At 41.0% G+C, this 474,762-nt stretch overlaps 3 protein-coding genes, 3 non-coding genes and 4 pseudogenes across 8 annotated transcripts; 3 read left to right on the top strand and 7 right to left on the bottom strand.

Moving 5' to 3' along the window:
- Positions 1 to 12,395: 12,395 nt before the first annotated feature.
- LOC118980638 (small nucleolar RNA SNORA21) lies at positions 12,396 to 12,531 on the bottom strand. The gene has a single exon (XR_005065164.1). It is a non-coding gene; the product is annotated as a small nucleolar RNA SNORA21 (small nucleolar RNA).
- A 973-nt stretch (positions 12,532 to 13,504) lies between these two features.
- On the top strand, positions 13,505 to 21,100 carry LOC118980448 (THO complex subunit 6 homolog; annotated as a pseudogene).
- Positions 21,101 to 25,755: 4,655 nt separating this feature from the next.
- CPAP (centrosome assembly and centriole elongation protein) lies at positions 25,756 to 95,918 on the top strand. 3 transcript variants are annotated; one of them, XM_037037137.1, is made up of 17 exons: positions 25,756 to 25,839; positions 38,111 to 38,619; positions 39,406 to 39,529; positions 42,292 to 42,357; positions 45,964 to 46,075; positions 47,163 to 47,265; positions 47,371 to 49,000; positions 52,428 to 52,560; positions 56,175 to 56,340; positions 62,854 to 63,102; positions 67,030 to 67,114; positions 91,485 to 91,549; positions 91,807 to 91,923; positions 93,460 to 93,600; positions 93,679 to 93,763; positions 93,847 to 93,967; positions 95,569 to 95,918. In XM_037037137.1, exons 2-17 carry the CDS (start codon positions 38,176 to 38,178, stop codon positions 95,759 to 95,761), a joined length of 3,834 nt encoding a protein of 1,277 aa, XP_036893032.1. In that variant the 5' UTR covers positions 25,756 to 25,839; positions 38,111 to 38,175; the 3' UTR covers positions 95,762 to 95,918. The 3 variants fall into 3 exon arrangements, with proteins under 3 accessions (XP_036893032.1, XP_036893031.1, XP_036893030.1); XM_037037136.1 differs by having other exon boundaries at positions 42,058 to 42,357; positions 62,860 to 63,102; XM_037037135.1 differs by having other exon boundaries at positions 42,058 to 42,357.
- LOC118980425 (NADH dehydrogenase [ubiquinone] 1 alpha subcomplex subunit 3-like) lies at positions 59,218 to 61,099 on the bottom strand (annotated as a pseudogene).
- Positions 95,919 to 97,711: 1,793 nt separating the features above from the next.
- On the bottom strand, positions 97,712 to 273,748 carry RNF17 (ring finger protein 17). Its single transcript, XM_037037065.1, has 37 exons — positions 273,719 to 273,748; positions 269,218 to 269,353; positions 262,505 to 262,599; positions 250,227 to 250,318; positions 248,424 to 248,535; positions 247,375 to 247,455; positions 245,509 to 245,609; positions 222,898 to 223,069; positions 221,070 to 221,146; positions 220,465 to 220,539; positions 210,415 to 210,713; positions 209,321 to 209,410; positions 205,834 to 205,992; positions 198,530 to 198,719; positions 197,547 to 197,715; positions 194,090 to 194,280; positions 191,412 to 191,557; positions 172,710 to 172,859; positions 167,263 to 167,378; positions 166,257 to 166,377; positions 151,905 to 152,025; positions 149,466 to 149,693; positions 148,562 to 148,712; positions 148,294 to 148,412; positions 134,589 to 134,679; positions 133,516 to 133,631; positions 131,523 to 131,812; positions 129,952 to 130,115; positions 122,777 to 122,896; positions 119,442 to 119,522; positions 116,341 to 116,466; positions 115,011 to 115,067; positions 105,648 to 105,764; positions 104,323 to 104,491; positions 101,288 to 101,423; positions 99,162 to 99,351; positions 97,712 to 97,836 (listed from the first exon to the last, which is right to left on the bottom strand). The coding sequence occupies exons 1-37, from the start codon at positions 273,746 to 273,748 to the stop codon at positions 97,738 to 97,740; spliced, it is 4,977 nt and encodes a 1,658-aa protein (XP_036892960.1). The 3' UTR covers positions 97,712 to 97,737.
- Positions 200,143 to 200,515, bottom strand: LOC118980510 (protein S100-A11-like; annotated as a pseudogene).
- An 8,996-nt stretch (positions 273,749 to 282,744) lies between the features above and the next one.
- Positions 282,745 to 282,851, top strand: LOC118980624 (U6 spliceosomal RNA). The gene has a single exon (XR_005065149.1). It is a non-coding gene; the product is annotated as a U6 spliceosomal RNA (small nuclear RNA).
- Positions 282,852 to 310,043: 27,192 nt separating this feature from the next.
- Positions 310,044 to 340,058, bottom strand: ATP12A (ATPase H+/K+ transporting non-gastric alpha2 subunit). The gene is made up of 23 exons (XM_037037201.1): positions 339,960 to 340,058; positions 339,061 to 339,216; positions 336,237 to 336,296; positions 333,571 to 333,774; positions 332,664 to 332,777; positions 331,581 to 331,715; positions 331,339 to 331,456; positions 330,832 to 331,100; positions 329,467 to 329,665; positions 329,193 to 329,302; positions 327,413 to 327,547; positions 321,759 to 321,951; positions 319,840 to 320,015; positions 319,007 to 319,143; positions 316,731 to 316,881; positions 315,630 to 315,798; positions 315,386 to 315,540; positions 312,024 to 312,147; positions 311,710 to 311,855; positions 311,137 to 311,270; positions 310,901 to 311,002; positions 310,386 to 310,477; positions 310,044 to 310,302 (listed from the first exon to the last, which is right to left on the bottom strand). Exons 1-23 carry the CDS (start codon positions 339,966 to 339,968, stop codon positions 310,274 to 310,276), a joined length of 3,117 nt encoding a protein of 1,038 aa, XP_036893096.1. The 5' UTR covers positions 339,969 to 340,058; the 3' UTR covers positions 310,044 to 310,273.
- Positions 340,059 to 385,582: 45,524 nt separating this feature from the next.
- On the bottom strand, positions 385,583 to 386,668 carry LOC118980544 (thioredoxin-like protein 1; annotated as a pseudogene).
- Positions 386,669 to 396,633: 9,965 nt separating this feature from the next.
- Positions 396,634 to 396,793, bottom strand: LOC118980616 (U1 spliceosomal RNA). The gene has a single exon (XR_005065148.1). It is a non-coding gene; the product is annotated as a U1 spliceosomal RNA (small nuclear RNA).
- Positions 396,794 to 474,762: the final 77,969 nt, after the last annotated feature.

Below are 474,762 nucleotides of genomic sequence, written 5' to 3'. Positions count from 1 at the left end.
AGGGGGGATTCAGATTTATTGAGCAGACAGAAGTGTGAAAGAATAAAATTCCATAGATAATGAAGAAAATGAGAATAGAAAAGGTGTAGAAAGGTTACAGAGCCAGACTTTACGACATGCAAATCTCAGTAATGTTGCAGGCTGGGCTCCAGACCACTGCAATAAAGCCAGTATCACAATAGAGCCAGTCACATGAATTTTTAGATTTCCTCATGCATATAAAAGTTATTACACTATACTGTTAGACTGGACAGAGGTCTCAGGTGTGGGTGGTTCTGACAGTGCTGTTGTTACTAAATGTTGACATGTAGCACAGTATTTCTCAGATGCAGCTTTAATGGGATGAGCTTGACCAAGCACCCAACCTCATTGCTTTAGCCAACTGCCAAGAAGAAAATATAATTAACTGAATAGTGTATGTAAGTAAGCCATGGCCAAGCATCCCTTCTGGGAGACAGAGCTTTGGTTATGAATCTCATCTCCTTTACGTCCTGCAAGTATTTACTACCTAACAACCACCATGTCTCATTTTATTTTTTAATTAAATTTAAATTTTTTGTTTGTTTTAGGAAGAGGGGAAAGAAGGGAAAAAGAGAGGAAGAGAACTAATGATGTGAGAGACAAACATCGACCTTCTGTACTGTTGACTGCAGACCAAACCTGCCTCTTGACCAGGAATCGGACCTGCAAGCTTTCTGTTTGCAGGATGGTGCCCAACCACTGAGCCATACCACTGGGTCCACGTCTCATTCTTGAATACCACACCCCAAGTGGTGACCCCCTGGAGTTTGGTAATAATAGCATAGTCTATTAAGTGTATAATAGCGTTATCTCTTTAAAAAATGTACATACCTTAAAAAAAAACTTTTGTTAAAAAATGTAAATTTGTTAAAAATGTAACATTTTTGTTAAAAGTTTTTTATTTTTGTTTATTCTATTATAGTTGCCCCAAAATTTTCCCTCTTTAACCTTCTCTGACCAGTCCCCCCATCCTGCCCGCTCCCACAGTCTGTCCCCACACAGTTGTCAATGTCCATGGTCATCCATACACGTTCTTTGACTAATCACTTTCCCTTCTTTGCATGATTCTCCCCTACCCACCTTTTCCTCTGGCAGCTGTAGGTATATTCCCTGTTTCCATGTCTCTGGGTCTGTTTTGCTTGTTAATTTATTTTGTTCATTAGATTCCTCTTATAAATGAGGTCATATGGTATTTGTCTTTCATGGACTGGCTTACTTCACTTAGCATAATACTCTCTGGTTCCATCCATGCTGTCACAAAGGGTAAGAACTCCTTCTTTCTTTGTGCTGCATATAATTCTGTTGTGTAAATGAACCAGTTTTTTACTCCATTCATCTACTGATGGGCACTTAGGCTGTTTCCAACATTTGGCAGTTTTAAAAATTTTGCTAAAAATGTTTGTAAATTTGTAAAAAAAGAAAAAAGAGGTTGCTAGAAAAATGTTTATCATCATCTGAGCCTTAAATGAGTATAATCCTGTTGGTGGTAGAGGATCTTGCCTCGACACTGACGACTCTTATTGATAGGGTGGTGGTTGCTGAAGGCTGGGGTAGCTGTGACAATGTCTTAAAATAAGACAACAGTGAAGTTTGCTTCATGGAATGACTCTTCCTTTTACGAATAATTTCTCTGTAGCATGTGATGCTGCATGATGTCCCAATGATGGCATTTTATACACAGTAGAAGTTTCTTCAATGTTGTGGCTAATTTGATCTTCTATTCAGACCACTAAAACTTTTTCCATATCAGCAATAAGGCTGTTCACAGGAGTAGCACTTTTAATTTCCTTCAACAACTTCTCTTTCACATTCTCCACTTGGCTGTTTGGTGTAAGAGATCTAGCTATTAGCTTGTATCAGCATTTGACATGCCTTTCTCACTCACCTTAATTATTTCTAGCTTTTGATTTTAGGTGAGAAACATGTGACTCTTCCTTTCACTTAAAAAACACCATGATCCATCTATATGTTATCCAGAAGAAATTCACCTTCAATACAAAGACAAAAATAGGTTGAAAGTGAAAGGATGGGGAAAAGATACTCTGTGCAAATAGTAACCAAAAGATACCAGAGAAGGCTAAACTAATGTCAGACAAAATAGATTTTAAATAAAAAATTCTTACAAGAGATAAAGAACATTATATTTTAATGAGTCAATATATCAAGAAGATAGTGAAAGGTTTTTCTCAGGCTCCGCTGAGGAAAAAAATGCCAATCAGCCACAAAGTCAGGCAGTAAAGAGCTTTATCGGGGTTTGTGCACCTGGGTGAGGTTCCCAGGTCTGCAGAGGGAGGCCGGAAAAGTTGCACCCAAGCAGGGAATGTCGTAGGGTTCTATTTTTTTGGTTCCCCGTGGGAGCTGGGGACTCTGAACAAAGCAGCAATGCAGCATTGGTGGTTTCTGCCCTGGACTCAGGTTACTGAGAGGGTGTCCCTCTTGGCAAAGCCCACACTTCCGGCTCTCTGATTGGACATCAGCCGGCTGTTCCGGGTGCCATTTTGATTGTCGGCCATATTGACTGTAGTCCAGCTGGGGCTTCCTCCTATCCCCACCCACCCTAACAGATAGAACAATTATAAATATAAGTATAAATATATGTATATCAAGAGAGCCCCAAAATATATGAAGTAAAAATTGACAGAATTGAAGGCATAAATTGATAGTACTACAATAATAGCTGAAAACTTCGGAATACAACTTTCAATATGTTACAGAACGGACCTGGCTGGGGTGGGGGGGACAGTGTGTGTGAGTGATATACTATTACTGAATGGACCCACTCTTGTGCTCCAGGGGTCCCCCCCCATACTAGATTCACCTTGTCTGCTGCCAAGGAAAGGCATCTCTCAATTCCAGAGACTGGTGAAAAGGAAAGGGATTATTTATTTAAAGAGTTATATCAATTTAAGAGCAATAACTTAATGTCTTCATTAAGATCCCAAAGTCCTTTAGAATACCCACACACGCACAGTCTTTCCTTCTCCCTATGTCCAGTCTGGGGTACCGTATCTCATAAAAAGAAATAGAAGTCCATAGTTCTTTTCTGCTCAAGCCACCTGGTCCCAAAAAGATGTCACATAGCTGCCGCACCTGGGTTTAAATCTCAGTGCCAATCTTCCTCTGCCACACCATTTCCAACTCCTCCCACAATTGGCCACAGAGGCCAGCATTCCCATGTTTTTCCAGTTTTACTGGGCTGCCATAGTAAGTCCGGGCAGATGTGGCCCCATGGTATGGAACCAATCATCTCTAAGCTCTTACACAGGTGCTGTAACCTGGGGGGGGGGGAGGGGGGTTGCTTTGCAGTTACATCATGGGTTGAAGTCACTCCCATCCCCCTGCCTCAAAGTATGGCCACAGCTATTTCAAAAATCTATGAAACCAGTTAAAGTTTATAGGTATGCTAAATGACCATTCTAGAGGTTATCTGGAGAATTGTTGCTATGCAAAACAGCTCTCAATGGCCCTGCTCCATGTGTCCCATCCCTCAGTTGAGACTTGTAGGGGTGAGAACATACCATATATATTTTTTCTAATATTTCCTGGACACACAGTTGTGGACCCCATTACAAATCCCTATTTGGGCCCCCCTGCTTGGCTGCACCCTGTTACAAATAGAGAACAACTAGAGAGAAATTAATAAGAAAAAGGACTGTGTAAACCAATGAGACGTAAAAGACATATACAGAACACTTCACACAATAGTGGTAAAATATATACTCTTTCTTTTTTTTTCATTTTTTAAAAATATATTTTATTGATTATGCTATTACAGTTGTCCCATTTTCCCCCGTCACTCCCCTCTGCCCTGCACACCCACTCCCACCCACATTTTCCCCATTTAGTTCATGTCCATGGGTCATACATATAAGTTCTTTGGCTTCTATATTTATTTCCTATACTATTCTTACCCTCCCCCTGTCTATTTTCTACTTATCATTTATGCTACTTATTCTCTGTACCTTCTCCCTCTCTGACCTCCTCCTACTCCCCTGTTGCTAACCCTCCATGTGATCTTCATTTCTGTGGTTCCATTCCTGTTCTAGTTATTTGCTTAGTTTGCTTTTGTTTTTGTTTTAGGTGGGGTTGTTAATTATTGTGAGTTTGCTATCATTTTACTGTATATGTTTTTTATCTTCTTTTTCCTAGATAAGTCACTTTAACATTTCATATAATAAGGGCTCGGTGATGATGAACTTGTGTGATTTAACTAACCTACAGGTCCCTCTAGGAGAAGGGCCAGTTCTCCCTGGGAGACAGCATGCCTATATTTCATTCTTACAATAAAGATCATGGCTCTGGCATAGACAGGGAGGATTCTCAATGTTCCTTTAGCCCATCACATGAGTATGCCCATCTAGGCCAAACAATTAATAAGGAGCACTACCTCAATGTTCTTCATCAGCTGAGAGATGTAATATGATGAAAACGGCTGCAGGGATGGGCATCTGGTGATTGGCAGCTTCATCATGACAATGCACCTGCTCATACATCACGTCTCTTGTAGAGTTTTTTGTGAAACATCAAGTTATCCAAGTGATTCAGTCCCCCCTACAGCCCAGATTTGATACCCTGTGACTTCTGACTTTTCTCAAAATTGAAATCACCTTTGAAAGGGAAGAGATTTCTTACCATTCATGAAATTCAGGAAAATATGACAGAGCAGCTGATGGTGACTGGGAGAAATGGTGTGAAGTTCCAAGGTACTTACTTTGAAAGGGACTGATGCATTGTTGTCTTATGTACAATGTTTCTTGTTTCCTGTATCTTCTTCAATAAATGTCTCTATTTTTCGTAGTGTTTGGTTGGATACTTTCTGGACAAACCTTGTCTATGTTTTGGCTACTATATTCTCTATGCTGTCTTTTACACCCCATGACTATTCTGTAACAACTAATTTGCACTTCTTAATCCCTTCACCTTTTTTTGCATACCTCCCCAACCCCCCTCCCATCTATCAACCACCAAAATTTTCTCTGTATTTATGGTTGATTCTATTTCTGTTCTGCTTGTTCATTTTTTAAAAAATTCAATTGCTGATAGGCGTGTGTTTAAGCCACTTTATTATTCACAGTTTCTATCTTTTTTTCTTAAATAAGTTTCTTTAACCTTTTATATAATAATGGTTTGGTAATGATGAACTTTAGCTTTTTTCTTGTCTGGGAAACTCTTTATCTGCCCTTTCATTCTAAATGACAGCTTTGCTGGGTACAGCAATCTTGGCCATAGGTCACTGCTTTTCATGACTTTGATTATTTCTTGCCAAACCCTCCTAGCCTGTAAAGTTTCATTTGAGAAATTGGCTGGCGAACTTATAGGAACTCCCCTTTGGGTAACTAATGGCTTTTCTCTTGCTGCTTTTAAGATTCTCTCTTTGTCTTTAATTTTTGGTATTTTAATTATGATATGCCTTGGTGTGGGCCTCTTTGGGTTCATCTTGTTTGGTACTCTCTGTGCTTCCTGGACTTGCACATCTATTTCCTTCACTAAATTAGGGAAGTTTTCTCTCATTTTTTCAAATAGGTTTTCACATTTTTGCTCTCTCTCTTCTCCCTCCACACCCCCATGATGCAAATGTTAGTTCGCTTGCAGTTGTCCTAGAGGCTCCTTCCAAATCCTTGTTTGTTTTTATTCTTTTTTCTTCTTGCTGTTCTTATTGGGTATTATTTGCTTCCTTATATTCCAAATCACTGATCTGAATCTTGGCTTCACCCACTCTACTGTTGATTCCTTGTTCTTCATTTCAGTGAGTATATCCTTCATTTCTGACTGGTTCTTTGTAATGGTTTCCATGTCCTTTTTAAAGCTGTTGAAGTTCTCTCTAAGTTCATATGCTCTTACCCTAAGTTCATTGAGCATCCCTATGACCAGTGTTTTGAACTCTGCATCTAGTAGATTTCTTGTCTCCATTTTGTTTAGTTATTTTTCTGGAGTTTTGCTCTTTTACTCGTTTTGGCCATGTTTCTTTGTTTCCTCAGTTTGGCAGTGCCTATGTGTTTGTTTTTATGTGTTAGACAGAACTGCTACAATTCCTTGGCTTGGTAGACTAATGTAGCAGATGCCCTGTAGGGTCCAATGGCACAGCCTCCCCTACCAACTTAAGCTAGGTACTCTAATTACAACCACCATGTGGGCTATGTACACACTCCTCTTATAGTTGAACCTTGGTTACTGTTGACAGGTCAGTAGGAGGGGTTTACGCAGGCTGACCAGCTACAAGGACTGGTTGTGATCACTCATCACCACCACCAGACCACCATCAAGGATAAGCTATGCAGAGGCCCAATTCTGCACAGCTTATCCTCTGGACCTACTTCAGCAGGGCTCTGGTGCCCACTAAGACTGCTCTTTGAGTGTGTTGCTTGTGGAGGGGGTTGGGTGTGGTGCTCCAAAGTGTTGTGTAGCTGTCCACCAGGTATGCTGGCTCTGGGGCCCCCTTGGAGGTTCAGACCAAGGTCAGTCACTGCCTGTGTTCTGTCTGGGGCCCTCTGGCATAAGCTCAAAGCTATTTACAGATGGCTGCTACTTGTGCTGGGCTTGGAGATGCCTATGGGAGGCCAAGCTGTGAACTAAGGCCAGCTGCTGTTAATGTGGGGTCTGGGGCCACTTACCAAGACGTATGGGGTTAACTGAGGCCAGATGTTGCTTTAAACAAGAGGATTTAGGAAAATCTGAAGCATGAGCCATGAAAAGTCATTTGTATAAAAAAGCCACTGGAAACAGCTTGGGTGGGCCAAGAAGGTTGTGGGATGGAGCCTCAGGGAATCATCAGTGTGGTGCAAATAGTGGGAGCCAACTTGACTGAGTCTCAGATATGGCACCCAGCTGTCAGCTCTGTGGGGATAGGGCTTAGAAAAAGAACAACGGCCTCTACCAGTACTTCTGTCTGGGAGAAAGTGTCTCTCAACTTTCACCCTGATGCTAGACACTTCAGTTCCTCCCCATATGCCTATGGTGCCTTTCAAGCTGCTGGTCTGGTGCTGGAGCTCAGAGAAAGTAAACCCATACATGAGCCCCTTAAGAGAAACTGCCTGGGAATCCAGCAGTTTCTGTTTCCCACAGCCTCAATTCCCACTGGATTTTACAGCCAGAAGTTATGGAGACTTATCTTCTGGGCACTGGAACCCTGGGCTGGTGGGTCTGGTGTGGGACTGCAACCCCCCACTTTTAAGATATCCCTCCCAGTTTTCATCCACCACACATGGTTGTGGAACCAGCCCATATTGTGTCTCTGACACTCCTACCAGTCTTGATGTGATTGCTTTTTTTTTTTTTCTGTAGCTGTAGGACTTCCATTCAGCTCAATTTTTGGTAGTTCTGAATAATGGTTGTTCTGTAATTTTGATGTGCTTGTATGAGGAGGAGAGCTTGTTTCTTAGCTTCTGAAACAAGATGATCTATACATTGTGGGTTCAATCACCAGTTGCCGTGCATTCAAAAGGAATTAATCGATGTTTCTCTCACATAGATGTCTCTCTCTCTCTCTCCCTCTCTTATATGCCTCTTTTAATTTATTTCTCTTTCCAATGACTGTTGGTATTTGAGCTTTCTGCCTTGTGACCTTCCGTACCTGGTCTATTGTCCAGTTTTGTTTGTGCGTAAGTGAGAAATAGAGCTTTGAATACAATTAACTGAACTAGAGCTTAATATCCATAACTGTGTATTATATAGTCTATTGAAACACAATTTCACCCCTATAATTACCTTATTTTTTATCAAAGAGCCATATCAAGAAATATTAATTTAACACATTAAGTCCAGTTTCAATTTTGCCTGATTATTTACATAAACACAATTGATCATATAAGTTCTCTTAAATGTTCTTTGATGGAATCTTACCAGGAATTTCCAGACTGAGCTTTAATTAGCCCCACAGGATGGAGAAGCCAAGCCACCAAGTTGCCATCAGATGTTGCCTTCAATATTTATAACTTTGAGTGAGTCTCTCAGATTCTCAAGGTCCCCCAAATGTTTTAAGGTTCTTCCTTGCCATCTCCCATGAAAGCAGCCTTCACTTCTTACTTCACTTTCTGGAAAAACTGCCATAAATCTTATGAATAAGCAAGGGGATTTTATTGGCTTCAAAGTCAATCTTTATTCCATAAAGCTTTTGTTGACATTTAGAGGCTAGGCATGTCTCTCTAAGATGTGACATTTCAGTCAAAGTCTTGGTTAATACAATCATTACTGGAAACTGGCTTTATGTGTCCTTTTATGAAGAAATCAGATTCTTACTGTATTTATGCAAAAACATATGTTTCCATAAAAAAAATACAACTCATTCACTGAGCTTCCAAATTCCAGAGGGATCAGGTAAGGAGAAAAATATAAATTCCTCAGTATTGGTTATAAAAGTATAATTTACCAAATTGATTTAGAAAAAAAATCAAGTTTCCTTATTTTGGAAAAACAAAAATTAAAAATTAGTAATATTTTGAACAGAAAAGTTACAAAAACTACAATTATTGTTAGTTAATTCTGTCCCATCATCAATTTTTGTTTATCCTGATTATTTGCCAATATTTCTATAAATCCTTTTTTAAAATATATTTTATCGATTATGCCATTACAATTGTGCCATTCCCTCCTTCATTCCCCTCCACCCTGCACACCCCTCCCCCACCATTCCTCCCCCTTTCATTTATGTCCATGTGTCACAAGTTCTTTAGATTCTATATTTCCCATACTATTCTTGCCCTCACCCCTGTCTATTTTCTGCCTACCGTCTATGCTACTTATTCTCTGTACCTTCTTCCCTCTTCTCCTCCTCCCACTCCCCTGTTGCTAACCCTCCATGTGATCTTCATTTCTATGGTTCTGCTCCTGATCTAGCTGTACGCTTAGTTTGCTTTTGTTTTAGGTATGGTTGTTAATAATTGTGAGTTTGCTGCCCTTTCACTGTTTGTATTTTTTATCTTCTTTTTCTTAGATAAGTCTCTTTAACATTTCATATAATAAGGGCTTGGGGATGATGAACTCAACTTACCTGAACTTGACCTTATCTGAGAAGCAGTTTATCTGCCCTTTCATTCTAAATGAAAGCTTTGCTGGATAGAGCAATCTTGGATGTAGGTGTTTGGATTTCATGACTTGGAATACTTCTTTCCAGCCCCTTCTTCCCTGTAAGGTCTCTTTTGAGAAATCAGCTGACAGTCTGATGGGAACTCCTTTGTAGGTAACTGTCCCCTTATCTCTTGCTGCTTCTAGGATTCTCTCCTTCATTTTAATCTTGGCTAATGTAATTATGATGTGCCTAGTTGTGTTTTTTCTTGGGTTCAACTTCTTTGGGACTCTCTGAGCTTCTTGGATTTCCTGGAAGTCTATTTTCTTTGCCAGATTGGGGGAGTTCTCCTTTATTATTTGTTCAAATAAGTGTTCCACTTGTTGCTCTTTCTCTTCCCCTTCTGGTACCCCTATAATTTGGATGGTGGAATGTTTAAAGATGTCCTGAAGGTTCCTAAGCCTCTCCTCATTTTGTTGAATTCTTGTTTCTTCATATTTTTCTGTTCGGTCATATTTTTCTTCCTTCTGGTCCACTTGATTGGTTTGAGTCCCAGTTTCCTTTCCATCACTATTGGCTCCCTGTGCATTTCCCTTCATTTCACTTAGTTTAGCCTTCATTTGTTCCTCTAATTTGTGACTAAAATCAACCAGTTCTGTGAGCATCCTGATCACCAGTGATTTGAACTGTGCATCGGAGAGGTTGGCTATCTCTTGGTCACTTAGAAGTATTGGCTTAGAGCTATTCTTCTTCTTGAGCCATAATGTTTTGGTCTGTTCGTGCCTGTTACATATGAGGGGCGGAGACTTAGGCATTCACCAGGGCAGGGCAACCCAATTCTCTGGGTTGTGATGCTCTAGTGGGATGGGTCCAGATTGGGAAAAATGGCATTTGTTCTGCTCTCTGTTGAATTTTGGTTCCCTGTGCCACTTCCCACACACAGATTGGGCCCTTCTTGTACTGGTTCCCAGGTGTGTGGGCTTGTGCACCCTCCAGGATCCTGTGGGTCTCTTCAGTGAACTGTCTATGAGCCCGGGAGCCTCTCCCAGCACCTTGACCCCCGAAAGTTTTTCCAGGTGGTGCTTTTAGGCTTTAATTCCCATCACTGAGGCCCTGGTTTGCACGGTCTGTCTTACTTCTTGCTCCTTTGCCTGACTTATCTGCATGTGAGTGTGTGACTGCGGGCAGCCAACTGCCTTGCACCCTCACTGGGTCTGTCCATTGCCACCCCACATCTAGGATTTGCCAACCTCTGCCTGCATACCTGGGTCAGTCTGGCCACTCTTTCCTGCGTGACCCCTCTCCACCAGTCACTGACTCCACCCCTCTTACCAGTCTGGCTGATTGGTACGTTGTTGTTGGACTTCCATACAGTTCAATTTTCTGTCTGTTTCGGTTGCGTTTTTGTTACTAAATCTTTGTTGTCTTTAAATTTGGTTGTGTGAGGAGGCACAGTGTTTCCACCTATGTCTCCATCTTGGCTGAAGTCCTATAAATCCTTTTATTACATAGACTTCCAGTAATTTTCACCTACTTTAATAATATAATCTGAAAATTTATTCTCAGAATTATGTAATTTAGAATAAGTTAGAATTCTTTCCATAGATTGTTCTGAAGATGTCACATATTTGTAAATGCATCAAGGTAAAACAATGACTGTCCCATGACAAAAAACTTAATACAACATGGTGACAGATTTGATTATAATGCAATTGACAAAATAAGTTGCTTTCCTGTAACTACACTTTTAGATAACTAAAATTACAAATGAAAGTATATCAGAACATTGTAGACTCTTGGACATTTTTATATATCTCTTTTGCTTTAATAAAAGCATTTGCTTTAATAAAAGTCTGTATACAAATAGAACATAGTCACTACTTACTTATTTTACAAAGATTCCTGTGTATTGTAAGCATATCAAGTAGCCTAATTGCTTCAAAATTTCTTCTTCACGAGGAGAAACAAACAAACAAAAAATACCTGCAGCATTCCAGGGAAATATTGGGATGACCCAAAGCCAATTTTCGGTTGAGAAAAAAGTCTCTTAAGATTTGATTTGTGGGAGGCGGTCAAACATATCTGACCAAAGGTTATATATCATTATGAAACAATATTAAAATATTCATTTACAAAATGTGGCATTAAATGTATCAAACATAAATACAGACCAGAAAACTCTAGTTCTTATGATAAAGAATATGGTTTTTAACTAATAAAGTACCTGATTAACACAATATAACACATAGTTACTTTTATTATTGATTTATTTATTTTTGGAGAGAGGGGAAGGGAGGGAGAATGAGAGGGAGGGAACCATCAATGTGTGGCTGCCTCTCATGCACCCTCACTGGGGACCTGGTTCATAACCCAGGCATGTAACTGGGTATCGAATCAGCAACACTTTGGTTTGGAGGCCAGCACTCAATCCACTGAGCCACACCAGCCAGGGCCACATAACCATTTAAAAATATATAGAGAGAGTCTTGACTTCTGGTCAAGATGGTGATGTAGGTAAACACACTTTGCCTCCTTGTGCAACCACAGAAAGAATTACAACTAGACCTCAAAACAAATAACAGTGAGAACTGTAAAAAGATTGAGTTGTATAGAAGTCAGACAACCAAGGATTTAAAGAAGAAACACCCATCCAGATGGGTGTCTTTTCTACAACAGGCCACACTACTAAGATGGGGAGCCAAAGCAACTCTATCTAATATACAGAAACAAACACAGGGAGGCTGCTAAATTGAGGAGACAAAGAAATATGGTCCAAATGAAAAAATAGAACAAAACTTCAGAAAAAGAACTAAACAAAATGTAGATAACCAACCTATCAGATGTAGAGATCAAAACACTGGTGATCAGGATGGTTGAAGGGCTCATTGCGTACAGCAACAAAATAAAAAAGACCCAGGAAGTAATGACGTTTACACTAAGTGAAATAAAGAAAAATCTACAGGGAACCATCAGTGGAAGGGATGAAGCCAGGATTCAGATCAACAATTTGGAACATAAGGAAGAAATAATCATTCAACCAGAACAAGAAGAAGAAAAAAGAATTTAAAAATATGAGGATAGTATAAGGGGTCTCTGGGGCATCTCCAAATGTAGCAACATCTGAATTATAGGGATGCCAGAAGGAGAAGAGAAAGAACAAGAAATTGAAAACTTATTTGAAAAAATGATGAAAGAAAACTTTCCTAACTTGGTGAAAGAAACAGACATACAAGTCCAGGAGCACAGAGAGTCCCAAAGAAGTTTACCTAAAGAGGACCACAACAAGACACATCATAATTAAAATGCCAAAAGTTAAAGAGAGAATCTATTTATTTGTTTATTTATTTATTTTTACTTTTTTTTTTTTTTTACCCATTATCCCACCACCAATTGAAGTGAAACAACACGACATGCTGCCACTTCACCCAAAAGTAGTGTTTTTACTTTGCCCTTTCTTGGTGGCTTGGTGGGTCATTAGTGAAAGGCCCAAAGAGTGCTTTTCGAAGGGGTAGAGAGAGAATCTTAAAAGGAGCAAGAAAAATGCAGAGAGTTACCTACAAAGGAGTTCCCATAAATGGGAACTGTCATTGATTTCTGAAAACACACTTTGTAGGCTAGAAGGGCCTACAAAGAAGGCCCTTGACAAGAAGTCAAAAAATTAATTATTGTTCAAGATTGACAAGAAGTATACAACAGTGATGAAAGGCAAGGACCTACATCCAGGATTACTCTATTCAGCAAAGCTATCATTTAGAATGGAAAGGCAGATTAAGTGCTTCTCAGATAAGGTCAAATTAAAGGAGTTCATCATCACCAAGCCCTTATTATATGAAATCTTAAAGGGGCTTATCTCAGAAAAAGATCAAAACTGCAAACATTAAAATGACAACAAATTCACAACTATTAACAACTCAATCTGAAAAATCGAACTAAGCAAACAACTAGAACAGGGACAGAATAATAGATATGGAGATCATTTGGAGGGTTATCAGCTGGGTAGGGAAGGGGGAGAATGAGGGAAAAGGTGCAGAGATTAAGAAGCATAATTGGTAAGTACAAAACAGGCAGGGGGATATTAAGAACAATAGAGAAAAAGGAGTAGCCAAAGAGCTTATATTCACATCCTATGGACATTAACTAAAGGGAGGGACTGGTGGAGGGAATGGGAGGAGGAAGGGGACAAGGTGGGGAGAGGGGACCAGGAGCACTGTAATACCATAATCAATAAAATATATTAAAAATAAAAATAAAGAATATAGAATCTTTCCTTTCTAGGCAGATGCAGTAAAACTTTTCCCCTTTTAACAGACTGAAGACCCAAACAATTTCTGTGTTAGATTACTTTCTCGTATCTAGGATAGAAGGGCAGCAGCCACTGGAAAACAGGTCTGTGTGAAGGGTTTGGGGTAGGGATCTGGGGTAGGGGGCTGCAGTGGACGCTACTTAGTGTCCAGCCGGGTCTCTGCAACGTTCACATCGGCTCCTGGGGCTCTGGTGGTACATGACGACCACCTTCAGCCTGAGCCAACTGGCAGTATTGGATGGTGGGATGCCTGTGAAGAGGGAAGTGTTTCAGGTGCTGCAGCGGCTGGCTGCACATGGCCATTTTCTCCCAGAGTGTCTCACCTTGCGGGAAGTTCCTGGCGTCTGGCAACAATTATGGGCAAATAGCCATCTTCAGTTTGTCTGCTGCTTTGAGCTCTGAGGCCAAAGAAGAATGTAAGAAGCCCACAGTGACCTTCCAAGCCCATGACGGGCCCATCTACAGCATGGTCTCCACCGATCGACATCTGTTTAGTGCTGGAGGTGGGGAGGTGAAGGCCTGGCTTTGGGTGGAGATCCTCAAGAAGGACCAGCCTGGAAGTGCCTGAGATCAATGCTTTGCTTCTCCTCCCCAAGGAGAATTCCCTCATTCTGGCAGGGGGTAGACTGCCAGTTGCATATGATGGATCTAGAGACGGGGACCTTCACACAGGCACTCCAGGGCCACACAGACTACATCCACTGCCTGGCACTGCAGAGCGAAACTCCGAGGTGCTGATAGGGGGTGAAAATGGGGCTGTGGGGCTTTGGGACCTCCACGTGATGCCAACAGTAGTCAAGGCTCAACCACAACAGGACAGTACACACAGCCCACACAGGGGCACAAGTGGAGTGCCCAACTCAAGTTACTGTGGAGTGCCCATCTCAAGTTACTGTTTCACCCATCTCCCACCCAAAATAAACAAAGCAGCCAAAGAGAAACAGACTCACAGATACACAGAACATTTTGATGGTTGCCAGATGGGAATGGGGTTGGGAGATGGGTGAAAAAGGTGAAGGGATTAAGAAATACAAATTTGTTGTTACAGAACAGTTATGGGGAAAGTGAAGTACAGCACAGGAAATATGAGAGGATATTATTGAACAGCAAGTGGGTCCTGCTCCCCATAGCCACCCTCTAGGCAAATTCCAGAGGCAGAATTTTGGTAAAAAAGGAGTCTTTATTGAAAAGCTACACAATTTTGAAATAACAGCTTTCTAAATGCAGTAGTCAGTTAAGCCTATCAACTAAGGCCGAAATCTTTAACTCTTGAGGTACAGCTTTAATTACTTAAACCTATCATTTAAAGCTAAAATATTTAAGTCTTGAGTTCCTCTTTTTAGTTTTAGTTTTGTTTTGTTTTACTAAATGTGGTACCTTCTTATAACACTTTTAAAAAATTTAGTTATTATTCAAGTAGTTTTCTTTTACTCCCATCCCAGCCAACCCCTCCTCCCCCAGTATTCCCAACCTCCCTCCCATTTCCACCCCCCTTAGCTTTTGCCCATGTGTCCTTTATACTTGTTCCTGTAAATCCTTCCCTTATTCCCCTGAAATTGCCCCTCCTCTCCCCTCTGGTCACTGTCAACCTGCTCTCTATTTCAGTGTCTTGGTTATATTTTGCTTCCTTGTTTGTTTTGTTGTTTAGCTTCCTGTTAAAGATGAGATCATATGGTATTGTCTTTTACCACCTAGCTTATTTCACTCAGCATAATGCTTTCCAGTTCTATCCATGATGTTGCAAAGGGTAGGAGCTCCTTCTTTCTTTCTGCTGCATAGAATTCCGTTGTGTAAATGCACCATAGATTTTTGATCCATTCATTTACTGATGGGCACCTAGGTTGCTCCCAACACTTGGCCATTGTAAATTATGCCGCCATGAACATTGGGGTGGCATAGGTTCTTTTGGATTGGTGTTTCAAGGTTTGTAGAGTATAATCCTAGCAGTGGAATTGCTGAGTCAAAAGGCAGATTCATTTTTAGTTTTCTTAGAAAATTCGATACTATGGAAACATAGTGGTTGTACCAGTCTGCAATCCCACCAACAGTGAACTAAGGTCCCCTTCTCCCCACAACCTCTCCAACACTTGTTGTTTGTTGCTTTGTTTATGATGGCCATTCTGGCGGTGTAAATTGGTATCTCATTGTGGTTTTAATTTGCATCTCTCTGATAGCTAGCTATATTGAGCATCTTTTCATGTGTCTCTGGATCCTCTGTATGTCCTCCTTGAAGAAGTGCCTGTTCAAGTCCTTTTCCAATTTTTTAATTGGGTTAGTTGTCTTCTTAGAGTGAAGTAGTGTGAGTTCTTTTTATATTTTGGAGATTAAACCTTTGTCTGAGGTATCATTGGCAAATATGTTTTTCCATACAGTTGGTTCTCTTTTTATTTTAATACTGCTTTCTTTACCATGCAGAAGTTTTTAATTTTGATAAGATCCCATTTGTTTATTCTTTCCTTTATGTCCCTTGTTCTAGGGGACATATTAAAAATGTTGCTGTGTGAAACATCTGAGATTTTCATGCCTATGTTCTCCTCTAGGACTTTAATGGTGTCACAGCTTACATTTAACTCTTTTATCCACCTTGAATTTATTTTAGTGCATGGTGTAAGTTGGTGCTTGAGTTTCATTTTTTTGCACTTAGCTGTTCAGTTCTCCCAACACCATTTGTTGAAGAGGCTATTTTTACTCCATTTTATGTTGCTGCACCCTTAGCTGAATATTAATTGATCATAGAGACTTGGGTTTATTTCTGGGCTCTCTGTTCTGTTCCACTGGTCCATGTGTCTGTTTTTATGCCAGTACCAGAGTGTTTTGATTACAGTGGCCTTGTAATACAGTTTGGTATCAGATATTGTGATCCCTGCTACCTTGCTCTTCTTTCTCAAAATTGCAGCAGCTATTCAGGGTCTTTTATGGTTCCACATAAATTTTTGAAGTGTTTGTTCTATGTCTGTGAAGTATATCATTGGTACTTTAATAGGGATTGCATTGAATATCTAAATTGCTTTGGGTAATATGGACATTTTGATGATGTTAGTTCTTCTGGTCCATGAACATGGTATATGTCTCCCGTTGTTTGTGTCTTCCTTGATTTCTTTCTTCAATGTTGTGTACTTTTCTGCATTCAGGTCTTTTAGCTCCTTGGTTAGGTTTATTCCTAGGTATTTTATTTTTCTTTTTCTATATCAAATGGGATTTTTTTTCTTGATTTCTGCTTCTGCTGTTTCATTGTTGGTACAGAAAAATGCCTTTTATTTCTGGATGTTGACTTTGTATTCCGCTATTTTGCTAAGTTCATTCATTAGGTTGAGCAGTTTTTTGGTGGAGTCTATAGGATTTTCTATGTACACTATCATGTCATCTGCAAACAATGACAGTTTTGTTTCCTCCTTTCTGATTTGGATGCCTTCTATTTTTTTCTTGTCTGATTGCTGTTGCTAAAACTTTCAATATTATATTGAGTAGAAGTGGTAAAAGTGGACAACCTTGTGTTGTTCTTGATCTTAGTGGAAAAGCTTTTAGTTTTTCCCCATTGAGTATGATGTTGGTTGTAGGTTTCTCATATATGGCCTTTATTATGTTGAGGAATGCTCCCTCTATCCCACTTTGCTGAGTGTTTTTATGATAAATGAGTGCTATACCTTATCAAATAATTTTTCCTCACCTATTGATATGATCATGTGATTATTGTCTTTGCTCTTTTTAATGTGATGTAGTACATTTACTTATTGGTGAATATTGAACCATACTTGCATCCCTGGGATGAATCCCACTTGGTCATCTTTATGATCTTTTTAATGTATTGTTGGAGGCAGTTTGCCAATATTTTATTGAGGATTTTAGCATCTATGTTCATCAGTAATATTGGCCTGAAGTTCTTTTTCTTTGTTGTGTCTTTATCTGGTTTTGGGATTCGGATGATGTTGGCTTCATAAAAAAAGTTTGGGAATCTTCCATCATTTTGTATTTTTTGGAATAGTCTGTGAAGAATAGGGGTTAGCTCTTCCTTAAATGCTTTGTAGAATTCTCCTGTGAAACCATCTGGTCCAGGGCTTTTGTGTGTTGGGAGTTTTTTGATTATCGCTTCAATTTCATCTGCTGCTATTGGTCTGTTCAGGCTTTCTGCTTCTTCTTCATTCAGTTTTGGAAGATGTTGTTTTTATAGAAATTTGCCCATTTCACCCAAGTTTTCAAATTTCTTGGCATACAGTTCTATATGGTTATTTTTTACAATCTTTTGTATTTCTGTGGTGTCAGTTGTAATCTCTCCTCTTTCATTTCTGATTGTGTTTATTTGTGTCCTCTCTCTTCTTTTCTTGATGAGCCTACTTAAAGACTTGTCAATTTTGTTTATCTTTTCAAAGAACCAGCTTCTGTATTCATTGATCCTTAGAATTGTGTTTTTAGTCTCTATGTCATTTAATTCTGCTCTGATGTTGGTTAGTTCTTTCCTTCTACTTGCTCTGGGCTGTCTTTGTCGTTGTTCCTTAAGTTCTTGTAGGCATAGGGTTAGGTTGTTTGAAATGTTTCTATCTTTTTTAGGTAGGCCTGTATCACCTTGAACTTCCCTCTCAGGACTGCCTTCCCTGTGCCCCATAAGTTTTGGGTTATTGTGAGTTTATTTTCATTTGTTTCCAGAAAATTTTTGATTTCTTCCCTAATTTCATTCTTAACCCATTCATTGTTTAATAGCATACTATTCAGTCTCCATGATTTTGAATGTTTGGGTTTTTTTCCCTTGGCTTGGTTTCTAGTTTCAGTCCCTTGTTGTCAGAGAAAATGCTTGGTATGATTTCAATTTTGTTGAATTTGTTGAGGCTTGTTATGTGGCCTATCATGTGGTCTATCTTTGCAAATGTTCCTTGTGCATCAAAGAGAATGTGTAATTTGCTTTGGGATGAAAGGCTGTATATATATCAGTTAAGTCCGTTTCATCTAGGGCATTGTTCAATGCCACAATATCTTTGTTAATATTTTGTTTGGAATATCTGTCTATTTTTGATAGTGGAGTGTTAAAATCCCCAGTTATAATTGTGTTGCTGTCAATATCTTTCTTGAAGTACTCTAAGATTTTCTTTATATATTTGGGTGCTCCTATGTTGGGTGCATATATATTTTTGATGTTTATGTGTTCTTGGTGCATTCTTCCCTTGAGTATTATGAGGTGGCCTTCTGGGTCTTTATTTATGGCCCCTTTTTTGAAGACTATTTTGTCTGATATGAGTATTGCTACCTTGGCTTTTTTTGCTTGGAAAAATTTTTTCCAGCTTTTTACTTCCAGTCTGTGTAGGTATTTTGTCCTGAGGTGGGTCTCTTGAAGGCAGCATGTGTGTGGGTCACGATTTCTTTTTCATTCAACTATTCTATTTTATTGGAACATTTAATCCATTTACATTTAGGGTTATTATTCATAGGTACTTATTCATTGTTATTTTTGTACCTGTGTTCTTCTCTCTTTCTTTTCCTTCTTTTCCTTAAAGCAGTCCCTTTAGCATGTCTTGCAGAGCTGGTTTGGTGGAGGTGTATTCTTTTAGACTTTTTTTTGTCCAGGAAGCTCCTTATTTGGCCTTCTATATTGATTGAGAGCTTTGCTGGGTAAAGTAGCCTTGGTTGCAGGCCTCTGGTTCTCATTACTTGGAATATTTCTTGACATTCTCTTTTTATTTGGAGCTGTTTCCACTAAGAAGTCAGCTGCTAAACTTATTGGGGCTGCCTTGTATGTTATTTTATTTTTTTTACCTTGCTCCTTTTAGGATTCTCTCTTTGTCTTGGAATTTTGCCATTTTAATGATAATGTGTCTTGGAGTGGACCTCTTTGTGTTCCTCTCGATTGGGAGTCTCTGTGTTTACTGGATTTGTGTGACTTCTTCTCTCATCAAATTAGGAAAGTTTCCTATCATTACTTTTTAAATAGGTTTTCTATCCCTTGCTCTTCTTATTCTCCTTCTGGTAACCCCATTATTTGGTTATTATTACATTTCCTATTGTCTTTTATTTCTCTTAATCCCTCTTTATTCTTTCTGATCCCCTTTTCTATTTCTTGCTCTTTCTGCATGTTTTTTCTACTTTCTGCTCCAGCCTGCTGATCCGATCTTCTTCATCTATTCTGCTTTTGATTCCTTCTACTGTGTTATTCAGTTCAGATATCATATTCTTCATTTCCTCTTGACCCTTGTTGATAGTTTCTACTTCCTTTTTAATGTTGATATAGTTTTCAGAGAGTTCATTGTAGTTTCCCTGTAGTTTCTGGTAATTTGCTGTGAGCTCATGGAGCTTCCTAATAATCATTGCTTTGAACTCAGTATCTGATTGTTGAGTTGCCTCTATTGCATTTAGTGTTCTTTCCAAGGCTTCCTCCTTTCCTTTAATTTGGGGATTGTTTCTTTGTCTTCCCATTGTTTGTGAGACTCTTCTTGTTAGCCTCAGCTTCTTAAATTGATCTGTTCTGACTCCTTGGTTTTGTGTTGTGAACTTCTGTGGTAAAATACCTGTGAGATTCAGTGGTGTAGTCTCCTGGTGTTCACTGCTTCCACCTACTTTTTTGGTGATCATTTGGAAGGGTAAGACAATACGGTTTAAAATAGCAAGAAAATATTCTATGATATTTACAGTAGCAGCCAGTAGAGAAGAGACAGGAGATCCTTTGGCTATGTATAGTGTTAACCCTGATCTTCCGCCCAACTAACCACATTTTAGAAGCGATGGAAAGAAGGTAAGATTCTTGTTGGGGAGGGAAGAATTGTGAGTTGGATCTAGAAAGCAGTGAGGTTGTGGGAGGTCAGATTCTGAGGTCAGGTGAGAGTAAAGGATAGTAAATAGATGTAGTGTGTGAGAGAATAGAGTTAACCTGTACAGTAATAGAGTTCAGGAAACTATGAAGTGGGCTAAGATCTGGGAAGGGTGTAGTGTAGTATTTACAATAGTATGGAACAGCTATTATTTACAATAATATTAGAGCAATGATCATATGACAGAATCTATGAGATCTAGATAACAAGAATAGGGAGTATAGGACCTTCACTAGTGTGCTAATGGGACAACAGGTAATGTGAAAGATAGTAAATTAGCAATACACTATGAATGAGAGGACAGGGGAAACCTGCCAAATGATACGATATAACCGGCAAAGCAAAGAAGACTAAACAGAAAGAAGAGGAATAGAAAAATATCATTCAAATGAAAGATGTAAGAATAATAAAAAATAATAATACAAATATGCAATAACTTTCAGGTTCTGTGTAATAGCAAAGTGAAATTTGTCTCTTTGTCTCAACTGTTGGGATGCCCCCTCTTTGGGCCCAACTCTGGTCTTTCCACAGTTCCAGAGTTTTTTGTCTCACTTGTGCGTATTTTTTTTAAAAAAAAAGCAGACTAAGGAAGCAATAAGAGATAAAACTGGAAAGAAAGGAAGAAGGAATAAAACAAGAAAGAAGGAAAGAGAAGCAAAAGAAATTGAGAGATAAAAAATAATAAAAATTAAAAAATAAATAATTACTTTAAAAAATCAAAGAAACAAACAATCATCAACAACAAAAAACCTCTTGCTGATTTCAAACTGGCAAAATTAGTTTTTCTTTTCTTGCTGGCTGCAGCAGGCTGAGGGGTGACTGGTATGCTTTTCTCCCTTCCTGTTCAGCACTCTGTCAGCCTCTTGCTCACTCTCCCCAGAGCTAGCCTGGTGCCCCTCTGCAGGGCCCTGGGTATGGACTCTGGACTTCCTGAGGCACGGGCAGTCACTCCAGATTTACCAATGTGGGCTCCAGGTGTCCTGAGGCGCATGTGCTCTTTCCGGGTCCATGGGTGTCGGCCCCAGGCATTTCACAAAGCTCTTGCTCCCAGAGTTGCAGGCGCACATGCCGGGCAAGGCTGCCTCAGGTTGCATGGGCTAAGGTGCACACTCTTCCCAGGGCTATGTGTGGGTGCTCACAGCCCTTATGTATTTTCCACTTAGTCCTCACTCCCTTCTCTGTGACTCCAAACAGCCAGGTCACTCCTGGTGCTGCTCAAACCCTGTTTGGCCAGGGAGGGAGCACCGACCCAGCTCTCTCCCAAGAGCCCTGTGGTCGGCCAAGCAGGCCCCGGGGCTGGGGCTGCAGCCTCCCTGGTCCCCTCGCTGATCCCTGGGCCCTTACTGTCCTGAAGAACTTTCCTCACCCTCTGGTTTTTCAACGTCCACTACAATTTTTGATCTCCTATTTTCATATAAACTGTGGTACTGGTGACTGTCTGCTCTGTTCCTCCATAGATCGGCTAGGTTTTTCTCCCATGTGTAGGGGGAAGTGGAATCTGATCCCTCTTATCTAGCTGCCATCTTTCCTCCCCATTTTTAGTTTTTAATTACCTATTTTCTATAGGATTGGTTTACAACCTAAAACAACATAAGTTACAAGTTACACAATTTTGGAAGAATGACAGGCTTCTTCCTCAGAGCCTATCCTCTCAATAACACCCAAAGAAACAAATCCCTGCCACCCTCTGCCAGGCCAGACCAGTCCTAGGTTGTGCTCGGAGTTCTTGTGCCCATCTAAAATACTGTCCTTTTGGGCCCTGGCTGGTGTAGCTCAGTGGATTGAGCGTGGGTCTGCAAACCACACGATCGCGGTTCGATTCCCAGTCAGGGCACATGCCTGGGTTGCAGGCCAGTTCCCAGTTCCTGGCGGGGGATGCACGAGAGGCAACCATACATTGATATTTCTCTCTCCCTCCTTCCCTTCCCCTCTAAGATAAACAAATAAAATCATTAAAATAAAATAAATACTGTCATTTGGGATACGTAGGTGGGATACGTAGGTGGCTACAGCATGGTCATTCAGGCATCCTCAAGGAAGAGAAGGAGTCAGTCTCTGCCTTCCTTCTGTTCAAGTCTTCCAGCCCATAGTTCCAAGCTCACCTGAGGTGTTCAGTTTCTCAACCAATCCTATTCTAGACTGCTTATCACTGCCTCAGGCAACCTCCTTCTATGGTCCGTCCCTAATCCTCCCAGTGATCCGATCAGATCTCTCTACATCAGAAGACCCCCCAATCTCCAGAATTTATGTATAAATAACTGTGTATTTATTCTTACATATATAAACTTCAGCCACCTTCAAAGTACTCTTCATATGATTTAATATACCTATTAAGAGTTTCTACCACTACTCAAAACAGTTTTTGAATGAATCAATTTTGATGCCTTTTAGTGCTTCTGTCGATTTTTGCTTTACCTCTTCCACATCAGAAAAACATCTTCCTTTTCCTAGGTTGGAGTCACTCAAGAAAATGGACGGACACAGTGAGCTAAGGAGAGCAGGGTTTATTAGTGGGGAATAAGAGGGAAAGTGGAGCCAACCAAGGGAGGCTGGGACTCATGGGGGGAAAGTGGAGCCAACTAAAGAAGGTTAGGACTCTTGGTTGTTCTTAGGTCAGGGTTTTTAAATGCAAACACCTGTAGTTGGGGTATCAGAGAGTCTGATTGGCTAGAACTGGTTGTTGGGTGAAAGCTGCATCCTTTTATACCAGATAGGCTGACCCTAATCTTCCTGGGTACGGTCTGCAGGCAGCTTCCCACGGTGCCATTTTCTCGCCTGGTGATTTTCATTCCTGTTAGACCTGCCTAGATCTAACACCTTTGAGCACTTTTTTTCATCTGGGGAAACAAAAAATGTTGCTCAGGAGAGACTGGGTGAATAGGGACGGTAGAACACAGGGATCATGCTGTTTTTTGGTCAAAAACTGCTGAACATTCAGTGTGATGTGGGTAGGTGTGCTTATAAATCACCCATCATGAAATGGAAATGTGTTGAAAGAGTCTTCAAAAAGTTGCCTAGGCTGGTGTGGCTCAGTGGATTTAGTTCTGCCTGTGAACCAAAGGGTCGCTGGTTAGATTCTCAGTGTAGCACACATGCCTGGGTTGTGAACCAGGTCCCCAGAAGTGGGTGTGTGAGAGGTAACCACACATTGATGTTTCTCTCCCTCTCTAAAAATAAACAAATAGAATCTTTAACAACAACAACAAAAATAGTGTTCAAAAAGAAATTCACTGAAGCTGAATCATAACGCCAGATGGTACACTGATATAGATCGGTTCCTAAAACACTCACCTAGTGGGGGAAGCCTGTACTACAAGGGGCTTACCCTCTAGAAATAACTCTGGGTTTTTTTTTTGGTCACCCCTTGTATACTCAATAATATTCTAATAACTATTGTGGAAGAAAAGGAGCCACATACTTAACCTGACAAACTCAGGGAGGACTGTGTGGCAGCCCTATAAACTCTGAGACCTAAAGTAACCACAGGATGGTCTGACATTCAAAACTTTCTAACAGCAGGTCATGGCGGTTAGTCATGTCCTGTGGGGGCAACTTTCCTCGCAAGTCCCCCCCCACCCTGAGTGCCACGGATGAGAGTAAATATGAATAAGACATGATGTGACCTGCTTAGGGAGAAGTGGCCATTTTCCCAGAGGGAAAAGGCCATGAACAGTGGCCAGTTTCTCCGAGGAGAAAAAGGCCTCGGTCCCCCTCCTCTAGAGTCTTTTATTGGGTTGTAATACACAGGAATACAAGGTGCAAGGATCAAACAGTAGATAACATTTCAAAGAAATCTGAGGGCTATGAGTCAGACTCTGTCAGGAACAGAGTTTTAGGGTTTCTTGCTCGAACCTTTAACATATGAATGAAAGCACTCTTAGCAGAGCAGATTTCACAGATTTATCAGGAAGTCTTTGTGATGCCAGATTGTTCCCCAGGACACCTCTAGCAAGGCAAGGAGCTGCACCTCTCCCCATCAGGTATTCAGGCTTAAGGGGATTAGAGCCAGGAAGCGCTTCTCCCAGAGAGCATGGGGCAGGGGGCAGGGGCGAGAGTCCATGGCTCCCTCTTTGTTGTAGCACCCCCCCCCATCCTTCCATGAAGGCCTCCCAAGTGATCTGGCTTAGGTTGCCCCCCCTCCCCCGGCTGTGAGGGGGAGGGTCTTACCCGTCATTGACTTCCAACCAGGCTTTGGGGGCACGGAGAGGAAACCGAGGCAGTGTTTGCTACCAGAGACAAGCTTTATCTCCTGAAGCTGGCATTCCAGAGGTCATCCTTCGCCCTTAGCCACAAGGGATAGAGATACAATTCCTAAAACCAGGCAGAGAGCTGTCTGCAACAATGTCCTAGGCCTGTATTTTCCCTAACAAAGGTCATTCTTTACCTTAACTGAGCATTGTCTGTTGGCTTTCCGCATCTACAATAGCATGCCTTTGTAGTGTCAAATCTCCTTTGCCAGACCCCTAAAGCACAGGCACCACACCAGGGGGAGACCACAAATCCCCATTGTTTTTGTTACCATGTTAATTAATTGTTGACTATTACTATCCAGTACCCACCTATGTAAAAGATGTGTCAATTTTACTTTTTATCCAAACCCAGAAATTTCCCCCCAACTCTCTGCTTTGCTTTCTTCCACCCCCCCAATCTATCACCAGTGGATTTCATATAACCCCCTTATGAGTGCTCTTTTGATTGTAATGCATAAAATAAGGTATTAAATTGCCATTCTCCAGGGCATTTTCTCAATTTGTTGGGATTTTGCTTCCTGGCAATTGTTTCTACCAAACTTACAAAAATTCATTACAGGTTTGAGTTTCTTACGTTGAAACGACCTATGGTGCCAAACGGATGCAAGATTTATGGGATGATCACTTAGTAACTTATGTAATGTATAATCACTTGGTTGTAAACTTGAGACTAATATTGTAGTGTATGTCCAGGGTAACTGAAAATAAAAAACGATTTTAAAAACAATATGGCAATGGCCTGTGTGGCTGTTGGTTAGCGCGGCAGCCCGACGCTCAAGGCTACCAGGTTCGATTCCCAGTTGATCACCTCTCTGGGCCTCAGGGATCCCCAGTCCGTTCAGGAGGTAATGGATCTACTCTTTCTTATTTTGCTCCTCTCTCTCCCCTCCCCTTTCTGACAAAGTAATAAAAAGTCCTCTGGTAAGGCTTAAAAAAAATAGTGTGGACGATGTCTGTCTTTACCTTTACTAAGTCACTCTCAGCCAAAGTGGAAAACAAAGACTAAGAGAAACTAAACCTCCAAAACAGACCGACAGTAAGCAAAACGGCCCTGGCCGCGCCCCCCCCCCCCCCCATAACATTTGCTGAAAGGTTAGCTCCGCCTCCGGTTTTTCCTCCACACGAGGCGCCCTCCTAGTTTGCGAAGGGGTCGGGCTGCCTGCCTGTCCCGGAAGTTTACTCTAGGAACGGTTTTCCCTCCGCCCGACTCCGGCCCGGGAGAAGACGCCCCGCCTGGCATCCCCTAGGTAACGTTCACTGCCGTTGTGTCGCTGGGAGTGGTAGTCAGCGGGAGCCCGGTAGTGCCCGCGTGAACCAGGTGCAGAGTGGCGGGTAGGCACTACATTTCCCAGGAGCCCTAGGATCGGGGGCGGGGCTCCATCCGGGGGCTGTGATTCTGGCGGCTCTTTTGTAAATACAGCGGCGATTCCGGCAGTGGTTTGAGCGGACTGAGAGGCCTGGGTAGTTGAAGAGGTAATATGTGGGCGAAGGGAGAGGGGCAGCGGTGAGGTTCGCCGCTCTGCATCTGAAAGGGCCTGTGGCGCGCGGGATGTCCAGCTCCAGGCCGAAGGGTCGTCCGGCGCCATCCGGCGGTAGCGAATACCTGTTCCAGCATGACAGGGTTTCGGGGGGGATCCTGTGCTTCCTCACCTGACCAGTTCTTGTCCCCACTTTAAGCTGCTGCTAGCTCAGGTACGCAGTCAGCTCAAGGAGAGTGTAGAGCGGTGTTGCTTTCTTACCTCCGTACGGTGCAGTCTGTGTTGTCACCATGGTCAGGTCCTTGTCTTTAAAGATCCGCCGTGGAATCGTGGCTTTCCAGGAGGTGTATTTTCGGGGACCGATCAGTTACCACCTTCTCGACCTGCTAGTTACTTTTCATGGTCTTGTGGAGGTTTTGAATTAACTGAGTATGTCCACTTCCCCTCTGCTTCAGAAAACGGAGTAGAGATATTTTCTTCTTTTTAAAAACATTTTCAAAAATGTCATATTTCTTATTTTATATTGACGTTATGGAACTTGAAGAGATGACCAAGTAGTTTCCTGCTCTGGAAGGTGGCTTAAGTCAACCGAATGCTTGAAGTCTAGGTAAATTTTGAAGGTCTCCAGTTAGTCTTTTTGAATATTCATAGTATCAGAATAGATAAATCCCTTCAGATAAATGTGAACTTTTAAATATATTTTATTGATTATGCCATTACAGTTGTCCTATTCACCCCCCCTTCATTCCCCTCCACCGTGCACACTGCTCCCCCACCATTCCTCCCCTTTCGTTTATGTCCATGTGTTACAAGTTCTTTAGATTCTACATTTCCCATACTATTCTTGCTCTCCCCCCTATTTTCTACCTAGCGTCTATGCTACTTATTCTCTGTACCTTCTCCACCCTTCTCCTCCCACTCCCCTGTTGCTAACCCTCCATGTGATCTACATTTCTATGGTTCTGTTCCTGATCTAGCAGTCCTCTTAGTTTGCTTTTGTTTCAGGTGTGGTTGTTAATAACTGTGAGTTTGCTGTCCTTTCACTGTTCATATTTTTTATTTTCTTTTTCTTAGATAAGTCTCTTTAACATTTCATATAATAAAGGCTTGGTGATGATGAACTCCTTGAATTTGACCTTATCTGAGAAGCACTTTATCTGCCCCTTCCATTCTAAATGAAAGCTTTGCAGGATAGAGCAATCTTGGATGTCTTTGGATTTCAGGACTTGGAATATTGATTTCTTTCCAGCCCCTTCTTGCATGTAAGGTCTCTTTTGAGAAATCCGCCGACAGTCTGATGGGAACTCCTGTGTAGGTGACTGTCCCCTTATCTCTTGCTGCTTCTAGGATTCTCTCCTTCAATTTCATCTTGGCTAATGTAACTACGATGATCCTTGGTGTGTTCCTTCTTGGGTCTACCTGCTTTGGGACTCTCTGAGCTTCCTGGATTTCCTGGAAGTCTATTTCCTTTGCCAGACTGGGGAAGTTCTTTATTATTTGTTCAGATAAGTTTTCCACTTGTCGCTCTTCCTCTTCCCCTTCTGGTACCCTTATAACTCAGATGTCGGAACGTTTAAAGATGTCCTGGAGGTTCCTAAGCCTCTCCTCATTTTTTTGTTTCTTCATTCTTTTCTGTTTGATCATTTTTTTCTTCCTTCTGGTTCACTCGATTGATTTGAGTCCCAGTTTCCTTCCCATCACTATTGGTTTCCTGTGCATTTTCCTTCATTTCACTTAGTTTGGCCTTCATATGTTCCTCTAATTTGGGACTAAAATCAACCAGTTCTGTGAGCATCCTGATCACCAGTGTTTTGTACTGTGCATCTGAAAGTTTGGCTATTTCTTGGTCACTCAGAATTATTGGCTCTGGGGCTTTGAGCTGTTCTTGAGCCATAATGTGTTGGTCTGTATGCACCTGTTAGGTATGAGAGGTGGAGCCTTAGATGTTTACCAGGGCGGAGCCACGCAGGTTGATGGGTTGTGACTTTGTATGTGGGGGTGGGGTCAGAGAGGGGCAATGGCCTTTGTTTTGCTCTCTCTCAGATTTCGGACCCCTCTGCCACTTCCCAGAAGCAAATTGGGCCCTTGTGATGCTGGTTCCCAGGTGTGTGGGCTTGTGTACCCTTCAGGACCCTGTGGGTGTCTCCAACGAACTCTCCCTGCACCTCGACCCCAAAAGTCTTTCCAGTTGGTGCTTTCAGGCTCTAATTCTCATTGCTGGGGCCCTAGCCTGAGAGGTCTGTCTCACTGTTCACTCCTTCGCCTGGTTTATCTGTGCTTGAATGTGTGACCGCGGTCAGCCAGCCGCCCTGTGCTCTCACTGGGTCCGTCCATTGCCACCCCACCTCTGGTAACTGCCACCGCCACCACCGCTGCTTATGCTCCTGGGTTGGTCTGCTGATCTTTCCTGCCCGACCTTGCTCCGCCGCTGAGTCCACCCCTCTTACCGGTCTGGCTGAATGTTTCATTGTTGTTGGACTTTTGTCCAGGTCAATTTTTCTGTCTGTTTTGGCTGTGTTTTTGTTACTAAAACTTTGTTGTTTTTAAACTTGGTTGTGGGAGAAGGCACAGTTTCCACCTATGCCTCCATCTTGGCCGGAAGTCCCAGATAAATGTGAATTTAAGTGTTTGCAATATTGTATTATACTTTTTACATTTGTCAAAGGTAACTTTTGCACAAGAGGCTGTACTGTCCATGTTCTCCATCGTTATTCTTGTAACAACTCAATTTACGTGCATGTCCATTTACCACATTACTATGAAAATCTTACAGATCATTTGTTTTCATGTTTACAGAACTGATACAAGTGCTGTTCATCATGTTTGGGGCACAAGCATTTTCAGTTAGTTATACAGTGCAGTAAAGTGACTAGGGAAACTGCAGTCTCATTTTCAAATTCCATTAAATCTAGATTTTTGACCTAATAAAATGATGCCATTAATCTTCAGTTGTGTTAGCCACATTTCAAGTGCTCAATAGGTGTATGTGATTTGTGGCTACACTGTTGGACAGCACAGGTCTATGTCATTGTATTTTTTTTGTTTGTTACACACTGCTTTACATTTTGCTTTTGTCAGTTGACAGTATATTTTTGATATATATAGTACTTCCATGTCAACACAATGAACTTAACTTTTTTAAAAAATATATTTTATTGATTATACCATTACAGTTGCTATTCTGTTCCCCCCTGCATTCTCCTCCACCCTGCACACCCCGTCCCCCACCATTCCCCCCCTTTAGTTTATGACCACGTGTCTCATGTTCATTAGATTCTATGTTTCCCCTACTACTCTTGCCCTCCCCCCATCTATTTTCTACCTACTGTCTATGCTATTTTCTGTACCTTCTCCCCCCTTGTACTTCTCCCACTCCCCTGTTGCTAACCCTCCAGGTGATCTCCATTTCTATGGTTCTGCTCCTGATCTAGCTGTCATCTTGATGACATTTGGTTTGCTTTTGTTTTAGGTGTGGTTGTTGATAAGTGTCAGTTTGCTGTCCTTTCACTGTTCCACAATGAACTTAACTTGTTCTCTTTAATAGCTGCCTAATATGAATACCATAATTATCTGGGCCCCTGTTAAATCAGTTAAATTAGTTTGTAAATGTTGTGAACTTATGCCAATATAGCACAAAATGCCTAGATGTTAAATTGCTGGGACAAAGTTTCTGTGCATTTACATTTTGGATAGATATTGTCCAATTGCCCTCCAAAATGTTGTACCAGTTTACCTTGCCAGGTAACACTTCATGAAAGGGTTCCTCTTTTCTATAATATCTGTTAATCAAGTTTTAGTCTTTGCCATCTATGTGAAAAATGGTATGTTGTTACTGTTTTAGTTTCTATTCAGTTGAGTGAAGATGAGCATATTTTAATGTTTGCATTAATGTACTTCTTTTTCTGTCTTCTGTATGCTTATGTTTTTCAGACACTAGGTATGAGTCTAAATATGTGTTTGTGTTGTCCTCCAAATTGCCATTTTTTATTTTCCTTTGGTTTACATATATTATATTGATAAAGTCTAGAATTATGTCTGGAAAGTAGTGTGAGATGTCATTCCACTTTGGTGCTACGTCTCTAGGCTCTCCCCTCAAAGGCATGAATATGGCAGGGCTCCCCTCCTCATCAGCCTACAAACATGTTTTGTTTCTTCTGTCTTAAAAAAAAAATCTCTTGCCCTTGCCTCCCTGTGCAGCTACTGTTCTATTTATTTCCTTCCCCTTATAACAAAATTCCTGGAAAGAGTTAGCTATATTCACTGTCTCCAGTTTCTTATTCTTTTATATATCCCCTCCATTAAAGCTTTAGCCTCCTCCTGTCAGCTGCTCTCATGAAGTTATCATGACCTTTGCTAAATTTTAGGGTCAGTTATTAGTTCTCCTCACCCTTCACTGTTAACAGCATTAATGTAGCCCTTTAGTTCTTGAAACATTTTCTTCACTTGTCTTCAAGGACACTATACCTTTTACATCTGTTTTTTTTAGTCTACCTCAATTTCTTAGTGGTTTCATCCAGGGTCTTTAAATACCATCTGGGACTTCGGGCCAAGATGGAGGCGTAGGTGGAAACATTGTGCCTCCTCGCACAACCAAGTTTAAAAACAACAAAGTTTTAGTAACAAAAATGCAACCGAAACACAAAATTGAATCGTACGGAAGTCCGACGACAGTGAACCATTCAGCCAGACTGGTAAGAGGGGCGGAGTCAGCAGCGGGTGGAGCTGAGTTGGGCCGGCAAAAGCGGCCTGACTGACCCAGGAGCACAGGCAGCAGTTGGTGTATCCCAGGTGTGGGGTGACTGCGGGCAGACCCAGTGGGGGCACAAGGTGGCTGGCTGACCGCGGTCACACATTCGCACGCAGATAAAACAGGCAAAGGAGCTAGCAGTGACACAGACCACACAGGCTAGGTCCCCAGTGCCAGGACTTAAAGCCTGAAAGCACCAATTGGAGAAACTTTTGGGGTCGGGTGCCAGGAAAAGTTCCCAGGATCACAGAGAGTTTGTTGGAGAGACCACAGGGTCCTGGAGGGTGCACAGGCCCACACACCTGGGAGCTGGCACCAGGAGGGCCCAGTTTGCTTGCGGGAAGTAGCAGAGGGGACTGAAACCCAAGAGAGAGCGGAACAAACACCATTACCCCTCCCTGCCCCTGCCCCCACATACAGCGTCACAACCCAGTGACCTCGGTCGCCCCACCCTGGTGAACACCTAAGGCTCCACCCCTCATACCTAACAGGTGCAAACAGACCAAGACATTATGGCTCAAGAACAGCTCAGAGCCCCAGAGCCAATAATTCTGAGTGACCAAGAAATAGCCAAACTTTCAGATGCACAGTTCAAAACACTGGTGATCAGGATGCTCACAGAACTGGTTGATTTTAGTCCCATATTAGAGGAACAAATGAAGGCCAAACTAAGTGAAATGAAGGAAAATGACCAGAAGGAAATAAAAAATGACCAAACAGAAAAGAATAAAGAAACAAAAAAATGAGGAGAGGCTTAGGAACCTCCAGGACATCTTTAAACATTCCACCATCTGAATTATAGGGGTACCAGAAGGGGAAGAAGAACGACCACAAGTGGAACACTTATCTGAACAAATAATAAAGAACTTTCCCAGTCTGGCAAAGGAAATAGACTTCCAGGAAATCCAGGAAGCTCAGAGAGTCCCAAAGCAGGTAGACCCAAGAAGGAACACACCANATTCCTGGAAAGAGTTAGCTATATTCACTGTCTCCAGTTTCTTATTCTTTTATATATCCCCTCCATTAAAGCTTTAGCCTCCTCCTGTCAGCTGCTCTCATGAAGTTATCATGACCTTTGCTTTGCTAAATTTTAGGGTCAGTTATTAGTTCTCCTCACCCTTCACTGTTAACAGCATTAATGTAGCCCTTTAGTTCTTGAAACATTTTCTTCACTTGTCTTCAAGGACACTATACCTTTAACATCTGTTTTTTTAGTCTACCTCAATTCCTTAGTGGTTTCATCCAGGGTCTTTAAATACCATCTGGGACTTCGGGCCAAGGTGGAGGCGTAGGTGGAAACATTGTGCCTCCTCGCACAACCAAGTTTAAAAACAACAAAGTTTTAGTAACAAAAACGCAACCAAAACACAGAAAATTGAATCGTACGGAAGTCCGACGACAATGAACCATTCAGCCAGACTGGTAAGAGGGGCGGAGTCAGCAGCAGGTGGAGCTGAGTTGGGCAGGCAAAAGCGGCCTGACTGACCCAGGAGCACAGGCAGCAGTTGGTGGATCCCAGATGTGGGGTGACTGTGGGCAGACCCAGTGGGGGCACAAGGTGGCTGGCTGACTGTGGTCACACATTCGCATGCAGATAAAACAGGCAAAGGAGCTAGCAGTGACACAGACCACACAGGCTAGGTCCCCAGTGCCAGGACTTAAAGCCTGAAAGCACCAATTGGAGAAACTTTCAGGGTTGGGTGCCAGGAGAAGTTCCCAGGATCACAGAGAGTTTGTTGGAGAGACCACAGGGTCCTGGAGGGTGCAACGGCCCACACACCTGGGAGCCGGCACCAGGAGGGCCCAGTTTGCTTGTGGGAAGTAGCAGAGGGGACCGAAAACCCAAGAGAGAGCGGAACAAACATCATTACCCCTCCCTGACCCTGCCCCCACATACAAAGTCACAACCCAGTGACCTCGGTCGTCCCACCCTGGTGAACACCTAAGGCTCCACCCCTCATACCTAACAGGTGCAAACAGACCAAGACATTATGGCTCAAGAACAGCTCAAAGCCCCAGAGCCAATAATTCTGAGTGACCAAGAAATAGCCAAACTTTCAGATGCACAGTACAAAACACTGGTGATCATGATGCTTGCAGAACTGGTTGATTTTAGTCCCAAATTAGAGGAACAAATGAAGGCCAAACTAAGTGAAATGAAGGAAAATGCATAGGAAACCAATAGTGTTGGAGAGGAAACTGGGACTCAATCGAGTGAACCAGAAGGAAGAAAAAAATGACCAAACAGAAAAGAATGAAGAAACAAAAAAATGAGGAGAGGCTTAGGAACCTCCAGGACATCTTTAAACATTCCACCATCTGAATTATAGGGGTACCAGAAGGGGAAGAAGAACAACCACAAGTGGAACACTTATCTGAACAAATAATAAAGGAGAACTTACCCACTCTGGCAAAGGAAATAGACTTCCAGGAAATCCAGGAAGCTCAGAGAGTCCTAAAGCAGGTGAACCCAAGAAGGAACACACCAAGGCACATCATAATTACATTAGCCAAGATGAAATTGAAGGAGAGAATCCTAGAAGCAGCAAGAGATAAGGGGTCAGTCACCTACAAAGGAGGTCCCATCAGAGTGTCAGCTGATTTCTCAAAAGAGACCTTACAGGCAAGAAGGGGCTGGAAAGAAATATTCCAAGTCATGAAATCCAAAGACCTACAGCCAAGATTGCTCTATCCAGGAAAGCTTTCATTTAGAATGGAAGGGGCAGATAAAGTGCTTCTCAGATAAGGCCAAATTCAAGGAGTTCATCATACCAAGCCCTTATTATATGAAATGTTAAAGGGACTTCTCTAGGAAAAGAAGATAAAAAATATCAACAGTGAAAGGATAGCAAACTCACAGTTATTAACCACACCTAAAACAAAAGCAAACCAAGAGGACAGCTAGATCAGGAGTGGAACCATAGAAATGAAGAACACATGGAGGGTTAGCAACAGGGGAGTGGGAGGAGGAGAAGGGTGGAGAAGGTACAGAGAATAAGTAGCATAGACGCTAGGTAGAAAATAGGGGGGAGAGCAAGAATAGTATGGGAAATGTAGAATCTAAAGAACTTGTGACACATGGACATAAACGAAAGGGGAGGAATGGTGGGGCAGGGTTGTGCAGGGGGGAGGGGAGTGAAGGGGAAAATGGGACAACTGTAATGGCATAATCAATAAAATATATTTTAAAAAATACTATCTGCATGCTGAGGATACCCGCATTTGTGCTTCACTGTCTTGGCCTTGTCTGTGAGTTAAACATTCTTGTGCATCCAGCTACCTACACGATACCTCTGCTGCGTGTCTGATAGGTATCTTAAAATGTCCTAAATTCATTTCTCAACTTTCCCCCAAACCTATTACATCCCTCATGTGTTTTTCTCATTTCAATTAATGGCAACTCTATTCTTCCAGTTGCTCAGCCAGAAATTTTATTTTAGTTTATTGTTATTCTATTACAGTTGTTTCAATTTTCCCCCCTTTTTCCCCTTTGGTCACCCCTGTGGAGAGAGACTCCAACCCCCTTCTCCCACAGTCAATCCCCACACTATTGTCCATGTCCATTGGCCATCCATACATGGTATTTAACTAGTTCTTTCCCTACAGCCAGAAAATTTTAAGGAATAAAATGGAGAGTCCCAGTGACATGAAGATATTGTAAATTGTAAAGGAAGAATAATGGGTTATATAGTCTGATCATATGAGGTTGAAAATTGGGTGCTTTTTAAAAAAAAACAGTACAGAGGTCTTTGTTTTCCCTTTTTTTACACTTCCCATGTCATGAATTCATAGGGAATGGGTTCCAGAAGTGCTGGGTGTTTTCCATTGGCTCTCACACAGTGCGCTTCTCTGGGTGGAGCAGGCTGGTGCTTCAGTTGAACCCAGGTACCTTTATCTTTGGCTTCCTTGTTTTTTTCTGATCATTTTTCTTCACATATTTCAGAAAGTTATCTTGGCTTTTAGAATTCTTACTACACCCCAGTATGTACATTGATTCTCTCCACAGAAATCTTGCCTTTGTTTGTTTAAAACAATGCCCTCTGCGTGCTGTGTGTGTGAAACTGTGGACTCTTTCAGTTTTCCATGATAACATTTGTAGAGCATTCGTTTTTAAACAGTGCCCAGTCTGTTGAGATCTACAATATCACCTTTCTTGTAGATTTGCATCTATGTGGCTAAAGGAACATCTCCATGTTTTCTAAAAGGCCTAGATAATATAGAGCAGTGCTTCTCTTCTTTCCCTTTGTGTTAGTCCTTTTGGCGAGTTACTGGATGACCGCAGAGTGTCTGGGTATTACTCTGCCCATGTTAGCAGTACCATTAGCTCCTCCTCCTCCACCAGATCCATAATTTCATCCTCTAAGTGAGGACTCTGTTCACTTTCTGTTCACCCTATCTAAAAATGCAATCTGCTTCCCCCACACAGGTTTTATTTTTTCCTTAGTGTTTATTAATATTTAACATTGTATAATTTAGCTTTATGTGTATATATTTTCCCCATTTTGAAACAATATCTTGCAGAGTTAGAAAATAAATGCTTATTGAAAAAAATCAGACAGGCAAATGAGAAGTGGCTTATGTTCTTTGCGATATCCTTATTATGTTTATTGTGCAGTGACAATTACACAAGGAAATTCATTATTTTACAGCAGGGGTGTCCAACCTTTTCGTGTCTCTGGGCCACACTGGAGGAAGAAGAGTTACACATTCAATACACAAATACTAATGAAAACTGATGAGCAAAAACAAGGTCCGTGCATAATTTTCATGATATCTACCACCACAGATAAGCAAAAAAGTCCTCACATAATAACCCTAATTATTCAGCAGCCCTTTTGATAATCTTTTAAAGTTGTTGCTCAGGTCCCAAGTTTGTGATCACTAAGTATAGAAAATGTATGTATCTAAGTAATAAAATGTCATTGATTTTTAAAAATAATATAAATATAAAAAGCAAAACTAGTGGGATGTTTGACATTGTATTTGAGAAACTAGTGCATTGGTACCTGGTTTGATAGAGGTAGTTGCAATTCTCAGTGAGTTCTCAAGATGCTTATCAGATATTTTGGTTCTAATTTTACTCTTGTGTTTCATTCTTTTTTCTACTCTAGAATGTGTTTCATTCTTTCTTCTTTTAAACATTTTGCTTAACAGAGGGAAAGGGAGAGAAAAAGAGAGGGAGAGAAATATCAATGTATGGTTGCCTCTCATGAGCCCCCTTCTGGGAACTGGCCTACAACCCAGGTATGTGCCCTGACTGGGAATCAAACCAGCTATCCTTTGGTTTGCAGTCCAGTCGGTGCTCAATACACTGAGCCACACCAGTCAGGGCTTAATGTGCTTCATTCTTGAAAATAGTTGCTTGCAAATGTCGGTGCTGCCAAATACTGATGACAAGAATATGGCATGATTGTGAACCAAGGGATATTTGTCTCTGGGGAGATAGGACCTACCTATAGATATCCAGTAAAGAGACACAATCAGATTTTTCTTTAAGTTCAGTGTCAGATTGCAGCTGTATGCATTCCGTTTGAAAATTGGCAAGTAACATTTTACCAACTGAAAATGGAGTCGCAAAATATTATTTTCTTAGAAATCTTGAAATCTGTTTTCAACTTCTTGTATCAATTTGAAAAGCAAGGCTGCATATTTTCACTGTTCACAGGACTGTGTTTAGCCAATGTGTAGAAATGCATAACGTTGTTTGCCTTAATTTGAGCTTGCCATAATTTCAGTTTCATTTGGAACACTGTTATGGATTAAAATATGGTATTGGTAAGTCAGTTTTCACCTTGAAGATGCATGTTTAACTCATTTAAACGAGCAGTTAAATCCAGTAAAAATGCTAAATCTGTAAGCCAGTTTTCATTGTCTAGTTCTGGTACAAATTTGTTTTTTGATACTATAAATAACTTGATAACATGTCACAAATCATAAAATCTTTTTAACATTTGGCCTCGACTTGGCCCTCTTCCGAAAAGTAAATTATGTTGCCAAAGTCAACATCAATACTTCTAAGGAATTCCTAGAACTGGGGGTGATTCAGTCCCTTGGCTCTTATAAAATTCACAGTGTTGATGATGATTTGCATGACATTATGCATATTTAAAACTTTTGTGCATAAATTTTCTTGATGTCCTGTGCAGTGATACTTCATCAAATGTGAGATTTGGGTGGTAATTGCATTACTGTTTATCAATTTTACAAGTCCTTCTCTTTTACCCACCATTGCCAGAGCACCATCAGTTATGTTGGCAATGGACAAAGAAAATTGCTTTAACATATTTTTATTGCTTCATACAAATCTATTGATTTAGTTGTGACTTTTAATGGCACTAAAGAGGCCATTTCTTCAGTGACGTTATATATTCGTTGTACCTCTAATAAAAATGGCAACTTGAGCTGTATCTGTATCATCAGTGCTATCATCCATCGTCAGAGCACAAAATTTAAACTTCTTTTGATGGATTTTCCAACTTCTTCAATTCACTTGCAAGTGAACTGTTCACTTTACAAATAGCAAGAACATACATACATTTGTTTTACCTGAAACTGTGACACGTAATCACAAAAAATCTCAAATCTCAGTGTTTTAGGTAAATTTACAGTTTTTTGTTGGGCTGCGTTCATAGTCACCCTGGGCCTGATTTGGCCTGTGGGCCTTGGTTCGGACACCCCTGTTTTAGAGTATGATTCATATAGAGTAGCTGTTCCTTGGCATGAACCAATGTAATTTTTGTTGAACATTGAATGAATTCAAATAATACTTTATAGTACTGAATTTATTTTCAACAATATAACCTTAATTGTGATTTAATTTTAACGTAATTTTAGCAAACATCAGATTTCTCCTACCTGCCAGGAATGGGTGATGCTAGGCTGTATTGAATATACAGATATATTTAAGGAGCTCCTAGCTGGGTTAATTATAGACACAAAAGCAAAATACCACAAATAGTGGGACGAATGCCAACATAGTGATGGCAGAGACCCCTAGGAATGCAGATGAGGGACTACCTGGTGAGGGACTACCTAGAGAGATGAAGGAGTAAGGGACCGTGGAAAACAGTGCTGGGTAAAGCCATGGGGGGTGGGGATGATTTCTGTCCTAAATTTGGGAGAACACAGGTTCCTCGGGTAAAGTCCTGGTATAAGATTGGGCAAAGAACCAATCTTATACCAGGACCAGAAGTATGAAAGTGCTTGATGTGAATGATATTGAGAGTGGATTTTTTTCCTTTGATAATTGAATAACTTAGAAGATGATTTAGCGCCCATAGTTTTAGATCAACTGATCTAGTGCTTGTTTCAAATCATCAGAATGATTAGATCAGAAAGGAACTCAGCTTGTTGATCCCCTGAATTTGAACTAAAAAAACAAAACAAAACAAAAAACCCACGTAGCTTAATGCCCAACTGCTTTGCTAGTTAAAGCCTTTTATATATGAAATATTTAGTAGATTTTTGTGCCGGGTCAGGGTTTGGGTGGATTATCTTTAATACTTCTTGTCTTCTACAGGTGTTGGAAATTAATAGCTCTTCTAGCTTTTACATTATTTAAATATAGTAGAAAATTGGACCGATATGTTCTTGATGCCAACGTCTTCAGAGTTAAACGGTGGGCAGGACTTCCTAAGCCAGTGGATGACCAATTCTTCTCGTGCTGGAGTTATATTAAATCGTGGATTTCCCATTTTGGAAGCAGATGAAGAGAAGCGAGCAAATGTGAACATTTCCACCAGCTTTGCTGTTAAAGCCACACATTTTTCACACAGTTTCACTTTCCTAAGTGAAGAAGAATCACGTAGTGAAGAACAGAATTTGGAGTCTAACAGCCCTTGCAGACTACAGTCAGATAAATCTGAAACAGATGCAGTCTTTCCTCTGCCTGAACGAGAACCACAGCCAGTGGCATGTCAGGATGCTCCTGGACCCTGGGAAGATAACAAAAGTGACTCTATCTCCGATCTTGTGAGTGAATTCAGAGAAGTGGCTTGTAAAGACCCACTTTTTAAGAAGCTTGAACAGGTACAACAGGACTTGGCCTAATGTGTATTTGTGTAATTGCAGGTTTTTGTTTATGATGAAAGTTACCAGTTTCAGGTCCCCTTGTTTCTTCCCCTTTACAGTGCAATCCTCAAAATACTGAATTTTGCCTTTTGTTTAATGTGGAACATTAAAGCATGTTTAATATGTAAGACATAAATGTAACCCTTAAGATAATATCTTCAACTTTCTACCTCATTTGGTAAATGCTAAAGTAGAAATTGTTGGTCAGCTATTAGGTAGGAAAGCTGATCATAAATGTGCTGATTACCTATTTTTTAAGAATCAAAGGATTTTTCTGTTTCTTAGTTGAGAGAGTCAGTATGGTTTCCATCATAAAAAATTGAATTTTAGAGTTTTGGTGGCAGATTTAGTTACTTAGCCTTATTTTAAACTCTTTATTAAGGAAGATATAAGGAGGGAGCGGGGAGGGATTAAGATTAGTGTGAGGAGCAAAGGTCCATAAAGAAATGTAAAGTTGAGTCCTGGCTAGTTGGCTCAGTAGGTTGGAACAGCATCCCTTAAACCAAAAGGTTTCCGTTTTGCTTTCTGGTCAGGGCACGTTACTAGGTTGCAGGTTTGACCCTCATTCAGAGGGCAGGCAGGAGGCAACCGCTCAATGCGAACATCAGTGTTTCTCTCTCTCCCTCCTCCCCGTGTTTCTTTCCCTTGCCCACTCCATCCCTCTCTAGAATCAATAAACATATCCTCAGCTGGGGATTTAAAAAATATATAAAGTTTAATAAAGTTAATTTTATGTTTAAAAAGCTGAAAGAGGTGCAACAGAAGAAGCAGGAACAACTGAAGAGGCAGCAGTTGGAGCAACTGCAGAGACTCATGGACGAACAAGAGAAGCTGCTCACTATGGTGTCTGGGCAGCATGTACTCCCAGGTATTTTTTTACTTACACAGGACCTTTAGTTAGTACAGTGGTAGATGGTTACACACATTTCTTGCCTTGAATTGTTTGATAGGTTATTTCTACCATTTCTCTGTCATATGTTGAAAACTCCAGTTTCTTTAGGAGCAAGGCAGATAACTGCAGTTGTGGTAATATAAGTGGGACAAGTGAAAGCTGTACTATTCTGGAGCATTCATGTTCTTACAGACATTCACATTTATTTATAAAATAAAATTTAAAAAAGACCGGCAGAATAAAAGATCTGGAGCCAAACTTGGTATAGGGCTCCTGGTTTACAAGCCCTGCCTGATGAATGCAAAACTGCCCTGGATCATAGAGGTAAATTTGTATAGAAGCCACTCTACTCAGCTGAAGAACTATTCCAGAAATATTTTCTGTTTAGTCGATGGCAGTTCTTTTGTTGTGTGCTCAATCAATTAATAGCATGTTTGTATCAGGGGAAAAGCCTGTTGAAATATGTCTGGAGCAGTGGCTTTGAAAGTTTGTTGACCTCTGTAGCAACAAAAGCGTTTTAAATCATGACTCATAATGTCAAAGAAATTTCATAAATCAGCCTTTATTGGTGTGTCTGGTATAAAGCAAGGATAGTTACTATTTTGTTTATTTTATGTCAAAAAAAAGTGCCAGTTGTGTCTTGTTGCATCTGATGATAAAATGACTAATGGATTGTGTCCCACAGTTTGAAAACCAGTGGTCTGGAGCAATGTCTGCTTGGTGCTACTTTCCAAAAGACACACTTCACTGACTTAGGACAGTGCCTGTTGTGTTGAGAAAGTTGTGTGGTAATTGAGAATACAAAGAAGATAAGACTTTGGCAGATGAGTGTGCAGAGTGTGGCTGTGTGGGATTCAGGGACTGGTGGGATGGTGGGGGTGAGAAGTGTAGCAGATGCAGAGTGGTTTGAGGAGCTTGGATGTCACAGGTGATGGCGTTCTTGCTCCTCCCCCTCCACCCTGTCCCCACCAAGGTAGAAAGCAAGAGAGGAGGTGAAACATACAGAAGAAGAGGTTTGTTAAAAACAGATTATAGGGAAAGGAGAAAGGGGGACAGTTGGGTGCAACAAAGGAACACATACTAATGAAGAAAGAATACAGCTCCTTGAACTGCTGCCGGGGTCTGGCTTATGTTTGGTTCAGTCATTCACGCAGGTGCAGGGTAGATTTGCTTTCTAAGAACTCTGGTTTGGCAGATACACGTCCGCTAGTGCACATGCAGAGTGGAGCTTTTTGCGGGAACACTCGAAACTTATATAGGAGAGGCTCACAAAAAACATTGAGAGTATTCACAGTTATTTAACAGGCTCAGCCTATGTCAATTCTTAAGTGAAACAAATAAAAAGCAAAACTGCGAGTGCCTGTGATGATGAATAGAGTGACTGCTGGAACAGTTATGTCCTGCAGTGCGGCTTTTGAGTTGAAGGCACCAGGAGTTTCCGTTTTGTTTTTATACCATCAGTGCTTGTGTCAACATAGCGAAATGGACAGTACTGTCTTAATTTTTTGTGAAAATAGCTTTGACCTGGTGGTGCCTGAAAGAATCTTGGAGACTTCCAGGGTTTACACACTTCGAGAGCTTCTGCTTTAGGTTATGCCTTTTATTTTTTTTCAGCGACATGTTCAGGTTGAGTTGGATGACTATTAGTCAAAAATATTTAAGTGGAGTGAGTACTGTTATAAAGGAAGGTCAGATGAACATAATATTCAATGAGGATCTACCTGATGTCTAGTTTTATTTGTGGGCTAGGGGTGAGGTAGATAGGTGGCACGGCTCTTTTGTAAAACACTTTCCATGGTGCCTTCACTTCTAAATTTAGTGAGACAATCAGGGAGAACAGAAGGGTAGTAGCGGGATTTCATGGGGCGGGTGTAGCAGGCAGAATGGCTAGTATTTTCATTTAGCCTCCGAAACATATGTACAGGGGGGATCTTGTTGTTTATTGGGTTATTTCAAAAGCTGAGACTAAAGGAACAAAACAGGAGAAGAGTAGTACAGGAAATTTAGAAACAACAGAAAAAGCACCCATAATTCCATTACCTGAGGATGCCAAAATGGCAGCTATAATCTGAAAGGAAGATACTTTTCTCTGCTGTGACACAGAGAGCATGACTGTTAGGGAACAGTACAGATCATTTGTAACTATCTGCACTGAAGCTGTCTAACTGTGAGCTCTAATGGGGCTGTGAGCTGAGGACACCAGAAGTGCTTGTCACAGCTGGCGCCTGAGTGGAGCCTTGCAGAGCTGGGCCGTGCTGCTGCCCTGCCTATGTGTACATACTGTCTGCACATGAGTCACAGTGCAGACATGATTTCAATCAAAATTATTCAAGGGCCACTTTGGACTTTTACAACTTTTAAGATTTTGTTAAACACAATTTCCTAATAAAGAGGAAAAAAATACTTTTATCACTTTGGAGAAAACTTTTTTGGTGGGGTCACTAATGGGCAGAAGCCAAAATGTTATAGAAAGACATCAGTTTGTTGATTTTCTTAATTCCAAGGTTTAACTCTGCTGCCTGATGATCAGAGCCAGAAGTACAGATCTCCAGGGAGTTCAGCCACCGAAGAGAAACCCAGACTCTTCTTACCATCATCTCTCTACCAGAATCAAACTCAAGAAAAAACACACACTTCCAATACTTTGTCCAGTGAACAAAATAACTTCTGTAGAACTACTCATCAAGATTTTGTCTTAACTTCAAAAAGTGGTGCTTCTCCCAGTTTGTTTTATGCAGCACAGTGTGAAGAAGCACTTGTGAAAAAAAATGATTTGAAGGAAGAAAACTATAACCATTCTAAAGGTGAGTTACTTATATTTCTTCTGCACTTAACCAAGAGTGTTACCAAGTTGTCCTAAGACAGGAAGAGTCCTTCAGGCATTTTTCTCATGTCCCCTTGGCTTTAATTGTGAGGTCGTCCATGCTGCACAGCCACTGAATCTGAATTGGATGACAAGTCGGACACAGAATTTGTGACTTTCAAGAACAGTCTCAGTACTCATGCTGACTTCACACCTTGCATGGTAGCATGGGGACTTAGAAAAGGAGAGCAAAAAGTTCTCTTGTAACTTTTTCTTTGAGAGCTTAGAAATAGCACGAGGTTAACTTAAAATGTGTATGGTATCAGGGCACTTGATAGAAAATGTGAAATGTGAGAAGGTTGGTGATGGGATTAATTACCCATAAAAAAAATCTCACCTAACCCAGACACTCTGTCTTCACCATACCTCTGTGATACTCGTATCCAGCACATTCCTGCTACAAAATGCCACTTAGTATCTGATGGTCTAAACTCATAGAGCTCTTTTGTGATGTTTTTCTGCTCCCTACTTCACATTTCATAATTATAGAAAATCGTACAGTAAGTTGTGTTCCTTCCCTCGCCATATGGAAAATGCTTATGGTATATTCTATAGTCTTTATAATTTTATGGTATATTCTGTAGTCTTTATAATTTTAATTAATTTCATTGTTATGCTACTTTAGTAGTATGTCAGTATTTCATGTTCTCTGTGAAGTACTAAGCTGTTTCTAGTACTTTAAATGTTAATTTAATTTCTAATTCTCAAGAACATACTCTTTTGAGTTACAGAAAAATGAAAATAATATGATGAGAGATGTCTATGCTTACTACTTATGATTATACATAATACCTTATTTCTAACTTAGAGTAATTCCTGGTATGGATGGTCAAATGTCTTTTTCTAATTTTTAAAAAATAATACATTGCTTAAACTTTTATTTTCGAAAACTTCAAACATCTGTAAAACTTGAAAGACCACTGCAGTAATTACCAGCATACCACCACCTAGATTTAACAGTTTATAATTTGCCATATTTACTTTGTATTTTGTGTGTGTATGTGTGTGTATATATATATATATGGTTTGCTGTGTCATTTCATTGCAAGTAATATGCAGACATTATGTTATATCATTTCATGTATTTCAGCATTTTGTTGTCCTGAGAATTAGGACATTTTTTATATAACTACAATATTATTATTATACCTAGGGACATTAAGGGTCATTTTTTAATATTTGGATCTATTTTAGAATTATCCTATTATCCCAAAATATCTTTTAAAAGGTTTGTTTTTAAGATTTTTTAAAAAACCAGAATCCAATCATGTATTACTTTCAGTTGTTTTAACTCTTTAGTCTTTTTAATTTAGGGACGCTCACATTTTTCATAACATTAATGTTTTGAAGAATGTCGTTTTTTATTTTTAATTTTTTAAAAAGGTTTTACTTATTTATTGTTAGATAGAGGGGAAGGGAAGGAGAAAGAGAGGGAGAAACATCAATGTGTGGTTGCCTCTCATGCTCCCCCTACTGGGGACCTGGCCTGTAACCCAGGCATGTGCCCTGACTGGGAATCAAACCTGTAACCCTTTGGTTCATAGGCCTGCACTCAATCCACTGAGCTACACCAGCCAGGACTTTCCTGTCTATGTTGTACCTACCAGTTATGCCTCTTATTCCCTGTACTTTTCCCCCATTCTCCCCTTTCTTCCTTTTTGCTACTAACCCTCCATGTGATCTCTATTTCTGTGATTCTGTTCCTGTTCTATTGTTTGCTTAGTTTGTTTTTGTTTTTATTTTAGGTGTGGTTGTTAATAACTGTTGTCATTTTACTATACATATTTTTTATGTTCTTAAATGTCTTTAACGTTTCATACAATAAGGGCTTGGTGGTGATGAACTCCTTTAACTTGACCTTATCTGGGAAGCACTTTATCTGCCCTTCCATTCTAAATGATAGCTTGGCTGGATAGAGTTATCTAGGTTGTAGGTCCTTGCTTTTCATCTCTTTGTACACTTCTTGCCTGTTCCTTGCCTGCTAGGTTTATTTTGAGAAATCAGCTGATAGTCTTATGGGAACTCATTTGTAGATAATGTTTTTCTTTTCTCTTAATGCTTTTAAGATCCTCTCTTTATCTTTAACCTTTGTCATTTTAATTATGATGTGCCTTGGTGTGTGCTTCCTTGGGTCCCACTTCTTTGGGACTCTGTGTTTCCTGGACTCATATGTCTATTTCCTTCGCCATATTGGTGGAAGTTTCGTTATTTTTTCAAATAAGTTTTCAATTTCTTATTCTCTTCTTCTTTCGGCACCCCTATGATTTGGATATTGGAACATTTAAAGTTGTTCCAGAGGTTCCTAAGCCTCTCCTTATTTTTGAATTCTTATTTCCTTATTGTGTTCCAGTTGAATGTTTATTTCTTCTTTTCCAAATTGTTTACTTGAGTCCTGGTTTCCTTCTGTTCACTGTTGGTTCCCTGTATATTTTTCTGTATTTCTTTTTGTATAGTCTTCACTTCTTCCTTTATTTTGTCGCTGTACCCAGTTGTTTCTCTGAGCATCCTTATTACCAGTGCTTTGAACTCTGCATCTGATAGGTCCTTATCACTTAGTTCTTTTTCTGGAGTTTTGATCTGTTCTTTTATTTGGACCATATGTCTTTGTCTCTTTAATTTGGCAGCCTCCCAGTGTTTTTGTGTATTAGGTGGAACTGATTTGACTCCCCATGTGGGTGCACCTGTAATGTTCTAAGGGGCAGGGCCTTAGGTATTTGCCAGGGTGGTGCGACCAGCTTCACTACTTTGTGGCACTGTATGTGGGGGAGGGGTCAGAGAGCAAACACTGCTGCCTGCTCATCCCATGCCCCATTTTCAGTCACTTCCTCCCTTTCCTGTAAGTGACTGGCACTCTTCTAGTGCTGCTCTGGCACTGATTTCCAGTGGGTGGGTTTGTGTATGTTCTAGGACCCTGTGGACACTTTAAAGTGAGTCTCTTGAGAGATTGGAAGTTTCTTCTACCACCCAAGCTCCACTGGTTTTTATAGTCAGAGGTTATGAGGCTTTATTTTCCCCCTTGCCGGAATCCTGGGCTGTGTGGGGTGACCTGGGCTGGGGTCACTGGCTCCCCAGTTGTCCCTTGTTTTTATCTGCCACACATGAATGTGGGACTGCCCTATCTGCCGGCCACAGCCACTGTTGCTGCCGCCTCACCACACCATGTCCTCTCTGCCTGTGTCACCGGTCTGGATGAATGTTTCTTTAAATCCTTGGTTGTCAGACTTCCATACAGTTCAATTTTCTGGCAATTTTGGTTGTTTTTTTGTTTTTAGATTGGTTGTTACCCGTTTTACGATTGTATGAGGAGGCGAAGCCAGTCTACCTATACCTCCATCTCAGCCGGAAGTTCTGAAGAATGTTGTGTTTTTATATTAGGGTTTTGTAGTTTTTCTTTGTTATAGTAAAGAAATCCTTAAGAGTTTTGAAATCTTTGTCAAGTCTTACTTTTAACTAGTATTTTTTTAGCTTACTAACTTGTAAAATTCTCAAGTTTTAAGACTTTAATTTGATTTTTTGGGAACTAAATTGTTCTTAATTTTTGTTCTAGGTGAAGGTATTTTACCATGTTGGGAGAAAATGACAGACCAGATTCAGGAAGAGAATGATGTAAACCTAAAAAAACTTGGTGATTCCTCAGAAGTGGTTAATGTTGAAGAAAGGTACCATTTATGTTACAAGGAATAAGAAATGTGATAACTTAATGTAATAGCCAACCATTATTATTGAGCACTTTCTTCGAAAGATCCATACTTTTTTTATTTTTGCTTGAAGATGCTTTTATGTATAAGGTTGAAGATACAATTTAACACATACTGTCAGCAACATAAGGAATTTGGGGAGATATATCAGTTTAAGTGTCTTTGACATTATATTGGAAAAACTGAGTAAAGTTTTTTCATTTAATAGTAATAGATAGGTAGAATTAATCATCTCTCAAATAGTTAGGTAAATCTTATTTTGGAGAAGAGAAAATAAATTATATATTAGAGTCTCACATTTGGTGTCACTTATAAATTCAAATTGTGTAAGTCTGGTTGTAGAATTTCAAAATGTTATGACAAGGCCCTAGCTAAGTGACTCAATTAGTTGTAACATCGTTCCATACACTGAAAAGTTAAGGGTTCAATCCCTGCTGAGGGCATGTGCCTAGGTTGCAGTTTTGATCCCAGGTTGGGGTGCAGGTGGGAGATAGCCTATCGATGTTTCTCTTCCTCTCTCCCTCCCTCCCTTCCCCCCTTTCTAAAATCAGTAAGCCTGTCCTTGAGTAAGGATTAAAAAAGTAATAATAAAAAATAAAATTTTGTGACCAGTATAATACAGCAATATTGAAGTTGTTTATTACTTTCTTAAATACTTGAAATATTTTAATATATGTTATTAATGGGCAAATGATTGTTGCTCTACTTACATTGTTAAGAATCTTTTTAAATTAAAGAGTGTATATAATGAACTATTTTTGAAATATGTTTTAAATTTACATAATGAACACATTACTTTAAAAATTAATCTAAGGTTGACAGGTGGACTTCAAAAGAGTTTTTTTCCCCAAATCATGTAGAGTACTATACATTTCTGTATTTTGGGAGATGGAGTGAGATTGTAGCTTTCATTAAATTTTTAAAGGGGTGGTCTGTCACTTTGGAAAAGGTTAGTTTTCAATATAGTCAACACTATATATCAGGCAGACTAAGTGTAAAATATTCACATCATGATTTGCATGTTAAATAACTTTATTTTTATTATCAGGCCTATTAAAGCTGCTATTAGAGAAAGAAAACAGACATTTGAAGACTATTTGGAAGAACAAATTCGGTTGGAAGAACAAGAATTGAAACAGAAACAACTAAGGGTTAGCATCACCACCATTGGATTAAATTATCTAAGACGGTAGAGATTTGTTTATAATTTGCTTTAAATATACCAGCATTAATTCAAATATTGTTCTTTATTATAGGAAGCAGAAGAATCATTGCTAATCAAAGCAAAACCAAAACAACCATTCTTAAAGCGAGGAGAGGGTTTAGCTAGATTCACGAACGCTAAATCTAAGTTTCAGAAAGGAAGGGGCAATAAACTAATGACTAATCAGAGTGTTTCAGAGGACCAGCCTGTGTTTAACATAGATAGACAACAATTCCAGCGGAAAACTGCTCTTATTAATAAAGAACTATGTACAGAGAACCCTCATCCTAAAAAGAACAAAGCTAGAACCAAGAGTGGTTATGTCACACTCAGTGAGAAGCCAGAAGTGCTTAAGAGTAATAATGTGAAAGCTGTCTTTCCATCAAGATTGAAAATACTGGCAGGGAAGAAATGTGGGAAATTTAGAGAGCAGTTCAAAGTAGAAAAAAAGGTAGAATCTAATAATAAAGAAAATGTACCCGAGTATACAAAACCTTATGATATTGGTTGCGAAGTCTGGAATAACACACAAGATGAAGACCTACCTCCCCTTTCCACAGGGCTGGAAGGCTTCATGGCTTCAAAAAGCCCAGTAACTGAGGGCTTGAGAGAGTCAGGATCTTCTCTTGACATTTCTGTTCAGAAAAAGTTAGAGAATTGGGAGCAAGAAAAGGAAAAGGAAAATTTGGAATTAGATGAATTCTTGCTTTTAGAACAAGCTGCTGATGAAATATCATTTTCCAGCAATTCCTCATTTGTATTGAAGATCTTAGAGAGGGACCAACAGGTCTGTAAAGGTCACCGGCTGTCTTCTACCCCTGTTAAAACTGTGCAGAAGCAAAAGATGATGACACTGGGTCTGTGTAACCAAAGTGTTAGTCAGTGTAACCAAAATGAGCATCCAGACCATAACAAACATGAGAGTGAGGGTGAGTGTGAAGTTGCACCCAAACAACTTAATTCACTGTCCTCACCTGATGGATTGGGGGCACTGTCTGGTAAAGTCAGTGAAAAAGCGTTCCAAATGAACACTTCTGAAAATCAAATGAGGTTGAAAGCAAGTGGTAGTGTAATGAACAGTGACAGTAGCACTGATTCTGAGGAGCAACTGGGTGTTATAAAGTCATCAACTGAGGGCAGCAAAAGGGGTCTGAGCAGCAGAGAAGATAGTCCACAAGTTTGCGATGGTAAGGGACCTTTAAGGAATGCTGGGACTCAAGAAGAGAGTGAAAGGAGAGATGTGGATTTAGATTTGTCCGATAAAGACTGTAGTAGTGATGAGTCTGTTGTAACAGAAAGCTTGAAAAATAAAGGTTCTGAGTCCTTGAGAAGGCCCTCATTTCTAAGTATAAGTAAAATTGACTTTGATGATGAAAGAACTTGGACTGATCTTGAAGAGAATTCATTTAAATGTGATATTACTCATGGGAATGAAGCCATTTATGGAACTCCCCAGACCTACCCTAATGTGAGTGATACATGTATACTGGACAAAACAATAAAAAGGAAGGTTGCACCAGCGAAGAAGGAAGACTTGAGCCAGTCCAGTAGAGGCACAAGTCCTCCTCCTCCATCAGATCTGATGATGAAATTCTTCCCTTCTTTGAAACCAAAACCAAAATCAAAATCAGATTCACACTTGGGCAATGAACCCAAGTTAAACATTCAAGACCAACCCGCTGGTAAGTCAGAGCCTTATAAAGTGTATAATAGATTGTAATAAATTTAACATTTATTTTATTGTGTATTGTCAGAATGCTTAAAATCCTAACTTTTCTGGTTGCTATGTTAAAATTTGATTTGTTTTGTGGGTCTAAATAATGTAATAGTAGTGTAAGAGGTTCGGATGAATTGTGATTTCAGGTTTTTCAAATTTAAGCCTGCCTTATTCTTAAGACTGTAAAAGTAATTGCTTTATTATTAAATGAGATAACATTTAAATTTCTTTTACAAGCAGGGAAGGAGTACTTGATTTATGGTTTTGTTAGTGTGGAGGAAACTTTGTGTGTGCACACTTTTTTTTGAGGACTGTATTTTTACTTTTTTTTTTTACTGCCTCATGCATTAACTTGTTAAATTTGACCAAGAAAAAATACAGTATAATCCAAGTTTCTTTCTTCTCTCAGACCTGGGCTCCTAGTCCCCTTTCCTAGGGGCACCAGTGTTCCCATTTCATTTGCATATGCTAAATACATTCCATGCACATGAAAGCGCTTGTCTGAGTGTAATTTCCTTTCTGTACAAATGAAAACATGCCTTTTATGTAACATTCTACATCTTATACATTTTGAAGATAGCTTTAACACAAACATCTGCCTTGTTCCATTTAATGGCTGTATAGTATTCAGATGATGCGATGGACTTTTTAAACCTATATTGAAAAACTTTTCTATATCATGTTATATTATATACTCTGAATGCCTTGCAAAGCTTTAAAATATAAATTATACCAAGCTATTTAGAAAGTACTCTGAATTTAAAAGTAGTACTTTTGCAGAAAGTTTTGAAGTTTAACAAGTAGAGAAGTGAGAATGTTTATCACTGAACTAGCCAGAGGTAGTAACTATGATACTGTTTTGGGATATTTTCTTTCAGTCATTTTCCCTATGTATTTTAAATATCATAGCAACATATGTTATAACTTGTCTCATCCTTTTTAACTAGTATATAACAGGTGTTGGCCATATCATTAAACACTGTGTACTTTAAAAATGGTTGTATGATATTATATGAATTAGCATAATTTTATTCAGTAATTTTCTTAATGTTTGACAGATTTTTTTTACTAATATAAATACACTGCAATGCATATTTTTGTGCAAAACGAAGATTTTACAAGTGTGTTCTTTAACTAAATTTTTAGCAGTAGAATCAAAGGGTAAGTATGTGTATATTAGTCTTATGATATAAATCAGATTTAGTTTCCAAAGGGTAGTTAAAAGAAAGAAGTATTAGATATTTTACTCTCTTAAATAGCAGTTTGATATTGAAAAAAAGTCTTAATTTGTATTTCTTTGATTAGCAAGGGGTAAGCTTTGCTTTTTGGTGCTTTAGAGATCTTATGACTTATTCATGTTCTTGTTTTTAAAATGTATTTTATTGATTATGCCATTACAGTTGTTCTATTCCCCCCTTCATTCCCCTCCACCCTGCACACCCCTCCCTCACCATTCCCCCCTTTAGTTTATGTCCACGTGTCTCAAGTTCTTTAGATTATATATTTCCCATACTATTCTTGCCCTCCCCCCTATCTATTTTCTACCTACCATCTATGCTACTTATTCTCTGTACCTTCTCCCCCCTTCTCCTCCTTCCACTCCCCTGTTGCTAACCCTCCATGTGATCTTCATTTCTATGGCTCCACTCTTGATCTAGCCGTCCTCTTAGATTGCTTTTGTTTTAGGTGTGGCTGTTAATAACTGTGAGTTGGTTGTCCTTTCACTGTTTATATTTTTTATCTTCTTTTTCTTAGATAAATCCCTTTAACATTTCATATAATAAGGGCTTGGTGATGATGAACTCCTTGAATTTGATCTTATCTGAGAAGCACTTTATCTGCCCTTCCATTCTAAATGAAAGCTTTGCAGGATAGAGCAATGTTGGCTGTAGGTCGTTGGATTTCATGACTTGGAATACTTCTTTCCAGCCCCTTCTTCCCTGTAAGGTCTCTTTTGAGAAATCAGCTGACACTCTGATGGGACCTCCTTTGTAGGTGACTGACCCCTTATCTCTTGCTGCTTCTAGGATTCTCTCCTTCAATTTCATCTTGGCTAATGTAATTATGATATGCCTTGGTGTGTTCCTCCTTGGGGTCCAACTTCTTTGGGACTCTCTGAGCTTGGATTTCCTGGAAGTCTATTTCCTTTGCCAGATTGGGGAAGTTCTCCTTTATTATTTGTTCAAATAAGTTTTCCACTTGTCACTCTTCCTCTTCCCCTTCTGGTACCCTTATAACTTGGATGTTGGGATGTTTAAAGATGTCCTGAAAGTTCCTAAGTCTCTCCTAATTTTTTGAATTCTTGTTTCTTTATTCTTTTCTATTTGGTCATATTTTTCTTCCTTCTGGTCCACTTGATTGGTTTGAGTCCCAGTTTCCTTTCCATCACTATTGGTTCCCTGTGCATTTCCCTTCATTTCAATTAGTTTAGCCTTCATATGTTCCTCTAATTTGTGACTAAAATCGACCAGTTCTGTGAGCATCCTGATCACCAGTATTTTGAACTGTGCATCTGAGAGGTTGGCTATTTCTTGGTTGCTTAGAGCTATTGGCTCTGGGGCTTTGAGTTCTTCTTGAGCCATAATATTTTGGTCTGTTTCTGCCTGTTACATAGTGAGGGGCAGAGCCCTAGGTGTTCACCAGGGCGGGGCAACCCAGGTTGCTGGGTTGTGACACTGTATGTGGGGGCAGGGTCAGAGAGGGGCAGTGGTGGTCTCCTCTGCTGCTTCCCACTGCTGGGGACTATGTCGTCTGTCTCACTGCTCGCTCCTTTGCCTGGTTTATCTGTGTGTGAATGTATGACTGTGGTCAGCCTGTTGCTACCCCACACCTGGGATCCGCCAATGGCTGCTTGTGCATCTGGGTTGGTCTAGTGGATCTTTCTTGCTGAACCCCACTTCACCACTAGCTCCGCCCCTCTTACTGGTCAGGCTGAATGGTTCGTTGTTGTCAGACTTCTGTATAGTTCAATTTTCTGAGTTTTGGTTGCGTTTTTGTTACTAAAACTTTGTTGTCTTTAAAGTTGGTTGTGCGAGGAGGCACAGTGTTTCCACCTATGCCTCCATCTTGGCCAGAAGTCCATATTCATGTTCTTAAGCTATTTTTATATCCTGGCCTTTAAAAAATGTGTTTGAATGATTTCTTTTTATATATAATGTTAATTGTCAGATTGAAACTCTTTTGATGTAGAATAATTTGATTCTTACATTTAGACTGGTTTCATCTGGGAAGATAGGACAATAAAATTATTCTAAAATTTAGTTATTAGAAACATTCTCATGCATTTTAATGGGGTATTTACCATATTTTTGGCTCTTAGTGTTAATAGCTAGCTAGCGGTTTTGCTGCTGAAGACCTCTTGTGAAGTTCAATATTTATGGCCTGTTTTATAGGTGACAGTGCTCGATCTCAAGTTTTGAGAGAGAAAGTTATTGAGTTGGAAATGGAAATAGAAAAATTTAAAGCTGAGAACACTTCTTTAGCTAAACTTCACATTGAACGAGAAAGTGCCTTGGAAAAACTCAGGTAAGTTTATGTCAGTAAGTTGGAAAAAAATATACAGTGGTTCAGTTAGTATCTTTAAGAGCATGTCTAGAATACTGGAAATAATTTTTATCAGTCCAATTATATAAATGGAAATGAAATCTGTACCATATATGAATTTTTTAACTAAATACAATGACCCATTGTAGTCAAAGCTTTGTTGAAAGGGGAATGTTCTTGGTGATGAGATTACAAATTGAAATTTGAAAGGCAGTTTGGGGTTATGAATTCAAGTATTACATTGGCCAATGTATTAATTTCTTAGGGCTGCTTTAACAAAGTACATACTAACTGGATGGCTTAAAACAGCAGGAAATTATTTTCTCATGATTCTGGAGGCTTAGAATTTCAAGGTCAAGGTGTCATCAGAGCCATGCCTTTTCTCCTATCTTTTAGTGGTTGCTGGCACCCTTAGCATTACTTGCCTTGCAGCTGGACATTTGGGTTTTGGTTATTGTGAATAATGCTATTATCATTGGTGTTCAAATATCTGTTCATGTTTGTTTTTATAATTCTTTTGTATACCTGTATTTTTCGGACTGTAAGGCGCATCTAGGTTTTAGAGGAAAATAGGAAAAAAAATTTTGAAGCAAAAAATGTGGTAAAATATTTAATAACATAAATAACGTAATATTTGACCAATGTAAATCTAAACAGAACTCAACAGCAGCATTAACCACCATTATTCCTCCCAAATTGGGGGTGGGGGGGTGGGGGGCCGTGGTGTGTCTTATAGTCCGAAAAATATATTATGTACCCAGGATAGAATTGCTGAATCATATGTTGAACCAACCTTGCTTTTAAGGGATGCATCCCACTTGGTCATTCTGGGTAATCTTTTTAATGTGCTCTTAAATTTGGTTTCCTAGTTCATTGAGGATTTTTACATCTACATTCATCAGGGGTATTGTCTTATAGTTTTCTTGTGGTGTCTTTGGGCTTGGTATTATTGATGCTAGTCCATAAAATGAGTTTGGAAGTGTTCCCTTTTCCTTTTTGAGAAGAGTTTAAGAATTGGTATTAATTCTTTGAATGTTTGGTAGAACTTACCTGTGAAACCATCTAGTCCTGGACTTTTCCTTGATGGGAGATTTTTACTGATTCATTTGATTGTTATTGGTCTGTTCATGTTTTCTATTTCTTCTAGATTTAGTTTTGGTAGGTTGTATATTTTTGGAAATAAGTTCATTTCTTTTAGGTTATCCAATTTTTTGGATTATAGTTGTGGATAATATCTTTTTTATTTTTGAGGCATCTGTTGTAATGTCATCTCTTTCATTTATGATACTTACTTGAGTATCTCTCCTTTTTTATTGGTCTAGCTAAGGGCTTGTTGATATTGTATGCTGTTTTTCTCTCCTGAGACTGGTGCAATGTGTATATTGGTTTATTCCTTGTTGTTCCATAAATCCTGGAGGCTTTCTTCATTCTTTTTTCTCCTTTGACTAAAATTTTAAGTTATTTGTCTTTTAGTTCACAGATTCTTCTACTGTAGTGAGTTTGCTGTTGAACATTTCTGTTACATTTTTTTAAAGCATTTTATTTTTTATTTATTTATCTTTAGAAGGGAAGGGAAGGAGAGAAGGAGAGAAATATCAATGTATGGTTGCCTCTCGTGAGTCCCCTGCTGGGAACTGGTCTGCAACGCAGGCATGTGCCCTGACTGGGAATCGAACTGCGATCATGTGGTTTGCAGGCCCGTGCTCAATCCACTGAGCTACATGAGCCAGGGCACATTTTTTTCTTTTTCTACTTCGTCCATTGTTTTCTCAGCTTGAGGCTTTTTTTTTTTTAATGATTTTTCTTTGTTGAACTTCTCATTTTGTTTCATGTATTGTTTCCTGGTTTTGTTGGGTTTTTCATTTGTGTTCTGTTGTACCTTGCTGAGCTTCTTTAAAACACGTATTTTGAATTCTTTGTCAGGCAATTTGTTGATCTCCATTTCTTTGGTATCAGTTACTGGAGCTTTATTAGTTTCTTTTGGCGGTATCATGTTTGCCTGATTCTTCATGATCTATGCAGCCTTGTGTTGATGTCTGCATTTGAAAGAGCAAATCACCTCTTCCTCTTTTTACAGATTGGTTTTGGCAGGTCTTTACCTTCTGCTGGGTCCTTGATCCAGGATCCAGTTGTACCTCCAGGACCCCAGTTGAATGGGATTGTAGCCAGGGATTGAATGACTGCTTCTGGGTCCATAGCGGGGTCCACAGTTAGCAGGCCTGTTACCAGGAGTGCAGGTGGACATGGACTAGACCCCTGGTTGGACAGGACTGCTTTTGGGTCCATGGTCAAGCAGCGCTGGAGGTAGGTCATAGGTCATGGGGCTACTTCTGGGCCCACTGTTGCCATCTGTAGGCAGGGGGATCAGTTACCATGGGTAAGGATAAGTGTGGCCTCTGCCATTTCCTGGATACCTTCCTGCTTGGTGTCTAGGTGGGCAGGACTGTCTCCAGTAACACAGTATAGCAGGCTGGAGCCAGGTCACAAGACTGTTTCAGGATCCGTAGTTGGGACTGAGGTCTATGGGGCTCTTCCCAAGTTTCCTGGTGGATGGAGCTGGGGCTGAGTCCATAGGGGAGCTAGGCTGTTTTCATTCTGCAGCCAGGACCATGTTTAGTAAGTCTGCCACTGGGGCATGGGCCTGCCTTCTCTAAGTGTCCTTGATATTATGGCATCACCAGAGTTTCCAGACTCCTACCTGAATCCTAGAGCTTCCCCAAAAGCACTTAGGTTATTGGATGGCTGTTGGATTGTTGTTTATGTAGGGGGATGTAAGCCAGGGACCTCCTATTCTATCACTTGCTGATGTCACTCTCCCTCTATTCTTAATACAGCATGAAGAATGAACCTGGGTTATGACAGTCCCCCTGATCAGCACTCTCCTCAGCTAGATACCAAAGTCCTCAAGTGGTGCATAAGACCCAGTTAATATGGTCTTTGGGGCTTTTTTTCCCCCTTCTGACTCTATCATACTATTTTAACCATACTGGCTGCCTCGTTGTTCTTTGAACGCATCAGGCATATTCCTTCCTCATGGTTTTTACGTGTGGTGTTCCCTTTGCCTGAACTGTTTTGTCCAGATATCCTCATGGCTATTTTCTCATTTTCTTCAGGTTTTACTTCAAATATTGTCTCAGTAAGGTGACCCCATTATAATTTTAATCCCCTATCCTGATATTCTCTAACCCGATTCCTTGCTTATGTTCTTCCTTAATACTTATGATGCTCCATATATTTACTTATTTATTCTATTATTGCCTGTCTTTCCCATTAGATGTAAGAAGCTTCACTCAAGTAAGGATGCTTAGTTTTTTTGCTGTGGTTTTCCAGTGTACTGCTTGATGTATAGCAGGTGCCCAGTGGATGCTTGTTGAAGGGGTGCTTTATTGAGTTAACTGACTGCTATTTCAGTGCTTTAGATTGAGGATGGATTAACTAAGACTAGCAGTTCCTCATTTCTAGGCTGTCCCTGATGTTACATTTTGGTGCCACCAGTGACATTAATAACCCACCAATAACATGTGGGTTATTATATTGAGATGGTCTTCTACATTATTCAGATAATCCCCTTAGATAACATGGTTTGGTCATTTTAGGAAAGATATTGCAGACTTTGAACAGCAGAAGGCAAAAGAATTGGTTCGAATAAAAGAATTTAAAAAGGAAGAAATGAGGAAGCTACAAAATAAACGCAAAGTTTTTGAAATGTATACTACAGCTGCAAGAACTTTTCCAGATAAAAAGGAGCGTGAAGAAATACAGGTATACCAATACTTACATACTCCATATAAGTTAGTGAAGATGACAGTCTTATAAGAATTTTAGAGTTATTTAATGTATCAAAGAGACATTGGTATCAATTTATTAATCATGCATTGGCTCAACAAGTTATCTGTCTGAGACCGTGCATTAGGAACATCTTTGTAGTCTGGCTTTTAAAGAGCAAAATATTTATTCTCTTTCAAAAAAAAGAGAACTATGATAATGACATGAATGAATGAATGAATAAGCCAGGAGTTGGAAGTTCACTGGTGTAATGTTGTATTAATTTGTTTAACCTACCACAGAACAAGTACTGTTAGTTTTGTTTATTTACAAATGTTTAAGGCTTATTATGTACTAAATAGGTGTTTAATTCTAAATCTTATAAATTGATAGGCCAAATTATCGGACCTGTTCATTTCAAAGTTAGAAATGGACATACATGATCAGAGGAATGTAGTACCGTATTTTTAGGACTATAAGACACATCTAGGTTTTAGAGGAGGAAAATAGGAAAAAAAATTTGAAGAAAAAAATGTGGTAAAATACTGAATAACATAAATAACATAATATTTCACCAGTGTAAATGTAAACTACATTTACTAGCCAGGTAAGTTACATTTGGACTATAATTTTTCCTTCCAAATTTGGAAGGAAATTTAAGTACAGTAAGGTATACTGTACTTAAAAAAGAACTAATGCATTTCTAGCTAAACTATAGAAAAAAATAGATGAATATATTCATGACTTTAGTATATGCAAAGATTTCCAAAGAACTAAGTATAAAAGGAAAAAAGTGGATATATTGGAATTCATCAAAAGAAAAAACTTCAGTTTATCAAGAGAAAAATTTTAAATGGCTATCCCTTGCTTACAGCATAAAATGCAAACTCATCTTCCAATTCCATATTTTAAATACCAGTATTTCCGAGTCCTATCCTTTGCTTTCTTCCTTTCTGTAGTACAGCATCTTTGAACAATTTCATCTGCACACCTGTAGCTTAAGTTATCACATACCAGTTTGATGAGAGTCTTTAATTCTGTTTTTACTTTTGTGGGGTGAAACATTTGCTGTGTTTTGGTTAATGCTTGGTTTATTAAATCTTTTAGATTTTTAATAATCTATTAAATTTTTTTCCCCAAAAAAGGCTGTGCAGTGCAATCTCTTGCTCTCACCCTTGTTCCAGCACCCAGTTTTCTCCTCTTTTGAGATAACCAGTGTTACAAGTCTCATAATTCTAAGCAAATGCATATATATATATGCAATTTTAAAAAAGTTATTTCAACATAAAGAACATCCTTATCCTTCATTTTACCATTGAATAGAATTCAATGGTAAATATATGGATGTGCCATAATTTACTTAACTAAACATTTATGTTGTTTCTGTTCTTTTTCTTTCTATCAAGAGTGCTGTCCTGAATAATCTTGTACACATGTCAGTTCTACTCAGTTACTTCGCATGGGGTTATTGAATACCTGTAATGTAGCAGGCGCGTGCCGGGAATACAAAACGAATTCATCCTTGTCCCTATGTAGGTTACATGTTCAAGTATATCTGTAGGATAAATTCCTGGAAGTGAAATTTCTAGGTTAAAAGGGAGTGGTATGTGTATACATTGTACATACAATGTACATACATTCATAGATATTACAAGATTTATCCCTTCATAAATATTGTTTCCATTTTTAATTCTACTGGCAATTATTAGAGTGTTTTTGCTCTTTGTCTGCTAGGTAAAAGATTAAAAATTGATATTAAACTTATTTGAATTTCTTTTTAAAATCTATACTCTAGATTATAGATTATTGTTATAATCCATAATACAAATTGAGTGTGACTTTTTGTGAAGACTTCAAGTACTTTAAATAGTAGTTAAAATCAAATTCAGCTGTCAGAAAATTTTTCACTAAATTTAAAACCATAATCTATTCTAAAATATCTGCATAATGAGTTTGTCATTTCATTTTTATTGTTTCTGAATCTCCCAGGAATAGAGCAATAAATTGGCTATGTTATGAAAACCTTACAAAACGCAAAAGGAAAAAAAGTCAGCCTTCTTAAACCACCCAAGATTATAAGATTGACTCCCCTCACCTTCCCTTCTTTGCCGTAACTGAGATTTCTTCTTCCATTGTGATTCAAACCATGATAGAGGAGCTTTCTTATTGTGGTTATGTTTACTTTGATGAGAATAACATATAGATTCTACTTAATTGTGATGTAACCTGGTGCCTTTCCCTCAAACAATATATCCTCTTATTCTCTAAGCTAGTTCTTTCCAGTCTGCTAGTCCTTAGCCACATGTGACTATTTAAATTTAAGTTAATTGAAATTAAACTAAAAATTCCGTTTTTCAGTGACATCAGCCACATTTCAAGTGCTCAGTAGCCATTGGTAACTGGTAGCTCTCAATGGACAGTGCAGGTCCAGGACACATCTGTCAGTGCAGAAGGTTCTGGATAGTTTTGATGTAGAGGCCTCATATCCTGGAGATTTGATGAGTTAGCTTTCCTCTTTAAGGTGTCAGACTATTTCATAATTTGCCAACTTTTTCTTGAATCTTCTTTCTACTTTGTTAGTGTTGATTTAAGTATTGGACACTTTTCAAAAGACTTGATATGTTATCTGTAGATGTGGATGTTCATTATTTGTTTCTGTTGTTGATATAGTACCTTCTTTTTCTTAAACTAATGGCTTGTTCATAGTTTCCTATTGAATATAGTTACCCTTCTTTCTACCAAGCAAATACATTAAAAACAAGTATACACTTAATTGAAAACTTTATTGATACGCTTCCACTTATTTTTTTTTTTGGATTTCACGTTTTTATTGGGGGCACAGCGAAGGGGACCTCCTCCCTGTAGTGGAGCTATTCACGGTTTCTTCAGCCACTCCAAGCTTGTCCCTTGGGGTCTTGCAGGTGGCTGGGCACGTTAGGCTTATTCCCATCAACTCGGACAGGCACTGGATAGATGTAGGGTGTCACTTGGTTGATTCTTGTGGCAGGCATACTTGGTGTAGGGACTGAAGGGGACAGAATTATAGCAAGGCCCCCCGATGGTGATGGATATGACTAACATTGGCTCTTTGGGCCAGGTGTTCTTGGGGAAGGCAGCAAGTCTCCCACATCTTGGTCTTAGCCCACTTCCACTTAAATCATTAAAAGATTAATTAAAGAGGTGATACAGGTGTACACAGTGATAATGTGGGTTCAGTTTTAGACCACCTCAACAGAGCAAGTCCCATGAATATTTTGGTCTTCCATCGCATATAAAAATTATGTTTACAGTAAACTGTAGTCTTTTTAAGTGTGCAATAGCATCGTGTCTAAAAAAAGCAAAATACGTACCTTATAGAAAATGCTTTATTGCTAAAAAGTGCCAACCAGCCTTCAGTGGGGCATTATCTTTTTGCTGATGGAAGGTCTTGCCTCGATGTTGATGGCTGCTGACTGCTCAGGGTGATGGTTGCTGAAGGCTGGGGTAGCTGCGGCAATTTTAAAAATGAGACAGCAGTGAAGTTTGCCGCATGGATTAACTCTTCCTTTTATGAATGATTTCTCTGTGGTATGTGTTGGTTTGGTAGCATTTTACCAACAGTAAAACCTCTTTCAATGTTGGTATCAGTTCTCTCAGACCCTGCCATTGCTTTATCAGTTAAGTTAATGTAATATTCTAATTCCTTTGTTGTCATTTTAACATCTTCACAGCTTCTTCACCAAGATTCCATCTGAAGAAACCACTCTCTTTGCTCATGCATAAGAATCAAGTTCTCATCAGTTCAAGTTTTAGCATGAGAATGAAGCAATTCAGTTACATTTTCAGGCTACAGCTTCTAGTTCTGGTTCTCTTGTTATTTGTCACACTTGCTATTTGTACTTCCTCCACTGAAGTCTAAAACTCCTTAGTCATTGTTGAGGGTTGGAATCAACTTCTTCCAAATTCCTGTTAATGTTAATATTGGGTTGGCCAAAAAGTTTGTTTAGTTTTTTCCATATGATGGCTCTAGTAGTACTTAGTTGTCTTTAACTTTATTTGAAACAAGTTTGTTAGATTGTGTTGTGACAGCTGTCATGTCAGCGTGCGTTTAAAAAAGTTATCAAAATTGGTGAATTTTTGTGCAGCCATTTTAGTGTTGAAGATGGAAGAAAATATGCAACATTTTCAGTATATTATGTTTTATAATTTGAAGAAAGGTAAAAATACAACTGAAATGCAAAAAAGATTTTGCAGTATTTGGAGAAGGTGCAGTGACTTTGAAACATGTCAAAAGTGGTTTGTGAAGTTTCTTGGTACTATTGACATTTTAGCCAAATAATTCTTTGGTGTGGAAAGTCTTATGCATTGGAAGATGTTTAGTAGCACCCCTGGCCTCTACCCACTAGAAGTCAATAGTGGGAGATAGCCAACATACTTAAAATGTCCATATCGATAAAGTTATTGCTGGAAATGAAAAATATGTCCCTTATTTGATGGAAAAAAACTAAATGGACTTTTTGGCCAACCCAGCATTTTGACCTCTTTCCATGAATCATGAATGTTCTTGATGGCATTGAGAAAGGTGAATCCTTTCCAGAGGTTTTCAATTTAGTTTGCCCACATCCATCAGGGGAATCATTGCCTATGGCAGCTATAATCTTATAAAATGTATTTCTTAATTAGTATGTCTTGAAAGTTAAAATTACCTTTGAACCCTGGGCTGCAGAATGGATGTTGTGTTAACAGGCATGAAAACAACATTAATCTCTTGGTACATCTCCATCAGAGCTTTTGGGTGATCAGGTGCATTGTCAGTGAGCAGTAAGAGGAACCTGTTTTCTTGAGCAGGTCCCAGCAGTATACTTAAAATGTTTAGTAAACAATACTGTAAACAATGTGCTGTCATCCAGGCTTTGTTTATAGAGTACAGGTAGAGTAGATTTAGCGTAATTCTTAAGGCCCTACTGTTGTAAGGAGGGTAAGTGAGCACTGGCTTCAACTTAAACTTACCAGCTGCATTAGCCCCTAACAAGAGAGTCAGCCTGTCCTTGGAAGTTTTGAAGCCAGTTTTCAAGACATACTAATTAAGAAATACATTAATAGATTATGGTTTGAAGCCAGGTGTTGACTTCTGTAGCTATAAAAGTCCTAGATGGTATCTACTTCCAATACAAGGCAGTTTCGTCTACACTGAACATCTGTCGTTGATATAGCCACCTTCATAAATCATGTTGGCTAGATCTTCTGGATTACTTGGTGCTTCACCTTGCACTTTTATGTTATGGAGACTTCTTGTTTCCTAAAACTTTATGAACCAACCTGTGCTGGCTTCATACTTTTCTTTTGCAGCCTCCTCACCTCTCTTAGCCTTTATAGAATTGAAGAGAGGACCTTGCTCTTTATTGCTTTGGCTTAAGGGAATGTTGTGGCTGGTTTGATCTTCTGTCCAGACTACTGTAATTTTTTCTTTTCTTTTAAATATTTTAATTTATTTTTAGAGAGAGGAGACAGGAAAGAGAAAGAGTGGGAGAGAATTATCAGTGTGTGGTTGCCTCTCATGTGTCCCCTACTGGGGACCTGGCCTGCAACCCAGGAATGTGCCCTGACTGGGAATCGAACTGGCGACCCTTTGCTTCACAGGCCCGTGCTTGATCCACTGAGCTACACCAGCCAGGGCAAGACTACTATAATTTTTTCATGTCAACAGTAAGGCTTTTTCACTTTCTTATTATTCATAATAATAAGAAAACAGCACTTTGTTCGTCGTTGTGAAGTTTACATGAGCATGGGTGGGTGTCAGGTTGTCTGTGTATGTTAATGAAATGGTTAGAATTCTCACTGCTTTCAGTCTCATATTTGAGTGGGTTCTCTGGTGGGTGGTAGGGAATGCTTCCAGCTTCTGTCTATACTCCTTTCCTCAGCTCCAGTCACTCCTCTGACTTGCGTCTGCATATGCTGTATAGGCAGCTAACTATCTCTCTTTGGTTCTTACATCCATCTTTATTCTCTTTGTACAGTTACAGATTACTTCTAGACATTTCCAGGAGTTTCTTCACTTATGTCATTTAGTCCATTTAAAACAACTCGTTTTCTTAAAACCTGTTTTTTATAAATTCTCAATAGAATCAGTTTTCAAGGCTGGTAGTTTTGACTTTGAATCTTTTATTCTTCCCTTTACCTCAGCTCTTTTTCTTTCAATTAGTAATTCCTATTAATTTTTTCTTCACCAGATAGTCCCCATTTATCTCATTTATTTCACTTAATATCTTAGTTTAGGCCTTTATTATCTCATAGTCATGTTACTGCAGTTAACTTCTAAGTGTTGCCTGTCTCCTCCTTCCCCTGATTCCTGGAATTAATTTTGCTGATAGTATGAAGTGAGCCTGCAGCCTGAACCCCTTGTTCCCTTTCCTGAAAAATCCCATTATTATTGGAATGTGATTGAGCCTTCCCTTTTCTGTTCCCTGTGCTACACTAGATGTACTCCTCTGTGACATTATTTTAATTCTAGTAATTCTTTTTTGTGGGGAGTGGCAGGCTTTGAAACAGCAGATAGCAGATTTACAGGAAGATTTGAAAAGAAAGGAAGCAAAATGGTCAAGTACACATGGTCGTCTTAGGAGCCAGATAGAAGTGTTGGTCAAAGAGAACGCGGATCTCCGGGAAGAAATAAAAGTAATGGAAAGATTCCGACTTGATGCTTGGAAGAAAGTGGAAGCCGCTGAGGGCAGCACCAAGATCGGTCAGTGTGGGCCTGCCATGAAGAAAGAGGGGTCCGTGGTAAGTTTGGAGACCAAGTGGCACTGTCAGGTTGGGGGGATGTTAAATATTTGGGCAGTCAGATTCATAGAGACAGAAATTAGAGGGGTGGTTGTCAGGGCTGTGGGAAGGGGAGAATGCAGGGTTGGTGTTTAATGGGGACAGAGTTTCAGTTTTGTAAGTTAAGGAGAGTTCTTTGGGTGGATGGTGGTGACAGTTGCATGCCAGTGTGAATGTACTTATTGCCACTGACCTGAGCACTTTTACATGGTTAAAGATAGTAAATGTTATGTTATATATATTTTACTGTAATAAAAAAAAATTTAGCCCTGGCTGGTATAGCTCAGTGGATTGAGCATGCGCTGTGAAACCAAAAGGGTCAGAGGTTTGATTCCTAGTCAGGGCACATGCCTGGGTTGCGGGCCAGGTCCCCAGTGTGGGCCATGTGAGAGGCAACCACACATTGATGTTTCTCTCCCTCTCTTTCTCCTTCCCTTCCCCTCTCTAAAAATAAATAAAGAAAATATTTTTTAAAAAAGTTTCCCATGGGAATTTAAATTATTTTTAAAAATTGAGTATTGTTATATAGATAGTTTTCAAATTCATTTGTATAATTCATTTGTATAATAAAGGGATTATTATAAAAGGCAGGAGACAATCTGAGTTAGAGCAGGTCAAGGGAGGTGTTTGCAGAGAGTCACATTTGTGTGACCCTTTTGAGTCAAGTAATTGGTGTTTCATTCATCTCCTCACAACTCTGATTTGTCAGGCACTGAAGATAAAGAAAGCAATAAACAAAATAGGCAAATATCCTTGCCTTCTTAGAACTTAATATTCTAATGTCAGGAGAAAGATTAGAAATAATGTAGGTAAATAAAACATATGGTGTGTGACCTGGTGGTAAAAACTAAGGAGAAAAAGCAAGAAGGGGGAATAGCTGTTTGGGATGTTGCATTTGTAGGTAGGATGGCCTACATCCTACCTACAAAGTTTTACTGAGAAAATGATGTGTGAATAAAGGCCAAAGTGCGTCTAAGCCAGGCTGGAACCTGGGTGGAAATCGGAGCAGGCACAGGAGCTGCTGGCCTGGAGGCTGTCTGCTTGGAGGGCCCGAGGCTGAGCAAGGGCAGAGGCTGGTACAGTGGGTCCTTGAATAGTGTCTTTTTGATACAAAGTTGATTCTAGGAACTTAACTCTTTTATCACTTAGCCTGATAAAATTGCAGAACCTATCAAGGATGTTAAGTGAGTATTTACTGTAAGGCTGAAGCAGAGTAAGTGGGGAGAATAGTAGGGAAAAAATCAGAGTTAGGATGATGACTGGTGGCAGGTGCACATTTTATTAGGCCTTAATATTTTCTGTAAGCACTTCGGCTTTTTCTCTGAGTGCAGAGAAAAAGGGGAGTCTTTGCAGGGCTTTGATGGAAGCTGTGGCCTAATCCTTTATCTTTGTAAGCTCACACTCTATTGTAGACACAAGGGGGAGGAGAAACTATGGACCCAATCAGGAACATCAGAGGGGATTGTTGCAGTGATTCAGGCCACAGATGAGAGTGGCACTGGTGGGGTGGAGAACTGGATGGGATTTATTGATGAACCCAATAGGGGGAGTGACAGCAAGAAAGGAGTTGGGAATGGCTTTCCAGTTTGGTGTAGTTTTTGCTTAATATAAGAGTTTCTATTTGTTATGAGAGTCTACAAGAAGACAGCACATATTGCTTAGGGTCTTGGACATTAGGAGCTCATGTGCAGACAAGGTGAGTTTCAAAGGCCAAGGAGATAATCATGTAGAGACGTTCTACAGGGATCAGGGAAAGTCAGGCTGGAGCTTGAAGTTTGCGGTCATCAGCATGTGTGGTGAAGCTTTGGGCTAAGAGAGGTGACCGAGGCCAAAAGTGAGGCTGAGGGTGAGAAGCTGGGGGTGAGGAGAACAAGCAGCCAGGGTGTAGGAAGGAAAGGAGGCTGGATGGTGTCCTGTGAGCCAAGTTGAGCAAGGCTGTTAAGTTTTCTTAAAAAAAGAATGTGATCTTTGGCATCAAAGGCTCCTGCTAAGTAAGTTGAGGAGTGAAGGTTGGTCATTGGATTTACCAAGCAGAGATGTTGAAATAAAAGCCCTAAAGGACAAGAGGGAATGGGGAGAAGTTTCAGACAGGATATTAGAACTGTGTAGAAAAGTTTTGCAGTAAATGTGAAGAGAAGGAGTAGGTGGCTATAGGGGAAGTTATCTTTGTTTTTAAGATGGGGAATTAACAAGTGTTGGTGTATTGGTAGAATTGGTTCCGTGGAGAGGAAAAAGATGCAGGAGAAAGGGGGAGAGATGTGGATGCATTGTTATAAGTGAAGGGAAATGGGATTGAGGGAATGGGGAGGCTGGCCTTGGCCAGGAACATGGGCAGTTTGAGTCCAATAATAAGGTCCAAGGTCTGGACCCAGGGATAGATGTGTGGTGCCAATGAGTAGGAGGTTCCCTCCTGATGCTTTAACTTTCTCAGTGAAGTGGGAAGCACAGTCCTCTACTGACAGTGAGGATGGGGAACATGGGAGAGAGTGTGAAATAGTTGTCTAGGAGAGGAAAGCCAAGGGACTGGCAAGTGTAGTGTGAGTCCCAGGTGGCATTGGGGGCCCACGGAGGTTAGAGATCACTATTTCCATCGAGAATGGCTTGCATTATTTTTTTTCTTGTTTTGCTTTTTGGCGGTAGGTTGGTGGAGAGTCATGTTTTAGGAAAAGTGTGGTCATCAGGGGAAATACCACCCAGGAGAGAGAGGGGCTTGGAAGTTTACAGCATGCAGTGACCCACAAGAATTTAACCCACTTAAGAAAGGCATAGGCTACAAGGTTGTGAGGGACATAGAACCCATGGATCAATGACTTGTAGGACCCTGTTGGCTATAAGCCTTGTTGGAGTTGGGTATTAAAGGAATGAGCTGAAAGATAAGCTGTGGTAGTCTGAAAGTGGCATTCTCCCTTCCTCCTCAAACAGGTTTTTATGGAAGCTTCCCCAGGTAAAGGCGTTTGAAAGGACAGTCTGATGAACACCTGAAATACTTGCTTAGATTGAATCACTGCTAGTGTTTTTGCTGTATTATGTGTATGTACTTTGCTGGTCCATTTGAAGGTAATTTCAGAAATCATGGCATCTCACCCCTAAATACATGAGCACTAAATGGCACTGGCTTTTTTAACAGACCAGGCTAATAATTTCATGCCTCACATCATGGATTCAAATGCTTTGAAATTAAACAGGTACTGGTATTGAAGATAGTGATGATGACAGTTCTGGAGTTTCCCCACGGTAGTGCACAGCTGAGACTGGAGGGAGAGTGGGTCAGGAGGTGGAAGCTACAGAGCTAGAGTATCATCAGGAGAGGAGGAGTACATGGTGGATGAGTACATGGCCATGACACTTGGAGCTGGGCAGGGGTGGGTAGGGAGGAGGGAAAAGGATTTGGTTGGAGCAGTGATGGGGAGCAAGGAAGACAAGTGTCCTGCCTCTAAATCTAGGGTTGTGAGCTCTGAGGACCCTGAGAAACCTCCGTCCTTGCAAGGGACAGTGGTGAGCAGTCTTCTCAGGGGGAGTTAGAGGCTCAGTTAGAGCAGGACAGTGATGGAAATATTCACTGGAGAGGCCAAGATAAGGGGGTTTTGCTGATGGTGACCATGAGGTCCTAGGAGCCCTCTCCTCTGGCTAATCTGGTATCAAAAGCCCTTATGAAGAAGACTGTTTCATTTTACTTTGTCTGTTATGCCGTTAACTTGAGGATTGAATGTATTTCCAGATGTGGGGCATGTGTGTGTATGTGTTGTTCACTCTGGTCTCTAGTGACAAATGAAAACAATGTACATGAACATACTTAAAACATTCTCATTGCAAGCTGAGTTCTGTTAGTCTCATTCATGTACTGATATGTAGACTAACACAAATTTTATATTCACTTATCTCCTATAGAATTCATCAGTTCGAATTCAAAAGAGACAAAATTCTGCTGGAACCCAGCTAGAACGATGCAAGAAAAATAGTTTGGCCATACAAGGTAAGAAGTTGCACAATCTTTTAAAAAGACATTTCAGGAATTTAAAGAATAGAGAATTTACACCCAACTTAAAATATAAAACACTCAATATAATTGATGCCCGTGTATCCTACTCCCCCACCTAATTTCCACCCTCATGGTATTCCCATGCTCGTTTCTCATTCTTTTACTATACTGTGTTCATAAATCATAAGTATTTTTTCCATAACTTATGTTATCCCTCTGCAATTTGCTTTTTTCTCTTCGTATTTAACCCTTACCACATTAACACATATAAACTCTAGTTTATTGATTTTAATAGCTATACATATTCCATGTGTGTTTTCCTGGCTGAAGGGCATTCAGATTTTCTCAGTGTGTCAGTAGCATGCACAGGGCTACAGAAAGTCTGGATTATGTGACTCTCTTTGGGGTACTTGTCAACAGTTGGATGTTGGGTCATAGCAGCAGCTTTGTGCAAGTGCAGGAGGTTTTCCTTTTGCTCTGCCAAGTGGTTTTACTAGGTGTGGTTATTTTTTGTTGTTTGTTTTTTAATTATACCACCAGCAGAATGTGGTGTGCTTGCCAACCCTTGAACTGGTCAGACTTTACAATTTTGTCCAAGTACATGGGTGTGAAATGGTGGATCAGTGTAATTTTAATGTTGTTTCCTTGATTAGTGGTTAGGTCATGTGGGCATCAGTTTGAATAGCTACTGGGCATTTAGATTTCCTCTTTGTGGCTTGCCTCTTCATTTCATTTGTAACTTTGAGAGGGGGTAGGGTGTGTGTGTTTCTCTTCATCGAAGTTAGTTATTCTGGGCACTGATCCTGTCAGTTAAAAGCACTGTCAAAATCATCTCGCTATCCTGGTGGAGCTTTTCAGTTTGTGTTTTTCACGTACATGTTTTTTCTTTTAATATTTAATTTATCAGTCTTTTTTCATGATTTTAGGAAATATTCAATATTCAGTCACAAATATACTGTTTTCTCCAATGAAGTTTTGTTTTCACAACTGGGTCTTAGTCTGCCTGTAATTTTTAGAACTTGTTTTTGTGAATTAAATTTAGAAAAGTTAATATAACATATGTGTCCTGACAATTATAAAGGAAAAACTTGGAAAACCACTAGCTAAATCAAGAAATAGATTAGAGGCACTGAGAACCGACCTTTCCATGATCATATCACAGTGCTTTTCCTTGTAGTTTCTACTCCCATAGGTGTAGCCCTGAAAAAATATTTTAATTGTTTTTGAGCTTTCTGAACAGTCATACTGTGCATATGCGTGCTTCATTTTCATCTTTCACTATAAATTTCTTTTGAGATTCAGTCATCTTGATCTGCAGCTCTGGCTCAGGAATTTTCACTGCCAAGGTAGTATTCCATGTATGAATACAGTACAATTTACTTTTATATTTTGATGGTTATTTATTTCTTTTCAGTTTCAGGATGTTACACAGTGGTGCTGTGAACATTGTTATACATTTCTGGTGTGCATATTAATTTCTGTAGGGCAAATACCTAGGGCTGGATTGCTGGGGAATTGGGAGGAATACCCTTAACACTGTTAGATTTTGCTAAAATATTTTCCAGGGTGATTTTACTTTCTCATCAGTAATGTTAAGTGCTTGCTTTGCGCCAGACCTTGTTAATACTTGCTATTGTCAGACTTAAATTTTTGCCATTCTGGGAGTAGTGTAACCGTATCTCATAGTTTTAATTTGTATCACCCACATTACTAAGTATGTTGACAACCTTTGCCTGTGTTTATTCCTTCGACAGCTTGATTACAGATATCTTCTCCCAGTGTAGGGTTTGTCTCTTTTACTTTTTATAGAATCTTTTGTTGAACTGAAATTCTTTATCTTTTTAAAATTGAAATATATTTGATATATAACATTGTACAAATTTAAGTTTACAGAATATTGATTTGACACATTTATATGTTATCATTACTTATGTAGCAATAATTGTACCTCTATCACCATTACATAATTGTCAATTCTTTTTAGAGGTTGGAATATTAAGACCTGGTCTTTTAGTAAGTTTGGTGATTATAATATGGTATTATTGCCTACATTTCCTATGCTGTGCATTACCTACTGTGTATTACCCTACTATTGCCTATACTGTGCATTAGAACTCTAGGATTTATATTCCAACTTCATACCCTTCAACATCTCTCCTATACTCCCACCTGCCAGTCCTTGGTAACCAGCATTTCATTCTGTTTTTATGAGTTTGCTTTTTTAAACATTCCGCATATAAGTGATGTCACACAGTATTTGTCTTTATCTGACTTTTCTCACTTAGCATAATACCCTCAAGGTTTATCCTTGAGGCTAAACCTTGTTGCAAATGGAAGGATTGTTGCAAATGGAAGAATTTTTTCTTTCTCATGGTTGAATAATGTCCCGTTGTATATATGTGCCCATCTTCATTATCCGTTGATGCATTGATGGACACTTAAGTTGTTTCCATATCTTGGCTATAGTGAATAATGCTGCAGTGAACATGGGAATACAGAGATCTCTTCAGATCCCGTTTTCATTTCCTGTTCTTGAATATAGACCCACGAATGGAAGTGCTGGATCATATGGTAGTTCTATTTTTAGATTTTTGAGGAACCTCCATATTATTTTCTATAGCAGCTGCACCACTTTACATTCTCACCAACAGTGTACCAGGGTTCCCTTTTTCCCACATGCTTGCCAACACTTATCTCTTGTCTTATTTTTTTAAAACAGATTTTATTTATTTTTAGAGAGAGGGGAAGGAAGTGAGAAAGAGAGGGAGAGAAACATTGATATGTGAGGGAAACATCAATCAGTTGCCTCTAACACACCTCCTGCCAGGGGGTCTGGCCCACAATCCAGGCATGTGCCCTGACTGAGAATTGAACTGGTGACCTTTTTGTTTATGGGATGATGTCCAGCCCACTGAACCACACCAGTCAGGGTCTCTTTGTCTTCTTGATGATAGTCATTCTGACAATTGTGGGGTGATACCTCATTGTGGTTACCGATTTGCATTTCTCGGATGATTAATGATGTTGAGCATCATTTTATGTACCTGTTGGCCATTTGGATGACTTTTGGAAAATGTGTGTCTAGTTTCTCTGCTTATGTTTTTTTTTAAGATTTTATTTATTTATTTTTAGAGGGAAAGAAAGGGAAAAAGAGAGGGAGAGAAACATCAGTGTTGCCTGTCATGCACCCCCCCCCCCCGCCCCCACCGCCCTGGGGACCTGGCCCACAACCCAGGCATGTGCCCTGATGGAATTGAACCAGCAACCCTTTGATTTACAGTCTGCCACGCAATCTACTGAGCCACATTGGCCGGGGCTCTCTGCCAATATTTTAATTGGATTGGTTCTTTTGGATATTAATCCCTTATTGGATATATGGTTTGCAAAAATGTTGTACCATTTGGTAGGTTGCCTCTTTATTTTGTTGTTTCCTTTGCTGAGCAGAAGCTTTTAAGTTTGATGATTTTTGATTTGTTGATTTTTGCTTTTCTTTGTGCCTATGGTGTTGTATCCAAGGATATATTGCCAAGACCAGTGTTGAAAAGCATATTTTCCATGTTTTCTTTAGAAGTTTTATGGTTTCCTGTCTTATGTTTTAAAATTTTGATCCATTTCAAATGAACTTTTAAGAGTGTTGTAGGGTAGTGGTCTAATTTCATTTTTTCTTTGTGTGTTTATCCAGTTTTCAGAACACCATTTGTTGAAGAGACTATCTATTTCCCATTGAATGTTCTTGGCTTCTTTGTTAAGTATTAGTTCACCATATATGTGGAGGTTTGATTTCGAGCTATTATGCTCCATGTGTTTGTGCATCTCTTTTTATGATAGTACTATACTGTTTTAATTACTATAGCTTTGTAATATAGTTTGAAATCAGGAATTGTGTGACCTCTGGCTTTGTTATTTTTTTCTCAGGATTGGTTTGGCTATTTGGGGTCTTTTTTGGTTCTATACAAAGTTTAGGATTTTTAAAAATTTCTATTTCTATTTCCATTATAATTTTGATGTGGATTATGTTGAATCTACATGGCTTTGAGTAGTATGGCCATTTTAACAATATTACTTTTTCTTTTCCATGAACATGAGATATATTTTGCATTTGTGTCTTTTTTATTTCCTTCAACACTATCTCATAGTTTTTGTCCTATAGATCTTTACCAGGTACTTTTTTGTTTTTGATGTTGTGAATAGTATAGTTTTATTTTTCAAGTTTTTCATTTTTAGTGTACAGAAGTGAAGCTGAGTTCTGTATATTGATTTATATCCTGTAATTTTACTGAATTTGTTGATTAGTTCCAATAGCTTTTTTTAAAATCAAATCTTTGGGATTTTCCTTTTCTTAAAATGTGTTTTATTGATTATGCTATTACAGTTGTTCCATTTTTCCCCCATTTAGGTCCCTCCTCCCTGCGTCCCCCTCCTCCCTGCATCCCCCTCCTCCCTGCATTACTCCCCCTTAGTTCATGTCTATGGGTCGTACATATAAGTTCTTTGGCTTCTCCATTTCCTATACTATTCTCTTAAGAGCTCTTTTTTTTTTTGGAGGTAGAAAGTGAATTTAATCTTATTTAAGAAAATGCAGATGGTAACCCCATTGACAAAGAATTTTATCATATAACTTTATTTGAGATATGGTGTCTTTAAAATGCTAAATGCCAATTGATTTCTTCTTCATGGCACTTTCTTGAATTGCCTTGCCCTCAAAAATTAAAATACTATTTGAATGCAAAACAGTGAAAGCAAGAGAAGTTCTTTTTTATTTATTTATTTATTTATTTATTTACCTTTAGAGGGGAAGGAGAGAGGGAGAGAAACATCAATGTATGGTTGCCTTTTGTGCGCCCCCTGCTGAGAGTTGGCCTGCAGGGAACTGGCCTGCGACCCAGGCATGTGCCCCAACTGGGAATTGAACCACTACCCCCTGGTTCGCAGGCCCGTGCTCAGTCCACTGAGCTACGCCAGCCAGGGACGAGAAGTTCTTTTTAAAAAATATTATTTTATTGTTGTTCAAGGACAGTTGTCTACATTTACCTCCTACCACTCCCCCTGCACCCTAGCCACCCCCAACTCCCTCCCCTGCTTCCACCCCTCATTGATTTTGTCCTGAACAACCAAGGGAGATTTAGTCCCCATGGGTTTTGATAGGTGTTCCTGAAAACCTTTCTTCCCTTAGCCCCCATTATCCCCTCCCACCTCGCCTCTGGTTACTATCATATTGTTCTTAATTTCACTGTCTCTGGTTATATTTTGCTTGCTTGTTTGTTTTGTTGATTAGGTTCCACTTATAGGTGAGATCCTATCTTATTTGTCCCTCACCGAACTGGATTATTTCACTTAGCATAATGCTCTTCAGTTCTACCCATGCTGTCCAAATGGTAGGAACTCCTTCTTTCTTTCTGCTGCATAGTATTCCATTGTGTAAATGTACCATAGTTTTTTGGTCCATTCATTTACTGATGGGCACTTAGGTTCCTTCTGGCACTTGGCTGTTGTAATTGGTGGTGCCATGATCATTGTGGTGCATAGGTACTTTTGGATTGGTGTTTTAGGATTCTTAGAGTATAATCCCAGTAGTGGAATTACTGGGTCAAAAGGCAGTTTCATTTTTAGCTTTCTGAGGAAATTCCGTATTGTTTTCCACAGTTGCTGCACCAGTCTGCATTGCCACCAACAGTGCACTAGGGTTCCGTTTTCCCCACATTCTCTCCAACACTTGTTTGTTGATTTGTTTGAGATGGCCATTCTGAACTGGGTGAAGTGGTCATCTCATTGTGGTTTTAATTTGCATCTCTATGATGGCTAGCGATACTGAACATTTTTCCATATGTCTATGGGCCCTCTGTATGTCCGCCTTGGAAAAGAGTCTGTTCAGTTCCTTTGCCCATTTTTTAATTGGATTATTTGTCTTCCTGGAATGGAGTTGTGTGAGTTCTTTATATATTTTGGATATCAAACCCTTGTCCGAGGTATCATTGACAAATATCTTTTCCCATATAATTGGTTCTCTTTTCATTTTAATGCTGTTTTCTTTAGCCATATGGAAGCTTTTTGATGAGATCCCATTTGTTTAATCTTTCTTTTATGTCCCTTGCTGTAGGGGACATATTGGTGAAAATATTGCTGCGTGGAATGTGTGAGAATTTGCTGTCCATGTTTTCCTCTAGGACATTTATGGTATCATCTCTTATATTTAAGTCTTTTATCCATCTTAAGTTTATTTTTGTGTATTATATAAGTTTTCAGTCATGTCATTTTATTTGCATGTAGCTGTCCAGATCTCCCAACATCATTTGTTGAAAAAGCTATTTTTACTCCATTTTATTCTTTTTCCCCCTTTGTCAAATATTAATTGACCATGGAGACTTGGGTTTATTTCTGGGCTCTCTATTCTGTTCCCTCTATTCTGTTCCATTGGTCTATGTGCCTGTTCTTATGCCAGTACCAGGCTGTTTTGATTACAGTGACCTTGTAATACAGTCTGATATCAGGTATTGTGGTCCCTCCTGCTTTTGCACTTCTTTCTCAAAATTGCTGCAGTTATTCGGGGGCATTTATAGTTCCATATACATTTTTGAAATGTTTGTTCTAGATCTATGAAATATGTCATTGGTATTTTAATAGGGATTGCATTGAATCTGTCTATTCCTTTGGGTAGTATGGACATTTTGATGATGTTAATTATTCTAATCCATGAACATGGTACATGCTTCCATTTCTTTGTGTCTTCCTTAATTTCTTTCTTCAGTGTTGTATAGTTTTCTGAGTACACGTCTTTTACCTCCTTGGCTAGGTTTATTCCTAGGTACTTTATTTTCTTGGTCCTCTTGCAAATGGAATTTTTTTCCAAATTTCTGTTTCTGATATTTCATTGTTGTACAAAAATGCCTTTGATTTCTGAATATTGACTTTGTATCCTGCTGTTGTGCCGAATTCACTTATTGGGGAGAGTAGGTTTTGGTGGAGTCTATAGGATTTTCCATGTACACTATCGTGTCATCTGTAAACAATGATGGTTTTGCTTCCTCCTTTCCAATTTGGATGCCTTTTATTTCTTTTTCTTGTCTGATTTCTATGGCAAGGACTTCCAAAACTATGTTTAATAGGAGTAATGAAAGCAGATATCCTTGTCTTGTTCCAGGTCTTCGTGGGAAAGCTTTCAGTTTTTGCCCATTGAGTATGATGTTGGCTGTAGGTCTCTCATATACGGCCTTTATTATGTTGAATAATGCTCCCTCTATTCCCACTTTGCTAAGTGCTTTTATCATAAATGGGTACTGTACCTTACCAAATGCTTTTTACACATCTATTGATATGATCATATTATTTTTGTCTTTGCTTTTGTTTATGTGATATATTACGTTTATTGATTTGTGAATATTGTACCAACCTTGCTTCCCTGGAATGAATCCCACTTGGTCATGGTGTATGATCTTTTTAATGTATTGCTGGATGCCGTTTGCCAGTATTTTGTTGAGGATTTTAACATCTATGTTTAGTGAAATTGGCCTGGAGTTTTCTTTCTTTGTTGAGTCCTTATTTGGTTTTCGGCTTAGGATGATGCTGGCTTTATATAAAGTGACTTGGGGGGATTATCATCTTCTGGATATTCTGGAACAGTCTGTGAAGGATAGGGGTTAGCTCTTCCTTAAATACTTTGTAGAATTCTCCTGTGAAACCATCTGGTCCAGGGCTTTTGTCTGTCGGAGGTTTTTTTTTTTTTTAGGATTTTTATTTATTTATCTTTAGAGGGGAAGGGAAGGAGAGAGGGAGAGAAACATCAATGTATGGTTGCCTTTCGGGCATCCCCTGCTGGGAGTTGGCCTGCAGGGAACTGGCCTGCAACCCAGACATGTGCCCTGACTGAGAATCGAACCACGATCGTCTGAGTCGCAGGCCTGTGCTCAATCCACTGAGCTACACCAGCCAGGGCTCGGAGGTTTTTTTTTTTTAAAGATTTTATTTATCTTTAGAGGGGAAGGGAAGGAGAGAGGGAGAAATAATAATGTATGGTTGCCTCTTCTGTGTCCCCTTCTGGGAACTGGCTTGCAACCCAGGCATGTGCACTGACTGGGAATCGAACCTCGATCCTCTGGTTTGTAGGCCCACGCTCAATCCACTGAGCTACACCAGCCAGGGCTGCCGGAAGTTTTTTGGTTCCTGCTTCAACTTTGTCAGCTATTTCTGGTCTGTTCACGCTTTCTGCTTCTTCATTGAGTTTTGGAAGATTGTACATTTCTAGAAATTTGTTCATTTCACCTAGGTTTTCAAATTACTTGGCATATAGTTCTTCATAGTAATTTCTTACAGTCCTTTGTATTTTTGCATTATCAGTTATAATCTCTCCTCTTTCATTTCTGATTGTGGTTATTTGGGTCCTCTCTCTTTTCTTCTTGATGATTCTGCTTAAAGGCTTCTCAATTTTATCTTCTCAAAGAACCAGCTCCTGGATTTATTGATCCTTAGAATTGTGCTTTTAGTCTCTATGTTGTTTAATTCTGCTCTGATCTTGGTTATTTCCTTCCTCCTACTTGCTCTGGGCTGTCTTTGTTGTTGTCCCTTGAGTTCTTGTAGGTGTAGGGTTAGGTTATTTGTTTGAAATGTTTCTATCTTTTTTAGGTAGGCCTGTATTGGTATGAACTTCTCTTTCAGGACTGCTTTTGCTGTGTCCTGTAAGGTCTGGATTGTTGTGAGTTCATTTTCATTTGCTTCCAGAAACTTTTTGATTTTTTCCTTAATCTCATTCTTTTTTTTGTATTTTTTAAAATATATTTTATTGATTGTGCCATTACAGTTGTCCCATTCCCCCCTCACTCCCCTCCCCCCTGCACACCCCTCCCCACCATCCCCCCTTTGTTCATGTCTATGTGTCACAAGTTCTTTAGATTCTGTATTTCCTGTAGTATCCCTGCCCTCCCCCCTGTCTATTTTCTACCTACTGTCTATGCTACTTATTCTCTGTACCTTCTCCCCGCTTCTCCTCCCCACATTCCCCTGTTGCTAACCCTCCATGTGATCTCCATTTCTATGTTTCCGCTCCCGATCTAGCTGTCCTCTGAGTTTGCTTTTGTTTTAGGTGTGGTTGTTAATAACTGTGAGTTTGCTGTCCTTTCACTGTTCATATTTTTTATCTTCTTTTTCTTAGATAAGTCCCTTTAACATTTCATAAGGGCTTGGTGATGATGAACTCCTTGAATTTGGCCTTATCTGAGAAGCACTTTATCTGTCCTTCCATTCTAAATGAAAGCTTTGCTGGATAGAGAGATCTTGCCTGTAAGGTCTCTTTTGAGAAACCAGCTGACAGTCTGATGGGAACTCCTTTGTAGGTGACTGTCCCCTTATCTCTTGCTGCTTCTAGGATTCTCTCCTTCATTTTAATCTTGGCTAATGTAATTATGATGTGCCTTGGTGTGTTCCTTCTTGGGTCCAACTTCTTTGGGATTCTCTGAGCTTCCTGGATTTCCTGGAAGTCTTTTGCCTTTGCCAGACTGGGGAAGTTCTCCTTTATTATTTGTTCAAATAAGTTTTCCACTCATGGCTGTTTCTTTCCCCCTTCTGGTACCTGTATAATTCGGATGTTGGAACGTTTAAAGATGTCCTGGAGGATCCTAAGCCTCTCCTAATTTTTTTGAATTCTTGTCTCTTACTTCTTTTCTGTTTGGTTGTTTCTTTCTTCCTTCTGGTTCACTCGATTGGTTTGAGTCCCAGTTTCCTTTCTATCACTATTGGTTTCCTGTGCATTTCCCTTCATTTCAATCAGTTTAGCCTTCATATGTTCCTCTAATTTGTGGCTAAAATCAACCAATTCTGTGCGCATCCTGATCACCAGTGTTTTGAACTGTGCATCTGAAAGTTTGGCTATTTCTTGGTCGCTTAGAATTATAGGTTCTGGGGCTTTGGGCTTTTCTTGAGTCATAATGTTTGGTCTGTTTGCACCTGTTATGTATGAGGGGCAGAGCCTTAGGTGTTCACCACGGCCGGGCGACCCAGTCGCTGGGCTATGACGCAGTTTGGTTGAGTGGTTTGTTGTTGTCGGACTTCCGTACAGTTCAATTTCCACTGTTTTGGCTGCGTTTTTGTTTCTAAAACTTAGCTGTCTTTAAATTTAAAGAGAGCTGTCTTTAAATTTAAAGGCACAGTGTTTCCACCTACGCCTCCATCTTGGCCAGAAGTGTGTCTCCTCAATCTCATTCTTGACCCATCCATTGTTTAATAACATGCTATTCCATCTTTATGACTTAGAGTGGTTTGTGTTTTTATCACTGAGTTTGGTTTCTAGTTTTAGTCCCTTGTGGTCTGACAAAATGCTTGATATGATTTCAAGTGTGTTGAATTTGTTGAGGCCTGTTTTGTGGCCTATCATGTGGTCTAGCTTTGAAAATGTCCCATGTGCAGTTGAAAAGAATGTGTATTTAGCTTCTTTGGGATGAAGGGTTATATATATATCAGTTAACTCTATTTCCTCTAGGGCATTGTTCAATGCCACAATATCTTTGTTGATATTTTGTTTTGAAGATCTGTACATTTTTGACAGATTCCCTACTGTAATTGTGATGCTGTCAACATCTTTCTTGAAGTCCTCCAAGGTTTTCTTTATATATTTGGGTGCTCCTGTATTGGGTGCATATGTATTTACAATGTTGATGTCTTCTTGATGGATTCTTTTCTTGAGTATTATGAAGTGTCTTTCTGGGTCTCTTTTAAGGCTCTTTTTGAAGTCTATTTTATCTGATGTGAATATTGCTACCCTGGCTATTTTTTCCTGTTCATTTGCTTGGAATATTTGTTTCCAGCCCTTCACTTTCCGTCTGTGTAGGCCTTTTGTTCTGAGGTGGGTCTCTTGTAGGCAACATATGTGTGGGTCATGCTTTGTTACCCATTCAACTATTCTTTCTCTTTGATTGGAGCATTTAATCCATTTATGTTTAAGATTATTATTGATAGGTGCTTACTCATTGGCATTTCTTTGTAACTGTGTTCCTGTCTCTCTCACCATTTTTTTCCTTTAAGCAGACCCTTTAGCATCCTTGGCAGAGGTGGTTTGGAGGAGGTATGTTCTTTGAGGCCTCTTTTGTCTAGGAAACTCATTATTTCACCTTCCATTTTAATTGAGAGCCTTGCTGGATAAAGTAGTCATGGTTGTAGAACTTTTTTTCCCCATTACTTGGAAAATTCCTTGCCATTCCCTTCTGGCCTGGAGCTTTTCCGTTGAGAAGTCAGCCCATAGTCTTATATGGGCTCTTTTGTACGTTACCTCTCGTTTCTCCCTTGTTGCCTTTAAGATTCTCTCTTTGTCTTGAAATTTTGCCATTTTGTGTATGATGTGTCTTGAAGTGGGCCTCTTTGGGTTCCTCTTAATTGGGACTCTGTGTTTCCTGGATTTGTGTGATTTTTTTCTCATCAAATTAGGGAAGTTTTTCATCATTACTTTTTCAAACAGGTTTTCTATCCCTTCCTATTCTTTTTCTCCTTTTGATATCCCTACTATACGGATATTATGACATTTCATTTTTTAAAAAATTTTTATTTAACTCTTTTTTATTTTTTATTTTTTAATATTTTTTTAATTTAATTCTTGTTCAANGAAGCACTTTATCTGTCCTTCCATTCTAAATGAAAGCTTTGCTGGATAGAGAGATCTTGCCTGTAAGGTCTCTTTTGAGAAATCAGCTGACAGTCTGATGGGCACTCCTTTGTAGGTGACTGTCCCCTTATCTCTTGCTGCTTCTAGGATTCTCTCCTTCATTTTAATCTTGGCTAATGTAATTATGATGTGCCTTGGTGTGTTCCTCCTTGGGTCCAACTTCTTTGGCACTCTCTGAGCTTCCTGGATTTCCTGGAAGTCTATTGCCTTTGCCAGACTGGGGAAGTTCTCCTTCATTATTTGTTCAAATAAGTTTTCCACTTGTGGCTGTTCCTCTTCCCCTTCTGGTACCCCTATAATTCGGATGTTGGAATGTTTAAAGATATCCTGGAGGATCCTAAGCCTCTCCTCATTTTTTTGAATTCTTGTCTCTTCCTTCTTTTCTGTTTGGTTGTTTCTTTTTTCCTCCTGGTCCACTCGATTGGTTTGAGTCCCAGTTTCCTTTCCATCATTATTGGTTTCCTGTGCATTTCCCTTCATTTCAATCAGCCTTCATATGTTCCTCTAATTTGTGGCTAAAATCAACCAATTCTGTGAGCATCCTGATCACCAGTGTTTCGAACTGTGCATATGAAAGTTTGGCTATTTCTTGGTCGCTTAGAATTATAGGTTCTGGGGCTTTGAGCTGTTCTTGAGTCATAATGTTTGGTCTGTTTGCACCTGTTATGTATGAGGGGCGGAGCCTTAGGTGTTCACCACGGCCGGGTGACCCAGTCGCTGGGTTATGACGCAGTTTGGTTGAGTGGTTTGTTGTTGTCGGACTTCTGTACAGTTCAATTTCCACTGTTTTCGCTGCGTTTTTGTTTCTAAAACTTAGCTGTCTTTAAATTTAGTTGTGGGAGGGGGCACAGTGTTTCCACCTACGCCTCCATCTTGGCCAGAAGTGTGTCTCCTTAATCTCATTCTTGACCCCTCCATTGTTTAATAACATGCTATTCCATCTTTATGACTTAGAGTGGTTTGTGTCTTTATCACTGAGTTTGGTTTTTAGTTTTAGTCCCTTGTGGTCTGACAAAATGCTTGATATGATTTCAAGTGTGTTGAATTTGTTGAGGCCTGTTTTGTGGCCTATTATGTGGTCTAGCTTTGAAAATGTCCCATGTGCAGTTGAAAAGAATGTGTATTTAGCTTCTTTGGGATGAAGGGTTATATATATATCAGTTAAGTCTATTTCCTCTAGGGCATTGTTCAATGCCACAATATCTTTGTTGATATTTTGTTTTGAAGATCTGTACATTTTTGACAGATTCAGTAATTGTGATGCTGTCAACATCTTTCTTGAAGTCCTCCAAGGTTTTCTTTATATATTTGGGTGCTCCTGTATTGGGTGCATATGTATTTACAATGTTGATGTCTTCTTGATGGATTCTTTTCTTGAGTATTATGAAGTGTCTTTCTGGGTCTCTTTTAAGGCTCTTTTTGAAGTCTATTTTATCTGATGTGAATATTGCTACCCTGGCTATTTTTTCCTGTTCATTTGCTTGGAATATTTGTTTCCAGCCCTTCACTTTCAGTCTGTGTAGGTCTTTTGTCCTGAGGTGGGTCTCTTGTAGGCAGCATATGTGTGGGTCATGCTTTGTTACCCATTCAACTATTCTTTCTCTTTTGATTGGAGCATTTAATCCATTTATGTTTAAGGTTATTATTGATAGGTGCTTACTCATTGGCATTTCTTTGTAACTGTGTTCCTGTCTCTCTCACCATTTTTTTTTTTCTTTAAGCAGACCCTTTAGCATCCTTGGCAAAGGTGGTTTGGAGGAGGTATGTTTTTTGAGGCCTCTTTTGTCTAGGAAACTCATTATTTCACCTTCCATTTTAATTGAGAGCCTTGCTGGATAAAGTAGTCATGGTTGTAGAACTTTTTTTTCCCCATTACTTGGAAAATTCCTTGCCATTCCCTTGTGGCCTGGAGCTTTTCCGTTGAGAAGTCAGCCCATAGTCTTATATGGGCTCTTTTGTACGTTACCTCTCGTTTCTCCCTTGTTGCCTCTAAGATTCTCTCTTTGTCTTGAAATTTTGCCATTTTGTGTATGATGTGACTTGAAGTGGGCCTCTTTGGGTTCCTCTTAATTGGGACTCTGTGTTTCCTGGATTTGTGTGATTTTTTCTCATCAAATTAGGGAAGTTTTTCATCATTACTTTTTCAAACAGGTTCTCTATCCCTTCCTATTCTTTTTCTCCTTTTGATATCCCTACTATACGGATATTATGACATTTCATTTTTAAAAAAATGTTTATTTAACTCTTTTTAAATTTATTTTTTATTTTTTTAATAATTTTTTAATTTAATTCTTGTTCAAGTACAGTTTTCTGTCTTGTATTCCCAGCCCTGCCCCCTACCAGTGCTCCCCACCTCCCTCCCATCTCCGCCCCCCACCTTAGTTATTGTCTATGACATTTCATATTTTCCTGCATTTCCCTTAACCCCTCTTCATTCTTTTTGAGCCTCTTTTCCTTTTCTTGCTCTTTCTGGGTGGTTTTTTTTTTTTTACTTTGTCTTCCAGCTGACTGACCCAATCTTCTTCATTAATCCTGCTTTTGATTCCTTCCATTGTGTTCTTCAGTTCAGAAATTGTATTCTTCATTTCCTCTTGGCTCTTGTTGATAGTTTCTGTTTCCTTTTTCATGTTGATATAGTTTGCAGTGAGTTCATTGTAGTTCCCCTGTAGTTTCTGGTAATCCTCTGTGAGCTTTCTTATAACCATTGCTTTGAATTCAATATCTGATAATTGACTTGCCTCTATTTCATTTAGTCTTCTTTCTGAGACTTCCTCCTTTCCTTTCATTTGGGGATTTTTTGTCTTCCTGTTGTTTGTGAGACTCTTCTTGTGAGCCTCTGTTTTTTAATTTCATGTGTTCTGACTCCTTGGGTTTATGGTGTGAACTTCTGTGGTAGAAGATCTGTGAGATTCAGTGGTATAATCTCCTGGATCTCCTAAACTTGCTGCTTTTGGGCTGTCGTTTATATTAGTTCTCTGGATGTCTTCGGGTTTTGATTGTTGTTGGGTGTTCTCTGTTGGGTCCTTCTCTTCAGCTGTCTAACTGAGGGTTACTTGGCCCACCTTTCTTGTATGCTCTTGTGTGGGTGCGGACAGGTTGTGTTGAAGCTGGTTCTTCTCTCAGTCCAAGATTTTGAGTTTTCTCTCTCACTATTGTTCAGTTGTTTGTTTGGGTAATTTCTCCATTATTTAGTTGTAATTCCAGATTTTTCTTGGATGGAGGTTAGTGTGGCTTCCACTCACTCCTTTACCTTCTTCCTTTATTATTTGTTGGTGGTTCCTTTGTTGGTGGGTTCTCTGTTGCAGTGGGTATACTGGTATTCCCAGCTCCCAACTATGATCAGTTGGAGGGAGAAAGCAAAATGGATTAAGACAGTGGGGATCTTTTCTATAGGATTTAAAGTACCAACCTGGAGAGAAGAGATGGAGATCCTTTGTATACATATATAGTGATAACTGTGATATGTCACCTAACTTGCTACATTTTAGAAAGCGTGGGAAAAAGATGATACTATTTTTAGAGGGGAGGAAGGATTGTGAGTTGGCTTCAGAAACAGTGAGTTGGTGGTGGGTCAGATTATGAGATATAGTGAGAATAAAGGATAGAAAATAGGTGTAGTGTTCGAGAGAATAGTATTAACCATAGCAGCAATAAATTTCCTGAATACAGTGAAATAGGATAAGATCTGCCTGCTGTGTATTATTTACAGTTTTGGAGGATTGGGTTTTGTTTTTCTCCTTTCCTGTGATTTTAGGTGGATGCAGGTCAGGTCTGAGCTGGGCTTTTCACAGTTGCCCAGCCTCCAGCCCAGTTCCTCAGTTAGCTGTCGGGCCTGCACCTTCAGTGCACCAATTTTGTTGTCCTTTGAAGTGCACCAGTTAGGGGCAACACACCCAGCACCTTCTTGGTCTTCGCTGTCCTATGCGCTAGGGACTCTCAAAGTCTTTTCAGGGTAGTTGGGCTTCCCCACTGTGTTAAGTCTTTCTGGGGACTGCTAACTCCCTGAACCCTGCTGGTCTCCTCTGCAGGGGGTGGGGTGGGGTGGGGAAAGTCTCTTCCTTCCTCTTAGCAAGCCAGTCCAGCTCCACAGGGCAGGAGCACTGTAGTGACTGCTAAGGGCATGCTCCTCTGGTGCGGTGGTCCTGGGCACACACATCTGGGTGGTCATCCTGGACACGCAGCCTCTGCTGCTCAGCAGGCAGGGGCAGCTAAGTCCGTGCACACCTCTGGGGCAGCGGTTGTGCACAGCTTCTGCTGCTGCAGTGACACAGCTTTGGGACAGTGGGGCCTTGGACGCGGGCAGGCACCATCTGCTGCAGCAGGCAGAGTTATGGGGAGGGCAGGGGGTGTAGCCCTGGCAGTGGCGTCGGGGGCAGTCCTCTGGCAGATGCTGCACCTGCTGCAGGGGCTAAGCTGAGTAGGCTAGGGTGACCACCACGGGAGCACACACTAAACAGCCACAGGGAACATCCCCGCCCCCCCCTCCCGCAAACAAATTTCTTCTATTCAAATTGCTGCTCAAAACAAGCGTCTGGCCTCTCTCACAGTTCAACTTTACAACCAGACTGGAGAGTATCCGGGTCAGGGTCCAATTCCCCTCCCTTTACCAGGCATCACTCTACTCCCTAATTTCTCTGGTAATGACCCAGCCAGCATCCACAGTCTCAGAAGGTAGATACCACCACTGTGCGTTTGCCACTTCATCTTTATTCCCCCCAGTAACTTCAAGCATCCAGGTCCATCCTGGTGCCGCTCTGTCCTCCCTGTTTGGCAGGGGAGGGGGCCGTTGACCTGGCTCTCTTCCAGGACTCCTGTAGCAGGAGCCTGGCCTGGGGCTGCAGCCACCCTGGTCTCTGGGCTGGTTCAGGGACCTTATTGTCCCGAAGCAATCTCCTTACTGTCTGATTTTTCAATGTCCTCTATAATTTTTTGGCCTCCAACTTTCATATATGTGGGGATACTGTTGGGTGTTCACTCTGTTCCTCAGATCAGCCAGGTGTTCCACCTGTGCACAGGGGGAAGTGGACTCTGCTCTACCTATCTCGCTGCCATCTTGCATCCCAGCCATTTCCTATGCTATTTTTAAACACAACCCCGACCGCCTCGTCTATTTTGTACCTACCATTTATGCTTCTTCTCTGTACCTTTCCCCCCATTCTCCTTCCTCCCCCTCCCCACTGACAACTCTCTATGTAATCTTCACTTCTGTGATTCTGTTTCTGTTCTGGGTTTTTGCTTAGTTTCTTTTTGTTTTTGTTCTTTGTAGGTTTGGTTATTGATAGTTGTCAATTTGTTGCCATTTTAATGTTCATATTTTTGATTTTTGATCTTTTTGTATACTTCCCTTTATTATTTCATATAATAATGGCTTGGTGATGATGAACTCCTTGAATTTGACCTTACCTGAGAAGGACTTTATCTGCCCTTCCATTCTAAATTAAAGCTTTACAGGATAGAGCAATCTTGGATGTAGGTCTTTGGATTTCATGACTTGGAATACTTCTTTCCAGCCCCTTCTTGCCTGTAAAGTCTCTTTTGAGAAATCAACTGACAGTCTGATGGGCACTCCTTTGTAGGTAACTGTCCCCTCCCTTATCTCTTGCTGCTTCTAGAATTCTCTCCTTCATTTTAATCTTGGCTAATGTAATTCTGAGATGCCTTGGTGTGTTCCTCCTTGGGTCCAACTTCTTTGGGACTCTCTGAGCTTCCTGGATTTCCTGGAAGTCTATTTCCTTTGCCAGACTGGGGAAGTTCTCCTTCATTATTGTTTCAAATAAGTTTTCAATTTCTTGTTCTTTCTCTTCTTCTGGCACCCCTGTGATTCAGATGTTGGAATGTTTAAAGGTGTCCTGGAGATTCCTAAGCCTCTCCTCATTTTTTTGAATTATTGTTTCTTTATTCTGTTCTGGTTAAATGTTTATTTCTTTGTTCTGCTCCAAATCATCAATTCGAGTCCCAATTTCCTTCCCTTCACTGTTAGTACATTTCTGTTCATTTCTCTTTGCATAGCCTTCATGTGTTCATTTTGTGACTGACCTCAATAATTTCTGTGAACATCCTGATTACCAGTGTTTTGAATTCGGCATCCAATAGGTTGGCTGTCTCTTAATCAGTTAGTTCTATTTTTGGAGCTTTGATCTTTTCTTTCATTAGGGCCATATATATTTTCTTGTCACTGAGCAGGGCTTATATTGTAAGGGGTAGAACCTGAGGAATTCGCTAGGTTAGGGCAACCTGCATTGTTGTGTTGTGGTGCTGTATGTGGGGGAGGCGTCTGAGAGGGAACAGTGCCACTGCTTGGCTCTCTGCTGGCTTTCAGTCACTTCCCCAACTACCCGCAAGCAAATTTGGCCTTTCTGGTGCTGATTCCAAGGTGGGTGGGTTTGTGTACATTCTAGGACCCTGTGAGTGTCTCCAACGAACTCCTGTGAGGCCTGGAGTTTCTCCCATCACTGCAACACCCACAGATTTTTCTAGCCAGAGGTTTTGAGGCTTTTTTTTTCCTGCGCTGGAACCCTGGGTTGTGTGGTCTGTTTGGCTCCCCAGGTTTTCCTTCTGGTTTGTCTGCACACAAATGTGGACCTCCTGGTCCGCCAGCCGCCACCTCACCTGGCACCATCTGTTGCCTTGCCCAGAATCCTCTGTGCCCTGGCTACCTGTCTCCACCCTCCTACCAATTTGAGTGAATGTTTCTTCTTTAACACTTTGGTTATTGGTCTTCCATCCAGTTTGGTTTTCTGGCAGTTCTGGTTATTTTTTTGTTTTTAAATTTGTTGTTGTCCTTTTGGTTGTGCAAGGAGGCAAAGTATGTCTATGTACACCTCCATTTTGGCCGGAAGTCAGGAATTTTCAATATATAAAATCACATTATGTACAAATAATGACAGTTTTCCTGTGTTGTTTAAAATTGGTTGCCTTTTCTATATCTTTCCTAATTGCTCTCACTAGGACTTCCAGTATTAGAGGGAGCATCTATGTCTTGTTCCTGATCTTGGAGGAAAATCTTTCCATTTTTCACCGTTGAATATATTAGGTATGGGTTCGTTGTATATGGCCTTTGTTATGTTGAAGTGTATTTCTTCTATACACACTCTTTCGAGGGTCTTTCTCAGGAAAAGATGTATTTTGTCAAAAGCTTTGTTTTACATCTGTTGAGATCATCATGTAGTTTTTATCTTTCTATTAGTGTGCTATATTATACTTACTTATTTGCATATGTAGATCCACCCTTGCATGCCAGAGATAAATCCTAGTTGGCCATGGTGTATAATCCTTTAAATGTGTTCTTGAACTTGGTTTGCTAGTATTTTGTTGAGAATTTTTGCATCTATGTTCATTAGGGCTGCTATTAGCCTATTGTTTTCTTGTAGTGTCCTTATTTTGCTTTGGTGTCAGGGTAGTGCTAGTCTTGTAGAAAAAGTTTGGAAATATTCCTCATCTTCAATTTTTTTGAAAATTTTGGAAAGGATTGGCATTCTTTAAATGTTTGGTAGAATTCAGTAGTGAAACTGTCTGGCCATGGTGTTTTTCTGTGTTGGGAGGGTTTTTTTTTAAGATTTTATTTATTTATCTTTAGAGGGGAAGGGAAGGAGAGAAATATCAATGTATGGTTGCATTTCATGAGCCCCATGCTGGGAACTGGTCTACAACCCAGGCATGTGCTTTGACTGGGAATCGAACCGAGATCGTGTGGTTCGTAGGCCCGTGCTCAATTCACTGAGCTACACCAGCCAGGGCTAGAGGTTTTTGACTACTGATTCAGGGTCTTCAGCTTGTTGGTCTGTACAGGTTTACTGTTTCTTCCTGATTCAAACTTGGCAGTCATGTTCCATGTTTTTAGGAATTTTTTTGTAGGTTAACTAATTTCTTGGCATATAATTGTTCATGGTAGTGATTTATAATCCTATATATTTATGTAGTATCAGCTGTAATGTCTCCTTTTTCTATTCTAATTTTTTATGTTTGAGTCTTCTCTCTTCTTAGTCTAGCTGAAGGTTTGTTAATTTTATCTTTTCAGTAAACCAGCTCTTAGTTTTGTTGATTCTTTCTATGGTTTTTAAGAGATTTTCTGTTAGTCTCTTATTTATTTCCACTGTGGTCTTTATTTCCTCACTTATGCTAAATCTGGGCTTAATTTGTCCCTTTTTTTGTTAGTTCCTTGAAGTGTGAAGTTAGTTTTTTTATTTGAGATCTAATTTCTTAAAAGATGTATTTATCATTATAAACTTTCCCTTCACAACTACTTTTGTAGCATCCCAAAGGTTTTGGTATGTTGTGTTTCCATTTTCCTTTATTTCGAGATTTAAAAAATTTTTCCTTTTTATTTTTTGACACATTGGTTTTTCCGAAGAGTATTTGCTTCCCCCATATTTGTAGATTTTCCAGATTCCCTCTTAATGTTGATTACTAATTCCATGCCATAGAAGTCAGAAAAGATGAAATAATTTAAAGATCTTTTAAAATTTGTTAAGACTTGTTTTGTGTCCAGTCCCTGGAGACTATTCCCTGTGCACATAAGAATGTGTATCCTGCTGCTATTGAATGGACTGTTCTCTGTGTGTCTGTCACATTCATTTGGTTAAAAGTGTGGTTCAGTTCCAACATTTGTGTGCTGATTTTCTGTCTGGATATTATGTCCATTGCAAAGTAGGGTGTTGAAGTCCCCTCCTATTACCACAGTTTCCTCTTATCCATAGTTTTGCTTTCCATGGTTTTTAAAATCCATTTAGCCATACTGTGCCTTTTGATTGGTCACTCTAATCCATTCACATTAATTGATAATTGATAGGTAAAGGACTTAAGAACTGCCATCTTATTGATTGCTTTCTGGTTGTTTTGTAATTTTTTTAAAGATTTTATTTATTTTTAGAGAGAGGGGAAGGGAGGAAGAAATAGTGAGAGAAGCATCAATGTGTGGTTTCTTTCATGGGCCCCCCACCAGGGACCTGGCACATAACCTAGGCATGTGCCCTGACTGGGAATTGAACTGGCGACCCTTTGGTTCGCAGCCTGGCACTCAATCTACGAAGTCTGGCATTAGCCAGGGCTGTATTTCTATTCTTTCTTTTTTTCTTCTGCTTCTGTCTACCTTTGTAAATCAGTGGTTTTCAATGGCATAGACTCTTTCCACCCTATTTTTAATGTTTCTCGGTTCTACTATAGGTTTTTGCCTGTGGTCACCATGAGGCTCACATGAGACGTAGATAACAGTCTGTTCTAGGGTGATAGCAACTTCTGTCTTTCACCTTTAAACAGCCGCAGTAAAATCTCCACCCTTTTACTTCTCTCTTGTTTTGGTATTACAGTTTACCTCTTTTATGCTGTGTATTTGTTAACAAATTTTAGTAGTCATAGTTATTTTTAATACTTTTTCTTTATTTTCCCCTTTTTATTGAATTTATTGGAGTGACACTGGTTAACAAAATTACACAGGTTTCAGGTGCACAGTTCCATAACACATCACCTGTACACTGTATTGTGTGTTCACCACCCCACGTTTCCCCACATCACCTATTGTTCACCTATGCTTTGGATAGTATGGACATTTTAATGATGTTAATTGTTCTTACAAATGAAGATTTTATAGGCTTCCAATTATTTGTATCTTCAATTTCTTCCTTCATTATGTTATAATTTTCCAAGTACAAGTCTTTTTCATCTTTGGCTAAATTTATTCCTAGGTATTTTGTTCTTTTTGAAGTAATTGTGAATGGGATTGTTTTCTTAGTATCCCTTTCTGGAAGTTCATTATTGGTGTATAAAAATGCAACTGATTTCTGGATATTTACTTTAAATCCTGGTACTTTATTCAATTCCTTTATCAGTTCTAGTTAAATCTTTTTCTTTAACCTTTATACCACAAGTGGTTAATACACCATCATCCTATTACAGAGTTTCTATGTTTGATTATAAATTTTCACCTTTACCGGTGTGTTGTATACTTTGGTATGTTTTTATGTTGTTCATTGGTGTCTTTTTGTTTCAGCTTGAACAACTGCTTTCAGTCATTTCTTGCAAGTCAGGTCTAGTAGTAATGATCTTGCTTATTAGCCTTTGTCTGGGAAAGCCTTTATTTCTCCTTTCTCTCAGCAAGAATAATTTTGCCAGATAAAGTATTCTTGGCTGGCAGTTTTTATATTTTAGCACTTTAAATATGCTGTTCTGTTTTCTTTGGGCCTTCAGAGTTTCTACTGAGAAATCCACTTCTGTCTGAAGGGGTTCCTGTGTAGGTTACCTCCCCCCCTCCCCCCACTCTTGGCTGCCTTTAAGAGTCCTTCTCTGCCCTGGCTGGTGTAGCTCAGTGGATTGAGCGCGGGCCTGTGAACTAGAGGATCGCGGTTCGATTCCCAGTCAGGGCACATGCCTGGGTTGCAGGCTGGTTCCGTGCAGGCCAACTCCCAGCAGGGGATGCATGAGAGGCAACCATGCATTGATGTTTCTCTCCCTCTCCTTCCCCTCTAAAGATAAATAAATAAATAAAATCTTTTTAAAAAAAGTCTTTTTCTATCATTGATTTTTGACAGTTTTGTTATAATGTGTCTTGGAAGAGTTCTTTTTGCATTGAGATTATAGGTTGCTCTACTAGTTTTGTAGACTTGTGGGTCCAAGTCCTTCCCGAGGTTTGAGAAATTCTCAGCTATTATTTTCTAAATTAAATATTTTTAAATTAAATAAGCACTCTGCTCTATTTTCCCCGTTCTTCTGGAATACCAGCTTTTCAAATGTTTGCCTTCCGAATGGAATCAATCTGATAGCCCTTATTTGGCTTTCTTTACTCTTTTGAAATCTTAGTTCCCTCTCCTCTTGTAACAGTGTTGTTTCTATACAGTTGACCTTGAACAGTGTGGGGTTTAGGAGGTGCCAACTGCCTGTGGAGTCAATTATCCATGTATAATTTAAGTCTGCTTTCCGCATATGCAGTTTCCCAACTGCAGATTGAATATACAGTTGTTTTTGAACAATTTGGGTTTAACTGCGCAGGTCCTGGTTCTGCCTTTTATTAGTTGACAACCGTGGTTATCTCTCTCTCAACCTTGATTTTTTCACCTATAAAATGGGGGCATTAGTCTTTTCTATGGTAAGTGGGTATAAAATTTAGAAATGATATAACACAAAGATGTACGTTTATTTTCATCTATCAGGTTGAGGAAGTTGTTCTTGGTCATATCTAGAACAGAACACACAGTTTATTTCCAGAACCTTGCCTACCAATCCACCTCTTCGCTCAAGCCAAAACCTATGTACTTCTTGATTCCTTTTTATTGTTACCTCCCATTTTCATCAGTTCCTGAAGTAATCCTTCTGATGTTGTTTTCTGAAGTGATTAAGTAGGTTAGACCATATGGAATTGCCAATACTTGCCAGTTTCAGACCTATGAATCAATCATTTGACACAGTGCACTCGAGTCATTTCTGCCTTCATGGGTGCTATACAGACCTTCTCATGTGCCTCCCAGCCTCCTATTTGACTCTGCCTTTAGTCTTCTCTAGTCTGTTCTCATAGCATTCAGCATCCATTCTGGTTTTCACATGTAAGTCAGAATCTTGCACTTGCTCAACACCCTTCATATTTGGGGTTATTTATATTGGGTTGACCAGAAATTGTTTAGTTTCTTTTGTAAACTTTTCATTTTTACCAATAACTTGTTGATTGAGATATTTTGAGTGTGTCAGCTATCTCCTACATAGTAGAACATTGATTGTTCCCAATTAATGTCTCAATTTGATCACTGTGTACTTGAAATGGTCTACCTGACCATGGAGCATCGTCCAGTGAGAAGTCTCCAGCACGAAACTTCGCAAACCGCTTTTGACATGTTTGATCCGTCACAGCACCTTCTCCATACACTGCACTAATCTTTGCGTTTGGGTTGCGCTTTTACCTTTCTTGAAGTAATAAGCATAATATATTGAAAATGTTGCCTGTTTTCTTCCATCTTCAATAGCAAAGTGGCTACACAAAAATTCGTCAACTTTGATTTTTTTCTTAAATGAACGTTGATATGACAGGTGTGACAATACAATGTAACAAAATTGTTTCTGATAATGTTGAAGACAACTAAGTGCTAGAGCTATCTTATGGAAATACCAAGTGAACTTTCTGGCCAACCCAGTAATATGGCTTAACATATAAGAAGAAAACATTAGAATTTTACTATATTTTTAAAAATTCACCTGTTTGGTGTATGGTGGTAGTAGTGGTATGTGTGTACTTATTTTATAATATATATTGGTAATACAGTGTGTGATTGGTTTGTTGATCATGATCTAAAAAGCGTATAGACTATAGCTATTAGGTCTAAATTTTAATTAAACACCCAGTTAATTTTTCAGGCCAAATTCTCTGTGTCTTTGTGGGTGCCTCTATTACCTGTTCCCCAGACCTACTCTCTACCTGAAGTTCTTGTGATTATCTCCACAACCCTGTGGGTCTGTGAGGCTAGTTGAGAGCACCTGTCTTCCTCTGAATTGTAAACTCTCAGAGAACAAATGCTGTCTTTGTCTTTCTTGGTTGCTCAGAACTTAAGTACCTGAGTAAGTATTTGAACTTCTATGATGAACTCCTATGAATTAGTAAAGAAAAATATTAAAACTTCCTTAATTTACGGGTAACAGCAGTTCACAAAAGGATATGAACTAAGTAGATGTTTCACTATAATATTAAGTAAACTTAAAACTTTCAATTAAATATTAAAACTAACTCTGACAATTGTATTCTAACAGGCAATCCATCTCGGAGATCCAAGTCTGTGCCTTCTCGTGATTTATGCATTTCAGATAAGGGACAAGTAAATCTCTTTACATTTTTATATATTCAAACATAGATGACTCAGGCTTAAAATCAATTAGTTAACTGATGTGTTTCTAAACTATTTATAAAGGAGGCTTTTTATTTAACATTGTGCATATTTTCTATGTAACACCAAACACTAGTAATAGATCCTATAATAGTAGGAAATGGCTTTTGGAAATAAGCTTAAATTTTAGCTTGATTGACACGTTATTACATGTTCTTTGGGACAGCTGAGACCTCTTGTCCTTACAGACTGCCTCGCCCAGGGAGCCCCCTGAATTAGTGGATCTCCCAGATCCTGAATATAAAGAGGATGAAAAAGCGGATAAAGAAGAAATTCAGGGAGAAATCAGTCATCCTGATGGAAAGGTTAGACTGTTTTAAAAAATAATGACTACTATAAAAATAAAAATGGGTTAAAATAGAATTGAAATGCTTAGATTCTAAAATAGTTTAAGACTGTTGATGGGGGCTTAAGAATGTTAGTTCTTTGAGTGTGACCTCAGCCTGATTTTTTTGGACTCATCTAAAAATGCTCAACATGCATTAATTGCCATTTTTAGCAAAAGGAAGAAGATAGTCCCTTTTCCCAAACCCTTTGTTCTTCCTCCAGACACAGCGAAAAGCTTCAGGTGTTGAGGAAAGCCGTACTCTATCTGCAGCCTTGCTCAAATATTGTGTTCTGGATCAGGTGCCTGTCTCTGTTGTCAGCGTGCAGCTCTCTCCCTGAGCCTAGGGAGGTCGTGAGTAGGAAAGCTGCTGCCTGGCTGGGCGTTCCAGTCGGAAGGGGGAGTGAGAATGGAGGGGACATAAACAGAGTTTGTTAGTGGGGAGGTGACATGAGAATTTTTCCTTAGGTTATACAAAATTTTTCCAAATACCCTGATCTGATCCATTTTAGTTGAAATTATAAGGCCAGAGTCCACTGCTAATGTTGGGAAATGAGGGAAGGACAAAGAACAAGTCAAAAAGAAGTAAGCAGACCTTTCCTGTGCAACTCTACCTTACGCTAACACACTGTTGGTGGGGAGAGCTTTTCTGTGTAGAGGAATTCCTGCTAGTATAGAAAGGGGCGAGAAAAGTAGGGAATCATCAGATTGCGACCTCTAAAGAAGGACCAGGCAGCAGTCATGACTCCTGAAGCTCTAGGTGAAAGGTGGATGGGCTTCACGGCAGACCTACTGTGACCCAGTCAGTCCTGTGGTCAGAGGGATACTGCAGACTGTACTTTTGAACATGTGGCCATGGAAAGCTCAGAACAGCACCTACAAAGTAGTCTTGTCAGAATAATGCAACTGGAAGTTAATCAGGCCTTTAGATCCAACTACCAGTCTTTTTAGTAAATATAGGGGCTGTCAACATGGTAGATGGTACACACCATCATTGGAAAGCAATCAGCCAAACCTAGAATGTGGGAAATTTCACATGTTCCATGACATAGTTCCTTCAATAGTTGGTATTAAGAAGGGGGACAGGAGGTGACTGTTAAAAATTAAGATTTAAGAGACACATCAACTAAGTGTATGTGGACCTGGTTTTGATCCTGATTCAAATGAACTGTAAAAAAGCCTTTTTTTTTGTAAATTTAGGGAAAACAGTATTATGGTTAATAAAAATCCTTTCATTATAGATATTTATTGAAGTGTTTATAGATTGTGTCACCAGTGTGCTTTAAAAAAACTCCACCGAATGAGTTCGTTGGGGGGGGGAGTGACATAAAGTTGGTGGTGTGTTGATACTTGAAGTTGGTAAGTTTACTAACTTTTCTCTCCTTTTGAGAGAATGTTTTATTTTTTATTGTGAAAAATTTCCAAGTAGGCAATCAGGAAGAGAATGAGGGATTTTTTTGTCAGTGTCGTCTCAGGAGGAAATCTTGTATATTGATAATGGGTTTCTGTTTTGTAGATAGAAAAGGTTTATGAGGATGGGCGCCGTGTTGTACTGTTTCCAAATGGAACCCAGAAAGAAGTGAGTGCAGATGGAAAGAATATCACTGTCACTTTCTTCAATGGTGATGTGAAGCAGGTCATGCCAGATGAGAGAGTGGTAGGTGTCCTCAGGGCTGGTTTTCTCTGTGATGTAAACATCTCAAAGAAAAGGCATAGTGACTCTGCGTCTTTACAGATCTACTACTACGCAGCCGCTCAGACCACCCACACCACTTACCCTGAAGGACTAGAAGTCTTGCATTTCTCAAGTGGACAGATAGGTAAAAACTTGCCCTAACTTTTCCTTATGAAATGTTGCCCTTTTGTTAAAAATAAAATATTTGTAATAATCATTTTTAAACAGAAAAACATTTCCCAGATGGAAGAAAAGAAATCACATTTCCTGATCAGACTATCAAAAATTTATTTGCTGATGGACAAGAAGAAAGCATTTTTCCAGATGGTACAATCATCCGAGTACAGCGGTATGATGCCTGTTATATTTGTTTGTATGTTTTCCAGTTTTTATGGTTCAACTTTTATTACCCGTTGAATTTGTAAAATTTTACAACATTTGTGTAAAGCACTGAAAGTTTCAGTGAGTTTAGAAGCGAGCAAAGACAGAGCAGGTGAGAAGTGTTCTCAGCATTTTGGAATTAGAACTAGTTTGAGAGAAACAGATCCTAATATATAGTCTTTAGCCTCAAGACCTAAAAGAGCCTATATAGTGCTTCAGGAAAGGAGAATGGCAAGTACTTGCTTAGAAATAAACTTGGTGAAATTTGAAAGCAGTGAATGAGACACAGAAGGAAAAGCTGCCCTGTCAGTTTTAAGGATAGTAATCCTATGACCATTTTTTCTTTTTAAAAAATCCTCACCCAAGGATGTTTATTGATTTGAGAGAGGAAAGGAGCTGGGGTGGGGGTGGGGGGTGTGTGGCAGGAGAAACATCTATGGGTTGCCTCCCCTATGTGCCCCAACTGGGAATCGAACCTCCCAACGTAGATTATGTGCCCTGACTGGGGATTGAATTTTCTGGCGCATGGGGTGATTCTCCATCCAACCAATTGAGCCACCCAGCCAGTGCACTTATGCTTTCATTTTCTTGACTTCTCTGCCCAGCTGATAAGCACTTTTTTTCCTCTGGCCACCCTGATCCTGTTCTTTAAAATCAACCTCTCTTTTTTCTTGAGTGTCCTAGTTCCAGAACTCAGAGACTTCTTTAAGTGACTTCTTCGGTCCATAGTAATGAGCATCTTGTATCACCATTTTAATTCAAATTGTGGTGAAGCTCTGTTAACCTCCCTCTCCCAGACTGACAGTTAAGCACCCATTAACTTGAATACAGCTAATACATCACAGATAGATTAAACTGACTTGAATTCTATGACGTAAACTTGGAAGTAGAAATACTAATTCAAATAATGTAGTGACTTCTTATGGTCATGATACTGTTTTTAACTTTATCTGGTGCTTATTTAATAGCAGTTTGTTCCAAAATTGGGGAAAAACCTCATGTGTATATTATATTTTGAATGTTTGAAGTTTTCTACAGTAAAAGGTAGAAAAAAATAGTATGAGGAATTAGTAATATGAGGAGTCCATGGACACTTCTCTCCATCTTCAGGCATTAATTCCTGACCAGTCTTTCTTCATCTGCACTCATCTCTCTGAATTGTGGATTCAGTGTGAATGTCCCAGACATACTGTCAAGCAGTCAACTTGGTATTAACTATTTTTCATATTCTGCTTCAGAACTGGTCTCATCCTTCTCCTTCCCTCATCCAGGCTGATGCAAACATGCACTCAGGTGGCTTTTGTGAAGAGAGTAACTTTCAAACCTGACAGCTGTATTTTCATACAGTACTGAAGTTTTTTTAGAGGCAGAATACATGCAAATTTTAAAAAGCAGAAAAACCAAAGCATTTTGTGATGAAAGCAACAATTTATTTAAAAAGAAAGCTTTTTTATGGGTACATGTAAATGCTAATCTGGTAATTGGAATTATCTACCTACAGCAGCAACACTGTGGAAGGTTTTTTGCAGAGGAAAGAACAAAAAAATAAATTCTGTTTTAAATTTACAGAGATGGCAGCAAAATCATAGAGTTTAATAATGGCCAGAGAGAACTACACACTGCCCAATTCAAGAGACGGGAGTATCCAGATGGCACTGTTAAAACAGTCTATGCAAACGGTCATCAAGAAACAAAATACACATCTGGTCGACTAAGAGTTAAAGACAAGGATGGTAATGTTCTAATGGATACAAAGTTGTAATGCTCCTGTGTGTGACTAAATCATGAAATAATACTACCTTGATTTTCTTGTTCAAAAAGTATATACTTCTAGTGATTGTGTGGTTTAATATATATGTACTGTGTGTGTGTATATATGTATAAATGGAAAAGATTATGCTTGGAATATAAATAAAATTTATAGCATTTTATCTGTTATAGAAGTTCTTTATCTGTAATGGAATGGGAAGGTAAACAGAAGAGCTTGTTCATTCTGTGAGTACAGGTAAGAGCGAGGAGAATGTAGTTATGAGGGTGATGCTCTAACTGGTCAAAATGTGACACTTGAGAATGGAGGGGCAGAGCTGATTGGCCACAGATGCTAGGCTGTTATGATGAGATGGCTGGGTGACAGAAGGATGTTCTTGAAGGAAGGACAAGTCATCTACACCTAAATTTACATGATTATAGGTGGGTCTAGTCACTCCATGCAGAATGATAGTGTTGGCAATGACTTGATTTTTAAAAAAACCTTAATTATTTCAGATGGTTTAAGAACTGAATATGAAGTATAAAACTTTTCAGAGAAAGTAAGGAATTATACATATTATCTCAGGATAGAGAAGGATTTTTAATGTAATATAGAAAGCTCAAACCTTAAAAGGTTTGTAAATGAGTGAATGTTTAAACATGTCACCAAAAAAAAGAGTAATAAGCTACAGACTAGGAAAAGATACCTATATCTGACAAAGGATTAATACGAAGAATATATTTTAAAAATCCCATAAATCAGTAAGATGGTTGCAAACAATTCAACAGAAAAATGGACAAAGGACCTGAGCCAACAAGTGAGATAATGGGCTACCTTTATACTTGTACCATATACTGCAAATAATGGTCTGGCCACACCACACCACATGTTAGCATCCAATGATGCAGTAAGCTAGTAAAACCTCCTTTTGTAAAGCAATTGCCCATGACCTTGTACCAGTAAGTATATATACTAGAAAACTGGTAACAACCCAAAAATATTTTAGCAACAGAATAAAATTATGTACACAGATGAATGTAACAGTGAAAGTGAATAAAATATACCAATACAGATAAATGGTAGAAATAAAATAGGAAACTAAAGGTACCTGTGTGACAGTTAAAAATATACAGAGCAACACTATCTTGTTTATGGATGCATTCATAGACAGCAAAACATTACAAAGACCTATGTAAGAATGATAAACACCCAATTCACAGTAGTACTCACCTCCACAGGAAAGAAAATGATTTGGGAAAAGGTACTACAGGTGCCTAAAACTGTACTGATAATACCGTAATTCTTAAGCTGAATACACATGAAATGGGTTTTTCCCCATGGGTCAAAAATATTTCAAAATTACAGGAAAACAAAAATATTTGAAGCAAATATTTATTAATGAATTTTCAAACAATTTCTAACAGTTCAATATGTAAGGGGGAAAAAGGGACTAGCATTATTGCAGAACAAGGTGAGAAAAACAAGCCTGAAATGGTCTGCATACAGCAAAAAACTTTCTTCTGGGCTGTATACCTGAAAAACAAAGTGTGTATTATTTATACTTTCTTAATGTTCAAGTCTAGTTCTTGTATCACTTGTTATTTTATGTGAATGGATAAAGACAGAGTAAGCTCATTACCCAAGTACTTTGATAACTTGGTTACTAGGACCTTGATTATTCAACAGTCCTATATACATTCCATACAATGCGCTTCAGTCACTTATAGAGGCCCGTCTTCTGCTTTCTTTACCCCCATAACTACTCCTAGTAGGAACGGCCACGAGAGCCTTTGCAAAGCATTCTAACACTTACAGAACTTCTGATACTTGCCTTCACTGCTGAGGGGCCTATGAAGAAGAAATCTAGGAGATTCTTGTTGAGCTCTGTTGTCACTTTGAGAAATCAAGGAAAGTCCAAAGGTACTTTTATGGGCATTAGTCACCTGCTTTGTGCCAGCTATACAGGTAAACAAGAAGTGACACTTACATCATTCATCTTGTTCTGCAAGCCCCATTTCTACTAATGTCATATGAACTGGATACTGTTCATCTTCATATAATGTCACAATTTGTTCTGGTTCCTGAGCCTAAAATTAAAATACAATTGTGAAGAAAACACAGTAATGTCTCTGCTGTCTTTTCTCTCCTACCTCTGACAGGACAGCAAAAGCATTCTGAAACTTATTTGTAATTTATACTCGGCACTTTGAAAAGGTATGTAATGGTTTCCTGATAAATCATGATCTTTCCATCCTTCTACTTTATTTAACATGTAGCCTAATTCCTCTCCAAAGTTTTCCTACATAGACCCAACAAGCTCTAAACACCACCATCCTTGTTAAAATTCATTTACATTCTACATAAAGCATTATACCTTTAAGCAGAAACTGACCAAATTCTGAATGCTACTCACAGAAGTAGAAAAACACACATGTCGAAGAACATTTACTTGCCCTGCCTACATTCTCTTTTCAGGGGCTTCTTGAGAGAAAACTGCAGAAGCAATTTGTACCATTCTGTACACACAGGAGCTGGATAAGTACAGAGGTTTTCCAAAAGCACTTTCTAGTAGTAGCACTGTTTCATTTAGAGCTCATTCTTGTCACAGCCAATACACCAGGACTCCTAAAAGCTTGGGTCCCCAAAGCAGGACAGGTCAGGCCGAAACAACACTGTGAGGCTGGGCTGAATTGGAGAGAATATTTCCAAGTGAAGGGGTCGGAAGGGCTCCTGCATTTTATAAACTTAAATCAGAAGTCACAAGTACAAACTTTTAGGGGGGTAAAATTTTCCAGTTTTAGAACACTGCACTATATAAAACATGGGTGCAGGCTGGATTCTGCCTGTGGGCTCCCTTTTGTGACATGCCAACCTCTAAAGAAGAAAGCACATTTACACCAAACATCACCTGAACTTTCTTATTTTGACACATGTTCTTTTGCATTAAACAATTCAAAATTAGTGTGTGGTATTAGTGTAATTCCAGCCTTTCTATGACCAGAATCCCCCTTCTGGCCCTTCCTATTTATCTGCTAGGATGCAGAGCAAATATCACTTCCCTGTCCCTTCAATGTAAGTGCTGGAGGACCTACTAAGGAATATCAAATGCCACATCCCCATCACCCCTGCTTCTTGCACTCCCCAAAGTTACCCTCTTTAATCAGTGGTTTACATGTTTCCCTCACTGACCTGGAAGTTCTCTGATTATAGGAGACTTATCTTGATCACTTTTATCTTAGTCATGACATCACTAAGACATTTTAATTAATCCTATAGTATTTACAGCTTTATATACTTTAGTTGAAGCATGTTTGCAACTAGAGTTGCATGGGCGGAAAGCATTTTAGAAAGTTAACAGGGACTCTAGAAATAACTCCAAAAAAGATTCTGGAAAATTAAGCCAAATATTTACCATGGAAGAAGCATAAAGTTGTTTTCCCTGAAGACAGTCTATCATAGCCCACAATGCTTCCATACTCCACTTGGGACAATATGGTATTCTTGTCTTTGCTGAATCTTTTAAGGGAGGTTTAAACCCTGCCAGTAGAACCTTTATGGCTTGGGCTGGATACTGCATAAGGTGAAGAGGAATCTGTCGTAGTCTGTCACAAAAGAAGTTTTTAAATTAAAATATTCAGAATGTTACAATTAAAATTCTCTGACAGATAAAACTATAAAACAAAAGTTTGGATTTGGCAATGATTTCTTGGCAGTGATACCAAAAGCATGGGCACCAAGAAGAAAAGAAACTGCACTACATCAAACTAAAAACTGCAAAGGGCATAACAAGAGTGAAAAGGCAACCTACAGAATGAGAGAAAAAAATATGCGTTAAAAATAGACCCTTCTAGCCATGGCTGGTGTAGCTCAGTGGATTGAGCTCGGGCCTGCGAACCACAGGATCGCGGTTCGATTCCCTCTCTCTCTCTCTCTCCTTCCCCTCCCCTCTAAGATAAATAAATAAAATCTTTAAAAAAATAGACACTTCTACTAAGAAGATATATAAATGGCCAACATACATGAAAAGATTCTCAGCTAGGGAAATGCAAATCAAAGTTACAATGAGACACCACCTTATACCCATTAGAATGACTATTATCACACACACAAAAAAAGTGCTGGTGAGGACATAGAAACTGGAAACTTTGGACACTTAGTGGGAATTTTTAAATTCCTACTAATCTGCCAAAGGAAAACAGCTGCCAAGGAAAACAGTTTGGTGGTTCCTCCAAATACTAAAAATAGAATGAGCCCATGACCCAGCAATTGCAGTTCTGGGCACACACATAACCAAAAGAACGGAAAGCAGGGCCTTAAGGAGTTATCTGCACACCCATAGCAGCATTATCCATAAGAGCAAAAGGTGGAATCAACCCAAATGCCCACTGATGGATGAATGGATATATAAATTGTACATTGCATGTACAATTCAGCCTTAAAAAGGAACAAAATTTTGACACAAGTTGCAACTTGGATGCACTTAGATCATTATGCTCAGTGAATTACGCCAGTCACAACAATCAAATACTCATATTAGAGACGTACAACAGTCAAATTCATACAGGAGAGGGGTGGCTGCCAGGGGCTGGATGCGCGGGGATGGGTATTTTTGTTTAATGGGTACAGATTTTCAGTTTTACAAAATGAAAAGATTTCTGGGGACTGGTTGCACAACAATTTAAGTAGGATTACCACTACTCCACTGTACATTTAAAAATGGTTAAGAGTATATTTTGTGACATGGGTATTTTACCACAATATAGAAAGATACTACAAATAAAACAAACCAAACCCTCCACCCCCTGAAATAACTGTTGGCAAGGATGTGAAGAAAGTGGAACCCTTTTCATTGCTGGTGGGAAATGTAAAATCATCAGAAAGTTAAACATAGAATTACTGTGTGACTGAGCAACTCCACACCCAGGGATGCACCTCCAGCAACTGAGAGATGGGCTCCAACAACTGCTTGTGCATGTTCACTGCAGCGTTATTCATAGGAGTCGACAGAGGGAAACAACGAGAGTGTCCTTCAACAGATGAACGAAATGCAGTCTATACATAAAATGACGTGTTACCCACAAAAGTGGTGAGATTCTGATACATGCAACAATTGGATGAACCATGATAACATTAAGTAAAGTAAGTCAGACACTAAAAGACAAATATTGTATGATTATACTTAAAGCAGACTATGTGATACCAGGAGCTGAGGAACGGGGAGTGGAATGTTACTGTTTAATGGGTACAGAGTTTCTGCTTGGGATTTATGAAAAAGTCCTGAAAGTGGACAGTGGCAATGGTTGCACAACACTGTGAATATATTTAATGCCCATTACTGGTAACAATATACTTAAAAATGGCTTAAATAGTAAGCTTTATGTGTATTTTACCACAATAAACTTTCATTAAAAAATTTCCAGTATATCAACATCAACAGCTGTAAGGTATTTTCTTTTAAAACTCAAAATCTTCCTAATAATTATTAAAAACAAATAAAGCTAAGAATCCTAATTCAGGTAAGTTGACTTTGTTAAAAACCTGTTTATCGTCAGCTTTTCAGTTGACCCGTAATCCACAAATTGAACCAGGATGGCTACAGGATTAAATTCTCTAATGGAAACAATCTTTGCTCTATACCATAATCCATCATCGTATTCTGCAAGGCAAGGCATTTCTGGAAAGACAGAAAAAGGGGGAAAATCACATTACCTTTTATTTTGTTAATAGCTTTTTTCCCAATTTTTTTATTTAATTATTTTTCAAGTACAGTTTTCTATTACTACCAGTAAAGTACAAATCAATGGAATTGTCACATAGCCATTATTCAGAATTAAACACTCAACAGTTAGCCAGATGTTGGCTTGCACTCTTTTTTTGTTTAGACCACAGGTGGCAAACACAAGGCCCATGGGCTGAATCACCTTGTTTTATCTGGCCTGGCACCTTGTTTCTACCTGGCGGCAGCAGCAAGCTCCTGCTTAACTGTTAAGGAGTAGTTAGATTTATACAGTCCTAACATTACATTCGGCCCTTTGAAAGCAACCATAAGGCTGATATGGCCCCTGGTGAAAATGAGTTTCCCACCCCTGGTTTAGACTTCATAAACCCCGAAGGAAGGCATTCTCCCATGCTCATGGCTCTCAGTCTTATTGTTGCCCCAGTTCTATGTCACCCTTCCACAGCCCCCTGGCTCTGTATTCCCCAAATCTCTTCATTTGGACCACCATTTTCTGCAAAGGATAATAAAACAGTTTCTGTTATTCCTGCTTTCGAGTTTGTCCTCCACCAGTACATTCTCTATAAAACCAATAGAATTGAATAAAATTTTCAATTACACTGCTTTCTTGTTTAACATTCTTCAGTTGTGCCTTAACCACACCTGAAATATCATGTCCTGAGAAGTTTGGTTTCCAGGGTTCATAATCCACTCCCAGCCAACTCCTACCACAAACCTCAGTTACTACCTGAACACAATTACTTCAGCACATGGCTGTTCCACCATATGGACTGTGCCCCATGCCCTTCTTTTTTATGATCAACATCTCTTCTTTCAAAGATCAGCTCTGACATGACTTCAGAAAGCCAACTCCTATCATGGTCTCTGACCCCATGGTACCAGGCACACAGCTTTAGCATAAGCTGTTCTTCTCACATTGGACTTATGCACGTGTCCCTTCTCTGCTTCCCCACTACTTCTCAAACAATCCCACCAGGTACGTGGTATAAGCCTTTGCTCAGTAAAACGTGTGTAAATGTATGCCAGGCTTGAGTCAAGTTGTGGAACAATGAGTATAACTACATGCTTCCCCTTCTTCATATACTTTAAGATTGCAGAGCAGACAGAAGAAACCTTGGGTTCCTATCTTGCTCTACTCCTGCCCTTCCCTTTATCATTCTCTTCTACAAAATTTCTATAAAGAAAAGTAGTTGTGGGCAAGTGATATTTAAATACTTAATACTCTAATGTTCAGATTTTTAAAAACAATTTTTATCAAAGTTGTTAATCAAGTATATGGAGGTTATCACTAGAACAGTTAAGAATCTCATCTGTCTGCATAGTAAACAACTGCCTGAATCATGGTTAACAATCCCCTTTAACCTTTACTATTTCCAGCTTCAAAAATATGGCTGAGTGACATCTCAAAATAGCACTGAAAAAAAACCCACCTAGTTGTCATTTTAAATCCACAAAGCAATTCCTTCAACATAAATTACTTATTCAAATGTACATTTTAAGAGGCACTTGCCTATGAATCAACTTGTACATATGTGCACTGAGAAACCAAGGACCTACAGAAGAAGGCACAAACGTGTGTACAGCTCCATGAATCAGAATGTCACACAGATGGTTGGTCTGATTTCTCTTGAGGCAAGAAATACAATGAGGAAGAATTGTTTCTTTCAGATTATAAATCTGAGTTTACCAAAAAAATCACAATGAGTTTATTTTATTTTTTAAAATATTTATTTATTTATCTTTAGAGGGGAAGGGAAGGAGAGAGGAAGAGAAATATCAATGTATGGTTGCTTCTCATGCATCCCCTGCTGGGAACTGGCCCCTGCTGGGAACTGGCCCCTGCAGGGAACTGGCCTGCAACCCAGGCATGTGCCGACTGGGAATCGAACCGCGATTGTCTAGTTTGCAGGCCCGCGCTCAATCCACTGAGCTACACACAATGAATTTATTTTTATTCAATATACTTATGAGCACCTGCTTGTGCAAGGTACCCTAATTGCTGGTGACACAGCAGTACTGGGGGGTCCCTATTTAACAAGGGAGAGAAGGTGGCATGGAGTGTGATGGGGTTGGGAGGGTGGTAGTGCCACTCCTACAGGGCGTCAGGGTAGACCTGCAACAGGGGAAGAGTTAGGCAGAGACCTAAACTGCTCACAGACTGGGAGAACATTCCAGGCAGAGGGAACTTCAAGGGCTGTTTATTAGCCAAACATCAGTCACAACTAATAAAAATCTCATTGAGTAAAACTCAGGTACACCAGGCCAAAGTTTTCCTTTGCTTTGGCACATCCTCTGTATGTACAAAACACAGAATAAACACATCTCTGTCATACATGGACAGAAATGCAAAGACATACTCAGTACTCAGGAACTGTTGACACTTGTACTTGTGAAGTCTCACAGGAGAATCACGTATATTTAATAAATGTGGATAAAATAAATTATAAAGAAAAAAGACAGCAGAATTTGACCTGGGTTCTCATGCCTCCAACTCTAAAATCATCAGTTAATTGCAATGGCTTGCAACGAAAATGATTGCCATTTGGGTCTCAGTAACGACTCTCAAAATTTGAGTCACAAAACCTCCAGCTTAGACAAAACACCTTCATGCAATTTTCCAATGAACTCAAGTTCTGGAAAATCAAACTGCCCCAATGCAGTACTTACCTTCTCTTAGATCACTTAGAAAATGGGGAAGGTCATTTACAGCACCTTGAGAGTTCAGAAATGAGCGCATCCAGGGAGTGATAACATTAGAAATCACCAACCTCATCAGTCCATTCAAACAGAACAAGTTTCACTAAGAATCCCATGGTACTCAGAAAGCATGGGCTACCTGTTCTGAAGTCCGTCAGAGGCAGGAGAGTCTCCACATGAGTGTTGAGCCTCTGCAAAGCTTCATTAAGGCTCTCAGACTCAGATTCCCAGCAGACTCCACTGCTATCTGTGTCACTATGCTGGCTACAGAGATTACACTTTTCTACAGAATCAAGGCAAATATACACCTAAGTGGGGGGAAAAGCAAGGGAAAACTTTCAAATTATTTTAGTATTAATTTATACAGACAAAAATCACTGTAGTAGACAGTCTCCAACAATGGCCCCAATGATTCCTTGTAAAGTTCCTCTCCCACATCATACTGAAGTTGATCTTTGTGACCAAAAGAACATGACATGATGCCTTTGTCTTGCTGGCGTCACTGCTCTCCCAGGGAAAGCTGTGCTGTCATTCAGTCAATGGAGAGGCCCACAGGACAAGGCACTGAGCCCCCAAGCAGCATCGTGTGTCTTTCTGAAAGTGCATCCTGCAATGCCCTCTCCCACCCCCAACACCTTTATCGTGACCTTGAGAGGTCCTGAGCCAGTACTGAATTAAGGAGCTGCTGATTCCGGACTCCCATTTGTGTTGTTCTCAGCTGCTAAATTTGAGGTATTCTGTTATGCAGCAATAAATAACTAATACAAAAAACCATTTTAAAACCCAACAGTAGTACACTCCTATGCTCTCTGATAAAACTGAAGAGCAAATTCTTTCCTTGCCAGCGAAGGAAAAATTTGCTGTGGAAACTGACTAAAGGGACTCTTTTACTTCACTGTCATTGCTTCCTTTTTTGTTGGCTAGACTTTTTCGTTAGTGTACTTATTCAATTCAATTCATATTTACTGAGTGCCTACTATGTATCAGGCAGTATTCTAGCTTCTGGGGACATCAATGACCAAAACAGATAAAAGTCCCTGTCTTCGTGGAGTGACAGTCTGGTAGGGAAAAACAGACAAACATTGTAAGAAAGTGGAGAGGGCATTAGAAGGCGATCACTGGTATGGAAAAATGCAGAGCATTTAGACTTCCTGTAGAAAGGGGACAGGGGAGTGAGATGTCGAAGATTTCATAGGTTAAAATAGGTACAGATTAAAAATCTAAATGTTTGGTATAATTACAGCAACACAACACTGGGAAAACCAGCTTAAGAAATACTTGACTTATTAAGTATCAACAAATGTCTGAACAGAAATTACTGAATGGGCAAACTAGCAGTCACCAAGCGTCAATTAATCAAAGTCAGTAAGAAGAAAAGGAGAAGAATCTTAAGAGTTAAAGACCAAGATTGCATATTATGTCTTTAACAAACAAACAACTAATCATGCAAATTAAATTACACACCTCATTAGGCGAGACCACGTGCTTAACTTGAACAGCATAGAGTTCTCCTGGGGGAGGCAGAGGTGAAGGCAAATATGGTGGTAAGATAGGGGTTTCTGTTTCAGACAAAAGCAATTCCTAAAACACCACAAAAAAATTCAAATTCAGAATGATTACTACAAAAATCCACTATACTATCAATATTTATGACATTGTAACTTGCTTTCAATTAGCAGAAAGCAAGCTCTCTGACACAGTGAATACAACAAACTGGAAAATTTTGGGAAATGTGACAAGTAAACAAAAGATCTTTAGAATTCTCTCGCTCCACCCAATGAAAAATTTTGTATTCCCATTTTCTTTTAATGTACACATATTTGCACATACACAATATTCTGCAGAAATGGTTAACAAACAGTTAACATTAACACCACATCCTAGTAGGACCTGGGGGGTTTGGACTTTTTACTTTTCAGATTTCTGTAGCATTTATTTTTAGAAAAAGTGCTTAAACTTTGTAAAAATTGTTCAAGATGCTGCTGCATGGAATGTCTGAGATATTACTGCCAATGTTTTCCTCTAGGACTTTTATGGTGTTATGACTTATATTTAAGTCTTTATCCACAGTGAACTTATTTTTAAGTATGGTGTAAGTTGGTGATCAAGTTTCATTTTTTTTGCATGTAGCTGTCCAGATCTCCCAACACCATTTGTTGAAGAGACTATTTTTACTCCATTTTATGCTTGTTCCCCTTTGTCAAATATTGATTGACCATAGAGACTTGGGTTTATTTCTGGGCTCTCTGTTCTGTTCCATTGGCCTATGTGCCCGTTCTTATGCCAGTACCAGGATGTTTTGATTACAGTGGCCTTGTAATACAGTCTGATATCGGTATTGTGGTCCCTCCTGCTTTGCTCTTCTTTCTCAAATTTGCTGCAGTTATTCGGGGGCATTTATAGTTCCATATACATTTCTGAAATGTTTGTTCTATATCTGTGAAATATGTCATTGGTACTTTAATAGGTATTGCATTGAATCTGTAAATTGCTTTGGGTAGTATGGACATTTTAATGATATTTATTCTTCCAATCCACGAACATGGTACATGCTTCCATTTGTTTGTGTCTCCCTTAATTTCTTTCTTCAGTGTTGTATAGTTTTCTGAGTACACGTCTTTTACCTCCTTGGCTAGGTTTATTCCTAGGTACTTGATTCTCTTGGTACTCTTGCAAATGGAATTTTTTTCCTAATTTCTGTTTCTGATATTTCATTGTTGTATAAAAATGCCTTTGAATATTGACTTTTGGCAAATTCACTTAAGGCAAGTAGTTTTTTGGTGGAGTCTATAGGGTTTTCTATGTTCATTATCATGTCATCTGCAAACAATGACAGTTTTGTTTCCTCCTTTCCAATTTGGATGCCTTTTATTTCTTTTTCTTGTCTGATTACAGTTGCTAGGACTTCCAATACTATGTTAAATAGGAGTGGTGAAGGGAGACATCCTTGTCTTGTTCCTGACCTTAGTAGAAGAGCTTCCAGTTTTTGCCCATTGAGTATGATATTGGCTGTAGGTCTCTCACATATAGCCTTTATTATGTTGAAGGATGCTCCCTCTATTCCCAGTTTGCTGTTTTTTTTTAATCATAAATGGGCACTGTACCTTACCAAATGCTCCTTACACATCTATTGATATGATATTATTTTTGTCTTTGGTTTTGTTTATGTGATGTATTATGTTTATTGATTCGTGAATACTGTACTAACCTTGCTTCCCTGGAATGAATCCCAATTGGTCATGGTGTATGATCTTTTTAATGTATTGCTGGATGTGCTTTGCCAGTATTAAGCATCTATGTTCATCAGTGATATGGGCCTGTAGTTTTTTCTTTGTTGTGTCTTTATCTGGTTTTGGGATTAGGATGATGCTGGCTTCATAAAGAGAGTCTGGTAATCTTCTGTCTTCTTGGATATTTTGGAAGAGTTATGTGAAGGATATGGGTTAGCTCTTCCTTAAAAGCTTTGAAGAATTCTCCGGTGAAACCATCTGGTCCAGGGTTTTGTGTGCTGGGAGTTTTTTGATTACTGCTTTGATTTTGTCAGCTGTTATTGGTTTGTTGAGGCTTTTTGCTTCTTCAGTTTTGAAAAATTGCATTTTTCTAGAAATTTGTTCATTTCACCATGGTTTTCAAATTTCTTGGCATACAGTTCTTCATACTAATTTCTTACAATTCTTTGTATTTCTGTGGTGTCAGTAGTAATCTCCTCTGTCTCATGTCTGATTGTGTTTATTTGGGTCCTATTATTTTTTCCTTCATGAGCCTGCCTAAAGTTTTGATGATTTTGTTTTAGTTTCCAAAAAGTAGCTCCTGGATTTATTATCAGAATTGTTCTTTTAGTCTCTGTATCATTCAATTCTGCTCTGATCTTGGTTATTGCTTTCCTTCTACTTGCTCTGGGCTGTCTTCATTGTTGTTCCCCCCAGTTCTTGTAGATGTAGGGTTAGTTTATTTGAATTGTTTCTATCTTTTTTAGGTAGGCGTGTATCTCTATGAACTTCCCTCTCAGGACTACCTTCACTGTGTTCCGTAAGTTCTGGAGTGTTGTGAGTTCATTTTCGTTTGCAAAAATTTTGTGATTCCTCCCTTGATCTTGTTCTTAACCCATTCATTTTTTTGGCATTTATTTTTAAAAATGTTTTATTGATTATGCCATTACAGTTGTCCCATTCCCCTCCACCCTGTGCACCCCCCCTCCCATTTCCCCCCTTTAGTTCATGTCCATGTGTCATGAGTTCTTTGGATTCTACATTTCCCATACCATTCTTGCCCTCCCTATTTTCTACCTACTGTCTATGCTACTTATTCTCTATACCTTTTCCCCCCTTCTCCTCCTCCCACTACCCTGTTACTAACCCTCCATGTGATCTTCATTTCTATGGTTCCTCTCCTGATCTAGCTGTCCTCTTAGTTTGCTTTAGTTTTATGTGTGGTCATTAATAACTGTGAGTTAGCTGTCCTTTCACTGTTCATATTTTTGTCTCCTTTTTCTTAGATAAGTCCCTTTAACATTTCATATACTAAGGGCTTGGTGATGGTGAACTCACCTTATCTGAATTTGACCTTATCTGAGAAGCACTTTATCTGCCCTTCCATTCTAAATGAAAGCTTTGCTGGATAGAGAAATCTTGGTTGTAGGTCTTTGGATTTCATGACTTGGAATACTTCTTTCCAGCCCCTTCTTGCCTGTAAGGTCTCTTTTGAGAAATCAGCTGACAGTCTGGTGGGCACTCCTTTGTAGGTGACTGTCCCCTTATCTCTTGTTGCTTCTAGGATTCTCTCCTTCATTTTCATCTTGGCCAATGTAATTATGATGTGCCTTGGTGTGTTCCTCCTTGGGTCCAACTTCTTTGGGACTCTCTGAGCTTCCTGAATTTCTTGGAAGTCTATTACCTTTGCCAGATTGAAGAAGTTCTTTATTATTTGTTCAAGTAAATTTTCCACTCATGGCTATTCCTCTTCCCCTTCTGGTACCCCTATAATTTGGATGTTGGGATGTTTAAAGATGTCCTGGAGGTTCCTAAGCCTCTCCTCATTTTTGAATCCTTGTTTCTTCATTATTTTCTGTTTGGTCATATTGTTCTTCCTTCTGGTCCACTCCCTTGATTTGAGTCCCAGTTTCCTTACCATCCCTATTGGTTCCCTGTGCATTTTCCTTCATTTCACTTAGTTTTAGCCTTCATTTGTTCCTCTAATTTATGACTAAAATCAACCAGTTCTGTAAGCATCCTGATCACCAGTATTTTGAACTGTTCATCTGATAGGTTGGCTATCTCTTGGTCGCTTAGAAGTATTGGCTCTGGGTCTTTGAGCTGTCTTCTTCTCGAGCCATAATGTTTTGGTCTGTTTGCGCCTGTTATGTATGAGGGGCAGAGCCTTAGGTGTTCACCAGGGTGGGGCAACCCAGTTCTCTGGGTTGTGATGCTGTATGTGGGGATGGGCCCAGAGCGGGAGAAATGGCATTTGTTCTGCTCTCTGTTGGATTTTGGTTCCCTGTGCCACTTCCCACAAGCAGATTGGGACCTTCTGGTACTGGTTTCCAGGTGTGTGGGCTTGTGTACCCCTCCAGGACCCTGTGGGTCTCTCCAACGAACTGTCTGTGAGCCTGAGAGCCTCTCCTGGCACCTCAACCCCTGAAAGTTTTTCTGGGTGGTGCTTGTAGGCTTTCATTCTTGTCGCTGGGGCCCTGGTTTGCGCAGTCTGTCTTACTGCTCATTCCTTTGCCTAGTTTTTCTGCATGTGAATGTGTGACCTGGATCAGCCTGCCACCTTGCGCCCTCACTGGGTCTGCCCGTTGCCACCCCACACCTGGGATCTGCCAACCACCGCCTGCGTGCCTGGGTGGGTCTGGCCACTTTTTCTTGCATGACCCCTCTACACCAGCTGCTGACTGTGCCCCTCTTACCAGTCTGGCTGAATGGTTCGTTGTTGTCAGACTTCCGTACAGGTAAATTTTGTTTGTTTTGGTTGCATTTTTGTTATTAAATCTTTGTTGTCTTTAAACTTGGGTGTAGGAGGAGACACAGGGTTTCCATCTACACATCCATCTTGGCTGTAAGTCTTAACCCATTCATTGTTCCATAGCATGTTATTCAATCTCCATGAATTTGAGTGTTTTTGAGTTTTTTTCTTTAGGTTGCTTTCCAGTTTTAGGCCCTAGTGTTTTGAGAAGATGCTATGCTTTCAATTTTCTTGAATTTTCTAGGCTTTTTTATGTCCTTTCATGTGGTCTAGCTTTGAAAATGTTCCATGTGCATTTGAAAAGAATGTGTATTTTACTTTTCTAGGATGAAAGGTTCTATATGTATCAATTAAGTCCACTGATCTAGGGTATTGTTCAATGCCATAATATCTGTTGTTGATATTTTGTTTGGAAGATCTATCCATTTTTGACAGTGGGGTGTTAAAATCCCCTAGTATACATGTGTTGCTGTCTATATCTTTCTTGAAGTCCTCTAACATTTTCCTTATGTATTTGGGTTCTCCGATGTTGGGTGCATATGTGTTTATAATGTTTATGTCTTCTTGATGGATTTTTTCCTTGAGTATTATGAAGTGGCCTTCTGGGTCTCTCTTTATGGTCCTTGTTTCTAAGTCTGTTTTGTCTGATATGAGTACTGCTGCCCTGGCTTTTTTGTCCTGTTCATTTGCTTGGAATATTTGCTCCAGCCCTTCACTTTCAATCTATGTAGGTCTTTTGTCCTGAGGTGGGTTCTCTTGTAGGCAGCATATGTGTGGGTCATGCTTTCTTATCCATTTAGCTATTCTGTGTATTTTGATCAGAACATTTAATCCATGTACATTTAAGGTTATTATTGATAGGTACTTCATTTTTCTTCCTTCATACCTGTGTTCATCTGTCTCTCACTCTTTTTCTTCCTTTCATTAATGTAGTCCCTTTAGCATACTTGCAGTGCTGGCTTGGTGAAGGTATATTCTTTGGGCCTTCTTTTGTCTGGGAAACTCCGTATTTGGCCTTCCATTTTAATTGAGAGACAAGCTGGGTAGAATGTCTTGGTTTAGAGACCTTTATTTTACATCCCTTGGAGTATTTCTTGCCATTCCCTTCTGGCTTGGAGCATTCCCATTGAGAAGTCAGCAGCTAACCCTATTGGGGCTTCCTTGTAAGTTACTTTCTATTTCTCCCTTGCTGCCTTTAAGATTTTCTCTTTGCCATGGAATTTTGCCATTTTAATTATCATGTGTATTGGACTGGGCCTCTTTGGGTTTGTCTTGATTGGGACCCTCTGTGCTTCCTGGATTTGTGTGATTTTTCTTTCATCAAATTAGAGAAGATTTTCATCATTACTTTTTCAAACATGTTTTCTATCCCTTTCTCTTCTTTTTCTCCTTTCAGTATCCTTATTATATGGACATTACATTAGAATAAGTATGTATTTTATAATAAAAACTAAACAAATATAGGGAATCCCAAAAAAGATTTAAGTTAAAAATCATGCCCCCTCCCCCCAAAAAGAGTGTTCTCTTTTAAGTTCTATAAAATCTTAAGGAATAATAGAAAGTTACATTATTCTCAAAAGGATTATAGCACTTAGTAATTGTTAATACCAAATATACATAAAAATAGGGTGGTTTTTCTTTTAGAAAGTTAAAATAAATTCTTGAATATAATAATTAGCATACAAAGTAAAATTATCACATTCAAATTTGTAGATTAATTTATTACTATTTAACATTTTCAAACTGGTGACAAAACAAAAGATATCTGAACCACTTAGTAGAGTTGAGCAAAAAAGTGATTACCCTACTGTTGAATTTTACTGATTTCATATGTTTAACTTTAGAACAAACATCTATTTTTATAATAATAGGAATGAAGTTCTACTTATGAGAAAAATTTATGTATTAAAACTCTTACTTCCCATACCAAATTGCACATGTGACAAAGTATAAAATAAATTGGACTCACTACAATTAAAAATTCTGGTGCTTCCACAGATGGACACCACCAAGAAAGTGAAAAGACAACCCACAGAATGGAAGAAAACATGTGCAAATCACGTATCTGTTCAGAATTCTGCATACCAAATATTCAAAACCACAAAAACACCAGAAATTACAGGGTGGAAAAACCAGAGGTTACCAGCTAAAAAGCCCAGCCAAAAAGGGGTAGAATGTTTTTTTTCATTTTCCTTTATTTTTATTTTCTATTTTTCTCCAGTTTGACTGAGATATAATTGATATATATAACCTTGTGTTAGTCCACATATACCACACAATGATTTGATGTAGGTACATACTGTGTGAAAGGATTACTACAGTAAGTCTAGTTAACATCAATTGCCTCACACAGTTAGAAAACCTTTTTCCTTCTGATCAAAGTATTTAAGATTTATTCCCTTAGCAACCATCAAATATATAATATAGTGTTGTTAACATTAGTCACCATCCTGTATGTTACATCCGCAGGACTTAATTCTCTTATAACTGAAGTTTGCATTTTTTGACCATCTTTGCTAATTTTCCCCACCTCTACCCCCCACCCACCTGTGGCAGCCACCAGTGTTTTCTCTTTATCTATGAACTCAGTTTCTTTAGATTCCACATGTAAGTGAGATCATATGGTATTTATCTTTCTCTGACTTATTTCAGACCATGACTTCAAAATCTGTCAATGTTGTCATAAATGGCAGGGTTTCCCTTTAATGTTTAAGTAATACTTCAAAGTATATATGTGCATATATATATATATATATAGATATATCACTCACATATATATGTATATGTGTGTGTCTACACATTTTCTTTTTGTTGTTGTTGTTCAGTTACATTTGACCTACCTTTTTCCCCATTGATCATCCCAATCATGTCCCCCCACACCCTCAGAGTCAATCCAGCTCTACTTTCTATGCCCATGAGTCCTCTATTTGGGTTCCTTTGCTTGCCCCTAACCCCTCTGGTCACTGTCAGTTGTTGTTTATTTCCAAGTCTCTGTTTCTATTTTGCTCATTTGTTTGTTTTGTTGATTAGGTTCTGCTTATGGGTGAGATCCTATGGTATTTGTCTTTCACTGCCTGGCTTATTCCACTTAGCACAGTGCTCTCCAGATCCAACCATGCTGTCTTGAAGGGTAGGAGCTCACATTTTCTTTATCCAATTGTCTGGCAATGGACACTCAGGTTGTTTCCATGTCTTGGCTATTGTAAATAATGCTTCAGTGAATTCAGGTGTGCAGGTATCTTTTCAAGATAGTGATTTTGTTTCTTTGGATATATGCCTAGAAGTTAGTTATATAAGTTAGTTGTATTTTTAATTTTTTTAGCAACCTCCATTCTGTTTTCCATAAAGGCTGCACCAACTTGCAGGCCTACCAACAGTGCATGAGGGTGTCCTTTCCCCTGCATCCTCACCAATGCTTGTTGTTTCTTGCTTTTTTGGTGATAGCGATTCTAAATGGAGAGGTGATTATGTCATTGGGGTTTAGATTTGTACTTCCCTTATTATTAGCGATGTTGAGGATCTTTTCATGTACCTGTTGGCCAACAGGTACATTGTATGTCTTTTGGCCATGTGTATGTCTTTTTTAAAAATCCTCACCCAAGGACATTTTAAAAAAAGATTTTGGGGAGAGAGTAAGGATGGCAGAGAGAAACACTGGTTGGCTGCCTCCCATATGCACCCTGACTGGGGATCAAACCCACAACCTAGGTATGTGCTGTAACTGGGAATCAAACCTGCAACGTTTTCATGTATGGGACGATGCTCCAAACCAACTAAGCCACCCAGCCAGAGCATCATTTGTACGCCTTTTTTTGAAAAATATCTATTTTGATTCTCTGTGTATGTTTTAAATGATTGTTTTTGCTACTAAGTTGTATGAGTTCTTTATATATTTGGGATATTAGCCCCTTCTCAGATATGTGATCTGCAAATATTTTCTTTCAGTAGGCTGCCTTTTCACTTTGTTGTTTCTTTTGCTGTGCAGAAGCTTTTTAGTTGGATGCAGTCTCACTTGTTTAATTTTGTTTTTGTTGACTTTGTATTTGGTGTCAGAAATTTCTCCAAGGAAAATAAACAAATGGCCAAAAAGCACATGAAAATAAGCTCAGCATCCTCAGGAAAACCAAATCAAACCACAATGAGAAACCACACTTCACACCTATCCTAGGATGGTTAGAAAAAAGTCAGGTAATAAGTGTTGGTAAGAGTACAGAAAAAATAGAACCCTTGTACATTCTTAGTACAAAGAAAGATGATATAGCCCCTTTGGAAGACAGTCTCAGAGAGTTCCCCAAAATGGTAAACAGAGTCACTAGTGTGTCCACTCCTAAGTCTATACCCAGGAGAAGTGAAAACAGACAGGCATCCACCAAAAAAACATGCACACGATGTTCATAGTAGCTTTACTTGCAGTTGCAAACAGATGGAAATAATCTGTGTTCATCAACAGATTAATGGGCAAACAAAATGTGGTCTCTTTAATAAAATATTAATCAGACATGAAAAGGACACATACAACAACATGAATGAACCTTGAAAACATTATGCTGAAGGAAGAAGCTATCACAAAGGGCTTGGTATTGTGTGATTCCAAGGAAACGGACTGGGAAAAGGGAGAATGGGAAGTGACTGCTGTTGGTGAGTGAGGCTTCTCTTTGGGGTGATGGAATGTGGAATTAGATAGTCATGATGATTGCATAACTCAGTGAATATACTAAAAATTACTGAATTGCACACTTTAAAAAGTTGAAATTTATGATATGTAAATTATACCTTGATGAAGCTGATATAAAATGCTTACTTCCTGATTTTGATTCGGATCTTCTCCATTGATAAAGTGTCCAAAATATTTGGATTGAAACTTACCTCAAATCTTATTTCCCATCTGTCTTCCTCATACTTTTTACTGTAATCTGTTGGAATCTGAAATACAACATGATAATATTGAATATAATAATATATACAGTATAATATACACAATATAATAATATAATGAATAAAACCATCTTTATGTAGTATCACTTTTAAGGCACTTTCATATTTCATCTCCATAAAAGTTGGGTATGTGTCCTTGTTTGCATTCATTTATGTATTTCAGGTTAACTGCAGGAAAATCTAATGTCCTGAGTAATCTGAATATTGCAACAGTAAAAATCCTTAAAATTATGCTAAACATATAACAGCTATAATTAGTTTAATATAAGAGAGTGGGAGCTCTTACCTTTCCCTTTAAATGTTAACAATTCAGGGTAACACTAAAAGAAACTAAGCAATCTTTATAAAACCTGTTTGATATTGGAAACACCTTTTAGAGAAACACACGGGGGGAGGGCACAAATGTACGTGCACACATCCAACTCCTTAAAAGAAACAAGTGGCAGTGAGGGTAACATGGACAAATCTAAGTAGCATCACAATTACTATGTGAGAGAAGAGCAGTTTTTTACATTTCATCAAACATTCAATGTTTGGTTTTGTTCTATCACTAAAACAAATATTCAAAAAATTGACAAGTGGGCTGGGGTCGGGGAGAAAGGCAGAAAACTGTACATGAACAACAATAAAAAAAGAATTAAAAAATATATAAAGTATTTCCAAAACAAACAAAAAATTGACAAGTGAACTATAACTATAGAAATAAAAGTATCTTATCATATAATATTCATGATAAATAGCACTTACGGTGTACAACATGAGCCCATATCTCTAATAGGCTAATGTTTTTAAAAATATTAAAAACAGAGGCAACAAGTCATTGGACTGGGCTACTTAATGAAGCTAAGCTTCAAATATGGGTTTGAGTATCCTGTAAGCAAGCAAAATGGGGGTAATAGTATAATGCCAAATAAAAGTAAAATAATTTTATCTGAGAGAGAGTCCTCTTCTGGCAGTAAATTCTATTAAGATTTTATTACTTACATCTCTATTCAAACAATATTGGCTAACATATGGGCTTCTCACTAGGTTTGATGGTACAGAAACATTAATTGAATTTCAGTGCAATTGGTCTTTTGTAGGACACCTATAAAGCATGATATAGTATATCAGTTTCTCAATAAAAAAATCTACAAATTCTCTTATCTCTCAACATATCAGACAGGTAGAATAATATTGAAGACTTGAGGTGTAAGATAACAAAATTTTAACCAGAATTTTTTCTGTAATTTACATTTTTATAGAAAAATAGTTCACTTACTTTTTTCAGTATCTCCTCAGAATGTTCAAAAGTACAATATTTATGGTGTGCCATAAAATAAGAAAGTGACATTCCATCAAAATAGAGATGAACAGATAATTTCTCCCATGGATTTGCAGGTAATTCCTATTTCAGTTTAATTTAAAAAATATTACTATCAAAATAAAGTCTTTTTGAAGATTAAAATTTTAGTCAGCAAAAATATAATTAGATTTCTGAAAGTTATAGTATTACCAGTTTGACTAATGACTCATTTCATAAAGTTTTCTTCATGGTATTTTGGCAGGTTATGAGGTAGTATGATATTATTTTGTTTTTTGTAAAGTATATTTACAGGTCAATAAGATAGAGAGTGTTATGGTAGGCTGCTTATTTACTAAAAAATAATTTACTATATATAATTTACTACACCTCATTTTTACTTAAAGTTTTTAAAAAACATTTTACTTTTTAAATCTTTTAAAAATGATTTAGAGAGAGGGGATGGGAGAAAGAGAGAGAAAGAAAAAAATATCAATGTGTGGTTGCCTCTTGCACCTCCCCCCCACTGGGGACCTGGCCTGCAACCCAGGCATGGACCCTATGGGAATCGAACCAGCAATTCTTTGGCTCAAAGGCCAGTGCTCAATCCATTGAGACACACCATTCAGGGTACTACAGCTCATTTTTAGATGATACTAGTAATTATACAAAGTAGAAGGAGAAAAAAAAGTTATGGGGTAAAAAGAACGAAATTTAGTTATAAATTCAAGAATGGCGAAATGGAAGGATTAACAGCAGTCTAGAAGGCATCATGCTAATGGTTCTTCAGTCCCTGGACTGTGATCAGGTACTGAGCATGCATACATTCACCAGCTGACCTGTCTCAACCTCTCCCCTTAGCTCCTGAGTCCAAAGTCAGGTTTCTATTGTGTTTCTGTAATGGCCTGCCAGTAGAGCTCTCTGCTTCTATCTTTTTCTACTATTGAGCTTCTATCAGGCAAAGTGAAAACACTAGAATGTTAGGTCAGATCATGCCATTCCTTACTCCATGTCTGCCCAACAGCAGAGCTCTTACAAGTTTTCTTCTGTGCCCACTTCTCTGTGTTGATCCTTCTGCTCCTGCCACAGACACTCCTTGGCTGCACTGGAATAGTCTAGGTGAGCTCCTGCCTTGGAGCCCTTTGCACTATTCTCCTGGTACCCTTGCTCTCTCACCATTCTAAAGTCTACTTGAACCTCTGTAGTGATGTCATCCCTGACCATTCTATTTAAAATGACTTCCTCCCTGGCCTCTCCTCTCCCTGTGAGACTTTCCTGCTTTATCTTTCCAGAAATTGTTACTACCTAACATACCTTATGTTTTAATTTTGTTCTGCACCACTAAAATGGAATCTCCATGAAGGCAGGAATTTCTGACTACTCAGTTCACTGCTGTCCCTCCAGACCTGGGGTAAGTTTGGTAGGCAGTAGGGCTGCAGGACATATAAATCCATGGTTCTTGAGACAATGAGCAGTGTTTGGTACACAGCAGGTCCTTCAGTTAAAACATTGATAAGATGCCTAGAAACTTAACTTTTTCTTTTGTTTGAGGACTTACTATACTACAGGTTGTTCTCCTATGTTAAGCTAACCAGCAGAGAAAGCTGCCTTGATAAACTAAAAAATCTGAATCCCTGCCTTACTTCTGTGATGTCCCACAGAAGCTGTGAGTACCCAGAGGGCCTCTGGGTACTAACACAAACAACATCAATAGCTTCTCTATGTTCTTATTCATGTGAGTCTGTGGCTCTTCTTAGGTCTTTATCACCCTATCATCATAGCTTTCATAGAGAAATACTTCCCTTATAGTTTTGTATCTTTCTACTGGAATCATCAAATATAGCTGCAGATTAATCTTCTTAACTCACTGCTCAGAAACCTCCAGTGGGGCCCCACTGACTGACCACTTTCTTAAATCCTATTCACCACTATTTTTTCTCCCCAAAACTCTGTTCTTCTAGTTAAACAGTTATACTATTTCTTAAAAAAATATGCCATGCTCATTTGTCTCTGTGTCTCCTGGTACATTCCATTTCCCTGGTCAGGAGAACTTTCCTACCTTTCCTTTAACAACTACCTCAGTTCTCACTATCTCTAAGTCCCTATGCACTTACTCATTTCACCAGCCACTAGGCTCTTAGCAAGTGACTTCATAGTATACAGCTCTGAGGCTTACGTCTGGCATCTAGTTGTTTCCTTGACTGGAGGTGGTCTTTGACCACAGGGTTTTATCTGCAACTAGTATAATGCTCCATGTGTAGCAAGCCCTGAAAACTACCACACATACTTTTAATTATTTATTTAAATCCTCACCTTAGAATATATTTATTGATTTTAGAGAGAGGGAGAGAAGGAGGAAGGGAGAGAGGGAAAGAGAAACATCGATGAGTTGAGTATCATATGTGCCCTGACCAGAGACTGAATCCACAACTCAGTCATATGTCCTAAGTGGGAATCAAACCCATGACCTAGGTATGTGCCCTCACCAGGAATTGAACCCACAACCTTTTGTTTCATGGAATGACACTCCAACTGAGCTATCAGGCCAGGGCCACCAAATACATTTTTAAACACCTCTTATTTTTTGATATTGTTCCTTGCTATCAAAATAAGTTGTTAAAGAATCTTACAAATTACTGACTTTAATAATTATAAAAGTTCTCAGAAACCTGCTCAAGCTTGGCTTTATTTAAAATAAGCCCAGGGCCCTGGCTGGTGTGGCTCAGTAGACTGAGCTCTGGCCTGCGAACTGAAAGGTCACTGATTTGATTTCCAGTCAGGGCACATGCCTGGGTTGTGGGCCAGGTCCCCAGTTGGGGAGTACAAGAGGCAACAGATCCATGTATCTCTCACACACTGATGTTTCTCTCCCCATCTTTCTCTAAAAAAAAAAAGGTAAATAAATAAAATCTTTTAAAATACACCTAGGAACCAAAGTGGTAACTTCTTTATATCAATAGGTAATTTACATTAATATAGGAATATCATTCATCATAAAAAATATGCCTCAAATTATGTTATCTATAACACTTTATGGCAAAAAATTCAAATCAATGATATATGCTTTAAGTACAAATTACCATAACATGAATTTCCACCTCTCTCTTTGAAAGCAGTTCCTGAAGGAGTTCTATTGCATCTGGTTGCCAGATACCCCCAACCTATTTGAAAGGAATAAAGAATCATTCACACTTTCATAAAATAATTCAGGAAGCAAATGAAGGTATACAAAATAGCCATAGATACATACCATTGGAGAATAGTACAAAATATATACACAATTTTCAGAGAATACCATGGGTATACAATAGAAATGGTCTTAAAAAACTAGTATTTGACTGAGCTTCCCACCATCATAACCTCTTAAAGCATTTTGTGCTTTAAAAACATAAGCCTGCATAAAAATAAAGCATGATAATACTTTTAAAAAATGCCAATGTGGTGCTTGTACAATATGTATTACAATGTCTACAAAATGTGTTTATTAGGGAGCAGTGCTTGTTATGTTTCACATGCTGAGAACAAGGACCTGGGGCCTCCCTCATCCTTCAGACGGGGTGTGAATGGTAACTAACTACACCTCTGGTGGCACTGACTGCAGAACCACCAGGAACCCTGAGCCAAACCACCTAATCCGTGGTCACAGAAACTTTGTGAAATTAAAACAAAGTTTACTGATAATTAACATACAGTCCTTTATCTCATTTCCAGCTTCAAATCTACTGAAATTATATTTAATGAAGAAATAATTTTTATAAGCTTATGCCTTTGCATCTATAAAAATATTAATTATCTTCATTTATTCAGATTTTTTATCCTTCAGTGTAAGTCTGTAGTTTTCTTCATAAAGGCCTTTTAGCTGGCATATTAAATATTTTATTATTTTTATTACATTCAAATTTCTAGAAAATTGTTAATAAACAACAGTATTTAAAATTAATCATCTGACAACCACATCAATATTACAACTTAAATACTCAGAACTGTCAGAAATCAAGTTGAATGGAAGTCTGACAAGTAAAGAATTAAAGAAACTACATCCATCCAGATAGGCAGGAGGGGTGCAGATGTAGAACAGGTTGGTGTCACACCCAAGTGTGTTGGATAAAAAATCAAGAGGGGTAACTCAGGAGTGAGGAGTCCCACACCCACATCAGGTCCCCCAACTCAGGATTCCAGTGCCAGGAAGATAAGTTTCCATAACTTCTGGCTGCAAAAACCAGTGGGGATTGACTCAGTGGAAGAAACTTCTGCAGTCCTAAGCAGTTCCTTTGAAAGAACCCACAAAATGACTGAATCAGACTCACTCTCTCTGGGCTTCAGCACCAGGGTAGCAGCTTAAAAGGCACCAGTGGCATACAGGGAGTAAGTGAAGTGTCTGGAATAAAGGCAAGCAAAGGCCATTGTCCCTTTTCTAAACCAAACTCCAAAGGAGTCAAAGAGCTGACAAGCTGGTACCATATGAGACTCCATCAACCTAACACTGTTTGATCGGTCCTAGAGATCCCCAGAGACTCAATCCCACCCAATTTACAGGCCTATCCAAGCTGCTTTTCCATAGTAGTGGCTTGTCTTGGCTCATGCTTCACAACTTCCTAAATTCTCTCAAACAAGTGACAACCAGTCTCAGTGAGTCCTCAGCCTCCATACTCCTAACTAAGGGGTCACAGGCCCTGAACTAACAGCAATCAGACTAGATTCACAGCTTGGATTTGCCTGGAACTCTCTAAGCCCAGCGTAAGCAGCAGCCATTTAAGATTGCTTTATAGCTCAGGCAGGGTGGCCCCAGGCAATACATAGGTGGGGGCTGCACCATCCTGGAAACCCCAGGGCTTGTGCATCCAGTGGATGGCTACAGACCCTGTCTAGTACCATGGCACAGCCACTGCACAGCTGATCCTCCATGGAGAACAAAGGTTGGTGGTAAGTAGTCATAGCCAGTCCTTGTAGCTGACTAGCCTAGGTAAAGCCCTCCTCCCACTGACTTGCCAACAGCAATCAAGGCTCAACTACAAGAGGAGACTGTACTCAGCCCACACACAGGGTGCGCCCTGAGCACTCAGCTTGGGTGATAGGGAGACTACGCCACTGTATCTCATTAGGCCGTGCTACCAAGAGAGGGAGGCATAGCAACTCTACTTATTACATATAAAGAAACACAGAGGCTGCCCAAATGAGGAGACAAAGAAACATGTCCCTAATGAAAGAACAGACCAAAACTCCAGAAAAAAATTAACAAAATGTAGATAAGCAATCTCTCAGATGCAGAGCTCAAAACACTGGTTATAAGGATGCTCAAAGAACTTAGTGAGGACCTCAACAGCATAAAAAAAATATCCAGTCAGAAACAAAGGTTACCCTAATTGAAATCAAAAACAATTTACAGGGGAACAACAGTAGATTGTATAAAGCCAAGAATCAAACCAATGATTTGTAACATAAGAAGCAAAATCAATCAATCAGAACAAGAAGAAGAAAAGAGAACCCCCCCCCCCCTGCCAAATGAGGATAATGTAAGGAGCCTCTGGGACAACTTTAAGAGGTCCAACATTTGCATCACAGGGGTGCCAGGAGGGAAAGAGAAAGGGTAAGGAATTGGAAGTCTATCAGAGAAAATAATGAAAGAAAACTTCTCTAATTTGGAAGAAAATTAGACATGCAAGTCCAAGCAGCAGTTAGTTTCAAACAAGATGGATCCAAAGAGACACATCATAGTTAAAATGCTAAAAGTTAAAGATAAAGAGAGAATGTTAAAAGTAGCAAGAGAAAAGCAGTTAGTTACCTATAGGGGATTCCCATAAAACTATCAGATGATTTCTCAAAAGAAACTTTCTGGCTAGAAGAGATTGGCAAAAAATATTCAAAGTCATGAAAAGCAGGAACCTACAGACAAGTTTACTCTATCCGGCAAAAATATCATTTAGAATCAAAGAGCAGATAAAGAGCTTCTCAGATAGAAAAAGACTAATAAAGGAGCTCATCATCATCAAGCCATTATTACACAAAATGTTAAAGGGGTTTCTTTAAGAAAAAGATGAAAACTATGAACAATAAAATGGCAATAAATATATATCTATCAATAATTGACTCTAAGAAAGAAACTAAGCATACAAGAAGAACAAAGACTAAATTATGGATACAAAGAGCATTTTGATGATTGCCAGATGGGATGGTGGGTATGGGGAATGGTGAAGATGTAAGAAGATTAAGTACAAATAGGGAGTTACAGAATAGACATATGGACATAAAATACAGTATGGGAAATGGAGTTGCCAAAGAACCTCTGCATGACTCATGGACATGGTGTGGGGATTCCTGGATGGAGGGGGGAAAAGGGGGAAAAATTGGGAAAACTGTAATAGCATATTACAATTAAAAAATAAAGTAATCATCCTATAGATAACCGTTTACTTACAGGTATGGTACGATAGAGCTGACAAGGAATACAAAACTGGGGTGTGTCAGGATATAGCAAAATAGGGTAGAGATGGCACTGTGGAATCTTCTCAGTGAGTCCATGATCTAAATACTGTACCTGAAACAAGATAAATGCAATTTATAATTAAAATTTATTATTAAAAACTAAGGGACAGAAGAAACTCCTGGGGCTTATAAAAATGGTATCTTAATAAGATATCTAAATCTCAAACTGAAAAATCTTCATAAGAAAGCAACATCATATACCCTCATTCCATAGTGTACTAACATTGCCAAAAGTTTTTTTTACACATAAACCAGAGCTTTTTTAAAACAAACAAAAACCAACCAACCAAACAAACAAAAACCCAAATAAACTTGCCCTTATTAGATTTACAAATTCCTGGAAACGAATCCATTTTTTATGGTAATTTAAAAATTTTGTTTTCCCCCCAAGTATTTTATAAGTATTCATTTACATTTAGTAAAGGAGAATTTCTCAAATTCTCAGTATTTCTCAGTTTCAAAAAGTTCCTACTTTGGTTATCTTGGCAATTAGCATTTTAAAAATGAAATAGACCACAGGATTGTGAAGTACAGCATAGGGAATATAGTCAATAATATTGTAATAACTACATGTAATTGCAAAACAACAACCAAAGCCCCAAGTGAGTAGAGGGAAGGAAATAATAAAAGATCAGAGCAGAAATAAATAAAAAAGAGTCTAAAAAAACAATACAAAGTATAAATGAATCTAAGAGCTGGTTCTCTGAAAAGATAAACAAAATTGACAAACATTTAACCAGACTCATTGAGGAAAAAAGAGAAACACTCCGATTAAATAAAATCAGAATTGGAAAATGAGGAATGATAACTGACACCAAGGAAATACAAGGATTGTGAGAAGATATTATGAATAATCGTATGCCAACAAACTGGACAACCTAGATGAAATGGATAAATTCCTACATACATATAATCTTCCAAAACTAAATCAGAAAAAATCAGAGAACCTGAATAGATAGACCACAACTAGTAAAAATGAAGTAGTAAGAAAAAACAAATAAACAAAAAACCACTTCCCAACAAACAAAGGCCCTGGACCAGATGGCTTCATAGGTGTATTTCACCAAACATTCTGAGAAGAACTAACACTTCTCCTTCTCAAATTATTTTATAAAATTCAAGAAGAGGGAATGCTCCCACACTCATTTTATGAGGCAAGCAATATCCTAACCCCAAAACCAGATAAAGACACTACAAAGAAAGAAAACTATAGGCTAATATCCCTGATGAACATAGATGCTAAAATTCTCAACAAAATACTAGCAAACTGAATATGGCAATGCATCAAAAGTATTATACCCATAATCAAGTGGGATTTATTCCAGAAATGCAAGGTTGGTGCAAGATTTGCAAATCAATAAATGTCATTCACAACATAAACAAAATGAAGGATAAAAACTATATGATCATATCAATAGATGCATTAAAAGCATTTGATAAAATCCAACACCCATTCATGATAAAAACTCTCAGCAAAGTGGAAATAGAGGGAACATACTTCAACATAATAAAGGCCATACATAACAAACACCCTGCCTACATCATTCCCTTTTGATGCTGGACAAAAACTACAACCATTCCCTTTAAGATTTGGAACAAGACAGGGATGCCCACTCTTACTACTCTTATTCAACATAATACTGGAAGTCCTAGACACAGCAATCAGACAAGAAGAAGAAATAAAAAGCAACCAAATTGGAAAGGAAGAAGTAACACTGTCATTATTTGAAGATGACATGGTACTGTACATAGACAGCCCCAAATATTCCACCAAGAAACTACCAGAACTGATAAATGAATTTAGTACAGTAGCAGGATATAAAGTTAATATCCAGAAGTCAGTTGATCTATATATGACAATAATGAACAGAAAAATAAATTAAGAAAAACAATCACATTCACAATTGCTTCAGAAAGAATAAATACCTAGGAATAAACCTAACCAAGGATGTAAAAGACCTGTATGTAGAAAATTATAAGACACTGAAGAAAAACTGAAGGAGATACAAGTAAGTAGAGGCACATACTATGTTTCTGGAGAGGAAGAATTAACATCATTAAAATGTCTATACTACCCAAAGCAATCTATAGATTCAATGCAATTCCTATCAGGACTCCAATGATGTATTTCACAGACTAAAACAAACACTTCAAAGATTTTTATGGAGGTGCAAAAGGACCTACATATCAACAGTGATCCTGAGAAAGAACAAAGTTGGAGGAATCACGCTACTTAACATCAAACTGTATTATCAGGCCATGGTAATCAAAACAGCATGGTGCTGGCATAAAAACAGACACATAGATAAATGGAACAGAATAGAGAGTCCAGAAATAAACCCGTATCTTTATAGTCAACTAATATTCAACAGAGGAAGCAAGCACATACAATGGACTAAAGATAGTTTATTTAATAAATGGTATAGGGAAAATTGGACAGATAGGCACAGAAAAATGAAACTAGACCATCTTCTTATACTACACACAAGAATAAACTTCAAATAGATCAAAGACTTAAATGTTAAACCTGAAAACAAAAACCCTAGAAGAAAACACAGACAGCAAAATCTTAGATATAGTTTGTAGCCATTTTTTTTAATCAGATATATCTCCCTGGGTGAGGGAAACAAAAGAAAAAAATAAACAAATGGGACTACATCAAACTAAAAAGTTTTAGCACAGCAAAGGAAATCATCAACAAAATAAAAAAGACAACCCACAAAATGGGAGAGCATATTCACCAATACATGTGATAAATATGTATCCAATTTATTTTGGGTATAAATTTTAATATCCAAAATTTATAAAGAACTCACAAAACTCAACACGAAAAAAAAATCCAATTAAAAAATAGACAAAGGACTTGAATAGACACTTCTCCAAAGAGAACATTCAGATGGCTAAGAGACAGAAGAAAAGTTTCTCAATGTCAATAGTCATCAGAGAAATGCAAATTAAAACCACAATGAGGTGCCATCTCACACCTGTGAGAATGGCTATCATTAATAAATCAACAAACAGGTGCTGGTGAGGATATGAAGAAAGGGGAACACTTTTGCACTATTGGTGGGAATGCAGATTAGTGCAGCCCCTGTGGAAAGCAGTATGGAGATACCTGAAAAAATTAAAAATGGATCTGCCTTTTGACCCAGTGATCCCACTTCTGAGAAGATATCCAAAGGAACCCGTAACACTAATTGACGAGAACATAAGTACCCCTATGTTCACTGCAGTGTATTTACAACTGCCAAGATATGGAAGCAGCTCAAGTATCTATTGGTAGATGAGTGGATAAAACAACTATGAGACATTTACACGGTGGAATACTACTTGGCAATAAAAAAATAAGAAAATTTCACCCTTTGCGACAGTATAGATGGGGCTGGAGAACATTATGCTAAGCAAAATATGCCAGTCAGAGAAAGACAAATACCATACGATTTCACTCATATCCGGAATCTAATGAACGAACTGAATTAATAATTAAAACAGAGACAGACCCATAGATGGAGAACAGATGACAGCAGTTGGGTGGCGCAGAAGTTAGGGTGTGGAAAGATTGAGCAAAAACAAAAAAGGACTCATGGACATGGACAACAGTGTGGTGACTGTTAGAAAGAGGCGGTATAAAGGGACTAAATAGTAATGAAAAAATACAATACAGATTAAATAAAAAAATGAAACAGATCACAGGGATGTAAAGTACAGCATAGGGAAAATATAGTGAATAATATTGTAATAACTACATATAATGCCAAGCAGGTACTAGACTTCACAGTGGGAACACTTTGTCCATTATATAAATATCACTATGTACCATAACTAAGATAAATATAATATTGTATTTCAACTGAAACTGAAAATTAAAAAAAATGAATAGAGCTGAATAAAAAATGAGAATATTAAATGTACTTATGGTGAATACAATTTCATGTAATGTTTACTTCTTAATGTCAATTACAGAATAAACTTTGACAGATACCAGGTTAAGGAATGAAAGTTTCTTGTGCATACTTGAAATAAAAAATGACCACAGGAAATAAGTGATGATTAAAGTATGACAATACTTTGAAATAAATTTTAAAAAGAACAGATATAAGTATGAGAAAAAAATAAAGTTCACCACCACCTTATTTATTTGAATTCCATGTATGTAAAGTTCATAAATTATGGCAACTTAAAGTGAATTTCAGTTCACTTTTCAATTAAAGAAAGGCTGTCTAAATGATTCAAATGTATGTGAAAATGGACTCATTTATACATAAACATATAAACCCATATGTATCCACGTGCTTAAATACCCCAAATTTGAAACTACTTTACTTCTACTGAAACCATTTAAAGCTCGTCCAGTAGAAAAAGCACAGACTTAGATCAGAAATTTAGGAATGAGATGCTAAAATTTCAATTATCCTATTAATACAATGGAAATAACTCACACCTATGAAAGTTAGAGACAAATTATGAAACATGAATGCATGTATGTGAAAGAGCCTTAAACACCATAAGCGCCATGTAATTCTTAGGTATGATCACCAAATAGATGATAAACTCCATGCAAGTAAACAAAAGGCTTTTTTCTCCCCCCCTAAAATTGAAATTTTCAAGTGCTGAATTGCTCATGAGTTAGTTGCTTTACTTAGTAAATACATTATAAAAAATGGAGGTATTTTTATATACACATTTTTTTCCAAAGCCCTTTCTGAAGATACTTCATGAAACTCAAGAACTGTATCTCAGTATTCTGGAGGCAACCACTATCCTGATCAGCTAAATTAGCTGGACTGTAAATAAATTTGCCAAGGAAATATGTAATGTACTAAGAAATAAGTTATTTTGGCTTAACGTCCTGTATACAAACAGGGCTTTCAACGACAAATAAGTGATACCAGACTTCTGGTCAAGATGGAGGCATAGGTGGAAATCCTGTGCCTCCTCGCACAACCAAGTTTAAAGACAACAAAGATTTAGTGACAAGAACACAACCAAAACAGACAGAAAATTGAACTGTGTGGAAGTCCGACAACAATGAACCATTCAGCCAGACCAATAAGAGGGGTGGAGTCAGCGGTGGAGCAGGGTCCTGCAGGAAAAACCAGCCGGACACACCCAGGAGCGTAAGTGGCAGTTGGCGGATCCCAGGCAAGGGGTGGCAATGAGCATACACAGTGAGGGGGCAAGGCGGCTGGCTGACCACAGTCAACACATTTGTGTGCAGATAAACCAAACAAAGGAGCAAGCAGTGAGACTGGGGCCCCAGGCTAGGGCCCCAGCGACGGGAATTAGAGCCTGAAAACACCAATTGGAAAGACTTTTGGGGTTGATGTCGGGAGAGGCTCCCAGGCTCACAGAAAGTTTGTTGGAGAGACCCACAGGGTCGTGAAGGGTGCACAGGCCCACACACCTGGGAGCTGGCACCAGGAGGGCCCAGTTTGCTTGTAGGAAGTAGAGGGGACCGAAATCCAAGAGAAAGCAGAACAAATGCCCTTGCCCCTCCCTGACCCCGCCCCCACATACAGAGTCACAACCCAGAGAACTGGGTTGCTCCACCCTGGTAAACACCTAAGGATCCGCCCCTCATATTTAATAGGCGTGACCTGACCAAAACATTATGGCTCAAGTAGAAAAAGAGCTCAAAGCCCCAGAGCCAATAGTTTTAAGTGACCAAGAAATAGCCAAAATTTCAGATGCACAGTTCAAAACACTTCTGATCAGGATGCTCACAGAACTGGTTGATTTGAGTCACAAATTAGAGGAACATATGAAGGCTAAACTAAGTGAAATGAAGGGAAATGCACAGGAAACCAATAGAGATGGAAAGGAAACTGGGACTCAAACCCATCAAGTGAACCAGAAGGAAGAAAGAAACAACCAAACAGAAAAGAAGGAAGAGACAAGAATTCAAAAAAATGAGGAGAGGCTTAGGATCCTCCAGGAGATCTTTAAACGTTCCAACATCCGAATTATACAGGTACCAGATGGGGGAAAGAAACAGCCATGAGTGGAAAACTTATTTGAACAAATAATAAAGGAGAACTTCCCCAGTCTGGCAAAGGCAATAGACTTCCAGGAAATCTAGGAAGCTCAGAGAATCCCAAAGAAGTTGGACCCAAGAAGGAGCACACCAAGGCACATCATAATTACATTAGCCAAGATTAAAATGAAGGAGAGAATCCTAGAAGCAGCAAGAGATAAGGGGTCAGTCACTCACAAAGGAGTTCCCATCAGAGGGTCAGCTGATTTCTCAAAAGAGACCTTGCAGGCAAGAAGGGGCTGGAAAGAAGTATTCCAAGTCATGAAAGGCAAGGACCTACATCCAATATTGCTCTTTCCAGCAAAACTTTCATTTAAAATGGAAGGACAGATAAAGTGCTTCTCAGATAAGGTCAAATTCAAGGAGTTCATCATCACCAAGCCCTTATTCTATGAAATATTAAAGGGACTTATCTAAGAAAAAGAAGATAAAAAATATGAACAGTGAAAGGACAGCAACACACAGTTATTAACAACCACACCTAAAACAAAAGCAAACCAAGAGGACAGCTAGATCAGAAGTGGAACCATAGAAATGAAGAACACATGGAGGGTTAGCAACAGGGGGGTGGGAGGAGGAGAAGGAGGGAGAAGGTACAGAGAATAAGTAGCGTAGACAGTAGGTAGAAAATAGACAGGGGGGAGGGCAAGAATAGTATGGGAAATATAGAATCCAAAGAACTTGTGACACATGGACATAAATGAAAGGGGGGGATGGTGGGGGAGGGGTGTGCCAGGTGGAGGGGAATGAAGGGGGGGAACAGGATAATTGTAATGGCATAATCAATAAAATATATTAAAAAAATAAGTGATACCATTAAAGCACTAGTGTCCAAATTCTACCTGGAAGTATTTTTTTTGGTTGCTCAAGTTTATATATATACATATATATACTCAAAAATAAAAACAAAAATTCTTATTACAAACAAACATGTAATACATCTACTGGTCTTCCTATAGGACTGAACTCATTAAAAGACATATTAATCAAACTTTCATGTATTTAGATTCAAAAGACCACTTAATGTTATAGCATTTAGTCTTAAAATAGTCACAAAAGAAGGTCAGACTCACCCTGATAGTGCCGCCAATGACTTCGATTACCTTGCCTCTATACCACATAGTGTCTGATCCTCTCACGGCACAGGCTTCTCCCTTTTTCCAGGAATAAGGCTCCAAAAGACCAAGGCATTTTAAATTACTTTGAATTTCATTCATCATTTTTATTAGCTCAAATTCTGAAGAAGTTATTAAAAATAGAAAGTATTTAGGAAAAATTTCCTACTGTTTTCAAATGAAGTCATCATTAACCTTTAATAATTTTATCACTTAGATAATATTATAAAGAATTAAAAATCAGTCCCTACATTATACAGCTTTAATAAAAATCCAATTATTATAGCTTTTATATGTTTCAAAATGTACAATAGAGCAACAGCATATAAATAATTATTTTGATCTTTAGTTATAAATACAGTCATTCTTTTGGAAGTCCAAGAATCATAAAAACTTTAATTATGTACCAGATAGCCTAATATGCCATTCTGTTAGTACACCTAAGTAAAATAGAAGACAAGTTATATGGCATAACTTGTCTTATGCTTAGATATGGCATAATCCTGGGATATAATTAAAATTCTCATGCTGCAACTCACTGCTAACTGGCCCATTATTTCCACAGTAGATACATATCCCCATAATTGACAGAATAGAACACAAGCTCTGGAGTTAGTTCCCGTACAAGTGCTACCACTTTAGTTGAATGATCTTGGGTATTTCCTTTACCCCCATAAATCTCAGTTTGTTCTTTTGTGAACTGGGTATAATGGCATCTACCTGCATTATCCTTTTGTAGGGTATTAGATATAAAATGTCTAGCACACTGCCTAACACCTAATAGTCAAGCAGTTTTAGCTATGACTATTTACACATGTCTGGATTAAGTACTAATGCTAGAGATCTCAAACATTGTTCATGTCTTCCCAAAGGGTTTCTTGGTTCTAGAATAGCCAACTGCACAGATTTATTTGTTTTTTCAAATTAAAAACTAATCAACAAATGAGACAAAATTTTCAACAAATTCATAGTAGCCCCCATCCCCTTAATCTATAGGTGGATTTACTATGGAGCCAAAGGAGCTTATAAATCCTGTAAGTGCTAGAGTTGCTGGACACACTCAAGTTGTAGAAAGGAAAAATTTGTACATAAGCCTAACAAGATCTCAGAGAAGACCTGAGTATCTTCAAAGGGTCCTGAACCTCCAATAGTTTGTGGTGATATCTTTTCTCATTTTAGATGAATATATATTTTTGTATTCTTTTTTTCTCAGAGAGCCTCCAAACTTGTGTGAGTGCCTAATATAAAAGAACTATCCACTTAAGACGTGGAACCTGAAACCACCCCTGTGCTTATCTTAGGCCTAACATCTACTGTCAACGTCTCAATAAATGACTGCTAATGTGCTAGGCATTGTGAAAAGCACTTTGTGTACATTATTTAATTTAACCCTCACAATACTCCAGTGAAAATGAGGTCTGAAGAAGTTAAGTATTGTCCAAAGTATTTCAATCCATGTCCTTCTTAGTAGAGAGTGAGCTGCTAGCTAAGAATTATAGGGACTAATCTTACAAGATAAAAGATCTTACCTGACAACTTAGGCACCACAAATACAGTTCCATCATCACCAATGCAGCTGACTATTGCATCAAATACTTTCATGTTGGGAATAACTGGTGGTTTATAGCATCCAGGGATTCTTGGTTCTATAATTTTCTCCTTAAATTCAGATACTTTGTGTTCACTGATAATATCAGAAGCTTTTTTGTCTGGATCAAAGTTAATTTTAATATTCTTAGTAACCATTGAATCTTCTTGTTTCAGGGGGATTTCCAGGGGCTTCTCAGATAATAAATGGCTGTCATCTAACTTGTTAATTCTGTAACATCCAAAAAAGAATACATCTAATCATGAGCAATAAGAAATTCTGGAGAAAACAATTTAAACAGAATCCTTTTAATATACTTGAAATTTAAAATATGTGCTGTGGTCTAGGATATACTAGTCTAATTTGTTTCATGAAAAGGAGGATAATTTAAGTTGTAATAAAAATTATTTTAAATTATGAATGAGCTTGATAAAAAGGAATATGATTTCACTTAAATGCTTTATATCTTATATTTGCATATTATTTTCTAATATTCATAAGTATTAGATAGCATTGGGAAATACAACATCTTCTGATTAATTCTGGTTTACTCTACATGTACATGTGGCAAGTCATCAACATTCATATAAGATACTATATGAATGTACACAAAGATACTGTAAATCCCTTAAAAATATGGTACTATTCCTAGAAGAAAATATTAGCATTGCTTATTTTAGCAGAATTATAGCAGATTTTTGTTCCTTCTATTTTCTTGTACTTTCTTCTTTTATTTATTTATTTATTTATCTTTAGAGGGTAAGGGAAGGAGAGAGGGAGAGAAACATCAATGTGTGGTTGGCCATCACGCACCCCTTACTGGGGACCTGGCCCACAACCCAGGCATGTGCTCTGACTGGGAATCAAACTGCGCTCGTGTGGTTCGCAGGCCCGTGCTCAATCCACCGAGCCACACCAGCCAGAGCTGTCGTACTTTCTTTTAAAAGGAAATATAAATTGATAAAGAGCTACATAATTTCTCATCTCCCAGGGCTCCCTCCCTCACAGTCCCCAACTTTGAGACAGCTGGTGATTTCAGTGCTGTAAAAGCAGATGCTATCTACCAGAGATATTAACTTACCCAGCACTGTTCTCTTTAACATTTCTTTTATTAGGAATTGCTTTGGTCTTAAGCCAATAAACCAGAAGAGAGACATATGTGGGACTAAAGATGCAGAGGTAGCCACAGGCCACTGCACAGTATTAGGGCAGCACCTGCTAGGCCAGGCTAACCACCTCATGACCTATTTCATTTCTGATTTCTTGTTCTCCTTCCATTTCATCAGGACTGGGGCCCAGGTCCAAATAAGGGAAGATATAATAATGTAAGATTTTTAAAAAGAGATGTGGACATGCATGGTAGAAGGTAGCTGCTTGGAACGTGTCAGTGATTGGCATAGACCTCTACATCTAGAAGGAGACAGGGAGCTAGGGGTATCACAATGTCCTGATCTTTCTCCCTGTGGGCCCAAAGTACTTAAGCCCTGAAAGCAGTTCCCCAAAGGATCTTTAAATGTAAGTATCATTAAACCACAGGTTTTTCTGTTACCCATATTTTTGTTTCACAGTATAAAACTTAAACATTTCTGTCTAAGCAAATGAGGCCAAAGGGTGTGGATCTGGTACCCATTATACCATCCCCTCATCTCCTTCCCTTTGATTTGAAGTGTAAATGCTAAAGCAAAGGGAAAAGTACAGAAGCAAACATCATTTTAAAGAAGGGTTTAAATATGTAAGAACTGATGGGCTCAAATAAAGGAACTGTCAATCCTGAAGGACTCTGTTCCTGAGCTGGCTCCTCAGGGTTAGTTTATAAATCATTTTTAAGAACAAACAAGGTGAATTCAGTTTTGAAAACACACAGACATGAAGATTTACACAGGCAAATAAGAAGCATCATCATGAACTGATGTAAAGAAAAAAAAGGTTCATACCTCCTTTCTTTCAAAGCCAAACCCTTTCTAATAAGATATTTAGAGACATCAACACGCTCTCCTTTTTCATCTTTGCAGAAAATTTTCACAGGTAATGGCCATGTCATGTTGTTTTCCTGGTGGTTTAAGAGCAGCGCAAGAGTGAGACACAAAAATGAAATCTATACAATATACTTTTCATGGGCATTTTCTCTACGTTTCTCCAAGCCAGAAACAAACAAACAACTCCCAGACAAGTAATTTTGATATATGTAAATATAAGAGAGAGGACAGCCTGGAAGAGAGTCAATGGGGATAAACAGTGTCTTGTAAAATGCAGCTGGAAGGCCTCACTGTCAAAACTTATCAAAATGGGATCAGGGAAATACAGATAGAAAAACAACTTTTTTTAATCCCAGAAAGAGGGTGGGGAGGAATAAACATCAGTTACAAGTTCTCTATTGTCCTAAACTCTGCAAATTATAAATTAAAATATTTTTCCAGTTGTGCCTTTTTTCCTACAAAAAGCAACAGAAAGGAAAGAACTATGAAGCATATATTCATAGAAATTATAAAATGAAGAAAGTACACATAGAAAAAAGTAACATGGAAAAAATTACTTATACAGGAAAATTCTAGTCATTAATGCAATAAAACATTAAATTAGAAAAAAGTAAAGAGGGCAAAGCATGTCCTTAAAGGTTCTGGAAAGACATATTCTATATATATCCTCTTCTCAAATTTATAGTCACAGACACTTTTTATGACAGTTACTATGACTTCATAAGAAGTCCAATTAAGTCTTCACTTCGAAAGAATATATAAAGGCTTCAGAAATATACTCTAGCATACATATATTGTTTTGTAACATGCAAATTATCAACTGAAGAATATTAATTTAGAAATGTTTTGGTTCATTCATATGATCATTTATATTACACCTAATATCAAACAGGTATTTTAACTTGAAATAAGACCAAAAAAGTTCTGGGAAAAAAACAGTCTGCTGTTATTCTGTCAAAAAGAAAATAAATGGAATTATAAAAACATCTATAAAATAATCAGTACATTTCTATTGAAATACCAATGCACACCTGCAGAATTATGGTTGCTACAGCTCCAGTTAGATACAATGAAAGACAGTCACAAGCTGTTGCTGTCCACTTGTCACTCCCACCAGTTGGTCTAAAAAATAATAACTTGTTTTATAACAAAGAGCATAGGACATATAAAAATAAAGCAATCACCATACACATTAGACTACTACATGTGTAGTGAGAAATTAATTTCAACATCAACATGGCTTTTATTATTTCCACAATTTTATTCCCCATTTCATAGCCTTTTATTCACTCCTCTAATTCAAATGATGAGATCCTTGTAGGTATGATAAAAAGAGGCTGGCTAAACCTGTAACTTTAAATGACTCATTAAGATTTTGAGAGTAATATTGAAAAGGTCTTTGGGGTCTTTTGGGGATCTTTTAGCTTTGTGAACAGATCTGTAATATTCCTATTTGTGCCCATATCTGAAAAATGTACACATGTACATGTATGTCTATGTCTTTCAGCCAAATAAACAGCAGTTGGCTAAATGGATTTACTTCAAGTTAGGGAGAAAATGAGAGACAATTCCCAACTAGAGCTTCTTTGCATGGTGAACAACTGTGGGTAACACATCAAGCACAAGGAAATTATCCTCCTACCCAGCTGTAATTGACGATGGAGCTGCTTCCCATATGTGAAATTGCATTCCATACTCCATGATGAAAAGTAGCTAAGAATTACCCAGCAATAGCTAGTGACTCTGGAGGGAAGGCCAAATAGCTTTAACAACACTGATACTTCAGTAACTAGACATTCTGATTTTTGTCAACAGAGCTAGAAATTCAAATACTTATATGGCACGTACTGTTGATTAAGTATGTTGATTATATAGTTCAAAATTTTAAAAACTTTCTGTAGGCCAGATACATGGTGCTTGTTACCAGGATTTGGCCCAGAAACTGTAAACTACAACTTCTGACACAGAGATATGTTTTTTCAAATTTCCAGATAATGAATTAGAAAGGAAAGCCTAGATGTTAAATAATGAAATTTGAATTTCAAAAGCAAGTACCTGAAATCTGAGAGGAATAAACACAAAACTCTATATTTTGGTGAAAAGAATAGTGATTTAAGTGTATAAAAAGCTATGGTTTCCTAATAAGCTCCAGTGAAGAAGAGCAGGTGTCCCTCCTACGAAATCCCTTCTAAGTGGAAAGCCTGTGCAAGGACATCAGCTTGTCCTGCCCTCTGGGTTAGTGCTGCGTCTTTGACTGTAAACTCTGATTTGTTTCAACTGGCAATAACTCCTTCTTCAGAGTAGAGAGGGCATGATTATTCTTTTTTTTTAAGATTTTATTTATTTATTTATCTTTAGGGGGAAGGAGAAACATCAATGTATGGTTGCCTTTTGTGCATCCCCTGCTGGAAGTTGGCCTGCAGGGAACTGGCCTGCAACCCAGGCATGTGCCCTGACTGGGAATCGAACCGCGATCCTCTGGTTCGCAAGCCCCGTGCTCAATCCACTGAGGGCATGATTATTCTGGTAGAGTCAATACTGAATAGAGACTGATGTACCTTGACGCTTTTCTATAATACCATTGTTTAGTAAAACTGAAAGTTGAATGGAGTTACACACAGCTCATAGCACGGGGATTTTAAGTAATATTCACAAGCTCAACATAAGTTCAATACAAAATGCTTAAGAGATTCAACCTGGAATGGGGAAGACGGCAGCGGAGTAGGACAGAGGATTCCGCTTCCCCTCAGGCATGGGAGAAAAACCTGGCCCATCCGCGGAGGAACACAGCCAATAGCCAACAATGCCCCAGCATATAGGAAAATAGGAGTCCAGAAATTGTAGCAGACACTGAAAGACCAGACGGTGAGGAGATGGCCGCAGGTCAATAAGGTCCAAGGGACCAGCACAGAGGTAGGCGGCGCACGCTGCCGCCTCCTCTGGGCTGGGAGCCAGGGGCCCAGGCCAGGTCCGCTGCAGACTGTTTGGGAGCCGAGGGCTGGCAGCAAAGTCTTTGGGAGAGAGCCAGGTCATCAGCTCCCTACCTACCCCGGTGCAGTTTGGAAAAACATCGAGAGAGACCTGTTTGCTTGAAGTGTCAGAGAGAGGAATGGGCATGAGGAAGCAAACAAGGAGGCCTTGATCACCCATGGAATCTGTGGTCACCAGCTTGGGAGAATTGAGAGTTCCCCTTGTGTTCCCCCGTTGCACTGAGAAAGGTTCCTGTCCAAGCCTAGGGGATCAGGAAAGCTGGGCTGGGTGCATGTGTCTGCACCACAGCCCACTGCAGTGACTCGCAGAAGAAAGAGTGCTCTAAAGAGGACCTGGATTCCTTCTGTGAGGCGCTGGGGAGAGGCATTGGTCTGGATTTGGGAGAGTGCTCTTGAGACTGGCTGAGTACACCGAGAAGGGAGAAAGGCCACACAAAGAGCCCCTCAGCCTGGTGCAGCCAGTGAGCCCAGAAAAACTGGTTTGGCCAGCTGGAAACCAACAAGAGGTGTTTTTTTTAAAGTAATCTTTTATTTTTTTAAACTTTATTATTGTTTCATCTCTCAATACTTTTTCCTCTTTCCTTCTTTCTTGTTTTATTCCTTCTTCCTTTCTTTTCAAAATTATCACTTTCTCCTCCCTTCTGCTGTCTTTTCTTCTTCACCCCACAAGTGACACAAAAAACTTGGAACTGTGAAAAGACCAGAGTTGGACCCAAAGAGGGGGCATCCCAACAGTAGAGACAGAGAGACAAATCTCACTTTGCTACAGCAGAGAAAAGTACAGGTTACTGCATATTTGTATTATTATTTTTTTCATTATTCTTACATCTTTTATTTTAGTAGTATCTTTGTATCCCTCTTCTTTCTGTATAGTCTTTTTTGCCTTGGCTGGATATATTGTATCACTTGACAGGTTTTTCCCTGTCCCCTCCTCCATAGTCTACTGCTAATTTAATGTCCTTTACTTCACCTGTGCTCCATCAACACACTATTGAAGGTCCAATACTTCCAATTCTTGGTATCTCATAGATTCTGTCATATGATTGTTGCTCTAATATTATTATAAATAATAGCTGTTCCATACTATTGTAAATACTACACAACACACCTCCCAGATCTTAGTCTACTTCATTGTTTCCTGAACTATATTACTGTGGTGGTTAACTCTATTCTCTCTTACACTACACCTATTCACCATCCTTTATTCTCACCTTACCTCAGAATGTGATCTCCCGCAACCTCACTGCTTTCTAGGTTCAATTCACAAGCCTTCACTCCCCAACAAGAGCCTTACCTTCATTCCAGCCTTTCTAAAAAGTGGCTAGTTGGGTTGAAGATTACGATTGTCACTATACACACCTAAAGGATCTCCTATTTCTTCTCTACCAGCTGCTACTATAAATATCATAGAATACTCTCCTGCTGTCATAAACCATTTTGCCTTCCCCTCCAACTGATCACACACACACACACACACAAAGAGTAGGTGGAAGTGGTGAACACCAGGATACCTACAGGAAGAGGAAACCCAACAACAAAGGAACCACCAACAGATAACAACAGAAGAAGGTGAAGGAGAGAGTGGAAACCACACAAACCTCAATCCAAGACCTATCTGGAAATATAAGTAAACAGTGGAGAAATTATCCAGAGCAAACAACTGAAAAACAGCAAAAGAGAATCCCCAAAACCCTGTACACACAGAAGAACTAGCTTCAACACAACCCACCCTAACCAGCACAACAACTTAAAATGGGTGGTGGACAGAGGGACCATCAGTTCACCAGCTGGTGGGAAGGACCCACAAAAAAAAGACCCCAAAACAACCAAAACCCAAAGACAAACTCAGAGCCACCATTAAGGACAGCCCAATACCAGTGAGCTGGGGAGATCAAGGAGACTATGCCACTGAATCTCACACCTATTAAACCACAGAAGTTCACACCATAAACCCAGGAAGCCAGAACAAATCAATATAAGAAGCTGAAGCTAACAAGAAGACGTTCATGAACAATGGGAAGACAAAGAAACAATCCCCAATGAAAGGAAAGGAGAAAGCCTCAGAAAGAATGCTAGATGACTTATAGGTAAGTCAGCTATCAAATATTGACTTTCAAAGCACTGGTTATCAGGAACTTCAAACAGCTCATAATGAGCTACCAGAAACTACTGGGGAATTAGAATAAACTTTCTGAAAACTATATCGAGATGAAAAAAAATAAAAACTATCTGCAAGGGCCAAGAGGAAATGAAGAACACAGTGGAAGAAATCAAAAGTAGGATTGAAGAAGCAGAAGATCAGATCAGCGACTTGGATGACAAAGTAGAAAAAAACTCCCAGAAAGAGCAAGAAAAGGAAAAGAGGCTCAGAAAGAATGAAGAGGGATTAAGAAAATGCAACACAATATGAAACGTAATAATATCTGAATAATACGGATACCAGAAGTAGAAGAAGAAGAGCAAGAAATAGAAAGCCTATTTGAAAAAGTAATGATGGAAAACTTTCTTAACTTTATGAGAGAAAAAGTTACACAAATCCAGGAAACACAGAGAGTCCCAATCAGGAGGAACCCATAGAGGCCCACTTCAAGACACATCATCATTAAAATGACAAAATTCCAAGACAAAGAGAATCTTAAAGGCAGCAAGTGAGAGAAAGGAAGTAACATACAAGGGAGCTCCAATAAGGTTAGCTGCTGACTTCTCAATGGAAACACTCCAAGCAAGAAGAGAATGGCAAGAAATATTCCAAGTAATGAGAACCAGAGGCCTGCAACCAAGGCTACTTTACCCAGTAAGGCTCTCAATCAAGATAGAAGGCCAAATAAAGAGCTTCCAAGACAAAAGAAGTCTAAAAGAATATGCATCCACCAAACCAGCTCTGCAAGCAATAATAAAAGGAAAGGAGGGAAAAGAAAGAGTCAAAGAGAAACACAGGTATAAAAATGCCAGTGAATAAGTACCTATTAATAATAACCTTAAACATAAATGGATTAAATACTCCAATCAAAAGACACAGAATAGCTGAAGGGATAAGAAAGCATGGCCCACACATATGCTGCCTACAAGAGACCCACCCCAGGACAAAAGACCTACACAAACTAAAAGTGAAGGGCTGGAAAAAAAGAGCTGGGGTAGCAATACTCATATAAGAAAAAAGTCTTCAAAAAAAGGGCCATAAAAAGATACCCAGAAAGTCACTTCATAATACTCAAGGGAAGAATTCACCAAGAAGACATAAACATTGTAAATATATATGCACCCAAAATTGGACCACCCAAATATATAAAGAAAATCTTAAGAGGACTTCAAGAAAGATATTGACAGCAACACAATTATAGTAGGGGACTTTAACACCCCGCTGTCAAAAATGGACAGATCTTACAAACAAAATATCAACAAAGACACTGTGGCATTGAACAATGCCATAGATGAAATGGACTTAACTGATATATACAGAGCCCTTCATCTCTAAGAAGCTAAATATACATTATTTTCAAATGCACATGGAACATTTTCAAATATAGACCACATGATAGAACACAAAACAAGCCTCAACAAATTTAAGAAAATTGAAATCATCCCAAGCATTTTCTATGACCACAAGGGACAGAAACTGGAAACCAGCTCCAAGGGAAAAGACCCAAAATACTCAAAATCATGGAGATTGAAGAGCATGCTATTAAACAATAAATGGATAAAGAATTAAATTAGGGAAGAAATAAAAAAGTTTTTGGAAACAAATGAAAATGAACTCACAACAACCCAAAACTTAGAGGACACAGCAAAGGCAGTCCTGAGAGGGAAGTTCAGAGCAATACAGGCTTACCTAAAAAGATAGAAACATTTCAAACAAACAGCCTAACCCTATGCCTGTAAGAACTCAAGGTACAACAACAAAGACAGCCCAGAGCAAGTACAAGGAAGGAAATAACCAAGATCAGAGCAGAATTAAATGACATAGAGACTAAAAGCATAGTTCTAAGGATCAATGAATCCAGAAGCTGGTTTTATGAAAAGATAAACATAATAGACAAGTCTTTAAGTAGGCTCATCAAGAAAAGAAGAGGATCCAAATAAACACAATCAGAAATGAAAGAGGAGAGATTACAACTGACACCACAGAAATACAAAAGATTGTAAAAAATTACTGTTGAAGAACTGTATGCCAAGAAATTTGAAAACCTAGGTGAAATGGACAAGTTTCTAGAAAAATATAATCTTCCAAGACTCAATGAAGAAGAAGCGGAAAGCCTGAATGGACCAATAACTGCAAATGAAATTGAAGCAGTAATCAAAAGTCTCCCATCACACAAAAGTCTCCCTGGACCAGATGGTTTCACAGGAGAATTCTACAAAGCATTTAAGGAAGAGCTAACCCCTATTCTTCACAGACTATATTCCAGAAAATCCAAAATGATGAAAGACTCCCAAACTTTTTATGAAGCCAGCATCATCCTAAGCCCAAAACCAAATAAAGATACAAGAAAGAAGGAAAAGTTCAGGCCAATATTACTGATGATCATAGATGCTAAAATCCACAAAATATTGGCAAACCACATCCAGCAATATATTAAAAAGATCATACACCATGACCAAGTGGGATTCATCCCAGGGATGCAAGGATGGTTCAATATTGGCAAACCAGTAAATGTAATACATCACATAAACAAAAGTAAAGACAAATATCACATGATCATATCAGTAGATATGTAAAAAGCATTTAGTAAGGTACAGCACTTATTTATGATAAAAACACTCAGCAAAGTGGGAATATATGGAGCATTCCTCAATATAATAAAGGCCAAATATGAGAGACCTACAGCCAACATCATACTCAACGGGTAAAAACTAAAAAATTTTCTACTAAGATCAGGAACAACACAAGGTTGTCCACTTTCACCACTTCTATTCAATATAGTATTGGAAGTTTTAGCCACAGCGATCAGGCAAGAAAAGGAAATAAAAGGCATCCAAATTGGAAAGGAGGAAACAACACTGTCATTATTTGCAGATGACATGATAGTATACATGGAAAACCCTACAGACTCTACCCAAAAACTGCTCGACCTAATAAAGAAATTTGGCAAAACAGCAGGATACAAAGTCAATATCCAGAAATCAAAGGCATTTTTATATAATATCAATGAATCAGCAGAAGCAGAAATCAAGGAAAAATCCCATTCAATATAGCAAAAAGAAAAATAAAATACCTAGGAATAAACCTACCAAAGAGGTAAAAGACCTGTATGCTGAAAACTACACAACACTGAAGAAAGAAATTAAGGAATACACAAAAGGAAACATATACCATGTTCATGGATTGGATGAATTAACATAATCAAAATGTCTATACTACCCAAAGCAATTTACAGATTCAATGCCATACCTATTAAAGTACCAATGATATACTTCACAGACATGCAACAAAAACTTAAAAATTTATATGGAACCATAAATGACTTCAAATAGAAACTGCAATTTTGAGAAAGAAGAGCAAAGTAGGAGGGATCATAATACCTGATATCAAACTGTATTAAAAGGCCACTGTAATCAAAACAGCCTGGTGCTGGTATAAAACAGGGATATGGACCAATGGAACAGAACAGAGAGCCCAGAAATAAACCCAACTCTCTACAGTCAATTAATATTTGACAAAGGGGGCAGCAACATCAAATGGAGTAAAAATAGCCTCTTCAACAAATGGTGTTGGGAGAACTGGACAGCTACGTGGAAAAAAATGAAACTCGAGCACCAACTTACACCATACACCAAAATAAATTCAAGGTGGATAAAAGACTTAAATACAAGCCATGACACCATTGAAGTCCTACAGGAGAACATTGGCAGGAAAACCTCAGATGTTTCACACAGCAACATTTTTACAGATATGTTCCTTAGAGCAAGGGATGTAAAGGAAAGAATAAACAAATGGGATCTCATCAAAATTAAAGGCTCTTCAATGGCTAAAGAAAATAGTATTAAAATAAAAAGAGAACCAACTATATGGGAAAACATATTTGCCAATGATACCTCAGACAAAGATTTAATCTCCAAAATATACAAAGAACTTACACGACTCCACTCTAAGAAGACAAGCAACCCAATTAAAAAGTGGGCAAAGGACTTGAACAGACATTTCTCCAAGGAGGATATACAGAAGATCCAGAGACACATAAAAAGATGCTCAACATCACTAGCTATCAGACAGATGCAAATTAAAACCACAATGAGATACCCCTTTACACCATTCAGAGTGGCCATCATAAACAAAGCAACAAACAAATGTTGGAGAAGTTGTGGAAAAAAAGGGACCCTAATCCATTGTTGATGGGATTGCAGACTGGTACAACCATTATGGAAAAAAGTATGGAATTTTCTCCGAAAACTAAAAATGCTCCTGCCTTTTGACCCAGCAATTCCACTGCTAGGATCATATCCTAAGAACCCTAACAGCAATCCAAAAGAACCTATGCAGCCCAATGTTCATAGCAGCACAATTTACAATAGCCAAGAGTTGGAAGCAACCTAGGTGCCCATCAGTAAATGAATGGATCCAAAAACAATGGTACATATACACAATGGAATTCTATGCCGCAGAAAGAAAGAAGGAGCTCCTACCCTTTGCAACAGCATGGATGGAACTGGAAAGCATTATGCTGAGTGAAATAAGCCAGGTGTTGAAGGACAAATACCATATGATCTCACCTTTAACAGGAAGCTAAACAACAAAACAAACAAGCAAGCAAAATATACCCAAAGACACTGAAATAGAGAACAGGCTGACAGTGACCAGAGCGGAGAGGGGAGGGAATTTCAGGGGAAAAGGGGAAGGATTCACAGGAATTAGTATAAAAGACACATGCACAACAACTAAGGTGGGGTGGACATGGGAGGGAGGTGGGGAGCATTGGGAGGGGGGGTAGGCTGGGATGAGAGTAAAAGACAGAAAACTGTACTTGAACAACAATTAAATTTTTAAAAAAGAAGAAAAAAAAAGAAATTCAACCTGACTCACCTCCATAAAATACAAATTCAAACATGCAATGCTAACCAAATGTAATGAACAGAATCAGGTTTATAGTTTTAGCGAGATTTGCTCAGATTACACCTGAAGTAATTCTTCCAATTTAAACCAGAAAAAACTTAGAGAAGGCAAGTGGGAAAATGTAGAAATCATGTAATATTATGATTATTTGACAAAACTGTAATAGGTGGAAGAAAAAAGAAGTCTTAGTGGAATGTTATATCCACCCTTCTATAACTAATGGTTAGCCAAGTCAAGAGGTTTGTTCTGCGGTAAAATGAGTGTGTGTGGAAGACATGAGGAAACAAACTTCAATGCAGTATAAGGAGATACTAGCAAGTTCCCTCGAGGAATAGTCTTGATAGTTCTGGAAGTTTTCAAGCAGATCTTGAATGTCCATTTATTAGGGCTAGTATAAAGAAATTACTGTCATGATGCCTCTAAGGTCTTTGGATTTCAAGTCTAAGATTCTATAATTTTTGTTACAAAGACACTATGACGTTATTGCCATGGATTTATCAATGAAGGAAGGTCTCCCAGAATCAAGAATTTGTTACTTTATTTTTCAAAAATAAGTCTGAGGGTAAGTGCTAAGTGCTCCTGTGACTCCTTTCTAGCCTGGGAAAACCATAAAATGCAGGTCAGCATTGAACTCTATGAAGAACCATATTGAATTTTACCAAACCAGTATTTTCCTCTTAAATTATCTATTCAGAACAGACAGTATTTTTCTATACACTTTTAAGCTGTATCTTATTTACAGGTTTTTCTTAATAGCTAAATAGTATCGGAATATTTTCTTTAAAATCTGGTGAATTTGCCTCTAAAACGTCATTATGGCAATTTTCAAACATATTCAAAAGCAGAATGAATAAAATAAATCAGATGTATCTATCATTCAGCTTCAATAATTATAAATACATGATCAATTTTATTTCATTTAGATTCACACATATGCCCATCCATGATTATTTTAATGAAGTCTCAGATATAACATTTTATTTGAAAAGATTTTAGTTTGTATTTCCAAAAGACAAAGTCTTTAAGAAACATAACTACTGTATTGTTATCACATCTAAAAAGTTTAGTAATTCTTTAATATCAACCATTCAGATGATACTCACTTTTTTCTGATATTTCAAACCAATCCTAATTGGTAGAGTAAACAAAGACCACACATGAATGGCCGATGTGTATCTTGAATGCCCCTTTCCATCTCTTTCTCTTGAAATTTTCTGTTGAAGAATCTGAGTCATTTGTTCTACAGCTTCTATGGTCTGTATTTAGCTGATTACATTGCCATAGTGTTTAATACATTCCTTGTATTTCTTTTGAATTCATAGTGAGATCTAGAGTCTTGATCAAATCCAGGCTTGCATTTTCTTTTTGCAGTAAAATTGTTTACAGGCACTTCAAACAGGAGGTATACAATGTCTGATTCTCTTTTTGTGATGTTAGCAGAACTGATAACTGTTATCTAGATTCCTGCCTTTGTTTATTGGGCTTATAAAATAGTGCTATTTTAATGTTATCATTACTTGTTGGTTAGTGAGAATACTTATAAAAAACAGCTTTATAAGCTGAAATATAATTGTAAAGGAAAAACAAGACAAAAGCTCTTTTCTTTTATCTACCAGTTTTCAGGATAAAGAGGTGGTTCCCTAAAATCCTCTAAAAGTAAACAATGAGGGTTTTTTAAAAAGAACTTTATAAACTTAGGGATTTAAACACATCAAACACTTTTATATAATTATCCTATTGATACTCAATGTTGTATATTTAGTCAGGAATTTTACTCGGGTTGGCTGAATCCCTTTGTTATAATCTCCATAATTCTTATTTTTTAAAGATTTTATTTATTTATTTTCAGAGAGAGGGGAAGGGAAGGAGGGAGAGAGGGAGAAAAACATCAGTGGCTGCCTCTTGTATGCCCCCAACTGGGGACCTGGCCTGCAAGCCAGGCATGAGCCCTGACTGGGAATCGAACCTTTCAGCTTGCAGGCCAGTGCTCAATCCACTGAGCCACACCAGCCAGGGCATCCATAATTCTTTATAGCTCTCTTGCTTTTTCCATTGTGCATTTCCTATTCCAGACCTAGAATCAGACATTTTTCCAGGAAGCAGGAATTTCTGTTCATGGGAAATGGCATTTGGAGGCCACAATCTGCATCCAGCAAAGCTCATTGTGACTGGGGCCTTCATGTTACAAAGCTGAAAAATATGCATGTTTTTTTTTTACAATTATACCACCTCAAGAGTTTCTACTGACAGTTCTAATTCAAAATCAGGAGTACAAGGTAAATTAACTGTACTTTTACATCTCTGTCATCTGTCTACCATACCAGTTCTTACAATATGTACATAATTACTATTTTGACTTTCCCCACAATACGCACATAAGTAGGTTCTGTAACAGTACAACCCACTTTAGAGTAATGAAAACAACAAATGAAGGCAGCAGGGAGAGTTACTTTTTTGTCCTTACAATATATTCTGGTAAGAATGTACAGTCTACTTAATGTGTTTTAAGTCTTTTGGAGAAGTTCCTCTCTGAAAGGCTATGCCACCACTATGTAGATAAAGTGGATTTAATTTTCTTCACAATTTTACTGATTTGTTTAAAATATGAACACAAATATATAAAATATGAACACAAATCCAACTTTAAATTAAATCTGTGTATTGTTAGTAACCTTTTCTCACTGCCCCCCAACTTCTTATTTGAAGTACTCATTCCTAGTGAATACCAATTAGACAAACAGCAAGTTTATTCAAGTTCTCATAGTTTCCTTTCCTTCCCCATATTTGAAATTATGCCATATCTACTTTGCATACTATACTATTTCCTTAATCACAGTTCTGAGGTAAAATAAATGTAATGTTCACCACCAGTCCTTATTTCAAAATCTCTCATGTCTTGTTATCTAAAGCTTTTTCTCTTACAGATGCCTCAGGAACAATACTTCCTGAGTGGTTATATAAGTTTGTCTGTGGTCTTTATCCTGAAGGTCAGTTTGGCTGGACATAAACTCATGACTTGCTGTTTTGAGTATTTAAAAAATGTTACTGCATTATCTCTGGCATAAAGTGTTGGTGATGACGGTGTGATTTTATTCCTCTCAAAAGTCAACAATTTTACCAGATAATCCCTCAGTGTTTACAGTACTGATTTTCCAAGCTATATAGTGTGTTCTTTCAATATATAGTTTTAAGCAGTCTTTTACTTTAGAAACACTTTGGGTTTTTTAGTATTTGGTTCTATTTTAGTTTTCTTTGAAATTCCTGTTACAATTCCTGTTTGAAATTACATTCCTGTAATTCCTGTTACAATTCCTGAAATTCCTGTATGTTGAGTCTTTTTATTTTGGGGGTCTATTTTACATATCTTTTGTCTTCTTTTGAATCCTTTGAATTTTTTAAATTAAAAAATCTGTCCTTTTCTTGTATTTCTATTAAGGCATTGTTTATTGTGTCTTTGCTTTTGTGTTTTTCTAGTTTAGTCTACACATCTGTAAGATTCTCTTTTATTTCTTTCTTGAGTGTTATCTCTTTTCAAAGCTTTCTTTTTCTGTAATCTTATTTGTGAGTTTTTCTAATTGTTTTATACTGTTCTCCAGTGTCTGTAACTTTCAAAAATTTTTTGTTTGTTTTGCAATACTGGATTACAGTTTATCATGAGTATGCTTTTCTGGTGGATTTACACTGCCTCTAGAGATAGTATTTGGCTCCTTATTCTTCTCATAATAATTTGCATGTAATTCAACCATAACCCTTGCTTTTACTCATATTTTAAGTGAAATAAAATTTCCTGTGCTTTCAGGAGAAAGAGATAGATCACACTGCTTTTCTAGCTTCATGGCTCTCTTGTGTTGTTTTCTCAAAGTGACAGAAAATGGGGTTCACACTTGATATTCTGTGTCTTTTCTTTGACCCTGCTGAATGTCTTGCTCAAATCAGGCTCTTTTCCCAGCAGTCTCTCCTCAGTGTGGAGTCCTGGGTAAGAACTGAGATGGCTGAGAGCTTCTATGGCACTGGCACAATATAAACAGGTCTCTCACGTTCAGCTACAGAGTCACTCCCTTCTCAGTTCAGGTTGTTGGCCTGCATGCTCCAGTGAAACACTGTGCCAATTCCTTCTGAGTTGTGTCAGCTGCCCACTTAGCTATCTCTCCATATGCCTCTCATTCAACTGCTCACATCACATAGGTTGATTTTTGTGTACCACATCTGCTTGTATTTGCCTACTTTTGTTGTAGATGTTGATTGTACAGTTTTTAAATTTTGCTATCAAAGTTCTCTGTGGTTTTGGTAGGATTCTGGCAGATTCAAAAACCATGCCATGCCATTTTCCCAGAATCCTCTCTAATTCAGTCATTTTGGTAATTCACAGAGTTTTAGCTTTCCATGCAATCCTATGCCTGTGAAATATATTTTATTTCTATATAAACAAAATACCTCTGTTCAAGTTTTTTTGTATTTAACATTTTGAATTCTTTGTAGATACCTGTCATACTTACCTACTTCTATTTCCTTAATATCACAAAAATTCATGTGCTCCAAATTTTTATCTTTCTCTCCTCTTAAAACCGTAAAATTAACTAGATTTTATGAAAATTTCAGAGAACATTAGCAAAATAGAAACTGACAAGAACCCATTCCAAAAGAAAAATATTTAAAACCACATTCAATAATGAGAAAACTTACTCAGATAAAAACTACCTTATATCAACAAGAGAGCACTCCAAAGATAATCTTCCCATTGTCTTTAGGTTTTCTGGAAGTTCTCGTAAACAGTTAACATTCACTACTAGTTCAATACCCACGTCATATAGCAAGACCTAAAAAAAAAACTTTAATCAATGAAAAGAAAATACTTCAAAAAAATTTCTGCAAATGAAAAGCTTAGTAAAAATTAGATTAAATAAATCTAGGATAAAAATACAAAATACATTTACTTTCATGACTATATTTTTAACTCTGCATTTACCTCTACCAATGTGTCTGTAACCATTCTGATGATCTGGCCTCTTCGCCACAGATTGTTATCTGGAATCTTAACAGCACAGTGCATATCATTTTCCCATTTAATAGGTTGCCATTTTGAATTTTCATAAGCAGCTACCATCTGTTCTTCTAAACTATGTAAAGAAAAAATATTTTAACTTTCTGAACCTTTTCTTATGACATAAAATCCTCTGACCACATGTCTTCTACTCTCCTCCCTTACTCACTCTACTCCAGCCCAACTGAATGCCTTGCTCTTCCTTGACTATCCAGCCTCCTTCCATTGTAGGGTCTTCAAACCAGCTCTTGTCTCTGCCTGAGATGAAATTCCCCCAGATATTCTCACGGCTCACGCCCTCTCCTCCTTCAGGCTCCATTGCAAATGTTATTGTCTCTGTGAGGTCTTCCTTGGACATCCTAAAATTGTCCTCCTACCCACCTGCTTTATTTTTCTCTACTTATCAGCATCTGCTATACTAAATATTTTATTTGTTCAGTATTTCTTCCTCTACTAGAATTTAAGCTCCATGACAGCAAAGACTTGTCCATGTTTTTACCACTGCAACCCAAGACTTAAAACACTGACTGTTAAATAACAGCTGCTCAATAAGCATCTGTAGAATAAACAAATCCTAATAAAATGAAAATAACCGATAAAGATACTATTTGTATACTTTTAACTAATTAAAAGTAGACTATTTAGCTGAAATAATGTTGCTACTTTTAAAATTCTACATTTATGTTTTTTGAAAAAGATTTTAAAAGAATAAAACCATATGCAAATGTTTTCTTTTTTCTTACTTTATTGTTGTTCAATTACAGTTGTCTGCATTTTCTCCCCACTCCTGCCCCCCACCCCAGTTATATGTTTTCTTTACATCTAATACCTATTAAGCAAGTTTTCCGTTAATAACCACTGAACATAAATCTTCTCAGGAGATATTACATTACAAATATGCACAGGCAGTTCCTTATCATAAAGTGACTGAAGATTCTCATTAGGCAGAGATTTTGCTGACACAGAATTTAAGCTGTTTACTTCCTTTGAAATAATTTCTTCTGGAGAAGGATCCCACACTTCAGTATACTTTTTGGAATTATCTTTGATAGTGTATCTGAAAAATAACAAAACCCATTAGCAAAAAGATTGGTTTGAAAAATATGTTTGCATTTCCTTATAGATCTAGAGATAAATGAGTTTTAACTGGGACTGTTTCCCAGTTTTGATGATAGCAATTTCAGTATTTTTTTAAAAAGACTTCTTAACTACTACCAAAATAAGTACAAGAAGAAAAACCTAAAAGCCAACATTTATATCTTAAAAACAGTTTAAAATACTAACTTTGCTCTTGATTTCATCATTTCCCATTGCTTTTATACAAAGGAGAAGCATTATTCAGTTTTTTTGATGACTTGAATATTTCTCCATGACTAAAGAGTTATCAGTGTATGCTGATGAGAATACAAGTGGAAAACAATAGCTATTAAAGGGTGTCAAGGAACAAAATTATTATATAAAGAGTTTTGAATGTTTATTAAATCAGTTCAGAGTCTAATCAGAGTTAGATATCATTTTCTATTTCTGTAAAGGAAAACACTTAAATTTTTTCATCATAAATTTGAGATTTAATCACCCAAGATGAATAATTTTTGCTGCTAAATTTAGACTTGTTTTCTGTCCTTACTTGACATGAACTTTAAGAACTAGCCAACAGCTTAACTCAAAGAAATACAAGGTTCTATGGCAAAGAAAGAACTGTACCTCTAACTTCTGGCTACAACAGGAGTAATGGAATAATTTAATTATTTGACTTATATGTCCATGTAACAATATTAAAATTGATGAGTAACTGAGGACATCTTGACACACCTTGACACATAAATGTTATCTTCTACTGTGTATTAACCATACTTTATGACCAGATAGATAATTTAAAAATATATTAGCTTTACTGAGATAAAACTGATATATGAAATTTTAAGATGCTTAAAATGTACATGCATGGCCCTGGCCCGGTAGCTTAGTTGGTTAGAGCAATGCCCCAATACACTGACATTGCAGGTTTGACCTCATGGTCAGGGCACATACAAGAATCAACCAATGGCCCTGGCTGGTGTGGCTCAGTTGGTTGGAGTGTCAACCTGTGGACCAAAATGTTGCAGGTTCAGTCACCAATCAGGGCACAAATGGGAGGCAACTGATTGATGTTCCTCTCTCACAATGATGTTTCTCTCCCTCCATTTCCCTCTCTAAAATTGGTGGGCATGTCCTCAGGTGAGTACTTAAAAAACCAATCAATAAATGCATAAATAAATGCAATAATAAATTGATGTTTCTCTCTCGCTCCTCCTCTTCCTCCCCCTCTAAAATATCAATAAAGTAAAAAAATTAAGAATAAAGTATACATGCATGTTTATAAAAATCTGTAACTGTGCACCTTAAAAAGGGTGAATTTTTATTGCATATCTCAATAACTTTGACTTAAAAAAACTCAGTCTAATATATTTTAGTGTTTCCTCTCACCTCTTTCTCTCCTTCACTTAGGACCTATATTGGAAATAGGACAGGCCCTCTCTATTCTGCTACTAGCTCTTCCAGTATTAGGGTAGGGAGGGAAACAAGACCAGATGCTGAGCATATGATTGCAAGACTCTGCTGGTTTCACTGCTTCTCTGGCTTACTCTGGCAGACAATATTTGCTTTCTTGAGGGCTGTATGTGGCAGTCCTTCAGAAGATCCCTCAAAGGCCACCCAACTGCATGAGTCCCTATCATGGAAGAATTGCTTTGTCTTCAGTTCAAACCCTCCCAACCTTTCCTTACCACCACCCTTCCTTTTTGCTTCTGGGTGGTCTCAACCACTGGCCTGTACTGGGAACTACTGCAATGGCTCAAGCCTGGTTCTCTTTCAAATCATCCATCTGAACCCAGGAAAAACATACATTTCTCCAAATGGGAATGTAGGGTACTCTACCAGTACACTTATTTTGTACTATGCCATTTCTCTGCCTAATTATCTTCTCGCACAGATATAAGAGAATGCCTAAGCATTCTATCTAGAAATAAAATGACAGTATTTTTTCTAACATGCACCTTCAATCTCCAGGAGGCTTTCTCATGGTTTCAGGATTCCTTAGGGATAGAGTGTAAAACCACTCTAGTCCCCATTAGACTAATGACTTCAATTGTTGCTCCTGACCCATCAACAGAAAAACTTCCACCTATGACCCAAGTAGATATCCAAAGGGAAATGCTGTGTCAGTTTCCCTTCTTGTAAATAAAGTATTACATATGAACTAAAAATAAACGTTTACAGGTCTACTTACCCTACTTCATGAGATGCTAGGCCCTCTTTGACCAGCAGGTCATTAATACTAGTAGGAGTCATTCCAGGAGCACCAAGAGAATCAAAAAGCTCAACTAAGAGCACATTATCTTCCAGAATTTCTGTAAAACCATTAAGACTAGTTTGGAGAAAGAAAAAAATATGTTCCAAATATACTAAACTGAAGCAATTAAAGAGACTGGAAACATTTTTAAAAATTTAGTGTATATAAGGTTTCTTGCTAAATAATGTTAACTTCTCTCAAACGCTAACACAAAAGAAATGCCAGCCCTGGCTGGTGTAGCTCAGTGGAATGAGCACGGGCCTGTGAACCAAAGGATCGTGGTTCAATTCCCAGTCAGGGAACATGCCTGGGCCAGTTCCCAGCAGGGAATGCATGAGAGGCAACCATACACTGGTATTTCTCTCCCTCCCTCCTTCTTTTCTCCTCTAAAAGATAAATAAAATCTTAAAAAAAAAGAAATGCCAATGTTATCAACAGTATACACAAATTAATAAAATGTTCATTTTAGGTTATTGGGTGCTATTCTATAATGAACCAAAAGCAGTTTAAAAGTTTTTAGATTCAGGAAAATATAAATTGATGTATATTCATTGAAAAATTGTTTTGTGTTTTTGTACTGATTTATCATATTCAACTAAGTTACAGAGGACAAAAAAAAAGAATAAAAGTTTTAGGTCAGCAATTATTTGTGAAGGTTTATAGTTTTAAAAGAACAATCTGACAATAACCAGAGATGAAGTGGCAGGGAATAATGGGGGGGAAGGAGGGAGGGTTTTCAGGAACAATTATAGAGGACTTAAGGACAAACCAAGGTGGGGGGTGGAATCAGGGGAGGGAGGTGGAGATGGCTGGGGTGGGGGGACTGGAGGGGGGGTTAATGCAGACAACTGTACTTGAACAACAATAAAACAATCTAAAAAATAAGATCAATGTTACAAAAATAAAACTGTAACCACTCTTGTAAGCTATATTACATTTCACAGTTTCTTAGAGTATACTAAGAATGTGTCTGATTCACTGCAAGTGAATTGGTCTAAACCTTATTTTTCTTGAGTTTTTACAAAATTAAAAGGATTTAAAATTGTGATTTTTATCTTGCTACCAAAGTTTCATTGGAGAGGAGAAACTTTTACCTCTCTTCTAAAAAGTTGAAATGAGGGGCCTTGTCCATAGGAGTTACTACCAGAAAAAATGTTTACAATCCCCTTCAAAAGAATAGCACAAAGTTTAAAACAACAAAAACTTAATCTAGATCCCTTAATCAACTGGACTTTCTCCCTTCATCAATTGGATTTAGAACCAACTAAATTTTCTTTTAGAAAATGAAACTGGTTGATTTTATTAGATCTATTTCTTAAACTAAAAGTTAGCCAAAGGTAAAGTTTACATCTCATGTAACTATGTATGTATGTATGTACATATGTATGTTACATGATAGGGAGAATCTGCTCAACGACTACCTGAATAAATGACAGGCATTTTTTTAGGCAACACATATTTCCACTCATGAAGATCAGTTTATGCATAAACCTATACATTAGAAGCTAGTACCTGCCAGTCAGAATGCTGACCACAAATAAAGAAAGATAACCTGTTACCAGCAGCGACATGCTATATTACCTAGTCATCAAAATACATACTAGAAAACATTTATCAAGAACTTAAAAATCATTCCTAACTACTTTTCAGTGGACCAGCTATATTATTTAGAAACAAAAAGCTGAAGGCCCCAATAAACTTTGACTTCCTCACTTTCTCTCTCTTATGCTCCCCTTGATTCTCTGATTTTCTATTTCCCATACATGGAGTTCCTTATTCCACCAGGGCCAGCTTTCCCTGTGTTCTGTTCCTTCAGGGCCTCCCTACTCTGCTCCTAATTAAAATGTAAATATCCCTTGCTTTATAAGGTAACAATACATATTAATGGGGGGCTCTAATTCTCATCTGTGGTAGTCTTGAACTCTCAAGCTCATCATTGTGCAAGGTAGTGGGGAAAGATATTTTAGGTTGAGCAGGACCTTCCGGCACTTCTTAAATCAAATGGTCTAGGGTTAGTAACTGTGGTACAATGAGTGTTTGGATGCTGTTGGTATAAGAAATAATTAAGGGAGAAAGAAAAAGGGGAGTCAAGAAAAAAAACCAAGGGGCCAGGTCTTCATGGGTTGTCCATTGGAGAGAACATTCATGTGAGTAGCTAAAAATCAACAGAATAAATACCAAAAGGATCGCTGAGAAGCAGAATTATCTACATTAAGGTAAGCTCAAAAACAATGGATGTTACTCAAGGACTAAGAATCCTTAACTTACTGCTCATATCAGAGAAGGCAGACATAAAACTTCTATACACTAAGAATGCAATTTCTATAATCATATCCCTCTTTGATAGAACTATTTTTTAGTTTATTTTTTATTTTTTTTCTTCTTTACCACTTATCCCTATTACATCCTCTTCCACCTCCACACACCCCAATCCCTCCACAATCACCACACTTTCGTCTTCTTTCATTTTTGCTCCATGACTCCACCCCCAAACCCTGCCCCAACCCAAGAGCCTGACAGCTCTCTCTGTCAAGAGAGTCCAGTTACCAACTTTGCCTGCTCTCTCTGAGTCTGTCTCTATTTTGCTTGTAACTTCAGTGTGTTCCTTAGATTCCACATATGAATGAAATCATATATTTGTCCTCCTCTGACTAGCTTATTCCACTTGGCATAGTTCTCCAGGTCCATCCATGCTGTCACGAAGAGCAAACCTTTTTTAAAAGCCCAAGTAGTATTCCATTGGCCTAAAATAGCTATGGTGTACCTTAGTTATTTTACCCACACTACTGATGAACACTTCGGCTGCTTCTGAATCTTGGCTATTGTATATAACACTGCACTGGATATAATGGTGCCTACATTCTTTCAAATTAGTGTTTTGGGTTTCTTCAGATAAATTCCCGGAGTTGGAATTGACGGGTCATAAGGCAGTTCCACTTTTAATTTTTTGCAGTTACTGAATACTGCTGTCCATAGTGGCTACACCAATCTGCATTCCCACCAAGAGTGCAAAATGGTTCCACTTTCTCTACATCCTTGCCAGCACTTGTTGTTTGCTGGTTTATCGATGATAGCCATTCTGATAGATGTGAGGTGATATCTCACTGTGATTTTAATTTCATTTCTCTGATCAGTGAACTTGAGCAACTTCTTTATGTGTCTACTGGCCATCTGGATAGCCTCTTTGGAGAAGTGTCTATTCAGGTCCCTTGTCCATTTTTCAATTGGATTGCTTTTTTTGGGGGGGTGTTGAATTTTTTAAGTTCTTTAAATTTTGAATATTAACACCTCATCAGATGTATTGGCGAATATATTCTCCTATTTAGTGGGTTGTCTTTTCATTTTGTTGATGGTTTTCCTACCTGTGCAAAAATGTTTTAGTTTGGTGTAGTCCCATTAGTTTACTTTTTCTTTTGCATCTTTCTCCTGATAAGATTTATCAGAAAAAATACTGCTACGAGCAATGTCTGGGATTTTACAACCTATGTTTTCTTCTAAGATTTTTATGGTTTCAATTCTAACATTTAACTCTTCAATCAATTTAAAATTTATTCTTGTGTGTGGCATATAAGATGGTGGCTTAGTTTCATTTTTCTGCACACATCTGTCCAATTTTCCCAACACTATTTATTGAATAAAATATATTTAGCCCACTATGTTTTTACTTCCTCTTTCAAACATTGACTATAAACTGTGGTTTTATTTCTGGGTTATTTTGTTCCATTGATTCATATGTCTGTCTTTATGCTGGTACCATGTTGTTTTGATTAATATGGTCTTGTACAGTTTGACATTAGATAGTGTGATTCCTCCAACCACCTTCTTCTTTCTCCTTTCCCAAGATTATCTTCCAGATAATGTGGCCTGTCAGGTTTTTTGTGGTTCCATATAAATTTTTGGAATATTCATTCAAGTTCTGGAAAACACACCACTGGTATTTAGATAGAAATTGCACTGAATCTATGGATTGCTTTGTGCAGTATGGACATTTTAATGATGTTCATTCTTCCTATCCATAAACACAGTATGTGCTTCTACTTATTTGTATCTTCTTCAATTTCTTTCTTCAGTGTCTTATAATTTTCCAAGGATAGGTGTTTTACATTCTTGGTTAAATTTATCCCTAGGTATTTTGTTCTTTTTAAAGCAATTGCAAATGGGACTATTTTCATTATTTCCCCTTCTGGTAGTTTATTAGCATATAAAAATGCAACTGATTTCTGGATATTAATTTTGTATCCTGATACTTTACTGAATTCATTTATCAGTCTTAGTAGTTTCTTGGTGGAATCTTTAGGGTCCTCTACATATGGTATCATGTCATCTGCAACTAATAACAGTTTTACTTCTTCCTTCCCAATTTGTATGCCTTTTATTTCTTCTCCTTGTCTGATTGCTTTAGCTTGGACTTCCAGTACTGTATTGTATAGAAATGAAAGCAGACATTCCTGTCTGGTTCCTGATCTTAAGGAGAATGCTCATAGTTTTTGCCCATTGAGTGTGATGCTCGCAGTGGGTTTGTCATATATAGCCTTTATTATGTTGAATTATGGTCCTTCTATTCCCACTTTGCTGAGTCTTTATCATAAATGGGTGTTGGATTTCATCAAATGTTTTTTCTGCATATATTCATATGATTACATGGTTTTTATCCTTCATTGTGCTTACATGGTGCATCACACTTATTGATTTGTGAATATTGTACTGATCTTGTACTGATCTTGTATCCTCAGAATAAATCCCACTTGATCATGGTGTAAGGTCTTCATGACATCACTGTATTCATTTTGTTAATATTCTGTTAAGGATTTTAGCATGTATGTTCATCAGGGATATTGGTCCATAATTTTATTTTTAGTGTCTTGATCTGGTTTTGGAGTTAGGATAATGCTGGCCTCTTAAAATGGGCTTAAGAATCTTCCCTCCTCTTCAATTTTTTTTGAATAATTCTAGAAGTCTTAGTTCATCTTGGGATGTTTGGTAAAATTCACCTGTGAAGCCATCCTGTCCAGGGCTTTTGTTTGCTGGTATTGATTGATTGACTGATTGATTAGTGCTTCAGTTTCACTAGCTGCAATCTGTCTATTTAGACTCTCTGATTCTTCCTGATTTAGTTTTGGAAGATTGTATATTTCTAGGAATTCATCCATTTTATTTGGGTTGTCCAATTTGTTGGCACATAGATGTTTGTAGTATTTTCTTACAATTCTCTGTATTTCTTGGTGTCAATTGTTACTTCTCTTGTTCTGATTTTATTTAATGGGGACATCCCTTTTCTTCTCGATCAGTCTGGTTAAAGTTTTGTCAAACTTATCTTTTCTAAGAACCAACTCTTGGAATATTTGACCTTTTACATTGTTTCTTTCAACTATTTCACTGGTTCCTGCACTAATCTTGATTATTTCCTTTCTTTTACTCACTTAGGGCTTTGTTTGTTGTTCTTTTTCAGTTCCTTTATGTAAAGTTAGAATTACTTGAACTTTTCCTTGTTTTTCGAGATAGGCCTGTAATGCTATGAATTTTCCTCTTAGGAGTGCTTTTCCCTGTGTCCCACAGATTTAGGGTTGTTGTGTTCTCATTTTCATTTGTTCAAGGTATCTATTGGTTTCCTCCCTGATCTCACTGTTAATCTATTCATTGTTTAATGACATGTATTTAGCTTCCACGTCTTTGTGTATTTTTCATTTTTCTACTTGAGATTGATTTCTAGTTTCAAAGCATTACGGTCAGAGAAGATGCTTGATTGACTTCAGTCTTCTTCAATTTATTGAGAAGTGTTCTGTATCCTAACCTGTGGTCTATCCTAAAAAATGTTCCCTGTGCACTTGAAAAGAATGTTACGTTGCTTTGGGGCAAGGTGCTCTGAGGATACCAATTGAATCCATTTAACCTAGTGGGTCATTTAAGGCCTCTATCTTCTGGTTGATTTTCTGACTAGATCTATCTATTGAAGTAAATGGGGTGTAAAAATCCCCTACTATAACAGTATTTCTGTCAATCTCTCCCTTTATTCCCATCAAGATTTGCTTTATATTTTTAGCTGTTCCTATGTTGGGTACATAAATATTTTCTAGGGTTATATCCTCTTGTTGAATTGTTTCCTTTATTATTATCTAGTATCCTTACTTGTTTCTTAATATATCTTTGGTTTTAAAGTCTGTTTCATCTATGTAAGTATCACTACTTCAGCAATTTTCCTATGCACAAAAAATATTTACTTCCATTCTTTTACTTATAGTCTGTCTGTATCTGTTGAAGAGAGTATATACGTGGATCTTGTTTTCTTATCCAATCAGCTACCCTATGTTTTTTTTTTTAACTGGGGCATTTAAGCCATTTACATTCAAAGTGGTTACTGACAGATATTTATTGGCATTATATTTTTAAATGTATCTTCTTCTCCTTTTCCTCCCCCTCCCAACTCCCTCTCCCCCTCCTCCTTCTTCTGGCAAGCCCTTTAACATTTGCTTAAATACTAGTTTGTTGGTAACAAACTCGTTTAGCTTATTCTTGTGTGGGAAGCAATTTATTTCTCCTTCAATTATAAAAGATAGCCTTGCAGGGTGAAGTAGCTTTGGTTGTAGGTCCTTGCTTTTCCTTCTGGCCTGAAATGTTTCTGTTGAGAAATCACATGACAGTCTTATGAGAGGAGCTCCCTTACAGGTAACTAACTGCTTTTCTCTTGCAGCTTTTAAGAGTCTCTCCTTGTAGGGGTGGAGACAAGCAGCCGGGCAGAGAGGACTCCTGGCAAGGTGGTAGCTGCAGGACCCAGCGAGGCAGCAGATTGTGGAGCAGGCGGTTCCACATTCAGGCACAACTAAACCAGGAGAAACGTCTGGGGAGCAGGATGGACCACATAACCTAGGGCCCCAGCTCAAGAACATAAAGCCTCAAATCACTCATTGAAAACTCCTGTGGGGGTTGAGGTGCTGGGATAAACTGCCAGCCTCATAGGAGAGTTCAATGGAGAGACCCACAGGGTCCTAGAATGTACACAAGCCAACCCACCTGGGAATCAGCACTAGAAGGGGCCCCTTTGTTTGTGGGAAGTGGAGGAAGTGACTAAAAGCCAGCAGAGAGCAGAGCAAGCACCACTGTTCCCACTTGGAATCCTCACACACACACAGCATCACAAAGCAGCAACATGCGTTACCCCGCCCTGGTGAACACCTAAGGCTCTGCCCCTCACTACATAACAGGTGCCTCAAGACAAAAAAAAAATGGCCCAAACAAAGGAATAGATCAAAGCTCCAGAAAAAATACAACTAAGCAATGAAGAGAGAGCAAACCTATCAGATGCACAGTTCAAAACACTGATAATCAGGATGCTCACAGAATTGGTTGAATTTGGTTGCAAATTAGGTGAAAAAATGAAGGCTATGCTAAGTGAAGTAAAGGAAAATGTACAGGGAACGAATAGTGATGGGAAGGAAACTGGGACTCAAATCAATGGTGTGGACTAGAAGGAAGGAAGGAACATCCAACCAGAACAGAATGAAGAAACAAGAATTCAAAACTATGAGGAGAGGCTTAGGAACCTCTGGGACAAATTTAAATGCTCCAACATCCAAATTATAGGAGAACCAGAAGGGGAAGAGGAAGAGCAACAAGTGGAAAACTTATTTGACCACATAATAAAGGAGCACTTCCCCAGTCTGGCAAAGGAAATAGACTTCCAGGAAATCCAGGAAGCTCAGAGAATCCCAAAGAAGGTGGACCCAAGGAGGAACACACCAAAATGCACCATAATTACATTATCTAAGATTAAAGATAAGGAGAGAATCCTAGAAGCAGCAAGAGACAAGGAGGCAGTTACCTACAAGAGAGTTCACCTAAGGCTATCGGCTGATTTCTTGAAAGAGACCTTACAGGCAAGAAGGGGCTGGAAAGAAGTATTCCAAGTCATGAAAGGTAAGAACCTGCATCCAAGATTGCTCTATCCAGCAAAGCTTTCATTTAGAATGGAAGGGCAGATAAAGTGCTTCTCAGATAAGGTCAAGTTAAAAGAGTTCATCATCACCAAGCCCTTATTATACGAAATGTTAAAGGAACTTATCTAAGAAAAAGAAGATAAAAAATACGAACAGTGAAAAGACAGCAAACTCACAATTAACCACCACACCTAAAGAAAAAACAAAAGCAAACTAAGCAAACAACTACAATAGGACCAGAATCACAGAAATGTAGATCACGTGGAGGGTTATCACCAGGGGTGATGGAGGAGAACAGAGGAGGGAAAGGTACAGAGAATAAGTAGCATAGATGGTAGGTAGAAAATAGACAGGGGGAGGGTAAGAATAGTATGAGAAAAGTAGAAGCCAAAGAACTTATAAGCATGACCCATGGACATGAACTAAAGACGGGGGAATGGACAGGTGGGAGGGGAGTGAAGGGGGGAAAATGGGACAACTGTAACAGCATAATCAATACAATATATTAAAATAAAATTTTAAAAATAGTCTTTCTTTGTCTTTAATCTTTTCCATTTTAATTATGATGTGTCTTGGTGTGGGCCTCTTTTGAGTTCATCTTGTTTGAGGTCTCTGTACTTCATGGATTTGTCTTCTTCCTTCAGCAGTTAGGTAAATTTTTTGGTTATTATTTCTTCAGATAGGTTCTTGATCCCTTCCTGTCATTCTCCTTTGGTGTCTCTATGATGCAGATACTGTTATGCCTCATGTTGTCCCAAATGTCCCTTAAATGATCCTCATTTTTAAAAATTCTTTTTTCTGCTCTGATAAAAAAGACCAGGTAGGGTGTTTCCTACCTTGTCTTCCAAATTGTTGATTCAATCCTGCTTCTTCTAACCTACTGTTATATTACTTCCAGTGTTATTTTTTTCAATTATTGGATTATTTATTATGGTTTCCTTGTCTTTTTCATGCTGTTGAACATCCTTACACAATCATTACTTTTAACTTTATATCTGATAAACTGCTTTCCTCCACTTCATTTAGTTTTTCTACTGGTGAAATCTCTTCTTCTTTCAGTTGGGGACTGTTTTGTTTTCTCCCCATTTTGGCTGTTTGAGTTTTTTTCTGTGTGTTAGAGCTGCAAAGACTCTGGTGCAGGCCTATGTCAGATGCTGCCTGTAACTAGCCCTGGGCAACCTATTGGAGTTATCCACAATCCATAGCATGGCTCCCTCTGCCAGGTGGGGTGCATGCTGAATGAACCAAGCTGCACACCAAGGTCAGCTTTTATCAGCACTGGTCCTGGGGCAGGGTCAGTTTAAGTCTCAAAGTTCCCAGAGAACTGCCTCTGCTTTTAGACTGTCTGTTAGACTTAACTCCTATAATAGTCTCCAACTGTATTACTCAGCAGGGTTTGAGCTCCACAGACTAGGGCAAGAGGATTCCTGTGGGTGGGTCTGTCGATCTGCCCCAGGCTGATTCTGCCTTGATGGGAGTGCTGTGCCTGAGAATGATGGCTTCTGCAGTATGGATAATAACTGAACACAGAGACCCTGGTGGCTGACCCTTCAGCAGCTCTACTCTGCTCTGCCTTCCCTCTGCTGTAGCCCAGGGTAAGTGGCTGAAAATGATTTTTTTTACATTGGCCCTTTAAGAAGATGACTGTGTCTCTAGACATCTCTCCCTGGTGGGCAGAAACACTGCTGCTTTTCACAGCTGGATGTTATGTGGGTGTCTTTTTCAGTCCTGTGGCTTTAGGCTGGGGAACCGGGGTTGTAGTTTAAAATCCACACTTCTCAGGGAGAATGCCTCAGGCCCACTGAAGTATCCTTCTGAAACTCAGCTGCCACTCCTGTCACATCTCCACACCTACCAGTCCAGATATGATGGCATGTTTCTCTCCAGTTGGTTATTCAGTATTATTTTCCTATAATTGAGTAGTAATTCCAGTTTGGTCCTAGAAGGGGGTTAGTGTAGCTCGCAGCTACTCTGCTGCCATCTTGGAAGACAAAAGAACTATTTGTTCAGAACAATTTCTTATATCAAAGTGAATAAATTTGATTTTAATTTGCATTTCTCTGATGACTAGTGATGCTGAGCATCACTCCACCCCTACTGGCCATGTGTACGTCCTCTTTAGAGAAGTATCTCTTCAAGTCCTTTGCCCATTTTTTAAATGGAATTTTTTTTGGCGTTGAGCTTTGTAAGTTTTTTATAAATTTTTGACATTAACCCCTTATCAGATGTATCATCAAATTTTCTACCATTCAGTGGGGTGCCTTTTAATTTTGTGGATGATTTCCTTTGCTGTAAAAAAAAAAACACTTTAGTATGATGTAGTCTCATTTATTTATTTCTTTTGTTTTCCTTGCCTGAGAAGATATATTAAAAAAATATTGCTATAAGAAATGTCTGAGATTTTACTCTATTTCCTTCTAGGATCTTTATGGTTTTGAGTCTAAAATTTAAGTCTTTAATCCTTTTGAGTTTATTCTTGTGTGTGGTGTAAGATGGTGATCTAGTTCCATTTTTTTGCTTGGAAAAATTATTTTTTTTTGCTAAAAAAATTAGCCCCGTGTATATTTTTGCTCCCTTTGTCAAATATTAATTCACTATAAAAGTATGGCTTTATTCATCGGCCCTTAATTTTGTTCCACTGATCTACACTTTTTTATCCAGTACTATGGTATTTTAATTATATGGCCTTGTCCTATAGTTTGATATTAGATAGTATGATTCCTCCAACTACATTCTTTCTGAAGATTGCTGTTGCTTTGGGGTCTTTTGTGGTTTCACATAAATTTTTGGAGTATTTGTTGTACTTCTGTGAAATACATTTTTTATGATCTTGATGGGACTTTTATGATCTGTAGATTGCTTTGGATAGTATGGATACTTTAATGATGTTAATTCTTCCTGTCCATGAACATGGTATATGTTTCCACTTATTTGTATCTTCTTCAGTTTCTTTCTTCAGAGTTTTACAATTTTTCAAATACAGGCCTTTTACATTCTTGGTTAAATTTATTCCCAAGCATTTGATTTTTTTGATGTGACTGTGAATGGGATTGTTTTAATAATTTCCCCTTCGGATAGTTCATTATTGGCATATAAAATGAAGCTGATTTCTGGATATTAATTTTGTATCAGGATATTTTACTGAATTCATTTAAAATTATAATAGGTTTTTGATGGAATCTTTAGGGTCCTCTACATACAGTGTCATGTCATCTGCAAATAGTTACAGTTTTACATCTTTCTTATCTGGATACTTTTTATTTCTTCCTCTTGTCTGGTTGCTGAGTCTAGGACTTCTAGTAATATTTTGAATAACAGTGGCAAAAATGAACATCTTAGTCTTGTTCCAAATCTTAAAGTGAAATCTTGCAGTTTTTGCCCATTGAGTATGAGGCTGGTAGTGGGTGTATAACATATGGCCTTTATTTTGTTGAGGTATATTCCCTCTATTCCCACTTTGCTGAGAATTTTTGTCAGGACTGGGTGTTGAATTTTATCAAATGCTTTTTCTGCATTAATTGACATGATCATGTGGTTTTCATCCTTCATTTCATACCACAGTAAGGTATCACTTCACAGCTATCAGATGTGTGTATTGGCTATCATCAATAAATCAATAAAAAGCAAGTGTTGGTGAGCATGTAGGGAAAGGGAAACCCTTGTACACTGCTGGCAGAATGTAGATTGGTTAGTCACTCTGTAAAGCAGTGTTTGGTTACTTCAAAAAATTAAAAATGAAACTGCCTGATGACCCAGTGATTTCACTTCTGGGAATTTATCTGAAGAAATCTGATACAAAAACTCGAAAGAATATGAGGGCTATCCAGAAGGTATCCAGCTATGTAATAAGAATAAGAGACATTGATTGAAGAAGGTACAGGACACACTGTACAGGGGACAATGATGCATGCCTCAGTCCCCTTCAAAGTTGGCACCTTGGCTCCTCACACAGTTCTCCCAGTCAGCTGCCCTGTTGTATTATCCTGAATCTCATCAAAGATCTGAAATCTCCTCCCTTCCAAGGTGATTTTAGTTTGGGGAAAAGCCAGAAGTCACAGGGCACCGAATCTGGGCTGTAGGGGAGCTGAGTCACCTGGCTGATTTGATGTTTCACCAGAAAACTCTGCTCAAGACATGATCCATGAGCAGGAATGTTGTTGTGATGAAGCTGCCACTCATCAGTTTTCCACCATTGTGATCTTCTGAATCATCTTAAGAGTTTCCATGGAGGAATGTTCAAGCTTAATGCAAAATTTGATGCAGATTCATTGTTCTACTTGCTCATTTTGAATGTGATAGCCACACTGTACACATACTTACTCAATGGTGTCTACTGACTCCCCTGACTAATACGGTGAAGTTGTCATTGTTCACACACATGTGTTCCAGTCCACTCTCTGTTGCTGTCAGGTTATATCAATTTTGTACAAACTATTCTCCTTATGTTAACATAGCTGGACTTTTTCTAGACAGACCTTGTATATGCACCTCTGTATTCATTGCAGCATTATTCACAATAGCCATGATATGGAAGCAGCCCAGTGTCCATAAGTAGATGAGTGGATAAAACAACTATGGTACATCTACACCTTGGAATATGACTTGGCTATAAGAAAGCTTTACCCTTTGTGACAGCATAGATGGGCCTGACATTATGTTAAATGTTACAAGACAGTAAGAGAAAGATAATTACCATGTATTTTCACTCATATGTGTAATCTATGAACAATCTGAATTAACAAGCAAAACAGAGACAAAGTCATAAGAGAGCAGACTGACAGATTTGGGGACAGGGGTGGGAGGTGGAGGGATCGAGCCAGAAAGAAAAATAACTCATAGACACAAAAAAGAGGGTGGTGACTACAGGGCAAGGGGAATGGGTGGAGGTGGAAGAGGATATAGGGGGATAAATGATCATGGGAAAATACAATAAAGAATAAATTAATTAAATTAAAAAATGAATAAATGATCACATACATCATTCTTTCTAGATTATGTTACCTGGAGCACTTGATCTCTAAGCTTCAGTTTCCTTATTGTAAAACAGGCTAATAAATAATCTGTTTCAATGGTTGGGTTCACTTAACAGCAATATAATAGAAGTGAAAAGACAGAAGTAAAAATTACCCTTTAAAATCCCATAAAGACTAAGCAAACATAGTCTTATGTATCCTGCATTAATACTCATTAAAACCGGCACAGTCAATGTCATTCATAGCTTTGGAACATATTGAAACCTCAGATAAATGACAGATTCCCAATCCCCCTATCCAAATCCCTTGGGCCCAGATATATTTCAAAATTCTACAAATTGAGGAAAGTAGCATATTTCATAACATCCCAGCAGATTCTGAGGCAGAATCCCACAAATGAGCATTATTATTGTGAAGTAGAATTTACACAGGCCCTCAAATAATGTCTTATTATAGTATTGATGAGATGTCATAGGAACTTAACTCATTTACATCAACTAGCCTATAGTAATATTGGTTTCGTTATACATTGTTTTGTCTAAAGTCTCAGAACCTATCGATGATGTTAAGTGAGGACTGACTGTGACAATCCGTTGTAAAGGAGACAGAGATGATGTGTCTATACTTGTATATATCTTCATGTCAATTCAGATCAGGTTTTGCCATTAAACTGTTGATTTTCACAATTCGTTGGGTTATAAAATCATCGGCTAATGTCAGTCTATGTCTGAGACCCAAAGTATTCTGAAACAGAAGTAACTTTTTTCAAAACATGCTGAGAGCCTAATGTTTAATTCACTTAAGTCAACGGAAATTAAAAACAAACAAAAAGTATTTACTAGTTATGTCCTACCACCCTTTACTTTCCTGCAAATTAAATGTTCATATCTGTGACTGCAAAACCAGGGACAGAGTTCTAGCAAAAATGCAAACAGAGTAAGAAAAGCTAATTCCCAACTTTAGGGATTTCATGAGGCTATGTTAATGGTGACTTGATATTTAATAGTAATTTTTGCCTTGTGTGCTGATTTAAGACCCTAGAGCCTGAAGATACAGGGATGTCCAACCTTTTGGTGACTGTGAGCTATACTGGAAAAAGAGGAGTTGTCTTGGGCCACATGTTAAATACACAAACACTAATGAAAACTGATGAGCAAACAAAGTTTTAAGTAAACCTATGATTTTAGGTGGGTTGGGCTGCATGCAGCCTGCAGGTTGGACACCCCTGCTAGAAGATACTATCCCATTTTACCTAATTTCAATAGAATTTATCTGCACTACTCTTATTGATACACACTGAATTAATTTTAAGATCTGGTGAATGTTATTCTTATTTAAAATTTCGTATGATCATAGAGCAAAAAATAAAAATGAAAATAGCTTACTAATGACTGAACACGTCATAAATTTATCTTGAGTTTTTTCTTCAAATTTTTCTTTAGCTTTTTTCGACCACTGCAGTGTCCCTTTACATGGTTCAATATAGGCCAGCTTACATTTAATTGCCTGTGTCAAAGAAAATTACACCATTAAGAGAGTGAAATTAATTTGTAGTTATTTTAGAATTTAAGTTTTGCATTAGCTGTGTTCAACCTAAACTTTGTGTCTGAATTTAAAACATATTCAGAAAATAAATATGCAAGATGTCTACAACATTTCTTTATAAATGCAAACAACTGGAATCAACAGGGTATTTGGTTAGATGAATTATTAGACACTTAGATTATGGAATAATAAGCATCCACTAAAAGAATTCCAGATCCTTATGCTATATTGTTAAATGGCAAAAACAGGTTATAGGACTATACTGTAGTTTAATCCCATAATTGTTTAAAAAAACACACAATGCATCTTAGAAGTACATATTTCAAAAAAGATTAAATAATTTTGAGTGGTTTCCCTCAATTTACTTATCTGTATTTTCAAGCTTTTTCCTTATAACTTTCTATCCATTTACCAAATGAAAAGTATTGCTCAAAAGCAACTCAGAGAATTCTCAAAGAAGGACAAATGTTTTTCTCTACACATCTCTTTTTCTCTTGCAATAGGATCACAGTAAAAGTACTTCTTCAATGAGCTTTTTTCACATAATCTGTCATACTTTTACCACATTATATAGATATTTCAAAATAACATTAAAAACTGCAGAACAGAATTCTCATAAAGACACAAATACATATGTACACATATGTTTTTTGAATAAAGTACTTATTTACTGATACACAATTTTATTTTTGAAATAACTACAGCAACTTTTTTCTTATAGTCCATTTAACAAATTATAGACAAAAACAGCAGTTACCAGAACATTTCCATGTGAAGATGACTTCTAAAAATGCTTTTATATATGTGCTAAAATTCTAACCCTATAATTCACTGTAAGTAGAATACCTTCTCTGGGGGATTCAGGAACTCATCTTTTATTTTACGCATTTCTTTAAGTGTTATTTTTGCAGTATTGCCAAAGTCCACATATTTAACTTCAACTTCACGATGTCCCGGCAATCCTTCAAAAATTATAAAATTAGAAAAATTTTTTAAATTATGGAAAATGAGAACTAGCAAAATTTAGAGTGATTTAGAATGAACTAGATTAGAATACTTTTATGCTCAATATACAAACTTAGTATTTTTTAAAATGTAAAAAGTTTTTCTAATATGTGAACTTCAAAAAATTCAACCATAATGCACAGTTTTTCAGAATTGGTGAATGAGAAAATAACATGATATTGAAAGGACAACCAAAATCAGGATAACATAATAACTATCAAGTGCATGGGGTTAGGCCTAGGAGTTAAGAATTAGCCTTTGAATTAAACTGACTGGATTAGAAACCTAGCTTAGTTACTGAATGCCATATGACTCTAAGCAAGTTAATTAACATTGCCAAGATACTGCCCTGAGAAAGCTCATTTTTTCCTTCAACCTTCATCATTTTATTTGTAAAGTGGATACACCAAAAAGAAAATCAAATCCTGCATAGCTTCTTTTTTTTTGAGGATTCACCAATTTCAAAAATTTTGCAAAACACCAAGCAAAAAAAGCGAGCACTTAATAAGTACTGATTTTCAACATAGGATCAAACAAGGCAAAATATTTAATAATCAAACTAAAGATTTATTCATATAATGGTAGCTAACTATAAAATTAAAAAAATTATTTTGGGGGATATTATAAAAATGACAAGTAGAGATAAACCTCTCTCTCTCTCTGACACACACACACAGAAATATATATTTTTAATCCTTACCTGAAAATATGTTTTCATTGATTTTTAGATAGAGGAAGGGGGAGTAGAGGGAGGCAGAGAGAGTAAGAGAGAAAGAAGCAATTATGTCATAGTGAAACATTGATCGGTTGCCCCCTATACACACCCTGAAGGGGGACTGAACCAGCCATCTAGGTATGTGCCCTGACAAAGAATCAAACCTGCAACCTTTTGGTGTATGGGACAATGTTACAACCAACTCAGCCACTTGGACAGGGCTAGTTCTGTATTTTAAAGGATACCAAACAAACCTCTGAAAGATAAAAACACAGTGAAGTTTGAATAAAGTCTTAACAAAAACTTTTTTAAAAATAAAAACTCAAAATATACCACTGACTTTAGCTTCTCTCGCCACATGTATATAGTGCTAGTAAACCATCATTTTCAAATTTAAGGATTTTGTTTGGGAAAGTACAGGCATTCTTTGCTTCTTAATAGAAGTGGAAGCAGGTAGAACAACACAGGTACTCAAGATGACACTTCAAGATGACAGTCACCCTATAGTAGGTAACTGAGGTGACTGAGAGGACACTTGTCCCTAGAAAGTAAGAAGGTGAAGGAACTTCTCTTTATTTCCAGTGGAATCTACATCTAGAAGGATATTCTCAACTGTAACAATACCATTAAGCCTTATCATTCCTCAACTCTCTTTTTTTAATTCTGATCTCTAAGTTATATTTATTCATTTTGATTTTTTAAAATGTTTACTGTCCAATTACACTTGTCCCCTTTCCTCCCCCCAATACGCTCTCCTGCCCCATGCACCCCACCTCCCACATTCAATCCTGCTCCCCCACTGTCTTTGTTCATAGGTCCTTCATATATGTTCCTTCCTCAAGTCTCTGAATGAAGATGCCATTAAAAAAACAGAGACAAGGTATGAAATTTAAAGAGAAATTTTTACACAAATTATCAATCATGTTTGAGAGGAGAGTCAAGACACATGGGAGGTCTCAAAATTTACCTACCATTTACTCTTTCTGAGGAAAAAATCAGAAGATTCTCCCACCAAAATAAGGGAGGAAACCAAAGAGACAAACATGAGATCCAGAAAACAAGGGATTCCACACAGAGAAAAATAAAGTGAATAACCAAGTGAAATAAATTCTCAGAATAACATAAGTGTAGTAAGCCTGGAGGACAAGTAGTCTAACTGGAACAGAAGAATATTTTTAAAAACATGTATTTTACTGTGTTGTTACAGTTGTCCCAATTTTTCCCTTTTTGCCCCTCACCCAGCACGCTTTAGTTCCCTCAGGCAATCCCCAAACCACTGTTCATGTCCATGGGTCATACGTATACGTTCTTTGGCTACTCCACTTCCTAGGTTGTACTTTACATCCCCATGTCTGTTCTGCAACTACCAATTTATACTTCTTAATCACCTTAACTCTTCACCCATTCCTCCAAACCTTCTCCCATGTAGTAATCATCAAATGCTCTCTGTATCCTTCCTTCTGTCTCTGTTGTTTAGTTTTTTTTTAATTCAATTGCTGATAGGTATGTGTTTATTGCCATTTTATTATTCATAGCTCTGATATTTTTTCTTAAATAAGTTCCTTTAACATTTCATATAATATGGTTTGATGATGAACTCCTTTAGGTTTTTCTTGTCTGAGAAGCTCTTTATCTGCCTTTGATTCTAAAAGACAGCTTTGTTGGGTAGAAACAATCTTGGCTCTAGCTCTCTGCTTTTCATGACTTTGAATATTTCTTGCCAATCCCTTCTACCCTGCAAAGTTTCTTTGGAGAAATTAGCTGACAGCCTTATGGGGACTCCCCTGTTCTCTTGCTGCTTTTAAGGTTCTCTCTTCATCTGTAACCTTTGGTTACATTTTAATTATGTGTCTTCTTATGGACCTGTTTATGTCCATCTTGTTTTGGACTCACTATGATTCCTGGACTTGCATGTCTATGTTCCTCACCAAATCAGGGAAGTTTTCTTTCATTATTTTTTCAAATAGCATTCCAATTTCTTGCTCTTTCTCTTCTCTTTCTGGCACCCCTATGATACGAATGTTTGCTTGAAGTTGTCCCAGAGGCTTCTTATGGTTATTTTTTGTTTCCTTATGTTCCAGATCATTGATTTGATTCTCAGCTGCACCTACGTTAGTGTTGTTTCCCTGTAAATTGTTTATTTCCATTAGAATATGCTTCATTTCTGTCTGGCTCTTTCTTATGCCATTGAAATACTCACTGAATTCCTCAGGCATCCTTATAACCACTGTTTTACATGCTCTATCTGACAGATTGCTCATCTCCATTTTGTTTAGTTCTTTTTCTTGAGTTTTAATCTTTCTTTCATTTTGGCCATGTTTCTTTGTCTCCTCATTTTGGCAACCTCCCTGTGTTTGTTTCTGTGTATTAGGCAAAGCTGTGATGACTCCCTGTCTTGGCAGCATGGCCTGTAGGCTCCAGCAGCACAGCCTTCCCTATCACCCAAACTGGGTACCCAAGGTGTGCCCTTTGTGTGGGCTGAGTATACCCTCCTCTTGTAGTTGAGCCTTGTTTGCTGTTGGCAAGTCTCTGGCAGGAATTTACTCAGGCCAGGCAGTTGCAAGGACTGGCTGTGACCACTGACTACCAACCTCCCCCTTCCACAAAAGATCAGCTGTACCAGGGTGGGGGGGTGGTGCTCCAATGTGGTTTGTAGCTATCCATGGGGTGTTCAGACTCTGGGATTTCCTGGGTGGTTCAGGTAAGCATCAGTCACCAACTGTGTTCTACCTGGGGACACCTAGCTTGAGCTACAAAGCTATCTGCAGATGACTGCTACTTATACTGGGCTTGGAAGTTCCAAGGCAGAGCCAAACTGATCCAAGGGTTGCTGCTACTTGTGCTGGTCCTGGGTTTACTTAGCCAGAGGTACAGGGCTGGGGGCAGGCCATTAGTTGGGTAGGGTGGTAAATCAGTTAAATGCCAGGGCAGGGGAAACAATTTAAGCCAGGTTGATGGAGTCTCAGATGGCTACAACCTGCCAATTGTGGCTCTGTGGAGGGAGGGCTCAAAAAAGGCACAATTTACTCTACCCACATTTCTTTACGGGAGAGAACTCTCCCTCAGCTCTTGCCCTGGTGTCACACACTTTAGTTCCTGCTCAATATGCCATTAGTGCCTTTCAAGCTGCTACCCTGGTGATGCCAAAGCTCAGATGGAGTGCCTCTAAGTAAGTTTGGCACGGGCCCTTTAAGAGGAACTGTCAGGGAATCCTGTATTTATTTTTCACCAAATCAATCCCACTGGTTTTCACAGCCAGAAATTATTGGAGCTTCTCTTCCTGGCATTGGTACCCTGGGTTGTCGGGCCTGGTGTGGGTCTAAGACTACTCACTCCCGAGATAACCTTGTCATATTTTCATTAACCCCACATGGGTGTGGGATGTGCCTGTCCTGTAACTCCCAACCCTTCTGGACTATTGTGGTTTTTTTAGTTTTGTAGTTGTCAGATTTCCATTCAACTCGATTTCTGACTGTTCTATCTTTGGTCTGTAGTTTAGCTGCAATTTTGATGTGGTTGTGCAAATAAGCAAGCTGTGTTTATCTATGCTTCCATCTATCTTGACCAAGGTTTCCAGAAGAATGTGTTCACAGTTTAAAAGAAAAATCAAACTACTGTACTTTGCCATGTATAATGCATACTTTTTTGCTCAAATTGTTGAGGGTAAAATAAGGATGTACATTATACATGCATAGTACCTGAAATACCTTATATCTGTTCTTGTGTTTTGAAATTATTTGTTACATAAAATTTCTTGTACCAAAATATGTTTAAAAAGTGCTAAATTATTTTACAATACAAAAAACCCAAGTATCTAAATATAAATGATACAAATGAATAAAAAATTGAATTAAAATATTAAAACTTTTTCCTGAAAGTTTGGGCCAAAAAACACGGTGTGCATTATACATGGCAGAATATAGTAATATTATCTGGAAGTCTAATCACATGGATAATTGGTTTATCAGGAAAATGCAGCCATAAATTAAAAGAAAAAGTGAAAAGTTGATGCAATTATTACCTCAGAATTAAAGGATACTTTATGGCTTACCAGAGAAAATATTTACATAGAATAAATAACTAAAAAATGTCAGATTTCTATGGGGGGCTAAAGTGGGGACAAAAGAGCAATAAGAGATCAAAAACTTATCTAACAAAACAGGTAACAACTAAGACTAAAGTACCAACAAAGTATTACATATTACTTAGAAGAAACAACCCAGGTAAATACCAAAAACTGGCTGGAAGAAAAGAGAAATGGTTGAAAGGATTAAACACATTTACTTTCTTGGAAGAGACTGAAGTATAAATCATTTAGCATTATTCGATTTTATAAATATAGTGGACATAAGAAAATAAAACAAATCAAAACAAAAAAACAGTCAAGTCAAATGAAATCTAAGGAGCCAGAAATTCATCTTCCAACATTGTTATAATTAGTTTTCTGGATAGATGACAGATAAAAATTGCAAGATCAAATAATATCATTCCCAAAATTCAATGTGCACTGACTCAGATGGTATCTGTTCTTAAGCATAACATTTCCCTGGAGAAATAGTGTGCAACTGCCTACCAATGACTTTTGCTCGGTACCAAACTCCATCTTCAAATTTGGCTACACAGGCTTGGTCTTGAACTGGACAGAGGATTTCCAAATTTTCCCCATCTTCACTTTTATAAAAATCTTCAATTCTTTTTAATAGAAATAAAAAATCCAAGCTCCCTACCTAAAAAAAATTAAAACACTGTAGTTTCATAGAAACTGAAGATTTTAATGTTGCATGTTATTATAGGCACTACTTATAAAATTATAAAATGTTGGAATTAAATTATGTAATTTAAATTTGAAATAATTTCAAAAGAAGCATACAAAATTAGCAGACATAAAAAATTTTAATTACATTATTCCAGATATCTTTAGGATATCTAGATATCCTTCTAGATATTTTCTAAACTTTCCATTCTTTTGTTTTATAAAAAATGAAACCATACCATAAAGTGCAATTTAATAACCAGTATTTTAAATCAATTCTCACCTTTCTGTTTCAGTAAGGAACCATACTAGTATACTTCTAGACCATATTTAGATTTCCCCAACTGACCATAATCAGTATCCAATCCAAGACTACACATTGTATCTGGTTGCCTTGGTAAGTCTAGGATACTGTTCCTTTTTAAAAATGACCCCGTATTATTAAAAAGTCTGTTATTTTTCTGCAGACTGCTCCACCTTTTGCATTTATGTGGTTATGTCCTCATCCTATTATTTAACTTGTTCCTTCACTAAGTTAGGTCTATCCCTTGAATTTTCACAAAGCCGAACAGTTCTATCTACAGGTGTGATGAATTAAAGTCAATCCTTTTTAACTAGAATAGATGGTATATATGATAACTAAAATTGTTGCTATATCAAAATACATATTGTTACTGAATCACTATGAATGCACTAAGATTCACCTATGGATTGGGGTGATGATTGTGATCCCTCCATTGTACAGTTATGTTCCCCCAGGTGGCCAGAAAGAAATTCATGTAGTGCTACACTGGCGTCATGCCATCTACCATCCATATAATGGTTTTTCACTGAATTGATAAAATATTTAAATCAATAATTTCAGCAGGGCTTGTGAAATGACCACATTATTTAATAAAATGGAGCTTTCTATTATTAAATGGGAACATCTGGTTACTTTAAATCATAGTTCCTAAAGTTCTTATAGTACCTAAAACAGTTTTTAAAACAAAGTAAAAAAAAAACCACATTTGACTATTTCTCCAAAAACCAAATCTTAAGGTTAAAAAATCCATCTCAACTAGCAAAAAATTAAGTTTTTCTCTTTTGTGAGTATAATAATGCACGTAGAAATTTTCAGAATCTCTCTTTTCTTAATTAAGTTACTTAAAAACTACTTTAAACATTCTGATCTTTTATTTCTAAGTATTGATTATTTATATTTTTCCATTAACAGGTTAGATGAAGTGAACACTGAAAAATTCAACAGGTCTGACAATAGCAAAATTGAAGACTAGGAACCTCTAAGCTATTGTTCTCCCACAGAAATATTGAAAAATCTAGAAATCATCTGAATAAACTTTGTTAGAGCTCTGGAAAAGAGCCAAAGTGTTACAACAACCAAGCAACACCCTATCAAGCTCTTGACATTCAAGGATATCTCTGTAAAACATTTGCTGAATACAAGCTGAAGGAACAGGTCTTTGCCAAAAATAGTTTAGAGAAGTCTCAGAACAAACCAATTTCAGTCTTCAACAATTAAAAAAATCTAGCAAACCTGATTGGGGAAATCTTATTTTCAGAAGGCACACATAATAAACAGACAAAAACTGCCCCTGAGGAAGCCCAGATAGTGAAATTACTAACAAAGACTGAAGAACATATTTCTTAAATATACTTAAAGAACTAAAGCATAACATTGACAAAGAATCAGAAGAAACCAGGAAAACAATAAAGGACCAAAGTGAAAATATCAACAAAAATTAGAAATTGTAAAAAGGTATCAAACAGAAAGTGTGGAGCTAAAAAGTACAACAGCTGAAAATACACTAGAAGGTTCGAGGCCTGGTTTGAGAAAGCATAAGAATGAATCAGTGAATATGATAGAAAAATTGAAATCATTCAGGGAGGAGCAGAAAGAAAATTCAATGAAGTGAACAAGAGACTAAGAGACTTGTGTAACACTATTAAACATACCAATATACTCAGTATAGGAGTTTCAGAAAGAGAGAGAGAAACATAAAGATTATATGAAGAAATAATGCTCAAAACTTCTCAAATTTGATAAAAGACATGAACCTACAAATCCAAGATGCTCAATTTTATGGGCTGAATTGTGTTTCTAAAATAAAATAAAATATAGATATAGATATACATATATATGTCATAACCCTGCAGCTCAGAATGTGACCTTAAATAAAGAGAGGGTCTTTACAGAGATGATCAAGTTAAAAAGGAAGTCACATGGAAGGCTTTAATCAAATACAACTGGTGTCCTTATTAAAAGGAGTAAATTTGGGCAAAGAGACAAACACCTGGGAGAATGCATATGAAGATGAAGGCAAAGACTAGGGTGAAGTGGAATCCATGGAGCACCAAAAATTTCCACCTAAACACCATAAGCTGGTAGAAAAGCATGGAATAGATTCTTACTCATAGCCCTCAGAAGGAACCAATGCTACTGATAATTTGATTTTGCATTTCTAGATCCATAACTGTGAGACAATTAATTTATATTGTTTAAGCCCCTCAACTCATGGAACTTTGCTGTTATAGTCCTAGGAAATGCATGCAGATATTCATTCTGGAAAGCAGGATCCTGCTGTAACAAATACCTAAAACAAGGGAGTGGCTTTGGAATTGGGTAATGAGTAGAAAAAGAAGAGTTGTGAGGTAACTGAATGAAAAAATAGAGATTACTTTGAAAAGACTGCTAGTAGAAATATGAACATTAAAGGTGCTTCTGGTGAGATGTCAGATAGAAGTGAGGTACATGTTATTGGAAATCGCAGGAAATGCAATTTTTGTTATACAGTGGTAGAGAAATAGGCTAAATTGTGTTCTGTTGTATGGAACATAGAACTTGGATATTTAATTGAGGAGACCACCAAGCAAAGTGTTAAAGCACAGCCTGCTTTCTCCTTGCTGCTTCAAATAAAATGTGAGATGACAGAGATAAATTGAAGAAGTATTGTTAAACATAAGGGTACCAGAACTTGAAGATTTAGAAAATTCTCATACTATTCATAATGCAAAATATGAGGAAGAGTGCTCTGGAGAAAAAGCAAAGGCATGGCTGGACACTATTTCCTAGGATTACAGGTCTGTGAGTTGTGGACCCAATCAACCGTCTCGGCAGAAACACTGCCAGCTTGAACTACAGTGGACGGAGAATGGAGTAAATGAGGCGGGGTTGCTAGACATGTGGGATTTTATAGGCAGAAAGTGAGCCGACAGAGATATTGGCCATGAAATATGCTATCTTTCAAAAAACAGAAGAATGACCCTGAAAGCGATTCAGAGACAGATGTATCTGCCAATGCCACCACAAGCCCAGAGGGCATAGAATTGAGAGGCTGTGTCTCCCTCTGTTCCAGAGGTGGGGCCTCCTCCTGGGTTCCAGAGGGTGAGGACAACTCTCAATTCCAACTGGTAGGGCTGCTGTCAAGGCTGAGATGATAGGGCCACCACCCCAGTGGGACTAAAGGACAGAGCATCTAGCCAAAAAGAATTGTTTCCAAGACATAAGAATCAGAATTTGCCCTGCCAGGTTTTAGACTTGTCTGGTCTCACAGATTGACATGAAAGAAAATTTAGCCCTAGTTTGAGTGATACCCCATTCTTATCTACTTGAATTAGATGAGAAGATTTGGGACTTTCAGTTGAGTCGATGCTGGAATGATTAAGACTTTTTGGAATGCTAGAATGGGGTGAATGTAGTTTGCATGGGGGAAGAAATTAATTTTTGATACACCTGAGGGTGGACTATTGTTAGTTGAATTATATCCTCCCCTCAAAGATAACAAAATTCACAAGCCTTTAAGCAGACTCATCAAGATAAAAAAAGGGAGGACCCAAACAAATAAAATCAGAAATGAAAGAAGAGAAATGACAACTGATACCACAGAAATACAAAGGACTGTAAGAAACTACTATGAACAACTATATGCCAAGAAATTTGAAAACCTGGGTGAAATGGAAAAATTTCTAGAAAAACATAATCTTTGAAAACTTAATGAAGAAAAAGCAGGGAGCCTAAAAAGACCAATAACAGCTGGTGAAATTGGACAGTAATGACAAACACCCATCACACAAAAGCCCTGGACCAGATGGTTTCACAAGAGAATTATATAAAACATTTAAAGAAGAGCTAACCCCTATCCTTCAAAGACTGTTTCAAACTTCCAAACTTCTGGCCAAGATGGAGGCATAGGTAGACACACTGTGTCTCCTCGAATTACCAAAATAAGGACAACAACAACTTAGAAACAAAATAACAACCAAAACTGAGAGAAAATTGAACTGTATGAAAGTCCAACAACCAAGGAGTTTTAAAAATAGACACACTCATCCAACCCCTAGGTGGGGCGGAGTTGGGTGGCTGAGGGGAGAGGGGTCACGGCACTGGAAGCAATGACACTGGGCACGCAAGATGGCACTGGGCAGACTCTGAGTGCCCAAGTTGCGGCTGGCAGACCCCAGACATGGGGTGGCAACGGACAGACCCAGTGAGGAGGAAATTGAGAAGCAGGGCACTGTGCACAAGGTGGCTGGCTGACCAGGCAGCAGTCCCACATTTGTGTGCAGATCACTGGGGAGCAAAATAGACCGCACAACCTAGGGTCCTAGCACCAGGAAATAAAGCCTCAAAACACCGATTGAAAATACCTGTGAGGTTTGAGGCACAGGGAGAGATTCCCAGCCTCACAGGAGACTTCTTTGGAGAGACACAGAGCCCTAGAATGCACACAAACCGACGCACACGGGAATCAGCACCAGAAAGGCCTAGTTTGCTTGTGGAAGGCAGAAGGGACTGAGGTGCAACAGAGAGCTGAACAAATGCCATTTCTCCTGCTCTGGGCCTGTCCCTACATACAGCATCACAACCTAGAGAACTGGGTTGCCCCACCCTGGTGAACACCCAAGGCTCTGCCCCTTATACATAACAGGTGCAAACAGACCAAAACATTATGACTCAAGAAGAAGACAGCTCAAAGCCCCAGAGCCAATACTTCTAAAAGACCAAGAGATAGCCAACCTATTGGATGCACAGTTCAAAATATTGGTGATCAGGATGCTCAAAGAATGGTTGATTTGAGTCACAAATTAGAGGAACAAATGAAGGCTACACTAAGGTAAATGAAGCAAAATGCACAGGGAAACAATAGGGATGGTAAGGAAACTGGGACTCAAATCAAAGGAGTGGACCAGAAGGAAAAAAGAAACAACCAAACAGAAAAGAAGGAAGAAACAAGAATTCAAAACTATGAGGAGAGGCTTAGGAACCTCCAGGACATCTTTAAATGTTCCAACATCCGAATTATAGGGGTACCAGAAGGGGAAGAGGAAGAGCAACAAGTGGAAAACTTATCTGAACAAATAATAAAGGAGAACTTCCCCAGTCTGGCAAAGGAAATAGACTTCCAGGAAATCCAGAAAGCTCAGAGAGTGCCAAAGAAGTTGGACCTAAGAAAAGACACACCAAGGCACATCATAATTACATTACCCAACATTAAAATGAAGGAGAGAATCATACAAGCAGCAAGAGACAAGAAGACAGTCACCTACGAAGGAGTTCCCATCAGACTGTCAGCTGATTTCTCAAAAGAGACCTTACAGGCAAGAAGGGGCTGGAAAGAAGTATTCCAAGTCATGAAATCCAAAGACCTACATCCAAGATTGCTCTATCCAGCAAAGCTTTAATTTAGAATGGAAGGGCAGATAAAGTACTTCCCAGATAAGGTCAAGTTGAAGGAGTTCATCATCACCAAGCCCTTATTATAGGAAATGTTAAAGGGACTTATATAAGAAAAAGAAGATAAAAAATATGTATAGTAAAATGATAGCAAACTCACAATTATTAACAACCACACCTAAAATAAAAACAAAGAAATCAACTAGGGGGGGTGGGCTGGGCTGGGAGTAAAAGACAGAAAACTGTACATGAACAATAGTTAAATTAAAAAATCCTTTAAAAAAATTTAAAAAAAGAAAACAACCAGAACAGGAACAGAACCACAGAAATGGAGATCACAAGGAGGATTAGCAATAGGGGAGTGGGAGGAGGAGAGAGGGGGAAAAGGTAGAGAGAATAAGTAGCATAGATGGTAGGCAGAAAATAGACATGGGGAGGGCAAGAATAGTATGGGAAATGTAAAAGCTAAAGAACTTAAGACACATGGACATAAATTAAAGGTGGGGATGTGGGTGGGAGCAGGTGTACAGCGTGGAGGGGAATGAAGGGGGGAAATGGGACAACTGTAATAGCATAATCAATAAAATATATTTTAATAAAACAGAAAAAAAAGAAACTTCCAAGAAGAGGAAAGATTACCAAATGCTTTTTGTGAAGACAGCATCATCTCAATCCCAAAACCAAAGACAAAACAAAGAAAGAAACTACATGCCAATATCACTGATGAATATAGACACTAAAAACCTTAACAATATATTGGCAAACCACATCAAGCAATAAATGAAAACAATCTTACACCATGATCAAGTGGGAGTCATCCCAGAGACGCAAGGATGGTACAATATTTGCATATCAATAAACATAGTACAACCCATAAACAAAAGGAAAGACAAAAATCATACAATCACATCAACAGATATGGAAAAAGCATCTGATAAGTTACAGCACCCATTAATGATAAAAAGCTTGTCAAAGTGGGAGTAGAGGGAGCATACCTCAACATAATAAAGGCCATATATGTAAAAGCTATAGCCAATATCATACTCAATGGGCAAAAACAAAGCTTTCCTACTAAGATCAGAAATAAGACAAGGACATCCACTTTCACTACTTCCTTCAACATGGTATTGGAAGTCTTAGTCATAGCAATCAGACAAGAAGAAGAAATAAAAGGCATAGAAATTGGAAAGGAAAAAGCAAAACTGTCATTGTTTGCAGATGGTATGATAGTGTACACTGAAAACCCCACAGACTGCACCAAAAAACTACTCGACCTAGTAAGTGCAGTTGGCAAAGCAGCAGGACACAAAGTCAATATTCAGAAATCAAAGGCATTTTTGTACACCAACAATGAACTATCAGAAATTGAAGTCAGGAAAATAATTCCATTTGCAAGAGCAACAAGAAAAATAAAGTACCTAGGAATAAACCTAATGAAGGAGGTGAGAGACTTGTACTCAGAAAACCACACAACACTGAATGAAGAAATTAAGGAAGTCACAAATAAATAAAAACATAGAAGGAAGATGGCGACAGAGTAGGAGGGTGCAGATTCCACTTCATCCTACACACGGGAGAAGAAACTAGACGATCTATGGAGGAACAGAGCAAACAACCTGCAGTACCCCAGCATATATGAAAATAAGAAACCAAAAATTGTAGCAGACACTGAAAAACCCTTGTAAGAACAAGGGACCAGCGTGGGGACCAGGGCGGCTGTAGCCCCAGGCCTGGCACCCAGTGCCAGTGGGGCGCTGGGTCTAACACAGACTCCTTGGGAGCAGTGGGCCTGCCTCAGAGTCCTTGGGAAAGAGCTGGGTCAACTGCTCCCTCCCTTCCCAGCCAAGCAGGGTTTAAGCAGCACCAGGAGAGACCTGGTTGCTTGAAGTCAGAGAGAGGGGAATAAGGACTAAGAGGCCAACACACAGGGGCTGTGATCACCCATGGAGTCTGTGGTCGCCGGCTTGGGAGAGTTGAGAGTCACGCAGTGACAGGCCCTGACCCCAATAGTCACCACTCTGGCTGGAGAATGGAGCTGTATGGAACAGCAGGCTTGATCAGGAAAAATTTCTCAAAAAGAAAACCTGGGGAATTCTGCAACAGCTGCTTGGCCTACTCTCCTCCCAGACAGGCAGCGATCTCGAGGTGGTGGGGAAAATTGTGCTCGGAAGGCTGCTCACGGATGTGGGGGTAGACCGTGTGTACCCCCATAGCACTGGGAAGGGACCAAGGCAGCCTGGTTGAGCATGTGCGCCTGCATCCCAGCCCATACTGGTAACCCGTGGAAAGAGCCTCTGAGGAAGACCTGGATCCCACACCAAAGGTGCACGGGAGAGGTGCCGGACTAGCTCTAGAGAGAGTACTGAGTACACATTTGGAAGGGAGAAAAGCCATACCAATCGCCCTTCAGCCTGCTGCAACCAGCAACACCAAAAAAAAAAAAAAAAAAAAACCAGTTTGACCACCCTAAAACCAACAAGAGGGGTTTTTTTTAGTAATTTTTAATTTTAAAAAATTTATTNTACTGGTAACCCGTGGAAAGAGCCTCTGAGGAAGACCTGGATCCCACACCAAAGGTGCACGGGAGAGGTGCCGGACTAGCTCTAGAGAGAGTACTGAGTACACATTTGGAAGGGAGAAAAGCCATACCAATCGCCCCTCAGCCTGCTGCAACCAGCAACACCAAAAAAAAAAAAAGAAAGAAAAAACCAGTTTGACCACCCTAAAACCAACAAGAGGGGTTTTTTTTAGTAATTTTTAATTTTAAAAAATTTATTATTTTTTATATTTCAATACCATTATCCTCTTTCCTTGTTTTATTCCTTCTTCCTTTCTTTCTAATTTTATCTCTTCTTCCTCCCTTCTCCTGCCTTTTTTTTTAATACCCACATGTGAGAAAAAAAAATCTGGAACTATGAAGGACCAGAGTTGGACTCGAAGAGGAGGCATCCCAACAGTTGAGACAGTGAGACAAATTTGACTTTGCTATTGCAGAGAAACTGCAAGTTACTGCATATTTGTAATATTTTTTTATTATTCTTACATCTTTTATTTTAATAGTATTTTTGTACTCTTCTTTCTGTATAGCCTTCTTTGCTTGGTTGGATATATTGTATCATTTGACAGACTTCCCCTGTTCTCTATTTCATAGTGTATTGCTAATTTACTGTCCTTCACATCACTTCCATTCTTTTAGCACACAACTCAAAGTCCTATACCCCCTATTCTTGTTATTCAGATCACATAGATTCTGTCATATGATTGTTGCTCTATTATTATTGTAAATAATAGCTGTTTCATACAAATGTAAATACTTCACAACACACCTCCTAGATCTTACCCCACTTCACAGTTTCTTGAACTCTATTACTATAGTGGTTAACTCTATTCTCTCTCACTCTACACTTATTTACTATCCTTTACTCTCACCTTAACTCAGAATCTGACCTCCCACAACCTCACTGCTTTCTAGATCCAACTCACAATCCTTCCCTCCCCAACAAGAGTCTTTTCTTCTTTCCATCCTATCTTAAAAGTGGCTAGTTGGGTGGAAGATGATGGTTAATCACTATACATAGCCAAAGGATCTCCTATCTTTTCTCTACCAACTGCTACTGTAAATATAGAATACTCTCTTGTTGTCTTAAACCATTTTGGCCTTCCCTCCAACTGATCACAAAAAAAGAGTAGGTGGAAGTGGTGAACACCAGGATACCCACTGGAAGAGGAAACCCAACATCAAAGGAACTACCAACAGATAACAATAAAAGAAGGTGAAGGAGGGAGTGGAAACCACACAAACCTCAATCCAGGACCTGTCTGGAAACACAACTAAATAGTGGAGAAACTACCCAGGACAAATCATTGAACAAGACCAAGGGAGAATCCTCAAAACCTTGTACACATGGAAGAATCAGCTTCAACACAACCTGCCCTCACCAGTACAACAAAATACTACAGGTGGTGGACAAAGTGACCCTCAGTTAACCAGCTGGTGGGAAGGACTTACCAAAGAAAGACCCCAAAACAATCAAAACCCAGAGACAAACACAGAGTCAGCTTAAACAACAGCCCAAGACCAATGAGCCCAGGGGATAAAGGAAACTACACCACTGAATCTCATAAGTATTCTACAACAAAAGTTCACATCATAAACCCAGGGAGTCAGAACAGATCAATTTAAGAAGCTAAGGTTAACAAGAAGAGTCTCACAAACAATGGGAAGACAAAGAAACAATCCCCAAATGAAAGAAAAGGAGGAAGCCTCAGAAAGAATGCTAAATGAAATACAGGCAAGTCAACCATGAGATAGTGAATTTAAAGTACTGATTATCAGGAATTTCAATGAACTCACAATGAGCTACAAGAAACTACAGGGAAACTACAATGAACTCACTGAAAACTATATCATCATGAAAATGCAAATATAAACTATCAACAAGGGCCAAGAGGAAATGAAGAATACAATTTCTGAACTGAAGAACATAGTGGAAGGAATCAAACACAGGATCGATGAAGCAGAAGATTGGATCACTGAGTTGGAGGACAAAGTAGAAAAAACACCCAGAAAGAGCAAGAAAAGGAAAAGGGGCTCAAAAAGAATGAAGAGGGATTAAGAGAAATGCAAGACAATATGAAATATAATAATATTCATACAACAGGGATACCAGAAAGAAAAGAAATAGAACAAGGGATAGAAAGCCTATTTGAAAAAGTAATGATGGAAAACTTTTCTACTTTGATGAGAGAAGAAGTCACACAAATCCAAATAACACAGAGTCTGACTGAGTCAAGAGGAACCCAAAGTAGCCCATTTCAAGACACATTATAGACATCATTAAAATGGCAACATTCCAAGACAAAGAGAGAATCTCAAAAGCTTCAAGGAAGAAACAGGAAATAACATACAAGTGAGCCCCAATAAGGTTAGCTGCTGACTTCTCAATGGAAACACTCCAAGGAAGAAGAAAATGGCAAGAAATATTCCAACTAATGAGAACCATAGGCCTGCAACCATGACTACTTTACCAGCAAGGCTCTCAATCAAGATAGAAGGCCAAATAGCTTCCAAGACAAAAGAAGTCTAAAAGAATACACCTCCACCAAACCAGCTCTGTAAGAGATACTACAGGGACAGCTCTAAGGAAAGAAGACAGAAGAAACAAAGGCACAAATATGGCAATGAATAAGTACCTATCAATAATAACCTTAAATGTAAATAGATTAAATGTTCCAATCAAAAGATACTGAATAGCTGAATGAATAAGAAAGCATGACCCACACATATGCTCCCTACAAGACACACACCTCAGGACAAAAGACCTACACAGACTGAAACTGAAGGGCTAGAAACAAATTTTCTGAGCAAACAAAGAGGAAAAAAAAGCCAGGGTAGCAATACTCATATCAGACAAAATAGATTTCAAAAAAAGAGCCATAAACAGAGACCTAGAAGGTCACTTCATAATACTCAAGGGAAAAATCCATCATAAAGACATAAACATATATGTACCAAACATCGAAGAACCCAAATACATAAGGAAAAATTGGGGGGAATTCAAGACAGATATAGACAGCAACACATTTATACTAGGGGATTTTAACACCCTACTGTCAAAAAAGGACAGATCTTCCAAAAAAATATCAACAAAGATATTGGGGCATTGAACAACGCCCTAGATGAAATGAACTTAATTGATATATACAGAGCCCTTCATCCCAAAGAAACTAACTATACATTCTTTTCAAATACACTTGGAACATTTTCAAAGATAGACCACAAGATACGACACAAAACAAGCTTCAACAAATTCAAGAAAACTGAAATCATTCCAAGCATTTTCTCTGACCATAAGGGACTGAAACTGGAAACCAGCCCCAAGGAAAAAAACCCAAAACACTCAAAATCATGGAGATTGAAGAGCATGCTATTAAACAACGAATGGGTCAAGAATGAAATTAGGGAAGAAATCAGAAAGTTTCTGGAAACAAATGAAAATGAACTCACAACAACGTACGGGACACAGCAAAGGCAGTCCTGAGAGGAATGTTCATACCAATACAGGCCTACCTAAAAAAGATAAAAACATTTCAAACAAACAACCTAACCCTATGCCTACAAGAACTCAAGGAACAACAACAAATACAGCCCACAGCAAATAGAAGGAAGGAAACACCAAGATCAGAGAAGAATTAAATGATATTTAGACTAGAAGCAAAATTTAAAATATCAATGAATCCAGGAACTGGTTTTATGAAAAGATAAACAAAATAGACAAGCCTTTAAGCAGGCTCATAAAGAAGAGAGAACCCAAATAAACACAAGTAGAAACGAAAGAGGAGAGATTACAATGGACACCACAGAAATGCAAAGGACTGTAACAAATGACTATGAAGAACTGTTGCCAAGAAATTTGAAAAGCTAGGTGAAATGGACACATTTATAGAAAAATATAATCTTCCAAAACTCAATGAAGAAGAAGCAAAAAGCCTGGACAGACCAATAACAGCAGATGAAATTGAAGCAGTAATCAAAAACTCCCAACACACAAAAGCCCTGGACCACATGGTTTCACAGGAGAATTCTACAAAGCATTTAAGGAAGAGCTAACCCCTATTCTTCACAGACTGTTCCAAAAAATTCAAAATGACGGAAGACTCCCAACCTCTTTTTATGAAGCCAGCATCAACTTAATCCCAGAACCAGATAAAGACACAACAAAGAAAGAAAACTTCAGGCCAATATCACTGATAAACTTTAGACGCTAAAATGCTCAAAAAAATATTGGCAAATCACATCCAGCAATATATTAATAAGATCATACACAATGATAAAGCGCGATTCATCCCAGGGACTCAAGGATGATTCAATATTTGCAAATCAGTAAATGTAATACATCACATAAACCAAAGCAAAGACAAAAATCATATGATCATATAAATAGATTGTAAAAACCATCTGGTAAGGTACGGCACCCATTTATGATAAAAAGACTCAACAAAGTGGGAACAGAGGGAGTGTTCCCCAACATAATAAAGGCCAAATATGAGAGACCTACAGCCAACATCATACTCAATGGGCAAAAACTATTTTCCATGAGGCTCAGGAACAACACAAGGTTGTCCACTTTCACCATTTCTATTCAATATAGTATTGGAAGTAATAGCCACAGCAAGCAGAGAAGAAAACGAAATAAAAGGCATCCAAATCGTAAAGGAGGAAACAACACTGTCACTTTTTGCAGATGACATGATAGTGAACAAGGAAAATCCTATAGACCCCACCAAAAAACTGCTCAACCTAATAAATGAATTTGGCAAAACAGCAGGATACAAAGTCAATATCTAGAAATCAAAGGCATTTTTGTGTACCAATGATGAAACAGCAGAAACAGAAATCAAGCAAAAAATCCCACTTGACACAGCAAAAAAAAAAAAAAAAAATCTGGGAATAAACCTAACCAAGGAGGTTAAAGACCTGTATACAGAAAACTACACAACACTGAAGAAAGAAATTAAGGAAGACACAAACAAATGGAAACATATAGCGTGTTCATGGATCGGAAGAATTAACATCATCAAAATGTCTATACTACCCAAAGCAATTTACAGATTCAGTGCAATATCTATTAAAGTACCAATGATATACTTCACAGACATACAACAAACACTTAAAAAGTTTATATGGAACCATAAATGACTCCAAATAGCAGCTGCAATTTTGAGAAAGAAGAGCAAACTAGGAGGGATGACAACACCTGACACCAAACTGTATTACAAGGCCACTGTAATCAAAATAGTTTGGTACTGCCATAAGAACAGACACATAGATCAATGGAACAGAACAGAGAGCCCAGAAATAAACCCAAGTCTCTATGGTCAATTAATATTCGACAAAGGGGGCAGCAACATAAAATGGAGTAAAAATAGCCTCTTCAACAAATGGTGTTGGGACAACTGGACAGCTACGTGCAAAAAATGAAACTTGAGCACCAACTTACACCATACACCAACATAAATTTAAGGTGGATAAAAGATTTAAATAGAAGTTGTGACACCATTAAAGTTCTAGAGAAGATGGGCAGGAAAATGTCAGATATTTCACGCAGCAACATTTTTTCTGATATGTCCTCTAGAACAAGGGACATAAAAGAAAGAATAAGCAAATGGGATCTCACCAAAATAAAAAGCTTCTGGCCCTGGCTGGTGTAGCTCAGTGGATTGAGCGCGGGCCTGCGAACCACATGATCACGGTTCGATTCCCAGTCAGGGCACATGCCTGGGTTGCAGGCCAGTTCCCGGTTCCCGGCAGGGGACGAATGAGAGGCAACCATACATTGATGTTTCTCTCTCTCTCTCTCTCCTTCCCTTCCCCTCTAAGATAAATAAATAAAATCTTTAAAAAAATAAAAATAATAAAAAGCTTCTGTGAGTTTAAAGGAAACAATATTAAAATAAAGAGAGGACCAACCGTACAGGAAAACATATTTGCCAATGATACCTCAGACAAGGGTTTAATCTCCAAAACACACAAAGAACTTACATGACTCCACTCTAAGAAGACAAGCAACCCAATTAAAAAATGGGCAAAGGACTTGAACAGACATTTCTCCAAGGAGGACATACAGAGGATCCAAAGACACATGAAAAGATGCACAATATCGCTAGCTATCAGAGAGATGCAAATTAAAATCACAATGAGATACCACTTTACACCAGTCAGAATGGCTATCATAAACAAAGCAACAAACACCAAGTGTGGGAGAAGTTGTGGGGAAAAGGGAACCCTCGTTCACTGTTGGTGGGATTGCAGACTGGTACAATCACTATGGAAAACAGTATGGAATGTTCTAAGAAAACTAAAAATGGATCTTCCTTTTGACCCAGCAATTCCACTGCTAGAATTATATCTTAAGAACCCTGAAACACCAATCCAAAAGAACCTATGCACCCCAATGTTCATAGCAGTACAATTTACAATAGCCAAGAGTTGGAAGCAACCTAGGTGCCCATCAGTAAATGAATTGAATGGATCCAAAAACTATGGTCTTTATGCAGGAATTCAATGGAATTCTATGCAGCAGAAAGGAAGAAAGAACTCCTACCCTTTGCAACAGCATGGATGCAACTGGAAAGCATTATGCTGAGTGAAATAAGCCAGGCAGTGAGGAACAAAACCATATGATCTCACCTTTAACAGGATCCTGAACAACAAAGCAAACAAGCAAGCAAAATATAACCAAAGAAACTGAAATAGAGAACAGGCTGACAGTGACCAGAGGGGAGAGGGAAGGGAATTTCACAGGAAAAGGGGAAGGGTTTACAAGAACAAGTATAGAGCACATGTGGACAAAACTAAGGGGGGGTGGAAATGGGAGGGAGGTGGGGAGTACTGGGGGGTGGGCTGGGATGGGAGTGAAAGACAGAAGACTGTACTTGAACAACAATTAAAATAAATTAAAAAAAGAAATATATACCATGTTTATACTTGGAAGAATTAACATCATTAAAATGTCCATGCTACCCAAAGCAATTTATAGATTCAATGCAACCCCTGTTAAAAATCAATGACACATCTCACATTTCTAAAATTTATATGGAACTATAAATGACCGTGAATAGCCATAGCAATTTTGAGAAAGAACAACAAAGTAAGAGGAATCACCATACCTCATTAAACTATATTACAAAACCACGGTAATCAAAACAGTCTGATACTCGCATAAGAAAAGACACAGGAACCAATGGAACACAATAGAGAGCCCAGAAATAAACCCAAGTTTATATGGTCAATTAATAGTAGACAAAGAAGAAGAAGTATAAAATTGAGTAACAATAGCCTCTTTAACAAATGGTAAAGTAGATCTGGATAGGTTGCAAAAAAGTAACTCGACCGAAAACTTACATCATACACAAAAATAAACTTAAGATGGATAAAAGAAACTTCCGGCCAAATGGAGTTGTAGGGGGAAATACTGCACCTTCTTGCACAACCAAATTTAAGGACAACAAAGACTTAGAAACAAAAACACAACTAAAACAGACAGAAAATTGAACTGTATGGAAGTCTGACAACAATGAACCATTCATCCAGACCAGCAAGAGGGGTGGAGCCAGTGACTGGCAGAGAGGAGTTGTGGCAGGAAAATGCAATGGCTGCTGGACCAACCCAGGCATGCAGGCAGCAGGTGGCAGATCCCAGGCGTGCAGTGGCAATGGGCAGACTGAATGAGGGCGCAAGGCAGCTGGCTGACCGTGTTCACACATTCACGCGCAGATATACCAGATGAAAAAATGGACACTGAGACAGACTGCGCAATGCAGGGCCCCAGCACCAGGAAATAAAAGCCTAAAAGCACCAACTGAAAAAACTTTCAGGGGTTTAGGTGCCGGGAGAGGCACCCAGCCTCACAGAAGAGTTCATTGGAGAGACCCACAGGGTCCTAGAATGTGCACAAGCCCGCCCACCCAGGTACCAGCACTAGAAGGGTCCAATTTACTTCTGGGAAGCGGTAGAAGGGACTGAAATTCAAGACAGTGGAACAAATGCTATTTTTCCTTCTTTGACCCCACCTCCAGTCACAACCTAGCGACTGGGTTGACCTTTCCCAGTGAACACCTAAGCTTTCCTCCCTCAAATGTAACAGGTGCAAACAGACCAAAACATTATGGCTCAAGCAGGAGAGCAACTCAAAGCCCCACAGCCAATACTTTTAAGCAACCAAGAGACAGCCGACCTATCGGATACACAATTCAAAACACTGGTGATCAGGGTGCTCACAGAATGGTTGTTAATCGCAAGTTAGAAGAAAAAATGAAGGCTACACTAAGTGAAATGAAGCAAAATGCACAAGGAACCAATAGTGATGGAAAGAAAGCTGGAACTCAAATCAATGGAGTGGACCAGAAGGAAGAAAAAAATATGAAGACAGAAAAATATGAAGAAACAAGAATTCAAAAAAATGAGGAGAGGCTTAGGAACCTCCAGGACATCTTTAAACATTCCAATATCCGAATTATAGGGGTACCAGGAGGGGAAGAGGAAGAGCAACAAGTGGAAAACTTATTTGAACAAATAATAAAGGAGAACTTCCCCAATCTGGCAAAGTCAATAGATTTCCAGGGAAGTCCAGGAAGCTCAGAGAGTCCCAAAGAAGGGGGACCCAAGGAGGAACACACCAAGCCACATCATAATTACATTACCCAACATTAAAATGAAGGAGAGAATCCTAGAAGGAGCAAGAGATAAGGGGACAGTCACCTACGAAGGAGTTCCCATCAGACTGTCAGCTCATTTCTGAAGAGAGACCTTACAGGCAAGAAGGGGCTGGGAAGAAGTACTCCAAGTCATGAAAAGCAAGGACCTACATCTAAGATTGCTCTATCCAGCAAAGCTTTCATTTAGAATGGAAGGGCAGATAAAGTGCTCAGATAAGGTCAAGTTAAAGGAGTTCATCATCACCGAGCCCTTATTATATGAAATGTTAAAGGGACTTATCTAAGAAAAAGAAGATAAAAAATATGAACAGCGAAAGGACAGCTAACTCACAGTTACTAACAACCACACCTAAAACAAAAGCAAACTAAGAGGACAGCTAGATCAGGAACGGAACCACAGAAATGGAGATCACATGGAGGGTTAGCAACAGGGCAGTGTGAGGAGGAGAAGGGGGAAGAAAGTACAGAGAATAAGTAGTATAGATGGTAGGTAGAAAATAGAAAGGGGGAGGGCAAGAATAATATGGGAAATGTGGAATCTAATGAACTTGTGACACTTGGACATGAACTAAAGGGGGGCAATGGGAGGAGGGGTGTGCATGGCAGAGGGGAATGAACGGGGGGAATGGGACAACTGTAATGGCATAATCAATAACACATTTTTTTAAAAGATGGATAAAAAGCCCTGGCTGGTGTAGCTCAGTGGATTGAGCGCGGGCCTGCGAACGAGAGGATTGCGGTTCGATTCCCAGTCAGGGCACATGCCTGGGTTGCAGGCCAGTTCCCTGCAGGCCAACTCCTAGCAGGGAATGCATGAAAGGCAACCATACATTTATGTTTCTCTCCCTCTCTCCTTCCACTCTAAAGATAAATAAATAAATAGAATCTTTAAATTTTTTTTTTTAAAGATGGATGAAAGACTTAAATATAAGTCATGATATCATAAAAGTCCTAGAGGAGAACATAGGCAGGAAATTCTCAGATATTCCATGCAGCAATATTTTCACCAATATGTCCCCTAGAGCAAGGGACATAAAGGAAACAATAAACAAATGGGACCACATCAAATTAAAAGTTTCAGCATGGCTAAAGACAACATCAGCAAAATGAAAAGGGAACCAACCATATGGGAAAATATGTGGCAATGATATTTATTTTCTCTAGCTTATTTCAATAATACAGTATATAATATACAAAATATGTTAATCAACTATGTTGTTGGTAAGGACTTTGGTCAACAGTAGACTATTTACTAGTATTTAAGTTTTGGGGGAGTCAAAATTATATGTGTGTTTTTGACCTAATGAGGAATGGCAAGGATCTGTCAGCATTCCATCTTGTTCAAGGGTCAAGTATAGATTTCATATGATAGCAAGAAAAATTTATATATTATATATCCTTCACTGTCCTTTCCTGCCATGTATCACTAATTTTCATGATGAAGAGTACCTTCAATTCAGTATAAATCATGTGAATTTCTTATTTAAAGCTGCGGCCACTAAGAAAATTAAATTTACAGAAGATTCATAGTGGTTTGTTTTGCTCTGAAATTCATACTAGGCACTCATTTCTGTTACACATTTCCACTTAAAACTTGCAAAAATATGTTGTTTCAAAGGAACACTATTTACTTACCAACTGAAGATAGAAATCAGAAGGACTATTTATATGACAAACCATTACTGAAGTATCCATCATTTCTTTAGGCAAAATAGGTGGATGATAATGTAAAATCTCATTTTTTTCACAATGACTTCCTGGTGAGTTTGACCTAAACCTAATTAAAAGAATAATCAAAAGCATAAGCAGGAGCCATTTTCCTTGTCTCTCTTCTTTCAGTGACTTGATCTAAGGAAAGGATGTGTACATATACTGATTTATCTACCAACAATATTCCCTTTCCAATTTCTCTCTTCTAACTTATAATACTTCTTGGTATTGTATCCAGTTACCAAAACAGGTTAAATAAGATGTCAAGTTTCAAGCCTCAATAATTAACCTTCAAATTTGTGTTGGAGCATTTTTGAGCTGGACCTCTGTTTCTGTACTCTTTTAAATTGGTAACTAGTCTGTGATAGGACAGTTGAGGGCTCTCCATGGCCCCTTGCAGTTCCTAGACTCTACTTTCTACTTTTATTTTTTTCAGAAGAGAACCTACTTAGTTCACTTCCACAGTCATGTAATTGCTCAGGACATAAAGTTAGTACCTTCCACTATCCCTGTGGTAACTGAGATGGGGGAGGAAATGAATTCACAGAGCCCATTCTAGATTCATACATTAAATACAGACTAGTTAGAAAATTTAAGAAACTGTTAAACTACAATTCCTTTTTTAAAAGTATATTTTATTATGTTACAGTTTTTCTAATCCTCCCCCTTATCTGCCCTCTGCCCTGTACCCCCAACCCTCCAATATTTACCCCTTAGTTCATGTCCATGGGTTGTACATATAAGTTCTTTGAATTCTCTGCTTCTATACCATGTTAACCTCTCCCCATTGATTTTATGCCTACCAATTATGCTTCTTATTCCCTGTACCTCCCCCTGCCCATTCCTATCCTTTCTGCTGAAAACCCTCTATGTGATGTCCATTTCTCTGATTCTGTTCCTATCCTAGTTGTTTGCTTAGTTTTGTTCTTGTTTTTCTTTTAGGTTTATTTGTTGATAGCTGTAAGTTTGCTATCATTGTACTATTCATACTTTTTGATCATCTTCAATTTCTTAGATAAATCCCTCTAACATTTCAGATACGAGCTTGGTAATGATGAACTCCTTTAACTTTACCTTATCTGGGAAGCACTTTATCTGGCCTTCCATCCTAAATGATAGCTTTGCTGGATAGAGTAACCTTGGATGTCCTTGCCTTTCATGACTTCAAATATTTCTGGACAGTCTGTTCTTGCCCACAAGGTTTCTTTTGAGAAGTCAGCTGATATTATTAAGGAAACTCCTTTGAAGGTAGCTCTCTCCTTTCCTCTTGCTGCTTTTAAGGTTCTCTCTTTATCCTTAATCTTGGGTAATTTAATTATGGTGTATCTTGGTGTGTTCCTCCTTGGGTCCAACTTCTTTGGGACTCTAGGCTTCCTGGAAATCTATTTCTTTTGCCAGATTGAGGAAGTTTGCCTTCATTATTTGTTCAAATAAGTTTTCCATTTCTTGCCCTAGTTCTTACCCTTCTGGCATCCCTATAATTCAGATATTGAAATGTTTAAAGTTGTCCCAGAGGTTCCTGTCTCCCTCCATTTTTTTAAATTCTGGTTTCTTCCTTCTGTTCCAGTTGTGTTTTATTTCTTCCTTCTGTTCCAAATTGTTCATTTGAATCCTGCTTTCCTTCCTATCACTGTTGGTTCCCTGAATATTTTGCTTTATTTCACTTTGGGTAGCCTTCATTTGTTCCTTCATTTGCAACCAAGCTCAATCAGTTCTATGAGCATCTTGATTACCAGGGTTTTGAAAGCTCCATTAGATAGATTGGCTGTCTCCTTGTCACTTAGCTCTTTTTCTGGAGTTTTGCTCTGTTCTCTCATTTGGGTCATATTTCTCTGTCTTGGTGCTCCTGTTAAGTTGTACGGGGGTGAGGCCTTAGGTATTCACCTAAGGGCAGGGCAACCTTCCTTGCTCTGTGGTGGTGCTGCCTGTGGGGGAGGGGCCAGAGAGAGAACAATGCAGTTCCCCTGCTGGGCTCTAGCTTCACTTTCCACGGAATCCTCCTGTAAGACTGGGAGTTTCTCCCACTGCAGCAACCCCCGCTGTAGTCCACAGTCAGCTCTGAGTCTCAGTTTCCCATTCAGCCTGTCCCACCTGCACAGTACACTGCCTTGAGGTAGATTCTCTCATTCCGCCCATCTTACAGGTCTGATTGGTCTGGCTGACTGTTTCTTTAATTCCTTGGTTTTTGGAGCTCCATGCATTTTGATTTTCTGGCACTTGTTTATTAATTTTAGATTGGTTATTATCCTCCTTTTGGTTGTGTGAGCAAGTGAAGGGTTTCTACCTACACCTCCATCTTGGCCAGAACTCTAAACTACAATTCTTGAAACCCTAGTGCAGTTGCTTGTGATGCTATCGAGAGTATTTTTCACTATCTACAAATAGTTTCTACTTTGAGGTACTGTGCTTTCTCTATTTAAATCAAATGATCTGAATGTAGTTTTCACAGACAACTGTAATTAGAAAACATGACAGCAATATTTTTAACCTCCAAAGAAATTTGAAGTTAAATTCGAAACCCATAGTTTAAAAGTAAAATCTGCGATTCAAATTTATAGCTATAATCTCGAAAAATATTTAAGGTTTAAAAATGACCTACCTGGCCAGTTCCATAAAAACTAATGCATCTCTAAGAGACACAGGCATGTCACTGCTTATTTTATTTGTTGGTGGTTTCTGCAGATCTACAATAAGCACACCATCTTCTTCTCCAAAAACTTTCATTAAAACAGCCTTGTTGTTTACCATTTTCAAAAACTCTACTTTAGCTTCTTCTCCCCAAGCTTCATTCTGTGGAAAAAGTTAAATTCTAATGAATTCAGTAATTACAATTAGTTTTAATGTTACAATACTCTGGATTTAGCTTTATACCAACTGAAGTCTGCAAATCTGAGCAGAGGCAGTGAGCTAACCACAGATTTCAAAAGCAGAAGCTGGGGCCACATATCTGAGGACAGTCTTATAGATGCACAGTTGTGGGTCATACTTTGATATACAAATATCATCTCAGGGTTGTACAGCTACCACACTTCACAGCTTAGTTTCTCTTCTTAGAGAAACTTCTTAGAAACTAAGAAACTTCTTTTTCTCTTTCTAATCTTAGTATAAAGATTATAAATAATTTTAAATAAAACATGTATTACATATAAATTTCCCACTTAAATGATAAAATATTCAAAAGGTAATTTTGGAAGTTCAATGGAAACCATGTAATACAATCAAGATGTTCATAACTGACTTCCTGTCAAGGTGGAGGCATAGGTGGACACACTGTGCCTCCTCACACAAACAAAATTAAGGACAACAAAGATTTAGAAATAGGACTTCCACCAAGATGGAGGCATAGGTGGAAACACTGTGCCTTCTCCCACAACCAAGTTTGAATACAACAAAGGTTTGGAGAACAAAGACACACCCAAAGAACAGAAAATTGAATTATACGGAAGCCTGACAACAACGAACTGTTCAACGGGGATGGTAAGAGGGGCAGAGCCAGCAGGGAAGCAGGGTCGGGCAGGAAAGATCCCCAGACCCAGGCGCGCAAGTGGCCCGGACCCAGTCAGGGTGTGGGGCAGACTGACCGCGGTCACACATTCGCGCACAGTGAGACGGACCACGCAGGCCACTAGGGGGGAGGGCTGACCTTGGTGGCACACTCGAGTGTAGAGGGACAAAATGCATGGGCCCGGTGACGGTGGCAGCTGCAGCACTGGTGGGGGCCACGGCGGCAGGCGGCAGACAGGACGCCATTGTTCCTCTTTGACCCTACCCCCACATACAGCGTCACAACCCAGCAACTTAGTTGCCCTGCTCTGGTGAAAACCTAGGGTTCCGATCCTGCTATAGAAAGGCACGAACAGCCCAAAAGATGGCGCAAGAAAACTCAAAGTCCCAGAGCCGATAACTCTCAGTGACTGAGAAATTGCCAGCCTCTCAGAAGCACAATTCAAGTCACTGTTTATCAGGATGCTCACAGAACTGGTTGATTATAGTCACAAATTAGAGGAACATATGAACGCTAAACTAATTGAAATGAAGGGAGATGTCCAGGAAACCAATAGGGATGGAAAGGAAACTGGGACTCAAATCAATGGAATGGACCAGAAGAAAGAACGAAACATCCAACCAGAAAGGAATGAAGAAATGAGAATTCAAAAAAATGAGGAGAGGCTTAGGAACCTCCAGGACATCTTTAAACATTCCAATATCCGAATTATAGGGGTACCAGAATAGGAAGAGGAAGAGCAACAAGTGGAAAACTTATTTGAACAAATAATAAAGGAGAACTTCCCCAATCTGGCAAAGAAAATAGACTTCCAGGAAATCCAGGAAGCTCAGAGTCCCAAAGAAGGCGGACCCAAGGAGGAACACACCAAGCCACATCATAATTACATTACCCAACATTAAAATGAAGGAGAGAATCCTAGAAGCAGCAAGAGACAAGAAGACAGTCACCTACGAAGGAGTTCCCATCAGACTGTCAGCTCATTTCTCAAGAGAGACCTTACAGGCAAGAAGGGGCTGAAAAGAAGTATTCCAAGTCATGAAAAGCAAGGACCTACATCTAAGATTGCTCTATCTAGCAAAGCTTTCATTTAGAATGGAAGGGCAGATAAAGTGCTTCTCAGATAAGGTCAAGTTAAAGGAGTTCATCATCACCAAGCCCTTATTTTATGAAATGTTAAAGGGACTTATCTAAGAAAAAGAAGATAAAAAATATGAACAGTGAAAGGACAGCAAACTCACAGTTACTAATAACCACACCTAAAACAAAAGCAAACTAAGAGGACAGCTAGATCCGGAGCGGAAACATTGAAATGGAGATCACATGGAGGGTTAGCAACAGGGGAGTGGGAGGAAGTGAAGTGGGGAGAAGGTACAGAGAATAAGTAGCATAGACAATGGGGAGAAAATAGAGGGAGGGCAGGAGTAATTTTGCAAATGTAGAAGCTAAAGAACTTATAACACATGGACACAAACTAAAAGAGGGGAATGTGGGCGGAAGGGTGTGTACAGGGTGGAGGGGAATGAAGGGGAGAAATGGGACAACTGTAATGGCATAATCAATAAAATGTATTTTAAAAAATTGCTTTAAAAATGTTTATAATCATCATGAGTGAACTTAGCTCCCATTACTACAATACATGAGGTATATGCTACTTAAATAAATAAAAATATTCACCCATTGGAAAAAATGTTTTTAGGTTGATCTTTGAAACTTTACCTAAACCTAAAGTAAATTTCAAGAATCAAAAGTACACATTCCTTAAAAACAAAAAAACCTTTTCTAAAGGTTTTATGAGCATAAAAGTAAAGCCTACTCAGAAAATAATAATAAAAAACCAAATTACCATTTTGAGGAAAACACATTTTTGTTTTCTTCTAGTTTTTTTAAACTTTTAAATCAAACTTTACTAGTTATTTTACGTCTCAATCTTTTTAAAAAAAATTTAAATTTAATTATTGTTCAAGTACAGTTTTCTGTCTTTTATTCCCATACTCATTCTTTCAAATATGTGCTATGTGCCTAGAGTTCAATAATGAGCAAAAACATTGACTCCTGTTTTTATAGATTTCATAATAATATAACTTTTTGACATGTATTCTTACACACAACCCCTATCTCCTGGAAGTTTGCAATCTTGATGAGGAATATCCAGATATTCATAAATACTTCAAAGCAGCATGCCATATGGACTATAAGTAATGAACAATGTGCCAAGGAGACAGTGAAGAAATGTAGAGATACAAAACCACACCATATTTTATTTTCCCATACTTGTTTAACTTCAAAACTTAGTGGTTTGCTTGGATATTTCACATATCATTATGTTCATATATGTTCATTCAATTTGAGTTCCCACTAAGAACATTTCCAGTTGTGGAAAGTGAAGTTAGTCTCTTGTTTTATTGGCACCTATTGGATTATTATGCAAAACAGATTTACCAGGAGTACTGATGCCTTAAACCTATACTCAGCAACTTGATTGGCAATACCTAGCCAAAAATGGTATACTTAGCCCCTGTGATGAAAGCGTAGTTTCGGTTTCACTTACTGAATTCTGTGGAACAATGTCCTTCAATGAGCATGGCTGTGCTAATGGCTGGATGTCTTTCAGCAGCCCTTCAATGTATGGTTCAGACTTCCTTAGGGCTAGACATAAGTCATTTAGTACTACATGTTGCTCAGCAATGTGTTCCGATCTCACATGGTTATCACCAATTCTAGGAAGAATTCCAGTAATATTTTTTGAAAATAATGCTTCAAACCCAAACTTATTTTTCCCATAAAAGTTACACATTTCTAAGGGTACTCTCCTTACATTAAATCTTCTACAAAATTATATTCTAATGCTTATTTCCTTATAATATAGATTAAATCTAGCTTTTGTAAGTACAGGCACTTTTTATCTATAGAATTAATACTCAACTGCCTTTTTCTGAGTTGTCTTTCATATATCTATTTAGCTTAAACTTCAGGGGATAATGATGCCCCCCAAATAGAAATCTACTTATTTATAAAGCTATGACCAGTAAATAATTAGTGACCATGCTGTGTAGTTAATACTGGTCCTTATTACAAAAGCATTCTTAATTTGTTTTATTTTCCTGGAAAATATTTTTTAATATAGAGTGAGCTAAACACTATGCCACTTTAACATGCACTAATAAAATACTAGAAATTTTTCTAAAATTGTAGTCAATCATCCTACAGCTAACTATAACACTTTAGTTCAAATCAACTATTTTTATACATCATTCCCATGCTCCAGAAAACAAAGAAGAGTAAGTTCAGATACATCGAGAATCTCCTTTACTTAGGTCTCTGTCTAGTAACAATGTTAAATAATACTTTATTAATTTAGTAATTAGTAAGACAAATACTAGAGCAAAATAAAAAGCATATGCCTTGGAAGTGAAGAAATGTAAATTACTCCTCTGCACTTTTTCCCAATGTCCTTTATTCTTTACACTCTCCTCACAATCACAAATGTTTCCAAACAGACCAGGTACACACAGTAATTATAAAATATCATACCCTGCAACAATTAGGACTTCAGAATTTCCAAAATCCACCAAAAATATTTGTATTAGTGCAACTTCACAGACTGAGAATTTGGTTGGACTACAATATTTTCTAATATTTTCCTTTTCTATTGGAATTAATTCAGTAATAATTCCTCGACACCACATTCCATTTTCAATACTGCTGATGAATACTGTTGCACCTAAATAATGAGGGAGACAAATCATATCAATGTTTATGGAGAAATAATACCTAATAAGCTCTAGTTTACAAATGTGTACATTAGTTACACTACTAAGAAGTCTTAACTCATTTATCTACTGATAATATAGCACTGTATGTCAAGAACTATGAAAAGAATGAAAGCAGTGTATTAGAGTAGTATATTATACAGAACCTTATGAGCTAAATGGGGAGATAAAAACAAAGAATACTCACCAGTCACATTTTGAGGGCCTATATTTTATGAACTATAACAAAGATGAATAGGAGCACCCTGTCATCAAGACACTCAAGAAAGACAGGCAAATAAATTACTCCAGTATGTTGTACTTGTAACAATAAAACCTTCTATCCTTGTATATGTACAGCAAATGCATGTACAGATATACATAAAATTGTGAAATACTTTGGTAACAGAAAATAACAATCAATTACCTTCACTCTGTTAGGGAGAATGAGAGTAAAGAAACAATGAAAAAGGCAGAGTGTGAAATGCCAAAACTATGTTAATACACAGTGAAGTTCAAGAGAAAGGGAAGATGAACCAAAGACTTACCCAGCAGAGGATGATCTTATGGAAGGATCAGATGAATTATAAATTAATAGCAAGGAAAAAAGAGCAAGGAAGAGAGAGGTTTGAATTTGAATGCTTACAGTGAACTCAGCAATATCCTCAGTATTTTATGTTTGAATCCACTTACTCTGTCAACTAACCTGTGGAGATGGTGCTTCCATCACATAGATGAGGCAACCAGGCAAAGAGGTTGAAAAAGCTACTCCAAGCCACAATGGCTACTTAGAAGAGTGGGAAGAGAATGTAGGTAGTCTTAAAACCCATTCTTTTAAAAACAGCTATGCATCACAGAGAATTTGGTAAGCCATGATCATTGATATGACACAGGATGCTGTATACTCATCTCTGTGCATGCTAATAAAAACAGGAGAGTTAAGAAGCACTTCAGAGTGGGCTTTTAAAATTTTAAGTTTGACCAAAACATTTGTTTGGTGTTCAGATAGTTGTGGGCCCTTCTCTTATGCTTATACACCACATGTGTATAAGCACATATTCTTAGTTTTATACTACATGCTATTAAATAAACCATTCTTTCTTGCAACAGATTAAAAAAAGCCTGTTGAAGCCATTTTCTGTTCTACATAATGAAGATGAGAAAGAAAAGGGAATAACAAGTTACCTTTCTAAAGCATCATATCGCATTTCTCCCCTTGGAAAAATTTCTCAAAATATAATTGGGTATTTAAATCATGTATACTAACATTGAAATAATAATTAGTTTTGGGTTTGTTTTCAAAAATATGTTTTATTACTACCAGCAGGAGGGGCATGCATGGGGGTGGTGGATACACTGGGTTCAAGGTATGTGTGGTCTGTGAAATGATGATGACTGGGAAGCTGGAAGGAAAGAGTGTGGGTCTTGGAGGCCAGCTCCAAGGACTTCTCAAGTATATTTCTGGGAACAGCTAAAGGGCTCATGGCAAGCTGCTGCCAGGCCACCAGTAAGATTAGAAATTCTTGGAAATCTAACTGCCCATCCCTGTTCATGTCCAATTTCTTCAACATGCAGTCAAGGATGCCAGGGTCCTTTTGGTTCTTTGTAAAGGCAGCCAGTTCTGTATTCCTGAAGGTTAGGAACTGTCTTGGGAAATGTATAGCTGTTACTGTCCTTTCCAGCATACCTCTGGAAAACAGCAATCAGGGACTTGATGCACCAGTCAGTCTCACTAGGACTGGACATTTTTGCCATGTTGGAGTGGAGTGATGCGGAAAGGCTGTGAGCATGGAGCACGGTGGTGAGCTTTGGACAGCAAATTATTCTTAATTTGAAACAGAGAATGACTTTCTGGCTTTCTTAGAACATTTTCTAAATGTAAGCTGAACAATTTTGGGCAGATATTCAATTTGGGGAAATTATTTGCAGCCATAAAAAATAAGTTTAACACTATAGTTTTCTCCTCTAAGATATTCACAATTTAAGTGCTATTTTTGTTTTAAAATGATCAATCTTTTGCCATAAGCATATGATGACCCTAGGATTCTAATATTCTGTTAAGCTACATACATGAGCTAAGAGTTAATCACACTTTACTTTTTAATAACATTTACTGTTGTTCAAGTACCATTTTTTGCCTGCTCACCACACCCCTCCCCATCCTTCCCATTTCTACCCCCCTCCCGTTACTGTCCATATGTCCTTTATACTTATTCTTGTAAACCCTTCACCCCTTCCCCCCATTATGGCCTCCCCTCTTCCCTCTGGTCCCTGATAGCCTGTTCTCAATTTCAATGTCTTTAGCTATATTTTGCTTGCTTGTTTGTTTTGTTGATTACATTCCTATTAAAGGTGAGACCCTATGGTATTTGTCCCTCACTGCCCGGCTTATTTCACTCAGCATAATGCTTTCCACTTCCACCCATGCTGTTGCAAAGGGCAGGAGCTCCTTCTTTCTTTCCACTACACAGAATTCCATTGTGTAAATGTACCATAGATTTTTGAACCACTCATTTACTGATGGGCACCCAGGTTGCTTCCAGCACTTGGGTATTGTAAAGTGTGTTGCTATGAACATTGGGGTGCATAGGTTCTTTTGGATTGGTGTTTCAGGGTTCTTAGGATATAATCCTAGCAGTGGAATTGCCAGAGAAAAAGGCAGTTCCATTTCCAGTTTTCTGAGGAAATTCTATACTGTTTTCCACAGCAGTTGTACAAGTCTGCAATCCCACCAACAGTGCACTAGGGTTCCCTTTTCTCCACAACCTCTCCAACACTTGTTTGTTGCATTATGATGGCCATTCTTAATGGTGTGAGGTGGCAATCTCATTGTGTTTTTAATTTGCATCTCTCTGATGGCTAGTGATACTGAGCAAGTTTTCATGTGTTTCTGGATTCTGTATGTCCTCCTTGGAGAAGGGTCTGTTCAAGTCCTTTGTCCATTTTTAAATTGGGTTGCTTGCCATCTTAGAGTGGAGTCATGTGAATACTTTATATATTTTGCAGATCAAATGCTTGTCGGAGGTATCACTAGCAAATATGTTTTCCCCCACAGTTGGTTCTCTTTTCATTTTAATGCTGTTTTCCTTACCCATGCAGAAGCTTTTTATTTTGATGAGATCCCATTTGTTTATTCTTTCCTTTATGTCCCTTGCTCTAGGGAACATATTAGTGAAAATATTGGTACATAGAATATCCGAGATTTTCCTGCTGATGTTCTTCTCTAGGACTTTAATGGTGTCACGACTTATATTTAAATCTTTTATCCACCTTGAATTTATTTTTCTGTATGTGCTCGAGTTTCATTTTTTTTTGCATGTAGCTATCCAGATGTCCTAACACCAATTGTTGAAGAAGCTATTTTTGCTCCATTTTATGCTTCTTCCCCCTTTGTCAAATATTAATTGACCACAGAAACTTGGGTTTATCTCTGGGCTCTCTATTGTGTTCCATTGGTCCATGTATCTTTTCTTACGCTAGTACCAGGCTGTTTTGATTTCTGTGGCCTTGTAATACAGTTTGATAGCAAGTGTTCTGATCCCTCCTACTTTGTTCTTTCTCAAAATTGCTGCAGCGATTTGGGGTTGTTTATGATTCCATATAAACTTTTGAAATGTTCATTCTATATCAAATTATGTAATTGGTACTTTAATAGGTATTGCATCAAATCTCTAAATTGCTTTGGGTAGTACGGTCATTTTGATGATGTTAATTCTTCTGATCCATGAACATGGTACATGCTTCCATTTGTTTGTGTCTTCCTTAATTTCTTTCTTCAGTGTGGTATAGTTTTTTGAGTACAGGTATTTTACCTCCTTGGGTAGGTTTATCCCTATATATCTTATTTTTCTTCTTGCTATATCAAATGGTAGTTTTTCCTGATTTGTTTCTGATATTTCATTGTTGGTATACAAAAATACCTTCGATTTCTGAATATTGACTGTGTATACTGATGTTTGGCCAGATTCATTTATTGGGTTGAGCAGTTTTCTAATTGAGTTTGTAGGATTTTTATGTACCCTATCATATCATCTGCAAACAATGAGTTTTGCTTCCTCCTTTCCGATTTGAATGCCTTTTATTTCTTTTTCTTGTCTGACTGCTATGGCTAGGACTTTCAAACCTATGTGGAATAGGAGTTGTGAAGTGGACAATCTTGTGTTGTTCCTGATCTTACTGGGAAAGTTTTTAGTTTTCGTCCACTGAATGTGATATTGGCTGTAGGCTTCTCATATATGGCCTTTATTATGTTAAGGAATGCTCCCTCTATTCACACTTTGCTAAGTGTTTTGATCATAAATTGGTGCTATACCTTATCATATGCTTTTTCTACATCCTTTGATATGATCATGTGATTTTTGTCTTTGCTTTTGTTTATGTGATGTATTATGATTTGTGAATATGGTACCATCTTTGCATCCCTGGGATGAATCCAACTTGGTCATGCTATATGATCTTTTTTAATGTACTGCTGGATGCAGTTTGCCAGTAGTTTGTTGAAGATTTTAGTGTCTATGTTCATCAGTGACATTGGCCTGAAGTTTTCTTTCTTTGTTGTGTCTCTATCTGGTTTTGGGATTAAGATGCTGCTGGCTTCATAAAAAGAGTTCGGGAGTCTTCCATCATTTTGGATTTTTTTGAACAGTCTGTGAAGGATCGGGGATAGCTCTTCCTTAAATGCTTTGTAGAATTCTCCTATCTGATCCAGGGCTTTTGTGTGTTGGGAGTTTTGATTACTGCTTCAATTTAATCTGCTGTTATTGGTCTGTTTAGGCTTTCTGTTTCTTCTTCATTCAGTTTTGGAACGTTGTATTTTTCAAGAAATTTGTCCATTTCACTGAGGCTTTCCAATTTCTTGGCACATAGTTCGTCACAGTAATTTCTTACAATCCTTTGAATTTCTGTGGTATCAGTTGCCATTTCTCCTCTTTCATTTCGGATTGTGTTTATTTGGGTCCTCTCTCTTTTTTTCTTGATGAGTCTGCTCACAGGCTTGTCGATTTTGTTTATCTTTTCAAAGAACCAGCTCCTGGATTTATTGGTCTTTAGAATTGTGCTTTTAGTCTCTATGTTGTTTAATTCTGCTCTGATATTGGTTTTCTTTCTTCTACTTGCTCTTGGGTTTGTTTGTTGTTGTTCCTCCAGTTCCTGTAGGTGTAGGGTTAGGTTATTTATTTGAAATGTTTCTATCTTTTTTAGGTAGGCCTGGATCACTATGAACTTCTCTCTCAAGTCTGCCTTCACTGTGTCCCATTAGTTTTAGATAGTTGTGAGTTCATTTTCATTTGTTTCAAAAACCTTGTCGACTTTTTTCTTGGTCTCCTTCTTGACCCATTCATTGTTTAATAGCATGCTATTCAATCTCCATGAATTTGAGTGCTTTTGAATTTTTCTCTTGGGGTTGGTTTCTAGTTTCAGTACTCTGTGCTTGGAGAAATTGATTTAAATTGATTTAAACATGATTTAAATTTTCTTTAATTTGTTGAAGCCTGTTTTGTATTTTATTGTGTGGTTCATCCCTGAAAATGCATTTGAAAAGAATGTGTATTTTGCTTCTTTAGGATGAAAGGCTCTATATTTATCAGTTAAGTCCATTTGATCTAGGACATTGTTCAATGCTGCAATATTTTGTTGATATTTTTTTGGAAGATGTATTCAATTTTGACAGCAGAGTGTTGAAATTTCCTACTATAATTGTGTTGCTGTCAATATCTTTCCTGAAGTCCTCCGAGATTTTCTTTATGTATTTGGGTTCTTCTATGTTGAGTGCATATATATTTACAATGTTTATGTCTTCTTGATGGATTTGTTCCTTGAATATTATGAGTGACCTTCTGGGTCTCTTTTTATGACCCTTTTTTGAAGTCTATTTTATTTGATATGAGTACTGGTACCCCAGTTCTTTTTCCCTGTCCGTTTGCTTGGAATATTTGTTACCAGCCCTTCAATTTCAGTCTGTGTTGGTCTTTTTCTTCTGAGGTGGTTCTTTTGTAGGCAATGTATGTGTGGGTCAGGCTTTCTTATCCATTCAGCTATTCTATGTGTTTTGATTAGAGCATTCAATCCATTTATGTTTAAGGTTATTATTGATAGGTACTTATTCATTGCCATTTTTTCATACCTATGTTCCTTTCTCTCTCATTTTCCTTCCTTTTTTAAAAGTAGTCCCTTTAGCATTTGTTGCAGAGCTGGTTTGGTGGAGGTGTATTCTTTTGGCCTTCCTTATTAATTGAGAGCCTTGCTGGGTAAAGTAACCTTGGTTGCAGGCCCCTGGTTTTCATTACTTAGAATATTTCTTGCTATTCTTTTCTGGCTTGGAGTGTTTCCATTGAGAAGTCAAATGCTAGGCTTATTGGGGCTCTGTTGTATGTTTCTCCCTTGCTGCCTTTAAGATTCTCTCCTTGTCTTGGAATTTTCCCATTTTAATTATAATTAATCATCCTTTAATAAGAACTACTACATAAGGCTAAACAGGTAACAGTTTTTGGCATTAGTTACATATTGACATTGATTGCTATTAACAGAATGAGAAAAATGCTCTATCAGTCAAACAAATTATAGCTGCTTTCATATTATTAGAGTATAATCAAATTTAGCCAACAGAGTTAAAAGAAAAACATTTGTAACAAAAGCCTCACTTATAGCAAATTATACATGCTGTTAGAATTAGAATGGGCTGATTAAGTTTTCCAACTACCCTCTAGGAGGCCATAGGAAATGGATGCCACCATCCTCCTGCATCTCCAAGTATTCAATGACATCCTCAGCATTCATATGTGAACATCAGGGGACTGTTATCATACTATGAGAAATAATTTTCCCTGGGGACAAGGGGAAAGCTTCATAATTCCCCTGCCTTGGGTTTTGTTATTTAAACAAAACTCATATTGTTCTGTAATATAGTTTTTGTATATATCACACTCAGTGGTTAATTTTAGTATTTAGCTAACTTACCTAAATAAAATTTAACTTAAGTTCAATAATTCTAAAACTTTATTCTCAGAGTATAAATGTTTATATGGGTTGGACAAATATTACAATATTTACATAAACTTGACATTTTAACTTGGAGTAATATTCCATTACCTAGCTCCAAGGTGTCTGAAGGGTCAAGGTGCAAACTCTTATTGCAGAACTGATTCACCATCTTTTCCAACGCTGTTGCATCATTTATTTGTGAATACTTCCGAATGTAGAAGTGGCAAGGATGTATTACATGACTTACAAAAACTAACTCTGGAGAACCTGGATAAGAATAATTAATTATTAATAAACCATAAGTTAGGGGAAAATGCATTAAAACTGAATGCAATATCCTTTAAAACAGAATTATACAAACTCTAGAATACTTAGGTCTCACAAGAGTCCAAACCCAAAATAGTAACTAAACTGCTAAAACAAATAAAACACATCTTCAAAAAGGAATTCTTTAGCTATCTGAACCACAAATATTTTATTTTACTCGTAAAAATGTCAAATAAGTAGAATTGTAGTTCATGTAGTAGCTGATTTTAAAGTCAACTATAGGCTGTGACTCCCTCATATTACAATAAAACTTCAGTGTTTATTTATGAACATATTTGGAACTCAGAACCACATTGATAATGATCAGGTTTCTACTTTAGCTCCCCAAATCCTGTTTAATCTATACTATACCTAAAGAATCAACAATTAGCTCAGAGCCGCCCTGAATCCCAAATCATATCGGGTTAGAGAGGTGTGAAAAAAATGTCTGGGAAAAGTTGACAGACAGCAGCATTTAGCAGAAGATGTGTGTGTTTTCATGGAGGCAGGTTAGGCTACAATAAAAGAAAGTGAGGAAATTATTGTATATAACAGTAATTAAGCGAAATGTTACTGTTGATATGAAAAAACCTCCAGAGCATAATGTTAAGAACACTATTCTGTTCTTCTAATCCCTTTGTTATCAGCATTAATAGGTATGTTTTCTGTAAAAAAATAGTTAGAAAAATAATTTACATATATCTGCTTGTATATGCATAAAGAAACCCTAGAAAGGAGACACAAACAGGATAGAAAGGGTTACGGGAAAAGTTTCACAGGGTATTTTACTGCATGTATGTAATTTTAATATATATTTAACTTTTACTAGATGTTTTATCTAGTAAAAATATTAAAAAAACAAAGACTTGGAGGACTGGAATTGCATATAGCCAAGTATAGATAAAAATTTAGTGAATGGGACTTCCGGCCAAGATGGAGGCGTAAATGGAAACACTGTGCCTCCTTGCACAACCAAGTTTAAAAACAACAAAGTTTTAGTAACAAAAACGCGACCAAAACACAGAAAATTGAACTATAAAGAAGTCCGACAACAATGAACTGTTCAGCCAGACCGGTAAGAGGGGTGGAGCCAGCGACTGGTGAAGCTGGGTTGGAGTGGGGTCACACAGGAAAACTTGGCCAGACTGACCCAGGCCCATGGGCGGCAGTTGACAGATTCCAGGTGCTGGTTGCCATGGGCAGACCCAGTGAGGGTGCAATGTGGCGGGCTGACTATGGTCACACATTTGCAGATAAACCATGTGAAGGAGTGAGCAGTGGGACAGACCGCGCAGGCCCCAGTGGTGGGAAGCAGCAGAGGGGACTGCCATTGCCCCTCTTTGATCCCACCCCCACATACAGCGTCACAACCCAGCAACTGAATTGTCCCGCCCTGGTGAACACCTAGGGCTCTTCCTCTCATATGTAACAGGTGCGAACAGACCAAAACATTATGGCTCAAGAACAACTCAAAGCCCCAGAGCCAATAATTCTAAGTGACCAAGAAACAGCCAATGTGTGAGATGCACAGTTCAAAACACTGGTGATCAGGATGCTGACAGAATGGTTGATTTTAGTCACAAATTAGAGGGACAAATGAAGGCTAAACTAATTGAAATAAAAGGAAATGCATAGGAAACTAATAGTGATGGAAAGGAAACTGGGACTCAAATCAAGGGAGTGGACAAGAAGGAAGAAAAAAATGACCAAACAGAAAAGTATGAAGAAACAAGAATTCAAAAAAAGGAAGAGAGGCTTAGGAGCCTTCAGGACATCTTTAAACATTCCAACATCCGAATTGCAGGGGTACCAGAAAGGGAAGAGGAAGAGCAACAAGTGGAAAACTTAATTGAACAAATAATAAAGGAGAACTTCCCCAATCTGGCAAAGGAAATAGACTTCCAAGAAGTCCAGGAAGCTCAGAGTCCCAAAGCAGGTGGACCCAAGGAGGAACACACCAAAGCACATCAGAATTACATTAGCCAACATTAAAATAAAGGAGAGAATTCTAGAAGCGGCAAGAGATAAGGGGACAGTCACCTACAAAGGAGTACCCATCAGACTGTCAGCTGATTTCTCAAAAGAGACCTTACAGGCAAGAAAGGGCTGAAAAGAAGTATTCCAAGTCATGAAATCTAAAGACCTACATTCAAGATTGCTTTATCCAGCAAAACTTTCATTTAGAATGGAACGACAGATAAAGTGCTTCTCAGATAAGGTCAAATTCAAGGAGTTCATCATCACCAAGCCCTTATTATAGGAAATGTTAAAGGGGCTTAGATAAGAAAAAGATAAAAAAATATGAACAGTGAAAGGACAGCAAACTCAGAGTTATTAACAACCACACCTAAAACAAAAGCCAACTAAGAGGACAGCTAGATCAAGAGTGGAACCATAGAAATGGAGATCACATGGAGGGTTAGCAACAGGGGAGTGGGAGGAGGAGAAGGGGAGAGAAGGTACAGAGAATAAGTACCTTAGACGGTAGGTAGAAAATAGACAGGGGGGAGGGCAAGAATAGTATGGGAAATATATAATCTAAAGAACTTGTGACACGTGGACATAAAGTAAAGGTGGGGGAGGAATGGTGGGGGAGGGGTGTGCAGGGGAATGAAGGGAAGAAATAGGACAAGTGTAATGGCATAATCAATAAAACATATTGAAAAAATTTAGTGAATGGATTGATTTAACTATCAATTCTACAGATCATAAAAAATAGCTATATTGAGGATGGGGTAAAGTGATACATGTAACTAGGAAAACAGCTGAGAGAAGTATTATTTCAGAAATATTTACAGAACAGGCTGATAGGGACCAGAGGGGAGAGAGGAGAGAATTTCACGGGAAAAGGGGAAGGATTCAGAAGAACAAGTATAAAGGACACATGGACAAAAACTAAGGGGAGTGGAAATGGGAGGGAGGTGGGGAGCACTGGGGGGGGGTGGGCTGGGATGGGAGTAAAAGACAGAAAACTGTACTTGAACAATAATTAAATTAAAAATACTTAAAAAAAGAAAAAGAAAATTACAGCCTGTGGCAGGATCACGCTCCCTTGCCAATCTCAGCCAGAGGGTGAGTCCACCAAAGGACTGTTACTCACGCTTGTATAATTAAGGTTGTGTTTTTGGTGGAATAAAGAGGCTTACATTTTTCAAAGAAATATATTTTTGCCAAAAACAACTAAAACTTTTAACATTGAAAAGAAATTTTACTCATTGCCTCACACTACATAAGAGTTATTATGCATACAGAAAACTCTCCATCATCAAGTTCAGAGTTGTTAAAGTACCTGCTTTTGATCCAAAAGGAGTAGACGATTTTTTCTGAGAAGGCTTGTTTGGATAACTAGGTGTCTCCATAAGATCATCTATGAGACGTGCTTCATCAAAATAGGAAATAAAGGCAATTGTACTAATTTTGTTTTAAGTTGACAATAGCATAGCATCATTTAAAAAGCTGTATTTCTACTTGTCAAAATACTGGAAAGGCAAGACCCCTTGTATCAGTAGGTAAAGTCATGAGAGGCTTCTTAACTCACTGAGGTGTCAGTGACGATAATACAGTAGAAATGAGAGAAAACAGCATGTCCTTTTTCTGTATGCAAATGTCACTCTGGAGAGCCAACCAATGAAACAGATCTGTGGGGGGTGGCGTGGACAGAGAACCAAGTGAATCTTAAATATGGTCCTCGAGAAGACTAGTATAGTAGTCTAAATCCACATAGTAGTATCTTACTCTCATGTTAGTGGAGAGAACACCAACACTGCAAATCTAATCGAATCATTATGATATATTTAAATGTAACAAAAGAGGTAATATATTCACAATAATTCATTTTGTAACAGATTATATCTCAAAGATTTAGGGGAAGCTACTATTAAATTTAAGGTCAATGTCATGAGATTACTTCTACAAATCTCATTTGTATTTTCATTTTTTAATGATATATATATTTTTAAAATTTTATTTATTTATCTTTAGAGAGGAGGAGAAGGAGAGAAGGAGAGAAATATCAATGTATGGTTGCCTCTCGTGAGTCCCCTCCTGGGAACTGGCCTGCAACCCAGGCATGTGCCCTGACTGGGAATCGAACCACGATCTTGTGGTTTGCAGGCCCGTGCTCAATTATATTTTCATTTTTTATGCAAGATATATATGTAGAACTAGAAACTCAAATACCCTAAATTAAATATTATATTTACACCTCAGAGTTTGACTATATTACTGTATTAAAATAAAAATTATCCTACATTTACAAAGAGTTGACAGTGGAGGCTGGTGTAAGCTAATAGCAGTTCCTGTCTGTGAAGTACAAGGACAGAAGGTACTAACTTTGTTTCTAATTATGATACTTTGTTTCCTTGCTTTTGTATTGTCACTCACTTTCCGCATTTTCTTCAATAATTTCTTCAATGATCACATCAGGGCTAGATCCCACCTTAGGTAGAACAGCAATGGTTTTAGGGGATGTTACAACCACCTCTTTTTGTGGTTGGAACTTTTTTGCTTCCAAATACAAATCACTGGTTTCTGGTTGTAAAGGAGTTAGAGGGGCTTCATTAGTCAGGACAGACATGTCAACCTTTTTCTTTCCTGGTGATGGGAATGTATCACAACAAGAAAATTCCTTTTCATGATTATTTTGAACATTCTGGCCAATTTCATTTTCTTGGGGATCATACCTGTTAAAAACACAGAGGCATACAACTACTTTAGATCACTTCATAAAATCTCTATGTCTACCCTCACCCCATTTCCTTTCCACAGAACAGTTAACACTTGTGACACACACAAAGGGGTGAAGTTATCCAGGTGTCTGGGGTACTGTTTAACATTTTTTGATATATAATATATAATTTATACACAATTAATTCACTAATTTTTACTAAACTCTAAGAGTTGTGCAACCATCAACACAATCTAATTTTACAACATTTCTATTATCCCCCCCACCCATGCACATACACATAAATATGGCACATTCCTAGCCCGAGGGTTGTAAAAGGGCAACAAGACATGTAATCAGTGTGATTCTGAAGAAAGAGGATGACAGTCATAGTATAATGGCCTTGTCCTAAAATAGCAGTGGATATAATTTTTTAAAAGAAGTCATTCTGATTTGGTCTAAGTGCCTGATTTTAAATTATGCTATTACTTCTTCTATTAATTCACTGGCTTAAAAGTAAAGTGTAGGAAACAGTGAAGGGCATGATCCTAAATATCATGTTAGAAACCTCAACCTTGGCTAGAAATCACCATTAGTCTGAATCCTTTAGATAAGACTATTCAATATGACTATTCACCAACTCACAGCTGATAATTTATTCTTTTCACTCTGTATTTTTCTATCTTCTTTACTTAGCCACACAGATTTAGACAACCAAATCCACAAGTATAGAAATTCTATCAAGCCCTGGCTAGTGTAGCTGAGTGGACTGAGCACCAGACTGTGAACTAACTAAAAGGTCACCAGTTCGATTCCCATTCAGGGCACATGCCTGGATTGTGTGCCAGGTCCCCAGTGGGGCTGTGCAAGAAGAGACCAGTTGATGTAGCTCTCATGCATGCTTTGATGTTTCTTCCCCTCTCTTTCACTCTTCCTTCCTCTTTTTCTAAAAATGAATAATTTAAAAAATATTTTCAAAAATTCTATCAAGACTTCCAGTCAAGAAGGAAGCTTAGGCAGACATGGCTCACCTCTTCACATGACCACTTCAAAATTACAACCAAAATATAGAACAACCATCACTCAAAACCATCAAAAGTTGAATGAAAGGAAGTCTGACAACTGTGGAATAAAAGAAACTAGATCCATCGAGACTGGTAGGAGGGGTACCAACAACAAGTGTGTTGGATAAAAATTCAGGATGGATATTTCAGGAGGGAGGAATCCCAGGCCCACATCATACCCCACAGACCAGGGTTCTAGTGCCAGGAAGATCAGTGTCCACAACTTTGAGCTGAACATCCAGGGGGATTGTGTCAGTGGAAGAAACTGCTGGACCACCGAGCAGTTCCTCTTCAAGAATCCACACACAGACTCACCTACTTAGACTCACTCCCTCTAAGTGCCAATGCTGGGTAGCAGCTTAAAAGGCACCTGGCATACTGGGAAAAACTGAAGTGTCTGGCATCAAGGCAAGCAGAGGCCATTGTACCTTTTCTAAACTCTTCTTCCACAGAACCACAGAGCCAGCAAACTGGTAACATACCTGAGACTCCACCAACCTGGCTATTATTGGACCTGCCTTGGAGATCCTGAGACTCCAACCCATCCAACTTACAGGCCCATCCAAGCTCCTTTTCCACATGAATGGCTGCAGTGTCTTGGCTCATGTTTCACAACTTCCTAAATCCTCTCAAATGAGCAACAGCTGGCCTCAGTGAGCTCCTAGCTCCCATATCTCTTGCTAAGTGGTCCCAGGACTGGCACTACAGCCTTGATTCACAGCTTGGCTTTGCTGGGAATCTCAAAGCCCAGAACAAGTAAAGGACATCTAGGATTACTTTATAGCTCAGGAGGGTGGCCCCAGGCAAAACACATGTGGGGGCTGACCTTGGCCTGCACTACCAGTGAAACCCCAGGGCCAGTGCACCAAGTGAATGGGTACAGACCACATCGGAGCACCACCACCTTGCTCCTACACATCCAATTCTGCAAGGAGAGTGGATATTGGTGGTCGGTGGTCAGAGCCAATCCTTGTAGCTGACTAGCCTGGGTAAATCTCTGCCATTCATCTGCCAACACCAATCAAGGCTCAACTACAAGAGGAGCATGTGCTCAGTCCACACAAAGGGCGTACCTTGAGAACCCAGCTTGGATGACAGGTGGCTGTGCCACTGGACCCTACAGAGCACTTACTACAATAGACCACACAACCAAGATAGAGTCAACACAGCTATACCTAATACGTAGAAACAAACACAGGGAGGATCCAAAAATGAGAGGACAAAGAAATATGGCCCAAATGAAAGTACAGATCAAAATTCCAGAAAAGAGCTACATGAAATGGAGATAAGCAATTTATCAGATGCAGAGTTCAAAATCCTGGTTATAAGGATGCTCAAGGAACTTAGTGAGGACCTCAGTAGCATAAATAAGATTCAGTCAGAAACGAAGAATAGACTTCAAGCCAACATGGAAGTGTAGGTAGATACATGTTGCCTCCTTGCACACTCCCAAAAAGGACAATGACAAATTTAGGAACAAAAAATAACCAGAAATGCCAGAAAATCTAACTATATTGAAGTCTGAAAACCAAGGAGTTAAGGAAGAAACATTCATTCAGAAAGGCAGACAGCCACAGCTGAGAGGATGTACAGCAAGGAGGTGGATGGAGGACTAGAGAAGGCAAGGTATCAGATGGCAGACCAAGCAGTCCTACATTTATGTGTGGATAAACTGGGAGGAACAACTGGGGAGTGAGACAGGCCATGCTATGCAGGGTTCCAGCGCAGGGAAATAAAATCTCAAAACCTCTGGATGTAAAAATCTGTGGGGGTTGCAGTGTCAGGAGAAACTCCCACTCTAATAGGAGCATTCATTGGAGAGACCCACAGCACCCTAGAACCACCCATCAGGGAATCAGCATGAGAAGGGCCCAATTTGCTTGTGGGTAGCAGGGGAAGTGACTGAAACTTCGGAGAGAGCTGAGCAAATGGAATTGCTCCCTCTCTGACCCCTACCCCACATACACAGTGAAGTAGGTTGCCCCACCCTAGCACATACCCAAGGCTCTGCCCTTATGATGTAACACATGCATCGAAACAAAAAAAATGGCCCAAATGAAAGAATGATTCAAAACTCCAAAAAAAGAACTAAGCCACAAGGAGACAGACNTAATAGGAACATTCATTGGAGAGACCCACAGCACCCTAGAACCACCCATCAGGGAATCAGCATGAGAAGGGCCCAATTTGCTTGTGGGTAGCAGGGGAAGTGACTGAAACTTGGGAGAGAGCTGAGCAAATGGAATTGCTCCCTCTCTGACCCCTACCCCACATACACAGTGAAGTAGGTTGCCCCATCCTAGCACATACCCAAGGCTCTGCCCTTATGATGTAACACATGCATTGAAACAAAAAAAATGGCCCAAATGAAAGAATGATTCAAAACTCCAAAAAAAGAACTAAGCCACAAGGAGACAGACAATGTATCAGATACAGAATTCAAAACATTGGTAATCAGGATGATCAGAGAAATGACTGCACAGGGATGCAAAATAGAGGAAGAAGTGAAGGCTATGCAAAGTGAAATAAAGAAAAATATATAGGAAACCAACAGTGAAGGGAAGGAAACCAGGATTCAAATCAACAATTTGAAGCAGAAGGAAGAAATAAACACTCAACCACAACAGAATGAAAAAACAAGAATTCAAAAAAATGAGAGGCTTAGGAATCTTTAGACATTTTAGAAAACTTTAAACATTCCAACATCCAAAACATAAGGGTACTAGAAGGAGAATAAGAAGAGCAAGAAATTCCAAACTTATCTGAAAACATAATGAAGGAAAACTTTCCCAATCTGGTGAAGGAAATAAGACTTCACCAGGAAATAGATCCTGGGAGGAACACACCAAGCATATCATAATTAAATTACTGAAGAGTAAAGATAAGGGGGACTTCCAGCCAAGATAGAGGCATAGGTTGGCACACTGTGCCTCCTTGCACAACTAAAAAAGGGACAACTTCAAAACAAAAAACAGCTAAACTGACAAAGTCAAACTGTGTAACAGTCCGACAACCAAGGAGTTAAAGAAGACACATTCATCCAGACCAGCAGGAGGGGTGAAGAGGACTCGCAGCAAGGTGGCAGCTAGTGGATGCGGAACACAAGGTGGAGGCTGGCAGACCCAGAGAGGCAAAAGATTGTGGAACAGGGTGGGCAAGGCTGCAGCTGGCCAATGAGAAAGTCCCACATTCGCATGCAGATAAACCAGGTGAAACAAAGGGGAAGTAGGAACTCCCAGCCTCACAGGAAAGTTCATTAGAGAGACTCACAGGGTCCTAGAACAGACACAAATCCACCAGCAATCAGCACCAAAAGGGTAGCAGGGGAAGTGACGAAAATTCAGCAGAGATTGGAGCAGGCACCACTGTTCCCTCTTGGATCCCTTCCCCACAAACAGCATCACAACATAGCGATGCAGATTACCCTGCCCTAGTAAACACCTAAGGCTCCGTCCCTCACTAGTAAAAGGCCCATCAAGACAAAAAAAATTGTCTAAATGAAAGAACAGATCAAAGCTCAAAAAAAAGATATAACTAAGCTACGAAGAGGTAGCCAACCTAACAGATGCACAGTTCAAAACACTGGTAATCAGGATGCTCACAGTATTGGCTGAATTTGGTTGCAAATTAGATGAAAAAATGAAGGCTACACTAAGTGAAATAAAGGAAAATGTACAGGGAACCAATAGTGATGGGAAGGAAACTGGGACTAAAATCAATAGTGCACACCAGAAGGAAGAAAGAAACATCCAACCAGAAAAGAATGAAGAAACAAGAATGGAGAAAAATGAGGAGAGGCTTAGGAACTTCCAGGACATCTTTAAATGTTCCAACATTCAAATTATAGCGGGAAGAGGAAAAGCAACTAACTGAAAACTTATTTCAACAAATAATAAAGAAGAATTTCCCCAATCTGGCAAAGGAAATAGACTTCCAGGAAGTCCAGGAAGCTCAGAGAGTCCCAAAGAAGTTGGACCCAAGAAAAGACACACCAAGGCACATCATAATTACATTAGCCAAGATTAAAATGAAGGAGAGAATCCTAGAAGCAGCAAGAGATAAGGGGACAGTCACCTACAAAGGAGTACCCATCAGACTGTCAGCTGGTTTCTCAAAAGAGACCTTACAGGCAAGAAGGGGCTGGAAAGAAGTATTCCAAGTCATGAAAGGCAAGGACCTACATCCAAGATTGCTTTATCCAGCAAAGCTTTCATTTAGAATGGAAGGGCAGATAAAGTGCTTCTCAGAGAAGGTCAAGTTAAAGGAGTTCATCATCACCAAGCCCTTATTATATGAAATGTTGAAGAGACTTAGATAAGAAAAAGAAGATAAAAAATATGTATAGTATACTGACAGCAGACTCACAATTATTAACAACCACACCTAAAGCAAAAACAAAAACAAACTAAGCAAACAACTAGAACAGGAGCAGAACCATAGAAATGGAGATCACATGGAGGGTTATCAATAGGGGAGTGGGAAGGGGAGAGAGGGGGAAAGGTACAGAGAATAAGTAGCATAGATGGTAGGTAGAAAAAAGACAGGGGGAGGTAAGAATAGGATGAGAAAAGTAGAAGCCAAAGAACTTATATGTATGACCCATGGACATGAACTAAAGTGGGGGAATGCAGATGGTGGGGGGGGCGGTGTGTGCAGGGTGGAGGGGAGTGAAGGGGGAAAGTGGGACAACTGTAATAGCATAATCAATAAAATATATTTTAAAAATAAAAATAAATAAGCAAGATGAAGAAAAGACTGAAGATAAGGAGAGAATCTCAAAAGTGGCAAGAGAAAAGGAGAGAGTTACCTACAAAGGAGTTTCCATAAGACTATCAGCTGATTTCTCAAAAGAAACCTTGCTGGCAAGAAGGGGCTGGGAAGAAGTATTCAAAGTCATGAAAGGCAAGGATGTACATCCAAGATTATTCTATCCAGCAAATGATAGGATTATTCTATTCTATCACTTAGAATGGAAGGGCAGATAAAATGCTTCCCACATAAGGTAAAGGAGTTCATCGCCAAGTCCTTATTATGTGAAATGTTAAAAGGACTTATCTAAGAAAAAGAGGATGATCACAAATATGAACAGTAAAATGACAACAAACTCACTATCAACAACTGAACCTAAAAAGAAAAAAAAACTAAGCAAACAACTAAACCAGTAACAGAAATGGAGATCACATGGAGGGTTATTGGCAGGGAGTGGGCAGGGGGAGAATAGGTGACAAGGTACAGGGAATAAAGAGCATAATGGTAGGTACAAAATAGACAGTAGGAGGTGCATGGGCACACAGGACCCATGCCCATGGATAGGTTTTCCCATGGGGAATCAGGCCTGCATTGTACCTAGGTTGCTATGAAGTTTGCTTTTGCTAAAACTCCCTTACCCTGAATTGAGGCAGAAAATGTTTACTGCATATCTTTAAAGTAACTTCCTAAAGTCTGTGTTAAACCCTCCAAGAATGGGGTGGGTTTAACTAGTTCAACCATTTTTCCCCTGGATCTGCAACATCCTTTTCTCTGAAGTAATTAGTAGCATTCTTTCCTTTGTTATCTATAAAAGGTAATCACCGACAATGAACCTGTACATAGTAAATGAGAACCATCCTCGATGTAATGTGCCCAGAAAAGCAATAAAAGCCTCTCTAGGAAGGGTCAGGGCCTCTCTCTCACTTAGAGAGAGACTACGCCATCCCTTTTTTTCCGAAGAACTTCTGTAGTTCATGTGAATTTGTTCACCACAGCCACAACACATGGACCCCCAGGGCCGCATCATATAAGGAAGCAAAAATCAACCAATCAAAACAACAAGATGAAAAAAGAATCCAAAAAAATGAGGACAGTATAAGTTGCCTCTGGGAGAAATTTAAGAAGTCCAACATTCACATCCTATGGGTGCCAGAAGGAGAAGAAAAAAAAAGCAAGAAATTGTAAACTTATTTGAATAATAAAAGAAAACTTCCCTAATTTGGTGAAGGAAATACACATGCAAGTCCAAGAAGCCAGAGGGTCCCAAACAAGATGGATTCAAAGAAGCCTATTCCAAGACACATCATAATTAAAATGCTTAAGGCTAAAGATCAAGATTTAATCTTAAAAGCAGGAAGAGAAAAGCAGTGCAGTTTCTTTTCTCTGCTTTTCTCTTAAAAACAGAGATAAGAAACTTTGCAGGCTAGAAGGGATTGCTAAAAAATATTCAAAGTCATGAAAAGCAGGTACCTACTGCCAAGACTGCTCTACCCAGAAAAGCTATCATTCAGAATTGAAGGGCAGATAAAGGGCTTCCCAGACAAGGAAAAAATGAAAGGAGTTCACCATCACCAAACCATTATTACATGAACTGTTAAAGGGACTTATTTAAGAAAAGGAAGATAATCAAAACTATGAACAATAAAATGGCAAAAATACATATCTATCAACAACTGAATTAAAAACAAACTAAGCAAACAAGAACAGAGTCAGAATCATGGATACAGAGAGTGTTTTGATGGTTGCTAGATGGGAAGGGGGTTGTGGGGGTATTAGTAATGAGGTAAGGGGATTAAGTAGTGCAAATAGGCAGTTATAGAATAGCCACAAGGATGTAAACTACAGTTTAGGAAATGGAGTAGCCAAAGAACTTACACACACAACCTGCAGACATGAAAAATGGTGTGGAGATTGCCTGAGGGTGTGGGGGATGCTGGGTGGAGAGTGGCAAAGTGGGGGAAATCAGGACAACTATACTAGCATTATCAATAAAATACAATTTTTAAAAAGTAATTCTATCAAAGAAATGAGATTGGGTCTCAAAAGCTTGTATGTTAGTTAACCCATGATGGGTTTAGCTTTGTCACCGATTAGCATTTAAGAAGCATTTTAGAAATAAGAACCAACATAGCCAGATGGATTCAGTAATAACACATCTGTTTCTTCCAACAGCGATTGTGTACTTCACCCATGTAAAACTAGTCCATGTGGAATAAAGTTCCAAGCACCTTCTGAGGATGCACATATGGGCACAACATTGCAACCCCAACACATTTCTTTTTACAACAATTTTTTAAAAGATGTAATTTATTTATTTTTAGAGAGAGAGGAAAAGAAGGCGAAAGAAAGGGAGAGAAATATCAATGTGGGGTTGCTTCTTGTGCTGCCCCCCGACTCCTGACCAGCACTGCCACTGGGGACCTTGCCTGTAACCCAGGAATGGGTCCTGACTGGGAATCAAACTGGCAACCTTTCGGTTATCAGACCAGTGCACAATCCGCTGTGCCACAGCAGCCAGGGAAACTGGATAGCTTTAGATTAAAAATATTTAATAGTAACCATATTCAAGTTAGGAAAATATCTAAAAGAATGCACTAATTTAAAAAATGATAATGATCCATGGAAGCACAAAAGAAAAGTCACAGAGACAAATACAGGGCAGGGCTCCATGTTGGGGGAAGATGACTAGAGCCAAGTCCTCTGGGAAGGTTTTCCCTGTGGTGGCAAGGCATGCACCACACTTGCCGTATCACTCTCCAGTGTTATTACCTACATTTGGTTTCTCTTCATTTACTGAGACTATTAATATCATCTCCAGCCCCAGACTCCTACTCTTCCAAATAATCCTATGAATTACCAGAGTGAACTTTTAAGAATGTAAACTAATTATTTTACTTTCATGTTGAGAATCTTTTAGTGGTTGCCTACAGCTGTGCTGTAGTTCCAACAGAACTTTCTGTCATCGTGAAAATATGCTGCACCATCTAATATAGGAGCCACTAACCACAAGTGGCTACTGAGACTTGAAATGTGGCAGTGTAACTGAGGAACTGAATTTCTCAGCTTATGTGTAAGTCATTAATCTTATATTTAAAATGGCCACATGTGGTTACTGGCTGCCACACTGACAGCACAAGTCTAAAAACTGAAGTTCAAATACCTGTTTTTCGAATTTAGCCTCCATGTACCCTCTGCCAAATGCAGTTCCCTGAATGTAGTATGTTATCTCAATGCACTCACGTCTTTCTAAGATGCCTATATCCCTTCTGTCCTTTCCAACTGCTACTTACTTTTCATGGATGAGGGAAAATCTCCCTTTCCAGATTTCTTGTTACTCTCAGAAGATGTGACCATTCCTTTGCATCTCCGCTAAATTCTGCACATATTACCATCATAGCAATTTTGTACTTTACTGTTTATATGTATCATCCTTTACTTATATTGTAATTTCTCAGACTTATATCTCACAATCTATGGTGTAAATGCCTAGCACAAAATCAGTGTTCGATGCTGGCTCAGTGAATAAAATCTCTAGAAATAACTTGGACACATATATCATTGAATATCCCTCCTAGGTATTTTTATTCTTATATGTTTTACATAGAATATAACTGATTGAAAAAAACTGCCCTTTATTTTTCAACTTCTGAATCATATACAGTAACCAAAGGAGTTAAACACAAGGCCCATGAGCCAAATCCTGCCCTCCACCTTGTTTATCTGGCCTGGAACCTTGTTTCTACCCAGTGGCAGCGCTGAGCTCCTTGCCCCTTGTTAAGCAGTATTTACATTTATACAGTCCTAAAATTGCATCTGGCCCTTTGAAGGTAACCACGAGGCTAATGTGGCCCCCAGTGAAAATGAGTTTGACACCCCCGCATTATACTAAACATCAAATTTCCTGTCTCTTAAGCCTTGTCACTATAGTATGTTATCATTCTTATAAATACTTACTTTGTTGAGTCCTCAAAGTCAATCTTTATCATATTGTTGAACATAGAGATGATCTCACTGCAACTCATATTCAACCTACAATAAACACTGGCATATAAGTAAATGTTCTAAAACAAGTTTATTACTTTCTCAAAATAAAAACCAGCTGCTGACATTTATTCTAAGTGAAATAAGCCAGTCAGAGAAAGACAAATACCATATATCACTCATACATGGAATCTAATGAAGAAACTGAACTAATAAGCAAAATAGAGACAGACTCACAGACAGCACGATGACAGTTCTTGTGGGGAGGTTAAGGGGTGGAGTGATAGAGCAAAAAGGAAAAAGGACTCATGGACAACAATATGATGATTGAGTAGGGAGGGAAGTATAAGTGGGGAGGGAAGTATAAGAGAAAAAAACAATAAAAAATTTAAAAAAACTCTGAAAGACAGAACATTTAAATAACTTTCATGCTTACCATGTATTATACTTATTTAAATTTGATGGCTAACTTGGGAACCATTTGTGACCCAAATTTTCAAATTATAATTGCTTGCCATTTTAATAAATTAGGCTCTAATATGTTTTAATACATGCTGTTTTCCTAAATTACAACTTACCTGAGAGAGTTCCTTAGTTTTAGAGTGCTAACTTGTGACAACTCACTCTCAAATGTTAACTTCAAAGTCCGGATGATCTAGAATCAAAAGAGAGGTGTCAAATATAAATTTTCTTCTAATGCTGTTGAAACAGAGTAAGATTTTAGAAGGAAAACTACATCCTTTAGGTATTTTGCTAATCAATGTATTCAAGGTTTGATTTTACCCATGTGAAAGGTGAAAGAAGGAATGTAACTAAGTGTTTATGACTTTTTCTTCCCTAAAAAGATTTAAATCTTTTAGAGAGATGTATTAACAAAAAGTAGGAAAAGGTACTTGTTAATAAATGAGATATAGCTACACGACCAGAAGAAATTCTGATCAAACTCATTTTGCATCTGCATTGCTGTCCTCAAAGGTTTCTCTATCTCCTTTTTTGCCCCATCTTCCCAATGAGGCTAACTAGAATAAAAACCTTACCATTTTTCAAAACTTCCTAATGCCTCATGTGTGATCCACTGGAAATGACTGTTACTGTTTTTAGAACTACAGTTGGAAGGAGGCCTGGCCAAGTAAGACAGTGACAAACTCTTATCCTTTCATTTCCAGTTAGAGACTTTGGAGGCAGATAAACAAATGGCTTCTATTTGGACTCAGTTCAGTCCAAACATTTGATTATCTATGGGAAATGAGGCCCTAAGAATTCAAAGAGAAAAGTATGATCTATTCCCCAAGAAAGCAATGTAGAAATTAGCATAGGATGGTTAACTCTATTCCTGCCAAATGATCTCTTAAGAAACATGTTTCTGTATTTTTGCCCAACTCATATAACCCAACGCTAAAACAAACAATCTAATTAAAAAATAGGCAGAAGACCTGAATAGAGACTTCTCCAAAGAGGACATACAGATGGTGAAAAGACATTATGAAAAGTTGCTCAACATCACTAATCACCAGAGAAATGCAAATTAAAACCATAATGAGATATCTCACACCAGTCAGAATGGCTGCATCAATAAATCAACAGACAACAAATGTTGGCAAGAATGTGGAGAAAAGGGAATATATGCACTATTGGAAGGAATGCAGATTGGTGCAGTCACTCTGTAGAATCATATGGAGGATCCTCAAAAAATTAAAAATAGAACTTACCTTATGACCCAGTGATTCCATTGCTAGGCATATATATGAAGAAACCCAAAACACTAGTTTGGAAGAATATGGTGATTCTGCACCCCTATGTTCACTGCAGTGTATTTATAAGAGCCAATATATGGAAGCCACCCAAGCATCCATCAATAGACAAGTAGATAAAAATAACCTGTGGCACATATATACAATAGAATGTTTCTCAGCCACAAAAATGAATGAAATCTTATCATTTGCAGCAGCATAGATGACCCTAGAGGGTATTATGCTAAATGAAATGCTTGACAGAGAAAGACACATACCACGATTTCACTTACATGTGAAATCTAAAGAAAAAATAAACAAACGAACAAAATAGAAAGAGACTCAGATACAGAGAACAGACTGATGGTTGCCAGAGGAGAGTTGGGAGACTGAGTGAAAAAGGTGATGAGATTAAGAAGTATAAATCTCTTGTTACAGTATGGTCAAAAGATGTTAAAGTACAACATAGAGAATACAGTCAACAATATTGTAATGATATGCACAATGCCACATGGGTACTTGAAATATCAGGGGACCACTTTGTAAAGTATGTAACCTGCTACGCTGAACATGTGAAGAAAATAAAAAAATAATACTGAATTTAAAATAAAAAATTTGAAAAATAAAATCTTTAAAAAGAGAAAAAAGAAATCACATCACAAACTATTAAAATTACCTGATTCAGGTCACAATAAGTCCTTAGAGAAGGTGCTGACTTTAACTCTCTTGCTATCTTCATAGCTGCATCCAAATCACTTTTTTTCTCTTCAATGCAGTTTTTAGCCATTATTATGCTTGATAAATAACCATCTATATTTCTTACTACCTCTTCACACAGGTTCTTTTTCCTTCATATAAGATTCCAAAGTTATTTGCACAATTTCACACATATTTATGTGAGAAAGCGAGTTATAGTAACTGAATAGTAACAAAAGGGTAATTTCCCTAGTTTATGAACGTAACATGGTTAAATAAGGCACTCAATTGAACTCAAATGTATTACACTGGAAAGCTATAAATGGATAACTAGGAAAAAAGTACATTTTGTAGAAGGTTATTTTGCAAATACATCTGTCATAGATTTACAAGGTTAAGAGAGACCCTAGATGATTCCCCCTAAAATAGAAATCCTCACTATCTTGCAGTCACTTATGCGGGTACAAAGACACGTCTATACTCATTTCTCAATAAGATCTACCTGCACAGTTTGAAATTTCTATCAATAGATACATATTACATGAATATAAATTGGTATTTTAAATTTACTTCACCATTCGGAACTTACATACCAATTAAGTATAATCTTCAAGGCAATCAGGAAGGCTATGTAGTCATTCTTTCATTTCTTATACCTCATTACTTAAAATATTTGTAGGCCTATAGTGAAATTACTTTACTATGGCAATTTAAAAATTTGTACCCAAAATTGTACTGTTTATTATTCATTTAATTCATCAAACAAGTATCTTTTGATTATTTCCTCAAAACCAAATCTGGCCTCAAAAAAAGGACAGTTTGCCACACTAAGAGTAACAATAATGTAATACAGACTCTAGAAGAGGCGTATATGTAGTAACTGTATATATAATCTTTGAAAGTGATTTCTTTAGGGGAAAAATGGTCATTTGACAACTATATGGTTCCTAAAAACTTATGCTTATGCAGTGATGTCAGCAAAATGGCAGGCTAGGAAACTTTAAGCTCTTGTTCCCCAACTAAGATGTCAAAAAATATGCAAATTGAGTAAAATCATCTTACAGGAACTCTGGAAAATAGACAAAGGTACACAGAAATGAAGCAAATGCCCGATCAATAAAATGTCACCCTCAAAACAGTCGAAAGAGTTACGGTGTTTTTACTTGTCCTTGTCTGGCCCCTCCGAGGCATGGTACACTCTAGGTCTGAAGATAGCAGCACAGTTCCCAGTTCCTTTGATCAAACCAAAGGAAACAAAACAGACTTTATTTGCAATTTTCTAATTTATTTGGGGGATGCCTGAAGAGTCTGTTTTACCTAACTCAGGAGCACTGGGAACTGCTTGTGAAGGTTGCAGAAAGAAAGACTTCCGCCAAGATGGAGGTGTAGGTGGAAACACTGTGCCTCCTCTCACAACCAAGTTTAAAGTCAACAAAGTTTCAGTAACAAAAATGCAGCCAAAACACAGAAAATTGAACTATACAGAAGTCCGATAACAACAAACTGTTCACCTGGACAAATAAGAGGAGCTGGGCCTGCACTGGAGCACGGTCAGGCAAGAAAGATCTCCTGACCCAGGCGCGAAGGAAGGGGTGGGCAGATCCCAGGTGTGAGGTAGCAATGGACAGACCGGGTGATGGCACAAGGCGGTAGGTTGACTGCAGTAACACATTCGCATGCAGATAAACCAGCGAAGGAGTGAGCAGTGAGACAGACCAAGCAGGCCCCAGTGGCGGGAAGCAGCAGAGGAGACCGCCATTCTCCCTCTCTGACCCCACCCCCACATACAGCGTCACAACCCAGCAACTGAGTTGCCCTGCCCTGGTGAACACCTAGGGCTCTGGTCCTCATACATAACAGGTGCAAACAGACCAAAATATGGCTCAAGATGAACTCAAAGCCCTGGAGCCAATAACTCTAAGCGACTAAGAAATAGCCAACCTATCAGCTGCACATTCAAAACACTGGTCATCAGGATGCTCACAGAACTGGTCGATTTTAGTCACAAATTGGAGGAACAAATGAAGGCTAAACTAATTGAAATGAAGGGAAATGCACAGGAAAACAATAGTGATGGAAGGGAAACTGGGACTCAATCGAGTGGACCAGAAGGAAATAAAAAATGACCAAACAGAAAAAAATGAAGAAACAAAAAAGTGAGGAGAGGCTTAGGAACCTCCAGGACATCTTTAAACATTCCACCATCTGAATTATAGGGGTACCAGAAGGGGAAGAAGAACAACCACAAGTGGAACACTTATTTGAACAAATAATAAAGGAGAACTTCCCCAGTCTGGCAAAGGAAATAGACTTCCAAGAAGTCCAGGAAGCTCGGAGAGTCCCAAAGAAGCTGAACCCAAGGAGGAACACACCAAGGCACATCATAATTACATTAACATTAAAATGAAGGAGAGAATCCTAGAAGCAGCAAGAGATAAGGGGACAGTCACCTACAAAGGAGTACCCATCAGACTGTCAGCAGATTTCTCAAAAGAGACCTTACAGGCAAGAAGGGGCTGGAAAGAAGTATTCCAAGTCATGAACGGCAAGGACCTACATCCAAGATTGCTCTATCCAGCAAAGCTTTCATTTAGAATGGAAGGGCAGATAAAGTGCTTCTCAGGTAAGATCAAATTCAAGGAGTTCATCATCACCAAGCCCTTACTATATGAAATATTGAAGGGACTTATCTAAGAAAAAGAAGATAAAAATATGAAATGAACAGTGAAAGGACAGAAAACTCACAGTTATTAACAACCACACCTAAAACAAAAGCAAACCAAGAGGACAGCTAGATGAGGAGTGGAACCATAGAAATGGAGATCACATGGAGGGTTAGCAACAGGGTAGTGGGAGGAGGAGAAGGGGGAGAAGGTACAGAGAATAACTACCATAGATGGTAGGTAGAAAATAGGGGGGAGGGCAAGAATAGTATGGGAAATATAGAATCTAAAGAACTTGAGACACGTGCACATAAACTAAAGGGGGAGGGATGGTGAGGGGTGTACAGGGTGGAGGGGAATAAGGGGGGAATTAGAACAACTTTAATGGCATAATCAATAAAAAATATTTTTAAAAAAACAACAAAAAATAAGGTTGCAGGAAGACTAGAGCTGTAGATACCTGCACAGAAGATTACAGGTGAAAAGATACAAAACACCATCTGAGGCTCAGAGGAGAAGTGGACTCTGGTAAATTATGACATTTAAAAGCAGCTATGCATGGAAAAGAATCAAAAATCCACACTGAGACCCAGGCAAGAATTCTCACAAAAGACCTAAGAATTCCTAAGCCATGATCTCATGTTGATCCCAAGGCTACTCAGTGAAGGACAGCCCCAGCAAAGAGCCAGTATGCAATAATTGGGAGAGGTGGCCATGTCAAATTTTCAACAGAACACCACAAGGCATGCAAAGGAAATCAGGAAAGCAGTGGAGGACATAGAGACAGAAATTATAAAAAAGGAATCAAACATAAAATCTGACACTTAGAAGTACAATAACTGAAATGAAAAATTCACTATAGGGTACAACTTCAGATTTAAGCAGAAGTAACACTCAGGAAATTTGAAGATAGGACAAATGTAATTACTGAGTTTGATGAGCAGAAAGAAAAAAGAATCTAGAGAAGCAAACAGAGCCTAAGGGATTTTAGGGATACTCTTTAAGAGGATCAACATATATGTTATGGGAGTTCCAAAAGAAGAGAAAGATGGGTACAGGGAGATTATTTGAAGAAACAATTGTTAAAACCTTCAAAAACTAGATAAAATGCATGAATTTAGAAATCCAAGAAATCTAAGCAGAATAAACCAAGAGATCTTACACTGAAACACAACATAATCACACTGCCAAAAGACAAAAAGAGAATCCTGAAAGCAGCCACAGAAATGCAATTCATCCCACACAAAGGATCCTCACTAAAATTTTCAGAAATCTTAGAAGCTAGAAGGCAGTGGGATGACATATTTAAAGTGTTAAAAGAAAAAAACTGAGGGACTTCCAGCCAAGACTGAGGCATAGGTGGAAACACTGTGCCTTCTCGCACAACCAAGTTTAAAGACAACAAAGTTTTATTAACAAAACGCAGCCAAAACACAGAAAATTGAACTTTACAGAAACCCGAGAACAATGAACCATCAGCCAGACCAGTAAGAGGGGCGGAGTCAGCAGCAGAGCAGGGTCGGGCAGGAAAGATCGGCAGGACCAACCCAGGAGTGCAGGCGGACGTTGGTGGACCCCAAGCATCGGGTGGCAACAGGCAAACCCAGTGAGGGCACAAGGCGGCTGGCTGACCCCAGTCACACATTCCCGTGCAGATCAACCAAGATAAGGAGTGAGCAGTGACACAGACCACACAGGCTAGGCCCCCAGTGCCAGGAGTTAAAGACCGAAAGCACCAATTGGAGAAATTTTCGGGGTCGAGGTGCCAGGAGAAGCTCCCAGGCTCACAGAGACTTTGTTGAAGAAACCCACAGGGTCCTGGAGGGTGCACAGGCCCACACACCCAGGAGTTGGCACCAGGGGGGCCCAATTTGCTTGTGGGAAGCAGCAGATGACACTGCCATTGACCCTCTCTGACCCCTCCCCCACATACAGCATAACAACCCAGCAACTGAATTGTCCCGCCCTGGTGAACACCTAGGGCTCTTCCTCTCATATGTAACAGGTGCGAACAGACCAAAACATTATGGCTCAAGAACGACTCAAAGCCCCAGAGCCAATAATTCTAAGTGACCAAGAGATAGCCAACCTATCAGATGCACAGTTCAAAATATTGGTGATCAGGATGCTCACAGAACTGGTTGATTTGAGTCACAAATTAGAAGAACAAATGAAGGCTAAACTAATTGAATTGAAGGGAAATGCACTGGAAACCAATAGTGATGGAAGGGAAACTGGGACTCAAATCAAGGGGGTGGACCAAAAGGAAGGAAAAAAATGACCAAACAGAAAGGAATGAAGAAACAAAAAATGAAGAGAGGTTTAGGAACCTTCAGGACATCTTTAAACATTCCAACATCCAAATTATAGGGGTACCAGAAAGGGAAGAGGAACAGCCACAAGTGGAAAACTTATTTGAACAAATAATAAAGGAGAACTTCCCCAGTCTGGCAAAGGAAATAGACTTCCAAGAAGTCCAGGAAGCTCAGAGTCCCAAAGCAGGTGGACCCAAGGAGGAACACACCAAAGCACATCAGAATTACATTAGCCAAGATTAAAATTAAGGAGAGAATTCTAGAAGCAGCAAGAGATAAGGGGACAGTCACCTACAAAGGAGTTCCCATCAGACTGTCAGCTGATTTCTCAAGAGAGACCTTACAGGGAAGAAGGGGCTGGAAAGAAGTATTCCAAGTCATGAAATCCAAGGACCTACATTCAAGATTGCTTTATCCAGCAAAGCTTTCATTTAGAATGGAAGGACAGATAAAGTGCTTCTCAGATAAGATCAAGTTCAAGGAGTTCATCATCACCAAGCCCTTATTATAGGAAATGCTAAAGGGACTTATCTAAGAAAAGGAAGATGAAAAATATGAACAGTGAAAGGACAGGAAACACACAGTTATTAACAACCACACCTAAAACAAAAGCAAACCAAGAGGACAGCTAGATGAGGAGTGGAACCATAGAAATGAAGAACACATGGAGGGTTAGCAACAGGGGGGTGGGAGGGGGAGAGCGGGGAGAAGGTACAGAAAAGAGCATAGACAGTAGATAGAAAATAGGGGGAGGGCAAGAATAGTAGGGGAAATATAGAATCTAAAGAACTTGAGACATGTGGTTATAAACTAAGGGGGGGAGAATGGTGGGAGAGGGGGTGTGCCCGTGGAGCAGAATGAAGGGGGTAAATAGAACAACTGTAATGGTATAATCAATCAAATATATTTTTTAAAAAAAGGAAAAAATATTAAAATAAATAAATAAATAAATAAATAGTGTGCCATTTCCCAAAACTGAATCAGGAAGAAAACAGAAAATCTGAACANATAGAATCTAAAGAACTTGAGACATGTGGTTATAAACTAAGGGGGGGAGAATGGTGGGAGAGGGGGTGTGCCCGTGGAGCAGAATGAAGGGGGTAAATAGAACAACTGTAATGGTATAATCAATCAAATATATTTTTTTAAAAAAGGAAAAAATATTAAAATAAATAAATAAATAAATAAATAATGTGCCATTTCCCAAAACTGAATCAGGAAGAAAACAGAAAATCTGAACAGACCAATAACAAATAAGGTAAATTGGCAATCCCAACAAAGAAAAGCTCTGGACTAAATTGCTTCCACTCTGAATTCTATCAAATATTTCATGAAAAATTAATACCAATCCTGTCCAAATCCCCCAAATTGAAGGAGCCAACATACTTCCTACCTCATTCCATGAGGACAACATTACTAAAGCAGAATGAAAGAAAACTACAGACCACTATCTCTTATGAACACTGATGCAGAACCCTCAACACTTTAGCAATGAACTCCGCAGAATGTTAAATGGGCAATGAGTCACAACCAAGAGAGATTTATTCCTGGAATGCAAGAATGGTTCAATACATGAAACTCAATTAACATTATACACATTAAAGAATCAAAACTCATCCATAATCCTTTCAAATAATGCAAAAAAGAATGTGACACATTTCAACACATGTTCATAATTTTAAAAAATTCAATAAACAACTAATTGAGAAAAACTACATCAACATAATAAAAACAATGTAAGAAAACCCCACAGCTAACATTATACTAAGGTGATAAGGGAATAAAAACGACAACTTTTCTTCTAAGATGAGGAAAAGATGACGATATGTACTTTTGCCATTGCTTCTTAACATATTATTGTAACTTCTAGCCACAGAAATCAGGCAACAAAAAGAAATAAAAATAAAAGGCACCCAAACTGGAAAAGAGGTAAAATATCTTTTTACAGATGACATAGGGATGTCATCTTTTTGCAGACAACAATTTATAGGGAACTGATCTGTGTGGCAGTGGCAAATATAGCCCAGCCCCTGATTCAGAAAGCTGGTGGGAGCAAGGTGGCACACAGGAGCAGGACCCACAGACTGGTTTTCCCATGGGAAACCAGGCATGCATTATACCTAAGCTGTTTTGAGGCTTGCTTTTGCTGAAGCTCCCTCATCCTGAAATGAGGCAGAAAATGTTTCCTGCATATCTTTAAAGTAACTTCCTAAAGTTTCCGCTAATCCTCCCAAGAATGGAGTATAACCAGTTCAGCCACTTCTCCCTTTCCATTTGCAACATCCTCTTCTTTGAAGTAACCAGCAACATCCTTTCCTTTGTTATCTGTAAAAGGTAATCACCTAAATTGAACTTGTACACAGAAAATGAGGACCATCCTCCATGTAATGTGCCCAGAAAAGCAATAAAAGCCTGTCCAGGAAAGGGTTGGGGCCTCTCTCTCACTCAGAGAGTAGCCATGCCATTCCTTTTTCTCCACAGGACTTCTGTGGTCTATGTGAATTTGTTCGTCACAGCAACAACACATGGACCCCAATGGTCAGAGTCTGCATCAATAACTGTATATGTAGATAACCCAAAGATGCCATAAAAATACTAGCAGGGCTAAAAAGAATTTAGAAAAGATGTGGGATAAAAATCAACACACATAGCAGATGCTTTTCTCTTCACTAATAATGAACAATTTGAAAAGGAAATAAAGTAATTCCTTTAAAATAGAATAAAAAATATACTTAGAAATAAACTTAACCAATGAGGCATTAGACTTGTACACTTATGGTAAACTATACAAAACTGCTGAAAGGAATTAAAGATAAAAATAAAAGGAAACACAGCCCATATTCATGGATTAATAAGTTAGTATTACCAACACCATCCAAAGCAATCTATAATTCCATGAAATCCTGATCAAAATACCAGTGACATTTCATCTAGAATACAAAAAGCCATACTAAAGTCATATGGAGTCTCAAGGAACCCCAAAATGACAAAACACTCTTAAAAAGGAAAAAAACTGGAGGGCTCATGCATCCTGATTTCAAAACTTTCTATTGAGAGAGACCCAAAGGGACAGAAGATAGTGCCAGAGTAGGTGGAAACTGCGTCCATTTGCTCTTGCCCCCAACATGGATTTTTGGCTATTTTCTACTTTGTCGTATGCCTAAGCAATCAATGGAATCTTAGGTGATATGAAGTTTTGAAGACAAGGAGTAAAGAAGTTGCTTTGCATCATCCAGTAAGATTTTATAAGTTAAAGGGAAAATTACCCTGTGTGTGGTGCCTGCAGCAGTGGAGACACCAGTGAGAAATCACAGCATATTATCTCCTTCCCCTACCAGGACAAGGTGCCCTAGTGCCACAGTGGGATCCCCCCCAACCCTAATTGGGAGTGACTTAGGAGAATATATGGAGTCTGGGAGAGCCAGGCTACACATACACAGTGAATAGCATGTCCACAGTGGCAGTACCAAGTGAAAAAATACTAGCAGGGCTAAAAAGAGTGCAACCAGGAGAGTGCAACTCGCCTGACTGCACCTGGAGAGCACCAGAGAGTGCCAGGTGCAACCAGGAGACTGCCAGAGAGGGATTCTATCTCCCAAAACAATCAGAGACTGCATCTGGTTATGTCTGAGACTGATAGGCTGCAGCCTGCTGTGACAGAGAGATTTTTTTGCTTTGGGGAGAAACAGTGTATGCAGAAAACTGGACACTGACTCAGTACTGCAGTGTGGGTGCCACACAGAGACTTTATGAAAGGAGAGCTGAAGTGTGGCTGGGAAGGGACCCTAAATGTAATTGCTCTGCCAGCAAAGAAACCACATTGAAAGCACAGTTCATTCCCACTACATCTAGCTGGGCAGGGAGTTACAAAAGTTGCACAGTGAAGAGACTGAATCCTGGGCAGTTCAGCTACCAAGCCACAAGCTGCTCAGAAGGGACTGTGTCTCGGTGAGGACAGATGGCTGAGAGTTAAACATGTGAGAGTTGAGCATGTGAAATTCTTTGCAGCCAAGCAAATCCCCCCCACCCCTCAGAGTAAAGACCACAGGGAAGGGAAGGGTGGCCCAGACCCCTTCTTGTACAGGATTACAAGCAGCACATCCAACAAGGAAGCTCTTCAGAACAGACAGGCCAGGCTCAAGACACCCCGCTGGGTACATACCTGCAGGAGAAAGAAAGAGAAATTCCAAAACGAACCTTTCTGAAATTTTCTCAGGATGACAAGCCACACTGATTTCTCCGGCCCTATTCCACCAAGAGCAGCAAGGCAGAGAGATCAGAAATAGGTGCAGTAAAGGGTATCCAGGGCCCTGCTGAGCTTCAGCTGTTACACAGAGCTTCCATCAGCGACAAGCAGGAAACAGCTGAGCCTCTTACACAGATTGGCCCCTCAAATGAAATGGACAGGTAATAATACATCAGAAACTATATGTTACTGGAAATAATCTGGGACAAACCAAGACATGTGGCACCAAGGCAGGGGAAGACATCCACAATCTTCCCTGAAGACCAAAGAGCACCTCCTAGGGGAGATCCAGGGATCCCACCCTGCCCATCACACCTGAAGCTCCCTCTAGAGGCAGGTGGAGGTGCTGCCGGACATTATATGACCCACCCCTGGGCCTTGTGCTAATAAACGGCCAGTGGGGCAGAGTGGTGAAGGCCAGCCCAGATGCAGCCAGGCCTGAAGGAGACAGCCACAGACTGTGAACCACTTGTAACCTCGAACGAGCTGCCTAGAGCTAGATGGGGACACCATCTGACATCTCCAGAGTTAGATCCAGAGGGAGAAGACAGCAGGCAAACACCAAACTTTAAGACAAATTCCACCTCGTTCTTTTTCAGTATTTGCATTGCATTTCCTCTCACATAGCATTTTAACATTTTTTCTTTTTCTTCAATTTTATTCCTATTACTTCACTACTTTATTTCAAATCTTATATTTTACTCTTCCCTTGTCTTACTCCATTTTGCCTAATTCCTTTGCTTTCTTAATCTCATTTTAAATCCTATTTTCTTTCTACACCTTATTTACATTCCTTACTATCATTATTTCTCCTCCCTCTACATTTTCATAATTATTTTTTCCTTTAGTCACCTCACATTCCTTTTACCTATTTAGAATATTCTTATCTCTTTCCACTGTTATTAATCTTTGCTTGTTTATTGTTAATATTGCAGTTGTTGTCATTTCTTTCAAGTTCAGCCCTAGTTGTTCACTATTTCTTTATTTTCAAATCTCATAATTTACTCTTCCCCTATCTTACTCCATTTTACCTTCTGCCTGCCCTTTCTCATTTTCATTTAAAATTTTATTTTCTCCCTATTATTAGCTTGGTACCGCTTCCTTATTCTTATTACTTCTCTCTACCCTCTAAAAATCAATTTTTCTTCTTTTAGACACTCATATTCCTTTTTCTCTTTCTTATAATATTCTTATTTTTAACCTTTATTAATCTTTGCTCATTTGTCATTTATATTGATGCTATTATTTTTCTTCATTTCTGTATACCCTACCATTTCCTTACTTGTTTTGCATTCTTTCTTCCCTAACTTGGTGAGGAAAAAAGCCACACAAGTTCAGGAAGCACAGAGGGTCCCAATCAAGATGAATCCAAAGAGACCTACTCCAAGACACATCATAATTAAAATGGCAAAATTTAAAGACAAAGAAAGATTCTTAAAGGCAGCAAGGGAGAAACAGCTATAAACACACAACTGATAAAGTTACCAGATAATTTCTCAACAGATACACTTAAAGCCAGATGGGACTGGCACAAAATATTCCAAATAATGAAAAGCAAAGACCTGCAACTAAGACTACTCTATCCAGAAAAGCTCTCATTTAAAGTGGAAGGTAAAATAAAGAGTTTCACAGACAAAAAAAAGGCTAAAAGATCACTCCACCTAATCAGCACTGCAAGAGATGCTAAAGGGACTGCTTTCAGAAGAAATAGAGAAACAAAGGTACAAAGGGAAAAAATGGCAATACATAAGTACCAGTCCATAATGACAATAAATGTAAATGGATTAAATGCTCCATTCAAAAGACACAGGATAGCTGAATGGATTAGAAAACATGACCCACATATATGTTGTCTTCAAGAGACTCACCTCAGAACAAAAGTTCTGCACAGGCTCAAAGTGAAGGGATGGGGGAAAAAATTCCAAGCAAAGGAACATGAAAACAAAAAACTGGGGTAGCAATATTTATATCAGACAAAAAAGACTTCAAAATAAAGGCCATGACAAGAAACAAAGAAGGTCTATATATAATACTTATGGGAGCAATCCAACAAGGTGGTATAACCCTTATAAACATATATATACCCAGCATAGCAGCACCTAAATATATAAGGAAAACTCAGATATCATCAAGAGGGAGATTGAAGCTATACAGTCACTATACATTCAGCTATACAGAATATTCACAGATGAATTTTACCAAACACTCAAAGAATAACACCTATTCTCCTCAAACTATTCCAAAAACTTCAAGAGAAAAGATCCCCAAATTCTTTTTACAAGGCCAGTTTATCTAATCCCCAAAATAAGTAAACACACAACAAAAAAAGAAAATCACAAGCCTATCTCTCTGATGAACATAGATGCTAAAATCCTCATAAAAATACTAGCAAATCAGATCCACCAATACATTACAAAGATCATACACTATGACCAAATGGGATTTATTCCAGGCATGCAAGATTGGTACAATTTCACAAATCAGTAAGTGTGGTATATCACACTGACAAAATGAAAGACAAAAATCACATGACCCTATCTGTTGCAGACCGCTCTGCCTGGTTCTAGGAATTGTATCTCGACCCCTTGTGGCTAAGGGCGAGGGACAACCTTTGGAATGCGAGCCACAGGAGACAAAGCTTGTCTCTGGTAGCAAATGCTGCCTCAGTTTCCTCTCCCTGCCCCCAAAGCATAGTCAGAAGTCAATGATGGGTAAGACCCCTCACAGCAGGGGGGCAGCCTAAGCCAGACTTGATCACTTGGGTGGCCTTCGTGAAAGGACTCAGGGGGGCTGCAACAAAGAGCAATGGACTCTCACCCCCTGGCTTTGTCAAAGCCCGAGTCCCCATGTTCTCTGGGAGAAGCATTTCCTGGTTCTAATCCCCTTAAGCCTGAATACCTGATGGGGAAGGGTGCAGCTCCTTGCCTTGCTAGAGCGTGTCCTGGGGAACAATTTGGCATCACAAAGACTTCCTGATAAACCTGTGAAATCTGTTCTGCTAAGAGTGCTTTCATTCATATGTTAAGGGTTCAAGCAGGAAACCCTAAAACTCTGTTCCTGATAGACTCTGACTCATAGTAAGCCCTCAGATTTCTTTGAAATGTTATCTACTGTTTGATCCTTGCTGCCCTGTATTCCTGTGTATTATAATAAAAGCCCCTGGAGGAGAGAGCTCAACGCCTTTTTCCCCTGAGAAACTGGCCACTGCTCACAGCCTTTTCCTCTGAGAAAATGGCCACTTCTCCTCCTCAAGCAGATCACATTATGTCTCAGTCATGATTATCCTCATCCATGGCAGCTGGGGGAACTTGTGAGGAAAGTCACCCCCACACTTATCAATAGATGGGGAAAAAGCATTTGATAAAATCCAGCATACATTTATAATAAAAAGACTCAGCAATGTGGGAATAGAGGGAGCATAACTCATCATAATAAAGGCCATATATGAGAAACCTATAGCCAATATCATACACAATGGGCAAAAATGAAAAGTATTTGTCTTAAGATTAGGAATAAGACAAAGGTGTCTGCTTTCACCATTCTTATTCAACATAGTACCGGAAGTTTGAGCCACGATGATTAGACAAGAAAAAGAAATGAAAGGCATTAAAATTGAAAAGCAGAAAGAAAAACTGTCATTATTAGCAGATAACATGATAATGTACATAAAAACCCTATAGTCTCCACCAAAACTTACTTGGAACTAATAAGCAAATGTGGCAAAATAGTGGGATACAAAGTCAATATTCAGAACTGATGTCATTTTTGTACACCAACAATGAACTAATAGAGAAACTAAGAAAAAATACCATTTACTATAGGAACAAAAATAATAAAGCACCTTGGATTAAGTTTAACAAGGAGTTAAAAGAACTGTACTTGGAAAACTACAGAGCGCTGAAGAAAGAAATTGAGGAAGATACAAATAAATGGAAGCATATAATGTGCTCACTGATAGGAAGAATTAACATCACTAAAATGTCCATACTACCCAAAGCAACGTATAGATTCAATGCAATTCTTATTAAAATACCACTGGCATGTTTCACAGATTTAAAACAAATATTTCAAAAATTATATGGAATGAAAAAGACACAAAATAGCCTCAGGAATCCTGAGAAAGAACAACAAAGGTGGAGGGATCACAATATCAGCTATCAAACTATACTACAAAGCCACTTCAACCAAAACAGTCTGGTCTTAGCATAAGAACAGACACATAGACCAATGGAACAGAATAAAGAGCCAGGAATAAACCTGTGTCTTTATGGTCTATTGATATTTGACTAAGGGGGCATGAGCATACAATGGAGTGAAAATAGTCTCTTCAAGTCTCTCTCTTAAGGGAGAACTGAACTGGTACATGCAAAAAAAAAATGAAACTAGACTACCAACTTATATCATACATTAGAAAAAATTCAATATGGATAAAAGACTTAAATATAAATTGTGACACAATAAAAGTCCCAGCAGAAAACAGGCAGTAAAATTTCAGATATCCCACATAGCAGTATTTTTGCCAATATATCTCCTAAGGCAAGGGAAATCAAGGAAAAAACAAACAAATGGGACTACATCAAATTAAAAAGCTTCAGCATGACTAAAGAAGTTATAATTAAACTTAAAAGGGAACTCACCATACGAAAGACCGTATTTCCTAATGATACATTGGACAAGGGTTTATATAACGAACTCATACAACTCAATATCAGGAAGAAAATACAGTTAAAAAATGGGCAAAGGATCTGACACTTCTCCAAGGAGGACATACAGATGCCCCAAAGACACAATGATATTGGCTCAATATCATTAGCCAATAGAGACACAAATTAAAATCACACGAGGACTTCCACCAAGATGGAGGCATAGGTGGAAACACTGTGCCTTCTCCCACAACCAAGTTTGAATACAACAAAGATCTGGAGAACAAAGACACAGCCAAAGAACAGAAAATTGAATTACATGGAAGTCCGACAACAACTAACCATTCAACTGGGATGGTAAGAGGGGCGGAACCAGCAGCAGAGCAGGGTCAGGCAGGAAAGATCCCCAGACCTAGGTGCGCAAGTGGCCCAGACCCAGTCAGGGTGTGGGGCAGACTGACCGCGGTCACACATTCGCGCACAGTGAGACGGACCACGCAGGCCCCAGGGGGTGAGGGCTGACGGCGGTGGCACACTCGCATGCAGTGGGACGAAACACGTGGGCCCGGTGACGGTAGAACCTGCAGCACCAGTGGGGGCCACGGCAGCAGGCAGCAGCCATTGTGCCTCTTTGACCCTACCCCGACATACAGCATCGCAACCCAGTGACTGAGTTGCCCTGCTCTAGTGAACACCTAAGGCTCTGATCCTGCTATGGAACAGGCATGAACCGCCCAAAAGATGGAGCAAGAAGAACTCAAAGTCCCAGAGCCAATAACTCTCAGCAACCGAGAAATTGCCAGCCTCTCAGAAGCACAATTCAAAACACTGTTTATCAGGATGCTCACAGAACTGGTTGATTATAGTCACAAATTAGAGGAATACATGAACACTAAACTAATTGAAATGAAGGGAGATGTCCAGGAAACCAATAGCGATGGGAAGGAAACTGGGACTCAAATCAATAGTGGACCAGAAGGAAGAACAAAACATCCAACCAGAAAGGAATGAAGAAATGAGAATTCAAAAAAATGAGGAGAGGCTTAGGAACCTCCAGGACATCTTTAAACGTTCCAACATCCAGATTATAGGGGTACCAGAAGGGGGAAAGAAACAGCCACGAGTGGAAAACGTATTTGAACAAATAATAAAGGAGAACTTCCCCAGTCTGGCAAAGGAAATAGACTTCCAGGAAATCCAGGAAGCTCAGAGAGTCCCAAAGAAGTTGGACCCAAGGAGGAACACACCAAGGCACATCAGAATTACATTAGCCAAGACCAAAATGAAGGAGAGAATCCTAGAAGCAGCAAGGGATAAGGGGACAGTCACCTACAAAGGAGTACCCATCAGACTGTCAGCTGATTTCTCAAGAGAGACCTTACAGGCAAGAAGGGGCTGGAAAGAAGTATTCCAAGTCATGAAATCCAAAGACCTACAGCCAAGATAGCTTTATCCAGCAAAACTTTCATTTAGAATGGGAGGGCAGATAAAGTGCTTCTCAGATAAGGTCAAGTTCAAGGAGTTCATCATCACCAAGCCCTTATTATATGAAATGTTAAAGGGACTTATATAAGAAAAAGAAGATGAAAAATATGAACCGTGAAAGGACAGCAAACTCACAGTTATTAACAACCACACCTAAAACAAAAGCAAACCAAGAGGACAGCTAGATGAGGAGTGGAACCATAGAAATGAAGAACACATGGAGGGCTAGCAACAGGGGAGTGGGAGGAGGAGAAGGGGGGAGAAGGTAAGAGCATAGACAGTAGGTAGAAAATAGGGGGAGGGCAAGAATAGTGGGGGAAATATAGAATCTAAGGAACTTAAGACACATGGTTATAAACTAAGGGGAGAGAATGGTGGGGGAGGGAGTGTGCGGGTGGAGGGGAATGAAGGGGGGGAATAGAACAACTGTAATGGTATAATCAATAAAATATATTTTAAAGTAAATAAATAAATAGATTGACCAAAAAAATAATAAAATTAAAAAAAAACCCACATGAGATATCACTTCACATCTGTCAGAACAGCCATCATTAATAAATCAACAAACAAGTGCTGATGAGAGAAAAGGAACATTAATGCATTATTGGTAGGAATACAAACTGGTGCAGCCACTGTGGAAAACACTATTGAATTTCCTAAAAAAACTAAAAGTGAAACTGCCTTATGATCCAGTAATTTCACAGTTGGGAATATACCCTAAGAATCCTGAAACACCAATTCAAAGGAACTTATGTACCCTTGTGTTCATAGCAGTGCTATTTAAAATAGGCACATGGGAAACAGCCTAAGCACCCATCAGCAGATGAATGGATTTAAAAGAAGTGGCACATTTACACAATGGAATACTACACAGCAGAAAAAAGAAGGAATTCCTATCTTTTGCAACAGCATGGAGAGAACAGAAGACTATTATGCTAAGTGAAATAAGCCAGTCAGTGACAGAGAAATATCCTATGATCTCACCTCTAATTGTAATCTATGAACAAAATAAACTAATGAGCAAAATACAACCAGAGACTGGAAAATGGAATAGACTGAGATCTCTAAGAGGGGAAGCAGGAAGGGGAAATGATGGAAGGAAGGAAAGGGAAGGGATTAAACACAGACTATGTATGAATGACTCATGGACATGGACAACAGAGTGGGGACTGACTGAGAAAGTGAGGGGTGGGCTGAGGGAAGGGGGGCACAGGGGAAAAACCAGAACAATAATAATAAAATAAACAATTAAAAAACTCTTATTTGGCTGGTCAAAAAGCACTTTTGATTTCTTCTGTGAGATGGCTCTAGTAGTACTTAGGTTTAACTTCATTCAAAACAATATTGATAGATGTATTGTCACAGATCTCCTATCAGTATGCATTTAAAAAGAAATTTACTGACTTCCAGTTAAGATGGTGGCATAGGCAGACATGGCTCCCATCTTTGCAAAACCATATCAAAATTACAACTAAAATATAGAACAACTAAAACTCAGCAACATCAGAAATTGAGCTGAATCGAGGTCTGACAACCACAAAATTGAGTTGCATGGAAGGCTGACAACTATGCAATTAAAGGAACCACATCCATCCAGCCTGGCAGGAGAGGCACACATGAGGAATGGCCTGGTCCCTCACTCATGAGGATAAAAACTCAAGAGGGAGCTTTTGGGAGTAACGAGTCTCAGACCCACACCAGATGCTTCAGCCCAGGATTCCAGTGCCAGGAAGCTAAGTCTCTACAACTTTTGGATGCAAAAACCAGCAGGGATTGAGTCTGTGAGAAACTGCTGGAGTCCCAAGCAGTTCTTCTTAAAGAACCCACACACAGACTCACCTACTAAGACTCATTCCCTCTGAGCTCTAGCATCCAGTAGCAGCTTGAAAGGCACTAGGGTATACAGAGAGAAACAGAAGTGTCTGGCATCAAGGCAAGCAGAGACCATTGCCCCCTTGCTAAACCTCCCCCCACCCCTGCCACAGAGCTGGTGCCATATCTGAGACTCCATCAACCTGGCTAACACTATTTGACTTATCTTGGAGATCTCCAAGGATCTGCTCCACACCATTTAAGGACCCATCCAAGCTGCTTTTCCATATGAATGGCTGGTCTTCAATTTTAAATCCTATTAAACAAGCAATGGCTGGCTTTAGTGAGCCCTAGCAGCAGACAACCTAGATTCATAGCATAGCTTGGCTTCACCTGGGAATCTCCAAGCCCAACATAAGTAGCATCGACTATAGATTGCTTTACAGCTCAGAAACAGTACCCCAGGAAAAATGTAGGTGGAGGTTGACCTTGCCGTGCACTACCAGCAAAACCCCAGAGCCAGCCTAGCCAGGGGACAGCTACAGATCACACTGGAGCACCACCACCTTGCCCCTGCACAGCTGACCCTCTATGGAGGGTGGAGGTTGGTGGTCAGTGGTCAGTGGTCACAGCCAGTTCTTTGCAGCTGACTGGCCTGGGTAAATTCCCTCCCATTGGTCTGCCAACAGCAACCAAAGCTCAACTACAAGAGGATAGTGTACTCAGCAAACACAATGGGTGCACCTCGAATATCCAGCTTGGGTGGATAGGGGAAGCTGTGACACTAGACTCTACTACATTAGACCACACTACCAACACATGGAATCAAAGCAGCTCTACATAATACATAGAAACAAACACAGGGAGGCTGCTAAAATAAGGAGACAACGAAACATGGCCCAAATGAAAAACAGATCAAAACTCCAGAAAAAGAGCTACACAAAATGGAGATAAGCAATTTATCAGATGCAGAGTTCAGAATACTGGTTTAAAAAGGCATAGTCAGAAACAAAGGATATAGGAATTGAAATGAAGAACAATTTACAGGGAAAAAACAGTAGAGTGGATGAAGCCAAGTATCAAGTCAATTATTTGGAACACCAGGAAGCAAAAAAAACACCATGCAGAACAACAAGAAGAAAAAAAGAATCAAAAAAAAAAAAAAGGAAGATAGTATAAAAAGCCTCTGGCACACCTTTAAGAGGTCCAACATTCACATCATAGGGGTGCCTGAAGATGACAAAGGGCAAGAAATTGGAAATCTATTTGAAAAAATAATTAAAGAAAACTGCCCTATTTTGGTGAAGGAAATAGAAATACAAGTCCAGGAAGCAGAAAGAGTCCCAGTTATGATGGATGCAAAGAGGCCCACTCCAAGACACACCATAATTAAAAGACCAAAGGTTAAAGATACAGAGAAACTCTTAAAAGAAGAGAGGTACCAGACGGATTGCCAGATAGGAGAGGTGAGGGGGAGAATGGGTAAAAGGTGAGGGGATTGAGAAGTACAAATAGTTAAAGAACAGCCACAGGATGCCCTGGCTGGCGTAGCTCAGTGGATTGAGTGCGGGCCTGCGAACCAGAGGATCGCGGTTTGATTCCCAGTCAGGGCACATGCCTGGGTTGCATGCTGGTTCCTTGCAGGCTAACTACCAGCAGGGGACTCACAACAGGCAACCATACACTGATGTTTCTCTCCCTCTCTCCTTCCCCTATAAAGATAAATAAATAAATAAAATCTTAAAAAAAAAAAAAAAAGAACAGCCACGGGGATGTAAAGTACCATATAGGAAATGGAGTAACCAAAGAACTTATAAGCATTACTCATGGAAATGAACAATGGTGGAAAGATTGCCTGAGGGAGTAGGGGATAAAGTGTGGCAAAGGGGGGGCGGGGAATGAAGACAACTGTAATAGCATTATCAATAAAATATAATAATAAAAAAGAAACCCTAATTCCCACCGTGATGTTATTAAGAGGTAGGGATGAGTAGGTCAGGAGAGAAGAGCCCTCGTGAATGGGATCTCAGAGGGCTCCCTCACCCCTTTCACCATCTGAGGGCACAGTGAGGGCATGGCTGTCTAGGGACCAGGAATAGACCTCACCAGCACCAGATCTGCTGGTGCTTTGATCTTGGACTTGCCATCCTCCAGAATTGTGCAAAATAAATTTGTTCATAAAAAAAAAAATTTATCATAATCTGTGAATTTTTATTTAGCCATTTAATATTGAAGATGGAAGAAAAAGGCAACATTTTCAGCATATTATGCTTTATTATTTCAAGAAAGGTAAAAACAGCCCTGGCTGGTGTAGCTCAGTGGATTGAGCGCGGGCCTGTGAACCACATGATCGCGGTTTGATTCCCAGTCAGGGCACATGCCTGGGTTGCAGGCCAGTTCCCGGCAGGGGACACACCAGAGGCAACCATACATTGATATTTCTCTCCTTCTCTCCTTCCCTTCCCCTCTAAAGAAAAACAAAAATAAAAAAGAAAGGTAAAAACACAACTGAATGCAAAGAAAGATTTGTGCAGTGTATAGAGAAGGTGCTGTGACTGATCGAACGTGTCAGAAGTGGTTTGCGAAGTTTTGTGCTCGAGATTTCTTGCTGGATGATGCTCCATGGTTGAGTAGACCAGTTAAAGTTCATAGCAATCAAATTGAGACATTAATTAAGATTAATGTTCTATCTATCATGTAGAAGAAAGGCAACATACTCAAACTATCCAAAATAATAAAGTTATTGATGAAAATGAAAAATATGTCTTTTATTTTAAGGAAAAAACTAAGCAGACTTTTTGGACAAATCCATGAAACTAAAGTATTCAAAACAGTGTGCTATTGGCATAGAATAAAATAGAGAGCCCAGAAACAAGCCTTTACTATATGGTCAACTGAGTTTTGACAAGCATGCCAAGACCATTCCGTGGAAAAAAGACCGTCTTTTCAACAAATGATGCTGGGGAAACTGGCTATCTACATAAAAGAAAATGAATTTGGACCCTCTCCTTACACCACATTCAAAAATCAACTCTAAATGAATCAAAGACCAAAATGAAAGAGCTAAAACTACAACCATGATACTTTTAGTAGAAGACATAAGGGAAAAGCTTCATATTAGATCTGGCAATGATTCTTGGTGATAACATCAAAGCATAGGTAACAAAAGAGGAAATAAACTGTACTTTTATCAGTAACTTCTGTAGATCAAATAACATAATCATGAAAGTAAAAAGGCAACTCATATAAAGGAAAATATCTAAAAATATCTGATAAATGATTAGTATCAATCAGATATAAAGGACTCCTACAATTGACAACAAAATATACGATCCAACTCAAAAATGGGCACTCATTCAACTTAACACCTCCCCCCCCGCAAAAAATTCCAATTAAAAAATGGCAGATGACCTGAACAGACACTTCTTCGAGGAGGACATACAGATGACCCATAGACACATGAAAAGATACTCAACATCACTGCCCATCAGAAAGATGCAAATTAAAACCATACTGAAATATCACCTCACATCTGTCAGAATGGCTATCAACAATAAATCAACAAACAAGTGCTGGCAAGCATGTGGAGAAAAGGAAACTCTTGTACACTGTTGATGGGCTTGTAAACCACTGCATCCAGTGTGAAAACCAGTATGGAGATTCCTCAAATATTAAAAATAGAGCTGCCATATAATGCAGGAATTCCACTTCTGGGTATTTATTTTTAAAAAACCCAAAAACCTCAACCCCGAAACACTTAATTTGAAAACATAAATGTACCCCTATGTTCACTGCAGCATTATGAAACAACCTAGATGTCCACTGATAGATGAATGATGAAGATGTGTGTGTGAATAAGATACTATTCAGCCATAAAAAGAATGAAATCTTGCTATTTGCGACACCATGGGTAGATCTAGATGTATTATGCTAAGTGAAGTTAAGTCAGAGAAAGACAAATACCATCTGATTTCACTTATGTGTAGAATCCAAAAAAGCAAAATAGCCCTCACCACTGTAACTCAGTTGTTTGGAGTATTGTTCCGCAGAACAAAGGTTGTGAGTTCTGATGGGCGTTTCTCTCTCCCCTCCCCCTCTCCATTCTCCCCTCCCCCAATCTCCCTCCTCTCTCACTTCCCCTCCCTCCCTTACTTTCTCTTTATCTAAAATCAATGGAACCTGTCCCAGTGAATTAATAAGAAGGTTCTTTAACCCTTGAAAGTTTGCAAAGCAATAAAAATTCCTCAGGTGCAGATAAAAAATAAAATAAACAAAAATAAAATAAATGAAAACACAAAACAGATTCATAGATACAGGGAACAATCTGATAAGCTGATGGCTGCCAAAGGGGAGGGAGGGGATGTGAATAAAAATAATAACATTTTTAAAAACATTTCCCCAAAATGTATGCAAATGACCAGTAAATAAGCAAATGAAAAGATACTCAACATAACTGTCATTAGGAAAATGCAAAGCAAAATCACAATGAGATACAACTTTATAGCCATCAAACATGATTATTAAAAAAAATAGCAAATATCATCTGTTGGTGATGATATGGAGAAACTAGAACCGAGTATACTACTGGTAGAAATGTAAAATGTGTAGCCACAGCAGAAAAGTTTGATATTTCCTTGGAGATTTAAACATAAAATTACCATACACCCTTAAACTATGCACTCAAAATGGTTAAAAAGGTTAAAAACTGTTATATATTTTACCACTATCAAATCTATAAAATAAATGCATGCACATGACCTATCACTTAAATGTTATAAAGACCAGATGTGAGACAGCATCAACATGGAAAAATAAAGAATATCAACTGATTCATTGACAGTGTACTGAGCCGATATTCTAGGTATCCTGAGATTTAAAAAAAAAAACGGGAAAAGGAAAGGTACCATTACGTATATATTTTTGAACATGCCATAACTTTATGATCCTGTTTCTTCAAATGTAAAATGTGAATTAGATTGATGATTGCATATATCAGAGTTTTTTAAAAAGTGATGGACACACTGTATATTTGTTTATAAATGAATACTAGAAAGTATTAGGGCATTATTTGCTCTGTTGCAAATAAACACATGAAAAAACGATGGAACTAAGTATAAGATAATGTTTGCATTTTCCCATGTAAGCTGAATTCTACAACACAGATTCAGATTTTTGTGCTACTTTAAGAAAGAAGCTTGTTATCTTAACAGTTAGCTTTGGGACCAGAAGACAAATAGCCGAAATAATTTAAAGAATGAACAAACTGTTCTTTATTTTGAAATTGTAATCATCAGCCTGTGGAGACCACCTACTACCTTCCAAACTTGTTTAAAATTTACTCACTAATTCAACCTATTTAAAGAAATAAAATAATAAGTCGATGTTAAAATTTCACTTTGATTGAGTCTATATTTTTTAAGTTATTACCTGGAATCAAGAGAAATAAAAAGTCGATCAAATTGTTTCTCCAGATCCTGTAAAAGACTGTCTGTCTCCTCTTCTGTTTGAATTTGTATGTGTTCAAGGACCTGGGAAGAACACAATAAAAAACCTAATTTGGTATTTTTAATTTGGTAGAAATGGGAATTGTACTGTTCAACATAATTCTGAAAATAGAACGTACTTTTGGATTTTTCAAAACAACAACACAGGAGAACATCAGATGATAAAAATGGAGGAAGTCACATGGTTTAACTTCAAATCCTGGTATTTGTCACTTTTGTTGGCACTGTATACAATAAACTGGCAAAAAGGCCTAGAAAATCCACTAAGTATTCTAAGCATCTTTCTTATCCCTTTCTGTCATTACAAGAAACAAGTCATTTTAAAGAGCTGAATTTTCCTCTGGCACCATTCCTTAAATTTAACTAGTTTAATCCAAGCATTTTAAAAAATATTTTTATTTTTTTTAAATTTTGTTTATTTTTAGCAAGAAGAGGGAGGAAGAGAGGGAAAGAAACATTGATGTGTGTCAGAACCATCAACTGGCTACCTCTCACAAGCCCCAAACCAGGACCTGGCCCACAACCCAGGCATGTGCCTGGACCAGGAATTGAACCAGTGACCTTCTGGTTTGTGGAACAATGCCCAGCACACTGAGCCACACCAGTCAGGGGCCACATGCTGAATTTTTAAACAAAGAATAATTCATTTAGATCTGTGACCCCCTTTTTCCTTCCAATTTCTCCCTTTTGGAATGGGAATGTCCATCGTATGCCTGCCTAACCAATGTATTTTAGAAGAAAATAATTTCCTACCTAGTTGCACAGTTTCACTGTTAAAGAGGAATTTGGCCCCTGAGTCTCAACCCACACTTGATCAGAAGATATTTAAATGAGATAAGATTTTGGACTTAAGAGCTGATGCTGGAACAGATTAAAACTAAATTGGAATGGGGTGACGGTATTTTGTATGTGAGAAGGACGAGTGTGAGGAGGCGGAGCAGAGGGCAAGACTGTTAGGGGTTGAATTTTGCCCCCTACTTGAATTTCATACATTGAAGCCTTAACTCCCATATCAGCTGTAACTTCCTGATTGCCTTGGTTGTGAATTTGCTATTGCTTGTTCTTTGTCACCAAATAAGTGAGCCTCTCTTTTGGGAGATGGGTAAGGAAGAAAAGAGAGTAAGACTCTGGGAAAGGGTATACAGCCAAGTAATGAGCAATATTAACAAGGTGATCTGCAATGATGTGACACAAGAAATCATGGCTCCTTGTTAGAGCTTCTACATCAGTGGGCTGCTAGCACAATGCTACAAAACCAATCCTACAACAACCACACCTAAAACAAAACCCCAAACAAAAACAAACAACTAGAACAGGAACAGAATCACAGAAATGGAGATCATATGGAAGTTTATCAGCAGGGGAGTGGGAAGGGGACGGGAAAAGGTACAGAGAATAAGCAGCATAGATGGTAGGCAGGAAATAGACAGGGGGAGGGTATGAATAGTATGGGAAATGTAGAAGCTAAAGAACTTATATGTATGACCCATGAACATAAACTAAAGGGGAGGAATGTGGGTGGGAGGGGGTGTGTAGGGTGGAGGGGAATGAAGGGAGGAAAACAGAACAACTATAATAGCATAATCAATCAAGCATATTTAAAAGAAAAAAAACCAATCCCAGCAGGCCATGGGAGTTTTCCATTCTTCTGTATGTTTCTCTGTCATTAGATTATTGTGCTTAATAACTCAGTGCTAAACTCTAACTTCAGTGATAGAATACCAAATATGCACATTTAAAGAGACCTTGCCCTAATTCATGATAGAATTTGACCATTCAAAATGCTTACTTTTACAGCAATACTTAATTGTTCAAAATTATTCCCTGCTGTCTTTAGTGCTTCATCAATTTCTTCTGCAGTTTTAGTCTCCTAAAAAAGGAAAGGGGGACCATATACAAATACAAAAACAGATATTTAGATACATTATATTAGTATTACAAAAATACCATATTACTATTTTGGTTACAAAAGCAACATTAGACCCACTATAGCAATCTGAAAACAAGCAAGAAAAATAACACTGTTTATCCTACATACTCAGAGATTTAAAAAAATTAACCTTTTAGGGTTTTGGTTATAGCATTCCAGATATTTTTAGATAACTTTTTGAAAAAATAAGATTATGTTCCGTGACCATTTTCAAACTTAAAAGTATTTTGAAAAATGTATCATGGCAGTATGTGTACACATGTAAAAATGAACAGTTTAAAGAAAAAACTTTCAATCTGTCTATACTAAGATTTAAACTTGCAGTAAAAGATAGCAAGATTAAGCGCTCTCTTTCTTTCCCCAGCTCACTAAAGATCTCCTTAACAAAAAGACTTAATATTTCATTTAACAGCATTTGGAGTTTGTTCTTTTTCTAAGTTTAAGTTAAAAAAAACACTATTTAAAGTTATCAAGTATAGTAACAGGTAAAATTCAGTCTTCCATCATCATCATCAACAACAACAACAAATGCTCTCAGGCCTTTTGGATGCCATTCAAATAACTGGAAAAATCACACTTAGAATTTAGAGACATGTACTTTATTCCAGTTTCATAAAATCTGAATTCAATAATTAGGTTCAAAGGGATGAAACTACATACAGGTAAATATCAAGAACACTAACAGAGCTGTCTAAGAATGGGCTACCTTGGAAGAAAAGAGAATTGTTCAAGCACAGTTTACAATAAAACAAGAGGTTCAAGTAAGAAGTACAGATGTCTCTCTTACCTTTAAGCTTCCAAAAGAATCTATAATTATAGGAAGCTTGAGGGGAGAGGAAAATTAAGCTACCAGAGACAAAGTAAAAATGTCTGGTTTCATCTTACTTCACAAATAACATTTTTCATACCGCTATTACAGCTGACGAAGTCAAAATGGTCCTGTATGTGGATGGTGAATGTACTAAACCAATAGTTAGCTGATCAGCCATCTTTTTCAAGTCCTGAGAACAATTCTTTATCCTAAAAAATGTCATGTACATTATTTTAAATACCAACATTAATATAACTGCTTTAACCTTCTAGTCTGACTTTTACTCTCTATCAAAAAATAATTCACATGATGACTGGGTTCTCAATCATCTATGATAAGCAAAGGGAGGAAACCATGACTAAATTGTGGATATGGGAGATCTTGTGCAAGTCAGAATCTGAGGGGATAAAATGAATGAGAGATGAGGAACTGGGTGCATTACAGTTGCTTTGGTGTCATTATCAAAACAAAAAAGTTCCAAATGAGATTCCTTGAGGGTATCCTACATTTCTTTTAATTCCCACAAAATTTACTATCATAGTAAGTATTTTTAAAAGTTAAAAATCACTCTGGCTGGTGGCTCAGTTGGTTGGAGCACCATCCCATACACCACAAGGCTGCGGGTTTGATTTGGGCCTGGGCACATACAAGAGGCAATCAATAGATGTTTCTCTCTCTCTCCCTTCTTCTCTACAATCAATAAAACATATCCCAGTGAATTAATAAGGTTCTTTAACCCCTGAAAAAGTAGCAAAGCAACAAAGAGCAAACTTTACTATTTTTCACCATAATCCATTCCAAAGTCAATCCTAAATGTAAACTTACCTAAGATCAAAAAATAGTTTCAGAAAAACTATACAGCAAATGTCAAAATACTGTATCAAGGTTTTTCATCTAACAAACACTTACTAAATGTTTACTCTGTGTCCAGCACCAGGGACGCAGAAAGCAGTAAAATGTTGTCCATGACCTCAAAGGGGCTTGTGGACTTGCAGAGGGAAACATACGGGAGTGGGCAAAAGTAAGTTTATAGTTGTGAGTACACGAAACAGATTTTTTATTCCTGTATTGTTATTTATTAATTATTATAGTATACCTACTTTTGCCCACACCTGTATAAATAAATAGATGCAGCCCTGGCTGGTGTGGCTCAGTGGACTGCGTGCTGGTCTGCAAACCAAATGGTCACTGGGTCAATTCCCAGTCAGGACACATGCCTGGGTTGCAGGCTAGGTCCCCAGCAGGGGGCGCGTAAGAGGCAACCATACATTGATGTTTCTCTTCCACTCTTTCTCCCTCCTTTCCCCTCTGCCTAAAAAAATAAATAAACAGAAAAAAATAAGCAGATACAATAACAATAACATAGGAGCTCTCCAGTCGGGATATTCTTTTTTAAAAATCTCCGTATCAATGATTCAGAAAGCATTTTTTAATGTTGCAAAGTCTTACAGAGGAATGAAAAAATGACTAAAAGAATCCCAAAGTTATTACTTTTCCTTTTATAAATCATGTGTCAATATACTCTTCCCAAGTCCTCTACTGTAGTATATTTGTGCTCATCTCAACAGTCAATAGAAAAGTTCTTATTCTTTCTCCACACCTTATTCTCCACACACAGCTTCTGCTAGAATCTTACCCTTGTTATTCCTGATCTGATATGGTAATCTTGTTTTCCTTTATTTTCTCTCCCCCTTTAAATAAGGACAAACTAATAATGCTTCCTTAGGAACCAGAGTCTGCATTTCATTAACGGTTAAGACAAATTATAAACTTAAAGCGCACTCTATGGACAGTGGGTTAAAAATACTGATCTGAGAATGACATTTTATCAGTAATGATAAAATTATTTGCAAAAATATGTTGAACTTTAAATACTTAAACAAGTGCACATTGAACTTACTTTTTAGGCTGCAGTTTGTCCATAAAAGAATGTTCTTTAACATATCCATCTAATTGGTAGTCTCCTTGTCTCATATTTACAGCTGTAGCAACCTTAGGACAGAATAAGAAAAACAAAAACAGAAAGCCATTCAATAAATTCTATTTATCCAGAATTCAAACAACTAGTGTGCCATTCATAGATAAATTTGATGACAGACTTTGAGATACCTGAATCCTCATTAAATGTTTTAAAAAGGCATGTATGTTGTTTTACCCTATTTTATTTGGTAAAGAAATCAGTAATTTGGCAATTATGAATTAAACAGAACATTAAATTAACTAAAACATTTCTTTCTACCACAATTCTAATGGAAATACTGGGAATGATACTTTTAAAATTTACTGTAAAAATTTTACAATGATATCTTAAGGCATGTTTAAAACTCTAAAATACTTAGGAATAAATTTAGTAAGAAAAATATAAGGTCTAAGAAAGAAAATAAAAAAATATTGGGGATCATAAGACAAGGTTCCTGGAGAAAAAGATTTAACCTCCTAAAATACATCTAACATAAATTAACACAATTCTCAAGTTCATATAGAAAAGATATTATACAAGAATTACAACAATTTTAACACAATCACTTGAGAGTGATCTATCCCCCCACATAATAAAGCTACTGTAATTAAAACACTAGGGTACTGGCACAACAGAGAATGAGCCGTGAAACAAAATCCACAAATACATGGGAACTTAATACAGAATACAACTAACATTTCAATTCAACAGAGGATGGATTACTCAATAAATATTCTGGGAAAGTCAGCTAATCATTCTGAAGAATAAAGTTTACACACACCTTACATCATATATGAGTACTGTAAAAAAAACTAAGCATAATACCTTTTTAAAAAACATGACATAAGTGCATAAAAACACAGTAGAACCTTGGTTCTCAAACTTAATTTGTTCTGGAAAACTGTTCAAAAAGAAGTTTCTTTGAAAACCGTTATCTTCTTTGTCACCTGAGAGACACATGACTAATCATACAGGTATCACCATGAAAGGACTGTCACACTGAGAATCAAGAACTGAAATTTTGAGTGGGAACTGAGACATTTTTTCTGTCAACTTGGTCAAGAACTGAAATGTTTGAGAACCAAGATGTCTGAGAAACAAGGCGTGTGTGTGTGTGTGTGTGTGTGTGAGAGAGAGAGAGATGAGAAGGTCTGCCTAATCAAAAACCTAGAGCCATGAAGGTGGGGGAAAAAGACTAAATAGGGAAATGTCTCTGAAAGGCTAATGGTAACTAAAAAAATTAAAAGTGAAAGATGAGAGGCTCCCAAGATGGAGACAGAGTAGGACGGAGCAGATTCCACTTCCCCCTACACATGGGAGAAAATTCTGGCCAATCTACGGAGGAACAGAGCAAACAGCCGACAGTACCCCAGCATATGAAAATAAGAGACCAGAAATTGTAACAGTCATGGAAAAGCAAGACGGTAGGGAGAAGGCTGCAGTACAGTAGAGTCTCCAACCGGAGCAATGACAGGAGCAGCAGCAACTTCAGCCGGTGCACAGCACCCGGCATGCCTTGGCGGTTCCGGCTCCCAGTGCGTCTTCTTCGGACTCTTCAGGAGCCCTGGGCCTGCTGAAGGGTCCTTGGGAGGGAGCTGGGTTATCAGCTCCCTCCCTCCCGGGCCAAGCAAGGTTGGGCACCGGGAGAGACTTGTATGCTAGAGTTCGCAGAGACGGTACTAAGGACAAAGGGCCAAGATCAACCGTGGAGTCTGTGGTCTCCAGCCCCAGAGAATTAAGAGGCGCAGTGTGGGGCTGTGACTCCGATAGTCACTGCTCTGGCTGGGGGATTAAGCTGTGCTGAGGCAGGTTTTTCTAAAGGAGAAAGTTTTTGGAAAGTAAACTGAAGGATTCTTCTGCGACAGCCGCTTGCCTGCTCTCCACCCAGCCTGGCAGCGACCCCAAGAACCCAAGGTTGGGTGGACGGCCTGGAATTCCCCCACAGAACTGGGACTGGTCTGTGCCCGAACCTGCAGGACCCAGCCAACCTGGCCTGCGAGCCCTGCAACCCAGCCCACGCCCACAGTGATACCCCCCCCCCCAAAAAAAAGAGTGCTATGAGGAAGACCTAGATCCCTTTGGTGGGGCACTGAAGAGAGGCACCGGGTTGGCTCACAGAAAGACTACACCAACCTGCCCCTCAGCCTGCTGCAGCCAGAAAAACCAGTTTGGCCACTTTGAAGCCAACAAGAGATTTTTTTTTTAAGTAACCTTTTATCTTTTTAATTTTATTATTGTTTTATCTTTCAATACTTTTTTCCTCTCTTTTCTTCTTTTCTGTTTTATTCCTTCTTCCTTTCTTTCCAAACTTTTCATTTTTTCCTCCCTTCTCCTGCCTTTTTTTTCCTTTTACCCACAAGTGACACAAACAACTTGGAACACAGCAAGTAGAAGGAAGGAAATAACCAAGATCAGAGGAGAATTAAATGACATAGAGACTAAAAGCATAATTCTAAGGATCAATGAATGAATCCAGGAGCCTGGTTTTATGAAAAGATAAACAAAATAGACAAGCCTTTAAGCAGGCTCATCAAGAAAAGAAGAGAGACGACCCAAATGAACACAATCAGAAATGAAAGGGGAGAAATTATAACTGATACCACAGAAATGGAAGGGATTGTAAGAAATTACTATGCAGAATTGTATGCCAAGAAATTTGAAAACCTAGGTGAAATGGACAAATTCCTAGAAAAATATAATCTTGTAAAACTCAATGGAGAAGAAGTAGAAAACCTGAACAGACCAATAACAGCAGATGAAGTTGAAGCAGTAATCAAAACACTCCCATCACACAAAAGCCCTGGATCAGATGGTTTCACAGGAGAATTCTACAAAGCATTTAAGGAAGAGCTAACCCCTATTCTTCACAGACTATTCCAAAAAATTCAAAATGACGGAAAACTCCCAAACTCTTTTTATGAAGCCAGCATCATCCTAATTCCAAAACCAGATAGAGACACAACAAAGAAAGAAAACTTCAGGCCAATCAATATCACTGATGAACATAGACGCTAAAATCCTCAACAAAATATTGGCAAAACCGCATCCAACAATACATTAAAAAGATCATACACCATGACCAAGTAGGATTCATCACAGGGATGCAAGGTTAGTACAGTATTCACAAATCAGTAAATGTAATACATGACATAAACAAAAGCAAAGACAAAAACCACATGATCATATCAATAGATGGGGAAAAAGCTTTTGACAAGGTACAACACCCATTTATGATAAAAACACTCAGCAAAGTGGGAATAGAGGGAGCATTCCTCAATATAATAAAGGCCATATTTGAGAGACCTACAGCCAACATCATACTCAATGGGCAAAAACTAAATGCTTTTTCACTAAGATCAGCAACAAGACAAGGCTGTCCACTTTCACCACTTCTATTCAATATAGTATTGGAAGTTTTAGCCACAGTGATCAGACAAGAAAAGAAATAAAAGGCATCTAAATTGGAAAGGAGGAAACAAAACTGTCATTGTTTGCAGATGACATGATAGTGTACATGGAAAATCCTATAGACTCTACCCCAAAACTGCTCGACATAATAAATGAATTTGGCAAAACAGCAGGTTACAAAGTCAATATTCAGAAATCAAAGGCATTTTTATATACTAACAATGAATCAGCAGAAGCAGAAATCAAGAAAAAAATCTCATTCGATATAGCAAAAACAAAAATAAAATATCTGGGAATAAACCTAATCAAGGAGGTTAAAGATCTGTATGCAGAAAATTACACAAAACTGAAGAAAGAAATCAAAGACACAAACAAATGGAAACATATACCATGTTCATGGATTGGAAGAATTAATATCATCAACTTCCGCCAAGATGGAGCCATAGGTGGAAACACTGTGCCTTCTCCCACAACCAAGTTTGAATACAACAAAGGTTTGGAGAAACAAAGACACAACCAAAGGACAGAAAATTGAATTATACGGAAGTCCGACTACATCTAACCGTTCAACGGGGACGGTAAGAGGGGCGGAGCCAGCAGCGAGCAGGGTCGGGCAGGACCGGCCCCAACCCAGGCACGCAGGCAGACCGGAACCAGTTGGGGTGCGGGGCAGACCGCGGGCGCATATTCGCGCACAGTGAGACAGACCACGCAGGCCCCAGGGGGCAGGGGCTGACGGCGGTGGCACACTCGCGTGCGGTGGGATGAAACGCGTGGGCCCGGTGACTGCAGCAACTGCGGCACCGGTGAGGGCCGTGGCGGCAGGCGGCGGACAGGACGCCATAGTCCCTCTTTGACCCCGCCCCCACATACAGTGTCAGAACCCAGCGACTTAGTTGCCCTGCAATACTGGTGAGAGCCATTGTCGCTCTTTGACCCCGCCCCCACATACAGCGTCACAACCCAGCGACTTAGTTGCCCTGTTCTAGTGAACACTTTAGGGCTCTGATCCTGCTATGGAACAGGCACGAACAACCCGAAGGATGGCGCAAGAAGAACTCAAAGTCCCAGAGCCAATAACTCTAAGCGACCGAGAAATTGCCAGCCTCTCAGAAGCACAATTCAAGACACTATTTATCAGGATGCTCACAGAACTGGTAGATTATAGTCACAAATTAGAGGAACATAGTCACAAATTAGAGGAACATATGAAGGCTAAACTAATTGAAATGAAGGGAGATGCACAGGAAACCAATAGTGATGGAAAGGAAACTGGGACTCAAATCAATGGAATGGACCAGAAGGAAGAACAAAACATCCCACCAGAAAGGAATGAAGAAATGAGAATTCAAAAAAATGAGGAGAGGCTTAGGAACCTCCAGGACATCTTTAAACGTTCCAACATCCGGATTATAGGGGTACCAGAAGGGGGAAAGAAACAGCCACGAGTGGAAAACGTATTTGAACAAATAATAAAGGAGAACTTCCCCAGTCTGGCAAAGGAAATAGACTTCCAGGAAATCCAGGAAGCTCAGAGAGTGCCAAAGAAGTTGGACCCAAGAAGGAACACACCAAGGCACATCATAATTACATTAGCCAAGACTAAAATGAAGGAGAGAATCCTAGAAGCAGCAAGGGATAAGGGGACAGTCACCTACAAAGGAGTACCCATCAGACTGTCAGCGGATTTCTCAAAAGAGACCTTACAGGCAAGAAGGGGCTGGAAAGAAGTATTCCAAGTCATGAAATCCAAAGACCTACAGCCAAGATTGCTTTATCCAGCAAAACTTTCATTTAGAATGGGAGGGCAGATAAAGTGCTTCTCAGATAAGGTCAAGTTCAAGGAGTTCATCATCACCAAGCCCTTATTATATGAAATGCTAAAGGGACTTATATAAGAAAAAGAAGATGAAAAAGATGAACAGTGAAAGGACAGCAAACTCACAGTTATTAACAACCACACCTAAAACAAAAGCAAACCAAGAAGACAGCTAGATCAGGAGGGGAACCATAGAAATGAAGAACACATGGAGGGTTAGAAACAGGGGGGTGGGAGGGGGAGAAGAGGGGAGAAGGCACAGAAAATAGCATAGATGGTAGGCAGAAAATAGGGGGGAGGGCGAGAATAGTGGGGGAAATATAGAATCCAAAGAACTTGAGACACGTGGTTATAAACTAAGGGGGGGAGAATGGTGGGGGAGGGAGGGTGTGGGTGGAGGGGATTGAAGGGGGGGAATAGAACAACTGTAATGGTATAATCAATAAAATATATTTAAAAAAAAAGAATTAATATCATCAAAATGCCATACTACCTGTTGGAGCAACTTTTCTCTAAGTCCTCCTGGGTGCATGCTGAGGTGTGTAAATATGACTGAGACATGATGTGAACTGCTTAGGGAGGAGGAGTGGCCAGTTTCCCTGTTGGGAAAATGTCGTGGGCTGGTGGCCAGTTTCTCAGGGGAAAAAGGCCAACAGCAGCCAGTTTCTCCTCGGAGAAAAAGGCCTTGAGAGTCCCCTCCTCCAGGGCCTTTCATTGGGTTCTAATACACAGGAATACAAGGCAGCAAGGATCAAACAGTAGATAACATTTCAAAGAAATCTGAGGGCTTACACTATTAGTCAGTCTGTCAGGAACAGAGTTTTAGGGTTTCCTGCTCGAACCCTTAACATATGAATGAAAGCACTCTTAGCAGAGATTTCACAGGTTTATCAGGAAGCCTTTGTGATGCCAGATTGTTCCCCAGGACACGCTCTAGCAAGGTAAGGAGCTGCACCCCTTCCCAAAAAGTATTCAGGCTTAAGGGGATTAAAGCCATGAAGCACTTCTCCCAGAGTACATGGGGACTCAGGCTAAATCAAAGCTGGGGGGGCGAGAGTCCATTGCTCCCTCTTGGTTGCAACCTCCCCGAGTCCTTCCATGAAGGCCTCCGAAGTGATCGAGTCTGGCTTAGGTTGCCCCCTTCTGTGAGGGGTCTTACCCATCATTGACTTCCAACCAAGCTTTGGGGGCAGGGAGAGGAAACTGAGGCAGCACTTGCTACCAGAGACAAGCTTTGTCTCCTATGGCTGGCACTCCAAAGGTCATCCCTCGCCCTTAGCCACAAGGGGTCGAGATACAATTCCTAAAACTAGACAGAGCAGTCTACAACAACTATCCAAAGCAATTTGCAGATTCAATGCAATACCTATTAAAGTACCAATGGCATATTGCACAGACATAGAACAAACACTTTAAAACCTTATATGGAACCATAAACGACTCCGAAGAGCAGCTGCTATGTTGAGAAAGAAGAACAAAGTAGGAGGGATCACAACACCTGATACCAAACTATATTACAAGGCCAGTGCAATCAAAACAGCCTGATACTGCCATCAAAACAGGCACAGAGCCCTATGGAACAGAGAGCCCAGAAATAAACCCAAGTCTCTACATTCAATTAATATTCGACAACGGGGGCAGTGACATAAAAGGGAGTAAAAATAGCCTCTTCAACAAACAGTGTTAGGAGAACTGGACAGCTACATGCAAAAAAATGAAACTTGAGCACCAACTTACACCATACACCAAAATAAATTCAAGGTGGATAAAAGACTTAAATACAAGCCGTGACACCATTAAAGTCCTAGAGGAGAACATTGGCAGGAAAATCTCAACTATTTCATGCAGCAACATTTTTACTAATATGTCCCCTAGAGCAAGGGACATAAAGGAAAGAATAAAAAAATGGGATCTCATCAAGATAAAAAGCTTCTGCATGGCTAAAGAAAACATCATTAAAATAAAAAGAGGAACAAATATATGGGAAAACATATTTGCCAATGATACCTCAGACAAAGATTTAATCTCCAAAATATACAAAGAACTTACACAACTCCACTCTAAGAAGACAAGCAACCCAATTAAAAAATGGGCAAAGAACTTGAACAGACAATTCTCCAAGGAGGACATACAGAAGATCCAGAGACACATGAAAAGATGCTCAATATCGCTAGCTATCAGACAGATGCAAATTAAAACCACAATAAGATACCACTTTACACTGGTCAGAATGGCTATCATAAACAAAGCAACAAACAACAAGTGTTTGAGAGGTTGTGGGGAAAAGGGGACCCTAGTTCAGTGTTGGTGGGATTGCAGACTGGTATAACCACTATGGAAAAGAGCATGGAATTTTCTAAGAAAACTACAAATGAATATGCCTTTTGACCCAGCAATTCCACTGCTAGGATTATATTCTAAGAACCTTGAAACACCAATCCAAAAGAACCTATGCACCCCAATGTTCAAGAGTTGGAAGCAACCTAGGTGCCCATCGGTAAATGAATGAATTGAAAAACTATGGTACATTTACACAATGGAATTCTATGCAGCAGAAAGGAAGAAGGAGCTCCCACCCTTTGCAACAGCATGGATGGAACTGGAAAGCATTATGCTGAGTGAAATAAGCCAGGCAATGAAAGACAAATACCATATGATCTCACCTTTAACAGGAACCTAAACAGCAAAACAAACAAGCAAGCATAATATAACCAAAGACACTGAAACAGACAACAGGCAGACAGGGACCAGAGGGGAGAGGGGAGCGAATTTCAGGGGAAAAGGGGAAGGATTCAGAGGAACAAGTATAAAGGACACATGGACAACAACTAAGGGGGGTGGAAATGAGAGGGAGGTGGGGAGCACTGGGGCGGGGTGGGCTGGGAAGCGATTAAAAAATAGAAAACTGTATTTGAACAATAATTAAATTTTAAAAAGTAAAAAAGAAAGATAATAAAGAAGTGTGCATCCATCCTGTATTGGTGTGTAACTACTAAAAATATAGCATCTTAAACTAAAATAAATAAATAAATAAAAAATAAAAAACGAAAGTGAAAGATTGGTAGAAAATAGCTAAACACACAGGACAAAGTGGTAGCATCACTATCACATGAAGTATTTCTACAAATTAGGAAAAGACAATTCAAAAGGGAAATATGCAAAGCCTCTTCCAATTTAAATAATAATAATAATAATAATAATAATTAAGTATAATAATTCCCTCTGAAAGGGTCTGTTGAAGACATCGGAGAATTTGCTCAATTTCACTAGTAGTCAGGGAATTACAACTTAAAACAAGGAGATGTTCATTTTTTTTTTTTTTGCTCATCCAATTGTCAAACATTAAACAAATGACAAATGGAAACATGAATTTGTTTTGGAACTAGAAATTAACAGAACTAGTGGAATTTTTTTGGTAGGTGTAAGTTTGAGGAATTGTGTAAAAGACATAGTGAAAAATTGTGAAAACCACCTAAATGTTTATAATGAAGAGATTAGTTAAGAATTATATCACTTATGTACATGGCTTAGTACGCAGCCATTAAAAGTAATGCAGGAGGTTCTCATGAGAATAAGTTAATGTTGCTAAGAGAAATAAAGCAGATGACTAAATGTAATGGTCTCCCATTTAAATATACACCTTTGGTGGGGAAGACAATGTTCTGCCAAGGTTTTAAGTGTGAGGAACCAAAGGTAGCCATGTATTGTTAGATAATTATGGAAAAAGTGTTACCTTTAACAAATCACACTGAACTAAATGTTATTTTTAAAAACCCTCCCCAAAATTGGGGGCTAAAACCTTAATTTCTATTTGTCTCCTCATTTATCCCCCTTTGGCTTGAAATTTCACAGTAAGAGGTTACTGTTACTATGAAAAGATTTATTTTTTAAGCAAATGTATTCTGAACATTTTTTGTTGCATAATAAAACAAAATAAGAATCTTAAGACTGGATTACTGGATCACTCTTCCTATCTCCATCCAGTTCAACAGGCTCGGATTTCTTAATGGCCTTCTCTTAGGATCTGTAGTTGGGCTCAACACATTTAAGCCTCAGCACAATCTTCTTTGTTTTTTAGCCCTTCTGCAGCTTAGTCTGCCCTCCACAGCCACTCTACTTTCCATCATTATGCTGCTTTCCCTGCGCAAACAAGAGATCCTTGTCCTTCTTGTATTATGTTTCTTTGTGGGGTTAATGCTTGCCACACTTCATACGGAAAGTCCAGCAGATTTTAGAAACAGTCACCATGTTTGCAAGAACTCTATTGGCATGAAGACTATCAAGAGATTTGATGATACAGGACATGTCTTCCAATTAAAAAAAACACTATTTATTCAAGTGATTTAAAAGAGTTCAGTGAAAACTGTACAAAGATTCTTAACTTATAATTAAGTATAATACAAGCTTTCTTTCTCTTCCTACCCTAGCTTCTCATTTAAGTTTTATTTATGGTGTTGTTCTTGTTTGTTTTGTTACTTGTGGTAAGATTTAATGATCATTTCTTCTTTGGTTTCTGACTTCAGTGATATATTTAATAAGACTTCCCCATCTAAGATTAAATTATCTGCATTTTCTTCCAGTTTATACTCTCAATTTGTATATTATGAACATTTACAATCCACATGGGATTTTAATATATATTATATATTAATTGGATAACTTATCCTTTGTTCATGCACAATATATTTTTAGACTCATGTCTGAAAGATCAATAAAATGCTGGTACTTCTGGAATGATACCTAAGTATGATCCTATTTGGAACAAAATCTGCCATCTGACTGTGCAAAACTATAGAATGGTTATTATTTAAAAACCATTAATATTACTCAAAAGCAGAGGAGGAATGTTATTTTAAAAACATACAACTATGAAAGATAAATTCATACTATTTACCCACTCTCAGATATAAGAACAAATGTATACCCCTAACCCTGAATGAAATCGTTTTAGTCTCAAGTTTGAAATAAACAGCATCACCTTCAACATGAAAAACAAATTACAAGCTTAACAAGAATACAGCAACTCAACTTACTTTATAGAGCACTTACTTTTTGGAGCACATATATATTAAGTTAAAAGTAATAAACCACATTCCAGAAGTATTTAATAAATTCACACTTTTCACTAATTTAGACTGAATTCTCCCATTTTTATTCCAAATAAATACTAAATATCAACAAAAATCTCAACTTAAAAAATTTGTAAGTGTGATAATGATTTCGGCAATTTCTCAAAGGATTCATTTAAACAGCGATCAGCTTTGGTGCATCTAGAAAACTTGAAAATAGCCCCTTGCTAATAGTACCAGGGAAGGGGGAAAGGATGGAAGGATGGGACAAATCACATGTCTCCAGTGACATAGTCAGAACTAGCCAATATATTACAAAATAGATATATTATAACCTTAAAATCAAAACCAGTATTTGTCAACAACTATGAACATGTGTATAGATATTATCCAAAATACTACAGTATAATGATTTAAAACCATCAAATGTGAAATCATTTGCCAAAAAGGGCAAAAGTTACTAATACATCTATGGATATGGACAGAAAAAGTTCTGGCTGCCTGCTCCTTCACTTTTTCTTACTCTTTACCCACCAGAAGACTAAACTGATCAGGGAGCTTCCACTACAACCACAGGAGCCAGGTCCCCCTTGTCTTAACTACGTAGGAGCCACATCTGAGGAACTGTCAAGAAAGGAAAAGGAGTAAGAATTTCCCACAATGAAGGCCTTAATTTGTTAAGTATTTAATTCCAAAGCAGACATCTGCTAATATGTGTATGTTTCTGCTATAATTAAAACTTTCAAATCTGTAAATATGTACCGTATTTTTGAACCATAAGACACATCTAGGTTTTAGAGGAGGAAAATGTTGAAGGAAAAATGTGGTAAAATATTTAATAACAAATAATATTTCACCAATGTAAATGTAAACAGAATTCAACAGCAGCATTAACAACCACTATTCCTCCCAAATTTGGAGGGGAGAAGAAAAAAAAGGGAGGGGAAGGTGTATCTTACAGTCCGAAAAATATGGGTATATATATATTTCTAGAACGTTTAATGTGCAAACCAGTTAATCTGCACCTAAATAACCAAGGGTTGACTAGAACATTTATTTTAATGACCTAGAGGCTTGCAGAGAACTTTGATATACTTCAGATTTAACTCTTGCAATACTATGAGATAAAGGCAAGTATTATTTCCCCACGACAAATAAGGAAATCCAGGTTTAGTGTGACAGAACTAGGATTGCATTCCAGGTCTTCTGCCTCCGCAGGAACTGCCTGCCACAATGCCACAGAAAACAATCAATACAAACCCTCATCATTGTATCTCTCAAGTGGAACATTGAGAATTTAGAGATTAAGCCAACTTTCCAGAAACATGCAACATAAAACAAATTACATTCGTATTTGTAGTGAATGCAAATGATGTTCATTAAATTTTATTTTAAATGTTGATTTGATCTCATTATTATGGGTCCATAGACATAAGTCCTGGTGCAACTGTACTATTTTTAGTGCTTCTGAAGTTAACATTAACTTTAGGCCTCCGTTTTGTTTCTCTTTCTATACTATAACATCTCTACAAATATAAATTTGATGACATAGAAAGGTTGAAGGGCAGGTGGTGTTCAAAATTTGTTTGCATAGTACTGGTATGTGTGGAAAGGAGGAAACAGATTTGTATACTTCACTAAAATAAAAATAAATAGAGCCAATTTTCCACAGAATTCTCCAAAGAGTCAAGACACATACGCTGAGTAATATATGACCTTAACCTTGTAGTTTTCTTAATCACTTTGAACAATTGTAAAGTGTATGGGAATAGCATTATCTTTTGCTAGGCATCTTGGCTTAAATGTCAGCAATAAAAATGCAACTAAAAAGTTTCCAACTAGAAGCATGTTTTATTTCTCTAACATTTTTACCATTAACATTTGGTTGTACTGTATTCAATATGAAAGATGATAAAGCTTACCTCACAAGCAGGGCATATAATTGTGCTGTATTCTTCAGTTACTAATAAACATAGTTCACAAAAAGCATGTCCACACTGAAGTTCATTGTGGTGACCTATTGATGAAATTATGAATTAATCTTTCCCATTTGTTAACATTATGCAGCACTAGTCAAAGGGGAAAGTTAGAGGAGATTTTCTTGTGTATGAAAAGATATCAAAAGTTAGTCAGAAATGGATGACTTAATATGGTGGTGTACACAGACATGGCTTGCCTCTTTGCACAACCATATCAAAATTACAACTAAAATGCAGAATCGCCAGCACTCAGAAATATCAGAAATTAAGTTGAATGGTAGTCTGATAACTACCAAATTAAAGAAACCACATCCGTCCAGATTGGCAGGAGGGGCGCAGACACTGAATGGGCTGGTCCCTCATCCATGTGTGGTGGATAAAAATTTGGGAGGGATTTCTTGGGAGTTAGGAACTCCAGGCCCACACCAACCCCCCAGCACAGGATTCCAATGACATCCTAAGGATACGTCCCAACAACTCTGGATGCAAAAACCAGCGAGAAGTGAGTCTGAGGAAGAAACTTCTGGAGTCCTAAGCAGTTCTTCTGAAAGAACCCACGAAAGGACTCACCCACTCAGATTCACTCCCTCTGAGCTCCAGCACCAGAGTAGCAGCTTGAAAGACATTAGAGGTATAAAGGGAGGAACTGAAGTGTCTGGTCTCGAGGTGAGCAGAGGTCACTGTCCCTTTTCTAAATCTCCCCCCATTAAAGAGCTGGCATGTTGGTGCCGTATCTGAGACTCCTTCAACCTGTAAACTGTTTGACCTGCCTTGGAAATCACCCCACCGAACTTATGGGCCCACCCAAGCTGCTTTTTCATATGAATGGCTGGTCTTGGCTCATGTTTCATAACTTCCTATATCCTCTCAAACAACAGGTGGCCCCAGTGAGTCTCAGGCCTGGTACTAGCAGCATTCAGCACAGATTCACCACTTGGCTTCACCTGGGAATCTCCAAGCCCAGCTCAAGCAGCAGCCATCTCAGATTGTTTTATAGCTCAGAAAGGGTGGCCCCAGGCAGAACACAGGTGGAAGCTGACCTTGGCCTGCACAACCTAGGAAACCCCAAGGCCAGTAGACCCAGGGGAAAGATGCAGGCCACTTTGGAACACCACTACTCTGCTCTTGCACAGCTGATTCTCTGTGGAAGTTGGAGGTTGGTGGTAAGTGAACATAGCCAGCCCTTGCAGCTGACTGACCTGGGTAAATTCCTCTCATTGGTCTGCCAACAGCGACCAAGGCTCAACTACAAGAGTAGAGTATACTCAGCACACACAAAGGGAACACTCTGAGTACTCAGCTTGGGTGATAGGAGAGGCTGTGCCACTGGACCCTATAGGATACCTATAACATTAGGCCACACTACCATGACATAGAGTCAAAGCTGTTCTATCTAATACATAGAAAGAAACACAGGGAGGCTGCCACAACAAGGAGACAAAGAATCATGGCCCAAATGAAAGAACAGATCAAAACTCTGGAGAAAGAGCTACACAAAATGGAGACAAGCAATTTATCAGATGCAGAATTCAAAACACTGGCTATAAGGATGCTCAAGGAACTTAGCAAGGACTCAGCAGCATAAAAGACCCAGTTAGAAATGAAAAGATACAGTAACTAAAATCAAGACCAATTTACAGGGAAATAAAGCAGAGCGGATGAAGCCGAGAATCAAATCAATCACTTGGAACATAAGGAACAAAAAACAACCAATCATAACAACAACAAGAAAAAAAATCCAAAAAAAATGAGGAAAGCTTATTTGTCCCATGAGCTGTGTATGGGACAACTTCAAGAGGTCCAACACTCACATCACAGGGGTGCCAGAAGAAGTGAAAGAGCAAGAAATTGGAAACTTATTTGAAAAAATAATGACAGAAAATTTCCCTAATTTGGTGAAGGAAATGACATTCAAGTCCAGGATGCAGAGTCCCAAACAAGATAGATGCAAAAAGGCCCACTCCAAGACACATCATAATTAAAATGCCAAACATTAAAGATAAAGAGAAACTCATAAAAACAGCAAGAGTGAAAAGTTAGTTACCTACAGGAGAATTCTCTTAAGACTGTCAGTTTATTTCTCAAAAGAAACTTTGCAGGCTAGAAGGGACTGGCAAGAAATAGTCAAAGTCATGAAAAGCAGTGACCTACGGCCAAGATTGCTATACCCAGCAAAGCTATCATTCAGGATTGAAGAGCAGATAAACAGCTTCCCAGACAAGAAAAAACTAAAGGAGTTCATCACCAAAACATTATAATATAAAATGTTAAAAGGACTTATTTAAAAAAAAGATCAAAACTGTGAATAAAATGGCAAAAATACATATCAACAATTGAATCTAAAAAACAAACTAAGCAGAAAAACAGAGTCAGAATCATGGATATAGAAATTTTGATGATTGTCAAGATGGGAGGGGGTTGTGGGAGAAAGGGTGAAGAGGTGAGGGGATTAAGAAGTACAAATAGGTAATTATAGAATAGCCATATGGATGCAAAGTACAGTATAGGAAATGGAGCAGCCAAAGAACTTCTACCCATGACCCCCATGAACAATGGGGGAGGATTGCCTGAGGGAGTGGGTGGTGCTGGGAGGAGGGGGGCAAAGGGAAAAAAATCAAGACAACTAATAGCATAATCAAGAAAATATAATTTAAAAAAAAGAGATAGGGAGCCCTGGCTGGTGTAGCTCAGTGGATTGAGCATGGGCCCATGAGGCAAAGGGTCGCCAGTTTGACTCCCAGTCAGGGCACATGCCTGGGTTGCAGGCGAGGTCCCCAGTAGAGGACACATGAGAGGCAACCACACATTGATGTTTCTCTCCCACTCTTTCTCCTTCCCTTCCCCTCTAAAAATAAATAAATAAAATATTTTTTGAAAAATAAAAATAAAATAAAAAAGAGATAGGGAAAGAGTAGAAAAAAGAAAAATAAGAATGGATTACTTATTAAAATTCAGGAAAACCTATACTTGTCAGAAGGAGTGAGAAATATCAGAAGGAAAACCAAGTAGAGCTGTATATTTCACCATGTATAATGTGCACCTATGTTTTTGACCCAAATTTTCAGTTTTAATTTTTTAATTCAGTTTTTCATTTATTTACATAAAGACACAAAACTGATTATTGTATTCCGGGGTATTATTTAGCACATGGACATCATTATTGCTTTGGAGAGTTACACTTTTTTTTTTTAAAGATTTTTATTTATTTCTCCTTAGAGGGGAAGGAAAGGAGAGAGGGAAAGAAATATCAATGTATGGTTCCCTCTCATGTGTTCCCTGCTGGGAACTGGCCTGCAACCCAGGCATGTGCCCTAACTGGGAATCGAACGGCAATCCTTTGGTTTGCAGGCCCATGCTTAATCCACTGAGCTACATCAGCCAGGGCTAGAGTTACACTTTTAATGCACAGGTATAAATAAAAGAATTAAAAACATTAATAGAGATATGGAATTAGTACTACCCATGTATAATGTGCATTCTTCTTTTTCACCTCAAAAATTTGGGCAAAAAACTGTGCATTTATACATGGCAAAATATGCTATGTAATACTGTTTGCATTAATTCAGATAGTCTGTGGTACCTACGATACTTTCAATTTGCCATGTCTTAAAATCACACAATGTGCTCTGACATTCTTCATTGGCTCTGTGTAAACATCATGGCTAAGTAGGCTGAGAATGTTATATGCAACCTAGAGATGGGAAAACATTTTGATTGTGTGGCTAATTAAATGGTATAATCCGACTCCAGCCTGGTTCTGTTTCCAAGTGAAATGTTTTTTCTAGTTGATCGTACTGCCCTCTACTAATTTATATTTCCCATGCTGTAAAGCAGACAGAGGGCAGATATGAGACATTGGTAAGATGCCACTAAGATACTGGCAATGACAGGAGCTAGATGCTACTACTGCTACACACATGATACGTGTAAAGATCATTTTCACAAACCTAGCATTTATGAGGAAAACACCATAATCTCAATTGAAAACCTGTTATCAAGATTTTTTATTAAATATTTTAATTAATTAATTTATTTATCTATTTAGAGGGGAAGGGAGAGAAAGAGAGGGATAGAAACATTAAGGTGTGAGAGGAACACCCATTGGATTACCTCTTGGACATGGCCCCCTGCCCCCACACCCCAGGGCCCTGGCTCACAACCCAGGCATGTGCCCTGACTGGGTATTAAACTAGCAATATTTTGGTTTGTAGGACTCAGCCCAACCCACTAAGCCACAGCAGTCAGGGCTATTATTAAGATTCCACTGCTGGTATTATACTTTAAAAATACCAAAACACCAATTCAAAAGAACCCCTGCACTCCAATGTTTATAGCAGCGCAATTTACAATAGCCAAGTGCTGAGAACAACCTAAGCGCCCATCAGTAAATGAGTGGATCAAAAAACTGTGGTACAGTCCCTGACTGGTGTAGCTCAATGGATTGAGCGCAGGCCTGCAAACCACACGATCATGGTTCGATTCCCAGTCAGAGTACATGCCTGGGGTGCCGGCCAGTTCCCAGCAGGGGACTCACGAGAAGCAACCATACATTGATATTTCTCTCCTTCCCTTCCCCTCTAAAGATAAATAAATCTTAAAAAAAAAACCCTGCAGTACATTTACACAATGGAATACTACACAGCATAGAAAAAAAAAGGAGCTCCTACCCTTCATGACAGCATGGATGGAACTGGAGAGCATTATGCTAAACGAAATAAGCCAGGCAGTAAAACACAAATACCATATAATTTCACCTATAAGTGGAACTTAATCAACAAAACAAACAAAACAAGCAAGCAAAATACAACCAGAGACATTGAAATAAAGAACTGACAGTAATCAGAGAGGAGCAGGGAGAGGGATCATGGGGGAAAATAGGGGAAGGGTTATCAAGGAACTTATATAAAGGACACGTGGACAAAGCCAAATCGGATAGGTTCAAGGGTGAGAGGCAAGGATGGGTGGGGCAGGGTGGTGTGATGGGGTGAAAATGGAGACAACTGTACTTGAACATTAGAAAAAAAGATTTTAACTCTCTAAGTAGAATTGAAAGTTTATCATAATAAGCATGTTTTTAGCTATGCAACTTCAAAAGGATGTCATTTTAAAAGACTGCAAGACAAAAAGGAAAAGAAACTAGATAAAATCAATCATCTTTCACCACCAAAAAAAACTAGTGTTCTTGCTGATTAAAAACTGCATTCTTTTGATTCAAAAAAGGTTTAGGCTCAGTAGCTCAGTTGGTTAGAGCATTGTTCTGATACTCCAAGGTTGCAGGTTCAACCCCTGGTAATGGCACATACAAGAGTCAACCAATGAATGCATAAATTAGTGGAACAAATCAATCTCAATTTCTCACTTTAAAAGCAGTAATTTTTTTAAGGCTTTAGTTTTTAGGCCAAGTGAAGTATCTGAAACTTGCTTACTAGCAAACGAACTTTTTAAAGCTCTATTTAAATTCCAGAGATAGTGCCAAAAATATCTAACCATTTAACTGTTTTGTCTTTATAAATTTCCTTATATTGTACAAGTCAAAATAACTTGTGGTATACCACTGCTTACCAGAGAGGAAGCACTTTTCACAATTCTAGATACATAAGCACCACCTTTCCCAATGAGTATTTCTAAGCATTGTAACACAAAATTCTTAAAGAGAACCAGTGATTTTTAAAAGGTCATGTTCTAAAACTTCATGTTATAACTTTTATTTCCTTAGAACAATGGAGACTTTCTATACAACAGCCAAGATCAAAACTCAGATTAGGAGAAACGCGGTCTCCACGCGGGGAAACATAACCCACCAATTTCTCTCCACACAGGTTCACAAGTCCCCATCTGGGTCCACCTAGGAGGGACTAAGAAAACTGATGGAGTGACTCATTTTGAAAGTACAAACATTAAACAATTACACAGGATAACAAGACTTACCATTATCTCCAGGAGTTGAAATTCTACAACTAATCCCTGTCGGAGACAGAGCAGTCCAAGGCACCAATACATTTAAAAATGTACTTTAAATTACATTAATATAACTTGAACCTGCTTTCACTTGAGCAGAATCTAAATTAGCAGATCAATGCGAACCTAAAACTGCTCTAAAATAAAGTCTAACATATATAAAATACAGACCTTGTATAAAGAAAAAAAATAGGTCACTAGGAAGGCTGTGTATATATTCCCTTGCACAGAAAAAAACATATGATGCATAATTGGAATTCTTAGCGGCAAACTGAGCAATAATTCCCTCCCCCACCAAAAAAATCTCCAATAGCTGTTTAAGTCAGGAACATTTCACAGTGGTCTATTTGCCACTTCTACAACTAAAACTACACAAGAAATTCAAGGTTCATTACGTCTTGACCGCAAGGCACCGACTCTTTCGTGAACCCGAAGGCGTTTTCAAACCCGTGCAGGGGAGAACATGCCGGGCCCTGTAGGAACGTCGAGGAGAAGCGGCGGAACCTACCGCCGAGGAGGAGCGACGCCCGCACAACCGACTGGGCTCTACGCTGGCCCCTGGGGGGCGACAGGATGTGTCCTGTGTGACCGTTTCCAGTCAGCCCAACTGCTGCCAGCCTGTCTCCACGCCCGTGGCCCGGACCGATCCCCCCCACCCTTCTCCCTGACCCCGCTATGCTGACCCTCGGGCTCCTCACCGGAAGCTCTAGTTACTGTTCTTTCACAACGAGCGCACCGACTTTCAGCAGCTACCCACTGTCGGTCCTTCCTTTCCATCTGCTGAAAGGAAAACAAAGTGAGGAAACCTGCAGAATATTCCGCTGCTGCCGCCTTCTAGATTCAAGGACCGGTGCCACGTGCCGGTCCCGGCAACCCTCGCGCCAGCCACCAATCATTGAAGGCATTACTGCAGATTGCCAATCAGCAGGCTAGGAGATTAAAGCGCGAACCCTCCACTTGACCCCGCCCCTCAGCTTCACCCTGCCAACGGTCGTGCACGCGGGCGGGGGCTGTTTTCTGTTTTATACCAGAAGCTTTACTGCCAAGGAAGAGCACGTGGCAGTTTGAAGGACTGTTCACTCTCAAACCTTTACCAAAGCTGTCACCTCCTGAGCACTCAGTGCATCACTTTTGCATTTTCCATATTACACAATTACAACTCTGTAGTAGGCCTCACAGGAAGCAAACAATCTCTAGTGAAGGGATTCCCCTTTCCTGGTATCTATCAGGGCCAAAAACCCTATACCTATTTAAAAATAAAAAAGTATTTTAACCCCATGTTTGAATCATGTGTTAGGGATTGGCTACTATTGGGTTGGCCAAGAAGTCTGCATAGTTTTTTTCCATAAAATAAAAGACATTTTTCATTTTCATTAATAATTATTGATTTGGATATTTTGAGTATGTTGTCTGGGTCCCTGTGGTAGACAGGTGATCTCAATTAATGTTTCAATTTGATTACTATCAACTTTAATTGGTCTACTTGTCCTTGGAATATCATCCAGCAAAAAATCTCCAGCACGAAACTTCGCAGAACCACTTCTGACACGTTTGATCAGTCACAGCACCTTCTCTATATGCTGCATAAATATTTTTTGTTATAGTTGCATTTTTACTTTTCTTGAAATAAGCATAATATGCTGAAAATGTTGCCTATTTTCTTCCATCTTCAATATTAAAATGGCTACACAAAATTCACCAGTTATAATGTTTTTTAAAATGCAAACTGATATGACAGCTGTGATTGTACAATCTAACCAAATTGTTTCAAATGAAGTTAAAGACAACTAAGTGCTACTAGAGTTGTCTTACTGAAAAAATAAACAAAAAACCAAACAAACAAGCATATATGGTGCCCAACCCAAAAGCACCCTCAGTGGAGAATCTATTGGTGTCTACTGGTGGGGAATTCAGTTAACAATTTCAGACTAAGGGATGGTCATCGTTACTAACAGTTGTTGAGCTGGGAGCGGTGAAGGTAAGAATTTATGAAGAACAGGACAGGTATAATCTCTGAGAGGTTTTCTTAGGCTCTGCCGAGAAAGAAATGCCAATCAGCCATGAAATAGGCAGTAAAGAGCTTTATTGGGGTTTGTCCACCTGGGTGAGACTCTCCCAGTCTGCAGGATGAGGCCAGGAGAAGTCACACCTGAGCAGGGAATGTAGTGGGGTTTTATTTTCATTGGCTCCTTGTGGGAGCTGGGGATTGGTGCCCTCTGAACAAAGAAGCAGTACAGCATTGGTGTCTCTTCCTGGGACTCAGGTTACTGTGAGGATGTCCGTCTTGACAAAGTCCAGCAGGAGCTTCCTCCTATCCCCACCCACCCTAACAATCTCTACCTGAAACAGTAACTTCTGTTATGGTAGCTTGTGGTGAATTCCAGAGGGTAGTTAGAGACTATAAAAATCATTACATTCTGGAAAGATAAAGTCAATATGGTATGAAGAGCTTTCCTAGAGGACACGGGGTTTGCATTAGACCCTAAAACCTAGGTAGCACTTTAGGTATCAAAAGGAAAGGAGGCATTCCAGGGAGAAGGAACACCATAAGCAAGAGAAGGTAGATAAGAAATGCAGTGCTCTCTTTGGAAATTAATTCATAGACCTCTTGGCCAGAGTATTAATTTCCTTAAAGTGAGTTTTTTTGAGAGGTATATTGGCGTGGAATTTTGGGCAGCCTTGAATGTGGGGCTGAGTTTGAACTTCACCCTTCAAGCAGTAGAGTGTGACCAAGGGACAAAGTCACTGTGGCAGGTGTATTGTGGAGGAAGCACCTGGAAATGATGGCAGGGTGCCTTCAACTTTTAAGAATAAGAGCCTGCACATATTCTTTATTTCCCTTCTACATTTTTTTGAAATATAAACAGAAATTCAAAAGCTCACCTGTAGCACAGGAGCCCCGAACCAGGGAGCTGCTTAAGTGTTCTTGATATTCTGAAAAAACTACCTGGAGCACTAGCAGATTTGGACATGCCATTTGTTACTCACATACAGGGGAGTTCACTATATGTGAACAGCAGTGGGTCAGTGCAAGAGAAACTGCACCTCCTCCACTCTGAGGCTCATTTATATAAGGGATTCAGACAAAGGCAGCATGGGTCCAGGTTGCACAAACCTACATGTGGCCCAGGTCTACATTACATTATTATGTACATGCAGATGGAAAAGGTCAAGAAGCAGTCACAGGACAAGAAGCCATCCCAAAAGTAGGTAAGGAAGGAGTTACAATCCATTCCCAAAATAATGCACATTCATTCCTTCTGGCCAGGACCCTCTAACTAGCCCTTAGTCATGGATGGAAGGGGGAAGGGCCATGTATTGACCCCACATCACCCATGACCAAAAATCTTTATACTTTGTTTTCTTAAGGAACAAATACTTAACCCACCCCCATGCTACCTCTCTGTGCAGGCAACTTTGCCCACAAAGTATCCCCCGTCCACCATGGATGAAAGTGAAACTACCAAGACATGATCTGCTTGGGGAGGAAAGGTGGCCTATCCCTCAAAGGAGAAGGGCCAAGAACCTTTTCCTCAATGGGCTTTTATTGGGTTACTTTGCAGAAGAATACAGGTAAGAATCAAACAATAGATAGCATTCAAAGAACTATGAGGGGTTATTTTCAATCAGGGTCAGATAGCTAAAGAGCCATAAAACTTTGAGGAACAAACTTCTTGCTTGGACCCTTATCATTTAAATGAGAGCATTCTTAGCAAAGCAGGTTTCACAGGACTTCACATATCCTTTCTTGGGCCTAATTACCCGGGCAACTGCCCTTTCCAGCACAAGGCTGCAACACCCTCAGTCTTTGTTTTCAGGCTTAAGTCAGGCAGAGGAGGCAGATAGCCAAGGAATTCTAGGAGCTTTCTTGCAGGCAGACTGAGGACTCAGGCTTCATCAAAGTCGGGGGACAAGGGTCTATCACCCCCTTTCTACTGCAGCCCCCCGAGTCCTTCCTTGAGGGCCTCCCAGTGATCTCATCTGGCTTAGGTTGTCCTCCCTCTGAAAGGTCTTATCCATCATTGACTAACTTACCAAGCGTTGGGGGCCAGAGATGGATGAAGCAGAAGCAGCATTCCTGCCAAGGAGATAAGCTTTGTCTCCTTAGTGGTTTAAAGTCCATAGGTCACTCACTCAGCCTTATCCATGGGGTATTCCAGCTCCTGAAATCAGGCAGGGTGGTTCCCAACATCCATCCAATAGTTTCTGTTACTAATTCATAATGAAACTCATAGTACTAATCGAGCCAATATTCCCATGTACCATGCTGAATCTTCTACAGTTTTGTGAGTGGCTTTCCCTGCTCCTCTATCTGGAATGCTCACTTCTTCCCCTTCATCCACTCGTATGCTCCTCATTCTTTGTGGCTCAGCCTTTTAACCACTAATTACTCCTTGAAACTTTCACATTTTTCCCTATACTCACCAGTGCTCTAGCTGATAGGGAAAAAGCCCCCTCCCACTAGCCTAAGAATGCCACAGAGTAATCTAACTTCCGCATCTGCTTCTGTAACTTGCTTCTGCCACGCAGCCACAAGAGAGATCCAGCATTTCAGATATCCCCGAATAAGGAAATAGACATAAGTTCCGCATTTGCTTCTGTAACCCGCTTTTGCCACGTAGCCTAGAGAGAAAGACAAGAGTATAAAAGTAAGACCCCTGCCACTGTTCGGGGCTCAGAAATTGGAGGTCACTCTCCTCTGAGCCCGTGCACGTAATAAAGATCGTGTTCCTGAACCCCTCGGTATCTGGTCACTTCATTTTTCTGTAACATTTTGGTTCCCTGACCAGGAAGCGACCTTACATAAATTCGGGCCAATTTGTTGAGGGCTGGACAGGGCGGGCCGGGAGGCCGGTGGCCCGACTGGGACCGGGGAGCATGTGCCCTGAGATTTCTTAGGCCCCGACCGGTCGGGGCACTGGACGCCGATTCACAACTCCAGACGGGAAGTGAGGGTATCGGACCACGATCTATCAGAAGGCGCCAGATTGGTAAGTGCCCCAGGGACCAGACCCGAGATGAGGAAAGGAGATTTGAGTCCTCCCAGATCTGCCTGAGGATCGAGACTAGGTAGTCCGATCACCGGATCCTCACTCAGGGAGGGAATGTTTAACTTCTGAGTGTCTGAGAGTGAAAGTGAGAGTGCATGTGTTTGTGGCTCCACCGGTGAAAAACTACGGAGCAAAATTGGGTCCCAACCTGCAGTTCCTGTGTCAGGTCATACGGCATAACGGTTGGCAGTTAACCCTGAATTCTGCTGGGGCAACCTTAGCCAAGACTGACCTTTGTCCCACGAGGGAGAAGGCCAGGCGGACGAGCGAGTGAACCCCACCCTTTGTGTGTCTGCGCCGAGCGGGAGGAAGACCATGGGAGGCGGGCCTTCCACAGTCCTAGACTGTATGCTTCAGAACTTCAGTAAATTCAGAGCGCAGAACCCGTCGCTGAATGCAGAACAACTTGAGACTTTTTGCACATCAGAATGGCCGACCTTCAGAGTCGGCTGGCTCCCCAAGGGAACTTTGAACTTGTCCACCATTAGAGCAGTTCACCTCATAGTTGCAGGGAAGCCAGGTCACCCTATATAGACAGATGGCAGGAATTAGCCCAGGACATGCCCAGATGGCTGAGTCAGTGTGCAGGAACTCAGAGGCGTCCCAAAGGGACCTCGGGCAGGACACGCTCGGGTACGTGCTGTGTGCGGCCCCGGGGACCGAGGACCCCAACTGTATTAGTTGCCAGGGTTAGACCCCCCATCCATCAGGATCAGGCCCAAGAAGATGAATTAGTTGTTCTCCAGCCGCCACCCTATCAGGCCCCACCAGTGCCGCCCACAGCCCCACCACAGGAGCCCTTAACTCCACCACCCTCCATTCCGCCTCAAGAGCCACAGCCTAGTCCAGAATCGGCACCTGTCCGGTACCTGGCCTTGCCCCAGCCGGGCCCATCACCCATGGCCAGTAGGCTCAGAAGCTGACATCAGCCACCTCTCCAGATGCCACTCCGGGAGGTACAGGCGGCTCCTAGAGTCAATAACGATGGGACCATCCAGCCAGGTCAGGTCACCTACTATTACCAGCCCTTTAGCACCACTGACCTCCTAAACTGGAAACATCATACCCCTCCATTTTTGGAGAAGCCACAGGCCATGATTGAGTTAGTAGACTCAATCTTCCAAATCCACCGGCCCACCTGGTTTGACTGTCGCCAACTCCTCCTCACACTTTTTAACACAGAAGAGAGGAGAAAGATTTTGCAGGAGGCCCGACGCTACCTAGAGGTGCACGCCCAGCTGGGACCCTCGACCCCTCTGACTATGCTCACACGGCTGCCCCTGAGCAGCAGCCGGCCTGGGACCCAAATACAGAACAGGGACAAGCCGCCCTCCATCAGTATCGCCACTCTCTACTACAGGGGGTAAAAGCCGCGGCTAGAAAACCCACCAACATGGCTAAAGTAGCCACCCTAGTTCAGAAGGCAGACAAGTGCCCCGGGGACTTTCTAGAGTGCCTAATGGAGGCCTACCGGGTTTATACACCTTTTGACCCAGAGGTGGCTGAGAACCAGTGTATGGTAGCCATGGCTTTTGTCTCTCAGTAGGCCTCAGACATTAGAAAGAAGCTTCAGAAATTAAAAGGCTTCGCAGGCATGACTCTGAACCAACTCTTGGCAGTAGCCAACAAAGTATATGAAAACCCAGACGAAGCTGCGGCGGCTGCCCGCTTAGAAGACCAGAAATTACAGGCCACCCTCTTAGCCGCCGCACTAGGAAAACTGGCCCCAACAGCATCAAAAATCAGACCGGGCGAAAAGAAGGGACACTTCAAAGTAGAAAAAGATCAGTGTGCTTATTGCAAAGAGTGGGGGCATTGGAAGTGAGATTGTCCAGCCCGAAAGCGGCAGGAGGAGTCATCTAACAGTCGGGCAGTCCCGCCGGCACCAGCCCCCAACATATTAGCCCTCGCCAGGTTTAGCCAAGACTGAGGGGGACCAGGCTCCATCGCGCTCGGTCCCCAGGAGCCCATGGTCAGAGTAAAAGTTGGGGGCCAAGACATAGACTTTATGGTAGACACCGGGGCGGAACACTCGGTAGTCACCGCCCCAGTAGGACCCCTCATTGGAAAAGAAGTCTTAGTGCAGGGGGCCACTGGCCTCTCGGCCAGCCTGCAAAGATTTTGCCAGTCGCGGAAGGTCGAACTGGCAGGCCACCAGATTACCCATGAGTTCCTGTACCTGCCAGACTGCCCAATTCCCCTGTTGGGCAGGGACATTCTAACCAAGCTGGTGGCACGAGTCATTTTCCGACCTGGGGGGGCCTCCGTGGACCTGCCCACACCGCGGACCATCGCCCTGGTAATATCGAGGGAAGAAGAATATAGACTCCACCAGAAAGACGAGGGGCCAGTCCAGGACCCCCTTTGGTCCTACTCCGGAGTCTGGGCAGAGGACAACCCGCCAGGACTAGCGAAGGGGCGGGAGCCCGTATTAGTAGAACTCATACCTGGAGCGACCCCGAGGTGCATTAAACAGTACCCGATACCAAGAGATGCCTGGCACGGCATAGCTCCAATAATCAATAAACATCTGGAAGCAGGGATCCTAGTCCCTTGCCAGTCACCATAGAACACCCCATTGCTCCCTGTGAAAAAGCCAGATGGGTCCGGCTATAGGCCAGTACAGGACTTACAGGCCGTCAATCAAGCCACAGTTACGCTGTACCCTGTAGTCCCAAATCCATATACCTTGTTGGGGCAGTTGCCCCCAACAGCCACTCACTTTACCTGCCTAGACCTGAAAGATGCCTTCTTCTGTATCCCTCTGGCCCCATAGTCACAGGCCATTTTCGCCTTCGAGTGGGAGGACCCAGTGTCTAGAGAAAAGTCCCAGTTAACTTGGACAAGACTGCCACAGGGGTTCAAGAACGCACCCACCATATTCAGTGAGGCCCTGGCAAAATACCTGCTCCCATATAGGGACAAGTACCTTGAAGTCACTCTACTCCAATACGTAGATGACTTGCTACTGGCCAGGCGAGGGAAGGAAGACTGCCGAGTCCACACAGGTGCCTTACTCCAGTTATTGCAGGACAGGGGATATCGGGTGTCTTAGAAAAAGGCACAACTTTGCCAAGAGACTGTCAAATACCTAGGGTTCCAGATTAGCCAGGTGCAGTGGGCCCTTAGGGTAGAAAGAAAGGCAGTCATCAGGCAAATGGTGGTCCCAACAAACTGGAGACAACTCAGAGAGTTCTTAGGAGCTGCTGGTTTCTGCCGCCTTTGGATACCCGGCTACGCCCAGATAGCCAAACCGTTGTACCAGGCCACAAAAGGACCAGACTCTGATCCGTTTCTATGGACCCCCGAACAGGAGGAGGCATTCCAGTAGATCAAAAATTGCTTAACTAGCACACCGGCCCTAGGTCTGCCTGACCCAGAGAAGCCTTTTTGGCTCTATGTGCACGAGAAGGACAAAATAGCCCTAAGCGTGCTAACCCAAGATCATGGACCTTGGAAAAGGCCGGTAGCATACCTGTCTAAGCAATTAGACAATGTTGCTGCGGGGCGGCTGCCATGTTTGAGAGCGGTCGCGGCAGCGGCAATCCTGCTACAAGAGGTGGACAAGTTAGCCTTTGGGTAGGAAACACACCTCTACTTGCCCCACGCTGTCCATGGCCTATTAGAAGGGGCAGGGCACCACTACCTATCCAACCCACGACTAGCTCAATACCAGGGGCTGCTCCAAGGGAATCCCCGGGTCCACCTGAAGACTGTGCAGTCTATCAACCTGGCCACATATTTGCCCGCAGAGCACGGGTACCCAGACCATGACTGTGTAGACATTACAGACCAAGTCTATGGTAGCCAACCTGACCTGAAAGACCAACCTATACCCCATGAAGATTGGACTCTGTACACTGACGGGAGCAGCTACTTGACCGAGGCCGGAGAGCGCCGAGCGGGCTATGCAGTCACCACCCAAAACACAGTCATAGAGGCGAGGGCCCTACCCGCCGGGTGGTTGGCCCAGAGGGCCGAATTATATGCCCTCATACGAGCCCTAGAACTAAGTAAAGGCAAAAAGGTCAACATATTTACTGACTCCAAATATGCCTATACCACCCTGCATTTCCACGGGGCAATTTACGGAGAAAGGGGGTTCTTGACCACGGAGGGAAAAGAGATAAAAAATAAACAAGAAATACTCAGGCTGCTTGAGGCAGTAAAGGCCCCCAACCAAGTGGCTGTAATCCATTGCCGTGGACACCAGCGGGGCCACACCAGAGAAATAGAAGGAAACAAGTTTGCTGACCAGGCTGCAAAGGAGGCGGCGCGCGAACCACCTGAGCCTGTGATCACCCTCAACCCAATACTAGGAGTTACCCCAACCGAGCGTGATTACAGCCCAGAGGAGGATCGGTGGGCGAGTCAAGTCCAAGCCCAGAAGACACCAGAGGGGCTTTGGAAACTAAAAGATGGGAGGATATACATACCTCAGAGTCAAGGCCGAAATATTGTCCAGAACTGCCACAGTCTAACCCACCTAGGAAAGACTAAGCTAAGCCAGCTCCTTGGAAAGTTCCTATATATCCCCACCTTGGACACCCTGTGCACCTTCATCACAGCCCGTTGCCCTACCTGTGCTCAATATAACGCTAAGGCACCCAAGGTTCCTCACCAGGGCATCCAGTATACCAGCATACTGCTTTTTGAAGATCTCCAACTCGACTTCACCGAGCTCAAACCCAGCCGTGGTACAAGTACCTCCTAGTTCTAGTCTGCACTTTTTCAGGCTGGGTAGAAGCATTCCCCACGCGCACAGAAGAGGCCCAGGAAGTAGCGCGAGTACTACTCCGAGAAATCATCCCGTGGCACGGCCTGCCACTCAGCTTACAGAGTGACAATGGACCGGCCTTCACCGCTAAAGTCATGCAGCTGCTGACTCGGGCCCTGAATCTGAGGTGGAGACTACATGCTGCCTACCGGCCCCAGAGCTCAGGCAAGGTAGAACGGATGAACCGAACCCTAAAAGAGACTTTGGGAAAACTGTGCCAAGAGACGCACCTCCCCTGGCCAGACATTTTGCCTCTTGCCCTCGTCAGGATAAGGTGCACCCCGAGTACAGCCGGATATACCCCTTATGAAATCATATATGGAAGAGCCACCCCCTTAACCCAAATGCCAGCCACCACAGATTTAACTGCTTTAGGAGAGACCCGTCAAGCATCCTACCTAGTTGCCCTAGGCCAAGAATTAGAAAAAGTAAGGCAAGCCCACCTTGGGCAAGAACTAGTACCAACAGGGGGCCAGCCCACTCCTTCAGGCCAGGACAGTATGTCTGGGTAAAAGATTGGAAAAAAGAGCCCCTCCAGCCCAGATGGGTTGGACCCTACTTGGTACTGTTAACTACCCCTACCGCTTTAAAAGTCGCAGGTGTTGCCCCCTGGATCCACCACACCAGAGCGAAGGCTGCTGCCGATCCAGAGGTGCCCGAACAGAGACCTGAGGAGAGACCGGACTGGGTGCCCATCCTGAAACTGCAGAGGACCTGCCACGACGGAGTAGAAGAGTGGACCATTGCAGGACCACCACCAGACTCCCCGTGACCCGTGAGGACCCCGAACACCAGCTTGTCGCCCCAGGGAGAATCTGAGGGTCCCCGCCAGGTGCCTGGCTCGAGACTCCGAAGAACAACCCGAGGGAGGAGAGTGGAATGGACAATTGCTCCTGGGACTATTACACCGTTATTGGACTCCTCACCACTTGGACTCTGGGATACTGCCCCAGAAGATTGGATCACAAGAGACCGAGTAACCCTAGGGCTACTATACCTAGGTTTGATTTGTATATTCATAGCTATTGCTTGCTTTGTCTAACCCACCCAGCATGAACCCCTGGCAAGTACTCTTAATCCTATTGCCCCTGCTAGCCTATGGGTCAGCCCACTGGGAATATAATGAGACCATTGTAGTTCAAGAATATAGGAAACAGGGGAGGTGGACGACCGTAGCCACCATAGGCACAAAAGAGTGTCTTGGGTCCTGCAGAGAAAAATTAGTACTCAAGATCTTGGGAGGGTCCTTCCAAAGCCTAAATGGGTGGGTTTGGTTCAGGGACCTGTTTGTCTGTTTCAAAGAAGATCAGACTGATAAGTCATGCAATCGGTGGCCGGAGACCTATGGGGGTTGTGCCTACAAATATTGCCGAGTCCACCGCACAAATGGCAGAGAAATTGTTATAACCCTAGATAAGGCAGAAGACCCTATCTGGGAAAAGGGAGTTAAAGGAAAAGTCTACGTAGGCATGGCCTTTACAGGACCAGTAGGAGATATAATAGTTTTTAGAAGGAAAGATCTATACCTTGGCCTCCACATGCTGAAAACAGTTCAGAAAACCATTGAAAGGGCTGAACCCCAGGTCAGCCAAACAGATACTCCTTTCTCTTGGATAACTCTAATCCAGGAGGGAGCAGCCCTCCTTAACCTCAGTGACCCAGGAAACTTCACAGACTGTTTCCTCTGTGCCTCCCTAAGCAAGCCCCTGCTAATTGCAGTCCAAGTTAATGCCACTCCTCAGAATACAGACCACGGCAGCCAAGGTAGACTCCTAGGGCCTGTCCAGGCGCCCCTCTATCAGTCCCCAGAGAGGAGTTTATACAAATCACCTCCCCTTGTACCCCCACCGGGGCTATTCTTTTGGACTAATCAGACATTAGTCCCAAGTATCAACTGTTCAGACTCTTGTGTTTACCTCCTAGTAGCACTAGCCCCCCAACTACTAGCCTACCCACCCGGAGAACTAGAAGCCAAGTATATAAACTCCAGTCTCCACTGAAGAGCAGTATTCTTCCCTATACTAGTAGGACTAAGTTTCACTGCTTCACTCGCCAGTATCAGTGTAGGAGGAGCAGGATTAGCCACAAGCTTACAGTCCCAAGAAGCCCTCCGCCAAGAACTCCATGATGCCTTAGGATCAGTAGCAACCTCTATGGCCTCCCTGCAATGCTAGATCCTATCTCTAGCTAGAGTGGCCCAGCAGAACGGGCGGGCCTTAGATCTCCTAACGGCAGATAAAGGAGGGACCTGTATATTCCTAGGAGGAGAGTGTTGCTATTTTGTTAATGAAAGTAGCCTAGTCGAAGAGAACATACAACGCATAAATGAACTTAAAGACAGACTACGGCCCGGAGCCGGGATGGGAGCGACCTCTTGGTGGCAGAACACTCTTTTCTCCCTCCTAGCCCCCGTCCTAGGACCCCTGATCATCCTCATCCTAGTCATTACCGTAGGACCCTGGGCCGTCAGGATAGTAGTCAGCCAGTGAGAAGGAGCACTAGTACAGAAGACCACTAGCCGCATCCTTATGCTCCAGCAACAACAAGAGCAGAGAGTCCCATTATTGGATGCTGAGCAGACGAAAACGCTGTCTAAGCACCCACAGGGGGGAATGATAGGGAAAAAGCCCCCTCCCGCTAGCCTAAGAATGCCACAGAGTAATCTAGCTTCCGCATCTGCTTCTGTAACTTGCTTCTGCCACGCAGCCACAAGAGATCCAGCACTTCAGATATCCCCGAATAAGGAAATAGACATAAGTTCCGCATTTGCTTCTGTAACCTGCTTTTGCCATGTAGCCTAGAAAGAAAGACAAGAGTATAAAAGTAAGACCCCTGCCACTGTTCGGGGCTCAGAAATTGGAGGTCACTCTCCTCTGAGCCCGTGCACGTAATAAAGACCGTGCTCCTGAACCCCTCAGTGTCTGGTCGCTTCATTTTTCTGTAACATAGCAAGTAGCCATAATATCCTTTTCCAATAGGATATCTGTTCTGTACTTTGAATAATGGCAATCTAATTGCACAGAGGTTCTTCTTGGGTGATAATGTAATGGGGTACTGAGCTAGAGGTTCCTCAAAACAGAGAAAACCCCACAGCTATTGTTTGGGGGATGGGGGGAGCAGAACCAGGCCATTGAGAGTTACTTTGCATATCTAAAGAACTTAGTGTTTCAGTAATGCTGAAAGCTGTGCTGGCCTTGCTCCTCAGAGCCAGGGAGATGGGCATGAATCTGTTTCTGAGCCTAGCCTGTGTGAGTAGCTGGAGCCCAGACTGACAATGGCAGCCAAGAAACGCAGAAGAGACCAGACTACTGGCAGGTGTAATCCAATGTGGGAGGAGTCAGAAATGGGGTTATAGCCCTGGCTGGTGTGACCCAGTGGATTGAGCTAGGGCCTGAGAACCGAAGGGTCACCAGCTCGATTCCCAGCCTGGGTTGTGAGCCAGGTCCCCAGCAGGGGGCGTGTGAGAAGCAACCACACATTGATGTTTTTCTCTCTCTTTTTCTCCCTCTCTTCCCCTCTCTAAAAAAAAAAAGAAGAAAGAAAGAAAAGAAAAGGGGTTATAGAGGAAGATCCAAGCCAGGATTTAAACACAAGTGCAGCAGCCATGCTAGAACTCTGGACCATGTGGGAAGGAGAGTAGGAGAGCCATAGGAGGCTCCTCTTCTCTTCTCTTCTCTTCTCTTCTCTTCTCTTCTCTTCTCTTCTCTTCTCTTCTCTTCTCTTCTCTTCTCTTCTCTTCTCTTCTCTCTTCCTCCCCTCCCCTCCCTTCCCTTCCCCTTCTCTCTCTCTCTCTCTCTCTCTCTCTCTTAACTGTGCAGCTTGGGAGAGGCAAAGGGGTCTTAGCCATGGGGTATGAAAGGATGCAGAAGGACCTCCACTGGTACACCATGAATATGCACTTTTGGATTAAGAGCAGGATCCTGGCTCAATACGGACAACTGGGAGAAGCCAGGAATGCTAAACTGAGACCAGAGGAATGCTGAGCTGAGGACTTCTGTTTCTTTTCCTGAAAGACAGTACCTCTGATTGGCCTGGTTTGGCAAGGGGAGACAAGACTCTGTGATTGTGTGTGATTTATTTATTTGTTTCTAAAGGGAATGGGATTTAATACAGAATTCCACCATTATTCTAAACCTGTATAACTTTCAAATAAATAGTTCCTTTCCTTTTCATAAGACTCTGGTGTTGGGAGTCATGGTTCTCATTGGCGACAGGCAATAAAACCCAGAGCAATAGAATCCCTTAGTTCTGTTACAATAATATGCATCTAATGTGGTCCAATACAGAAGAGTCATTTCTGAATATCATCAGGTGCGCTGGAGAGAATCATGCCTTTGGTAATCCCAGAAGTTAAATAAATATTGGATAAATTAGGGCCAGTGAGAAATACAATAATAGTGCTCACTTCGGCAGCACATATACTAAAATTGGAACGATACAGAGAAGATTAGCATGGCCCCTGTGCAAGGATGACATGCAAATTCGTGAAGCGTTCCATATTTTTACCAATCCCAAAGAACATATGCACCCCAATGTTCATAGCAGCACAATTTACAGTGGCCAAGAGCTGGAGGCAGCCTAGGTGCCCGTCGGTGAATGAATGGATCGAGGAACTATGGTACATATACACAATGGAATTCTATGCCACAGAAGGAAAGAAGGGGCTCCTACCTTTTGCGGCAGCGTGGATGGAACTAGAGAGCATTGTGCCGAGTGAAGTGAGCCGGGTGTTGAGGGACAAATGCCATATGATCTCACCATTAACAGGAGGCTAAACAGCAAGACAAACAGGCAAGCAAAATATAACCAAAGACACTGAAATGGAGAACGGGCTGACAGTGACCAGAGGGGAGAGGGGAGGGAATTTCAGGGGAAATAGGGGAGGGATTTAGAGGAACATATATAAAGGATACATGGACAACAACTGAGAAGGGTGGAAATGGGAGGGGGGAGCACAGGGGGTGGGATGGGATGGGAATAATAGACAGAAAACTGTACTTGAAAAATAATTAAATAAATTTTAAAAATTAAAAAAAAAAGAAATACAATAATAAATGTTTAGCCTCCGTATGTCAGGTCTTAATACTTCCTGGGTCTTCTCAAATAGAACAAGCAAAATTATTATCTTAACATGTAATTTAGATTGTTTAAACCGTATTTTTGGAATCTTCTAGTGGCTTCCTACTGACTGTGACAAATCCTTAAAATGGCATTCAAGGCCTCTCTAGCTTCATTTTGCACTACTTCTCACTATGTTCTAGATACACTTGTCTTTTTCAGTTGTGTACATAGAACAAGCTCTTTTCAACCTTAGGAACTTTTCAACCTTAGGAACTTTCAACTTTGCCTGGAACTGTCTTTCCTGCATTATTAAAAAATTATCATAACATATTTTATCCCCACAAAAGGAATACCCAAGCAACCTCTAGCCAGTTTAAGAAATAATCTAATTTTATACAGATACTCTGCTTTTATTATGTCTGGCCAATTTACTCACATGTTGGCTAATTCTTTATTCCATCTTGTGTTTCATATGTCCTTCTAAGATAGTTTTTCCACTTCAAGGAAATCCTGAAGAAGTGTATTAAGTGAGGATATGTTAGTGGCAAATGCTCTTGGTTTTTATTAGGATAACAATGTATTTTTGTTTCGTCTTCATCTTTTTTTAAAAAAGATTTTATTTATTTAGTTTTAGAGAGAGGAGAAGGGAGAGTGAAAGATAGAGAGATAAACATCAGTGCGTGGTTGCCTTTCAAGCTCCGTATCAGGGGTAGGAAGACCTGGCCTGCAACCCGGGCATGTCCCCTGACTGGGAATCAAACCAATGACCCTTTGTTTCTCAGGCCTGCACTCATTCCACTGAGCTACACAGCCAGGGCTCACTTTCATTCATGAATTATTATTTAGTAACATAAAATTCTAAGTTGACAGTTATTTTTCTCATACTTTGGAGATAATATACAGATTTCTGACTTCTATTGTTGCTATTGAAAACTTGTGGTTAATCTATTGTAATTCCTTATAGGTAAGTTGTTTTTTCTCTGGAATTTTACATATTCATTATAATCTCAAAGTGTAGATATTTATTACCCTGCTTGGGATTGATTGCAATTCCTCATTCTGAGCATTTTTGTCTTACTTGCCTGAAAAATTCTCAGCCAATTATCACTTTGAATGTTATATTTTTCTCGTTTCTTCTGGAACTCCTATTAGAAGATAAATAAAACCTTCTCACTTTACTCTTTATTTCTTTTAACTTCTCTTTCAATAATTTCTATTTATCTCTCTCTGATGTATTTTGGGTCATATGTATATGCACACACACATGCATGCACATACACATATCCCAATGAATTAATTCTCTCTTCAGCTGGATTTCATCTGTTATGTAACATGACCATCGCATTTTAAAATTTCAATGACTATTTTATCCAATTTTAGATTTTCTTTTTTTTAATTTCCAAAGTATTTTTATATTTTTGGATAGTGTTGTGTTCTTTTCTCATGTTATTGATTCTACATTTATTACTTTAATATTTTAAACATACTTATTTGTTATGTACCCTAAAATTCCTTTCTCTGATATTTTTTTTGTCTTCACGTGCCTGTTACGTAGTGAGAGGTGGAGCCTTAGGTGTTCACCAGGGCAGGGCAATCCAGTCACTGGTTTGTGATGCTGTATGTGGAGCCATGGTCCGAGAGGAAACAATGGTGCTTGTTCTGCTCTCTGCTGGATTTCAGTCACTTCTCCCACTTTCCCCAAGCAAATTAAGCCCTTCTGGTGCTGATTCCCATTTGGGTGGGTTTGTGTATGTTCTAGGGCCCTGTGGGTTTCTCCAAAGAACTCTCCTGTGAGGCTGGAAGTTCCTTCTGGCACCTCAACCCCCACAGGTGTTTTCAATCGGTGTTTTGAGGCTTTATTTTCCTGAGGTGGGATCCTGGGTTGCACAGTCTGTCTCCCTCCCCAGTTTCACCTGGTTTTTCTACACGCAAACATGGGACCGCCTGGTCTGTCAGCTGCCTTGTGCTCCACGCCCCTCCACAATCTGCCACCTCGCTGGGTCTGCCCGCTGACACCCCAAGCACCAGGGATCCACCAGCCACCACTATTTTTGCCATGACCTTTGTTTGCCTGGCCATCTGACTCCGCCCATCCTACTGGTCTGGATGAATGTGTCTACTTTAACTCCTTGGTTGTCAGACTTCCATACAGTTCAATTTTCTGTCAGTACTGGTTGTTTTTGTTTCTAAACTGTTGCTGTCCCTATTTTGGTTGTGCGAGAAGGCACAGTATGACTACCTACATCTCCATCTTGGCCGGAAGTCCAAATTTCTTTACCTTTCAGCCTACCTGTTCACTTTCACCAGCAGTGTATGAATCTTCTATGCAAATAATTAGGTTAGCAGCTGTCTTATTTATTTATTTATTTTTGCTAATTCAATGGCTGTATCATGATACCTCCTTTTGTCTTTAATTTGTGTTTCTCTAATGACTAATGAGACTGATATCCTTTCATGTTTATTGGTCATTTAGGTTTTCATTTTCTTTTGGGTTGTTTGTTTCTTTCTAATTGATTTGTAGGCATTCCTTATTCAAGATGCCATTGCGAATATCCTTTTCTAGGCTGTGACTTGATTTTTCACTTTGTTCAGGATATCCTACTGTCTAAAGGTGTTTAATTTTACTATGGTATTTACATTAAGAGGTGCAATTTTGGGATGAACCTAGAGGATATTATGCTAAATGAGATAAGTCAGACAGAGAAAGACACATACCTTATAATTTCACTTACATATGCAATCAACAAAACAAAAAATGACTTCTAGATAAAAAGAACAAACTGATGGTTGCCAGATGGGAAGGAGCTAAGGTGAAAAAGAGGAAGGGATTAAGAATTACAAATTGAGGAACTTAATCAACAAAATAAACAAGCAAGCAAAATACAACCAGAAACAGTGAAATAAAAAACAAAGTGACAGTAACCAGAGGGGAGTAGGGAGGATATAGCAGGGAAGTGGTGGAGGAAAATGGAGACAACTCTACTTAAATAACAATAAAAAATCTTCTCCCCTTTCCCCTGCTAGTTTTTTTCTTTGGTTTTTAAAGATCGGGTGTATTTGTGGTAAAGGTCAATTTTAAAATCATTCAGTTTAAAAGGGAACAACCCACTTGTGGGAAGTGAGGGAAGTGACAGAAAATGGGGCAAGAGAGGAGCAAGCAGCATTGTTCCCTCTCTGAGCCCTGCCTCATGGACAGCACCACAGTGCAGCAAAGAGATTTGCCTTACCCTGGTAAATGACTAAGGCTCTGCCCCTTACCATGTAACAAGTGCACCAGGACAAAGAAATATGGCCCAAATGAAAGAACAGATCAAAACTCCAGAAAAAGAACTAAAAAAGAAGAAGATAGACAATCTGGCTGATGCAGAGTTCAAAACAATGGTAGTCTTAATGCTCACAGAATTGATTGAGCTTGGTTGCAAAATGAAAGAAGAAATAAAGGCTACACAAAGTGAAATAAAGAAAAATATGCAGGGAACCAACAGTGAAGAGAAGAAAACTAGGACTCAAATCAACAATTTGGAACAAAAGGAAGAAATGAGCATCCAACTGGAACAGAATGAAGAAACAAGAATTCAGAAAAAAATGAGGAGAGGCTTAGGAACCTCTGGGACAGCTTTAACTATTCCAACATCTGAATCATGGGAGTGCTAGGAGAAGAAGAGGAAGAGCAAGAAATGGAAAACTTATTTGAAAACATAATAAAAGAAAAGTTACCCAATCTGGTGAGGGAAATAGACTTTTAAGAAATCCAGGAAGCCCAAAGAGTCCCCAAAAAGTTGGACCTAAGGAGAAGGATATGACAACACATCCTAATTAAGTTACAAAATATTAAAGATAAGGAGAGAATCTTAAAAGCAGCAAGAGAAAAGGAGACAGTTACCTACAGAGGAGTTCCCATAAGGCTATCAGCTGATTTCTCAAAAGAAACCTTGCAGGCAAGAAAGGGCTGGGGAATATTCAAAGTCATAAAAGGCAAGGACCTACACAGAAGATTACACTATCTAGCAAAGCTTTCATTTATTTATTTTTATTTTTAAATTTAATTATTGTTCAAGTACAGTTTTCTATCTTTTAATCCCATCCCAGCCCATCCACCCAGTGCTCCCCATCTCCCTCCCATTTCCACCCCCCTTAGTTGTCCACGTGTCCTTTATACTAGTTCCTTTATATCCTTCCCCTTTTGCCCTGAAATTTCCTCCCCTCTCCCCTCTGGTCACTGTCTGCCTGTTCTCTATTTCACTGTCTTTGCTTATATTTTGCTTGCTTGTTTGCTTTATTGTTTAGGTTCCTGCCAAAGGTGATATCATATGGTATTTGTCTTTCAATGCCTGGCTTATTTCATTCAGCATAATGCTTTCCAGTTCCATCCATGCTGTTGCAAAGGGTAGGAGTGCCTTCTTTTTTTTTTTTCTGCTGCATAGAATTCCATTGTGTAAATGTACCATAGTTTTTGGATCCATTCATTTACTGACGGGCACCTAGATTCCTTCCAACTCTTGGCTATTGTAAATTGTGCTGCTATGAACATTGGGCTGCATAGGTTCTTTTGGCTTGGTGTTTCAAGCTTCTTAGGATATAATCCCAGCAGTGGAATTGCTGGGTCAAAAGGCATATTCATTTTTAGTTTTCTGAGAAAATTCCATACTGTTTTCTATAGTGGTTGTACCAGTCTGCAATCCCACCAACAATGGATTAGGGTTCCCTTTTCTCCACAACCTCTCAAACACTTGTTGTTTGTTGCTTTGTTTATGATAGCCATTCTGACCGGTGTAAAGTGCTATCTCATTGTGGTTTTAATTTGCATCTGTCTGATAGCTAGCAATATTGAGCATCTTTTCATGTGTCTCTGGATCTTCTGTATGTCTTCCTTGGAAAAATGTGTGTTTAAGTCCTTTGCCCACTTTTTACTTGCATTGCTTGTCTTCTTAGAGTGAAGTCGAGTAAGTTCTTTGTTTATTTTGGAGATTAAACCCTTGTCCGAGGTATCATTGGCAAATACGTTTTCCCATAGAGTTGGTTTTCTTTTTATTTTAATACTGTTTTCTTTAGCTGTGCAAAAGCTTTTAATTTTGATGAGATCCCATTTGTTTATTTTTTCCTGTGTGTCCCTTGTTCTAGGGAACATATCAGAAAATACGTTGCTGTGTGAAATATATGACATTTTCTTGCCAATGTTCTCCTCTAGGACTTTAACGGTGTCACGGCTTATATTTAAGTCTTTTATCCACCTTGAATTTATCTTGGTGTATGGTGTAAGTTGGTGCTCAAGCGTCATTTTTTTTGCACATAGCTGTCCTGTTCTCCCAACACCATTTGTTGAGAGGCTATTTTTACTCCATTTTATGTTGCTGCCCCTTTGTCGAATATTAATTGACCATAGACACTTGGGTTTTTTCTGGGCTCTCTGTTCTCTTCCATTGGTCTATGTGCTTCTTTTTATGCCAGTACCAGGCTGTTTTGATTACAGTGGCATTCTAATAAAGTTTGGTGCCAAGTACTGTGATCCCTCCTATTTTGTTCTTCTTTCTCAAAATTGCAGCTGCTATTCAGGGTCGTTTATGGTTCCATATAAATTTTTGAAGTGTTTGTTCTATGTCTGTGAAGTATATCATTGGTACTTTAATAGGTATTGCATTGAATTTGTAAATTGCTTTGGGTAGTATGGATATTTTGATGATGTTAATTCTTCCAATCCATGAACATGGTATATATTTCCATTTGTGTGTGTCTTCTTTGATTTGTTTCTTCAGTGTTGTGTAGTTTTCTGCATACAGGTCTTTTACCTCTTTGGTTAGGTTTATTCCTAGGTATTTTACTTTTCTTTTTTCTATATCAAATAGGATTTTTTCTTGATTTCTGCTTCTGCTGTTTCATTGTTGGTATGCAAAAATGCCTTTGATTTCTGAATATTGACTTTGTAACCTGCTGTTTTGCCAAATTCATTTACTAGGTTGAGCGGTTTTTGGGTAGAGTTTGTAGGGTTTTCCATGTACACTATCATGTCATCTGCAAACAGTGACAGTTTTTTTCCTCCTTTCTAATTTGGATGCCTTTTATTTCTTTTTCTTATCTGATCACTGTGGCTAAAACCTTCAATACTATATTGAATAGAAGTGGTGAAAGTGGACAACCTTGTGTTGTTCTTGATCTTAGTGGAAAATATTTTAGTTTTTGCCCATTGAGTATGATGCTGGTTGTAAATATCTCATACAAATGCCTTTATTATGTTGAGGAATGCTCCCTCTATTCCCACTTTGCTGAGTTTTTTTATCATAAATGGGTGTTGTACCTTATCAAAAGCTTTCCCCCCGTCTATTGATATGATCATGTGTTTTTTGTTTTTGCTTTTGTTTATGTGATGTATTACATTTACTGATTTGTGAATATTTAACCATCCTTGCATCCCTGGGATGAATCTCACTTAGTCATGGTGTATGATCTTTTTAATGTATTGTTGGATGCTGTTTGCCAATATTTTGTTGAGGATTTTAGCATCTATATTCATCAGCAATATTGGCCTGAACTTTTCTTTCTTTGTTGTACCTTTCTTTATGTGCTTTTGAGATTAGGGAGATGCTGGCTTCATAAAAAGAGGCTGGGAGTCTTCCATCATTTTGGATTTTGGGGAATAGTCTGTGAAGAATAGGGGTTAGCTCTTCCTTAAATGCTTTGTAGAATTCTCCTGTGAAACCATCTGTTGCAGTGCTTTTGTGTGTTGGGAGATTTTTTATTACTGCTTCAATTTCATCTCCTGTTATTGGTCTATTCAGGTTTTCTGCTTCTTCTTCATTAAGTTTTGGAAGATTATGTTTTTCTAGAAATTTGTCCATTTCACCCAAGTTTTCAAATTTCTTGGCATACAGTTCTTCAACAGTAATTTCTTACAATCCTTTGTGTTTCTGTGGTGTCCGTTTTAATCTCTCCTCTTTCATTTCTGATTGTGTTTATTTGGGTTCTCTCTCTTCTTTTTTTGATGAGCCTGCTTAAAGTCTTGTCTATTTTGTTTATCTTTTCATAAAACCAGCTCCTGGATTCATTGATCCTTAGAATTGTGCTTTTAGTCTCTATGTCACTTAATTCTGCTCTGATCTTCCTGATTTCCTTCCTTCTGGTTGCTCTGGGCTGTCTTTGTTGTTGTTCCTTGAGTTCTTACAGGCATAGGGTTAGGTTGTTTGTTTGAAATGTTTCTATCTTTTTTAGGTAAGCCTGTATTGCTATGAACTTTCCTCTCAGGACTGCCTTTGCTGTGTCCCATAAGTTTTGGGTTGTCATGAGTTCATTTTCATTTGTTTCCAGAAACTTTTTGATTTCTTCCCTAATTTTATTCTTGACCCATTTATTGTTTAATAGCATGCTATTCAGTCTCCATGATTTTGAGTGTTTTGGGTCTTTTCCCTTGGGGCTTGTTTCCCATTTCAGTCCCTTGTGATCAGAGAAAATGCTTGGGATGATTTTAATTTTCTTGAATTTGTTGAGGTTTGTTTTGTGTCCTATCATGTGGTCTATCTTTGAAAATATTCCATGCGCATTTGAAAAAAAATGTGTATTTAGCTTCTTTGGGATGAAGGGCTCTCTATATATCAGTTAAGTCCATTTCATCTTGGGCATTGTTCAATGCCACAATATCTTTGTTGATATTTTGTTTGGAAGATCTGTCCATTTTTGATAGTGGGGTGTTAAAATCCCCAGTTGTAATTGTGTTGCTGTCAATATCTTTCTTGAAGTCCTCTAAGATTTTCTTAATATATTTGGGTGCTCCTGTGTTGGGTGCATATATATATATTTACAATGTTTATGTCTTCTTGGTGGATTCTTCTTTTGGGTATGATGAAGTGACCTTCTGGGTCTCTCTTTATGGCCCTCTTTTTTGAAGACTATTTTGTCTGATGTGAGTATTGCTACCCTGGCTTTTTTTCCTAGCCCTTCACTTTTAGTCTGTGTAGGCCTTTTGTTTTGGGGTGGGTCTCTTGTAGGCAGCATATGTGTGGGTCATGCTTTCTTATCCATTCAGCTATTCTATGTCTTTTGATTGGAGCATTTACTCCATTTATGTTTAAGGTTATTATTGATAGGTACTTATTCAAAGTAATTTTTTTTACCTGTGCTTCTCTTTGTCTCTCTCCTTTCCTTTTTTTCCTTACAGCAATCCTTTTATTATTTCTTGCAGAGCTGGTTTGATGGAGATGTATTCTATTAGACTTCTTTTGTCTTGAAAGCTCTTTATTTGGCCTTCTATCTTTCTTTTTTAAAGATTTTTATTTATTTATCTTTAGAGAGGAAGGGAAGGAGAGAAGGAGAGAAATATCAATGTATGGTTGCCTCTCATGAGTCCCCCCCTGGGAACTGGCCCACAACCAAGGCATGTGCCCTGACTGGGAATTGAACCACGATTACGTGGTTTGCAGGTCCATGCTCAATACACTGAGTCACACCAGCCAGGGCTGGCCTTCTATCTTGATTGAGAGCCTTGCTGGGTGAAGTAGCCTTGGTTGCAGGCCTCTGGTTCTCATTACTTGGAATATTTCTTGCCATTCTCTTCTTGCTTGTAACATTTCCATTCAGAAGTCAACAGCTAGCCTAATTGGGGCTCCCCTGTATGGTACTTCCTTTTTCTCTCTTGCTGCCTTTGAGATTCTCTCTTTGTCTTGGAATTTTGTCATTTTAATGATGATGTGTCTTGAAGTGGGCCTCTATGGGTTCCTCCTGATTGGGACTCACTGTGTTTCCTGGATTTGTGTGACTTTTTCTCTCATCAAATTAGGAAAGTTTTCCATTATTACTTTTTCAAATAGTCTTTCTGTCCCTTGCTTTTCTTCTTCTACTTCTGGTATCCCTATTATTCAGATATTAATACATTTCATATTGTCTTGCATTTCTCTTAATCCCTCTTCATTCTTTCTGAGCCTCTTTTCCTTTTCTTGTTCTTTCTGGGAGTTTTTTTCCTACTTTGTCCTCCAACTTGCTGATCTGATCTTCTACTTCATCAATCCTGCTTTTGATTCCTTCCACTGCATTTTTCAGTTCAGAAACTGTATTTTTCATTTGCTCTTGGAAGGAAATGAAACTATCTGTCCCTTGCTGATAGTTTCTATTTCTTTTTTCATGTTGATATAGTTTGCAGTGAGTTCATTGCAATTTTTCTGTGATTTCTGGTAGCTCATTGTGAGCTCTTTGAACTTACTGATAACCAGTGCTTTGAATTAAATATCTGATAACTGACTTGCCTGTATGTCATCTGGCATTCTTTCTGAAGCTTCCTCCTTTCCTTTGATTTGGGGATTGTTTTTTTGTCTTCCCATTGTTTGTGAGACTCTTCTTGTTAGCTTCAGCTTCTTATATTGATTTGTTATGGTTTCCTGGGAATATGGTGTGAACTTCTGTGGTTTAATACTGTGAGATTTAGTGGTGTAGTCTCCTTGATCTCCCCAGCTCACTGTCCTTGGGCTGTCCTTTACGTTGACTCTGAGTGTGTCTTTGGGTTTTGGTTGTTTTGGGGTCTTTGTTTTGTGGGTCCTTCCCACAAGCTGGTGAACTGATGGACCCTCTGTCCACCACCCATTTTAATTTGTTGTGCTGGTGAGGATGGGTTTTGTTGTAGCTAGTTCTTCTGTGTGTACAGAGTTTTGAGGGTTCTCTTTTGCACTAGTTGTTCAGTTGTTTGCACTGGGTGGTTTCTCCACTGTTTAGTTGTATTTCCAGATAGGTCTTGGATTGAGGTTTGTGTGGTTTCCACTCTTGCCTAACCTTCTTCTGTTGTTGTCTGTTGGTGGTTCCTTTGTTGTTGGGTTTCCTCTTCCAGTGGGTATCCTGATGTTCACCACTTCCACTTACTCTTTTTTTGTGATCAGTTGGAGGGGAAGGCAAAATGGTTTATGACAGCGGGAGAGTATTCTATGATATTCACAGTAGCAGCTGGTAGAGAAAAGATAGGAGATCCTTTGGGCATGTTTAGTGATAACTGTAATCTTCAACCCAACTAGCCACTTTTTAGAAAAGATAGAAAGAAGATAAGGCTCTTTTTGTGGAGGAAAGGTTTGTGAGTTGGATCTAGAAAGCAGTGAGATTGTGGGAGGTCATATTCTCAGGTAAGGTGAGAATAAAAGATGGTGAATAGGTGTAGTGTGAGAGAGAATAGAGTTAACCACTACAGTATAGTTCAGGAAACAATGAAGTGGGCTAAGATCTGGGAGGGGTGTTGTGTATTATTTACAATAGTATGGAATAGCTATTATTTACAATAATACTAGAGCAACAGTCATATGACAGAATCTATGAGATACCAGGAAAAAGAAGTATTGGATGTTCAATAGTGTGCTGATGGAGCACAGGTGAAGTAAAGGACAGTAAATTAGAAATAGACTATGAATGAGGGGACAGGGAAAACCTGTCAAATGATACAATATATCCAGCCAAGGCAAAAAAGACTATGCAGAAAGAGGAGGAATACAAAGATACTATTAAAATAAAAGACGTAAGAATAATTAAAAATAATGAAAAAATAATAATTGTACAAATATGCAGTAACTTGTAGTTTCTCTGCTGTAGCAAAGTGAAATTTTTCTCTGTCTCTACTGTTGGGGTACCCTCTCTTTGGGTCCAACTCTCATCTTTTCACAGTTCCAAGGTTTTTGTCTCACTTGGGGGGGACAAAGAAAAAGACAGCAGAAGGGAGAAGAAAGTGATAAGTTTTGAAAGAAAGGAAGAAGGAATAAAACAAGAAAGAAGGGAAGAGAGGAAAGAGGTACTGAAAGATAAAACAATAATAAAATTAAAAAAATAAAAGATTACTTAAAAAAAACCCCACAACACCTCTTGTTGGTTTCCAGCTGGCCAAACTGGCTTTTCTGCTCTCACTTGCTGCAGCAGGCTGATGGGTGATCGATGTGGCTTTTCTCCCTTCTCGGTGTACTCAGCCAGTCTCATGAGCACTCTCCCAAGATCCAGACTGGTGCCTCTCTCCAGCGCCCCACCAAGGGAATCCAGGTCATCTTTAGAGCACTCTTTTCCCGTGAGTCACTGCTGTGAGCTGAGGTCTGGTCGCACGCACTCAGCCTGGCTTCCCTGGTCCTGCAGGCTTGGGCTCCAACCTTTTCCAGTGCTATAGGGAATGCAAGGGCAATGCTCAATTTTCCCAAGCCGGCGACCACAGACTCCACGGGTGATCAAGGCCCCCTTGTTTGCTTCCTCATACTCATTCATCTCTCTGACACTTTAAGCAAACAGGTCTCTCCCAATGTTTTCCAAACTGCGCCCAGGTAGGGAGGGAGCTGATGACCTGGCTCTCTCCCAAAGACTTTGCTGCCAGCCCTTGGCTCCCAAAGAGTCCATGGCAGACCTGGCCCAGGCCCCTGGCATCTGACCTGGTGGAGGCAGCAGCCTCAGCCAGCGACCTCTGCTTTGGTCCCTCAGACCTTATTGACCTGCAGCCAACTCCTCACTGTTTAGTCTTTCAGTGTCTGCTACAATTTCTGGACTCCTATTTTCCTATATGCTGGGGCACTGTTGGCTGTTTGCTGTGTTCTTCTGCAGATCGGCCAGGTTTTTCTCCCATGTGTGGGGGGAAGCAGAATCCTGTTTGTCCTACTCTGCCGCCATCTTGCCAAGCTCATGACAAACTTTCAATGAATCAAAGCTATCATTTATAATAGAAGGGCAGATAAAGTGTTTCCCAGATAAGGTCAAGGTAAAGGAGTTCATCTTCACCAAGCCCTTATTACATGAAATGTTAAAGGGACTCATCTGAGAAAAAGAATAAGATCAAAACTATGGACGGTAAAATAACAACAAACTCACAACTATCAACCACAAACTAAAAAATAAAAACAAAAACTAAGCAAACGACTAGCACAGGAACAGAACCACAGAAATGGAGATCACATGGAGGGTTATTAGTGGGGAGGGGGAGGGGGAGAATGGGGGAAAGATATATAGCATAAGAAGCATAATAGGTAGACACTAAATAGACGGGGGGGGGCGGAGTTAGGAACAGTATAGGAAAAGGAGAAGCCAAAGAACTTATATGTATCACCATAGACATGAACTGTGTGTGTGTGTGGTGGGGAGGAATGCTGGAGGGTGAGGGGGGGCAGTGCAGGGAGGAGTGGGATAGGGGAGAAAAAAATGGGACAACTGTAATAGCGTAATCAATAAAATACACTAAAAAAAAAGAAAAAAGTAGAAACTGAAAGTTACAAAACCATCACAGGGATGTAAAATACAGTATAGGAAATATAGTCAATAATATTATGATAACTGGGTGGTACCAGGTGGGTACTAGATTTTTGGGAGTACCACTTCATAAATTGTATCAATGTCTAACCACTATGCCATCAACCTGAAATGAAACTAGCATAATATTAAATGTTAGTTTCCCAAATAATTGAAATTGAGAAGTAAAAATATTTTTTAAAGATTTACAGTTTTTGCGTATTGTTTCAGATTTTTTCCCCTAAGCTAAACACTCATTTAATTCATTATCTACCATAAGCTTTATTACCTTCTCTTCTCTAAAATTCAGCTTTGTTGGTGGTATTTGTGAGAGGATGTGGGGTGCAATGGAAACATAAGAGCCCAGTAATTTAGATGGACAGGGTCATGAATCTTGATTTACCCTTTATATGTGGGTCCCCACATATATAGCATTGGTATAGTATCATCTCAGAACATGACACATAGATAGATAGTAGGTAAATATATAGGTAGATATTTCACAATGACATTTTATAGTGATTTTTAGAACAGAATTAAGTATATTATAACTTTGATTCTGCTTTTATTTCAATAAAACCTTGAACTTAATATTTTTCTTCTAGACTCCCTACAAGTATTAAGTTGTCATTAAAACTGTTACAAGTATGTAGTTAGTTAGTTATTGAAGAAGGAAATGAGCAAATGCTATCAGACGTTAAGCCTGATTAATTAGGAAGGAACAACTTCACAGAATCCCTGGGGGACAGCCCCACCTTCCGAAAGGATTTAATAATCCCTGAACAGGCAGGAAGAACCAGTTTTCCAATCTCATGGGGGAACAGCCAGCTCATTCCCACAGATAAACAGGCAGAGGAATAAACAGTGAGAGGGAATTCCTTTGCTGAGCACATGTACAGTAGATGCCAAGATGACAAAGCAGAGCTTTGAAGAATGCACAGTAGTGCATTCTTGCCCAGTGAAAAGGTATAAACTGTCTTCCATATATCTTCTGGAGGAGACAGAATAATACCAAACTCTTTCAAGAAGTGACTCTGGCTTTTTTTTTTTTCTGAAAAAACTACAAGGCTGTGAAGCAGAAAGAATCTTTGGAAATCATTGAACCCCACCTCTTCATTGAGGATGGGGAAGCCAAGGCTCAGAACCACACTCACTTTCTTGGGCAGAGCAAGACTCATGGTGTTCTGATTTCTGGACCATGCTCCCACACTTTACTACACTGATTCAAACATCCACTTCCAGAAAACTCTACTATGGGGAATTATAGCAAAGATGAACTACAGGGAATAAAAGTTGGGATCAATGAAGACGTGACAAGTGCTGCTCCTAGCCAGATTTGTGGGCTTTTGATGGGGATCAGCAAAACTTCAAACTTGCTGTTGTGAAGAGCTATGGGACAAGATGGGGACTTCCATGTTCCTTCTTGAAAAAGAGCCCCCCAAAAACTCTGGGGTCCTAAAAGTTGGGGAAGTGAAAGCGACCCAAAAGGAACTGAGTCCTAACAGTAAGGTTACTTCTGACTCCTCAGTGATTCCTGTACATTTCTCTCATTCCTGCCATTCCAAGACATACATGCACAATTGTATACATCATATTTTCTTCCTTTGGAAACACAAAGCTGTAGACATTGAGGGAAAAACAACACCCATGTTTTCAGTGGTTTTGTTTGTTTCCATTGAGACAAGTTATTAGGATTAGAAAATCTCTGAGGTGGGTTGGGGAATGGTGCAGAGTCAGTTCAAGCCTGTGCTCTGCTTCTACTCTATGGTGAGATGTAATAGGAAAATACAACTTGTTGGTTTAGACTCTCATAGACACTGGTTGTGCATCCATGATGTGAACCATAAATCATTCCTGCTCTATGGGCCTTTGCTCAGGAGCCTTCACAAGGTGTGGGTAGGTACATACCTGTAGTTCTGTGTTCTTGACCTTTTCAAATTCTGACTTGCTCTTTCTCATGAGCGGAAAGCTCACCATGTCTCCTCTCAGACTTTGTAAAAGAATGAAAACTTCCCCTGAGAAGTCCATGTAGCAGAGTCACTTCTTAGGTCTTACAGTGTTTTATTGTGGTGTTCTCTGCCTGCCCCTTTTTTGTTCTAAATGCTATTTTTACTGTTTATATTCTAGTCAGATATGTGATTAAATGAGGCTCACCAACCCTGACTGTGATTCTAACAGAGATGGCATCAATTTTGATGAAGTCTTCAGGGAGAAGATGAAACAAATGAAGGAAGATTTGAGAATTACAGGTAAACGAGGATTTGAGAATTATGGAAGAACTGTGGCTGAGGGGTGGGCAGGGATCACTGGATCGCCTGGGTCACATGATCTTACTTACCATCCTTTTCTCACTGAGAAAATTTGATTCTCAGCCTTCCTCTACCTCTTGGAGGTTGTTCTCTCATCTCCCCTCGACCCAATCATCTTTCAACTTAAAGGCAAATAAACTCACATGTGAATTGACAGGACTTTTCCAGAAATCTATATTCACTGGCCTTCCTATATTTTCTGGCCTATCTCATTTTAGTGAAAACAAAATATTCCATGTCCCATTTCACCATTGCGTTTACACATAAAACTGCTTTCAAATCCTCAGTGCCTCCTTCAAAACTCGCCCCTACCCCTAGGGCTCAAGCCAGGGCTGGATTCCCACCAGCAGCAAGCACTCTTCAGATCTCTGTAGTTGTCTGCACTAGCCATCTTAGCACCCAGTTATACTCTATCCTATTGGTCTGTAATTGTTTCACATGAGTTAGTATTGCTTTTTGAGACAGATTGCATTTTCTTTAAAAATTTTTTATTCAATTTATTGGGGTGACACTGGTTAACCAAATTATAAAGGTTTCAGGTGTACAACCCTATAACACATCATCTGTATATTGTATTGTGTGTTTACCACCCCCCAGTCTCCATCACCATTTATTTTACCTTTACCCTCTGCTACCTCACCCTACCTGGCTTTCCCTCTAATAATAACTATCCTGTTATCTGTGTCTATGAGTTTTTTCTTTGCTTAATCCCTTCATCTTTTTCTACCCACCCCCAAACACCCCCTCTGACAACTGTCAGTCTGTTCTCTCTGTGAGTCTGTTTCTATTTTGTTTGTTAGTTTATTTTGTTCAGTAGATTCCAAATATAAGTGAAATCATAAATTATTAGTCTTTCTCTGACTGACTTGTTTCACTTAACATAATAACTCTCCAGGTCCACCCATGCTTTGGCAAAGGGTAAGATTTCATTATTTTTTATAGCTGAGTAGTATTCCATTGTGTAAATGTAACATGTTTTTTTTATCCACTCATCTACCGATGGGCACTTGGGCTGCTTCCAAATCATGGCTATTGTAATTAACTTAAAACTTATTATAATTTAAGATAGAATTTTCTTAAAGATGCCCACCCCCCTGTAATGAGCTGTTGGCACTCTTCCTTGTAGTGGTAGTGTGTGAGAAAGGCAGTGGGCCAAAATGAAGATGGGGCAGTGGGCAAAGGCAGATTATGTAGAGAATTGTGGGCTATGCTAAAACTTTGAATTTCATGAAGCAGGGGAATGACATGATCGAATTGCTGTCTTTCTTTAATGTTGGTAGCAGTGGGTTGAAGAGTTTTAGTTGTGTTATTATTGTTTTTAGCTCCAGAAAAATTCTCCTGGCCTGAAGATTCTCCTGCCTGTGATACTGCTTGCCAATGAGTTGAAGAAGGATGTGGGCCTGCATACCACAGAGGCAGAGGGAATGCTTAGATTGGATAAACTTGGCTCTACAGACACTTTTTACCTATGTGACTTTGGTGAGTTATGTTACTTTTCTGACCCCCTTTTTCTTCTTCTGCAAAATGGTTACAATAATAGTCCCTGCCTCATAGAGCTGCTCTTGGGGCTCACTGAGATAAGACACACAGAGGGTTCCCATAGTGCCTGACATATAGCAAGATCCAGGAACAAAGATGGAAGCTCATTGACTCCCTACCTGTGCAGAGTTTTTCTGTTTTAATCTCTTCATCTTTAAAGAATTTTGATCCTGGAAGGGGGGGCTCACCAGGATCATAAAAAATACTCTGGACTAAGAAGCAGATAAACTCAATATGTCACTGATTATCTGTGTGACTTTAGGCAAATCCATCTGTTTGAATGAGATGTGTTCTCATCTGTCAAGTGCCCAGATCATCAGGTTTATCATGAGGATCAAGTACAAAGGGCTTTGTAAATAGTCCATGGTTAAAAAGTGTAAGGTATTAACCTTATTCTTAAGTGTCCTGTGACCTTCCATGTTCCTGGAGAGGTTAATGAGTAGAATGGCAGGGGACGTCTATATGAGGTCTGTCCGGGAAAAGTCTAGCCATTGTTAATATAATGAGAGTGGCTTGCTCAACATCATTGTAACCTGGCAGTGGAGGAGAGTGGACTGGAATGGGCATGTGGTGTGCACAATGACAACTTCACTGTACTAGTCAGTGGGGGTAGTAGATACCATTGAGTGAGCATGTGTACTGTGTGGCCATCACATTCAAAATGACTGAGCAAGTATGGCAATGAATTTGCATCAAATTTTGCATTAAGCTTGAACATTCTTCTACAGAAACCATTCAGATGATTCAGAAGGCTTTCGGAGATGATGCAATGAGTGCTGTGCAAATAAAAATGTGACATAAATGCTTCAAAGATGGTCGAGAATCTGTTGAAACTTATCCATATTCTGGAAGGCCTGCACCAAGCACAACACCTGGAAAAGTTGAATGTGTACGGGCTGCAATCAACAAAGATCAGCAAACGACTTGCAAAAACTAGAAGCTGATCTGAGGATTCCCAAAACTACCGTGTCTGAGATTTTGATACAGAATGTTGGCATGAAATGTCTTGTGGCAAAACTCGTTCTGCAGCTTCCCTACCAGGGCAGAAAGAACATTGTGCTGCAGATGCTAATGACTTGTTTCAAACTGCTTCCAATTAACCAGACTTCTTCAAGAAGGTGATAATGGGAGGTGAATCGAAGGTCTGTAGCTGTGATCTGGAAACAAAGGCCCAGTTGTCTCAATGGAAGTTGCCTGGTTCTGCACCCCCAAAGAAGGCATGGCAAAGTCACAGCAAGATTAAGACCATGTTAATTGTGTTTTTTGATTGGGAAGGTGTTGACCAATGTGAGTACACCCATCCAGGCCAAACAGTTAATAAGGAGTACTACCTTAATGTTCTTCATTGGTTGAAAGATGCAATATGATGAAAACGGCCACAGCTGTGGGCAACTGGTGATTGGCAGCTTCATCATGACAATATGTTGATACATGCATCATGACTTGTGTAGAGTTTTTTGGTGAAACATCAAATCACCAAGGTGACTCAGCCCTCCTATAGCCTAGATTTGGTGCCTTGCAACTTCTGGCTTTTCTCAAAACTAAAATCACCTTTGAAAGGGAAAAGATTTCAGATCATCAATGAGATTCAGGAAAATATAAAGAGAACAAAGGAACAAACAAAGGAATTTGCAGTGTTTTGAACAGTGGAAGAGTCACTGGGAGAACTGTGTGAGGTCCCGAAGTGCCTACTTTGAAGTGGACTGAAGTGTCATTGACCTATGCACAATGTTTCTTGTATCTTCTTCAATAAATGTCTCTATTTTTAATATTACATAGCTGGACACTTTGTGGACAGACCTCATAATTGTGAAGATGAATAGTGCGATGAATCAGAAGCACTGTTCCCATGACAACATTTTCTGAAATTCCATGGCCAGACTGCATTGCAACATAAAATGTAGAATGAGACACAGAAAGGAGCTCTCCCATAATTCATAATTTTGTCAACTCTCCTCTTTGGTTGATCTCAAGATCAACTTTCAGAGGTTGGTTCAGGTGAAGTATGAGGACTCCCAGCAATGTCTGGCCACAGTGCTTGTTTTCCAGACCTCACTTCTCAGAGTCTTGGTGTCCCTCCTACAGAATGAAAATATAGCAGAAAAACCTATGTTTTCCATTTCATTCCCACAGATGTTATAAAACTGAATAGAATTTTTAAAGTTATATAAGACCATTCAAATATTTTCGAGGTTTTCTTTTGGATGTTAATACATAAAAATCAGAGTGGATAATCTTTTTGGAGAGTGTGCTCTCTTCAAGTGAAACAGACTTAAATAATAAATAGCTTTGCATTTTCATGGGTGTTTGTGAGAGACAGTATCATATAGTGGCCAAGAGCATAGACTTTGGAGTCAGACAGATTGGGCCCAATTCCAGACTCTGAGACTTGAATTAGACTCCAGGCTCTAGTTCTATGTGCCTGGGCAATGTATGTGGTGTATATAAAACACATCTTCTTTATCCATTGAGGCATCAATGAAGCAAAAGGGAGAATAAAAAAATACGCCTGCAGGTGCATGGGGCTGGCTGGGTGAGCCAAGTGGGAGTTTAGCACAGTTTCACGCATAGGCAACTGGAGCTGGCCAATGTACAACTGTGCCAAGACTAAGAGTGCCACTGAACAGAGTGAATGGTGGGTTTCTGCCCCTCTTTTCATTGTGAAAGGACAATTTTCAAAGGAAAGGTGTAGGGTAAGTGGAGGCAATCTGGCTTCCTCACCCAGGTGTCTGGGAAACTAAGGGGAGCAGGCCTGATAACCAGTGTTCTCATAGCCTTGATACTGGATCCAATAAACTGTTTTTGTAACATGAAGTGGGCTTGCATGCTCAGAATTGATATGTTATGTAATGTTCTGGCAGTTTTCCAGTTTTGTTTCCTTCTAGTACTTGAACAAGTAGGGGCCTCCCAGTAGTGAGACACACAGCTTGCACTCTGTGTGGCTTGCCCACCCATAAATAAAGGTATGTCAAGCATCCCCATGGCTCTGTGCATTTTCTTTTGTCTCCCAGAGTTGAGAGGGGATCTGCCCAACCTTGATTGGTAGGAACACAAAAGGTAAAATCATGACTATCCTACATACATAAAATGAACAAATGTTAAAGAATGTGATTAGGTTATGGAACTCACAATTCAGGTTATGGAACTAGGCAGGTGTTATATGCAGTTCAAAGGAGCAAAGCAACAGGCATTTATCTGAATTCCAGGAATATCAGTTCTCAATAACCTTAAAGCTAGAAAGCATTTTTCAAGGGTGAGCTCTGGATAGTGTGTAGTGCTCCATGTGAACACAAATTCTCCCCACGCTGCCCTACAGATTTCTACAGCTGAGCCATTTAGTGGAGAAATCCACACTGCTGGGCAAGTCACTTAACCTCTAAGCCTCAGTTTCCCTATTTGTAATTACAAGTCTGAGGCTACTAACTGATGGGGTTGTGTTAATCTGAAAATAAAAGGCCAAAGGGAGAGGCAACAAGCGTTTATTTGAGATCCAAAAGAATAGCCATTTGGGAAGTACTGAAACCCAACAGGGGTTAGAGTAATCCCATCAGGCAGAAACCCAAATGGTGTTCTGATTAAGGGTGAAGGCAAGGGTTTCTATGAGAAAGGAATTAGAAGGAAGGAAATTGTATTGGTATTATTATGTCAAGATAGGAATTTCTACACATAAGGTAAATTATTCTATATCTAACTTAAATTATTCTTTAGCTATACATGGTGGTATTAATTATAAATCATGTCTTTAATTTTCAGTCCTGCACTTAGAGTGTCTGCTCTCCTGTTAGGTTTGAAAACACTTGTCTGGAAGACAAATGCTGCTTTTGGCCCAGTCCAAAGGTTATTTTGCCCAGTTTAAACATTAAAAAAGTTTGGGGAGCAAGAGGTATAAGGCAGTTCCTCTGGGATGGCAGCTCTGACTCCATTTTGAAATGGACCTATTTGTGTTATTTTTCACATAAGCGTTAATGAGATGTTTTTATGAGGTTATCACACTGCCCAGGACACAATAGGTATTAAATGTGAGCTATTGTTACTGTTTTGTTAAGAGATGTTAAACTGCCCTGACAGTATTGGCTCATTTGGTTGGGCCTTGTCCAGCAAAGCAAAAGGTCGCTGGTTTGATTCCTGGTCAGGGCACATTCCTGGGTTGCTGGTTTGGTCCTCAGTCAGGGGGTGCATGGTTCCCTGTCAAGGCGTGTATGACAGGCAGCCAATCGAGGTTTCTCTCTCACACAGATGTTTCTCTCCCACTATTTTCCCTCCCTTCCCCTCTCTCTAAAAATAAATAAATAAAATCTTTTTTTAAAAAAGAGACATTATTAAATAAATAAATAAATAAATAAATAAGTAGACATTAAACTCCATAAGTGGAATGATGCCAGAGTGAATGAATGTGGAGACCTAACAATCTTTGTAAGTGTAGAGTCAGAGAAAGTGGCATGTCTGCATTCAGATGAATATGGTGACTTGTTTTAAAAATCCCTGCCTCAGTAACTTCTCTGTCCTCATCTTGATAATAGCAGAGTTTATCAGGGGAGGGAGTGGTCTTTCCAGAGGCCTGATCTAAACACATCCTGGTTTGGGTCTCTGCAAGTAATCTCCCTCACAAATGCCTCCTTACAGGGTAGTCTGTTTATTCAGGTAAAGGTGCACATGCACACACTCACACATGAGCCAAGTACTTCACACACTGACATTAGCTGAGTGGCAAGACTGGAATTCGAGATCATTCTGACACTACCTGAAAGGGTTTCCAATTCACTAGGACTACTGATAAGAGATTAGTTCCAGGATAATTGTGTGATAATTGTGGCTAAAAACAGAGATTAAAAACCTTCTGGATGGCAACATTTTAACTTAAAGATACACATACAATACACATTGCACATTATAATCTATTCTTTATTGATTATACTATTACAGTTTCCCAATTTTTCACCCTTTATCCCCCCTCCATCCTGCCCCCCCAACCCTCCAGCATTCTGCCCCACTTAGTTCATGTCCACAGGTTGTACATATAAGTTCTTTGGGTCCTCTGTTTCCTATATCCTCTTTTATCTCTCCCCATCTATTTTGTGCCAACTAATTATGCTTCTTCTTCTCTGTATCTCCCCACCCTATTCCTTTCTTCCCCCTCCCCACTGAACTCCCTCTTGTGATGTCCATTTCTCTGATTCTGTTCCTGTTCTGGTTGTTTGCTTAGTTTTTGTTTTCATTGTTTTTCTTTTCTTTCAGGTTCATTTGTTGATAGTTGTGAGTTTGTTGTCATTTTACTGTCCATGGTTTTGATCTTTTTTTTCTTAGATAAGTCCCTTTAACATTTCATATAATAAGGGCATGGTGATGATGAACTCCTTTAACTTGATCTTATCTGGGAAGCAATTTATCTGCCCTTCCATTCTAAATGAAAGCTTTGCTAGATAGAGTAATCTCAGATGTAGTTCCTTGCCTTTCATGACTTCAAATACTTGTTTCCAGCCCCTTCTTGCCTGTAAGGTTTCTTTTGAGAAATCAGCTGATAGCCTTGTAGGAACTCCTTTGTAGATAACTGTCCCCTTATCTTTTAAGAATTTAGAGTTTTTAGAATTTTAGAATTTCTCTTTGTCTTTAATCTTGGGTAATGTAATTATGATGTGCCTTGGTGTGTTCCTCTTTGGGTCCAACTTCTTTGGGGCTCTCTGGGCTTCCTGGAAGTCTATTTTCTTCACCAGATTGGGGAAGTTTTCCTTCATTATAGGAGTGTAGCACTCCTATAATTTGGATATTGGAATGTTTCAGGTTGTCCCAGAGAGTCCTCAGCCTCTCTTCATTTTTTTGAATTCTTGTTTCTTCATTCTGCTCCAGTTGGATGTTTATTTCTTCCTTTTGTTCTAAACCATTGCTTTGAATCCTGGTTTCCTTTTTGTCACTGTTGGTTCCTGAATATTTTGCTTTATTTTATTTTGGGTATTTTTCATTTGTTCTTTCATTTTTTGACCACACTCAATCAGTTCTGGGAGCATTTTGATTACGGGGGCTTTAACTTTTCCATCAGATAGGTGGCAATCTCCCCATCGATTAGTTCTCTTTCTGAGGTTTTGCTGTGTTCTTTCATTTGGGCCATATTTCTTTGTCTTGGCTCAGCTGACAGGTTGTAAGGGGGTGGGGCCTTAAGTATTAACCTGGGCTGGGTAACCATCTTTGCTGCGCTGTCTGTGGGGGAGGGGCCAGAGAGGGAACAAAGCAGGTTGCCTGCTTGTCTCTAGCACACTTTCCAACAAATCTCATGTCATACTAGAAGGATGTTTCACCGCGGCAACCCCAGCCTTAGTCCACAGTCAGCTCTGAGTCTCAGTTTTCCCCTTAAGTCAGTCCCTCCTGCACAGCTCTGCCAAGCTGTGCAGCCAGGCCTGCCCCGCCCCCAGTCTCCTCACTGCAGTTTTTCTGAGTTGGCCCACTGGTCTGCCTCACTGGTCTAGTTATTCTGGTTAATTTTTTCTTGAATTCCTTGGTTGTTGAAGTTCCATGCAGTTTGATTTTCTGGCAATTTTGGTTTTTATTGATTTTAGATTGGTTGTTATCCTTCTTTTGGTTGTGTGAGGAAGTGAAGGGCTTCTACCTACACCTCCATCTTGGCTGGAACTTCAGGACATCTATAATCTACTCACATAAAGTTACCATGCTCTCTCTCTGACCTCTTTAATGCTTATAAATGTGACCCTGAGACTATGGTAGAGAACTATGACTCTAAGTGGCCCTTTCCGTGATGCACCAGCAGCAGAATCCCCTAGTTTATTTTATTTTTAAAATTTATTTTATTGGTTTTCAATTACAGTTGTCTGAATTTACTACCTATGACTCCCCCATCCACCCCAGCCAAACCCTCCTCCCTCCCTTGCTTCCACCCCCCTTGGTTTTGTCCATGTGTCTTTTATAGTTGTTCCTGAAAACTCTTCCCCTCTTCCCATTACCCCCTTCCACCTCCCCTCTAGTTACTGTCAGATTGTTCTTAATTTCAATGTCCCTAGTTATATTTTGCTTGCTTTTTTATTTTGTTGATTAGGTTCCAGTGAAAGGTGAGATCATACGGTACTTGTCTGTCATTGCCTGGCTTATTTCACTTAGCATAATGCTCTCCAGTTCCATCCATGCTGTCACAAAGGGTAAGAGCTCCTTCTTTCTCTCTGCCATGTAGTATTCCATTGTATAAGTGTACTATTGTCTTTTGATCCACTAGTTCACTGATGGGCATTAAGGTAACTTCTAACACTTAGCTATTATAAATTATGCTGCTATGAACATTGGGGTGCATAGGTTCTTATGAATTGGTGTTTCAGGGTTCTTAGGATATAATTCCAGCAATGGAATTACTGGGTTAAAAGGCAGTTTCATTTTTAGTTTTCTGAGGAAATTCCATACTATTTTCCACAGTGGCTGCACCAGTCTGCATTCCCACCAGCACTGCACTGGTGTTCACTTTTCTCTACATTCTCTTCAACACTTGTTTGTTGATTTGTTTATGATGGTCATTCTGACTGGTGTGAAGTGGTATCTCATTGTGGTTATAATTTGCATCTCTCTGATGGCTAGTGAAACTGAGCATCTTTTCATATGTCTCTGGGCCCTCTGTATGTCTTCCTTAAAGAAGTGTCTGTTCAAGTCTTTTGCCTATTTTTTAATTGGGTTGTTTGTCTTCCTGGAGTGGAATTGTGTGATTTCTTTATATATTTTGAGATCAAACTCTTGTCTGAGGTATCATATCACTGGCAAATATGTTTTCCCATATAGTTTGTTCTTTTTTCATTTTAATGTTGTTTTCTTTAGTCATACAAAAGCTTTTAAATTTAATGAGGTGCCATTTTTTTAGCGGAATGCCCTTGTTTAAATGAATAATGGAGGAGAGGTCATAGGGTAGTAGCTACTGAATGGAAAAGGAGTGTGCCAACTTTGTGCAGGGTATGCCATTGATGGAAGGCTGTGAACACTCCCCTCCCTCGAGTGCTGTTGACAAAAGCCGTATCTGCCCATAGAAATCCTGACTTTAAAATGTGGGCCCATCAGAGATCTCGCATACAAGGCAGGGATGGTGGTGAGGAAAGAGTTAGGAAGGAAAATCCTGTATTTTCAACCTTCCATAGGAAAGTAAAACAACTGGAAGAAACAAAGAAATTAAAATCACATCTCATTTTCATGCTCTACATTCCGGAAAAACTCGAATTAGTAGGAACGCCATGATGAAAGCTAGTTTTTATACAATATCTTTTACTTAAAAATGAGGACTCTCTGGGGCTGTCAACATGGATGTATGGTCTCACATGAATAAATCTAAGACATGAAACTTGACAGACATATAATGAGTGCTGGAGGGTATGTTGCAACTGTTTTACAAAAAATAAATATTACTGTTTTAAACAACAGTTCTCTACTGAGGCTAACTCCTGTGAAATGAAAATTCCTTTGGGTCAGGAGAGCATCTGGAACAGGTTATGCAAGATGGACTTGGAGCTCATTTTGGAGCAGTTGGTGGCAGGGGTAAACAGCAGCATGGGAGGGAAGGAGGTGTAAGAGGGTGTAGCCAGGGGAGCCCAAAAGAGAGATTTGTAATGGGGTCCAGGACTTAGGGTGTCCAGGAAATATTAAAAATATGAGATGTCCTCACCCCCACAAGTCTGAACTGAGGAATGGGACACATGGGGCACGGCCATTGAGAGCCGTTTTGCATAGCAACAGTTTTGCAGATAACCTCTAGAATGGTCATTTAACATACATATAAACTTTAATTGGTTTCATAGATATGTTAAATAGCTGTGGCCATGCTTTGAGCCAGAGAGAAGGGAGTGACTTCTACTCAGCATGTAACTGGGAGGCAACTCACCCTGGTTACAGAGCCTTTGTAAAATCTTGGAGATGATTGGCTCCACACCACACTCCCATGCCTGCCTGAACTTACTATGGCAGCCCAGAAAAGCTGGAAAAATACAGGAATGCTGGCAAGGGTAGCCAATTGTGGGAGGAGTCAGAAATGGGGCTGCAAAGGAAGATCAACACTGGGATTTAAACCCAGGTGCAGCAGTCATGACGAAAGGAACTACATGGCTCTAGCAGAAAAGAGCCACGCTGCTTTTGCAGAGAATCACCATGCAGCTTTAGCATGGGAGAACCATGCAAATTTGGGTCTCCCTTTGACACACAGCTTAGGAAACAGGAAAGCAAGATGTAGCAGCGATGCAGAGCTCTTTCTTAGCAATTTGGAAGAGTGCAGGAGGGATGCTGCAGGAGGGAAAGGGGCTAAAGGAATCTTGCTGGTGGGCCATGAGAAGGTACCATGTGGATTTGAATTAACTGGAGATCATGGTGGTGACACAGCTGATGGTGCTGGGAACTGAGGAAGGCCTGCCAGCCAAGCACAGATTACTGGGAAGAACCAGGGGGCTACCTGAGCCACAGACTAATATTTCTTTTCCTGAGATACAGTACCCCAGACCAGGCAAAAGGGGGAAGGAAGGACTGTGTGTGTTTTAAGGGACTCCAGGGTTTTAAAGAAGACATTAAGTCATTACTCTTAAGTCTGTATAACTTTTGAATAAATAATTCCTTTCCTTTTCACCAATCTCTGACATGGAGAGCTATAATTCTCTGGTGATGGGCAAGGCAAACCTAGTACAGGGGGGGCCCAGGAGAAGAGGGAGTCAATTCAGTAACATTGTGGGACCCCCTTTTCTGGTGGCTAATCAGGGAAAATCATGGCAGACCACATGCACAGTAGCTTTAAAGTAATACAACTACTTGCACATGCACAGTAAAAGCCCACCAAAATAAGCCAGGAGGGATCTGTCTCATAATAGAATCCGTCTGGCCCATGAAGTCAATCTCTGCTTGGAGCTGGCCTGCTCCCATATTCTCCACTATAAACTCTGGGTGTTCAGTTCAATTCTTTGTCCTGATCACTAAGAACCTGGTTACCTGTGCCCACCTGTGAAAGAGGGATCACATTGTAGGAGGGAGAACACCAAGGATGGTTGAGGTGGTGCAGGTAAGTGGCTAAGGACCCTTAAGAAAGACATCTCAAAGTCAAAACTGGTTATCTGTGTTGCTGTGATGTAAACATATCATCATTTCTATCTCTTGCAAACCTTCAACAAAACTTCACTGGCCTCTTTTGAGCAAGGTAACTATGAAAATATAAGATATCTTGGAATTCACAGAAATCTTTGGGAGGTCATTGGACTTTTAACAGGGTGTGGAATGGAGGTCCAAGCAATCCTATGAGAGCTCAGGGAGCTGGGAGACTATGGCAGATGTCTGGATTACCCAAGACTATCTCATGAGTGAGCTTAATAGACATATAAATATGTGTTTCCCCTAAACTATTACCTTGAAATTCACATCTTTTAATATATGTATATATTTTAAAAATATTTTATTTATTTATTTTTAGAGAGAGGGGAAGGCATGGAGAAAGAGAGGGAGAGAAACATCAATGTGTGGTTGTCTCTCTTGTGCCCCCATGGGGGACCCAGCCCACAACCCAGGCATGTGCCCTGACTGGGAATCAAACTGGCAACACTTTGGTTCAGAGGCCAGTGCTCAATCCACTGAGCCACACCAGTCAAGGTGAAATTCACATCTTTTAAAATAAGGTTTATATAGAGATGAAAATCATATATAAAAACTTGAATCTCTGCTTTAAAGTATAAAGCATTGGGCCGTGTCTTTCCTATGGTTTTCTGCCTTCTTCTGTATGCATACTGATGATGTCCCTGCTGAGCCAGGAGATGGAGAGGAACATCCCCATGTGCAGGCAGGAGGCCTGAGGAAGTGGGTGGTCCTAATAATACATGTTCTTATCCCACCAGCCTGCAGAGGTAGAAAGTAAATTAGAAATGGATACTCTGTTCAAGTGGATGGGCAGGGTCTCAAAGATCAATCATGCAACTTACTTCCAGGATAGAGTCTGATGAAAAGTTTCCGCACCTCATCATACACCCAGATGAGAATGGCGTGGGGCACAGCCACAAACCAGTATTGAGGCCTAGAAACAGAAGGGGGATGTGAGCCTGAACTCATCGAAGGAGGGCCGGACCCCACCAAGGGGCAGAGGACTCCCAGTTCATTTCTCTGCCTCAGTGGAAAGAACAACAGATCCATGGGTTCACTCAATGTGAAACTGGAAAGTTTCTTATTTAACTTGAATTGTAACCACTAGAAGTAGCATCTGCCTTTGAGAAAACTGGTTAGATGAGGGTAGAGATGAGATGGTAAGGTGTGTGAAATCCATTTTCTCTTCAGGCAAACTAGCAGGTCAAATACTCTAATACAGAACTGACCTGATTTTATCTTTTTTGAAAGACTGCAGGAGACCCCCTCTTACTCCCCTCAAGTTCTAATGGTTTTTTAGGCCATGAAAGTTCAGAGTAGGGCTAGCCCTTTCCTCCCCAGTGTTGAAGGAACTCACTGGAGCATGGTGAAATTCAGGGCTGTGATGCTTCCAAGACCATAGGAGAGGATCAGAGCGATGATGATCTGGGAGGCAATCCCCACCCAGATGACTTTATTTCTACAAGAAACATTAAAGCATGAAGATTCTGAATTCCCATGGCTCAGGACCATATACCCAGTGCCTGTGACATAAATGCCTTGCATGGTATGGTGCCTCATCATCTGGGAAGTGAGGTGGGAGGCAGGCAGTACCTGAAGAGGCCCTGTTGGAAGATGGAGTTCCTCCGGGTTTTCCTGATGATCAGATCTGCTATTTGCTGGACCATAATGCCAACAAAGTAAGCTGTATAGCCTGTCCACTCTAGGTACTTCCTCTGGTAATGTGTCTGTCAGTGGACAGAGAGAGAAAACATGAAACCCCACAGGGGAAACTTCAGGGAGATTTCCATGCAGTTCTGTGATGCCCTACTCTCCCTATTTCCCTGAAATTGAGAGATTCAGAGAGGATCACTGTAGGTTTTTGTTTGTCTTTTTAACCAACCAAGCAGGAAAAGATGATAATTTAGTTGATTTGGCCCATTGTTGGACTGGCTACTCTTCTGTAAAAACATGACCTTTATGCTTTGCATTCTAGAGATGATGCAAGTCCTGGCAAAGGCCACAGCAATGTCACTCAGGGGTTCAGAAGTCCTGTTAACTTAGAAAACTTTCACCTTCTCTGTATCACTAAGGCTGTCCAGGGAAATTGAGTTCTGTGTTGCTCAGGCAGGGCAGTGACAGGAGGAAAGGAGCAGGAGGACAGGGAAGGCAGAGCCCCCTCCTTACCCATTCTTGTCCATAGCTATCTTCCAAGTTGTTCACAGAGTCCTGCTCCCATTCCACCCGGAGGTTAATGAGGATGCTGGGTCTGAAGCCCTCCTGTGCATACACGGTAAAGTACACAAGAAAAGCTCCCAGGGACTGCATGAGGCCTGAGGGAGTGAGAGTAAGGCATACATTCCACAGTGACTTCAGAACGGCCCTGGCCTCATTCTCCTTGTGGTTCCTCCTCCCACCCCAACCGCATCCCGTAAAGACAAACACAGCTTCTGACTGTGACTGGGTGGTCCCCTAGGTGACAGGACATATTCTCATCATACCAATGTGGAGATAAGAGTACAGGGCAAGCTGCTTGTTCACCAATCGATCTTTCTTTTTGCAGCGAGGCTTCCTGTTCATAATGTCACTTTCAGCTTTCTCATAAGCCAAGGCAATGGAGGGAACCTGGAGGGGAGAGTCCAAGAAGCGCAACCCTTAAACACTGTGCTTCAACCACAGGATGACAGCAGGGGTGCAGTCAGGGTCTGGGTGTGGGTGGGAGGAGTGGTGGAGGGTGTTGGTGGGTCTATCCACATCTATCCAGGATGAATACAAGTGGGGTGTGTTGTCTGTAGAGAATTTGAGAACAATCAGCTTTTAAAACCAATCTGCTTTCCATCATGACGATGTGCTGACAGTTCTATACAATGTAAGTTATAAGTCACTTTGCTCCTGTAGGGTGGGTTTCTCCTACCAACACCTCCCCTATTGGCATGCCCTTGGATAACAGTGATTCTATTCTAGGTCCTCCATCTTGGAGCACCTATTAAAAGTCATATCAGTGCACCCCACCCCACTATAGACTTTCTGATCCTCAAGGTCCTGGCTAGGTCCAGAGACTGCATTTCTTACAAGTTCCCAGGTAGCTCCTGGACCATACTGGAAGAACTACTGCACTGAAGAAAAATGACCAAATCTAAAGAGCCTGGACATCATCTGACTATAATCTCTGGGAATCTCAGTTCCTGTCCAAAGTATAGCTATCTTCAGTCTCCCTGCAATGTGGAGGCTGGGTAAAGAAGATAAGGGACAAGGCGAACATTTGTAGAGCTGTGTCCTCAATGCAAATCCAGACTGCTCCCTGCTGCCTTTCCTCCTTTGCTCATGTAAGCCAGAGACACATGCACAGTGTCACAAAGATTTTTTACACAGATGCGAACTAGCAGAAAGGAGGTGTAGGTGGCAGCATTGTAGGTCAATGTGAGGCTTTATAACTATGGCTTTTTATTATGTGAGGCAAGGGGCCTCCAGATCACAGATCCTTTACTTAACAAGGGGGTGCTACGGGTTATCACTTTAGCCATTGAGCCCCCAGCAGCACAGGGACTATCTCGGTGGCAGCTACACCTTCTCAAAAGAAAAGAAAGCTGATCCAGACCAATGGCATTTTCTTTGGAGGTGAAGAACTCATGTTTGAGGACTTCTGGCCAAGATGAGGTGTAGGTGGAAAAACTGTGCCTCCTCACACAACCAAGTTTAAAGACAACAAAATTTTAGTAACAAAAATGCAACCAAAACACAGAAAATTGAACTGTACGGAAGTTCAACAACAACGAACCATTCATCCAGACTGGTAAGAGGGGCGGAGTCAGCGGCTGGTGGAGCACGGTCGGGCAGGAAAAAGTGGCCAGACCAGACCAACCCAGGCGCACAGACAGCTCTTGGCAGATTCCTGGCATGGGGTGGCAACGGGCAGACCCAGGGAGGGCGTAAGGCAGCTGGCTGACTGCGGTCACACATTCATGCACAGATAAACCAGGCAAAGGAGAGAGCAGTAAGACATCGCAGGCTAGGGCCCCAGCGATGGGAATTAAAGTCTAAAAGCACCAACTGGAAAAACTCTCGGGGTTGAGGTGCCGGGAGAAGCTCCCAGACTCACAGAGAGTTCATTGGAGAGATCCACAGGGTCCTAGAGGGTGCACAAGTCCACACACCGAGGGACCAGCACCAGAAGGGCCCAGTTTGCTTGTGGGAAGCAGGAAGAGGGGACCAAAATCTGAGAGAGCAGAACAAATGCCATTGCCCCTCTCTGACCCCACCCCCACATACAGCATCACAAACCAGCGATAGGGTCGCCCCACCCTGGTGAATAACTAAGGCTCTACCCCTCATACGTAACAGGCACAAACAGACCAAAACATTATGGCTTAAGAAGAACAACTCAAAGCCCCAGAGCCAATACTTCTAAAAGACCAAGAGATAGCCAACCTATCAAATGCACAGTTCAAGACACTGGTGATCAGGATGCTCACAGAACTGGTTGGTTTGAGTCACAAATTAGAGGAAAAAATGAAGGCTAAACTAAGTGAAACGAAGGGAAATGCACAGGGAACCAATAGTGATGGAAAGAATGCTGGGACTCAAATCAAGGGAGTGGACCACAAGGAAGAAAGAAACAACCAAATGGAAAACAATGAAGAAACAAGGATTCAAAAAAATGAGGAGGGGCTTAGGAATCTCCAGGACATCTTTAAACATTCCAACATCCGAATTATAGGGGTACCAGAATTAGAAGAGGAAGAGCAACAAGTTGAAAACTTATTTGAACAGATAATAAAGGAGAATTTCTCCAATCTGGTGAAGGAAATAGACTTCCAGGAAATCCGGGAAGCTCAGAGAGTCCCAAAGAAGTTGAACCCAAGGAGGAACACACCAAGGCACATCATAATTGCATTAGCCAAGATGAAAATGAAGGAGAGAATCCTAGAAGCAGCAAGAGATAAGAAGACAGTCACCTACAAAGGAGTTCCCATCAGATTTTCAGCTGATTTTTCAAAAGAGACCTTACAGGCAAGAAGGGGCTGGAAAGAAGTATTCCAAGTTATGAAATCCAAAGACCTACAACCAAGATTGCTCTATCCAGGAAAGCTTTCACTTAGAATGGGAGAGCAGATAAAGTGCTTCTCAGATAAGGTCAAATTCAAGGAGTTCATCATCACCAAGCCCTTATTATATGAAATGTTAAAGAGACTTATCTAAGAGAAAAGAAGATAAAAAATATGAACAGTGAAAGGACAGCCAACTCACAATTACTAACAACCAGACCTAAAACAAAAGCAAACTAAGAGGACAGCTAGATCAGGAGTGGAGCCACAGAAATGGAGATCACATGGAGGGTTAGCAACAGGGGGGTGGGAGAAGGAGAAGGGGGGAGAAGGTACAGAGAATAAGTAGCATAGATGGTAGGTAGAAAATAGACAGGGGGAGGGCAAGAATAGTATAGGAAATATAGAATCTAAAGAACTTGTGACACATGGACATAAACTAAGGGGGGCAGAAACGGTGGGAGAGGGTTGTGCAGAGTGGAGGGGATTGAAGGGGGGAAATGGGACAACTGTAATGGCATAATCAATAAAATATATTATAAAAAAGAATTCATGTTTGAAAAGCTGTTATAATGAAGTGAGGTGCTTTTAATTTTCAAACATTTGACAGATTAGTCTTTTGCTTTGAAGAGTGGTTGATGGACCAGTAGTATTGGCATCATGGAAAAGATCAGTAGAAATGCAGAGCTTCAGACGCCATCACTGAGAAGTTTGACAAGCACTGATTTACTCTTTCTCCTTACCCTTGAAGGCAGTGACTCTGAAGTTCACATGATCTGGGGCTTTTATCAGACCCTGTTCCCTGTAGCATTACTTACAATATCCGTGCCTAAGTCGATGAATAAGATGGTGATGGTGCCTATGGGCAGGGGCACTCCACTGATGATGTAGATCAGAAAGGGGCATAGCTCAGCAATGTTCTTGGTCAGGGTGTACGCTATGGTCTTCTTGAGGTTGTCAAAGATCAAGCGACCTAGGCAAAGAAGTTTCTCCTTATAGGGCTGGCTTTTCCCCCAGGTAACTGCAGTTTTCAAGAAGATCACTTGGAGGAAGAATACATACCTTCCTCCACCCCAGTGACTATGGATGCGAAGTTGTCATCCAGCAAGACCATGTCGGCTGCATTTTTGGCAGCATCTGAACCTGCTATCCCCATGGCAATCCCAATATCTGCCTTCTTTAGAGCAGGAGAGTCATTCACTCCATCCCCAGTCACAGCAACAACTGCATCCTATGCAGAGGGACACAGAAAAAAATGGGAGTGAGCAGGACAATGGGGTCACAAGTCTGACAAAAACACTGTTTCTCTTTTGTTTGGAGGATGGAGGACAACTGGAGTGGAGACAAAGGGCTCAGTTTGGGTTTTGGAGAAAAGATAAAGATGGAAAATCCTAGGTGCCACGCTATGAACTCCAAACAATACCTGTTTGAATAATTAAAACCAATGTGTGTGGCAGGTGAGACAAATACCATTGGCCCTCAGTATCCACAGGTTTCCCATCTGACTCAATGGAGGATTAAAAATTTTTGGAAAAAACACCCAGGAAGTTCCAAAAAGTGAAATTCAAATCTGCCACATGTCAAGCACTATGCTGATGCCACAAACACGAAGTGATGTGTGGGTACACCCTGCTATAGCCTCTGTTCAAATGTAGGTTATATGAAAATGTAGGCTACATATATGTAAACATAAGTTATAGGTAAACATAGATTATGTGCAAATAACACCATTTTATATGAGGGACTTGAGCATCCATGGGCTTTCGTATTGGTGGAGTAGGTGTGGGGGGTCCTGGAACCAATTCTCTGAGGATACTGTATATTTTATATCTTACATATCTTACAAGGGATAACTATGTATTTTATATCTTACATTTTTACATTTTTGTTCTCTGTCTTACATTTTAAGTCTTTCTAATCTCATACCTACCATAGTACCAGATGCTTCACTGTCAGAAAGCCCTTTGGAGAGCATGCAGCTCCATGTTGGAGGGTCTCTAAGGAAGTCAGAGGGTCATCCCAAAGTAAAGTGATGAGGACAGTCAAGGAATTGTCTAAAGAGGTTGAAAATGCTTGAAGCCATGACCTGAGAATCACTGCCCTGCACTTTCCTGCAGGACAGTGAGGGACTGGGAGGTTCTCTGAGCACTGCTGCCCACCCACCTGCCTCTGACAGCCCTCCACAATGATCAGCTTCTGCTGGGGGGACGTTCGGGCAAAAACAATTTCTGAGTAGCTGGTTAAGACCTCGTCCAGCTGGTCCATGCTCATGTCCTTCAGCTCCATGCCAGTCACCACTGCGGCTTTGGCATCCCTAGAAAGGCCAGAAGGAACTGGGTGAGGCCAAAAGTTGAATCTTTGGCTGAAACACTGTTCTGGGCAGAATGTGGGCTGAAGTGGGCTGAAGCCTCTTTGACTTCACTGGGAACCCAATGTCTTTGACGCTGAATACTCGAGCAGGATGAGAGAGTTTTTAAGTACTGAGGACACTTTGGTCTCCATTTCAAGACAGTAAACTGAGGCTAAAAAAAGAAAGCCATTTTCCCCAACAGGAATAACCAAGTAGTCTTTTCCTGGTAGGACCAGGTGAAAAGTGGTACTTCCTGGGCTATATTTTACTTAACAAGTAAATGGAGGATTAAAAAAAAACCCAACTTTGCCTGTTTACATATTTTGGGTCCTGGAATTCAACCAAAACATGGTAACAATTTCTTGTTATTGTGTATTTCATATTTACAGAGTATCTACTATGCAAAGAGCTATGGAGGAAAAAATGTTTTTTGAGGTCTTATTTAAGGAAAACTGTTTTCTGATGACTCTAAAAAGAAGGTTCTAGAAACTACTGATCATTCACATCTGATTGTGTTATTCTCTAATAAAATTCTTTAAAGGCTTTCCACTGTGCTTAGAACAGACCCCAGGTGTAGCTGGTAAGGCCAGGTGCAGCCCCCGCTGTTCTGCCTCATGTCCCCAGTGGCTCTCTCCTCCAGCCTTCCATTCAGTTCTGAGCCCACATGCCCTCCACTGCCCAAATGCCTTCACTGGTCTTGCTGCCCCATCTTTCCTTCACTAATGCTTCACATTTTGGTCTTAAAATTTCAGCCTAAACACTCTGTGCAAAGCACTGCATGTCTTTTTCGTTACATCTTTAAAGTTTTGAGCTTTTTTAGGTCTGTTTTTTCCATTGGTGCTAAATATTGGAATTCTAGCACTTGACTCAAATCACAAGTCTTCTAAGTTCTGGTAAGAAATACAAAAGTAGGATAAGAAGGAAGGGGTGGTTCCTTTTCCCCAACAGCTGCAAAAAATCCGCTTATTAAATGAGCATGAAGCTAGAGTTGATAGAGTGGATAACTGAAAATATTCACAAAAGTATCCACTCCACTTTCCTGTTTAGTGTGTGACTTGTGTGAAAATGTATAATTCTATTATTTAAAAAACAAAACAAAACAAATAAAAGCTCTAAACCTGTGTTTCATGAATTAATGTTATTTCTACAAAAAAAGACACTTAGATTTCACATATGATTGTTGTGTGCAGGCTGTAACTCTGTTTGGTTGCTTTACTTAGTAATTCTTTGGCCTGGTGATAATTTATTACCTGACAGCTCTGTATTCTTAAAAGGCATGAATTCTTGGATAAACTACAAGAGGTTCACTGGTCTTTCCCTGTTTCCCTCAAATGCATGAAAGTATAGTAAAGCCAATGACATTTATTTTGACAATGAGACCTGAAGTCATTAATCATTTAAATTACCAGTTAAATCTCTCCATACTGCCAGCTCCTCTGTCCCCTGTGTCTCCTTCATTGTACTCATCATAACATAATCAATTTTGACTTTCTGCCATTCTTGTTAGATAGCAAGCATGAAAGCTCCCCCAGGGTGGGGATAGTGTCCAGTGTGTTACTCTAGTTCCAGTGGCTAGCAAGGTGCCTGGTACATAGCTGGCACTCAACAATTGATTATGGAAAGAATTAACACAGGGAAAAGCCAAATCTTTCCTTAGGAAGCTTCTGCTATATTTGCTTCCCCCTCCCCTCGCCCAAAAAAGAAGTGTACACAACCCAAAAGGTTTTTAATACTCCCGATTATGTTAGATCACTGGCAAGTCATTTCGTATCAACTCTTTGTTTCAGTTTTTCTCACTGTAAATTAGACACTTAAGTTTTCAGATCTACTTTATTGGTTTTTGCAATTTCATAGAAGGAATACATAAAAGATAATTTTTAAATTATGAATACAGTGCCTGGCACATATTAGGTGTTAAATAAAATTATGAGCGAATGAATGGATATGAGTTATTGAGGAAACCAGCCTAGCATCACCTTGAGAGAGTGTTTGGCAAAAATGGGGTTTACTCCAAATTGTACAGCTCTTTTTAGCCAAAAGGGTCCCACTAAACTTGAGTTTCTGCCACATTGGTTCTGTGGTTACTTACCGTTTGTTAACTTGCTCTACAGGAATGTGGAGGCGTTTTGCAATGTCTTCCACAGTCTCACTGTTGGCTGAAATGATACCTACACTCTTGGCAATAGCTTTAGCTGTAATTGGATGATCACCTGTAACCATAATAACCTAGAAAACAAACATGGAGAAGGCATGAGAATGATGAGGGACTGGGTGGCCAGAGTAAGGGCAGTTCAGTATCACCTGCTCTGCCATTACCTAGTAGAACATGGTTAGTGATGACCGGTCAGCCCTCACAGAGAATTCTTGATCTTTAGATCAAAGATACAACTGTCTTTTAAGGACACACTGATTGATCTCACTGGATCTATCCTTGCTCCTAAGCTTCTTGCATTTCCTCCTTTGATTAACAGAAGCCCTTTCCCTATGATGTTGCTGTGTTTGTGAGAGGCTGGAACAGGCTCACATGCCTTCCACAGTCTCCATATTAACATAGTAATAGAATGAAGATTTTGACTTAGGAATCATGAAGGCAAATGGATTATGGAAGCTGAACCTCAAGATATAGTAATAAAATCTTTTACTGTCTATATACTCTAGAGCAAAATATGGCTACCTCGCGGCACAGGGAGTTAGCTTGCTTCTCACTATAGTTATGATTGTGGTTGATTCCACATAGACACAATTATTTTGCTTTTATTGTAGTTACTGAAATCTTAGTATGATGAAAGTAGAGATTTTTAAAAAGGAAATATGGTATTTACTTGAAAAGACCTAAATACTGAGTATCTCTTCTGACAAATGTTCTTAGGAAGGAATGCAACATCCATGGAAGACTTCTAAAGTCAGAAAGGTAACTCCCACCTTGATCCCTGCACTCCGGCATTTGGTGACTGCATCTGGGACAGTGGACCGAGGGGGATCAATCATTGACAAGAGCCCCACAAAACAGAGATTGGACGTGGGGAAATTCATGGTGTCGACATCAAAGGAATAGGTTTCTGGAAACTTGTCTGCTGGCAGGTAGAGATGACAGAAACCTAGAATGGGCATGAATTTGGGAGTCAGTGAAACTAGGCTATGAAATGACATGAGAAAAGGAGGAACATTTTCACACATACTCAGTCCTTTACTCTTTTACCAATAGAGTCTACCAGAACTCATCTTTCAGTTCCATAATGCATGTTTTTAGCAAAGAAATGGTTCATCTGAAAATAATTCATATGCCATTTAAGTTTTCTGTTATGTTTTAAGGTTATGAAGACTGTGAAGGGATAGCCTTTACTTCTGAAGATGTCCCAGCTGAGTGTGGGAATGAAGACATGAAAGGAAAAGCATAATAGAGCATGGTGAGTGTTACTGAGGACAGCTATACTTCAGCCACCCAGGGAGTCAGGAAAAACTTCCCCAAGGAGGTAGTATGTGAGCTGACTCTTGAGAGAGGCATTAAGAAGGACTGGGGGTAGGGTGGGAAGACCATTTAGGCAGATTCCTGTGTCTTCTGGAATTTCCAAGCTTGTGTGACATTCTCATCAGCTTTCACATGAAATTTATTCTTATCATGGTCCACTACATTACATGTTTCAGTAAAGCACAGGGTCTAAGAGGTCAAACATGAGGTTGCTGGAGTGACTCTAGTTAGATGAGTATTAATCTTGCCCTGAAAAGACTACCTGGAACTGTAGGCTATTTGAGGCTTGCTTAAAGCATTATCATCTTATTTATATATTTTACTTATTTTATAAACTCAAATATCTTTTAGAAACACACATTTGATAAATTCCATCTCTACTGGCAAGAACTTTCATGATGTCTAATGAGCTTTATCATCGACTATGAACTTGTTACCTTGAATTCACCGTCCTGTAGTTCAGAGGTGCCACTCTGTTGACCCATAAGTGTTACAACAGGGCATACTCTGTGATATTACTGAAGTGACCACAATTTGGCTCCTGCCACAGTGGTTGTATTTCTACAATTTCTTCTACCTCTAATGGCCCCTGTCTCTCTTACTAGTAGTATTGTCCCTTAATCACTAATTTAAAAATGTTTAATATTTTTAAACCTTACTTTTCTCCTATAATTAGGTGATAAGTCTTACTAATTTTGCCTCTAAAAAATTTCTGGTATCTGACCTGTCCTTCATGTTCCCACTGCCTTAGATCAAATTCCTGTCTTCTGTCACCTGAATGAGGTGACCCGCACCACTCTGCTCCCTGATGCTGCCAACTATGATCCTTTAGAAAACACTGACTCTGATCAGTTTATCAGCTGCAAAGTCTCCAGTGGCTCTGCCTGACTATAGAAGGAAACCCAGTTCCTCACCCAAATAAGCTCTCCATAGCTTGAACTCCAGACTATCTTTCCAGCCCTACCTCCCAGGATGACATCATCTCCACTGTTCTGCAACACTCCACACTGACTAGCTCCCTGACAATGCTTACAGCTCCCCTCCTTCTACCTCTGGGCCTTGGCCTATGTTGTTCCCTCCACTGTGAATCCTATCCCTCACTTTCCTTCAAATATTATAATTTAGGGTCCAGTTTAAATGTGACTTTTTCCATAGAATCTTCCCAGATTTTTCTGACCTGGAGACAACCCCACCCTCTTTGCTGCTATCATGTCGTATTCTCTTATCTGTCTATCATTCTTCTTTCTGTGAGTCCTGTGGATGCCCTAGCTACTCTGCTGGATGGTCAGCCTGTCTCATCTTGTGCCATGATGTAGTACAGAGCCTTGCACTGAACAGGTAACATATAAGGCTTCTCCCACCAAGAGCTCACCCAGGACACGCTCCCCTAGACCTCCCAGCTCCATGTATGCAGTATGGAAGGCCTCGGCTGTGCTCTTGTCCAGAGGCTGCTCCTGGCCATTGACCATGATGGTGCTGCACTTCTCTAAGACCTTCTCAGGAGCCCCTTTCATCACCATGAGGAAGCACTTGTCAGTGGTGTTATCTGTCTTGTGTATGGAGAGCTGGGAGGGAAGGAAGTAAGCATAAGTACAGCATGCTAGTGAGACATGACACTGTCTCCATTACTGAAGGCCTGAACTATACAGATCTTTTTTAAAATATTTTTTTATTTAATTATTGTTCAAGTACAGTTTTTCATCCCCCGCTCCCATCCCAGGCCCCCCCCTGCCCCCCGCGTGCTCCCCACCTCCACTATACAGATCTTTCAGTTAGCAACATGACAGGATGAAACAACCATTTTTCTTGCTGGGCTACTTATCCTTGAAATGTAAGGGAGGAATTCTACAGGCAGGTTTTCTCCTTTTCATTTTCTGGCCAAGTGATATGCAAGAGATCTGGACTCAACCATCTAGTCTCAGCCCAGCAGGGCACTCTGAGTGCAAACTAAGTGGTTGCTTGAGGGGAGCCAGATGGGGCTGTCAGCTAGTGACATCTTCTGTCTTGAATGAGATCTGCAGGGGTGCCCATGGGGATTAGGAGTTGTAAACCATCTTATCTCAACTCCTATCTCTACCTCCCGATTGTGAGCAGCAGCCTCTTGATCTCCTCATTGATCCACTTTTACTACCAGGATATGAGAGAAAATGGTAGGGGTCTGAGGAAGTGGGCAGTCTCATGTTGAGGCTTTCAGGAGGAGAGTTAGGTCACAGGTATTACAATTCTTACATCAATATCCTTTGACCTAGTAATTCCCCTTCTAGACTCATCTTAATAAGATAGTTGGCTTAGTACATTGTCGGTGGGAGTACAGACTGGTGCAGCCACTGTGAAAAACAACATGGAATTTCCTCAGAAAACTAAAAATGGAACTTCCTTTTGACCCAGCAATTCCACTGCTGGGATTATATCTTAAGAACCCTGAAACACCAATCCATAAGAATCTATGCACCCCAATGTTCATAGCAGCACAATTTACAATAGCCAAGTGATGGAAGCAACCTAGGTGCCCATCAGTAAATGAGTGGATCAAAAAACTATGGTACACTTACATAATGGAATTCTATGCAGCAGAAAGAAAGAAGGAGCTACTACCCTTTGCAACAGTATGGATGGAACTGGAGAGCATTATGCTAAGTAAAATAAGCCAGGTGGTGAAAGACAAATACCATATGATCTCACCTATAAGAGGAATCCAATCAACAAAACAAAAGAGCAAGTAAAATACAACCAGACATTGAAATAAAGAACAAATGGACAGTAACAAGAGGGAAGGGAGGAAGGGGATAATGGCAGAAAGAAGGGGAAGGGTAGTCAAGGAACATGGATAAAAGACCTGTAAACAAAGCCAAACATGGGTAGGGTTTAGGATGGAAGGTGAGGGTGGGTGGGGCAGGGGAGAATGGTGGGGGGAAAATGGAGACAACTGTACTTGAACAATAAAAAAATGAGAAAGAAAGAGTTTAGGAAAAAAACTTTTTTGAAAACATTATATGGTGAATATAAAACTGTGACTAGATGCTCTGTTTTAATAGAAATGAAGAAAAGAAAGAGAAAAAAGATAATTGGGGAAAGTGTGAAAAAAGGTATAGATAACAGTAAATGGATAACTTTTACACATCCCTTATTGTATACTAGGTACTTTTTTAAGCTCTCAAAAGAAATTTAAGAAAGCTGGGACTTCTGGTTATGATCAAGGTGTAGGTAGATACGCTTTACATCCTTGCACAACCAAAAGAAGGACAACAAACAATTAAAAAAAAATAATCCAGAACTGCAAAAACATCAACTGTATGGAAGTCTGAAAACCAAGGAGTTAAAGAAAAAACATTCAACCAGACTGATGGACTGAGATGAAGAAAAATAGCACAAATGAAAGATATCATAGAAGATCAAAACTCTAGAAAAAAGAACTAGAGGACAAGGAGATAGCCAACCTATCAGATACAGAGTTCAAAACACTGGTAATTAATACTAATTACCAGAAATATTGTGTACAGGTGCAAAATAAAGGAAGAAGTGAAAGCTATACAAAGTGAAATAAAGAAAAATATACAGGGAACAACAGTGAAGGGAAGGAATCCAGAACTCAAATCAACAATTTGGAACAGAAGGAAGAAACAAGAATTCAAAATGTGAGGAGAGACTTAGAAACATCTGGGACAACTTTAACTATTTCAACATCTGAATCACAGGGGTGCCAGAAGGACAAGAGGAAGAGCAAGAAATTGAAAACTTATTTGAACAAATAATGAAGGAAAACTTCCTCAATCTGGAGAAGAAAATAGACTTCCAAGAACTTCAGAAAGCTCAGAGAGTCCCAAAAAAGTTGGATCCAAGGAGGAACACACCAAGACACATCATAATTAAATTACCCAAGATTAAAGATAAGGAGAGAATCTTAAAAGCAGCAAGAGAAAAGGAGACAGTTACTTACAAAGGAGTTCCCACAGGCTATCAGCTGATTTCTCAAAAGAAACCTTGCAGGCAAGAAGGGGCCGGAAAGAAGTATTCAAAGTCATGAAAGGCAAGGAACTAAATCCAAGATTACTCTGTCCAGGAAAGCTATCATTTAGAATGGAAGGGCAGATAAAGTGCTTCCCGCATAAGGTCAAGTTAAAGGAGTTCATCATCACCAAGCCCTTGTTAAATGAAATGTTAAAGGGATTTATCTAAGAAAAAGAAGGTAATAAAAAATATGAACAATAAAATGACATCAAAATCACAACTACCAACAACAAACTAAAAAATGAAAACAAAAAGTAAGCAAACAACTAGAACAGGAACAGAACCACAGAAATGGAGATCACATGGAGGGCTATTAGCAGGGAGGGGGAGAGGGGAGAATGGGGGAAAAGGCACAGGGAATAAGAATCTTAAATGGTAGGTACAACATAGACAGGGGGAGGTTAAGAATAGCATAGGAAATGGAGAAGCCAAAGAACTTATATATATGACCCATGGACATTAACTAAGGAGAGCTAATGCTGGAGGGCAGGGGGATGCAGGGTAGAGGGGGATAAAAGGGAGAAAAAAATGGGACAACTATAATAGCATAATCAATAAGATATACTTGAAGAAAAGAAATTTCAGGAAGCTAGAGTATTTGAGATAGAATTAATAAGTTTAAGAGAAAAGTTCTACCATTTGGGTCTATCAGTTGATTCTAAATCGGTAGTTCTTAAACTTTCAGACATCACACACGAGTACAATAAAAAAAATAGAGGGCAAACATAGATTTGCCAGCTTCCCCCCCCCCACCTCATAGCTAAGTAAAGAAGTTAAAAAGAACTAACCAACCAAATCAAACCAAACAGAAAACCTCCCATCTACTATCAGTCTCATTTTCTCAAAGCTAGAGCATTTTAATGTTTAAAAAGTAAGAATAATAAACACATATAATGTTTGCTGTTCTGCATGCTTACAGTTACTCACATAATTCTCAGAACTGCCCTAAGGCTGTAAGTACTCTTATCGCCCTTTCCAAGGTAGGTGCCCTGGCTGGTTGTAGCTCAGTGGATTGAGCGCAGGCCTGTGAACCACAAGATCGCAGTTCGATTCCCAGTCAGGGCACATGCCTGGGTTGCAGATCCGTTCCCTGCAGGCCAACTCCAAGGCAGAAAGCTCAATGTGAAAAGGGTAAATGACACATGAAGGTCACACAGTAGCAGGTCCCTGGTGGAGTTGGGGATGGGGGATGTTTAATTCGGGATGCCAGGTGTGAGACCCACCCTGATCATGAAGGATATAAAGGATAATCATTTAAATGAACAGATTCATCTTCACATAAAACTTTATAAAATATTGTCCTAAAAATGCAATTTGCCATAAACTACTGAAAGTCTCTTCATGGACCAGTCTCAGTTTGGGGAATTGCTATTTTAAGGTCAATAAGACATAGACTTTCCACTTTGTTTCCTTCAGTTGACTGAAAATTTCTAAGGTCGTGACATCTAATGCTCAAGGGTAGAGTTAAAATGGCAGCAACAACATCCAAAGAGGTGCTTTGGCCTTATCAGCAGAAACATACACAGGCCCTCTTTTCTTTCTGGTCTCAACTCTGGTAGCCCATTTTCTTGCTTTATTTTTTCACACATGAGGCCTCATGGGACCTGCTTTTCCTCATTTATCATATGACAAAGGATGTTTTTACTGGAATAGATGAAGGATTCTGAGTCTTGTTCCTGCCTGCAAGGCCATTCAACCTACTGCAAAAGAGCATAGACTCCCTACTGTGAAGAGCATGTGTGAGTCCTGGCTCTGGCCCTTACCAGCTATGTGATATAGCTCTGAACCTCGCTCTCTACCTTACAGAGCTGTGGTAAGAACTGAGTGATTTAATACATATGGAAGTTAGCACACAGGCTATGATTACTATTGTTATTTTAGGATTGTGACTTATTCTATTTTCATTGAAGTTTTGAACAAGAGATCTGCTTTCCTAGTTTTAAAGTTCGACATTGCACAATTTTGCTGATTGTCTATTTGGCTAACTGTAGTTCTTCATTGGTGCATTATCCACAAAGGTGTTTGCAACAACCATTTCTTTTCCATCTAAACAAAATGACAGTGTAATCACCAGAAACTCTGACACAAACATGGCTATGCTATTTATACACTTTAGTGTTAATGCAAAGACCAAATCATAATGACTGTCATTGCTGGAGTCTACTGGAAAAGCCATCAACAGCAGGACCTTGGGCTACATACACACTGCTATTTGTCCAAACACAGGAAGACAGTGGTGTTGGTTTTTGGTCAACCCTGAATTTAGAGGAGACATCCAGACAAGAACAGCCATTTTCTTCCTGAAAAATGAGTAGAAAGAAGATCCCTGTGGGGTTGAACTGGAAAGCACATGGCTGGCCACCGGAGAGACTCCTCACTGGTTTGGTAAAGAGCAAGGCTTTGTCATATGGCCTGAGCAAAGCTGTTCTTCCTCTGAGTTATGTGGTAGAAACAGCAGGCTCTCAGGAGCCAAACAGATGTGTGAAAACTGGTTGTGATGCTTTGATGCTGATGCGAGTCTGGTGACATCAGCACACTCAGGGGCCTGTTTCCTTACCTTTAAATTGGGATTAATTAGTCCTATTTCATGCACTTATGTGAGGATCAATAAGACAATGTATGTGAGTCACCTGACAAAAACTGAGGGCACAGTAAGCTATCCCTCCGCCCTCACATTTCATTTACCCTTTGGGCTCTGGCCATTGCCCTTCACTTGTGCTAGTCACCCCGCAGGGTCGTGTGTGTGTGCGCGTGTGTAAGTGAGGGTATATGTGAGTGTGCCTGTAATAGACATAGATTGTTCCAGGAGCAGCCTGGCCAACCAGATTCTTTTTGTCTACCTGTTTCAGGCCAGCAAGAAAAAACTTGTTTCAAATTTATCAGACATCAAGCCTGTCCATTTTGGAGGACTGTTTTTGAAATCAAGTGTCACTCAAAATCCATACTAACCTAAGAGTACTTCCAGGTAGAAACGCTGTTCTCATCATAACATAGATTCTCTTGTGAGGAACAACTCACCTGAAATTTGTTGGTGGAGTTAAAAGGGATTTCTGCTACTTTGTGGTTTCTTTTTCTAATGTCCATCACATCACCCAAAACCACCTCTGAAAATTTCAAAAGAGCAGTTTCTGAGGCATCTCCAACCACAACTCTCTGAGAATCAAAAGAGATTAAAAATATATATTTATGCAGCACACAATCTGGTTCTTTCAGGATTATTTTCAATGAACCAACATGTTGCCTTACTAATAAGCTTAGCATCTAGCTGGGGAGACAAAACGATGTCACACAGTTGTGACTGAGTTAAGATCATGGTAAGAGTGTTAAAGTGAGTCAGTTGGAGTGTCATCTCATGCACCAAATATTGTGGGTTCCATCCCTGGTGGCCAATCGATGTTTTTCTCACATTTCCGGAGTCTGTCTGTCTCCCCCGCCCCCTTCCTCTCTAAAATCAGTAAACATATCCTTATATCTTGAGTGATGCCACCTAGTACTAGGCATTAGCAAATCTCAGACTCAGAGCTCTGACAGCTAAAGGGTTTCATGAAAAAAGTAGTTGGGAGCTAGATCTTGAAAAGAGAGGAGAAGAAAGCCTTCTTGAAGCCAAAATGTCACAAATGGAGGCAAGAAGCAGAAGACTTCTGGCATAAGCACCAGAAGAACAAATGGATGTGGAGGGCCCTGAAAGGCAGGTTGAGGTCTGAATTTGAGAAGCAGTAAACAGAGAAGCAAAGGAAATTTTTAAACAAAGTTAAGTAACATTTTTTATCTAATGCAGTTTTTAAGGAAAATCAGTGTCATGCAAGAAAGACTGGGGGAGATATAAACCAGAGTGCACAGGACAAGTACGAGGCTGACACAGTTATTTAAATGCAAGGTATTGGTGACAATAGAAATGTAAAATTATAGATGTTTTGAAGCAAGAATGATAGCACTTTGTGAGGAGAAAGTAAAGATGATTTCTAAAAGTTTTGGCCCAGATGACAAGTAAAATGGTGATGTCACAGAAAAACAGAAAAATTGGGACAAAATTTGTTGAGAGTCTAATAGTCAAAACTTCTAAGTGGAAACACAGCTAGCTGGAGATCCATGAAGTTAAGGTGAGAAGTTAGAACTGGACATAAGGATTTGAAAGACAGCAAAGTGATTGGCCATGAAGATAACTGATAAGCTGATAGAGAAAGAAAAGCAAACAAAAATATAAGAAAATAAACAGTCAATAAAGAAAACAAATGGCAAATAGAAATTTGTCATAGATTTGGCACAGGGGGTATAGATTCAGTGACTTATTAGGGAGGTAGTAGAAGAGAGAAAGAGAGGACAACAGAGAGAGGAAGTGAGGCAAAGGGAAAGAGGAAGCTAGTTTATTGCATATTCCAATATTCCAGGACCCCTTAGAGCATCTGCTGCCAAGAAGATTGTGTGCTAAGATCAATCCTTTTATTTCCATCCAATTATATTTTAAAATTCAGTGAATGGTGTTTATACAATAACAATTTTTTATCATATCTACTTATCTGATTAAGAAGTCAGGAAAGTAACTTAAGGGCACATTCATTTTCTGGAATGAGATAAAATTTTCAAAGGATTGAGATCAGTCTGAGACCTTTAGACCTCTCTGTGATGTTGCAAAGCTAGTTAGAATGAAGGAGGTCTTCTGTAGGTCTTGGAAGCAGGTCTTGCTCTTACTAGTACAAGCTTTCCTGTGTTGAAGAGATTAAACCTAGCATCAAGTCAGAACAGGGAAAGTGACTTCAAATTGACTGTGGTTTAAGACCGAGCAATGCAGATGCCTTACCTTCATGATGGGAACACTTTCCTGTCCTGGTCTGAACTCAGCTCGGTTACACAATGAGATTATCTTTGATAAGGAGGCCCAGGTTTCAGAGCTTTGATCAAAAGTTTGCTCTGGAAAAAAGAAAGCAGAGGGGATGCAGTGGGTTCTGAGCTCACTCTCTACAACCAAACTATTCACACAATTCTGAGACTGCTCACCCAACACTGCCACACTTGGGAGTGCCCTTCTTCTCCAGCCCGAAGGTTTGGGCCAGGCTGTTCTCCAGAAGACTTACTTGAATGGTCTTCACTGGTGTCAGCCACAAAGATCTGATTATCGAACCACAGATGGGCCACAGTCATTCTGTTCTGAGTCAGAGTCCCTGTCTTATCTGAGCAAATGATGGAGGTGGAACCCAGCGTCTCCACTGCTTCCAGGTTCTTCACCAGGCAGTTCTTCTTGGCCATCCGTTTTGCTGTCAGTGACAGAGTCACCTGGACAGAAGAGAGAAAAACCCATTTGAATACAAGTACAACAACAACAAAAATAGCTAGAACAGGTCTAGTTTCAATAGTCCTGTTCAACAGGTTTCAACAGGACTAGTTTCAGGACAGAGCTATCAATACAGAGGCAGTGGCTGATAAACCCTACATGCCACAATTCTTATTAAACCTGGGATACTTCTCTTGTCTCTTCACCCCTTGAAGAAACTGATCCTGAGGAACCCACAGGTAGCAAAGCCAAGCCAGGTTGCTATGGACCATATGCATGTGTATTATAGAGGGAGCTTTGGCTGCCCAGACTCTGTTGGGCAAAACGGTGAATACATAAGGTTTGTCCCAAAGAGCTTGTCCCAAATGTTCACTTTTTGCTTTGGTGAACCAAGCAGTGTTAGTATTTTATTTTAAGAGATCCAGATTTTAAAGGCTCTTAGCTCTCTCTTCTAAACCCCCCAGATCTCAAAGGTTTCTTTGGGCTCAATTACTTCAAATTACTACCTTCTGGAATCAGAAGAGACCTGTAGTTCAGATACTTTCTCTGTCCATCTTTGCTGAGGACAACAGCAGACCAATGAATGATCTGAAGCTACCTTATTACCCTGAAACCATGGGCCCCTTTGTTTGGGGATGAATTGATTGGGGTCTACAAAGGGAGGCCCACAACTGAATTTGGGGGAAGGTATAAGAAAGGGTTGAATTTCTCTGCAGAAAAAAGGGAAGGAATTTGTGCAACTGTGTGTGTCAGAGGAAAGAGAAATTAGGTAAACAATGTGCCTAAATTCCTCAGCTGTAGAAAATGCCAAGGAAGTTGTGGAAATGTACAGAAGGCATCCAACTGCTTGAAAATCTGTGACTGGTGTTTTGAGTCTGTCTTATCTAGATCTTAAGGGGCAAAGTTACATGTGCGATTTGCAGATAGAGACCCTAAATGAAAATGGAAAGTTTTCGAGGACAATGCATTCAAATATGAACAACCTTACAATTCCTTCTGTCCCTCTAAGAAATACTCAATTCATATTGTTTCCTGGTTGTCTTGACAGGGAGGGAGTGTTGCTCTGAGCTGGAGGAGACCCAGAGTTTTTGGTGGGAGCTCCCCTAGCATAGAAGGGGGCATGTATTAACAGGGTCAGAGGACAGGCCACTTAGCAGCATGGACTCACAGTGACAGTGGCCAGGAGGCCCTCAGGCACATTGGCCACAATGATACCAATGAGGAAAATGATGGAGTCCAGAACATGATACTTCATGGACACTGCAATGATGAAGAAAAGGATGCCAATGGAGATGGCTACTCCTGCTACCATGTGAACAAAGTGCTCGATCTCAGTGGCAATGGGTGTCTTCTCATTCCCAACTCCTGAAGCCAGTGAGGCGATCTGGCCAATGATGGTGCGATCACCCGTGTTGATGACCATGCCAGTTGCTGTGCCTACAATTGAAATGGACATTTTATTCCAAAAGTCCTCAGCTAGGAGAGGACCACAGCCTGCTCATTTGCCTCTCTTTTGTTGGCTTACGTGATCAATTAGCACATGATATTACAAAGGTCAACATCAGTTCTCTAGGCCCTGCAATTTCAGGTTTTCTCTTGGACAAGCTTTGTATAAAACATGGAAAGAGACACAAACATAGAGCCCAAAGGGCTCCGGAGAGCCAGCCAGACTTACCTTCCAGACAGGTGGTGGAATAGAAGCCAATATTCTTTGTCTCCAGGGGGTTGTTGTGGGTGAACTCACAGGAGCGGGGCTGGGGCTCAGACTCCCCCGTGAGAGATGAGTTGTCGACCTAGAAGAAATTGTGAAAAAGTTCAATATGAGGTACTGTGTCCCCCGACCCAGATATATTGAGAGCTGGAAGAACGACAGAATGCAAGACAGTGAGCAGCCTAATCCTCAGCCCTGACACTTGCCTTGCACCCCTGGGTGAATAGTAGCCTGATGTCTGCAGGGATCTGGTCCCCTCCTTTAATCTCCACTATGTCCCCCACAACCAGCTGCTCTGCTGGAATGATCTTCTTCTCTGAATCTCGAATGACAAGTGCTTGCTGCAAAAGAAAATGTGGTAGACACTTCAGATCTGCAATGATGCTGACACTCTCCCAGCTACTCTATACTCAAACTCAGGCGGCAGTCAGAATGGCAAAAGATAAAACAAAAGACTTTGACTTGGGTGTGAAGACCCTAAGAATCATTTTTTTCTTGAGGAGGAGGTCCTAGTGATATTCTTGGATCCATACAATGTATTGTGGGCAGATACAGGAAAGGGACAGCCTGGGTCTGACTAAAAGGGATGAAAACTCTAGGCTGGGATGTCAAGGAAGAACCCTGAAGGTTGAACCAAAGGGCTTAATAATCTCGCTCAGGTCAGGAAAACCTTACTGGAGGGGGAGGTGAATCCCCCATTCATTAGCACAGAAGATTGCAGAGTCCCATATAACTGGTAGCTTTGGAGCCCAGGGACCATGTGGTTTTCCTACTGTCAACAGTGGTACACAGGTCTCCCTAGAGGACAACTACCGGGGTCTATTTGGGGACATGGCTACAGTGCCTCTCCCCCCACTGAGAGCATTCTGGGGCAACATGCAGTGAAGCTCAGCTCAGCAGTGGCAGCCAAGATCACAGACCAAAAAAAAAGTCATGGGTTGACGTCCTTGGCTACCAGACTGGTGCCAGACCTCAGGTACCAGACTACCTGAATGACTTTTGTCAGAACAACTAGCTCACCACACCCCTGGGCAGTAACAGACAATGTTGTGCAATAACTAATGTTTCCATCCTACTATACTCTTGACTAAGCATTTTCTTGTCTCTTACCTCATTGATCATCTCAAATCCCTGAGGAAATGGGGGTTCAGAAAGATTAGGTCATTTGCCCAAGACTTCTCAGAGAGCAAAGGATGGAGCTTGGCCTGAGCAGGAACCCCATGCTTTCAAGGCCCGACTCTCCTCACCTGAAGTCATGCAGAGGCAGGAGAGAGACAACTGCCACTCACCTGTGGACTCATTTTACTGAAGCTGGCTATGATGTTGGTGCTCTTGGCCTCTTGGTAGTAAGCAAAGATCCCTGTTAAAATGACGACCAGTGCGAGCACGGAGCCCAAGTACACCTGGGTCAGGAGGAGAGGCATTGGTCAGAGAAAGCAGCTTCAGGGTAAACCAGACCCCAGGGCTAAAGCTCCTCACAGGAAGGCCAGAGAGATGGCAGTTGTGTCCTGGCGTAATTAATAGGCCACAAAATGTATCCATTTGAAAACTATAATTCAATGATTTTTAAAACATTTATACAATTGTTTATTGAAGCTGCAACAATCACCACAATCCAATTTTAGGCCATTTCCAACATCCCAGTAAGACCCCTTCTGCCCACTGCCAGCTTCCCCGCTCCTGCCCCCACCCCTAGCAACCAGTGATCTGCTTTGTCTCCAGGTTGTGTCTGTTTGGGCAGGTCATACCAGTGGAATTACAGTATGTGGCCCTTTGCATCTGACTCCTTTCTCTCAGCTTCATGTTGGCCAGTGAGGTTGTGTGGTTTTGCCGCCCAGTGATAAGCAGGCACATGTGCTTCCCATATTAAAGGGAGAGAATTAGATTTCAGGAGGCAGAGCCCCAAAATACTTCGTATACATATACATTTTTTTACTTAACAACTTATAATGTTTCCTTTTCTCTCTCTCTTTTTAAAATTCATATTCATACTGCTTCTGAGACAACAGGAAGTCAGATATAATTTCTATTTTACAGCTGGGAAAATAATTGATTTTCCCAAACCAAAGCAGTGACTCGTCAGTGGGAGACTCTTGATTCCACCCAGGGCTCTACTCATGAAAGACCTCACTTTATAAATCTGTTTTTCCCTGTTACTAATTCAGCAAAACCACACAGGAGACCCAAGTGCCTTACATTGTCTAGGGATGAGGATTTGTCGTTAGAGTACTGGATCCCATATGCAATCCAACACAGGATGGCTCCCACCCACAGAAGGATGGAGAACCCCCCCACCATCTGCTTCAGAAACTTGATAATCTCTGGTGTTTCCTTGGGAGGAGAGAGGGTGTTGGGCCCATCCCGAGCCAGGAGCTCAGCAGCTTGGGTGCTGGAGAGACCCTGAAAAAGGTGAGCAAAACCCAACAGAATTAAGAAGTACAAATTGGCAGTTACAAAGTAGTCAGGGGAGGTAAAGTACAGCATAGGGAATACAATCAATAGTATTGTAACAACTATGTATGGTGCCAGGTGGGTACTAGACTTATTGTGTGTGTGGGGGGCGGGGAACCACTTCACAAGTTATACAAATGTCTAACCACTATTCTGTATATCTGAACTAATAAAATATCGAATGCCAATTGTAAAGGAAAAGAATTAAAATTAAAACAATAAAAAAACAAATGAACAAAAACCCTCATACAAAATTAGACACTTGTCCTGCCTTGAGTTAGACATCATACTTCTGCAAGTTTTGGGGAGGAGTCACCATGCCCAGGGAGGGCCTGTGAAAAGTGGATGATGGCTCATTATTACCACTTTTTTTAAAGGTATATTTAATGCTAATGTCAGCCGGGCAGTGTTCTCCACATATTTACTCACTGTTTTTCAAAATAATCCTCGGAAGAAGGGACTATTATTATCCTCATCTTCCGGACATGGAATTTGAGGCATATGGTGTTTAGGTCACCAGGACTCGACCAGGCATCTGGACCCAGAGCTGCTATGTTCTTTCTGCTAAGGTGGTTGTTTCTTAAAATTTTAGCCAGAGACAGCAGCAATCTGGCTATCACATCAGCAAGTCGCCAGGGTGAAGGCTAATGCAGTAGCATCCAGAAAATACTCTCTCTTCTGGAACTTTGATATGGCACTTGGCTGATGTTTCATCTCTAAGTCTTGTGCTTTTCTAGATACTGACCCTAAGTTCTAAGTTCTTGTTCTTACGACTTATAAGTCCTACCAACCTAAGGCACACATGGCCAGTCACTTCTTGTCAGAAGCCCTTCATTCGCAGGCATGTGGAGTTCTGCCTTGAAATCCTGAACTATCATCCACAAGGGTTTTCCCCCAAAACTACCTTTTATAGAGAAAGTCTTTTACATAACTTCTCTCCCTAATTACGTTGTAAGCAGTTAGAGGTAAGGACCCCGTCCTTCTTCATCTGTGTCTGGTACGGGGCCCACTGCTTTTTCTGTAGCAGAGGTTCACACAGTTGTTGAGTAACTGGATTTGGAGTCACCGACTTGATATCATCACCCTCTGCCTTTTGCAATTCCTTTTCCAGAACCTCAAACTCACCATCCCCTCTCCCTCCCACTGCCTTCTCTAATCTCTTGCTCCCACCCCCACTAGGGCCCAGCCTACTACCTGACTCCCTGCCCTCATTTTCTCCTCAGCTGTATTAGGGATTTGTTAAAAAACCTCAGCATCATGGGGAGAAAATGGAGATGACTGTGCTTTAACAACAACAAAACCTCAGTGTCTCCTAAACCTCTCTTCCTTCCCATCTTCCTGCTGCTTCCCTGATTGGCATGCTTGCCTCACAGTCCTGCATTCTTCTAGACCTTCCATTTCCCACTTAGAAATGAAACGTATATATATGCACTTCCATATTGCTCTATATTTATTTTCTCCCAAAATTGGTAAGAAAAACCAATCTTACCAATCTGTTCCCTCATTTAGAAATTATGTTTCTTATGTAATTAATATAGTTCTTATTCCTTAGTTTAATATGAAAGTGCTGGACAGTTCCACCAAAATTACCTCTCTCTGCCTGGTTTTCTACATCACCTTCCTCCCCATCCATTCCGTGTACTCTGTCCTTCCTGCCCCTGGATACTCTGGCAACTTAAATCTAAGTCATCATCCTATGTCCCACTGGTCAGAATCCATCGTTCAGCGTGTCCTGTAGACCTCTCAGTTGACCTCTCAGTGGAACGAAGTAGATAATATACTTTCCTATGCTTACCCCATAAGACCAGGGCTACCTGTTTTTCTTTGCCCCTCTGACTGTTTGTTCAGTGCATCACACACAGTGGGTCTTTTGGTTGACTTGAATCGATGTAGCCAGAATCAAAGCTTTTGAAATTTGAGTTGAGTTTGATTTCACAGAGGAAGAAGTATCTCTGTGGTGGGAGAGTTGGGAGCTGCCTAAGACCACCATTCCTTCTCGGAGGAGGAGGAGGCAGACAAGCAGGGTCTAAAACTGTCACTCTGGACCCTGGCTTCTTAACACTGGTTCTCCCCATTCTTTGATAAGCAATCATACTTCCTGGACACTGGAATTAAAATAAACTCTGACCATGACAAATAGCAAGCATCTGACCTTTGGGGGAGACCATAGCTTTCTGTAGTCGGTCAGGAAAACTATATAGTCAGCATATAGCTCAGTTGAAGATCTTGACCGGGGTCTTGGTTCAGAACACCATCTCCTGATGTCAGCCACTCTCTGTCACCCACCAGGGCATTCTCAACGTTAGTGCTATAAGTCACTCATCCTGAAGGTGCCATCCATTTTCCCACACACCCTTTGCCTTTACAGTCACAGGGCTGCTCCTCCCCATCTGAGTTCCCTCATGACTTACCGTAACAATATTTGTATGATACTTATTTTCTAATTCCTTATTGCTGAGCTTGTGGTCATCCTGAAGTCCATGGAGAGAAGAACAGAGTGAATTAGGTTATTCCAGAGATTCGAGCCCAAAGCCCTGGCAAACCCCATGGGAGCTGGGAGTGGCATAGATGATGGGAGAAGGGCCAGAAAGCATGGGAGTAAGAGACAGAGCCCTAGGTGCCCAGGGGCCCTTGCAAAGAGGGAACAGAGGGTCCTGCTACGGAAGAGGCTTGTCCTGATTCAGGGGACTTTCTGGCCACCCGGGAAGAGTTCATACTCAATTTGTCATTTACCACACAGTTTTTATGGAGAAAGAATTCCACCTCAGTCTGAGCTCCAGCACATGTGACTCTGAATCTACATGGTGTCAAGGTACCAACTCATATGTAAATGTGACATCAGTGGAGGCTGATAAGGAATATGAAGCATCCACATATCACAAGTTGTGACAAATTCAGTACCCATGCATGACTTCTCTTATTCAAGTATTTGAGACTCAGGTAGGTCACTGATTACAAGCACCCCATACTTTAAAAATCTGCCATATAATACCATTATGGCCTATACTCACTAATTTTACCACAGGATCATTAGACTCGAGCAGAGATTCTCAACCTAAGCATCATTGATGTTGTGGAATAACAACTCCATTATAAATGACTTTTACCCATCAGCATCTCCTTCAGACCAAAGACAGAGTCTTTATGCTCTGATGATCCAGCACAAAGATTTATACTGTCACTGGGACCAGAGCCACCTCTTCTTTTAAGTATATGCAAAAGCATCATGTTAACAGATTAGACTTTATGATTAAATATATTTTTGCCTGTTCCTCAGACAGAATCTGCTTTGCTCACTCTTTTATCAATTTAAGATAGCATTGCCAGGGATTCAAAGGGTTAAGACACATTGCAGTGCCTGGTGGGGCCCAATGGAATGAGTGCTGGCCTGTGAACTGAAAGGTCACTGGTTTGATTCCTAGGCAGGGCACATGCCTGAGTTTTGGGCCAGGTTCCCAGCTGAGGTGTGCAAGAGGCAACCAAGTGATGTTTCTCTCCCACATCAATGTTTCTCTCCCTCTCTTCTCTTTTCTCTAAAAATAAATAAATAAAATCTTTAAAAAAAAAAGAATTAAGACACAGCTCTGTGCACTGTTTGTTAAGCTCTGGGCAGATACAAAGAACAGGGAACAGATGAGTAGAGCCACTGTTTGTATGAATAGATCTGGGCTTCAAGAGGCTCCACTGGGAGGCTGCAAACCTGTCCCCTCCGCCTGGGCTTTTGGGATGATGATGATGATGTGGAAAGGCGAGAAAGGGCTGGTGGCTGGATCACCCTCTGCTGGCCAGAATTGGGATAGCACAGGGCAGTACCCTGGGCTGGGCTTGGGTTTTTTCAGAAGCCCGGCTACTTTGGCTCTCAACAAGGTTTTAATTTGCTGGAGAAGTCAGAGTGCAAGAGCATCCAAGCACACTGTTTAAATTACAGAATTATTGGAAAGTGGGGGAACACTGATTAATCTCGTGGAAATGATTTTTTAGTATCACACATCTACACAAATGCTTGAGAAAACAGATTCTCACGTTAATAATACACAAGCAAGTGACAGAATGGATATATTTTCAAGTTGCATGTGGCAATTTCAAGGAAGATTAGATATGTTTTTAACCCTGAATGCTAGAGACACATAGGAAATAAGAATGACTGCCTATTGTCTGATGCTATTCAAAGTCTTCCTCCTGCTGTATTTCACTGAACCATCTTCACAAGCCTAAGTGGTAGGCATCCTTTTTATTCCCATTTTTCAAAATAGGAAACAGCTTCAGTCAAAGTCAGATTTGAGTTGAGGTCAGTCTTTGTTCTTAAATGTCTATCAGGATACATACAGACAGATGCTTAGTATGCTGCTCCAAGTTTTACCAGCTCTTCAGGAGAAACAGGAAGCCCTGATATGTAGCATCTGATTATTCTCACCATAACCATATTTCAAGCTATTAGTGGAATGTCAGGATGTCTGTCAGCTTGTCAAATTCCTGAATGTTTAACCACTGGCTCTCTAGCCGCCATGAGCCTATGCCACTACCGTCTGCTCAAACAATCATAGGGCTTTAAAGTCTGCAATGAACTTGAGTGCAGAAGCTTCCCCTTTGGTGTTTCTGAGACAAAATGTCGTATTTCAGTTCTGAGGTAGCCTTTTTCCATGGCCAAAGTCCCTTCCTCAATTGTAGTAATATTGCACTTTCATAAAGCACTTGAATTACAAAATACTCTTACTCTTTTCTCACTTTTCCTCCTCACAGACCCATGCAAACTGTTTATTTCCCATAAAGAAAGTGGAGCTTCCGTGAAGCCAGGTAGTTTTTCCCAGTTACAGGTAGAACTTTAATGTGGTGTAAGGTCTTCTGAGTCCAAGCCCATCCGTCTTATCACTTTCTCATGGGTGATACTGGCCAATAGTTACTTATATCTCACTGAAGCAGCTGGAAGGAGAGGGTTCGGGCCAAGCCTGTGAGGACTGGAATCCCACCCAGTCTTTTCCAGAGTCCCACCTGGGAATGCCTACAACCAGAATGCAGGAATCCTGTGGAGGCCTGACCCCTGGGCCCATAGTATCATACCTTTCTTTTACTCCCCCTTTTTAAAAAACAAGGAAACAATCTTACAGGAAAATTAAAAAACCCTTGGGACCGCTTCTTCTTTGGAAAAGGAAGGTTATAGGGACAGCCTCCCTGCAAGCTCCCTGGGGAGGACAGCACTCAGTGAGCCCCTCTGGTTTACCGGCCCAATCCACTGACCAGTTCAACTTCTTTCCTCAGCTCTTCTTTGTGGTGATTCTTTCTGAGTTCCAAGTAGTTGTCCAGTAGGCCCCTAGACTTCTTGCCACCCTCCTTGTCTGTTTGCTCCATGTCTTCAGCTCCATTGAGCTCCACAGAGTAAATTCGGGGGGTTTTCTGAAAGGGAAGCAGATGTGCAGTGTTAGCCCCCACGGGTTTTCTGACCTCCCCTGAAACTCAGTGACTGCCCTCGCAACCAGCACCACGCCCCGCCCCCTCCCCGGCCCCCACCGCGTCGTCCTCTCCCCTGGGGAAAGGAAGGAGATAGACTGTGAGGAGGTTCCTCCGCCTTCAAACAGCAGCTTCCCAGCCCACTTTCTCCTCTCCTCTCTCTTCCTGTGTGAAGGGCAGGCTGGGAAACCTTTCCTGGATGGGGGGAAAGATGGGATGTGATTTCCCCACCTAGAAAGAACACCCCTCCAAGGTGCCGTGGGGTCTCCCTAGGACCTCGCTCCCCATTTCTCGGATAGAGGGCCCTCACCGCCCCACTTTTGGGGGGTGGAAGGTCCCCACTGCTATCCCGTTTCTTGGGTTGGGGTGCCCACTGAGCTCCTGAATCTCAGCCCCAGGCAGGGTGCTCCTCTACGCACCAAGGTGCATCACTGTAAGCCCAGCCCGGTGCCACCCTCCGAATAGGGGCTGCCCTGGGACCCCGGCCCCTCCTCGCATCTGGGGCTGGGTCGTCTCCTAGGAGGAGATGGGTCGTCTCCCTAGGAGGTCGTCTCCCTCACTCCCAGCTCAGAGTGAGGGCTTGCGGTGGGGAGGGGAGAGGAGCGGCTCGGAGGCCGGAGAGCGCGGGGTGCAGGCAGCCCTCCATATCCCCGCACCTCCCGACCCGCCCCGGGTCTGGCTGCACGCACCTCTCCCATGAAGCGGAGGGGTGGGCCCGCGTCCGGGCCACCAGGGTTAGGGTAGCTGATCGGGCCGCGGAGCGGACGGCGGAGCTGACCCGTGCGCGCCTGGGCAGCAGAGTGCTGTCGCTGGCAGAAAAGGCGGCTGCACCTTAAATGCCACACGCCCCGCCCCCGCTTGCCCCCGCGCCCTGGCTTCGGGGACCCACGCCCTTCGCCCTTCGCGCCTGATCGTGCGACTTGCTTACCAATAATGGAATTAATACAAATACGCTACCAGTACAGCGGGCACGTGGCCGGTATGGCGACACTTGCGCTCTAAGATGCCCTTTAGGGAACGGAAGGCTGCTCTTGGACCGCAGGCACAGGTTCGCCTCTAAGAGAATTTGGGGCCAACAGAGAGCCTCTGGGGAGCAGCTGAATGACTTTGCAGGATCCAGATAGGAATTTGGAATCGGAAACAATTTGAGAGGAAGAGAGTGGAGAAGAAAGATAGGAAATTTAGGGCCAACCCGAGGGGCTGCAGGGTCTGAGGACTCGGATAAGGGCCCTGGGGCGCAGAACTGAAGCTGTAGGCTGGGCGTCCCCACCTACCCGGCGGCCACCCAGCGCTCCATTCCCAGGCACCACACACACTTCCAGCCTCCCAGGCTCCCAGCACCCCTGCTTTCTTCCCCCCCTTCCTTTCTTCTTTTCTTCCCAGAATGGCAGAATTTAAAGCCTAACCACCCCTGCCGCACCCCCAGAATAGCAAATCCACACCAATGAGCCACTTCTTATCTAAACTAAATGGGAAGGGACAGGAAGACTTGGGGTGACACCTGGTTACAGACACACGTCACAGGTTCTCTGGAGTGACAGGGTGGGGTAGGGGGTTAAAATCTTGTCCAAATTCAAGCAACGGTGGACTTCTGGGAAGGTCTGTGGTGATACCTTCCTCTCCCAATCACCACCCCCACCCCACCCCACCACAGAATACTCTTCAGGGAACCATTAGAAGATGAGGGGAAGGAGATAAGAGATTTGCGGGAAACCGATGTCTGCTGGGAGACTGGGAGAAGGGGGTTTTCAGGCATCAGCCACTGCTGCTCACCTTTGCCTGTTGCAGGCCCTGCGATGTGTTTTTGGACAAGTGTGAAACAAGTGGAATGCAGGGAGAGATGCTTCTGATACCAAACCAAGTGGAAACTTCGAGAGCAACCTGCACCCCACCCCCGCCCATTCATACTGACTTGACTGGGGAAGAGTGGGACTCATGCAATGGTGATGGCATAGGTTAAACATTAGAAAATTGTAATGTGTTCCCTTGGAGAAGATTCCTATTTATTCTTGTTGGTATCCAGTTTGGGGAAGCTTTAGTTATGACCAAACCAGCCAAAATAGAACATTGTCGGGTTCTCTAGCACCTCTAAGGTCCTGCAGGGTGCCAGTCTCAGCCTCTGAGACAATGAGGTGTCCTGGAGTGCAACCTCTACCAAAAAGGTCCATCAAATAGGTCCATCCTCCCCACACCCACTCTGACTCCAGAGTTATTGCTTCGCTGTCACCAGTCATCCTGCCCAGAGTCTGGGCATCCCCTTGTTCCTTGAGGGGAATGGCCTCCAGATGTCTGTGATGCAGGCATCAGGAATAGTCCTCACCTGATAGAACTCTGAACTGGATTTCCCCTGAGACACACAGACTCACCTGCTCTTGGCTCCAAGGGCCATCACCAGGCAGTTCTGGGCAATGGACTCTGAGTTCCACCCAATTCTAATGCCCTCTCTCAAGCTGCCCATAAAACCCATGGAACAGCAAAGAACACCTCCTCAGTCTTCATAATCTAGTAGTGACTTGTGTGTGAGCCTGGGTTTTCCCTTCTTTCAAAAGAAGCCTGTCCATGCCATGAGTTTTTTCTAGAACTTTTCTGGTCAACAAATATTACATATTTGGGACAAGCTGCCACATTCCTAGCTCATTTTAATACACTTGAAATTAGTATGTGTAATTGAATAAAAAATGTGCTAGACATAGGAGGTGGTGGGGAGAAATGGTACTAAAATTGTGTCAATCTCTGACCTCAAGGAAGTTACACTTAATCCGTTCATTGGAGGAGAAAATTAATGACTAAAGAGTAAATAACCCAACAAAGAAAAGAATTTAACACTAAATGGTATAGTCTCTAAGTGCTTTAAGTGTTGGAAGGAAAGGTGGGAGAGATGGCAAGACTTTTATTCCTTAAAATTAGTCATCCAGACTTGTTTCTATTCCTTTGCACGCCCCCTTCCCCTGTGAATGGTGTGAGAGAGGCAGAAGAGGGGCTGAGTCAGGGCTTGGTGTCATTGCTCTTGGTGCCTTGAAAGGTTCCCTGCGGCAGAGTCTTGGGTAAAGGGACATCCACCAGCCCGCTCATAGGTGGGAATGTGAGGATTCAAGTGCAGAGAAGGAAGAGGGCCCAGGTAACAATGGGAAGAGGAAGGTCCTCTTCCAGCCTCACATCTGGCCTAGCCGGTGCCTCTGCCCACTGTCCTTTTTCTCTCCCAGATTCCTCTCCCACTCAAAGGGGCAGTCCCCACACACCTGTGTCCACTTGTCATGCCTGCCTATGACTATGCCTGGAGTTGGAGTAAGAACAAAAAACAAAAACAAATCCTCAGCCAGGCACATTTCTGCACTGTTTCCTCATTGCCTCATGCAGAAAAAACCCTAAGACTGGGGTAGGAATATCCTACAGAGAGGACAACCTGCTTTCATACGTGGCAAATGTGCTGTGGTGACGACCTTGCCTGGAGCGCTTAACAACCATCGCCAGAGTAGCTGGTGCTGCTCTCAGAGCAGGTAAAGGCCCACTGGAGGCTCACAGAGCCCAGGGGGCAAGTATAGGCCTGTTTTCATCTCATGTGGATACAGCTCCCCAAAGGGTTAGCTTCCTGTAGAGTTCATTTTTTGTGACCCATTTTGGATAATAAGATGGCTTTTAAATGACTTTTACTTTTAATCTTAGACAGATTTTCCCATTTAAATGACCTTTACCTTTAGATACATATGTAACATATATGATGTATAACCTGTATGACATGAAGGAAATTATTCACACAAATATGCTCAGTTAACTTTGCAGGAATTTTTCTCTTCTGTTGTGAAGTGACACTCTCTTGGTCATCAGCTCCCACACTGTTCAGTCAGGGGGCCCAAAGCAGACACTCCAACATTTATCACTGAAATACATATTGGAAGCTTGCGTGTGTGTGTCACACCATACCAGATATTCCTCTAGAGGAGCTTTCAACCCCGTTAAGGAGATCAGCTACATCACCTAGTTAGAATATTAACATAAGGCATGCCAAAGGTCACACATGGTCTAACACTAGGTGGGGGCAGATGCCAGGGTTCTAGAGGTGCAAAGGGATGTGGGAGCTTTGTACAATGGAGTGAAGGGTGCTTCATGAAGTGGGTCAAGTGCATATGGAGTTTGAAGGCTGGATGACCTGCAAGAGGTAGGGAGGAGGAAAGAGAGGAAGGTACTGGCTCTTGCAGAGACATGGCTGGTAGGAATGACAATGGTGGCAGTTTCAGGGACAGTGAGGGGCCTCGAAGACAGAGAGGACAGGTTCTCTCAGAAATGGGAAGGAGGTCCAGCTGTTAGGGCAGGACTGTGCAGACCCTGGGACCTTACTCTAGGTCTGTGGGGCCTTGAGAGTGGCAATAGCATAATGAAAATAACATGGGGGAAAACGAGAGGTTCTCTAGCAACACCTGGGAGCCCTTCAGACTCTGTGAAGTTGTGGGCTTGCAGCTGTCCCAGTGTTGAGACTTCAGCCCTGTTTCCTGTCAGTGAACAGCTTGTCAATGAGGCTAGGTGGCTTGCTGCTTTTATTATTTGAACATTAGCACCCCAATGCCAGTCTCTAAGCAACTGTTAGTTCGGATGTCATTGATTTGTTCTATCAAGTGCCCTTGAAAGGAAACCAGGGGAAGGGAAAATGATAGTTACTTGAGTTAGATAGTCACAATCTAAGTGAGAGAAGTTTACAGGATTCTCCCCTCTCCATACCCCAATAGATATATATTTATCCCATATTTCCAGGGTGAACTGAGCTGTTCTAAGATCTATGTGGGGGGAGGGGAAGCTGTGGAATGGAAGACTATCCCTAAGAAACTAGGTCTATTTCATCCACAAAGTTTATCTTCAATGTCATAATAGTAGTGGAGCGTGGTCATTATTTATGATGACCTGCGTTAATAAAGGAAGTAAAGTTTTATCTTTTCCCAGTGATGTTAATAGAGCTGTGTTCCGCTCCCTCAGTTTTCATGCCTGATCTGTCCCTTGTGAGATGCCAGGCTCAGTTTAGAGTCCATGAGAAGAATAGCCTCATCCATACAGGGTCAGTGTTCCATGTGAGCCAGGAGCCAAAAACAATCACTTCATTATTTTGGTCAGCACCCTCTCTCTCTTGGGTGTACTTTTAATAATTGTCTGGGGTATCCCAGCATCTTAAGTCAGCATACAGGAAGGTGGTCTAACTCTATGAGCATAGCCATCCTGGGTCAGCACTTCAAACTAACACAAATTCACAGTGGAAGTAAATGGGGGGAAAGGGGAAGGAACACAGCCTGAGTTCCTGGTCTCCATCACGCCAGAGCAACTTGACTCTTGTTGATCCACAGAGGTATACAAGACTGGATCGTGCCATAGCCCAGGTCCAGAGTTCAAAATATTGCTAGACACATGAGGAAATAAAAAGCAAGGAAAGGAAACAAGAAACTGCTTTTAAGGGACAATCGAGGAAAAACTGGCAGCTGCTTGGCTGCAAATCCTACTGGGAGTTTCTCTGAGAAGTGAGTGGTGTGTGGGTCCTCAAGTTCCAACTGTGGTCCTGCCACACAGGCTCAGCCCTGCTCCCAGAGTACATCAGGGAGCTGAGGGAGAAATGGGAGAGGCAGGAGGCAATGCTTGGTATATTTATAAGAAATTTTATAGTGGCTGCCAAAGTATGCCCTTAGGAAATAAAGCCATGGGCTGCGGAAGCACAGGATGTCTTAACTAACCTGCCTCCAGCAGCTGGGAACCAGGGTACTTCCACCAGCTTCCAGCCACTGCCCACTTTAAGCAATATTCATCCAAGAACCTTCTCACACTCTGGACTGACATTTCTCCTCACCCCAGTCTCTTTTTCCTCCCTCTGAGGGCTGCACAGGGCTCCCATTAGAATTACATTTTTTCATCTAAAGAAGAAATAATTTTTTGTGTGTTTCAAATATTGCAGGGAGCATACTTATAATTAATATAAGTATTTGTTATTTAATTGAGATGCAAATTTAACCAGATATTTTTGTTTTCTAGTTATGGCAATACTACTCCCTTTACATGCCTTGGGGGATCAGTCCTTTACTACTGGTCAGAAGGCACATCTGGGGAAATTGGCTAAACTCTACCAGTCTTGTCATTGCTAAGCCAAACATAAAAATAAAAACACATTCAGATTTTTCCTTTGTGCCATGCCAGTCTCTCCAAAGAGCCACATGAAGTAGATTTGCTTTAAGATAATCAACTTGAATGAATGTGGGAATAAGTTTTCTTTAGCATTTTTTTTGTTGTTGTCCAAGTACAGCTTTTTGCCTTTTCCCCCACCTCCCTCTTCCCTCTCTTGTTTTCACTCCCCCCCCCGCCCCGCTCCTTGTTATTGTCCCTGTGTCCTTTATAATTGTTCCTGTAAACCCTTCACTCTTTTCCCCCATTACCCCCTTCCCTGTCCCCTCTGGTCACTGTCAGCCTGTTTTCAATTTCAATGTCTTTGGTTATATTTTGCCTGCTTGTTTGTTTTGTTGATTAGATCCCAGTTAAAGGCGAGGTCATATGGTATTTGCCCCTCACTGCCTGGCTTATGTCACTCAGCATAATGCTTTCCAGTTCCATCCATGCTGTTGGGAAGGGTAGGAGCTCCTTTTTTCTTTCTGCTGCATAGAATTCCATTGTGTAAATGTTAAGTTTTTTTTTTAACCAAGTAGCTTTTCAGCCAGAAAATTATGACCATTGTGCAAAGGTCATATTCTAGGATCTGAGAAGTGCATGTAAGACTACCATACTGTCTCAAGACCAATTTTCAGTTTTAGAGAGAACCACCAGAGGGGGCACATTCTATAGCCAGATTGGGCTCAGATACCAGAGTGACACTGTCACCGTCAAGGCCACCTGGAATCACTCAGGCACCAAGAATTCATAGGATGGCCATAGACTTTGCAACTGTGCGCCAAAGACTTCATTTCAGACGAAGCAAAGGATAACTCGGAAAAGAGACAAACCCCAAACAAACCAATCAGGAAAAAAACCCACCAGTAAGAGAAAAGAAACAACAACAAAAAAACCCCTCCAGTACTAACTAACACAAAGAAACAGTGAAGTACAAGCTTATAAGAAAGACAAATTGTGAATGATTTCCTGCTCATAGGGCTGGATGAGGTAGAAAAATGTCAGGGCCAATGTTTTGACATGTGCTTCTTTCACGAGGTGTTCCACGGGGATAAGGTGTTCAGTCTTGGCCTTGCAGACCCCCGATTGCTTCCTGTCGCTAGTCTCCTCACCAAGGCAATATGCCCTTTGAAGCAGGTCTTATACTTTCTTTGGTTCTCTCAAAGACATGGCCACAGTGACTGGCAAATAGTAGGTACCTCCATGTCTCAATTCTCTTGGAGAAATGAAAGAATATTTCTAAAATATTTTAAAAGGAGGTTCCATATCTTCCTTCATTACTTCTGATTTTAGTGACTGGCGCTCGCACTTAGGAAAGTCTTCCTTATAAATTACTGAAAATTTTTCATTTTGCAGCTGGAGTTTATTTTTTGATGTGAGGAGGTCCTGTTGAAGTAGAAAGAAAAATGTGCTTTAACTTTCTTGTGAAAGCTAAAACATAAACATAAAAGTTCCTATTCAGCTTGGGAGAGCTGATTTTATTTCATTTTTTAAATTTTTATTTTTATTTAAAAATACATTTTATTGATTATGCTATTACACTAGTTCCATATTTTCTCTCCTTCATCCTCTCTGCCCTGCACCCCTTCTCCTACCAGCATCCCCCACCTCCTTAGTTCATGTCTATGTGTCGTACGTATACGTTCTTTGGCTTCTCCATTTCCTATGCTATTCTTAACCTCCCCCTATCTATTTTGTACCTACCATTTATGCTTCTTATTCTCTGTACCTTTTCCCCCATTCTCCCCTCTCCTCCTCCCCACTGATAACCCTCCATGTTACCTCCATTTCTGCGATTCTGTTCCTGTTCTAGTTGTTTGCTTAGTTTTTGTTTTTGTTTTAGGTTAAGTTGTTGATAGTTCTGAGTTTGTTGTCATTTTACTGTTCATAGTTTTTATCTTCTTCTTTTTCTTAGATAAGTCCCTTTAACGTCTCATACAATAAGGGCTCGGTGTTGATGAACTCCTTTAACTTGACCTTATCTGGGAAGCAATTTATCTGCCCTTCCATTCTAAATGATAGCTTTCCTGGACAGAGTAATCTTGGATGTAGGTCCTTGCCTTTCATGACTTGGAATACTTCTTTCCAGCCCTTTCTTTGCCTGCAAGGTTTCTTTTGAGAAATCAGCTGATAGCCTTATGGGAACTCCTTTGTAGGTAACTGTCTTCTTTTCTCTTGCTGCTTTTAAGATTCTCTCCTTATCTTTAATCTTACGTAATTTAATTATGATGTGTCTTGGTGTGTTCCTCTTTGGGTCCAACTTCTTTGGGACTCTCTGAGTTTTTTAGACTTCCTGGAATTCTGTTTCCTTCTCCAGATTGGGGAAGTTTTCCTTCATTATTTGTTCAAATAAGTTTTCAGATTCTTGCTCTTCCTCTTCTCCTTCTGGCACCCCTATAATTTGGATGTTTGAGCATTTAAAGTTGTCCCAGATGTTCCTAAGCCTCTCCTCATTTTTTTGAATTCTTGTTTGTTCATTCTGTTCTGGTTGGATGTTTATTTCTTCTTTTTGTTCCAAATCATTGATTTGAGTCCTGGTTTCCTTCCCTTCACTGTTGGTTCCTGTATATTTTCCTTCATTTCACTTTGTATAGCCTTCATTTCTTCCTTCATTTTGTAACCAACCTCAATCAATTCTGCAAGCACCCTGATTACCACTGTTTTGAACTCTGGATCAGACATGTCGTCTATCTTCTTGTTGCTTAGTTCTTTTTCTGGAGTTTTGATATATTCTTTCATTTGGGCCATATTTCTTTGTCTCAGCACACCTGTTACATTGTGAGGGGCAAAGCCTTAGATATTCACCAGGGCGGGAGGTGAATATCTTCACTGTGTTCTGATGCTCTGTGGAGGAGGGGTCAGAGAGGCAATAATGCCACTTACATATTTACAATACAGAGGGAAGAAGGCAGAATGGAGTAAGAAAATGGAATAGTATAATATGAGGCTTGAAATTAAAAAATAATGAAAAACTAGGAACAAAATCGAAGAAACATAACCACTGCAGCAATGTCAATGACAAATGAGCAAAGATTAATATAAGTGGAAAGATAATAGCATAAGAAAAATAAAGAAAGAAAAAAGATCATGAGGTGTCTAAATGAAAGAAAAATGATTTCGAGAGGATAGATGGAGGAGAAACAGTAAGAGTGAGGAATAGAAACAAGATGTAGAAGGGGAAAAATAAAATATAAAATGAAAATAAGAAAGGGAAGGAATAGGCAAAATGGAGCAAAAGAATAGAGGAGTGAAATGTGGGATTTGAAATAAAACTAACATTAAAAATAGTGAAATGATAAAAACATAATTGAAGAAAATGTTAAAAAGCTATGTAGGAAATAAAATAACGCAAATAATGAAGAAGAACGAAGTGGAATTCATCTCAGTGGAATGTAGTGTTTGTCTACTGTCTTCTTCTTCTGGATTCATCTCTGGTGATGTCAGCTGGTGTCCCAGTCCAGCTTTAGGGAGCCTGTTTGAGGTTACAAACAATCCACAGTTTGTGGTGTCTCTTTCAGGCTTGGCTGGTCCTCACTGTTCTGTCCTGACATTTGTACATGGCTTTTTGTCAGCACAGGCCCAGGGATGGTTCATCTAATGTCTGACAGCACTGCAAGTACCACCTCCACCTGCCTCTAGAGAGGGCTTTGGGAAGGTGGGTCCCTGGATTGTCCCCGGGAGGTGCTATTCAGTCTTCAGGGAAGATGGTGGGTGTGTTTCCTGCACCTCACCTCTTAGTCCGTCCCAGATTATTTCCAACAATGTATAATTTCTGATCAATTAGCTGTCCATTTCATGTGAGGGGACAATCTGTGTAAAGGGTTCAGGTCTTTCTTGCTTTGCACTGATGGCAGGTCTGTATAAGAGCTGAGGATGGGTGGGGCCCTGGATACCCCCTGCTGTGATTATCTTTAATTTCTCTGCTCTGCTGGTTTCAATGGATTAGGGTCCTACAAAACCAGAGTAGCCTTTGTGTTTGATAAAAGTTCAGACAGGACCCTTTGGATAATCCCCTCCCACCCCTCCTTGTGGCTATGTGCTCAGCAGGTGATTCTTGAGTCTGCCCTTACTATTCTACTGAGTTTGCAATCCTACAGCTGGTGGTTGGGCCTGCCTTCCTTTTCCCATAGGTTTGTACTCTGTGGTGTGAGGGGACTTGCCTTGCTGCAAAGAATCTCAAGTGCTCAGCTCTTGCCTATCTAGCTCCCAGCCTATTGCTCTCGCAGGTGACTCAGACTGGAACTCTCCATCTGTGCAGCCCCCTGCTTGTCAGGTATGCTGGGTAGGATCTTGAAATTCCTTTGCCATGACACTTTCTGTTCTTTCTGTGCAGCTGGATTCAATGAAAACAAACGGTGCTTTTAATCTGGTGTTTGTTGGTTTTTTTTGTGTGTTTTTTTTTGCTATCAGAGCCGCTGCATGCACATGCATACCCCTGCCCAGCCATGCTTCAGGTCCCCTTTGAAAAGGTCTCTCTATGACACCCATACTGCAGCACAGTGTCACTGTGCTGCAATAGTAAAAATTCTCTCTCAGTCAGGGCTAGCCAGAGCCTGCCGGTGCCTCTGGCATTTTTGGAGATAGAATTTCTCTACAGAACTCTCCCAGTTGGCACTGCAGCTATGGACATGCTGCTCACTGCATGTGTGCAGCTTGAGTCTCCCAGACTCTGCATATCCTCCCGAGTCTCTCCCTATTAGGGTTGGGGGGTTCCCTGTGTAGGACTAGGGCCTACTGCTCTGGGCAGGGAGGGAGAGACTAAGCTGTACTTCCTGTCTGGTCCCTCCTCTGCTGCAAGTGCCTCACACAGGCTATTTCCCCTTCAACTTATAAAATCTCTTACTGGATGGTGCAACATGTCCTCTGTACTCCTTGGCTTCAAAAATTCATGTCAGTTGAGATTTTGTTGATTGTTCAGGTCACTTGTCAGAAGATCAGCCAAAAATTTGTGCTGGGGACATGAGCAAGTGGGCTCACTTTCCACCTACTTGGCCTCTATCTTCTACTCTCTGTTTTACTATTATTGACATTTGTACAAAGCTTTTCATAAACAGGGAAATACATTCATTCCACAAAATCATATTGAACTGTGATAAAACCAAAGTAACCACATATCAAGTTATGTCTTTATTTTTTTATGTAACTGATAGGTATGTGTTCACATAAAAGCAGAGGAATACATTGCAGGCATGACAGGGCTTCCAGCTGGAGACTAAATGGAGTCTAAGATCAGGACCTTACCAGGCAAGTCTGGGTAACTGGCAGGGAAGAGTAAAAAAAAGGAGGTGGGATGGAGGTACCTCCTTGCAGTGAAGGGACCAGGTGTGCACAGGTCAGTCCAGTGCCAAAACCTGAGGCATTGGAAGGACAGTTGCAGTGTATTGTCATTCTTATTTGTCTCATGGCTCAGCTCTTGGATGAATCTCTCTGGTCTACTGAAGAGAGAAGACTGATGTTAGCTCTGGAGCTTTTCACAGATAGCCAGAAATGCTGAGGTTTTGGCATTTGCAAGCTCTGTGTCTTGACAGTGGCAATACCTCAGGCACTTTCAGGAAGTGGTGATAAAACTTGGTGTCTGGTGGACTGTGACCAGAGTTGGAGCAGAGGAAGGGGCAGAGGTGGACTTGACCTCTCCTGGGTCCCAGGGCTGATGGAGGACCTCTGTAGATGCTGGGGTTCTTCATCAGCAGAGGGAGAAAGGGCCAGTGGAACACAGTTCACACCCATATTGTCATTTTCGAGGTCCCAGAGGCCCAGCCTAGAATCTAAGGCCCCATGATCTCTCTTCAGGACATTTTTCAGTTCAGTTCAGCAAATTGCCAGGCTTTGACAGTTGTCCTCCATCCCTTTGTGATGAGTCCTGTGGTCTTAGGGCCAGCACAGTATGTAAGAGTTGGGACATCTGCAGTGACAATGACATTACTCCTGTGGTGAGCGAATGACTAGAAATCCCACTAGTCTAGGTCACCTCTTCTCACTGAACAGCCAGGGAAGCTTATTAGCACATAAATGGTTAGTTAGAAGTCATCTTTTTTCTTCTCTTTCCCTCCCTACATGAGTGAGAAGAACTATGGTTGGTTTCGGACTAAAGGAGCCAGACTGTAGGCTGTGCCCTGGAGTCCATTCCTCCCCTTCCCAGGGGCTGGGCCTGATACTGCTTGGGAACCAGACCCTCTGCCTGGAGCAGGGATCAGCTCCACTCAGTAAGCAATAATAGGTGTGCCACAGGGAAGCAAAAAGCTTCCCAGAGAAGCTTCTGAGAAGCTTCTCAGAACCCAGAGACTTAAATGTTAAACCATAAAATTCCTTTAAAAAAGTGTAGGCAATTAATATCTGTGACAACTTGTAGCAATGTTTTTTTCTGATATATCTCCTAAGGCAAGCAAAAGAAAAACTAACCAAAGGGACTACATCCAAAGCCATTTTTCTCACCTCAGTGTCTGGACAGCAGTGTGTTGGGTGGGGCAGGGGGTGGGGTTGGGGTGGCACACAACCAACGCTCAGCTCCAGGTGAGAGACGCATGGAGCAGAGGCTCTGTTTTTGAATTATTTTTAAGGCAGTAAAATGTATTTAACTTTAATGAAGTAACATTGGCATATTAATTGATATGTGGTCTTAAATAATTCCTTCATTTATATTATGACTTTCCCTCCATTCTTTTTTAAAAAATTTTATTTATTTTTTACCTTTATTTTTATTGTTCACACTTTACAGAATTCTCCATTTTCTCCCCCTTAACCCAGCCTCCATCCCCCTTCCCTCTGGTCATCACCACACTGTTGTCTGTGTCTTTTGTTTATATATACACATATATGTTCTTTGGCTAATTCCTTTATCCTCTTTCATCCAGGCCCGCCCCTGGCAGCTGTCAGTGTGTTCCCTCTATCCATGCCTCTGTTTCTAGTTTGTTCATCAGTTTATTTTGTTTATTAGATTCCTCATATAAGTGAGATCATATGGTATTTGTCTCTCTCTGACTGGCTTATTTCATTTAGCATAATAATCTCCAGGTCCATCCATGCTGTTGCAAAAGGTGAGATTTCATTCTTTTTATGGCTGAGTAATATTCCATCGTGTAAATGTACAGCTTTTTTATCCACTCATCCACTTATGGGCACTTGAGCTCTTTCCAGAATTTGGCTATTGTAAATAATATTGCTATAAACGTAGGGTTGCATATGTTCTTTTGAATGAATTTTTCAGAATTCATAAGATATATTTCCAGAAGTGGGGTTGCAGGGTCATAGGTCAGTTCCATTTTAATTTTTTGAGGAAACTTAATACTGTTTCCCACAGTGGCTGCACATAGGTCAGTCTTCATTCCCACCTACAGTGCAAAAGGGTTTCCTTTTCTCCACATCTTCACCATTTGTTTGTTGACTGATTGATGATAGCCAATCTGGCAGGTGTGAGGTGATATCTCATTGTGGTTTTAATTTGCATTCTCTGACGATTAGTGATGGTGAACATCTTTTCATATGTATTGGCCATCTGGATCGCCTCTTAGGAAAAATGCCTATGTGGGTTCTTTTGCCATTTTTTAAATGGGCTTGTTTGTTTATTTTGTGTTGAGTTGTATAAGTTCTTTATATATTTTGGAAATTAACCCCTTGTCAGATACATCATTGACAAATATGTTCTCCCATCCATTGGGTTCCCTTTTGACTTTGTTCCCTATGTTTTCTCCTAGGAATTTAATGGCTTCACAATACTTTTAATACTTCAATACTTTTAGTACTTTACCAACACATTTAATACTTTAATCCATTTTGAGTTTATTATTCTGTATGATGTAAGTTGGTGGTCTAGTTTTATTTATTTTTTTTGCATGTACCGGTTCAATTTTTCCCACACTATTTATTGAATAGACTGTCTTTATTCCATTGTATTCTCTTGTATGGTCAAATATTTTTTAAAATATATTTTATTGATTATGCTATTACACTTGTCCCATTCCCCCCCTCTTCATTCCCCTCCACCCTGCACACCGCCCCCATTCCTCCACTCTAGTTCATGTCCATGTGTCACAAGTTCTTTAGCTTCCCATTTCCCATACTATTCTTGCTCTCCCCCCTGTCTATTTTCTACCTACCATCTATGCTACTTATTCTCTGTACCTTCTCCCCCTCTCTTCTCCTCCCACTCCCCTGTTGCTAACTCTCCATTTCTATGGTTCCGCTCCTGATTTAGCTGTCTGCTTAGTTTGCTTTTGTTTAGGTGCTGTCTTTTTACTGTTCATATTGTTCATATTTTTTATCTTCTTTTTCTTAGACAAATTCCTTTAACATTTCATAAAATAAGGGCTTGGTGATGATGAACTCCTTGAACTTGACCTTATCTGAGAAGCACTTTATCTGCCCTTCCATTCTAAATGAAAGCTTTGCTGGATAGAGCAATCTTGGATGTAGGTCCTTGCCTTTCATGACTTGGAATACTTCTTTCCAGCCCCTTCTTCCCTGTAAGGTCTCTTTTGAGAAATCAGCTGACAGTCTCATGGGAACTCCTTTGTAGTTGACTGTCCCCTTATCTCTTGCTGCTTCTAGGATTCTGTCCTTCATTTTAACCTTGGCTAATGTAATTCTGATGTGCCTTGGTGTGTTCCTCCTTGGGTCCAACTTCTATGGAACTCTCTGAGCTTTCTGGACTTCCTGGAGGTGGAGTTCCTTCTCCAGACTGGGGAAGTTCTCCTTTGTTATTTGTTCAAATAACTTTTCCACTTGTCGCTCCTCCTCTTCCCCTCCTGGTACCCCTATGATTCGGATGTTAGAACGTTTAAAGGTGTCCTGGAGGTTCCTAAGCCTCTCATTTTTTGAATTCTTATTCCTTCATTTTTTCCTGGTTGGATGTTTCTTTCTTCCTTCTGGTCCACTTGATTGATTTGAGTCCCAGTTTTCTTTCCATCACTATTGGTTCCCTGTGCATTTTCTTTCATTTCACTTAGTGTAGCCTTCATTTTTTCATCTAATTTGTGACTAAAATCAACCAGTTCTGTGAGCATCCTGATCACCAGTATTTTGAACTATTCATCTGATAGATTGGCTATCTCTTTGTCACTTAGAAGTATTGGCTCTGGGGCTTTGATTTGTTCTTCTGTTTGAGCCATAATGTTTTTGTCTCTTCGTTCCTGTTACATATGAGGCCCAAAAAGCTTAGGTATTCACTGGGGTGGGTCAACCTAGTTGCTGGGTTGTGACTGGGGGCCAGGTCAGAGAGGGAGCGATGGCATTTGTACCACTCTCTCTTGAATTTTGGTCCCCTCTGTTGTTTCCCAAAAGCAAATTGGGCCCTTCTGGTGCTGGTTCCCAGGTGGGTGGACTTGTGTAAGTTCTAGAACCCTGTGGGTCTCTCCAACGAACTCTCCTGTGAGGCTGGGAACTTCTCCCATCACCTCACCCCCTGAAAGTTTTTCCAATCAGTGCTTTTAGGCTTTATTTCCTGGTGCTAGGGCCCTGCTTTGCTCGATCTGTCTCACTGTTCATTTTTTCCCTTGTTTATCTGTGTGTGAATGTGTGACCACGGTCAACCAACCACTTTGTGTCCTCACTGGGTCTTCTTGTTGCCACCCTATGTTTGGGATCTGCCAACCACCACCTGCATGCCTGGGTTGGTCTGGCAGACACCGCTTTTTCCTGCCGGGACCCCTCTCTGCCAGCCGTCGACTCTACCCCTCTTACTGGTCTGGATGAATAGTTCATTATTGTCAGACTCCGGTACAGTTCAATTTTTTGTGTTTTGGTTGTGCTTTTGTCTCTAAATCTTTGTTGTCCTTAAATTTGGTTGTGTGAGGAGGTACAGTATTTTCACCTCTGCCTTCTCCATCTTGGCCAGAATTGTATAGTCAAATATTAATTGACCATAAAGGCATGGTTTTAGTTCTAGGTTCCATATTCTGTTCCATTGAGCTATAGGCCTGGTCTTATGCCAGTACCAGGTTGTTTTAATTACAGTGGCCTTATTGTATAGTTTGATATGAAGTAGCACGATACCTCCAATTTTGTTTTTCTTTATTAAGATTGCTGAGGCTATTCAGAGTGTTTTTGGTTCCATATAAATTCTGGAATATTTTTTATAGAGCTGTGAATTATGTGATTGGTATTTTAATAGAAATTGCATAAAATCTATAGATTGCTTTGGGGTAGTATGGCCATTTTAATGATGCTAATTCTTCCAATCCATGAATATGGTATATGCTTTCACTTACTTGTATCTTCCTCGGTTTATTTTTTCAGTGTTTTATAGTTTTCTGAGAACAAGTTTTTTACATCCTTGTTTAAATTTATTCCTAGGCACCTTATTTTTTGTTGTAACAGTAAATGGGATTCTTCATTTTTCTTTCTGCTATTTTATTATAGGTATATTAAGATGCCACCAATTTCTGAATATTCATCTTGTATCCTGCTACTTTGTCAAATTCACTTATTAGATCTAGTAGATTTTTGGTTGAGTTTTTAGGGTTCTATGTACAATATTATGTCATCTGCGAATTTTAACAGTTTTCCTTCTTCCTTTTCAATTTGTATGCCTTTTATGTCTTCTCCTTTTCTGATTGCTCTGGATAGTACATTTAGTGCTAGGTTAAATAAAAGTGGTGAAAGCAGACATCTATGTCTCGTACCTGATCTGAAGGGAAATACTTTTAGTTTTTCCCCATTGAGTATGATGTCAATTGTGAGTTTGTCATATATGGCCTTTATTATGTTGAATTATGATTTCTCTATTCTCACTTTGCTGTGCGATTTTATAGTAATGGGTTCTGGATTTTATCAAATGACTTTCTGCATCTGTTGATATGATCTTGTGATTTTTATCTTTTATTCTGTTTATGTGATGTATCACATTTATTGATTAGCAAACGTTGTACCAACCTTGCATCCTCGGAATAAATCCCAGTTGATCATGGTGAATGATCTTTTTAATGTATTGCTGAATTCAGTTTGCTAATATTTTGTTGAGTATTTAGCATCTGTGTTCAACAGAGTTATTGGCTTCTGATTTTCTTTCTTTGTAGTGTCTCTCTCTAGTTTTGGAATTAGTATAATTATGGCCTTGTAAACAGAGCTTGGAAGTTTTACATCCTCTTAAATTTTTAAAAAATAGTTTGAGGAAGATAGATGTTACTTCTTCTTTGAATATTTGGTAAAATTTGCTTGTGAAGCCATCTGCTCCAGGATTTTTGTTTGCTGGAAGTTTTTTTTGATTATTGCTTCGATTCCATTACTTGTAATCAGTTTATTCACATTTTCTGGTTCTCCCTGGTTCAGTTTTGGAAGATTGTATGTTTCTAGGAATTTATCCATTTAGCTCAGGTTGTCCAATTTGTTGGCATATAGTTGTTCATAATATTTTCTTAAAATCCTTTGCATTTCTGTGATGTCAATTGCTACTTCTCCTCTTTAATTTCTGGTTGTGTTAATTTGGGTCCTCTCTCTGTTTTTCTTGAGGTGTCTGGTTAAAGCTTTGCCAATCTTATTTATCTTTTTAAAGAATCAGCTCTTAGTTTCATTGATCTATTGTTTTTCCTAGTCTCTATGTCACCTGTTTTTGCTGTGATCTTTATTTTTTCTTTCTTCTACTTATTCTGGGCTTTGTTTGGTGTCCTTTTTGCAGTTCTTCTACATGTAGTGTTAGATTATTTAAGATTTTTCTTTCTTGTTGAGGTAGACCTGTAAAGCTATGAACTTCCTTCTCAGGACTGCTTTCACTGTGTGCCATAGAGTTTAAGTATATTTTATTGATTATGCTATTACAGTTGTCCTGATTTTTTCCCTCTTTGCCTCTGTTCACCTGGTACCCTCCTTCTCTCCAGCAATCCCCGATTCCTTAGTTCATGTTCATGGGTCATGCATGCAAATTCTTTGGCTCCTCCATTTTCTATACTATTCTTAGCACCCACCCCTGTCTAGTTTATATCTACTAATTATGCTTTCTGACCCCTGTACCTATTCTCCATTTCTCTCTCTGCCCTCTCAAACTGATAACTCTCCAAATGATCTCTATATCTATGATTCTATTCCTGTTCTACTTGTTTGCTTAGTTGTGTTTTTGTTTTTTTAGATTTCATTGTTGATAGTTGTAATTTTGTTGGCATTTTAATGTTCATAGTTTTGATCTTCTTTTCTTAAAGTAAGTCCCTTTAACATTTCATGTAACACTGGCTTGTTGATGAAGAACTCCTTTAGCTTTACCTTGTCTGGGAAGGACTTTATCCCCCTTTTTATTCTAAATGATAGCTTTGCTGGATAGGGAAACCTTGGCTGTAGGTCTTTGCTTTCCATCACTTTGAATACTTCTTACCAGCCCCTTCTTGCCTGCAAGGTTTCTTTTGAGAAATCAGCTGATAATCTTATGGGAACTCTTTTGTAGATAACTCTCTGCATTTCTCTTGCTGTTTATAAGATTCTCTCTTTTTGAGACTTCTGGCCAAGATGGAGGTGTAGGTAGACACACTATGCCTCCTTGCACAACCAAAATTAAGGACAACAAAAATTTAGAAACAAAAAACCCCAGACTGGCAGGAAATTGAACTATACAGAAGTCTGACAACCATTCATCCAGACCAGTAAGAGGGGCAAGGTTGGCAGCCAGCAGAGACAGGTCACGGAAGGAAAAAGTGGTGGCTGGCAGGCCCAGGTGTGTGGGTAGTGGCTAGCAGACCCCAGGCACACAGGTGGCAATTGGCAGATCCCAGGCATAGGGTGGCAACAAGAAGACCCAGTGAGGGGGTAAGGCAGCTGGCTGACCACAGTCACACATTCATGTGCAGATAAACCAAGTGAAAAACAAACAGTGAGACAGATCGAGCAAAGCAGAGCCCTAGCACTGGGAAATAAAGCCTAAAATCACTGATTGGAAAAACTTTCAGGGTTTGAGGTGCTGGGAGAAGCTCCCAGCCTCACAGGAGAGTTCATTGGGGAGACCGTCAGGGTCCTAGAATTTACACAAGCCCACCCACCTGGGAACCAGCACAAGAAGGGCCAAATTTGCTCATGGGAAATGGCAGAAGGGATTGAAATATGAGAGAGAGCAGAGCAAGCTCCATTGTTCCCTCTCTGACCCCACCCCTACATACAGTGTCACAACCCAGTGACTGAGTTGCCCTGCCCTGGTGAACACCTAAGGGCAGGGCAACACCTGCCTTTTATACAAAGCAGGTGTGCGCGCGTGCGCGCGCTTGCGCACACACACACACACACACACACACACACACACACACACACACAAGGTGGCCCAAATGAAAGAACAGATCAAAGCTCCAGAAAAAATACAATTAAGTGACAAAAAGATAGCCACCTATCAGTTGCTCAGTTCGAAACACTGGCGATCAGGATACTCATAGAATTGGTTAAATTTGCTCTCACATTAGATGAAAAAATGAAGTCTATGCTAAGTAAAATGAAGAAAAATGCACAGGGAACCAATAGTGATGGGAAGGAAACTGGGACTCAAATCAATGGTATGGACCAAAAGGAAGACAGAAACAACCAAACAGAAAACAATGAAGGAATAAGAATTCAAAAAAAAATGAGGAGAGGCTTAGGAACCTCCAGGACATCTTTAAATGTTCCAGCATCTGAATCATAGGGATGCCAGAAGGGGAAGAGGAAGAGCGACAAGTGGAAAACTTATTTGAACAAATGAAGGAGAACTTCCCCAATCTGGCAAAGGAAATACACCTCCAAGAAGTCCAGGAAGCTCAGAGACTCCCAAAGAAGTTGGACCCAAGGAGGACCACACCAGGCACATCAGAATTACATTAGCCAAGGTTAAAATGAAGGACAGAATCCTAGAAGCAACAAGAGATAAGGGGACAGTCACCTACAAAGGAGTTCCCATGAGACTGTCAGCTGATTTCTCAAAAGAGACCTTACAGGGAAGAAGGGGCTGGAAAGAAGTATTCCAAGTCATGGAAGGCAAGGACCTACATCCAAGATTACTCTGTCCAGGAAAGCTTTCATTTAGAATGGAAGGGCAGATAAAGTGCTTCTCAGATAAGGTCAAGTTCAAGGAGTTCATCATCACCAAGCCCTTATTTTATGAAATGTTAAAGGAACTTATCTAAGAGAAAGAAGATAAAAATATGAACAGTGAAAGAGCAGCGAACTCACAGTTATTAACAACCACACCTAAAACAAAAGCAAACAACTAGAACAGGAACAAAACCACAGAAATGGAGATCACATGGAGGGTTAGCAACAGGAGAGTGGGAGGAGGAGAAGGGGGGAGAAGGTACAGAGAATAAGTAGTGTAGATGGTAGGTAGAAAATAAACAGGGGGGAGGGCAAGAATAGTACGGGAAACATAGAAGCTAAAGAATTTATGACACATGGACATGAACTAAAGAGAAGAATGTGGGTGGGAGGGGGTGTACAAGGTGGAGGAAAATTAAGGGGTGGAATGGGACAACTGTAGTAGCATAAATAAATAAATATGAATTAAACATTAAAAATAAAAAAATTCTTTCTTTGTCTTTAACCCTTGACATTTTAATTACGATGTATCTTTTTGTGGTACTTTTGGGCTCCAACTTGATTGGGACTCTGCTTCTTGGACTTGCATGTCTATATCACTTACCAAATTAGGAAAGTTTTCTTTCACTATTTTTTTATATTCCAATGTGTTTTATTAAATTTGAACTAAAACCAATGATCTTATTTTTTATTATTATTTTTAATTATTTTATTGTTGTTGAAACAGTTGTCTGCATTTTCCCCCACTACTCCCACGACCCCAGCCAAACCCACCTCCCTCCCTTGCTACCATCCTCCCCCTTGGTTTTGTCCATGTGTCCTTTATAGTAGTTCCTGAACACCCTTCCCCTCATTATCCCCTCATACTTCCCCTCTGGTTACTGTCAAATTGTTCTTACTTTCAGTGTCTCTGATTATATTTTGCTTGTTTTTTTCTTTTGTTGATCATGTCCCAGTTAAAGGTGAAATCATATGGTATTTGTCCCTCACTGCCTGGCTTATTTCACTTCGCATAATGCTCTCCAGTCCCATCCATGTTGTTGCAAAGGGTAGGAGTTTCTTCTTTCTCTTTGCTGTGTAGAATTTCATTGTGTAAGTGTACTATAGTTTGTTGATCCATTCATTTACTGATGGGCACTTGGGTTACTTCCAGCACTTGGCTACTGTAAATTGTGTTGCTATGAATATTGGGGTGCACAGGTTCTTTTGGATTGGTGTTTCAGGGTTCTTAGTATATAATCCCAGCAGTGGAATGGCTGGGTCAAAAGGCAGTTCCATTTTTAGTTTTCTGAGGAAATTCCATATCGTTTTTCACAGTGGCTGCACCAGTACTATGTAGAAAGGAGTGGTGAAAGTGGGCATTCTTGTCTTATTTCTGATCCTAGTGGGAAAGTTGTAAGTTTTTGCCTATTGAGCATGATATTGGCTATAAGTCTCTCATATATGGCCTTTATTATGTTGAGAAATACTCCCTCTATTCCCACTTTGCTGAGTGTTTTTATCATAAATGGGTGCTGTGCTTTATCAAATGCTTTTCTGCATCTATTGATATGATCATGTAATTTTTGTCTTTTGTTTATGTGATGTATTATGTTTATTGATTTGTGAATATTGTGCCATCCTTGCTTCTCTGGGATGAATCCCACTTGATCATGGCATGTGATCTTTTTAATGTATTGCTGGATGCGGTTTGCCAATATTTTGTTGGGGATTTTAGCATCTATGTTCATCAACAATATTGGCCTGAAGTTTTCTTTCTTTCTTGTATCTTTATCTGGTTTTGAGTTTAGGATGATGCTGGCTCCATAAAAAGAGTTTGGGAGTGTTCTATCTTCTTGAATTTTTTGGAATAATCTGTGGAGGATGGGGTTAGCTCTTCTTTTAATGTTTTGTAGAATTCTGTGAAACCACCTGGTGCTGTACTTTTGTTTGTCGGGAGTTTTTTGATTACTGCTTCAATTCTGTCTGCTGTTATTGGTCTATTCAGGCTTTCTGCTTCTTCTTCACTGAGTTTTGGAAGATTATATTTTTCTAGAAATTTGTCCATTTCACCTAGGTTTTCAAATTTCGTGGCATACAGTTCTTCATAATATTTTCTTCCAATCCTTTGTCTTTCAGTGGTGTCAGTTGTAATCTCTCCCCTTTTATTTCTGATTGTGTTGATTTGGGTTCTCTTTCTTTTTTTCTTGATGAGTCTGCTTATAGGCTTGTTGGTTTTGTTTATTTTTTTCAAAGAACCAGCTTCTGGATTTATTGATCCTCAGAATTGGGCATTTAGTCTCTATGTCTTTGAATTTTGCTCTGATCTTGGTTATTTACTTTCTTCTACTTGCTCTGGACTATTTTTGTTGTTGCTCCTTGAGTTCTTGTAGGCATAGGGTTACGTTCTTTATTTGAAATGTTTCTATCTTTTTTAGGTAGTCCTGTATCCTTATGAACTTCCCTTTCAGGACTGTTTTTGCTGTTTCCCATAAGTTTTGGATTGTTGTGAATTCATTTTCATTTGTTTCTGAAAACTTTTCGATTTATTCCTTGATCTAATTCTTGACCCATTCATTGTTTAATAGCATGCTATTCAGTTTCCATGAGCTTGAGTGCTTTTGGTTTTTTCTTTCACTATTTTTTTCAAATAAATTTTCAATTTCTTGCTCTTCCTCTACTCCTTCTAGCCTCCCTATGATTTGGATGTTGGCATTTTTGGAGATGTCCAAGAATCGTCTTATTCTCTCTGTGCATCTTTGTTTCTGTTTTACTGTTTTTGATTCTTGTTGTTCTACATGGTTGTTTTTGCTTCCTTATATTCCAAATGATTGATTTGATGCTCAGCTTTATACACTCTGCTGTTGTTTCCCTGTAAATTGTTCTCTACTTCAATTAGTGAATCCTTTGTTTCGGACTGGGTCTTTTTTATGCTGTTGAGGCCCTCACTAAGTTCCTTGAGCATCCTTATAACCAGTGTTTTGAACTCTGCATCTGATAGATTGTTTATCTTTCTTTCATTTAGCTCTATTTCTGGAGTTTTGATCTGTTCATTCATTTGGCCCATGTTTTTTTTGTGTGTCCTCATTTTGGCAGCCTCCCTGTGTTTGTTTTTATGTATTAGGTAGAGCTGCTTTGACTCTGTGTCTTGGCTATATGACCCTATATGTAGGGTCCAGTGGCACAGCCTCTCCTATCACCCAACCTGGGTATTCGAGGTGTGCTCTTCCAGTGGGCTGAGTACACCCTCGTCTTGTAGGTGGGCCTTGATTTCTCTCGGCAGGCCAACCACAGGATTTACCCAGGCCAATCAGCTACAAAGATTTGTTGTAAGCACTTACCACTAATTCACCCTCTGTGGGAGATCAGCTGTAGAGGGGCAGGGTAGTGATGCTCTGACATCATCTGTAGCTCTCCACTGGGTGCACAGCCTCTGGGGTTTCCTGGGTGGTTCAGGCCAAGTTCAGCCCCCACCTGTGTTTTGCCTGGGTCTGCCCTTCCTGAGCCACAAAGCAATCTGTGATGGCTGCAACTTATGCTGTGCTTCTAGTGCCCAGCCTGTAGCTCACTGAGGCCAGCTGTTGCTTGTTTGATAGGATTTAGGAATTTTTGATACACCAGACAATCCTATGGAAAAGCAGCTTGAGTGGGTCTTTAAGTTGAGTGGGGCAGAGTCTCTGGGAATCTCCAAGTGGATCAAACAGTGTTAGTCAGGTTGGTGGAGTCTCAGATAAGGCACCAGCCTGCCAGCTCCCTGGTTGTGTGGTGGAGGGGGGGGGGTCAGAAAAGGGACAACGGCCTCTGATTGCCTTGATACCAGATACTTCAGCCTCTCCCAGTATGTCACTGGTGCCCTTCAAGCTGCTACCCTAGCACTAGAGCTCTGAGGAAGTGTGTCTGTGTAGGTGAGTCTGTGCGTGGGTTCTTTAAGAGGAACTGTTTTGGGTTCCAGAAGTTTCTTCCACCAACTCAATCCCTGCTGGTTTTTACAGCCAGAAGTTGTGGGGACTTATCTACCTGGCACTGGAACCCTGGGTTGGGGGCCTGGTGTGGGGCTGGTCCTCCTTGATCCTGAGATATCCCTGCCAAATTTTTATCCACCACACATGGGTGGGAGACCAGCTGATTCTTGTTCTGCACCCCTCCTACCAGTCTCAACGAATGTGGTTTCTTTAATTGCACAGTTGCCAGACTTCCATTCAACTCAGTTTCTGATGGTTATGAGTCATGGTTGTTTCATATTTTAGCTATAATTTTGATGTGGTTGTGTAAAGAGGTGAGCAATGTCTGCCTATGCCACCATCTAGGTGGAGAGGACTTTTATTTTTTTTTAATGTTTTAAAATATTTTATTGATTATACCATTACAGTTGTTCTATTCCCCTCCACCCTGCACACCCCCTCCCCCACCATTCCCCCCTTTAGTTTATGACCATGTGTCTTAAGTTCTTTAGATTCTACATTTTCCCTACTATTCTTGCCCTCCCCCTATCTATTTTCTACCTACTCTCTATGCTATTTTCTGTACCTTCTCCCTCCTCCTCCTCCTCCCACTCCCCTATTGCTAACCCTCCATGTGTTCTTCATTTCTATGGTTCCACTCCTGATCTAGCTATCCTCTTGGTTTGCTTTTGTTTTAGGTGTGGTTGTTAATAACTGTGAGTTTGCTGTCCTTTCACTGTTCATATTTTTCATCTTCTTTCTCTTAGATAAGTCCCTTTAACATTTCATAAAATAAGGGCTTGGTGATGATGAACTCCTTGAACTTGACCTTATCTGAGAAGCACTTTATCTGCCCTTCCATTCTAAATGAAAGCTTTGCTGGATAGAGCAATCTTGGATGTAGGTCCTTGCCTTTCATGACTTGGAATACTTCTTTCCAGCCCCTTCTTCCCTGTAAGGTCTCTTTTGAGAAATCAGCTGACAGTCTCATGGGAACTCCTTTGTAGGTGACTGTCCCCTTATCTCTTGTTGCTTCTAGGATTCTGTCCTTCATTTTAACCTTGGCTAATGTAATTATGATGTGCCTTGGTGTGGTCCTCCTTGGGTCCAACTTCTTTGGGAGTCTCTGAGCTTCCTGGATTTCCTGGAAATCTATTTCCTTTGTCAGACTGGGGAAGTTCTCCTTTATTATCTGTTCAAATAAGTTTTCCACTTGTGGCTGTTTCTTTTCCTCTTCTGGCACCCCTATAATTCGGATGTTGGAACATTTAAAGATGTCCTGGAGGTTCGTAAGCCTCTCCTCATTTTTTTGAATTCTTGTTTCTTCATTCTTTTCTGGTTGGATGTTTCGTTCTTCCTTCTGGTCCATTCCATTGATTTGAGTCCCAGTTTCCTTTCCATCACTATTGGTTTCCTGTGCATTTCCCTTCACTTCAATTAGTTTAGCCTTCATATGTTCCTCTAATTTATGACTAAAATCAACCAATTTTGTGAGCATCCTGATCACCAGTATTTTGAAGTGTGCATCTGAGAGGTTCGCTATTTCTTTTTCTCTTAGAGTTATTGGCTCTGGGGCTTTGAGCTGTTCTTCTTAAGCCATAATGTTTTGGTCTGTTTGTGCCTGTTATGTATGAGGGGTAGAGCCTTAGGTGTTCACCAGGGTGGGGTGACCCAATCACTGGGTTGTGACGCTGTATGTGGGGGCAGGGTCAAAGGAAAGCAATGGTGGTCCCCTCTGCTGCCTCCCACCACCGGGGCCATGGGGTCTGTCTCACTGCTCAGGAATGTGTGACTTCAGTCAGCCCACTGCCTTGTGCATTCACTGGGTTTGCCTGTGGGGGCCTGCCCGGTCGGTCTCACTGCTCACTCCTCTGCTGGTTTATCTGCGCATGAATGTGTGACCACAGTCAGCCTGCCCCACACCCTCACTGGGTCCATGCTGCTACCCCGGCTGCCTGGGTCATGGGATCCTTCCTGCCTGACCCTGCTCCACTGCTGGCTCCACCCCTTTTACCGGTCCCTGTTGAATGCTTCATTGTTGTTGGACTTCGTATAGTTCAATTTTCTGTTCTTTGGCTGCATCTTTGTTTACTAAACCTTTGTTGTATTCAAACTTGGTTGTGGGAGAAGGCACAGTGTTTCCACCTATGCCTCCATCTTGGGTGGAGAGGACTTTTAAACGGATTGAGCTGGGAAGCAAAAAGTCAGTTAATTCTTTCCCCTCCCCCGGTGGGGGTATTGTCAGTGGTTGCCAGCAAGCCTGCTAACAGTGGCCAGTGTGGACCTGTGAGTGCAGGTGTGAAGGCACAGACTCCAAAAGGTGCCTGAAGCTGGAGAGTGACTGAAGACTATCTAAGCCACCTATGTTTATAATATTTTTGGGTGAGAAAAGAGGTTCCTGGAGCAACCTTGAAATGAGCTGGCAGAGGATGACAGGTAATTTTGGGGGGGGGTGTTTTAGAGGAGACAAGTTTTGGAGATTTGCCTGGTAGGTAACAAGAGGTAGGCTCTCTTCCACTGGTTGGGTTTGGTAACATTTATATGTAAGGAGCAACAAAATTCATCCTTCCAGTTCAGAAGGATAGCTCCTTCCAATTATATAAAAGTATGTGTCAAAATAGAGGCAATGCTCCCCAAATATTTTCACTTAGACTTGACCTTTGTAGTTTTCTTATGAACATATCAGATCCTTAAAATAGAATATTTATATGTGTTCTCATAAAGGCTGTGCAAATATGGATTCTAACATAGGTTGGAAAATTACATCTTCAAGGCCAGATGTGTGATTTGCAGTTTGTTTCCTCAAGTAACCCTCTCACTTGGGGAGCAAGAAACCAGAAAGGCTGATGGAGAGAAGTTCTTTTCTTTTCAAAGTGCTAATTGCACAGCAGCAGAAATTGAGCTGCTTTTGTTTTACTGGGGGTATGAGGGAAGCCTGTGAAGGCCAATATATTGAGCCTATTATGTAACTTTTAAAAGTAAAACACAGCTGATGTTACTTTCCTGAGTTGTCTTGGAGGACCTCTTTACATAGTTCCGTGATTCATTTTATGGCATTATAGCTGGCATGGTCCTTCTCCTTTTAAAGCAGGGGTGTCCAACCTTTTGGCATCTCTGAGCCACACTGGAAGGAGTTGTCTTGGGCCACACATTGAACACACAAACACTAATGAAAACTGATGCACAAAAAAAATGGTCCACATAATTTTCATGATATCTGCTAACATAGATAAGCCAAAAATTCCTCATGTGTGGCCTGTGGGTTGCAGGTTGGACACCCCTGCTTTAAAAGGAGAATGTACCTTTATGGTGAGTATGGCTTTTTTTCTCTGTTTCAGCAAGCACGGGAAAATGCTTGAATCTGCATCATTCTTGAGGAAAGTTAGGAATGATTTGTGAGACACTCCTTCCTTAGCCTGAGGAAGGTGCGTGATGTTACTTATGAGGGAGTTGCTGAGGATGGCATGACCACCACCATCATCATTGGTCTGTGAGTAGAAGAATAACATGAACAAATTTGTCAGGATTTGGAGGAGAGAATGTTTAGAGAGGAAAGAAAATAGAGCCAAGAGATCAGTTAAAGGGAAAGAGAATTTTTCTGACATCCTTAGCTTCCAGTTGGACTCATCAGATGGTTAATCTCATGAAATTTAATACAAGAGAGAGTATACAGATATTAAATTAATGGTACAGAATATACTAGATATTTAGAAAGAATAAATTATTATAAACTGGGAGTACACAGAAGAGGGAAGTCATCACACAGGAGTGGGGATGTAAGGTGGTAAACTTAGAAAGATGGGGAGAAGAAAAGTGGGCCTTCTGAGTGGAAGCATTGAGTAATGTGCAAAAAGGTTTTGAGGCCAGAAAACTGTGTTAGACAAGTTTGCCTGGAGTGTAGTATTTGGGGAAAGGTGCATGTCAAGGGGGCAAGATTTCGGAGACAGGTGGAAGACATACATTAAATGTCAATGAATGCCTTTCAACTTTATCTTGTAAGATAGCTCTTACAATGTAATACTGAAACATTTGCAACAACTTAGATGCCTATGGATCAGGGAATAGTTAAATAAGTTACAGTCCTGCCCATCTGAGGCACACCATCTGGCAGTCACAAAGAGTGAGTTGGACTTACATGTACTCACTGGAAAAATCTCCAAAGCATTGTAAGGGAAAATACCCAGAGTAAGGCTTCTTGAGGAAAGCAGGCACACATCCACACCTGTGGTACTCCATGTTTCTGACTGTGCAAATGTATGAACACACACAGATGTCTTTGAATGCATACTTGTTCAGGAAAAATACACCCTAAATGATGATCATGTCTACGTCTGGACAAAGGGCCTGGGACTGGCCACAGCACTGCCTGTTCTGAATGGTTCCAAATGGGACTGTCCTTGGATAGTGTTTGAGGGAATGGCACCTAATCAGATGGTCTCTCCAAGGGTTGAGCCTGCTTCTTTCCCTAGCCCAGTTCAAACTGGATATTAACCCTGGTTATCATGTAGCTGGACCAGATTGGACTTACTTTCCCTCCCATCAACTAAAATGCATTTGTAGTGATAGAAGGCAGTAAATACCCCAACAAAATGAGCAAAGCTCTCTTTTATCTAAAACTATTTTTCAATGGATAAAAATGTTTCTGGCTAAGACAGCCTTTTGAGAGTGATTATTTTGAAGTTTTTCTCTATGAGAAAATCTTTAATACTCCCATTAGAGTTAAAAGAAATCAAGCTACAGGGTACTTCAAATTAAAATGAACAAAAAAGTAGAAGAAATGAAATCAATTATAAAATAGTTTCAAGGACATGGAAGATCCAGATAGATAGAGAAATGGACCAGGTTTTGTGACTGTAGAGAGCAATAGCAAAGAGTTGTAAATTCTACAGAAATTGACCTCTAGGTATAATACAATAAAAATTCCAACAAAATTTCTTGTGGAATGTCACAAATTATTCCTAAAATTTATATAAAAGAATAAAAGAACCAAGAGTAGCTACAATATTTCTGAAAATTTTAAGAAAAAGAACTTAACTATTGGATGTAAGAAATTATCATGCAGGTATATAAAACACAGTAGGCCCGGGCTGATGTGGCTCAGTGGATTGAGCACTGGCCTGTGAACCAAAGTGTTTCTGGTCCTATTCTCAGTCAGGGCAAAGGCCTGGGTTGCGGGCCAGGTCCCCATCTAGGGGCATGCAAGAGGCAACCACACATTGATGTCTCTCTCCCTCTGTTTCTCCCTCCCTCTCTCTCTCTCAAAAAATAAATAAAATTAAAAAACCCATACTGGTATTGAATCAAAATAAACAAATGGAATAGAAATTGAATACATGTTTATATAAGAACTTGAGGTAAGATAGTGGAAGCATTACAAATTAGTTAAGAAATGATATTATATGTAAAAAAAGAAATTAGATTGCTACCTCATATCATACAAACAAAGAAACAAAAAAACAGAAAATACAGTAATTTTGAGATAGGGAAGGGTAGTAGCAATGGAAGAAACAACAAAGGAAAACATCAATAGATTTGTTTATAAAAATTAAAAACTTCTAATATCAAAAAGTGAAAAATATAAGCATAATGTTGAAATAGAAAGTCTTAAAATTATTTGTATCTAAAGAGCGTTTTTAAATCAATGAAACAAACATAAACATTTTGATATTAAAAAGACTAGCACAAAAGAAATATAAATTGGAAATTAATAAATAAAGGAATATATTATTTAATAGCAATCAAATTTATGCAAATTAAAATGAGATATTTTTTACCTACAAAAAAATCCCTATATTATTCAATAGTGGTAAGGGTATGTTGCTATAGATATTATCATCTAATGCTGGTAGGAGTGTATATTGGCAAAATTTCTGGAAAACAATGACAATGTATATCATGACTTCAAAAAATGTACACCAGCTATATTATAACTTATAATAGTAAAATTGAAAAATTAAATGTCTAACAATGTTAAACCAATAAAGGTAAACATATTTTAGATTATTATGCAGTTAGTTGAAATCCTATTTTGAAGATATATTTAGTTGTCATGAAGAAACTAGTCAATATTAATGTTCAGTGGAAAAAACAGCCAACAAATTTTTAAATATAATTTCAATTTATTTATTTATTTAAATATTTTATTTATTTACTTAATTTTAGGGAGAGGGGAAAGGAAGGAGAAAGAGAGGGAGAGAAACATCAGTGTATGGTTGCCTCTCACATGGCCCCCACTGTGGACCTGGCCCACAACCAAGGCATGTGACCTAGACTAGGAATTGAACCAGTGACCCACCCTTTGGTTCACAGTCCAGTGCTCAGTCCACTGAGCCACACCAGCCAGGGCTAATTTCAATTTATTAAACAAACAAAATGTATGCATACTCTAAAAACCAAATTGAAAATGAATTAACAAAATTTGAACAGTGATTATTTCTGAGTGATAAAATTATGGAAGATCTATATTTTCTTCTTTATTATATTTTTTAAAATTTCCAACTTTTCTACAAGAAACATGCATTAATTTTGCAAACAGAAAACATTTTTATAAATATCAGAAAGAACAAAGAGGTGCCTCTAGTAAAAGATTTATTCAAAATTTAAAATAGATATAGGGTTATGCACTTCTATCTACTTAAAGATCTGGAAGCCCAAACAAAAGACAAACAGATCAGGTTATAGGATCCAGTTAGACAGAACAATTGGTTTGCAGCAGCATTTACCAGAGTGTGTTCCATGGACTTTAGTGCTGTTAATAGCATTACTGATCATTTAATATTAGGAAGAATGATGGAAAGAATAGTTCCCTGGCTCCTAGTTTGGGAACAAAAGTAAAATAGTTCTCTAGTTTTCCTAAGTCTTTGTTAAGCTCAGGGTCTATAATGCTGTTATCTTGAGCTGTAATATACCCTTTAGATTCTGAACTATAGGCTTCAGAATAAATATTCTGTTTGCAAATTCAGGAGCTATGTTTTAGCTTAAATAGAAGTCCATTACCATAGTGTCTATGGGGAGGGTGGATTTTTAGTAAGGGCTTATAATCTGTTGAACTCTTATTTGACCCAATTCCAGTGTTCTGTGCTGTCAGCATGGAAGAGTCAATTTTAGCCTGTAAATATTTTTCTACCGAGGCTTCTGCTTGCATCATCAGTGTCCTCTACAATTGGGTTCTCCACAGAAACTTTGTAAGCCACTTGTTAACTATATCATAGTAAACGTTTTAAAAAGGAAATGTGTCTGGGAGGGTGTGAGTTTGTCAGAAGTATTAAACCTGTCACCTTCGAGCAAGTCTCTCAGTTATTTGAGGGACAGAATTCTTTACCCTCTCTTCAGAGCATCTCAAACTCCATTGTTTTTTGATGCAGTTTTCTTGGGTAAGCAGGCCTGGCACTGTGTTTTGAATTTTGTTTTAAGGATGTAGAAACCAGGCTAGTGAGCACAAGAAAAGCACGAGTGGAAAGGTCTGTCTGAACATCTCTGCTTGACTGAGTTAGAGGACCTGGAACAAACCCAAACACATTGTCCCTCCCATTGTACACTGGGAGGAAAGATAGCAGAATTTGCCTGATGACAGTCTCAGGGGATCTGAAACTGTTCTTACCGTTGGGCTGAATAAGTATCTAGAAGGAAGCCTACTGTCCATTGTTGCATCCACCAACCGTGAGAACAAATGTCAGAGACTTTCAGGGTTTCAAAGATGTTACTTTATTGGCCAAGTTTAACCTGAGCAGGGGCAAACTCTCAAAGCGTCCAGAGACATGGTGCCCGCAAGGGCTGGAAAAGAGAGTTGCGCCCAGTGCTTACAGCTAAGTCCTTATATAGAGGCAAGCAAGCAAGTGTTGCACAGAAGCAGATGTGGCAGTTAGCTATTGGCTTACAGAGCCCGCGCGCAGGGAACAGGGTGGGGTCTGTCTCAACTGAAAGGAAAATTTTGAAACTAAACAGATGGCAATCAACTTACAGGATGTTTGCTAGGGACGCAGGCTCCTTGGGGCTGAGACTATTTTTCTTGTTCCCAACATTCATCTTAAGAAGGAAGAATGCCAGGGCACTAGGGCCAGGCTGGGGGAGCCTGGGAGTTGAAGGTTGAAGGCGGAAGGTGCTGCTGTGGGGCTATGGGGTGGTACTTAAGACTGCGGCAAACATGTAGCAGCACAAAAGTGGTGCCAATCAACCCCATGAGGCGGAACTAGTGTGCCATGTCAGCAGTGAGTCCCACCCAGCAAGAGCTGTGGGGATCCAGCTGTCCATTCTCCACTTCTGAGACCTGTGGTGGCCAAAGGCATGAATTTGCAAAAAAGGCCAACTGGAGTATTTGCTACCCTAAGAGTTGATAAAAACTGCTTTATTAGAGCTCGCTAGTTTAGACACAGGGAGAGTCCACCTTGACAAATAACCCACAGAGGTATGCTTCCTAGAACCTACTCTTGGCCACACCCAAACCCACCCCAAATACAAACATCAGCACAAACCACAGAGGCATGTGTCAGGAACTGCTCCCCTCCTCTCACTGTCAGGCCTCTTTCAGCACCTCACCTACAGATGACAGTCACATTCATGTTGCTTCCCCATTCCACCCCACTTCAGGGCTCAGGAGGTGAGACATTTGCATAGTGTTTCAGAATAATTATTTACCAACAATATTTTTCCTCCCTAGTTCTCACCCACTTAAATGCACTGCAGAAAAAACTCTTTTGTGTATTGCTCTACTCTCAAGTTTTATAACAAGAGCTTCAAATCCAAGGAATAGCTGGTGAGTAGAAAACTATTCATACCAGCCTATCTTGACATCTGAGTTGACCCAGGTTGCTGTGTAATGATCCTTGCAAGGGAGAAAATTGTGTAGAAATCCTGTACCTGGAGGCCCAGCCTGTGAGTTAGTTTAATAGCTGTGCATTACCCTTTGTTGAAGAAGCAGAATAGAATTGTGAATTTCTCCATAGGGACTGCCATACTTCCTGGCTTTTAGGCTTGACGTAAGCAACAGCAGTCTCCAATCTTCCAAACTTTCCTCCTGCATGTTCTGATGCCGCCAGGTCGACATTTTCTCTCTTGGCTTGATTCTGTAGAACCATGCAGAACTCAGGTGTGTGAGGGAAATGCCCAAGAGACTCTGCTCACTAGACGGAGATATCTCATGCACGCTCCTCATCTCAGTACTGTGTAGATCCTTCCTATTTTGCTGTATATTAACTTTTTCTGGATGACTGAGATACAGAAATTGGAATAATATTTTGCATGCTTTATGAAGAGGTGGTGTGGAGTAGGGGTTCACAGCCACATGCCCTGGTAAGCCTTCCACAGCCTTAATATCCTCACCTGCAGCATGGGGCCAACATACCTCCCAGGAATGTATTGGCACAGGTTGTGTTGTGTAGTAAGCACTCGTCAAGGTGGCTATTATTGTGTCTGTTATAGAATAGGAGCCTCTATTAAACATACTTTAGAGGACTTCCGCCAAGATGGAGGCGTAGGTGGAAACACTGTGCCTTCTCCCACAACCAAGTTTGAATACAACAAAGGTTTAGTAAACAAAGATGCAGCCAAAGAACAGAAAATTGAACTATTCGAAGTCCAACAACAATGAAGCATTCAACAGGGACCGGTAAAAGGGGTGGAGCCAGCAGTGGAGCAGAGCCAGGCAGGAAGGATCCCACGACCCAGGCAGCCGGGGTAGCAGCATGGACCCAGTGAGGGTGTGGGGCAGGCTGACTGTGGTCACACATTCATGCGCAGATAAACCAGCAGAGGACTGAGCAATGAGACGGACCGCCCAGGCCCCCGCAGGCAAACCCAGTGAATGCACAAGGCAGTGGGCTGACTGAAGTCACACATTCCTGTGCAGTGAGACAGACCCCATGGCCCCGGTGGTGGGAGGCAGCAGAGGGGACCACCATTGCTTTCCTTTGACCCTGCCCCCACATACAGCGTCACAACCCAGTGACTGAGTTGCCCCACCCTGGTGAACACCTAGGGCTCTGCTCCTCATACATAACAGGCACGAACAGTACAAAATATGGCTCAAGAAGAACTCAAAGCCCCAGAGCCAATAACTCTAAGCCAAAAAGAAATAGCGAACCTCTCAGATGCACACTTCAAAATACTGGTGATCAGGATGCTCACAAAATTGGTTGATTTTAGTCATAAATTAGAGGAACATATGAAGGCTAAACTAACTGAAGTGAAGGGAAATGCACAGGAAACCAATAGTGTTGGAAAGGAAACTGGGACTCAAATCAAGGGGGTGGACCAGAAGGAAGAACGAAACATCCAACCAGAAAAGAATGAAGAAACAAGAATTCAAAAAAATGAGGAGAGGCTTAGGAACCTCCAGGACATCTTTAAATGTTCCAACATCCGAATTATAGGGGTACCAGAAGGGGAAGAGGAACAGCAACAAGTGGAAAACTTATTTGACCAAATAATAAAGGAGAACTTCCCCAGTCTGACAAAGGAAATAGACTTCCAGGAAATCTAGGAAGCTCAGAGACTCCCAAAGAAGTTGGATCCAAGAAGGAACACACCAAGGCACATCATCATTACATTAGCCAAGATTAAAATTAAGGAGAGAATCCTAGAAGCAGCAAGAGGTAAGGGGACAGTCACCTACAAAGGAGTTTCCATGAGACTGTCAGCTGATTTCTCAAAAGAGACCTTACAGGCAAGTAGGGACTAGAAAGAAGTATTCCAAGTCATGAAATCCAAAGACCTACAGCCAAGATTGCTCTATCCAGCAAAGCTTTCATTTAGAATGGAAGGGCAGATAAAGTGCTTCTCAGATAAGGTCAAGTTCAAGGAGTTCATCATCACCAAGCCCTTATTTTATGAAATGTTAAAGGCACTTATCTAAGAGAAAGAAGATAAAAATATGAACAGTGAAAGGACAGCAAACTCACAGTTATTAACAACCACACCTAAAACAAAAGCAAACAACTAGGACAGGAACAAAACCACAGAAATGGAGATCACATGGAGGGTTAGCAACAGGAGAGTGGGAGGAGGAAAAGGGGGGAGAAGGTACAGAAAATAGCATAGGGAGTAGGTAGAAAATAGACAGGGGGGAGGGCAAGAATAGTAGGGAAAATATAGAATCTAAGGAACTTGAGACACGTGGTCATAAACTAAAGGGCGGAATGGTGGGGGAGGGGGTATGCGGGGTGGAGGGGAATGAAGGGGGAAATAAAACAACTGTAATGGTATAATCAATAAAATATATTAAAAAAACATACTTTAATATGAGTTGCATAAAAGACATTATTAGTGATATGTACATCTGAAGAGATTTGTGGGTCAAATGGTAGTAGTTCCTTTATATGTGAAAGTGATCTTAGTGATTTGTTATTTGATTTCAGAAAGAAATGTTTTGTCTTGCTTTGTCTAACTGAAATCCTTGTGATATAAATGAAAAGACATGTATATGCAGTCATTTAAACATGATTGAAGAACAAGAACAATGGCATGCTTATAGTCTTGGTTTTTTTTTTACATTAGGACCAAAGCTAGAGATGCTTTGAAATATACACTTGTTTCCTTTGTTAAATGAACAAAAGTCAATATTGGAATAGAACATATAAAATCAAAGCCTAGAGTGAGGAGAATATTTCTTGAGTACATTTTGTTGAACTCCTGATTTTCATTACAGTATTTCCACAAATAGAAAAGGGGGGCATTCAATATTTGGAAATGTCAAAAGGGCTTTTCAAGCCATTACTGATCATCTGTTCTAGGGGGTCTTTTAAAAAGGATTTAAAGCTGTTGTTGGTGTGGCTCAGTGGGTTGGGCAGTAGCCTATGAACCAGAAGGTCACTAGTTTGATTCCCAGTCAGGGCACATGCCTGGGTTATGGGCCAGGTCCCCAGTAGGAGTCACACAAAAAATATTGGTATTGTGTGGATAAATTTGAATGTGAGAATCAACCCTGTGTTCATGGCCCAAATAGGGCAAATGACATAACTTTTGGCTGGTCCTCAGTCTGGTTCTCAATCCACTGAGCCACACCAGCCAGGGCAAGAAATGACATAACTATGACAAATAGTTGTGCTGATATGTTCCCACAGAAAACCATCCTGGTTGATTTGGATTAAAAAGCTTGAGTGAAAACAGCTATACTTTCTCCAGTGTGAAATGGGGTGCAAAGTGAAGGTGAAGCAATCATCCAGCCTCTGCCTATAGAAAGGTGGGAATGAAGACCATTAATAACCCAAATAGAAACATATGAGTATGGCACAGAGGAAAGCCACTTTCCCTGTAAATTTTAGTCTGTAAATATTCCATCTGTCTCCGAAATCTTGCCCCCTGAATATGCACCTTTCCCCAAATACTACACTCCAGGCAAACTTGTCTAACACAGTTTTCTCTAGTCACTAAACTATATTTGATAGTCACTAAACTATGCTCTTTTTCCCTACTCTGTCCCTGCCCGATACGTGGTGTTATTCTTTCCTTATACCAACCTCAGAAGCTCCCTGGAGTCAGAAAAGCTGCACCCTTTTCTCTAACATCTTCCCTCCTGCAGGCCTCACCTTCCCATCTACCTTTTCTACCTCTGTCCTTCCATCCCATCTGCCTTCAGAAAGCTTCCCTCCACTCAAATTCCCAACTCATTGCCAGTTGGGCTATTCTCTGAGTATGTCAGGTGGAAGACAGGAAGGAAGTTCACCTGTAGTGCATGACAAAGGAGAGATGTCTCATCCACAACATGGTCAATGACAATTTTAAAGCATGCCAAGTTGCCATTTAAAAGAGGCTTCCTCTTTTCTTCACCTTTTGCTTCACTAAAAACTTTGGATTTCTATTGATTCCTACTATTTTGGACTTCAACTCCTTGAATCTGAAGATATATAAAAAATTATCTGTTCACATCTCTTTGAGTTTGGCCCCTTGCCTTTTCTCCCCTGAAACACCTGCTAGCATGGTGGATTTTCTTCTGGTTCCCATGTCTCTGACTCCTGAGAACAAGGTTGGTCTCTTCATTTATCTCAGATGCAACTTTCAATTCTACCAAATCTCTCTTGAGTTGTGTATTTCATTTTATTTCATTTTTTGTAGACCTTCCAATTAAAATACTATGTATTTTTTTATTTCTGGAGGTTCTATTTGCTAGTTTTCACACGCCCTCTTTATTTTTAAATAGAAGTTTGCTCTTTTTTAGAAATTTGACTCATTGTTTTGGGGGTTTTTTTTGTATTTTTTGTAAGTATCTCAAATACTTACAGCTTGAATTTTGCCACTCATTCTGTTTGAGGATTTTTGATCACTGTATTTTGTCAGTTTGATTACAAGCTTGAGTTTAGGAGGGTTTTCTTCATTCATGAGAATCTCCTGTGGCTTCATTGTGAAAGTCCTTACAAACCCTTTTTGCAGCCAATTTTTTTGTGATATTGTGGCTCGGGGATACTAGTGCTAGGCAGGATAGATAGTAAGCTAAGGCAGGGAGGGGGAGGGAGATATGTCTCACCCATTAACTAAATAGCCCTGAGCCTAGTCTAATAAGATTGCCAGGTGTTCCAGAAATCACAAGAAAATCTATGATAGGACAAGAGGAGGGGAGCCTTTGAAATTCTGTATGAATCATTTCTACTATCTGGGAAAGAAAGCCTTTGGAACTGTGTATTAATCCCAAGGACTAAAGAGAGAAGGAGGAGAGGGAGCCTAGAAGCTGGCTTCAAGCATAATACCCCTAAAATCCTAATGGCTGGGGTAATAAAGCTAGCTGTGTCACAGGTGGGCACAGGTAACAAGGGTCTTCGTGATCATGGACCAAGAATTGGAACAAACATACAGAGAGTTCATAGCAGAGAGGGAGAGAGCAATTAAGTGAAAGTACACTCCACAGAACCTAGGAGTAGGCCAACTCTGAGCAGAGATTAAACTCGGAGGCTGGAGGGACTCTATTCCTATAAGGCAAATATTTCCTGGCTAGTTTTGGTGAGGTCTTATGGCACACGTACAAATAGTTATATTACTTTAACACTACTGTGCATGTGGTCTCCCAGGATTTTCTATGATTTAGCCACCAGGGAAGAGGGTCCTACAATGCTAATTTATGACAGTGCTATTATAATGAAGCAGGGGTCATGTGGCATCTTCTGCACAAGTACATTAATGATTCACCATGATTCAGTGCTTTTCCAGAAAGTAGGAACAAGTGGCCTTAGAACAGGGTCTTTGTCTTCCTGACTATCTCCTGCCTCAATTTCCCCCCTGAGAGACATGGTTCTCAAAAATCTTTTTGGGGTTGTTGAAGGGTGAAGATTATTCCTCTGTAACTTCCTCTGGCTTAGATGGGGCAATAGTCTCTGCCTATCAAGAAACATGAAACTCTCACTCTATTCGACCTACAGGCTGAAGAGGAACTCCTGAAGCCATCACAGATGCTGTATGTTGGTCAGCTTCTACATCTCTGTCAAGGAGTGGTTGGAAACTCTGGAGCATCAGCAGTTTGATGTGGAGCTGCTTAAGTCTAGAAGATACAAATTTAACAAGTAAATGAAACAAATAAGGTCCTAAAAGTAATAAGAGCAGCAAGGTTATTAAGGGACCTAAGAGGGGTAGCAGCTATGTTAAGCTAGGGAGCCAGGAGGTTAGGGTACCCCTAATTATATTTATGTAGCCACTCTGCCTGTTCATAAATTTTCCTTGAATTAGTTTCAACCATTCCAGGTGCAGCAGGTTTTACTCATAACAGTGCATACGCCACCCTGTTCTACTTGAAGATAGTCAAGGGTGAGGTGGTTATCCATGGCTACATTTGCCAGTGAATCTACTGATCTTGATAGTCCAGCTATTGGATCAATATTGATGGTATTTTTAGAGACTTCTTCTATAATCTTAGTGAGTTCCCTTAGGGTAGCCTCATTGTGGACAAAGCCTCCCCAGGAGGCTGCCAACGGCTACAGTGGCAGCAACTCTAGCTACTACTAGACTGAAAGCTTGTTGTTATTGTTGTTGTTGTTGTTCTGCTAAAAGATAGGTTTCCAGGACCCTAGGTTGTGTTTATAACAGTAAAGTCTTGAGGTGCCAAGGTCTCTAAGCTCTAGTCACCCCTATATTTAGAGTTGCTGAGATGTGTATAAGCAATAGCTTCTTGAACTTCCGAATGATCTGCTAGCCAGTTACTGGGAGTCCCACATAGCCAGACAAGGCCCCACCCAGATGGGTGCTGCAATGACTGTGACATTGGTGGAGTTATATTTGTTAAGGAGGGCGTATGGCAAGGGGGAAAGGCAGTCCTTAAGGGGTCCCAACTTATCTCCCTGATTTTCCTCTCCTGCAGTAGGTGGTAGAAATTTTGCCAATGCCCCTTGAAGGAGTTGGTTCAATTTCCAACTAACATATTTCAAAGTGTTGTTGGTGTCTGCATTATAAGTTTTGTCAAAGCAGCAGTGAGTACTATTAAGAGTGCAGTTAGAATCATAATTCAGGTAGCATACTCTTTGTGACCAATTCGAAAGCTTGAAAATTCTTCCTCAGAAAGATTCTCTAGAAACCTGGAACTTGAAAGAGAGGCCAGGGCTTCAAATGGGTTAATGACGCTGGTATGATTATTATTATAACATGGGGTGGATCCTATAGTACTGTTGAGTTTAAGAGAAATACTGGNTTGAAGGAGTTGGTTCAATTTCCAACTAACATATTTCAAAGTGTTGTTGGTGTCTGCATTATAAGTTTTGTCAAAGCAGCAGTGAGTACTATTAAGAGTGCAGTTAGAATCATAATTCAGGTAGCATACTCTTTGTGACCAATTCGAAAGCTTGAAAATTCTTCCTCAGAAAGATTCTCTAGAAACCTGGAACTTGAAAGAGAGTCCAGGGCTTCAAATGGGTTAATGACGCTGGTATGATTATTATTATAACATGGGGTGGATCCTATAGTACTGTTGAGTTTAAGAGAGATACTGGAGTAATTAAACGACTCTAATTCTAGCGGGTCATATGGAAGCACAAAGGAGGGTTCTGCTCCCATCAGTGAACCATTTGTCATCAGGGTTTTCTAAGGGTGGATCTAGCAAGTCAGTCCTGCTGGAGTGAGTAAGATTAATAATCTCTGAGCAGGAATGGGTCAAATCTGGGGATAATTCTATAGGCATTAAGGAGGCTGGATTTAAGGTACTACCGGTCTTTACAATTACTTCTGGATTGTCCAGAAGGGCCTGATATTTGGTCAGTCCATTTCCTATAAGCCAGAGGTGCCCTTTCATTTCCAATATTCATTATACCTCATGTGGAGCTAGGGCCTCTAACTTCAGTCTGAAAGTTAACTTAGCGGCTTCCTTGGTTAGCAGGGCTGTGGCTGCAACTGCTTTTAGACACGGAGGCTACCAGTTGCTAGAGTGTCCAGTGTTTTAGAGAAATATGCACCTAGTTGACACTCATTCTCTAGTTGTTGGACCAAGACCCCTAATGCTATTCCATGCTTCTCCACAATGTATAGAGGGAAAGGCTTGTTTAACTTAGAGATGCCTAAGGCCAGGTGCTCGACTAGGGCCTGCTTGATTTTATTAAAAGCCTGATCACATTCCTTTTGCCATATAATGGCTTCTGTGTCTGGCGCCTTAGAAGCTTTGTACAAAGTTTTGGCAATTAGCCCAAAGTTGGGGATCCAAATCCTATAGAATCCTGTCATTCCTAAAGAGGAGCAAAGCTGCTGTTTAATAGCAGGTGGAGTTAACTCAGTAATGGCTTTTAATGAAGCAGGGGTTACGTAGCCTCTTCTGTGCAGGTGCATTAGTGATTCACCATGAATCAGTGCTTTGCCAGAAAGCAGGAAAAACTGGTCTTAGAACAGGGTCTCTGTCCTGTATCAGTGTCCTTCGTCTAGCCCTGGGGCACCTCCACAATTTCCTCCTTCCTGCCTGTCTCCTGCTTTAGCTGGGTACCCACTGGCAGCTTCATGCTTGAGTGTATTTCATAAATAAACTTACTATCTCATTTTCACTATACTTGTTGTCTCTTGCTGGAACTCTCTCTTGAGCAAGGTGCCCACAAAAACAAAGGAGGTGGAGTCCCTTAGCTTTGGTCTCCACAATAACACTAGGATAATATAAACTGAAACTCCACCTTGATGAGGAGAAGTCCTGGAGTTCTGAATTCTTGGAGGAACTTTTACCTAGTGCCACTGGATGAGGTTTTCTTAACTCAATGGATTGTGTGCAGAGGGGTTTGGGAACCATGTATTGCATCTAGGCTTGTTCTCCGTCCCAATTACCCTCCTTGCAAGGATTCAAAGTCTTGTTTCTGATTAAGGGGATTGGGACCACACTTGTCCCAGGCCAGGGCATTGCTCAAACACTCACAGTGCCAGTATTCGGTTCTCTCTAGTTTATGGCACTTGGCAATTACCCTTTGCCTCCCTGCTCCACACTTCCTTCTGTTTAAAGATCAGCCTTTCATTTAAAAAAGTTGTTCTATTTTAGCAATCTGAAGGATTTTAGGCAGTTTAAATCAGCCCTTTTGCCAGAAACAGAAACAATCACTGATAGAATTGGATGAGTTGTCAGTAGGCATGGTTGTTTCTGCTCATCAGTGGTGATTGGACTAACAGGCTGCTCTGCTGGTGATAATGACTGTGTCTAAGTCACCCTATGCTGTATACACTGGCATATCCATACCCATGCTTTCAGGAGTGTGAGGTTGCCCTCCACTCAACTGCTCCATATCCATGGTTCAGAACACAAGCTTCCAATTCTTTTTTTTAAATATTTTATTGATTATATCATTACAGTTGTCCCATTTCCCCTTCACCCTGCACACCCCTCCCCCACCATTCCCCGCTTTAGTTTATGTCCACGTGTCACAAGTTCTTTAGATTCTATACTTCCCATACTATTCTTACTCTCTCCCCTGTCTATTTTCTCCTCACCACCTATGCTACTTATTCTCTGTACCTTCTCCCCCCTTCTCCTCCTCCCACTCCCCTGTTGCTAACCCTCCATGTGATCTTCATTTCTATGGTTCTGCTCCTGATGTAACTGTCCTCTTAGTTTGCTTTTGTTTTAGGTGTGGTTGTTAATAACTGTGAGTTTGCTATCCTATTACGGTTCATATTTTTCATCTTCTTTTTCTTAGATAAGTCCCTTTAACATTTCCTATAATAAGGGCTTGGTGATAATGAACTCCTTGAATTTGACCTTTTCTGAGAAGCACTTTATTTGCCCTCCCATTCTAAATGAAAGCTTTGCTGAGTAGAGCAATATTGGTTGTAGGTCTTTGGATTTCATGACTTGGAATACTTCTTTCCAGCCCCTTCTTGCCTGTAAGGTCTCTTTTGAGAAATCAGCTGACAGTTTGATGAGAACTCCTTTGTAGGTGACTGTCCCCTTATCTCTTGCTGCTTCTAGGATTCTCTCCTTAATTTTAATCTTGGGTAATCTTGAGTAACTAAATCTTGGGTATCTTGGTGTACTCCTTCTTGGGTCCAACTTTTCTGGGAGTCTCTGAGCTTCCAGGACTTCCTGGAAATCTATTTCCTTTGCCAGATTGGGAAAGTTCTCCTTTATTATTTGTTTAAATAAGTTTTCCACTTGTGGCTGTTCCTATTCCCCTTCTGGTACCCCTATCATTCAGATGTGGGAATGTTTATAGATGTCCTGGAGGTTCCTAAGCCTCTCCTCATATTTTTGAATTCTTGTTTCTTCATTCTTTTCTGGTTGGATGTTTCGTTCTTCCTTCTGGTCCACCCCCTTGATTTGAGTCCCAGTTTCCTTTCCATCACTATTGGTTTCCTGTGCATTTCCCTTCACTTCAATTAGTTTAGCCTTCATATGTTCCTCTAATTTATGACTAAAATCAACCAATTTTGTGAGCATCCTGATCACCAATATTTTGAACTGTGCATCTGAGAGGTTTGCTATTTCTTTTTCGCTTAGAGTTATTGGCTCTGGGGCTTTGAGTTCTTCTTGAGCCATATTTTGTACTGTTCGTGCCTGTTATGTATGAGGAGCAGAGCCCTAGGTGTTCACCAGGGTGGGGCAACTCAGTCGCTGAATTGTGACACTGTATGTGGGGGCGGGGTCAAAGGAAAGCAATAGTGGCCCCCTCTGCTGCCTGCTGCTGCCCCGCTGGGGCCCGCACGGTCCATCCCACTGTGCGGGAATGTGTGACCACAGCCAGCCCACCGCCCTGTGCCCTCACTGGGTCTGCCGGACACTACCCCGGCTGCCTGGGTGCCTGCGGTCAGAGGATCTTTTTTGCCAGTCCCTCCTCTGCTTCTGGCTCCGCCCCTCTTACTGGTCCAGTTGAATGGTTGGTTGTTGTCGAACTTCTGTATAGTTAAATTTTCTATTCTTTGGCTGCATCTTTGTTCACCAAATCTTTGTTGTATTTAAACTTGGTTGTGGGAGAAGGCACAGTGTTTTCACCTATGCCTCCATCTTGGCAGAAGTCCTTAATTATTTTCTGATTGGATGTTTTTTTCTCCCTTCTGGTCCACATCAATGATTTGGGTCCCAGTTTCCTTCCCATCACTATTGGTTCCCTGTACATTTTCCTTTATTTCACTTAGCATAGCCTTCATTTTTCTGTCTAATTTGTGACCAAATTCAACCAATTCTGTGAGCATCCTGATTACCAGTGTTTTGAACTGTGCATCTGATGGGTTGACTATCTCTTCATTGCTTAGCTGTATTTTTTTCTGGAGCTTTGATCTGTTCTTTCCTTTGGGCTTTTTTTGTCTTGATGCACCTGTTACATAGTAAGGGGCAGGGCCTTAGGTGTTCACCAGGTCAGGGCAACCCATGTTGTGGCCTTGTGATGCTGTATGTGCAGACTCAGTCAGAGAGGGAACAATGGCGCTTGCTCTGCTCTCTGCCAGATTTTAGTTACTCCCTGCCACTTCCCACAAGCAAATTGGGCCTTTCTGGTGCTCATTCCCATGTGGGTGGGTCTCTCCAACAAACTCTTCTGTGATGCTGGGAGTTTCTGCCACTGCTGTCTCGACTCCCACGGATGTTTTCAATCCGCGGTTTGAGGCTTTATATCCTGGGTCTGGGACCCTGGGTTGTGTGGTCTGTCCTGCTCCCCAGTTGTTTCTCCTGGTTTATCTGTGAGCCAACGTGGATCCGCCCACTCTAGCAGCCACCACCTTGCTGGGTCCAAGTGGTCTTGCTGCAAATCCTCTCTGCCCCAGCTCCCTGACTCTGCCCCTTCTGCCAGTCTGGATGAATGTGTCTTCTTTAACTCCTTTGTTGTCAGACTTCTACAACATTTGATTTTCTGTCAGTTCTGATTGTTTTTTGCTTTAAAATTGTGGTTGTCCTTCTTCTGGTTGTGTGAGGAGGCATAGTGTGTCTACCTACACCTCCATCTTGGCCAGAACACTTCCACATTCTTCACCAGTTAAAGGGACCTTGAGGATCCTCCCTGTTTATGCCTGAGCTGTGACCTTCATTGGAAAAGTGAAATACAGGCATGCTATCTCCCAGGGGGAACTGGCCCTTCTCCCTGGAAGACTAGTACCTTTGGTCTTTAGCTGTTCTTTCGGGGACAACTGGCCCTTCTCCCAGAGGGACCGGTTAGTTAGTCAAGTCACACAAGGCCCTTAGAGTGTAGCCACTTTTGTCTGAAACATATTTAACCATAGCCCCCATAGTGAGACTTTGAAATCTCACCTAAGGGAAGGACACTTCACTTGGAACTTTTCCCAGTCAGACCCCAAATGCTATCTCTGGGATTCTCCAGTCTGTGTTCGGCTGTTGGTGATTTCCTTTCTGGTGATGTATGCTCATGATTCTCGCTTTTCTCTTTGCTCTGACTTAATAAAGTGCTTAACTATTCACTGGTAGGTTGGAGTTGCTCAAGAAACCAGATGGACACAGCAAGTCAAGGAGCAGGGTTTATTAGAGAAATTAGAAGGGAAAGTGGAGCCACCCAAGGGGGACTGGGACTTGTGGGGGAAAGGAGAAAGTGAAGCCAACCAAGACTTGTTCAGTTGTTCTTAGGGCCGGTGTGTGTGTGTGTGTGTGTGTGTGTGTGTGTGTTGTCGGGTTTTTTTTTTTTGAGTGTTATAAACCTTTATGTCTTGCCCTCTGTGTTCATTTGACCCAAGGCAACATAAAAATAAAATACATAAGATACACAGAAATCACCACCGACCAGTTAATGTGCTCACATACAGAGGAACTAAACATCTAATGACACTGGGGTTCCAGTGTGTGACAAAATTTAACAAAAAACTGACACATAATTGTTTTCATAAATGTGCATAAATACTTTGGTCTCCCAAAGGCAAAATGGTATCTCCACCATACTCCTAGGCAAAAATGCCCTCAAATGTACTATTTAATGAACAGAATTAAAACTATTAGTCTTACATACTCTTTTCAAACACTGAAATTTTAAAATACTTAGAGAAATTAAAATATTACATTTCAACCTTAAAAATAATTAAAACATTAGATTTACCAATACTTCATAGATTACAGTTTTAAGATTTAAAAAAGCAATAATGAACAGATGTTTTGTTTTGCCAGCCTGTTACAAAAGGCCTTTTAAACATATACATTTGGCCAATTCATTTGTAATCTTAAATCAAGTTCTCTGAATATTTATACTGCACCTTTTGGTGGTTAAAAAAATAAATACTTGATTAGAGGATATTAATTCATGTTGCTTCACAAATTCTGAGTTCTGTATTTTCTCTACTGTCAAATTTCAACACACCTCTTTTCACAAGCAAATGGCTGACTCCAACTTCTAAAGTTCATCCAGAAGGAATTCAAATATGTGGTCTCATTAACTACACGTTTTAGGTGAGGACAGTTAAATCTCACTATACTTGTTTTATTTCTGGTAGTTTATAGTTTGAGAAATTTCTATAGCCCATGCACCCAGCTGCTGTTCAGCAAACATAAGTTTTTACTTATTTGAACATGGTCAGCTACTCCAATGCACTGATCAGAACTTGCTCTGTGTGTTTACACGTGAGGGCACATGTGCTCCTAATTCCCTAGATCAGTTTGGCTCCTCCGAAAAGAGAAATGAGCTTTAGCTTAATATGCTACCTGATACTTCAGTTTCTTCTAAAATCAAAAGTCGGCCAATTTACGAAGGAATGGAAAGAGAAAATGCTTATTTAAAAGGACAAAAATTAAGTTTGGCAAAAGTAGTGACTTTTATTCACAATTTCATGTAACAAAATGATGAGAGAAACTAATGCTGTCTTTGGAACAAAAGCAATGCTTTACTGGTAATGGCAATGAAGGGAATTTTGACAGTCTCTGGTGAGAACTGAGCAGTCATCTAGAAGCTGTGGGTCTGATTGCCATGTGGCCTTCTAGTATCTTTTGTACCTTAGTGACTTTCTTTCTTTTCTTTTTTCTTTTTTTGCTCACTACTCATTTGAAGTCATTCATATTTGTTGCCTGGATTGGAGTACCAATGAAAGTAAAATATGAAATTCTTTTTCTAAAGATCTTATTTACTCATATTTAAAGAGAGAGGAAGAGAGGGAGAAAGAGAGGGGGAGAAACATCAATGTGTGGTTGCCTCTCACACGGCCCCCATTGGGGACCTGGCCTGCATGTGCCCAGAGTGGAAATCGAAGCGGCAACCCTTTGGTTCAGCCCGTGTTCAACCCACTGAGCTACACCAGCCAGGGAAGAATATGAAATTCTTGTGGTTTCTTCTTGATTTGACTGAACAAATAGTTACGCTGTTAACACACTGAAACATAACATAACGAAGTGGAGTAATGCTATCTTCTTTACTATCATCCTCTGTTCCAGAGCTTGAGTTTGTTAACTTCTTTCTGCTTCTTCCAAATCCATAGATTAGGGTACACTGATAAAATTTCTTATGTATTTAGGACCCTGACCATTATTGGGCCCTTGAAATTTCATTGACTAAAGGTTAATAGGCTGATTGAATGCTACAGTAATAAGCGGCTATCCATCGCAGTCAGATTCCAGGGAGATTGTGTCTTTTTGTAAACAGTTGTCAAATCCATGCTCACCACTTTCATTAAGACATTCACAGCCGGCTCTGTTAATAAAAGGCATGAAGTCCAGATAGCCTTTTGGAATATCGGTGTCCTCATTGCTTCTAGGGTCATTTTCTAAGTGCTGCTTGATTTTTTCTTCTAATCCCGTGGCATCTGTTCCTTGATATTGATCAATTCTTACTTTGTTTAGAAAAAACAGAAATGAAGGTTATATATTGCTATATTGCTAATATATTGTCGGTGGCGGCTGTTCCCTGACACTGGTGTACATCTACTTCCAAGAAAACTGCCTGCAAATGTTATTACTCATAGCACTGAATGCTGGGGCAACCCTTAAACATGGTCCACACCCTCACATGGTAAACTCGACCCCAGTGAGTCTGAAGCCCTCCGCTTGGCTCCTGCTGGAAATTTGGGTCGCCCCCTACCCGCTTCACTCCCACCATTCTCAGAGAGCCCAGGAGGGAAGCCGCATGCCACTGGCTTCAAAAGTGAAAAAGACAACTCAGGAGAGGAAGGCAGGGGAGTGGTCAGAGGAGGTGGCTACCGCAGAGCTTCTCCAGGGGTTCTCAGGGCAGAGTCCCTCCAGGAAGCAGAGCGGTGGGGTGGGGGAGTGGGGTGGGGAGGGAAGAGGCAAGGGAAGGGAAGGCATCTCATAGGGCGGGTTTTTAAGCACAAAAACCCGCGAAGAGTAACTGATTAGGGTGTAAGAGTCTGATTGGCTAGAGCTGGTTGCTAGTGTTCTTGATTCGTCTTGTCAGGCCTGAGGTTAAAGCTGCATCCTGTTATGCCAGATAGGCTGACCCAAGACCTCAATGTTAGTCCAGCGTCTGTTTGTCCTGGGTAGGGTTGGCAGGCAGTTTCCCAGGCAGGTAGTTTCCCATGTTGCAATTTTCCTGCCTGATGATTTTCCATTCCTCCTAGGCCTCCCTAGGTCTGTCATTTACCTTTGACTTGGGTTTTTTATTGTCTGCAAATCCCAAGCTCCAAATTAAGTGGCCATGATCTCATACGTGCCCCTTAACGGCACAATTCTCCACACCTGGGTTTCAGTCCCAGCTCTGTCACACATCTTACTGTGAGATCATGGGCTGATTGTCTTCCAAACTTCAGTCTTCCCATATGTAAGACCAGGACAGTAACATCTGACTTACCTGAGCACAATAAGGATTAAATGAGGTTCTGCACAGAACGTACTTAGAATCTAGTGCCTGGATCATCGTAACTGCCACCAATAAATGGTAAGTGTTCTTGGCATTGTCCCCAAGAATAGCAATCAAACTATTTCCAAGCTTGCTGACACTTGTGTTTTGAGTCCACCTTTGGGATTCCCCTTTTTTCTGTCATCTGAGTCACCCAAGTGAATGAGTGTAGGAGAACCAGGAGGACCCAGGGTTTGGGGTCTAAATCCCTACCTGCTGCTTGCTGGCTGTGGAGGGAACAGCTTCTCCAAAACTCATCTCCCTGGCTGTAAAATGGGGATATGAATACCTCACTTGTGGGTTGATGGTGCAGGATGAATGTGAAGATGCCCAGAGAGGCAGGTAATGGGCTCAGCTTCCCCCAAGTCTGGGTCTGTGTGGTCTGTTCCCTCAGGCATCTTATGTTCCCTGCAGTGTCTGTCCTGTGCACACTGGGCTGAGTGGAGTGACTGAAACCAAGAGGAGAAATGTGACACCACTGACCAGGGCAGGAAACAGTGACTCCATGTGTGGCCACAGGATGTCAGAGCTGAAGTGCTCATGCTCATGTTTTAGCTGTAGGAGTTCTGCTCTGTGTGTGGCTGAGATGGGGACATTATCCCCACCTTTCTTATCTTTCCACAGAAGCCAGAATCTGCCTGCACCAGGGATGAACCTGATCAGGTGAGCACTGCTGAAGCCTAGACTCAAGGCCCACCCCAGGTGGGCAGAGATGCCCAGGAGGAGGTTGAGTCACTCCTGGCTGATAATATAAAAGGCCTGTTTCTGCCTGAGGAGCTGGCAAAGGGTGTGGATCTCTTAAAAGACTGACTGGATTCTCTTCCTACTTTGCATAACAACCTTGAACTTGACATTTCTACTTTCAAGGGAGGGGGAAATACAGGAGAGTCCTGAGGGGTAACGGAAATCTTTCTTCTCCAGTGGCTCAAGACTTTTACCAGAGCAGTGGATGGACCAGACCACCAGAACATTCGCACAAGCCAGGACAAACCCACATGGACATTGACTTGGAGCTCTAAAAATCATTTGCAGTATCAACTGGTGGCTCAGATTCCTCGGCTTGGCGGTGTCTATCAGCTGTTCCGTGTTTCTTCCTCTTCCTCATAACTGCCACTGTGGCTCAGAGTGTGACAGGTGCTTTGTCGTTCCACTCATCTGCCCAACTTCTCAGCAATACTATCTGTATTAACATGCCACTTTCCCAGAATGAAAGTTGAGGTCAGAGAAATGAAGGTATTTGCCCACGGAGAAGAAGATGGCAACATGATGGAGTACCTACTTCCAAAGGCGGCTTCATTCATTGTCTAATTTGCCAACCCCACTGTCTTGCCCTGGGTCCTACTCCTTGTGTTCCGGAAAGCCTAATTGAGAGATCAGTGCTCCAGGCTCCTCCCCTGACACACAAACCAAGAGCTCTGGGGAGTTCCTTCCTCCACTGGGGCTTAGCTTCTTTATCTATTAAATGGAGAGTGTAGTTAGATGACCTCCAGGGCTCTCAGGATTCTTCTGATCAAGTTCTAGGAGAACACACATTTCTGCCAGATCATCTCTTGTATCTCTTCACTTCACAAAATCTTACCTGAAAGTCTGAAGATAGAATACAGGGGACTAGTGTTTACAGAGAGCTGACTTTGAACCAGAATTGTGTTTGGTGACATTAGCCAAAGTTTCTGTTTTTCATTAAGCCTGATACTAATCTACTTTGATTGTTTCTGGTATTTATAAACTCCTCATTCTTGATTCGTTGTCTTTCTGTTATTCTATGTTTACAATGCTTTCTTCCTGCCCCTCCCTGCCAGAGAACTAGACCAAGAGCCATTTACTCTGGGGAGCACCCCATAAGAATTTCCTACTCTGCTGATTTTGGGTAAAGAGCTGGAGAGAAGAAGGCTAGGCAGGAAGGTTGGCTTAACAAGAATGAGCATGGATGATTTTCTCTAAAGGGCTGGACATGATGTTTTGAGTTCTCATTAATCTGGACCATTTGGGGTACCTCCTAGGCCATGAAACCTTCATTCCTTTTGTGTACAGGAATAACAAGATTGTTTCTGCTTGTTTCTGCAACTTCCCAAGAACCTTTTTTCTGTGTGGGAATGTCTTGCTCAATCATCACTGTTCATTCAGGGTTAGAATTCATGAGTGACTAGGATCATGAAAGAATGCTGGGTAAAGAAGTATCTCAGAAAACTTTGCCCTTGGCCTGTAGATACTTCAAAGTGTGATTGGGAATTAACAATCTTGTAAAAAAAATAGCCTTTAAGAAAATTTTAAAACATTATTTGATGAGCCCAAACCCACCCACCCTGGACAATCCCATGGTGGTGGTTGGGACTTGGAACACTTTCCACTTCATATATAATAGAAATACATAGACTGAGAAACTCTTAGGAAGACTGAAGATATAGCCCCTGTTAGCTAGACCCAAGAACATATAAAACTCCTAGACTTCAGTTAAATTCACACCAATTCAGCGGATTTATCTAAACTTTGCTATTCTCTTTGCTAAGCCCCAAAGTTTCTGTGGCTTAACACAAGTGAAGTTCATTTCTCCTGTGACACCAAATGGGGGAGGGCAAGAAGTTGGCTGGAATGGGGAGACTTCTTCACACTCCTGAAACCGGGTGAGGGAGGGTCTGCCATGGCCTCGCTCTGGATGACAACCCAGCACAGGGAAAGGGGAAGAATGATATAATCTCATAGGAGGGCCCCATGGGCAGTTATGCCAGCCCACTCTGGGTGGCCCATAGTCACCTACATGCAAGAGGACTGGGACACAAAGTTCCCAGCTGGGCAGTGCACATACATATTGAGCACTGCATCGTGCTCCCAGGGGGCTGACAGTGCAGGCTGGGAGAACAATCACTTCCCTTCCTACCTGCATCTCCTCACCAGTGCCCAAGCACCTTTCCCTCACCTCACCATTCCTTGCATCCTTTCTTACCTCCAAGACACACACACACACACACACATACCATCATTGCTTCAGGCCTAGCACTATTTTCCCACAATATAATTTTCATCAGTCCTTGCCTAGAACTTGAGTGGATCCCCTGATGTTGCATCAGGGTTACACTGCTTTGACTTTTGTTTTAAATCCCTTGTAATATGGGCCCCACTTCCTTGTTCCAGACTATATGAAGACTTCAAATAGTTCTTGCCCTAATTGGAACTTCCACTTGGCTATGGGTGGTCCTGTAGTTTTTACACATTGCCCTCTTCATTTTTTATGCCTGTTTTGGTGTTCTTTGTCAGGTTGTAAATTCCTTAAGCAGAAAGAACAAGTCTGATAGAGACAGCTCCTGCTCCTCATTGCTCAGTGTTCTGCCATCCTCCTCTACTTGGTGTAGACATAGGCAGTGTCCTTATCTGTACAACACTGCCATCTGCTGGTGGAGACAGTCACTGTAGGCTTACAGAAGGTGTTTCCTGACGGATCAGGACCGCTCAGGAGAATTAATTTTTTCACTTTGTTAGTGTTTTTTCTTTTTTCTTTTAAAAATTCTATGTTTAAATATATATTATTGGTTATGCTATTAAAGATGTCCCATTTTTTTCTCCCCTTTATCTCCCTCTTCCCTGCACTACCACCCCCACCCTCCAGCATTACCCACCCACCCTGCACAGTTCTTGCCCATGATTGTACATATAAGGTGGCTTCTGGCTTCTCCATTTCCTATACTATTCTTAACATCCCCCCTGTCTATTTCCTCCCCCTCCCCACAGATAACCCTCCATGTGATCCCCTTTTCTGTGATTCTGTTCCTGTTCTGGTTGTTTGCTTAGTTTTTGGTTTTGTTTTTTAGGTTCAGTTGTTGATAGTTGTGAGTTTGTTCTCATTTTACTCTTCATAGTTTTTGATCTTGTATTTCTTAGATAAATCCTTTTCACATTTCATATAATAAAGGCTTGATGATGGTGAACTCCTTTAACTTTGATGCAGACACTGGCCTACAGTGTCCACATCATTATGGATAAAATGAGACATTCACACAGACAACCGAGTCCAGTTGAGGAAAAGCAACAGCATGGCTTTTCTCTCAACGGGAGCAAAAGCCAGGGTCCTTGCCGTGACCGACCTTTATTGGGTTTCTCGGCACATTACATGATGGTCCTCATTTACTATGCACAGGTTGCTTTAGGTGGTTACCTTTTACAGAAAACAAAGGAGCATATGCCGATAGTCACATCACAGAAGAGGGATATTTGCAAATGAAAAGGGCAAAAGTGGTTGGACTGGTTACACTCACCCTAGGAAGGTTTAGCATGGATTTGAGGAAGTCATTTTGCAGTAAATGTTTGCCACAAATCTGGGTGATGGAGTTTTTTAGCAAAAAGCAAGACTCTAAGTGGCCTAGGCACATTGCAGACCTGTTTCCTCACGGGAGAACCTATATGTGAGTGTGGGTCCTGTGCATCTCCCAGTGGGAGCTGGGCCCGCTATGCAGAATGGTCTCCTACGAACCTGACCTTATCTGGGAAGCACTTTATCTGCTCTTCCATTCTAAATGGTAACTTTGCTGGATAGAGTAATCTCAGGTGTAGGTTCTTGCCTTTCATGACTTGGAATACTCCTTGCCAGCCCCTTCTTACCTGCAAGGTTTCTTTTGAGAAAACAGTTGATAGCCTTACGGGAACTCCTTTGTAGGTGACTGTCTCCTTTTCTCTTGCTGCATTTAAGATTCTCTCCTTATCTTTCATCTTGGGTAATACATTTATGATGTGCCTTGGTGTGTTCTTCCTTGGGTCCAACTTCTTTGGGACTCTCTGAGCTTCCTGGACTTCCTGAAAGTTTACTTTCTTTGCCAGATTAGGGAAGTTCTCCTTCATTATTTGTTCAAATAAGTTTTCAGTTTCTTGCTCTTCCTCTTCTCCTTCTGGCACCCGTATCATTTAGATGTTGGAATGTTTAAAGATGTCCTAGAGGTTCCTAAGTCTCTCTTCGTTTTTTTTTTTTAATTATTGTTTCTTCATTCTATTCAGGTTGAATGTTTCTTTCTTCCTTCTGGCCCACTCCATTGATTTGAATCCCAGTTTCCTTCCTGTCACTCTTGGTTCCCTGTACATTTTCTTTTATTTCATTTAGCATAGCCTTCATTTTTTCATCTAATTTGAAACCATATTCAACCAATTCTGTGAGCATCCTGATTACCAGTGTTTTAAACTGTGCATCTGATTGGTTGGCTATCTCTTTCTTGCTTCGTTGTATTTTTTTCTGGAGCTTTGACCTGTTCTTTCATTTGGGCCGTTTTTCTTCTTGGCACATTGGTTACATAGTACGGGGCGGGGCCTTAGGTGTTCACCAGGGTGGGGCAACCCATGTTGCAGCCTTGTGATGCTGTATGTGGGGGAGGGGTCTGAGAGGGAACAGTGTCACTTGCTCTGCTCTCTGTCAGTTTTCAGTCACTTCCACCGATACCCACAAGCAAATTGGTCCCTTCTGGTGCTCATTCCTGGGTGGGTGGGTTTGTGTACATTCAAGGTTGTGTACATTGTGGGTCTCTCCAATGAACTCTCCTGTGAGGTTGGACTTTTCTCCCACTGCTGCTTCAACCTCTACAGGTGTTTTCACTCAGAGGCTTTGAGGCGTTATTTCCATGCACTGGAACCCTGGGTTGCTTAGTGTATCTCACTTCCCAGTTATTCCTCCCAGTTTATCTGCATGCGAATATGGGACCACCTAGTCCACAAGCTGCTGCCTTGCCTGCTCTGTGAGCTGCCACCTTGTCTACCCTGGTCCTACAGCCACCACCTTGCTGGGAGTCCTCTCCGCCCAGCTGCCCATCTCCACTCCTCCTACCAGTCTGGGTGAATGTTTCTTCCTTCACTCTTTGGTTGTCATACTTCCATACAGTTTGATTTTCTGTCAGTTCTGGTTGTTTTTTGTTTTTAAATTTGTTGTTGTTCTTCTCTTGATTGTGTAAGGAGGCACAGTGGCTACCTATACCTCCATCTTGGCAAGAAGTCTCCAGCCTAGAGTTTTGAGTCTTTAGTTTTCTGCACTAAACCCTGGGGTTTGCAGTCTATCTCACTCCCTCATTGTTCCTCCCAGCTGCTCTGGGCATGAATGTGGACCGCCCTCACAGTCCACTGGACCACAGCCCTGCCCTTTCTGGTCTTCCAGCTGCCTTGCCCTATCGTTCTGAAACTGGTAAAGACACTGGAGTTTGGGCTGCCTATCACTACTACACCCAATAAGCAATGACAGCGATGGAATCTTTATGGGTGCTTTATTCAGATGGTCGGCAATCTGAGAAGATGGTGGGTTCATACCCTAACAGACTATCTTAAATTTCATTTTAAAATGGCCCTTTTTATTAGGAGAACAAAGTGTAGGTAAGGGGGTTGGAATTCAGGGAAAAGTTAATTGAATTAAAAAAAATACAACTTCAGCATTCTCACCCTGGGCAGTGGTCTTAAGCTGTGCCCCAGATGGTGGCCTTTAGCTGTGTCCTGGGCTGTGGTCATCTCATTCTGGAGTACAGTCACTCAGATATCATCTTGAATTACTTGCAGTCCTCCTGAGGAACAAAGATGGAACTGCTTATAGTCTCCTGGAGTCAGAGTGGGTCATACCTTCAGTTCCTGGAACAAAAGCTTTTACATGCATTGATTACTAAGCTTATTAGCTATTACTTAACCTAAAATTTTCCAACTCTTAAGTCCCCTATCAGTTCTTCCTTTCCTCCTTGGCTGCCCATCTCTACCCCTCCTACAATCTAGATCAATGTTTCTTTAACTCCTTGGTTGTTGGACTTCCATGCAAATGTTTTTCTGGCAGTTCTGGTTGTTCTTTTTCTTTTTTTAAACTGGTTGTTATCCTTCTTTCGGTTGTGCAAAGAAGTGAAGCATTTCTGCCCATGCCTCCATCTTGGCCAGAACTCTCTTAGTGTCAAGAGTTCACTTCAGCCAGAGCTGGGAACTGACGTTTCTCCTGTTTTCCCAGAGTGCCTAGCAGTTGGTATAGACTCACTGGTTATTTATTTACAATTAACAACAGCTGATGCCTAAGTTTATTTAGTACCCATGCTTTAATTTCATATCCACCACGGACCATACTTAATTTATTGTGCATTCACATGTTATTTCCAACTTTCAGCAGCTTGGTGCCGTCAATATGATTGTAACCAAGCAGACAGGGGCCCATTCAAGTGGCCCCTTGGTGTATGACCCAACAATGAATGCTGGAAGAAACAGGTTTTTATTTACAATATTCCAACTGTAGTAGGGCCGGGAGCACGTCAACCTGTGCCCTTCTTTCCCACAAGACCCAGCACTTCCCTGGCTTCCCAAAAGGCGATAAGCCAAAAGCCCTAAAAGTTCTCCATATCCTTTCTTAAGCTGGCTGCACAAACAGTTGTCTAGTCCCTCTGGAAGGTACCAAAGTCGCCATCCTCATGCAGCAGCTCTCCCCTTCAGAATTCGGGGTATATTTTCATCAGCCTCCATTTCATAGCCCAGAAAAGCATGTACTGTGTTACACTGGATGATGATAAAGTCCAGGAAGAGCACAAGCCCTAGGTGTCCAGATTGAGTCCAGGTTTGCAAGACAGCAGGTCAGTATCTTGCAAGGCAGTCAGGCCTTGGTGGCTTTGGAGTCGGCTATAGCGGGCACAAACAAAGCAATACACCTGCTTTCTTGCTAGCCCATGGCAGACCAACCCCTACAGCCAGCATAGCTCCTATCTTACTATCAGCAGTATAGCTCTCCTTCTATGGCCTCCTACCCTTAGTTTTTAATCTTGATCTGGAGCCTCCTATGTGACCTCATCTCCAACTCCTCTCACAATGAGCTACATTTGCCAGTTCTCCTGTACTGTTCACATTCTCTCAGCTGCCATCCCCAGTCAGAGCAAGTGACTCAGTGATCCAGGGGGAACTACCTCCCTTGGCTATGTCATGAGTCAGGATATGCCTTTAAAGTCACGGCCTCCTTGCCCCCAAGGAGGTAGCACAGCTATTAAACTAGCTACCAAGTTGTCATTGTAATGTAAAGTAACTCAATCCTATCATCCTCTCTCCCCCACCCTCCAACCAAGGGCTGTGAGGGTTTTCTCCCATTTCCCAGGCACCTCTCACCCTGTGCCCTGTTACATAATTACCCCATTTTTCTAAAGAAAAAATGGGCTTTCCAGCAAAGAGGAGGTAAAAATTACAGCCAGTGAGCAGAGTACAAGAACCAGCTATCCTGACTTCAAATCCTATGCTTTTTCCTATTATTGATTTTTGATAATAATCACTGATGTTTCAATACTGGAACCCTTGAAGTGCGGGGCTAAGGGATTGGGAAATAATTATTTGATAGACCCAGGTTTTAATTCTGCATCAGAAACTGACTTCACTGAAGCCACCAACCTTCTGATTCTGATTTGGGACTCATATGTTGGAAAAATTTTAGTTTCAGGTAATAGCTAATAAGCTTAGTAATCAATGTATGTAAAAAGGTATTGGCCTTGGCTGGTGTGGCTCAGTGGATTGAGTGTCAGCCTTCGAACCAAAGGATCGCTGGTTCGATTCCCAGTCAGGGCACATGCCTGGGTTGTGGTCCAAGTCAGGTCAGGTTCCCAGTAGGGGGTGCACAAGAGGCAACCACACATTAATGTTTTCTCTCTCTCTCTCTCTCTCTCTCTCCCCTTTCCCCCTCTGTCTAACACAAATAAATAAAATCTTTAACAAAAGTTATTGTTTCAGGAACTGAAGTTGTGACCAACCTTCATTCCAAGAGACCATAAGCAGTTCCACCTTTGTGCCTCAGGAGGACTGCAAGCAATCAAGATGGTATCTGACATTGTACTCCAGGGTAAGACACCCACCACCCAGGACACAAATGAGAAAATGCTGCAGGTTTTTATCTGATTGACTTTCCCTGAATTCCAATCCCCTTACCTACACTTTTCTTCTTATAAAAAGAGTTGGTTTAAAATGGATTTTATGGTGATCTGTTAAGGTACAAATGCACTGTCTTCTCTGATGGATGGCCACCTGAATAAAATGCCCATAAAAATTCCATCCCTGTCTCTGTTTATTGGGTCTGGTAGGTGACAGGCAGCATGAATGCCAGCTTTTTCAGTTTCAATTCTTCCCCTCTCCCAACCCCTACTATGCAAATCAAATCAGATATGCAGGAGAATAGAAAAGAAAAGCTACTCTACTCTCTGCAGGAGTAATCTTTTGCTAGAAACTTTTCCCTTTTTCTTTTTCTTTTTCATTCAGGGGAGAATGTGAATGCAGTTTCCCACTACCACAAATTATGCAGTTGAATTTCCACATTTGGGGAAATTGCAGTGGTCAACACATCCAGAATGCCACGGGTAAGCTCGCCCTGGGAAAACCACCTTCATGATCATGGTATCTCCCCTGCCAGGTAAATAAATGTCCTTTCCTTCCTTCCTTCTTTCCTTTCTTCCTTCCTTCCCTCCTTCCTTCCTTTTTGAAATATGTTCCAAGGATAAGGAGAAACTAAACTTGAAATCCATCTGTCTGAGAAGCATTGACTCAGATTTCTTTCAGTGTTTTGCTATCTTCTGGACAAGTGTGCACTGATACTTAAAACTCTAAACGAGCCTGGGAATTCATATTGCATACTCAGTGTGTCCTGGTTCTGCCTCAAGTTTGACACCAGAGTTCAGGATGACAGCAAAGGAGGGGAGCATGCAACAGCAGCAGGAAAGCCTCCCAGCCTATCAGCCTAGGCAGTTTCTCTCCCCTCCCCAAGTTGCAATGGAGCCCAGGGAGTGGGTCTCTTGCCTCTGACTCCTCGGAGGGCCCACAACAGAAACTGCTGTTATTTGCATAATGCTTTACAGTTTCTACAGTGCTTCTTAAACGCAGCTAAGCATTCAGTCTTTGCAATTACCCATGAGGTAGGTGTGTTATATCACCCATTTTATATCTGTGGAGTCAGAAGTTCAGGTGACTCACCAAAGACCTCCCAGCAAGGAGCAAAACCCAGCTTCAAAGTAGTTCCTTGGGTGCAGGTCCTGCCCTGCTCAGCATACCTCCATGTGTCCCAGCCTGTACCAAACCATGGTTCCCTGGACATGCTCCCTTCCTAGACTCTAGGCTCTGGCACATGCTGTCCCTCTGCCTGGTAAATTCCATCTCCTTCCACCATCTCCAACTGCAGAATCCCAACTTAAAGGCTCAGCTTCAGCATCAACATGTCTACAAAAGTTTTCCTGATTCCCACTTGGACCCTCTCCCTTAGAATTTGTGCACTTAAAAAAAAGGATCAAGTCACTGCAACCTAATGAGTGTTCTAATCACCACATTCTAATTCAGCCTATGGTCTGCAGAATTTAGAAGAATGCCTTATTTTATACAGCACATTCTCAATCAAGTGCTTATCCAATTGAATTCTTATTATAGATCAAATAAAATAATAAAAGTTAACATTTATTGGCACATTCTGTGTGTCAAGTTCTGTTCTAAAAGGCTTGTCTCATATAGTCCTCATCTCCAGCCTGTGAGTTAGGTTTCATCTCTGTCTACTCCTCAGAGGTAAGAAATTAAAACTTTAAGTAATGTATCTGGGGTCACCTGCTGGGAAAAGGTAGAGCTGGGGTTGAGCCACTTTCTCCACTGTCTCTAAGGTAGGGACAAGTCCTTGGACCCTAAGAGCTGTATGTTTATTTCCTCCCCCAATAAAGAAGGCTTGGCTCCAACATGAAGCTGAACTAAGTCAAAAACTGGCCTTTGCCTTACTAAGCTTCATTTTGGCCAGAGATGGGCAGCAACTCTGTGGAAAGTTGACATTTATCCTTGACCTCAACCCAGAGAGAGCCTGGAAACAGTGGCCAAATTCTCTTGAGCTCTCAAGCGTGGAAGAAAAGGAAGAGAGGGCTTGACCTGGCACTTGAAGTCAGCTCTGGATCCCTACCCACCTTTTGTATTGGGGCCAGACCACTCACTTTTCTATGATTCAGAACTTCCTCAAAATAAAAATGGTATTTTGGTAAAGCTCATTAATCACTGTCAGGCAGTAAGGATCAAATAATAGATGACATACAAAGAACTACGAGGGCTTATTCTGAGTCAGAGTCAGTTAGCTAAAGGGCTACAAAACTCTGGGAAACAAACTCATTTCCTATGGACTTTTATCAGAAAATTGAGGGCATTCTTAGCAAAGCAGGCTTCACAGGATTTTATGTATTCTTTCTTAGGCCTGATCATCCTGGGAACCTGCCCTTCCCGACACAGGGCTGCACCACCCTCTGTCATTGTTTCAGGCTTAAGTCAGGCAGGGGAAGTAAGGCAGCCAAGAGAGTAGAAGATTTCTCACAGACAGAATGAGGTCTCAGGCTATGTCAAAGCTGAGGGGTGAGGGTCCATCACCAACTTTTGCTATAGCCCCCAAGTTCTTCCTGGCCTGAAACCCAGGCATGGGTTTCAAACTGAATGGGAATCAAACCTGTGACCTTCTAGTTTACAGTGTGGTGCTCAGTCCACTAAGCCACACCAGCCAGAGCTCAATGCATACTATTTCTAATTCTAGCAGTATAAGCCTTGGGAATCTAGCAATTCAAGCCTCAGAAATCACTCTTTCCCCCACTTTTTTCATTGAATTTATTGGGGTGACACTGGTTAACAAAATTATGTAGGTTTCAGATGCACAATTCTGTAACACATCATCTATACACTCTATTGTGTTCATCACCCCAAGTCAAGTCTCTGCTCATCACCATTAATCCCTCTAATACCCTCCTCCACCTCCCCACAAGGGAATCACCCTTGCTTTACTGATGGAGAAACCAAGGTGCAGAGAGTTTAAGTTGCTTGCTTTTTTGTCACTCACCTAGGAGGTGGCACAGCTAGCAGTGAACTGAGGTCCATCTCAGGCTACAACTCTGCCCTGTGAAAGAGGGAGCCACAGTTCTGGGACCTGCATGGAGTTGCCATTTGTCCCAGCCTTAACTGTCAGTGAAATGCAAAAATCTCATTAATATGTCCATTACCCAGGTTGGAGCATAAGCATCTTTCACCGCACAGGCCATTCCTGTTTCTCTCTGTAGCAGGTCTTCTCTGTTTGTAAAGCTACATGCAGGGGCTGCCAGGGTTGCCCATCCCAAGGATGGCTCTGCCTCAGTCCTCTGACCTTCCTGACGCCCCAGCAGTGCCTGGGGGCATGCTGGGAGAGAAGACTGTCCTTGACACATCAGTGCTACAAGTTAATGTTGTCAAAAACACTGAGAGGAAGGAATACAGGTGGAATGGGGCAGGGCCATGACAGGCCCTGATGAGTTTTGGGACTGTCCCTTCTCTGTAGTATGGGTGGAACAGGCTAGGAGCTCCTCCCAACATGGAAATACTGAGGTGTTTTCCCCACAGATGCTGCCCATGGAGGGGAAATAATGCCTTCTTTACAAAAGTGTTGGAGGCCTAGGGCTTCACCCAGAGGGGCAGGGTGAGTCACTGCAGAGCCAGCCCCACACCTAGAAAGTAAGACACACTTTGAGTAGGGTGTCTTACTGCCAACAAAAGTTTAGCAGGAGAAAGTGTATGATGTTAAAAAAGTCCACCTTTTAGTTGTATGTTATATTATGGGCTCAAGTTCATAAAAGTAACTTATCATAAAGTAGTCAGTGAGAGTAAGGAGGCTCTTCTGACAGATAAAAAGTATTTTAAATAGGAGGCATGGGTAGTGCTCGATGACAGACCCATGCCAATGCCTCACTTTCTGTTTATGTTTGCACATTATTGAGAAAAATTTGTATTTATACAGATCATCTACTATACCTTCCCAAAATGTCGAGCTTTGCATGTCAGGATATTTTATTTTATTTATATTTTATTGATTATGCTATTACAGTTGTCCTGATTTTACCTCCCTGCCCCCCTCCACCCAGCATGCCCCACTCCCTCAGGCAATCCCTCCAACCTTGTTCATGTCAACAGGTCATGTGTGTAACTTCTTTGGCTACTCCCTGTCCTATACTGTATTTTACATCCACTGGGCTATTAGTTAACTACCTATTTGTACTACTTAATTCCTTCACCTCTTACCCTTTCTCCCACACCATCCTCTCATCTCTTTATCTTTAATCTTTGGCATTTTAATTATGGTGTGTCTTAGGGTGGGCCTCTTCCTCCCATCCATTGTGTTTGGGACTCTCTCTGCTTCCTGGACTTGCATGTTTGTTTCCTTCACCAAGTTAGGGAAGTTTTCTTTCACTAGTTTTTCAAATAGATTTTCAATTTCTTGCTCTTTCTCTCTTTCTAGCACACCTATGATGAAAATGTTGGATCTTTTGAAGTTGTCTCAGAGGCTGCTTCCACTATTCTAATTTTTTTGGATTCTTTTTTTCTTGTTCTTCTGATTGGCTATTTTTTGCTTCTTTATGTTCCAAATCATTGATCTGATTCTCAGCTTCATCCATTGTACAGTTTTTCCCTGTAAATTGTTCTTTATTTCAATAAGCGAATCCTTTGTTTCTGAATGGATCTTTTTTTATGTCATTAAGGTCCACCTAAGTTACCTGAGCATCCTTTTTTTCTTTTTTTTACTATGACAAGTGGTTTTTCCCATTTTCACTTTTTTGTTGTTGTTCAGTTACAGTTGTTCCCATTTCTGCCCATTGTTTTCCCCTGCCCTACCCAACCCCACCTTCCACATTTGTCCTCTCCACCATTGTCTTTGTCCATGAGTCCTTTATACATGTTCCTTGATTTGACCCTTCCCCTTCTTTTCCTCATTATCCTCCTTCCCAGTCTCATCTGGTCAATGTCAGTTTGTTCTTTATTTCAATGTCTCTGGTTCTGTTTTGCTCGCTTGTTTATTTTGTTGAACCTGATAAATGGATCAGGCTCCACTTAAAGGTGAGATCATATGCTACCTCTTTCTTTCTTTCTGCTATGTAGAATTCCATTGCATAATGTAGCAGAGTTTTTTTTTTGATCCACTCATTTACTGATAGGCACTTAGGCTGTTTCTAGCACTTGGCTATTATAAATAACTCTATTATGAACATTGGAGTGCATAAGTTCTTTTGAATAGGTATTTCAGGATTCTTAGGGTATAATACTTGTAGTGCATTTGTCATGTCAAAGGCAATTCCATTTATAGTTTTCTGGGGAAATTTCACAGTTTTCCACAGTGGCTACACCAGTCTGCTTTCCCACCAAGAGTATACTAGGGTTCCCTTTTCTCCACCACCTCATCAGCACTTGTTGTTTGTAATTTGTTTATGATGGCCATTTTGACAAGTATGAAGTTGTATCTCATTATGATTTTAATGTGCATCTCTCTGATGGCTAGTGATGCTGAGCATCCTTTTATATGTATCTGGGCCCTCTATATGTCCTCCTTGGAGAACAGTCTGTTCAGGTCCTTTGCCCATTCTTTAATTAGATTTTTTGTCTTCCTGGTGTGGAGTTGTGTGAGTTCTTTATGCATTTTGGAGATCAAATCCTTGTTTGAGGTATCACTGGCAAATATATTTTCCCATATGTTTGGTTTCCTTTTCATTTTGCTGATTTTTTTTTTAGCTGTGGAGAAACTTAGTAATTTGATGCAGTCCCATCTGTTTATTCTTTCCTTTATGTTCCCTTGCTCTGGAAACATATCAGTGAAACTATTGCTATGTGGGATATATGAAATTTTACCTCCAGTGTTCTACTGTAGAACCTTTATGGTGTCATGACTTATATTTAAGTCTTTTATTCATCTTGAGTTTAATTTTGTATATGGTGTAAGTTGGTAGTTGAGTTTCTTTTTCTTTCTTTCTTTTTTTTTTTTTTTTTGCATGTAGCTGTCCAGATCTCACAACACCATTTGTTGAAGAGGCTATTTGTACTCCATTTTATGTTTCTGCCCACTTTGTTGAATATTAATTGACCATAGAGACGTGGGCTTATTCTCTTCCATTGGCTCTCTTCTGGGCTCTCTATTCTCTTCCATTGGTTTGTGTGTCTGTTCTTATGCTAGTACCATACTCTTTTGATTACAGTGGCCTTGTAATATAGTTTGATATTAGGTATTGTGATCCCTCCTATCTTGTTCTTCTTTCTCAAAATGCTGCAGCTATATGGGATCATTTATGGTTTCATATAAATATTTGAAATGTTTGTTTTATATCTGTCAAATATGTCATTGGTACTTTAATAAGGATTGTGTTGAATCCATAAATTGCTTTGAGTAGTATGGACATTTTGATTACGTTAGTTCTTCTGATACATGAACATGGTAACGCTTCCATTTATTTGTGTCTTCCTTAATTTCTTTCTTCACTGTTGTGTAGTTTTCTGTGTACAGGTCTTTTACCTCCTTGGTTAAGTTTATTCCTAGGTACTTAATTTTTCTTGTTGCTATAGCAAGTGAGATTTTTTTCTTGATTTCTGTTTCTGATGTACAAAAATACCTTCAATTTCTGAATGTTGACTTTGTATCCTGCTGTTTTTCCAAATTCACTTATTAGGTAGAATAGTTTTTTGGTGGAGTCTATAGGGTTTTCTATGTACATTATCATGTCATCTGCAAACAATGACTGTTTTACTTCCTCCTTTCCAATTTGGAGGGCTTTTATTTCTTTTTCTTGTCTGATTGCTGTGCCTAAAACTTCCAATAATATGTTGAATGGAAGTGGTGAAACTGGACACACTTGTCTTGTTCCTCATCTTAGTGGGTAAGCTTTTAGTTTTGCCCATTGAGTATGATGTTGGTAGTAGGTTTCTCGTATATGGCTTTTACTGTGTTAAGGAATGTTCCCTCTATTCCCACTTTGCTGAGTGTTTTTATCACAAATGGGTGCTATAACTTATCAAATGCTTTTCCACATCTATTGATATGATCATGTGATTTTCATCTTGTGTTTTGTTTATGTGATGTACTACATTTATTGACTTGCAAATATTGTACCATCCTTGCATCCCTGGGATGAACCCCACTTGATCATGGTATATGACCTATTTAATGTATTGCTGGATGTGATTTGCCAGTATTTTGTTGAGAATTTTAGTATCTATATTCATCAGAGATATTGGCCTGTAGGTTTTTTTTTTTCCTTGTAGTGTCTTTATCTAGTTTTGGGATTTGGATGAAGCTGGCTTCATAAAAAGAGTTTGGGAGTTGTCCCTCTTCTGGGATTTTTTTTAAATTCTGTGACTAATATGGGTTAGCTTTTCCTTAAAGGTTTTGTAGAATTCTCCTGTGAAACCATCTAGTCCAGGGCTTTTGTGTGCCAGGAGCTTTTTTAATTATTGCTCCAATTTCACCAGCTGTTATAGGTCTGTTTGGGCTTTCTGCTTCTTCTTGATTCAGTTTTGGAAGATCACATGTTTCTAAAAATTTGTTAATTTCTCTCAGGTTTTCAAATTTCTTGGCATATAGTTGTTTGTAGTAATTTCTTTCAGTCCTTTGCATTTCTGTGCTATCATTTGTCATTTCTCCTCTTTTGTTTCTGATTTTCTTTATTTGGGTCCTTTCTCTTTTTTTCTTGATGTATCTGGTTAATAGATTGTCGATTTTGTTTACCTTTTCAAAGAACCAGCTCCTGGACTATTTGATCTTTTGAATTGTTCTTTTAATCTCTATGTCATTTAATTCTCCTTTGATCTTCATTATCTCCTTCCTACTTGCTCTGGTTTGTCTTTGTTGTTGTTCCTTAAGTTCTTGTAGGCATAGGGTTAAGTTGTTTCTTTGAAATGTTTCTATCTTTTATAGGTAGGTCTGTATTTTTATGAACTTTTTTTCAGGACTGTCTGCACTGTGTCCCATAGGTTTTGGACTGTTGTGTATTCATTTTTATTTGTTTCCAGAAACTTTTTGATTTCTTTCTTGACCTCATTATTAACTCATTCATTGTTTAATAGCATGCTCTTCAATCTCTGTGAGTTTGAACGGTCTTGAGGTTGGTTTCTAGTTTTAAGCCCTTGTTGTCAGAGAAAATGCTTGATATGATTCCAATATTCCTGAATTGTTGAGTCTTGTTTTGTGTCTTATCACGTGATCTACCTTTGAAAATGTTCCATGTGCATTTGAACAGAATGTGTGTTTTGCTTCCTTGGAATGAAAGGTTTTATATATATTACTTGAGTCCATTTGATTTAGGTCAATGTTCAATGCTACAATACCCTTGTTGATATTTTGTTTGGAAGATCTATTCATTGTTGACAGTGGAGTGTTAAAATCCCCTACTATAATTGTGTTGCGGTCAATATATTTCTTGAAGTCCTCCAAGATTTTCCTTATATATTTTGGTGCTCCTATGCTGTGTGTGTACATGTTTACAATATTTATTTCTTGATGAATTCCTTCCTTGAGTATTATAAAGTGTCCTTCAGTGTCTCTTTTTGTGGCCTTTGTTTTGAAGTCTGTTTTGTCTGATGTAAGTATTGCTACCCCAGCTTTTTTTCCCTGTCCATTTGCTTGGAATATTTTTCTCCAACCCTTCACTTTCAGTCTGTGTATGTCTTTTGTGTGTTGAGGTAGGTCTTTGGTAGGCAGCTTATGCACAGGTCATGTTTTCTTATTCATTCAGCTACCCAATGCCTTTTGATTAGAGCATTTAATCCATTTATATTTAAGGTTATTATTGATAGGTACTTATTCATTTTTCTCCTTTGTGTCTGTGTTCCTCTCTTTCTCACTCTTTTTCTTCATTTTCTTAAAACAATCCTTTTAGTATATCTTGCAAGCTGGTTGGGTGAAGGTGTATTCTTTTAGCCTTCTTTTGTCTGGGAATGTCCTTATTTCAAATTCCATTTTAATTGAGAGCTTTGCTAGGTAGAGTAGTGTTGGTTGCTTTCATTGCTTGGAATATTTCCTACCATTGCCTTCTGACTTGTAGTGTTTCTGTTGAGAAGTCAGCTGCTAGCCTTATCAGAGGTCCCTTGTGTGTTACTTCTTGTTTCTCCCTTGCACATTTAAGATTCTCTCTTTGTTTTTTAATTTTGCCATTTTAATTATGATGTGCCTTGGAATAGGCCTCTTTGGGTTCCTCTTGATTGGGACCCTCTGTGCATCCTGGACTTGTGTGACTTTTTCTCTCATTGAATTAAGAAAGTCTTCCATCATTACTTTTTCAAACAGGTTTTCTATCTCTTGCTCCTATTTTTCTCCTTCTGGTATCCCTATTATATGGATAATATTATGTTTCATGTTGTCCTGCAGTTTCCTTAACCCCTTTGCATTCTTTTTTTTTTTTTTAGTATTTTTTCCCTTTCTTGCTCTTTCTGGGAGTTTTTTTCTACCTTATCCTCCAGTTCTTGAGCATCTTATTAACCAGTATTTTGAACTCTGCATCTGACAGGTTGCTTATCTCTATTTTGTTTTGCTCTTTTTCTGGAGTTATGATCTGTTCTTTCATTTCAGCCATGTTTCTTTGTGTCCTCATTTTAGCAGCCTTCCTGTGTTTGTTTCCATGTATTAGGTAGAGCTGCTTTGACTCTGTTTCTTGGTAGTGTGGCCTAATGTAGTAGGTATCCTGTAGGGTCCAGTGGCACAGCCTCCCCTATTACCCAAGCTGAGTACTCAAGGTATGCTCTTTGTGTTGGGCTGAGTACACCCTTCTCTTGTAGTTGAGCCTTGATTGCTGTTGGCAGATCAATGGATGAGATTTACCTAGGTCAGTCAGCTGCAAGGATTGGCTATTACAACTTACCTCCAATTTCCTTCCTCCATGGAGGATCAGCTGTCCAGGGACAGGGAGGTGGTACTCTGATGTGATCTTGATCTGTAGCTGTTTATTGGGTGCACTGACCCTAGGGTTTCCTGGGTGGTTCAGGCAAACATGAGCCTTCACCTGTCTTTTGCCCAAGGCCAATTTGACTGAGTTATAAAGCAATCTGAGAAGGCTGCTAATTCTGTGGGTCTTGGAGATTTCCAGGAGAAGCCAAGCTGTGAATCTAGGCTGCTAGTTCCAGGCCTGGGACTCACTGAGGCTAGCTGCTCCTTGTTTGAGAGGATTTATGATGTTGTGAAGCATGAGCCAAGACCAGCCATTCACATAGTAAAGCACCTTGGTTGGGCATATAAGCTGGGTGGCGCAGAGTCTCTGGGGATCTCCAAGGTGGGTCAAACAGTGTTAGCCAGCTTGGTGGAATCAGAGATATGGCACCAGTCTGCTGGATTGGTGTGGATAGATGTGGTTTCTTTAATTCCATATTTGTCAGACTTTCATTCAACACGACTTATGTTGGTTCTGAGTGATGGTTGTTCTATATTTTAGTTGTAATTTCATTGTGGTTCCATGAGGAGGCAAGCAATCTGCCTATGCTACCATCCTGACCAGAAGTCCTGGGTTTGTTTTTCACTCTAAGTTTTTCTTGCTTTTCTGGACTCCATTTTAATAAGAGCTAATTCTCACTCTCTGCTCCAGTCTACCAGAATTGATGGGACAGAGGTTTGAATCACTATGGTCTCTGCCATTTGTTTTACAGTGTCAGGATATTTAAAAATTAGAGTGGGCAGGAAACTTATTTTAGAGTCTACATTCAAACACACTAAACTAGCAGCTGAAGTTAAAACTTTGGTGATTTCCAATTATTAGTATGTTGGCTGTTACATCTTTGAATGTATTTTTTTTAATTTTCAGTTTTAGAAATAGTTAAGAAATTATACTTAGGAAGTGAAGGTGAATCCTTATACTACTCTGACAGCTGCCCAGGGCAGACCCTCAGTTTCTGCAGAGCATGCGTTGGAACCTTTGGCCCAGGCAAGTCAAATACCACTTCCTATGGGACTCTGGGCACGTGCTGGACTGCTCATTACAAATCACATGTAGAATTCAGCACAGTCCCTGGTGAGCCTGTTGCTGGCAAAGACTGTATCATGGTAGTTAAGAACATGGGTTTTGTCGACACGCAGAATAAGAACCCTGTCACTTAGCACTATTTCTCCACCCTCTGAACAGAAATGGTACCACCTAACCAGTAAGATTTCTGTGGGCACTAAAAGAGATCATGTATTTAAAGCTGCTAGTCCAGGTATTCACATTTAGAAAGCACCTGCTTAGGGGGAAGTGAGAACAACCACTTGGGAAACTGGAATGGGCTGAGCACTGTGCAGGCTGTGTACCACATGCAGTTGAGTCAGGGGCTCTCCTGTACACAGCTCATGCTCAGAAAGAAATGGAATTTATGCCCTCAGACTATATTATTCTCCTGGTTAATGACCTTAAAATCCACTTTCCTTACAATGGCCTGTGACCTTGGACTCAAACTGTGAATCCTGGTGTCCATGCTAGAGTTGGTTATATATACAGACATTCTGGCCCTCTATAATCACATACTGTTTGTTATGTGCTGAGCCCACCTCCACTTTGAATTCTTCAGGTGTCAATATTCTCCTGGTGCAGGAGCCCACACTGTGACAGCCCAGGCCAACCACCTTCCCCCTCCCACATTGTTTCCCTCTAAATGAAGGGTGGGCTCCACATATGCTAAATGCCTGGCTGCTTGATGGTTGATTTAGGACCTTTGAGAGGTAGCCCTGAGTTCAGATCTGGTTGGACAAGCCTTCTACTCCAGCTGGCTCTTTCAGGCTAATCCTTCAGACCACAGGCAGGACACCTCTTGGAGACCACAGGAAGCAGTTTGAAGACATAGAAGGCTGCTTGAAAGCTAGACAGGAGAGAAATAGTATCACTGGTGCTTTTGTTTTTTGGCCAGGAGTGGGAAATGACCTTCCTTCTGTCCTGGCCCAGGAACTTGCTGCTACTAAAAGGGACAGTTGTCACTCATCTCTAGAGAATAGTGATGAACATTTCAGAGAAGGTTGTACCAGCCAGAAGAGCAAAAACCAGATGGCGGTCAGTAGACCAACTTGTCTCACTTTGGGCCTTAGTGAGGACCCTGTGGGGGACTGTAGCCTTTGTGACAGTTAGTCCCTCCTCAGTTGTCTCTGGTTATAGGATTTCATGGGTAGCAGAGACCTTGGAGACTTATACTCTCTCCTGCAGTGGCAGCTCCTGAAATGTGGGAGGCGTGGCAGAGGTGGCCACACTGAGGGACCGAATGAGAAGCAGAGAGGGCCTGCTCCTCCAGGGCCTGTGCAAGCATCTGTTCAGGACCCCTGGGTTGCTGCCTGGAACCCAGCTCCATGGAGGGGCCTGGACACTTGGACCAAGATGAGAAGATATTGGAGTCCAGGTGCAGCTTGATCTGGCTGTTTTGAGGGTCATCAGAAGAGGTGAACATGGTTCTGTGGCCTGGCCATGGGCCAAGGAGCTCTAACTGGGGAGGGAAGGGGAGCTCCTGGAGCCAAGGTTTCCTGGGGCTTCAAGACATTGCCACCCCTACTTCCTCCATAGTTTCCTCTTTCTAAGCTGGCTCTGCCCTGATTTTTTTTTTTTTTACCAATACCTTGCCAATACCAATACTTTTTCCTCTTTCTACCTACCTAACTAACCTGAGGTACTTTCCCTTCTCCCTGCTCCTTTCCAACCACGCATATTTCACACCCTGCAAGGCTTGGGTCCTATCCTCTCCTTGAAGTTGTCCCAAGGCCTCCAGCCCTGGAGCTCTATCTCCCTCACCTACAAGTGCCTTCCTCTATCCTACTTTGTCAACCAGGCTGGAACTCAGTTCTGTGCTGGTGGGTGTGTGTGTAGTTTCCCATATACTGAGGTGGCTCCAATGTGACTATGATCTCAGGGTCAGTGTCTGTACCCCTAATTGTCAGTTACATTCATGGGGCACCTCTGGGTCACCCAGTACCCTATAGGTACAGAGCAATGTGCTGAGCTCTGTGTGTGTATGATACATTCTGCCTTTAAGGAACTTATATTCTAGAAGGTAGACTAAAATGTGGCACAACAAGAAATTAGGCAAATCGTAGACAAAACTCCATGAAAATCCAAGGAGAAGGAGATTGGAAAAAAGGTTGGGAAGAGCTTCCTGGAGCCAGCAGCCTCTGGGATAGGTCTCAGAGGGGGAAGAGAGTTTCAACTAGAGTGACAATTGGGGGTGAAGTGTTAGCTGTTCTAGGGAAGCAGAGTGTCTCCTCCAGTGCTGGAGGCCCTCAGTGTAGCCCCAAGATCATTGCCTGCCTCTCTATCAGCCAAGAGGTCACTAGAAGGGAACATGGACTCCTGGGCTCCCCCATAAGGACACAGCAATGACAGAGGGTAGGGGTGTGGGAACTCCATGCTTACCTGCACCTCAGTTTGAGTAGTCCCCACCCTGTCATTCTTACCTCCAAAGCTAAGTGCCCCAGGTAAAACTTTTGGAGGCCTATGGCCCAGACCACAGCACCCAGTGGCCAGCATCCTGTCAAGAGGATTGAGAAACAGACTCAGTGATGGAAACACACATTGATTTTCTCAACTTGTGTAATTTTATTTTCACCTCAAAGGACTACAGACAGAAATCAGCATAGACCAAAGTCCAGGCTTTGAAAGAAGTCTGAGTGTGTCAGAGACCCAGGCACACACTCCTAGCCCAGGTGACCCCTTAGACACCCACTCCTTCCTATTAGGAGTGAGCAGATTCACCTGGCTATGTTCTTCATGGGAATGCACACCTACAGACGGCCACTGAAGCATCCTGTGTGACTCAGGAACACATGGTGTCATCTGCCACCTGGAGGAGCAGGGACAACTCCCATTCTAGGTCTTCAATTCTCTGAGCCAGGTGGGCCCTTCTCACCTTCAGCATCAGGGCCTGGTCACTCCTCAGAGCCCAGGTTCTCAGACATCCTCTGTCTGGGCCACCTGCCTCTGCTGGGTTAGGTTTGTCTTCCTGCAACACAAAACGGAAGACAGTGGGAACCACCTGAGAAGGACACAAATGGAAAGAGGAGAGGTGACTCTGGAGAGTTCTGAACTCACTCTGCCCCAGACCCATGATGTGACCCTGGCATAGATATTGTCACTTTGACAGTCTCTAGGCAACAATACCCATCTGAACACTGGGGAAGGTGCCAACAAATTACATCTGGGAACTGACCTTATGAGTCTCTAATAAAGGCATTGTATCTTCTAAGTTTATGTTGTCACATTAAGGTATAACAGCGACTAATTATATCATTGCCCAATCATCATGATTAATAAGTTGGAGCAATTATTGAGTAATTAAATCTTGCCACATTTTATAGACCCTCAGCTCATCCTATGTTTTCCTTCCCTAATAACAGATATTTACATAATGTTTCTTTAGGCATGAAGTTTTCCTGTTAGTTTATTGTTGTCAAATCACTACCATCTGAGTTCCTTGGTCTTCCCACAATGGAACTGCCATGAAGCTCAGGGAAGAAACACTGGATATGCTGAGGCTAGAACACAGGGAGGCTGGCATGCTAGCACCTGCATTTGGATTTCACAAGGAGGACCAGCTTCAGTGGTTCAGGGGTTCAGGGACCTCAGGAGGCATGGCTCCTGCAGTCCTGCTGGGAAGGGCATCTGTGTATTTCACACTTCATTTGCACACAAGATAAATTTTCCTGCCATTTTTTTTCTGGGAACAGGTGTCTTTCTTGTCATTTTTGTATTGAGAGAGGTCAGTTTAACCAAGAAACACTGATTTTCCAGACCTTTTAGCATCAAGACTCAGGCACACATGACATTCTCATAGAATTCTCTGAATTCAGAGAGCAGCAGAGCTCTCCCTGCCATCAGCCCTTCCTGGCCCCCACTCCCAGAGTAACTGTGGCAGGTGCCCTGGTCATGAAGAGGGACTCCTTGGTGACACAGAGCAACCCAGCACATGCCCACTCTGGGAAGTCTGGTGACAGTCAATGCCTGCCCATGCCCATCCGCCATCTGGGCATTGCCCACCTCAGCAGGGTGGAAATGAGGTGAAATGAGGGGGAGCTGGTTGAAGGCTCAAAGGTTAGGGGGCTCTAATAAAAAAACTCAGGCCAAGAGAAATAGTACTTTAATGCAGTATTTAAAAAAATCAAATAGGCAGACTGAGGCATATCAGTCAGCTGCTTGTTTTAGTAAATAGAGTTTTATTGAGCTCAGTGCAGATACAAGAGAATTATTACTTCTATCTCTTGTCTTTGTCCCCTCCAACCTTCCTATGTCAATGCCTCCAGAGACCTGAGAGAGGATGGGGAGTGATCCAGATGGGAGATATTTCCCATGGACAACTCCTTGTTCCAGAACAAGGCACATCAGTCAGGCTGTATCTGGATGAGCTGTTTTATTGTTCCCTTTTCATGCCCTTCCTCAATCTTTCCAGGATGTCAATTTGCTTAGACACCTGCAAGCCCAAGCTGACTACATGTGCTTCCCTGCTTCTACACCTATTTGCCAAACCAAACAGGCAAAACCAGACTTCAGCTTGTGGGATTTATTGTCAAAACATTGTTTTGGTCCCAAGCTCTTTCTATGGAAGGGGCTGTGACCCCACAGGCCCCACACTGTGGACAGCTCCGGCACTGAGACATTAGTCTGTGGGGCTTACCACAAATGTACTGCTCTTGCTTGGGGGTGGTTGGCTTGGATTGTCCTCTTCTCTCTGGAGCTCTAGGGCATGAGCAGTGAGCCAGAAGAACTCCTTATTCAGCTCATCCAAAGTGTCTTCCGCCTGCCATATCATTCTCTAGAAACAAATGACATGTCTTCATTACTTTCAGTTTTATTCTAAATTCATTAGAAATCTATGGAGATCCTGCTCTACCACAGGAAGTGGGATCAGTGCTGGACAAGAGCTGGTCAGGTCTGCTGTCAAAGAACTTAGAGCCTAAAGACAAGTAAACCCAAACCCACAATCCTGCACAGTGAAGGTTACTGTGGCGGTTGCAGGAGCAACAAGCTGGGCACCTAACCTAGGCAGGTGTGGTTAGGGAGAACTTACTGGAAGAGGAAACATCAAACCTGTATCTTGACAGATGAATAGTAATTAGCTAGGTGGACAATGTTAGAAAGACTTGCTAGGCACAGGGAACATTATGTGCAAAAGTACAGAAATATGAGAGAGTGTTAGGAACATTTGTCTAGCTGTCAGTCCATTTACCCATACACTTATCCATCCATCCATCCACCCATCCATTTATCCACTCATCCACCCATCCACTTATCTACTCATTCATCCATTCACTCATAAGCAAAGAAAGATTTACTGAGCACCAAGCATGTATCAGACTTTGATTAGTTCTGGGACTCATTAGTAAACTTCCATGGGGTTTTCAGGCAATCAAGAAAGGCAGACATGGGGAGGACTTCTATCCAAGANGAAACATCAAACCTGTATCTTGACAGATGAATAGTAATTAGCTAGGTGGACAATGTTAGAAAGACTTGCTAGGCACAGGGAACATTATGTGCAAAAATACAGAAATATGAGAGAGTGTTAGGAACATTTGTCTAGCTGTCAGTCCATTTACCCATACACTTATCCATCCATCCATCCACCCATCCATTTATCCACTCATCCACCCATCCACTTAGCTACTCATTCATCCATTCACTCATAAGCAAAGATTTACTGAGCACCAAGCATGTATCAGACTTTGATTAGTTCTGGGACTCATTAGTAAACTTCCATGGGGCTTTCAGGCAATCAAGAAAGGCAGACATGGGGAGGACTTCTATCCAAGATGGAGGCACATGTAGACACGCTTCACTTCCTTGCACTACCAAAAGAAGTACAACAACCAATTAAAAAAAAAACAAACCAGAACTGCCAGAAAATCAAAATATATGAAAGTCTGATAACCAAGTGGTTAAAGAAGAAACATTCAACCAGACAGATAGGAGGGGCAGAGATGGGCAGCTGGGGCAGAGAGAATGTGTGGCAAGGCAGTGGCTGGTGGACTGGGAGGGTGAGATGGCAGCTGACAGACTGGGAGTTTCTATATTTGTGTGCAGATAAACTTGGAGGAACAAATGAGGAGTGAGACAGATCATGCAACCCAGGGATCCAGTATGAGGAAATAAAACCCCAAAACCTCTGGCTGTAAAAACCTGTGGCAGTTGCAAAAACCTGTAGTGGGAGAAACTCCCGGTCTCACAGGAGAGTCAATTGGAGGAACCCACAGGGTCCTACAACATAGACAAACCCACCTGAAAATCAGCACCAGAAAGGTGCAATTCGCTTGTGGGTAGAGGGGTAAGCGACTGAAAGTAGGCAAATAAGTAGCATTGTTCTCTCTCTGACCTTTTCCTTACATGCAGCACACAAAACAGCAAAATGGGTTGCCCCACCCTGGAAAATATTTATGGCTCCATCCCTTACAATGTAAAAGGTGCACTGAAGCAAAGGAAAATGGCCCCCAAGAAAGAACAGATCAAAACTCCAGAAAAAGAACTAAGCAACAAGGAGATAGCCAACCAATCAGATGCTGAGTTCAAAACACTGGTAATCAGGATGCTCACAGAATTGATTGAGTTTGGTCACAAAATGAAAGAAGTGAAAGCTATACAAGGTAAATATAAAGAAAAGTATACAGGGAACCAACAGTGAAGGGAAGTGATGGGACTCAAATCAACAATTTGGAACAGAAGGAAGAAATAAACATTCAGCTAGAACAGAATGAAGAAACATGAATTCAAAAAAAATGAGGAGAGGCTTAGGAACCTCTGGGACAACTTCAACTATTCCCACATCTGAATCATAGGGGTGCCAGAAGGACAAGAGGAAGAGCAAGAAATTGAAAACTTATTTGAAAAAATAATGAAGGAAAACTTCCCCAATCTGGCAAAGGAAAGACTTCCAGGAAGTCCAGGAACTTCAGAGGGTCCCCAAAAAGTTAGACCCAAGGAGGAACATACCAAGACACATCATAATTAAATTACCCAAGATTGAAGATGATAGAATCTTAAAAGTAGCAAGAGGAAAAGAGACAGTTACCTGCAAAGGAGTTCCCATAAGACTAGCAGCTGATTTCTTAAAAGAAACCTTGCAGGCAAGAAGGGTCTGGAAAGAATTATTCAAAGTCATGAAAGGCAAGGACCTCCATCCAAGATTACTCTATCCAGCAAAGCTTTCATTTAGAATGGAAGGGCAGATAAAGTGGTTCTGAGATAAGGTCAAGTTCAAGGAGTCCATCATCACCAAGCCCTTATTATATGAAATGTTAAAGGGACTTATCAAAGGAAAAGAAGAAGCTATGAAGAGTAAATAAGAACAAACTCACAACTATCAACAACTGAACCTAGAAAACAAAAAATGAACTAAGAAACTAGAACAGGAACAAAATTGAGATCACATAGAGGGTTACCAGCAGGAAGGGGAAGGTAGGAGAATAGGGAGAAAAGGTACAGGGTATAAAAAGCATAATTGATAGGTACAAAGCAGACGGGAGAAGGTTAAGAATATTATGGGAGACTTCCGCCAAGATGGAGGCATAGGTGGAAACACTGTGCCTTCTCCCGCAACCAAGTTTGAATACAACAAAGGTTTGGAGAAACAAAGACACAACCAAAGGACAGAAAATTGAATTATACGGAAGTCCGACTACATCTAACCGTTCAACGGGGACGGTAAGAGGGGCGGAGCCAGCAGCGAGCAGGGTCGGGCAGGAGAGGGCCCCCGACCCAGGTGCGCAGGCAGACGGGAACCAGTTGGGGTGCGGGGCAGACCGCCGGCGCATATTCGCGCACAGTGAGACGGACCATGCAGGACCCAGGGGCGAGGGCTGACTGCGGTGGCACACTCGCGTGCAGTGGGACGAAACGCGTGGGCCCGGTGACGGCAGCAACTGCGGCACCAGTGAGGGCTGTGGCAGCAAGCGGCGGACAGGACGCCATAGTCCCTCGTTGACCCCGCCCCCACATACAGCGTCACAACCCAGCGACTTAGTTGCCCTGTTCTAGTGAACACTTTAGGGCTCTGATCCTGCTATGGAACAGGCACGAACAACCCGGAAGATGGCGCAAGAAGAACTCAAAGTCCCAGAGCCAATAACTCTAAGCAACCGAGAAATTGCCAGCCTCTCAGAAGCACAATTCAGGACACTATTTATCAGGATGCTCACAGAACTGATAGATTATAGTCACAAATTAGAGGAACAAAGTCACAAATTAGAGGAACATATGAAGGCTAAACTAATTGAAATGAAGGGAGATGCACAGGAAACCAATAGTGATGGAAAGGAAACTGGGACTCAAATCAATGGAATGGACCAGAAGGAAGAACAAAACATCCCACCAGAAAGGAATGAAGAAATGAGAATTCAAAAAAATGAGGAGAGGCTTAGGAACCTCCAGGACATCTTTAAACGTTCCAACATCCGGATTATAGGGGTACCAGAAGGGGGAAAGAAACAGCCACGAGTGGAAAACGTATTTGAACAAATAATAAAGGAGAACTTCCCCAGTCTGGCAAAGGAAATAGACTTCCAGGAAATCCAGGAAGCTCAGAGAGTGCCAAAGAAGTTGGACCCAAGAAGGAACACACCAAGGCACATCATAATTACATTAGCCAAGACCAAAATGAAGGAGAGAATCCTAGAAGCAGCAAGGGATAAGGGGACAGTCACCTACAAAGGAGTACCCATCAGACTGTCAGCGGATTTCTCAAAAGAGACCTTACAGGCAAGAAGGGGCTGGAAAGAAGTATTCCAAGTCATGAAATCCAAAGACCTACAGCCAAGATTGCTTTATCCAGCAAAACTTTCATTTAGAATGGAAGGACAGATAAAGTGCTTCTCAGATAAGGTCAAGTTCAAGGAGTTCATCATCACCAAGCCCTTATTATATGAAATTTTAAAAGGACTTATATAAGAAAAAGAAGATGAAAAATATGAACAGTGAAAGGACAGCAAACACACAGTTATTAACAACCACACCTAAAACAAAAGCAAACCAAGAGGACAGCTAGATGAGGAGTGGAACCATAGAAATGAAGAACACATGGAGGGTTAGAAACAGGGGGGTGAGAGGGGGAGAAGGGGGGAGAAGGCACAGAAAATAGCATAGATGGTAGGTAGAAAATAACATAGACCATAGGTAGAAAATATAGATAGGGGGAGGGCGAGAATAGTGGGGGAAATATAGAATCCAAAGAACTTGAGACACGTGGTTATAAACTAAGGGGGGGGAGAATGGTGGGGGAGGGAGGGTGCGGGTGGAGGGGAATGGAGGGGGGGAATAGAACAACTGTAATGGTATAATCAATAAAATATATTAAAAAAATATTATGGGAAATGGAGAAGTCAAAGAACTTATATGCACAACCCATGGACAAGAACTAAGATGGGGGAAATGCAGAGGGAGGAGGGGTCCAGGACAGGGGGGTTAAAGGGCAGGAAAAAAATCATACAACTGTAATAGCATAATCAATAAAATACACTTTAAAAAAAGAATGACAGACATGGAACAAGGAAATATGAGTGGCTTACCTGAGGGGAATGTCAGGTTGCTAAGGGAAGTAGTCAAAGCTCAGCTTGGTAATAACATGGAATTTGTTAGTAAAAGTGAAAGGAGATGACTGGTAAAACAGAGGTTTTTACCTGTGGAGCTGGGGAAAGCAGGTCATGAAGGGTCTTTTTTGCTGGTCTTAGCTATTACGGCTGAAACTTTCTTATTAAGAGAATCCTCAGTTCTTTGAGTGTCAGTATGCACACCTGAAAAACTGCTCTTCTCAGATTCTTTGTAGATAGAGATGATCATGTGACTAGTTTTGGCCAATGAAATGTAAAAGAAAGTTGTTGAAACAGTGATTCTGGGAACTTCTTTGAAAAAGAGTTGACTTAGTTGGCCTGTACCCTTTTATCTTACCATATTTCTAGCAGCTGTCTTGTGACTACAAGTGACAATGAAGATGAAAATTGTGTGCTAAGTATCGTGAAGCAGAAGGATGGAAACATCCTGGAGGTGGTAGGACTTCATGGATGCATGGACTTCATGGATGCTTCATGGTTTGCTTTTGAACATGTTGATTTAGGCTACCTATGGTATGTCCCATGAGTTTGTACACTGTCTGAATGAATGAATGGTGAACTCAACTGTCACAGAAAGCCTACCTTTTGCTCCACACATGAAACACCATGTAAGATACAAGTACAAATGCAGAGTAACATTTGAATGGGGATTCTTCAGAGGCCAGAGATGAAAAGGTGAGTCAGGGTAGGAAGAAGCTGAAGTCATGTGGAAAACCGGTTTTCCACTTTAGAGGCTCAGGCCTTAACTTTCACCTTGGGCAGGTGTTGAGGCTACAAGGCAGTCTATGGAGGGGGAACTGTCCAGAGCTGCCTAAGTCAAGTCTGTACCTGAGAAATGGCTGTCCCTTCCCTTAACTAGAGTGAAAAACCTGCAACTGGCATCAACATGTGGCTCTGTAGCTGAACAGGCATTTTGCTCAGGGCTGAGCTTAGAACACAACTGATGTAGGAATTGGAACCACGAGGCTATGCAGCCATCACAGGAGGCTAGAACTTTCTACTTCAGATGAGGGATACCAAACCCACTGTGTGTGAGCACAGACAACCACAATTGCCCCATAGGGTGGCCTGCTCAGGCAGGAGAAAACCCCACTGGACATGACTCATAGGCAAAAACATAAAACAGGGAAACCTAACGGCATGAGGGCCAGCAGACCAAATGAAAATACACCCAAGAGATTAGAGATTGCAGTGAGATCTGAGCACAATTGTCATACAGCATATTTAAAGTGTGAAGAATGCAAAAGAAGGACTAGAACCCATAAGGCAAGACCAGGAACATTATGTAGAAAAAGAGTAATCTAGAAACAAAAAAAAATGTCAAGAGAAGAGCATTGGGATTGATGGATTGCAGATGTACTGAGCTGTGGTGAGTTTGTAGCAACTAGTGAGGAAATTACCTGGGATACAGTTTGGAGAGACAAACAGATGGAAAACATAGAGAGAAGTGAAGAAATATGGATGTAGAGCTTTTAACTTTTAAATCTATTACTGTACTGACAGTGTACAGTAAATAGATGGTGCTTTTTTACATGCACATTTCTACAGGTGGCTGTATCATGTGTGCATTTTGCCATCACACTGGCCTCTGGGACACCCTGCTGTAGTGATGTCAGTTCCTGGAGTAGGGCACCGAGTTGGTCACATGTGGATGCCCTGCTCCCTCACCTGTCCCCTCTCTTGTAAACCCTTGGCAGGAAGAAACAGGGAGCTTAGGGCAAGATATTCTACCTCTGTTTCATGTATCTCTTGAGGAAGAGAGGAAATAAAATGGACTCATTTTAGACGAGCTGCTAACTTACTAAAATCAAATGGGCTGAAGCATGAGGAAACGATTCTGCTCTCATCTACCTAGCTTGAGAACACCAACTTTTGAACAAGTGCATTAATATCATCAAGACCACTGAGGTAGATACCCTGAGGGTCCCATTTTCCCCTCTGTGTTTATGCCTTGCTGTTTTCTTGCAGGGTCCTCTGCTCTGTGTGTGTGTGTGTGTGTGTGTGTGTGTGTTGGGGGGCAGGGGCTTTATCTCACCCATTAATACTGAGCTCTACCATCTGACTTGCTTTGGCTATTAGGACAGGCAAACATCACCCTGTGCCAGTCCTGAGCTTTGGCCTCAAGAGGCCTTTTGCGATTCTGCCACCACTATGAGAAGGGCATGTCCAGGTTAACCCACTGGCCCTGATAGGACTGGGATGCAGTTGCCTCTGACACAGTGTCCCAGGCAAGTCCTGACCAGAACTGGGGCTCAGGTGAATCCCAGACACCCAGAACTGCCAGACAGCCAGGCCAGAGCAACTGTGCCCCCAGAAGAGGAGCAATAAAGACTTATTGTGTTTGTCCTGCAGTAAAGCTAACTGATATAATTAGCAACCATTTCTGTTTTTCTCTCACTTCCACAAGCTGGTCTCACTACTGCTTTTATGGCCCTCTTTATCTCTGTTATTCTCTTTGTGAGAAATTACGTGTACTCACAGTTGAAATCCAGTTCTATATGCAATTCTCCACACTCATCTTTCACTTTACTGACATTAGAAATTCTCCTCACCCTTTTTAGAAGCATTAATAAAATTTATTGTAGAACTGTCCTGTAATTCAGGTAACCTTTATACTCTTGGAAATTTAAGTCATCTCCATTTACTTTCATACCACAAAAATTACAAGGAATATATTTCTTCATGTTTGGTTGTATTTAAAAAATTAATTTCCTTAGATTTCTTTGAGTTGGAGATACTGAAGCAAATCAGATGAATACTTCAGAGGCTTTTGATGCAAAGTTGCCAGATGGCTTTCCAGAAAGGTTTTAACTTTTGCCTTCAGTCAGGTGGATATGGAATTGTTAACCTCTTTAATCCTCACAATTACTTAATTAAATGTTTTAAGTAGAATAAAATGGCATTTAGTTTAATTAACATTTCTTTGCTTCTTTGACTGTTTTTTATATAATTTCACCAGTTTGTATTTCCTTTCTCTCAAAGCTATTTACATATTTTTCTAACAGAGAAAAATTATCTGTTGGGGTAAATTTCTGACCCAGAAAATCCCACTTTGTGTTATTATGGAATCATATCTGTTGATACTTTACTTTGGAGTTTTTTTCCCATTGTTTTGGAGATTGTTCTAAACCTCCACAGGCTCTGACCTGACCTCCAAATATTGTACAGCACCCTCAGAGGCCGCCATGAGAACAAGTGGCCCAGCACTTCTGCTGTGAAGAGGGCTTTGGCCTCAAACTGGCCCCTTCCTACCTGCAGCTCAGGAAAGCCTCCATGTATGCGCCCGTGTCTAGAGCCTGAGCTCATGGCTTCTCCTCTGCTGTCGTTCTGGGGGTACTTTCCAGGTCCCTGGTCTTGCTCGGAACTGGGAATAAGAGGAAAAGACCCTTTAGTAGCAAATCCCAAAACCCCACAAACAGAATGAAAAAGACATTGGCCATTTCTAACTCCTTTCCCAGGCACCTGAGATTAGAGAAGGATGAAACAGTCATGTAACTGGAACACTGACAAACCCCCAGATTCTCTGAAGCCGGATTAACCAGCCACACAACTTTTCTACCATCCCAAATATGGCACACAGATTATTTTGAGCTAAAAGCAATGAGAAGTTGATACAAGAACACCTCTCTGCTCTCCCCCTATTTGCCTAAAAGCAGGACATAATCACCTGAGGTGGCACTAGATCCTCATCAGCCCAGATACCAACAGAGAATTTACATAAAAACCTGGCTAATAAACTAGCCCTCATCAACCATTGATTCCCCATAATTTGCCTTCTCATGGTTTGCCACCTTAGAAACTCAGTCCTTTTCTTTCATCTTGTCATTTCTCCAAAAATGTATTTTTTGTGTGAAGATGCTCCGTGACATCCATTCTAATCATCCCTCTGAGAACCTTGTCCCAGAGACTCTAGGTTCTGACAGTTTTTCTCTTATGACCAGTCTTTGTTAATCACAGGGAGCTGCCCCAGATAGGTAGAGGAAAAGGAATTTTTACTTCCCTACATCAGGCTGGCTGTGCTCCTGCAGAAGGCTGCACCCACTAGGGCCTCTCCACATGGTGCTTTTGGGGGCTTTCTGTCCTCCAGGCTAACTTTCGTGGGTACACATCTTTATATGTTGTCTCTTATATACCCTCCTCAAATTTCCATCTATAATGTCCCATTTGCTTCCTGCTGAGCCCCTAGGCAATACATTGCTGTACTGTTCAGGTGCCCCTTGGGCAACTCAATTCTGGATCTCATTTCTGCACCTTGAAATGAGAGCGCTGGATGTCTTCTGGAGCATTGGGGATCCTAGGACTGGCCTCAGTTCCTGAGCTCTTTTTTTGGGGGGGGGACTATAACTTGTTTTATTAGAAATTTGGAAATGTAAATAAATATATTTATGTTTTTTAGGTACAAGAAGTAATTCTAGCTTTTCTTTCTTTTTTCTTTTTAATATATTTTATTGATTATGCCATTACAGTTGTCCTATTTCCCCCCTTCATTCCCCTCCCCCCTCCACACCCCCTCCCCCCCATTCCCCCCTTTCATTTATGTCCATGTGTCACAAGTTCTTTAGATTCTATATTTCCCATATTATTCTTGCCCTCCCCCTTGTCTATTTTCTACCTACCGTCTATGCTACTTACTCTCTGTACCTTCTCCCTCCTTTTCCTCCTCCCATTCCCCTGTTGCTAACCCTCCATTTGATCTCTGTTTCTGTGGTTCTTTTCCTGTTCTAGTTGTTTGCTCAGTTTGTTTTTGTTTTTGTTTTAGGTGTGGTTGTTAATAATTGTGAGTTTGCTGTCATTTTACTATACATGTTTTTTTATCTTCTTTTTCTTACATGAGTCCTTTTGACATTTCATATAATAAGGGCTTGGTGATGATGAACTCCTTGAATTTGACCTTACCTGAGAAGGACTTTAACTGCACTTCCATTCTAAATAATAGCTTTGCTGGATAGAGCAATCTTGGATGTAGGTCTTTGGATTTCATGACTTGGAATACTTCTTTCCAGCTCCATCTTGCCTGTAAGGTCTCATTTGAGAAATGAGCTGACAGTGTCTGATGGGAACTCCTTTGTAGGTGACTGTTCCCTTATCTCTCACTGCTTCTAGAATTCTCTCCTTCATTTTAATCTTGGGTAATTATGATGTGCTTTGGTGTGTTCCTTCTTGGATCTAACTTCTTTGGAACTCTCTGAGCTTCCTGGATTTCCTGGAAGTCTATTGCCTTTGCCAGACTTGAGAAGTTCTCCTTTATTATTTGTTCAAATAAGTTTTCCACTTGTTGCTCTCCCCCTTCCTCTTTTGGTACCCCTATAATTCGGATGTTGGGACATTTAAAGATGTCCTGGAGGTTCCTAAGCCTCTCATCATTTTTTTTTGAATTCTTGTTTCTTCATCTGTTTTCTGTTTGGTCATTTTTTTCTTCCTTCTGGTCCACTCCCTTGATTTGAGTCCCAGTTTCCTTCCCATCACTATTAGTTTCCTGTGCATTTCCCTTCATTTCACTTAGTTTAGCCTTCATTTGTTCCTCTAATTTGTGACTAAAATCAACCAGTTCTGTGAGCATCCTGATCACCAGTATTTTGAACTGTGCATCTGATAGGTTGGCTATCTCTTGGTCACTTAGATGTATTGGCTCTGGGGCTTTGATCTGTTCTTCTTTTGAGCCATAATGTTTTGGTCTGTTCGCTCCTGTTACGTGTGAGGGGCAGAGCCTTAGGTGTTCACCAGGGCGGGGCAACTCAGTCACTGGGTTGTGACTCTGTAAGCGGGGGCAGGATCCTAGAGGAGCAATGGCATTTGCTCTGCTCTCTCTCAGATCTCGGTCCCCTTTGCTGCTTCCTGCAAGCAAATTGGGTCCTTCTGGTGCTGGTTCCCTGGTGCATGGGCTTGTGCACCCTCCAGGACCCCGTGAGTCTCTCCAACAAACTCTCTGTGAGCCTGGGAGCTTCTCCCAGCACCTTGACCCTGAAAGTTTTTCTGTTGGTGCTTTTAGGCTTTAATTCCCGTCACTGGGGTCCTGGTTTGTGCTGTCTGTCTCACTACTTGCTCCTCTGCCCAGTTTATCTGTGCTCAAATGTTTGACTGCAGTCAGCCAGCCACCTTTTGCCCTCACTGGGTCCACCTGCTGCCACCCCACGCCTGGGATCTGCCAACCACCATGTGTGTGGCTGAGTCAGTCTGGCTGATTTTTCTTGCCCAACCCTGCTCTACCAGCCGCTGACTCAGCCCCTCTTGCCAGTCTGGCTGAATGGCTTGTTGTTGTCGGACTTCTGTTCAGTTCAATTTTCTGTGTTTTGGTTGCATTTTTATTACTAAAAATTTCTTGTCTTTAAACTTGGTTGTGCGAGGAGGTACAGTGTTTCTACCTACACCTTCATCTTGGCCAGAAGTTTTTTCTTTCTTTTTAAGACAGGGTTTATTAGGCCATTGCTAGGAGAAGGAAAAGGAGGAGGAGGAGGGAAGGTGAGAGAGAAAGAGGAAGGCTCAGTTCCTGAGCTTTACCTACATGTTTCCTTCAATGCCGTTCCCCTCTGATGCTGAACACCCTTCCCAACACCTCTGCTGGTTAGCACCCAACCCTTGTTGTAAAGTTTTTCTCAAATGATACCACTTCACCAAAAGTTTCCTGATCCTTACAGCCTTATTCAAGCCTCTAGAGCAAGAGTGTCAAACTCATTTTCACCAGGGGCCACGTCAGCCTTGCAGTTGCCCTCAAAGGGCTGAGATAATTTTAGGACTATATAAACATAACTACACCTTAACTGTTAAGGAGTTGAAATTATATTTGGCTCTTTGAAGGCAATCATTAGGCTGATGTGGCCCCCAGTGAAAATGAGTTTGACACCCCTGCTCTAGAGCTTTTATTATAATCATTTGTTCTTTTTGACTCCTCAGCCTGCCATCAAAGGCAGCAGTAAGCATTCCCAGGTTGTAGCTCGTGCCACTGGCTAAAAAGTGTTTGCTCAAGATTTACAATGTTCAGGGCAGAGTCCAGGCCAGATGCAGACCTCTGGATTCCAAACCCACCATTCCCTGTGTTATCCTTCCTTCTGTTTTGATCCTCCAGGTGGACCCAAAGCACATCATAATTACCCAGGAATTTAGCAGGAGAGTTTAGATTCCCTTGCCTTTAGGAGACTTGGATTATTTGGATATACTTCCTAGGTACCTTAAGTAAGAAAACCAATAGGAGAGATGTTTCTGGAAGGAAGGACTGCCCAAGACATCATTGTGCGACCCCTGATACACTCTAATTTTCAGATCTTATAAGTAATATACCTGTATCTTTTAAATTGATCTATTGATTCTGAGAGAGAGACAGAGACAAAAACATCAATCTGTTGTTCCACTTATTTGTATGTTCATTGGTTAATTCTTCTAAGTGCCATGATTGGTGATCAAACCCACAACCTTGTCATATCAGAACAACACTCTAACCAACAGAGATACTCAGCCAGGGCTACACTTGTATCTTTTCAAAGTGTTCTGATATTTATTGCTGAAGGCATTTTAGAGTCTTAATAAGAACCACAAAAGCTGGTCCAGCCACAACATTGGTTATTGATGGGTTGAGACCAGCATGGACAAAAATCAAGTCAACATAAGCAAACAAGCCCACTTCAGCCTCAGGCTGACTTGGGGGAAGAAGAAATAGACCATGTGGCTACCCTCCTCCAGAAAAAATAGTGCATTCAAAGAGGGAGAATTAGAAGGTGAGTGGAAGTATAAAGTCTTGGGTCAATCAGAGTAGTCGTGGCCTCATGCCAATAGCTGGGAACGACCCCAATATATGACATGCGTTCTGATGACTGACTCAAATCAGTGAACTCCTTTGCAAACCAGAGTGGCCATGGGGCTTACAGCAGGCAGGAAGCCCCATAAACTTGAAGCTGGGTTTGAGTGAGTGAAGGCTTTAAATCAGATTCTGGTTATGAGAAATAAGATTAGCAGTGCCAGGGAGCTAAGACATACCCTAAGAACACAGCTGCTGTGTATAAACCCCAGCACAATGTCAGTCCCCACCTTGCATTTTGGTGTTCCTCATCTGACGTCAGTGGCAGCGGCTTCAGGTACACATCATTCACCAGCTGAGGGTCTTGTTGACAGGTAGAGAGAGGCTGTTCATTAACCCGACCAGAGGCCTTGGAAGAACAGATATTCCTTTAACTTTCCTTCACTTCTGGGCCCAGGAAAGGACAGTGGACACAGTGTTGCTAAATCATCCTGGGCACATGCACTGATCTGAGTTGGGAGCCCCTATCTCTGTGTGGCCTGGTGCCTGATTACCTGGTTCCCTGGAGGGCCCCAAGCATATGCCTAGTAGCAATTAAGACCCAATGTGGGTTGTAGCCTCCCTTTTAACACTTCCAGGACTCTAGAGGACACCTGCCATGGCCACAGATTCTGCCCTATTGCATAATAGGGGATGCTGAACAGAGGCACCCTACATCTGCCTTCCCTTTCACATGCTGCTCTCAGGGCAGGATCCATGCCTGGTGCTTTCCTGAGCTTCATGTGAGGGCCCAGATCACCAGTACACTGGGGAAGTTGTCTCCACTAGCTCTTGGAGATGATTGAGAGTGGAAACTGGCGGCTAACTTTTGAGCATAAGCTGTGCACCTCGGTTTGTGACCAGAGTGCAGAGCCACCTTCAGAGACCTGGGTGTGTGTGTGTGTCAGTGTAATAATATGTGACTATGTGCTGTATGCACATGTGTTAGTGTATGAGTGTAAACGTGCACAGGTGTGGGTAAGGACCTGTGTGTGGGTACCTGTATGTGCACACAAGCATATATGAATGTGTGTATGTGGCCTGGTCTATAATATATTGTATGTGTGCAATATGTATGTGTGTGAGTATATACATGTGTGTGGCTGTAGGTACATGCACATGTGTCTGTGTGCCAAATGAATCCCCATGGCTCAAGTGGAGCTGCTCTATACACACAGGTGGGCTCTGTTGCCTAGGAGTCTTTCACCTTGCTGCTGGCCCCAGCTGGTGGCTTGCATGCATGAGAAAGTGCAGATGCCAGGGCCAAAATCACTTCATCAAGCTCCAGCTGAAAGCCCAGGGGAAAGACACTGGGGGTGCAACCTGGGAAGGAAAACACCAAATGATCTCTGATGCATTCATATCCTTTGACCATAGATGCCTGGCTGATGTCCATTCACTGCTTCCCAGTTTTGAAGCTTATGTGCTTGTTGCCCTTCATTCTATCTGTGCCTCCCATCCTAAAACCCACTTCCATGCCTCTCTTTCCTCTAGGCAGTCACTCCAGTGTAGACTGTGATTCCCATCTGTAGACCCTTCTGAACCTAAGAACTTTTGTGTGGAGCCCTTTAGACAAACAGAACAAAAGATATAAAGTAGGGAGATTCAATAGCCTTAGGGTCCTGGTCACTCTCACATCCCACACACGACCAGCCTTAAAACATGGTGATGGGTGTGCCAGACAGAGAGCTGAGGTAGGACCTTGTTCTGCCATGCATTACATGAGGCTCCCCTTCCTTCTGGCAAACAGTATCCCTGCCTGGGCCCAGGACCACGAGCGATGAGGGTTGATGTTACAGCATGGGGCATTAAACACCAAGTGAGAAGGTAGTCCTGAGATGAACAGCTAGGTGTTCAGTAGAGTTAGAGTTAATATAATGCTGAGCCTATTGAGGGTCATTTTTGGTTCCAGATAAATTTTTGAAATATTTGTTCTCAATCTGTGAAGTATGTCATTGGTATTTTAATAGGGATTGCATTGAATCTATACTTTGCTTTGGGCAGTATGGACATTTTAATGATATTAATTTTTCAAATCCATGAACACAATATATGCTTCCACTTATTTGTACCTTCCTCAATTTCTTTCTTCAGTGTTCTGTAGTTTACCAAGCATATGACTTTAACCCCCTTGGTTAAGTTTATTCCTAGGGACTTTTTTCTTGTTGCTACAGTAAATGGTATTTTCCCCCTAGTTTCTCTTTCTGATATTTCATTGTTGGTATACAAAAATGCCTTTGATTTCTGAATATTGACTTTGTATCTGCTGTTTTGCCAAATTCATTTATTAGGTTGAGTAGTTTATTGGTACAAAGTAGGAGGGGTCACAATATCTGATATCAAACTATATTACAAAGTCACTGTAATCAAAACAGTCTGGTACTGACATAAGAACAGACACATAGATCAACAGAACAGAATACAGAGCCCAGAAGTAAACCCTATTTGACAAATAGGGCAGGAGCATAAAAGAGAGTAAAAATAGCCTTTTCAATAAACAGTATTGGGAGAACTGGAGAGGTATATGCAAAAAAGTGAAACTAGATCGCCAACTTACATCATACACCACAATAAACAAAAAACAGATAAAAGACTTAAACATAAGCCATGGCACCATAAAAGTCCTAAAGGAAAACACAGGCAGTGAATCTCAGATATCCCATGCACTAATATTTTCACCAATATGTCCCCTAGAGCAAGGGATGTAAAGGAAAGAATAAACAAATGAGACTACATCAAATTAAAAAGCTTTTGCATGGCTAAAGAAAACATCAGCAAAATGAAAAGGGAACGAACCATATGGGAAAATATATTTGCCAATGGTAACTTGAACAAGGGTTTGATCTCCAAAACATACAAAGAACGCATACAACTAATCACCAGGAAGACAAACAATTCAGTTAAAAAACGGGCAAAGGACCTGAACAGACACTTCTCCAAGGAGGACATATAGAGGGCCCAGAGATATATAAAAGATATATAAAAGGATGGAGCATCACTAGCCATCAGAGAGATGCAAATTAAAATCATAATGAGATACAACTTCATACTTGTCAGAATGACCATCATAAACAAATCACAAACAACAAGTGCTGGTGAGGTGGTGGAGAAAAGGGAACCCTTGTGCACTGTTGGTGGGAAAGCAGACTAATGTAGCCACTGTGGAAAACACTATGGAATTTCCTCAGAAAACTGAAAATGGAATGCCTTTTGACACAGTGATTCCAATGCTGGGATTATAGTCTGAGAATTCTGAAATACCAATCCAAAAGAACCTATGCACCCATGTTGATAGCTGCATTAATTACAATAGCCAAGTGATGGAAACAGCCTAAGTGAGTGAATCAAAAAACTGTAGTTCAGGACTTCCAGCCAAGATGGAGGCATAGGTAGATACACTGTGCCTCCTCCCACAACCAAAAAAAAAAAGACAATGACAAATTTAAAAACAAAAACACAGAACTGACAGAAAATTGAACTGTATAGAAGTCCAACAACCAAAAAGTTAAAGAAGAACCCGTCATCCAGACCAGTAGGAGGAGCAGAGATGGTTAGCCTGGCACAGAGGACTTGAGGCAAGGTGGCAGCTGGCAGACAGGGTGGTCCCACATCTGCATGCAGATAAGCTGGGAGGAAGAACTGGGGAGTGAGACAGACCAGTGAAATAAAGTGCCAAAACGTCTGACTGAAGGGGGTTGTGGTGGCAGGAGAAACTCCTAGCCTCACAGGAGAGTTTGCTGGAGAGACTCACAGGGTCCTAGGACATACACAAAGCCACCCACCTAGGAATCAGCACCAGAATGGCCCAATATGTTTGTGGGTAGTGGTAGAAGTGACTTAAAGCTGGATGAAAGCTGAACAAGTGTCATTGTTCTCTCTCCAAACTCTTCCTCACAGATAACACCACAATGCAGTGACCTGGGTTGCCCTGACCTGGAAAATACCTAAGACTCTTCCCTTAGGGAAGGGAGTATACCGAGTACTCCCTGTTACCGAGTGCCTGTAACAGGTATACCGAGTCCAAAAAAAATGGCCCAAATGAAAGAACAGATCATAGCTCCAGAAAAAATATAACTGGGTGACAAAGAGATAGCCGACCTATGAGATGCACAATTCAAAACACTGGTAATCGGGATGCTCACAGAAATAGTTGAATATGGTTGCAAAAGAGGAAAAAGTGAAGGCTATGAAAAGTGAAATACAGGAAAATGTACAGGGATCCAACAGTGACGGGAAGGAAACCAGGACTCGAATCAACATGGACCAGAAGGAAGAAAGAAATATTCAGCCAGAACAGAATGAAGAAACAAGAATTCAAAAAAAATGAGGAGAGGCCTAGGAACCTCCAGGACATCTTTAGATGTTCCAAAATCCGAATCATAGGGGTTCCAGAAGAACAAGAGGAAGAGCAAGAAATTGAAAATTTATTTGAACAAATAATAAAGAAAAACTTCCCCAATCTGGAGAAGGAAATAGACTTTTAGGAAGTCCCAAAAGCTCAGAGAGTCCTAAAGAAGTTGGACTCAAGGAGGAACACACCAAGGCACATCATAATTACATTAGTCAAGATTAAAGAGAAGGAGAGAATCTTAAAAACAGCAAGAGGAAAGGAGACAGTTACCTATGAAGGAGTTCCCATAAGGCTATCAGCCAATTTCTTAAAACAAACCTTGCAGGCAAGAGGAGGCTGGAAAGAAGTATTCCAAGTCATGAAAGGCAAGGACCTCCATCCAAGATGACTCTGTCCATCAAAGCTATCAATTAGAAATGGAAGGGCAGATAAAGCACTTCCCAGATAAAGTCAAGTTAAAGGAGTTTATAATCAGCAAGCCCTTATTATATGAAATGTTAAAGGGACTTATCTAAGAAAAAGAAGAAGATCAAAAATATGAACAGTGAAATGACAAAAAATTCAGAACTATCAACAACTGAACCTAAAAAAAAAATAAACTAAGCAAACAACCAGAACAGGAACAGAATCACAGAAATGGAGATTACAAGGAGGGTTATCAGCAGGGAAGGAGAAGGAAGAAAATGGGGGAAGGGGTACTACAGGGAATAAGTGGCATAAATGGTAGGTACAAAACAAGCAGGAGAAAGTTAAGAATAGTATAGAAAATGTAGAAGCCAAAGAACTTATATGCACGACCCATGGACAGGAACTAAGGTGGAGTGGGGGCAGAATGCAGGTGGGAGGGAGTGTGCAGGTCGAAGGGAATAAAGGGGGAAAATGGGACAACTGTAATTGCATAATCAATAAAATATATTTTTAAAAAACTGTGGTACATTTACACAATGGAATACTACACAGCAGAAAGAAAGAAGGAAGTCACTCCTACCCTTAGCAACAGCATGGATAGAACTGGAGAGCATTATGCTAAGTGAAATAAGCCCGGTGGTGAAAACAAATATCATATGATAAGAGGAACCTAATCAACAAAACAAACAAATAAGCAAGGTAGAACTAGAGGCGTCGAAACAAGGAACAGACTGACAGTGACCAGAGAGAAAGTGGAAAGGGGCTAAGGGAGGAAAGTAGGGGAGGGTTTAATCAACAAACAGGTATAAATGACCCATGGACCTGGACAGCAGGGTGGGGATTGACTGTGGGAGTGGGGTGTCAGCAGGGCAGGAGAGGGCAACAGGGGGAAAGCGGGACAATTGTAATAGCACAATAAAAAAAAAGTTAATAGAATCACTTTCCACCTGCCTGAAAGGCCCCACCCCTGCACCTGCCTCACACCTGGAGGAAGCTGCCAGTGCTCCCTAGGAGAAGCTGTTGTGTGGCTCCGTGATCCTTCACACTGCCTGGTGTCTGTCCTGGTGGAGGCTTTGGCTCCAGTCTCAGTTGTGCTGAGGCCCTGCAATAGGTCCTGGAAGAGCCAGAGCTGTGTCACTCATTTAGTTACAAGTGTCCGTCTTGGCTCAGGCAGACTCCAGAAGGGGGCGTGGCTGTCTCCTGGGACAGTAGGGATGACAGTGGCTTGGTTGTCTCACCTTGAGCCCACAGAGCTGCTGACTGGCTTCCCTGTAGAAGGCCAGGGCATCACACCTGTGCTTGCTGAGCTGGGCCACCACATGTAGACTCTGGTCCTCAAGCTTGTCATAGAGCGTTCGGATGCTGAAGTCCTCCAAGGTCCTGATAGGGAGCAGCCCCCCTACGAGAGAGGCCTTGTAGGGAGACTATGGGATGAGCAGAGCCCTGGACCGGGGAGCGAGCTTTGTGGGATGGGGGTGCTGCCTGCAGGAGGAGGCATGCTCAGGACACTCAGGGGTAGGTGTAGCATTGGAGAAGGAAAAGGGGTCAGGGTTGGTGGGCACAGGGGANCTCAAGCTTGTCATAGAGCGTTCGGATGCTGAAGTCCTCCAAGGTCCTGATAGGGAGCAGCCCCCCTACGAGAGAGGCCTTGTAGGGAGACTATGGGATGAGCAGAGCCCTGGACTGGGGAGCGAGCTTTGTGGGATGGGGGTGCTGCCTGCAGGAGGAGGCATGCTCAGGACACTCAGGGGTAAGTGTAGCATTGGAGAAGGAAAAGGGGTCAGGGTTGGTGGGCACAGGGGAGGAGGTGGCAGTGGCTGCAGAGAGAGAGCCTCCTCTGTGGTGTGATGAGTTGAATCCTGTAGCCTCTGACTGTTCTATCCTAGGTCCTGGCCTCACTTTGCCTTGTTGAGGGGGGTCTCCCTGTCCTGATTCTCTGTCAGCCACCTGAGGAGTCTGTTTGCTGGGTTTTCCAGGCTGAGTCTGACCTCTCTCCCTTCCTTCCACCTAAATTTGTCTCACTGTCCCCATGTTGCCATAACTGTCTTGTATTTCCAGTGGCAGCTCCCACCAGACTGTCCCCACTGCTCTATGGACTCCTGGCCCCTCCATGAGCTTCTCTAAGGGGTATTCCACAGCATTCCCCAATAGACTCATACACAGCAGGCACTCACTAGGTGCTTGGTTGGCTGAGGCACCTCCTCCAGCCTTCAGGCTGGAGTGTGGCCCAGACTGGCACCAGGAGAGCAGGTAACTTTGAATCAGGTCTTACAACCCTTGACCACCTTCTCCCTCAAACTCTGCTCTGCTAGTAGGACCCAGGGGGGAGGGAAGACCATCCCCTGGGGAGCTGGGTCTTGAGGAAGAAGGAAGAAAGAAAGTGAGGCTTCCTGCTGGCCTGTGCTTAGCAGGGCATGCCTTGCTAGAACAAATGTGAGGCTGAGTGGGTGTCCACTGCATCCTCCACACCACCCTTTTCTAGGCCAGGTGGGTGCATGTGGGGAGCCCCATTAGTGCTGGCAAAGTGATGAGGCTCATTCTGAACAACACCCAGGGTGCCTGCCCATGCACAGTCTGCTTTGCACTTCTGTCCTCTGTGGCCAGGGTGGGATCTGTCCCCTGAGCTCCCAGCCAGTCAGGTGGGTGGAAGGGCAACTTTTCAGAAGAAGAAAAGGGACCTGGCACCCCATCAGTATTCTACCCTCCAACTGTGCTGTCACATGCCCCACAGTGAAGGGGCTCTTCACCCTGTCCTAAAGGACTAGTCCTCTAAGAAAAAGAACCCTGTCCCAGCACCCCAGGGGAGGCCTACCTGGACCTCCTCCTATGGGGCCTCCCAGCGATGGGTCCCCAGTCCCTGGGTCTGAACAGAGGCTACTTTCAGGGATTAAAGTGCTGATATTCATCACTGATTCTTTGTAGCTCCTACCTGTGTCCTCACTGCACACACTCAGCACAGTCTACCCTGCTGATCACCCACCAGAGCAACACATGGTGGGAAGAGTGGATTTGTCTGAACTCAGTCAATCTTCTCTGTATCCCAGGAAGGCCCTGCCCCCTTTGTTCAGAGACTTCATCAGGAAAGCAGTGACTGGCTTCTACCTCTACGCCCCATGCCAAAACAGTAAGGCCCACACTGGACAGTGTGTGTGTGTGTGTGTGTGTGTGTGTGTGTGTGTGTGGTGTAAGGAGGCCTTTGTTCAGGTTCACCAGCTAGAAAGACTCCAGTGCTGGTTTGACCCCATGACCACGCTCATGACCACCTGCTTCTCTGCCTCTTCCAGGCCCTGGCCCATTCAGCTCACTCCTTGGGACCCCTTCAGTTCTGTAGTTAAGAATATTTAGTTGACATATAGTAGGAACCTGATAAAATTAATTTTCCTTCCTAAAAAAACAACAGTGGAGGCCACTGCTAAGTTGTGTGACCCTACACCAGCGAGAATTACTGGGTCTTTCTTCTGTCCCTTCATCTGACATTACCCAAAGGGAGGCAGCCCACCTGTTCCTCCTCAGCAAGTGAAGGATCTCCCTACTACAAGGCCTCCTCTCCATGCCCCTCTGCACACACTTTCTGCTCACAGTGGGTGCTGGGGGCCAGAAGGGTGGGGAGGTTTGGGTTCCTGGTTCTCCAGGTGTAAACAGGAACTAACAGGGCAGGTGAGTGATCCCATAAAAGGACCCTGTGGACAGTCCTCACTTCTGTCCCATGGTGAGGACCACCTAGCCAGGACTTGATAGCCATTGGATCCCCAAGAACTCCTGACCAGCACAGTAGGCTCAAAGATCTCTTGCCTCAAACCCAGCAGCACCCTCTCTTCAGCCTTGACCACCTTGGGGCCCTGGGCAAGTCACTCACATTCCCTGAGCCTCAGTTTCTTTATCTATGAAATGGAGCAGCTCATACCAGGAAACACCCAACTTTAGGTGCCATTGGGAGAACCACATGGACAACATGAGTATCCCACAAATTGTCAGTACTATAGAAATGCAGCATGTTGCCCAGGACATGTACCTGGGTAGGAAGAGGAGGTGGACAGAGAAGGGATGTGCTCCACCCAAGTGTGGTACCTGTGCCCTGGGTAATGGCTCTCTCCTGGGAATCAGCTCCTTCAGAGCCCAGAGGACACTGGCCTTCATGGAATGGAGAGCTGGAAAAGAGCACCAGTCTCAATGCATAGGCAGCACAGGGCTAGTGTGGCCCCGAGGGCCAGCAACAAGCCCAAATCAGCTCAGGAAGGCACCTTTTCCCTTATTCACAGGGCCACACTGGGCTCATGGCTGGGGTAGGGGGAGAGGTATGAGAGGCAGAAGGGGACTCACCTATCCCTGAGGCGTGCATATGCAGTGGGCACGTGGGGCTCTCTGAGGACCCTCCATTGAGGTCTCTGAGCCCTCAAGGGGCAGGTCTGGGCCAATGAGGGTCTCAGCATCAGGCCCAGGCCCATCAGCAGTGCAGTTGCCAAGCCAACAGCCAGCAGCACCCCTGCAAGATGAGGGGAGAGGAATGGGAGACACATGGTGTTCTCTGGGAGCTTTGCCAGGCTGCAGGGCCCTGGAGAGCCCCATTTTGCATTTGCCTCCATGTCTCTGGCCTTTGTGTTCTGCTGCCTCAGAAACAACTCTTATTCCTGCCCTGGGGCTTTACAATGTTAGGGGTCCAACTGGGGGTCCTCCTCAAGCCAGCACCCCTCATATGTGGGCCCCTCTAGGACACTGCTGCTTGGCTGTCCTACATGTCCCAGCACCAGGCCTGCTCCATGTGGTTTGCTGGCAGGTCCATGCCCAGATGGCTTTGTACCTCAGCCATTAGAGGGCTGCCTTTTGGTAGCCTACTAGGCAGGAGCTATAATTGTCCCTGTGTCTGGGGCTCAACCAGGAGAGCTCAATTCAGAAGATGAGAAGGAAAGAAGACACAGAGAGAAATTAGTTAGATTTCCAGTCAAGATGGTGGCATAAGTAACCATGCCTCACCTCCTTGCACAATCATATCAAATTACAACTACATCATACAACAACCATTACTCAGAATTGTCAGAAACTGAGTTGAATATAAGTCCAACAACTATGGAATTAAAGAAACCACATCCATCCACTATGACAGGATAGATGGAGACATGGAATGGGCTTGTGCCACATCCATGTATTGTGAATAAAAATTTGGGAGGAATATCTTGGGAGTGAGGAGTCCCAGCCCCACACAAGACTGCTCAACCAAGGGTTCCAGTGCCAGGAAGATCAGTCCCCATAACTTCTGCCTACAAAATCCCAGCAGGGACTGAGTAAGTGGAAGAAACTTCTAGAATTCAAAGCAGTTCCTGTTAAAGAACACACACATGGACTTACTCAGACTCACTCTGTCTGAGCTCCAGCACCACAGTGGCAGTGGCATACAGAGAGGAAGTGAAGTGTCTAGCATTGAGGTGAGAGTTGAGGGATAGCTTTCTCCCAGACAGAAAAGTAGGCAGAAGCCATTGTTCCTTTTCTGAACCCTCCCCCAACAAAGCCACAGAGCCGGCAGGTGAATGACTTATCTGAGACTCCGTCAACCTAACACTGTTTGTCCCACCTCTAAAATCCCCTGAGACTCCACTCCACCCAATTTACAGGTGCACCAACGCTGTTAACAGAGACTATTTCAAATAAATGGCTCTTCTTGGCTCATGCTTCACAACTTCCTAAATCCTCTCAAATAGGCTGTTGCCTCCATACCTCTTGCTAGGTGGCCACAGGCCTAGCTCTAGCAGCAGTCAGCCTAGATTCACAGATTGGCTTCACCTGGGATTCTCCATGCCCAGCACAAGTAGCAGCCATCTCAGATTGCTTTATAGCTCAGAAAGAGTGGCCGAGCAAAACAAGGGGCTCCCCCCACTAAGGGGGCTGACCTTGGCCTGCACAGCCTGGGAAATTCCAGAGCCTGTGCACCCAGCGGACAGCTACAGAACACTTCAGAGATCCACCACCCTGCACAGCTGATCCTCCATGGAAGGTAGTGGTTGATGGTCAGTAGGCACAGTCAGTGCTTGCAACTGACTGGCTTGGGTAAATCCCTTCCATTGATCTGCCAAAAGAAACCAAGTCTCAACTACAAGAGGAGAGTGTTCTCAGCCCACATGAAGGGCACACCTCAACTACCCAGTTTGGGTGATGAGGGAGGCTGTGCCACTGGACCCTACAGGACACCTACTACATTAGGCCACACTATCCAGACAGAAAATCACAGCAGCTCTAACTAATACATAGAAACAAACACAGGAGGGCTGCCAAAATGAGGAGACAAAGAAACATGGCCTAAATGAAAAACAGATCAAAATTTCAGAAAAATAACTAAACAAAAGGGAGATAAGATAAGCAATCTGTCAGATGCAGAGTTCAAAACAATGGTTATAAGGATGCTCAAGGAACTTAGTGAGGACTTCAGCACCATAAAAAAGACCGAGTCAGAAATAAAGGAGTCACCAATTGAAGTAAGGAACAATTTACAGGGAAACAAAAGTAGAGTAGATGAAGCCAAGAATCAAATCAATCATTTGGAACACAAGGAAGCAAAAAAGCAAGCAACAGAATAAGAAGTAAAAAGAATCCAAAAAAGTGAGGATAGTGTAAGCAGCCTCTGAGACAACTTCAAGAGGTCCAATATTTACATCATCAGGGTGCCAGAAGGAGAAGAGAAGAGCAAGAAATTGGAGGTATATTTGAAAAAATGATGAAAGGAAACTTCCCTAATTTGGTGAAGGAAATAGACATACAAGTCCAGGAAGCACAGAGAGTTCCAAACCAGATGGATTCAAAGAGACCCACTCCAAGACACATCATAATTAAAATGCCAAAGGTTAAAGATAAAAAGAAAATCTTAAAAGAAGCAAGAGAAAAGCCGTTAGTTGCCTTCAGGGGAGTTTCCATAAGACTGTTAGCTGATTTCTCAAAAGAAATTTTGCAGGCTAGAAGGAATTGGCAAGAAATGTTCAAAGTCATGGAAAGCAGGCACCTACAGCCAAGTTTGCTCTACCCAGCAAAGCTGTCATTTAGAATCAAAAGACAGAAAAAGAGCTTCCCAGACAAGAAAAAAACTAAAGGGGTTCACCATCACCAAACATTATTATATGAAATGTTAAAGGACCTCATTTAAGAAAAAGAAGATCTAAAGTATGAACAATAAAATGGTAATAAAGTCATCTCTATCAACAATTGAATCTAAAAACCAAGCTAAGCAAACAAGAACAGAGACAGAATCATGGATACAGAGAGCATACTGACAGTTGCCAGGTGGGAGTCTGTTGTGGGGGAATGGGTGAAAGTTGAGAAAATTAAGAAGTACAGATAGGTAGTTACAAAATAGTCATAGGAATGTAAAGTGCAGCATAGGATATGGAGTAGCCAAGGAACTTATACACAAGACCCATGGACATGAACAATTGGGTGGGGATTGCCTGAGGGAGTGGAGGGCGCTAGGTTGAGGGGGGCAAAGGGGGAAAATTGAGACATCTGTAATAGCATAATCACAAAACATAATTTTTAAAAAAGATAGGGAAACCACAGAAGAGGTGAGGATAGGCATCTCTGTGGCCCTGTGATTCCACTCAGGACCCTGTTCACCATGGAGTGATCCCATGCACTGGAGCAGGGACTCCACTCACCAGGGCAGGTCCCAGGACTGAGGGAAGGGAGGCTGAGGAAGAGGACCCTGGAAAGGAAGTCCAATTTTCTTTGCCTGGTAATGAGGTTGCAGTTGAAGGACAAGCCCATCCTTGTACATATCTGTCATCTCTGAGGCAGTGCCAGAGTCACAGACAAGGCCGGACACACATGTGGTCCTTCCAGGTCTTGGCTTCTCTGGTCTGGGTGATTACCTGTGATTGCTGTCCAGTTGGGGCCTAGGTTGGGCATCCTGTGCCTGATGATGCCATGCCTGGCAAGCTGATATGGGGAGGAAGGCTGAATGGAGGCTCGGCCTGGGCCACAGGCCACCCCCTTCTTCTTCACCAGCACCACAGCCATGGTCTCAGGCAGACCATTGTCTTGAAATACATATGTGCCTGGATCTAGGAACTGGTGAGCAAACCTGGGAGTGAAGGCCAGAATATGAGCAGGGGTAGCTGGTCATAACAGGCCAAATATGGTTGACTTCTCCCCACACAGGGTAACATGGTCTTGGGAAGCTGCCTGTAACCCCACCCCCTCCCACTCATGCACCCAGGAGGCGATGCTTGCTCACAGTCTACAGATTCCCATCCTCCCATGTTTCCTCTTGCCCCTTGAGGAAGAGGCTGTTACCTTCACTGAGGACCCAGCCAGCCCCACCATGCTCCCAGGTAGCCCCCATATGGTCACCTAGAAAAGTTGAGATGAGTCTCTTGTACCAGGTGATTGAGTCTCCTGAAGGCCCCAGAGTCCCAGTGGGGGTTGCTGTTGAACAGGTGTTGCTTCTGGTACACAGGGTAGTGACTGGCTGAGCGATCTGGGGAATGAGGTGGGGTTGGGCTGGGTCCAAGAGGCTCCGCAGGCCCCAGCCATGGGTGGCCCACATGCAGGGAGCTTAGTGTTGTTCCCTCAGTTTCCATGAAATGTTTCCAATGAAGTGACATTCCACCCTTTCATGCATGTAATGAGGCATTGGTGACCTTGGTGCCAGGGCCAGATTTGGCTTCCTTAGGCCTACAGAGTAAGCACGCCACCACGTGATGGCTTGCAGCAGGGCCCTCAGGCCCCAACGTCCCTTTTGGGTAGAGATGGACAGGTACCCTGGCACCTTCAGAAGTGGGCCCTGTTTAAGTCTGTGCCCCTGGCAGGCAGCATAGTGCAAGCATACAGTAGGCACTCGATACATGCTGTACACGGCTGAGAGAGTGAACAGCTAAGAGGGTAGACAGAGCTGCTGGTAGAAACACAGGTGGGCATGGCCTGCCCATTCCCTGTTCACAGGTGTCAGCTCTTTGTTCCAGGTTACCCCAAGGTGGGGCTCTAATCTCACCTCCCCACCATGTGAAGGGGGACACTTTGGACTCACTTCACAGGGAGGGTCAAGGTTGCCCCAGACCCTGTGATTTATGGGAGAGCTTGACCTGCCTGGAGCTCAGGGCACAGAGGTCCCATTGGGAGTTCATTGTCCAAGGCCAGTTTCCTCCTTCGATGCTCAAGGTCTTGGCACTCCGTGGGAGGAAGTTAGGTTTTGACATAATGGGTGAGACCAGACTCTTTACTGACTTCTGCCTGGGCCAAGTGGCCATTCTTCTGTTCAAACATGATCAAAGACATGAACTGTGCCACACACCCCAGGCCCCGTCCCAACACCAGGTCTGCAGCTGAAATTCCCTGACCAGATACAGAAGCTCTGAGCCGTGACTGAGGGACACCTCCATCTTTGAGCCTTTCTTCTGTTGTTTTGAGCAGGGGATTCTCTGTACTCATGTGTTGTGATCATAAGACAGTGAGCGAAATAGCCTTTGTGTTTGTTCTGTAACCACACTTCTCTGCCCCGTAGTTTGTCTCCTCAAAAGTCCATTTCTTTCCCCAAAAATCTACATACCAAAAAAAAAAAAAGAAGAAGAAAGAAAGAAAGAAAAGCCAGCCTGGGTTCTCTCTTTTAACACTGCAGATCTGTCCCTGTCTCAGCAAGCCCAGTGCCTGGCACCTGGTGGCAGCCAGTGGGTGGGATGTTGGGGTGCCCCTCCATACACAGCAGCACCCTGAGGGAGTGCCAGGTGAGAAAATGGAAGGGAGTCATGTCCACTGAGGGCCTGGACCATTGCTTGGTGCATGGGGTGTGGACCTGAGCCTGTCAGGGTGGAGGCCCTCTGCTGTCAGTGAAGGCCATCTTGAGGAGAGCACTCAGGCTTATCCTGTGAAGTCTCCAGGGTTGGAGTCATAGGGAAGGAGACAGTCCTTATACATGAAGGTGTCCCAGAGGGAGGGGCCTGCTGGGAGGCTGAGGGGGTCTGGCCCTGCGAGGGCTTCTGGCCCTGGCAGGACAACTGCCTGGCACAGAGCAGGCCTGCAGGAGAACTGGAGTCCAGGTCAGGGTTCATCTCAGTGGGTTCCCTCCTCCCCCAACCCCCATCAGGCACAGAGGTCTCACACCCCTGTGGACTGCAGGGAAAGGTCATGGAATGTTAGAGCTAGAGCATGTATGTGCTCCAGAGTATGAAATTGAGGCCCAAAGGAAGTGACCCATAAGGTGGAGAGCACAGGCTTGGGACTGTACATGACCTCACTGGACAGCCAGGCAAGGGAGGGATGAGAGCCCAGACAGGAAGTAGGGCCCAGTGGGCAGACTCACTGTGGGGAAGAATAAGAAGCTGGAAAAGAATCACGTCCCCCTCTACCAGGCAGATCACCGGGTTTGGAATCTGGAGATGAGCACTGGAGTCCTGGGAGATAGGGTGCTCTGGGCCTGCAGTCCCATGACGTCTTTGCAGCTGGGAGCTGGACACAGGTGGTCCTGGAGAGTTTGGGGAAGGCGAGCTGGAGGACCTGGGCCTATCTGGGGGCACTACACCCACATATTGACCCCATCCTGTCTGCCTTCCCTTTTAGGAGCAGTGCCAGCTCTTCCTTGGCCCTTGCTCTTAGAACTACCTTCCCACGTGGCCCTTCTGAGACTTGCCAGGTGCTCATCTCCTGAGGCAGAGCTAGAGCTTCCCCCAAAGCACCCCATCCCAAGTCCTTCCAGGAAGAGGCGGTCATGCTCCTCACCCATCTCACCCTCTCTGGGAAAGCCTGGGCTGCATGCAGTCTCTCTGCTGGGAGTTTCCCTTACCAAGGAAGGAGCCAAGCATGTCCTCTCTGGAGATGACAAAACCGACAATGCCATGGGGACCACACTGGACCAGATGGACCCGGGCACTCCCATGGAAGAACTGGTCTGGGCCCAGAGCGCTTGCTACTTCCTGAGAACACACAGCACAACATTATGTGATCAGGAAGGAGAGGAGGGGCAGTGAGGCTGCAGGCGTGATCCCTCAGCATAGCCCTGGTCAGTCTCCCTCTGGACCTATTTCCTTCCTTACTAAAACCTGTCCAGGCGGCCTCCTGCACCCTGGGCTCCTCCTCTTCTTCAGAAAACACCCCTGACTCAGCTCAGGCCCCTCAACTGGGTCATCATTTGCCCCTCTTTTCTCTCAAATTGCAAACATCCTACTTAACAGAGCAATTTACCAACATCCCCTGTCACATTTAATCTGCTGTGCAGTCCTCACCCTTTCAGCAGCAAGCACACACAGCCACCCAGAGCCTTCTGGCAGACAGACATACAGGGTGAGCTGACAGACAGGCCCTGGTGTTCTGCCCCTTTCACCTCAATGAAACTTCAAGGCCCTGAAGAGAGCCACAGCCAACACCAAGGCACCCAGAGATGTCCCTGTCCCATGGCCAGAGGTCTGTGCTGGGACTAGTGGCTGGCCATTTCTGTGACCTTGGTGAGCGGTTTCTTACCCCTGGGCCTCAGCCCCACTTCTGTAAAGTGAAGCTGGTGCTTTCTAAGGTCACTTGTGGATCAAACTGGATGGTTAACATTGACATAAGAAATGCCTTCCCTCTTCCTTCCTGCCCTTCCCCCAGCCCGCAAAATGGAAATATACACGGATAGCAGCATACTAGGCAGAAACAACCAGTCATCACATGAGCCTTCCCTCCTGGTGCTTGGTTTCTTTAGACTTGGTGCCCGGGGGCTCTATCTCCCCCATCCTCAGCAAGCAGAGGCTGCCCTCCCAGCCAGCCCTTCCACGAGCTGGGCTCACCCTCTGGATGCTGTCCCCTGCTTTGCCCTTCATGCTGAGGATTAGCTCTCTGTGGGGGCCCCAGGCCAAGGAGAGCTGGGGGGCCCTGGCCAGACACTGGGCATCACAGAGCTCTTCTGATGAGACATATTCCCGGCACTGACAGCTGTGGAAGAGGGGAGGGGGGAGAGCGGTTGTGTCCCTGATGCCCCTCAGCCAGCCCAGATGCCCACCTCCCAGACAAGGACCAAGCTGTCTAATCTTCCTAAGGAGCGGGTGCATGTGTAATGCAGAACCATCAGAGACTCGTTAACACGTCCTTTCTTGCTCCTGCTTTTGTGCCAACAGGCACATCCCAGAATGGAAGCCCTGCCTGGGCCAGAGCCTGGCCCCTTGAGTATTTTTGCTCTGGGCATCCTGCTGAGGTAAGAGGGAGGACGGAGAGCTGTTCAGTCTGGAACAGTCCTGTTTATTCATCAGACTTCCTGGCCCAACAGTCCTCTCTCCTCGCCCCCTCCCCTCTTGCTCAGGCGACTCCATCCAGGCCACAGACCAGCTGCAGCAATAGAACTCAGGACAAAATCAGGGTCCTATGGGCTTGGCATCAAGTCAGGGTGTGCTTCTGGCAGCTGGCTCAGGGTCCTCGGTGTGGACCTCACTGTCCCTTGATGCAGCACCTCCTCAGCCCTGGCTGCTATCCCCCCAACCCCCCACTCCCCTGCAGCTGGTGTGCCTTGGCTTCCCTCTTGGGAATGCTGCCATGGGCAACTTTTGGAAGGACCTTGCACTCAGCTTGGGCTCCCCTCAGGGCAGGGTCCCACCAACACCCTCTAGTCTGGCCTCTAGGGATGGTCAGGACGTGTCTGGGGATGGTGACTTAGTTCTGTTCTCAGCAGTTTTCTGTCACTCACATGCCCAGTTCTGCGCTGAGCTCCCCACCCACCGGGTGACAAAAGGAGGAGCAGTTGTGCTGCTGGGGGGACACACACTCCCCAGTAGCAGCCAGGCGAATGTCCCCAGGTGAGCAGCGCTCCGCGACCTGCAAGACATGTCAAAGTGTATCGAGTGGGGGCTCTCTCAGCTTCAGAGAACATACCAGAGACAATGGCAAGGCCTCTGGGGAACCTGGTTCCTCTGAGAAGCTATCTAGTTAATGTGCTAGGACTAGGGTTAGGCGTTATTACACATGAGTAATACAAGACAGGTCTACTGTCTTGGGGAGATAATTGGGATGTCCAGCTCTGGGGAGACTAGACCCACATCCACACACAACAGCAATGATCACTTCCTAGGAAATGAGGAAGGATCAGCTGGAGTGAAGTGGGGGGCTAGTCGGGGAAGGCTTCCTGGAGGAGGTGATGGTGAGACTGGTTTTGAAGATTGTAAAGGCAGGACATTGCAGAAGTCAGAAAGACCAGAGTGTGTCAGGGCTTTCTGTACCACATGACTGGCTGGATGAGATGGCTCCCTTTAAAGACATTGCTATATTTTAAAAAGAAATCAGATGCAGAGCCTGCATATGGGGGACTTGGATCTTGTTGTTACTAGGGCTGTGTGCCCAGGGACAGATGCTGTGCTCTAGCTCTTGGTTTTACAGTGCTCCAGGGGTATCATCTGCCCATTGATGTTCACTGTGACCCCAGAGCCACCCTGACTGCTGTAAGCTTCCATAAAATGCTCCTTCATTCAAATAGGAGACTTGCACACAGCAGGAAATGGGGAATGACCTAATTACTCCATCTTCCTGCACAGTACTAAGACCGGCTCTGTAAGGAAGGGTGTATGTCCTGTCAGGGTGTGACTCTCAGCCCAAAGGACCAAACATTAACTAAACAGCCCACAGAAAGTAACTGGCAAGCAGAGGACTCCACACATGCTACCTGTTCTCACTCCACTCGGGCCTTTTCCAATGGCTGCAGAGCAGCTGGTACCTGGGGCTGACAGTCCTCGTTGCTGTTGCTCTCGTCACTCTCTAGGCCTCTCTTATTGTAGGATTTATGTCCCGCCTGGCAGATGCAGGACCCATCCGACTTCTGAAAGACCCTGTTGAGGCCCCGACAAGTGCACTGGGAGGCACCTAGGCACAGAGAGTTCCTGTCACTTGTTACAGGGCCCTGACAGTGGACCAGAGAAAGCAGTCAACTTTCCATCCCCTGTCCACAGGGGTTTGTGATCCAGGCACCTACCTTTACCAAACACTGGACTCACAGTCTTTGTGGGGGTTGAATAAGATCTTCTAAATCAGTGATTATAAACTCTGATTTTGGTTTAGATTCTGGGAAGCTTTTAAAAAACATTAATGTCCAAGTCTCTAAGGTAAGGTAGGGCTTCTACCTTTTAAAAAGTTCCTTGCAGGTTTTAAGGTATAGCCTGGGCTAAGAACTACTGATGTGGATGAACAAGTTGATGCCTTGTGGAAGGCATGGTTCTTGTCCACAATCATACAAAGCCATATGGGGCAAGACCTTGAGGATGGGCATAGGACTTCGTCTGCAGGAGACAAGAAGAGAGAGCTCTGCAGAGACTGAGACCTCTTGGGAAGCTTGAAGGATGAACTGGACTGGAGGAGGAAGAGCTGGGAGAACAGGGATCCTCAGTAAAGGAGGTAGTGGGTAGGAAAGTTCGGGTTTTATTTGGAAGGCCAGAGTCCAGATAAGTGTTCTCTGGAAGAGGGAGCTGGGAGAGAGGTGTGACTAGGCCCTCATAGTGGACTAGGGTCCACTGCAATTCCAGCCTGTTTGCCCATATCAGTATTTATGACTGTTCATGGAAACTAAAAACCTTACGTAAGTTTGTTGTAAGTAACTGCTCATACCCACTGAGTCATGACCAGTGGACCTACAGCACTATTTGTAGAATGAATTGATTGAAAGTCTACTTTTTTTTTCCTGATAAGGTCATAATGTTTCCCTAAAAGAATTTAGGGGCCATTAATAAAAAAGATAATTATTTCTACTAAAGTGACACAGAATATTCTCCCACCCATCAGGTTCTAGATGGTCAAGCCCTCTTTGACATTCTGATTCTAGAATTCTTTGGCTCGTCTGAACCAGCTCCCTGCTGAGACCCTGGGCATGACAACAGTCTAGGAGTTTTCCATGACTCCTCCTTGTCCAGAGCACTGGGCTTCCATTGTGGTTTTGTGCAACTCTGTGGTACCATAGAGGTCTTTGGGGGACTTCCTGGGTATAGGAGTGACCAAGTGGGTGCAGTTATGAGGCCTCACCCTCGGTTCAATCTGAAACATTTTGATTTTATCAATACATGTTTTATATTAATTTCTTAAATGGGAACTTTTTTGAAAAAGTGTTCTGTTGATAAAGAATACTTTGAACAAAAGTCTGGCCTGGAGCTGATGACTATGGAATTAAATATCCCCACCTGAGGATTTTTTTCATGCCTTTTACAGAAAGAGAGAGAAGAAAGAGGGGGAGAGGGAGAGAGAAACAGAAACAATGATATGAGAGACAAACATGAATAGATTGCCTCCAGTACACACCTGGACCAGAAATCAGACCCTCAGCCTTTTGGTGTACAGGATGACACTCTAACCAACTGAGCCATGCCAGCCAGTGAGATTTATGTTAAAAGTATCACTTAAAAAGTCTTACCCCCACCATCTCAACCCAACAAGATTTTACTCATCTTCATTCCTATTGAAATACAACCTTTTCCATAAATTTCCCTGATTCTGCGATGCAGAAGCAACTTCTTTTTATTTTGAATGACCTGAACTTCCTTCCTTGTAGCACTTGACGCTTCTGCCAACTTATTATATATTTCCTCTTTCTTCCTGTTAAAGCTATCTTACTATATTCTAAAGTGCCTTTGTGCAGCAATAATTGGAAGTTAGTGTTTGTGAGATCACCTTTCAAATAAATTAACTAAACAATTATCCACCTCATCCCAAAAGGGAAAAAGAAAGTTTACAAAAGTTATATACTACCCTGGCTGGTGTGTCTCAGTGGGTTGGGCATCATCCCACAAACTGAGAGGTCTCCAGTTCCATCACTGATCAGGGCACATGCCTGGGTTGTGGGCCAGGTCTCCAACTGGAGGTGTGCAAGAGGCAATCAATTGATGTCTCTCTTCCTCCCTTTCTCTCTCTCTTTAATAATGAGTAAATAAGTGATTTTTTGAAAAAGTGTATATACTTACAAGAACATTTTCTACCCTTGGCAATGGCAGAGTAGTTTATTTCAGGCCAATTTTCTGATAACTTGAAACTACACAATCCAGGAAAAAAGTTAAGAAAACATCTATTTGGGGGGATAAAGAACTTAAATGAGGATTTGGAAAAAATTCTGAAAAGAAATGAAGTTCAGAGGGATGAAAAATTCTGAAAAGAACTGAAGTTCAGAGGGATGAGCCCTACATATGGGGCTTCAGGATATATTATACACAGAGGCAAAAATGGGGCCCACCAAGAAGGCGGTTTCTATGGGAAACTGCACAGGCTTTCAGTGGGACCACTGAAGGGCTATGCCCTAGTAAGCACTGACTGCAAAAAAACCAACTCTGTCAAAATCCGATTTTCCGAACCCCTGATGAACTGAGCTGATTTGTTCCTACTGTAACTTCCTTCCAGAGTAAAAGTAATTCCTCTACAGAGGAAGGGAACAGCTTCTGGAATTTCAAGTGTTCTCTAAAATTTTCATTCACAGTGCCTGGCATTCAATAACAAAAATAACCAGATGTACAAAACATTCCCACAAGAATTGTTAAGAAATCCATAGAAAAAGTCAGGCAGTAGATATAGGCCTTCAAGAGATCTAAATGTTCAGTTTACATTGTGATTATTTTGGCCCTGACTGATGTGGTTCAGTTGGTTGGGCATCATCCCACAAAGTGACAGGTCTCTGTTTGATTCCCAGTCAGGGCACATGCCTAGGTTGGAGGTTTGGTCCTTGGGTGGGGTGTGTATGAGAGGCAACCAACTGATGTTTCTTTCTCACATTGATGTTTCTTTCCTCCCTCCCTCCCTTCTCATCTCTCTAAAAAAATAAAACAAAATAAAGTAAAGTAAAATAAAATAAAATAAACTGTAATTACTTTAATGACAGTTTAATGTTGGATAAATCAAGTGACAAGGTGGAGAATGTTAATAGAGAACAACTATAAAACACTAATGGAGGGAAGGAAGATGGTGAATGGAAGTCACAGTGACCTCCTCACAGGACCATCTGGAACTACAACTCAGTTATGGAGAAACCACCCAGAACAAACAACTGAGCAATAGCCAGAGAGAAGCCGTATAACTTTGGACACACAGAACCAGCTTCAGCACAACCTGTCTGGTAAGGAGTGTGGTAGAGACTTAAGAGGGCTGGCTGGGTGCTCACAGGTGGCAGTGCTGGTGGGATAATTAAGCAGCTAGTTGGATCCCTGAGAGAAGATTGTGGTCTTACCCCTAAACTGGGATTCCCAGCCTAGAACACCAGAGCCCAAAAAGTAAACAGATAACAACCAAAGGGGAAAAGCAGCAGGATTGCTCTCTGCCAGAGACAGACAGTTGGAGACACAAGGGCCATTTAAAGGGCCAATGCACAAATTTTCAGATGCTGTCACTTACTGGGGGCCCAGGCAAAGGCAGGGGCAAAGTGGGCTGGAGACAACCGAGGAAAGACTGGGGATGGAAGCCTTGGAGAGAGAACTGAGAGAGTAGCCGCAGGGATCCAGATGCTGAGTCATGTCCCAGAACAAGCAGCCTTTGTGCTCAGGCAGACCACTCCCCTCTGAGGGGCAGTAGCCTGAGGGGAAACAATAGCTCTGCCTCCATGAGTGTCTCTGCCCTAGTCCTTTGGTGCTTAAGCCTGACTGCTGAGTCCTAGTGACCAGATGAACAACCGAAGGAGAAAGCCAGAGACAGTAGATCACTGGAAAAGGTGGAGCAGAGAGGACCTGAGAGACTTGAGGAGAGACTGGGAATGGAGGCTTTTGGGAGATAACTGAGAAAGTAGCTGCAGGATCTGGTGCTGAGCCAACCCCCGTACAGGACAACCATCCAGCTCAGGCAGAGCACTCCCCTCAAAGCAGCAGCAGCCTGAGGGGAAACAATGGCCCCCACCCAGGAGGGATTCAGCCCTGTATGTAAACCTGACTGCTGAGTGCAGAGTGACCAGATTAACAATTGAAGGTGACAGCCAGTGCCAGGAGATCACTGAAAGAATGGAACAGGCAGCCTAAGGTTAACATTTGACACCACCAGGGGCAGACCCAGAAAGAAAAAAAAAACAGTAGTAAATATGAGAGGCTACCAAGACAAAAATCCACTGTGGTCTTCTTCGTGGTTTGCAATGTTTTCTTTCCTGAATAGCTTTATAACATTCATTTCTTGTCCAACAACTCTGTATATAAGTCACTAGATTTTATACTATAGTGTTTTTCAATTCAGATATTTTGCTCTTCCCTTCTCTTAGCCCATTTTACCTTCCTCTCTCCTTGCAATATTTTCATTTCAAATTTGGTTTTCTCTCTAGCTACAATTCATGTCCATTCCACACTCTTACTATTTCTCCCCTGTCCAGACATGAAAAATGAATTCTCTCATCAAGGGTCATTTCACATCCTTTTGCCCAGCTCTTAAAATACCCACATTCTCTGTATACCTGTAACAAACTTTGCTAGTTGGTTGTGGGTAGGGTAGTTGTTGTTGCATTGTATTTTTAAGGTTATCTCTAGAGCTTCACTAAGAAGCTCTTTTTGTATTTTATTTTATTTTTTATTTTTTGGTGGTTTTTGTTTTTTTTACTAATTTTGTATTTTAAATAACAAACTTTACTGAACTCCCCTTTCTTTTGACTCAGATTTAATTCTGTTGTCTTAGCCTTTTCCTCTTTTGTCTTTCTTCTATCACCCTTTCATCCTGCCCTTTTATTTTTTTTATTTTGTTTTTCTTTCTTTTCCTTTACATCCCAAATTTTAACTTTTCCCTCACTTAGTCTGGATTTTGTTCCTCACTCTTAGTATTCCCTCTCCCTCTATCTTACAAAATCACTTTCCATTCCTCCAAACACCTCTGGACTTTTCTTTGTTTCTTTTTTCCCTCTTGTTCCCATACCAACTATATTACTTTTAGCTCATTTGTTGTTGGTAATACTCTGGTGGATCTTTCTCTCCAATTTGGCTCCTTTATTTTTATTAATTATTTAATATTTTTCTTCCTTTTTCTTTCTCTCTCACTTTATTTTATTTTATGCTGGTTTGATTTCTGTCTAAACCAAATATTATACACTTCCCTTCTGACACTCTTCATTCCCTTTCTTTATTCATGAGATAAACTTTACCTTCTCTCCTTCCATTGCTCCAACTCCCAACTCTTATTAGTGCCCCTTTCTCTAACTTCTCAAAAATAATTTCTTTCAGTACATAATCTCATATCCACTCTCCTTTCTTATAATAGTCTTAATCTCATTACACCCTTATTAATACTGGTCCATTTGCTGTTGATAGTGGAATTGTGGAGGGGACTTATAATTGTGGGTATGGGTTGTTTCTTGGGCTCTGTGGTTTCATTCAGGCAGCACCTGAAAAACAGCACACAAGATATGGTAGGCAGAGTGACCCTCAGTCAATCAGCAGCAGGGAAGGACCCATGAAAGAATGGCCCAACAATAATCAAAACCCAATTACATCCAGAAAACCAGCATAAATGTTACAAAGAACATCCTAAGAACATCAAGTTCAGGTGATTGAGGAGACTGTACCACTGAATCTCACAAGCCTCCTACCATAGAAGTTCACATCACAAAGTCAGAAAGTCAAAACAGATCAAGTTAAGGAACAGAAGCAAACAAGAAGAGTCCCACAAAAAAATGGGAAAACAAAGAAACAACCCCCAATAAAAAGGAAAGGAGGAATCCCCAGAAAGAATGCTAAATGAAATAGAAACACATCAACTTTCAGATATTGAATTCAAAACAATGGTTATAAGGAAGCTCAATGAACTTAGTGCAAATTGCCAAAAACTACAGGGAAATTATGAAGAACTTACTGCAAACTATATCAGCATAAAAAGGACATAGGAACAATCAACAAGGGCCAAGAAGAAGTGAAGAATACAATTTCTGAATTAAAGAACACAGTAGAAAGAACCAAAAGCAGGCTTGATGAAGCAGAAGATTGAATCAGTGAGCTAGAGGACAAGGTAGAAAACAACTCTCAAAAAGAGCAAGAAAAGGCCCTGGTTGGTGTAGCTCAGTGGACTGAGCAAGGCCTGTGAAGCAAAGGGTCCTGGGTTCAATTCCCAGTCAGGGCACATGCCTGGGTTTTGGGCCAGGTCCCCAGTAGGGGGCATGTGAGAGGCAACCACACATCGATGTTTCTCTCCTCCTCTTTCTCCTTCCCTTCCCATCTCTCTAAAAATAAATAAAGATATTTTTTTAAAGAGGAAGAAAAGGAAAAAATAGACTAAAAAAGAAAGAAGAGGGATTGAGGGAAATGCAGAACAACATGAAGTGGAATAATATCTGTATAATAGGGATAGCAGAAGGAGAAGAAGATTAAGGGATAGAAACCCTGTTTGGAAAAGTAATGATGGAAAAATTCCCAAATTTGATGAGAGAAAAATCCACACAAGTCCAGGATGCAGAGAGGGTCCCAATTAAGAGGAACCCAAAGAGGCCCACTGCAAGACACATCATAATTAAAATGGCAAAATTTAAACACAGAGAATCTTAAAGGCAGCAAGGGAAAGACAGAAAGTAACACACAAGGGAGTGCCAATCAGGCTAGCAGTTGACTTCTCAATGGAAACGTTCCAAGTCAGAAGAGAAGGGCAAGAAATATTCCAAGTAATGAAAATCAGGGGCCTGAAACCAAGGCTACTTTACCCAGCAAGGCTCTCAGTTAAAATGGAAAGCCAAATAAGGAGCTTCCCAGACAAAAGAAGGCTAAAAGAATATGCCTCCACCAAACCAGCTCTGCAAGAGATGCTAAAGGGACTACTTTAAGAAAAGGAAGAAAAAAAGTGAGAGAGAGAGGAACACAGGTATGAAATAATGACAGTGAAAAAGTATCAATAATAACCTTAAATGTAAGTGGATTAAATACTCCAATCAAAAGACACAGAATAGCTGAGAGGTTAAGAAAGCATGACCCACACATATGCTGCCTACAAGAGACCCAACTCAGAACAAAAGACCTACACAGACTGAAATTGAAGGGCTGGTAACAAATATTCCAAGCAAATGGAGAGGGGAAAAAAGCTGGGGTAGCAGTACTCATATCAGACAAAATAGGCTTCAAAAAAAGGGACATAAAAAGAGACCCAGAAGGTCATGTCATAATACTCAAGGGAAAAATCCATCAAGAAGACATAAACATTATACACATATATGCACCGAAGATAGGAGCACTCAAATACATAAGAAAAACTTCGGATGACTTCAAAAAAGATATAGACAGCAGCACACTTATACTAGGGGATTTTACCACCCCACTGTCAAAAATGGATATATCTTCCAAACAAAATATCAACAAGAATATTGCAGCATTGAACAATACTCTAGATCAAATGGACCGAACTGATATATATAGAACCTGTCATCCCAAAGAAGCAAAATACACATTCTTTTCAAATGTACATGGCATGTTTTCAAAGATAGACCACATGATAGACCACAAAACAGACCTCAACAAATTCAAGAAAATTGAAATCATATGAAGCATCTTTTCAAACCACAAGGGCCTGAAACTAGAAACCAACCCTATGGAAAAAACTCAAAAACACACAAACTCATGGAGATTGAATAGCATGCTATTAAACAATGACTAGGTTAATAATTAGATCAAGAAATAAGTCAAAATTTCTGGAAACAAGTAAAGTGAACTCACAACAACCCAAAACTTATGGGACACAGCTAAGGCAGTCGTGAGAGGGAAGTTCATAGCAATATAGGCCTACCTAAAAAAGATAGAAACATTTCAAACAAACAACCTAACCCTACATGTACAAGGACTCGAGGAATAACAAAAAAGACAGTGCAGAGCAAGTAGAAGGAAGGAAATAACCAAGATCAGAGCAGAATTAAACAACATAGAGACTAAAGGAACAATTCTAAAGATCAATAAATCCAGGAGCTGGTTCTTTGAAAAATAAACAAAATTGACGAGCCATTAAGTAGGTTTATCAAGAAAAAGAGAGAGGACCCAAAGATACACAATCAGAAATGAAGGAGGAGAGATTAAAACTGGCATCACAGGAATACAAATGAATGTAAGAAATTACTATGAAGAACTATATGCCAAGAAATTTGAAAACCTAGGTGAAAAGAACAAATTTCTAGAAAAAAATATGATCTTCCAAAACTGAATGAAGAAAAAGCAGAAAGCCTCAACAGACCCATAAAAGCTGATGAAATCAAAGCAGTAATCAAAAAACTCCTAGCACACAAAGCCCTGGCATGGATAGTTTCACAGGAGAATTTTACAAAACATTTAAGGAAAAGCTAACCCCTATCCTCAGACTATTTCAAAAATTCCAAGAAGACAGGAGACTCCCAAACTCGCTTTATGAAGCCAGCATTATCCTAATCCCAAAACTAGATAAAGACACAACAAAGAAAGAAAACTACAGGCCAATATCACTAATGAACATAGACACTAAAATCCTCAACAAAATATTGGCAAACCATACCCAGCAATCATTAAAAAGATCATATACCATGACCAAATGGGATTCATCCCAGGGATGCAAGGATGGTACAATATTTGGAAATCAATAAATGTAATACATCACATAAACAAAAGGAAACAAAAATCACATGATCATATCAATAGATACAGAAAAAGCATTTGATGAGGTACAGCACCCATTTATAATAAAAACACTCAGCAAAGTGGGAACAGAGGGAGGATTCCTCAACATAATAAAGGCCATATATGACACACCTATGGCCAACATCATACACAATGGTCAAAACCTAAAATATTTCCCACTAAGTTTAGGAACAAGACAAGGATGTCCACTCCCACCACTTCTATTACACATAGTATTGGAAGTCCTAGCCATACCCATCAGATAAGAAAAAGAAATAAAAGCCATCCAAGTCAGAAAGGAGGAAGTAAAACAGTCATTGTTTGCAGATGACATGATAATGTACATAGAAAATCCTATAGACTCTACCAAAAAACTACTTGACCTAATAAGTGAATTTAGCAAAACAGCAGGATACAAAGTCAATATTCAGAAATCGAAGGCATTTTTGTACACCAAAAATGAAATATCAGAAACAGAAATCAGGAAAAAAATACCATTTGATATAGCAACAGGAAAAAAAAGTACCTAGGAATAAACTCAACCAAGGGTGTAAAAGACCTGTACTCAGAAAACTACACAACACTGAAGAAAGAAATTAAGAAAATCACAAATAAATAGAAGCATATAACATGTTCATGGACCAGAAGAATTAACATAATTAAAGTGTCCATATTACCTGAAGTAATTTATAGATTCAATGCAACCCATATTAAAATACCAATGACATATTTGACAGATATAGAACAAACATTTCAGTAATTTACATAGAACCATAAATGACCCCAAATAGCTGCAGCAATTTTGAGAAAGAAGAATAAAGTAGGTGGGATCTCCACACCTGACATTAAACTATATTATAAGGCTATGGTAATCAAAATAGTCTGGTGCTGGCATAAGAGCAGACATATAGATCAATAGAACAGAATAGAGAGCCCAGGAATAAACTCAAGTCTCTGTGGTCAATTAATATTCGACAAAGGGGGCAGAAGCATAAAATGGAATAAAAATAGCCTCTTCAACAAATGGTGCTGGGAGATCTGGATAGGTACATGCAAAAAAAAAGTGAAACTCAACAATCAACTTATACCATACACAAAAATAAATCGAGATGGATAAAATACTTAAATATAAGTCATGATACCATAAAAGTTCTAGAGTAAAAGACAGGCAGGAAACTCTCAGACATTCCACACAGCAATATTTTCACTGATATTTCTCAGCAAAGTAGGACATAAAGAAAAGAATAAACAAATGGGACCTTATCAAATCAAAAAGCTTCTGCATAGCTAGAGAAAGTGTTAGCAAACTGAAGAGCGAACCAACCATATGGAAAAATATATGTGCCAATGATATCTCAGACAAGGGTTTGATCTCCAAAATATATAAAGAACTCACATCACTCCACACTAGGAAGACAAACCACTCAATTAAAAAATGGGCAGAGCCCTGGCTGGTGTAGCTCAGTGGATTGAGCGTGGGCCTGCGAACCAGACGATCGCGGTTTGATTCCCAGTCAGGGCACGTGCCTGGGTTTCAGGCCAGTTCCCGGCAGGGGACACACCAGAGGCAACCATACATTGATATTTCTCTCCCTCTCTCCTTCCCTTCCCCTCTAAAGATAAATAAATAAAATCTTTTTAAAAAAATGGGCAAAGGACATGAATAGACACTTCTCCAAGGAGGACATACAGAGGGCCCAGAGACATATGAAAGAATGCTCAGCATCACTAGCCATGAGAGAGATGTAAATCTAAACCACAGTGAGATACCACTTCACATCATAAACAAATCAACGAACAATAAGTGCTGGTGGGGTTGTGGAGAAAACGAAACCCTAGTGCACTCGTGGTGGGAATACAAACTGGTGCAGCTTCTGTGGAAAACAGTATGGAATTTCCTCAAGAAACTAAAAAGAGAACTGTTTTTTGACCCAACATTTCCACTTCTGGGATTTTACCCTATGAATCCTGAAACACCAATTCAAAAGAACCTATGAGCCCCAATGTTCATAGCAGCGCAGTTTACAATGGCCAAGTGCTGGAAGCAGCCTAGGTGCCCATCAGTAATGAGTAGATCTATAAACTATGATACATTTACATAATGGGATACTACGCAGCAGAAAGAAAGAAGGAGCTCCTACCCTTCACACGCTATGGATGGAACTGAAGAGCATTATGCTAAATGAAGTAATCCAGGTGGTGAAAGACAAATACCATACGATTTCACCTATAAGTGGAACATAATTAACAAAACAAACAAGCAAGCAAAGTATAACCAGAGACTCTGAAGTTAGCAACAAACTGACAGTAACCAGAGGGGAGGGGAGAGGAAAATAATGTGGGAAAGAAGGGAAAGGCTCATAAATGAACAGGAATGAGGGACCCGTGGAAAAAGCCAAAGGGGGTAGAATTGAGGGTGGGAGGTGGGAGTAGGTAGGGCAGGGGAAAATGGTGGTGGGAAAATGAATACAACTATATGGAACATCAATAAAAAGATTAAATTAGAAAAAAGAATGCATTAATTTTATCATTGGCAACAAATATTGTTAGTTGTTTTTGAAGTGACAGACTCAGTTTCTTTTCTAGAAAATGTCTGTCAAATTCCCAAATCCAAATGAAGAACCATAATTTATCTATTGTTCTTTAAAGTAAAAACAATGTTGAAGTAAAAAAAAAAAAACTAACAGAAATTCTAAAACTAACAGATTCAACAGCAAAAAATTAAATATCAATAGATACATTTAATAGTGGATCATATAAAGCTGAAGAGAAAATTAATAAAGTAGAATATAGGTATAGAAAAACCACACATATTGAAACTGAGAAAGAAAAAATAAAAGATGAAAAATGTAGTAAATAGTGCAAGAGATATGTGCATGGTAAAAAGAAATCAATAAATAGCATGTGATTGGAGATCCAAAAAGAAAATGAGAAACAGAATAGGGTACAACAAATATTTTAGAAATATAATAGCTGAGAATTTCACAAAATTGGTAAAACATTAAGCCACTGATTCAAAAAGTACTAAAGAAACTCAAATAGGATAAATTTAAAGAAAAAGTACATGAAGAAACTTTAGTTACCTTCCTGGAAACCAAAGACAAAGAGGAACTCTTAAAAGCACCAGAGAAACAGGACATTTACCACCAAAGAGCAAACATAAAAATCCCAAGAGAAATAATGGAAGTCCAGAGGCAGGGGAGGTATATCTTTGAAATATTGAAAGAAAATAACTGTCAAGCTAAAATTTGCTTCAAGAATAAAACTTTAGTCCTGGGTGGTGTGGCTCAGTGGATTGAGTGCCAGCCTGTGAAACAAAGGGTTGCTGGTTTGATTCCCAGTCAGGGCATATGCCTGGATTGCAGGCCAGGTCCCAGTTTGGAGTGTGCGAGAGGCATCCACACATTGATGTTTCTGTCCTTCTCTATCTCCCTCCCTTCCTCTTTCTCTAAAAAATAAAGTAATTACATCCGCCAAGATGGAGGCATAGGTGGAAACACTGTGTCTTCTCCCACAACCAACTATGAATACAACAAAGGTTTAGTAAACAAAGATGCAGCCAAAGAACAGAAAATTGAACTATACGGAAGTCCAACAACAACAGACTGTTCAACTGGGCCAGTAATAGGGGTGGAGCCAGCAGCGGATTGGGGTCAGGCAGGAAGGATCCCCTGACTCCAGGCGAGCAGGCAGCCATGCACGGATCCCAGGTGTGGGGCAGCATCAGGCAGACCCAGTGAGGGCGTAAGGCAGCAGGTTGACCGTGGTCACACATTCACGGGCAGATAAACCAGCAAAGGAGTGCACAGTGAGCAGTGAGCAGTGAGCAGTGAGACAGACTGTGCAGGCCCCAGCAGTAGGAAGCAGCAAAGGGGACCCCCATTGCCCCTCTTTGACCCCGCTCCCACATACAGTGTCACAACCCAGCGACTAAGTTGCCCCGCCCTGGTGAACACCTAGGGCTCCGCTCCTCATACTTAACAGGCACAAACAGTCCAAAACTTGGCTCAAGAAGAACTCAAAGCCCCAGAGCCAATAACTCTAAGCAACCAAGAAATAGTGAACCTCTCAGATGCACAGTTCAAAATACTGGTGATCAGGATGCTCACAGAACTGGTTGGTTTGAGTCACAAATTAGAGGAACAAATGAAGGCTACACTAAGGTAAATGAAGCAAAATGCACAGGGAACCAATAGGGATGGTAAGGAAACTGGGACTCAGATCAAGGGAGTGGACCACAAGGAAGAAAGAAACAACCAAACAGAAGAGAAGGAAGAAACAAGAATTCAGAAAAATGAGGAGAGGCTTAGGAACCTCCAGGACATCTTTAAACATGCCAACATATGAATTATAGGGGTACCAGAAGGGGAAGAGGAAGACCAACAAGTGGAAAACTTATTTGAACAAATAATAAAGGAGAACTTCCCCAGTCTGGCAAAGGAAATAGACTTCCAGGAAATCCAGGAAGCTCAGAGAGTCCCAAAGAAGTTGGACCCAAGAAGGAACACACCAAGGCACATCATAATTACATTAGCCAAGACTAAAATGAAGGAGAGAATCCTAGAAGCAGCAAGAGATAAGGGGACAGTCACCTACAAAGGAGTTCCCATCAGACTGTCAGCGGATTTCTCAAAAGAGACCTTACAGGCAAGAAGGGGCTGGAAAGAAGTATTCCAAGTCATGAAATCCAAAGACCTACATCCAAGATTGCTCTATCCAGCAAAGCTTTCATTTAGAATGGAAGGACAGATAAAGTGCTTCTCAGATAAGGTCAAGTTCAAGGAGTTCATCATCACCAAGCCCTTATTATATGAAATGTTAAAGAGACTTATCTAAGAAAAAGAAGATAAAAAATATGAACCGTGAAAGGACAGCAAACTCACAGTTATTAACAGCCACACCTAAAACAAATGCAAACTAAGAGGACAGCTAGATCAGGCGCAGAACCATAGAAATGAAGAACACATGGAGGGTTAGCAACAGGGGAGTGGGAGGAGAAGAGGGGAGAAGGTACAGAAAATAAGTAGCATAGATGGTAGGTAGAAAACAGACAGGAGGAGGGCAGGAATACTATGGGAAATACAGAATCTAAAGAACTTGTGATACATGGTCATAAACTAAAGGGGGGAATGGTTGGGGAGGGGGTGTGCAGGGTGGAGGGGAATGAAGGGGGAAATAGAACAACTGTAATGGTATAATGAATAAAATATATTTAAAAAATAAAAATTAATAAAAATTAATTAATTACTTAATTAAAAAGAATAGAGCTTTAAAAAGACATTTTAGGCAAGCAAAACACTAAAAGATGAAATTTCAAAAGCCTCCTAGCTTTTACAACAATATAAAAAACATGAAATAACTATTAATAAAGCCAATGGCATATATAAAAAGGTTCTACCCAGAAATTAAAATAAAAATCATTACTTGAAAAAAGAAAAGAAGACCTAAAGAAAGGAAACTTAAGCCATGGCCAAGGATTAGAGGACTCAACATGCTAACAATGTCATTTCTCTCCAAAAGGATCTGTTGTTTCTATGCAATCCAGTAGATAATCCAGCAGTTGTCTTTGCGGATGTGATCTGACTATACAGAAACTCAAGGGCTACAAATACCTAAGACAATCTTGAAAAGAACAAAGTTGGAAGACATAGACTACTATATTCAAATGTATTATCATATGAAAAAATATATTTGCAAATTATACCTCAGACAAGGGTTTGATCTCTAAAATGTATAAAGAACTCACATGACTCCACACCAAGAAGACAAACAACTCAGTTAAAAAAGGGGCAAAGGACCTGAACAAACACTTCTCCAAGGAGGACATACAGAGGGCCCAGAGACACATGAAAGAATGCTCAGCATCCCTAGCTATCAGAGACATGCAAATTAAAACCACAACGAGATACCATGTCACATCAGTCAGAATAACCATCATAACCAAATCAACAAATAAGTGCTGGCGAGGTTGTGGAGAAAAGGGAACCCAAGTGCACTCTTGGTAGAAATATAGACGGTGCAGCAGTGGAAAACTGTGGAAAACAGCAAGGCATTTCCTCAGAAAACTAAAAATAGACCTGCCTTTTGACCCAGCAATTCCACTGCTGGGATTATATCCTAGGAGCCCCGAAACATCAATCCATAAGAACCTATGCACCCCAATGTTCATAGCAGCACAATTTACAATAGCCAAGTGCTGGAAGCAACCTAAGTGCCCATCAGTAAATGAGTGGATCAAAAAATCTGTGGTACATTTACACAATGGAATACTATGCAGCAGAAAGAAAGAAGGAGCTCCAAACCTTTGCAACAGATTGCACGGATCTGGAGAGCATTATGCTAAGTGAAATAAGGCAGGTAGTGAAAGACAAATACCATATGATCTCACCTATAAGTGGAACCTAACCCACAAAACAAACAAGCAAGCAAAATATAACCACAAGCAGTGAAACGAAGAACTAACTGACAGTAACAAGAGGGGAGGAAGGAGGAGATAATGGAGGAGAAAGGGGAAAGGGTTGTCAAGGAATATGCATAGAGGATTCATGGACAAAGGCGGGTAGGATCGAGGGTGGGAGGTGGGGATGGCTGGGTTGGTGGGGAGTAGAGGGGGGGAGATAGAGACAACTATACTTGAATAACAATTAAATAAATAAATAATGAAATTTAAAAGTGTGTAAATAAATAAAATAAAATGTATTATAGCACTAAAGTGATTAGGGCAGGATGAATTAGGGCAGGATGACATTTTTACAAGTACAGGACAAAAGACCAGTGGAACAGAACAGAGATTCCCAAACACATCTGCATGCATATGGGATGCCCAATAAATGACAAACATGAGTGATCTTTCAATAGAGGTGCCAAACACATGCGCTGGGACAGGGGGGCCACAGGATGCCCCTTCTGTCACATGTAAATAACTGCTCTCAACAGTGAGGTTCTTCTCCAAAACCTCACACCACTGACCCTCAAAGCTGCAAGGCCCAGAAGAGATAATTATTGGAACCCTGTGTCTGGACACAAGGGCACTCACCCAGTTGGAGGAGGCGGGCGTGGGTGACACTCACCAGGGGGAGAGAAAGCAGAGCTCCCACACGGGAGGCAGGCAGTCTGGCCAGGCCCAGCACTGAAGGTGCCAGCGGGGCACGGCAGGCACTCTCCAGCCACCTTTGCCTGGCGGCTGTTTCTGAAGGTTCCTGCAGGGCAGGGCCTGGGGCTGTGAGTCTCTGAAGGACAGTAGTGCCCCATGGGGCATGGCTGGCTGTGGTACCACTCTGTCCCTGCAGGGAAATGGAGAGGAGTTCTGAGCCGTGGTCTTTGACAGAAATGGCAGAGTCCCCAGGATAAGAATGAACATGCTGGAGTTGGGGTGAGGTGTGGAGAGAATAGCAAAACAAATACAGAGGAGAGTCTGTATTACAGGGAAGCCCTGTACCCTATTGTCTGTACCCCACCCCACCCTGCCCCTCAGAGCACGCTTCCATCTCAGTGGACATGGGCAATATAGTCAGCACTGCTGACCACTGTGCAGCAGTTGACCTGGGCTACTGGCTCCAAATACTGCCTTGCATGGTATGTGCACAGCCTGTAATTCACAGGTCTTCAACCCTCACGCCCAGACAGATGTGGTGCCTACCTGCTGTGCACCCTCCTTCTCCAGTATTGTCCCTGCATTCTTGTGTCTTTTTCTACCAGGGGCTGGCTGGCTGGCCTAGCCGGGTCAGACTGCAGGAACAGCCCTTCCTTGGCATGCTTCCTGCTCCCGGGACTCTGCAGGTGAGCCCCACCCCCATCTGCTATATTCGCCCTCCTCACAAGGCTCTGCCCAATCCTGACGCAAGGCCCAGGACCCCAGACTTACCCTGCTGGCAGCTAAATCCAGTGGGGCAGGGCTGGCAGGGCAGGGCATCCAGTGCCTGGCTGTGGTAGGTGCCCGCGTCACAGAGTCGGCAGCAAGTGTCCTCAGAGACTCTGAGGCCACTGTGGTTCAGGGCCTCAGAGCCTGCAGGGCATGCACTCGGATGGGCGCTGCCCGGGGGACAGTAGTAGGGAAACACACAGCTGCACAGAGACACAGCCCCCAGATCCCTTTAATGTTGACAGGGTCTGCACGTATCTCATCCCACTAGTAGGGGCCCCCGATATTCACAGGCTTGGGCCTTAAGCTGGTGTGGGGGCAAATCTTTATTATAATAATAAAATATCCCACATGGGGGCCTTGGGGGCGCCTTGCATCTGATGGGGCCTAAGCAGGTCAGGGTGCCTTCCTGAAGGAGACTGAGCCGTGCCCAGGCGGCCAGGCCATCAAGCGGGGTTTAGGCCTCTGCTCCCTTCCCACCTCACCTGAGCAAAGGGATATGTAAACCGTATCTGACTGTTGGAAGGTGGGGGACACAGGCGGAGTGCCAGACACAGGCTTGGAGTCACCAGATAAAGTCCACGACACTGAGTAGTTAACAATGAATAAACAGAGTACAAGTGCTCTCAAATATTGCATGGGCCAAATGTGTACTAAATATGTATTTGTCGTTTACTTGACATTCAAATGTAACTGGGTTTCCTGTATTTTTATTTGCCAAATCTGGCCACCCCACATGGGATCACCCTAGAGACTGCTGAAGGGCCTTTTGGTGCAGTTTGCTTCCTTGTCCCCTTCCCTCAATGGAGGCAGGAGCTGGGAAACCAAAGCAAGGTGCACCCTGTACTGGTTTTTGGCCCTGAATCCCTTGGGACGCTGAGCAGTTGACTCCTCTCTAGCGAGCCCAGAAGCTGAGACGCTGAGTCAGGAGTACTCTGACTCACCCAGATAGGGTAGGATACTCACAGCTGCCCTGGGCCAGTGTAGGTTGAGGAGCCAGCAGGGCAGACATAACCCCCAGGGCAGAGTGGGGGGACCCCAGTCTGGGGCCCGCAGTAGGAGCCAGCCCTGCACGTAACCTCAGCCACAGTACCTGAGGGAGATGGAGCAGAGCAAGGCATCTTGGTCTTGGGGAGATCTAGGTGGCACAGACCCAACCAAAGACTGGGTGAGCCTTGGGAGGTTCTGTGATGTGCTTTGGGCTAAGCTTCAGGGGTGAGGGCATGGGGACAGGATAGGAGCAGGGGCTGAGAGGGAAAGGGCTGGCAGGCTCACCTGCAGGGCATTCAGATCCAGCTCTGCACGGGATTGCAAACACATTTGCATGGCCTCTCAGCTCAGGCGCTGGGCAGTAGTAGCCAGGAGGACAGAGCTCACAGTCTTCTCGTGATGCTGCCCCTGGCTCTGTACGAAAAGTGCCCGGGGGGCAGAGAAAGGCACCCTGACCACCTGGACACCAGTGGCCTGGAGGACACAGGTGGCCTTCCAAGGAAGAGAGACCTAAGGCAAAATCATCAGGCAAAGAAAAGATGTTGCACGGGCCTCTGCCCTTCTAAGCCCTCAGCATTTGGCCTGGAGACAGTGCCTCACCTGGGGTTGGGCAGTGGTACCCAGCTGGGCAGGGGCGGCACTCTGCTCGACTTTGGCCTCCTTCTGCTGCCAGGTAGGTGTGTTCTGGGCAGGCCTGGGGGGCTCCCGGGTGTGCCTCCCTCCCTCCAGGGCAGTAGTGGCCAGCAGGGCAGGGGTAGGTGGCTGGGTCCCCTGCAGAGCAATGGTTGTACTCCCTTTCCATCCTCCTCCTTTTGCTCGAAGGGCCTCCCAGCGCCTTTGTCAGGAGGACCAGAGCACTGCAGGCTGCAGCACAGGTGTCTCACCAGCTTGGCACCAGCGCCCAGCGGGGCAAGGCTCGCAGTCCTCTTGCTGCTTGGCCCTGGGGGTGGCTGCCACAGTGTGAGGTGGGCACGGGGTGGGCTCTCCACTGCCCTTTGGGCAGTAAAAACCTGGAGAAACATGTGTTTGTGTTGGGCCCTGTAGGAGAAAGGCAAGCTCCCCAACTGTGGGGAACACGTGCTCAGGGGGCCTGGGGATGCCACTGGCTCTGGACTTGGGAGGTCTGGACGCCAGTCCTGGCCCCACCTGCTTTCATGTTTGTCAAATCAGCAACCATCTAACTACATTAGATGCATATTCATACTACATACATATGACATACATAATCATAAACACATGCATAATCATATACGTATTTGATGTCCCGCACTGGGTGTTTAGGACCCGTTTGGCCTGGGTGGGTCCTATGATGATAGCTGGGCAGCCTTGCTCTCTTCCTCTTTCACACTCCAAGGGCAAGAAACAGGTTGTTACCTGGTGGGCATGGCCTGGCGCACAGCTGTCCCTGGGGACACAGGGTCTCAGAGTCCCTGGGACATTGTGTTGGCAGTCCAGCAGTCCCCGGTGGGCAGAAATAGCCAGCAGGACATTTCCCCCATACCTGTCCACCTCTAACAGTTGGGAAGAGAAGACAGGAATGAGAAGACCAGGATGGAGGGCTGATCTGAGCCTGGGCCCCAGATGGTCTCGCTGCGACCCAGGGTGTGAAGCACCTTGGACCTGTGCCCCGGGAGAACGCAGCAATATACCCACATAAACAAGAGAACAAGATGAGACACTTTACCCCACAGTAAATTGAGGATGAGTCCCAAAGCCCCCCACCTGTATGTCCCTTAGCAAAAGGTAGATTCCTGGACTCTTTCCCTTGAGTTTGTGGAGCTCAGTGGGTAAAGGGCAGGACTTGGAGCTGTCAACAGCAGGACATGTCCCTTGTGGGGACTGCCGCCCTCACTGTGGGAACGAGGGGAGTGAGGATCAGCTTTCCCTCTGCTTCCCACAATGCCCCAGGGGATGTCTGGGGTCTGCTGGGCCTGGGCTCTGAGGGCCACCACTCTAATCTCTAGCTCTGCAGCAGGAGACAGCAACCTATATCTAAGGGTAAGTAAGCTTCCTGAGACGGGGAGGTGGACCTCTCAGAGAGTCTGAGGAACCCTTTGCTGTCACTTTTTAAACAGAAAAAGAATCTGCTTTGGAGCAGGCTCACCTCTGCAGGAAATGTGAACCAGGTCTTCTCTTGATGACCCTGTTCCCAGTCTCAGGAAATTGTTGTCTCATTGCCTTCAGCAAGTGTTGGGAGTTCTCCCTGGACCAAAGTCTCCAGTGTGCTTTCCTTTGTCTGGCTACTCTGGGGACTTGAACTCTGAGCGTGCCCCTACAGTCTTAAGAAAGGCTAGAAGCTGGGGAGTCCCTAAATCCCAAGTACAGCATGTTCCCTATGACTTCTGCTTCCTTGAGAATGTCCCCACTGCGCAGATGGAAGCCAGGCACAAACACACATCAAGTGGGTTCAGGGCATTCAAGTGGACATCGGGTACCCCCAGGCCTGTCCTCTGATGGTGCTATTTAAAGGTACTGTGTGCTGTCTCTCCAGACTCATTACAAAAAGCTGCGCTAGTGTAGAAAATACAGAAAGAGAGGGAAAGAAGAATGGTCCATCTTTTCCCTTGAGTGTATATGCACAAAACTGTCATCACCTACAGGCACAAAGAATTTTTGCCTTTAAGGAGTTCCCTGTGTTGTTAGGCTGTCTGAATATAGATCTTTCCATTTCCTCCTGATCATCCCTCAAGTTTGTTAAAATCCAGGTCTGCGGTAACTGTCTGGGCTCTGTTCATTGTATTGTTGGGCTCCCCGCTCCCTGCGCAGGCTTGTGTGGCAGGGAGTGGAATGTGGGCACTCTCCCGTCTTGGTCCTAAAGCCAGTTCCTCATGCTCAGGGCAGGGCCAAAGACCGCCTCCGGCTGTTGGGCCTCCTTCCCTCAGAGCTGAGTGACTCTGGGCTGTTACTGACCTGCAGTAGTGGCCCGGGGGACACACAGAGCAGTCGCCCTTTTCCCGGAGGCCCACTGTGTCCTGGGGGGTGAAGGTTCCTGGAGGACATGGCAGAGGGGACCACACTCCTGTGGAAGAAGAGCAGCTGGTGAAGATGGACAGCGGAGGGCTGGGGTCATACAAATGCCAGAACCAACTAATCCACAAGGGGTGTTCTGTCCCTGACGCCCTGGGTGGTATGAATTATTTTGTGTTCTTCTCAAAGACAATGGAGTGATAAAATGTTGCTGACTCAGTTTGTCTCCCCAGAATCATCATCCTTTTACTAAAGAGTTCATTCCCTAGTGGAGGATTTTCAGAGAGCAGTGAAGCTATGTTGGGAGAGGGGCCTTTTGCGTAGCCCGTAGGCTCCATGAGATGCCTGGGCTGCCAGGTCTCAGGTGAGCTGGACACATCTGGGGTTCACACTGAGTGTATCTCACTCGAGAACCTCCCTGCAGCCCTGCCTGGTTGGGTGGAATGTGCCTGTGCCTCCTCCTCCAATCCCTGCTCCCCGTCCCAGGCACAGCCCACAGTCTCCCACGGGCCTCAGCGTTTCCCGGTGCATGTGGGCTGTGCTGATAAGTGCCAGGTGTACAGCAGTGTGTATATATACCTTCAGTGAGAAGTGAGGGAAGAAATCCCACAACAGGGAAAAAGGTTTAAAGGGAGTAGCTGGATCTGCTGGGAAAAAATATATATATTTTTCCCAAGCTAACAGCACTTGCCAAAGAGGGGCCATGTGACTAGTACAACACATAAGCAACCACAGGGGCAGCAGGCCACACTCTTTGAACTTGGGATGTCCTGAATATTCTGGGGTAAAGAGGGCACATATATCTTTCACACTGCAGTCCTGGGGGAAACCATCACCTGCGGATCAAACATGCACAACTCCTAAGACATGACAAAGTCTATGGACACCTATTTATGGATGCCTGTTTGTCTGCTGGGCTGCCTGGGGACCACATATGTATGTGTGTGTGAATTTCTGTGTGTGCATTTGTGTGGGCCTGTGTATAACATGTGCATCTGTCTATGCGTGTGCAAGTATAAAATTGTGTGTGAGTGTGGGCTTATGCCCAGTGTTTCCAGGGTGACTGGGGACTCGGATTCATGGACAACAAACTCATGGTCACAGTGACACCACTACCTACTCTGACGGTTCTGCCTCCCCAGTACTCTGACCCCACCACTGAGTCTTTCTCCATGCCATGGGCAGGGAGCCACTCCCAGACTGTCAACCCAGATTGGCACAGGTGATGATACCTGTACACCATCACCTCTGGTGCAGGTGTTCACACTGGGCCCCAGGCGGAGTGTAGGGGAGATCAGGGCACTGAGCGTAATTCAGAGAAGATGAAGAGAAGGGAAATGGGGTGAAGCAGGCTGAGCCTGGAATTGGGGGGCAGGTGAGGGGAGCTTACAGGCTGTGAGTGTGCTCTATGTTGTTGGTGTTCCCAGTGCCAGCATGGTGCCCTGCACGCAGTAGGCACTTTATGGAGTTTGAGCAAAAGGAAGGAAGAGGGGGGTGTTGGGGAGAAAGAACAGAGCTCCTGAGCATACCAGCTGGGCAGTAGGCGTGTGCTGGGCAGAGCGTCGGCACTCTGGAGCCGGAATTCGGGCAGTGAAAGCCGGGTGGACATGAGAGGCAGGTGTCTGAGCCCAGGGAGGGCTGGTACTCTCCTCGGTGGCATGGGGCAGGCCGAGCAGCCCCTGGCTGGCAGAAATGACCCTGGGAATTGAACACAAAATGGCACCTCTGAGAGCCAGGCTGAGTGTGGCTTAGGTGCTCAGGGGCTTGGGAGGGTTGGTGTGTTGTCCTGCCTTCTGGCCAGTTGGTCCGTGGTGACTGGAGTACAGCAGGCCAAAAGGCTGGGGGTAGGAGGGGTTGTTGGGGAAAGAGTCTGGGCCAAGAGATTTGGGTGTTGAGGTTTCTTTCGTGGTCCCTAGTCGGAGGGCCTTGGGGACTGGGCTCCCTCTTGCATCTCCCAGAAAGGTACCTCAGGGCAGGGGAGAGCCATGGGGCCAGAGGCCTTGGGGTCCGCAGGGCATTCGGAGCCCACCACACAGGAGCCATTGGGAGAGCTGAAGCCCATGCTGGGGCAGAAGGAGCCGGCTGGGCAGGGCTCACAGCTCCCTTGGGAGATGCCACCTGGATAAGGGGGCAGAAGGGCACAGGTTCTGTGTTCCCACACTAGATTTCAGCACCAAGGATGGGGACCTTCTTATCAACTGACTGACTGCTGTACCCCAGTGCCAGAACAGAGCCTGAGCAGAGGGCTTTATTCTTGAGAGAAGCAGCCACTGGTTTGGGAGTCCCTCGGGGTGTCTCTGCTTTGGGAGCTGGCATCTGTAGGCAGAGCCCTGCACTGGGCACAGCTTATAGGCCCCAAAGTCCACCCCATTGGGAACCCCAGAAGCCCTGACCAACAGAGGCTCCTACTGTGCTGTCTGTGTCTGTTCCCAGGGGCTGGGATCAGATTTGGAAAAAGGGGCCCACAGCTGTAAGTGGGAGAGACACGGGGCAGAGCCTCACCTGGGCTGCTCCTCATCGTCCCCAGGGGACAAGGCACAGGGTGCAGAGTCCCTTTCGGGCAGTAGTGGCCGAGGGGACAGGGTCCGTTGATGGAGAAGGCAGAGTTTCTCCCAGGAGTGGGGCTGGCTGACCCCCCCTCACAGTAGTACCCAGCCGAGCAGGGCCCTTGGATGTAGAAGAACATGGACTTTTAGGGCAGCTACCTGCACCATTAAAAGCCCCTATTTTGCCAGGCAGTGACCTAGGGAGGCGCGGCGCGTGGTGGGCAGGACTTCCGGCAAGATGGAGGCATAGGTGGAAACACTGTGCCTTCTCCCACAGCCAAGTTTGAATACAACAAAGGTTTGGAGAACAAAGACACACCCAAAGACCAGAAAATTGAATTATACGGAAGTCCGACAACTACGAACCATTCGTAGTTGTCGATAAGAGGGACGGAGCCAGTAGTGGGGCAGGGTCAGGCAGGACAGATCCCCTGACCTAGGTGAGCAGGCAGCCTGGAACCAGTTGGGGTGTGGGGCAGACTGACCACGGTTGCACATTCGCGCACAGTGAGACGGACCGCGCAGGCCCCAGGGGGCAAACCCAGTGGTGGAGGGCTGACGGTGGTGGCACACTCGAGTGCAGTGGAACGAAATGTGTGGGCCCGGTAACGGTGGTGGCTGCGGTGCCAGTGGGGGCCACGGCGGCAGGCGGCAGGCGGGACGCCATAGTTCCTCGTTGACCCCGCCCCCACATACAACGTCACAACCCAGCTACTGAGTTGCCCTGCTCTAGTGAACACCTTAGGGCTCCGATCCTGCTATGGAACAGGCACGAACAGCCCAAAAGATGGTGGGAGAAGAACTCAAAGTCCCAGAGCCAATAACTCTAAGCGACCGAGAAATTGCCAGCCTCTCAGAAGCACAATTCAAGACACTGTTTATCAGGACGCTCACAGAACTGGTTGATTATGGTCACAAATTAGAGGAATATATGAAGGCTAAACTAATTGAAATGAAGGGAGATGTCCAGGAAACCAATAGTGATGGAAAGGAAACTGGGACTCAAATCAATGGAATGGACCAGAAGGAAGAACAAAACATCCCACCAGAAAGGAATGAAGAAATGAGAATTCAAAAAAATGAGGAGAGGCTTAGGAACCTCCAGGACGTCTTTAAACATTCCAACATCCGGATTATAGGGGTACCAGAAGGGGGAAAGAAACAGCCACGAGTGGAAAACTTATTTGAACAAATAATAAAGGAGAATTTCCCCAGTCTGGCAAAGGAAATAGACTTCCAGGAAATCCAGGAAGCTCAGAGAGTCCCAAGGAAGTTGGACCCAAGAAGGAACACACCAAGGCACATCATAATTACATTAGCCAAGATGAAAATGAAGGAGAGAATCCTAGAAGCAGCAAGAGATAAGGGAACAGTCACCTACAAAGGAGTACCCATCAGACTGTGAGCGGATTTCTCAAGAGACCTTACAGGCAAGAAGGGGCTGGAAAGAAGTATTCCAAGTCATGAAATCCAAAGACTTACATCCAAGACTGCTCTATCCAGCAAAACTTTCATTTAGAATGGAAGGACAGATAAAGTGCTTCTCAGATAAGTTCAAGTTCAAGGAGTTCATCATCACCAAGCCCTTATTATATGAAATGCTGAAGGGACTTATATAAGAAAAAGAAGATGAAAAATATGAACAGTGAAAGGACAGTAAACACACAGTTATTAACAACCACACCTAAAACAAAAGCAAACCAAGAGGACAGCTAGATCAGGAGTGGGACCATAGAAATGAAGAACACATGGAGGGTTAGCAACAGGGGAGTGGGAGGAGGAAAAGGGGGGAGAAGGCATAGAAAATAGCATAGACAATAGGTAGAAAATAGATGGGGGGAGGGCGAGAATAGTGGGGGAGATACAGAATCTAAAGAACTAGAGACACGTGGTTATAAACTAAGGGTGGGGAGAATGGTGGGGGAGGGGTGTGCGGGTGGAGGGGAATGAAGGCGGGGGAATAGAACAACTGTAATGGTAAAATCAATAAAATATATTTTAAAAAATAAATAAATAAACCTATATTATGTTTATTAGAAAAAAAAGCCCCTATTTTGCCATCTTCTGCTCCCTGCCTGCTGTTCCCTAACCCCAGAAAGTTATGGAAATTAAAGTAGGAGGAAGGGAAAAGTCCGAGAAACAAGGAATTCCTGAGAAGTTGGTGTTCTTGGTCAGAGCTGGCTGCGCCCCAGGGAATTTGGGGTGATGGCCAAACCAGGAGAGCATCTCGGGGCCCTTCCTGGGCACCGGGTACTGTTCCCAGTCTGCCCTTTCCACACCAACTGTGGAGGTGGGTGCTGTCACCACCCTATCACACAGGGGAAAACTGAGGCCCCAAAGGACATGAGACTTGTCCAGGTCACACCTGTGAGGCTGAGGCTTCTTAGAAGAGGGAGGGAAGGAGGATGGAGCAGGGTTCCAGAAATAGAGTGGCAGGAGGCCAAACCAGGACTGTGCTGTGGCCTGTGAGGACAGCTCTAGGAAAGCCATGTAGGGGCCAGGACACAGCTCTGCTAGGCACTGGTACCTACCCTCGGGCTGCCCATTGCCCTCCCCAGGGCAATACCTCCCTGCAGGGCAGGGCTGGCAGGCCCTGGGATGGAGAGCACCTTCCCGTGGATTCAGGGTTCCCTCTGGGCAGGGAAGTGCAGAGGATGTTCCTGCTGGGCAGTAGTGACCTGCGGGGAAGGCCAGAATGAGTGAGCACTGGGCGTCTGTCTATGCACCTGCTTCCTGTGCCCTACCTACACCCTCCATCATTTGTGGCACAGATTCACGGTAGCCCTGAGAGGTGGAGAGGGCAGAGCTGGAAGGTGAGGCAGGGGCAGAGAGAGGAGGCAGGAGGACACAGACCCAAATCCAGTGGAAAGGGAGCTCTGGGGGAGGTCTGCCAGGGCAGCTGAGGCGCGCCTGTGTGCACATGTGCACGCACCAGGTGTGAACACTGAGGTTTCAGGGTCATTACTTAGTGAGGTAAGTGACAGCTGTGCTCTGGCTCTGTAGGGCTAAGACAAAGGGAGTTGGCCCCCTAGGGTCCAGTTCTCACTGGTCCTCTGGTCTCACTTTATAGACAGGTTGTGGCTGCCCGGGGACACCAGCCCCTTAGGGTAGGGGCAGGGGCTGACTGGGATGTCCTACCTCTCAGGCTTGTGTCTTCCCTCCACGACACATGTACACACTCTGGACACCCACTAGGAACTTAAGGTGAGCAGGACTATATAGACAGAAGGCTGGTCTTATGAGGGAGGGCACTAATACTGTCCCTGTGGAGGGCGGCTACCTGGACAACTTTCCCCCTCTTCTCCCTCGGTGGCATGATCAGTCTCATTTTACAGGCAGGTCACTGGCCTCACTGACAGCATGGAGTTCCAGGATGGAGCTCAGTCCAGGGAATGGAGGGCCTTGTCTACACTGAGCCCTGAGGTGCACTGTCCATTGTGGTCATGCCCAATATCCCAGTGCCTCTGAGAGCAAGAGCAGAGGCTGGCCTTCCTTACCTTTGGGGCAGGTGGTGGGCTCCACGGTGGCGGGCTTTGGGCAGTAGGTGCCTTCTGGACAAGGCAGGCAGCTGTCAGCCCCAGACAATGGGCTGAAGGTGCCAGGCTCACAGGGCAGCTCGCTGTGTGCCCCTGGAGGACAGTGGAAACCAGGGGGACATCTGTATCCATGGGTACCATCAGAGGGTGAGGGGATGGTGCTGCCTCCCACGCAGATGTACCTGAGGACATGGGAAGCTGTGGCTGAACATCCACATGATTATGAGTCCTGGCTGGGCAGAGGCAAGAAATGGGGTAATCTGGGAGCCCAGCCATCAGGGTGTGCTGAGGCTGAGCCCAGTGTGACCACAGCCACAGGCTGACCCTAAGATGAAAGGCTCTCAACTCCCAACCTACTTCTGGCCTTTTCAATAGGAAACTAAGCAGTAGGGGCTCAAAAAGACAGTCTGGGGAGAGGAGGTTTTTTTCCGGAAGAAGCATGACTGCCTTCACACCACCTCTGTCCTCAAGGGTACCTTCTCTGTCCTCAAAAAACTGCCTCATCTGCCCAGAGCAGTTTTTTTCTTTACACAGGACCTGGCTGAGCTTACTGGTGTCTGTGGCCATCGGGGTTCTGCTATGCCACCCACTTCAGCCCTTTTAACAAAGAGGGAAATGCACCTGGCAGGAGTCTGGGAGGCCTGTTGGCAGAGGATGTTGACCAATGGGATACAGATCAAGGTCTGTACCTGGCAGGGGCCATGGAGGGTGTAGAGGCTGCCCTGGGTTGAAGCAGAGCCACAGGCTGGCTGGCACACCCAGAGCTCCTTGGACTTGGAAGGTCAGTACTGGGAGGGCCTGTGCGGGTGTGTTCAGTTCAGCCCTGTATCTAAGGGATGGCACAGAGTGGGACCCACATACCTGTGGGATATAGTTACCCTGGCCTGGGCTTTCCAGAGGGCTTGGGAGAGACCCTAAGAGTTTAGGATTAGTCTGTGACTTGGGGGCCTGGCAGACCTGAGCTATGGGCCCTCCTCCCTTCTCAGGCCATCAAAGGTCCCCTCACCCTGCATCGCAGAGCCCTGCCTCCAGGGTGTGGGACAGCCCAGGGCTGTTGCAGTAGTGCCCTGGGGGGCACGGCTGGCACTGGTCTTCACTGGCCAGGCCTGGGGCTGAGGAGTAAAACCCAGGTCGGCATGGCACCGGCGTACCCGTTCCCCTGGGGCAGAAGAAGCCAGGGGGGCAGATGTCATTCGCAGGAAATCCTGGGGCCTCAACCTGTGTAGCCAGAAAGAAGAAACAAAGGGATTCAAGTTAGAGCCTCCATTGGCAAACACTCAGGCAGGAACCTGGTAGAAAACATACAGCACTGATATGAAATGAGGCTATGTTGCAAATAAGAACAAAGCATGTAAGCTCTGTCCACATGTGTTTTTAACTGTGCCAACTAAGTTTTTCGAGATATCTCTTCCTAAATCATAGCATTGACCCAGTGCCCTCCCTCCCCTCCTTTCCTCATCTCCCAGCTTGTGGTATCCAGGTGGGCTTCCAGAGGAAGGGGTAGTCTCTATTCTAAAAGGGAAGCCAGGAGGAGAAGGCAACGGGTATGTGTGCCCAAAGTCACACATTAAGTCAGTAACAAGAGTAAGAGCCGATCAACTAATACACTGATGCCCATTCCCCCCGATCTGTCCAACACCTGACTGTGATGGACGGGTGTCCATCCACCCGCCTGACGCCCCACCACTCTGCCTTACAGTATAATGAGGTTGATTTCTTACCATGTGGCCTCAAGAAAATCAATTAGCCCATGTGGCCCTCAGTGTCTTCGTGTCTACAGTGGGGCTGCTGTGAGGATGCTGAGTCAGCAAGCCTAGAGCACTGTCTGAGTGAAGTCTCTGTGTGTTACCTGCTGTGACTGCCTCCAGTCCTCAAACCCAAGATTTCACCTACTGAAAGGTAAATGATTTCAAAGGAAAAATCACTGCCATTATGATTGCCAGATGCCATGGATTGTAAGGTACTGCTGATTTTAGAGATGTTAAGTGTGAAACAGATACACATCATAGCATCATTAAAATAAGCTATCACTGGGCCCCATACCAGACCCTGGGGACACAACAGTGGGAGGGTCCTGTTCTCAGGTCATTTCAATCTTGGCTGGAGAGCCCATCAGCCCCCCAAGACTCCAGCCACCTTTGTGGTCCCATAACACGTCAGCATTGTGGGGTAGACTGTGGTACCCAGTGTGGCCTACCTTCTGTTTAATGGGGGTAGGAGACACAGCTCCCCCCGTGCAGTAGTGGGTGGCATAGCAGAACCCCGATGGCCGGGACAGCCCTTCCAATGAGCAGAACATCCCTAAAGAAGCAGAGCCACGGGGTATGTGACAGGAGACCACTCCACCTCTCTCCAGCTCTAGCACCAGCTCTGCCTCTCCTGGGCTATGCCCCCGCCCCCAGGCTCCCAGACTGGCCCAGGGTGCTGGTGTGATGTTGGAGTCAGGGAGTGAGGGGCAAAGTGATTTGGAGAGACATGGAGCTGCCTTGACCAGGGCAGTGCTCTCTCTCCAGCAACACCTGGACCCTGAAGAGAACACAGAATTGGTCTTGTCCTGGGTCCTAGACAGGTGTGTGGTGGCACTGGGTACAGGCATGAAGAGGTTGTTGGGCCCTGGTCCCTATATGGACTTGACTTTCCTTTCCTTAACCAGATGTTGGACTTGTCCCCTCATAGACCTATTTACTTTTCCTCACTCTCTTCTTAGCCTTCAGTCCAGGCTTCATGAGGGCCTGCAGTCCAGAGTCCACAAACCTGCTGGGCACAGCTCACAGTCCAGCTGGGCAGCAGCTCCCTGTTTGGGCCCAAATGTCCCCCGAGGGCACGGATGGGCCATGGCTGAGTGGGAACCAAGGGGGCAGAAGTATCCCCGTAGGCACAGGCTGGGGCCATTGGCTGTGGCACCTAGGAGACAATGGCAGGCTCAGCCTGAGCTGGCAATGGAAGCCCTACCTGAGTACCCAGGCTCTAAACCTGCCCTGGGTCAGTCCTCAGTCAAGGTGCTTTATTCTTCGTCTAATTTCTGGGCACACGGTCTGGGAGAGGCTGCTCAGTAGTTGACCATCTGCCATGGCAGTGGAAAGTAGGATGCCCAGGAAACCTAAGTGGTCCCTGAAACCTCCAGCCTTCAGGGGCACTGGCTATTGAGCATAAAGCTCCCTTCTCTAGGTGTGGCGCTTGCACACTCTGGTCACACAAGGGCCACCACCCTTGGGTTTACTCAGTGGCCTACTATCCCTCTGCCCAGGCCTCCCAGCTGGGACAGTAGAGATGGCCAAGACATTACATCTGTAGCATGTACCTTGGGGAAACTGAGTTGGGCCACAGCCAACTACATCCCAGGGCCCTGGGTCTCAGCCTGTCCTGTCCTGCCCCTTGAGCCAGCAGGCTGAACACTGGTGCCCTAATGAGTCATCATGCAGCCCCTTCCCGGGGGAGTCCTGACATTCCCTCCCTCTACTCCGTTCAGTAGTCAAGGGCTACACGTGGATCATGACGTTGGCGATGATAACCACGCTTCTGGCCTAAGAATTCCTGAAATACATTCTGAAGCCAAATCTAAACACATATGGGGACATCAGGGGTCTTGTGTCATCCTGAGCCATCCCCCTGTGCCACCTCGGGGTGGTTCTTCCCCCCTCTCTCTGACAAGGTGGCATTGCTTCTGGGGGGGACCCAGTCCCCCAGAGCAGCCTCGTGCTCAGCCCCAGTGAGCCCACCTGTGCCTGAGGCTTCGCAGTAGAATCCAGCAGGGCAGGGCTCACAGAACCCCTTGGCCTCCTGAGGCTGAAATGTTCCACTCTCACAGGCCCTTGGCTGAGAAGACCCTTCGGGACAGTAGAAACCACGGGGGCATTGGAAAGATGTGGGAGTGGCTGAGGTCTGACCAGGAGGACAGTAATAACCTGCAGCGCACGGCCCGTCTGGGAAGCGCTTGCCAGCTCCTGTGAAGAGGGATGGAGACAGTGGGTCTGGCTTCAGACGAGAAGGAAAGGAGAAAAGGGACATGGAAGTGTCTAATGCTGTGCCCAGGCCAAGAGGCACAGGGTGACATTAACTTGGGACACTGGGTTCTGGAGCCAGACTGTGTGCTTCCTGCTGGACTCTGCAGCTCACTACCTGTGTGTAGGAGGCCTCTCTGAAGGCTCATCCCATGGATTATGCAGAACCAGAGTGAGACAGTATTGGCTTAGGAATCTAGAAACGCAGACTGTGTCATGGTAGTCGAAGTGTGTGGGGCCCTGCTGCCCCAGCCAGCACCTCACCCCCCAGCCTCATTTGGGTGTGACACACCATGCTCTGTGGGGGTCCCTGGAGACCTGGGGGCCACTGGGGGAATTCACACCTCCCTTTTTCAGCTCCCCAGCATCGCCCACTGTCCACTTGCTGCCCAGCTAGATCTTGTTCTAGGTGATTTCCATAAATATGGACTAGACAACTGAAGCTGGCAAAGATGCACATCACACTCTCTTCTCTTCCTCTCTCCACATGTTCGCGGCCATGTTCACCTTCTCATCCTCGGCCTATTTCCTGGCAGGGTCTCCCTGCAGTCCCGCCCTGGCCTTCATGTTCTATTTCTCTCAACCTGCTTTCCCACTGTGAACATACGGGGTTGGGGCCAGTCACCTTTTCTAACCCCCACACCCCATGCCCAGGCCTCAAGCAGACATGCAGGTCATGCATGATGCGAGGGGACCTAGGATGTCCACTCACAGGACAAATGGATCAGTTAAGGTCTTTGCCAAATCCCAGAAAAAGGACTGTTGTCACCTGAATCTGAGCAGAACTGGCCTGCGGGGCAGGGCCTGCAATCCTCAGGGCTGTGTGCACCAGGCCTCTCTCGGAAGGTACCCCTTGGACACGGGTGCTGCGTGGGGGTCTGGGTTCCTAAAGGACAGTAGTAGCCAGGAGGACAGTCCACTGGCCAAATCGGCCTGGCTCCTGGCCCCCGGATTCCAGAGGGACAGAACCTGTGGACACAGCCAATGGGTAATCAGGAATGAAGGAGTTGCTGCCCCTACATCCCCAAGCTTTCCAGCAAATGGCGCTTCACCAGATGAAGGAAGCTCCAGAGACATGGAGGATTTGGGCAGAAGCAAAACCCTTACAGGGCCATCTGAGGTCAGAGGAAATGGATGCCAAGGTGGACAGTGGCCTCCTGTTTCACTGAGTCTTGTGCGTG

Source organism: Sturnira hondurensis, unplaced genomic scaffold (assembly GCF_014824575.4).
Source record: "Sturnira hondurensis isolate 20B ecotype Veracruz unplaced genomic scaffold, ASM1482457v3 Scaffold0022910, whole genome shotgun sequence".
NCBI classification, from domain to species: domain Eukaryota; kingdom Metazoa; phylum Chordata; class Mammalia; order Chiroptera; family Phyllostomidae; genus Sturnira; species Sturnira hondurensis.
This window is presented reverse-complemented; position numbering and strand designations above follow the sequence as displayed.

Coding starts and splice junctions, on each gene's coding strand:
- RNF17 (XM_037037065.1), bottom strand. CDS start 273,748: ATGCCGTATGACCTGACACAGGAACTGCAG. Junction 172,860..191,411: donor TTTCTATCTTCAGTTGGTAA/GTAAATAGTGTT, acceptor TTTTTTAGGTAG/GGAGCTTGGATTTTTTATTT. Junction 148,413..148,561: donor TTACAGACACATTGGTAGAG/GTAAATGCAGAG, acceptor TTTTTTTTTTAG/GTCTTGCTATATGACGTGGG.
- CPAP (XM_037037135.1), top strand. CDS start 38,176: ATGTTCTTGATGCCAACGTCTTCAGAGTTAAACGGTGGGCAGGACTTC. Junction 67,115..91,484: donor AAATAGTTTGGCCATACAAG/GTAAGAAGTTGC, acceptor GTATTCTAACAG/GCAATCCATCTCGGAGATCC. Junction 93,764..93,846: donor TTTCTCAAGTGGACAGATAG/GTAAAAACTTGC, acceptor ATTTTTAAACAG/AAAAACATTTCCCAGATGGA.
- ATP12A (XM_037037201.1), bottom strand. Junction 311,003..311,136: donor TTCCAACAGGGCCTCTTCAG/GTACTGCCTGCC, acceptor TGTTTCTTGTAG/AAATAAAGTCATCTGGGTGG. Junction 310,303..310,385: donor CATCAGACTCTATCCTGGAA/GTAAGTTGCATG, acceptor CTACCTCTGCAG/GCTGGTGGGATAAGAACATG.